The sequence below is a fragment of the Heterocephalus glaber genome, unplaced genomic scaffold (assembly GCF_053883595.1).
Source record: "Heterocephalus glaber isolate CG9 unplaced genomic scaffold, H.glaber_assembly_v1.0 deba00000546, whole genome shotgun sequence".
Taxonomy (NCBI): Eukaryota; Metazoa; Chordata; class Mammalia; order Rodentia; family Bathyergidae; genus Heterocephalus; species Heterocephalus glaber.
The window spans coordinates 5,172,516-5,661,519 of NW_028258147.1; the positions used below are offsets into that span (position 1 = coordinate 5,172,516).

The 489,004-nt window shown below is 39.2% G+C and overlaps 1 protein-coding gene, 3 long non-coding RNA genes, 1 other non-coding gene and 1 pseudogene across 18 annotated transcripts; 3 read left to right on the forward strand and 3 right to left on the reverse strand.

Moving 5' to 3' along the window:
- Positions 1-2,240: 2,240 nt before the first annotated feature.
- Positions 2,241-98,365, reverse strand: LOC147829603 (uncharacterized). Its single transcript, XR_015448624.1, has 5 exons — positions 98,201-98,365; positions 73,895-74,012; positions 51,393-51,696; positions 32,714-48,883; positions 2,241-7,861 (listed from the first exon to the last, which is right to left on the reverse strand). It is a non-coding gene; the product is annotated as an uncharacterized LOC147829603 (long non-coding RNA).
- Positions 98,366-98,372: 7 nt separating this feature from the next.
- On the forward strand, positions 98,373-315,205 carry LOC110344248 (uncharacterized). Of its 14 annotated transcripts, none has more exons than XR_015448618.1 (7): positions 100,678-121,179; positions 144,358-144,477; positions 153,257-153,332; positions 203,952-204,008; positions 204,736-237,538; positions 287,037-287,117; positions 287,663-314,611. It is a non-coding gene; the product is annotated as an uncharacterized LOC110344248 (long non-coding RNA). The 14 variants fall into 14 exon arrangements; XR_002386691.2 differs by having other exon boundaries at positions 101,153-121,179; positions 204,736-204,875; positions 287,663-315,205; XR_015448615.1 differs by lacking the exons at positions 100,678-121,179; positions 287,037-287,117; positions 287,663-314,611 and adding exons at positions 98,373-98,666; positions 99,585-100,671 and having other exon boundaries at positions 204,736-231,087.
- Positions 136,288-136,391, reverse strand: LOC147829604 (U6 spliceosomal RNA). The gene has a single exon (XR_015448810.1). It is a non-coding gene; the product is annotated as a U6 spliceosomal RNA (small nuclear RNA).
- On the reverse strand, positions 193,678-198,328 carry LOC101725583 (uncharacterized). Its single transcript, XR_205728.3, has 3 exons — positions 198,065-198,328; positions 197,294-197,427; positions 193,678-196,529 (listed from the first exon to the last, which is right to left on the reverse strand). It is a non-coding gene; the product is annotated as an uncharacterized LOC101725583 (long non-coding RNA).
- Positions 315,206-335,839: 20,634 nt separating the features above from the next.
- On the forward strand, positions 335,840-340,171 carry LOC101725841 (thyroid hormone receptor-associated protein 3 pseudogene; annotated as a pseudogene).
- A 96,020-nt stretch (positions 340,172-436,191) lies between these two features.
- On the forward strand, positions 436,192-439,045 carry Klf14 (KLF transcription factor 14). The gene has a single exon (XM_004856463.3). The coding sequence runs from the start codon at positions 436,192-436,194 to the stop codon at positions 437,185-437,187; it is 996 nt and encodes a 331-aa protein (XP_004856520.1). The 3' UTR covers positions 437,188-439,045.
- Positions 439,046-489,004: the final 49,959 nt, after the last annotated feature.

The following is a 489,004-nucleotide window of genomic DNA, read 5'->3' on the forward strand; positions in this document are numbered from 1 at the left end:
AGGTGTCAGAATTTCCTTCCTTTTTAAAGCTAATTAACATCACACTCAGTCTCTATTGTCTTTTGCTTATCCATTCATCTGTCAGTGGACACACTGGTTGCTTCCACTTCTAGGCTATTGTGAATAATGCTGCTGTGAACAAAGGAGTTCAAAATCATGGCAAACTAACCCACTTTTAAGAAGCTTATCACTTCATATTGGTATTATCTATTTGCCCATAAGTGGCTCAACTAGACTTTTAGCTGCAGAAGGACCTGTGTTATTATTTTTCTACTCCTACTTCCTGTATGGTGCTGACACATAGTAGGAACTCAATAAATACTTGCTGAACAAAATATTTTTACACTTCTTAGTCACCACTGATGCAGCTGGCTGCTTTACATATTTTAATAAATAAATTTTGCAATTTTAATGAATGCTATTTTGATTATGTTTACATAATAAGCTAGTTTCTATAAGGAGATTAGTATAAAAAAATCTAAATCTCAATCAAAATTCACTTTCTAGATGAAATGCCATTGATAATTCCTTCCTTCAAATGTGCTTAAAATCAACTTTTATTGGTCTTACTCCTGTCTTTCTATTGCTCAAGTCATGATACTGCATAGATTCTGGGGACATTCAGTAAGGGTCTCCTGAGTTCATGGGACATTCTGTTCAATAACGCCAGGAATGGTCTTGGACTTTGGTTTTCTCAGCTCAAAAATTTCCATTGGTGATTGTTTTGTACAAGGCATGGGGTGAATAAGGACCAGCCTCATCTCTGAAGGAAGCTTAGCTTTGTCTGGTTTCTAAGCTACAATTAAGTAAGAAGCCTTGTTTTTCTCAGATGTAGAAAATAATATTTACCTCCATTCTCCATTAGCCAGATGATATATACAGATTTAACTATAGTGTTTACAAAGCAAGAGGACCTGAAAGACACTGAAAATTCTAAGTGGCAAGTATTTGAGCACAATTGCTATGTTAGATATCAGCAGTGGCAGAAGCCATTTCTGTCTTCCTTTATGAGGTAAGCAGACATTGGAATTATGATTTCTGGTCAAGGTAGCGTTGTTGTACCTAAGCCTCAAAGGTACTGGCTGAGCGCTAAACACAAAGTGATGATATTGTATTTGTGTTGCATTACTATAACAAAATAATCTGAGGCTAATATCATTTAAAAAGATTCATTTAGCTCACAGTTCTTAAGGTTCAAGAGTTTGCATTAGATGATAACCTTTTTGCTGTCAGAGTCCCAAAGTGGCATGGGACATCATGTGGCAAGAGACAAGGCACATGTGATGTGTGTGTGTGTCCCTCTGGTCTCTCTCTCTTCTTCTTATAAAGCCACAAGTTTTCATCCTAGGGGCTCCACTTGATTATCTTATCGTAATCACCTCCCAAAGGCCCTACCTCTAAACACTACAGTCAGATTAAGTGTTTACCCCCTCATACCTGGAAATGGGGATTACATTTCAACATAAGAGCAAACCATATCCAAACCATAGTAGATACTAACATATAAGAGAGAAAAACTCATAGGCACACTTGGCTCAGTACACAAATTTTTCTATGGACCAGAAATACAAAGCAACAAATGAGGCTGAAGACAGGGTCCCATAGGGCCCTAGGGCTGAAAGGAGGCAGAGGATGCTAGAACAGGACTTCTAAGGGGTAGGGGAGATTCAAAATGACCTGCCAGGGTGAGGAGAGCAGGTGGCATGCCAGGTCAGTGCTGGGACCACAGGCTAGACTAAGAACTCCCACCCCATGCGCATAGACTGCCTTGTTAAAGAAGGTAGAAAAGCTGCCACCGCCTGGTGATGGGCCTTGCTTGAGGGAATGATAAGGCAAGAAGAAAAGGCACATGAAAGAAAATTGGATCAAACAATCACAGGCTTCCAGAGCTGCATCTATTCCACTAGCCCAGTAGGAAACAAGAGACAATTAACTCTCCTTACTTGGATAATATAATTGTCTATGAAGAAAATAAAAGTCTCTACAAAAACAGTATTAGAACTAGACAGACAACATAGCAAGGTGCGTGGGTATAAGATTAACATACAAAATTCCATTTCAATCTTATATCTCAGTATGTCTCATATATAATATTTAATAACAAATTAAAAATATTATACCTAATAGCAATAAACAATACAGTGTCTAGGAACAAATATAAAATAAGATGAAGGTTTCTATGTATGAATAAAATGTAGATTTTATGTATAAATATTTCTATGGAAATATTAAAGATTTGAAAACACACACACACACATCTATATATATTATATATATATAAATATATATAATATATATATATACCGTAGTCATCTATTGGAATAATCATTATCATGAGATGTCAGTTCTGCAAAGTTAACATTTTCTTTCAATATAAATTCAATTTTAAAAGTCCTAACCTAAACTGGGCATGGTAGCACACACCTGTAATCCCAGCTATTTGGGAGGTTGAGGCAAGAGGATTGCAAATTTGAGGCTAGCCTGGGCAGCTCAGCAAGATCCTATGTCAAAATAAAATTTTTTTTAACTGTGTGTCCTTTTACTGCTACATTTTAGGTATACAATATAATGACATGCATCATTGAAAATTTGCACCTTTATATGCTCTCATGGCTCTTATTTTTCCTCCCTTCCCCTGCCCTCCCTTCAACCCCTCCATCCCTCCCTATTTACTTTCTTTCCTTTTTTTCATTTTCTCATATTAATTCCATTCCCTTCTTTCCTTTCCCCTACCCCTCCCATTTCCCCTTCCCCTTTGCCCCTTTTCTTCCTATTTCACATTATCTATTAGACCTTTTAGTCCTTATTTACGCTTTCAGTCTCAAACACTGTAGAGAACTATTCAGTATTTATACATGTGTGTCCTTTTTATCGCCTCAATGTGCATCCATTTAGCAATAAACGTCTCTAATTTCTCATTTTTTATGGCTGAGTAGTACTCCATTTTATTACAAAACCACATTTTCTTTATCCAGTCTCCAGTTGATGGACATTTGGGCTGCTTCCAAGTTTTAGCTATTACAAACTGTGCTGCTATGAACAGGGGTGCATATATATCACTGTGGTATGATACTTTTAATTCTTTGGGGAAGATACCCAGCAGGGGAATAGCGGGGTAAATGGGACTTCCAGTCCTAGTTCTTTGAGGTATCTCCATACTGATTTCCACAGTGCTTGCACCAGTCTACACTCCCACCAGCAGTGGAGCAGGGTTCCTCTTTGCCCACAGCCCCGCCAGCATTTGTTATTGGTAGATTTCATGATAGCAGACATTCTTTCTGGGGTGAGGTGGAATCTCAATGTTGTTTTCTTTTCCATGTCTTGAATGACCAGTGATGTTGACCATTTTTTCATATGTTTCTTTGCTATTTCTACTTCTGTGTCTGAGAAATGTCTGTTCATTTCAGATGCCCATTTTTGGATTGGGTCTTTCAATTTGGGAAATCTGATTTTTTTAATTTCTTTATAGATTCGAGATAGTAGACCTTTGTCTGAGGGACTGCTGATGAAGATTTTTTTCCCACATTGTGGGTTGTGTCTTCACACTGCTGGTGGTTTCTCTTGCTGTGCAGAAGCTTTTTAGTAAGAAGAGATCCCACTTGTTGATTGTGCTAGTTCATGGGCAACTGAGGTTTTGTTCATAAAGTCTTTTCCTACACCAAAGTCTTCAAGAGTTCAACCTAACCTCTGTTTCAGCTGGTTCAGCATTTCTGTTTTAATATTTAGATCTTTAATCCATTTCGATTTTAGTTTAGTGCATGGTGAGAGATATAGGTCTAGTTTTAATCTTTGGCAACTTGGAAGCCAATTTTTCCACCACCATTTATTAAAGAAGCTATCTTTCCTCCTGTGAAGGTGGCTGGCTCCTTTGTTGAAGATGACATGGCTGAGTGTGTCTGGCGTTATTTCTGTATCTTCTAATCTGTTCCACTGGTCCTCAGGTCTGTTTCTTTGGCAGTACCATGCTGTTTTTATCACAGTAGCTTTGTAGTAGAGTTTCAAGTTGGGGGTTATAATACTCCCTGCCATGTCTCTGTTACCTAGAATTGCTTTTGCTATTCTAGGTCTCTTCTTGTTCCAAATGAATTTTTGGATTGTTTTCTCAAGGTCCATGAAGTATGCTGCTAGAATTTCAATTGGGATTGCATTGAATCTATATGGCAGTTTTGGAAGTATGGCCATTTTCACTATGTTGATCCTTCCTACCCAGGAGCAAGGGACGTCTTTCCATTTTCTGATATCATCTTCAATCTCTCTTTTCAAAGCGCTACAGTTTTCAGAGAAGAGGTCTTTGATTTCTTTCGTTAGGTTGATTCCTAGGCATTTTAGTTTTTTGGATGCTATTGTGAAAGGAATCGTTTGCCCTATTTCTCTCTCAGTAAGTCTGTTGTTCATGTAGAGGAAAGATATTGATTTTCGTGTGTTGACCTTGTATTCAGCTACTTTACTGAATCTAGTTATTAAGTCTAGAAGACTTTTGGTGGAGTTCTCGGGGTCTTCAATATAGAGCATCACGTCGTCTGCAAATAATGACAATTTGACTTCTTCATTTCCTATCTTTATTCTTTTATTTCTTGCTCTTGTCTAATTGCCATGGCTAATGTTTCCAGAACTATATTGAACAGGAGTGGTGATAGTGGACACCCTTGTCTTGTTCCTGATTTTAGTGTGAAGGATTTCAGTTTTTGACCATTTAGTATGATATTGCCTTTTTCATAGATGGCTTTTACCAGATTGAGGTAGAGGACTGTCTATTCCAATTTTTTGTAGGGTTTTTATCATAAATCCATGTTGGATTTTGTCAAAAGGTTTTTCTGCATCTATTGAGATAATCATATGGTTCTTGTCCTTGGCTCTATTGATACAGTGTATTACACTGATTGATTTGCATATGTTGAACCATCCCTGCATCCCTGGGATGAATCCCACTTGGTCAGAGTGTATGATCTTCTTGATGATCTTCTGCACTCTATTTGCCAGTATCTTATAAAGGAGTTTTATACCTATGTTCATTAGTCAGATTGGCTTATAGTTCTCTTTTTTGGTTGGGTCTTTCTGTGCTTTGGGGATCAAGGTGATGATTGCTCCCAGGAATGAATTTGAGAGTATTGCTTCCCTTTCAATTTCTTTGAAGAGTTTAAACAGTAGTGGCAGTAGTTCCTCTCTAAATGTCTTGTAGAGTTCAGCAGTGAAGCCATCATTACCCGGGCTTTTCTTAGTTGGTGAGTTTTTAATTATGTTTTCAATTTCATTGGTTGATGTTGGGTTGTTTAGAATTTTTAGGTCCTCTTTGTTCAACTTTGGTAGTTCATACATGTCTAGGAATCTGACCATTTCTTCTGTGTTTTCCGTCTTATTGGCATATAGGTTCTCAAAGTAGATATTGACAATCCTCTGGATTTCTGCTGGGTCCATTGTAATTTCACCGTTTTCATTCCTAATTGCATGGATTTGGGCCTTTTCTTTCTTCTTTCTGATAAGGCTGGCTAAGGGTTTGTCAATTTTGTTTATTCTTTCAAAGAACCAACTCTTGGCTTCATTGATTTTTTGTATTGTTCTCTTAGTCTCCATTGCCTTGCTTTCTGCTCTGATCTTTATAATTTCCTCCTTTCTATGGGTTTTGGGTTGGTCCTGCTCTTTTTTTTCTAGAAGCTTGAGGTTCAGCATCGGGTTGTTTAATTGGGCTCGCTCTGTTTTCCTAATATGAGTAATCAGTGCTATGAATTTCCCTGATAAGACTGCTTTCATTGTGTCCTATAGATTCTGATATGTTGTATTGTCATTGTCATTTAATTAAAGGAACTGTCTGATTTCTTTAATTTCCTCTGTGACCCATTGGTTATTCAGAAGTATGTTGTTCAATTTCCATGTGCTTATGAAATTTTTGTGGTTTCTTTTGCTATTAATCTGCAATTTCATTGCACTATGGTCTGATAACAACAGGGGATAACTTCAATTCCTTTGCACTTACCTAAATATGTTCTATGAGTGAGTATGTGGTCTATTTTGGAGAATGACCAGTGTGCAGCGGAACAGAATGTGTATTCTTATTTTGTGGGGTGGAATACTCTGTAAACATCTGTTAAGTTCACTTGTTCAAGAGTTCGATTGAGTTCTAGTATTTCATTGCTTGTTTTTTGTCTAGTTGATCTATTTGTGACAGTGGTGTATTGAGGTCCCCTACTACTAGTATATTAGTGCATATATGACTTTTCATGTCCGTATTTGTTTTATATAGTTGGGCGCACTAGTGTTTGGTGCATAGATATTTATGATTGTCATCTCTTCCTCTTGGATTGTTCCCTTTACAAGGATGTAGTGTCCTTCTTTGTCTCTCTTAATCAATGTGGGTTTGAAATTCACTTGGTCTGCAAAGAGGATAGCCACTCCTGCTTTTTTAGGGGGTTCCTATCGCAAGGAGTATTGTTTTCCAACCTTTAACTTTCAGTCTATGAGTTTGTTTTTGTATTAAGTGTGTTTCTTATAGGCAGCATATTGTTGGATCTTCCTCCTTGACTCATTCTTCCAGTCCATTTCTTTTGATTGGTGAGTTGAGACCATTAACATTGATAGATATAACTGATACATATTGACTTATCTTTCAGATGACTTTTTCTTTTATTTGGATTCTCCCCCTTTGCTTTTAATTTCTTGTCATGCCCAGTAGATTCACTCTGCTGGGCTTCCTTGGGTTGTGATCCTTGTTGTCTTTTCTTAGGATTTTGTCTAAATTTTTTTGGAGTGTTGGTTTGGTATTCATGAAGTTCCTAAGATGCTCTTTGTCATGAAAGTATCTTATTTCTCCATCAATTTTGAAAGATAGTTTTGCAGGGTACATCAATCTGGGTTGGGGGCTGTTTTCCTTTAGGGCTTGAAATACATCACTTCAAACTCTTCTTGCCTTGAGGGTTTGCATTGAGAAGTCTGCTGTGATTCTGATGGGCTTCCCTTTGTATGTGATTTGTTTCTTTTCTCTAACTGCTTATAGAACTTTGTTCTTCTGCTGGGTTTCTGGAATCTTAACAATTATATGCCTATGTGTACATTTTTTTAATCAAGGCTAGTTGGAGTCCTATATGCCTCACTTATCTGTATGTCAAGTTCTTTTCCCCTCCTTGGGAAGTTTTCTGCCATCACTTCTGTGAACAATTTTTTTATGTCATCCATACTCTCTCCTGTTTCTTCATTGACTCCAATCAGTCTTAGGTTATTCTTCTTTGCATCATCTAGCAGCTGCTCAATTGATTTTTCGTGGTCCCTTACTACTTTAAAGACATTTTTCTTTTCCTGGTCACTAACTGCAATCTTATCTTCTATATCTGGAATTCTGTCCTCACATTGGCTCATTCTGGTGCATAGACTTTCAATGGAGTTTTTAATCTCCTGGAAATCTGTTTGCATCTGTTTTATGGATTCCATTTGTTTCCTATGTTGGGATTCCATCATGTTCTTTAGCTCCTCTATTTTTTTATCTGTGTCCTCTCTAGATTAATTAATCATGTCTTGCACTGTGGGCACAATCTCTCCTCTTATGTGAGAAATTATTTCTGATTTCATTTTTTCCAGGTCCTCTTTTGTTGCTAGTGCAGGGAGTCCGGGTTGTTGAGTATCAGAATATTCCATCCCATTTCCCTTTGGGGTTGCTGTAGGTGATGTGGAAGTCTGGTTCTGAGGCTTGTTTACATGTCTTCTCATTTTGACGAGACAGGGGGGTGCTGCTGGTGCCAGCGTGGCTTAACTCCTCTGTGCTGGGAGTGGTGGTAGGTTGGTCTAGAAGCCTCCTACTCTGCACTGGGAGCTGTGGCATGTTGACCCAGGAGGCTTCTTTGCACTGGGAACTGTGGCATGCTAACCCGGAAGCCTTCAAAACAAAAAAATTTTTAAATGCAAAGTATCTCGCTCAGTGTGAAGCCCTGAGGTTCAATCCCCAGCCCCCAAAACAAAACAAAACACACACAAAAACAACGTAATTGGGGACACAGAACAATGACACAATTATCACAAAAGTCATGTAGAATATAAGGGCTAAATATTTCATGATAGCTGAGGACATGTTGGGTACAAGTAACAGAATGTACAACCTAATGTGGCTTGAACAATAAGAGCTTTATTATTTTGGATTACAGGAGAATCAATATCAGTTGCTTTAGCCACACAGTGATACCCTAGGGACGTGTATCTTTTCCCATTTCCATTTAGCCATTCTCAATGTGGCGGTGTCCAGCTTGTGCCTTCAGAGTGGTAAGAAGGCTGCCACAGTATCAGATATCACATTTTCCTCTCACTTTGTATGAAGATAGGAAGGCCAAGGCTTTTCCTATGTACTTTTTAAGTGGGAGGAAAACTTACCCACCTCTTTTTACCCTCTCTAACACAGTTCCACCTAGCACTCATCAGCAAGAGATCCAGCAAATGCCTATACCCAAACCAAGCTCAATGGAATGGAATTACTCTCATGCCAGGCTTAGACTACACATCATGAAGTAGGGTCCATGGATACTTGAAAACAGTTGAGCTTCAGTTAGAAAGGAGAAAGAGAAAATATCTGTTCAGATAATCAATCATAATAGACAAGTCAATATTGAACAAGAATAAGTCAGGGGACTGGTCTGCCAAATATTAAAATTGAAACCAGAGAGAGCATTACAAAGCAGGAGTGAAAAGATGAACTATTTGATGAATGTATGCTAAAGTAATTATACATATTATATATTCACGTAGCAATAAGCTTAAGTTTAAATACCTAAATGTGCCCAGCACCCGGAAGGAAGCTCCCCCACCGCCATCCCACGCTCCTAGGGCAGAGAAGCTGAGCTGGGCCCAGCACCCAGAAGGAAGCTCCCCCACACCATCCCACACTCCTAGGGCAGAGAAGGTGAGCCATGCAGACACCAGAAGCAGTCCCCCCCACACCCTGTGGAAGACATGTAAACAAGCCTCAAAAACAGACTTCTGGATCACCTATAGCAACCCCAAAGGGAAACGAGATGGAACAATCTGATACTCAACCACCTGGACTCTCTGAGCTGGCAACAAAAGAGGACCTGGGAAAAATAAAATCAGAAATAATTACTCAGATAACAGCAAAGATTCTGCTCATGGTGCAAGACATGATTAATAAATCTAGAGAGGACACAGATAAAACAATAGAGGGGCTGAGGAACATGATGGAATCCCAATATAGGAAACAAATGGAATCCATAAAACAGATGCAAACAGATTTCCAGAAGATTAAAAACTCCATCAAACGTCTGCACAGCAGAATGCACCAATGTGAGGATAGAATTTCACATATAGAAGATAAGATTGCAATTAGTGACCAGGAAAAGAAAAATTGCTTTAAAATTGTAAGGGAACATGAGAAATCGATCCAGCAGCTGCTAGATGATGCAAAGAAGAATAACATAAGATTGATTGGAGTCAATGAAGAAACGGAAGAGAGTGCACATGACATAAAAAAACTGTTCACAGAAGTGATGGCAGAAAACTTCCCAAGGAGGGGAAAAGAACTTGACATACAGATAAGTGAGGCATATAGGACTCCAAATAGTCTTGATCAAAAAAAATCTACACATAGGCATATAATAGTTAGGATTCCAGAAATCCAACAGAAGAACAAAATTCTACAAGCAGTGAGAGAAAAGAAACAAATCACATACAAAGGGAAGCCCATCAGAATCACAGCAGACTTCTCAACACAAACCCTCAAGGCAAGAAGAGTTTGAAGTGATGTATTTCAAGCCCTAAAGGAAAACAACCTCCAACCCAGATTGATGTACCCCGCAAAACTATCTTTCAAAATTAATGGAGAAATAAGATGCTTTCATGATAAAGAGCACCTCAGAAACTTCATGAATACCAAACCGGCACTCCAAAAAATTTTAGACAATACCCTAGGAAAAGACAATGAGGATCACAACCCCAGGAAACCCAGCAGAATGAATTCATTGGGCATGACAAATTAAATGCAAAGGGGGAGAATCCAACAGAAAGAAAAAGTCATGACAAGGCTTTTAAAACTTTTAACTTCATCTCCCTAATGAGTGTATAATTCAATCTTATTATTGTACTGATTAGTATTTTTCTGATTCTAGAGTTGCACACCTTTCCTTGTGCTATCCTGGCTATTTATCATCTTCTTATGTCTACTTTTTAATTGGGTTGTCTATTAATGAGCTCTAAGAGTTCCTTATATATTCTGGTCATAGGTTATATGCATTGTAAATATGGTCTGTTTAAGGACTACTTTTCATTTTAATGATGTCATTTGAAGTTCTAAATTTTGATGGAATCTCATTTATCAGTTTTTTTCTTTTATACATCATGTTTTTTATATCCTAGGTAGTTCTTCCCTACCCTGAATTCATAAACATTTTTCCTTATAATTTCTTCTTAAAGTTTTATACTTTTAGGCTTTCATATTTAGGTTCATAGATCCCTTCAAGTTATTTTCCTGTATGGAAATAAAGGGTTGAGGTTAATTTTTTATATATGGATACCAGGTATTGTAGTGCCATTTGCTGAAAACATCTCTTCCTTGGCTCTTGAATTGAGTTTATATTCTATAAAATGCTAATGTTAAATAATCTTTCAAAACTCAGTGGACCATATATGTGTGGTTCTATTTCTAGATTCTCTGTTTTATTCCAATGATCTGTATGTCTTTCCTTACGCCAACACTGCCTTGATTACTGTAGCTTTAGAAGAAGTCTTAAAATTATGTACTAAATGTCTTCCAACACTGTTTTTGTCTTTTTTTTTTTTACTTTTCTAGGTCCTTTGTACTCCTACATAACTTTTAAATTTCAATATCCAGTTCTTCATTTATAGCAAGTATACACAGACCTGAATTTTTATATATACCTTGTGTTTTCTAATCCTGCTAAATTCAAGTACAAGTTCTAGGGTCTCCTAGAGATTTCTTAGTATTTTCTCTGTAGATGATCATTTCATCTACATATAAAGATTTTACTTCTACCTTGCCAGTCCTATCCTAGTTGTGTCATTTTATTGCCAGACTATTTTGGTTGGGCCTAGGTTTCAAAGCTTAATGGACAGATAAAGAGTAAGCATATCTGCCCTTGTTCCCCACCTTAAGGAGAAAGCATTGTATCTTCTCCATTCATATAAGGCATTCTCACTGGAAGTATGGAGTACATGTCTTTAATCTGTTGAGAAGGTTCTGTTCTACTTCTAGTCTCCTGATAGCTTTTACCATGAACAGCTGTAGAATTTAGTCCAATACTTTTTCTCCAACTACTGACAGGATCATATGGCTTTTTTCTTTCCTCTGTTTAAATGATGACTTTGGGGGTGGATCTTCCAATGCTGAACCAACCCTGCCATCCCTATAACAAAACCACTTTCTACATACTGCCAGATCTGACTTCTAATAGTTTATTTTGTTAAACAAATTTCTATCTATGTTCATACTTTTTTCTTCTATTATCTTTATCCAGTTTTAGGATTAACACAATGTTGAGTTCCTAAAATGAGGGGAGAAGTGTTCCTTCTTTTTTCTGCTTTAATTGTTTGATATAATTTATCAGTTAAAATGTATATGTGCCTGCTGTTGTCATATAGGTAGGTTTTCAAGCTAGGAATATACTTTCTTTAATAGGTGCTATTCAAATTTTATGTTTCCTCCAGAGTTAGTTTCAATAATTCATCTTCCAAGACATTTCTTAGAAGTTGTCAAATTTATTTCAAAAATGATTTTTGTAATATGCTTTCTATATCCTTTTAAATTCTGTAAAATTTGTGGTAATGTCTCCTAGATCTTAATATTGTAATTTACAAATGTATAATTGATATTGTATAATAATAAGAAAAGGTCTATAGGAGCAGGGGATGTGGGAGAGGTAGGGGAAAGGAAAAAAGGGAGGAGAAGAAATATGAGAAAAGGAAAAAAATGGAAACAAAGTCTTTGCAAATAGGGAAGGGTGGGGGGATGAAAGGAGGGTGGGGGAATGGGGAAAAAATAAGAAACAAGATACTCATATAATGGTACAAGATCCCAATGATGAATGTAACTGTATTTTATACATAAAATGTACCAATAAACTTAATGGGAAAAATAACATAAAATAAAATAAATACCTAAATGTGAACTGGAAAATTGTATATTTCTAGAATAAAATATAAGAGATTATGTTATACCCTTGAGATGGAAAAAATTATTAAATAAACCAAGAAAGCATAAAACAAAAAATACTGATTTTACCACTTTAAAATAAAAGACACCATCAACCAAGTTATAAGATAAGATTAGACCGAGAGAAGATATTTTCCCACATATAAAACTATCAAAATATTATTCAAAAATTACAAATGCCTGCAAAGCAATGAAAAGAAACCAAATAACTAAAAAGAAAATTAGCAAAGGATATCAATAGGCAAGTCACAGAGACAAGAAACACTAACAGCCAATAGAAATACAAAGAAATGTTCCATATCACTAGAAACTAAGGCAAAACAAAATCAAATGATAAAAAGCCACCATTTCATACCTTTAAATTGACAAATATTTGAAATTCTGATACTATCCAAAGATGCCAAGTGCAATGATAAACACTCTATGTTTGAAGACACTTTTGGTGTCACACAGGGCAGGAAGTGGTGCTAAGGTATCTACCTAGTGGGTACAGGTGAGAGATGTTGTTTAGCATCCTACCATACAACAAAGACTTGGACAGTCTGAAATGTCCATCATGAAAGGGTGGGAAACTCTGGCCTAGAAAAAACTCTCACATGATGTGCAAAGGAGACTGGTATTTAAATGTCAACTGCTTCATTGTTTATTACAGCAAATAACAAACTAAAAATAACCTACTCATCTTTAAAGTAAGAGAATGGATACATAATTTTGTATATTCAAATGAGGGAGCAATATACAACAGTTATAAGGAATGAGTTAATTCCTTGGGTTACAGTATGAATAAATCTAAAATATAATGATTAATAAAAATGTCAGAATGGGGCCAGAGATTTAGCTCAGTGGTTTGCCGCCTGCTCTGCAAGTGCAAGGGCCAGAGTTCCATCCCTGGTAGCAAAAAAAAAAAAAAAAAAAATGGCAGAATGTTATGTGCAGTATGATACATAGTATTTCTTTATACTTTACAAACACACAGCAATGTGACATATTGTTTATAAATATATACACATAATAAATAGTATAAAAGCATGCATGGGAATGATTTATAGAACTTCAAGGTAATGGTTACTTTTGGAAAAAGAGGGAAAGAGAAAAATAAAGAAATAGGATCAGATAAGGGGCTTCAACTGTACTGTCAGATTTTTTTTTTTTACAAACAAATCCTACAGTCAATAAGTCAAAGATTCAGATTTGTTGTTTCATACATGGATGTTTTTAAAACTATTTTCAACCTGTTTCTATTTGTTTGAAATATTTTATAATGCAAATAGGTTTAAACATTTTAAGAGTCACATTTTGCAAAAGTGAGAATTCCTTATGTGATTTAGGCACATGGAGCTGGAGAAGGGAGCTCGTATTTCCAAAAGAAACTGTGTCACTCCAAAGGGAGTGAAGGGAAAGGTGACACCTGAGTAAAGAAGAATCTGTTCATTTAAAGACCCTTCCTAGGGATTCTTGGCAGGAGACCCAACTTTCCAGCTGAGTCAGTGTTTGGTAGGCTAAATCTCTGTCCATGGTCCTATCCCTGGTTCTACTTAGAGGAATGCAGAGGGGAGTTCAAATGTGCCTTGTAGGAAGGCATTGGAAGTGTTCTAGATAAAGCTGAGAAGCTGAGAAAAGGGGAAATGTGGATACAGCCAGTCTTGAGTATTTGGAAAGAAGTACCTACTGTCTGCAGTAGACACCACCAGCAGAAAGGGATCCTGTTGACTGCCACTCTCCGTAGTTGATGAGCAGAGAATAGCATTGGGGTAAGCTCCCCTTGTACTGGGGCCTTCTTGCAGAGAATGATTCCATCATCTCCCTAGCTTTTCATATTTTTAAGAAAACCCTTTGTCATCCCAATTCTTTTCATCATTTCTTTTCAATATTCCAGTAAGACCAGTCGATATTCATCTCTGCTTTTACAGAAAGGAAAGACTAGGAAGACTTCTCCAAAGACTTAGCATCTTTCTCTTAACCAATATTTCAACCTAAGCCACTGGGGATAAATAAATGGTAAGAGTAACTCAACTGAAAAAGATATTTTATAAGCATCCCAGAGTAATCACCCATTTTTTAAAAAAAGAAACAACATTTCTTGGGATCCCAGGAGATGTCTGGCACTACAGAAAGTGATATGAGCATGAAAGTGTAGAACATAATGTTTGGGAACATAATGCTCCTCAGGGACTTAAAAATTAATGCAGATTCAAAATTGTTTTAAAAAATACAAGAGTTGCCTGGAATTTAGCTCAGTGGATCCACCACCTGCCTCGCAAGCGCAAGGGTCCCGGTACCAAAAAAAAAAAAAAAAAGAGTTGATTGTAATAAATTATGGGAAGACAAAGTGAAAAGGTATAGGGGCAAAAACCCCACACACAGTGATAAACTAGGGAACACAGAAGCAGAATTTGACTAGCAAATTAAGCTCAAGAAAACACAGACTCAAAATATGAGTAGAATACAAGATACTTATCCTGTGAAGTCACTTTTGCAGACTCACTTGTCTACACACACACAAAATCAATAGCTGTTTTGGATAGGTCACTGGCAAAAAAAAAATCTTATTTTCTGTAAATGGAGTCCAAATCATCCAGCATACAGATAAAATGTTTAGGAAAAAATACATGGGTTGACAAACTTTAAATGTACAAAATGGGAAATCTAGCACTGGGTGACAGCTGTAATGGAAATAGGTGCAATTGGGTTTGTTGATGCTGATTTTTATCAGAAACCAGAAACTGTGCTAAAAGCCTCAATGTTGGCCTACTTTAGGTTCCCTAACACATTAGTGGGGAATTTTCACTGGGCTTCTTGCTATGTATCAGAGGAGGAAATATAGCAATTCATGAACACTCTGCTATATAGATAAGACGGTATCTTAACAGAAACACATACTTTAATCCAGGACAGTGTTTCTCCACCAAGGCGATAGAAAGTAGCTAGAAATGCAGGGACCTACGCAGTCCTCAGACTGAGCTTGTTTCACTATCCCAGCTTGACTATCACTGTTGTTTGAATAACTTCAACCTTGGTAATCTAACAATGCTAAGAGAATCAGTTTTATATATTGATGCTCAGCTTCTAACATAGGCTCCTTCATGGCCACTGCAGCTTGGATCACTTCTAAACTTTTCTTTTCATTTCATGTTTTCTAGTATGATACTCATATCCTAAAAGACTTAGAAATTTTTATTCCACTAGGGACGGGAAGACATTACATGGGGACTTCCATGTGAATATCTAATGGGCATCTAAAATTTAACACTGTCAAAGGAGAACCCCTGCTTCTTTCTCTTGATGTTCTTTTTTTTTTTTTTTTTTGGTACCGGGGATCGAACTCAGGTCCTTCCGCTTGCGCAGCAGGCAGAGAAACCACTGAGCTAAATCCCTGGCCCCTCTCTTGATGTTCTTACATTGAACAACAGCAAGGGGCTTAAACAAACATTTATTATTTAATAAATGAGATCTCTGGTCATAGATGACTGTTCATGTTGGTCAGCTACAAAATGATACTACCCAGGTCACAGGTACTGTTTTACTATGTCAGCATCCTTAACATATTGGTCTTGAATCTTCATAATTTTCATCTTAAAGTCAAAAGATGTCAGTCACAGTTTGAGCCACTGTAATGGTGTTCAGCCATATCTATCCCCAGAGGCCTTCACTTAGATTTCATTAGCCAGAAATAAGTCTCCTTTCACTGCAAAGGAGATGGGGAAAGTGAGTATATAGCAAAGAGGGGTGCGATTATTATGATTGAATTACACCAATCATCATTCATCACTTAGGGCTGGACAAATTGTTTTTTTTAATTCTTTTATTGGTACATTTTAGGTATACAATACATTTACATTTATCTTTGGGTGATTGTACCTGTACATGATGTATCTTGGTTCTTATTTTTTTCCCCATTAGCTGTGCACCCTTCGCCCCCTTCATCCTTCCCTATTTACATAGATTTTGTTTCCGTTGTTTTCTTTTCTCATAATTTTTCCTTTTGGACATATTGTTATCCTAAACAAAGTGAAGGCTCTGTTACCAAGAAGGAAGAAATGAATAGTTATCAGAGAGGGAATAGTAGGGTCTGTTATTCCCAGCCCACCTGTCTCACCACAAGTGTCACTATCCACCTAGTGCTTAAATTGATAGTAGGGGCAGTAGCTTTGATTCCTTTCTTTTCCTTACATCTCACATACAAGCTATTAGAAAGCCCTATTGACTCTACTTTCCACACATACCCCATAGACGCTCTTCTCCCCATCCTCACAGAGACTATCCTAGACCAAACCACCACTGTTCACCTAAATTACTACAATTGTTCCCTAAAGAGCTCTGTACTTGCTTTCTTGCTCTGTACAATTCTCTGCCTAAACAGAACATTTTTTCCTTGCATAAAGCCTCCCAATGGCTTCTCATCTCTCATAAAATCTAAATTCCTTACCATAGACTGCCATGCCTAAATAATCTAGGCTCTTTGCACCTGTCCAGCTTCCCCTTGTGCCACATTTCCATTTGCCATTGAGTTCCAACCACCTAGGTCCTGTTTTTCTTCCTCAAACTACAATTACTTACCATCTTGAGGACCTTTGAACCACCTGCTCTTTCCACCTGGAAGGCCTTTCATTCTTTTCTTTTCATGTCCACTTCCTCTTTGTCTCTGAGATCATTGTTCAAGTATCAGCTCTTTAGAGAGGTCTTTCCTTGCCACCCAGACTAAAATGCCTCCTGTTCTCCTATCACATGACTCTGCTTTATTGCTCCACATTGCTATCACTGTCTAAACTTTCACTGTTTAACATTTATGCATTTACCTCATCTGTACCACGTAAAAAACATAAGTATTTCTTTGTTTTTTTAACTCCCTAATACTAGTATATAAGCTCCACGTTAGCAGAGACCACGCCTGCTGTGTTCTCCGCTATATTCCTGGCACCTAGATCAAGACACATGGTAAGTTTTCATCAAATGCCTCTGAATGAATGAATATGTGAAAAGAAAGGTTTTAAGTGAAAACTTTGGGAGCAAAAATAATATCTGTAACATATTATCAAGATCTTTAGAATTATTCTTTTTTTACATTTTGTTTTATTGGTACATTTAGGTATATAATATAATGACATTCATCACTGGAAATTTGCACCTTTACATAATCTCTCTTGGTTCTTATTTTTTCCCCATTCCCCTGCCCTCCCTTCAACCCCTCCATCCTTCCCATTTTTACAAAGATTTTGTTTCCAGTTTTTCATTTTCTCATATTAATTCCATTCCCTTCTTTCCTTTCCCCTACCCCTCCCACTTCCCCTTCCCCGTTGCCCCTTTTCTTCCTATTTCACATTATCTATTAGACCTTTTAGTCCTTATTTACACTTTCAGTTTCTCACACTAAGAAACTATTCAGTATTTATACATGTGTGTCCTTTTTATTTCACTTAAGAGTATCACCTCAATGTGCATCCACTTAGCTATAAATGTCTCTAATTTCTCATTTTTTATGGCTGAGTAGTACTCCATTTTATTACAAAACCACATTTTCTTTATCCAGTCTCCAGTTGATGGGCATTTGGGCTGCTTCCAAGTTTTATCTATTACAAATTGTGCTGCTATGAACATGGGGGCACATATATCACTGTGGTATAATTCTTTTAATTCTTTGGGGAAGATACCCAGCAGGGGAATAGCTGAGTCAAATGAGACTTCCAGTCCTAGTTCTTTGAGGTATCTCCATACTGATTTCCACAGTGATTGCACCAGTCTACACTCCCACCAGCAGTGGAGCAGGGTTCCTCTTTCCCCACAGCCCTGCCAGCATTTGTTATTGGTTGATTTCACAACAGCAGCCATTCTTTCTAGGTGAGGTGGAATCTCAGAATTGTTTTCCTTTGCATCTCTCGAATGACCAGTGATGATGAACATTTTTTCATATGTTTCTTTGCTATTTCTGCTTCTTTGTCTGAGAAATGTCTATTCATTTCAGATGCCCATTTTCGGATTGGGTCTTTAAATTTGGGAAGTCGAATTTTTTAAAGTTCTTTATAGATTCGAGATAGTAGACCTTTGTCTGAGGGACCGCTGGTGAAAATTTTAGAATTATTCTTTACAGAGCAAAATCAGTTAGTTAAAAAATAAAATGTGTTTTGCTCTAAGACATCAAAATTAATAAGAACATTAATGTCTTGCACGCTACTTCTTTCCTCCTGTGACTGCATTTCCAAAGCCAAACACATCTCCTGTACTTTGAACCATATTGCTTTTTTAATACAGTTATTAAATGCCTTCTTCGCTGACTTCTTCTTCTTGGCCTAATAATATGATTGCATTTTCTCACCATTCTCTGAATGTCTGGGAGAATTTGAAAGAAACATTTGAGGAATGTCCTCTCCCCTCCCATTTTTGGCAAGAATTTCAAGAAAAGGAAAAATCCAAATGTTCTTAAAGAAAGACTATTTAGCCTCTAAAATGTTTTGCCTTTTTCTTAGGTTCTCATATTTCTATATATATTCTTTCCAAAGGCCAAAACCATTTCCACTCTTTTGACCAAAATACTAATTTTTTTCATTAGTCTGTCATCTAAGTAAAATGATAAAGACAAGAAGTTAACATATTGACTCTGTGTGTGTATGTGTTTTCTTTTTCTCTCTTTTTTTTTTTTTGGTACTGGGAATTGAACCCAAGGTCTTCATACTGTGCTACATCCCCATTCCTTTCTTTGTTTTTTTTGGTACCAGGGATCGAACTCAGGATCTTGTGCTTGCAAGGCAGGTGCAGGAACCACTGAGCTAAACCCCCAGCCCTCCTTTCTTATTTTTTATTTTGAGAGAGGGTCTCATTAAGTCACTAAGTTGTCCAGGCTGAGCTTGAACTTGTGATTCTCCTGCCTCAGCCTCTCATAATATACTGACTGCTTTCATCTTTCCTTCTATGATCCTCTCAGCCTTTTCCAGGCCTTACCAATCCCAAAGTGTTTAAACAAGGAGTTTAGGGAGTTCAGACCTCATTGCAGGCACACCATCCTGATGATACTTACCTCACCACCCCAAAATGCCCATGAAAAAGTGTTCCCAAACACACAAATGATACACACACACACACACACACACACACACACCTTGATGTTTTCACTTTTAGAATTGCCCATAGAAAATAACAAATAGATCTGGGCAGAGTAGTCCTTGCCTATCATTTCAGCCACTTGGGAGGCTGAGGCAGAATGATTGCAAGTTTGAGGCTAGCCTAGGCAATTTAATGAGATCCTGTCCCAAAATAAAAAATAAAAGGGGCTGGAGATATAGTTCCATGGTAAAGCACCCCGGTTCAATCTTTAGTATAATCAATCAATCAATCAGATTTTAAGAAAATAAGAGAAAAAGAAAAGAAAAGAATTTCCATCTGCAAAGGCCTTTAGTCACTATCTAAAAATAGGAAGAACTATTCCTCTGTGTTCATCACAATATTAGCCCCCACCTGTATCTTCCCCACCATATTCCCCACGTCTATCTGTAATTCTAGATGTTACTTCTCAGAGACCCTGAAGCACGGCATGGCTCAAACCAACCTTAGAAACATTTTTGATCATGCATCAGTGAAAAACGCGTGTGTGTGCACCCCCAAAATATGCATATCATATAAACCATGCAACCTGACATTGGTAGCACATGCCTGTATTCCCAGAGCTCCAGGAGGATGAGGCAGAAAGATTACCAAACTCAAGCCCATTCTGGGCAACTTAGCAATTTAGTGAGACCCTGTCTCAAAATAAAAATCTAAAAAGGTCTGGGGATATAGCTTAGTGTGAAGTCCCCTGGGTTCTATCACCAGTATCACAAAGAAAGAAAAAAAGAAAGGAAGGAAGGAAGGAAGGAAGAAAGAAAGAAAGAAAGAAAACCATGCATATATATTTAAAAACAAAACAAAACAGGAATAAAATTTTTAAATGGAGCCCTTTGATTCAAGATAGTCAGGAGCCTGTTTGTTTACAGACTGTATCTCAAGTTAACTGGGTAACTATTTCCTTATGGCAGATAGAATTCTAAAGATGGCTGCCCTGAATCCATCTTCTCATTATTCAGTCAAATGCTAATTTAAGTAGTGCTGTGGAGGGATTTACTTTAAAATTTGGAGGTTATCCAGGTGGGCCTGGGCCAACACTAATTCTTTTAAAAGAATAGTTTTCCTCAGCTGGTTACAGAAAAGGAAGCTGAAGAGATTGCAAATGTGAGAAACATTCCAGAATGATCCCTAGCTGTGAAGATGTAGAAAACCACATGACAAGGAATATGCAAACCTGCATGGCCTTCAGTTGAGAGAACAGGCTAATATCCTGATTTCTACCTTATGGGACCCTAAGGATGAATCCAGCCAAGCCTACCTGGATTTCTAACCCACAGAACTACAGAAACCACAGAATAAACAGGATGTTGTTCTAATCCCCCAAATTTGTGATGATTTTAGGTTCTGTAGCAGTAGGAAACGAATACATTCCTTCACTTTTCACATCTTGAAATAAAGGTAACAGAATCTGGCTATGCCCAAGGAACACTTCAAAAACAAGTATTAATACGGGGCTGGGGATTTGGCTCAGTGGCACCATGCCTGCCTTGCAAGCGCAAGGTCCTGAGTTCGATCCCTGGTACCACCAAAAAAACCCCAAGTATTAATAGAATTTAATTAACATGTTGTTATGGTTGTGTCTAGATGTCCCCCCAAAGCCTCATGCAGTCATAGGTGCTTTTCCAGAGTTGGCTGAATCTAGAATGTGTGATTGATTCATGGTGCAATGCTAGGATTAAAGGTGCCAGGATAAAGGGTGGGTAATTACTAAATTGGTCCACTGATTGGTTTGGCACCACCCTAATCTCAGTACCCTTGATACAATATAAGGGACAGAAAGAGGCTTGTCTTGTCCCTTGTTTGCTTTGCTATCTTCTACCCACCATGAACTATTTCTCCTCTACAATGCCTGTCTGCCATGCCACCCTGCATTGGAGCCAGCCGACTATGGACTGAAACCTCTACAAACTGTGAGCCAAATAAACTTTTTCTCCTTTAACTTTGGCCACCCAGGTATTTTGTCTCAGCAACAAGAAAAGTAACTAAGACATGTTTTAGGTTCAACCGAAATGTATTAAATTATTTTCAAATGCCTTGATTTTTATATTAATTACAATATTCATTGAGGTTTGACTGAGGACAGTTATACTCTTCAATCCTAATTATGTTTGTTTTGCAGGTTTATTGCGGTTGCAGGTCAGAGGTAACTTTAGAAGCTGTGTCATGTGGGTTTAGAGCATGGAATTGTTGCTTCAGGGGGACATGATTTAACCTGCAGCTTGCTCAGTTCAGAAAAAAATGTGCTGCACTTTATTGATGCTCTACTGGATACAGGATCTACATGTCACATGTAGGGAAACTGATCATTCTTAGCTATGATTTCCTGTCTGAAAATCTTGACCATCACTTTGGAGAATGCTGATATTTGGTGAGCTATTTAGGATTTTGAGAAAATCATGGGAGAAAAGAGGCAAAAGAGGATCATATCTGCTTTAATAAAATTGATAACTGAAATGCATGAAAGCCAAAAAGCAGGTCAAGAATGGTAATTGTGGGGCTGAGGATTTAGCTCAGTGGCACCACACCCGCCTTGCAAGTGCAAGGTCCTGAGTTCAATCTCTGGTATTGAAAAAAAGAATGGTAATTGTGGGTTGCTCTGAAAAGAACAATTAAAGAGCATATCTAGTTTAAACAGTTACCTGGGAAAGAGGAAGAGGAAGATAACAGTTAAGGAAGCAAGAAGGTTGTTGACATAGTGATAACATTCCGATTTAGGAAGCAGACTTTCTATATAGGATGAGAAGAGAGAGAAGTTTAGCTGGTTGTTAAAAATCTGCATAGCTCTATGCAAGGGACTCAAATTCCCCAACCTTCAGTTTCCTCAAGTCACAGTGAGGACAGTTTGTCAATGTTCTTAGCTCAAGGGTCTAGGACATGGAGTCTTCAATTAATGATGGCTGTGTTAGAATGAGGCAAGCTCAACCTCTCACCCTGTCCCAAGGTCCTGGATAATTATCGCTATTCTAACTGATACTAAGAGCCTGTTAGCAAGATCTAAACATCATATTCAAAGCAAAAGGCTACAGGCCAGTGTGTAGGCCAGAAAGCTAAAGCAAACACTCCATACCATAGGGAGAGACAGAGGATCGATCTGGCTTTGAGAAGCCAGTTCCCCAGGTAGGGGCAGGATACTTACTAGAGCTACAGAGAGAAAGATCTATAGGCAAATATTGACAAATAAAATATCTTTCTAAAACAATCCAATTTTCTGGCTTAATCAGCTGACAATGACTTGACCATTGAAGATCATAGTTTTCCGACATGGTCCATTTTCTTGGCTTTCCTAAGTCATTAATTATGACCATGTTTTCCCAAATGTGGAAATTCCCCTTGTGCAGATGCAGCCACTGCTGGCCAGCCCTCCTTTCCTGAGAAGTCTCCACAGCACAAAAATATTTTTGTTTTCCCCAATTGCCCATAGGGAAAATTTCCTCACTCTTTTTTCCCCTCCTTCCTCTAAGCCCTCTGGCAATTTCCAGGAATCTAAATAAGCCAGAATTACTTAGATCACAGGGCAGTCTTTTAGATGCTCTCACTTTTAACATGACAAAAAAATCTGAGCTTTACATTTAACATTATTAAACCACTTCTAAGAGTTCCTTCTAACAAAGGCAATGCTACAGAAAAAAAAGTACCTCCTACTCTTACCTAAGAATATGTTTCAAGGACTTGGGAGTTTACATGACAAACAGCGGTGGCCAAAATGATTACTGTTGTGTCTGTAACAAATAGCATTACATGGGACACACTTCAACCATGGGAAAAACTTAACGCAGATGCAAGCATTTGGCACCAAAGTGGATCTACAATATGGGTGATTATTCTAATCATAAAGACTTATCAAGAGAATTCATCCCAGTTACCTGATTTATCTCACGGGTTTACCAGGTGCCTTGTGCAGAGCTAATGACAGTAGAGGAACTCCAGAGATAGTTTGTTTCTTTTCTGAACATTCATCAAGAAGCATTTCTGTGCCAAAACCTAAATATACTTGATGGAGAAGGAGTGGTAGAATGATGAATCAGACTGAGTCTTGGCCCTCTTGAGTCTTTATAGTCTACTAAAGGAAACATGATACACATTAGCTTGCTGATCCTCCATCAGGACAAGCGCTTCCCTCCCCTGGTGACCTTTGGCAATGTCTAGAGACATTTTTGATTTTCAGAACTGGAAGTGGGGGTGCTACTTGCAACATCGAATGGAAAGAGGCAGAGGTGCTGCTAAATATCTATAATACACAGAAGAGTTATCTGCCCAACAAAAGATTATCCAGCCTAAAAAGTCAATAATGCCAAGGCTGAGAATCCTTGAACTCGCTTCATTACCCAGAACAAAAGACTTGTTAATCGATTGCTACATTAAGTGATTGATTGGTGTTGGTCCACACAGTAAATGACTTTCACCCCAGGACCCCAGTCATTTTGAATGTGTGCCTGTAACCCATTATAACTGTTAAGTGTCTTTTGAATAAATGAGTACATTTAGACAAGTGCTGAATGAAACATGAGATAAAATGTCACTAGGCAAAATGAATGACAATTTGGACTGAACTGTTAACTTGAGGACAAAGTTTTTCTGGCACAATGCCAAGCATATAATAAGTGCTCACTGAATATGAACCTAGCATATTCACATAACTTAGCAACACTCATTTGGCTAAAGTTTAAAGAAGACTCTTGGCATTAAAACAGTCCTAATCATAGCATTTTTTCTTCAAAATACTTCACTGTTGACTGCTGAAATTCCATATTATTCCATAAAGAGATATGACTGTATTTTTATGGTATAGCATTCAAAAATTTCACTATTTCAAATTAGTCCTTTCCTTAAAGTGCCTAATTAGTGAATACTAGTGAAGCTTGAAATTTCAATATTAAAAAATTGAAGTGACCAAATAACAAATTTAGGGAAGGAAGAAGTAACATTTTGAAGTGGGACCCTTAACGAAGTAGCAGAGGCGCTGACTTTCATCCATTGCCCAATAGTTATAAGTAAATATCCATAGTAAGGGAATGGTTAAATGTCACTCTCAGTCTGGGATCAATTAAAAATGATATTATAAACTGAGCATGGTGACACACTCCTGTAACCCCAGCACTGTGGGAGGCTAAAACAGGAGGACTGCAAGTTTGAGCCCAGCCTTAGCAATTTAGCAAAACCCTGTCTCAAAATTTAAAAAAATAAAATGGGCTGGGGATGTAGCTAACTATGAAGGCCCTGGGTTCAATCCCCAGTACCACAAAAAATGAAAGAAAGAAAGAGAGAGAGAGGAAGAAAGAAAGAGAGAAAGGAAGACAGAAAGAGGGGGAGGGAGGGGAAAAGGAGGGGGAGAAGAAAGGGTAGGGGGAGGAGGAGGGAGAGAGAGAGATTATATCTTCAAATTAGAACAAATCAGTGACAAAATAGGACAATTTACTGAAACTATTTAACACTTTCCCTCTGGGAAAAAAGGGGCAAAATGACTGCTCAACACCCTTCCATAGACCAAGGTGATGAGCATCTGCCTCTCCTTCCCCCACCCCTTCCCCATGGAAAGCTGTTGTCATTTGAAGGAAACATACCGCCAAGATATGGAAGTGTCTAAGCAGGGGTCTAATGTTCCAGTGTTTATGAGATAAACAGAGCTATTATTGCCCAAAAGTAAGTTTTAATGAATTACTTTCAATTGTGATAGGCAGGTGACCCAAAAAATACTGGCTTCCTCCTTCTACCTATTTGACTTGCATTTTCTCAGAAAAGTTGGTGAGTAAGTCAGGAAATGGCATCTAATTTTATATTAGAATTATTGAAATGTAAATAGAATTAGATAACTACTGTACAAATTTTAAAACAGAAAGAACTGGAATAATTTGTCATTTGCCAATTAATATCAATGTCATCTGAATTTAACACAGATAATGGAGACCATAATGTTCTTGACTTTTGTTATATAAAGAAGCAATACTTCCTTTGAATTTAAAATTTTCCAGTTAATTTTTGCCCCAACGAGTTAGGTTTTTTGTTCTTATTTCAAGATCTGATCTTGCTATGTTACTCAGGCTGGTCTTGAACTCATAATCCTGCCTCAGTCTGGGGACCAGGGATAATAGGGGAGCATTATCAAAATGGGCTCCCGATTTGAGTTTGATGGAGTATATTTAGGGACAGAAGAGAAGGCATTTTCACAAAGAAAATTATTTTGCCTCTGCAAGAGAAGGATCTTATGGACGGAGCCCCTTCATAAATAAATGGTTAATAAAAAAAGAGGCTAAAAGTGGCACATTGCTTAAACATCAAAGATTAGAAATTTAAAACAATAAAACATGGGCTGTGGTGTAGCTCAGTTGTAGAGCACTTGACTAGCATGTGCAAGGCTCTGGGTTCCCTCTCCAACATAAGAATAAAAAGTAAAAATAAACAAAACTTGGCTCAAGGAAATATTTCATAGGCTCAAAAAAGTGCTATGACTAGTAAAAATGGACTTTGATGTGATATGTAAAGACCTGCCCATTGTTATCTCCCTTTATTTACATTAATGAAAAGAGTTCTCCTTTTTCTTCTTGCAGGGAAGTAGGTTTGGCTAAGTGAGAGTAATATTCTTAGGTAAATATTGAAATGGATTTGGATTGGAAAGTTTTTGCCTTAGTGGCAGACATGACATTATCCAAAATAACAAGCAGAACCTCCTATATCAGGAAGAATGTGATGTCCATAATCTTGGAACCCTACTGGATCGAGCTCCTGCCACAGCCTTGCTGGCCACTATAGAACTTCTCAGAAAAGACCAAGGGCAAGATGACTTCCCCACCCTTTGGGTAGAACAAGGTGTTGAGCATCTGCCTCTCCCTCTCCCCACCCCTTCCCCATTGAAAGCTGTAGTTGTGTGAAGGAAGCATACTGCCAAGATATGGAAGTATGATTTGGCACAAAGTTGTATGCAAAGAGCCACAAGTAGGTGGTTCTGCTGGAGTATTTGCACCAAAGGAAAACACAGTGGGAATGTGGGCATCAGGTGAGAGAAATAAGTGGAAGTGTTTATCAAACTGTAAAGTGCTAGACAAAATTTTAGGCTTTCCTATATTGCTTATTTCATGGGTGATGTTCAAAAAATTTAATAACTGGCACAGCACAGACACTGACCAACCAAAATAAATGTTCAATGTACCAGAATAGATTGAATAATCCAGAATGATTTAACTAACATGTACCAGCTAAATGGTGACTCTGATTATTCTTACATGGTTGTGAGAATCAATTAAAGTTGTTTTGTAAATTGAAAAGCATTTAGGAAACATATCTAGTATGTTTTAAATGTAGCTGGATTGATTGTTAGATCATAGATTTATGGAAGAAAATGAAAATATTTGCTAATTTTTATTGAACTCATATCTTCATAATTGCTTATAGATTGAATATTCTAATTAATTCCCTCCCTCATAAATTTTCAGATGAAATAGATATTTTTAAAAGGTCACCTTTTTAGTTTCTCTCAATAAGATCATGCCTGATTGCCCAAATGCAAGTCACTTTTTAAAATTCTAAACTATCTGTTATTTCCATGTTGGAAGTAATATTCCCCTGATATTTCCGATAGTTATTTTTAAGTGATGTCATATGGAGTGGTTTCTTGTTTTCTTCTTTGTATTCTTTTGTGCTTCAATTTTTACAATTCATTAAAATAATAATCATTTAGAAACCTCTCTATTTTTTTACATAGCCAAAATTAGAGCTCACAGTCTTCTGTCCTCTCTATTAGCTAATTGATTTTTCACTTTTGCTTTTCAAAAATGCAACCCCAATTTCACTATTACAACTCATCTTAAAAGAACCTCCCATCCAGCTGATGAAAAGGACAGGCTATCTGGCTGTTTCCACAGGGCGTTCCATCTCTGAAGAATTTTTCTTCTATTATTTTTGCTCTTTGCGTTGTTTCTATCTAGTTGTTTCAGAATACTGCTTATTTTCCCAAATTATTCCAAAAGGAATATCATATATGTAAAATTTAGGCAAACTGGGAACACACTTCTCAATTTAATATTTGTAAATGTTGGAAGATCATTTAAGAAAGGTCTTTAGGTAAAATAATCTTGAAGTTTTTCTTTTATTGTACAGATGTCAGAATGAGAAAAGATGAATTAGGAAGAGATTTAGACAATACTCTGGAACACAGGCTTATAAATAAATCACTCAATTTTCTTTTTCTGAGTCTTACACTCATAGTCTGATGGACACTCCAGGTGAATGTAACCTAAATGTCTTTCAGCTAAATGATTTGACCTCATTGGTTTCTTTATGGACCCTCTGGAGGCCTATTTCCTTGAAACTGGCTCCTGGATCAGAAACAGACATTTGAAAATAGATGACTTTTTTTAAAAGGTAGGAAGATTAGAACTTATTTGAGATTTTTTTTTCTTTTTGGTATTGTGGTTATAACACTATTTGTGCTCTATGGGACCCAACTATTGGGAGGAAATGAAGGGGGAGTAGGACATTTTTTCATCATTGGAAAATTTCAAGGTTAGACTGGATGACTACTAGGTATGTGCTCAAAGAAACACATCCATGAAACTTAACTAAGGTGTTCTCTCACATTCATCTTTTTTTTTTTTTTTTGGTACCAGGGATTGAACTCTGGTCCTTGCGCTTGGGCAGCAGGCAGCGAAACAACTGAGCTAAATCCCCGGCCCTCACATTCATCTTTAAATTCTGTGCTCTGATGCTTACCCCCTAATATCATGGTGGTAATGCATCACACTGGAAAGACAGGACTCTCTCCTGGCCACCTTCCTCATTTTGTCCAGAATCTGCACCTTCTGCAAGGGTGCAAGCTTGGAGAATTAAACAGAAGAGGAGGGGTGGGTGGGAAAGTATCCATAGGAGACGTGGAGCTGTCCAGCAGCCGAAGGAGCTACATCTGTGTAAGTCCCTGCTAGGAATACTTTTCTTGTGGCAATCCAGAACAGGGATTCAGCTAGGTCTCTCCTCACTCTCAGGGTGAGGAGAGTATATACATACACCCATCCAGTAGTTTTTCCTTATCTGATGTTTCAAATACAGTAAGTCAACCTTGGTTTCAAAATAAGAAATGGATATTACTAGGAATAAACAACTTACAAGTTTTAAATTGCATGTCTGTTCTGAGTAGCGTGATGGAATTTCATGCCATCTTGTCCCATCCCGCTAAAATACATGGATAATCCCCTTGTCCAGTGTATCCATGTTGTATATGATACCCTCCTATAAGTCACTTAGTGGTCATCTCTCTTTTCAGGTCAATTGTCATTTCATTCAGATAACCTTTATTTTACTTAATAATGTCCCCAAGGCACAAGAGTAGGGGTGCTAACAACTCAATTATGCCAAAGAGAAGCCATAAAGTGCTTCCTTTAAGTGAACAGGAAAAAGTAATTGACTTAAGAAAACAATTTATGCTGAAGTTGCTGAGATCTATGATAAAAACACACCTTTTGTCTGTGAAATGGTGAGGAAGGAAAAGAAAATGTACACTAGTTTTGCTGCCACACCCCAAACTGCAAAAGTTATGGCCACAGTATGTGATAAGTGCTTAGTTAAAATAGAAAAGGCATTAAAGCATGAGGTCTGGTACTATCTATGGTTTCAGGCATGCACTAGAAACATATCCCTTGTGAAGAAGAGAGCACGGTGTATGTTCACCAAAGCCCATCTTTGCTTTATACATGCCTTTTCATTTTATATGGGAGGGGGTCAATGGTCTTCTTAATTGTATAGAGAAAGAAAAAGAGAGCAAAAAGAATAATGTACAGGGAAAAATAAAGGAAAAGACAAGAAGGAGAAGGAGAAGAAGAAGAAGAAGAAGAAGAAGAAGAAGAAGAAGAAGAAGAAGAAGAGAAGAAGAAGAGGAGGAGGAGGAGGAGGAGGAGGAGGAGGAGGAGGAGGAGGAGAACAACAACAAAATATAACTTTGGGGGGGGTACTGGGGATTGAACTCAGGACTTTGCACTCGTGAGGAAAACTATAACTAATATACCATGTAAGAAATCTTTTCTTATCAATTTCAAGTGCTTTAGCAGACTAGTTTAAAAAGGATTTACAGAATTTATAACTAAAAACTGAAAAATAAAGTCCATTTGTCTTTAAAATATTTCCTCAGTCCTTTCCCCCTTCACAAGTGGAAGATATATTCATCTAGATGCATGTCTATTTGACTGAGGTTTTGAAAAAGATTATAAAAACTTTAAGCATATGCATATTTTTTATTAAATGGCTTGATACCTAATCATATATTCTCACATTCCTTTCTGAAAGGAGACACCATTGTTTCCACAGATACCCTAGATGTGAGAAGAGGAAGGGAGTCGAGGAAACATCTCACCCAACTTCTATGTACTTTGCAATTAAATAGTAACTCGATTTTACAAGTAAAACAAATGAATGCGGAAAGGCTAAGTGCTTTATTTTATTTTATCCGATGCTACTGGTAGTGGTACTGAACTCACTGAGTGCTGAGCTATATCCCAGCCTTTTTAATATTTTTATTTTGAGACAAGACCTTGCTAATTTGTCCAGGCTGGCTTTGAACTTGCAATCCTGCTGCCTCAACCTCCCAAGTAGCTGGGATTACAATTGTGCACCACCATACTCAGTTAATAATTTTTAATACATTTTAAAAATTATAATTTGAACAAGTAAAATTTTTATTTAAAATTTGCATTTTCATTATAGAAAATTTGGAAAATACAAAATATATACAAAAAAATTTTAAATTTTCTCGGTGAAATATTAACATTGTTGTATAGTCTCCCAAATACATAAATGTCACATAGCTATTTCATGTTCATATTTATTTGAGATTTTTAGAAGGGTAAAGTAAAAGAATTGTCATTCCACCTTTTACAAACTGGGAATCATTGTCTGCATTTTCCTTGTTCTTTTTTGTTTGTTTCTTGGTGCTGGGAGTTGAACCCCAAGGCCTTGTCTATGCAGCTTTCCCACTGAGCTACCTCTCCAGCTCTGACTACATATTTTAACCATCTTTAATGTGTTTCTTCTACCCACGGGCCTAGTGTGGCAGTAAGTTGCCATTAGGGTGCCAGCTATAGCACTGCTTGTAGACAGTTCTTTACCTTTCTTTTCCTAGAGACCCACAAAATTATGTAGGAAACATGATACTGGGCCGGAGATTTAGCTCAGTGATGCGGCCGCCTGCCTCACAAGCACAAGGTCCTGAGTTCAATCTCTGGTACCAAAAAAAAAAAAAGAAAGAAAAAAGAAACACAATACTGAAAAACAACTTCATTTTTGTGAGATAACACTGGAGGTCCCCACATGGACAGCTGCAGTTAGTCACATGCCTAACAGAACGAAAAGCTTTACAAAGGAAGAAGTTAACTTTAGCTTTGAAAATCTTTTATCCTCCATGATTTTGATGCCTTTAAATTTGTCACCTGAATGCGATATTAACATAATCGTCTGCATTTCAGCTAATGAATGCACCTGCTTCTAAGACTTTATTTTAGCAGTTTTAATGAGCTCTTCAAAGGAATTTGCCTGGACTTACTGCACTGCTAGAGAAATAGCAGCTGTAAGCAACTAACAACACATTCAGTATTTGAATCAAGCTCGTGAAGTTGTTAAACTTGAGAAGGAGTAACTATCCATCTGTCTATGATAAGGGAAAGGAAGCTGAGATCTAGCTGTGGCATTTGGAAAAGGCACTAGTATAAGTGGGCCTGCCCAAGAAAGGCTATTTCTTACTTAGCCACAACATACAGATCTGAGGCTGTTCATGAAGCTAAGTCCCAATTTTCTCATATATAATAATGATACCCATTTATAGACTTGTAAGGATGACATGCCTCACTGGTAATAAGCACTCAATAGTGTTAAATTTTATTATGACTATAATGTTTATTCTTAAGGTGTGATTTTACAAAGGGCCCCACCTTGTAGGAATCCATCTTTATGAGATATCCAGAACAGGTAATCCACAGAGATAGTAAATTGTTGGTAGCCAGAGGATGGAGGGAGGGGTAACTGGGAAGCAACAGTTTAATGGATATAGGGTTTCCTCTTTGGGGTGATGAAAATATTTTGGAACTAGATAAATAAGTGACGGTTGTACAGTGTCATGCATGTTCTAACCCTCTGAATTACCCACTTTAAATTGAAAAATTCTGTTCTGCACTCCTTTAAAAAGGTGACTTTAGATGATTCAAACAAGTTTTATTTGATTGGTTGTATGTAGGTTATAAGATGGTGACTAATTGCTCATCAAGACTTATGATAAGGAAAAATATATTGGTCTCTTTTACTTAAGTAATGAGGGGGTCTGTTTCAATGCTGAATCATATCTTCACTCCACAGGAAGATTTTTGAAAGAAAAAGCTTCAAGCAATCTCTAGAAGTCCATCTCTAAGCAATCTGTAAACCATTTAGATTTTTTTAGCATTATGTAGATGTTAGTAGAGAACTTACTTACTTTTAACATATATATTAATACTTTTATTATGTAATCAAATTCATTTCATGCTTGTTATGCTCTGACTTCAATCACATTTTCATGATTATAATCTCCCTCCTCCTTTCCTTCCATATGCTCCTCTGTGTACTTTCATTTGAAAAGTAAAGACTAATAACCCATCCAAAACTCAATTGAATGGAAAATGAAAAATGGGACAAATGTTGCTTTAAAAATGTACAAAGCAAAAAAAAAAAAATGTACAAAGCAGACACATTACAGATCAAGTGGAAGCAACATCCTAGAATAACAATGCCACAGATTTTGATCTCTCTCTGTCTCTCATACATGTAGCTCAAGATAGCTGTTAAGAAAACAGAAAATTCTCCAATTCCCTTTTTATGTTATCTCAACGACAGTGAAACAAATATTCTGGCTGGAAGGGAAGTAATTTAGTCTCTGGACTCCTTCTTCCCTTTACACCGTTCTCATCAACAGTCTTCTCTCAATATTTGGAGCTAGTTCATTAGTGTTTCACCCACAAGTTTCAGGACTGGAAAATTACCCAGGAATCAAGACCAGCTCAGGAATCTTCACCAACTTGATGCATAGGTTTCTCTGCAAAGGCACTCATGTCTAGGATCCCCCAACCTGAATGTGCTGGAGGAAGCAGTCTTTGGCAACTTTGTCCATCTGCACATTCCAAAAGATCTGCTTTACCCAAACTGGCATGGAACATCTCTCTAGGAGACATTCATTTCTACTCTTGGACCTTAGCTTTGTAACCTGAGAAAACAGTCCCTGAGCAGCTCGGCTCTAGCCATTGTTTGCTAGGGCATTCACTACTCTGACACTGTGGTCCTCAGAAGGATAACATTGCATTGTCATGTAGAAACCGGTTAGAACCAGTCTCGGCCCCACCCTAGCCGAGCTGAATCAGAATCTGCAGCTGAACAGGCTTCCCTGGTGTCTGTTATGCACATTTAGGTTTAAGAAGCAGTGGTTTAAGAGATCTGTCTGAGATTGCTTTTTCCAGCAGCAAAACTCACCATATTTTGCTCCAAAGTTGTATCCCACTTCCAGTTTCTACACAAATTTCTCTGCAGTACTCCAGGGCAAACTATCTCTATTTTGGATGAGTTCCCAACCAGTAGGTCTTGCAACGATCTGCATTTCCATGGTTTGAATGGTCATACATTTATATAGCCCAGCCTCCCACTAGCCAGACCATGCCCATTCCCCTCCAGGTCGTCTTGCCCTCCTTTTTCCCACAGCTGTAGTGTTACCTTCTTCATAAATTATTGTTAAAGAAGGAAATTACCAAAAGAAAAAAATAGTGTCTATAAACCTGCATAGTTTAGAACTAAAGAATATGTTAAAATTTTCCATCGTGGAAATTTCCCAGCTACTGGGCTCTTTAGATTTTTTTTTTTTTTTTTTTTTTTCAGAGCTGCAAGCAAAGAATGGAAATTTCCAAATGCAGCATCAAGGGCTGCTGTTCTGCTGACTGTCTTGCTCAGCTGGGGTCATCTGCTTCTCTAAGACATCAAGGAATGCCAAGGTAGGTCTGAGAAAACACACACACTTCCCCAGCAGGAAGAAAGGAAGATCTCTGTGCTGCCTCCAGCTGTGAGGCGAGGAGGGGCAAGAGAGGGGACATCCCCCTCCCTCCACCTGAATTTGAATTTGGTTGATTGTTACCATCTATCAGCAGCTTATCCTACCTCACATCTCTCCAGTGGCAGCTGGTTGGCAGGACTTTTGTTTTTTTAGGAAATCGCCAGATGGGTGGGAGATCCAGAGAGAGGAAGAGAATCAACATTTGTTGGGGTCTAATTTTCTAAGTACTTCCAGGTACATATATTATGTCATTTAACCCTTATATGATTTCCCCAAGGTTAACGTCTGATTTTCTGCATTCAGAGTTTGAAAGCTTCCTTTGTTCTTCCCAAGACAACCCTGTCTCCCCCAACCACCCATAAACCAGTCATCTACAAACACCCTGGAGGTTTGGTCTCCACTTCTTCAGTAATATGAGCAGCTCTGTTTCTTTTCACTGTTTCTGCATTGAACTATATTCCTATTTACAGCTGGTCCTGATGCCTGAGTCAACAGGCGGCTAGTAGTTCCCTAAATCTGGTATGTCCCTCCCCACCCACTCCTGGTCCTGTGACAGAAGTCTGACAGGGGGGCTGGGAATTTAGCTCGGTGGTTCGGCTGCCTGCCTCACAGCGTAAGGTCCCCACTTTGATCTCCCATTCCAAAGAAAAGAAGTCTGACAGGGGCTGTTCCATGGAAGTCCGAGTGTAATGACACTGGCCTTTCAAAGACAAGGCCAAGAACCCCAATTGGTTTTGGGCCAGAAAGACATTTTCAAACCTAAGCTGTGTGGTTTTGTCTGAGTGCTTTGAGAGTTTCGTTTTTGTTTTGTTTTTAGATTTTCAGGGGATTCTGAAATAGTCTAAGAAGCAAAGACTACTACCCATGTTCAATCTTTTCTTACTGACATTCCTATTGGTCCTAGGGAAAAAAACAACTAAGGAAAGCTTTCTGACATCACTGATGCTATTTATACTTAGCTTTATTTATTGAGGCAAGTTTGATAATGGTAAAGGTTTTTATAGCAAGAAATTTTAAAAATCATCACGCAACTAGTGAGTTAAAAAAAATCCCACAGGTCTTTCCATAATATCTATATACATAATATCTATACACATAGATAGCAAGGTCATTGGTGACCAATTTTAACACCACCTGGTAACAAGAGGCAGGGAATGGAATGGCAAGAATATTGTAGGTCTATTTAGACTCTCGTCTCAAAGGATGTTTAGTTTAGTCACTGATGACACCTGCGATGAAGATTTTCCTTATCATCTTAACCTGCTAAAACTGAATCTGGTCCCCTAATGAACTTGGTCAAGTGGTATTTGAATGTAGGGCTGGTCTCATATGATATTACATTTCCAACAGGCTTCTTTCCACTCCTCCTCTATATCTGTCATTAAGCGAGAGGATAATGGTCTTCTTAGTTGAAGACACTGATGATTCATTTCTGTGGGTGGGGTTGAACAGATATGTATGATGAATATTTCTTTCCACTTGAGACCACAGAGACAACTTTTTAAAAATGTGTGGTCAAAATACATGCTGTTTTAAATTATGATTGATTGTTTGTGATCTCAAACTTGGCCCCAATTCTGTCCCTCCTACTCCCATGCCCCTTGAAATGTGACTTTGCAGCTCCTCTCATCCAGAATTGGAGTCTATTTCCTTACCCTTTGAACCTGGGCTGGCCTTTTAACTTGTTTTGGTCACTACAGTGTACCGGAAGTTAACAGTGTGTTGATTCCAAGCCTGAGCCTCAAGTGCATATTTCTACTTTCCCTCTTGAAACCTATTACTGCTAATTGAGCAAGCCCAGGCCCGCCTGCTGGAGGAGAGATCCTGTGCAGTAGGGATGAACTGTCCCAACTGAGGCTATCCTGAACCAGCCAGCCCCAGAACAACACAGAAGCTGACTACACATGTGTGAACAAGCCCAATATCTGCTGGACCCAGCCCAGAACAGACTTACAGATTCATGAGAAATATTGTTTTAGTTACTTTCTTTATTGTTGAGACACAATACCCAATACCTGCAAATTAAAGGAGGAAAGGTTTATTTTGGCTCACATTTCAGTGGCTGGCTCCAAGGCAAGATAGTATGACAGAGAGGCATGGCGGAGGAATAGCTGCTCACCTCATGGCAGACAGGAAACAGAGAAAGTGAGGAGCTGGGAAGAGAGATACCTCCTTCCAGGACACACCCCTAGTGATTTGCCTCTTTTTAGGTACTAGACCCTACCTCCTAACAACAAACCAGGTATAAGCCTCAAAAATCCAATCACCTTCCAAAAGCCCCACCTATGCGCACTTGAGGCTTTGGGAGGACATCCAGATATAAACAATAACAAATACTAAATGGTAGCTGCTGTAAGCCACTAAAGTTTAAGATGATTTGTTATGAGATGATGGGTAACCAATGCAGAGAAACAATCCAATCTTTGTTTATTTGTTTGTTTGTATCTGACAGCCAGAAAACTCAGAATCAATTTTGAAAGCCAATCTTAGAACCTATGTTTATTCATTTATTCAGGAGTATTGTATAAGTGTGGTTAACATAGTTGCAATCTTCTTTTGCTTGTTTATTTGTTTTGAGACAGGGTCTTGCTTTGTAGTTCAAGCTAGCCTTGAACTATGCAGCCCAGACTGGCCTTGAACTTGTAGCAATCTTGCTTCAATCTCATGAGTGCTGGGATTACAGTAGGTACCATCACACCCAACTCTGTATGTAATCTTAATAGTGCATTTTTAAAAAATTCAGTAACTTATTATTTGCCTCAGAACTGTTCTCAACCAACCCAAGCCCTTGTTTTAAGTATCAGTTTTTACTTATCAGATTAGAAGAGCTGAATCTGGAGTAAGAATTGGCAAACATTTACTCTAAGGGCCAGCTGGTGAGTATTTCAGGCTTTGCACCATACAGCGCCTGTCACAAGTACTCTTCTCTGCTGTGGTAGTGCGAAAGCAGCCACAGACAACATGTAAACAAATGAGCATGGCTGTGTGCCAACACAACTTAATTACAAAAGCAGGCAGCGGACTGCATTGAGCCCTTGGCCGTGATTTGCTGACCTCTGATCTAGAACAATATGTTACTATGCAAAAACGTCTTCACCTAAACTGTGATCCCATCAACTTTATTGTAATTCATCTACATTAACTTGAAAAAAAAAAGACAAATTAAGTGGATTTAGTTCCTCTAGCAGAAGACGAGAAGGGGCTGACTCTACAGCAACTCTGTATAGACTACACAGTGTTTGTACCCAGTACACTGAACAATTAAACTCCCTAGCAACTTAAGTCTTCCCTGGTTGTTCAGTGAATGTTAAAGGCCAGTGATACAAGCCATGTCTCACTTGTTCTGTTTCCTTTCACAGCCTCTAATCTCACTCACCAAATGCAGGCTGTGTGTCACAGTGAGAATGGGCCTCCACTTGTACTTTGCCTCCTTGGAGTTCCCTGAATGTATTGTGCTATTTCACGCCTCTCTAACTCTGCACACAATGTTCCTTCTGCCTGGAACACTCTTAGCCTCTTCTCTTACTGGCTAACGCCTACTCGCTGATCAAAAGCAAGCTCAATGATACTGGCTTTTGGACGACTTCCCCAAGTGAACCTCCACCTCCTCGGCCTCAACCTCCGGTCCGCACATTCAGTCTTAGCATTCATTCTGCCAAACAATAATTAAAATAGCTAATGCATCTATGGCACCAGGCACTAGGTGCCACATGCTGTTATATACTGTCGTTTGTTTGAAATTATTGGTATATTTGCCTGTTTCCCCAACCCTATCACATATTCAAAACATTTACTGAGCACCCGCTGAGGACATAACTGCATCTTGTATTTGCTTCTCAATACCTAGCAGTGTCCAGAGCAGAGATTTTAAATTAACATTAGATGAATGAATGAAAATAGCTAATCCTGGGCCGGGGATTTAGCTCAGTGGTTCCACTCCCTGCCTTGCAAGCGCAAGGACCCGAGTTCGATCCCCTGTACCAAAAAAAAATAAGAAAAGAAAATAGCTAATCCTTATACACAGTATAGAATATGTGCCAGGCAATGTTCCAGGCTCCTCACATATCTATGCTCATTTAATTCTCATAACATTATAGGGCTGCTGATATAAGGATCACCATTTCACATATGGAGAATTAAAGGCACAGAGAATTTCTGGGTAACTTTTTCAAGGTCACACAACTAGGAATGTGACAGAGCTGGTTCCAGGAGGTCATGTTCACAACCATTGGGTGAAAAGACAGCTGGGGTGACTCAGCACAGACCCATTCCCACCCATGGAAATATAACTCAAAGGATGCATTTTTGAGGATGTGAGTGGTTCAGTGGTAGTGGTCATGTGCTTGGCCTTAAGAGCTGGGGAGAGCCAGGTCCACACTGGTTCTTAAGTGTCCAGCATACGTGAGGAGAGTTAAGAGTCGTGTGTACCACCCAGGTGAATGCTTACCTTTCCTCCCAGAACATTATGAGTATGTTCAGAGTGCCAATCTGATTTCCCACTGTCTTCTCCTCCCCTTGGGTAGCAAGTGTTGATGCTTGAGGAGCAATGCTAGTACAGCTTCTGGCAGCCTGTGTCAGCTATTTGAGTCCTCCCTGGTAGTAAGCAGAATCACACAGTAGGACTCTCCATGCTGGCCTATTTGTTTAGTCTCTGATCTAGACACTGCTAGATAGTGAAAGGTGAAGACGAAGAAGATGCAGTATAAGCCTTCAGTGGGCATAAATCTATATCATATGTTACTGTTTTATGACAAGTTACTTTAGCAAGTGGCATTTTGAAGACTATATGGGTCTGTCCATAATGCTGAAGAACCTGGGCATGGGCAATTTATTTGGGGGGGGTCAATTATTGTAAAAGCATCGGAGCAGGAGCCTTCAGAAGTCTCCATAGGGCTTCACAGGCAATCTGCCACTCAGTGGGGAGGACAAAATCAGGGACAGACAGGGACTGGCCTGCAGCTGTCTGAGCAGAGGCCTACACTGCTGAAAAGACAAAGAAAAGAATAGAATTTTGCTTCTGAAACAAATACTACAGGTTTGGAAAAAGTTAGGTATAAATATTAGGACATTAGAAAATTAAAGTGATCACAGAGCTCCTGCAGACCTTTGAAGTCCATGGTCTTCTGAGAACAGAACATTTTCCAATCTCAAGGCACTGTTCTCTTCTACTCCCTTTGAAAACTAGGTAAATCAAAGGCATTTTTTGACCTCCACTGATGGTTTAGAGAATCTAACAAATGTGACAGGCTAGGACCAACTCCCTTGGGCTTTCAGTTCTGAGTCTGAGGCATAACAGAAGCCAACAAGAATACGAGGACTCAAGAGTTAGCTCTTCAAGCAACCAAGTGTCCCTGTAGAGGTGTGTAAGATTGTGCTTACTGACTTTCTTCCTGGTCCAGAATTAATCATGGGATTTCTCCAGAAAAACACCAATTGACTGGCTGGAAAACCTCAGAAACATTCAATTATCCAGTATTCTCATGCACCTACCTACATATTTTTCAAAGTATTGAGTAGAATGTATAGCACCTTATTTTTCAATTAAAATAATCTAGTTGGTACCATATTTATAACCAGTTTCATGTAGTGCAGCACTGAACAATTCTCTGCTTGTTTCATTTTGAAAATTTGCATTTTCCTATCTACTCCCCAAGGATTGAGATCATATTTCCTCTTCTTTGGATTTGTCCATTGACCCACACACAGCATAGTACTGGGCCGTAGGGGGAGAAAGAGCACAGGACACAGTGTTTGGAGACCTGAGGCATTTCAGTGCACCTCTGTCCCCTCCTGCTGGGTGGAGGTCTTCAGAAAGCATTTTAGTCTGAGATGCAGTTTCCTCACCTTCGGACTGCTTGCCTCACTGGTTATTTGGAGGATCAAGTAAGATAGTGCATGTGAAAGTATTTTGTAAACCAAGATTGTCTAAGTACTGAAATGTAAGGATTCCTCAGAAGAGGCACCTTGTAAATACCTTATTTTTAGTGATAAGTTATTGTCTTCCCCTTTCTCTTCTATATTTAGTTCCTTTGGGGGTTTTATTTCTCAGCATTTAATTGTATTTGTGTAGCAAAGCCAGTCCACATTTTCCTGATACCATATTATATATCCCCTGGTGCATTTCAACCCATAGATACCTTAAAATTCTAAGAAAACCAACCAAAAAAGTCACAAAACATGTAATGGATAACTGATTGCTTAAGACTTATGGAGATCAATGTAGCTACACCTGACCAGGTGTTCAGAGCCTTTCTTGTGCTATCAGACACTAAAATTCCAGGCAAGGATTATGCATATTTCTGTTTTCCAGCACATGGTTGATATACGAGCAAAGCAGAACATCATCTCCTGAAGCGCTGGCCAGCTGAGAACAAACTAAAAATTGTGGTATTTTATGTGTGAAATTTCACAAGGTGACACTATAAAACAGAGTCTCAGAAGCCAGGTGTGATGGTGCACATCTGTAATACAGCATTCTGGGAGGCTGAAGCAGGAGGGTCATAAGTTCAACCTAGCCTGGGAAATTTAGCAATTTAGGAGACCATGTCTCAAAAGAAAAAAATAAAAAAGGGATGAGGATATAGTTCAGTGTGAAGGGCCTCGTTGTTCAAGTCCCAATATTGAAAAAAAAAGACTCTTAGAATGATTCATTTATTTATAGTCTTTATTCCCTACTTATTTTTAGCAAAGAACACAATCTTTCTGTTCTAACAGAAGTCTATATGATACATGAGAAAAATCTTTCAAACAAAGCCAAATGTGCTGGCGCATCTCTGTAACCCCAGCATTCCGGAGGCTGAGACAAGAGGATCTTGAGTTCAAGGTCAACCTACTCTATGTAAGGAGTTCTAGGCTACCTTGAACTTTGAAGAAAGGCCCTATCTCATAAAAAGAAAGGAAAGAAAGGGAAAGGGAGAGGAAAAGAAGGGAAGTAAAACAAGTCTTTTAAACACATAAAGTTTATTCTCAGAGTTCTTTCTCTCTTAACTTGAGATAACGATAGAAACAGTAACCAATAAAATAAGTTGTATATCCAGGTATTGGTTTATATAAATCCCTGATTTTCTATCTAGTTCTCTGGGTCCAAATAGCATAAAAGCACAAATAACTAGATTTTGTAAAAATCTAGTACAAATAAACAAACAACTAGAGAACTGATAATTGAACCCTGGTAAGTATTGTCTTCTCCTACTAAAACTTTTCAATTTCAATATTTTAAAGTGCTCTTCATGAATGCTATGTGAGCTATTTTTTCCAAGTTCAGTCACAGCATGTCGACTGCAGGATTTATATGCAGGTCTGACGCATGCTGTCATAATGAACAAAGGCCAGTTTTGAATTCCATCGATGAGCATATTTGTGAAGCCATTGTTTTGGAGCTGTATGCTATCAAGGAGTCTCTGATTTCAGTATTAATTAATTTAGAATACTTTTCTGAACATTGCTTACTTTATTTTAATAATTTTTATTAAGGAAAGTGTCAAACATAAAGGTTGAAAGAATATGAAAAGTGAACCTGACTCCCCTCCTTATGAATCCATCATCTGGCTTCAACAGCTGGCAACATTAAGCCAATCTTACAAAGCTTGCAGTAAATATTAGTAGCCAGTAAAACTGTACTAATACTATACAGTACGGCAATACAGTTTAATCCTCAAACCTGATAACATGCCTATTCATCTATATTTTTTCCTATTTATTTATTTGCAGTGCTGGGGATAGAAGCCAGGGCCTTGCACATGTTAGACAAGTATTCTACCACTGAGCTATATCTTTAACTCTAATCATTTCATTTTCATCAAACACTTTGGTTTCTCATTCATAAATCTCTCCCACTTCTCCTGATGCGAGGCCAAGTCCTTCTTATAGTCACTGGCAGAGGGAAATACCTAAGACGGGGAGGAAGTGGTGGGTTGAACTTATTAATTTATCTATTATTCTCTTCCTATGATACCATGCCTTGCCCTCTTTGCCTGAAAAGTTAAAGGGAAATGGTAGCGATGGACAGTGAGGCTTTTCAACTCCAGAATTAGCTTTTTGTCCCTTTGCCCAAATAATACAATATATAGCAAGTAACAGATACTGTAAGGAGGTCACTATAATCTCAATTCTGAAAAGACAGACCAAGAACAGATACCAAAAGTCAAATGTTTCAAGGTTAAGATTTTCTTGTAGATAACAGATTGTTCATTTATTTATTTCATACACATTACTAAATGTTTCTGCAGAGTACTAAGCTTTTCTGTATAGAATTACCATTCTAAGATTTATCAAAATGTATACCAATTTAGAGTCAAATCATACCCATAAGATTTCTAAAGCTATAATCTTTTTTTTTTTTTTTTGGTACCGGGGATTGAACTCGGGTCCTTGTGCTTGTGCAGCAGGCAGCGAAACCATTGAGCTAAATCCCCGGCCCTAAAGCTATGATCTTTAAGAAAGAAGTAAATTAGAATAAAGGAGTTGGGTAGAAATTATATGACTTTAATAAAATGTTGGTTTCTTCTTTTGTATTGTTCCCCATGATAAAAACAGCAACATTCCTATCTAACTGGTAACAATTGAACCGTTGATTATTATTATTTTTTTTTTTTTGATACCAGGGATTGAACTTGGGACCTTGTGCTTGCAAGGCAGGTGCTGGAACCACTGAGCTAAATCCCCAGCCCCCTATATTTCATTTTTGCTTCCTTCTCTGGAATATGCAGGATCCTAGCTCCTGGAGCTTAGAAGCCATCTTGACCTGAAGAACAGGTGTCACATATTAAAGTTGGCAAAGTAGGAAGACAGAAAGAGTTTGCATGTCAGACAATCATGGAGCCACTATCCCAGCCTTGGATTTCCTACCTCCAAATATCTTGGTAGGGATTTGAGAAAAATATATTTCTACTTTCTGAAGCCACTATTCTTTGAGTATCTTTTTATATGCAGAAGCCCAATCCCTGTGGCATATATAAAAACATAAAAAAGTATCGGTTGTCAGCTATTATGAGCTAAAAACAAAGCATAAAATTTTTAAAAATCAAAAGACAAGGAGTATTTGATGAAATGACAACCATAGTGGTAGATTTTAATATATTCCATCTGAATTCAAAAGAATATGACTTAAAAAGAAGAAAGAATTACCAATAATGATAATATAATCTTATTATAAATGTATATGTGAGTAGATAGGCATGATGAGTAAATGCTGTATCACAAAAAGGAATATGCAATCTTTTTATATGTGTATGCAACATTTACAAAATCAATCATGTGCTTGGCCATAAACAATGAAAACATATTGTGGTATAGGGGCCAGGAGAAAGATATCTACTCTCTTTGCCAGCAAAATGACCTTGGGAGAGTCATTTAAGTTTTCTGGGTTTTGTTTCTTTATATAGAGAGTAGGGATCACAATAGCCAGAAATTTTATCTTTTATAATTATGATCCTTCCCACCCTAGCTTTTTGTGGCTCGATGCCCATTTACCTACCTAAAGCTGCTAGTTAGTGCTACATGTCCCCAGCTCTGTGTAGAGGGGCTGGGCCATCAGAGGCTGTCACTGTTCACGCTTGTAGGGCCAGCAGCAGGCGAGAAGGTTCGCATTTCTCAGCTTGGCCTCAGCTGCGCAGTGAGCACAGGCGGTCTACCCCAGAATTCAAGAGCAACGAAAAGAATGTTAAATGGATGGATTGTTACCCGCAGGAAAAGGAACAGGCACCATGTTTCCATTTATCCTTCATTTCAGACAACAACTGGCTGTTTCTGCTGGCTGGCACAGGCGCTGAATGGGGAATACTCGGGAGTACACCCTGCAGAACAAGGATAGATGGGGGCCAGGGCATTTTTTTTGACACAGTCTCAGCTTTATTTTTGCTTATTGCTGGCAAGCTAATACGAGGGACAGTAGAAAACAATTGACAAAAACTTTGTCAATAAGGCCTAACGGACAAGAAGTCTTTATAGACCCCCAAAATATAAATGTTTTATACCAATAAAGACCATTTGTGACATAAGATAGAACTAAATTTAGCTCTTGGTTAAAGAGAAGAAAAACACTAATATAAATTTTTAAAAAATAAAATATTTTCTAAATTACAAAAGCAAAATACTGAAGTATTTTGAAATAAGTAAATAAAGCTGGGTGTGGTGATGCACAACGTTAGTCACAGTTATTCCAGAGGCTGAGGGATGAGGATCTCAAGTTCAAGGACAACCTGGACAATGCAGTGAGATTCTGTCTAAATAAGTAAATAATTAATTAATAGATTAATAAGTGAAAAAATGGCACTTCCATAAACAAGCATTTTAATACATGAAAATATGTGAATCTATTAAGAATACTATTAGATTTATATATATATATATATATATATATTTTTTTTTTTTTTTGGTACCAGGGATCGAACTCAGGTCCTTTCAGTTATGAGGCAGGCAGCAGAATCACTGAGCTAAATCTCTATCAATTGTATATTTAAATAAATTATTTTATACATGTAAACTAAAATACATAGGATGTTGTAAATTATACTCACTATCTTGATGTATATATTTAGTAAAATGAACTATAATAAAATATTATATTAAAATTGTTTTACCCCTGAACTTTGAAGGCCAGAAATGAACTGAAGATAGCAAGTTTTGCCAACTCATTTTAGGTCACAAACCAGTGAGAATCTGACTGAGATCATCTGGGAATGAATGGGGAACTTGTTCCTTTGCTTCCGGGAATTTGCAGCAACATCATCAGAATAATATCTGTATTTTGCATATATTTGCATGTTCCACCTTAAACATGTGGATTTCCAAATAGATAGACTGAGGGGTTTTTTTTGTTTGTTTTTTTCATCAAAAATATTTCTTACTGTTTAGCTGTTCCTAATTTTTCTTTGCATTGTTTTAGGGTATCCATTTTTTACCGGTCTCTACTCCTGCCTCTCTCTTCTTCTTTTTTTTTTTTTGGTACCAGGGATTGAACTCAGGTCCTTCTGCTTGCACAGCAGGTGGTGAAACCACTGAGTTAAATCCCCGGCCCCTACTCTTGCTTCTCTTTTATTTATTTTATTTTATTTTATTTTATTTTATTTTTGGTACTGGGGCTGAAACTTGGGACCTTGCACTTTCGAGGCAGGAGGCAGAACTACTGAGCTAAATCCCCAGCCGATCTTGCCTCTCTTTTAAAAAATTTTATGTGAACAAAATCAGTTCCCATCTTTCTGGTTAGAATGACCTTCCCACTAACTTGTGTGCTCAATAAGTCCCAGTCTTTGCTCAAGCTGATGTCATTTACAGAAGTTCCATGTGTAGGAGACCATCACTTTCAGGAACAAGTTTTCCTGCTCTCTCTCTCTCTCTGGCATAGTGGTAGATTTTAATATGTCCCTTTCAGAATTTAATAGTGTCCATTTATCAGGGAATGATGGGGAGGGGGCAAGGAGAGACAGAAAGACTAAAAAGTAGAAAGAGAGACAGAGAACAGACTTGTTCTATGTGAATTATTTTGGAAGCTTGGATTCTGTATTTGTTCTTCTGTAACCCAAATGATTAGAAAAATGCTACCAGGCTACATGAAATTGTTTTATTCAACTTGGCAGAAAGTAGTAAATATCTACTGTGCTGAATTCTTAATTCTTATCAAGATCAGTATTGAGAGCTGTATGAAAATAATTTGGAAAAAAAAATTCTTAAGTCATTGTTTATTCCAAAAAAGTCTTTGTAAAATATGCCTGAATCTGTCTGAGCACGGAAGCAGTCATCCTGCGTCCCTGCCTTTTCCCAGTGTACACAGGTCAGATGCCGCCTGCTGTCCTCTTCCTCATGATGGGAAGAGATGCCACAAAGTAATTTCAAATGATTAAGAGAACAGAGAAGGCAGGGAAAGGCAACCTATGAAATCAGGGATCTTTCTTTCCACATAAATTTGAAAGCCTCTGAGTCTTTCTTTGTCCTCTGTTTCTTGTTTTGCTGCCTATTAAGAATTCCATCTGCCTCTCTACAAAAGGACAGACCATGTGGGATGCCAGGGTGGGGAGCTTAGGGTGAGGGGTAGGTTGGGGATTAAAAGTCTTCAAAGTTTGAAGAAAGAGGAAAATAAATGACAACTAACATCAACTGTCAGTTTCTTCCTCAAATAGCACTTCTGGCTGCAAGAAATTTCAGGAGATGAAGTCGATGTTGTTATAAATCAAACTCACATCATCACTCTGGGAGTCTGATGCATCCCTCTTCCACTTGTTGGTCAATAAAAAAAAATTCATCTCATCTAGAATCCAATCACTAAAAATGAGTCACAACGCATGACTCAAGGTTCAACCACCATAGTATTTTTCCTCATGTTAGGTTCTCTTCCTCTAAGATCGGCTTGTAGGTCAGTTACTTCTGCAGGCCCAGGTAGCTATAGATTTTGTCTCATTGTGTCTGTGGTATGAATGTGTGTATCTGTGTGTATGTATAAAATATGCATACATATATTGTGTTTGAATAGTGCTGTAATTATAAACACAAAATTTAAAAATACTGACCTTGCTAATTCATCAAAGGAATTAACTACATTAAAACAAATAACATGTTAAAGAACACATCTGATTTTCATTTAAAATCTAGTTATTTTAAATCAACTTCTACAAGTTTAACTCAATTCTTTCCCATATGCTGGGGACTGAATACTCCTCACACATTTGAAACATTCATCATAGATGCCAAGTATTTCATAAAGATTTGTAGTGGAATTAATACTATGGATCAAGTATAAGTGGCTGCTTTCCTCTTGCATGTGACAGCATTTCTATTTTTCAGTTTCCTGAAAAGTCCAACAGTAGACATTTCCATGGACTTTCACGGTATGCAAGAGACGTAGATGTGAATTCATATTATCTCACTTTGCTGAGATTTCAACTATGCCTGCTAATAAATTAATTCTTGAGTAGACAGATTAATCAGCCCTGAGCCAAGTCATCACAGGCTCATCATTGTCTGTGCTCAGAGATGAAAGACTCATGCTCTGAGGTCTTGAATTCATAACTTTTCTCCACCTGGCCCCACCCTACCATACTAGTATATCCCTTCTCTGCTAGCCCTGTCATATTACTCACTGTTCCCCCAAAACACCCCATCCCTGGGCACCTGTGGGCATTTTCTCAAGCTGTTTGCTCACCATAAACAGCTGCTCCCTTTGGCTCTACAAATCCAAGTTCTACCCATTCTTTGTAAACTTCAAATTTCTTAATTATATAAAATAACACAATCCTCTTTGGGAAAAGAGTCTAACAACATGAAAGTATATATACAGTAAGAACAGAAAGTCCCTATGAATTCTCGCCCTTCTTTCCTCCCCTCCTCTGCCATCCACCAGCTGCACTCTTCCTGCTATAGTCTGAATATGTCCCCTAAAAGTTCATGTGTTGGAACCTTAATTCTCACTGTGGCAGTGTTGGGAGGGGATCTAATGGAAAGTGTTTATTTTTAGGACATGAAGGTTCTGCACCCTGATCAGGTTTATGTTTTTGCTCAGGAGTGAGCTAGTTCTTGAGAGAGTGGGTTTGTTCTGGTGGAACTAGGTTCATTCTCTCAAGAGTGGATTGGTACAAAATTAAGCTTGCCTTCTGCTGTTCTCTTCAAGACCCCACCTTCTTGCCTTTCTGCTATGTCATGAAGCAGCCTGAGGCCCTCAACAAGAGTAGAGCAGGTGCTGGTGTCAATCTCTTAAGTCTTTCCAGCTTCCAGACTGTGAGCCAAATAAACGTCTTTTCTTCATAAATTACCCAGTCTGTGGTATTGTATACAGCAATAGAAAATGCTCTAAGACACTTCTCCTCCCAATTCCCCCAACTCTTTTTCTCTGCATTTGATATGTATGCATACAGTTTTTGTTTTGTTTTTAGGTAAGTGGGGTCACATTATAGACTCTGTGCTGTGATTCGCTCTCTCCTCTGGAGACCTGTATAAAATTTTCCCTCTCCCCAGGAATCTCCTTTACTGCCTCAGCAGCTGGTAATCTCTCCTCCTATCATCCCACTGTGGATACACTTGGTCTCCATGGCATCCATTGGCTTCTTTATGATGGTTCATACTTTTTGCAGGGGGCGGGGGGTGTCCTTATCACTAGAATGAAGAAGCTGCAAGGGCAGAAGCGTTGCCTTGACCTTTTGCAGGGTTTAGAACTGTGTTATGCACAAAATAGGTCTTCAGTAAAGTTTTACTGAGTAAGTGAAGCCCAGGTTCCCTGTTAGTTGATTTAAGGCAGGAAAACGGTCTCAAATGCAGGGAAAAATTAAAATGTACTAAGATGAAGAACTTTAGATGTTTTTCATGGCCTCTCCCAAGAATTCTCCCAATCTGTTCTCTGTGGTGGAGTGGAAGGTCCTCCAAGTCAGCTGAGATGTAGAGCAACTTTGTGAGAAGTTGGAGATCTCAGGAACCATTTTTCTCCTCTGACCTCTCAGACCAAGGACAGCTCCACCAGGCACAAACCCTCCCAAGATGAAAAGCTTACAACCAAGGAAGGAGGAAAGGGAGAAAGTGTTGTGAGGGACGCACAAACTATCCAAGAGAAACCAGCTCTCAGACTTTTTAGGCCTCTAAACTCTGGTTGAACCAATTTTCCAATGGAAATAATCACTGGCATGACAACCACAGCAATGAAAAAAGACTTTCATTTTTCCTTTTCAGGTAACAGCTGTAGAGTTCAACTTGACATTCCTTTAAAAAATCTTATTCTTTCAGTGTGATAGAGAAGGTGAAACAGCCAATATAATGTATCTTGTGTTCTATTTAATACTGCCCCTTGAACAAGAATCTGTTTGCCTCAGTTTCTTATCTGACTATAAAAGGACCGTAACATTTGTGCCTGTTTCACTGGATTCTGAGCATTACAATGAGATAACGAAGTGCAGCATGCAGCAATGTCTCACTCACACTAAATTCTCAGAAACGTTAGCTGCAGTGAGGGGTGGCTGTGTTATGGCCTCAGGAGCTGAAAAGTTTTCTACCTGGGATTCCAGCCACAGAAAGTATAAGAACACTGCTGAACTATTAGAATGGGAACATTATGAGTGATATTTCCTGGGAAATTCTATTCAATTCCTTCATACCTATTACAACAAATTTGTTTAGGATCTTTATTAAACCTTCTGTTGATTAAAATAAATGCCTTATTACATGGAAAAATCTCCTTTTTGTTAGAAATTTCCTCTGAAATAGTATTAGTCATGACTGGCATGTGCATTCCTTTGACATTGTACATGTCTCCTACTAACAGCCTCTATTCTTTAGTATTAATAGCCATTTTAAAGGATGTAGCTTAATATTGAAAACTAAGGATTGTGCTTTATCAAAATAAGTTGCTATTTGTCCAAAGGAAAGCTTATAAATCTTTCAAAGGAGATCATTAACCAAAGCAGATAGAATTAATTCTAATTAATAACAAAATGCTTACAGTATTGCAGATAAACCAGATGTTAAAATATTTTCAATTTTTTTTTGGTACCAGGGATCAAACTTGGGACCTTGGGCTTGCAAGGCAGGTGCCGGAACCGCTGAGCTAAATCCCTGGCCTTTCAGTTGTTAATATCAGGGTTTATTGCAGTTCTTGAGCTACTGTGGATATCCACCAAGAAAATCTGAAGGAAAAAAAAAAAAAGAAAGAAAATCTGAAGAACAAGTTCATCATCCAGATACAAAGACACTTAGCATCAAGTGATTTAGAGTTTTACAAGTTTTAGATTTACAAGTTTTAGATTACATTATTCAGTTATTCAGTTGTTTAGTTCACATGATCAATATCTGTATGATAAACTAATTTAGGTTCACTGTAAGAATTGCATGTTTATCAATGATGCCTCTAAGGGCATAGGCTTAGATGACAGAAAGCTGAGAATTTAAATTTCAGTTTTGAGTCCCAGCACTCTGGGAGGCTCAGGCAGGAAGATCAAAAATTCAAGCCCAGCCTGTGCAACTTTGTGACTTAGCAAGAGCTTTTCTCAAAATAAAAACATTATACATGGAAGAAGAGAAGGGGAAAAGGTCAAGAAGGGGACCAAGACTAGGGGCTTAGGGGCTGTAGGGCCAGTCACCAATATAACTGGCCTATGGTGCCACAGGCAAGTTCTGTCAGCTTGGAAGCTCACACTTACCACTCAGACCCAACAGTCAGATCTAGAAGGTGAGTTGAGTTGTAGCAGCAGTTTCTATTCAGCATTATTATTATTATTATTTTATTTTATTTTATTTTTTGGTACTGGGGATCGAACTTGGGACCTTGCACTTACGAGCCAGGTGGTGGAACCACTGAGCTAAATCCCCACCCCTCAGCATTATTTTTAAATGATCTTTTAAAAAATAAAATAACCACATTACAGAAAGAATATGAACTAAATGCAGAAAATCTAAAAGACAAGAAAAATAAGCCATCTACAATCCTGTTAGCCTTGTTCATTTAGTATCAGCATTTGGGTTAATGTCTTCTGTGTGTCTTTTTTTTGTATGCATATTTAAAGATATCTGAAATCACAGTGTATACAACTGTGGATCCTGTTCTTTTACATACAACATTGTCTCATGAGCATTTTCCTTATTGCAACCCAGCTTTTCATAACTATCCTCTAACAAGTGAATAATATATAATTAAGTAAATGAACAGTAATTTACTTATTTTAACTATCTTCTTACATTGTTAGATACTTAGAATCTTTCCAATTTCTTGATATTATAAATATCACATTAGTATACATTTCTTTGTATATTTTCTTTTCCTTATTTTAGATTATTTTCTTAGAACTGACTTTCAGAATTTCAAAGACATAAAATGTTTAAAATGTTACAGGACATGAACATTTTATGACTTTTCATACTTGCTGCCAAATTGCTTTCCAAATTGCTTATCATGCCCAGTCCTGAGCCTGGTATGTAAGAGTAACAAAACTCACTGCACCCTTGAAAACACCAGGTTACTTCATTATTAATTCTTTTCACGGCTTCAGTTTTCAGGCTGTGATAATAAACCAGTACACATGTAGTATGTCAGATGGTAATCAGTGCTGCAGAGAACAAGAAAATGGGAAGGGGAAATGGCAATGGAGAGTAGCTGTTGCTGTTTTATGTTCATCAGGAAAGGCTTTTCTAAAAAGGAGGCATTTGAACAAGGAAGTGAGAGGAAGGTACGAGAACTGATGGAGAAAAGAGGGTTTCAGGCAGAGAAAACTGAAAGCTCTGGGGAAGACGCATGTTGGGCCAATTTGGCCACTGCCCACTGAGAAGATGGGAGTGGGGTTAGAAGATGAGGTCAGAAAGAAAGGGCAGCCAGGACATGTAAGGCTTTATTGGCCATTGTAAATCCTGTTCTACTCTGAATGAGAAGAGACGTCACTGAAGCATTTTGAGCAGGGGGCATCAGCTCTTGTCTTGTGTTTTTCTATGGTTACTTTAGCTGTTGTGTTCAGAACAAATTAAACACACTCAAAAGCAGACTCAGACTCTTTCTGCAAAACTCCTACCTTCTCAGCATCTCCATTCTCTGACTCAATAGTGCTCAGAACCCCAGTCATCTCAAAACATCTCAAAACCAAACTCTATCAATGCCCCCTCCAAAATGTCTTTTGTATCTCCTCTCTCTGTCCACTCCCACTGCCCCAAACCTACCTGAATAGTTTCTAGCTGATCTCCATGCCTTCTGTCTTTGCCTTCCCACTCATACCACTCAGTGCTACCAGAACAACCATCCTTGCAAAGCTAATCTTTCATGGATCTGCTCTTTATATTTCTTGTCTTTCTGCTTTCCTCCACTAAGAAGGTCCAAATTCTTCCCAATGGAATTCAAGTCCTACAATTCCATTCTAATCCAGTGGCCAAAACGTATCTTTTATTATTCAGAATTAACTTGCCTTCCTGTCTAACAAGTTTCCTGACCCAGCCCTGCACTTTTTTTCCTGTGCCTCATGGTTTACATTGTCTCTCCTTCCTTGCGCCTTCTGTTTAAAACCTCATTCCCTCCCAGCCCCACCTAGGAATCCTACTCACACTTCTAGGACCACCCTGAACATCACTTTCTTCATAAAGCCTTCCCCAATCTCTCTGGCTGGAATTATGCTGATTACCTTCTGTGAGCCCATAAATTTCTATTGCATTACTTACACATTTGGTGACCTGTTTGTTTTGTGAATGTTCTTTCTTTCCTACTAGGTAGCAAGTCCTTAGGATTCATGTCTTGGATGTCTTTGTAGCTCCAACAGCACAAACTACAATGTCGAGGACATAGTGCCTATTAAGTAAATGGGCAACTTAAAATTCCCCAAGGCCTTTCTGCTAATTCATTCATGAAACAGAACTCAAATTCAGAGCATCTTGTTCCCAGCTCCAAACACCTTTCCCAAGGCAATTCTATCTGGACTCTTCTTTCTGTAGTTCATTGTCATCTCATCCGAGCTACATCTGAAACCTGTAAGGAATTTTATGGAAGAATGACTAAGCAAAAAACAAAACAAACACTGGAATTTATTTTCCATGTAGCTATTTAAGCCAACAATTTGACTAAAAATCTGATTCTGAATTAAAAAGGAAACAAACAAGAATAAGTGGCACATATACCTCGAGAACCTTGTGGCTTCTTATCACATAAATCACAAATATGGCCTATTTTTGTGAGAAGGTAACAGATCAGTAGTAGTCCTCCTTCTTGCAGTTTTGAGTCCAGTGACCTTGAAGGGCATTGAAGCCCACTGGATATACTCTCCATACAGACTTCACTGAGGCCACCTTTTGTGTTCCCTCCATACCACAGATGGGGAGTGGTCAAAAAGAAGTCGTCCCTAAAGTACTTGGAATGCTCAGGCTTGAGCTACCCAGCCTATGTGCTTCTAAGAGTATCATAGACAATCAGTCTGGAGAAGCCTTGAGATGATCACCATCACTGTATGCCTAGCGTAATGCTAAATGCTTCATAACTTTTTCCTGGACCCACACTCTCCAGTATGGTAGCCATGTGTCTCTTGTGGTAATTAAGTGCTTAAAATTGGTTAGTCTGAATTGAGAGACGCTGTATATGGAAAGTACACATCGGATTTCAAACCCTTAGAATGTATTCACTAATATTTTGTGGATGTTGAAATGATATTTGGGGCATAAAGTAAAATATAGTACTAACATTAATTGCACCTGTTTCTTTTTTACTTTTCTTAATAGGCTACTAGAAAAATTTTAGTTGCACATGTGGCTCACATTGTGGTTTGCATTATATTTGAATTGAACAGCCCTTGTTCTAGATTATTCCTCACCATAATTTGATCAGCTGGATGGTATGATCATCCCCACATTAGGAGTGAGGAAATTGAGGCTTAGAGAGCTTAAGGAAATTGCCTGTGATCACACAGCTGTGGCTTAAGCACAGCCCTGTCTGTCTCCAAGCCTCAGTTCTTTCCCATTTCTCTGTGCTGTCTCCCCCAGTCCAGAAATATGACGCATGCAACGCAGAAATGGCTATGATCATTAGTAATGGCAAAAAGCTGTTTTCATATCTCCATTTTAGAGCATAAGAAAAATGGTCTGTGTAGTTCCGTAAGGTAGAATTTAGGAGTAGTTGGGGAAATTGCTTATGGGAAAGTTTCTGAAATACTGACTTTCTGTTTGGAACAGTTTGGGGTCAGCCACTGAGGAGAGAGGGGATGAAACTGCCTCTGAGGTTCCTTTCATTTCTCTGCTCCCGAATTTCAGTTGTCAGAGGCACAGGTCGGCCTCTGCACCAATCTCCCAAGGAGATGAATGGAGTAAGATGAATCAGGGCTCCTGCTTCTTCCTTTTTCCAGTGAAGTATAAGGCTTTAATTTCATTCCATTTCATTTGAATTTGTGAACCTCCATGGGCTATTCTTCACAGTAGTGCTGCCCTCTTCTAAGTCACAGTGGAGAGGAAAGGGAGACTGTGAAGAGCCAAAGAGCCATTCCAATTCCTCTCCCACCCCTTTGCCTTGAATCATTCGCTAAAATATGTTTTAACTCAGCCGAGTCATCCTTTTCCTAGGGGAATCAGAGTTTTTCACTCACAAAGAATTCTCCGTGTGCATCATTAATGCTAGCTGTTACTATTTTTTAAATGCTACAACTTAATTTTATTCACATTCTATATATAACTATGTAGAACATGTATCATGAGTATAATTTACTTATTTAATTTCAAATTCCAAAGAGGAAGCCCAGTTTAGAACACACTAGCTCTTTGAGCAAATTTTCCAAGCTGGGCAGGCAGAGGGAGGACTAGGATAATTGGGAATTAGACTTGACGGCTGGGTCTCATCCCCAAATATTTAAACTCATATTCTCGAGGGCTAGAAATGTTGTTGGGAGTGGTTAAACAAAAGAAAAGAAAAACAGTAACAGCCCCACCTACTTATTTCTTTTTTCCCCTAGACTGCAAATTTATAGCATACCAAAAAAACATGGCAGTTTGACTCCTGTAAGTGTAACTAAAAAAAAAAAAAACCAGAGTCACGCAGAAGACACCGAATCAGCCCGCTGCAGACAGCCAGGTCTGCGCACACCCTACCGAGGTCCCAGGTCGCACGGAAGACACCGAATCAGCCCGCGCCCCGGCAACAATCCACTGGACACCCCCACACCCCCACACCCCCGCTCCTCTGTACAGCCACCTGGTTCCACACTACAAAGACGCAGAGGACACCGGACCACCAGACCACAGTACTGAGTCCCGCTGCTCCTGGCCCAGAGGTAGGGGCTTCTGAGCCGCTGTCCCACTGCTCCTGGCCCAGAGGAAGGGGCTTCCAGGCCACCATCCATCCCTACCGCTGCTCCTGGCCCCTGTCCCACCTCGCCCAGCTCAGAGGAGGTAATCCGTGCAGGTGCCAATAGACCCCCCCCCCAGTCGAAATGAGAAAACATGTAAATAAGTCTCAAAAACAGACTCCCAGATCACCTACAGCAACCCCAAAGGGAAATGAGATGGAACACTCTGATACTCAACCACCTGGACCCACTCAACTGGCAACAAAAGGGGATGTGAAAAAAATGAAATCAGAAATGATTTCTCAGTTAACAGGAGAAATTGTGCCCCTAGTGCAAGACATGATTAATAAATCTAGAGAGGAGCTCAGGAACATGATGGAATCCCAACATAGGAAACAAATGGAATCCATAAAACAGATGCAAATAGATTTCCAGGACATGAAAAACTCCATTGAAAGTCTACACAGCAGAATGAGCCAATGTGAGGACAGAATTTCAGATATAGAAGATAAGATTGCAATTAGTGACCAGGAAAAGAAAAATTGCTTCAAAATTATAAGGGAACATGAGAAATCAATCCAGTAGCTGCAAGATGATGCAAAGAAGAATAACATAAGACAGATTGGAGTCAATGAAGAAACAGGAGAGAGTGCAGATGACATAAAAATCTCTTCACAGAAATAATGGCAGAAAACTTCCCAAGCAGGGGAAAACAGCTTGACATACAGATAAGTGAGGCATATAGGACTCCAAATAGGCTTGATCAAAAAAAATCTACACATAGGCATATAATTGTTAAGATTCCAGAAACTCAACAGAAGAACAAAGTTCTACAAGCAGTTAGAGAAAAGAAACAAATCACATACAAAGGAAAGCCCATCAGAATCACAGCAGACTTCTCAACACAAACCATCAAGGCAAGAAGAGTTTGGAGTGACATATTCCAAGCCCTAAAAGAAAACAGCCTCCAACCCAGATTGATGTACCCTGCAAAACTATCTTTCAAAATGGATGGAGAAATAGATACTTTCATGACAAAGAGCACCTTAGGAACTTCATGAATACCAAACCAGCACTCCAAAGAATTTTACACAATATCCTAGGAACAGACATTGAGGATCACAACCCCAGGAAGCAAAGCAGAATGAACCCATCTGGCATGACAAGAAATTAAATGTAAAGGGGGAGAACCCAACAAAAAGAAAAACTCATGGCAATGACAAGTCAATACGTTTCAGTTATAACCATCAATGTTAATGGTCTCAATTCACCAATCAAAAGAAATAGACTGGCAGAATAGGTCAAGGAGCAAAATCCAACAATATGCTGCATTCAAAAAACACACTTAATTCAAAAGGAAACTCATAGACTGAAAGTTAAAGGGTGGAAAACAATACTGCATGCGACGGGAACCCGAAAAAAAGCAGGAGTAGCTATCCTCTTTGCAGATCAAGTAGATTTCAAACCAACACTGATGAAGAGAGATGAAGAAGGACACTACATCTTTGTAAAGGGAAGAATCCAAGAGGAAGAGATGACAATCATAAATATCTATGCACCAAACACTAGTGCACCCAACTATATAAAACAAATACTAACAGACATGAAAAGTCATACATGCACTAATACAATTGTAGTGGGGGACCTCAACACCCCACTGTCACAAGCAGATAGATCAACTAGACAAAAAATAAGTAATGAAATATTAGAACTCAATCGAACTCTTGAACAAATGAACTTAACAGATGTTTACAGAGTCTTCCACCCCACAAAATCACAATACACATTCTTCTCAGCTGCACATGGGTCATTCTCCAAAATAGACCACATACTCACACATAGAACATGTTTAAGTAAGGGCAAAGGAATTGAAGTTATCCCCTGTATATTATCAGACCATAGTGTGATGAAATTGGAGATCCATAACAAAAGAAACTCAAACAATTTCATAAACACATGGAAATTGAACAACACACTTCTGAATAACCAATGGGTCACAGAGGAAATTAAAGAAGAAATCAGACAGTTCCTTCAATTAAATGACAATGACAATACAACATATCAGAATCTATGGGACACAATGGAAGCAGTCTTGTGAGGGAAATTCATAGCAGTGAATACGCATATTAGGAAAACAGGACGAGCCCAATTAAACAACCTGATGCTGAAACTCAAGCTTCTAGAAAAAGAAGAGCAGGACAACCCCAAAGCTCATACAAGGGAGGAAATTATAAAGATCAGAGGAGAAATCAATGCAATGGAGACTAAGAGAATGATACAAAAAAATCAATGAAGCCAAGAGTTGGTTCTTCGAAAGAATCAACAAAATTGACAAATCCTTAGCCAACCTTGTCAGAAAAAGGAAAGAAAAGGCCCAATTCCATGCAATTAGGAATGAAAAGGGTGAAACTACAACAGACCCAGCAGAAATCCAGAGGATCATCAACACCTGCTTCCAGAACCTATACGCCAATAAGATGGACAACACAGAAGAAATGGACAGATTCCTAGATACATATGAATTACCAAAGTTGAAAGAAGAAGACCTCAAAATTCTGAACAACCCAATATCAACCAATGAAATTGAAAACGTAATTAAAAACTCATCAACTAAGAAAAGGCCGGGCCCTGATGGCTTCACTGCTGAATTCTACAAGACATTTAGAGAGGAACTGCTGCCACTACTGTTTAAACTCTTCAATGAAATTGAAAGGGAAGCAATACTCCCAAATTCATTCCTGGAAGCAAGCATCACCTTGATCCCCAAAGCAGAGAAAGACCCAACTGAAAAGGAGAACTATAGGCCAATCTCACTAATGAACATAGATGCAAAAATCCTTAATAAGATAATGGCAAATAGAATGCAGAAGATCATCAAGAAGATCATACACCCTGATCAAGTGGGATTCATCCCAGGGATGCAGGGATGGTTCAACATATGCAAATCAATCAATGTAATACACTATATCAATAGAGCCAAGGACAAAAACCATATGATTATCTCCATAGATGCAGAAAAAGCATTTGACAAAATCCAACATGCATTTATGATAAAAACCCTACAAAAAATTGGAATAGATGGTCTCTACCTCAAACTGGTAGAAGCCATCTATGAAAAACCAACAGCCAATATCATACTAAATGGTCAAAAACTGAAATTCTTTACAATAAAATCAGGAACAAGACAAGGATGTCCACTATCACCACTCTTGTTCAGTATAGTTCTGGAAACATTAGCCACGGCAATTAGACAAGAGAAAGAAATAAAAGGAATAAAGATAGGAAATGAAGAAGTCAAATTGTCATTATTTGCAGATGACATGATACTCTATATAGAAGACCCCAAGAACTCCACCAAAAGTCTTCTAGACTTAATAACCAAATTCAGTCAAGTAGCTGGTTACAAGGTCAACACACAAAAATCAATAGCTTTCCTCTGTATGAATGACAGACTCACTGAAAGAGAAATAGGGCAAATAATCCCTTTCACAATAGCATCCAAAAAACTGAAATACCTAGGAATCAACCTAACGAAAGAAATCAAAGACCTCTTCTCTGAAAACTATGGCACTCTGAAAAGAGCGATTGAAGATGATATCAGAAAATGGACAGACATCCTCTGCTCCTGGGTAGGAAGGATTAATATAGTGAAAATGGCCATACTTCCAAAACTGCTATATAGATTTCATGCAATTCCAATTGAGATCCCAGCAGCATACTTCATGGACCTTGAGAAAACAATCCAAAAATTCATTTGGAACAAGAAGAGACTCAGAATAGCAAAAGCAATTCTAGGTAACAGAGACATGGCAGGGGGTATCACAATCCCCAACCTGCAACTATACTACAAAGCTACTGTGATAAAAACAGCATGGTACTGCCAAAGAAACAGACCTGAGGACCAGTGGAACAGATTAGAAGAGGCAGAAACAACGCCAGACACACTCAGCCATCTCATCTTCGACAAAGGAGCCAAACACCCTCACTGGAGGAAAGATAGCCTCTTTAATAAATGGTGCTGGAAAAATTGGGCTTCAACTTGCCAAAGATTAAAACTAGACCTATATCTCTCACCATGCACTAAACTAAAATCAAAATGGATTAAAGATCTAAATATTAAAATAGAAACTCTGAACCAGTTGGAACAGAGGTTAGGTAGAACCCTTGAAGACATCGGTGTAGGAAAAGATTTTATGAACAAAACCTCAGTTGTCCGTGAACTAGCACAAACCATCAACAAGTGGGATCTCTTCTTATTAAAAAACTTCTGCACAGCAAGAGAAACCACCAGCAGTGTGAAGAGACAACCCACAATGTGGAAAAAAATCTTCACCTGATCTTCCTCAGACAAAGGTCTACTATCTCGAATCTATAAAGAACTTAAAAAGATCAGACCTCCCAAATTTAAAGACCCAATCTGAAAACGGGCATCTGAAATGAACAGACATTTCTTAGACAAAGAAGTAGAAATAGCAAATAAATACATGAAAAAATGTTCAACATCATTGGTCATTCAAGAGATGCAAATGAAAACAATGCTGAGATTCCACTTCACTCCAGAAAGAATGGCTAGTATCATGAAATCAACCAATAACAAATGCTGGCGAGGCTGTGGGGAAAGAGGAACACTGCTCCACTGCTGGTGGGAGTGTAGACTGGTGCAAGCACTGTGGAAATCAGTATGGAGATACCTCAAAGAACTAGGACTGGAAGTCCCATTTGACCCTGCTATTCCACTGCTGGGGATCTTCCCCAAAGAATTAAAAGAATCATACCACAGTGATATATGTGCCCCCATGTTCATAGCAGCACAGTTTGTGATAGCTAAAACTTGGAAACAGCCCAAATGCCCATCAACTGGAGACTGGATAAAGAAAATGTGGCTTTTTATAAAATGGAGTACTACTCAGCCATGAAAAATGAGAAATTAGAGACATTGATAGCTAAGTGGATGCACATTGAGGTGATACTCTTAAGTGAAATAAATAGGACACACATGTATAAATACTGAATAGTTTCTCTGGTGTGAGAAACTGAAAGTGTAAATAAGGACTAAATGTATAATAGGTAATGTGAAATAGGAAGAAAAGGGGCAAAGGGGAAGGAAGTGGGAGGGCTAGGGGAAAGGATAGAAGGGAATGGGATTAATATGAGAAAATGGAAAAATAGGAAGAAAATCTTTGTAAATAGGGAGGACTGGAGAGGTTGAAGGGAGGGCTGGCCAAGGGTGAAAAATAAGAACCAAGAGAGACTATGTAAAGGTGCAAATTTCCAATGATGAATGTCATTATATTGTATACCTAAAATGTACCAATGATTAGAATGAATAATCGATAACGCACAATAGGAAGAAAAGTCCAAAGGGGTAGGGGTAGTGGGAGGGGCAGGGGAAAGGAAAGAAGGGAAAGGAAAAATGCTAAGAAATGGAAAAAATGGAAATAAAGTCTTTGTAAATAGGGAAGGGTGGAGGGCGTGAAGGGAGGGCTAGGAATGGGGAAAAAACAAGAACCAAGATGCATTATGTAAAGGTACAAGTTCCCAATGAGAAATGTAATTGTGTTGTATACCTACAATGTACCAATAAAGAATTTAATTAAAAAAAATTATGTGATATTTATGTAGTATTCCACTAGATATATGGCCAAGAGAATTGTAAAACATATGTGAACACAAATACTTCCACACAAAGATATATAGCAGCATTATTCATAATAGATGAAATATTAAAACAACCCAAATATCTATTGGCCAATGAATGGATAAACAAAACATGGTAGAACACAATGGAATATTATTCTTTCATAAAAAGGAATGAAAGACTGATATATGCTACAACATGGATGGATCTTGAAAAATGCATCCTAAGGAAAAGAAATCAGTCATAAAATGTTATATGTTGAAAGATACCACTTATATAAAATGTTCGCAATGGGCAAATACATGGAGACAGAATACAGAGTACTGGTTAAGATATCTTTAAAGTGGTTGACTGCAGTTAGAAGAAATTGTCAATCCTAACAAGTCTGGGGCTTCTGTCGGGTGACGGAAGTGTTCTGGAACTAGATAGTGACAATGAGCACGATATCCAGGTCATACTAACAAACCAGTGAATTGTTAAACTGATCTATTGTCTTAAGGAAGCACGGCCTTGTACACAAGCACTACCAGGGCCCCAGAACAGACAGTCGTAAGACTTTAAAAACAGAAGAGATTTCTCATGACCAAAATATCATTTGACAAGGTAGCATCTTTTTTTTTTTTTTTTTTTGGTACTGGGGATCAAATTCAGGTCCTTGCGCTTACGCAGCAGGTGGCAAAACCACTGAGCTAAATCCCTGGCCCAAGATAGCATCTTTAACTAAGGCATACATAATATCACACCTTCCTCTCCTCTCCGTGAGAACTATTTCAAAGTTGAGTGTCAAGGGTAGTTAATACTAAGGCAGCACAAACCTAAAGACACACACTTATTGAAGATGAACATCCACGTGTGTGATGTCTCAGAGTTTTCTGATGGATTTCTCCCTTGCCCTGAGGAAGCACACTGCTTCTGCCACCAGCCCTACTGTGGGCAGCAGGGGGCAAAGTGGAAATTTCAGGTCTCACTGCTCGCTAGCTTTGCGGTTTGTACCAACTTCCCAAAGCCTTCCGTGCCTCAGATCCCCTTTACAAGGAGGATAAGAGTGCCCAGGTTTGTTGTGAGGATTGAAAGTTAACACATGTAAAGTGCTCAGAAGAGTGCTTGGCCTTTGATAGATCCTTTATACGTGCTTAAAAATGAAAATTAAATGCCTCACCTCACACCCATGCTAAGTGAACTTTCTGGTCCTTGCTTTCTTTCTGTTGGGAACCATCTTTCCAACTGCAGCTCCTCCCTCTCTTTCTTCACCATTCCCAACTTTTGCTCATTTGTTTGCCGCACTTATGGCTCTGAAGCTTAAATGATCATTTGCTTAAGTCTCTAGTTTGTGGCCTTCTCTGGTTCCAAGGCACCGAGAACAGTGGCCGGCACCCCGCCATGTCTTACAGACAAATGAACAAACGGGGATTTCTAGGCTGTGGATGGGACTGTGATGTACTGAATACCACTGAATACCCTTTTGCACCATTTATATTGTACCATGCTTATGTCCTTTTCATAATGATGAAAAGTGTAAAATAAAATATAGAAGATAAAAGAATATTTGGACCCGAGGGAGAAGCTGGTGGCCTTAACATCCCTGAATGGACCAGGATTCCAAGGGGAAGTTTAGGTGGCCACTCCAAGCTACCTGTAGACCTCTTGCCTCTGTGAACAGTGGAAGGACACCTTGGGGACGGCACTCAGTCCTGGCCTTGAAGCACAGTGTGTACACAGGTTAACAGACATCTTTGTGTTGTTTCACGACGGAGTACTGAACCTGCCGGGCCTTGCACATGATAGGCAAGTACTCTACTACAGCCACATCCCAGCCTCCACAATAAGTCTTAATGTCTTTCACATTGTGCAATACGTGGCCTGTACTGACGGGTACAATAAGAAACTTTTCCATGGCAAAAGGCCTGTTTCTAGGCAGAGTAAACAGAAAAGTCTGTGGAAGATTGTTTGCCCACTTTTACAACTGCAGCTCAGATAAACAGGAGGCCATGGGGCATGGACGTCCTTGGGCAGGGACACACAGTCTCCACCGTCTGCTAATAGTGGCCTTCCTCTTTCCTCACCAGGTCCTCTGCAATCCTTACAAAGATTACAAATCCCATGTAAATAAGACCAGTGGACTTCAACTGAGCTGTTTTATAAACTTATCCTACTAGTTTGGAGGAAATCTCTGCTCTAATTGACAGGTTCCTTCCTTTCTAGTGCTTTAATACCTCTCTGATTGCTCCTGTCAGGAGAAAAACAATGATTGAATCACTAGCCCTTTGGGTAATGTATCATCCTTTCCAAAGTTTTTGCATTAAAAAAGAGGTCAATAGAGAGAGAAAAAGAAATAACGATAGTGTTGTTGATGACAGTATTACTAAACTGATGATGATGACAGTAGTACTGAAGATAGCAATTATTTACTGACCACTGTGTGTCAGATATTCTACTAAAATGGATACAGTTTATCTGATTTATTCCTTGTACAACCGAGTGAGAAACATTTTAGCACAGGTTATAGATGAGGAATAAAAAATCATAGCTAGCAAGTAGCTGATGAGGGACTTATAACTATCTTTTTTTTTGGTACCAGGGGTCAAACTCGGGTCCTTGCGCTTGCGCAGCAGGTGGTGAAACCACTGAGCTAAATCCCCGGCCCTTATAACTATCTTTTAAAATGTTTGCTCTAAAAATTCCATCATAAATTCTATCATAGTATTCAAATGAATGGATTTCTAAGGTAGAACTTTGACCCTTTGAACTTTGAAAGAGATGGGAGAGTCAGACAATTACACAGTCACCTTCAATGACAATGAAATTGACACCTGGGGCCTGAATCTCAAGTTGACCAGTATGTCTACTCCTGCCTAGGTTCGAATACTGAGTCTGACACTCTGGAGATTGGGGCAAGTCATAGAATCTTTCTGTGCTTGAGATTATTGTTAGAATCCAATGAGATAATGCAAATAAAGTACAACAATGTACAAGAATACACACAGCTATATGAGGAATGACTAGAAAATACAATACGCTCAATTTAAAAAACATTATTGCAGCAAAAGATGTATTTCTATTAATCCCCCCTCAAAATACTCCCCTTTCACTTCAGGCACACTTATCCCATCAATCTTGCCACTTTCTGAAGGAGTTCTGGAAGTCCTCTTTCATGAATTAAGTCTTTAGTTGTTCTGTCCTGTCCTGAATCGATTCAAATGTTTCCTTTTCATGGTCATTTTGACTTTAAGAAAGCGCCGCAAGTCACAGGGCTCCAGATCTGGTGAAAGAGGACACACTGTAATGTTTTTATGAGCTTGCCTTTCAGCTGGATGTTACTCAGTAGCCGTATCCACTATATTTTTGATCACACTTTGTAAAGACACTCACAAAAGAGGACTTCCAGAACTGCTTCAGAGAGTGGCAAAAATGATGGGATAGGTGTGTTTGAAGTGAGGGTGAGTATTTTGAAGGGGATTAATGGAAATGTGTCTTTTACTGTAATAAAAATTTTTAAATTTAAACATTCACTGTCCTTTTATCACTATATAGTATATGCCATTCATATACTATCTTTATTTCTGTAAATCCCTGCTAAGTATTAGAAGCCCCATGCTTCTAATGTTTTATTTCTAGCTTCCCAAATAACAGAAGGGTTCTTTCTCCTGATTTTAAAACGTAGCCATTGGTCCATTTTCTCTAAGTGTTTTATTAAAAAGCCAATATAACAGAATTTCAAAGGTAGATCTCCCAAAACCCATTTCCCTAACACAATTATTTTTATTTTTGCTATTGCCTTCCAGTTTTGCTAATTTTATGAAGCTGGAAAGAACACAGCAGGAATCAGATTTGGATTTTTGTCACAAAGTAGCTGTGTGACTTTAATAAAGTTACATAACTGCCTTTTGCCTTAGTTTTCCAAAGTATAAAATGAAAGGGTTAGACCAGATGAACTTTAAGATCTCCACAGCTCCAGTATGGGTGATTATGTCTGTAAGATACTTTTTTGGGGCTTTTATAATACACGTAAGGGATTGTATGTATAGGGTGCATATGAAACAATGTTTACAAAGTTAGTTAATTTCCTAAACTGTATCTGGGAAATAAGTTTCATATTTAATGGATTCTGTAGAGGTAAAGTTACAATTAAAAACCCAGAAATTTCAAAAGGTAACTACCAAAATTACCAAAAAGCTATAAAAGTCATACCTTAATACATTCATGATATATAAGTGAAGTATTAATAATTGAAAATATTAATTATATATAACAGATTAAGTGTGATAAATTCATTCTAGTCTTTGTTGACATGTAGTTATTCATAATGTAAATGTGAGAATATTATATCAGTGTAATTTTTCCATATAGTATTTGCAAATTCTCTAAAGTTTATAGGAAAATCAAAGAGGGGTAAACAAAGAAATACAAGAGCAATTCTAGCTGACATATCAGACTGGCAGAAACACGTCAGTGTAAATGTCTAAAACATAATATCACTCCGAATGCAGGGACTCAGTTATTCTCTCCCACCCTGCTGGCATGTAACTCGGTATAACCTTTTTAGAGGCACTTTGACAATACTAATCATGAGCTTAAAAATGTTCCTACCACCTTTGATAAATTCCACTTGAATAAATCTGTACTAAGGCAAGTTTTTTATTTCTGGTCATTTAGGTTGTTTCCAGTTCTTTAGACATATATAATGCTGCAACCAAACTTCGGTGCACTTATTTCTTTAAAACAAGTTTCTTAAGTACACCAAGACTTAATTGCAGCATTACATATAAGTGTAAAGAAATAGAAACAATCCAAATGACTGAAAATAGAACAACTAAATAATTGATATTAAACATATATCAAATATATGAATATATTACAATATATGTGTATTTATATATTCATGCATAAATAATTTTCTTTCTCAGCTAGAAAATAATATAGACACCAGAGCTCACTTCTGCTGGCTTGCTTTTTTTTTTCTTTTTTTTTTTTTTTTTGGTACCAGGGATCGAACTTAGGTCCTTGCACTTGCACGGCAGGTGGCGGAACCAATGAGCTAAATCCCCGGTCCCTGCTGGCTTACTTTTTACTCTTTGGTGAACAGAAGAGCTGAAAAATATATCTAAATACATATCAGTATACCATTGGTTTATATCAGTAACTTCCAACTCAAATTCAGGACCACAGGGTTTATACTTAATCTTTCCCATTTTGTCTACATTCCCTTCCTCCCATGCTGAGAATCCTGACTCTCAAAGACACTAAACATGATAAATTTAAAATATCCCATAATATTTGCTTAGCTCATATACACAGAATGGCAATATCAACACTATCACCAACAATATGATTACAAAAACTGTTTCAAAATGTTGTTGTGCTTAGCTTATATCCACTTAGGGATGGATAATTCCAATGGTGTTTAATTTCTTTTGTTTTGTGTTTTGAGACTGGGTTTGCTACATTGGCCAGACTGGTTTCAAACTCCTGGGCTCAAGTGATCCATCTCAATCCCCTGAGTGCTGGGACTACAAGCATATGCTTATCGTGTTTTAAAGTCACTTGACATAGTTCTCTGTATGTCATAATTGTATATAGTAAGAATATCTTTCTTAAAAGATAGGAATTAAATTTTTTAAAGTATCTTCATAATTATGTAAAATGGTTACATGATTCCAAGGTCAAATCTATAAAGCAAGGTAAATTCAAAGCAGCCTAATTTCTATCCCTATCCCCTTTCCTTCCCATCTTATAGGTGACTATTATTTTGTGATATTTATCTTTGTATTGTTCATACACATATTTATATACATATGTGCATATGTGTGTGTAATGTATATAAATGTAGGTGTATACCCAATCTTACTAATACGGGTATGCTTACTTTTCTCCCTCATTTTTCTTGCTATATTGTCCAAGTGGCCAGTCTGGTCCTGAACTCCTTGGCCCAGGCCATTCTCCTGCCTTGGCCACCCAAGTGCTGGGACTATAAGTGGTCATCACTACACTCAGACTCTTTTTTTCTTTTCATCCAGGTGCAGAGGAACTGAACCTAAGGCCTCATGCATTCTGAACTACACACCTATTCCCAGTGGTGATTTATATATTAGAAATTAATGGGACATATTAGCTTAAAAGTGTAGCTTAGTGGTAGAGCATCTGTCTAATAAAACCAAAGCCCTAGGTTTGAACCCTAGCACTTCTCCACCACTGCCTCAGGGTGGGGGGAGGAGAGAGAGATATATCAATGAATCTCAGTGTGTAAGCTTCATTTGAATCCTGCTTCAAAGAAGTAAGCTATACTGCTTAAGTAGGGGCTGGGCATGGTGGCACACACCTGTAATCCCAGCACTCTGGGAGACTGAGGAAAGAGGATGGTGAGTTCAAGCCCAGACTGGGCAACTTGGAGACCTTGTCTCAAAATAAAAAATAAAAAGTGGACTGGTAATATAGCTCAGTACGAAAACCTTGGGTTCAATATTCAGTAACACCACACACAGAGAAAAGAGACACAGAGAAAGAACATTTGTGAGACAATTAAAATGTTGAATGCTGAAGTTCAGTTTTAAAGAATTAGTAATGAATTTAGATGTGATGCTTATGTTTTTTTATGATTATGTTTTTTAAAGTCCTTACCTTTTAAAGATCCATATTAAAATATTTATGGGTGAAATGATACAATATCTAGAGTTTGCTTCAAAATAACTAAACTGGGCTGAGGAGGTAGCTCAGAGGTAGAGTAATTCTCTAGCATGTGCGAGGTCCTAAATTCAATCCCTAGTACCACCTCCCACAAAGAGCAGAATAGTGGAAGGGGATGTTGATGAGCTAGCCATAGGTTGGTGGCCACATGGGGTTCATCGTGCTTTCTGTCAAGTTTGGTTTGTTTTAAATTTTCTATAATAAAACATTCATATAAATTTTTACATGAGTATTTTGGGGTGTATGTGTGTATACATATATCTGTATATGTGTATTGTATAAAGGCCCATTATATATAACAAAATGTTCATGGTGATAATTTCTGTGTAATAAAATTATGGGTGATTTGGTGATTTTTAATTTTCTCCTTTTACCCTATTATATATTCTATATACCTCTTATACTCCACATGCATTCCGGTTTTTTTCCCTTGGTGCTGGGGATCGAACCCAAGACCTCATATGTGCTAGGCACATGCTCTACTATTAAGCTACATGGAGCCCCACATGTATTCTTTACAATCAGGAAAAAGACTCATATTTTGTTTGCATATCATTTCTCAATTCAACTATAATTCACTTCTTTTTGTTTTGTTTTGTTTTGTTTTTTTGGTACTGGGGATTGAACTTGGGTCCTTGCACTTGCGCAGCAGGTGGTGAAACCACTGAGCTAAATCCCTGGCCCTCAACTATAATTCACTTCTGATGCAATGAATAACTGTACTTTTGAAGTATAATTGGATAAGGTGAGTCACTTAATATTTAATTATATTTCATTTTGAGTGACTACAGATAATAGTTTATGAAAATATAGCTCTAAAGTAAAGTTTGAGGTCTGGAAATTCTGTCATTTGATGTAACAGGATAATCTTAAATTTATAGCTTAGCAGTAAACAACAGTTAATTTTTTTCTCACTGACAGATCCAGTTTGGCACTTTCTCCTCTAAAATCACCTTTGTGCTGAAATCCAAGCACAGATTTCAGTCAAATAACTCAGAGATGAGAAAAGATTTTTTAGCAAAATTTTGTAATTTTACTGCAATGTTAGTTCCTGACAATTTGGGAGAGTACTTTTTTCAAGTTCAGAGGACCAGACAGGGGAATGCTTCTCTTCCCTACTTTCTGATAGGCAGCAAGAGTAAGCAGTTATCCAACTAAATCACTCTTTTTGTATCACAGAAATAAATGTAGGCCATGACAGCAGAAATAAAAGCAAAAATAGGGCCGGGGATTTAGCTCAGTGGCACCATGCCTGGCTCACAAGTGCAAGGTCCTGAGTTTGATCCCCAGTGAAAAAAAAAAACCCCCAAAATAGTTAATGGCTATTGTTAGTATATTGATAGCTAGTACAAAGTACTGGATGGTTAGTCATTCAATTCATCTTTTAAAATCAGTCCTTCAAGATTAATACAATTTTTCAAAACCAAATATAAAAGAAGCATATTTTATAATTATATATAAAATTATATTATCATCTGAATGTTCCATAATCGGATATCTGTTCCTCTTTGTTATTTTGAAATAGACAATTTATTTATCTAATTTTTCTTCTTCCTTTTGTTCACATTATTTGCTCCTTAATTAACTAATTATGAAATATGTCATGAAACATATTAAAGGACTTTCATTGAAGTACCTTTTTTTCTGAACATTGACTTCAAAACAAAGTCATAGGTAGATGTAGTTATTCATTTAAAAGTGACACTTTCTGACTTAACAAATGGCTAGCAGCAGATAATGTGGATCTGAATTCCTTTGGTCATCTGAATTCTCATGGATTATTACATGTTTCACATAAATTCAGTCTACATTTGCAACTACGGTTCAACTTTTGTGCTTATTCTCATATACAATTGGAAACATTTATTTTAGTATAATAACCTTGTGAAATAGTTATTATAGAAAGAGGTTAAGTTGCTTGTTCAAGGTCACACATAACCTAGTTATTCAAAGTCTTGAGTTACTACTCTTAAATTATGGACAATAGCCAAAGAACATTTGTACTCCTTGGTGTCTCAAACTCAGCCTTGTACTGGAAAGCGTGTGATATCAGTTCAAAGGCTAATATCTAGCTATCTGGAACAAAACCATGGTATCCCACTCCTCTATACCCTGGAAGATGTGCCAGTGGTATAAGATGATTCAGTAGCGGAGCAAAGATGGAGTCAGTGAGGAGGGTGTGCATTCATGCAGAATGCAACAGAAGACATCAAAGAGGAGGGCAAGGGCAGTCTGTTTTCCATAGGACAGATTGGGCCAGTCTTTAGCCTGGATCTTTTAACAAATTAAAAAAAGGTTTATACATGTTGAAGTCTGGGAATAGACAATATTTTGATTTGACAATGAACAAACTAAAGGTCAGTCTGAGAAAGTTGATTCTTGACATATTTCCAACAAAGGTCACTTGTTTCATCCCAGTGGACTCGAAGTTTGGAATTAAAAACCTCAACTTCAGTAAATTATATGTTTGAAATACTGAGAGGTCTAATTAGACGTGCATCCTAAATGCCAATAGAACCCATTCTATTCATTTGCTCTTAGCTCTATGAAAAACTCTGTGTTTGGGATGTGGTTTTTGAAAACAATTTACCTTCTGGCTTAAAGAATGGAATATGTGAGAAAAGAACTTTCCAATTTTTATTGATGAAATAAAAATATGATTTTAAGAATATGGCTACTTGTAACTGAAAAAATAATTGATCTAAGAAACTTGAAATTTCACATATTAAATGCTAAGTCCAATGATAAACTTCAAACATAATTTCTGAAACATACATTTGTTCTAGTTACTATACTGTAGAATCACCTTCGTGAGTATTCAGTGGGCATCACATTAGTGATTCCTATAAAGTTTTACCAGAGTTAGTACTAGAAATATTTTATTTGTGGATACATAGAGACAGGTTACATGACACTTGAAAGCAAACTTGAACTAAAGGATATTAGAAATAAATAGGAGCAACAAAAATAAAACATGACAAAACTAACTCTCCTGTGACCAGCAAAACAAATGTTTCCAGTGATCCAAAGCCAAGAAAATAAAAATCCATAAACACAAAGGCCAAGATAATCAGTTGAATATCTAAGTCTCCATAAATGACAAAATAAAACACTGAAAACTAAACAACTCCAAAACTCCATCTACTTTGAAGGAAAGAATGCCAACGAACATTGACCTTTTCTGCCCTACTACCTACCACAGAAATCCTGGCCTGCAGCTGATTTTAAAATTACCACATCTCCAAAAATTATGGGAGATGGGTATCTCAAAAACACAATTGCTTTGATCATATAGGTCAACTCCATATTAGCATAAGCAGTAATTATTGAGGAAGGGGTAATCTACTTCATTCATTTTAATAACCAATTCTTTCTTGGTTAGATTTGCCACAGAGCCAAACCAACTTAATTATGAAGGCACAATAATATTGGATTGAACTACTTTTCAATTCAAGAGTTTTTTTTGTAGAGAGAAAGATTGGACAATTTAAGCAATTTGTGATTTATTTCTGCCTTGCTCTATCTCTATTCTTGCTAATTTACAAGGTATTGCATTTAACTTGTTTCATTCCTAATGTTTTACATCTTGTCTTCTCTTTAGAAAAATTTAAACTAAATTTCAAGAGGCTGCAGGGTAAGTGTTGTTGGCCAGTTTCTGTAAGTCATATCCCCTTGAACCCAGACCACTGTCCTGGAGAACAAGAGGCTAAATTCTGGCTGCCGTGAAAAGTCCTGCAAACCTAGAACACAGAAAGTCTAAAGCATGTGCAGTGATGCTTGTCAGCCTTATGTTAATGTATATTCTATATTTCACCATACTGCTCCCAAAACCCCATGCACGCACTGCCTGTATAACACTCTGTGTACCCATAATACCATTTCTTCTCATCTGGATGCAACATCTGCTAAAGAGCAAGGTCACTTGCAAGAAAACTGAATTTGGAGTCCAGAGTACAAGTGTGCAGGCTACAGCTCTTCCTGGATCAATTTAGTGCAGGGGGTGAGTATGTGTTTGTAAGGGCAGACTGCATGGATGCCAACTATAGTTTTCTGCTTCCAGCTATGAGACTTCCAGCAAGTTATTGAAAACTTGTGCCTCAGTTGTCTCATTTGTAAAATGGCGATGATATGAAAATCTACCTTATAGAACTTCTGTGATACTTAAAAGCCAGAGAGGGTTTACAGAACCTCAGGGATCCTAAGTGCTCTGGGAATGTTAGCAACTATTGGTAGACAGTGTATCTCACTTAACCTGCCCACTTTTATCTTCAGTGCAAGAAAATATCACAATCCCACATGGTCTTTAGAAAGACAGAATAAACTCAAATAAGAGAACATATGTAGAAGTCACTCAAGTATCTGAGAACTCTCAATCAAGAAACCAAATAGAATCAGTTCCTTCCTGCTCTATTTCCATAATACTCAAAATTACCCCCCGCCATGCATGCATACCCGGTACAGTATTTGTCGCACTGTATTCTGAGTATTTTTTTTTTTACTTACCTTTCCTCTCTGCCCTGAAAACAGTGTGCCCTCTGACTCACCTCTGCATCCTCAGCACAGGACAGGTATTCGATAAATATTTGTTTAAATGAATATTGTCAAAACGATTGAGCAGGAATTCCCAAGGCTTTTGCCAGGAATGATGCATTATCACTTTTGCCTGGTGTCCTCAGAAGACCAACTCAAAAGTGCTTGTTTTTTGGGGGGGAAAGTGGAGTATATTGAGATTCTGCCATTTCAGATGCAGCCAATCTTATGTGATTGCATTTGTCTATTCTTTTTACTTAACAAATAATTACTGAGCACCTACTATGTGCCTGATCCAAGCTGAGCTCCCAGCTACAGCATCACCAGTGACAGATACCCAGATGAATTTAGTCCCTGCATACAAGATAGAGAAGAAAGCTATTTGCTACAGAATCATCTACACTTTGAGATAATAAACTTGTGAATTTGATTACTTCTTTAGAGTTAGAGACTCTCAGAGTAGAAAAGAATAGTTTTCTAGAAGTAAAGGTCCTTATATAATAATAATTAATGTAAAAAAAATCTGATTGCCTGGGTTCAAATCCTTGAGCTGGTTTGCACCAGGTGTAAGACCTTGGAAAAATTACTTAAATCTCCCCAGGTCTTGATTTTCTCATCTGTAAAATGGAGGTAGTAGAGTTGATTTATTAGAAATGAAAATCACTTTTTAAGGTACTTGCCATGTAATAAATACACAAAATATGCTTGCTATTTTGATTAACCTTCCTCACCCTATTCCTTTACCCCAGTGTTTGAACTTCAGTATAAATTCACACACCAAATGGGACATGTCTGCTTAACTTTTGGACATCATCCCATCAGAGTCAGGACATTTATCACCTCCTGTGGTTGTCCATTTGGTTGCTAGGTAAATAGAATTGTTGATACATTCTAGAGGGTTGAAATATACATGCTTACAACTTCTACTCATTGGTCCTCAATTCATCATTTGGGATTATCCAGAATAAATCTAATCTTTCCAGTGCAGGATTTCTCAACTTCAGAAGGCAGCTGTATCTGCTAGTTGTCACCCTGCCCCTACACACCCACATATAACCTTAGATCCTTTTGCTATTTCTAAATAACACTTGACCAGGTCCTTTATTATCGAGGCAGGTGATAGAACTGCTGAGCTAAATCCCCAGCCATCAGCTCCTTTATTATCTATTCACTCTTCTTGAATAATCTGTTCATCAGTGTCTCTGAATGTGTGAAGCTCAGAATTGATAAACCAGAGCAGATGTGGTCAGATCACCAATGAGTACTAGAGAACTAGTTTCCCTCTTGAACACTGTATTTCTAATAATACAAAAGATGGATTTTTTTGGAAGCAACATCACGCTGTGTTGAGTCATCATCCACTCACAATCAACAGGAGACTCACTCTTCCTGACGTGTGCAGTGGTAAGCCATTACGCCTCCACCCTGTACTTGTATAATTGAATTTGAGGATCTTTCAGTACTTTATATTTGTGCTCATCAGCTTTATATTGTTAGATATGATTCACTATTACATTTTGTTAGGATTTGTGAGGAGGGAATCCCAATTGTATCCTCCAATTTATTTGTTGTCTTTCTGGTTGTGTATCACTCGTACACTTATTGGTCATGTCCATCAATGTTATCATCTCAGTCACCAAAAAAGTGTTACAGGGGACCTGTATCAAATTCACAGTGAATTAGATCTTTAGAGACCTCAGCGTGCATTAGCCTCTTAAAAACAAAACAACTTTTAAAAGCTATCATTCATTCAATCAACAAATATTTATTGTCTTCTAAGTACGGTTCCAAGTGCAGAACACATAGTGCTGAACAAAACCAAACCCCTGTCCTTGTGAAGCTTACATTTGAGAAGGGGAGATAGACAATAAAAAAATAAGAAGTAAATAACGTTAAATGTTATGAAAAACAAAAGCAAGAGGCTCCAGAAGTCTGACAGTGAAGACGGAGGAAAGGGCTGTGCATAGGTCAAGTGGCTAATGCAGAGCTGATTTCGGTTTGAAGCCAGGTATGGTGGGTGGCAGATGCCTGTAATCCTAGCTCTCTGGAAGGAGAAGGAGGATCACAAGTTTGACCCCAGCCTGGGCAATTTAGTGACTTAGCAGAAACCTATCTCAAAAATAAAATAAAAAGGGCTGGAGATATAGCTCAGTGTGAAGGCCATGGGTCCACTCCTCAGTGCAGCCACCAAAAAAAAAAAAAAGTTTGATTGCACTGCTCATGTCCTACAGTCTTGGTGTGTATCTGACTAAAACATGCCCAAAAGTGGGCAATGCTATGGTTTAAATATGAAGTGTTCCCCAAACATTCATATATTCAGGGATTGATCCCTAGTGCAGCAATGTTCAGAGCTAGGGCCTAGAAAAGTAATTGGATCATGTGGGTGCTAAGCTCATTAATGAATTAATCCATAATGAGCTCATCTCTGAATCAGCTATTAAGAGGTGGTGCCCCGTTAGAGGAAGTATGTCAGTGGAGGAGTGGCTTTGAGGGGTATATCATGTCCCCGGCCTCTTCCTCTGTCTCTCTGTGGCTCTTACTCCCTCTCTGTTTCCTGAAGTGAGCAACTTTCCTCTGTCATTCCCTGAAGTTTCTGCCTCACCACAGGCCTTAAAGCAATGAAACCAGCTGAACATGGACTGAAACCTCTGAAACTGTGAGCCAAAATAAATCTTTCCTCCTTTAAGATGTTAATCTCAGGTATTTTATCACGGTGATGGAAAGCTGAGTAACACAGGCAGGAAGTCTTTCCAATTTCTCAAAATCCCTTTTTCCTTATGTGGTGTCATATTAGAAAAAAATCAATAGAGTAAGGATAAAGAATTTAATTAGTCATGAAACAAAAATGAAAATCTGAAAGGATGTAATTCCTCAGGAGACTTCCCATTTCTTCATACCCATAGGATATTCAAACACTGTAAGAACATCTTGAGTTTCCAGGAAGCAGTCACATATCAGAAAGATTCCAGAGGAGAATTTTTAAAGTATTGTTCTACAGGTACAGTATATGCTTGAAAAAATAATGGACAAAAAGCTGAAAAGCTACCACTTACTTTATTCCAATTCTCATGGTCTCAGGTATGAGTTATGAGTCCAGTAGCTTCTGGAGAGTCAGGAGGAATGCATGTGTGGGTGACACCAAAACACTGTTCAGAGTCTGGGCATTGAATTCTGAAAAAGAAGTCCACAAAGGACAGATTGGGAATTGTCTCTATTAACTCTCTGTTTGTGATTCTAATGTTGGTAGATTGCTCTAAATATTTTTAATCTTTAAACCCCTTTGATGTTATAGGGACTTGATAAGTTTTTGTTCAGTAAAAGACTACTTGGCAGGGTATGGTGCATACCTGTGATACCAGCACTCTGAAAGGCAGAGGTAGGAAGATCATGAGTTTGAGCTCAGCCTAGGCCACTTAGTGAGATCCTGTTTCGAAAATAAAATACACAAACAGGCTGGCAATGTAGTTCAGTGCTAAGGCCCTGGATTTAATCCCTGGTACCATAAAAATAATAATAAATAAATAATAATAAATAATAATCCCTGGTACCAAAAAAATAACTGTACCCTTTGATTGGAAAATATCCATTCATTCATCAGACATCTATTTTGTGCCATGTACTTTGTTAGTGCTAGGAATACAAAGATAAATGGGGTAAATATGGTCAGCTCTGTGGAAGTAATGTGTTATGAACAGAAAAGGAGGAAAATGGGAAGTTAGTGACTTCTTTGCAGAGACTTATGAGATGTGAAAGAGTTAGTCCTTCAAAGAGATGGGAAGTCTGTTTCTGCTGGAGGGCACAGTATGTGCACATTTGGGAAGTTACAGAAATGATTCTGCATTCTGAGCATCTGGGTCCTGAAAGCAGTTCAGAGAGGATCAGCCAGAGTGGTCAGAAATGAGACTGAAAAGGTGAAAAGCACCAAATATGCAGAAATTTACAAGCTATGTTACAGGGGAGGGAGAATCTACTGAGATGTGTGACTGATTATATGCTGGAGCTCTGAAGAGGGAGCAGTCAAGGCTGGGAATCAGATTTCAGGCTTGGACAACAGCGTGGGTGGTAATATCACTCACTAAGAAGGCAGAAATATGAATACAAGACAGAAGAGATGTGGGGGAGATAGTGACATGCTCAGCCTTGGCTGTGTCTGCTTTTAATGCCTGGGAAACATTTACAGAGCAGCAGTAAGCAGTAGATCTGGAGGTTTGAAGATTCAAGTTTAGGAATCATCAGCACAACAGAGAACAATGCAATTTATGGGGATGACTAAGATACCTGGGGGTGGTGTGTCTTGGAAGAGAAAAGAACCCAGAAGAAAATCCAGGGGAACATCAGCACTCAAAGAATGGACAGAGAACGGATCCCTGAGAAACAAAGTGGGAAGGTACAGCCAGTGGGAGACAATGAGTGTGAGTTATCACAGAGGACAAGGGGAAAAAAATTGTGACTAGCAAAGGCAAATGCTGCCAAAAGATCAAGTAAAGAAGACTGAGAAGCACCAAGGGATATCTGACCAGTTTGGCAAGGAGCTGGGCCAGTGGAGGTAGTCAGATCACCGTGAGTTGAGGAATGACTGGAACCAATGAATATTAATAAAAATTTGCCTTAAAAATGGAGAAAAACATAATCCCTAGACCTTCTTCCAAAGAGCAAGGAAACTGGGTTCTCATAAAGCACCATGTTAAAGGATCTTTTAAGATCTGTTACCTCCTTTGTATTAGCTCTGTTGACTCCATGGTGATGCTCTGGGCAGACATGGCCTGTGCACTGGACAGTGCTCCAACAATCAGTGCTGGACTTGACTAAAACTGTAAAGTAAACCAAATCTGCCTCTTATGTTCTCCTTTTAGGTCTCTGAGGGTCACACAGGCTCCTGGACCAAGGCCACTGTGATGCACGAAAGTATGACCAACCTCTCTGAACAGTCCACCAATGAAATGACCTACATATGGTCAAATCTGGTCAGACAATTCTCACACTGTCATTATCTCTCACCTATTGTCACAGCTCATGTGATGAGGGCAGCTGGAGAGAGGGGAGAGGAATTTGGTCACCTTGGAGTTTAGAACAGGCAGCTGGCCCCACAGCTGGCCAGTCAGCTATGCAAGCAGGGAGCCTCTCTGTGAGCAAATCCAGAAGCCAAAATAAATGGGTCAGGTGGAAAACAGATGACCATAACTGCAAGCAATGCTGAAGGTTGGTCCAGGAGAGTGAAGGTGAGCCAAGACATAATGAATGGACACTGTAAGGGGTTTGGACAAGAGGGGAGGGCCAGGGGGCAGTGCAAGAACAGGGACCGAAGATATGGAGATGAGCAGAAGCTATTATATACACACACACACACACACACACACACACACACATAGGCCAGACACAATTGCACTGTACAGATAGCTACATCACCACTAGCTCTTACCTGCTGCTCCCAGAGCATTGTTCAGTTCTCAGGTCCTCGTGATACAAAGTAAAGGTTTCTAAACTTACAACAATCCCTCAAACCTTATTTCCACAACCTCCCTCTCCTGCCAAGTGTTGCTATACTCCAAGAAGAAGACAGAAAAGCTCTGGCCTGGGATTTGCTCATGAGTGCACACAGTCATGGGGGTAACTCACCTGAAAAGGTCCTAGAATGGCTCTCCCTCTCCTAAGAGCCAAGATTGTAAACTGAGACCAATATCTCTCTCGAGGTCCTACGTCAATAAGAAAGCTAGCTGCATGGCTTGATGAGGGGAAACATTTCTACAATGTAATCCTTCCAGGATATCTGGGTTCTTTAAAATGTACACTGTGCCTGACCAAAAGGCTCAACTGTCTTTAGTTTGTGATTAGAGCAGAGAGGAGAGAAAGAACAATGGTAAACATCACACAGAAACTCAGTATTTTTGCTTTGTGCACAGACAGGCTGAGCTGTGCAAACCAAGTTTTCAGAGGGGGTATTTTTTTTTCTTTTCACTCAAGTTAATAATTATTTACCAGTTGGATATTCCTTACAGAAGAATTTTCATCTAATTCTCATTTAAGGGTACTGAGGAGAAACTAAATAATAATACCTCGTTTGTGTATAATGCTTGTCTTTCAAAGACACCCTAACTGTTTAGACTCTCTCATTTCCAGTAACAACACTTCTTATAACATAAATACTAGTAAGGGCTATTATCATTTTCTAAATTAGACATGAAAGAAACCAAAGGAGTTGGCAATGAAATGACTGCTTCAATGTAACTTCCATTTTAGAGGTGTCATAGCTGGTTTTTCATTTCTTATTAACAATGAAACCATACTTTAGGTAAACATGTTTATTAAGGTGTATTCTGCCCTTAAATTTTAAAGTTAAAAATATATTGCTTAAGAGGAATAACAAAGACCAAAATGTTCATGTTAAACCTCAAGTTAAATCTCTCTCACAAATCTAGATTTGAGCCAATCAGTTCCTACTACCCAGCTCTGCTCTTTTTTTCTTTTTTGGGAGGGGGGGTGTACCAGGAATCAAACTCAGGGACTTGCTCTTGCCGACCAGGTGTTATACCGCTGAGCTACATTCCCAGTCCCCAGTTCTGCTCTTCATCAGCAAGTTCACACCATCTTGCACACACACATCACAACTCAGCTGTGTGTATCTTCTCCTCTTCATGTTTGTTATGCTGGCTGCATCTCAGTTGCACTAGGAAAGTACCATTATATACACAAATTCCACATATATGTGGAGTCATTGACACTCTCACTCTTTTATTAGCTTCAATTTGAGATGGTGAAGTTTTTAAATCTTTTCATATATTCATTTCCTCACTCATTCATTCATTCATTTACACTCTCAAATACTCATGGTTCCATCCCATAAACAGGGATTGTGTGCCCAAAATATAGAAGCACTATTATTCTTGATCCAGAGGATAGAACTGGATATAAGGCAAAAAGCAGTCACAGACTCAAGAAACTCACAGGCCAGTGAGGGAGACAGATTAAACAATGGTAGGTGATTGTGGTAGGTGCAGAAATGGAGTTATGCACAAGAATGGTTTGAGGAGCCTGGAGAGGTGATCTGACTTGATCTTTTCCAGAGGTGCTTCCAGAGATGAGCACTCCAGCAAGAGGATTTGGGTATTCCAGGCATAGGGAACAGAATACAAAGGCACAAGAAGAGGACATGATGCATTTAGAGAACTATAGAAAAAATGGCACAGTAGGAGATTCTTCAATTACCCTATGGCTGGTTCTATTTCACAACCCAGGTCCCAGACATCATCACAAATGATTCTGTAAAGGGAAATGTATTGCCCACAATCAAGTAAGTAAAAACACATTCTATAGGGGAACTGTACCAAAGCACCTTTGGAAACTGACTCCTTGAGGAATATCACATAGGGAGTAGCACAAAATCAAAGCTTTGGTTTGTTCTACCCAAGGTTTATAGTCTTTGTAACTCAAGCTCTTGTATTCTAAGGATTAACAATTAAGAACAGACAACTTATTCATCAAATTTAGATGGCCACTTAGCTCTTCTCCATTATTATTTAACTATAAAAATTTTATATAGATATTTCAAAGTACAGCATTTTCAAATACACACTGTTGGGTGGGTCAGGTTTTTCCTGTTCACCTCTTCCTGACTAGTCAGATATGGTGTTGCCCAGCAACCAAAAAGGATGAGTGCCAGCCTTATAGGCTTCTGTTGTGGTTTCAGTAGGAAGTGTCCCCAAAGACTCATGGATTGAGGGCTTGATTCCCAATGGAGCAATGTTCAGAGGTGAGGCACAGGATGGTGACTGGATTAATCCATGGACGAGTTATAGCTGGATGGACTGTTAGCAGGTAGGGCCCTGTTGGACAGAGCAGGTCTCCAGGGACATGCCTCTGAAGAGAACATCTTGTCCCCAGCCCCTCCCTCTCTCTAGCTTTCACTCTGCTTCCTGGCCACCATGAAATGCCCAGTTTTCCTCTGTCACACCACTCTGACAGGTATTTCTCACAGCAATGAGAGGCTGGCTAACTCAGGTTCTCGGCAGCCCCACACACTAGCCACTGCTGTTAGGAAATGGTCTCTGAAAATCCTACACTAAGACCCTGTAGTGACATTTCTTCCCTGAGGCTCCTATTCCTTGGGGTCCCCTCTGAGAAACCCTGCACAAAGGAGAGAAAAATACAAGCACAGTAGAACTCACACAGAACTCTCCCTAGACGAATCCTATTGCACGGGAAATCCTACTCTGAATTCCCTTGTCCCTTAAGAAAATCTTTGCAAATCTTAAGAAACATCCTTGTTTCTACTTGGGAATTTTTCTCTAAGAGTCCAAAATAACTCATGGATCTGTTTTAGTTCCTGGGCAAGTCATAGAATCCTCTCTAAGCCATAATTTTTTTCATTTATCCAATCTTCACCCATCCAACAAGCATCTACTTCCTCATTTCTGCCTATCTCTTGGAGGCAATCCAATCAACATTTGCCCCATTGCTCAACTGAAAACACACCTGTGGAGGTCACAGTGACTTCAGTGATGTCACCTCAGTGGTCAGTGGTCAATCCCTAGTCCTCATCTCAAGCTCTCAGCAGGCTCTTGGCACTGATGGCCACTCCCTCCTTACTGCAGCACTTTCTGTACTTGGCTTCCATCACACCACACTGGCTTTTGTCCTACCTCATCCTTTTTAGATCGTGCTAGGCCCCTCCTGGTTTCTGAATTTTTGGAGGTTGCTTTGGTTTGTTCCTCTATAATTACCCCTCCAGCTCATTGCTTTAAATAACATATTCATAGCAGGTTGAGATGTAGCTAGTTTAACAGCCTAGAATACACAAGGTCATGGGTTCAATCTCCAGAACTACAGGAAAAAGCAAAATTTTTATTTAAAAATAAATAAGCACTATCACTATTGCTCTGCTATGTCCCCTGAGCTCCTGATTTGGAATCTGAAGAGGACTTCTTTTCCTAGTGGTGCTGAAGTTTGGGTTTGGAACTGAAGAAGCAAATGAATTGCCAAAGGGGAAAAGGGTAGTTTGTTTGTTTTCAAGGGAATGAAATAAGAAAGGGAACAAAGCTGTGAAAAGGAAAACTGTGTTCAGAGAAAAGAGATACGTCATGCTGGGGGTGGAGGTGCACATCTGTAATCCCAGCATTTGGGAGGCCGAGGCAGGAGGATTGCTATGAGTTTGAAGGCAGCCTGGGCTACATAGTGAATTTAAGGCCAGCCTGGTATATCCTGTCTCAAAAAACAAACAAACATTTCGCCGCCTGCTGCACAAGCACAAGGACCTGAGTTCGATCCCTGGTATCAAAAAAAAAAAAAAAAGCACACATGACTAGGGACGAAGCTATGTGGCAGAGCACCCCTGGATTCAATCACCAGTACTGCAAAAAAAAAAAAAAAAAAAAAAAAAGATTTGTATTTTAAAGAGGAAAATAAGTCTTAGGATGTAGCTCAGTGGTAGAATGCTTGTCTAGCATATCTGAGGCCCTGGCTTTAATCCCCTGCATTGCAAAATAAAGAAATAAATATAAATAAGTAAATAGATATAAAAACTTGAGTGGCAAGAGCAAGGCTGAGCTAGAGTAAGGGGAGAAGGGAATCAGGAAAGCCAATCAGAAGGCCACTGTAATGGTCTAAAGTCAGGATTAAGGTGTGAATCACCATAGTAGCAGTGGGATCAAAAGGAGTGATGAATCTAAGAGAGATTTCAAAGTGACACTGAGGACAGAGTTATTGATTAGACAGAGGCTTGAGAGGTGGGGAGACATCCCATGCTTGAAAGGCAGCGACATCAAGTAAACTAAGGCGAGCAAGTGCAAAGGGGAAGATGACGGGTGTGTTAAGCTTGCAGTGACCTTATGATCCCCAGTGACCATGAGGAACAGGGAGCTCTGGAGACAGAAAAGAGGTTTGGATGAATGCATAGATCAGATGAGTGCTCCCAATGGATGGGACAGCAAACAGTGCCAAGAGTGCCAAGCACAGAACCCCCAATAAAAGCAGCCGTCAGCTGTTGCAGGAGGAGCCAGTGGAGGGGACTGGAAATGAGCCCTCAGAGAGGTGGCATAGCAACAGGACAGTGGGGTCTGCAGGTAGCAGGAGAAATGACCTTCGAGGAGGAAGTGGGTGACAGCTCTCCTTTAGGCAAGCTGAGGGAGACAATAAGGCTCCATTGTTCGAAGATGGGAGGACATAATTTCTTGAGAGTTAGTCATCAGTGAAACTTCCTTTGAAGCATGGCTGGGAGAAGAACAGGTATTGGTGGGAAGAAAGTGGAGCCGGGCCAGATATGGGGATCAATGTCCTGGGTACAACAGGTGACCACCTTGCTTCTGCCCACACGACAACCTCTTGATTGTTTGCCCAATAACACATACAATTGAGTTCAACATGTATTTGTTGAGCACCTACTATGTCTAAAGTGGCAGGCTCAGCATTTCAGTACCCCAAAAGGCATGCAAGATGAGCAGTCCTTTTTAGTTTTTCATTTATTGACCCAAATCTGCCTTCCTCTAACCACAGTTCTTTGTCCACTGGTGCCGTAAACAATGTAAGAAGAATTTCTTCCACATAGCAGCCATTTAGCTAATTGAAGATGATTTTCAGCTGCCTCTGGGAGTCCTCCCATTTGTTCCACTTTTATAAAATAATCCAATTTTTATATCCATGTATGTATGCATGTATGTTTTTGTTACTGGCTGGCTGCTTTCTTCTGGATATATGTAGCGTAGTCTGCCAAAGTCTCTTTTAAAATGTGGCACTCAGAATGAACCACAGTTGTCCCAATTTGGTATGATCAGTATACAAAGTAGTAGGAGCATTCTCTCTCCTGTCTAGGACCTGTCCTCTGGGCTGCCACCTGAGACTGTATGTGCATCATGACAGCGACACTGCAGACTCACGATGCTTCACAATCAGCTGAGATCTCGAGATCTGGGCTTGAAATGTTAACAAACTAGGTCTCTCAAATCTTAGACAATTGATATTTTACAGTTAACTGCAGGATTTTACATCCTCCCTACTAAATATTATATTTTACATTTGATCTTCAATAGCCAGTCAAAAGAACAAGATTTAGGAGTCAGGCAGATCTTCATTTGAAATTTAGTGTTGTTGAGTAGCCCAGTGACTTTGAATGTGGCATGTGATCTCTTTGAGTCATAACTTGCTTAACAGTAAAAATAAGGATAATCCTGTCTACACTGCAAAGTGGTTCTGGGCAGTATAATACCTTATGTGTATGCTCAATAAATTTTTGTTTTCCTGCCTTGGTTTTCTACCATTCTCTCAGCTTTGTAGCCTTAGCAGAATATGCCTTTTGAGTGATGACTCAAGATAAATAAATTGGGTTGAGGATGAACCTCAGTGGTAGAGCATCTGCCTACTATGCATAAGGCCTAGAGTTTGCTCCTCAAAAGTGAAAAAATAAATCTTTCTTTCAATAAAAAGAAAAAATAAGTTGGACATAACATGAACTAAAGGACAAAAAAAAATACTGTAGTATAATAGTTAAACATATAGGTCATATAGGTTCTGAAACCAAATTTTCTGTGACTGAATCCCAGCTCCTCTCCAATACGGATAACAATTTTTGTTTCTCCAGATGTTGGAGAAGATGATGGATGGAAACCACTGCACAGAACCTTACATATGATAAGTACTGAGTGGTATTGTTGTTGTTGCTGATATTATGACCAATTGGAAACCTTCAAACCATATCCTATTAATTCATTATAATCCATAAATGATTATGTATTTTTGTGCATAATCATTTCATCTACTAAGAATACAGTATAAAATTGTTCCATAATTGTCTCCTGTTCTGTTATCTTGCCTGCAAGGATCCCATGACTGTGTCCAGTGCCAGGTATGACAACTATGAAAGAAAGAAAGGAGGAAAGGAAGGAGGGAGGGAGGGAGGGAGGGAAGGAAGGAAGGAAGGAAGGAAGGAAGGAAGGAAGGAAGGAAGGAAGAAAGAAAGAAAGAAGGAAAGGAGGGAGGGAGGGAGGGAAGGAAGGAAGGAAGGAAGAAAGGAAGGAAGAAAGAAAGAAAGAAAGAAAGAAAGGAGGAGGTGGAAAGAGGGAGAGAGAGAGAGGATAGGAAAGAGGGAGAGAAAGACTAGCCTATAAGATCTTGGGCAAATCACTTGACATTGATGGCCTCTGACTTCTGTGTAATAGGAATAATAATTACATCTGGATGAGGATTACATGACTTAAAAGCACATGAGGATAAGGAAATCTGAGTAGCTTGCAGGTAATGAAGTGAACCCATGCTGGCTCTTTTTGATACAGTACCAACTTTCTTTTCCTAAGCAAACTAAGCTTATCAGTCAGTAGGTTCTGGAATTCACTTTCCCCTTTTAAAAACTGGCATAGTTGCCTAACCCCAGGCATATACTTCTTTCCTCTGTGATTCTTCACAACATGTTTATAATCATATCTGGAAGTGCCTTTTGTAGCCCTAGATGTAGTTTACATGGATCAGAAGATTTGAATGTCATTTAAATTTGAATTTCATCTAAATTTAAATTTGAATCTCATTTAAATTTACCCTTCCATCATTCACCTTGAGGTCTCACTTCATTTTAAATGTTTTCTTTGTCCTGACTATAAGAATATGCATTGGGCTGGGGATTTAGCTCAGTGGTTCCAGCACCTGCCTCGCAAGTGTAAGGTCCTGAGTTCGATCCCCAGTACCAAAAATAAAAAAAGAATATGCATGTCTACTGCAGTAAATTTAGAATACACAGAAGTCCCAAAGAAAATAAAATCAATTTGGTTCCACTAAGATATTATCACTGTTAATATTTTACTGTATAATTGTCTGGGTTCTTTTTCTGAGAAAAGATACTTACAAATAAGTGACCAACATTTTCTGGTGTCATAATTATCTTCTAAAACCTTCTTAAACCGTGTATGTACCTTTCATCATAGAAGTATACCACAATATATGTGTTAATTCTACTCAATACTTAGGTTATCATTAAGTATGCAGTATTTTTTTTTTGGTACCAGGGATCGAACTCAGGACCTTGCGCTTGTGAGGCAGGTGGCAGAACCACTGAGCTAAATCCCTATCAATATTATAAAGAATACTGCACTAAGGCCAGGGATTTAGCTCAGTGGTTTTGCCGCCTGCTTCGCAAGCGCAAGGACTCGAGTTTGATCCCTGCTACCAAAAAAAAAAAAGAATACTGCACTAAATACTGCATTCTTTTATATTAAATTTTGTAAGTGTCTCTGATTATTTCTTTGGCTAAAGTCTTAAAAGTAAAACTACTATGTTAAATGGTTTAATCCATCTGAAATGTATTTTATTCCTTCTTAGCCATGTTTGTTTCATTCTTCTGAATTAGAGAAGATGCTCTGTATCAATAGACACTCCACTTGCTGTGTCTTAAACAACAAATAGAATTTACTGGCTCACATAAATGAAAAGTTCAGACTTCAGGCCAGATTTGGTCAGGTGACTCACACAATGTGTTGAGACCTGACAGTTTCCTCTTCATTTCTTTGCTTTAGGCCCTGGTGACAGTCCATTCGCAATAGACTATGCCCTTGTGGTCTCACAGAAGAGGCCAAACATTCTCAGGATTCATGCTTCTACATTCTCTTCCCAAAGGAAAGCATCCTTGGCCTAGTACTCTCAGCAAAAGTCCTGACATTGTCTTTGGTGGAACTGTCTTAGGTCACATGTCCATGTCCAAGTCAGTCACTGAGCCCGAAGGAATGCCATCCAATGACTGGGCACACTCCTTGTTCCCTGAGATGAAGGTGGCATCCGCTTTCCCACAACTCCAAGTCCACCCCACTGGAAGGCACAGCTGGGAAAAGTAAGCACATATGAGATGGCAAAAGTTCTATACTTAAGTACCAAGGTCACTGTGTTCAAAAGAAATGACAAATGCTCTGCCATCCAAAAGCTTATTTGTCTCACCACTGTAGATACTAATAGACATTACAGCTGCAATCCTGAAAAACGTGGTTCCTTCCATTTATGTTCACGCTAAAATGGAGCACTTGGGCATATGAGTTTCTAAAGGTCTGATCATATGTGGTTGAAACAACTTCCTTGAATTCCTTCCTTATTATATGGGTTCCCAAAGTGGAATGGAAATAGACAATTGTTTCCATTCTCTTCTGAATTTTTTCTAAATTCTGAGGTTCCTGGCTACCTTGTTCTATAGTCATTTGTACATTCCTTGGCCTGTGTGTGTGTGTGTGTGTGTGTGTGTGTTGTATGTATGTTTGTAACCATCTCACTTAATCACTGTGCAACATCTTCTCCTGTTGTGTTTTCCCAGGCCTATAATCTTGGTTTAACTATCTACCTCCTCAGAGCCTTACATGGGGTTCATCAAAGCTGAGTACATTGGACCCTAGAGCAAGTAGAGCTTTAAGTCCACCACTTAATTGAATCTGAGGAAGAAGGACACAGAGGTGCACACATACTATGTGCCAGGAAGTTCAAAATGTGCTGCCCAGGAGAAACATTATCCATTTGACCCATAGTAGACACTGTCGTGAGTATACTCCTAGCAGTTCCTTTATCTTTTCCTGTGTCTTGGCTTTGCCTGGATTTGGACACACATTCCCTGTCTCCATCCACCCCTCTGTGACACACACATCCAGTGACTTGCTTTCCATGGGCTGGCAATGGTCCCTTTACCCACCCATATGCCTTTCTGGCCTCAGTCCTGTCTCTAGTATGTGCTACCCTCTTATTCTTTAATAGTGCTCATCTGATTGCCTCTACGTCCCACACGGGACAACACACTTCCAAATGTGGCCTTTGAGCTCTTCTCTGATTCTTCCCTGTCTTTTGGTGGCCACCCGCAGGACCACAACTTTTAGAACACAAAGTGGACGCTTCACCTGAGTACAACTGATGCAGGCAATGTTAAATGAATAAAACTTCAAATTTTCTCTATTCTAAGACCAACTTATGGTAGGATACATCACCATTTAATGGCTATTTTGAGCCCTCCTCCAAAACACTACCACATTAAACATACTTATTCAAGATACATTCTGATTTTAGAAATATTAAAAATGTAAAGGAAAGAGCCTAGACCTTAGAATCTAGAAAATTCTGTAGTTAAATGATTCTGATTTTCAGTTTACTAATATTAGACATCTACTCCATTTAACAACATTCCCCCTTCTTCATTATTAAATGTTAACATAAACAAACAAACAAACTTCCTATTTACTCTTTTCAATACTTTTCCAGACTATAGCTGCCTCTGGACATTAGCCTTTGAGGCATTCTTCTCATGGGTGGGAGCCCTTCTTCTGAAGGTAACCTTGATGTGTAGTAGTTCTGCCTTATCCAGAGTTTCAACTTTAGTGACCTTTAGTCAACCATGGTCTGAAACCATTAAATAGAAAATTCCAGAAAGAAACAGTCTCTAGGTTTTAGATAACATTTTTTTTTGGTACCAGGGATTGAACTCGGGTCCTTGCACTTGTGCAGCAGGCGGCGAAACCACTGAGCTAAATCCCCGGCCCTTAGATCACATTTTTTACAATATATTGTTATAATTAATCTATTATAGCTATTGGTGTTAACATCTTACTGTGTCTAACTTATGAATTAAACTTTAACAGAGGTATGTACGCACAAGAAAAACCAGCAATCATGAATATGTATGTGTAGGAAAAAGTGTAGTATGTATGTGTTTGATGCTATCCAAGGTTTTGGGAATGCATGCGGAGTCTTGGAATGTAATCCCCTTCACAGATAAGGAGAGGACTACTGTATGTCCCTTCTCCTGCCTTTCTTATGTGTCCTTTAAAAAGATGAGCTTGTCAGAACACTTCTTGAGCAACCATGGTGATCTTTTTAAGATTTTCTCCTTTTCACTGAAATCAGTGATTTTGTGAGAATATACATTTCAAGTCAGTTTACTCTTCTTGAGCTTCACTTCTCAGTTCCTAGCCATACAGACTCATGTCCCTGTGATCTCTTAACTCTCCTGCCTTCTTCATATCAGTAGAGTGAGCAGAGCTGCCTTCTCTGGCTATTACACTCTCAAGGGTGCAATGGCAGTTCATTTAAAATTGTTTGTCACTTCTGCTTCACCAACACATTCTTCTTACCTGGTTGGAATTAAGCAAGAATAGCACCTTTTCAATAACCAATTAGTTTTAATTTAAATCATGCCAACTTTCTTTGATGTTCACTTTTTGCCTAATGATATTTTCAGTTGATGAGAGATAAACTGAAGTTCTCTGTTGCCCCTCTATTGTGCCTCTGTGCCAATAATTTTGTTATTTGTATTGGGAAAGAATGATTGATGTTGCCATAGCAGGATCATAAGGGATGCTAGAACTACTTGACAACACATGGCCAGTGAGAGAAGTTATGAGCCAAGACTAGGGTAGGGGTACTCCCCCAGGGCTTGTGCTGTGAATACAGAAAACAGACTGGATTAGGGAACCCAGGCTATGCAAGACCTGGTGTGTCCAATTGAGGTAAAGTTCAGGAAGCTATTAATACCAAGCAATCCAGTCCTACCCAGCAGCAGGTTATCTCTGAGGGATAAGGCACTGTGTCCCACAGTGTAAGGAGATCACAGCAGGTGCGTGGGCAGTTAGAATAAAGCACCCCCCGGGGGGGGAGGGGGGAAGACAGGCCATAGCTGAGCTAAACAAGTAAGAGTTATGGTAATGTAGGCAAGGGCTCAGGACAGGGTCCCACACCCAGGGGGAGACTGGGCATACAATGGCCAGAAGGAGAGAGGTGGAAGTCAAGTAGACCCCAGGACTGGGCAAACAGAGGAATGAGAGGCATAGTAGGAGGGAGGTATGGGTGTCTGAGGCATACAGGTGACTTGACTGGAAGGAAGCAATTGGAGGAGGCACACAGATGGTGCATCTTCTTCCAGTTAGAAATGGCATTTAGGTGTTGGTGAGTCTGGGAAGCTAGACCTAAAGGTAGAGCTTCTGAGACAATCTAGCAGCTTGTTGCTAGGGAACAACTGGCCAGATGTCTTGTATGTGTCTGTGACAATGTCACTTCTGCTTTTATTTTTACCCAAATGTTTTCCGCCAGGCATCTACCCTCAGGTTTGTGGGTTTCCATATGTGTCCATGACTTTATGACTTACAAGGTTACTCTGCTTTGCCTCTGATTGTGTGCTTCTTGAACAAGTCATAAACCTTTATATCTCCATATTAGAACTTATTAATTGCTTACCATGTACACTAGCTGATTTTCATACACTACCTTCTTTAATTCCCACAGCCTCCTTCAGAAGTAGTTATTATTATCCCCTTTCTAAAAAGAGGAAACTGAAGCTTATATGGTTTATATAATCAGCTCAAGGTCACACAGCTGGGATGAAAAAGAGGTCAGATTTAAACTGAGCTTTTTTTCAAGGTGTGTATATATTCCTTCAAATGACAACATTTATACATTTAAACATTTATATGGTTACACACTCAAACAATTCTCACTGAACTTATCAGCCACTAGATTTTTCACCTATCTATATATCTATCAATGATCTATCTTCTTTCAACTCTTAACTTTGTAATACATGGTATTTCACTATGTAAAAAGTAGATCAAGAATAATGTATTAAGTGAATGAACTAGTGCAGTTCAAAAATGTGACGAGTACTACTATTTCCTCTCTTGGTTTAGGTATTTATATTCTTCACTTTGCTATATAAAAACATAGTCATGAGTCACTTAATGATGGGCTGTATTCTGAGAAATGTGTCCTTAGGTGATTTTGGCATTTTGCAAACATCATAGAGCATACTTACACAACCTATATTGTATAGCCTACTATACACATAGGTTATATGGTATATTTAAGCATATGTGGCATATATATGAGAGATACATGATCTATATGAGATACCCTGCTGCTTCTGGGGCAGTGGTGGTAAGCCTATGGCATGCATGCCACAGTGGGGTGTCTGTTATAATTGAAAGCTCTAAAAGGTTTGCCATCACTGTTCTAAGGCCATGATAAACAAATGAAAAAAGAGACAAGTGCAAGAGAGAAAGATGTGTGAGACAATGCTGATATAGCATGGCATGCTGTTATATAGTAATTTTTGATAAGTAGACGTACATTTTAAAATAACAGTATAGTACAGTTCATACATAAACCAGTAACATAGTCACTTATTATGAAGTATTACATACCATATATAATTGTATGTGCTGTACTTTTATGTGACTGGCAGTGCAGTAGGTTTATTTACACCAACATCATTAGCTGATAGAAATATTTCATCTCCGTTATAATCTTATAGGACCACCATCTTATATGTGATCCATTGTCGACCAAACCATTATCATGTGGCACATGACTGTACTACATTCATAGACATGAACATTACAATGAAGAGAAAGCAAAGTGTTCAATGAATATTGAACTGAGGGAATATACTTTACTTCTGCCTAAGACAGATGTAAGCAAATGTGTTTATATGTTCAAATAAATTTGAGAAGTTAAAATAAAGATTTTTTTTCTTTAGAAGTCCAAATCTGAACACCTTTCTCATGACATGATCTTCATGCTTGTCTTTGCCTAACTACTGCCCATAAGTCAACCCTGTTTTTGTTCAGCCTGTGAGCTAAGAATGGTTTTCACATTTAAGTCAAAAGAAGAATGATATTTCATGGTATGGGAAAATTACAAGAAATTATATTTCAGTGTCCATAAATAAAGTTTTATTAGAGCATGGCCATGTTCATTGATTTCGTGCTTTCTGTGGCCATTTTCTCACTATCTTGGCAGAATGGAGTAGGTGGAACAGAAACTGTATGGCCAGAAAAGCCCAAATTATTTCTTATCTGGCTCTGTAGCGAACTGTGCTGATCTTCAGTGTAAGTAATATATGCTCTCATAGCATTTGAAATATTGTTTAATTATCTGACATATTATCTGATTTTCTTCCTAATGTGAGGATCCTCTTTTATTTTGCAGATTTCTACATTCTCCAAACAAAGCCAAACTTTTTATTCATCCATACTCTCTACAGTATCTTCAGATGGCAGCATTGCATTTATGTAAATAACAGACTGAGAAGCTGGTGGTGTCTCTATGAGATTAGAAGTCTCTTCCTGCCAAAAGACACCTTGCCCTGTGATGGAAAACTGGGGCTGGGGATCCCAGGAGTGGCTGCAGTGTCTTATAGAGCTGTAGTGGCTCTGAAGTGGATTCCTCAGATGCCATCAACTGATTCAGCTTGGGTGATGGAATCAGGTAGATGAGCAAAAGCAAACTGTTCTTTGTGTTATCACTCAGGACCTAAATAAAGATAAAAATGACTCAGATTGACCAGGCACAGGTATCACCTAGTGAAATGTTGGGAAGGCACTTATCTAACAACACGGTGCTATGAGTATTCAACCCCCGTGTTAGTTCAAGGGTAAAATAGAGAACACAGAATTTCCTTCTGTTTCCCAAGAAAAAGTTTGGCTTGGTATAGCTTCCAAGGAATTTGCTTTGTTTATGTATTTTTTGATGTCCAAACATAAATCTATTGTCTTTCTGTATGTCTATGTATCTTTGTTTCTCTCTCCAATTTTACAAAAATTTATTGATCATTTATTATGTGTGAGGCATAGGGCAAGCCCCAGGTTACAAAAATAAATAAAATAATCTCCACTCACAAGGAGCTCTGAGTTTATGAGATTAATGCATGACAATGATCTTTCTTGAGCTTTGGTATCATGTAACAAGTCGCTCTTCCTTAACACTCTTGGGTTCTTTGGCCCCACAGTTTCCTAGTTTTATTTTTGGGGTTTCTGATTCTCAGTCTCCATGCCAGCGCTCTTCTATTCTATCATTACATGATCAGAGCTTAGCCCTGTTCCCACTTTTCTTTTGATTCTACCTGCCATCCTTAGGCCATCTTCTTTCAAATTTATAAATCCAGTTCCAGAAGTTTTGCTGAGCTTCAGAACCGTGCCTACAAATCTGCAGTGGACTTTGTCCACTGGTACAGGTGTACAAGTCTGATTACTTGGATAGAACTTTTGATATTCCCCATCAATTCTGTGTCTGTCTTCAGATTCTCCATCTTGGTAACTGACATCTCTGCTCGTACATCCAATCTTGAAAGCAATCCCAAGTCCATTGTGACAGTATCCTCCTTTCCATAACCCACCATCTCCAATCAAAGTTACTGAAAATAATTGTTTTGGACTCTGATTATTACTCTCTGTGTGCATGCCACTGACTTCAGCCACGCAACTATCATCTCTTACACAAACCACTTCCAACTGGTCTCTCTCTCCATATGCTCCTGCCCTGTTCTATTTAATCTTCTCACATATAATGACTTTTCAGATCAAAAGTGTAAGTGCTTTTCAACAAAAATGCAAGGTTAGCAAAATACACACATATGGATCATTTTTCTTTTTTTTTTGATGGTACTGGAGATTGAACCCAGGGACTGCTGAGCTATATCCCCAGCCCTTTTTGTTTTGAGAGAGAGTCTTGCTAAATTACCCAGGTTGGCCTTAAACTTGGAATCTTCCTGCTTCATCCTCCCAAGTAGTCAAGATTACCAGCATGTGCCACTGCACCCAGCCATATATGATTCTTCATCTTAATTTTTTTATATAGTAATGCATCGTGAAGGTCTTTTAATGTAAATATGCCTAGAAGTGCCTCACAAATTTTAATAGCTGCACAGCTTTCACTTGCATAGCTCTATCATAATTTATTTAGCCAATTCTCTTTTGACAGCTGTTTTCAGTCTCTAATGACTATAAATAATGCTTTAATGAATGTTCTAGCAGATTCATCCTTCAATATATGTGTAAGTCTATCTATGAGATAAATATATAAAGACAGAATTCCTAGGTCAAAGGCTTTGTACATCTGAAAATGTGACACATACTGCCAGATTGCCCTCCAAAGAGATGGTATCAATTTTCCCTCCCTCTGACTGTGCAAGATCATGCCTGCTTCCCAGTCTGATCAGCTAAGTATTTTATTAAATTTTAGAAAATTTTCAACTTGATATATAAAAAAGTATTTATCTCTTGCTATGAGAAAGGTGAACATTTTTACATATTTTAAAGATCTCTTTGTACTCAGTTGGCTGCAATCTCCCACAACTTTTGCCCAATTTTCTAGTTTTTGGTGTTTTTCTTATTGATTTGTCAGAGTGCTTTGATTTCTTCTTATATAATCTAATTTCTAGGTTCTATCGGAAATTCTTTTAAAAGTCACAATTTTGTCAGTTTTTATTCTAATAGTGAGTGATAATCAAAGGCTACTTCCTTCATAGGGGGCCCACATGTGGAGGATGTGTAGCAGTTCTGACTTTCTGAAAATAGCTTGACAAGATCAGCTTATGCTTCCACCTATCCTACTTTGTTTCATTTTTCTAACAGCCCAATGAGGCATGTAGTATTACTAACCACAAAGTGAAGCATGCCTAGTAATCCATAATCCACCAGACTCCATTTCTTCTCTTTCTCCTCCTCCTTCTTCCTCTTTCTCTTCTTTTCTTCTCCTCCTCCTTTCTTCTTCTCCTCCACCTCTACCTCCTCCCTCTTCTTCTTTTGGTAGTACTAGAGATTGAACCCATGCTAGGCCAGTGCTCTACCACTGAACCATATCGTTCGACTATGTCCTCAGTCCTTTTAAAATTTTTTATTTTTAGACAGGGTCTTGCTAAGTTGCCCAGGTTGGCCTCAAATTTGCAATCAATCTCCCCAGTAGCTGGATTACAGGCACACACCACCAACTGAACTGAACCTTTTTCTTTCTTTCTTTCTTTCTTTCTTTCTTTCTTTCTTTCTTTCTTTCTTTCTTTCTTCCTTCCTTTCTTTCTTTCTCTCACTGTTTCTTTTTTCTTTCTTTCTCTCTTTCTTTTTTCTTTCTTTCTCCCCACCCCCCCTTTCTTTCTTTCTCTGAGATAAGTTCTTGCTATGTAGTTCAGGCTGTCTTGGACTATGTAGCCCAGGGTGGCCTTGAACTCATAGCGATCCTCTTGCCTTAGCCTCCCAAGTGCTGGGATGACAGGTGTACGCCACTACACCTGGCAGTCTCTGATCCTTGATGTTTCTAATTTCTACTAATCGGTTCTAGAGGAGTCCTTACCATAAAGCAATCAAAACAGCAGTAATAGAGTGTTTCAGTGATGAAGTTCTATTATTATGAAAAATGCATAGGATGATTGGAAAGGTGGGCAGAAAGGAAGACTTCCAGTGAAGCGGTCAGGAAGGGCCTGTTTGAGATGACATTTAAACATAGATCAGGAGGACCCAAAAGCTATTCCAGGGAAAGGAGATATCTAGAATAAGTCTTTTAAAGCAAGAACAAATCCAGTGTATCTGAGAAACAAAAAAAGGCCCATGTGGTTGGAATCAGGGAGAAAGGTGGGAGGTGAGGTTGAAAGTGGGGTCTGAGGTTCCTCCTAGGGCTTCACAGGACAAAGAAGGGAGTCTGGACTTTATTCCAAGGACAACCAGAGTATGTGGAGGGATTCTAAGATGAGCGATATGATCCAATTTATGTTTTTACAATGTCTGATTTATGTCACTCTAACTGTGGTATGGAAAATGGGGAACAAGCATGGCAGCAGGAAAACCATCTAGAGAGCTATTAGAGGTACACAGAAGAGAGATGGAGGTGGTTTGTAGTAGGGGACAGCAGTGGAGACAGACAAGTTTTGGAGGTAGAGTTAATCTAAATTCCTCATTGGTGGATCATGAAAACTGACGAATGAGAAGAATCATGAATGTCTACATGCTTCTTGGCTGAACAACTGGTGGATGGTGATACCACTTACTTTGAAGAAGACCAAAAGAATCTGGAATGCTGTATTACTTCCTTTTTCTCCTATATGTCCTTATCCTCACATACCATGACTTTAAATATTCTCTTCCCAGGGTTGGGGATTTAGCTCAGTGGTTTCACTGCCTGCTTTGCAAGTGCAAGGACCTGAGTTTGATCCCTGGTACCAAAAAAAAAAGAAAAAATTCTCTTCCCAATAACCAACACCTTTACCTTCCTTCCTGATTTGCCCTTTAGTCTTTCTTATCTAACAGAACTTCTGGCACTACTTTCACCCACTCCTCAACCCATTGCAATCTGGTTACTATCTGCCTTTTACCAAGAAATATCCTTCTTGCCAAACACACATATGATGTCCTTGTTGCTAAATCCAAGGACTTTTCAGTTTTCATTTCTCTGGACCTCTCTTAGCATTTAATACTGTTATTTTTTCTCTCACCCTCTGAGATCCTTGTTTCTGGTCCTCCTATCTCCCTGGCTATTGGTTCCCCTGTATCTTTCTTTCCTCATCTTTTAAATGCTGACATTTTCATAGGGTCCCATAGTAAGTACTCTTCTTTATACTGTATCTCTTGGGGTTCCCAGCTAGGTCCATGAACTATCACTTATTCTGATTTTCTCTCTTCTGAGTTCTGGCCCCTTCTGTTCAGTTATGTAGTAAACAGCTTCACTTTGACATCCGTGCACCCTTCAAACTCAATATGTTTAAAACTCAACTAATTACTTTCCTTCTGTAATTTGCTTTTCCTCAGGTCAGTCCCCATCTTGATGAATGAAACTACCATCTTCTTATTTACCTAAGCCATAAATCACCCCCATTCCTTAATCCTGCAGATATGATCAATAATCACGTTCAGCTGGTTCTATGTCTGAAATATTTATGGAATTCTTCCCCTTTCTATTTCCATTCTTGTGGCTTTAGTTTGCATGTCCATCTTATTTCCCATAATGTTCAAATAACCTCCTACTCTTCTTGCTTACAATTACTCACAAATAATTTCTCCAAACTGCCATTATCATTCTAAAACAGACACATTATCATCTCATTACGTTTCTTAAAATTAATCAGTGTTTTTCCATTGGCCTGAGTATAAATTCAAACTTCTTAAAAGACATAAAACCTTGCACAATATAAAACCATGCTAAGTTTTTTGGATGTGAACTTCAGGATTTCTGCCATGCACCCATGTAATGTTTGCTATTCATTGAGAATCTTCCTGTGGGCATTGTCCTTTACCATCAACTCTCTGGGCATACCTTTTAAACATCAAGATCTTTACACAAAATGCTTTCTTGCCTGGAATACCTTTCTTTGCATTTGCCCCTCTGTCTCCTTCAGTACTCATCTCAGAGTCATCTTTTATAGTCAGGTCCCTTCCTATGAGTTCTTCTGCAGGTATCATCTCACTGTTGTGTGATCAACTGTGTACTCATCTACCTCATTGTATTATAGGATCCTGCACGGCAGGGACTGTGGTCTTATTCATCTTTGTATTCCCAGGACCTAGCACAGTACTTGGCTCACTGCAGGCACTCAATAATGAATAAAGTGGCAGAGTTGTGTTTCAAAGTCAGGACTTTTCTTTCCAGTATAAATCTCACATTTCTTCATACTATTTCTTAATATCTTGAATCTGAAAAATTCTTAAATCTAAGTTAGGTATGTTTTTGCCTATCAATAATGAAAGGGAAATAAATCACAGGCTCCACGAGGATTCACTTAGTTGATTTTTTTTATAGCTCTTCCTCCATCATTCCATACCTTTGCTCATCAAAGCACATTAGGTGAGTGGTAGACAGCTTTCTGTCACTTTGAAAAAATATCTAAGAAACTCAACTTAAAAGAGGAAAGATTTACATATTTTGACTCAAAATTTTAGTCTGTGCTTGGCTGGTTCCAAGGCAGAAACATTGTGGCAGAGGAAATCTCATCTCATGGCAGTTAGGGAAAGACAGAGGAAGCAGCTGTGGACAAGACATAGTCCTCAAGGCCGTGCCCCTCCCCTAGATCCACTTTCTTCAATGAGGTTCCACCTCCTAAATTCCATCACCTCCCAATAATGCTATCAAATTATGAATCCCTCAGTGCCAGGCATGATGATGCATGCATGTAATCCCAGAACTCAGGAGGATGAGGCAGGAGGGCTCTGAGTTGAAGGCCAGCTTAGACTATATAGTAAGACCCTGTGTCAAAAACACACACACACACACACACACACATGCACACACAAAACAAGGAAAAAACTATGACTCCATCAACAAATTAATACAATGATGAAATTAGAGCCTCCATGACCCAATCACCTAAAAGCCCTATTTCTGAATAATAAGTCTTTTAAGTGACATTTTAGATCCAAACCAAAACACTTACCTATGTCTAATATATCTGACATAACTACAAGGCCTTTCTCCCACTTTCACTTTCTCTCTCTCTCACTCTCTCTCTCTCTCTCTCTCTCCTCTCTCTTTTTCCTTTTTTAGTGGCATTAGGGATTGAACCCAGGGTCTTTGAACTTAGCTACATTTCCCAGCCTTAAAAAAAAATTTTTTTTTGAGACAGTGTTTTACTCAATTGCCCGGGCTGAGCTCGAATTTGTGACCTTCCTGCCTCAGCAGCCCAGAATTCTGGGATTTCAGGCATGTACCACCAACCTGGGTTCATATACATTGTTTTCCAAGGCCTCTAATTTTCCCTAAACAAATTATCTGCATCAGAACTCACCTATTTACATTGTCTTATGCCTATAATATTGTCTTTGTGATATTCTTGTTATAAAGAAGAAGGAATTGGGTGGGAGTTAGGTTGTCTTGTCCAGAAACATAGAGGAATTGGTAGAGAGACAGTTAGTACACAAAGTGATGGGGTTTCCTATTTGCAGTGTAGCTTTGTAATCACACTTTGTTCTCTGAGTGCCTCAATGCTAACCCAAGCTTATTTGTCCTTCCTGGGCCTGGATTCCATTCAATTCTATGCCTTTTTTAGTCAAAACACTTTCCCTAGCTTCAATGTGTATTTTTCTTTTGTGCTTCATTTTAGAAATATCATATCTGTGCTCCACTTGAGTTTGTTTTATTTCCTGCTGAGGGCTGAAGAATCTGAGTAAAAGAAATAAAGATGTATTTTTCTAGGTTTTGTATTTCAAAAATGGTTTTCTCAAATGGCTAATGAAGTAAACTGGCGGTGGTCTACCTCATTTCTCAAATGATGACTTTTCCATGAGAATTAAGACTTTTATTGGGATAATTTATTTTCATCCTAAAGCAAAGACTTCTTTCCAAGAGGATCAGTTTGATAATGTTTTACCAGCTAATGCTAGGAGGCCAAATATAAACCAGTTCTGAGAAACAGGAAGTGAACCTGACTGGTCTAGTCTGAGTGTCCCTGGTAGTGACGCAAATACAGAAATCAAATTAGGAAAACAAGGTATGTGGGTGTGAGGCAGTTGATAATAATTCAGGATGCTACAACATAAGCAAAAAACCCTTTAACCAAATGCCATTCATTTTAATAACACCGGGAGCAGTTTGACTTCCACATAACAGGCTGGTGATTAGAGAGCAGGATGAGCCTGAGTTCCCTAGCAACGGCATGTACTTTTGAGACAGTCATTAGCCTTTCAGTTAATCCCATCAACCCCTTACTTCTAAATGTACGACTGACATTTTGAAAAAAATGTTTCAGAAAGTGTTTCAACAATTTCTACAAGTGAAATGGAAAGGAATAATAATAACGCGTAGTGTTCCTGCGAGTTGTACTGGTTGAAAGAAGTAAGGTTCCCATGTGCCCAGCCGGTCCCTACACATCCTCCTCACACATCCCTGCTCAGAATCCCCTAGGGGTAAAGGGAAGCGGAGGTGAGTTTCGGAGTTTGAGCCAGTCTCCTCCAGCATCCCAGCACGGTCTCCGCGAGGGCAGCTCTGAAGGCAAGGTGAGCGCAGGCTTTGCAGTCTGCAGTTGGGGTGGTGGGGAGGCTGGCGCGGGTGTGTGTGTGTGTGTGTGTGTGTGTGTGTGTGTGTGTGTGTGTGTGTGTGTGTGTGTGTGTGTGCTGTGCACAACACATTTTCTTTCTCCTTTAAGCACAATGAATTATCCTGGTCGAACAGCTCAGGGAAAGAGGGCAGTGAAGGAGGTGAAGCTCTTTTTCCTATTGATTGTTTAATTGCACCCAGAGGCTGATTGTCCAGGGCCACTGGCCAAGAGCATTATTTTCGTGGCTAAAGTGAGGTTGGGCAGGTTTCCCACCCCCTTCCCTGGTTTTGAACGAGACAACGCAGAAAGCGCAGCAAGGCTACACCAGGAATATGGGGTGTGTTGGCTATTCAGGGTGACTGGGTGATGTTTCTCCAACCCTGAACGATTGCCTCCAGTTCCGTCCAGAGTTCAGAATGCACAACTCCACCCTCGGTGCAGCCTGGTTCAACTGTGGGGAGTTGTTAGAATAGTAATTGCGGCTGCGTTTGGCTGGTCATCCTTATTGCGGCCGGGTCCCTTTCAGCAGGACACTGGACTGGGCTCCTTTACTTGGGCCGAGGTGTTCCTAATGCTCCCGCCGCCCGCCTGACCCCCCTGCGCGCTCCCTTCCCAAGGCGACCACCTGCGCCGCTCCACTTACCCTCTGCCCGCCGGGAGGGCCCCTCGGGGTAGCACAGCCCTCCCTACTCCCGGGCTGCTCTGGGGGAGGTCGGTGTTTGCCTCCAGCCCTTCGCTACCGGAGGATCAGGTTCCTCCCCTCCTCCCCCTCCAGCTCCGGCCGCTGCCGCCGCCGCCTCCTTCTTGCATGACACAGCAGAACCGCAGCTGCGGCAGCAAGTCCAAACCATCCGCCCAGGAAGCTCCGCAACCCGGACTCGGGAGGGGCGGAGGGGGCGAGGCAGGGGCCCTGGACCAGGGGGAATCTTGGTCCCTCTGTGCACCACACACTCCTTTCCCAGCGCAGGGCCACGAGAACCAAATGAGGCTCCAGCTGACCAGGCCGAGCCGTGGAGGAATGCTGGGGCTTGACCACAGAAAGGATGGGACCGGAGAGGAAGGTGTGAAGGAGACCCCAGTAAGGGGCAGGACATTTCAGGTAAAGAAAGGTAAGAAGAGGCCCTGAAGTTCAGGGTCAGACTGTGGAGGAGATGAAAGGAGGTCAAAGAGAGGTAAGGAGGTAGAGTTGCTGAGGAGAGACCGAGCTGGGAAAAGGGTGGGGGCGGGGAGCTGAGGGGGAAGAGGACTGGGAGGGAATGGGGGTCCTTAGCACCCAGGCTGTAGAGGGACGGAGTTGGGAGGGAGATAAGGGCAGAAAAGGGGAAAGGGGTGGAGGAATTAGGTGTGAGATTGGGAAGTAAAAATCGGGGGATTTATGGAATCAGAAGAGATGTAGTGACGATGATTTATCATGGCTGAGGAGGTAAACTGATGAGGTGGAAAGAGATGATACAGTCAAGGCAAGGCCGGAAGAAACGATGATCTTCCATCGCTCTTCAGTTTCCTGTTAAGTTTTTTGGTAATTCTGCCAATCTAGTTTTCTTTGTAAAATGGAAAAGCATGAACCCAAACAGAAATAGCTATCTAGGTTAGATTTATAAGATAAACATCTTCAGGGCCCTTCAACAATTTTAAGACATAGAACTGGGATTTAAGGTAGAAACACCTAAAGGAGTTGTGAGCCAGTAGTACTGAGAGAGTATTCAAAACTGTTAGAGAGTTTCCACACATCAACGGACTTGAATAAGTCTTTCAGAGTTGTTTGTCAAATTCTAGAAATGAGGACAAAAATACCAGAAAAAATGCACAAGCTCCTCACTCTGCACACCTATACATATATGTTTATGTGTATAATTTCTAGTGTCTACCATGTATAGTATGATTGGGGGTGAATGTTTTCCTGATTCTTTTATTTCCCACGAATCACCAGGGATTTTACAGCAGCCACTCTTCTCGTCACCATTTTAAAGAATATGGTCAGAAAAGTAATGCAGAACTGTCACTTTGGTTTTGTCTGTACCTTCCAGGTCATATCTTCATACCTCATTTCCTGACACAAACAAGTTTTTACTGTTGTCAGCAACAAAGCCCTAATATAGCTGCGGAGGAGAAAAACTGCATTGCATTGTCTCCTGTGAGTATCAACACAGTTACCGGAGGAATGTAATTCCAGAAAGCTTTGAAAGTGGTGCTGAATGGTAATTATGTATCAAATGCCTGACTCTCTATTATTGTTTTGGCATTTCTACCAGTGAAAATGGGACTGAACTCACAGAAGGACAAATCTGTGGTTGTTGTTTTTTTTTTTTTTTTACTTTGTAAAATTTAATCAGGCCGGCCAGAACAGTCGTTGCTCTTTGGGGGAAATAAAGTAGGAGCCACGAAATGTCATTTTACCAGAGCGTGGGTTTTATGAGTGTAGGAAAGGATTTAAGGACGCTCCTTCTGTTCTGCTTGCTGTGTAATGAGCAGAGGCTCCACGCACGTACCGATGCCACAGCTCCTGGATGCTTCTTCGAGCTTCTGCAGTGCCAGAAGCCCCTTCGGGATGCTGCCAGGGGCTTCCGATGGGTGGTGGTACAATAGCTGCGGCCGCTACTGCCACCAGTCCTGCCGCTGTTGTTGCCACTGCAGTCACGTGGGCGGCCCTTTAAGTTTCCGTAGAGAGGCCTCTCTGGTGTCACATGATGGACATGATATAATGAAACAACATTGTGGAGAGGAACGCATTAGGGGAGCCCACGGCTACAAAAACAAGTGAGTGAGAAGAGGTGGGAGGAAGAGAAACTACGCCACCTCTCCTGCAGCCGAGTGCACGCAGCAGCCTGGCGTGACAAGTGGGCGACGGCAGGGGGGCAGGGAGTCGGGGGTCCTCGGCCCTGGCCGGGAGACCCCGCCGCCCAGCGCGCGGCGGAGAACAACTTTGCCGGCTGCTCCTGCCACCAACCCTGCACCTGTCTCCGGAGTCTCCGTCATTCCCAGTGATCATCCCAGGGAAATTCTCGAAGAATATGCTATAAATCTACGTGCGCATCGTTTTTCTCTGGCGTCTCGCTCTGGAGGAAAGGACAAGAACGGGGAAAGGGATGGAAGCAGCGTGCGTTCAGCCCAGAGGTAAGTTCAGTATGGTGGGGAACCCGGTCTAGGAGGACTTGGGCACGGGGATTTTGTCCTGTTCATCTCAAGTGGGTGAGGCAGATGGGCTTAGCCGTCCCTTGGAAGTACTTCCCGGCAGACTCCATGAATGCCCCCTCGGGCGGCCCGCGTTCCCACCCGCGCGCCCCGGCCTCCTTGCCGGTGCCCGGAGGAGTCTGCAGCTCCCGGCCGGGGATGTTCGGCGGGCGAGCGGAGGCAGAAGGTAGGGCTGTGCGTGAAACGGGACTGTCGGAGCTATTTCGCCATGTTTGTGTTGCTAAGAGCCCTTTTTTTCCCCCCTTTGCGGTGGCTTGATGCCACATGGCTCCTCCGGAGCTGCTGCCGGGTAGACAGCGGGTGGTGTTTTTTTTTTTTTTTTTTCAATGTCCGCATTCCAGCTAATGTTGCGCAGATAAAATTCAAACTTGAGGTAAACAGAGGAGGAGGAGGAGGACGAGGAGGAGGGGAGGGAGCGGCGGGGGGGGGCTGTTTCCATTTCGAGATCCCACCTCTTCACTCCGCGGAGACCGACATCCCGAACCTAGAGACAACTCTCGCCTTTTTCCCACGTCGCCCACCTTTGCTGTCAACAGGAAACCAGGGCAGGGGGCGCACTTCTGGGAAAGGACGCGGGGTCGGGGCGCTCACGGAAGGCAGCCCCTCAGAACCCAGACGTCAGACTCCGGAGGGACGCTGGATGCCCGGGTTTGCTCTGGAGACCGGGGGCGGAGGCGGAGGCCGGGAGGGTGTTGGTCCCCCGTCACTCTGACTTCGGGACACCAGACCTTGTAGCCGCCACCCCACCCCAGGCGCGGGTTCCCCGCAGGCGGGGTGGGTGGGGCTCCGGGTTTCCGGACAGCAGTCACCTGGCTGGTGTGCGGGAGGCACTTCGGGTGGGTAAGTCTCCCCTGCTTGGTAGGACGACCGTAGAGGTGGTCGGAATGGGGGAATTTTAAAGCGAGCACTTGGTAAAACTGCGTCTCTTGTTTTGCTTTTGGGGTTTATTTTTCAAATTAGAAAAATCAAGACGTTGCCCCTGCTTTAATGTGTTTCAGCTCGCAGCTGAGCGGCTGCGCAAGTGGAGAGGAGGGCGAGGGTGAGCTTCGTCATGTGGAAACCGGGCTCTGACAGCTTGTAGCCAGCACCCCCCTCCCCCCCAGCCTTGAGCGGAAGGTGTGGGTGGGGTGGTCCCGGGAGGGTGACGTCCGAGGCGGGGTGGGGACCGGCTCGGGATCCCTCTGAACGCTGGGGTCCGCAGCGCCCTGGCCCGGAGGGGGTGGCCACGTGAGGGGGTCTGCGGAAGCTGCAGAGTTCAGAGCTGGGGGCGAAGTGAGTGACAGTCCAGACGGGGATAACACGCAGCAGCCGGGGCGGCGGACCGCGCGCCTCCCACGCAGAGCCGGCGTCCGCACCTTGGGCGGGTGGGCTCTCGCGGGCCGCTCCCGGGAGGCCGCTTCCGGGCCGGGCGCGCGGGCGCGGGCGGTAAACAGGGTGGCGCCCTCTGCTCTCGGCCGAGGCGCGCGGCCGACGGCGCCCGGGGCGGCACAGGCGCGTCGGCGGCGCTGGGCCGAGGTGGCGGGGACGCGCGCTGGCTCCCTGCCACCCCCGCGCGCCCCCGTGGCCGCCCGCCGGCCCGGCCTCTGTTTTTGTTTTGATGGAGCCCGCGTGCAGCTGGCGCGTGTCGAGTCACGTGCCTGAGGCGGGTGGGGCTGGGCGAGGGCGCGGGTAATGGTCGAGGCCCCCAACCGACTCTGTCTGCGGGTGACCAGCCGCTTGCTTGTGGAGTTCGTCGCAGTTGGTCCTCGATGAGCAACGTTTGCGTTAGTCGTCACGGCATCCATCCGGGCAAGGTTCGTGCCTGGGCTGGAGGGGCCGGCGGCCTGGGGCGGTTTGCTCAGAAATGGAAAAGACGTTACAAGTGTATTACAGAGAATGTAGGAGAGACCTATATGTAGATCTAAATCCTGGGTGCATATTGAGGCCAACCGAGAGCCTTAAAGAGAATTCCAGTACCCAGGCAGACCTATGCCAACTGCCCAAATTCATAGGGAGTCTATATAGAGTGTAATTTTACAGCTCCCCCCCTCCCCCCTTCTGATGCACAGTGAGGAGTAAGAATTTACAGAGGTAACCAGCTAGATGGGTTAAAGAGTTGTGAAATCCTCTGTACTTAGGGACTTAATAGTAAACATAGTTCAAATACTGTACTTAACATTGATCTGTTACCGAATGGGGTGTGTGCTAGGCACTGTGGCTATGCAAACATGGATATACTCAGTGAAATACTGTTATCTTCATTTTACAGTTGAAGCAGTGGAAGTTCAGGTTAAGTGAGAGTTGATCTGTGACTAGTAGTACCCAGGGAGGCAGATCCCAGAGCCTGTAATTTCAATATTACTTGCTGCGCTGGGGCAGGGGGATACTTTTTAACTTGAGAGCAATGTGTGGGAATAGGAATTGTTGTATGTATGCCTTAGGGCCAGTGAGTTCGCATACATAGATTTCTACTGTTAAGTGTTTTTGTCCAGAATGTTTTACTTGTTTGAAAAGGAGGAGAATCACTTGATGAATTCTTTTAAGGCCTGCAGGCTACCTTTTCAGGAACTTTTTTGTGAGGAGAGAGGTAAGGGATTCTAGTAATTTGAAGAGAACAGGTCCCCTGGAAGTGGTTTTTTTTTTTTTCTTTTGGGAATTGAACATACATGCAAAGTGTAAGGAAGAGTCTTAGAAGATGCTGATGTTTTCCAGGCATTTACATGCGCAGCTAGAGAGTCCTTAGGTAGCTGAATGCTATATAGTTGTGGTGGCCCCTTGTTTTGCTTCTTCTGTCTCTGGGAACATTGAGATGTGGGGGTAATCTTGTTTGTTTTGAAAACGTACATCGACGTGGTCTCTGAGGGTACTCCAAATAAAACAGTGAAGACAGCTTTCTCCCCGAAAACAAGGGATTCCAATTACAATATGTGACTGAGTTGTATTGTGGTGCTGTCATAAAGATCTTTCTATGTTCTTACTAAGGATTGCTGTCAAACTTGTATTGTTTAGAGTTTTAAGGATCAGTGTTGACATTACTTGCCGTTTTGGTGTGGAAAGTTTACAGATACACCCAGGCAAAACCTGACATAAACATGGTCCTGCGTGGAAATAGCTCTCCAGCCTTGTCTGCCTCCCTCCATTCTCTCTGGCTTGGCCATACCATTTGGGGTTTCATTGTACATGTCTGCTTAGTTTGCACTTTTACATCTTGGGTGCCTCCTTTAGTAAATTTCCCTTGATTTCTTTTCAGAAAGGTATTTAAAAATACCCTCTCTGTGTCATCTCTATCTCCTAGCACATTTATCTCATTACATTTATCACAGGATGTCGTATTGTATCTGTTACATGTTGGACGCCCCTACTAATTTGAGTTCTTCAAAGGTGGATTGGTACACTGTAAGCAGTTAAGCTCATTATGTTGCTTCCAGTTGCATCACACATCTTCATTCCAGTTGTCCTCAATTCCTCTGCTGTGAGCCACTAGGCTGAAAGCAGACATCTTTACATAGAAAACGAGGAATAGGAAAGATGGGGCAAAATACACTGTTTATCACTTACTTTCCAGTTTCATTCTGTTGGCCTATTGGACAGTGGATTTTCTTAGTTGCCAATATACACTGGGGAGGTGCTCAGACCACTGCTGCCTATTTGGGAAGGAAGAAATAGCATATTACCAGTTCTCATACTTTCATGTGCCATAGCAGAGTACAGATGCTACATCACATTTCATTGTACCATGATTTTCAGACTTCGTAAACAAAGTTATTTTAGAGCAGCACTGTCTTGGACAGCTTACTGGGATGAAAAATGTCTTTTAGAGCTGTCCAGTACGTTAGCCAGTAGCTACTTGAGACCATTGAGCACCTTAAATGTGGCTAGTGGGACATAGAAAATGAATATCTAATCGGTCCAAGAGCAGATAGCCATGAGTGGGTACTGTATTGGACAACACAGTTAAAATTCAAATCTAGTGTTTTAACAGGTGAATATTTAGGCTAAGGTATTCTGCCTTTAAAAAGAAAATCTCGATTCACCTTCTAGGGCTAAAGCCAGTGCTTCCTATTTGTAGATTATAAGGTACTTGCTGAGTTATTTTTGCAGGCCTGGGGTTTGAACCTAGGGCCTTCACACTGGGCTGCATCTCAGTCCTTTATTTTTTATCTTGAGACAAGGTCTCACTAAGTTTCCCAGGCTGGGCTCAAACTTGGAAACATCCTGCCTCACCTTCTCTGGGTTCTGGGATTACACGCCCTTACCACTGTGCCCAGCTGGGTTTGTTTTTTTTTAAACCTATGTGAGGCCTTCATTTTTATAGAGCACTGTCCCTGTGTTCCTTGAGTTTACATATGGTAGTTCGTGTGACTTTTTTTCAGCAGAGTGGAGTGGTTGAGAGTAATTATAATTAAGAGTAATTATTTACAAGTGGATGTGAGGCCTTCATGTATAAACCAAATGAAAGTTCTGTAGTTTAATCAGTACTTTTCTAAGATGCAGGAACAGTATTTGTCTTGCTGGCCATTGTATTTCCATTGCCCTGTGTGATGCTTGACACATACGGCTACTCATACATATTTGTCGAGCAAATTAATTTTGAAACAATGTAAAGCCTTCTGGGTATATTGTGGAGTTGAAGAGAAGGCTGAAGACCGTAAATGCACTGGCCACACTTTTCCCGGGCATGCAGGGGCTTCATTGTTAACTCGGTGACTTGGTTTTCTTTCCAATAATGTATGTAGCAGAAATTTTTACCCTTCTTTGATGACAGATTGTAAAATAAAATCACAAGATTGGTGCTCAGGTCGTATAGAAAGTTAGGATGTATAAATCAAATTAAAATAGTCATTTCTGTTGCTTCATGCACTTGTGCATGTACTTTTCAGAGGAGATAAGAGCATGCACTGAACTTTAGTTAGAAAAGTTGTTTTGTAAGCAAAAAGGTAATTGTATACGTTAATGGAGTCTGAAAAAGAGGACTGAAAATTTGCATCTATTTTGGTATGACACTGAAAAAACAAGTTCAGTATGAGAACATAAGTGGAAACATTGATTTCTGAAACCTCTAAATCTGAGTGTGGTAGTTCTGACACCAATACTATAATCTTCAACAAGAGGATATTTAAGATGTAAATAGAAGCATATGTTTAATTGTGTAGATAACTACTACTAGACTTTGAAATATTTGTATAAAAAGGTATGTGACACAGCAAAGGCCGAAAATTGTAGATTTTATTACATGTGGTAAATCTATATTGGGTGGTTGATGATGCAAGCAGATATGTGGTTTAGTACTTTCAGAAGATGATACTTAATCGTCTATCCAGAGTAGGCATCAAACTTAACCTACCTTGTACTATTAAGCTTGGCTCATCTATAACAACTTGTTCGTAGGACACATTCTGTCTTCCTGTCATTCTGCCACTCCATATTCCACAAATGAAAACTAATTTTACGATCAAGTAAAATGGAAATGCAGATTTGTTGTCAAAAAATTTGTAGAATACATTCCAAGATAAAACGTGAAGTGTTTGGGGGACCTTTTAAGCAATTTATAGTCCATTTGTTCTTTATGAATTTTTTTCAAATACTTCTGGTGTGAACCTTTTTAGTGGGGCAAGAAATATCAATCAGTACAACCCTTCCCCTCAAAACAAACTGTCAGTGGCTTGTCCCATTAATTCCTGCTGTTGCGTTTGAAACCAAACCAAACACAACCATAACAAAGCAGAACGCAATACTGCTGATAGCAACAAATGTTAACCTAACCAAACAAATAATTATTTAAAAAAAAAAAAAAGCTCGTGGGATTTGACTTGTTACTTTTGTGGAGAGGTCAGTCGCATGAAGGCTTTTTTTAGGTATTCTATGTAAATTACTTAGGACAAAAATATTTCTGATACTTAGATCTGCCTGGTTGAAAGTTAAATATTATTAGAAATAACACTGTAGGAAATTGAGGTGTATTTTGCCTAGAAAAACCTAGAGGATGCATGGATTCAGGAATACAATTTAAGAGTCACTTTAAAAGTTATTGAGAACTGTTTGCAGTGACCACAGTCACTAACTTCATTTAAGAATTGAAGGAAGTCACTGGTTTCATTTCTTCATCAGTGGTTCTCAAACTTTGTATGTATCAGAATCCCTGAGGGCTTGTTTGAGTCGCATTGGTGGTCATCACCCAGAGTTTTAGTAGATCTTTGGTGGACTCCCATAATGTACATTTTTTATAGGTTTCTGACTAATGCCATCTTTGCTGTTCAAAGAGCCACACTTTTAGAACCGTTAGATTAGGTAGTCTCTTCTAACATTCTTGTCTTTTCAAGTTGTAGCCCCTATCCATTTCTTGATTTCTCCAATGTTATGCCATTTAAAATTAATGAATGGCAAAATGAATTTTATTTCTTTTTTGTCTTGACGCTGGGGATTAAACCAAAACCCTTCACATACTAATAAGCTTGCTTTCTACCACTGGGCTATACATGCGGCACTGAGATTTTTTTAAAAAAGGGATTAGAGTTTTTTTTTTTAAGTTTCTCAGGAATTCCGTATATATTCCAAAACTCTTGAGTCTGTTAAAAAACTCAGATTGGGTATTCCTACTTAGAGTGGTCCCCTGTTGAGGCACATTGTGTCACTTGGGCAGTGCATTTGTTTATATACTGACTATCCTGAGCACAGGCCAGGCAGGTGTCCTTTTACCCAGTCAGTTCTTGTATTGAATAAATTTGATAGTTATCATTTTTATATTTCCTTTTATCCTATAAAAGTTAAAAATGTAATTTTGGTCATCTTATATTTAAATAATTGGACTGATACGTGGTTAAAATATTTGTAGTTTAGCGACAAAATTATTTGCCACTCCTTTAACCTTAATATTGTAGTAAATCTAATCAAGTGCCTTCTTGCCTTTTATGATACATTTACAGTGTATAACAGCACATCATAAGTTGTGAGCTCAGTAAATAAAAGGTTTTATGAAACAGATTTTATTTTGTTTTTTAAAGATAGTTTTTTGGGTTTTGGTTTTTAAAAATTTTTAATATTTAAAGGTCTTGCTGTATTGCCCAGGCTGGTCTCTCCAACTGTGGGACTTAAGGGCTCACTCTGTCTCAACCTCCCCAGTAGCTGAGACTACCAGTGTGTGCTACACCTGGCTTGAGAGAGAGTTTTTAATTTTTGGTGAAACTCCTTGGTTTTGGGTCTATAGTAGACTGTGACAGTGTTAACTCGGATGTCCTTTGTTGCAGGAGGGAGATGCCTATCAGGGAAGACCATAAAATCAGGTCATAGTCATTCCCTATTTTAGGGACCTTGGAGGAAACAGTAGTGGCTCTGAGGTTTCTAAATGAGGGACCTCTGGGACTAGAATATGGTAAGAAGGGGAGTGGGGCTACCAGCAGAGTTGTCCCAAAGCAGCCCCTGCAAACCTACCTGTAGCAAGTACACTAATCTTGGTGTGCATGTTTAGGAGGAAGGGCATGGTGGGGCTTTGGTGGAGATTCCAAGGCACTCTAGGAGGGCAGGAGGTGCTCCACAAGCATTCCACATAAAACTGCTGTACACCCCACCCCCAAGCTCCCAGCTTCAGGTGGACTCAAGGTCTGAGGTGAGCTGAAGTGACATTTGACAGTATGTTTTAATGTGAGTGGATTTATTGCAAAGGAAAGAAAAGTAAGATTTTTTTTTTGGAAACAATATGTATAACCTTACCTGAGAGCAGGGAAATAAAACTGAGTAGGTGAGGAAGAGGGGATGGGAAGATAAAAATGATTTTTTTTTCATTTCTGATAAATATCACCACTTACTATTATTTAATGCATATCAAATGCTGTCCAAAATTAGGCCCAGAGTTCATGCTGTGCTTAATATTTTTAGATGGCTTTAGTAGTTGTTAACTTGTTCAAATCATGTTTCTGAAAGGCACACGGGATGCTCATTCCTGAATGTTTCATTAGGAAACAAGTCATTCCTACAGCACAGGCCACGAATCTGGGTTCGGACCTTGGTACTCACTGCTTTTCACATCTACAGGTTTTAATTTTGTCTTGAAATACTTTAAAATCTTGAACCTTAAAAATTTTAAGTGTTGATTTAGTAAGCATGTAATAGACTGTATTTCTTGGATATCACCCTGGATTTTTTTTTTTTTTTTTGGTACCAGGGATTGAACTTGGGTCCTTGCGCTTGCACAGCAGGCGGCAAAGCCACTGAGCTAAATCCCCGGCCCCCTACCCTAGATTTTGATTTATTACTCTGAACTGAACTAGATGTGACTTGCAGTTTGGTTGTGTATAATAAGATGCGGTCATTTTTTGACTCAAACATCATCTCTGACACTGACTGTATGAAACTATTTTGAATTCTTCAGTCTTGACAGTTTGGGGCTGAGGTTAGCAGCCTGTGAGTGCTGGGAACCCCCATGAGCTAATTGTTGGGAAGTTGCTGTATGATCCAATTCCTGGTCCTGCAGGGAGTTTCTCCCTCCACCCCTTTCCTCAAGACCTTTAAAAAGTCCCCTGTGCATTAGAGAGCGAAGATGTTAAAGACACATACTGTTTTTTTTTTTTTTCTTTCATTGAGTAGGACGAGCACTTTAGTGGGTATGTGTGTCTTTGCCCCCTTGCCTCTGTTTTGGTTCCTTTCTTCCAGCTTGTCTCATCCAGGCCCCCAGCTTCTCAGGCAGATTGTTGCTTGGCCAAATCCTGCACATAGATTTCTTTTATGGTCCTAACTCTCCATTTCCCTCTTCCTTTTCCTGTCCGAAGTTCTCTTTTCTGTGCTGGCTGATCTTAGTTTATTGGAAGGAATACTGAGGTAGAGTAGTGTTAATCACTTTAATGAACAGTGGCTCCTTGGATATTGAGCCGCATGCTTTGCAGTTTGTTGCTGGGTTCCAGATCCCACTAGCTGTGGGTCCTTGCAAGAGTGCTTCTTTGTAATAGAAAGACTTGGATGGAGAAAGGTCTTACTGATCCTTAGATGCTGGGTGAAGTTGACCCATATGATAGTAAGGTCGCAGACCCTTGCAGGAGTGCTTAGGCTTTTTGCCAGATGCCTATTAGTAGAGACCAGTCTCAGAGTAGAGGTGGTGCTTTTGAGGCCTAGTGTGAGAAGATGCAGGACTCTTCAGCTTAGACTGTCTGAAGGGTGACTGGCCCCCTTCTTTCTTCTGGAGTTAGGGTGGGTTGCAAGGGGTCTTCTGCATGCTGTGCTATCTACCTTGAGAGCCTCAGCCATTGACCTGAACTCTCTGCTTGGTAAAGGTTGCTCGCTCAGACTTGGAAGATTCTTCGGCTTTCTGTGTCCCAGGAGACAGCAGCAACTTCTAAAGACATCCTTTGGGTGATGGCACTTAAACCACCAGGGGAGTTTCGAGGAGCCTGCTTAGCATTTCTGTTAATTCTTCTACAACTCATTAAAAGAATGCTATCTCAGATCTTTCTCTTGCACAGTTGTGCATGGACTGTGACCTTAAGTGCTTGTGTCCTCCTTTTAGGGGAATTTTTGTTAGTACATGCTGAATCTTTTCTGTTATAACTACACCAAGCTACTTATCTGTTCACTGTCAAGGCCGCTGGGAACTGTTTTTACTTTCTGACTTTATATTGATGTATCGTGTACTCATTGCACAAGTTGTCCATTTAAAAAAATCTGCAGTTCCTTTTGTTTTCAGAGAGTTTAATTATTGCTGTACTAAGAACACTTAATCACCTTTGTTGGTAGTATTCATATTCCTTTAGATTTTCCTATTTTTTAGCTTTTCAAGATTTTAAAATACTTTACATAGTCTCCATCAATTATGAAGGCTCTTCAATTTTTAGCATTTCTTGCCAAAAGATTCAGGTATTTGGTAGCAATAAGTGAAGCATATACATATTTTTAAAGGTCATTCATAGCATTTCTTTGGATTTTTATCTTTGAAGTTTATAGTTTATGCCTTTTGGTTTAGTTTTGAAAAGTTACTATGCTTATGTGTTTATATTCTGCTCCTTATTTTAATGGGAAAGTATACCAAGATCCCTCTTCCTTCTTGCTTTTAAAGGATTCTAAATTGACTTTCCTTCTGCTGCTAATTTAGTTCTGGAAAAAGAACAGAGAAATTTGCACTTTGCCATGTTATCTTTGTTACTACCTAAGGAGCAGTTTGCAAAAGGACTTGATAGGCTTAATGAATTAGTGCCCTATTTTGTCATTCCATATCATCTGCAGAATATTTCCAAGATAATGTGTTTTTCAAAGCTAAAAGACCAGGGCTGGGAACGCAGCCCAGTGGTAGAGCATGTGTGAGGCTCTGAGTTCGATCCCTAACACCTCAAAAAAGTAAGCAATTGAAAAATTATTTGGGATTCCAAACAACAGAAATGCTCTACAGTTTTAAAAATGATTATTGTGGCAGTAGCTGTAGAGAATTTGCGCTTGTGTGTGTGGGATGTGGTGGTGGCCTGAGATGCTGGGGACATTCTATGTCTAAATGGTCCCAGCCCCTTAACCCAGAAAGCAGTCCTACATTCTTGAGGAAAACCACAGTGGCATCCCAAGAGTCGCCTAGGAATGCCTGTGTTCTGACTGTGTTTTGTTGTTGGAGAGTAGCACTTGTTTTCAAGCACAGACTTGTAATTGTATAAGTATATGTATTACTTGCTAACCATATTTTCCGATCACTGTGCCTTTTTAGAGTGAATGATCTAAACTCCAGCAGAATTACTTGTCAGGAACATGTGAGGTCATGGATATTGCAACCTACAGCATGCGTGCCACAGCGGGCTGTTTGTTCTTATTGAAAGTTCTGAAAGGTTCGCCATCGCTGCTCTAGCATGTTTTGGATTGTGGAGTCTGGGTCACTTTGTGTGTGTTAGACTCCTCCTAATCTTCGACGTGGAGACTAAAAGCAGATGCAAGTAAACATGTCCTCTGTGGGTAAGCCTTCTGTCCAAAACTAAACAAAAGAAAACAAACCTTAGAGATATCCGGAATCTACCTGGAAGTTTTGTGAGATGCTGCTACACCATGCCCTTGCACACTGGCAAGTCAGTTTTGGGCCATTCCTCTCCTCATTTATTCTCTCTTCTTTCTACCTTTTTCCTCACTCAGTTGCCTCTCCGCACTCCATTATGGGCCCTTTTCTGTTTCTTTTGTTGTTCCTCCTTTCCCTTTGCTTAATTATATCTTATTAATTTCCATATTACTTTTTTTTTTTTTTTAGCCTAATGGCAGTCCGAAGCTAAAGACAACTTTTACTCTGATGTTTATTTAAGGCTATTGTAGCCTATAAAATTCCATGCTGATACAAAGTATTTCAGAAAAGTTTAGTATGTTTATGTAACAATTCCAGGTTCAGTGGAAAATACATATAAAGTATGAAAGTTCCCCATCTTGAAGGGCATTCTGGCAAAATTCATGTAATAGTAATCATGTTGGTTGTCAATTTCAGGACTTTTTCCATGTATTATAACTTTTGGTAAAACTGTTATTTGGGCTAATGTTTTAAAATTGTTTAAACTGCAACTATTTGGTATACAAATGTTAAATACAAACTATTATACCATTGGTAAGGGTCAGAGTAGCTTATAATGACCTTCAAAGCTAATATAGGCAGTTTACTTAAATTTCACACCTACTTAAAGACATAGGTGACCTCAATACCACCTCCTTACCCCTTCTATTTTTGGGGGGATAGGAAGTCAAAGTTAGGAGATTCACCACTCCTACAATGTGCAGTGAACATAGCAACATGAAGAGTATTTGAGTTCTAAAGCAGCTATAACTTAAACATTGCTTAGTTACAATGTGTTGGAGTAGGTGTTTAACCTCTTTGAAACTGAATTATAGGATGATTTTATTTGAAGATTCCTCCTAGGTCTGTGATGTACTCAGGTGAAAAATGTGAAACAAATTTAGCTTCTTCCTGTTACATGTTTGTGCAGTTGCAATTCGTGTTTTATCTGAAGTAGGTGTCATTCCTATTTTTCAGTGTAGGTATCATTCTTATTTTTTCTTGTTAGTGAGTCAACTCTTTCAACATATACTCTTGTCACAAGCAGATTGTTGTCTGAATCAGCATCCTGGTTGCCTCTGTGTTAAAGTGTCTCTAGCATTGTCTTATAAATAAGCACACACCCAGAGGAGGTCTTCCTAATTTCAAACCGGTAGAAGGGGCTGCGCAGGAATATTCCACAGATGTGTCGCTGACAGGTGCTCTTTTCAGGCTTTGATACCTTCTTACAGCCTTAGACACTAATATTACAGAGAAAATGTAAGAGAATTTTGTTGCTCTGGCTTTGAGATTCCCTTTATTTGGGCTTATGGGACAAGTTTTCTATTCTCAGTCAAACAGTGTGGCATAGAGACAGAAGTTTGCTGGGACAATCTGTAAGGATAGGAAAGGTGAGATGCATGGAAAGTATTGGAGAAAAACCTGGGAAGAAGACTGGAGATGTTTTCTGAGGTTATTGCGGTGAGCTTCAACATTCTTCCACCATGGTTCCCAATACAGTAGTTCTTGTGCCCTTCTTTAATTGTTTAAAACAACTCATTCTTTCAGTAAACAATTTTGAATGCCTGTTATGTGCATAGCATTGAGCCCAGGTACTGTGGAGGTTAGAAAAGAATTGCTCATCCAGGGTTTTTTGTGTGTGGGTATTTACTCCCTAGCTGGGTGCCCAGTGTGCAGGCCATGGAAGGGTGAAGGGCAGTGTATGTCTCAGCCAACCCATAGGAAGTTCCAGGCAAGAAGAGAGAGGCAGGAGGACAAAGGCAGTAGAAGATGCCGGAGGCCTCTGAAATGTGAGCAGTTTGAAGAACTAGTAGTTAAGAATGATTAAAGAGAACATTTATATACTCTTTTGGGAGAGTGCAGGGATATGGCTGGGTTAGGTTAGGACAGAGTCTCATGAGTTGGGAAATGGTCATTACATGTTTTAAGGTGACAAGCAAGGAGACCACTTGGAAACAGAAGGGAATATTTTTTATTTGGAAAATGTTAAGCTGTAGAAAAATATTACTATGAATACCTGTATACCCTTCAACTCTACATGGGCTCTCTGAGTGTTTTGAACCAAATGTGGCAAGTATATATGTTTATGTTATTCTACCTACTTGAACATAAGTTGCAGACATTATGACATTTCACCTTTAAGTCTTGATAAAGGTTTTGGTACAGCTGCAATATAGTTATCACATCTGTTACTGTAGTCTTGCTCCAATAATATGATGTAATATATAGAAAATATTTAAATTTGAGAGAGAGGTTTCTTTCATTTCCTTTTTAAAAAACCAAAAAGATTTGTCTGGCACAATGTATATTGAATGAATTGAGCCACAGAAACCATTTTATATATATATACACATATGTATATATGTATGTATATATACACACACACACATATATAGTCATATGTGGCAGTAAAACTAGAAAGAGGAAGCTAAGCTGATTGTATTCTGATAGGCTTTATTCATGTAGGTAAAATCTTAAGGAAGAACAAGGCATAGAAGAATGTAAAAAAGGATTTATAAACATTTGCATATAATATGATATTTTTAGAAGGATAGAAAATGAATTGTAACAGTTCATGCCTCTAAGAAAAGGAAATAGCTGGAGGACAGGGAGATTTGCTCTAAGTACCCTGTAAGTTGTTTTATTTTTTAATTTTTACTTGTTTAAACATAAATAGTAAATAAGCAAGTATGGACTTTCAGTTACTGTTAACTTTGTAATGTGCAGGAGAATATTTCTCCTTGTATCCTAAAGAAATTTGGAGAAGTAGACATGAAGCCAAGAGGTTGGAGAAATATTTTTATTTTTTCAGCTTTGAAGGGTGTACTAGTTATTAGGGCTGTTGTAACAAACTATGATACATAGACTGAAAGGTGTAAAAACAATAGAAATTTATTTCTCGTATTTCTGAGACGGGAAGTCTAAGATGGAGGCACTGGCAGATTCTGTGTCCAGTGAGGCCCAGCTTTGTGGTTCATGGATGTTGCTTTCCTGCTGTGTCCTTAACATTGCAAAGAGAGAAAGCAAGCTTTCTTGGGACTCTAAAAAGCATTAATTTTATAAGAAATACTTAGGGAAGAAAATTGTACCTGCACTAGATATATACAGGCTTTTTCTAGTTATCCTTCCTGAAATAACATGGAACAACTATTTACATAACATTTAGGTATTATAAGTAATCTAGAAATGATTTAATGTGTATTGGAAGATGTGCATAGGTTATATGCAAATACTATGCTATGCTGTATAAGGGTGTCAGGCACCTACAGATTTTGCCATGGGGGAATGGCCTGGAACTAGTCCTCTGTGGCTACTGAGGGATGAGTAATTCCAGGGTGAACTTCTGTGGTGGTATTCATCTTTTAGGAATTACTGTTTCTCAGGATTTTGAGATATGTTGCATGAAAAGTTAATTTAGGAGTTAACTCACCCAGTTTATTTTCTGTTTTCACAAAGTTTGAGGTTTTTTGGGGGGTTACTTTGGTACCAGAGATCGAACTCAGGACCTTGCACTTAGGAGGCAGCCAGTGGTGCCACTGAGCTAAATCCCCAGTCCAGCACAAAGTTTTTAATTGGTTCTTAGTGTGTCTTCTCTTGAAGGCCACTGTTTGCTAATCAGTGAGTGTGGAATTACTCCTGGTGTCTATTATGGTTAATGAAGACAGATGGGCCGCTCTTGACAGGTGCTTCTGGAACGTTAACATTTCAGCAGTGTCTGAAAAGGGTTGCTGATTGCTCAGGTAGGCCTTTCAGAGAGGAATTCTGCACTCTTTCAACAGGAGTACCAGGTGTGACTCTGCAGCTAAAGAAGTTTGATTTTATCACTTCATTCGTAGTTGATAAGAGATTGTGAGACTGGATGAAGCTAACCTTGCTGGCAAGTTTGCATAAGATTGAATACCGAAGTGTATTAATTTGCAATGGGATAAGTGCTGTAGCCTCTCGCAGGCTTGTCAAAAGGATAAAATTTGGACCATAACTTTACTTGATGAACACATAGTTTTGCTTGTCTTTTATCTTTATACGATGGAATCATACTGAGTTTATTGTTCTATACCTTTTTTATTCCTTTCTCTCTCTCTCTCTCTCTCTCTTTTTTTTGGTACCGGGCATTGAACTTGGGACCTTGTGCTTACGAGGCAGGCGGTGGAACCACTGAGCTAAATCCCCTGGCCCCTCTTATTCCTCTTAACATTAAGATTTTGATATTTAACCGTGCTAGTGGTATGTACCTATAATTCATTAATTTTCATTCCTATATAGTTTCCTGCTGTATGTACATGTCACAGTTTCTTTCTCTACTCTGCTTCCTTCTGATGTTTCTGTTTCTGATGTTCTGTGAACAACACTGCTGTGTACATTTTAAAACTTGCCTCTTGGAGGTCTTGTGTGTATGTATGTGAAATATGCATGGGCATGTGTGTATGTATGTGAAATTTTTCAAGACAGTATTCTCTATTAAGAGACAAATTTTATAAACTCGAATATTTACTCAAACAACTGTCAACATGTCAGTTGCACTGACATGAGATTACTAGTACGGAATTAAAGCCATTTATATTAAGTGAAGTCGGTTGATCTCAAGTTCTGTCTTCAGTAAGTGACAGTTTTGTTAAATATGTAGTTTGCATTTGAAAATATCATAAAGCACTGAAAGATAGTAACCTCTCATAATATTGTCAGTGTATTTTATAACTATAAAATTGGGGTATAAAATGTTTGTTTTAATCTCCCAGTTCTATCTCCACCCCTATCCTTTCTTAGGAGTAATTTATCACTAAAATCAAAAATGTATTCAATTCATCTTTATGCTCAGCAAAGCCATCTCTATACATTTTTGTGTGAATTATTTAAAGAAAAGTGCATAGAGGGAAGACCACCAAAAAATGTATATACACTTCATGAAAAGAAAAACTGAAAAACTTGTGTAAATATTTTAATATTAAATTTACTGAGACGTCATGAGATAAATGCAAGTTGCCTTTGGCCTCTACAATTACAAGAGGTGTTCAAAGTGGTGACCGTTAGCTTCCAGGCATTTGTTAGTATGGTGAACTGCTGCTTGGGTAACCATTGAGATTGCTGCATATACATTTTCAGTTTCTTCTCTAAGGGCCTGCAGTATAGTGGGGTTTCTGTGATATACGACATCCCTTAGGGTCCCCCATACGAGGGTCACACCATCTGTTGAAAAAGCATACTATTTTTCTTTTCCAGAAGTGTGTATACATTTCAAAGTTTCTCTTTCAAAATCAAGAAATTAATGTTGTATGATATTTTAACTCCAGGCCTTATTCAGAGTCTGTCACTTATTCTTCAAATATCTTTTTGTTTGGTACTGGAAATCGAATTTGGGACTTTGTGCTTGCGAGGCAGGCGGCAGAATCCCTGAGCTAAATCCCCGGCCCTCAAATATCTTTATAGTAAGACATTCCCAGATGACGTGACATAGTCTCTTTTTAGCTGGCACATTTCCTTAGTTTTTCTGTTTTTCTCTTGGTGTTGACATTTTTGAAGAGTACTAACCAGTCCTTATACATAGCCTGCCTTTTAGGTGTAGTTTGTTAGATGTGTCCTCATGATTAGATGCAGGTTTTGCTCTTTGCCAGAAATGCTACATGGTTAAGACCTTTGATCCTTTTCTCTCGGGGTGGGGGGGGCGCTACTCTTCCCTTTTCAAATAATAACTATCTCATAGAGCAGTATTCTTAGGTTTCATTACTATTCTATTATTCAAACTTTTATGCCTAGGCTTTAGAATTCATTGATGCATTTTGCCTGAATCAGTTGTTAAAGTGGTTTCTTAGTGAAGGTTTTTTGTTTTTTTTTTTTGTACAGGGGATTGAACTCAGGACCTTGCACTTGTTAGATTTGTAGTTTTATCATTCTTTCTTCATTTATTAAGCTCTCCAAAGAAGAGCTTCTTCTTATCTCTTTTCCACAGAGTAGATTCCTGTATTTTTAAAATGTTTGTTTGTTTGCTTTGCAGCATTGGAGATTGAAACCAGGGCCTTTGGACATCTTCAGCCTTTTAAACTGTTTTTCCTTATTTACTTACTTATTTTTTTGAGACAGGGTCTTGTTATGTTCTAAGTTATCCAGACTAGGCTTGAATTTAGCATTCCTTCTGCCTTCGAATTCTGGGATTGCAGGTGTGTGCCACACCCAACTTTTATGTTCTTCTTAATAGAACTTCTTTCGATGCTGAAATTGTCACATGTTTGTTCAGTAGGAGCCACTAAGGCCAGCTCCTCTGTCGTTTTGTGTTATGGATATTAGCCTCTTATCTGGGATGTGCTGCAAACATTTTCTTCCATTTTTATCTGTTATTTTTTCCCATAGGTTACTTTTTAAGCGCCGGCTATAGAACCCAGGGCTCTATGCATACTGCATGTGAATCAAGTGCTCTAGAACTTTAAAAAATGCTTGTTTAGTCAAACTGATCAATCTTCATTCTTCCTCACTTTGAGACATAGTTAGCAAGCCTTTCCTCACCCTCGAGGTTAGGAAGAGTTTGCCATTTTCCCCTTTAGTACTAGTAAGACTTCATTGTCTTAAATTTAGACCCCCAGTTCATTTGGAGTTTATTCTGGTGTGTAGTATGAGATGTGGATCTAATTTTATCTGTTTCCAAATGGGTAGCCAATTGTTTTAGTACCATTTATTAAATGATCAGCTTATGTACCACTGGTTTTTAGATGCTACCTTTACCACGTACAGTCCTCAAGCTGTTTTTTTTTGCCTTTCTGTGTTAATCCATTGGTTTGGCTGTCTGCTCATGGGTCAGCACCACACTTGCCAGAGAAGAGGCAGCTCCATATAACTTAATGTTTAGAAAACTAAGTCCTTTCCTCTCCAAGACTATGCGTTGTAGGGTTTTCCTAGCTGTTTTTGCTCATTTGTTTTTCTGTATGAGGCTCATTAAAAAAACTTACTGATGTATTTGTGGGGATTTCATTAAATTTATAAATTATGGTGAACTGACATTTTTGTGATAACTTTTTCTATCCAAAAATAAGAGATCTGTTTAAGTCTTCATTTGTATCTTTTTAGGAATGTTTCCAAGTTTTCCTCTGTTTGGTTTTGCACATTTCTTATTAAATTTATTCTTAAGTATTTTATTTTCTTTGTGCAACTTATAATTTTTAATTTAATACATCATGGGTATCTTAACAGAGCAGTACATGTTGACCCATTTCATTTTTTTTTAAACGGACCTCAGTTTTCCTCTATTGATGTATTTTATGCTGCTTTTAATTTTTCCTTCTTCCAGACAATACTGTGGAGAATACCCTTGTACTTTTTGCTTGATTGGGTTACTGTATCTGTAAGGCAGATTTCTAGAAGTGAAGTTACTTATTAGATGCTGCCAAATTACTCCCTAAATCTATTTGACAAACTTTAAAAATTGAGTAAACTTTATTGTATGTGTCTATTACTACAAGATATTTAAAATTTTGTTTAAAAAAAATCATAAAAGTTAATTCTAATAAAAGATTAAATCTGTGCTTTCATTAATATGGGAAATATAAAGATAGCAGAGGCTGGAGAGTGTATCTCACAGTGGAGCACTTGATTAGCATATGTGACAGCTTGTGTTTTATCCCTAGCACTACACACACAAAAAAGCAAAAATCATAACATATCTTAAATAACTACCATGTGGTTTTGGAAATCAATTGTATGTTTATTTATATACATTTTAAAATATTAAAAATTATCACTTAAGTAGACCTTGAGTTGGCCCTAAAGGAAAGCATTACATCTAGGTTAGTGGAGAAGACCAAGAAAGGGGATTACAAATACAAATGGCATAGACTGAAGTAGAGGTAAAATTTCACCATGTCATGTGAAATTAGTGAAATAACTGCCCTGGATTCAAGTAATGTTTATTATATTCAACAATAAAGTAAGGGGGGAAGTTCATGGATGACTTAGGACACAAACAGTTTAGGTTTGATCTACTCGACAGCAGAGGGCCTTCTCAACTAGTAATCTCTTGCCATGTAACAAATCGCCCCCATGATTAGTAATTTAAAATAACAGTAAACATTGATTATTTCTAATAGTTTCTTTGGACCAGAGATTTGAGAGGTTAACAGGGTATTTCAGGTTTTTAGGGTCTTTTCTGGTATTGAAGTCAAAATGTTGGCCAGGCTACCATCTCTGAGGGCTGGGGGTTGGTAACAAGTTGGTCCTGCTTGGCCTCAGCTCCTTTTTATGTGAGACTGTCCATAGGGCCTACTGTCCTACGACCCGGCAGTCTTGCTTCTCAGATTGTGTATTCCAGGGAAACCAAGCAAAGCATCAGTGCCATTTTTGACCTAGCTTTGGAAACCACACAACTACCTACCACTCTTGCCACATTCTGTTCCTTAGTTGCAAGCCATAAATTCAGCCCATATTCCCGAGGGAGGAGCTAGGCTTCACCTTTTAAAGAGAAGTGTGTCAAAGAATATGGAAAAAGGTTTTGAAACCACTGTACTTCTGTCTTATATTCTAAAGAAGGGGAGTGATGTTAGAATTTGGAAAAGGAAAAAGAACTATGTTATCTAGAGGAAGATTAATCCGGTAGCAATGTCAAAGATGAATTGAATTCTCTTATTTTGTTACGATTTTTTTTGTAAAATAAAGAATTGAGATATAAGAGGTAGATTCATTGAACAGTCAAGTGATGATGAATTTAGTTGAGACCAGTAAGAAAATAGGACACATGGTAGAGAAGATACAGCAGAATGACAAGAAAGAAGAAGAGGATAAAAGTGATCAGCAGATTGATCAGGCAGGCATGTCACAGTTGGAAAGATAAATCAGTTTTGATGGGAGAAAGGGTACTTACTTGGTTTTAGACATTTCAGGAGAAATTTGTAAGGTGTTGGGAATGTACAACTAGAGCTCAGGTTGCAGTGTCTAACCAAAGAGGCACTGTCTTGCCATCCCAGCAGTGATGGTTAAGTTTTTCCAGAGCTGAGAATGTAGAGAAAACAGAGCACTAAGGACTAGGCCTTTAGGGTAGGGTAAACTGTGGTTTGGAGTATGGTTAGGGAGGGAGCCAGATCTGTAGTATCAGAGAGAAGGAAGAACCAGCTGTGTTCTTGGCAGGAATGGGAAATGTGGAGTGATCAAGAGCTTGATATGGTGCAGAATTTGAAGAGAATAATATTTGAAATAAATTCATTTGCCCGCACGATTATTATAGGTGACAATAGTTTAAGTGGAGTAGAACAATTTTGGAAATTGGATTATAACATTTAATTTGATGATTAACTTTTTAGAAAGTGTTTGAGGTGGGAGGATGAGTGGCTGGCTTGCAATTCATCTCTTAGATTTTGAGGTCTCACATCTTCTTGCCTCCTTTCAGCACTACAGAGCATCCCAGGAATGGCACTTCTGCTCAGTTCTTGGATTGAGGGGAATGCAGAAGGATTTTACCTCACTTGTTTTCAGGAAATCTTTTTATTGTAAGTGAAGTCAGTCCCCCCTTTTTTACTTCACATACTGCTTTTAGCTATCCTTGTCTTCTCTATCCCCTTCTTTTCCCTTCCTCTTACATGTGTGACTCTAAGGCCACAATCCTATACAAGGGATTACTTAGTTTTCTGCATTTTTACCTCTCACCTTTAAATATGATTCTGTTATTCATGTTTCGTTAACTAAACTTACAATTAATACGAAAGAAATGTGAGTAAAACAGTAACTGACAAAAATAAGTACCAAATTGAGAGATTATTTAGTGTTTTTTACATTATACACCTGTACATGTATTTCATAAATTTTCAAATTAGTAAAATAATTGTTGATAGGACCGGGGATTTAGCTCAGTGGTTTCACCGCCTGCTGCACAAGCGCAAGGACCTGAGTTCAATCCTTGGTACCCCCCCCCCCCCAAATTGTTGATAGAGCAAAAACATCAAAATACTTAAAAGTTTCTTTATGTGATAGGACCTATTTTAAAATTTCTGTAAGAATTTGAGATTAAATGCACCAAGGAATTGTGCAATAAAACATTGGAAACCCCAGAAATTAAATCTGAGTTTTCCCTACCAGTAGTTGTGATGATGCTTATTTTGTTTTGTTTTTTTCTGAGTGTTATTTTTCTTTTGGAAAAATTTTGGGTCTACTAAAGATTTAGAGAAACTAAACCACAGTGGCAGTAATTACTGTAGTTCCAAATTAAAGAGTAGCTTTTATGCTTTGATAAAAGAACTATTGTTGATAAGTTCCTTTTAGTATAAAAAGATAAGATTGTTCTCAGTAACATTGTCTTTGAATAAATAGGGCAGCCTTAGATGATGCTGTTCTGCAGAATGCATGGGAGGTGTGCATGGGAAGAAATTAAATGGGTCAGGGTTTGGTGACAAGAGAAGCAGAAGTGAGGAAGGCCAGAAAGACTTTGCATGGGTAGCATAGATGATAAATGACTGTGAAAGAGTTTGAAAATGGAGGGGTGTGCAGGCTCTAAACATGTCAATAATGTCAGGTAAGGTCTTAGTTTTCGTTATACAGATATTAAGCTTTCTTTGTGTCTGTGGGTATGAGAAAGGGGGACAGAAAAAAGGATTGAGGATGGGTATATCAGGACATCACTGTTTTGTTTATTTTCACTATTAAACATCTTGGTATATTTGTAAAAATTCTATTATGACTTTTACTATTTGTACCTGGGCAGTTGATAAAAAGTTAACCTGGTTAATGGATCTATTTTGCTTTTCTGCTTCTCATCTATCCTAGCCCTGCCTCTTTCCTGTGTTTTCTCTTTTGAGCATTACTAGTCCTAAAACTTCTTTGCTCAGCTTTTCTGTTCCCAGTGTCCTACGCGTGCTGACCAAACTGTCACCCTCCATGCCCCTCTGCCTCTAGAATGTACTGGGAATTACTCTTATCACAGGCTTCTATAACACCTGTTAGTAACATCTCTTTATGTGTTTGTTTTCTCTAGTAGCCTTTTAGAGGGAAGGACCAAGTCATGCTCATTTGTGTATCTTCACATTGATTAAATGTTAATGGAAAGAATAAATGGTGTTTCCAAGCTTTGTACTGGGCATGATCACTGTGCATCAGTGTGGCAGTGCAGTCATTGACCACTGGGGGTTGGGAGATACATGACTAGAGAAATGACCACACAGATGGCAAAGGATCTGAGGCTGACTCAAAGATGAGGAAGGTAGAACTCCTGATAGTGCTCTATAAAGTAGGTTTCAGTGATGGTTTTGGAGTTGAAAATGATGTTGTATGGTAAGCATTGCAGCCTTGTGTGCAGACTGCTGGAGGAAAGGTAGTTCATTCACCCTAGGGAGGTCTGAGAGGACTAGCATTGGAGTTGAGTCTTGCAGAGTATGTAGTTACCACATGAAGAACATGGTGTTTCAAGACAGCATGTACCCAAACTGTTGAAGTGGGAAGGGTTTTTTTTGGAAAGTTGAGATGGAACTTAAGGCTCATGAAAATTGAGATTGGGAAAATGGCAGGAAATGAAGGTGGAAGGGGCCATGTGTGTAATGCTGAGTGGCTGCTTTTCACCTTATTGGAAGTTTGAAACTCATAGGACTGGTGTAGATTCACGTTTTAGAACAACGCATGGGAGCAATGTGGAAAAGGGAGTGAAAGAGAAAAAATAAAGGCAACAGATCAGCTAGGAAATCAGTGCAGCAGTCCACATGAACAAGAGGTGGAGCCTGAATTACAGCATTGACAGTGGAGATGTGGAGATGATGACAAAGTCTAGAGTATGATTCTGGGCAATGGAATTTGTGAGATTTAACTGACTGGAGCTACATGCAGCAGTTCTGGGGAAAATGGAAGAACAGAGTTGGGATGAGCTGTAAAATGGGACCATTGGATTTGACCAAGTCAGAAGCTGTTTCAGTGAGAAAAGTTACTATACTATGGTGGGATCAGGAACTTCATGCCAGTGGCCAAGTGCAGTGGGCATTAATGAGGGGAGACAATGAGTACAGATAACCTTTCTGTTTTGTAAGGCAGTTTAAAATGGGAAGTAGATAACTGACAAAAGGTAGCAGGAAGCTCTTTTAGTATAAGGAAATACAAATAAATATACCTGTATACGTGTAGAGGTAGTAGGAGAAATAATAGACCAAAGAAGGTGAGATAGAAGAGCAAAGAAACAGCAAGTTCCCAAAAGTGGTGGGAAGAGGATGAGTCTGTAAGCATGAAGATGAAAATGTGTAAACATCCTCTACAGAGGTTGAGAAATGAAGTTGCTATTGTTTGTAAATAGAGTTGGGTTTGGAGTAGAGTAAAGAAAGTTGAGGGAGGTGTTGCTTTTATGGATTTGCAGGCAAGGTCATCTGCAAGAGGTGGCAAGATGGACTGCTTAGAGGGCTAAAAAATGGTGAGTGCCTGAAACAGTGATTGTAGGATTGAGAAAGAGCCAACCAGGGACAGGCAGCAGATAATTTCCACCAGTGAGGGCCTGGCTGAAATGGACAGCAGGTGACTCAGAGGTAGTATTCCTGGTATTTCTCCTGTAGAGCTCTCTCTGGTCTGGGAGCTGGAATAGGTAAACTACAACATGATTATTTATTTTCCTACATGATTTTTTTAAAGAGAATTTAATAAAGATTTAAATTTCTAGCATATTTCAGTATTCTTAGTCTGTGTTGTAAAATACACATTATATTTACCATCTTCACCATTTTCAAGTGTACAGTTCTATAATGTTAAGAACACTGACATTGTTGTGCATCCACCCTTGATACCATCCAAATCCAAAACATTTTCACTTTGCCCAACTGGAACTCTGTACGGGTTAAACAACTCTCCGTTCCAATCCCCCCAGACAGCACATTGTACCTTCTGTCTGTATGAATTTGACTACTTTAGGAACCTCATATAAAAGGAATCACAGTGTTTGTCCTTTTGTGACTGGCTTGTTTCACTTGGCATAACGTCTTCAAGGTTCATTTGTGTTTAATGTATATCAGGATTTCCTTCACAGGCTCTCCCCTCTCCTGGGAACACAGTTATCCCACAGCCATTATTAAGTTTTAGGTCTGCCATTTTAGTTCCACATAGGGAAGAGAGAAGGGAACTCACATTTTTTACATACATCCCATTTACCACCTGTCAGGAATTACATTGTTTGAAAATCCTTCCACTCATTGAATCTTTGTAACAATTCCTTGAGCTGATGTTAGTACTACTCTCACTTTACTGTTGCTGAATCACCTGAATTTCAGCATAAGTAGCTCTTGCAAGATCACACTTTTGCAAAAAAAGGGAACCAGGAACTTCGTGACACTAGAGGCAGCACTGGCTGTACCACCTTTCAGCTCTCCGGGTAGTCTTACCTCTGATTATATTGTTCTGAAAGAGCAGAATCTCTTTGCTTAGAATTTAAGGAGGTTGTGCTGTTTAAGATTTTCCTAGTGTTCAGCAAATGTAACATTAAACTTCTTATTTAGTATTTAAGCTTTTAAGAACAGAATCAAATGTTTGCCCAAAGTGGAAATTAGTTGTATAATTAATTGATTGAGCCACACAGTTATTTGTATAATGGTGTCTGGTATATTTATCCAACTTAGTATTGATCTCAAGGGTAGTTTACAGAACTAAATTGATAGATTTGTAGGATAGATTTCTGAAGGAAAATACTTGTTTTGGCTAAACTTACAGATTCTGTCTTAATCGTAAGTAGGAAAGGAGAAAATCTAAAAATGAAAAATATAAAACCTCTCATTTTAAGGCTTTCCTAAAACCAAAATATTATTCAAGTAATCTGAGTCTGGAGTATTTGAATACCAAAACCACAATCTGAGATTTGCCATGCTGAAGTATTGTTGTTGCCTTTTTAATCTATGTTACTCCAAATTCTTGAATCCTCTATCCTTATGCTTGTGAAAAACATTTTTCTTAAGCAAATGACAGTGACATATCAAGGTTGCTTGAGAAGATGGTCCTGAGAAAGCAACCAGTCGTTTACAGAATGGTTATTTCTAGAACTAGAGACCTTTATGGATGTAAGCCAGTGGGCTTTGGTGTGGTTTAAAGGCTGAGCTTATCTCTGTGTTTGTTCAGTGCATTGCTTTGAAAGTTTGGAGAGCACCACAAATTTTGAGTTTCTTCTGCATTCTGTGACCAATTGTTAGAGAGACCCAGAGTCTGAAATTTGTGTTGACTTTAGAAAGTTATTCTCTGAAGCCCGTTTTTGGAGTGACTCTAAAGAAAGAGGAGTACCAAAGCCAGGTTCAGTCTTGGAGTGGATGCTTTGGAAGAAGATGAGTGGTTCTCTGGAACCATTAGAGTGGCTTAGATTACATTCTACTGTAATTATGAAAACAAAGAACAATAAATCAGTGGGCCTGTAAAATATCGTGTAATCTTCCTTTAGGCCAATAATACCAAAATCATGGAGACTGTATAAGTGTTTCCTCTCTACTTTCTTTTTTAATTTTTCCTACGATTGATAGGATTAAAATTTCATAATCCCCTGCCATTGAAGGTTCATGTAAGTGTTTTAGTTTCCAAGTGATTAGCAAGTACAGAATCTCCTCTAATTTTTAAGTCTTTTCTCTCATTCAGACTCCATAAATTTAAAAACAACTAATATGCGGTGAAAAATTTCTCACCTTAAAAGTCATAGATTAAAGGAGGCTATTTGCCTACCTAAAATCAAGAGAATTAAACTGCAACCAAATGTTCATGCACTATTGTTTTATTCAAATGTAAAGGAAGGAATAATATTCAAGATAACAGCAAAAGATACTTTTAAAGTATGTAATTTGTGGGACTATTGCTGAGTCAGGTATGTGGGTGATTCTGGATAGAGTTCTGGGAAAAAACTTGACTTTCATTAAGAAATGAGAATCCGTGCTAAGTAGAACTGGAGAGTCTATGAGTGTGCTCAGGAGGAGGGAAGATTTTGAAAGGGGGAAAACTCAAATGGTTAGGTGTGGGTCAGGTACCTGAGGAGAAAGCTTTTAACCTGAGAGGAGTAGATCTCAGTCCCAGGGGGTAAAGAACTTCTCTCTGTACCTCAGAGTGCGGGAGAAGAGCTCATCTTGGATCTGGGATTAGAGATCCAGCTGCTTAAAAAAGTACTGACTCCAAGGACTTGAGGTCAGAGTGGAAAAAGAATTGGTAAAGGCTCCGAAGAATCCCTTTAATATTTTAGACCTACCATGATAATTGAGTCCTGTGAGATTGTTTGACATATAATCCAAAATCAATAGTGTTTGTATTCCCAAGGTACATGATAGTGGATTTTATGGTATATTTGAACAGACTGTCAGTCTGCTATTCACTACAGAGTGCCAAGTAGGGGACTGACTCAACTCTCAAAAAGTAGGATGTCTTCATACAGGAATACTCCTATGGATTTAATTAGGGTAGGGTGACAAAACTCAGCGTGAAACCTTCTCCAGGGAGCTGGCAGAAAGGTGTCCTGTGTGACATAGCCGTCTATATATAGATAAAGCTGTTCTCCAGTTGTCATCTCAGAAATGGCTAGGTTGGCGTATGTAACTACAGTGGGTTCAGGAGAGGCAGCCACCTGGAATTTGTGCATTCATTCTTGAGGAAAGGCCAGTAGAGTCCTTAGGACACAGTATCTGTAGCACTGATACAATTAATGTTTGTTCAGTAGTGTAGTTAGAATTCAAAAGACTGGAAGAGGTCTCATGTGTAGGGGTTATATAATTCTAGTGTACTTTAGCCTTGGTTTTCATCTTCATTGTCTGTACTATTTTTGAGTTTTATGAAACTTAGTCTTCTCTAGTTTAAATTAGAAGAGAAATTATTCTTTGATAGAAGGTGACACCTCATCTAACAGGATATATTTAGTAAACATAAATAATTATTGACACATACTAAATATAAGTGTATTTCCTGCTGTGGGATATAAGAAGAATGCGATGCAGACCTTATTCTTATGCTGCCTCATCTAACAAGGGGAGTGGATGGACAATCTGTCATTTGATGGTTGAGAAATCAGGTTCAACAGTAAAACCCAACCCAGAGTCGTATCCTGGTGCTGACATTTACTAGATGTATAACCTTGGAAAAAACTCAGGTGCCCTAAACCTGACAAGGTTTAGCATATGTCAACCACAGGGCCTGTGCTGTGGTACCTATGTGATAAGGGTGTTAGAGGCCTAGAGAGATGGTGGTAAAGGGTTTAGAAGACCCACCCAACACACACACACACACACACACACGCATACGCATGCACACGCACACGCACACGAGTCCTCTGTAACCAATAGCGACACACACAGATGAACAGAATACTTCCCTGTGAGCCCAGGGGATTATGGCTTTGTTAGAAGTTCAGTGTTATAGATAGGGTTTGGGGAGTTACCTCTATGAAAGCTATGAATGCAGTCATGTAGACTGTATCACACTGGAAGACAATGCCAGAGGAAAACAAAAAACAAGGCAAGAGCACAGAGCCTTATTTTGTTATCCACAAACATGGACTAGCAGTTAATATTTCACTTTCTTTGATGTTTTGTTTATATTACTTTGTGGTAACTCAGATGTTAGAGATTGAGTCAGACTGATTCCAATATGGATTCTTTTAATACACAGTTATTAAGCCTATTGTATACTTATCCTGTACAGTACTAGGTTCTGGCATTAGGTCTATTGTATCATGTCTTACTAAGAACTCATATTGGTTGGCTCTCAGTTTGTCTAGTTTTTAAAGTTAGGTGCCTGTAAATATTTGAAGGTTTTCTTGCAAAATAAAACTACTAAGTAGTAATTTGATAAATAATAAAGAAGTGTTAGAGTTGAATTTCCTTAGCTCACTATGTTGCTTAGACAGTGTGGTCTCACCTTACTTAAATAGATCAAAAGAGATCCCTGGCTGCCGTGTGTGTGTGTTTTGCTGTAGTACTCTAGAATGGGCCTTACCCATACTAAGTTGCTCAGGCTGGCCTTGTGAGCCTTCTGCCTCAGCCTCTCAGGTAGCTGGGATTATAAGTATGCACAATTATGCCCAGCTTATATATTTTATTCTTTTAAAAAGTTATGTCATATTCAGTACATGCAAAAGTTGATATAATTCTGTGTAATTAACAAGATACTATGAATACATTGAAGCTACTTTGAGAAAAGGACTTTAATCATTCACTGCGTTATTGTCAGTTGCTAAATATACCTTTGTCAATCAGGATGTATTTTCAAATACCATTTCTTTATCTCCCTCCACACAGGTGATGATAGGCTGGGGCCCCTTGCTCACCAGTGGGTTCAGTATTTAGGAAAGATAACTGGTCATGGAGTGAGATGGGGAGAGGAGGACTTGGAACCTACCCGCATCCTCTCTGATACACCTAACCAAGAAGACTAATGACCTTTGAGAGAAGTGACTGCTGCCGAAGTTCCTCCTTCCAGACCTCAAATAAATTCCTCTTGGGGCCAACTCTAGCCTAGAGCCATATATGAAAAGGGATTCTGGAAAGTACAGTTCCCCTTCACCAAGGTGATAATGGTAGAAACCACCACACTGTGTCACTAAATGCACTGTGTACTTTTTTATTGTAGTCAAAACAGAGGAGACAGTCAAAAATTGTTTCTGCCTAGAAGATATTAGAAAAGTTAAGATATAAAAGATTCAAAAGTATTTAAGTTGATTATATCATTGTTTTCTTTTTCATGGAGACTTATCTATTTTTAAATCCATGGAATAACCTCAAAAACAGTAATTTTAATCTTACCCTCTTCTTTGGAAGATATTCTTTTATTGGTACTGGGGATCAAACTCGGCACCTTGCACTTGCTGGGCAGGCGGTGGAACCACTGAGCTAAATCCCCGGCCCAAAGATATTCTTTTAATTCAACAAATTAAATCAGTTTGCATCTCATTATATTAAATTTTTTTAAAAAAGTATCTAGTACAGTGCCATCTAGTGACAGTTTACTTGTTGGTTTTTGAAAATAGCTCAGTACACCAGTGTACTTTTTTTTTTTTTTTTGGTTTTTTGAGATGGGTTCTCACTACTTAGTACACATTGGCCTTGAACTCCTTGTGTAGCCTAGGCTGGCCTCAAACACACAGCAATCCTCCTGCCTCAGTCTCCCAAGTGCTGGGACTATAGGCATGGGCCACCATGTCTGGCCTACCATTGTGCTTGATAAATCAGGAACTTCATTTTCTTTCTTTTTTTTTTTGTAATTGCAGTACTCTGGGAGGCTCACGTACAAGGACTGCAAGTTCAAGCCTGGCCTAGGCAAGCAACTCAGTGACTTATCACAACCCTGATTCAAAATAAAAAATAAGGGCTAGGGTTGTAGCTCAGTGAAGGCCCTGAGTTTAACACCAGTATGGCCAAAAAAGAAAACAAGGAACTTTGTTTTTTAATCGTAACCTAATTCATTAGCCATTTAATCATACCTAATTCCACTGGCCATATTTTAAGGAACTATTTATAAGTAAATCAAACATTTGTAAATAATTGATAAAAGAACTAGGTATTTTAAAATCAGATTTTATTATACATAATGAATTATAATTTGTTCTTTTATATGAGACCATTTGGACCCAGGAGTAAAATCAATACTGTGTTTAGGAAAATAATAGGATAATTTTAGACATGAGATAACAGAGGAATCCCATACAAGCTTTAAAATCAGGCAGACATGGGTTTATCTTTTCAGCCTTATTTCTCTTGTGATCTAGTAGGTAATTACTATCTGCCAGGCAATGTTTCAGCCATTTTATATGTAATGATTCATATAATCACAAACTTGACTTCTTTCAGTAGAGGAGAATTTATCTTTCTTACCACTCCCACCCAATTGCACAGGCCTTCTTCCCTCTCATGGTAATTATAATTAAATTTTAAATAATATTCAGCATTATTGTATGACTTTGGACACATTTTCACAACTGAGTTATATAATCTGTACTTTTTCTTTCTAGCGCAACTTTGTGTTTTTCCTAGTATTGATAATTATCTTTTTATGGGGGGCATGTGGGGATTGTTTATTTGCCTGGATTTTATGTACTTACCACATTCATTCCTGAACTCTGGGGAGACTTAGACTACCTGTGTCTAAAATATTGTGGTTCATGAAAACAGATAGCACAGTATTTTGTGCTGACCACATCCTTAGCAGATGACATTGTCAGTCCGCACTCAGCCTTCCCCTCTGGCCTGTTAATCTGTCCTTGGTTTAGCTGCCTAGGTTTAGCTGCCTTCAGTGCTGCCTCCCTGGGGGGGCCATAGGATGCAGTCTGGTCAGAAGTGGAGCGTCATTTGTGTGTGACTTAAGACTGCTCAAGACCGAGTGAGAGTTCAGTCACATGAGCCTTCTACAAGGTAGCAGCACTAGTTACCTTTTGCAATGACTAGTCCTGGAAAAGTAGAGTGGTAAGTAAAGTCGCAGGAGGTGCAGTTAAGACTAAATGGTATATAAGATGTGAGCAAGCAATAATTAAAATCTTTTTTTAAAGAAAACCAAAATAAAGCAGAAAGAATCCATTAGCTTCTCGTGGATCATTATGGGAAACGATGATGTTGAAGAGGCAAAAAATAATGACAGCTTTGTAAACATTTTGTTTACCTCAGTCATGGGCTTGGTATGGTTGTAGAAAGTGTCTGAGATATTGAAGGTACCATCATTTCATGTATAGCAGAAAAGTAGAGAACAGGAGTCATCTATGATACTTTAATTAATAGAAGAATTTGCTACAGAATTGTTGTAAGTATTAAATACACAAAAACAAGCTGGATGTGGTGGCCTGTGCCTATAATCTCAGCACTTGGGAGGCTAAGGGAGAAGGAACACCATGAGTTTGAGGCAAGCCCAAACTTCTAGTGAAATACTTTCTCAGAAAACCAAAAAGACAAACAGACAAACAAAAACCCCCACAAAAAATTGTCATTCTAGATGGTCAGCACTTAAGAGGCCACAGAGCCCATGGTTCTGGTGTTCTCAGATTAAGTTCTGGGCCTTTCCCGTTGAACTTGGGAAACAAATCTAGAGAAAAGATTTCAGCTGCAAAAGCTTCTTACAATTCAGAATCAGGTAAGCTAGGCTGAATATGTCATAATGAAGTGACAAATGAATCTGAAATGTGCAACACTACTATATATGCACATGACATGCTTTTTTTTTTTGGAACTGGGGATCGAACTCAGGACCTTGCGCTTGTGTGGCAGGCAGTGGCACCACTGAGCTAAATCCCCGGCCCAGGCATTCTTTGTAAATAAAATAAAATATTTATGCCTATGTGTAACCATTACTTTTTAGAATTGTACTTTCTGGTTTATTTTTTTTTGGTACCAGGGATCGAACTCTGGTCCTTGTGTTTGTGCAGCAGGCGGTGAAACCACTGAGCTAAATCCCCAGCCCCTTTTTCTGGTTTTTAGTTGTTGAGGCCCTGAGTCTGGGCCCTGATGTGCCTGCATGGCTTTCATAGCCTTCTGATTTACCACACTTGTTTCACATTCCTCTAGTCCATGCTATTAATTGAAAAGTAGAGTTTTTATCAGAAATAATTTTGGTCACAAGTGTCCTCTGATAAGCAACTTTTGATCATATTTCAGATCTCAGTTTGTCCACTCATTCATTTAATCATCATTCAACCAATATGTTGTAAGTGACTTTGAATTTCAGGCCCTGGGCTAAATGTTGGATGTCACAAGAGACATTTTATATTTACACATGCATTTTCTTCAGTATTCTCCACAGCCTCTGTTGCAGAAAAAAGTACCTTCTCTAAATTTTTACACTTGTGGCTTTAAATACAAATAAAACTAGTGGTTATTCATAACCAGAACTACCTCAGTCTGTGATGTCCAAGACTTTGTTATTTACTTTATAGTATATTAATTTCACTTTTGTGGCATTTTTCTCTATTAAAATTCTAAATATGTATATGCTGTTATTTAAGTATAGGTGGTCTTTATTTCTTAGTGTTCCCTGTTAGTGCCAAATAAAATATTGTGAACACAGGAAATATTACTTTCCTCACTATGGCATGCCCCTGGTTTACTATCTCTGCAAACTTTTTTTTTTTTTTTTTTTTGAGGGATTGGTTGTTTTTTCAGCACTGGGTATCAAACCCAGGGCCTGTACCTACAAGTCAAGAGCTCTACTGCTAGGCTAAATCCCCAGCTCTTTTTATTTCATTTTGAGACAGGGTCTTGCCAAATTGTTCAGACTGGCCTTGAACTCTCAGTCTCCTGCCCCAGCCTCCCAAGTAGCTGAAACTGTAAGGGTGTACCACTAAACTTAGCTGCCCTCTTCTTTTCTAGCAGAACCTTAATTTGTTGAAGAGTTCACTTCTCTGCATGTCTACATGCTTTGGGGAAGGTGGGCTCAGGCCTAGCCACAGTCTCCAAATGTCAGGAAGATTCCAGTTTTCCCAGTTGATGCTTTGAGCATGTGCATGATACTTTGTCCTCGCCCTGAGACAGACAGAGCATCAGGAAAGGTTTTCCTTCCTGCTGAAACAGTTCTCCCACTATAGGCATCTTGCAGCCATGAAGGAAGCGAGCCAAGCCACCAGTCACATTAAGGATAGAGGAACAGAAAGACAGCTGGATCTTGTGCCTTTGCTGGCACCATTGAGTGATCTTTCTTTGGGAGTTATTGTTATGTGAGGATAATGCATGTTGGTTGATTTGGGATTTTCCCTTACTTGCAGTCAAAGGCATCTGGCTAACTCCTCTTCATCCTTCATGTTTTAGTTTAAATTTTCCTTGTCTCTCACAGTTCGCTATACATCTCCTATCATGGATTTGCCACATCGCTGTAATAGGTTATTTATTGGTCAGAACTACAGTTGACTGTGGCCTTTCAGGAAGCAGGAACTATCTTGTTCATCATTGTGTCTTTTAGGAACAAGCATAGTACCTGGTGACTGAGTTTCTAATGGTTCTTGTTGATGTTATCCTGAAAGTAGACACACAGTTTCTGGGGCAGTAATAGATTGTTATTTACATTACTTTTAGCATTTTGGATATTAATCCCTTAATAGTTCCCCAATCCTTTCATCCCCCACCCCCAAGTATTAGAGCTGGAATCCCAGGCCTCACAGCATATGGTAGGCTAGTGCACTACCACTAAGCTACACCTCTAGCCCACTTGTTTCCATTCTTTAAATTACCTTTTAATTTTGTTGATTTGTCACCTAAAACATATTTATGCACCTATAACTTTATAATCTCTATTTGTATTTAATTTAAATTTTTTTTTTTGGTACTGGGGATCAAAGTTAAGGACCTTGCACTTGTGAGGCAGGTGGCAGAACCATTGAGCTAAGTCCCCAGCCCCCTATATTTCATTTTAAAAATCATTATCCCGAGGATATTTTTCCTTAAAAGTTTTATTTTCATATTTAAGACTAGCCTGAAAATGTTTCTCTGTGGTGAGACAGGGATTTAATTTAATTTCCTCTCAGATTACTTATGTCTCAGGGTAAATGATTTTCATGATAGTCCATCCTTTCTCTGCCAGTTTATATTGTTAACTGCTATCATGTATCAAATTTCTGAACATAAATGAGTTTTTCTGGGTGCTCTATTGTTTTTCATTTGTCCTTAACATTATCATAGTTTAATATAAATCTTAACCATATTACCATAGTTTAATATGTTTTAAAATTTTTGAAGGGTAAGTTGCCTTAAGTTTTCTTCAGATTTATCAGGACCCTTTTTTCTTGACCCTTTTTTTTTTTTTGGTACTGGAGATCGAACTTGGGGCCCTATTGACCCTTTTTTCTTACAAATTTTAGGATCAACCTACCATGTTCTATAAAAAACCCTGGAGAGATTTTGATTGTAATTATACTGAATTCCAGTTCACATTAGGAATAATTACCAAGTCTTTCATCCGCAAACATAATATATTTCTTCATTTACTCAGCTAATTTTCTCTGTAACTCTTTTAAGTTGTTGTTGTTGTTGTTGGGTTTTTTGGTTTTGTTTTTTTTTTTGGTTAAACTATTGGAAAAGCTTATGGTTTGAGATGACAATTTAAGTAGCTTTTCCTATTATAATTATAAAGTGATTTTTTTGGCTTATAGGAATTACTAATGTTTATATATTGATCTTATATTCAACATCGGTATTGAACTTACTTTTTATTCTAATAGTTTTCCTTTATAATTCTTTAGATGAACAGTTATTATTTGAAGGTAAAGGCAGTTTTATTGAAATTTTTATATTTCATTTCTACTTTTATTACATTAAGACCTGTATTACATTATTGAATGAAATGATAGTTGTCATTTTTGTTGCATTTCCTAGCTTTTAAAGGAATATGCCATCATTTAACAAGTGATTTTGTTGTAGTTTTTTAAATGAAGTTAACCAAGTTCTTTTTTTATTTCTGTTATGCTAGGATGTTTTATTTCTTCAGCTAGGAAGGTGGCTAAACAATGACTAAAGCCGTTCTTTAGGACAAAACTGACCTTGGATGAACTTTCTACTCAGTTCCCCTAAACTTAATAAAAGGAGAAAGTCAACCAGGTTGCTAGGCAGCATTGTTGTGGTAACCATGACCTTGTTTGGCAAATGTATCTGAACTGGAAGAAACTACCTGAACTCTTAATTTTTGGTGAGAAGCTGTCACTTTGAGCTCTGCAGGAGTACTTACTTTTCAGAAACAGGTTTGCCCTTCATAGGGACTGCAGAGGCTGTGGCTGAGACCATTTGATGCCTTTGGGTTCTGTTTGGGACATAAGGCTTCCAAACCATCATGGCTGTGCACATACCCTTACGATTTTCATTTCCTTGCACCTCAGCTCTCATCTGGATGCCAGAGAAATAGTGCTTGAATCGCCATGGGGATTCCCATGAGACTCTCTCTACCCATGAGGAGAAACATGGAAACTGACTGCTGGCCTGCTGCGCTTTTTTCTGTGCTTCCTGAGTTGGTGACTGCTGTGTACAGTCCTTTGGTAGTTGCGTAGCTGAGGTCCCACATGGGCATTGCACACTGTCTCCAAACAAAATAACAGAAATGAAATGCTCACTAGGGTTGACCTTTTTTTTTTTTCATTAAGTTTATTGGTACATTTTAGGTATACAATACAGTTACATTCATCACTGGGAACTTGTACCTGTACATGATATATCTTGGTTATTTTTTCCCTATTCCCTGTCCTTCAAGCCCTCCAACCCCTCCCTCTTTACAAAGACTTTGTTTCCATTTTTTCCTTTTCTCATTATTTTTTCCTTTCCCCTTCCCCTCCCACTTCCCCTACACCTTTAGACCTTTTTTTACCTATTTCACGTTATCACTTATACATTTTGATCCTTATTTACACTTTTAGTTTCTCACACCAGAGAAACTATTCAGTATTTACACACATGTCCTATTTATTTCACTTAAGAGTATGGCCTCAATGTGTGTCCATTTAATTATGAATGACTCTAGTTTCTTGTTCTTTATGGCTGAGTAGTACTCCATTAAAAAAAAAAACCCCACATCTTCTTTTTCCAGTTCCCAGATGAGCACTTGGGCTGTTCCAAGCTTTACTTTTTTGGTTTTTTTTTTTTTGGTACTGGGGATCGAACTTGGGACCTTGTGCTTGCGAGGCAGGCAGCAGAATCACTGAGCTAAATCCCTGGCCTCCTAAGCTTTAGTTATTAAAAAATACGGAACGCTTTACGAATTTGCATGTCATCCTTGTGCAGGGGCCATGCTAATCTCTGTATTGTTCCAATTTTAGTATCTGTGCTACCGAAGAGAGCACTTGATCTGAGTTTTAAACGATCACTTACCACCCTTCATCTCTAATTTTTTTTTTTTTTTTGTACCGGGGATCAAACTCAGGTCCTTGTGCTTGCACAGCAGGCAGCAAAACCACTGAGGTAAATCCCTGGCCCTTCATCTCTAATTCTTACCCATTAGAAGACTGATATTTTCATCAACTAAATATAAATTCGAACATAAACACAGTATGCCATCTTTTAAAAAATTTATCCTATTCTATATATGTTTACTAATCTCAAAATGGCTTTGTTAGTAAAAACATACTACTTTGACTTGAAGTGTCTAGTGGGTAGATATTTGCTATTTTAATATGGTTATTACAACTAAATATATTTTATAACTCAGGGCTGGGGATGTAGATCACTAGTAGCATGCAAGGCTGTGAGTTGAATCCCCAGTAGCAGTAAATACATAAATAAGTGGGCAAACAATTCAGTTACCCTATTTGGCATTGTAGAAATACAGCTTTTTTGTTAATGCAAGAATCGCTCCTGGGAAGACCCCCTACGGTTTATTTTTACTTATCCAGATTATGAGAGCTTTACATTTTTGCTGTATATGTTATATACTATAAGAAACTTCTAGATGAATCAGTCAGTGTATCTTTCAGGGACAGTATTGAGGAACTCAGTGTATTGCTTATGTAATGATTGGCTAGAAAAATACTCAGATTTGAGTGTCAGGACAAGTGAAACTTACGTTTCTGTCATATTCAGGGTTAAGTTTGCAATTAATTAGTTTTTCTTAGTTTACCAGGAAATATATAGTCAAATTTGTGGCTCAAGTTAACCCTCTCTGGCTTACAGTTTTTTTAGGCTCTTGTTTTGTCTTTCTAGAATACTTATTTTCTTGTCTGAATTTTTATAGTTGGATAGTTTCATTGTAATATCAGCACTTTAAGGGTATACATGTAGTATAATGAATAAATACCTTTCAGATTTTGATTATTACTTTAGTCCCTTATTAGGAATCACTTATTCCTAAACATGAATAGTGAGGAGTGAGGGAGCTAAAACAATCCTTGGCTGATGGTGAGTTCAATACTGGTTGCCAGATGCAGTGTCTGATAATGTACACCTGTCATAAAGCCAGGTTAGCTTGCTTTTCTAAAATGTTTTTATTTTCAAAATGGTAATTGAAGAACTAGACAATTCAGGCTTTTAAGTGTTGATAGGGAAATTCAACCATCATATTTAAGTACTTTTTCAAACTGGTGAATGGGATTTGAATAAAGGGTTTAGAGGGTTGTTTTGTTTGTTTATGGAGGAGAGTCCTTTTAAGGATTTTTTACCTTCTGTGTAAAAAAAACACTACAGTACAGTGAACCTCTTAGAAACTGAGCGCCCAAACTGAAATCCCAAACCCACTTATTTACTGCAAAGTGCCAACACTGCAGTTAAACCGTAATACTGAGATTTTAGTTTAGAAAAAGCAACTGTTAGCTGATGTTTGGCTGCTGGGGCAACTTGGCTCGTGTGCTGACAGAGGGCTCTGCATGCCCACTGCAGCATGCGTGCTGTAGGTTTGCCATCACTGCCATAGTACTTTTCTCTATTTTCTGTCTTACTCTGGAACTTACCAACATTATACATGTTTTTTTACTTTTTAAATTTTGCAGCTTTTCATGCTTCTGAAAACACTTTTAAAGTAACTTACACATTTCAAGCCAAAAGATAGCTTTATTTAAAAAAAAGCCTCATCTTAAAAAAAAATTGGATCAAGTATTTTCATATCATTGTTGGAAAGATTTGGACAGTATATTTGATTTTACTCTAGCTAGTTGCTAAAGTGAGGGAAAAAAACATAATAGTTTTCATGTGCCGACAACCAGAAGCATGTGAACATCTGCAGCAACCAAACGTTTCCTGGAACTAAACTTGAGCAGAAAGTCATCACGTGGATCTTTGTTTAAAGAACTTAGTGAAAAATATCTTTAACCACAGTTACGTAAAAGATGCAGGAGCACAGCCCGTGTGGATTTGGTTCTGTGGGAGGCAGAGTGAGGAGGTGCGTGTCCTGGACATGGGGCAGGCAAGAGAGAGGGATTTCTGGGGACACCGGGTGCTGGGCCTGTGCTCTCTGGAACTGTACCAAAGAAAGTTGTTTAGAAAACCACTATTAATAGGACCATTAAGTTTATTTTCTACAGAATATTCAATACCGTTGATGTACTTTTTGTATGTGGGCTAATTTTATTCTGATCCTTTCAAGTTCTCTAACAAATGACTGTAGTGAAGATACTTTATTTTGATGATTTATGTGAAACTTTTAAGCTTTGAAAGACACAACATTTTTCATGGATCTTTAAGAGCTGAGAGTAAAGGCAACAATAGAATCTTTATTTTTTTAAGGCTTGTGTTCATTAGTACAAGTTTTCATAACAGAAAGTAACTTGTCTTTGCAACTAATGTACATGGAAGAATAGCTTGTGCCTAAAATGTTGAGAATAAAATATAGCCAACTATCTATCTTTTCCCTGAAAATCCAAACTGAAAAACTTTAATACGGTTATAATAGTAGAGCTTTTTTAGACATGTTTGTATTTCTTGAGCCTATGAAAAGTGTTAAATCTTAGGCTGGCCTGTAGGCTTAAGATTGATCTTTACACATTTACCACATAACAACAGTTCTAATACAGTTGATTATCACCTGCTCATAATGGTAAAAACTGACCAATTTCTGCCTGTTGGACCAAATCACTGCTAGGCAGCAGTGTAAGTTGTGCTGTTGAGCTTTAGGGAGATTATCTTGGGTAATTTTGAAGTCTGATAATACATCCATCCCTACCATAAAGGTGTTTATTAAGATGAAATATGATAATGTGGATAAAATGCCTGGCATTTAAAAGGATAGTTCTTTGTCCTTTCTTAGGTTACTGATAACATACAGTTCTAGAATTTTTATATGATGTCATATGCATACATATTTTTAGGTATGTTGAGAGAATAAATATTTCCAGTGTTGATTTATATCACCTTTCAAGAAAAACACCAGTGTAACGTATGTTACAAATGTATAGTTTCTGTTTAAACTATAGTTGAAAGTTTAGGAAATAATGCAAATGATTTTGAATTTTTTGGTGAAATCAAACAAAGTTTAATAGTGTTTGAGAGTGGAATAGTTGTGTCAGAATATATTTTGCTATAGCCTTACTATGAAATTTAGTTAAGCACAAAAAGATTGATAAAAATTTCTAACAAGGAGTTCAATAAGAACAAATGGGAGCTTAGAATCTGGGAATTTAAGATAGGAGTCCTGTGACTGTCACGGAGCTCTTGAAAGACAGGTTTATTTGCTCATGAAGAGGAATTTAAAAATCCTTGAGTGTATACTGAGATATGCCTTTGAGGCAATTAGAGATATGCCTGAGAAGACTACTGAAGTGCTTTGCAAAAAGAAAGCAGCCACAAGTGGACTCTGTCACACTCTTCTTCCCACCATGCCTTTTAAGCATCTGCATGTCTCCGTACAGGCAGTGCAGAAAATAACAGAGTAGTGAGAGCTCTGTTCCAGTTCAATCAAGGCAACACAGACACAGGCAAAGCATCAGTAAGTAGACACATTACCTTCAACCCCCTCCAAGAGGGAAGCAGCTGGGAAATTGCAGGGTAATTTGAGAATATTTAGTATTGACCATTGAGATCCCAGTTTCATATTTTTAAACATTCTGCTTAATTCCTAAAGATAGTAACAAATATGAGGAAACTAAAATTGGAGGAGCAGATACGATTGTCATCATTACTGTATGGTGTGGACAAGTCATTGTGCAAATTTGTAGCTGACGTGGTCCAAGCTCTGCCAGAGCTTACTCTTCAGAACCAAATAGCCTGATGATGCAGCTGAATTGCCTGCTTATGGTAGGATTAGTGTATTATTTCCAACCATTTATTGTTGAGTTTGTATCAGGGACCTGTTTTATGCTAGACATATTCTTGTCAAGAGGGGGATATAGTAGAGAACAAAAGAATCCCTCTTAAGGAATTTAAATTCTGGTAAGGGTCATAAGGAAGGTGGTATATGTTGGAGGGAATATGAATGGATGAATAAACAAAACTAAATAAAGGGAATGAAAAGTGTAATGGTGGTAATGAGCTGTGTACCCAGTTGCATGGCTAGAGCAGGCTTTCCTGGCAGATTGACACTCAAGGTATTACACCTGCAGTGGGGGAGAGTGGGCCATGTAGGTGTCTGTAGAGAAGCATGCTGTGTAGAAAGGGAAGAGCATGAGCATGAGTGTGTCTGCATCTGCGAGAAGCCATGAAGAGGAGAGTAGGCTGAGGAAGAGTGATAACACACGGCCAGTCGTGGACCTTGGAGGCCGTTGTTGTGTCTGTTACTCGGAATGGTGGATTTTGAGCAAAGACTTGGTATGATGTGGCTTTGTTTCACTGATTCCATTCTGGCCTTTTTCTTTGAAAACAGTGTAGGGCAATGATGGTGAACCTTTTACAGATGAGTGCCCAAACTGCAACTCCAAACCCACTTATTTATTGCAAAGTATCAACACTGCAATTAAACCTGAATACTGAAGTTTTAGTTTAGAAAAAATAATTCATACATAACGTCTTTTGTCTCAAAAGAAAAACAAAAAACACACTTGCCATAGGTTCGCCACCACTGGGTAGGGCAAGGTATGGGAAGAATCAGCTAGGAGGCTACTGCAGTATTCCAGATATGAAGGAGACGTGGATGATGGTAGGGGCAGTGTGGAAGTAGGGAGGAATAGGTAGGATTCAGGTACATTTTAAGAGAGAGGTAATACTGTTGCTGGCCATGGTGGCACAAGTCTGTAATGCCAGTACTCTGGGACGTTGTGGCGGGAGGATTGCAAGTTCCAGCACAGCCTGGGCATTTTAGTGATCTAGAGGGACCCTGTCTCAAAAAAAATTAAAAAGGGGCTGGGAATGTAGCTCAGTGTGAAGGCCCTGGGCCTAATCCCCAGTACGGAGGGAAAAGAGAGAGACAGACAGGAAGGAGACAGACAGACAACAACGTTTGCTGCCGCATTACACATGAAATGTGGAGGAAAGAGAAAAGCCCAGGATGACTTGAGGATCAGATTATCATTCATTGAGATGAGATGAAGAAGGCTGTCAGAAAGACTTAAGTGGGGGAACATCGAGGGTCCAGCAGTAGGTGGTAATACTCAGGGTGGAATGGCTGGTAGACATTTGCGGAGATGGCTGAATGTGTGTACCTCAAGTTCAGGGAGGAGGTCATGTTCTTGCAGGTATATTGATAGTGACAGGACCCATTAAAATGACTGGGAGGAGGAAATACAGAATAGAAACAAAGTATGAGAGAGCCAGGCATAGTGGTATACACCTGTAATCGCAGCTACTCTGGAGGCTGAAGTAGGAAGATCTTGAGTTTGAGGCCAGCTTGGGCAATTTAGCGAGATCCTGCCTCAAAGTAAAATGAAAAGGGATGGGAGTATAGCTCAATGGCAGAGCACTTGCACAAGGCCCTGGGTCTAACCACCTGTAGTGTTTAAAAAAAAAAAAAAATGGAAAGAGTGGGAAAGAAAAGTGTAAACTGTGAGTCCCGAGTTGCTCAGCATGCAGAAGTTGGGAAAACGAGAAGGCTAAGGAATGACCAACGTAGTAGGAGGAGAGTCGGTATGAGAGCCTGGACACCAGGCGGAGAAAGTTCTCAAATAAGAAGTGAGCATCTGTCAGTCTTGCTTGATAGGTCCAGTAAGGTGAGGACTGGAAATTGAACATTAGGTTTAGTAAAATTTGCCTCAGCTGCTTTTTGTCCAAGTGGCCTTGAATAAATGCAGTGAATGTCTCTTTGGGGATGATAGTTGTCTTAGTTACTTCTCGTTGCTGGGACAAAATACATGACACCCACAAGTTAAAGGAGGAAAGATTTATTTTAGCTTACAGTTTGTAGAGATTTCGGTCCAGAGGCAGCTGGCCCTTAAGCAGGGCAGCATAGCCAGGGTGCATTGCAAAGGAGAAACAGTCCATGGCATGGCAGGCAGGAAGCAGCAAGCTTTCCTACTTTCCCATTTTATTCCATCCAGGCTACAAGCCTATTGGTTGGTGCTACCCACACCCAGGGTGGGTCTTTCTGCTTCAGTAAATCCATCATCCACACTCAGAACTGTGCTAAACCAATCAGTGGGCTAATCCAGTATTGCACACCCATGATCCAGTGCGACACACCTACGATCCAGTCACTCCCCAAAGCCCCACCTATGAGCACATGAGGGTTTGGAGGAACATCTGGATATAAGCCATAACAACAGTGGTACCTGCCTTACAGTTTAAAGTGCCTGTCTTAGAACTGATTCTTGTGTATTTCAGGGTGGATGTCATTGATAACTTTTAACAGGAGCAGCTTCTGGAGAGCAGTGAGACTTTAAAAGCCTGATCAAAATGAACTCAAGTGAAAACAGGAAGCAAGTATTAGAACAGGGCACTCAGTTCTCTTTAGTGTTCCTGTAAAATTGGGTCAGAGAAATGAGTGTTAAGGGGGTTAAGGGGAAGGCTGGCTTCTCCTCCTGTCTTCCTTATTCCTCCCCTCCCTCCTTCCCTTCCTTGTAAAGGGCAAATATAGACTATATAATGATAGAATCTCCTTGTATAGTCTATGATGTAGTTGGATTTAGGATTGTGAGGCATTTGGGTCATAGATAACAAATTGAAATAATAGATTGTCCTTTGCCACTCCACCCCCTTTCTTATTCACTGGACAAGCATTTATTGAAGTTCACAGAGTGCTAAGGACTGAGGTTGGTGCTGGATGAAGTTAAGTTAAGGGGTAAATCAGACAGGCACAGTCTCAACATTCTCACAATGGTGTGATGGAATAGGCTTTCTAAAACACAAATAAGAACAGGAAAACAAATACAAAAAAGTATAGGAAAAGTACAGAATTCTTTGTGGAGAGCAAGAACAGCCTGGTGTAACTTAGATTGGGAACATACGGAGGCATCTGGGATAGAAAAGATGACTGTAACTGTGGGGAGCAGTGCAGCTGGGGGAGCTGGTCTCGCAAAGGCCCTACAGCAGGGGAGAGAGAACCTGGTTCTTGGGGTATTTGAGAAAAGGTCCATGTGGCCTACAACGTAGGAAGTGACCAGGCCATGCAGGGCTTTGGAGATTATGTTACAGAGTGTAGATTCTATCCTAAGAGTAATGGAAGCCTTTGAAATGGAAGCCTTTTAAAGTAGGAATCTTACTGAGAAATTATAGTGAGAAAAAGCTATAGTGTGTCCTGGTCAGTGGATCAGAAGTTTGAGGGGGGAGCGAGGGGCGGGTGACAGGACAGCCTTATTAGGGAAAAAGGCAGTGTCTATTTTGGCTGAAATACAGTTTTGGAATGAATATAAAATTATGAATGCCTTGTAACAAAGTGCTTTGAGCTTACCAGATTTTTTTATCACCTGTAAAGAGCATTTCTTTTTAAATATGTATCAGTAGAGAAGAGTCAGCTGAAGAGATCCGGATTTCAGGCTGTTTAACAGAATGAAACTGAAAAAGATTGCAGCATCTTTCTGAAAAATGCAATATACTGAGACCAAATTAATTTTTTTTTTCCCTTTGACATGCTATGAAAGACAGAATATGCCAGGAAGACTTAGAATCCTCCTGCCTCAGCCTCTCGTGTAGCAGGGTTTACAGGCCCACTGTCCCTTTTTTCCAAGAGATTTCTTTCTTTCTTTTTTTTGGTTTCAGGGATTGAACTTGGGTCCTTGTGCTTGCACAGCAGGTGGTGAAACCACTGAGCTAAATCCCCGGCCCTCCAAGAGATTTCTTAAAACAGAAAAGCTGTTGTAATACCAAGTATTGCCCTATCAGGTCCCCAACACTGCAGGGCCATCAATTAACTTGTTCTGAGCCCTCACTTAAAAAAAAAAAGAGGAAACAGGTTTATCAAGACAGTCACTTGCCAGAGGTTTATCTTGGTTTTAAGTCCAGTTTTCTTTCTTTCAACAGGAGTTACTTTTTGGGGTTAGAAGAATTGGGATGTTTTGCCATTTGGGCGTTTCTCTGCCTCACAGAACAATCTCAGAGCTACCTGTTTTAGGGAAATGATTACAATAACCTGGAAGCTGAGTAAGTAGATGTTTTAGTACTTTAAAAAAGTAATGTGTTGGAACTTTAGTTTTAAAATATTATGTACTTTAATTGGGTTCTTTAGATTTTGTTAATAATAGTGACAATTATTATGATAATTCTAATAACTATTTGTAAATAATGGGATTCTGGGAGAAATTAATTCCCTGATGATAAAAAGTTCTGAAAACATTTTGCATACATAATAACCTTAGCTTCTAAGAAACATAGGATTTAGATGTATACATTAAACATTTAAAAGCATTTTTCTTCGTGCTTGATTTCACTTTCACATTATGAAGTGCAAAAAATATTGGTAAGGGAATTGTTCATAAGTTTTTCAGTGCAAATATATAAAAATTGTCTTTTAATGCAAATGAGTTTCAGTTTTAGTAGTTCTATTTTTTTTTGGAAAATGATGATTTTTAAAATACTAATGTAAATGAAATATACAAAATCTCTCTGGATTTAACTTTGCTTCTTGATTGAAGAGCCTAGAGAAAAAGGCCACTTACTTTTTCTAGTCAAAACAGCTGAATAAGTTTAAAGCCCTTAAGTTATCTTGATGTAAATTGTTTATCAAAATAAAAACAATTACTCCATTTGCTGTATCCTTTCAAACTATGTTGAAAAAGCTAGTAATCCAGGAGGCTGTACCACATCCTTGAGAATCTTAAGTTAAAAACAATGAATAAATTAATTTATAAGAGAATCCTCTCTGCAGTGAGGTTAGTTTTGGTCCAAATCTGCGCTGTCCTGTTAACATGGGAGCTGCTGGGCACACGTAGCTATTGAGCATTTGCATTTGAGCATTTGTGGGTAGTACTAATGAGATGTGCTCTGTATAAAATATGCACCATATTTCAAAGACTTAATATTAAGAAGATGCAAATATTTTATTAATAATTTTTGGATGAATTGCATGATGAAATGCTTTGGGAGATATAAGACAAGAAAATTAATTTCAACTCTTTTACTTATTTCCTTGTTACTGCTAGAAAATTTAAAATTACCTATGCCTTGAATTTTCTTTTGGAAGGAACTAGTCTGTATCTTCATATACTGTCAGCATTCTTAGCCATCCTTTACATAGCATTCTGTAGTCCTACAACTTTCTGGCCTATATAAGGACCAGTGAATGAAAATCCATATTGTTTTCCAAGTATGATTCTATGACTTGTCAAGTATTATCGAATACCTAGCATGTGCCAGTGTCCAAAGCACATAGTAGTCAACAGAATGAACAAAACTTCCTGCATTCATGGAGCTGGCATTTTAGCAGAGAGACATGGACTAAGAGCAAATAAATAAGTAATCATAGCACAATTAAGTAGACATAGTATGTTATAAAGCAGTAAGCGCTTTGGAGAAATGTGAGGCTGGCTAGGGTTGGGGGTACAGTGATAAATAGGTTATTCAGGGAATAGCCCATTCAAAGGTCCACTGAAAAGATGGTATTTGAGGAAATACTTGCAGAAGGTGAGGGAGAGAGCCCTGTGGATAATTGGAAGTATATTTCAGGCAAAGGGAAGAACAAGTGCAAAGACCTGGAGGCAGCAGCATGCCTAGCTCTCTTGAATGGTAGAAGGAGGCTAATGACTGGAATGGAATGAGTGCAAGGGGAGAGGAGGAGAAGAGAGGAAATGGATGGTCACATCATGTGAGTAGTGATTATTAGAATGGTTTTAGTTTAGATGAAAAGGAACTGGTGAATTTTAAGGAAAGTGACATGATGTTTTCTTTGATGCTGCTGTGATTTGCCTTTGGGATGGGGACATTTGCAAGGATGGAAGCAGAGAGACCAAGTCCAGGTTGTTGCAGGCTACTCCAAGGTCACAGATAATGTGCCTGGACCGTAAACCAGGGAAGTGATGAGAAGGATGAGAGAAAGAGCAGTATCAAGGTTGATTCCAAAGTTTCAGCCTGTATAATGAAGAGTGGAGTTGTGTGTGTTGCTGGAACTGGCAGTAGGAAGTTGAGGCAGAACTAGTTTGGGACAGCACTAGGAGCTCAGTTTGGGACGCATTTAGTTTGAGATCCTCCTTTAGACATCTGAGCAGAAAGGTCAAGTAGGCAGAGTCTGGAGTTCATTGAGTGGTCAGGGTTGAAGAGGCAAAGTTGAAGTCACCAACTTTTAACTGTTACTGAAAGTCACAGGAAAGTCTGAGAATATCAAGGAGGGGGTGCTGAGAGTAGCTAGAGAAAAGGTACTGCCTCAGACCTGGGATTAGGAATGAGACACTATCAGCAAAGGAGAGAGGGGAAGGGGTGGACAGGGAATGAGCATTGTGATATTTAGATGCTAGGGAAGAAAGTGTTTTGGGGAAGCAGAAGTGACCCCCTTGTCAGTGCTGCTGATGGGCCAGGTCAGGGTGAGCTGAGAGATAGATAGTTACTGGATTTAGCAGAGGAGGGTGCTAATGACACTGATAGGAGTCCTCTCCGTGAAGTGGTGGGCACAAAAGCCAGAGTGGAATAGATTGAAAGAGAAGCTGATAAGGGCAGGTAGAAATGATGATGAGAATAGAAGCTGGTACTTAACAGTGGTAAAAGTTGGTTTTGCAATTATATGTAGCTTCATTTCTTCTTGCTCCGTATTGTCATTCACACTCTGATAATTAAGAATGTTAAGGAAACAAATATTAAAACTAGTTTTCCTTGGACCGGGGATTTAGCTCAGTGGTGCCACCGCCTCCCTAGCAACCGCAAGGTCCTGTTCAATCCCTGGTACAAAAACAAAACAAAACAAACCTAATTTTCCTCACCTGAGACTGTTGAAAACCCTGGTGTTTGGGGGCTAATGTATTTTCCTTATTTTTAAGAAAGTTATTGAAACATTTAAAGAAATTGAGGCTGAGATTTGCCAGAATATCCAGATTTTAGATCTGATTTGGAGCACTTAATCCCTTTGTATTTCAGTCCCAGCAGGATAACAATGAGGATAATATTTGCTTTTTCTACCATATGAAGTCTTTGTAAAGATCAAATGAGGTAGTAGGTGAAAGAGCTTAGTCCACTATAAAGCATTCATCCCATAAATATGAAGTAATGGTATGAAAGGTAAGTTAGGTTTCAGGATTTTATCATAGTATTTGAAATAACAGGAAAATAGTGTAGTGCAACAAAATCTGGTTTGAGAGTAATTATAATACCCGATACTAATTTACTTATAAGAAAATCTTCCAAAACTTGCTTTTTGCCTGGGTCAAGCTTTGTTAAAGACGCCACAGCACTGATCCTGTTTGAGCCATCATTGAACTCTGTGGTCAAGAGCCTTGGATTTTTAATCCCTCAGGAGCTTCAGAATGACTGAACATCTGGCTATTTTGGGACTTTAACATTAGCTTGCTGGCACTGTGTGGAAGAGTCACCCTCTTAATGGAAAATATTCAAGTTATGATGATAAATTTTCTATCTGCCTTGGAGAGCATTTCTATATTTGATACTTGAAGTGGAATTATAGTCATACTTTATTTTTGTGTTATGGTCCTACTTTACTATGTAATGAGAAATTGAAAAATTTAAAAAATGGGTAACCTAGGTTGCTTCCACTAATGATGATATGAAGAGGATAGGTGGTTCTCTTTCTCAATAAGGCAATCGTAAAGCCAAACAAGATTGTCAAAATGTTAATTTCTGAGTGCTGTTAACCCAAAGGGGAGACAGTAAATTAAGAAACATTTCTGAGGGCCGGGGATTTAGCTCAATGGTTCCGCCGCCTGCCTCGCAAGTGAAAGGACCCGAGTTTGATCCCTGGTTCCCAAAAAAAAAAAAAACATTTCTGCTAGGCTAGAGCTTTGAGTAAGAAAAGCCAGAGTCCCTGGCCCTCTTGCCTGGGGATCCTTTTTTACCCTGACAGTCTATCCCAGTTGGTGAGAAATGGAGTTTTACCAGCAGTAAACAGATTCCATTTGAAGTTGGGTTGCAGATAAAAACTCACAGCTTTGCTGGTGAAAAATGGCATGCTCGGTTCATAGTGGAAAACCTACATATTTGCTCCCTTGAGTTTGCAGTTTGCCAGTTTGGAGCCATCAGCCAGAAATTTAACAGGTTGATTCTGGAAATGAGGAAACCACAGCAAGGCTGAGATAAGCTCTCCACCAATGTATGGCAGACTGAAGACAACTTAGCAAAAGGTGAAAGTCAAGGAGAGCTCAATGCAACTTTGAATGAATTCTCCTATCAGCCCAAATACAGCTCCGTCCGCAGAGCATGAGGAAGCCTTGGCAGGTATAAGGTGTTTGGGTACAACCACAGCCCAGTTCACTGGCTGACCACTAAACTTTGCAGACAGAGACATCAATAGCCATTAGGCATATGTACCTGAAAGTCATAATGAGATATTGCTACACAGCCACAAGAATGGCTAAAATTGAGAAGACTAACAATCCAAGCATTGGCCAGGATATGGAAAATCCTCCCACACAGCGAGCAGGAATATCAAATGGTGTAGCCATAACCTAGTGGGAAACTTCAGCAATTTCTTTAAAATTTTAACATATATTTAATGTACAACTTAGTTCCATTTCTAGGTGAGTTATTAAGAGAAATGACAATTTATGTTGAGGCAGAGATTGTACACTGTACATAGCAGCTGTATTTATGAATGCCACAAACTAAAAAAATTTAAGTACAGTATCCATTTGCAGGTAAATGAATAAGCAAATTTTGGTACATCTGTACAATGCAATACTACTCACCAATGAAAAAAGTGGGCTATTGACACATACAGCAATGTGTATGAATGCCAAAATAATTGTGCAGTGTGATAGACCATACTGTTTGATTCCATTTAAATAAAATACTAGAAAATGCAAACTAATCTGTAATGTTGGAGAACAGAACAGTGGCCCCTGAAGATAGCCTGGGAGGGGGAATTCCTGAGGAAGGATCACATTTGGAACTACTGCATATATATTATCTTCATTGTGCTTGATAGTTTCATGGGTATATAATACATTGAAACGCATCATATAGTACAGTTTAGGATATGTATACTTTATTGCGTATCAGTTGTACCCACCATAGTAAAATTATAAAAAATTGTACTCATCCCAAAACCAAACATTCATACCAGTTGTCATTTGCAGTAGACAAAAACTGGAGACAATACGTATCAACCGTGAAAGTGAAGCTTCATGCTAGTTAATGTCCTACAACATTGGATGAACTTCAGAAATACCACACCAGATGAAAAGCCAAATACAAAGAACAATATATTGTATGATACTACTTATCTGAAACTTTAGAACAGATCAGTGGTTGCCTGGGGCCAGGGCTAGCAGTGGGATTGGCTACATAAACAAGTATACAGGGTGGCAGGGGATTTAGCTCAGTGGCTCTGCTGCCTGCCTGGCAAGCACAAGGTCCCAAGTTCGATCCCTGGTACCTAAATAAATAAATAAATAAATAAATAAATAAATAAATAATGAACATAATATCATACACTTAAATTGAGTGACTTCCATGATGGGTATATTATACCTCATTAAAACCATTGGGTTGGGCCGAGGATTTAGCTCAGTGGTTCTGGTGCCTCCCTCACAAGCGCAAGGTTCAGAGTTCAATCTCCAGTACCAAAAAAAGAAAAAAAAATAGAATATAGGGCTGGGGGTTTAGCTCAGTGGGCTGGGGCAGGCAGTGGCTGATATGCAGCCTGCCTTGGTAGGGAGGAGGGGGCATGCGTGGAGAGGCTGGGAAGGCTTTGGAAGAGGGAATGTAAGATCTGAACTTGGATGATGATGGGATTTGGTTGCTCTCCAGGTTGGGCGGGAGATGTTGAGAGCTTTATCTAAAACTATAGCCTTAAGATTAAAGAAGAGAGAAAGGAATCAAGAGATTCAGTAACAGGAAGCGGCATGACTGCAACTGGCTGACTATAGAGAATATAGGAGAAAAGTTCAGGTTTTGGCTTAGCCATCCCAGCACATAGTGGTGTCATTTGCTGAGGTGGGGAACTCAAGATTCGAAGGTTTTATTGGATTTGCCTCATTGATTTAGAAAACCAGAAACCTGCTTTGGAGGTTTTACCAGGGTAGTGCAGCTTATGATTGAGCTTTAAATTTGATCTCTCTAACCCACTTGGTGTCCAGTTTTGGCGAGGACACACAGGGAATGTGAGGGAGGAGCACAACAGTGGTGTGATCTGGAAGGTCAGCCTGCGGCCAGCGGCAGCATCTTGGGCTGTGGTCCTGCTTTTACAGGAAAGTTGCAATTGGACACTTGAGACCATTTAGAGTAGAAAAATTCTTACACATGAAAACCTATCACATTTAAGAATTTAATAATTTCTTATTTTTTTCTATTTGATCTACCTTTTTGCCATTAATAAGTACTTTTGGGGATATTTCTTTGGTACAAAGATGATACAAAGGGTAAATATTAGAAAAGACTCCCAAATCCTGGGCCAGGGATTTAGCTTAGTGGTTCTGGCACCTGCCATGCAAGCACAAGGTCCTGAGTTCGATCCTTAGTACCAAAAAAAAAAAAAAAGTATCAAATCCTCTATTTGGATTAGCTCATTTAACTTTTTCTGTGTGTGCATGGTTGTGAAGATTGAACCCACGACCTTTACACTGAGCTACTTCCCCATCCTTTATATATTTTACCTTGAGAGAGTCTTGCTGAGTTACCCAGGCAGGACTCAAACTTGTGATCCTCCTGCCTCAGAAACCTCCCAAGTGCAAGAATTCCAGGCTTGCACCACTGCTCCCAGGTAGCTCATTTAACTTTTAAAACAACCCTGTAAAGGAGATACAGTATTTTTAATCAAATTCATGATGAAGATACTGCATATAATAAAGGTGTTTGAAAATTTTAGGACATGTTATTAACACACAGACTAAACCCCCATTTTCAAATCCATTGATACTAGGATGTAACTGGAGATGACAGCTCATTATTTTAGGAATTCTAATTATTTCTGCCTGTCTTTCAAGGAAGTACTTTTAGTAACAAGTAGATTGATAATACTCAAAATACAATCTTTATATACTTTTTGATAATATTGAGAAAATAATGTGGAAAATAGCTCTTTAAGAAAAATTTTGCCCATTCACTTTACTGTTTGTTAAGAGAATATACAATATTAAATATGAAAATATTATCCAAATAGTTGCTTTGAAACACCACCAAAACAGTAGAACTTAAAATTAGGTTCGACCTGTTGCTTCAGGTGCATCTTTTAGTAATATGTTGTCCATGTCTGCTTTATTTGAATATCATCTTAGAAATTTGGTAACAAAAAGTGCAGGTTGAATAAACCCTGTAGGTCTTGTGCTATGGTGGGAAGCTAATGACCTAATGACCTTTGGACTTGAATTGGTGTTCTCAGGCAAGGAAGATGCCTCAAGGAAGCAAGTTGCGGTAAAATGCAGTGAGCAATATACCTGTTCAGTGTTAGAAAACCCAAGGAGGACATGAGCGAGAGTGCCATTGTAAACAGGCAATTTCTCTTTGTACCACCAGAGGGCGTGCCTATATTGTTGCTAACCTGAACTGAGGTTAGACTTCCTTTCTAAAATGTGGCCGAAAGTTCACGAATGAAAAGATTACCAAGCAAACATAATGAAAAAGATTTTTTTTTTACAGTGTTAACACTCGAAACATATAGAAAAGAAAGATTTCATTCCCAAGTAGTCATTTTACATACATCACTATTGTACAAGACATCACAAACATCAGTAAATGGGATTACTATGTATCGAAACATCTGAAAGTTTGGTTTTATTTTTTCCTTTGCAACTATGTCTATAAATCTTTTATATTAAACACATATGGAGACTTTAGTTTCTCAGTGGGGCTCCTGAGTAATTAATAATAGATTAAAGATAAATTGAATTATTTCTGCTTGATGCTTTGGATTTGTATAAAACCTACTTGCCTCAATTTAGTAATGTAAACAATCTTTGAATTTTTTCATTCCTCCCTACCTCAGTCGTCCATCTTTATAGATCCTCTTACATGGTGTTTTGATGTCATAGCTCAGAATGCTGGGTGAGAATAAGATAAAGTGTTATTTCTGTGACGCAATCTTAGGAACCTGGGACTCTTTATTAGAGAGTGGAATATTCTTAACAGTGAAATTGGCCATTGAAGAATGATCTAATAAGTTTAGGGAAATAATTCGGTTTTATCTGTTATTGAATATCAAGTGACCATATCTTTAGTTTGATTTAAAATTTTCAAGTAATCTATTTTGTGACGCTCTCTGGTGGTCTAGTGTTGGCGCTCTCTCAAGTAATCTATTTTGTTATTGAGATTATATATAGAAAAATCATAAGCACATTGTATTTTACATAACCATATTTATACCATAATACTTTCTGCATTGGAAAATGTTCTAAATTTAGAAATAATAGTCCTAGGCATCTCTTTTTACTCTGAATTCTACTTTTTAGACATTTTCATGTGGTTTGTTCATGGCAGTTAAATATCCAAATTCATAGAATTTTACACATTATGCCAGTATACATTTTATACATTGTGCCATTATGTGTAAAATCTGACAAAATTCAAGTTATCCCTATAATTTTACTCTCATTCACTTGGAATTTGATCATTTCTTCAGCAGGGGAAAGGTAAATGGAATTACTGTAGAAATTATGCATTATTTTATCCTATCTGTGTCAACGGTCTGTTTCAAATGATGACTGCTGGTACAGCAGAAGGACCACAAGCTTGTAAATACTTTTCGAGATTGCCACATTTAAAAAGAAAGAAAAAGTCTTCAGCTCTTTCTTTTCCACTTTCATCAGGAAAGTTTTTGTTCTTGTTTCAGGATGCTGGAAAGCCTTGACACTGCTGGTCATGTGAATGTGGATGTCATCTGTCTTGTGTATTGGAGCAGAAAGAAGGTAGAGAATGGTTGACAAGGGGCAACTTGTTCCTTTTCTTTAAAGTTACTTTGTAAAATTATTGCATATTTCAGGAATGCAAAGAAAGCACAAGGAATAATATATAATGTATGTATGTGTATAGTATTCAGTATAAGAATTAAGGTGGTACTTTATGTAGTTATTGAAACATTGTGTATATTCTTCTATAAGCTCTTTCTTCTTTCTACCTTCCAGAGGTTAGCCCCTATCCTGAATTTGGGGTTTATCATTGCCATGCATGTTTTTGTAACGTGCTAAGTGTATACATGTATTCTCAAACATAAGTAGTATTGTGTCATGTGTTGCAGTGGTGAATATGGGTTTTGTTTTTAAAAATTTTTATGAGTACACACTTAAAATACATAATGGTAACATTCATCATGGGGAGTTGGTACACATACATAACACGTCTTAATTCGTTTAATTCTCCTTGTATCCCATTTCTTGGTCCCCTAGATTTGCAAAAGATCTGTCTTCCTGTTTCCTATAACTTGTTTTCAAACAAGATGTAAATTGTATCTGTTACAAGTCAGGTTGTAAGGAGGCAGAAGTTGTGAAGGTGAAGATATAGGGTGTTGAAAAGATTTTAGGGTCAATGCTGTGGAAAAGAAGGAAGTAGGCTTGGGCAAGGTGAGAGATTGGGCTGTGCTGCAGCTAACAGGAAGGCTTCTACTGACCCCCGTGGATGTGCTGAAGGTGGGGTAGAGAGTTGAGGTGAGGGCCTGGCTGTTGTAGCTTTACACTGACCAGTTAGTAGGTGAAGGCTGCCTCTGGGGAGAGCATGTGAAGTGGAGAGAGAACTCTTTGCAGCAGAGAGCCCACAGGTTGCGACACTCCCAGCAGCTGGGGTAGGGTACTCAGCCCTTCTGTGCTAACTCTGGAGCTCGGCAGCACACCTCCACCTTACCAAGTCTATGTTGTATGCGTTGTCTGAACTTGCCTTTTTAACCCAATATTATGATCTTGAGATTTATTTACAGTAATATTTATAGCTCTAATTCACTCATTTTAATTGTCTTACAGTATTCCATTTTATAAATGTCACAGGTTTTAAATATAGTTTTTGACTGACAGATCTTTAGGTTTTTGCAACCTTGCACTATTGGAAAAAATGTGGCTCTGTGCATTCTTTTATGTATCTCCTTAATGCATGTATTAGAGTTCATCTTGGATGTATAATCAGAAAATTCCAGGGTCCCAGCATATGTACAATATTAAATTCAACAGTTATAATGAAATTGCTCTCAGAAGTGCTTATATCTTGCTCCAAAGTCTGGTCTTTGTCAGATTTAAATTCTGCCAGTATTACAGTCATGAAATGGTATTTAGTTGTAGTTTTAATTAGAATTTTACTGATTATTAATTAGAATTTTACTGATTACTATTATTAGTAAGATTGAGATGTGTTTTTTAGGTATCTGGGTTTCTTCTTTGAAGTGTATATCATGTGGCCATTTTCTATTGGTGTCTTTTAGTTACTGATTTATAGGCAGTCTTTATATATTCTGCATATATTCTATATAGATACAAATATCTTCTGGATTTTGGCTTGATTGTTCACTTTTTAAATAATACCTTTTATGGAGTAGAATTTTTCTATTAACCAATAAAATTTATCAGTTCTTTTGGGCATTGTTTGTGTCTTTTAAAATTCCTCCTTGGGCTGAAGTTACATAAAAGTATTATCTATTTTCTACTAAAGGTTTTAATGTTTTGCTTTACACAGTTTCATCTGCAGTCCACCTAAAATGGAGTATTGCATATACCATGATGAGGTGTAGGCACATGTATCGGTCAGCTTTTCCATTGGTGAGACAAAATACCTGACACCTGCACTTTAAAGGAGAGATGTATTTTGGCCCAGGGATTTCAGTCCATAGTCAGCTGGCTCCAAGACAGAAATGATGTGGAAGATGGGCATAGCCAAGGAAGGCTGCTCATTCCATGACAGTTAGGGAGCAGAAAGAGAACAGGAAGAACCAGGGAGAGGGAGGGGGCTGGGCCAGAGATACACCTTTTGGGTCTTATCTACAGTGACCAACCTCCTAAGAGCACATTCAGCCTAAACTCATCAGTGATTAATCCACTCCTGTAATCCCATCACTTTCTGAAAACCCCAGCTCTAAATACATAAGACTTTTGGGGGATATTTTAGATCTAAACCATAACAGCCCCAATTTTGTTTTTCTTATGGACAAGCAGTTGTCATAGCATCATGTATTGGCCACACCTGGTAATGCAGTGCCATTCTGTCATGTAAGCTTCCAATTTGAATAGATTTTCAGGGATGAGTTCTTAGTTTTGTTCCACTGGTCTCATTTCTTTTTTTCCTGCTTCACTTTCATACTTGCTTTATTATGTTTTCATTTATTTGTTATATCTTGTTGTCTGGTAATTTAAATCCCCTCTTAGTTACTTTCCTTGTCATTGAGACAAAATAGCTGACACCTGCAATTTAAAGGAGAAAAGGTTTATTTTGGCTCACAGTTTGTACAAGTTTAGGTCCATAGTCAGCTGCCAGGGCAGGACAGCATGGCAGAGGAAAGCTGGTTATAATAAGCAAGGCAGACAAACATGGCAGATACAAAGCAGAGAGTGAAGGACCAAGCTGGGGAGGGAGACACATACCGCCCTTCCAGGCAAGACTAGTGACCTGCCTCCTCCAACCAGATCCACTTCCTAACAGCAAGTCAGCTGTACGTCCCCACAACCCAATCACCGTTCAAAGTGCTTTCTTCGGCAGCACATACACCAATCACCGTTCAAAAGCCATACCTTTTGAGTGTATGAGGCTATTGGGGGGACATCTAGATACAAACTACAAATAATACCCTCTCTGTTACTCTTTAAAATTATCTCTACTCTTTACATTTTGCTCTTCCATATAGATATTAGAATTATGCTCCATGGAAAGAAAAACCCAACTTTGACTAAGGTCTTCAATAACATTATAGATAAATTTAAGGAATATTGGACAGATATTTTCTATACGTTCTTTAATACCTACATTTAGATCTGTTTCTTCTGTATACACATTTTATAACTTAACCTTTTTACTAAATACTGGCATTTAAAATGTTAATAAATGCATTTCTTCAACAACAGTTTAGTGGCTGCCTAACCTTCCATTACTTAGCTAGATGGTAATTTATTTAACCATGCCTCTCGACATTTAGATGAACATATTTCACATTGATTGTTCTTGAACTCTCATTTTTCCCCTCATGAAATTGTATGTAAATATTCACCTATGTTTTACTCTATAATGCTAGGAGTTTTATTTCATATTCACATCAGATGCATTTGGATATAAGATTTAAGAATGTCCAACTTAATTTTTTCCTTATACAGTTAGCCAGCTTCTGGCTATTTTATCCTTCTGTGACTTACTTTGTCCTTTTGTTTTACCATCAGGGAACAATCAACATTGCCTCTATGTAGCAGGGACTCAAATGTTTGAATAAACAGATCAGTTTGTGACGTTTGGTTTTCAGATATTTTGTTTTTCCATTGGTACATCCGTCTATTCCATATTTACAGCCATGCTCTCTTAATAACTAGAGCTGTGTGGTAAGTGTGTGTGTGCTGATACACTATCATCACTACTCTTAGTGTTTCTCAGGGTTTTTCTGAAACATTTTTCTTTCAGATGAATTTTAAAAGAAATTTGGTCAAGCTTCCAAAAAAGCTATTATGATTTGATTGATAGTGTGTTAATTTTCTGAAAAAATTTAAAGACATTTATATTTTAATTCCCTGGCCTGATGAGTGCTACATATTCATGTAGTTCATAAATTGTGGAACTTTCTGGTTACACCAGATAAGTCCCCAGATTTCTTTTTGGATTGAAATTCAGGGCAATTAAATCTACTGCAGCAAACACTATCATGCCACATGTGTGGTCTATAAAAATGAAACATTTTTCTTTCTTGATCAGCACTTCAAAGCCTTACCACCTCCTTACAAAACATGGCCTGTATGGTACCATGTGTTCCCTGACTGGATGGAATCTTGAAAATAGGTAATAATTTATGTGCTGTTTGGTTGAAGAAATCATTTTTTCATGTGGACTACCTTCTCTCACAAAGCTTTGAAGGAATTCTATGTCCCTACCCTTCTGATTTTTCCTTACTCATGGTAAGGAAAAACCCTGTTGAGTCTGTATAATTTTTTCACACCTACATGGGTTCTGGCAGTGGCATTTGCTAAGTGAAGTATGAGGTAGGAGGCTGTTTTGTCATGTGTTTTCACAGAGCGCTGATGGCTCCCCGCCAGCCTGTTTAGTCTTTGTTTTTTTCCTTGCATAAAATTGCCTATTTTTCACTTCAGATGGGGGTGTGAGGCAGTTCTGAGATGTTTGTTCTTGTCACATGCATGCCATCTGTGGTCTCCTGGCATCTCAGACAGGTTCCCAAATTGTCCAAAGGTGTCTGTTGGTCAGCATGCAGAATGATCAGGATCCCAGCCTGGGCTTCTCCCTGTGGCTATAATCAAAGGTGCAGTGTTCATATGACGGGCCATATGTTGGTGCTGTAGACTCAATTTTGTGAATATTTAATATTCTTTATTTTGGAAAATCAGCGATTTAAAGAAAAGTTGCAAAGATAGTAGAGTTTTTATATGTCCCTCCTGTTGCTAACTCTTACATTATCATGTTAAATGTGTTGCCATTAAGGAACACTGGTGAATTACTATTAACAAAACTCCACACTATACTCAGAGCTCACTAGTGTTTCCCTAAAGTTGGTTTCCTGTTTCAGAATCTCCATATAGGATGTCACATTACATTTAGTCCTCATGTCTTTTTTAATTTCCTCTGGCCTGGGGCAATTTCTTAGGTTTTTTAAATAATCTTGTCAGTTTTGGGGAATACTGGGTAGATGTTTTGTAGCATGTCCCTTAGTTCTTATTGTTATTGTTGTTTTTCTGATTATTGGCCAGGGTGTGGGTTTGAGGAAGGAAGACCATAGGCTGTATTGATATTTTTGTCACATCCCTAGGAAGGTAGCATGCTCTTTACATGACTTACCACTGTTGATATTGACCTTGTTCTCTTGGCCCAGGTATATAGTGTTTGCCCTTTTTCTACACTATAAATTTACTTTCTCCTTTTTTCTGTACTCTTCGGAGGCAAGTAACTAAGCACTGTGTGATCTGAATTTAAAAGTTTATATTTAAACAATGTCTAATTTTTCTTTCAGACTCTGAATGTATAAACTTTGTGTTTAAGCTTTTAAACACAAAAATAGATAAAAATTGCCTAGACCTAACAAGAGTTTGAGGTAGTTCATAGCTATATTGAATCTTTCTTCCAGTCTCCATACGTTTGGTGTAATAGTTTTACTTTAAAATCTCCTTAATCAGTAAACTGCATCAGCTGTTCCATTCTGCTCAGATGGCTGCACAGATTGTTCCTTATTCTTCTAGCAGAAGAAAGCCTCATTTTTTTCTCTTACTGTCAGGGGACAAAGTTTAGTGTGAGAGCATTTTATCCATACTGAAGCTTATCTAGTAAACACCAAAATATATATTTATTCTAAGTAATTGATGAAAATATTTCTGTATATAAAATTGCCTTAAATATTTATGAATCTGAATCTTACACTGATTCTAACATAATATAGTTTAGCTTCCACATGCCCCTTCTTCCTGAAAGTATAGGACCTTAAAAGTTCAGATATTCTATTTTTTGTGTGTTGGTGGAATGAAGTATGTTTTTTGTCTGATTACTCTTTTCCAGTCAAAACTTTATTCACATTTTCATATCAAGTCCATTTCTAAAAAAGAATGAAAGAATAATACTGGTTAAGCTTTTAATCAGAATGCTCCTGAAATGGCATGTACAAATGATGTATTTGTTCATTGTATCATCATTTTATGTGTTTTAGGAGACTTAGCTGCTTCACTAAAGGACTTGTAATAAATTTGTTAATGTCAAAAATAACCAATTTTGTGAGTCCATGTTTCCAGATAGTTCCTTTCATCCACAGTGGTAAACATTCATTAAATTAGGGTTTTTTTCCAGAACATTAGAACTTAATGTTTTCTCTTATTTGTGTTACTGTGAACTTATTTAAGTTACGCTGAGTGTGTTAGAGCTGTTCATAAGCCAATCTTAAAATATGGTGTCTTGGGAAAAAGTTTAAAAAAATAAATTTAAAAAAGTTTTTGCTCACTTCATGGTCACTTGGTAAGAGAACTCAAAACAAGAATAATGTTTTTAGTCAACCACAGGGGAAATTATTTCCCTGGCCCTCAATTCTACTTCCAGTCAATCAAACGAATCTTAAATTCATGTGGGAGATTCCCACATGTACTATAAATTTCTTTTAGAATTTTCATATATGTATACAGTGTAGGGTGTTATTGACCACGTTTTATATTTTAATTGTGGGAGGTCTATTCAGTGTACCATTACTTCATTTTAATATTACTCCTTTTTTCTAAGTACAGATGTGCAGGAAGTAAAAGTATAATACATAAAAGTAAAATGCTATATTAGAAAAGTAATTGTTCCCAAGTAGGTTAAAGGCCTATTTAATATAAGATCTTTGGATATGTTGCGGTTTTCATTCTTACTCGTCTTCTTGTGCACCAAGTAAAGAAAATTGCACAGAACTTTGGATGCAGGGTTCCTCCTCACCTCCCTTTTGCTAAGCTAACTGAACCCTCCCAAGTTAGCTGTAGGCGCTCCCTCCCCCCTTTGTGCTCAGGAGTCCAGATATGTTTTACCACTCAGATCTAAGTGAGAACACTTCCTCTAGTGAACTGTTCAGGCCAGTTTCTAAGGCCTAGAAGTGATCTTCCAGAAGATGATAAATGTTGAGACATTTTGGGAGAAATATACAGAGATAAGAATTGTTTAATATAACTATCAATCACGAGATAGATCATGAAATTAGCGTATGACAGTTAGAAAACAGCTGTTTTTTTCCATCCCTACCTTGCATCTTGTAAAAAACATGATTGTCACTTTTCTGTCTGTTATCTGACTCTGTTCCTCCAGGAGTATGGGAAAAAACCCCTGCAGGTAGACAGGAGCCTGCCATTAGCTTTACCATCTTGCCAGGTCATGTGTACAATGTGCCAAATGGAACTTTCCTTAAATAAGGAAATGAGTAACTTCCTACAGGAAGCAAAGTCTTTGGCCCATCTTTGCCCTGCCCTCCAGCACCATATCCAGTCTCTCATGGAAATTTCTTCTGATCGACAGTATCCTAGAGATATGAAAGATCAGGGGGAAATAGGAGAAGAATGGAAACCACCTCTTAAGGCATCCTCCCACTCTGGCTAAATCCCAACAGCCACCATGAGAAAGAGTTTTCCTGAATTTTCCTGGTTTGCCCTCAGGTCTTTCACATCTCACAGCCTGGAATTTCTATTAACTAAAACTTTTATATTCCTCTGCCAAGAATTCAGATCCATAAGATGCTTTAAAATTACTATCCATCTTTTTATTTTCTTCCCCTAAAATCCCCTAAAAAAGTTTCAGGAGATCTTACATTTAAACCCTTTTTCCTCTCTTAGGCTGGCACCACATTCTTTGGGCCTGTCTGTACGTTTTAGTGGACTTGAGTCACTCCAGTGGGTGCCTGCTGTGTGCCAAGTGGTCAGGAGAGTGCTTCTGGGCCTGACCTGTGGATTCCAATTTCACCGTGGTCTAGAGGGAGGAGACCACATCAGGGAAGATTTCTAAGCTTTACCCTGCTGACCCATTTTAGTAGGGTTTTTTTCAGCTTTGCCTCTCACCTCAACATGAAGATGCAGAAACATCTTCAATGTCAGGTTACTCCATCTAATTCTAGCTTGGTCCAAACTCGGAGCATCCAAAAGTGGACTGCACAGGGAATTTTAACAGCTTCTCATGTAAGGTTGACTCCTGCATTGGGCTATTACTCTTCATTCATTCCACAGACATTGTCACATGCTAGGTTTGAGCCAGGTTCTGAGAGGGCCAAGGGGATGTGTCAAGGCCCGAGGGATGGTCTTGGGGAAGTTTCTGTTCATTCAAAGGCCCCTAGAGGTCAGAGGCTGTGGAACATGCTGGGAATTGCAAGGGATAAGGGTCTGATGTAGCTTAGGTAACAGCTGTTAAAAATTTCAGACAGCCCAGTTGTGAACATATGCTTATATTTTATTACAGCTTTGCAATAAAAGGCCCCTAGTGGGCATATTGAAAGATTCATTCTTGGTATAGGGACTTACAGGAAGAAAGATTAATTCAGTCATCACTAAAAAGGATGCTTAGAAAAAAATCTATACTCTTAATAGTTGAGAGTCAGCTGGGTAGATGGCAATGAGTTTCCCAAGCATATCTTTTTTCGGGGGGTGGGGGTGGGTGCAGGGTATTGATTGTAGGGCCTTCACACTGAATTACATCTTCAGCCCGGTTTTGTTTTTCATTTTGAGACAGGGATTGCTAAGTTGCTAAATTGCCCAGGCTCAAATTTGCAATCTTCCTGCCTCAGCCTCCCCCACTGATGGGAGTACAGGTGCCTCACTATGCCTAGCTCCACAGTACATCTTAATTGTCTTAAAGTTCATTAGAAAATTGCATCAGAAAAAACACTTACCTGGAAAACTGTTACTTCCTTCCCTGTAGATGTTGTGAGTTAAATACTTGACAGCTTGGTGTTCAGTCTAAGTCTCGAACACTTCTTTTACAGTTTTATTCCTTTACAAGCTTGAGGTCACGGAGGAATGCAGTTGCTTTTCCAGTGGCTGCTTAATGAAGAGCTTTGTGAATTGAGCTGAGGGAGTTTGGATTTTTATCCCAGGGGCACCAGGGAACCTCGAGGGACATTTAGTGGGAAGAAGGTCTCAGCTGCCATGAGCCTGGGAAGTGGTTAACTGTGGGGTGAGGCAGGAGCAGCAGGTTCAGTAGTCAGCGGGATATTTTAATTATCTGAGAAAGAAGTGGTGAGGGCTTGGCTTCTGCCCTGTCTTTCCTTTGCCCACACATCTCCCAGCCTCTCTCCCTGCAGCAGCTCTGAAGCAACAGCTGAGCCAGTGGTGGGAGCGGAAATGAGCCCTTGCTTTTCCTCCAAGAGACTGGTTGTAAGTTATTTCACTTTGGGCTGAGCATTTAGTTTGGCGGCCCTGTGCCTGCCTTGCAAGCACAAGGTTCTGAGTTCAATCCCCAGTACCAAAAAAAAAATTCACTTAAGGTAAATAATTATTAGATGATGATTCAAAGATGGTAGAGGAAGCAGCTAGATTTTGAGATAAAGAATTCAAAGTAGAAAAGGCCACAATGGCTGTTTTTTACCTTCAGCCCCATTCCTTTCCCAGGCCTGGTCAGTCTCTGGCCTCAGGCACATTCCAGAACCTTGGTGTTGGCATTGGCATCATCTGGCTGTGGCACTGAGGTAATTCTGCTTGAATTTGCTGGAATTATGGAAGGTCTACCCTTCCTCTGAGGTCTGTGGGCTGTGCTACGGAGTTGGTATAAAACAACTTAGACCTGTGCTTTTCCTCACTGTTCAGCCAAGACCCTGGGCCCTGGGTCATCATGTCATCCTGGCTGAGATGCAATTAGATTGTAGGAACTGGCAGGGAACCCGTACTATGGGGTGGGGCTGGAGTGAAGGCTGCAGTTTTGAGGATCGCATCTCCTTGGACTGTATTTTCCTTCTGTGTTTCAGTGATCTTTTTTTCCCAGTGTCTTCTCTGCTATCTCTTAATGTTTATTCACTATGTTGTCAACATATTGGCATAAACATGTATTTCTTCTCTAATTTTGAAGTGAATAGAATTTAGCTTTAACTGATGGTTAGAAACCTATATTCAAAATAAACAATTATTTGCCTGTTTTATGTCATCAAGGCTGCAAAAATGTCAAGCTGTAGTAACTCAGGAGGATTGACCTTGTGGAGGACAGGTAGGGACCCACACCTGCAAGCTGGGAAAAGAGAGTTCATTTGAGCCACTTCAGTCAGGAGGTTTCCTAGGCAACCACTCACACAGTAATTCAAAGATGAGGAACCAGACATGTACTTGAGAATTTTAATCATCAAATGTAGCCTTTGTCAGATTGAGATCACAGTATGCATTATTCATTTAAAGTTAAGTAGGGCCAGGGATTTAGCTCAGTGGTTCCACTGCCTGCCTCGCAAGCGCAAGGTCCTGAGTTCAATCCCTAGTACCAAAAATAAAAAATAAAAATTAAAGTAAAGTTAAGTAAATAACCCAACGTTTTATTATGGAAGGACACAGTTATTAAGATGTATGCATACATGTGTATGTATATGCTGCTTCTTTCTTTCTTTTTCTAGTACTCTTTGAGTGGAATGCATTATATTTTTTTATGCTGTCTTATTTGGAAAAATAGTGCTCAGAGTGCTTTTTTTGGGGGGGGCGGTTACCAGGGATTGAACTTGGGACCTTGTGCTTTTGAGGCAGGCAGTGGAACCACTGAGCTAAATCCCTAGCCCCGTGGTGCATTTTTGACTGTGAAGTTATTTGGAAAAGCAGGTATTTGAAATTTTTAAAATTAAGTTTATTGGTACATTTTAGGTATATAATACAGTACCTTCATCGTTGGGATCTTGTACCTTTACATGTTGTATCTTCGTTCTTATTTTTTCCACATTCCCTTGCCCACCCTTCCCTATTTACAAAGACTTTTCCATTTTTTCCTTTTCTCATGTTTTTTTCTTTTCCCTTCTTTCCCTTCCCCTTCCCCTCCCACTTCCCCTACTCCTTTAGACCTTTTCTTCCTATTTCAGTTATCAGTTATACATTTTGATCCTTATTTACACTTTTAGTTTTTCACACTAGAGAAACTATTTGGTATTTACACTTTTGTCCTATTTATTTCACCTAAGAGTATGGCCTCATTGTGCATCTATTTAGCTATAAATGTCTGTAGTTTCTTGTTCTTTATGGCTGAGTAGTACTTCATTTTATTAAAAAAACACATCTTTATCCAGTCTCCAATTGTTGGGCAATTGGGCTGTTGGAAAAGCAGGTATTTGTTCATATGCCTTTATATGTATTTGTTGTCATGAGTAGAATCTTTAGCATGTGGAGAAGTTTGCTAATCATGTTTCTCCTTTTTGTGTTCAGGCTTGAATTTACATTTATGCAGGTGGTTCAGTTGTTTCACTCTTAGATTGTATTGAAATTTCCTGTTCTGATGCTCAAGGAAACATGTAGAAAAGCCACCCAAGATGAGGAATGAGGAACTCTCAGTGAGTGAAACAACCTGTTTGCTAAAGATTTTCCTCTGACTCAGTAGCCTCATCCGTTTTATATGGTTTGCTGCTTGGTTAACCTTAGGGTATGATAAGCAGTTTTCACTTTGTGAGATGCAAAACTCCCAGACTTTAACATGACTTCCATTAAATTCCATTTTAGTGAATAGGTGGCTCTTTTCAATGGATCAAGGAAAGAGGAAAATCCTGCTAGTTAGATGACAGACTCACTTTCAGTGGTTTTAGAAATAATACACATCTACAAAAAACCAGAATATCAAAATAATAGTAGTGCTAATTTTAAATTGGTTTAGGTTATGATCCTAGATGGAGACAAGATGTAGACTATGGGTGCCTTCTACCAGAGAATGAGAGGGGTCCTTCCACACTCTGAGCGCCTGTGGGCTTGAGAAAGTTTTTTTGTTTTGTTTTGTTTTCGTACTGGGGATCAAACTTGGGACCTTGTGCCTGCAAGGCAGGCAGCAGAACCTCTGAGCTAATGAGAAACATTTTGAAGTAACAGTCACAATAGTTGAAATTTTTTAGATACGCTTGTTGTTCCCATTCTGTCACCAACAACTTTGAGATATTCCTGCTGTAGAAATGCTAGAAGATTAAGTACATGAGACTTGTGATTTTGGCTTTTTTTCTCCTCTAAAGATACCTAGATCTGGGGACAAAACCATCATACCACACTCCTGTCTCGAGCTGGGCTCTGGACTTTTTTTTCCCTTTTTCTTTTTCTTTTTTTTTTTGGTACCAGGGATTGAACTCGGGACCTTGTGGTTGTGAGGCAGGCAGCAGAACCACTGAGCTAAAAACCCCAGCCCCAATTTTTTCCCTTTTTCTGCAGCAAAAGTGAAAACTGTCTTAATTCTTGCATATAAATTACATGTTTGAAACATCAGGCTGTACCTTCTGAACTCCCTTAATTTATTTTTCCAGACAGGATGGGTTATAAATAAGGTGATGCTTCAGCTTATTATTTTCAATATCTGCATTTCACTTTGTGAGATAAAAATTGACTGAGTCTTGACTTCGTTCACTGAATATCTCCTGTTTGCCAGTCACTGTGCTAGGCATTTGGAGATAGAGATTAAGACCTATTTCCTGTTTTGAAGGTGCTAACAAATTTTTTAAAAATGTGATGTGCAATAAATATCATTATAATAAATAATAGATGCTTCCATAGCACTTAGCATATACCAGGCACTATTCCAAGGGCTTTCTAGGTGTTAGTCCATGTGTTGATACAATAGCCTGATGGAGTTCTTAATTTCCCCACTTAACTAGAGAGGTTAAAAACTTGCCTAAGGTTGTGAAGCTCGTTTTGTTTGACATTCCAACGTATTAAGTGCAATAACAGAGCTAATCATAACATGTTCTAGCCAAACAAGGATAAATCCTGTTGGGAACATTGAAAATAGAGAGGTGGATATGAATGAAATTTTTCCAAAGGGCACTAAAGTCTGTTTAGAGGAGTAGATGAGCCAGATTTCTCTGACATACTCTTTTAGTAACATCAAATGCTGCATTATGTATAAATCCAGAGGTTGCCTCAGTGACAAAATATTGGAAATGGGGAAATATTTAAAAAAATACCAAATCCTTTCAATACAAATGACCAGGACATAGATTTCCAATATTCAGATAAATCTTTATTTTCACTTGGTATGATACAAACTTGACATGTAAAAAATTAACAAAAATATTGTTATGTCTTGTAAGCATATATGGGCAGGTGAATGAATTTTTCATTCCCCAAAAACTTTATATTGGGAAACCTGTAGTAACTTACAGAAATAGTCCTCCAGTATTTATTTTGTATGAATGCAGAGGAGAGATTGGTGTGTTTTTCATGTTAAAAGTGGGCAGGAATTAGCAATTAAGTAGACTGATTTTATGAGTCCAGAGGTCTGACTTGAAAGGTGGCACGGCTGCACTGTCGTTGCTTTTCCACCTTCCTGTGAGATCCTGCTCCTTGGAGCCTCATCCCAGTCAGTGTATGGCCCATCCTGTCGCCCTCCTTTTAACTTTCCCTGCAGACTTTCTCATTTCTCCCACTTATCACTAATGATTGCCTCATTGTTCTTTGTGCTGCCTCCATTTAGTTGGAGTTTATTGCCCCTTCCATTTCCCTTATGAATAGACTCTATCTCCTGATAGCTTTTATTGCCCCATATGTTTCCCTGACTGCATGAGGTTTTGGGCTTCTCTACATGAGTGATCTCCTCAACTCACCTGACCCCCCTCACTATAAATCTTGTGAGTTTGTGGTCCAGACCAGCAAGTCAGAAATTCTATTTGACCACATGGTCATGTCCATCGACTTCTGCATGGATTTATTCCTCCTCCTTCTTTGATCCTGTTAACACTTCCCATCTCTTGACACCTTCACAGCGTACCTATCTATCACTTCCTTCTTTGTGTCCCTCCTTAGCTAGTTTCTACTTCCTGGTTCAGATTTTACATCACTCTTGCTGAAGTCCTCTACTTCTGACCATTTTACTCATCGGTAGGCACCTGGGCTGCCAAGCAGTGTTGAACACTGGAAACTGTTTGCATTGATTTGGGGACCACCTGAGCACTGTGCAAGATTACACCATGTTATTCTGGGTGGCTGTCATTCTTTCATAGTGACTGTCCAAACCTAGTCCATGCCCTTAGAACATCTTCCTGCTTCTCTTCCCTCTTCTTTTCTACTTTCACACTTCGGAGAGCCAAGAGAGGCTGTCACAGGCACTACCTTACCTTTGCTACCACACTCCCAAATTGAAATTGGCCCTTCTGTGTCTCCCCAGCCTTGTCCACCCTTATCTAGCAGCCCATTTCTTCCCCTCACATGCCTACTGATGAAGAGATAGATGCCTTGGATATCTTCCTCCCTCCGCATATTCAGTACCCTTGCTCTAGGAACCTCCATTCCACTTGCCACAGATCCTCTACTGTCCTTGACATTGATAAGCTGAGACCCTCCTGGTTTTCCATGTTCCTCTTACTGTTCTTTCTTAGTCATCTTTGTTGGTTTCTCTGTCAAACAGTGAGTACAGATGTCTATTTTTTAAGTATTGGAAAATAATTTCATGAAGATATTTTGTGTTGTTTTGAGTCTTTGTATGTTTGATTTTTCAGTGCTGGGGATGGAACCCAAGACCTCACTCATGCCATGCAAGCCCTCTACCACTGAGCTACACTCCTAGCATTTTTAATTTTATTTTTGAGAGAGTCTCGCTAAATTGCCCAGGCTGACTTCAAGCTTGCGATCCTTGTGCCTCAGCCTTCCATGTAGCTGGAGTTGCAGGCGTGTGCTGCTGTGCCCAGCTACAACTTTGAGTTTCTATCTTTTGTTTCTTTTGGAAAATTGGATCCTCTTGTCAGGCGGCAGGCAGCTTGCTTTTCCATGCTGCACATGTGTAAGCTGCTTGTGTGCTGAATGAGTCCCAGGACTTCTGTATGCCTTTAGCTAGATGCACTGCCAGGCTATATCCATTAACTATCTCCCTTAATGGCTGATTCATTCTACACTCTGCAGAAACAGTCCCCTGAGGCTTATTCTACAAACATTATTGTGGAAAGTTTGATTGGCAGTTTTGAGATTAGAATTGAGCAGGGATTTCCCAGATAAATCAGTTTTACTATTATAGTGTATTAAACGTGTTGTCCTGAGTGTGGCTCAACAGTGCCTTTGTGGGTTAGTAGGGGTGGCAGTTTTGGGTCCTCTTCTGCCAAATGAACCTCAAGTCTAGCTTGAAGGTTCCTGCCAGAAGGCTGCTGCCGCTCTGTACTGACTCCTATTCAGTGCTGCCCCTCCTGCCCACTGCCTCTGTTCATCCTGTTATTCCTCTCAGTATTCTTTTCCTCCCTTGATCTTTTGACTGATTTCTCCAGTTGCCTTCATGTAAAAATATGGTCATTGAGTAGACATAATTCATTGATTTATCATATAGTTCCAGAGCTGAGCACTTGGGATGCAATGATGATGAGCAAAACACAGTGCTGCCCTTCTGGCAATCATTAAGAGCTAAATGAGTAATTTCTTTATAATAAAATAATGACTATTAATGTCTGTACTGAGTATTTTATTTACATAATTTCATATAATCTTTTTTAAAACCCTGCAAGGTTGCTGATAGTATTCTCATTTTATAGAGGAGGAAGTGAAGGCTCTGAGGAGTGCTCGAGGTTGCCTAAACAGAGTCACAGAGTAGGTTTGGTGGGGCTGCAAGCTGATGTTCATAATTATTGTAAGTAGTTTTTCTGCTCTCCCAAATTGTCACCTTCAAAGGGCTGAAGATGAATAGAATTCAAGATCTAAGATTAGATCATGTATTAAATATAGGTCTTAACATGTGGTGAGGTGTTGGAGAACAAACTAGCTAAAAGTCTTGTTTTGCAGTGTTTTTATTTCTCCACTGATCCAATATGATTACTGGTATTGCAGATTCTTTAGAGTGCCTGAAACTTACACTAGTATCATTCAGTTTCTAAGGCATTTGTTATAAACATGGAATATGTCACATGTTCCTACCAAAATATTTTACTTTCCCTCTGTTACCTTTTTAAGGGCCAGTTTCAGACATATTCCTTAACAGGTTTAATTTTTTTTTGCTTAAATTCTTTTATTGGTACATTTTAGGTATACAATCCGTTTACATTTATCATTCGGTGCTTGTACCTGTACATGATGTATCTTGGTTCTTATTTTTTCCCCATTACAACAGGTTTAAACTTTTAAGTGCCTTATAGGTTGAGTTACCTATCACTGAGGGCATATAGGAACCACTTTTTAGATTGTTTGAGGTAATAGTACAATCCAATTCTATCTGTTGCAGTCAGCTAGAAGCCAAGCCAGTGCCCTTTGAGGAATCCGAGCTGCTTCTCTCCTGGGCCTGGTGATACTGAGGTAAGCTTGGTTTCAGTTCTGTTCGGATAGCCTCAGTTTCTTATATTCTGACCATAGTAGTTTAACTCTGTCTCTCCTGATTCAGCTCCTTTTGTATCTCTTGATTTATTGTTTTCAAGCAATTTCCAGATGATTCTGAGAGACCATTCTGTGAGGTTTGTGGATTTATTTCACAAGTACTTTGTTGGGAGCAATGCTACATAATTCTAGGGAAAAATCATTTGGTTAGCCTAGTTCTCTTGCCTACAGCCCAGCTACAGAATAACTTCAGTTTGGCCTCCGGTCACAACTGAGACTTCAGTGATCCAGTGATGCTGTGATTCTCCAGGACAAGAAACATCCTGGGAGAGCAAACATCTGCTCAGTTCCTCATTGTTCTTGGACTGATTAACATCTTGTTTGCCGGAGATGTACTGAACTCTCTGCAAGCCTTCCGTTGCACCTTGTTTATCCCAATGTGAACTATTGAACTCTCTGCAAGTCATTTGTTACATTTGTTTCTCCTGATGTACTGAATTCTCTGCAAGTCATTTGTTATGAGGTACTGAATAAAAGGTGTGGTAAGCTGGGGGCTTTTGTCTTTGCTGCCCAGAGCAGCACTGATCAGACCCAAAGCTCAGCTTCTTCTCAGTCTCATTTTTCTACCTTTCCTGTAATTTGCCGTGTGCTGCCGTGGCTCGCAGGAGACCAGGACTCACTGCAGAGGTTCTGGTAACGTCTCCTTCCCCTGTCCCCTACAGTGCTTATTGGACATTACTACCCACCAGTCCTGCTCTGAGTGCAAGGGATGTAGTGGGCACAAAACGATGTGTGTGACCATGTGGAGCTTTTGTTATAGTGTAAGAGGTGCCCAGTAAGCCAGTAAACATGTGATGTGATTCAGATTATGGCAGATGCTGTGAAGATGTGTGAGACTAGATTGAGGGATAGGGGGAGCAAGGCAGAGGATATACTGCTGTTTTAGTTGAGTCCCCAGGTCTCACTGAGGTGATGATTAACCACAGTGAGGAAAAGCATTGCAAGAGAATTGTAAATTCAAACATGTTTTAGTCCATTTTCCATTGCCATTAACAATACCACAGATTTTACAATTTATAAAGAACAAAGGTTTATTCAAGTGACAGTTCTGGAAGCTGGAAGGCCAAGGTCAAAGGAATTGGTGGTGGAGACTGGAGTCCTGGGGTGGCACAAGGCATCACATGGCAGGGGCACATGCAAGAGGCAGAACACAACTGGGTTTTATAACACACCCACTTCTAAGATAACCCTTTACTCCATTAATCCAGGAGTGGCTTTATCACCTCTTAATGACCCCTCTAGTCTCATCTGTTAATACCTCACAATGGGGTTAAATTTCAGTGTATATTTTGGAGAGACATTCAGATCATAGCGTGCCTGGTGGTGAGAGTGGGCTAGGCAGGCTACAGGAACAGCTCTTTTAGCTCCAGTACCCAGGAAGGAGTGTTTGGAAATGAACATGGAGAAGTACCCAGGGGCCAGTCTATGGAAGGCCTAACAAGTAGTGGTGGTAGGCAGTTTAGATTTGGTGCCCAAGGTAATGAAGGTCTTTTTGGAAAGGAGAAAAATGTGTTAAGACTTTTAATTTTCAAAGATCGCTGGATGCTGTGGGATGGTGTCATTGGGTAGATGCGTGGTGTGGTCCAGGTGAAAGGTGGTAGTGGCTGAAACCAGACTGTTGCAGTGGAAGTTGGGAAAAGTAGTTGGGTTGGGGACATTGAAGGTAGAGCTGGTTCAAGCATGAGAGAAAGAAGAACCAAGGATAATTTCAATATTTTTAGACCAAGCAGGTAGGTAAAAGGAGATGAAGCAAGTTACAAATGAGCAAGGTTACAAGGGGTAGATGTTGGCAAGTGTTCCACAAAAGGATTTGATAGTCAGGTAGGTTCTGGAAAGATGCTTCCAGAGTATGTTCAGGAGGCTGGAGTGGAGGTCACAGATGGTGTGGGGGAAGGCTGTGGGGAGCCATTTGTCTTTGTCCCTCTCATTTTTATCTCTTAATTTTCATTTTTCCCACCAAGGTTACTATATGACAGCCTAATATGTTACAGAAATCAACTAACTCATCTAGTCCAACTCCTTGTCAGTTCAGTCCAACAACAGGTTTCTTGTTTTGATTGACCATAATCATAATGATTGTGCTGATTGTCTAGACAGTGTCAGCCACCATGAGTAGAAGCCAAAATGATCAAAGGTGCAGTTTCCTGAGATTTTCTCAGTATTATGGAAAAGGAACATGATGTCTCCCCACAATGCTAGATTATATTAGAAGGCTAAGCGAGAGTTCCAGGATCAGGTGGGGGATCTGATAAGAAAGACCAGAAAAATGAAGAAATACGAACAAAGAATAACTAGATAGTGGCAGAATCAGAAAGGCAGAATGTTTGAGAGGTCAGACTTCATGTTGTGTATGGGTTCCCTCATGTTCCTGGGGTACAGGACAAACTCCACAAGGCTTTGTTAGGAAAAGGAAATCTCATGAAACTTGTTGAAAAGAGCAGGAGGACATCCACCAGGGCATCATCCCAGAGAGAGGTGTGGGACAGTGTACCCCTGGGCCTTCAGGGGGGTTTCATATTTGAATGTTAGAATGTTCCCTCCTTCCTCTCTTAAATTTTGATGAAATCCATATAACATAAAACTAAATATTTTTAAATGGATAATTAAATGGCATTTTTATCCATTCATAATGTTCTCTAGCCATCACCTCTATGTAGTTCCAGAAAATTTTACCATTTCCCAAACAAACTGTATTCATTAACCACTCACCTCACAGCTCCTGGTAACCATTTTAATCTTTTATTATTGGGTTACAGGAAAGCAGCTTTGATAGAGGATAAATACACATGCTGCTGAGGACCAGGAAGTCGGGATTCAGGATACCAGTTTTTTATAGGCATTGTTTGGAAATGCCAGCTGTCCTGTATCTGAGCACCTTGGGACTTGGGAGATGCCCCAGGACCTCTAAACTATGCATTTGTGCGAAGCTGAGGTTGAACACAGCCTCTCCCCCCTGAAAGAAAGGTGGCTTCAACTTCCAACCAAAATAGTTGAGAAGAGCTGGTTGGTTGAGGCATTTTACTTGATGCTGCGTAACTTTGTTTATTGTAAGTCTGGCACCTCCATTCTTTTATGGGGGACATCAAAGGATGTGAAAATGCAAGAACACAGAACCATTAATGCATTCTTTCAAACCAGAATCTTACATCCTAAGGCCTGGAGATTTGGCTATATCTGTCTCTGCTCAGCTAGAAGTGCCATTGTCCCACCTATCAGGAACCAGGTTTCAGTAAGCCTAATAATGATGTTTCTAAAGAACCTAGCAAGCTGGGTGAATGGAGAAGGGAAAACACAAAAATAAAAGGAATTTCATTTTTCCCTTCTTCTTTCTGTTATGAACTGAATGTTTGTGACCTCCTCCATCCAAACTCATATGTTGAAGTTTTAAAGTTTCTCAGTGTGATGGTGTTTGCAGCTCAGGTCTTTGGTGGGAGGTAGGTAGGTTTCAATGGGGACATATGGGATTATTGTCCTTAGAAGCAGAGGTGAGTTGTACAGAACAGACTCAATCCAAACAATACAGAGATGCATAAAGTTATTTTTTCTCCCTTTATTTGTTCTCCCTTTACAACAGTAGCCATTTTAAGTATCTGAAATTTTTTTTTTCTTCTAGACCTGTGCCATCTAATAAGGTAGCCATTAACTACTTGGGGCTATTTAAATTTAAATTAGTTAAAGTTAAATATAACTAAATCTAAAGGTTTTCAGTCATACTATCTGTATTTCAAGTACCAAGTATATAGTGCTGCCATGTGGATGGCACAGACTAGAATATTTTCATCATTGCAAAGTGTTCTGTTGAACAGTGTGGGGCTGGATGGATCCTATTCATATACAAATATGCATATACACACATACACAGTTGGCATAACATTGTACATACTGTTCTGCAGTTTGTTTTTTTCACCTAACAGGGAAACTGTTAATTTAGTGTGATCTACAGGCAATGTCATGCCAGGAAAAAATTAGAACAGTACATAATCAAATGTAGAATTTTGGTAAATTTAAAGTATTTTAATTTCAAATTTTAGAGATAATTACAAGCATATCTTAATGCACATTCCAACAACAAATTATTTTTGGAACTAGTCCACTTAGCCTTGGGTATGTTAAGAGAAGATGAGTCAAAAGATGTACTTGGGCTTATTCCACTATGCTTATCCTACATATTCATACACATGCCACTCCTATTGTTTCTGTTTTATAACAGGGGTTGCTTTCTTTATTCCCCTCTCTTCCCATTAGTAGTCACTAGGCATGTGTTGCTATTTATATATTTAAATTAAACTTTATTGGTAGCTGGGTTTCAAGTGGTTCTTGGCTACATGTGGCCAGTGGGTACAGTGTGGATAGCATGGATGGGGCTATTTCCATGGTTGCAAAGGCTCTCTGTTGGGAAGGGCTGCACTAAGCACTTCATTCAGTTCCGCTTCTCATGAAAAGCAGTGACTTTTCCACAGGTGAGAGCTGGGGAGTGACAACTCCCAGGAGGACACAGCACAATTTCTGGGAGTGGCAGAGAATTTGCATTTTCATGCTCTTCGCTCTCAAGTTTCTGATGCTTTCTTTCAAGACACAAGTCCTCCCAACTGTCTGTTGAGAATTAACATTCCATTCGAATTTAACTGTGGAAAAAGGTACCCATAGCTTTTCAGGGATAGAGTATTACTTGAAATCTTAGTCATGTACAGTCATTCATGTATAAATAGCACCAGTAGATATCAATGAATTCAGTTCCACTGTCTACTTTAGACCAGAAAGTATGTTGACAAACAAATGATAAAATAGGATGTATTTATGCTACCATATTTGTTAGGAAACAATATGGAAAGATTCACAAGAAGCCATAAAAATTGTTCCTTCTGAGGAGAAAAACTGTGGAAGAGGGAGACAGGTAAAGGGAATTTTCACTGTGTACCCCCTTTTATTCGTGCGTCTTATAAATAAGTGTTTGTATTTGCTTAGCAAAATAAATCAATAAAATAATGAAATACGACCATTCTTCAAGTGTGCAGGATGCAGAATAAATAATTTAAGAAGTAAGGCCTACTTAGGACTGAAAGAATTACACAATAGAGTAAAAGCAAAGGGTTGCCTTCATGTGGCCATCGCATGAGCCCTCCCAAGCCCCACAAGGACCTGGGGCTGGCACACTTTTGCTTACCAGGTCAGTTTTTGTATAGCAGTTAAAACTATGTAAAACTTTTTTCTTTGTATAATTTAATACAGTTTAGAAGAAAAATATGTCTTTAGTTTTGATTTTTTTTCATGCAGCCATTCTTAAACACTTTGGAACAGAGCTTGGGAAATGCTGATTTAAACCTTTAGAAATAATTAGAACAGAAAGATGAGGTTGACAAGAAATTGTTCCAGGTCTAGGGCACCCTGCTTCTTCTTGTCTTTGAGGAGAATGAATACTGGTGCTAATTATATTTAAGTTGAATGGTGATGCATAGCAGCTTATTCAGCACACACCGCCCACATGCAAGTCCTGGGTATCTTGTATGTGGTTGTGCCAGTCCCTTTCCCCACACCCATACTTGCCTCACAGCTGCTGTCAGTGATGAAGAGGTGGGACAAGCCAGCAGTGTGGAGCATGGACAGTGGAGCACAAGCTGTTTTTTTCCTCCACCAAGTCTCCATGATTCAACTTCCCAGAGACCACAGGACCAAAATGGAGTGCCCACGGACTAAAAACAAAGTATTTACTTACTGAAAACTGAACCCTGTGATCCAGCAAAATTAATTTTTTCTCCTAAAGCTGGGACCTGTACTTCTTTGAAGAAGAAAACTAAGGGGAAACTACTTACGTTATGAGCTGCTTATGCTGAAAAGGAAATCTTGCTCCTTGTGGAACATTAAGGAAGTCTCAAGGCAGGGCTAATTATCACAAAATCTAACGACCCGAATCTCGAAGAAATCAAGCCTCTCAGGGCCAAATGTTACTCTTCCTGAAAGATGAAGCCATTTCAGATAGGAGGTGAACTGTAACTGGGTTTTGTGGCAGAGCCTGCTAGCTGTCCCCCACTAATCATGCCCTTCTTCATGGCATAACCAGGACCCTACTTCCCAGCTGAGGCATTCAGCCACTTCATGGCCATGTGACTAAATTCTGGTCAGTGGAAAGTGAGTTACCATGTCATCCTTTGTAGAAACTTTGTTTCAGGGACAGTGTTTGTCTCTGCTTTGCTCTTTTTCCCCCTTTCTCATTCTGCTACCTGGAATGAAGGTGCCACTGTCATGGACGGTGAAGTTAGGCTTCACATGGCAGAGCAACAGAACAGATGGCGCATCCTGCAGCCTCTCTGGGCTTGTACCTGACGAAGAAAAGGGCTCTCATCTAAGCTCATGATACTTTGGGTTTCCTGTCACTCTCAACCAAACCCAATTCTAACTAATGTAGGTTTCAGTTTGGTAGGCAGGTTGAGCTTTATCTTAACTTAAAACTCTTAAAATCCTATAAGCTAGGCATGCTTATTCTCATTTAATAATGGAGTAGGAGACTGAGGTTAAAGAAAACTTAAGTTACTTCCTCAAATCCTCCTTGGATAGAGCCAGCATTTGCATCCAAGTGTAATCTTTCTGACTTCACATCTCCAAAACCTTCACCCAGGCTGTAGAAGTTACTGTGAAGTCTAAAGAAGGGACTGTGGCCCATGTTTTGTAACATGCACATTTTGGCAGAGTCCCAATTTTGTGGATTAAAAAAAAAAGACATTGGGTTTTTCAGAGAAATTCATTTGTGGGTTTTTGAAAATGACAAACATGCTAGCTGTATGTCAGTAATATTTATCAGAAAAAAACTTTGTTCTTAATTTCAAAGAAACCTATGTTCTCTTGTTTTAGTTAATTGTCATTTGCTAATTAGGACTTTTCTGTGGAAACAATAGTCTGAAGAGAAATCATTCTGGCTTATTTTCCTTACACCTACATCAAAGAAAATTTCAAGAAAACCTGGAATTTTTTAGAATTTTGCTTATGATACACCAACTGCAGAACTTTCTCCATATTCACTGCACGATAATGTGGAAATTAGAATAGTTGTGAAATGAATTCTTTAAGTTATTTGGATTGCCATGTGGGAGCAGCCTGTGCAGCCATCATCTTTGTAACATGTAGACATGGGCGAACAGGAACCCGAGTGGGCTGTCACTGTGCTGCTGGGTCCTGGAGGCTGGAGTGGAGGAGGCTGGCAGCTGATGCGACAAGGGCAGGTGGGGCCCAGCGGGTCTGGGGAGCGCAAACAATGAATTGGCAACAGAACCTGCAGTGGAGACGGGGATCTTGATCTGCAGCCAAGGCTCCTTCTGTAGTGCCCGAGTGACCCTTTAAAGTCCATTCATTTCTGTTCTGAGTGGAACACTAATTGGTTAGCACAGCAATCTCTGAGTGTATTCCTGGGAACACTGGATCTGCAGGATTTGCCTTAAGAGAAAAGATTTGGTGGCAAATAAGTCTGGGAAAATTCTGTGTCTCAATAACCCTTCTGGAAATTCACAGTGCACACTTAGCACTTTGAAAGTCTTAAGATGTTGAGAAATTGATTTAACTTTATTTAACCCCGTTTTTATAACTTACTTGAAATGGAAGATGAATCTCCTTTTGAAAAAGAAAACTTACTCATGGAACTGCTTCATAAATCATCTAATAAGCAGTAACAGTCTTAGAAATTGCTATTTGGGTAGATTGAGTTCTTGGGGAAATACAAGATTTGAATCCAGAGCCTGTGATTTTTCTTGACATCTTGTTTGATTTTATTTGCTTATCCATATTCTCTAAAATTCAGTTGCATGTTGCTTGTATATTCATAGAAGCAAAAATTTAAGCTTTGAAAGACCCTTTTGAGGCCAGTTCTGCCTTTGCATTTGCAAGTGGGATGAACAATGGCTCAAAAAGGTTAAGTCATTTGCCAGAGACCAAATACCCAATAAGCAAGGCTCCTGGAGCCACAGTCTCATAATATGTAATTAGTCAATTCATAGGGGAAATTACTTGAGTTAGTTAATTTCAAGACTTTCTTATATTATCTCCAGACTTCGATGGCATAAGAACAAAACCACTGATGCTTGATTTCCTGCCAAGCATTTGGAATGGGTAAATTGAGCAAAAGAGGGAATGCCAGAGACATGGAGACATTCATTCACTTAATATAAGGACTGCCACAGGGAAAAGCAAGACTGCAGATCAGTACTTTGGAAAAAGTATTTTTGTTTGTGTGGCTAAGAATAATTTGAAATAAGCTTCCCATGCAGGGAAATGGAGGAAATGAATTGAGTGACTGCTAAGCAATGAACAACTAAACAGATGATATTGCAGCTTTTCCCAAATTTTATAGGGCGGTAGCTTCTTTGAGTAGTCATTAGATACAGGAAGGCATGTCTGTCTGGTTTTCATGAAGTTAAATGTTTGAAAGGACATTTTGGTCACTTTTTGTAAGGCCCATAGTATTGATATCGTTAGGATCCACCATTATTTTGCTTTAGATTTAGATTTTCTTTCCTTCATGGTGAAGTTAATTGTTCATTGATTGGTAAATTAAATTGAATCATTTTATTATTGCAGGAGGCTCTTTTTCTGTTTTATTTATTGCTACAAAGTTTTGGAGGAGTTCATCTCAAGTATTTTTCTTGAATTTTTACACAGTACTGTCAACAATTTTCCTGTTTATCTGTTGGAACCAAAGCTTTCTGTTGCCATGTCTGTATTTGAAGTTGCTGTATTCATCATATGTGCTCTACATCTGACCTCATGCCATCCTGATAGCTTGGAAAAAGAACAGTGTCATGAAGCTATAGATTGCCTTGTTTCTGTTAAAAAGTCAGGAAAATTCTTGCAATAACAAACTCAGGAGCATAGTTCCAAGTCTTGTCTTTCTTGCAGCCTCTCATCTCCCAGAGAGTTAAAGAGAGCAGATGCCTCAGCAGCTGGCCAATAGCTATCAGTCTCCACTGAGAATAAGTTTAAATGAAACCAAACATGCAAAAGATGACAATAAAATTAGGGAACCCTCCCCAATTGCCAGAGACTGGAGGAATCTTAATAAGTAATAGTGAACATTTACTGTAACTATATTTTGGGTCAGATCATTTTTCTCCTTTATGTCACTGAGGTAACACAGGAGGGCACATCTTAGAGGCTCTTCTGGAGCCAGAAAACTGAGATTTTATCAAGTAACATTTGACACAATATGAAGATTTACAATTTGGAGTGAAAAAGTTTTTTGCTTTTTGTTTCGTATATGACTTAATTTTACTGCCATTGGAGCATGGGAATGAGGAACACAAGCTCATGGCTCTTCTAAGCTTGTATTCTGGCTGAGGTCCCTTGTCTTCCTGGGATGCCCAGTCACTGCTCTGAGGCATCGTGGAAAACCCTGTTCATACAATGCCTGCATGGCAAAACTTTTCAGGGCCATTTTCCCTCCAGACAAAGCACACTGTGTATTCATGGTCTGTGTACTTCATGCAGTCTTCTGATAAGCCTGGCAGGTAGCTGTTGTTCACCTGCCTTCTTCTGGCGAGGTGACTAATGTGCAGACTGAAGATTCTAAAGGTACAAGCCCAGATGACTTGCCAGTCATGAAGCAATAAACCGTGGCTGGTTGTGTGTCTGCAATAGTGGCTTCTCAGCATGAGACAGCAGGTGACAGTGGAGAAAGATCCATTACTACTTGGAAAAGATTCATTACTACTCAGAAAATCTCTTCATTTCCCTGCTTCTAGAATATTCCTTGGAGTAGAATTGGAGGCGGGGACAGAGAATGGTGTCCTGTTAGTTACAACAGGAAATGTTCTAGAGGTCTTAAGCTCTGTCTATACTAACACAACACTGAATTTCCTTAAATTTTTAATATAATTTCTTCAAGAACTTGCATAGCTGTCTCCATCTAATGAAAAGGGCATTATTTTCTCCATACCAAGGCCTTTTTATCTGCTTTTGTTAGACTTTTGTGTCACTGTTGTACACCATTAGCTTAAGATCATAATCAAAAAGCAATACCAGTGTTTCTTAATTTCTGTTTTATACAGAAACAACTAAACAGAACAATATAGATAAATCAATGAAAGTAATGAATAGGTTCAATAATGGTAATAAACAATTTGAATGAAAAGTTTAATGCTTTGAAATGATTAATGTTGTAAACTAGCAGCCCCCCTTGCCCCAACCCTGGTACCCTGAGATGACAACTTCCGTTCAGTGCGCTCCAGCTTGGAAACCACAGTGATGTCTGCTGGTGACCTGCCCTATGGCGCCCTCCGTGTGTTCCATGTCTAAATCGTAGATGCTCAGAAATGGCATATACTGAAAATTTAGATATTTAAAGAAACTACTTGTGGAACTGAAATATCTTAACCCAGGTGGGAGTGTGGGTATAGTCAATAAAGGAATAGGCAAGAAAAGAAACCAATTACAGTAAATTCCTTTAATTCTAGACTCCAGGAGGCTGAGTGAGGTAGGAGAACCACAAAAGTTTGAGCCCAGCCTGGGCAACTTTGCAACTTAGTGAGACCCTGTCTCAAATTAAAAGTAGAAAAGGGACTGAGGATTTAGCTCAATATGAAGGTCCTGTGTTTGATTTGGGGTGGGGGGGAGGGGAGAGAAACCAGCCTGCTAGAATTCTTAAAGATGTGTGTGCCAGTAAACACCCTTCCCCCTTTCTCCAGCAAGTGGTAGTGATATCATCATGGTCACACAGCTTCTTTCTTACAAGCTGCAGTACTTTGCTTGGCTGTCTTGTAATCAGTGATGGGTAATGTTCAGCATCCTATTTGTAGATAATAAAGAAGCAAACTCATTAAGGCACTGTTTATTTTCTTTTTAAATTTATGACAAAAATAAAACAACTTTTCATAAATAATAAGAGAATAATGGTAATTATCACAGTTTTTTTTTAATGTAAGAAACAAAGCAGTGAAATTTGGATTGTAAAAGATTGCTCTTCATTTTTCTGTAGTCTTTTGTCCCAGGTTGGGTTAAAACTTAAGGGATTCTATCCAAAGAAGTCCCTTAGGTGGCTTTGTCTGCACAAACTGAGATAAAATAGTAAGATATTATCTGGTTTAGTGTAATACTACTCTAATGCATAAAATAGTTTTGAGGGTAATTCTTTCTATAGTTGGAGAGTGAAATAGGTCTTTATGGTTTGATTTCCAGTCATTTTCTAAGACACTAACTATGCAGAGGGAAAAACAAAACTTAATTTCACATATTTTCAGAGTCAAATAATTCTGTTTCATGAGGATGGGTGAAAAGATGATTTGTTGCATTCCCTCTAACATGCTGGACCAGAAATGTCTGTCAGTTGTCTGCTCCTCTTCTCTCCTTTGTCAGCAGATGGCGTCTTGCTGCTCCTGTGCCCGTTTTGCCTTTTTAATTCCTTTCCTCCTCCCCCCACACCCTTGGCAAACATTTGTCATAAGGATAAATGCTGTTATTTTAAAAAAAAGTCTCACTGACAAGTTGTCTTTTAAAAAGGACAAGAAGAAAAGGAGGAAACAGGTTTTTATTGCTTCAGGCATATTACAACTGGCTCATTTTCTCTGCTAACATATTTGTTAGAGAAACACTTTCCTTTAGAAGTGGGTCCAATGATTTTCCGAAACGTCGTTTGCCTTTGTATTTTTATTCATGTTGCTTTGCATGTAGATACTTTCTGTTATTTTTGTAAATAAGCACATTTTATACATTTTTGCCTTTTTTAATACATGATGGTATTTTCTAAAGAAAAACCCTTTGTACAAGTAAATAGATCAAAAGAAATTTGTATTTCATTTTGAAGTAAAACTGGTAAGACAGTGATTCGGGCTAGTCACTTGAAATGTGAAGTATATATGAAGACATATGCAGTGAATACCTGTGATACTATAAAGATTGTTAGTGACAAAAAGGATTTATTAACATGTATTGTGAAACCAAACTGCATGTGGAGCAGTATGTTTGAGCTCATTAAATATTCTAAGAAATACTGTAAAACCCACGCTTCTTTCCCCCTTTGCCTGTCCTTAGTAAATATTTATTGAATGTTTCCAGCACAAATGTTACATTTAAAAAAATAAGTACATGAAATAACATTTGCTGTCAAGGATACAGATCTCACTGAATGTGATTTATCGGTCCATTTTCCTGCTTTAGGGAGAATGCCAAGGCAAGCCCAGTTTAATCTTTAATGTAGTAATTGTCTTGCATCTCTGCTTGTCAAGTTGCAGCTCTGTACCTTCTTCACAATTATCTTTACTCTCCAGTCTACTCCTATCCCTGCCAAAAAAAAAAAAAAAAAAAAAGTGACCTCATATTCTTCTGAGCATCTTTCCTGGGACTGTCACTGTCTTCTTCACAGGGTAGTTATTTATATTCTAGTCATTGCCTTAGCTCTTAAACCAGTCAGTCTTGGGTTTGCATTTCAGCTCTGCTATTGACTAGCTGTGTGATTTTGATCAAGCATTAACCTCCCTAAATTTCTCTAACCTGTAGAATGAGGATGATAATAACTCATTGATAGAGACTTTGTGAAGATAGAAAGCAATAGTCTAATTTCTCAGACAAAGAAGTAGAAATACCAAATAAATACATGAAAAAATGTTCAACACCACTGGTCATTCAAGAGATGCAAGTGAAAACAACGCTGAGATTCCACTTCACTCCAGAAAGAATGGCTGCTATCATGAAATCAACCAATAACAAATGCTGGCGGGCCTCTGGGGAAAGAGGAACCCTGCTCCACTGCTGGTGGGAGTGTAGACTGGTGCAAGCACTGTGGAAATCAGTATGGAGATACGTCAAAGAACTAGGACTGGAAGTCCCATTTGACCCCGCTATTCCACTGCTGGGGATCTTCCCCAAAGAATTAAAAGAATCATACCACAGTGATATATGTGCGCCCATGTTCATAGCAGCACAGTTTGTGATAGCTAAAACTTGGAAACAGCCCAAATGCCCATCAACTGGAGACTGGATAAAGAAAATATGGTTTTTTGTTGTTTTTTTTTAAATTCTTTTATTGGTACATTGTAGGTATACAACACAATTACATTTCTCATTGGGAATTGTACCTTTATATAATGCATCTTGGTTCTTATTTTTTCCCCATTCCTAGCCCTCCCTTCACGCCTTCCACCCTTCCCTATTTACAAAGACTTTATTTCCATTTCTCATCATTTTTTCCTTTCCCTTCTTTCCTCTCCCCTGCCCCTCCCACTACCCCTACCCCTTTGGACCTTTTCTTCCTATTTTGCATTATCGATTATTCATTCTAATAATTGGTACATTTTAGGTATACAATATAATGATATTCATCATTGGAAATTTGCACCTTTACATAGTCTCTCTTGGTTCTTATTTTTCACCCTTGCCCAGCCCTCCCTTCAACCCCTCCAGAAAATGTGTTTTTTTATAAAATGGAGTACTACTCAGCCATGAAAAATGAGAAATTAAAGACATTGATAGCTAAGTGGATGCACATTGAGGTGATACTCTTAAGTGAAATAAATAGGACACACATGTATAAATACTGAATAGTTTCTCTGGTGTGAGAAACTGAAAGTGTAAATAAGGACTAAAATGTATAATAGGTAATGTGAAATAGGAAGAAAAGGGGCAAAGGGGAAGGAAGTAGGAGGGCTGGGGAAAGGATAGAAGGGAATGGGATTAATATGAGAAAATGGAAAAATAGGAAGAAAATCTTTGTAAATAGGGAGGACTGGAGAGGTTGAAGGGAGGGCTGGGCGAGGGTGAAAAATAAGAACCAAGAGAGATTACGTAAAGGTGCAAATTTCCAATGATGAATGTTATTATATTGTATACATAAAATGTACCAATTATTAGAATGAATAATGGATAATGCAAAATAGGAAGAAAAGGTCCAAAGGGGTAGGGGTAGTGGGAGGGGCCGGGGAAAGGAAAGAAGGGAAAGGAAAAATGCTGAGAAATGGAAAAAATGGAAATAAAGTCTTTGTAAATAGGGAAGAGTTGAGGGGGTGAAGAGAGGGCTAGGAATGGGGAAAAAATAAGAACCAAGATGCATCATATAAAGGTACAAGTTCCCAATGAGAAATGTAATTGTGTTGTATACCTAAAATGTACCAATAAAAGAATTTAACAACAACAACAAAAAAATGTAAATGTATACCTAAAATGTACTAATAAAAGAATTTAAGCAAAAAAAAAAAAAAAAAAAAAAAGCAATAGTCTAGGTAACACACAGTGCCTGGGGCATAGTAGCCACTCAGTAAATCTTCATGTTCACGTACCTCTGGACACACACACACACACACAGAATATATGTGCAAGTTTCTAGACACTAATGAAAGAAGGACATAGCCACATAAGTCCTATGCTCATATTGCTTGAGAAATAGGACCATACAGAGTAGAAAACAGTGGGAGCTGTGGAGAGACCAGTGCTTTGGAAGTTTCTTTTTTTCCCAGAGATTAGTCTTAGGCAGGGAATGGCTTATGGAAGGTTTTAATGTAGAATGTGACAGTTGTACAGAAGGTGGAAGAATGGGTATGGCATGAGTGGAGATGGGGATGAGAGGCATATTTTAAAGATTTTTTTTTTTTTAAAACTGTATTATTGTTGAATTTTCTAGAGACTTAGATTGGAGGTGGATCGCTCTGCTGGTCTGCCAGTTTTCTCAAGGACTTGCCAGCTGCCACCAAGGAAACAGCTTGGCTGCAACTTTACCAGGACTCTCAGTAGTTTACAACACTGTATTGGTGTATTTCTCATAAATATGGAGAAAAGGGCTAAATTAATTTGGTTAACTATTCCTAAAGATACTTTCACCTTAATGGCAGAATAATCAAGTACAGAAAAGCTCTGTAGTAATTTTTATATACAAATTTTTCTAAGTGCTTTGAAGTAGACAGGGAATAAGAGAATCAGGTACTGCTAAACCATCCCCAAATAATAGTGTTTTAGACTCCTGGGCATTGGATTGTCCAAATTCATGTGTGGATCTTCATCTCTATTCTGTAAAGTGAGCATCCGGGACTCCAGTTGTCACAAAAGTCTACTGCTCACACCAGTGAATAAGTGGTGGATTAAGACTTAGACTACGCATAGATTGAAAGTCTTCACAGCAAGGGAAATGCCCACAAACAGTCATACATTAGTCCTTCAGTAAGGGCACAGTCACTCCAGTCCCTTGAGTTTCTGCAGAAATGCTACAAGTGGTCTGTGGAAGCCAAGTTGGGTTTTTTAGCTCTATCCTTTGCTCAGCCTAGCTGTGCTCTAAGGAAATCATGTAGAAGGGGGTGCTGCACTCCTCAGAGTACTGTGCAGGAGAGGATGTAAAACTATGGACTCTATATTTTTAAACTAGTTGATTTCTATATAGAAATACATTTGTAGCATTTGCATGCCATTGCGGCCACCTCTTTAGTATACTGGTATATGCATTTGGCTGTGTATTATTAGTCTGTTACCTGTCAACTAGAAAGAAGGCCGAGGCTAGGTCCTTTGTAAGGAAAAGAGTTTTTTTAAATTTCACAGGTTTGGATACTGAAAGTCCAGGATCAGGGCATCCTCTGGAGGATATTAGGGCAGATGGCATCGTGGTTAAATCATGTGTGTCTTAGAGGAGAGATCCTGTGGCTAAAAAGAAGCATGTAGAGTCTGAGGAGGTTGCCGGTTTTGCTTTTTTCATAGCCCTCTCCCAAGAACCAATAAGGGACCCCAGAGAACTACTTAATCCCCAGTGCCTCCCACAGGCTCCACACCACCTCGCACCATCACACATACCTGACAGGACAAACCACACCCAAACAATCACCCTGTGGCTGTTGTCTTTGTGAAGAAGGGTGGCTCTCTCCAGACCAATCATCCTTTCTCCTACCTTGACATGCTTGTCTGTATCTTACTTTGTTTGTTTTTTTTGGTTTTTTTTTGGGTACCTGGGATGGAACTTGGGTTCTTGCACTTGCGCAGCAGGCAGCAAAACCACTGAGCTAAATCCCCAGCCCTCTTACATTATTTTTATAGGAAAAGAGGAAACATGTATTTTTCCCTCAGATTTGGTTGTAAACAAAAGTCAGAAACAAGTGTTTAGTGGTGTGACCTCCAACAGATTCAATTGCTGGTCCTGTCAGTTACTAGCTGGGTGATCTTAGGCAGGGTCTGATGACTTCTGTTTATTTATCAATGAAATGAGCCCAGTAATACCAGTTTCACTAGACAGTGTAAGTAAGTTACGAAGCTGGAATCCACAGATGGTCTTGCTTGTATGTGGTTTTGTGTTTCTTGGATCCTTAGCTTTTTTTTTTTTTTTCCTCTCAGAGTGTCTGATCCCCAACCTTCTGATTAAGAATCTCTGCTTTAGAAGCTGTTGCGAATTAATAGGAGATAATAGGTTAAAAATGTTGTAATAATGTGAAAAGCAGAATTATTTCAGGTAAATTTTAAGCATTCCCTACTTTAGACCTTAAATTTATCTTTCAACCATTAGAACTCTCTAAATCTGTTTTTGTGTTGTCTTACTTTCTCCCTCCATCCTTTAATCCTCTCCTCCTTATTGTTATATAGTATCTTAAATAGAAATGAAAGTATCATGTTCTAGGCCTCCATAGCTCATTAGTTCAGTCCCAGGTATCCTTTTCCTGATGGTATGTTCCCAAGTTCTAATGCTTTGGTATTTAAAACTGACTTTAAGAACTGATTTCCATGATATTCTTTTGGTTGCTTTTGCGATATTATAGGCCTACTTCTTTAATATTTTATAGAGAAAAGTAGAATTTTTTTATCAACAAGACTAAATATTAATCCACTTACCCCTTATTTGATTGAATTTGTTACATTCTTTAAAAATATGAGCTTATCTTAGGTCAGAACCATAAAGTAGAAAAATAAATCACTCTTGACTTCTTAAGTAAGTGCTTGGCATTCTAGTCAGCTATACTTCTTAATTGTTCGGACTACCTTTTACTATATAACACAGCATCCCAAAATTTACTGGATTAACACACTGTCGTTTTATTTGCTCATGATTCTCTGAGTTGGCTGGGCTCATCTTTTGCTCAATTCCTTTGCCTCCTCTCTGATTACCTAGAGAGGTTAGAGTAAGATGATGACTACAGATTAAATGTCTAAGATGGCTTCAGTCATATGGCCAGCACTTCGATGAAACAGCCAAGAGGTTTGACCTCTCCTCCTGCATGGCTGTATTAGTCACTTTCCCGTCCCTGGGACAAGTTACCTGACACTTAACCTATGGTGGAAGGACATGGTGGAGGAAAGCTACCCACTCTATGGCAGCAAGGAAGCAGAGAGAGAAGGGAGAAGCTAGAGAAAAGAATACAATCTTACAGGTCACGTCCCCAGTGACCCACCTCCAACCAGGCCCTACCTCCTAATAGCATACTCAGTTTTGAACTCATCAGTGGGTTAATCCACTGATAAGTATATCACCACTGTGATCCAGTCACCTTCCAAAAGTCCCACCTCTGAATATGTAAGACTTTTGGGAGACATTTTAGATCTAAACTATAACATTCTGTCCCTAGCCCCCATTGTCTGTTAGCCAGAATACATTGACTCCGTCTCTAAAGAGTTGCCAAAGTCTTAATAGTTTCATCATTGCCAAAAAGTCCCAAGTTTAAAATCTCTGAGACTTCAAGGCAAACTTTTGGGTTCTGTGAGACCCTATAAAAATAAAAAAGAAAGTTAAATACTTCCAACATACAGTGGCATAAAATAAACATTTTTATTCTGAAAGGGAGTAACAGAAGAATAGAAAGGTATAGATCAAAGCAAGACTGAAATGCAGAAGTGTGAACATAAAATATTGTGGCTCCATATCTAGCATGTGGGGCAGGTTGTGATGAGATGTGAACTCCAAAGGGTTTGGGTAGCCCTGCTCTGTGGTTGCAGCCCACAAGGCCTCTCTCTTAGGTTGGCTCTGCTCATTGCCTGTGGCTTTCCTTGGCAATTTTTCCACATTACTGTCATCTCCAGCTTCCTGGGGTCTTACCTCCAGGTTCACTCTTTCAGCTTCACTCCTTGTCTCTCTGGGGCACTTTGCCTGGCCTCCCAGGCCCTTCATCTGAAATCTGGGTGGAAGCCTCCCTGACTCCACAACTCTTGTATCCTGCATGCCTGGATAACCAATACCATACGGATGATGCCAAGGTCGGATGCTAGCTCAAGCAGTAGTTGGGCCCTTACGAACCATGGCTAGATGGCCTGAGTGCCTGGATAGCTGAACTTGGGGAAACACTTCACTAGGCAGCCCTGAAAGAGTAGGGCACCCTGGGGCTTTCTTCTCAAAACAGAGTCTTTCAAAGGAGCTTACCCTTTTACACCCTTGAACTGGTGATGGATGTGGTCTGGCTATTTCCTGAGATGCTCTGAAGGCATCTTTCCTGTTGTCCTGATGCAGAGTACTTACCACCTTCTTTTTTTTTTTTTTTTTTGTTGTTGTTGTTGTTTTTGGTACCGGAGATTGAACTCCGGACCCTGTGTTTGCAAGGCAGGCACTGGAACCACTGAAGCTAAATCCCTAGTCCATTACTACCTTCTTTTTAATACTAATCCTTCCAGCAACTATACTTGCCTTGACCCAGATTTTACAGGTGATTGTTTTCTGGCCAAACTGTAAAGTTTTCAAATCATTTTTGCTCTTGATTCTCATTCTAGATCTGGCTAACAGCTGCCAGGAATACCTATGCCACAATCTGTGTATTTGGCTTCTTGAAATTTCATCTGCTGAATTTAATTAGTCCACCATTCTTAATCTCAGCCTCCTGCAAAGTCCCAGGGCATGGACAAAATGAAGACAAATTTCCTGCCAAGCTATAACACATATGGCCTCTAGTCCAAGTCCCAGTGGAGTTCATGTTCCAAACTGAAACCACCTGAGCCTGCCCTTTACTGTCTGTCTGTATTCCTATCAGCATTTTGTTTCTGAATGCTGATCAATCAGAATCGCCCATCAGGCTCTTCTTAAAGCATTCTAATCCTTATGCCACCACCATTTTCAAACCTTTCCAAACTTCTCTTGCAAACCAGTTTCAGAAGCTTTTAAACAACATAGTCAGGTACAGTCACACCAAAACCCCACTTCTCTGGTGCCAATTTTATGTGTTAGTCACTTTACTGTCACTGGGACAAAATACCTGACACCCACAACTTATAAAATAGGAGAAGTTTAATTTGGCTCATAGTTTGAGGGATTCAGTCTATGGTTTGCTGGCTACAAGGCAAAAATGCCATGGTGGGAGGGCATGGAAGCCAGAAGGCAGAGAGAGAGAAAGAAGGAACCAGGAACAAGAATATAGCCTTTTCAGAACCAGGTGTGGTGGTGCACACCTGCAATCCTAGCACTCCGGAGATTGAGGTAGGAGGACTGCCATGAGTTTGAGGATAACCTGGTCTACATAGTGAGTTCATGACCAACCTGAACTACGTAGCAAGACCCTGTCTCAAAAGAACAACAAAAATGATTTTAGGTCATGCCCCTGGTGACCCACCTTCATTGAGGCCCCACCTCCTAACAAGTATATTCAGCCATGAACTCATCAATGGATTAATCCACTGATGGGTATAGCATCCCCATGATCCAGTCACCTTCCAAAAGCCCTACCTCTGAATACATAGGACTTTGGAAGATGGTTTAGATCTAACCATAACAATGGCTTACTTAATCTTTTTATGGCACCTGAATTTAAGGTACTCTAAAAGAACAGGCCCAGATAGGCAAGCACTTAACATGCTTGTTAGTGTCCCATTGGTCTAGCCCAATATCATGTTGTGCCTGGCATGACACAAGGTTGTGAGAAAGTGTGGTTCATTAGGGACTACAACAATAATATGCCACACTAGCATACAGGAATAATTCATTAAATATTTTTATTGAATGGGTGACAAGTTTCCAGTGCAGAATTATTTAAGACTGTTTACTGATACAGTTTTTTAAGGTTAATTTGCATTCAAATGTTCTCCTTACTGCTTATGTGTATGTGTATTTACTTATTTTGACAATCCAGTTCTGTTTGATCCCCTTAATCCATATACTACCCAGACATAACATAAAATTGATTTTAAATTTGAAAATAAAAATTTTTCTGTCATTCAAGCTTTCTTAACTTTTGTGATTGGAGAAAGGTATTCTTTTTTTTTTTTGCAAATATCTAGTATGTTTTACCTAAATGGTAACTAGTGAGTATTCTTTCTTTACTTGTGGTTGCTTTAGGCAGCACCTGAGGCTAGAGAGAATAAAATCTGTCACTGACCTCAAGAAGTTTAGATTTAGACATTTAAATTAAACATAGATGAATTGAAAGAAGCTTGAGGTGATCCAGCGATGGATGCAATTTTTTGTTTAAAAAGAACATTTCTGTATTACAAATTTTATTTATCTATATCTCTCCATTAATATGTTCAAGAATTCATGAGCATACTATTGGTTACTTGATAGAGAAGGGGAAAAGACCGTAAGAGCTGAAAAGGAATTTTTAATCTTCTTTTTCTTAGAGGCATTTAAAAAAGTTCTAGGAGTTGCTGTCATTTGAGAACACTCAGAAACAAAACATGAAAGCACCAATGGTATTAAAACATATGAAGGAAAACATTTGCTGTGCAACAGCCTATCCAGAGTCAGTCTATACATTGATGAATATTGGGTCATTTTGTTAAGGGAGCATAATAGTGTTTCTCTTCCTTTGAAATACGAAAGATCTGAGGATTAAAATCGCAGAACAGAAAACTGTACTTAGGTATAATAGTTCTGATAGTTCTTAGTAAGCTCCTTAAGTACAGTACTTCTCAAACATAACCATATATATGCATATATCCTAAGTATTTGGCAGATGTGCAAGATCTGATGTGGATCCTGAGTCCCTTCATATCTGACCCATCCCCAGGTGATATGGATGCCCAAGAGTTTAGCATTAGTAACCTTTACAAAGTCCTCATCCTTGGCAACCTTCTCGAGTAATCCTGCTTTGTCCTCTCACACAATGGTTTGTAGACCTTCACTTTTGTCATTGACCTCTAGCAGGACAATAAAAATTCCTTTAGCACTTTTCCATACTTAAGCCATTCATCTCACAGGTATAATATACATAATAACTTTAAACAGTTTCCTTTGGAAGGTGGCATTAAGCCACTCATACAAATCTGGGCCTTATTAATGGATACAGGTTGAAAATAAAAAGCTCTTTGGTATATATCAAACCAGTTGTTCCCTCCAGAATTTCATTGTAAACACTCCATACCTGATTATCAACAAGTCTCTTGCTTGTATCAGATTTGCCTTCAAAGCCAAGGTGTATAGAGGCTTAGACATACTAGTCTGTCAGCTTTTGCCAAGTGTTGGCTGCTGAAAGTGGGGTCAGGGTATATTCATCAGCTTATTCACAGGACTGTCCCAACCAGGCCGCCTCAAGGAGTGGCTGTCCTTCCTTCGCTCTGTTTTTCCTTATCAGGTTTAAACATCTCTGGAGAAACTGAAGACTAACCTGCATTAATTTTTTTAATGCAGAATCTTCACAGTGTATTCTTTCTCCCAACCTTCCTCTTTACAGAGGGAAGCATAGTAAGTGCACCCTCTTTGATCTAGCCCATCCAGATATTCCTGCCAAGAATCAGGATTTTTTCACTTAGCACGTCTTTTTTTAATGGAAAGATTTATTTACTGATTTCCACTGAGAAGACACTGCCAATGATCCACCATTAGTGGAGCTCAGGCTTGAATAAGTTTGTTTACATAGGGGCAGCAGGGATCATCATAGTGAGGACTTTTGGAATTAGATAGTCTTGGATTTGGAGTCTAGTTCTTCTGTTACTAGCTGTGTGACCTTAGGCTGAACCTGATTTTTCTGAGTCAAACTAATGTGGATTCTTGTCTTTCAAAAAGTGGAAAATCCGCTCTCCGTCATCACTGGATCCTCTTATGCCCCAGGAGGAGAGAGTGATTTCTGATCCTCACCCATTCTGTAGATGTTATTGCCTCACCTGATCCTGTGTCCTGTGGTCCACTCAGAAGGGAGGCTCTGTTAGTGGTTCTGCTTCCGTCAGGGTGCATTTGCACAGTGACCAGAAGCATGTGTTCACCATGGTGTCCACCAGAGCCTGGTCAGCATCTTCATCTGACATCCTGCCTCCAGCAGGTAGATGTATGAATGGATCAGAGCTTTGCTTTTTCTGAGGTCATGGCCCTTTCCTTTCCAGTTTTGGGAAAATAAGCTCTAAGGGGTGAGCCATTCTCTGCTTTGCTTCCAAGTTTGGAGTTTCCTGCAACTGTCATAATCACAGCTCTGGGAAATTCTGGCACCTAATTCCTTCAGTTTCCACCTTCAAAACACAGAAGTCTGGATTCGTATACCCTATGTGTAGATAGTTTTTCTCTTTTTCTAGAACAATAACAACAACAACAACAACAAAATAGAAGTTTATAGCTACCACTAACATTTACTGTGTGCTTATTACTTGAAGCCTGGCTATTCTAGAGGACCACTAAGCATCTCAGTTTGGTTCACATTACAAACCCTGGATAGGATCATTCCCATTTCTATGTAGGAGGATATTGTGGCTCATAGAGTTTGACCAAGAGCCAGCAAATGGAACAGTCTGCATGTGAACTTAGCTGTCTATGATTACAAACGATAAAAACCTGGTTGCTGAGTTCTCACTTTGCCAATGTCTGTTTCATCTTCGGTATGTTTCTTAAATATATTTTTCTTATCTGAAAAAAAATAGTGTAGAATATTCGCATTCCAAAATATTCTTTCCAAAAAAATCTGATTCACTCAACTACTTACTTACTTCTCAGCTAGGTCTTCTCCCAGCCAGTCCATAAACTGTCAGAGACACTGACACAAGTTTTCAAACTTTTTGGAGGCAATAAATCCTTCACCAACTGAAATCTCATATGAAACTCTACCATATAAAACTGATAAAGTGAAATTTTACTAGTACAGATTTCTTTTTGAAATTTACATTTATAATCTTTATTTACTGCAATGTCAGAGCAATGAGATTTATCTAGAAGTAAAGTGTTTATTTTTTTGAGATGGTGGGGATTGAACCCAGGGCCATGCACAGGGTAGATAAGTGATCTACATCTGAGCTACACCCCCAGCCCAAGAAAGAAAAAGTTTAAATCAGGTATTGTTAACTGTACAATAGCTATACTTGTACCATCTTCTGTGTTTAATGAAATTCTGTACTTTGCTTTAAATACATAATACTGTATTTTAAAATCTGTTCTTACAGAGAATTATTTACAAATTGTTAGTTTTTTGTTTTGAATAACTTGGCTTAGGGTCCTAGGATCTTTTCAGTCCACCCAGCGTGAGGTAGGGAATGTTTGTTTCAAAGCTGTAACCCTGTAATTAAACTGAAGAAGGAGTTGCTCACATTGCTTATCATAAACCTAGTCACACAGGAAACATCTCACTCTTTAGAAGATGTATTTATGCCTCAGGTAGGCTGCTATCACAAAGTACTTTTCTCAGTGCAGTGAAAGCAAGGCCAAGCAGATGTCTCTGGGTCTTGCCTAGTATGCTGGGAAGCCCACAGTCAGGTATGGTTTGGTTTTGTGTGCTTAATGAGTGTGGGTAGGTTGCGCATATGTGTGTTTATTTTTGGTTGCACTGAGATTTGAAACCAGGGAGCACTGAGCTACGTTCCTAGCCCTTTTTATTTTACTTTTTAAGATAGGGTATTGCTATATAGCCCAGGCTGGCCTTGAACTGGTGATTCTTCTGCTTCAACATCCAAAGTAGCCAAGATTACATTCCCAGCACACATGTGGGTTTCATAAAATCCAGTCAGGGCTCCAGCTTCCGTTTGCAGTGTCACACCCAGTTGTTCCTATGTGTGTACCAGGCCAGCAGAGCAGCCTCCTGGGAGGGTGGTGAGGGCCCCAGGCAGGCTCCCTGGCACCATCACAGTAATGGGTAGTGATCTGCAGTTGTAAAAAGCTCACATATAAATCATTTTAGTGTGATTTTTAAAACTACAGCTTTAAAAATACCTAAAATATATTTGAACATTAGAAGCAGATGTCTGTGCTGTCCTTGGAGCACTTCCTCCTGTAGGACTCTTTTTTAACAGCAGCCTGATTTATGTTATGAAAAATGTTTGTCTCCCTATGGACTACAGGGATGAAGTTGGGAACAATAAAATAGTGCAGATGAGAAAATAACTACAATTCAGAGAATGAGTTTGTATTCAAAAAGAAAGCAAAATAACTTAAAGTACAAAGAGGGCGCAACCTCTTCTGGGTGAAAGTCAGGGAACGCTTCCGGGAAGAGGCATTATAGTGGCATTTGTGGACTCGTAAAAGTTGGATATGAGAATGTTAGGGAGGAAAGATTGTGTCCTAGAGCATGTTGTCATTTGGGAAGGCATAATTTTAGGAGGAAATTATGTGGGTATCAATACCTTCCTAAATAGATTATTGTCTTCATTTAAATGTAGTAGCTCTAAATGTATTTTTAAATAAAATCCATTAATAAGCTCCCAGAAATACTATTCTGTATATTACAGTATTTAAATATGCCTGAAGCATCTTTCAGAATTAATGCTGACAGTGATTTACTTGTTCACATTTAGACTTTTTGGGTGATAACTTTGCCCAACTTGGCTGCCCCTTTGATACCCGTGTGTCATAAGTTTGCCCTACACCCACACTGGTGATCTTGAGCATCTGTTTCTGTGCCAGACCCTGGAGAGTTCCAGGCACTCTGCAGTGAACAAGTCAGAACTGGACAGGTGAATCGCATGCCTGGAAACCACCTGAAGGTCTTATCACTAAGCTGGATTTAAAAAGATAACAATGCAAGTTGCATAAAATGTAGGCCATAAAATATACACCTCCCAGAAGCTTTTACATTTTAACAGGGATCAAAGCTTTGACTAGAACTGCTTCTAATCACATAGTACATGAGGGTGAATGATGGTTGGAGCTATGGGACATTCCTAGTCCTCCTAAGTCACTGGCTTTTGAAACAGCAGGGTTAGTGCTGTCCTGTGTCTACCTTAAGGCGGGTACAATCTCTGATAATATACCTTTCCAGAAAGTCTCTTAAAGCAAACTACTGAATTGGGAAAATTGAGTGGATATGCCTTAGCTGGAAAGGACTGTTAGTATAGTTTGGCCTTTTTTGATGAGCAGCTCAGCAGAACAGAGAGAGGGAGTAGAGCAAAGTGCAGATGCCCAGAACACCTCATGCTCTGGCAAGCTGTGGTCCCTAGGTGAGTTACTTAGCCTCTGTATATGTCTGTAATTGGGCATGATGATGATAATAGTGCCCACCTCAAAGGATGGTGGAGGGTCAAAAAAGTCAGTGTATACAGAGCGTTTAGAATTGTGGCTGCCACAGAGCAAGCACTACATATTAAAATTAGCTACTGTTTCTTCTAGCTATGTATTTGCCCTGTATACCAGTTTTCTGAGACTACAGATAGACACATGCTGAGAGTGGATGGGAAGCTGGATCACATGAGATTGGTTAATTCCTTCTTTCGTTCCCCACACTCTCCACCCTCCTGCCCCATGGAGCCCAGTTATTTGTTCTGTAAGGCTATAGCATCATACTTGAATGTATGACCTTGGAAAGTCCTGATTAAGTAGTTCTGGGCAAAGCTCTAATGGCTGGAAAATAATCAGGCCTCCCACACATACCTGCTCAGCCAAGAATTTGTTTGCCCCAGAAACTGTGGGTGGGCGGAATGGAAGGGAGCACACGCCCAGGCGCCTGCGAACTCTGTGTTCTTGCTGAGGACAGTGCTGTTGCCCTTCCTCAGCTCACTAGTGCTTTCTGTCATTGTTTTTCATTCTCAATTCTAGACAAATATTTTCACTGAAGAAGAAAAAGAAACCTTTTTCTCTCTCTTCCTCAACTCTAAGACCCACCCACTTCCCTCTTTGCTTGTTTTCCAGTTTGGCCCTTATTTGTCCCTTGGTGTTGCTCTTCTGCAAATGTCTGCAGAGAGGTGAAATGTCTAAGAGAGGGTGAAATACAACGTACATTGATGATCTGTAGGGTACCCTATGTGATTCCTGAGTTTCTAGGTCTGTAGCAAGGAACTCCGGAAAGGTCCTGGAATTTCTTTTGGTTCTTGATAAGTCAGGAACAGAGACCTGTTGCTTTTGTCCTAGGATACATCCCAGGTTCTGGCTCTGGCCAGAGCTTTGGCTCTTGTCCATTCCCGTGGGCTGGGTCTGGCAGCAGGGTATCTCTTGTCTGCATTCTGGGGCGATAGAGCCAGTTCAAAGAGGGGTTTGTGTCCCAGTCCCTGGGAAGCAGCTGCACTGGGCCATGTGAGTCTGCTTGACTTTAGTTATTGATTCCTGGCTTGTGTAACACTTGCTTTTCCCGTTAGCCTGCTTAACACACATCCTGTTGTCCTGCTTAAGTTCTCTCCTTGGAGCAGGTGTGTGGTCTTGTCTCGGCAGGAGGACAAGTGTGGATCAGGCCTCTCCTGGGGAAGGCTGTGTGGAATGGGGTGGAAGGAGAACTCTGTGGGCCCCCAAGAAATCTCCTGAGCAGCACTGAGCCAAGAGAGCAGTTACCATCTTGGAGCTCATTTCATCAACCTTCCCTGTTAGTTTACATCTCCACTGTGGGTTGCTTCAAGGGTGAGTGTGAAACTTCATGGGACAGAAAGGGGACTGGTTGGGGGAAGGGGGCGTTTTGCCCTCTGATTGGGTCTTTCCAAGGAGAGATGTCCTTCTCCCTTACAGCCAACTGAGGCTTTTTAGAAGCAGCAGATGTTCACTTTGAATTTTCCACTTTATTTCCCATCTAGTTTGGCTAAATATACAGAAGAGCTGGCAGAATTAGGAATAAAAGTTTTTTGTTTTGAAAATGAGAGATTATGTACAGCCTCAGATCCAGAGTGACCACCAGACATCCTTCTCTGAGTGTCACTGCTGTTCCTGCTGCAGTCCTCCCTAGTTGGGTTTTATTTCCAAGGGTCTGTGTGGGACTTTTTCAGCTTGACACAGATCCATATTCTCTGTCACTCAGCCCATGCCACTTGTTGCCACTTTAAAACCTGGAAGATAAAAAGAAATCTATGTAGTAAAATTTGCATTTGCTTCATTGCTGCACTGCCATGTTGGTTTCCATTTTATAAATTAGCATTTTTAAAAAACGTGCTAGAAATAAACTTAAGATCTGATTTATTGATATTAGGCCAGAAAACTTATTTTTGCTAATGGTTCTAAAATGTGTATCTTTAAAAAAAAATGAAAAAAATAAAATGTGTATCTTGAAGCAACATTTTTTTAAAAAGTGTCATGAAGTGAGATAAAGACCTTCATTAGCTCCTCCTAGACTATACCATTCTTATTGTGGAGAAAGCCACCATGCTTTCCTCTCCAATAATGAAAGGAGAGGGGCTGCTGGTTCATATGCAAATGGACCTGCCACCCACTGTGCAGAGACTGTGGCCTCTTTTGTTAGGCATTGTCCCTACACCAGTCTGGGTTGGCCTGGGGATGGCTCAGCCCTGAGACCATTCTGTTGCTATGCAGGGCAGCAGCCCAGAGAAAAAAGGGGACTAGAAGAACCAGGCTTTCTGGAGGTAAGGACTGGCATGTTTATAGCCTCACCTTGGGGACAAGTGGGAAGAGGACCAGGATGGCCCTGATGTTCTAGTGCTGAGTAGGCAGCCTGAGTGGAAGCAGAGCCAGGTTCTGTGGTGTCAGGCATGGGTCTGTGTGTCTGTGTAAATGGTGCTGGTGTGGCTTAGGGAAAAACTTCTAAATAGTAATTATTGTTATTAGCAATGGTTCTGTAATTCCCAGACTTACTCACCTGTGCATTACTCCCCTGAAAAGTTCCAATCAGAATGGCCTTTCATAGAAGTGACCACAGAACACATACTTGCTGTGTTTTGATAATTGCCATTGGCAGGATTATAAAACTCAGATGAATTTGGATGTTAGATTCTTAGAAAAAAGGAGAACAGATTGTAAAATAAAATCCCCCTTATCTGTACTCACTAGTAGTTAGGGTAAAGGCTTGGGTGAGATAGGGAAAGTTTGAAGACAGTTCACTTTCTGGTGTATAGAATTCTAACAAAGGCTTACAAAAGTGTTGACGGTCTGTTTGATAAGTAGACACCCCTGTATTTGCTTTAATGATCTACTTACTCTAGACTTTGGCAAAATACTGTGGATATATTTTCTGCAGGCTTCCCAATAACTATGAAAGGTTGCTTTTCATATAAAGTTATTAGAGAAGATTATTGGTATTATAATGTGTATACTTAAAAGGAAGTTCGTGGGAATATTTCTAAATAGCTTTAATAATAAACATTATAAACATATGTACAATGATAAACCTTAATCAAGGTCACAGAGATTCATACCTCTTTGCGCAGAATAAATTCATTCAAACTAACCCCCCTCTCCAGATCAGAATGCCTTCTTTGGTCTAAGTAATAGGTGATAACATTGGCATCATCACTCCCTCTTCACTGTCTTCCTTCCCTCCACCTCCCTCCCATCATCCAGCTTGTACTGTGGATGACACTATAGTCAGCCTGGGGGCCGTGCAAGTAACCAGCCTGTGCCCCACACTTACAGTTCACAGCAGAGGCCGATGTTGAAGTAACCTGGAAGAGCAGCATACTGTCCACTGTGCTCAGAAGGGAGTGAGCACAAGATTTACAGAGAAGGTTGAGTTGAAGCCAAGTTTTCAAGTCTGAAGGGCTGGCCTGGAAATAAAAAATATTCTAGGCACAGTGCCTGTGACAGTTGTGAAACCGTCTTTGGGGAGTGACACACAGCTTGGCCTATTTGTGATACTGGGTGCTAGGGAGGAACCCTTGGCGAGGTGAGGCTGACTCCATAGTGGTGTTAATGGTGGTTGCTCATGACTATGCAGTGTGTTTCTCTTATCCTGAGCCTGCTCAGCTCTTTTTCTGTGTAACCTTGGTTCAAGACTCAGGAGCCATAAAGTGAGTCTGTTTGCTTTCAGCTACTTGCCTTTCTGTGTAGGTGGTGGTGTTTTTTAAAAAATCTTGCCCCAAGCAGTGTAAACCTTTGTTTATCCTTATTAGATTGTGGTTAATAGTTTTTTCCCTTGTATACAGCTCCATGGTAATTTCTAGTTGGTTCACTCAAAGCCTGTCAACAGTTGCTTGTGATCTCTTAGATGTATTACATAGCTCTCCAAAGCCGCACTGTTTGTGGGCCTCTTTTTGGCCCCTTCCTCTCTTTGGTTTCCGGGATTCCAGAGGGACAGCAGCAGGGTCAGGCTCACCTCTCCTGTGCTTGCTCACAGTCAGCCTCTTAACCACAGCATCTCCTTTTGGTCATGAGGATTTTTAAAGAGATGAAAAGTAGGTCTTTCACAAATATCCTCGGGATCTTTGTCCTAGAGAAATAGTGGAGAAGGTTTGGTTTGGTTTAGTTCAAGGACTGGGAATTGAACCTGGGCCCTTTACACTGAGCTACATAGACCGCCCCCACCCCCCCCACCACCACCATGAAGACAAACTCCTGCTAAGTGGCTAAATTTCCTAGGCCTTGTACTGAACTACATCTCCAGCCTGTTGACAGTTTTTTAAATTTTGAGACAGGGTTTCACTAAGTTGCCCAGGCTGACCTCATTCTTGGCAGTCCTCCTGTCTCAGCCTCCCACAGTGTAGCAGTTACAGGCATGCACAAGAAATAGTATTTTTTTTTTTTGGTACCAGAGATCGAACTCGGGTCCTTGCGCTTGCACAGCAGATGGCGAAACTACTGAGCTAAATCCCTGGCCCAAGAAATAGTATTTTTAAAAAAATTCTTTTGCTATTACACTTTAGAAGGAAACTAAGAAATACATGCCTGTGAAATGTTAATAAAAACAAATTAGGATGAACTAAATTAGCTCAGAAAAGTTGAGAGATGTGTGTACTGTACAGGTTATATTTGCACATGAAATACCTATATCTCAATCTGCATTTTACCAAGTCCTTCAGGAAGTTCATGTGCACATTGAGGGTTGAAAACCTCTGCTCTGAAGGGTGTGATGGCATGCTGAGTTTAGGAGTCATTTATCTGTGTTAGTGCATGTGGAGAGAAGCTGAACAAATATGGCCTATCAGCTCTGAGACTTAAATGTTGAGAATCAGAGTGTAATTTTGTTTACAGCTAGAGACCAGGCCAACTTAGGTGTTTGACCAAACAGCAGTGTTCTATCATAGCTTGATTACAGCAGGTGAGAAGCTGCTTCCCAGTCCTGGAGCAGTGGGAAATGGTTTCATGACAATAGTTGTATGCCATGACCTTGCCCCACCCCCATTCATCAACAGAGCAAAGAATAACAAGAATGCTTTCATTTTTAAAGAATTTTGCCTTGTCCATTTTGCTTTCCATTATGTTATCATCCTCAGTTTCTCAGGGGCAAAGTCTTCATATGGAAAAAAACCCGCTTCTTTGGGGATATGCCAAGCATTGCTTCTTGCTTGACTTCAAGCCTGTAGCTGGAGCAATTCAGAATTGCACTAACATTTCGTGTTAAGAATACTTCTGTTTGGTATTTATTATGTTATGTATCACTAGATCTTTAAAGTAGAAAACCATATATATTCAGTAACTATTGTGGCCACGTGAATAGAATGGTCTTTCCTCTTAACTAGGGAAGAAATCTTTTATTTTCAGAATAAATGAATGGAAAATGCTAAATATAATAACGGTGACCAGTATGGGAAATACTGGTATGTTTAGTTCATTTTATAATGTGATACAAGGATTTTTGTTTGTTGTTTATTTCTATTATCTGTAATGATGATATGTTCTATATGAGATTAAAATGCACTGGTTTTTTTTGTTTTTGTTTTGGTACCAGGGATTGAACTTGGGACCTTGGGCTTGCGAGGCAGGTGGCAGAACCACTGAGCTAAATCCCCAGCCCCAAAACTCACTGTTTTTTAATAATGATTAAAGCAAAAATATATCTGACTGTTTTAGTTAGCATTCCATCACTGTAACAAATACCCAAGATAATTAGCTTATAAACAGAAAGGGTTTATTTTGGCTGTGTTTTAGGTGTTATCTTTTTTTTTTTTGTACCGAGGATTGAACTCAGGTCCTTGCGCTTGCGCAGCAGGTGGAGAAACCACTGAGCTAAACTCCTGGGGATTTTGGCTGTGTTTTGAAGGCTCCACTCCTTGATTGATTGGCCCCATCACTTTGGGCCTGTGATACGTAGCACAACATGGCAGGGAGTGTGTGGGTAGAGCAAAACCACACAGTTCGAGGTCAGGAAGCAGAAGAGAGACCAGGGAATGGGCCGGGAGTCCTACAGTCTCCTTCAGGGGCACAGCACCAGTGATCTAAGCACAAAGGCCCACTTCTCAAAGGCTCTACCCAGTAGTACTACCATGGGCACCATTAGGGGTTGCTTAGGATACAAACCATAGCAGGGAGGAAGTATGAAGACCACTCTGTTCAGCTCTCCAGGGAGTTAGAGTTAGCCCCATGGCCTTTCCTCCAAGTTCCCCAAAGAATCCACTAACTTTATAGAAGCACATTCATGGCCACACCATAGCCTAAGCTACCCTCATCTCCTCACTGTCTCTTGGATGTTCCCAGTGGCCCAGTAACTGATCTTGCTATTTCCTCCCTTGCTGCCTCTTCAGTTTGCTGTAAACACAGCACCTGCTCATGCCTCTGCCCAGAACATGTCAGTTGCATTCCCTGTCTCCCAGAATAAAAGCCAGAGGCCTTTAATGCCTCAGAATGAAGCCGAGTGCTCTGAGCTCACCTCCCCTTGCTATTTCCTTGTGTGTTCAGGACAGGGCCTCCAGCCTCAATCCCTGGCACTTGCTGACCCCTCTGTCTAGAACTGTCTTTCTCAGAATATCTGCACGAGTCTGTCATCCTTCTTCAGGTCTTAGCTGACAAGACCATTTGGCCATTTCTCAGTGAGGCTTTTCTTGACCCTCACATTTCAGTGTTGATTCCCTAATACACACATTCCCATCAACCCTTCTCTACTTTGCATTTGCTTTTCTCCACAGCCCTATCATCTAACTTGTTTTATATTTTTCTTAAATATACCTTGTCTGTCTGCCAGAAGGTTACCTCTTTAAGAAGAGGGGGTTTTATCTCATTTAGTGTATCCCCAGTACCTAGAACCATACCTGGCGTATTTGAAGTACACATTATTTGTTGAGCAAATAGATGAAATTGATCCTCTCTCACTCCGTGGCTGTGTGTAAATTTATACCCAGGTACGTCGTGGGGCATCTTCCTACTACTTTTGTTCTCATTCCCATCATAGGAGAGAACTGAAATGTTAGGGGAACATCTTTTAAAAATTAACCACAGCTGTGAGCCATTTAAAACATTCTACACAGTAAGTTAAGAAATGCCCATTAGTTGTTGACCTGTAAGGCAGGTGGTAAACTCCAGCTCTCCTGTGTGCCATGCAGAGTTGGACCCTGGGGGTGGAAGGAGGGGCAGCAGAGGGGCCTGTCAGGCCCTCAGTTGTGTGATGTCCTGAAGTGTACACTCAGTCTTTCCTGGCCCCTGCTCTGAGAACTACTGCTTTGGTTGTGTGTGTATGTCCATTTGCCAGTATTGTCATCAAGGACTTCTTTGGCTGAAATATATGTTTTCCTTCTTGTTGATGGTGTTTCTTAGTAACTCACTGCCAGATTCCTCTCTGCAGAATTGCTACTCAGATATGTCATTGTGCTTTACATTCATTTGACTGTAGAAGTATAGGGAACAGAGAAACTTATAGGTATGAATGTAGACAAAGCCCATCTTGTTAGAGGTGCTCCTGTGGCGGGGGCACACCGAGGGGGACAGTGCCCATTTAGCCACATGGTCTGCTGGCAGAGTTTTGGCAGTGGATACAACAGGCTCTGATAGCCCAAAGCCATTGTTCATTCAAGAACATATCTCCACTGTGGTGGACTGTACTAATAAAAGGAGGGCACTGCCCACCTTCTTGGAGCTGCTTGTAGTGTAGGGAGAGAGAGAAACATGCATACATAATTAGGAACTGAGATAGGTGCCGCAAAGGAGATCAAGGTGTCCTGGAAGCTTAAAATAGAGCAGTTTGTCCTGGTTGTGGGATCATGTACTTTGAGTTAGGATCTACAGGTTACCAGGAATGTATGTGTAGAGGTTTATTGAGGGGTGGACCCAGCATGTGAATTAGCTTCCAAGCAAAGGAAATAAACTGTGCAAACTCTCTGGGGAATTGAGGGATCCTGTCCATTGATTGGTGTAACTGGAGACCAGTGTGACAGAAGTGGGAGGGTGATGAGGGAGAGGAGCGTACAGAGAGCTGCAGAGGAGAGCAGGGCCAGAGCAGGCTGAGGGTCAACTGTAGTGTGTCCATGAGAAAACCCATGCACAGCATTGAAGGACTGACCATGATCCATTTTCTACTTTAAAATCCTTTCTCTGGACACATGGTAAATAATAGGTTGGAAGGGTAAAAATGTGGAAACTGGAAAAACAGCTAGAGAGGTGTTTTGTGTTTGCCAGACATTGGCAGTGTAGACTAGGGACAGGTTGATGGATGAGGAGAGAGGCCCTGGCACAGACGTGGTGGTGGTGGTGGCTGTCACAGGCTCACTAAAAATTCACTGCGGCTGGGGCCTGATCTTTAATATGCCTGTTAGGTGCCTGTGCCTGGGGTGAATTGGTGCTCAGTAAATAGCTGCTGACTGAAGAAATGGGACTATATTAGTCAGACTGAATGGTGCAAGTGTCCAGACTGTCTCACAGTTGCTTTTTTCATTGTGAATGTATACATGGGCCTTACGGCTTTATCAGTCTCTTGTGAGCTTCATCAGCGTGAGTAAATACTGATCAACTCGATCATTTATGGGACTTTATAGTGCGATAGGCTTTTGGAACCAGCAGAATTGAAGGACTGAACCTGGATGGTCATGAATTCCCTAGGGTGACTGTCACATGCTAGAGATTTTTTTAAACAGCTGACTTTCCTGAGCAGCACCCTTTTTTCTGATGAATGCTTTCCATTATAATGTTTTAAAATTTCAAGTAAACCATTTAAAACTACATCTACCAATCCATCCTATATTTGGAATTGCAGTTATTTCACCTGGGGTGAAAAGTGTTCACCTAAATAAAGATTTTCAGTGGGACTATGGTTTGAAAAATCGTATCAAACATAGAAGTATTCAGAGTCAAAGAGAACCTTACTCTAAATTGTTTTCCTGTGCCTGTGTTTACTGTGTCAACTTAATTTCTTTTGAAGCCATAAAGTATTTGTTTTTCAAATCCCATATTAGTAATACATACAGTAATATGAGTAGAGATGATGTCTTTTTAATAGATTCTTTTATGAACCCAGTAAATTTAGGCAGCTCAAATAATGGACTAGAGCTTAAGGGGAAGCCCTTTTGGTACTTTCGAGTGTGGAAAATATCAAATAATGATGTGTAAGACGTGGATTTGTGACTGTTCACAAACAGTATTCTCTTCATCTTTTGCAGGAGAAAAATGGAAAAAACAGAGGTACTTTTAATGGAACCAAGTAAACCACTGAACAGGTAACTGAAATTGGCAGGACTTCTATATATATTTAGTAAGCAGGTTAATATTTACAAATGCTTGGAACAGTACTTGGCATGCTGTAAGTAGTATATAAGTGTGTAATATTATTATTATTTTTTTTTTTAAATTTTGGTACCTGGGATCGAACTGAGGTCCTTGCACTTTCGAGGCAGGTGGCAGGAACACTGAGCTAAATCCCCCACCAAGTGTTTAATATTATTAATAAATCCTTTTACGTGGAGCCCAAACAAGCCATTATAGCCACACAACAAAGCCCCCACCAAAACCACACCTTTTGCTCATAAAGCAAGTACGAACTTCATTTATAAGTTCTGATGTGGCCTCTCTGGCCTGTTCAGTGGCACTGAGAACCCTAACTCCTTCATCTTTGAGTAAACATTTGAGCACCCCTTGATCATAACCTCATAAATGTCAAACTGGTTTCATTTTGGGGACAAAACAGAGTTCTTTGAACTTGAGATGTCTTAGGGAAGAATGACATGAGGAGCAGCACTGCCACTTTCTGCAGGTGGCAGATGATAACTTGGAGTAAGAAAATCTAGGCTATTGAACCTGCCTAAGTGCCAGCCTGAAAAGGTGTTGGCATTGCTGAGGCTACTGATGCATTCAGTAAACACTAATAAGGTACATTGTATATGTCAAGTACTCCACTTGGCAATGGAATGCAATGTTGAAATGTCACCTTTTTCCTCTCTCCACCAGCATAGCATCTCTTTGGAGTGGCACCAATTTCTGCATCTTTTTGCCTCTCTGTTCAGAGACTTGAGCCTTTCCATCTGGTTGATGCCGTAGACCCCACAGTTCCCTGGTCTTCAGCCTGAAATGGATCTCATGCTGTGCTAGTGAGTTGTCCTTGGATAAACTCGGAGTATTTTAGTACTATGATGGGACACATGGTTTTTTGCCCATCTACCCATGTTCTGCACTGATATGCACGAGTCCCTTCATCCCACTACACCCTCAAACTGATCTTAATCCTTTATGTGTTGCACTTTGTCTCATTCAAAATTCAGCTTCTATTTCTTCAATTATCATTCCTTCTTCAACTTTGTGTTTGAACTTAAATCATTTTATTTACCATTTTGAGTGAAGTAGATCCCTTTGCTGTTGGCTCTTGTTTATAAAATGTAATTTTCGGGCTGGCACAGTGATATATGCCTGTGGTTCCAACAACTTGGTCTGAGGATTGCTTGATCCAAGAGTTTGACACCAGCCTGAATACACACAAAATCCTGGCTAAACAAACAGAAAACTTATGCTGTACAATTGAAATGTATTTAATTTTAAAAACTTTATGACAGTAAAAAACATATCATCACTTGCCCTCGAAAACACTCCCTTTCACATCAAACACACTTACCCCTTCATTCTTGCAACTTGCTGAAGTAGTTGTGGTGTTGTGGCTGCTGTGATGCCTTGAATTGATTCAAAACATGTAACTTTTTCATGATCAGTTTGACTTAGAGGAAGAGTCCGAAGTTACATGATGCCATGTCTGGTGAATAAGGTGGATTAAGACACACTGTAATGTTATACAGTATTTGACAGAAATTGATGTAAAACAGTTTGAACTGCTTGAGGACATTGAAGCCACCATAACAGCGCAACTAGACACTCATGAAAGTGGACTTCCAGAACTGCTTCAGAAAGTGGCAAGAATAATGGGCTGTTTTTGAAGTGAGGGGGAGTGTTTCAAGGGGGGGTTAATGGTAAGGTATCTTTTATTGTCATAAGTTTTTAAACATTCACCATATCTTTTGTTATATTTTTCATTAATTCCTATGATGTGCTTTGGTCTTTATATACAGTTTATCATAAAAATTAGCTTTTCTGATGGTCTGATCCCATGCCCTTACACTGTCCAGGGATCACACAGTTATAACAGTGGTATGGTTTTTTTATACCTGGCCATCTTGGTGGGTGTCATGGACTGTGGGGAGACACCTGCTGGCCCAGATGCATTGTTGCATTGCTTTTCTTATCCTGAAGTCTATCACATTATAATTTTTAGGACCTTTCACTTATATAAGTATGTGGATAAGCTTTATATTGGAATGCATTGAAGCCAGCCATTTAATCTCCTCAAACACTTCTGGCATTTCCAGTTCACATCTGATGAACTGAAATATATTCATGCTTTATAACCCAGTTCAAGAAGCAGAGGTCTAATGGAGAAAGGGCTCATGACACTGAGTCCTGTGCTTCATGTATGTTTAATGGAACTATGTAATCACAGTTTAGTAAAGCACTCACAGGTCTGGATTCATTTAAAAGTTTTTGAAATGATGATCCACTCTTCCAAGATAGTTAAGAAGTTAATGTTTAAATAGTGTAGGTTTAAAGTTCGGTCTGTTCTATGAGAGGTATGTGTGGTCCTGAGTTTGACTCTTGTGCTGTAAAAACAAATGGAAAACCTATTGCTTCTTTATTCCAAGCCTAGTCAGACTGTCATAGTGATTTCTGAGCAATGCTGGTGTTAACAAAATTCTCACTGATTTCAGAGGTAAGCTTATTTATGAAGGAATTATAATTATGTCATCTAAGATTACTTCATTGTACAACAAATTTTAAAGATGATAATGAGCAAAATTGTTCTTTAAATCTGTGAGAACCATTTCTAAAGTTGATAAGCAACAAACAAGACAATAAACTCTAGTTTTCCATTTTAGAAAGATCTCGTTTGACAAAGGGAGACCCTGACTCAAAACAAACAAAACCCCAAAAGATCTCAGTTTGAGTACCCATAAGAGTTTCTAAATATTTTGTCATTGAAGTTAAGCCAGAGTTGCTCATGTGGTGTTTGTGTATGCTCTGATTACACTTAGAATTAATTCAGAGGTTCATTGAAATTTAGCCAAATATTGGGGCTACAGATGAATACAGTCCTCTGTGTTAGTTATTTTAAATGTATCACAATTTGGATTACTTTATTTTGTATGTAGTATTGGAGGGCTTGAAAGTATTGTAAGAAGAGAATAAAGCCAACGTGGGTCAGGCATGGTGGTACATGCCTGTAATCCCAGCACTTGGGAGGCGGAGGCAGGAGGATTTCTGCAAGTTTGAGGCCAGCCTGGGCCACATAGTGAGTTCAAGACCAGCCTGATCTACATGGCAAGATCCTGTCTCAAAAAACAAAACAAACAAACAAAAAGCCAACTGATTAGCTAGTAGATGTCAAGGTTTATTGATCAAAATTCTTTGAAAAACATTTCCTAGGGATTTATTTTGATTCTCCTCTGATTTTTACTTTTTAAGATGATTCTCAAGGATTTATGAAAATTTTTTTCTATTGATAGAACACACACAACAATAAGAATATTTTCTTAGCTTTGAGGTAAGGGACACCATCTCCTTCTTGGACATCTCTTCCTTAGATATATTGTTCATTCTTTTACTCACCATTTACCTTGAAGATACTAAATCAGTCCAGTATTTTTCACCCTGTGTGTTTATTTCACTTGGCTGGAAAAACAGCTAATGCACTGCTTTCCTTGGAAGAGGGTCTGGAAAGATGCAGTTTGAGCCAGTGGTACTTTTCTGGCAGTCATTGCCTTTGGGGGAGTTGAAGACCAGTTATAGGAAAATGCCAGTGTTGCTAGGCTAGTAGGTGATACAGAGCCCTCTATAGCTTGAGGAAAAGCAAAAAGGGAAGAATCATAGTGCTGATGATAAATCCTCAGACCAACAGACCAACATGTGTTTTTAAAAATAATGTTTCATGCTTTTTCTAATTTTTCTGATCATTTTCCTTTCTTATTTTCTGATTGGGAAACTAAAGTGAAATAGAAGCTATTATTCTTTTTATCAAGGCACCTAGATTGATCATGACATATGCGAGAAGTCACCAGCAGGTAGCCAGGTACTTTTGAAAATGTGAGTAAAAGAAAAAAAAAAGAGATGAAACAGTGTATTAGCTTTCTTATTGCTGGAACAAATACTTGACACTCACAACTTACAGGAGGGAGGAGAGCTTTGTTTGGGTTCACAGTTTCAGTGGATTTAGTCCATGGTTGACAGGCTCCGAGGCAGAAGAGGCATGGTGATAGCACATGGTGGAGGAAAGCTGTTCACTGCATGGCAGCTAGGAAGCAGAGAGAGAGAGGGAAGCCTGGATGTGAATACAGCCCTCCAGGTCACAGTCCCAGTGACTGGCCCCTTCAGCCAATCAGGCCCCACTTCTTGACAATGAGATTTGTAGGAGGCATTTTAGATCTAGAACATAATGAATATAAGTGGGTTATGACTAGTTTTCAACCTCAATGCTGAAGTCTAATTTCAGTTGTTGCTATGAAATAATGTAAATTGTTTTTAATACATAGTAGCTACTATTGTTGTATAAAGATAAGATACTACTTAAAGCACTCAGTAAATTCAGCTGCGTTTCTTTAAGGGTTTTGCCATTTTATATTTTTGATAATAATGTATATAACAAAGAAAATAACCATGCTAATGATATTTGGTGAGTGTTTGCTGTGTTCTAAGCATTGATTGAATGCCTAAGGGAAGGTACTAGTGTTATCCCAGTTTTAAAGAGTGTGTGTAATACTGAAAAGACTAAAGTTAGTGTATGAATGAATATAATTACTTGTTCTTGTTGGGTATCAAACAATGACCATGGTTCATCAGAATCTTATGCTAATTTGGCCCAAATAATATTACAGCAATATTTTAAAAGCTTTTGGTTTTACATGGCTGATTATCTGTGATAACTACACAACTCAGATTTTCCTAAATTTCAAGGATTATTTTAATAACTTTGGGGTTAAAAAGTTGTGATTTTTTTTCTTTTTCTTTTCTTTTTCCTGATACCGAGGATTGAACCCAAGGTCTTTGCTCTGAGCTAAATCTTCCTCTCCCCTTGCCCCGTTATTTTGGTACCCAGGATCAAATTCAGGACCTTGTTCTTTCGAGGCAGGCGGTGGCACCACTGAACTAAATCCCCGGCCCCTCTCCCCTTTTTATATTTTGTTTCAGGACAGTGTCTTCCTAAGTCACTCAGGATGGGCTCAAACTTGAAATCCTCCTGCCTCGGCCTCACAAATTGCTAGGATTACAGGCATGCATCACCATGTCTGACTTGACTTTAAAAGTTTTTAAGTGAATATTTGCAATTTATAATCCACTGTTTAGTTTTCAAAGATAGAATAGTGCAAGTAAAACTACCATTTCCATTTGAAATATATATGTAATCAACATAAGTCTCCATCAGTATTTGAGGTATACTTCCATCAATGCTTAAGGGAAAATATATGCAGAAATGGAAGTGCTGGATTATATAGTAGTCCTATTTTTAATTTTTTTGAGAAAACTCCATACTGCATTCCATAGCAGCTGCATTTTACATTCCTGCTAATAGTGTACAAAGATTCCAATTTTTCTTCCTCCTTGCTTGCACTATTTTTTTCATAAAAATTAGAAATTTGTGAAGTGATACCAAGGTTTTGATTTGTATTTCCCTGAATGTAAGAAATGTTGAACACTTTTTCATATACATGATGGTCATTTGTATATCTCTTTGGAGAAATGTCTATTTAAGTCCTTTGCTTTTTGTTGTTGTTGTTGTTGTTGTTGTCATTGTGCAAGGGATTGAACCCAGGGCTTTGCACATGCTAGATAAGCATTCTGCTACTGAGCTACATTGACAACCCTTTTTATTTTATGGTTTCAAGCTTTGTTTTGAAACAGGATCTCACTAAGGCTAACCTCAAACTTGTGATCCTCCTGCTTCAGTCTCCCAAGTAGCTGGGGTTATAAGTGGCTTTACAAGTGTTATAAGTTATAAGTGCTGGGGTTATAAGTGTGGCTTTACAAGGTGTGATCAGAAGTACAGTGAATGCTGATGCTAAGTCCCATCCAACAGAAAGGCTGACTCATAAAATCATCATGGTATGTTCTTATCCACCCTATTCACCAGATCTCACACTGTGCAACTTCTGGCTCTTCTCCAGCAAAGAGCTTCTGGCTCATCCCCATGAGACACAAACATTTTGAATCGATTTAGGACATGGAGGCACCCATAATAATGCAACCAAAGACACCAAAGAGGACTTACAGAATTGTTTCAGAAAGTGGCGAGAACAATGGGAGGTGTTTGAAGTAAGGAGGAGTGAAGTTTCAGTTACCCTAGATGAGTAAGTTCCAGAGATCTGCTTTACTATAATGTCCAGGACAGAGCAGATGCTTTCCTTTTCACAAGCCCTGCATTTCCCCTCCCCCACTGTGCCTCCCCCATTCCTGTTTTAAGTGAAATTAGTATAAAATTTACATCAAGTATATTTGAGAGAGAAAACAAATCACAGAATAATTTATATTTATCCATTTAAATTTGGATTCGGAAGGAAGATGAAAGAGGATGTTTAACCTGACGCTTGTCAACCTATAGACGAGGAAACTGAGTCTCCTAAGGGAGATGGGACATGGACAAGACCACAGAGATATGAAAGGGCAAAACTAATACTGACAGGGAGATAGCACTTACTCAGGTAGAAGTTCAGTCATTTTCCAAAGTGAATGTTAAACCTCAGTCTTTTTAAAGTGATTTTAAAAAAACATACTAAAATACTTGTCTTAGCAAAATACACTGAAAAGCAAAACGTGCTCACAGTTTTTTCCCACTGTGTTAGTTTGAGGGCATTTTGACATATGTACAGATAGGAGAGAAAGACAGAACCCCACACATTCCCTTGGTGACAAGGAAAATTTTGTGAGATAGTTTTTAACCTGGAATAGCTTTTTTCTTTAACAATAGTTGCTTCCTGAGAAGTTCCCTGTCTTTCTCAGCTTTGTGTATCCTTATTCAACTCAGAAAACAACTTGCTTAACTTCTATGTTCTAGGGAAGCTGCTGCCAGATTCCTTCAACAGACAAAAAACTACTGTTCAGGAGCATATTCCCCATGTTGTTTTTTACTGATACAGATACAGTTTTAATGGCAACTGTTAATATATTATAGCAATGAATTGTGTTTACTGAGGCTACAGTTTTACATTTGATTCCCACCCTACATAAACCATTCAGCTCCCCTTTTTGGTTTTAATCCAATTCCCATATCCAAGTACAACTGTCTTCTGACTGCTGTCTTCCAAATGAATGCTCTTGGTCCCAAGCATAGCTAATGAAACAGGGTAAATAGGGCAGAGAAAATGAGCATCATCATTTAAAAAGTCCCAGTTTGTTACTACACTTGTAAAAAGTGTGTCATATTTTTAAGTGCCAGCATTACTGTTCTTTTATCCAAAAACTGTGTGTTTCTTAGAAGTGGATTGACTAGACTGGTGCATAATTGATTCATCCCTTTATTTTTTGAAACCACAGAGAATGTACCCCAGCCCATATCAAAAGTATTGGTTTTAGACACAAGGAATTACTTGGTAGAAATAAATAGGTTAATCTATTTACTAAAAAAAACCCTAAATATGGGTTATAGGTGAATAGTAAAATCCTTTCTCCTGCTTCTTATATGACATTGATACTGGCATATAGATAGTATTATTCGATGAGAAATTTTATTTTGGTAGAATTCTTAACTGTATTTGTTAAGAGAAATATTACACTTTCATTGTTTTAATTTTAATAAGTTACAGAATGGATATGTGTTATATATATAAACAGTACAGTAAAACATTATTATAGTCTACCTAAGCCTCAGACTTTTGTCTTAACTGAGTACAGTATTTCATTTTGAAAGAATGCTAAACTCCTCTAAAATTTAATTTTTCATGTCACAATATACAAGCCATAATTATACATTGGTTTAATAATTTTGTTAAAAATCTGAAAGATGTTATGTTTGTTTGGCCAAAAGTTGCTTTCATGAGGAAAAAATTCAAATCATGTGGCCAAGGTATAATGGTCAAAGACCTCAGTATTGTATTCTTTCTGCCTCAAGATTCATTTACACTGGCCATTTTAACTTTAATTATATCAGAGGCAGAGTGCTTGTCGTGTTTACTCAAACATTTAAACACCATGTAAAAAGCAAGGTTCTTACTCATGGCACTTGATCCCTAGACAAGGAATCATGCTCATAACTCCAGCATTGATGTATACTTATTATTACCCATATAGGCCCTATTCCAAGGCCAGTCATATAACCTGAAGACAAGAATGGGTAGATTGCATAGGAGAACTGTCTTTGGGCACCATCTTATCATTTCTTTTTGAGGTGTCATAGTATCCCTGTCATAGGATATGTACATATCCTATCCAGGTTCCTTTGGACCTATATGAAACAAATGAGGATTGTGGGACAAAGGGGGTTCAAAGAAAACAGTGCCTCCCATGGCCAATCTAACAGAAAACACCGTAGCTTCAGTGTCACTGGTTCATGGAGATAAGACCCAGAAAAGATTTTAAAAGTGACTGGCTCACACTAAAGTTCAAGTACCAACACAGAGTGAGTTCCTTTTAACTCCTAAATGCATAAGGGATTTTATTAGAGCAAGGAAAGGGCCCGCTCATTGCATTCTTGTATGTTTTCTAGAGAGGGAAGAGAGATGGAATTTGAACTGATTTGCTGGGAAGCATGTTCAATACACATCAGGGGGCCACAGTGGAAGAGACCAACTGCCTGTTACATAAACTGGATTGCACATTAGAAGCCAGGGAAAGGAGGCTAGATGGCATGGCTCAGGCAGTTGTGCTTCCCTCGGGTTCATGTCCTCCTTTCTCCAGTCTTACTGTCAGTTATGCACCATCATGGCATTAGAAATCAAGGATATTGTGTGACTTAATTTCTTACATTCTTTATCTGTAAAACAGGGATACTGTTAGTATCTACTTTTGTGGAATTATTGCAGGGATCAAATGAATTAATGATGTGTAAAGTGCTTATAACACTTTTAGACACACAGTAAGCACTCAATGTGTGTTTGATATTATTATGACCCTATTTAATGGAATTGGGCTTTCTTTGCTTTTTGTTTTTCAAACTTTACTTGTCTCTGTAACACCTCAGGGAGAGTAGACAGTAAAGTGAGTGACTGAGTAATGACTTGCATGATATCTTTAGAATTGTTGTTTAGGAATGTAAATGAATCTTGGTTTGTGAATTTGTTTCCAAGAATGCAATATGGCATACCCCCAAGTAAAATTAAACCCCCACATGATCCACTCCATTTCAAACAGAATCCTTAATTCTTCTTTTCTAATAGACCATTTCCTTCCTGTGACCGACAGAGGATTATGTTTTACATCATGAAAAAGTATACACAACATATAGTTACGCTATATGTGATGAACTTTTATTTTCTAGTTTTTCCTTTATTTTTGCACTGAATTATTTTACATCTCACTGTACGATCACCCTACAGTCTGAAAACAAACAAAATACATTTGACCACTTTGACTGTTGTCAAGAGTCTACAGCTCAAAATCCCTTGCTTTTCATTCTTTCCTAACTTCCTGTGATAGCAGAACTGGAATTCACCTGCCTTATACACACACACACACACACACATTTAAATGCCACAGTATTTTGTAAGGTCAAAGTTTGTATTTTCATTTAAAAGCCTTCTAAATATTACTCTATTTCATATTTACTTTTGACATATGTGTCATATTGAAAATGCATAAAACTGGGCTGGGGATTTAGCTCAGTGGTTCCACCACCTGCCTCGCAAGCACAAGGCCCCGAGTTTGATCCCCGGTACCAAAAAAAAAAAGCATAAAACTTAGTAGGATGGGGTCTGATAATCATTTTCATAAGCAGTTTAGGTTTGCTATGTTAAAAATAATGAAATTTTCAGATTGTGATACCTGTCCCTCCAATAAATAAGAATTAAAAGGTCTCATGCATGAGGCTGCTTTTATTGCTAGAGCTCTAGAGACCTTGTTGTTTTCTACTCTACTGTCTTTAGGCTTGGATTGGTCATTCTTGGCCAGCACTATGCATTTGGATACATTGCTTTTAATTTTCTGAGACCATGAAGCTGACCACACACCACAACACCAGGCCAAACTCTTAACTCTGGGTTTCTTATCACTTGAGTCAGACCAAACAGCTACTGCTTTGAAAGACTGACAACCAAATTCTTACCAAGTTAACCACACAGAGCCTTCCCAGATTGTAGACACTTGCTTTGCACACATCCTGGTCACACATGTGGGTAATCACACACTGCCTGTGTTTGGTCAGCCCTGCATAGCCTGTGCCCCACGTAGCAGGCAGGCTGTCTGGGTTCAGGGCTTATGTCCAGTCCAGCACCTTTTCCATCCAACTTGGGAGAACTTCATACATTCTCTTTTTCTTGTCTTTTTTTCAGGTCAGAGTTTTGTTAATTCCATATGATCTTCTTACCACATTTCTTCTATATTTTAAGTAAATTTCTTTCTAAGCTTTTTTCTTTCTGCCCTCTTTGTTCAACTTTGGAGCACCCTCACTGCATCTGCCATATTTGATAAGCTCAAGAGCAGTGATATAATCATACCAAGGGAAAGGAACACAGTATATTTGGAGGTAAAATAGAACCATAATAAACAGTATTATCAGCTTTCAAAGCTCTTAGTCTCAATCTGGTCCATCATTCTCTGATTAAACCTAGTATTTCCATAGAGAAAAATAAAGATCATTCTTAGTCTATTATCCTATTCCTTATATAATTACTAGTATTGCAACAGAGTTGCAGTATGCATTTCATTTCAACACTCCCCCACCCCCCCCCAGTGAAATCAGTTTTGTGGAATGGCCTGATTACTGTGATTGGCAGCACTGTTTTTAACAGAAAAGGAGTCCAGTCCTAAACTACCAATGAATGTGTGGACACATGTTGAGAACATAAATAATTGAGGACTACTTTATTTTTCTTAACTATTATTATATTTATATTTCTTAACCATCTTTCTAGAAGGAGGTTGACTACAGTAATTCCTCCTTATCTGCAATTTAACTCTCCTTGTTTCAGTAACTCTCAATCAACCAAACTCTGAAAATACTTCATGGAAAGTTCCAGAAATTATCAGAGACCACTTTCATACAATATTTTATAGTATATGTTATAATTGTTTTATTGTTGTTTGTTTTATTAGTTATTAATCTCTTATTTACCTAATTTGTAAATTAAACTTTATCATAGTTATGTATATATAGGAAAACATAGATTGTATAATAAGGTTCTTACTATCTTGGTTTCAGACATCCCCTGAGGGTGTTAGGATGTATCTCCTATGATAAAGTGGTCCTTTGTATTTTAAAATAATGTGCTGCTAGCATGCTTCCATAATTATTTTTAATTTTAATAACAAATTACAATAAAATAAGGAAAATTTAGAATATCCTAAAAATAATACAGTTAAACATGGATTTTAAGATAGCAGATTATTTTAATTCTTTGAATGTTTGTGAGTGTTTCTGACACTCCTGTGGATATAAATTTCCCTACTGTTAAGCATTCTGTTATTCTGAGGGACAGTTGACCACAGAACCTCAGCCCTTCCTAGATGCAGGTTGGTGGCCCCAGGATAGCACTTTTCCTATGGTCATTTTCTCTCACATACACTTGAAATATGATGGTGATGGCTTTGCCAGATTTAAGGCACAGCACCTTTAAAATAGGAACCAATACTCCAGAAATGAAAAGACTATTACATTTTTCTGTTAACAGAAGTTTAAAGAAGTACTGACTTCATAAAGGGATTTCGATCTTTGTTTGCTGTTGTGATTTGGCATTGTAATTTTTTAAATGGTTACCTAGCAATAATTTAAATTCATTCCTCATTTTGAATCTAGGTTATGTATTTATTTTGAGCCCCATAATGACATTTCTGCCAATGACAGACTATATACATGACAGCAGTCCCATAGATTATATCTATTTATCTAGGGATGTCATAGCCATCTTCCCTTGTGTAAGTATACTCTGTGATGTTAACACAGTGATGGAATCACCTAAAGACACATTTCCCAGAATGTTATCACTGTTAACTAATGCATGACTGTATTTTGAAGTGCATTATACCATAAGTAGCAAACTAATGGCCACTAGTACAAGTGAAGTATGGGAAGAAGTCTTATACATTAAGATGATATTCTTACTAATTTCAAAAGCATGTCTTGACAAAAAGTGTTTCTGAAATGACTTTAAGGGCCAGGGATTTAGCTCAGTGGTTCTGCCGCCTGCCTTGCAAGTGCAAGGACCCGAGTTCGATCCCCGATACCTCCCCCCCGAAAAAATGACTTTAAATTTGCTAAGGGTTTCATTGCTACAGAGATACAGATACAGATAGAGATTATAATTTTTATGTTAGGGTCCACACAAACCAAACATGTAATAGAATTCTGACTCACTGTATAAGTAGCATTTCAAGTTTAACTTAACATGGCTTTTTATAAAGAGTTTATGTGGGGCTGGGGATTTAGCTCAGCAGCACCACACCTGCCTTGGAAGCAAGCACAAGGTCCTGAGTTTGATCCCCAGTACCAAAAAAATAAGTTTATGTGTGTCCCTATCTGAGATACAAAAGCATGTGTAACATACAGTGATGAAGTATAAAATTTTAAAAGTGTCAGGATCTGAGAAAATATAAAACAGAGCCCCTGGGGTTTTGGCACCGTTGCCTCAGTGGCCACCCTGGAGCTTTGAGTGAGTAAGCGGATCCAAGTACCCAATGTCTTTGTATACCCTGGCCCACAGCATCACCAGGGATGCTTTGTTTTCATCTAGAGTATGTAATGGGCTTCCACCTAAGACTTTGGGGGAATACAAGGGGTTTCAGCACTAACACAAAATTTTGAGAACCTCTACCCTGATATAGCCAAATTCAGAACACAAAATATGCTGTATTACCTCATGGTAAAAAGTTAAAAGTCAGCTTCCTTCTTTTTTGTGTTAGGACGTCACAGTACATATTTACCTGAAACAAAGAGAAGCATTTGAAAGAACTTGTTCAGTAGTATTTTCTGAGTGGTCCTCCTTTTATACAGAAAGTTTCTTTAGAAACATACACATTGGAGAAAAAAAACCCATTATTGTTAAAGGGAAAAACCATTTTTATACTTGATATTCAAAAATGTTTTCTGCCTATATTTTATTTTTTATTTTTTTATTTTTTATTTTTGGTACCAGGGATCGAACTTGGGTCCTTGCACTTGCGCAGCAGGTGACAAAACCACTGAGCTAAATCCCTGGCCCCTTCTGCCTATATTTTAATATGAAGATTTCCCCAAGCACTTTGAACTGAAATAAGCTGGTTAAAAAGGAGAAATAGTGATGAAAAACCACTCTGAAATTTCTGAAAGATCACAAAACCTTTGGCAAAGTAAATAAGCAAAAATAGGAACTATGGGAAGGTGATGTCATTTTAAATTCATTTCTGAGAGTATTTCTTAATCTCATGATTGAAAACTCTTTAAGGCTCATAGGACACTAAGGCTAGAAGTAGGTTCTGGGTGGAGCCAACAGACTCCTCCTTAGAGAACACATGGTGGCCGTAGGTCCTGCTGTGAGGTCAGAAGCCTGAGTGTGTGTGTTCGTGTACTTCTGGACAAGTTAGCTTTTTGTGTCATGTCACTGGCAAAGACAATGCTGTAGTTGCTTGATGCAGTGCCTGGGGTATAAAAGCAGTCATAAGCACTGGTGTCCTTCCTCCTTCGTTTTATCTTTCTTTTGTTTTCATCCACAAACATACTTTTTGTTTTCTGGCCATAACACTTTTTCCTGTAATGTTCCTATTTATTCAGATATTGCATTTTCAAGTTCTTTTAGCTTGATCTTTGCTCTCTTCCTGGAGTGATAGATTGGGGGGGGGGGGGAGATCAGGTGAACTCAGCATGGCTCACCTTTTCTCTGAAGTTTCAGCCACAAGTTGTCCTGAGAGGACAATTAGTGCCCTTGATGCTCCTGATTTCAACAGGAATCAGAGACAAAATAATTGAATAATAAAGGAAGATGGGAGCAGCTACCATCAGCTGTTCAGTTCCATCAACAGGAAAAGTAGTCTTCAAACTTTGAAGTGTATAAGAACAACCTGGAATACTAGTTTAAAAAGCATGCTCTACGCCCCAGAGATTGTGAGTCCAGTCTTAGTTAATTGTGATGCAGATGATCCAAGGACTCCTGGTTGAAAACCTTCACCTGTAGAAAGATCAGTTATACTGTTGCTCTGTTCGTCTTTTTCATTCCATGATTGATCACCAGTGTAGCACCAAGTTTGAATTTCTTTTTTAAAGTTTTGCCACTCCTTGGTGGATGAAGCTTCCCACTTAAATGGAGCCCTGAAACCATGGCTCAGAATTGTTGGCTTAAAAATACATGCATAATGCCTACACCTACATCCTACTCCCAGGCAGTCATTGTAATACCAGTAAGCTTTGGCAGTGTGGCCAGATTTGTTTGTAAATTATCGGTGTAGACAGTAATTCTTTTTTCATTGGCATCGCCTGGTGGAAGAGTCAGATCTCACTGTGGTTTCTTCTTGTCGTGGTTTCCGCGGGGTTAGGAAAATGCCACAGAAAAACGAACCTTCTCTAGTTTTGACTCTCTCAAGTGTAGTGAATCCGTCATATCTCTGAGGGGGCCTACAAGAGGCTTGCCCCAAAGGTGGCAAATCAGACTTGTACACGCATTGCCTTTGCCTATCCAATAGCTTGTTCAGGATACATATGTTACCTATGTGCGGTTTCACTCATCAAGGGGATTGCAGGCTCCAACAGCAACCTGTTTTGAGTCTTCTGTGACTCTTGGGCTTTGGCTCTGCATTGAGTCATCCATAAAACACAAGTGTGTGTGTCTGATCCTGAGAAGAATTCGAGGTTATCTAGGTAAGGAGAAACAGGAGAAGTCACTCCTTAGCTTTCCTTTGGGTAGATTTGAAATTTTAGAAAAACTGATCTTTCTTTTTTTTACAGCTCAGAACTGTTTGCTGTATGTTTTTCTGTCCAAACCGCTTGATAGAATTATCCACTGTCTCCCCTGTTTCATGTGCACTGTGCCCTCTTCAAAATGTAGTTTCAGTTTCAAATTTTAAAGTATAGGATTTCCCTTTTCTTTCTATGTGCAAAATTTTTAAAATTAAACAGCCACAGTTGCAAAGATACTAATTATGCATAGGTTCCTGCTTTAGAACTGAGGTCTTATATTTTTGGGACGTATGCTTAAAAAACTAGGTGGAGGGGAAATCTGTTCACCTTTGATTTATGCAACAATGATCGCAGCATACCTGTCTTTTTCCTGTATTAAAGGCCAAATTTTAAGATACATTGCTAATCCATTATGACAAAGAAGCTATGAGGTCTGTCAGTCTGTGTCTCTCACTCTGTGTCTCTGTCTCTCTGTCTCTGTCCCCCACCCCACCAGAGGAACCAGCTCATCCTTAGGCATGTGATTTAGTCTGTGTACATTCAACGCAGTGGCATTTTTCTTGAAGAAGTGACTAAGGCTTCTTGGATGAATTCTGTCTTTGAAAGAGGTGGTGAAATTGCATCAGAAAGACATTTACAGTAAATGACTCCCCCTTCTTCCTGTAATGACCACATGTGAAAGAATGCATTAATTCTTGTTTTGAGGAAATGAGAGTTGTAGAGTTCTATGTGAAACTCCCTTTTTGTCATTAATTAACCAGATTTGAATGTTAAAATTTTTCAACTTAGAGTCACTTTGTGCTACCTAAGTAAAAGTCACAAAGGTAGAGCTTTCCACTCCATATTCTGCATGGAATAATTAATCATTTTGAATTCAAAAAGGGAAAATAATGTTGAATGTAGCTATAGTTAATTCTGCACATGTAAACTAAATTAACTTATTCCTAGCTATTTTCCACATTAATGGTTTTCTTAGATACATTGCTGATATTTCCTTCAGAATTTGGTCTTCAGTGACATGAGATAAGAAGGCTGGAGGCAAACTCCTGTGGATCACCTAGATGGGGTTTCCAGAGAAATGGGACCTCCCTCTAGGGGACATAGTAGATATTGTGAGGGTGTTTTGGTTGTAGAGTGAAGAATATTTAATGAATTGGAGCCAGAGATTTTGAACATCCTAAGGTGGAAAAGAGAACAAATTGACCTGTATCCTGCACAACTTTTATCTGTATTATTATTTACAGGGTGAAAAATCAGTTTATTATTTTCTGAGCCTAGAAGAAACACTTTTACTAGACTTTTAATATACACAGAATACACTAATTTTTATTTTGTTATCTGTCTATATCTCACCTCTTTTTGTTTTCCCATACTTTTTTTTTTGGTACCAGGGATCGAACTCGGGTCCTTGTGCTTGCAAGGCAGGTAGGAGAACCACTGAGCTAACTCCCCAGCCATGTTTTCCCATACTTTTAACATGGAAAGTTCCTGACTCTAATTCTCTTAAGTACAAGTAAATTGCATTTATTTCACTGGATAGTTAAATGGACCTAAAACTGTTTATATATTGGAAAATTGCTTTTCTTATAGCTTTATAGTTTTATAGTAATACATTTAGTATATTGATGTTTTAGAAGCTGTATGTACACTAATGTTATCACTGAATTTTATTTTAAAATACAGTAGTAATTAGGGCATGATGGACTTTTTTTTGTTATAAGCAGAGGGCTGTGGAAGTAGTGGGGTTTTGAACCAGTGCTCCAATCTGGCTGTCTGCTTTAATAAAGCATGGTGTGCATGCCACCTAGGTGGGAGAGAGGTTATCTTTTCTATGAAGTTCTCCACTGAGGATTTCATATGTGCCTCATTAATATGTTTTAGTATTTTGAGGTCTTCCCATCAAGCTATTTTAGTTCTATGTACATTGTTAGTACTTTCCAGGATTCTTCATATTTCACTCTAAAAACATGGCCTTTGATTACTCCCTTTCTATAGAAAAACAAAGCAGGTATTAAAGGGAGTTTACACATATCACACTGTAAACTAGCAGGAGTTAAAAACTAGAGGAGTTAAACTAGAGGAGTTAAAAATAGACTTGGGTTTTCTTGAATAGTGGGGCATTGTGTCATTATGCCGTTTCAGACTTATGGCAAAAGTGCAAAATATAGCACATCTTAGGTAAAAAGTACTGTCTTGTGTGGTAAAATTAAATAATCAGGATACACCTGTGAGATTAGGGCACCCACACTTAGTGTTCACTAAAACTTGCTTTTGGAGGCTCATATTTTTCATTTCATAGACCCTTTTCTTGGATTATTTGTTTAGTTTGTCTTGTTTTTTTGTTTGTTTGTTTGTTTGTTTGTTTGTTTTTTGGTACCGGGGATTGAACTTGGGTCCTTGCGCTTGCGAGCCAGGTGCCGGAACCACTGAGCTAAATCCCTGGCCCTGTTTAGTTTGGATATAATTATTCTACAATACTTTGAGGGTTGCTCAAAGTATTTTTTTTTTTTTTTGGTACTGGGGATCGAACTGGGGACCTTGTGCTTGGTACTGGGGACCTTGTGCTTTCTAGGCAGGTGCCAGAACCACTGAGCTAAATCCCCGGCCTTGCTCAAAGTATTTTTTAAAATCAATGTTCCCTGGGCCAGGGATTCAACTCAGTGGTTTCGCCACCTGCTGCGCAAGTGCAAGGACCTGAGTTTGATCCCCAGTACCAAAACAAAACAAAAAATCAGCGTTCCCTTGAATTTTCTGTTTTTTCCAAGGTCTTCCTGTTATTTATTGTGGTTTCCTCTTTCATATTGCAGGCTTTCTAAATATGTATTTATCCTTGGTTGTTGATCCACAGTTGAAGTGAAGCTACATTCCGGCTGACTCAAGCTGTCTGAGTTGCTGCCTCTTGCCAGGAACAAGCTTCACCCTGGGTGGCTCGGGGCTTGCAGAGCCCCCACGCTTGGGAACTGCTAAGTGCCAGAGTGAAGAGGACTTGAGTTTAGGGTTCTTACACACTAGTCAGACATTTTTAGTCTCTTTAGAGAATCATTTCCCTTTTTACTTTCAGGGTTTTAATTTTATTTTTAGCTTTTATGGTATTTGGGGTCAGACCTCGGCCTCCTATGTGCTAGGTTAATGTTCTAGCACTGAGCTCTGTTTTCATCCCCTTTTATTTTTTTTTAATTTTGAGGCAAGGTCTTGCTAAGTTGCCCCAGGCTATCCAGGAACTTATAATTCTCCTGCCTCAGCCTCCCAAAGAGGTAGGAATACAGATACATGTCTCTGCATCCAGATATTTTTAATTTTTGTCTGAGGGCCTGTAAGGTTTGATCTTAAAAGCACAGGAAGTAGGGATGGAAGAAGTAATTATTGATATCCAGAGTGCTTTCTGCCCTTCTTGGAACTTCTGTCCCATACTGTACTTGCTTTCTGTGGACCTGGAGTCTTCCTGGGGTTCTACCAAACCAGGTCACCTGTCTCTTCTCAGCAGCAGCATTTCTCAGAAAGCTCTCCAGGCTATTGCTGCCCCTGCCCAGATTGTTGGGCAGTTCCCCTCCCATCATCCATCTGACACTCAAACATTTTGTGAAAAGCTCTGATTTTTAAAAAAAATTATGGTGGGCTTTGTGCCTTTCTATAAGTGTATGTGTCCTTCCTGTACCCTGCCTGACCACTATCTTGACATGAGAAGCCCTCTCATTGGTTGGTTTGTTGGAAGTATAAATGAACATTTAAATTAGAAATAGCTTTAGCCATGCATGTTAATTTCCCATTACTGTGACAAAATGCCTGAGATAATCAACTTATTAGATAAAAGGTTTATGTTGGTTCATAGGTTTTAAAGTTTTAGTCCATGGTCTGTATGCCCTGTTGTTTTGAGGCTTGTGGTAAAGCAGCACATTGTAGTTGAAGTGTGTGGTAGAGGAAGCTTCTCACTTCATGGTCATCAGGAAGTGAGAAGAGAGAGGAAGGGCCAGGGTCCCAGTGTCCCCCTTCAAGAGCAGTTCCCTAATAACCTAACTTCCTTTCACTAGGCTCTACCTTCTAAAGGTTCTACCACCTCCCTGTCTCATCAGGGACTGAGCCCCCAAGCCATCAACATGTGAGCCTTTGGGGGACATTCAGGATCCAAACTACAGCACCAGGCATTTAGCCAGGGAAGAGACAAGGTGAGGCACAATGACTGAAGTGAGTTGTGGGGCTTGGGAAAACTGTGTCTTCAAAGTACCTGCTTGGGAAGAAATGGTTAGCTGATATTATTACTTAGAGTGATGCTCTCCTGCTGCAGGGACCAAGTCATTAATCATGGAACCCAGAAGAGGCTCTTTCGGCTTTGTTGCTAGGAGGAAAATCACATCTTGTAAAATAGCCAGCTTAGTCCTTTTATATCTATAAAAGAGCAGGATGTGATGGCACACACTGTAATCCCAACATTCTTGGAGGCTGAGGCAGGAGAATCACAAGTTTGAGCCCAGCCTGGGCCACTTAGCATATTAGTTAGATCCTGTTTCAAAATAAAAATAATAAAAAGGACTGAGGATGTAGCTCAGTGTAAAGGTCCTAGGTTCAATCTCTACCTAGTACTGCCCCCCCCATCTATAAAAGTAATGGTAGCTGTTCCTGTTCTTACTACAAAATATAAATGTGGGTAAGTTTTGCATAAGACATTGCCATCAGTCCCCTTTAAAATACTCTCCATCACTGTGTGAACACAACTGAGTCTCTTTAGTTGCACTGTTGTAGCTATTTTGATGTCCTGAAATCAATTCAAAACATTTACCTTTCATAGTCATTTTGACTTTGGGCTACACATTGCACAGTGCCAGATCTGACAAATAAAAATGAGGACACACGAATGTTTTTACAAGCCTGGCTTTACATTGGATTGCACTTGGCAGAACCATTCACCAAATTTTTTATTACACCCCATAAAGACAATCACAAAAGAGGACTTCTAGAGCTGCATCAGAAAGTAGCAAAAGTGATGGGAGAAATGTGTTTGAAGTAAGGAGGATTAATGGCAATGTCTTCTACTGTAATGAAATTTTTTTTTTTGGTACCAGGGATTGAACTCGAGTCCTTGAGCTTTCGAGGCAGGTGGCAGAACCACTGAGCTAAGTCCCCGGCCCCCACTGAGCTAAATCCCAGGCCCATAAAATTTTTTATTTTAAACTTTCACCGTAGCTGGGCATGGTGGTGCACACCTGTAATCCCAGCACTCGGGAGGCCAAGGCAGGAGGATCAGCCTTGGCTGATGAGTTTGAAGCCTCCCTGGGCTACATAATGAATTCAAGGGCATCCTGAACAACATAGCGAGACCTTGTCTCCACAAAATAAAACAAACCACCAAATCCAAACAAACAAAAAACAACAGCTAACTGTGCCTTTTGATCATCCTTCTACTTCTCCCCTTGCTTCTAAGAAGTATCTGAGATTCTTCTTTGTCATTTCCTTTGTGAACAGAGTCCCAAAACTTTATTGATCATCCCTGTATCCTATTTGCCACACAGATACTATGAGATGGGGAAATAGATATTAATTAATCCTTACACTTCCCTGATATAAGTGGTATCCAGTTGTGTCTCAGAAGAAACTGAATTAATGCTTCTGATCTTATGGTTTCTTTCTTTTCCTTAATGAAGAAAATGACTGCTTCCCTGTGAAAAATCCATGGAGATGGCCCACAGAAGTATTCTATAGATAGAGCCAGTTGTACCACCATTTTTAAGCCTTTAGATTTTGCTCAGGCTTAGTCTCGTCTCTAGTATGGTACTAGATCTACCACCAGAATTTGCAAAGCTGTACTGGTCGATTTTAGCCATTCTTCAAGGGTGACTTAGAGGCAGTTGAAGATAGTCAGGGTCCTCTGGCATTATCCAACTTCTCCTACCCTTGTAAGTTATTTACTAGCTTAGACCCTCTGGTCAGTTCTAAATCAAAGAGCTGGCTTCCTGAGGCCATGCTGTTGGAAGCGAATATGGAGAGTGATGAAGTGTCCTCAACTCTGAGCATGTGAGCTTCTAGGCAAATAGGGCATGCTCTTGATTTTATTTCTAGTATTGGCCAGGACAGATATCATCAACTTGTTTCACATGCCTGTCTTTTCCAAACCTCCTTTCTCCATGCTATTCCTTGTATAACCTCTTGGAGATGAGGGCTATGTCTGAGTGCAGGTTGTCACCTGTCTCCTGAAAATTGGTGGGTATAAAAAGAAACCTCTTGACTTCAGGGCTTTTGAGCACACACCATACTGGTTCTGAGACCTAGCTTTTTGATTGCCTTTTACTGTTGAATGACAGGAAAACAAGTAAGTTCCTCCTTTTCCTCCCAGAGAGAACAGACACCCAGGATAGTTGTTCAACTGAAGTAATTCAGATTCAGTCCCCATTTGGTGTGGTCCAAGAATAAGAATCAAATCACATTCTTTGGGGGAGGGCCTGTGACAATTCAAACAGTTTGAGAGCCCAGTCAGCCCTCTTTTTTCACTGATGAATGGTTTACCTGCACAGAAGTACACAAATCTTAAGTAGACTGTCATGAGGAACATGTCTGTCACTTGGGTTTGCTCATGCTCCTATCCAATCATTCCTCACCCTCACTAACAAAAACTTGCTGATTTCTATCACTGTAGTCCTCTTTCTGAGCTTCTTATAAATGGAATCATAGAGTATATACTGGGCTGTGTCCAACTTCTTTCACCTAGAAGTTTTATGTTGCATCAGTAATTGATTCTTCCTTTATGGCTGGGCAGTAGTGTGAAGAGACCCATTATCCCATTCTCTTACTGACCAAGATTTGGATTGTTTCACTTTCTTGGCTGTTAAGAATATTAAGCTGCTATGCATGAGTTCATTCATTCTTTAAAATTCAGGCTTACCTTCTGGGCCATACAGTAGGGGTATTTTTGCCTTTATAAGATTTTTTAAAGTCATTTCCCAAAATAATACTACCACTTTCCATTCCAAAAAGCAATGCACGAGAGTTCTAGATGCTCCAGTTTCTTTTCAGCATTTATACATTGTAGTTTTTTCTAATTTAGACCATTCTACCAAATAGGAGTAGTAGTTCATTGGGATTTTTTAGTTGTATTTTCTTAAGGAATACCATGTACTTACTTACCCAGTTTCCTTTTTGAAGTATCTATTCAAACTCATTTTCCTGATTTTCTTATCTTTTGCCTATGTTTAAGTTGATGTTTTTCTTGTTATTATCATACTCACATGTTCTGAATAAAACTCTTTTGTTAGAAATGTATGATGCAGATATATCTTTTCAGCGTACAACATTGTTTTTTAAAAGTGCCTTTTGATGAGAGGCTTATTTTTCAAGTGTTTTGTTTAATCAAAAAATTTTTCTATACTATTCAGTATTTTTCATTTGCTAAATAATTGTTGCCTCCCAAAGGGTGTGAAGCTTATAGTTTCAGCTTTTATATTTTGACCAATGATCCACTTCTAGTTAATTTTTGTATGTGGGCTATGGTAGAGGTCAACATTCTTTTTTTTTTTTTTCCCCCACACATTTTCCCCAACACAGTTTGTTGAAAGGATTTTATTTTCCTCATTGAATTGCTTTGCCATCTTTGTTTGAAAATGGATTGTCCAAATATGTGTGGGCCTGTTTTGAAGAACTCTAAAAAATATTTGCATAGGCCACATGAGGGCAGGGACTTAAGTCTAGGAAATAACCATTCACATTAGTCAGCGTTACTAAGGCTCAAAGTGATTGGTATTGCCTTGGACATATGTATCATTGCACATTTGCATTAGAGGTCACCGACAGAAAATGTGGCTAACAAGGGCATTGTTTTGCTTGTTTTCTGAAGCTAATCTTACTGAAGCCTCTAGAAGTTCCAGCATTCCCATGTTAACTGTGATGTTTTCATCTGAACAGAAATAATACCATAAAAAATGCTGAGAAATGGAAAAATGGAAATAAAGTCTTTGTAACTAGGGAAGGGTGGAGGGGCTGAAGGGAGGGCTAGGAATGGGGAAAAAATAAGAACCAAGATGCATTATGTAAGGGTACAGTTCCCAATGAGAAATGTAATTGTGTTGTATACCTACAATGTACCGATAAAAGAATTTAATAAAGAAAAAAAAATACATAAAAAAAATGAAAAAAAAAATGAGTTCTTGCCTGAGCCTGCAGGCAACTTCAAGGAGAACAAAATATTTTAAATTCAGTTTTCATATTTGAAAACTTGGATATATGTGGATTTTTAAAAAGTGACTGATTTGGAACTCATCCTAATTAAATGTAGTCCAGATCAAAAAATGTACTTCTTTTTTCAAAAAATATACTCAAGACATTTTTCATAATGTAAAGAAGCTTGTGGGGCAAAGTTTGTTTTAATAACCATATTACCTGTAGAAACACCTTCTGATTTTAAGCAAGCCTTGTCTATGGATAGAATTTCTACTTTGAAAAGGGTTTTGGTCACAAATTTACTTGAGTGCAGTGCGGTTTTTTATTTGAATATAGTAAAATATCTTTTAAAAGTATCTTTTTTAAAAGAGTCTTAGCTGGGTATGGTGGTGCATGCCTGTAATCCCAGCACTCGGGAGGCTGAGGCAGGAGGATTGCTGCGAGTTTGAGGCCAGCCTGGGCTAGCTACATAGTGAGTTCCGGGCCAGCCTGAACTACAAAGGGAGACCCTGACTCAAAAAAAGAAAAACAAAAAAGAGTCCTTTATTTGAAAAATGAAGAATTAATAGAGTGAGAAATACAACAAAATTATTCTGTTAGTATAATGTTAGTTTTCTATTACTGTAACAAAATACCTGAGATAAATAACTTTTGGAGAAAAGGTTTATTATGTCTCATGGTTTTGGAGACTCCAATCTATGCTCAATTGTCTACATTCATTTTGGGCCTCTCACGAGGCAGCCTGTCATGGCAGAAATATGTAACATAGCAAAACCACTTACATCACTAGCTTGGGAGCAAAGGGAAAGAGGCAGGGCCTGGCATCCCACAGTCCCCTTCAAGAGCAACCCCCCCCCCCCCCCCCCGTGACCAGGGTCCTCCCTCAGGGTCCAACCTCTTAAAAGTTTTGCCATCTTCCAATAACAACACCTGGGGGTCCAAGTTTTTATGGGACTTTGGGGGACATTCAAGATCCAAACCGTAGCAGAAAGTTAGGACAAGTGATGGTTATGTTTTTTTGGCATCCTACATTGCAGAGCTTGACTTGGTGTTTTCTTGGCGTGTGAGTGTGGTGAACCATCGGGCTAGACTGCCTTGGCTAGAGTACATGCTCTGCTGCTGGCCAGAGATGAAGGAATTAATCTCTGAAAGTCTCCTAGGTGGGGAGGATAAGAATACCTGATTCTGGGATGGGTTGAGTCAGGCAGAGGGCATAAAGCTGTGCCTGGTTCAGAGCACTATGTAAGTGTTGGACAGTAGTAATATATTACTTTTAGAATAAAAGAACATAGATATACGCAAAAAAAGATTTTTTTAAAAGAAGAGAATAGGGCCAGGATGTAGCTCTGCAATAGAACCTTGCCTAGAGTGCATGAGGACCTGGGTTTAATCCCCATTACTGCAAAAAAAGAAGGAATACAGAGCACAAGTATATTTCACTGTACAGTGATTCAGCTGTCTCAGTGTTCATAGTAACACTCCGCAGTTGTCTGAACTGGTTAGGTTTTGCTGTTAACGCTCATTCTCACCCAAAAGGATATAGAATTAAAAATTTTTCTTTTTAAAAAAATAAAAATTCTTCTTTTAATCTCCTTGGGAGATACATGCTCTGAAAATACCAAGAGTACCTTATATTAAGTACTGGAGTTACTTTTGTCCTTACAAAAGGACTTTACAAGAAAAGCTATATTTCAGGTTCCCATCTGAACACTTCTCAACACTCAAGAAAAATACATCACTGCCTGTGTTTGGACTTGCATTGTGCTCAGCTTCTGTCCCCTTTTCTGGTCTCTGGCAGTTTCCTGCCAAGAGCAGTGGTGAAAGCCATGCTCAAGAGAAGTAGCGGGGACAGGGGTTTCCTCAGTCAGCTTCCAGCACCACTCTGGCAGGTGGGATGAGTGTGACTCTCACTGTAATTACTTCTTAACATTGAGAAGGGTTGATGACCCCAGAAACAAAACCCACCTCAGATCAAACCAGAAGGTCTGTCAGTGCATTATTGATGATCTGATTTCAGTTGAAGCCATGAAACTCTGGTTGCACAGATCAGCCAAATGTGATTGTAGGATGAAGGATGATTGTGTCACATGTTGTATTCTTTCACAACTGTTGTACATAAGTAATGAATGCATAAGGAAAATGGATTTGACCGATGACAGCTGACCTACTGGATCTTACTGTATTGAAGATAAAACTTCTCATGAGGAGGCTTGCTCAAAATGGAGTTGAGTTCTTGTTCTCTGTGCTCAGTGTTTGATAAATGACATGCAGAGGATCAGGATGTGGCACTTGGGATTTGCTGTGCAGGAAAAACCCATTGGACAGGGTGACTTTTTATTCTGTGGTGGCTAATCTGTACCACACAGCAGTCTCTCATCTTACACTTTCCACACATGTTCTCCACAGCTGGACCTCTCTCCTGCAGCACACAGTAAGGAGGAGCTCACTTCCCCAGCACCTGCCTGGTTTTCCTGCCTGCTGTTAAGGGGAAGGGGAATCCTTCCTCATGTCTGAGGCTCAGAGACGGTCTCCATCCAAATCCTCTCTCACCTGCACAGAGGTTTTTCTCTCTCTAACCTTATATTTGCTCTTTTTCTACATGTAATAAAACCTATTCCGGTCTTCCCCATTTTTAAAAGCACAGCACTATAATGTTACCTCTCTATTCATTCCTCCAGCCAGGGCCGCTCTTTCAGAAGAACTATCTCCATTTGCTGCCTCTATTTGCTCACACCTGTCCATCCTCTAGGTGGTTTCTGCCTGGCTTTTGCACCTGGGACCAAATGGATCCTGCCCCAGCCAGACCTGGTAGGCACATATCTGACATAACTGAGCCCTCCTGGCCAAGCCTCTCAGGGCGCCTAATCCCTGATATGTTCTACCCAAGGGCCTTTGTCCTCTGATTCTCAGGGAATGATGTGGGACAGGGACACTTGGAGTTTCCCTTATGCTTGTATTTTCCTGGTAGCTCTGATATTTTCCCATTAGCTCTGATGATGTTCCTTGGATTTGTAGGTTCTTTCTTAGTTGTGGGGAAATCTTCAAGCTGGCTGTAATGAGAGGGTCTCAAAAACCACACACGGCCAGGGATTAATGCTTCAGTGGTTCTGGGTACTGCCACGCAAACGCAAGGTCCCGAGTTCAATCCCTGGTACCAAAAAAACAGAACAACAACATCAAAAACCAGACAGAAGTCTGGTATATTGTCCTTAAACACAACGTCCCTTCCTTTTTTCACTTTTGATCTATGTTTATGGATATACTTCAAGATTTAAGCATGAGAAATAATGTCTGTTTTGATGCCTGCACCATTGATATTCTGTATAATCTCTTTATGCCAGATCAGAAGCTGCTTTGAGGACTTAAAATTCTGAAGCAACCCTGCTCTCTTTTTATTTTTTCTTTGCTTCTCTTTCTTCTTTCTTTCTTTCCGTCTTCCCTCGTTTCTGATACGTAGATACACTCTTTGCAAAGCCAGTCATATTGACACACACCTGTAATTCCAGCACTCAGGAGACAGTAGGACCAGCCTGGACAACATAGTGAGACCCTGTCTCAAAACATCAAAACCAAACAAAAAGTATATCATACCTGTATTATATGCAAGTATATATACACTTACAATATATTATTTTTAATTGTGGTAAAATATGTAACAAAATTTAACATTTTAACTATTTTAAATGTATAGTTTAATGATATTAAATACATTTACACTGTTGTGCAACCATCACTACCTTCCACCTCCAGAATTCTTTTCATCTTGTAAAACTACAAGTCTATATTTATTAACTAGCAAGTCTCTGTTTATTCCAAAACCACCATTGCACTTTCCATTTCTATGGAATTTGACTCTTTTAGGTACCTCATGTAAGTAGAGTCACACAGCATTTGTCTTTTTGTGAGTGGCTTAGTTCACTTAGCATAATGTCCTCAAGGTTCATCTTTGGAGCATTGACAAGATTCCTTCTTTTTTAAGGCTGAGTAATACTCCACTCCATGTGATTGATACATATATATATATATATTTTAATCCATTCACCTGTTGATGGGCACTTGGGTTGCTTCCACCTTTTGGCTATTTTGAATAGTGCTTCTATAAGTATTGGACGTACAAATACCTGTATGAGTCCCTGTCTTGGATTCTTTCAATTTAATCATTCCTTCATCCTAATCTCCTGATGTTTCTATTGTTTTCATGAACTCCCGCCTTCCTCTTTCCCCCTATTACCTTTGGGCCATTTCCCTAGTCAGATGCTCCTGCACATATAATTGGGTTATAATTCGTCCAGATAAACCCATCAAAAGTTGAAAATACCATAAGTGGAAAATGCATTTGATACTCCGAACCTACCAAATATCATACCTTAGCAACATGTACACTGCGAAATATCGGTCATTTCCCCTTGGGATCACGTGACACCTGGCTGACAGGGAGCTGCAGTACCCAGCATCACCAGAGAATATTGGACTATATACTGCTAGCCTGGGAAAAGATAAAAATTTCACGTCTGGTCTCTTCTGAGTATGTGTTGTATCCACACCCTCAAGAAGTTGAAAAATTACCAGTCAGACCATCTTAAGTAGGGACCACCTGTAAGGTTCCTGCTGACTTGTTGATTTCAGCAGGACCCTTACAAAACTGCTCATGCAGAAAGCAGTTTGACAGCCAAGAAATATGATTGGTCCCACATCCCCCCCACGCACCAGTTTCTGCTCTTTTCTGAAGGCACGCCAGTGGTTCCTAAGTTAAAGAAAAAGTCCCTTCACAGTAGGGAAGATGCTTGTGGCTATTGACATTGTGTTTTGAAATACAAGTGTTAATAGTAACAGCTTCTTCATGTATCAGTCCTATAATTGTGAGATTATTATCTGTTTTTTTCCTACTGTGAAAACATGACAATCCTAGATAACATAAGGTATAGAATAAAAAATAATATATACAGTAGCACTACATAAAGGCAACTGCAATTAACATTTTGATTCATATTCTTTCTAATGTAAATTTTTATGTTTTAAAGATCATAAAAGCATTCCCTTGTTTTTAAAAAGTCTTTGTAAAGAATTTAGCTATTTTATATAGCCATGAAATATTTATAGGGCATTCATTAGCTTACATAGCCTTTTTCCAATTTTAAAAGCAATATTTCTTACAGAAAATGTCAAACATCCCAAGATCATAAATGACAGTGGAAAATCTAAATTCTGTCTATCCCTTCATAAACTTTTTTAGTTCATTCTCAGTCTCATTTGGAAATCAGCTTCTCCTTCCTTCACTTGCATACTTCTCCCCCCAATAATATTTATATTTATATATAATTTCGCATCTAGTATTTTACCTATTTTGTGCTTCCCAATATATATACAATTAAATATCCTCCAAAAACTATTACTTAAGCGTATGAGTTTACTTAAGTCCTGATTCCCTGCACTTTTAGATGTTTAAGTTGGTCCCAATTTTATGTTATTGTAAGTACTTCCTCGTGCAGTTATTGTCCTGTGATCTATGACTGTTTCCTTAGACAGTATTTGTTCATGTGGTATGAGTCCAAAATGTTTCACAGCTTTAAGGCTGGGTGTGGTGGTGCATGCCTGTAATCCCAGCATTCAGGAGGCTGAGACAGGAGGATTAGTGCAAGTTTGAGGCCAGCCTGGGCTACATAGTGAGACTCTGTTTCCAAAAAAAAAAAAAAGTGTGTTAGATCTTTAAAAAATAGATTAGATAGATTGATTGATTGATTGCTGGTTTTCTGTCATGATTGCCTTACCTCGAGTATTGGCTTTATTATTTTTATTGTCCATATTTGTGAATTTGATAAATAAAAAAAGCCTTGTTTTTTGATGGTGAAATTCAATACTGTTCCTTATTGATTTTTTATATGGATTTCTGTTAATATAGTTGACCTTTTATATTCACAAATACTATAAATATATTATCCTATTACAAGTATTTTACTTTACATTTTTCTTTCAATTTTATTTGCCAGTTTTTGAGGAATAGACATTTTATACTTTAGTCAGATTATTCAGGTTATGTTGTCTTTTGTTACTTTTTTCATTGCTTTTTATAAAGCTTTATTTTCCCATCCCAAATTCAGAAATACTTCCTTCGAATTCAGTTTTGTTTTCTTTTACATTTAACTCTTTAGTCCCACAGAATTAGTTTGGGATGTTACGATTAAATGTTATGAAAGAGAAATTTCTTTCATATTATTTTGTTCTTATGTTTATTCAGATTTCCAGTACAGTGGTGATGTGAACCAGTACAAATGCTTTTCCTTAGTGAGTGTTCTGCTGGGGAAACTGAGGAGCTGTGAGGAGAGGCGCTAGAACCCTCACAAGAGCTGCTCTACCAGACCTGTCTTCCCACCCTTGAGGCCCATGCAGGGGGGTGGGGGTGGGGTGGGGTGGATGGACGGACGGGACGGACCAGTGGGCCTGGATGGGCTGGGGGCTGGGGGCAGAGTGAAGTGCTATAAGGTGCTATAAGTCTTGACTATGTTTGTCTTTATTCATGAGCAGGATAAGTAATAGGGCTTGACTTGCTGGAGAGGTACTTGAACCTCAGTTATGGATATGAGACTGCTTACAAGGCGGAAAAGAGCCCCAGGACAGGAATGTCAGAAATCTTGGGTCTGATTTTAGCTGTCAGTCAACTATTGGTGTAACCTAGCGGAGTCTCTTAACTTCCACAGTTTCTGGGTTTAATGAATGAGGGAATTAAAATCTGTATTCCTCTATTCATTCTAAATAAATTGTAGTTTAGGTACATGGCACATCTAGGTTTACCGTGAATGCATTAGGGATATTTTTTGGAAACTAGTTCCTTTCTCTGTAATTTACTCAATAAGTGTGATACCAAGTTTATTAAGATGATGACAAATGTCATTTAATACTGTACCTTGGAAGAATTTATACTTCTCACTTTCCATAAGTATTTGTAATTTACTGTACTTCTCTTCCAAAAGATTTATTTTTCCTAATAATCTTATTTCCCCCAGCTACCTCTTTTAAGAATTAAATAAATAATGACCTAAAAATCAGGAAAATCTAGAACTAATTCATGTCTCTGCCTTCATCCTGCCCCATGCTCAGAGCTGTAGTTCAATTTTTTAAAAGTCTGAAATAGGGCCAGGGATTTAGCTCAGTGGTTTCACTGCCTGCTGCGCAAGCGCAAGGACCCACTTCAATTCCCGATGCAGTAAAAAAATAAAGTCCGAAATAAAAATATGAATAGTGCTTTAAAAAGTACAAAGCATTAAAATGATAAAAGTAATGACTAAGAGATACAAATACCTACAAATACAAATATCTACTCTGTTAATATTTTATTATGGATATTAATAAATTATTACTTATTAACATATTAACAACAGAATTTGCCTTGAGAAATAAAACAGCCACTAGCTAAATCTAACTTTAGGTATGTTTATGTTAATTTGTTTTAGTAAAGTAGCACAAAGTGTATTTCTGAAGCAGTTTTTGTAATTAAAAGTCATCTCTTGGTCAATATATTATACTTAGGTGTTTCAAACTTCATCTCCCACTTTTTGATTCCCAGAGTGAGTGAATGTAGTCTGATATCTGTGTCATAACTTCACACAAGGATAATTCAGATAATTCAGGATAATTCACTACTTAATTATGCCCTATTACAAACTTAGATATCTCCCATGAACGTTTCTGTGGCTTTAACATTTTCCTCTTTTGGGTATGTTTTCTATAATACAGTGCAGTGACCTCTTGAAATCTATAGAATTTAGGTGTAGTCTGATAAACTTTGGGAGTTTTTTCTCTGTGCTTCAGAAACCTACAGCAATATATAAAGAATGCATAACTATTTATACACATCTGCAACCCGTGTTTTGTTTGATTGTATTATGTATTAAATGACCTTCAAATAATGTTGAAAAATAGCCTTTAACTTAAGCCTTGAATAGATATGCCCTTCAAAGAAAACAGTTCCTTAGATAATTAGACTTTAATTTCTCACTGTATACCACTTTGATCTTGTAACATTTTTAAAAACAGTTTTGGGGATTTTTTTCGAGGCTCCCAAACAAGTTCTTGTTTCTCAAAAGCCGTAATATATTCGTAAGTTAGTAAATCCCAAAGATACTATTTTTAAACTCCCGTTGGATTTATTTATTTATTTATTTTAGTGTGCTAATTTAGGGCATAATTTTCTTTGCTGTGGGTCACATGATTCCTCCCGTCCTTCACACACGCACTTAAAATTCTTACTTCCTGATTGAGCCATCAAGATTACGTAAAATGTAAATCTGCCTAAATACTGAAGAGCAGGAATTTTAAGGAGAAAATGCTGTTTTCTTTTTCTGTTTCATTATGAATCTGTAAGAATCAATGTAAGCGTGTACTTGCCTGTTTGTATTTGCAGACGAGAAGCTGTTAGGGAATTTTTTTCATCTCTTCCCTTTCAGACTGAGTCAGACTTTGCTTTCATTATAAAAAATAATGTACCAACTAGATAGACCATGGGGTGGTACAGTTGCAGGACTGAAATCAAAATGGTTCCGATTACTGAGAGATCCATGTACTTATTACTCCTTTCATATTCAGAATGAAGAGTACAGCAGCTCTCAGAAGGTAATGCTTTGATATTTTAGATGTGTAAATGCCATTCACCCTTTCTGCTGTCTGTTATAAATGAAGGTAATTTCCAGCAGGTAGGACGACACTAGTTTTATCACAGATCTTATACTCCGTCACATTTTTCTCAAAGCACTTTTGAAGTTGTCATAGTAACAGCGTGATGTTTAGAGGGTCTTTTCTGTAGCCTGACTCAATTAATTTTATTAACTCTGGATATTTTTCTTTTCACTCATTCATGACAAGCAAAGACTGTAAATTGCTCAAATATGTATTTCATGTTCCTTATATCTTGATGACTCTAGTTTAAGGACTTGATTTATAAGTGGTTTCAGTAAAGGAACAAGATTGTTATCAATTGGTATGGAATAGACCAAATGAGAGTTTTTAATTATTCTATAAAATCTCGCTATCATTTTAGGACCAGGATTTAGTTTTGTTTGAAGAGGGGAGTTATGGAAGATTACAGATGTAATTGTGACTTGATGTCCATGGTTATACCTATCCTTTACTGTGACAACTTTGATGTATTTAGATTATGAATTGGAGAAGGCAGAAATGTATCAGACTTATAGGAAGAGAAATTACTTCTTTAATAATACAGTACTCACATGTAGCTCCAAAAGCAGGTTCCATAAAAGGAAAAAAATAATAAATATGGCTTTACCAAACTTAAGGCAGTATTTTCTGAAACTCTAAAATATACTAAAATAAATTCTCCTCTAGGAAAGTTGGTGGGAATTCTTTATGGGCTGAAAGTAGGTTGTGCTCTTCTGTGAGGAAAGCTGTGTGGCAAGAATTCTTGCCAATATGGCGAATGGTGAACAAGGAAGCCCTTGGGCAAGAGAGGGTCAAAAGAAAGAACAGCCTGGACCCTAGGTCTGGGTATGCTAGGACTTTAAAAATATCAGATGCATGATCCTTTTGTTTTCCTGTGAAAGTGTTCAGAGCAAAGTGACACCCAAGTCTGTGAGTTTTGTGAGTTTAATGCTAATGCCACTGTCCCTGCCGTTCTGTCTGGTATTTGTTCACCCATGGGCAATGCGAGAGAATCGGGGCAGCAGCATGTGGAGCCAACAGCAGTAAAGGTGCTAATACACGCCAGTGATGTCAGGAGTTAGGAGACAGTGGTTTCAAAACACTGCAGTAAACAAGGTCAAAGTGTCCCGTTTTGCTGGAAGAAGGTTTGTTTTTATGAGCTGGACAGTACATGGATGAAGTAATTTTTCAAAACAAATTGCCCATTTATATGTGTGTTGTTCTTTTTTTCTTTTCAGATTTTAAAAATAATTAGCCAGATGAGATTTAGTAATCATTACATTTTTAAGCAGAATTATATTTGTTTTTCTTTTTTCTGTGTTTTTCATAGAGGAAATAAAAATGCTTATGACCTAAGACTTCCTAAATGCTTTTAGAGAGAGCAAGATAGGACCCAGTCCTTTCAAATAATGGCACGAAGCAGTCACAACTGGTAGTAAACTATTCCTCTTGGTTGTTTTGTACCTTTGGGTCTTATTTGGACAGCATCTAAGTACAAGACAGTTAATGGCACAGAATACTGCTGACTGTGTGGGTTGTCTTAATGCATTTTCCAACCTTGAACCTGAGAATGCCAGAGGCTTGAGTCTCTGGCTGTTTGTGGGAGCAGTTATCTGCTGGCGGCAAGGTTCCCGGGGTAACAAGTGGGTGTCCTGGGAGTGTGTGTGTGCAGTAACAACAGCAGTGGTGCCACGTGGTGCCCTGAGGTCGCCTCAGTCTGCCCTGGGGATTCCGGTCCTCAGAAGTGTCTCTGAGATGAACTGTGAACTTGGGGCATCTTGGGCAGCGCAGGCGCTATGGAGTTCCACAGCGGACCTGGGTGTGAGCACACACGGCTTTTAAAGCGAAAGCAGGGCCTTGAGGAAGGAATTGCCGTCATCTTGTCTCATGCCCAACCTGCTCACAATGCTGGAAAGCAAAGTAAGTTTTGTTTGTTTCTTTATTACCCAGTCTGTCCTATGTGTTTTTTCTTGTGAACATAGTTAAGATACTCAGTATCTGACAAATGCCAAGTCTCCCCACCCCCCTTCATTGGGAAGTGGGAGATGGAGGTTCTTAAATAATTAATTGCCCCTTTTTCTCTTCTCTCTCTTTCTCCATATCTAGTGTGCTGAGTTTTAGAAACAGGAAGAAGTTGAACTATATTATCAAAGGAAAAACAGAAAGTTCCTTTTTTAAAAACATAGTTCATGAATTTTGCTGTTAAGTAAATGACAGTGACATAGACAAGCTTTTTACGTAACGTGGCCAGGAGGCCTGTAGCAAAACAGCCCTGATTTCCATTTGGACACAGGAAGGGTGCATGTCCCCAGGGCTAATGTGAAGACAGAGGGTCCCCAAGTGGGAACCGTACAGGAAGCAGGTGGATAAAAGGTCACAGACAGGAGGCTGTAACTTAAAAACCTGCCAGGGAATGGAAAGGAGCTGAGGGAAATACATTATTCAATGATTTTGGCAAAATTTTAATGTAAAGATAGGATAAAATGTGTAGGGACCTAATCTTATCAAGAGAGGCTGAGCTCTTCAACAGTAGAAAGTTTTGTGCCTTTTAGATTTATGGAATATGTGTTCAATTCGCCTTTAGACCCAAAGTAAGAGGCTTCATCACCTATGCAGAAGACTCTGTTACACCAGCCTAAATCTGACACTTGGCCCCTGTCGTCCATCCTGTGTGTTGGTTTTTTATGCTGATCCTGTCTCCAGAGATGTTTTATGCCTTGGTTAGTTTTTAATACATACTCCTCTGGTTTTGAAAATGGACAGCAAACAGAGGTGTGGAGCATTTTGTGATTTGTAATTCTTTCTTTATAAAATGTATTGATTTTGCGTATACTGTTTGTGATATTTCAACTTGAGTAGTAACACTTTGCAAAAAGAGAGGCAGGACAACAGTAGTGTGGAATTGGGAAGCAGAAGCAGGAGTCTCCTTCAGACTCTGGTGTAGAATGCTGTGTGGATTTAATTAACTGCACCATGTCACGGAGATTCACCTTTCATCCCAAAGAGGTAACGATAGAACTTGGTTGGGGTGGCTATATTTCATTTGAAACATTGCAGGGTCCTGACATGCATGTCTGAGAATTATTAATCCAGCAAACATCTTTAACCGTCTTCCATATTATAGTGATGTTGTTGGAGCTATGATTTTTTTTCACTGTTAAATTTACAGAGATTGTTTGTAAATTAAAGATCATGAGAAGTTTGAAATAAGGGTGAGTGAGCAGAGAGCATTACCATCGAAACAGTCTTGTTAAAAATGGTGCCAAGCAAGCAGGACTGTTCCCTTGTGAGCCGCCCCTCCTAATTAAAGGGGAAGGTGGCTGCCATCTGTCTTCTTTCATTCAAGGCAGTAGGGGGTCTGGAGTGGAAGGAAGCAAGCCCCCCCTTTTTTCTCCCACTCTTTTTTATAGTCAGCTTTCTCCCTAGTCAGTGACCCAGAAGGTCATTCATGATCTGTCTATCTCAGAATGAATAGTACCATAAGCATGCATGACACTTGTGAAAAAAAAAGTTTATAACACGCATTTATCCTTTTAGAATTCCACTTGAATTATGTCCGAGAGTATTGTAATCTCTGCATTGCTGTCTTTGCCCCTTTTGTTACCAAGGGCACTACGGATAGGAAAAACAGAGTTTTGCTTTTATTGCTTTTACTTTTTCATGAAAAAATGTTTACTTTCCACTGGGCATAGTCAGAAGATGTCAGCATGTGGCTATGTACAGGGGGTGTGGGATGTGCAGGAATATTATTATTATCAAAATCAAGGACACCTGTTAGTTACAATGCATGCATCTCGTCTTGGGAAAACATGGACAAGGATGTGAACAGTTGACCAATTTGCCCAGTGGTCTGCTGCAGCTTCTTGGGCCAATCACTGGAGTAGTTCACATTGTTTATCCTTCAGTTAAGTAATAAGCCTTTTAGTGCCTTTCTCAAGAGAATGTTTTACAAGAGAGTATAGTTAGTTTGGGATGATAGTGTAATTGCTTTGAAATGTAGAGTATTCTTAAAAAATAAGTGAGCTTTTCACCTCAGTTTATTAGTGGAAGAAATGCGTTGCTTTTAGAAATATTAAGAGATGAAATAATACTTCGATATCTTTTTCTGTGTCTGTGTTTACTGGTGCCTGAACCAGGGCCTTTTCATTGAACTGCTTACTCTTTTCTTCTCTCTCTCTCTCTCTCTCTCTCTCTCTCTCTCTCTTTTTATTTTAAGACAGGGTCTCCTTAAGTCACTCAGTTGCCCAGGCTGGGCTCAAATTCTGGATCCTTCTGCCCCCAGCCTCCTCAGAGCACAGGGATTACATGGGTGCACCACCATGCCCAGCTTTTTCTTTTCTTTTCTTTTTTTTTCATAAACTTTATTGGATCTAAAAAAATTGTAAAATCTTCATTTATATTTTCACTTTTTTAATACTTAAGCAAAATGTTCACCATCTAGAAAGATTGAACCTTTATACACGATGTTTAGCTCCCAGGTGAGGGGATGAACTTTCTAGAATATACTGGATTTTAGAATTCTCTTTGTGACATGGAAATGTGATATTTCTTAAACGTATTACAGTATATGTGGAAAGCTCAAATGTGAGAGTCATGTCTGTAATTTCATTTACAGCTCTTTTTTCAAATCTGTCACCAACTTGTAATGAGCTTTCTTGGAAACAAAGATGTGCTTATGTTGTTGAATCTTGGGAAGATGAGTGTAGGTTTCTGAAGACTCTGGCATCCAGTTTAGTCAGAAGAGTGGGTTCCTTATGATGGGTTAAGGGTACACAGTGCTGAGCAGGCAGGTCTTCTTGGCTTTTTCATGGAGTAATTTTAGATATTCAACTAGATACTTAACATATCCTTTTAAAAATGTGATTTAAATTAAATTTCCCTTTGGTATTTATTTCAAGCAGATGAAATAATTACTGGAGAATGTCTATCAAGTGTAATTATGAAATAATGTGATTAATACTTTAACTCACATGGCAAGAGACATTAGACATGACAGTGAATATTAGCTGGAAGAATTTTAGCTTTACCACTGTGATGCCACCTCTGCCAGGGACACATTGAGCACTTCCTGCCTGCTATTCCTTAGAAGTCTTCCATCATCTTTTCTTGTCCACAGTGGTGGAAATCTCTGTCCTTTGAGGATAGGAAGAAGTCAGCTTACCTCTGATGAATAAGGTAGATAACGTACCACAGATGTGATTCTTGTTAGCATTCAGTGGGCAGCCACTTTGTCCCAAAAGTAAGCACTGCAGATTCAGAAGTGAGCAGGCCATGGACCTGGCATTCCTGCTGTTTAATGGGGGAAATGATATATAAGGAGGTAGCACTACAGACAGACAGGTCCTACAGCAGAGGTACACATGGTCTTGCTGGAGCCCATTTTAAGATGAAGGTTTGGTGCAAAAATGAAGAATTATGTACATGATTTATAAAGTAACTTACATAATAGAATTTTGGAAATGAAAGTGCTTGAAAAAATATCTTTTCTTATTTTAAGGCTGAAGAAACTAGTGTTTATTTCTGAAATTCTGTAGTTTAAAGTCAGTTGAAAATTTTCATTCTGTAATCTCACCCCCCCCCCCCCATGGTGGCCAGACAAAACATCAGATTGTAAAAGGTTTTGGACATTGTTAGAATAACTTTTTGTTCTTCAAGGGAGACTTATTTTGAATAGTAATTCAGTTTTTACACATTAAAATTAGGTACTTATGACACCCTGAATACAGGAAAGCATTGCATGTGGTGTTTATTGCTGACAGTAGCTGTGTCACTTGTGGGACACAGTGAACCTGAGGTTTCTCAGATCTCTGAATGTGGGAGATAGAAGACTCCCTTGTCATGTTATATTCCATACGGACAGGATTTGTCTCCTATAGCCGCTAGTGAATGTCCCTTGTGGGTAATTTTACTAAAGAGCTATTTGTGGAGTGTTGCTCAGTGCCAGGCACTGTTCTAGGACTATCAGAAGGCTATACTAGTGGATCAGAGACACAGAATGATGTCACTTCTCTGCCAGATTCTGGAGGTGTGCACATCAAACCACTATTTGCTGAATGCTTTTGCTGGGCATTACAGTGTGGGCCAGGGCCTGACAGTACCCTTGAAGAGCTTGTGCATAGGTAAAATAAGAATAAAGGTAGAGAGAGGTAAATGCATGAGAAGTAGAGAGATGGATAAATAAACCATGGCAGAAGTTTGTAGAACACTGCTCTGTGGAAAGGGACCAAAAAATGCTTCATGGATTAATGAGCATTTGATCCAAATGCTGAAAGGAGAGTGGTGCTGGATTTGAGGTCATGGAGGGAGAGTGCCTCACCCAAGGAAACCTGAGCAGAGGCATTGGTAGGGATGGGAAGTACTGGTGCACAAAGTGGGAAACTGTGTGTAAAAGTGACTAATGAGATCACATGACAAGTCTGTGGAGGTGAATCGAAGGAGGGCCTTAAATGTCATATGACTGACCCCTGTAAGCTTAATACTGTGTCATTGGGGAGCAGTTGAAGAATTTTGATCAGGAGAATGGTGGTGGGCTCTCTCCCAGTGCAGCCCAGCCTGATGTCAGTGGGGGGTGGCTTATGATGAAATGCCCAGAGCCAAGAAGTCTCTTCGATCCATTGTCATAGTCCAGGAACAGGACAAAGAGTGTCTAAATGAGGAGATACCATTGGAATGGGGAAGCTAAACAGATTCAAGAGGTAGGATGTGAGAAGGGCCTGGATGCCAGGAGTTGGCTGGTGGGGAGAAAGATGGAAGCAGAAGTAGCTCTGGGCTTTAGGGGTTCAGGTGCCACTTGCTCCAGTGCCATCTGCCAGGCCTTTTATAGGTTGCATCTTAATTTTCTCCCAGTCATATGCAGATGTTATTTTTGTCCTTCTGAGATGAGAAAACTAAAACTCAGATAAAGTTAGTAATTGGTCCAAAATTTCACAGCTGATAGCATTTAGAGTAAGGCTTTGAGTACAGGCTTCCACATCCCCATAGTGCTTGTCCTTTCTACTGCGCTCAGTTGTGAAGAAAGCAGATGATCTGTGTCCATTCTTCACAGACTCAGTTTGCTGCTGGTGGGACTCTCCCAGCTATGGTAGGTGTCCGTCAGTGGGCTGAAGACATGGAGGTGAATCTGGGGACAAGATTAGAAGGTTAAAGATGGGGTATAAGAATCACCTCTTTGTTCATTTATTCAGCAGATACTTGTTGAGTATCCTTAAGGACTGACATTGCTTGACAGTGAGAGTACTGTACCAGGAACAGCAGAGGTGTATCTTTCACAGAGTGCAGAGGCTGGTGAGGGAGACTCTGTACTGTGGCATGAATGTAATGTAGCTTGGCTGTAGAAACACCTGCCAGGGGAACCTAACCCTGTCAGGGGTCAGGAAACTTTTTGAGTCAGTACTTAACTAGAGGACACGGTGGGAGGATGGGATTTGGGGTCTAGGATATGAGGTTTTGTTATACACATGCTGGGATGAGAGAGCTGGGATCTGAGGGGATGGGTAAAGAAAGCTGAAGAATCAGGTGTAGTCAGAGAGAGGGCATCGTTGTGATTATTGCAAAAGTGACACAGTTCAAACGACAAAGGCACAAGGTCATTAGAATAGTGGGAAACATAGGGAAGAGGCTGTTTCTTGGAGGTGAGGTGTTAGGAAGTTGCGAGACTGGCTCTAGTTGTGTTCTCATCTGGAGGTTGAAGCCACAGAGGTTGTTGGCAGGACTAGGGACAAAGAAGGCAGTGTGGGGCTGGTCTTTGACCAGCAAGGCGAGACAGGGCTGTGCACAAGGTGTGCATAGGAAGGGTACTTTCCAGGACAATGTGTACAGCCCTGGAGAGGAGAGAAAAGAGGAGCCAGAGAACCAGGAAAGAGGGCAAATGGGAAGTAGGACTGAACCTCTGAGAAGGGTTGAAAGGTGCACAGAGATCAGGGAGATATTCTCAGGAAAACAAGAAAAGAACAGGGCAGTTCAGCATCCTAGAGGCTGCAAAGGGAGGGTGCAGAAGAAGGAGGTGCTGGTCAGCATCTTGCTGAGAAAGACTTAGGCACCAGGGCCTGGGCATGGTGGGCAGAAGGTTGAGTGCCTTACACAGAGCAGTTTCTGGAGTGATGGTGGTGGTGGGGGGGGCATTCGAGAAATTAAGGGGTGGATTGAAATCCTTTTTTTTTTTTTTTGGTACTAGGGATCGATCTTGGGTCCTTGCACTTGTGGAGCAGGCGGCAGAACCACTGAGCTAAATCCCCGGCCCTGAAATTCTAAGTATAGGCAACAAGTGTAGTCTACATTGCAAGAGAAATTAGATGGAGAGAAGCTTTCAGATGGTAGCTTGCACACTGCAAGTCTGCTGTAACATCTAATGATGAGTCTTGCTGTTTTCTTTTTCACTGACAGTCTTCTAGAATTCTCTGCTGGGTGTCCTTGGACTATTTATTTACCCTCTCTGTGCTTCATTTATAAAACGAACCATCTGAGCACCCCTGCTTTTGAAAGGATCGTGTGATGGCTGATTTTATGTGAGCTTGGCTAGGCCATGTTATCCAGATATTTGATCAAAGAGCAGGCTACATGTCCCTATGTAGGCAATTTTTAAAAATGAAATTAATATTTAAGTAAACTAATAGACTGAGTAAAGCAGATTACCTTCCTTAATGTATGTGGGGCAATCAGTTGGAGGCCATAAAAGAAAAAGGCTGAAGTCCTCGAGGAATTTTGCCTCCAGACTTAAGTCTGAGATAGCAACTCTTGCCAGAGTCACCAATATGCCCTGTAGATTTCAGGCTCACCAGTCCCCATAATTGCATATTCAGTTCCTTAAGATAAGTCTCATTATCTACCACCCCCTGTGCGCACACACTCTCCCCCTATTGGTTTATTCTGGAGAACCATAGCTAATACAGGTAGGAAGATTCTGAAATATAAATTAATTCTTCACCTACTAATATAGGTTGACTAATGAGTGATGGAGTGGGGCTAGGGATCCAGGTCGTGCTTATAACCACTTCACTCCATGGTTTCTCAGCTTACTATGTCCTGAACACTTCTTTACCCCTTTCTTTAGGGCCATTCTCCAGAACGTTCGTTGTGGTAGTAGTGTGGTTGGTAGGACATAGGTAAAAAGAGAAAATGTATGTAAGGTGTTTTTCAAGAAGTTATCTGACACTGCTTACCTCCTTGAAAACCAGAAAACAGCAGCCGTTGCAGCAACATCATTAGCTTCCTGTGGGGTATGTTTGTAGTGACTTAGTGACACTGGTGGCCATCTGATTTGCCAAGGTCATGCAGGAATGTGATAAAGTGGTGGTGTGGATTGGCTCCTTGTCCAGCTTTTTGGGGAAGAAGACAAATTTCTTTGTGTATGTTTCTTGGTTCCTTGTTTCTCTGAGGGAGTGACCATCATAATTGGCATATATTGGGTTTGTTGTATGTTAAGTACCATTTTAAGTGTTTATAGACATTATCTCTTAGATACTTCTTGTCAGCCCAAAGAAAGTGGGGCCTTACCCCATTTTAAGAAAACAGTGATTGAACAGTCAAATAATGTTCCCAAGGTCAGTAGCACAACAAGGATTCATACCTCATCAGAATGATCCCAAGCCAGTGCTCTGGGTGCTCTGCTGTGACTGTCAGGGCCACCTCCCAAGTGCCCACCACTTTTCCCTGCTGGACTGTAGGCTCCATGTAACCAAGGCTCTTTTCACTGGGTTCACTACCATACTTCAGCTTCTACCAAGTGCAGTTCCTAACACATAGTAGACGCTCAGTGGATATATATTGAGTGCCAAGGGACTTACTCTCTTCTCTTTGATCACATCTAAATGGCTGTGCATTGGGGTACCACGTCCCTCCTATATAATTCATTACAGGCCCAGGGAAGGAGATCACAGACCTGTGAGGGTGTTACGCACTCATAGGGATTTAGCCCTCAAGCTTTGAGATGAACACACCTGCCTAAGCTCTGTCACCAGCTCTACCTCTCCAGAGAAGTCTAGGTGATGTTACCTACATCCCTGTCATCCATTCTCAGGACCCATCTTTTACGGCTGTGCCCCATACCACCCATATCTTAAGTAATGCTGGTGCTTTTAAGGAATCATCATTTTATATATTTTGAAAACATGACTTAAGTTCTGTGCTGCTTCTGTCTTTCCAGAATCCTCCCACTGCCTCTCTGCATGTGTGTACATGTATGCATGTGCACACAGTCTTGCTCCTCTACCTTAGTTTGTCAGCTGTTTCATAAATATAACACCTTGTTTTTTAAACTAAATACATGCCAGTACATGGAAAACCACTTTAAACTGAAACTGTGGTTTATATTTTATACCATTTTCCCTTCAAAGTTCATTTCCTTTGCTTCTCATAACTGGAAACCAATGATACTGTAATTAGTACCATTTTATAAGCTTATTTTCCCCCTTAGAAATGATAAATTGTGACTAAATTTTGACCAAAAAATGTAAATCAGAATTAGGCAGCATGCAGTGCTTAGCTTCCATCTGCCTTATGTTCTTATTTTTAATTATGCTAGTACATGGCAGTGATTCCTGCCAGAGCTAAAGTAAACAATGTGAATTTTTCCCTCTAAAAAAGATGGTGTAGTCTAGAAGAATAGCTCCTGGGCATGTGTGTTTCATTAAATAGGTGAGTATGTGGGTCTGTGTACATACTCATACTTACTGTGGAAGTTAAAATGTATGCCTTCTTTTATAATTTCTTTCCCCTAAAAAAGACTATGTAGCTAGAAACTCCCAATTCTGCCAGGGTAAAACACCTTAGAATTTATTTCCAAATGAAAGCCTTCCGAAAACTTGCAGTAGAAACTCACTGACAGCCTGCTTTGTACCAGATAGTCACCTTTGCATGGCTTTAAAAAGCTTCACAGTAGGGCCACTTATGTTTGGGAACAACCAGTCAAAATAGGGAGACAGATACAGGCAGAAATGTAATTTGCAAACACTTAGCTGGCAAGTGGTGGCACATACAGCAAAGCAGAAGGCAGTCAGATCTTCTTGGAGCTGTAACATTAATACATTTGAAAAATGCACCCTCCCAACCTCCCCAAATCAGAATGTTCACTGGCACTCCTCTTCTCTAAATTTTACTCTGAATGTTTAAATTCATTTTTTAGTAGAGAAGAAAAAAAAGCTGTCCATACAAACTTGTTGGAAATTAGCTCTTCTGCATTTTGTGTTCTTCTGAACATGGTGAAGTCTGGTTCAGAAGGGCAGTCCTTGATTTGGTCAGCTGTGAACAAGGAAGCCAGCGGTTCTCCCTGCACACCTGTCATAATGGAGGACTGAAGTTGCTCTAGTTGTGGTTCTTTCATTCCTGCCTTACCAAGCCCAGTGGCTTCTGTTGTAATATGTGGCAGCTTCTCCCTTGCAGACTAACTACAGTCCAAGTTACCATAATACTTAGGACCCCCTACAAAGACATTTCTTCCCCTAAACCACATGCCAAATTTAAGTCAAACTACCTTGTCCTCACTGGCCATTCAAATAGATCCAAATCTTATATTTTAAAAAGGCAAGAATTGTACACGTCTGTTCTTGTTGTATGCCTGTTCAGACAGATAAATAAACAAGGCACATCATACCTGGTGATTAGAGCTCAGTGACTTTCTTTTAAAATCACCTCTGATACCATTTTAGTGACTGAAGCTGAGATGTTCTAGAAGGAAAAAACACATGGAGTCTGGCTACAACAAATTGATGTTAGTGCTGAAGGAAGAAAAAAAGTAGCTGAAAATTACTGGCCTTTTTGACAGAGCACTAGGGCCTCTGAGCTGCTTCTGCACAGCCTCAGCCACTGGAGGGCAGGGAGGGGACCTTCTCCTATGTGGCCACCATCATCCTCTTGAACAGTTAATGCTAAGAAGTAGTATCAGTGCATTTATTTTACTTTTAAGAAATCCCAAGTTAAAAATGGTGCACATACCTATAATCCCAGCAGGCTGAGAGGCTGACGCAGAAGGATCATGAGTTCAAATGCAGCCCGGGGAACTTAGCAACTTAGTGAGACCCTGTCTCAAAATAAAAAATAAAAAGGGTAAGGAATGTAGCTCAGTAAGAAGGTCCTGGGTTCAATTCCCAGTACTAGAAAAAAAAAGTGATTTCCTATACTACCTTTGCATAGAGAAAGCCATTGGAGAGGGAGTGAGAAAGGAAAGGAAAGAAGGAAGGAGAGAAAAGATTCTTAGTAAATATATTTGTTTTGATATATAAACTTGGTCATTTTCCCCTTGGCATTTGTGTGTGTGTGTGTGTGTGTGTATTCCTTGCTAAACTGATGACACTCTATTACCAACACATTTTTACTAAGATTTGCTTTCCTTCATTCCTCAGTTTGTTTTGAAATATGAGTTACTTTCAACACCATTGATTTTTGTGGGTGGCATTTCTTTTTACTTTTTTTTTTTTTTTTTTTGTAGTACTGGAGATTGATCTCAAGGCCTTGCGTTTCTGAGGCAGGCGCGATGTCATTGAACTACATCCCCGGCCCTCTTTTTACATTTTGATTGTATGTAATGTGTCAGTAGACTCCAAAGCACGATTTAAAAATGTGCACTAGTGAACTACTAGCCAGTTTAAGAATTAGTGCTTTAGAAATACTTGGGATCTCTCTGCATATCTCATCTGTGTCATTCTCCTGCTTCCCCACTGCTGAAACTTTTATTGCTAATTCTCTTGATTTTTAAAAACAAATACATATTTTATCACATAAATGTGTATTGCTAAAGGTATTTTGAAACACATAAAATGGTATCACACTATCTGTGGGCTCTTTGCAGCTTGAGGTTTTTTTTGTTTTTTTTTTTTGGTACCGGGGATTGAACTTGGATCCTTGCGCTTGCGCAGCAGGCGGCAAAACCACTGAGCTAAATCCCCGGCCCTAGCTTGAGTTTTTTGTCCATAAAATTCATCTGTGATTTTAGATATTGCTACAATTCCTTCACTCTTCCTTGCATGTATCTGCTGTCTTGTTTATGGGAAGAAGGGAAACAAACAAACAAGGTGTTGTGCTTTAGACATATTAGAGTTTTAGTGGGTCTGAGAAACCCAGGGAAATGCTGAGTAGGCAGATGGATGCTCAAGCCAGATTCAGGGAGATGTTGGGGTGGAAATAATCACGTAGGTGACATCTAAAGCAGTCTGTTGCCACCTGTTTCTAGAATGCTACTTAGTCTGTCATTTGAGATTTTTATGTTAACAGTGATTGTTTTTTATTTCTTAAATGTCTTCTGGTTAGTTGATTTTCAAATCTTTGACACACTTGGCTGAAGTATGACATGCAAGGGAAGAATTGAACAGAGGTCAGGAGCTTCTATGAACATGGAGGAAACTGTTTGGCATGCTCTGAAGGATGACGTGGAGCTTAAGTAGTGGGATTAGTACCTGTCCCCTGGAGTTTTATGAGATCCAAATGAAATCATATAGATAAATTTGCTTTGTCAACTGAAACACATTATACACATAATTATTATATTTCATTATAGTGTCTTGTTAGCTTTTAGCTAATAGGGAATGTTCAGTGAGAAGTCGGTCCTATTTATTCATGCTTTACAAGTGAGGAAGCCACGGCTCATGAAGGGTAAACCAGGATTTGAATCCATGGCATCAGCTTCTAAAAGCTGTGTCCTCAGCTCTTGGACAACACTGCTTTTCTTAAAATGACAGGCTTATCTGAGCTCTTGCAGCTTCAAGTGTTCAGGCATTTTAGGGACACATTTCAGTATATCTACCTTGAACTCAGCTACAAAATGTCCTCCTCCCTTCGCCCCAGCCATAGGCCCACAGAGGGCTTTGTCTATACAGACCTAGTACCTAGTTTTGTCTCCGACCCCAGACTCAGCCCTCCCAGGGCACAGCCCACCTCCCATGTGCTTGCTCCATGATGGGTGAAAATGTCATCTGCTTGATTAAGTTCTATGGCTGCAGCCACCCAATGGGGGAGTAGTGGCCAGGGACTAGAATCCAAGTCTCCTGCCTTTCAAATGTCACATTTGTTTTGTGTTAATAAACTATGTATCTCTAGGGGATCTGGCAGAAATTTGAACGTGTTTAATTTTCCTGCAATAAATATTAAAGAATCCTTTTTAAAGCAAGGATGCCAAGCTCCAGCAAGGGAAAACACGATTTTCTCTGAGGGCCTTTGACAAACTCACACAGGCCCTAGGATTAGATCATGAACCATTGGCCTTTTATTCTGTTCCCCACTGGAGCACACTGAAGGGGTTAAGACCTCTGGTGTAGCCACAAGGCTGCACCTGGACCTGGAAGGCACACAGATGAAGCTGGAATGCGCAATGTCCTACCCACAGAGCAAGCTAGTCATAGCTGATTGCTGCTGGGAGGCTGAGGTGGGGAAGATGACATTTCACTGACACTGTGGTGATTCAGGTCAGGACCAGGCAAGTTAGCCCAACCATTTGAATTGGCCCCTCCCTGCCTTTCTGCAGTGTGCTTCCTGTGTCTCTGGAAAAGCCATGTCAGTCAGGGAAAAAAGGTGCAAGTGTCCAGGAGAAGGAAAAAAAAATGTGAATTACAACTACTTGAGGACAGAGAGTACAGGAATAATTTATTACTGTTGTCATCAGAGAATTGCTAGACAGACTGTGGTCCCTCAACTAGTAATATATTTTGATATATTGATGGAGAATCATGACTGAGAGAATGATTTCAGCAAAATAAAAGCTGAATTAACAAGGCTGGCCTGCTAGGGCTTGAATGTATTTAACAGAGGTAGGCTTGTGCCATGAGACACACAATATTAGGATTCTTCCTGTTAATTTTCTCAGTTCCTAGGGCAGCCACAGGTGGGAGACATTTATGTTAGACTCTACCTGGACTGAAGGGTCTCTTGGGCAGCTATGACAAAAAATGGACCAGCCCCAAAGGTCATTCCTTGTTCCTAGGCAAGATGCTCCAATACTTGAGTGTCTATTGGAACTTGTTTTTCCCTTCCTTACTTTGTTTCCTTTCCCTCTTTCCATCATCCATAGTGTTCATACAAGAACACCACCAATATTAATCCTGCCTTCGTGGCGTTTTCAGGGTAGTGGGAGATACGGGGGACAGAGCCCACCCAGCCATTGCGGCTGTGATGTGCCACAGAGGAGTGGGGCATACACTGTGGAGTGGCTCACCCACACCTGGTGTGGGTAACTGTGTGTGCACACCCAGCAGCGCAGAACAGTGGCAGCTTCTCTCTTTGTAACATACTAGAGGGCAGCTTTGTAAGCACAAACATTTGGTTTGCTAAAGCTGTATAGTATAGTATCACTCTTGGAAGTTGATATAGGAGGGTGTTGTTTTTTTCAAATAGATAAAAAATAGGTAAGTACAGTATATAGCTTTTTCTGACACACTTAAGTGACAATTTCTGAAAATAATTTCTTGTGTGCCTTATAGGATCAGATGATAACTTTGGTTGCATATTACAAATTGAAGGAGAAAACTTTTAAGTTTTTTTTTTAGACATAGGTTACAGGTAGGAAATATTTATTCTCTACCTTTTCAGAAGAGGAATTGGAGAAGGGAGATCTCACTTACGTAGTGTGTACATGCCTAAAGAAAATGGAAATCCCTTGAGACTGCAAACAGGGGTTTGGTCTGTTGTTCATACAAGACTCAGTCACAAGAGCTGTGATGGTAAGGAAAGCTGCCACCTTGCCCTGCTAAGGAGCCCTGGTGCAGGCAAGCCAGCTGAGGCTTAGCTTCTGAATGTGGATACTTGTGCATGTTTGCAGGAAGGGGCTTGGCACAGTGCATTTCCTATTTCCTGTCACTTGGAAGACCTGTGGGACTCAGGTTCTTTCTAGTCCCCCAGTAAAGCAAGCAAAAACAGTACCTTAAGCTCAGATAATATGTTCAGTTATCTAAATTCCCAGGACATGTCATTGGGTCCCCATAGAACAAATCTTGTCTCTTCTTTTTCCCTTTTGACGGCTTTTAAACCAACTATTGGTTTGTTGATTAGTTGTTTGGGAGCATATGTTTGTGCGTGCATGTGTGCGTGCATGTTTTTTTTGAGACAGTCTTATAATGATCTTGGACTCAATATATAGCGTAGGCTGACCTCAAACTCATGGAGAGCCTTCTGCTAACTTAGCCTCTCCTGAGTGCTGGAATTACAGGAATGCACTATCATGCTCAGCAAACTAGGGAATTTTTAAAGGCTTTTAAATGAGGGGAAAATTAGAATGAAAGCTTATTAAAGCTAAAAAGTTATCTTTATTGTTTTCCTCACTAGGGTTAAAACACTGAAGCATTAAGATTTGTTCACATTTGTGATTGATCATATTTAATTTTAAAATAAATCTCTCATTTTGATGTTGACAGTTCCTTTCACCATCATTATTTCCATGAGGTTCTAGGTCTTTTGTAGATAAATTAAATACAGTGCTTTCTTTATGGCATGAATTAACTCTAGATCCCAGTGATGGTTGGAACCTTTCAAATATCCAGATGGCCACATCGTTTGCCTTGGAGTGAAGACATGTGTGGAGTTTTAATCACATCATGTTTTTTTTTTCTTTTTACATATCACCTTTTTAGCAGTTGCTTCTTAATGAATGACTGATTGTTTACTGCAGTTTATAGCCAGGAATTTTAACATTAAAAAATTCTTATGAGAAAACAGATTGAGAAACTTTCTCCCTCGTTCTCTTATCCTTTGTCCTAGAACAATAAAAATTACCCCACCTTGAAACATAAAAATTTGATAAATCCCGTCATTTGGTTCTTAAAAACTTAAATTTAATAAATCTGGCTAGAGGAAATTTAATTATAGTTCTTAAACTTATGAAACAACTCTTACAAAATAAAAACAGGGTAGGGCAATAGCAATTTTGCCTTTTGAATATAACAGTCATATAAGACTAGAATAAGTTTTAACTATGGATTATAACCACCACTTTAAAAAAACTATAGTTAAAAATCTATTTTTGCTTACTTTCTCCATTGTTTAATCACCAAACATACTTGGGGTTTGTTGTTGTTGTTATTGTTTTAGACAGCAGGAACAAGACAGAGTTTGTTATTTACACAGCTAAGATTATTTCAGTCCAAAGACCAGATTCTAAAACAGGCCTCAGACACCTGTAGGGAACATTGGTTGGTTGGCAGGACCCACCAGAGGCAGAAGAGTTTTATACATAAGTGAGAGTCTTAGATCAGAATTTCATCCTCTTTTATCTTTTGAAAGTGTGTGAACCTTCATAGCAGATTATCCTCTGAAACAAGATGCACACAGTGACCTCAGGAAGGGTGCTTTAGGGGGTGCTCATTTAGTTAAGACAAGAAAGAGGTGATAAAGGGGCTAAGTGTCTCAGAATTATTGTTCCTTTTGCTGAGCTTCTTAGCCAATACAAGCATAGAAATTAAAAGCAGGCATTTTCATTGCCTGTCAGTGTGTTGTGCTCTGTCCACAACTCAGGCACATGCATGTGCATACACTCACACACGTCTGTGCTAACAGATGTCCCTCCTGACTTCTGGTTTTCCAGATTGAATTGTGTCACAGGACCCTGAGTATCGTGGGTTCACCCAAGGTTTGGATTTGGTGAAAGCTATTAGTGCTCCGAAGACACAGGATTGAATTTAGGGCAAATAATGAGGAAACAGAAAGCTCTTTGCTGTTCTATGAAGGTAGTAGATGATGCTTTGAAGATCTGTCTGCAGATTGCCCAGGATGTCTATAGTTAGCATTAGGTTTACAACAGCAATAAATGATCTGGCACTCATGTAGCTAAAAATAATTTATAATTTTAATGTAAAATTGAAACATGAAAGATCATGCTTTTCAAACTTCTCTAATGACTTAAACAGACAACTCGTTGTAGATAACAGTGAGTTAAGCCTGCCAGCATTTTTCACCCATTTATTCAGACACCTGTAGTTGGGTGCTAATGCACGTGTTTACTTGCTCAAATTTAAAATGTAAAATCTCTAAAAGAATGTTTCTGTTCTAGTCCTGCAAAGATTGCTTGCTTTCATGAGCTCCTTGTATTGCTCAGGATATTTAAGCAGCAGTCTTAAGAAGTCTGCTTTTAAATAAAGGAAGTTTAGCCCTTCAAGAAAGTGCCAATGTCTGAGCCATCAACAAAAACCCTACAACAGACATTCGCTGGGAAGTCTGCTGTATCAGAAACAAGTTTAATTCAGGAACTGTCCTTGATCCAGGATTTTGAAGGCAATTAACATTGGCCAAAGGTCTATTTTATCAGCCCAGAGACTGCCTTTGTGTTTATGCTCCAGGCATTCATCCCTGCTCCTGCTGACACTCGGCAGCACAGAAGGTATCACAACTAGATTAAAATGGCTGTACCATTTCGACAGAGTGGGGCCCTTTTGGCTTGTGCCTTGTTATTTGTTCCTTCAGTGGTTCCTAGCTGTTGTGACGTCAAGGCCGCCATTCAAAGCAGAGAAGAAGGAAACTGTGGCCTCTCTTCGCCTCAGTAGCCTGGACAAGCTGTTGTTTCTCAGGCATCCACAACGCGTTCTGTCTGGCAAAGCTGTGCATTCCATGCCTGGGTGACCTGGTTAAATGGAGGAAACCCAGTGTTATCCACTGAATAGTCTCCAGAACAAGCATTTCACCCAGAGCGTCTCAAGCCCAGACTTCACTGCTTCTGGGGACTGAATGGAACCGCAGCCTTGCTTCATGCTAGCTGCTTGCATATTCAGCTTCTGGTCTGTCTGCAAGGGGAGAATATCATTATCAGTGGCCTTGATTAGTAGACACTTCAACAACAACATTGTTCTGTCTTTGGGTCAGCGCTATAAAATCCTTTTTGGAAAATCAGTACCTTTTGGAATCATAATTACAAATTTAAACTGTCAAACACCACCTCTTCCTTCTCTTCTCACTCCTTCTTCCACTCACCCAGGCCCTAGTTTCAGATTTCAGATTCTAAAAAAGCTTTTTTGTATATGTTTATATATTAATTTTGCACTGTTCCTTATGAAGCATGTATGTGCGTTTCACATATATAACAAGAAATCAGAACTACAATCTAGATTGCAGCTCTGGATTTCTCTTAATGAGTTAACATGTGACTTGGTTTTCAGAGAGAGAGCCATCTCACAGTATCATAGAGCTCTCTCTTTAGGAACAAGCTCTGATACCCATAGCAAACAATAATCTTGCAAAACTAAAAGTTCACTGACAGTGTTCTGATCACTTATGGTGACTGCCTCAGAACTCTGACCAAGACTGATTCTTCAAAGGCATGCCTTTTTGGATTTCTTTCTGGCATGGGAGACAACTTTATTAGATGCCTGGAAATGAACATTATATCCACTAGAAAAAGCAAGCTTACAACAACTACACTTTGTATTTCAGAGTTGTCTTAGGGAAATATGCTTTGAGGTTATTACATTATAAATCCCATTAAGTATTCTCAAAATAGCCTTTTTCTGAACCTTTGAGGGATACTTTTAGAAAAAGAGCCGTATAATATATACATAAGTGTGTGTATACACAATTTAAGTCAGAAAAGATCTTGGTATAGTGGGGTCTTTTTAAAAGTGGATTATTGTAAGACAAAATTGTTCCTCATCCTAAGAAGTGGCAATCTTCAGGTGACTGGGTAAAGACAGAGCAGACACAGTGAATCGTGTAAAATCAGGTTTTATACTGAGAATTTAATAATCACAATCTAGTTTTGCCTCCATCAAGAGACTTTCCAAGGGCTGGCCCAGTGCCATAAAAATGCCATGTTGGCAGAGCAGTGGGGATGGGGTGTGAAGCTGATGAGCCAGGCTTCTTCGTAGGTGCTTTGGACTGGTGAGCCTGAGAATGGGAAATGAGAGAATCTATGACGTTACTTTGCACTAGTGTGCTAGAGAATCAGTTTTTACTTTGTTGACTGTTTACATATATTTCTCCTTTCTTTTTCTATTACTTCCATTTCAAGAGATCCAACATGTCTGAAGATACCTAGTACCACAGAACTGCTGCTGTGTTAAGAGAATCTACTTAAAACTGAATCAAACATATAAAGCAAATAGTAAAATCTCTAAAAAGTTTTCTGTCAAGTCTGAGTCTTAGAAAGTAAAAAGAAATGTTGAAGCCTAGTTTGGTTTACACTGTAAAACAGAAATTTGAGACCTGATGTAGCAGTGGTACCTCTTAGAACAAAGAATGAATGTTAACTTTGAAGGCAGAATCCTAGAGAAATGATTTTTGTAGAAGCTCTTGATTTTCCAAAGGCTTTTAATATTTTAATATACAAACCATTCTCCTAAAAAGCCTGCCTCTCATGTGGTCACCTCTGTTGACTTTCTCTTCCTCAATCTTAACTGTTCAAACTCCCTTTGATCTTTTTTGTCAATGACTGTATGACTCCAGTGGGTCTTATAAATAGTGCAATATAATTTTTATCAACTTTATGAAAATCTGCAGTTTCACATTACAAGCAGCCCACATTGTATTTGCATTGCATTCTGTGATATTAGCCAGCTAAGAAAGTGAACAGGAGTACATGCTGGTGTCAACAAGGACTAAACATTACATGATCTTTTTATTTCTCAATGTTTTCATATTATGATGACATTTGCTTCCTAATGCAACATATGATAATCATAGGGATTCAGATGATTACTCAAATGATGAGGTCCACTTATCCCCAAATACTCTGTTCTCTTTAAAAGCTAGTATGGTTTGGTGGGCTGTATAACCCACCAGATATAGAGTTGTATATCATTCCTAGTACTTTGGAATAATATAACCTTGGGTGTGTTACTCACAGAACCTGAGATTCTTGATCTGTACTGTAACACCAACCTTGCCTTGTGGTCACAGGGCCTAGAGCTCATATATACAAAACCCCCAGGCAGTACACAAGATGTGTAGCTCAAAACACAGGGCCTGTCAGAGATATTACTGCTTTCTGGGTGGTGCCTTACATTTTATATGAGGCTTTCACCTTTATTTTTCAAAATTTCTTATAAAAGATGAGAAACTAAGATCTTAAATTTTATTCTCAAGATAGCAAAATCACTACAGGTTCTTGAGTAGTGGTACAAGGAAACTCAGTTTCATGAAATTATAGTTGGTGACTCTCTGCACTTTAGCTAATACAACTTAACAGCCACTTTCTTCATGCTTTAGGTGAAAACACTGAGACCCGTGAAAATTAGGTAACTTTAGTCACATGGTTTGTGGCAGAGCCATGCCTAGAACACAATCTGTCTACTACTTCCTATGTCTTGCAACACACAATTGGTTGCTCACTGGTAAGTGAACCAATGGAAAGGGCCATTTACATTTGTCCAAGAACAAAGTGACAAAGGTCTGAAGTACTTACTGGAAGTGAGAATGGGAGGGAGAGGACAGAGGCAGTAGACATTGACAGGTACCAACTAGACTGGTGACAGATTGGCCCAGCTTGGCTCGGTGAAGGCAGTAATCAAGGGTCCCAACTCTAAAGCCTCATTGGATGCCATTGCAGCTGATGAAAATAAAATATGTCAGATTTGTTGTTTCTTGATGAGCTTAAAAGGAATTTCTTTTGAGATAGAAATATGTTCAATATGGAAAATTAAAGGTGAGGCCAGTTCTGAAGTCAAGACTTTGAGACTGATGCCAAACCAGGGAGGTTAAACTGTGGTACTCTAAATACATGTACGGACATCTGTGTATTAAACTGGTGGCATTTCCTGCCAGCCTGAGCCATGCTGGTTCACTGTCAAGTGCTGCTCCCACCCTGGTACCTTCATCAGAAAGAAGAGCAGTTCCCCAGATTCCTGTGTGTTTGTTTTGTTGGATGGATCCTGCTGTGGCACTAAGAGACAGACTTGTGCTGGGCCCTGTTTTGTAAACAAATCTGTTCCCACACGTTTTCTTCTATCATTGGATGTGTACGCTGGCTCTGCTTTTCTCATCGATGCACAGAGAAGTCTAGCAATTTCAAAGCACATTTTCTTTCAGAAGTAGGCAGGCATCAGAGAAAAATGTACACATGCATTTAAAATGTGCACATCCACCCTGTTGAAGTCTTTGGATCTTCATAATTTTAACTCTGGGCCATGAAGTGTTTTTCAGCCCAATCCACGTAGTATCCCTGGGGGACATCCTTAAATCCTCCTCAAAACCATGGACTGAGCTCAGAAGAAAGAAGGTACTTTTTATCCTTTAAGTTCATTCTCTGGGCCATAAGTACAATTAGTCACCTAAGGTGATAAAGTGTAATACTGATTTTCCAAAGGGTAGGTGATTCATTTCTTTCTTAGATTGGAATATGACCTTAATATATCCATGTATATTCTCTTCCTGTATGTCTTACAAGTTTTATTTAATATTACATCCAGGTTTAAGTTTTTATGACAGGAAGTATGTGAATGGTTATGATAGGAGTAAATAACACTTGATTTTATGATTATAGTACAGGAAGTAACTTTTCATACCAAATAAATCTTTGGGGGGGAGCACCAACTTATAAATTTAAAGTACATAAATTTTCCTGAATCTTCCATGTAATTGCATTGCCTCCTAAATGGAACTAATACCAGAACGATCTATTTTCTTTTCTTAACTTTCCTTGTTAACAAATGCCTTTGGTTTAGGAAGACATTTCTGAGTATCTTGGTGGTGACCTAATATGATACAGAACCATTGTAAAAAATGATTTTTTTCAATGCAGGTTGAACCCAGGGCTGTATACATGCTAGGTATGTGCTCTACTACTGAGCTGCACTCCTACCAAGAAATATTCTAAGTGAAAATAATAAGGCCAGGCACGAGTATAGAATAAGTAGTATTGAAAGGCTTGCAGAGCCAAAATAAAAAATGACCTTTTCCTTGAATTTGATGGGCCACTGAGGCCAAGGAAGTCCTGTAGGCAGGTTTCTTCCCATTACTCTTTAAGTACTTGGGAAAGGCAACTTGCCTTAACATCCAAGAGGATGCATATGAACAAGTTGAAAGTGAAAGCAAAGAATTACATAAACTTCAGTTGTATTCATCATAGTCAGAACGTTGAGGCTTTATTTTTCCTTGAATAAAAAATAAAGGAGAAAAAAAGATTTTTCTCTTATTCTTTTCATTTTAAAGCCTGAAGGATTTATATTAGGGAAAGAAATTACAACACTCATTTCTGAAAGTTCACATTACAGGATGTCAGAATGCCTGACAAACATCTGGGAAGTGCTTTGCAGTTTCCAGTGCCTTCATAACCACAGAGGGATTGTGACACAGCCATACATCACCTGGCTGGGAGTTAGATAATGGTGCTTCAAACTGCAGGTCCAGAGCCAGCCTCAGCTTCATACCCACTTTGATTGAAAATAGGATCTCTGGGGCTGGGGATTTAGCTCAGTGGTTCGGCTGCCTGCCTCAAAAGCGTTAAGGTTTTGAGTTTGATCTCCACCAACAAAACAAAAGAAAAGAAAGTAGGATCTCTGGATTGCTTCTGCCCATAAAATTCAGTATCACAGATTTTACAGATAAGTAGTTTGCAAATTACATGAAGCTATCCTCAGAGGAAAAACTAATGTGATAATTTTAGAATTACTAGTACTTAATTGTCAGGAATTTCCCTTAAATTTTGCAGAAAATGAATGTATTTGTATGTGATATGTTTAAAAATCCATCTCTCTTGTAACTTTTAAGGCAGTTCGCTAAGTGCTGTGTTCAGTGCAGCCCTGCCTGGGTGTGACTGGCAGGCATTCTGATGGCAGGCTGTGGAGCATATTGGTCATGGTCAAGCTCCCTAGCTTTGAATTCTGGTTCCCCTACCTACTGACTGTGTAACCCTAGCAAGTCCTAAGCTCCCTGAACAGACTACATGGAGGCATTGAGAGCTGAGCATGGTAGACTTGGGACACCACGGGAGTAGGATACTTCCTTGGGGTAAAAGGGGACATTGGACATTCTAATACTATTAGAGTAGCTCTCAGGGCCCCCCAGTCAGTGCTTTCTCTTCCACCAGCATCAGTATCAATAGAATTTTTTTAAAAAAATTACAGATATTTGAGTTACTGTCCACGTAAAGGGTTCTTATTCTTTGAGAACTATAACAGAATATTCTTTTTTGTTGAGATTCATGAGGTCTCAAGGATGAAAAGGCAGAGTGGATGACTATACTAGGCATAGTTTAAATTCTTACCTCCAGTTAGAGATACTATTTTTATTCATCCTCAATTTGAAAATTATATCATGCAGATGGTCTCCATATCCTTTTTCAAAAATCAGTTTGGTAAAGGTTATAAAACGTTTAACACAAGCGATTTACTTTCAGAGTATAAGCACGTTTTTATTACACATTTATGTATATTCTTCAAATTTATCTTGAATATCCAAAAAAGAGAAATAAAGGGTATAAGAGCCAACTATTACCAGGTTATAAATTCAGAGCTTAATGGTGCTGTGTAAGAGAAACAGGTATGAATTTGGTTTACTTTTATTCTTCAGCTGTGCTGGAAGTACCTAGATTCACAAACTCAATTCTCTCCATGATTCTGGTTGCAAACTGAACTGGAGGAGAACTAAATCAAATTTGCCCATAAAGTGAACATTGAACCTAAACAATGAATTTGATTTGGTTCTCATCCAACTTGGTTTGTGACCAGAATCATGGAGAGAATCAAGTTTCTGAACCAAGGTACCACTATATAAGTTTATAGCCAGGCATGGTAGCAACACCTGCAATCCTAGCACTTGAGAAGCTGAGGCAGAAGGATCACAAGTTCATGTCCTGCCTGAGCAATTTAATGAAGCCCTCAAAACTTTGAAAGAAGAGCTGGGGATATAGCTCAGTGCAAAGACCCTGGGTTCAGTCCTCAGTACTAGACCCATGAGTTTTCCTACCCTACCATTTACAGCCAAGAGGGAAATAATGTGACACTTGACAATAAAGCACAGGCTTTATAAAAGCTACGCTTTGAGCAAAATGCCTACTAGTCTCTTCAGAAAATGTCCTGTCATCTTTGATTCTCTTTCTTTATGGTGAAATAAAAGCAATTTTTCTTAACGATTTTTCCCAGTTGTTGAGAACGTCTATTCTTTTTATGACATAAAATAATGGGTTTGTCTAAAACCAAGAAACACTGAAGGTCATATTTGGGCCTTTACTGGCCAGTTTCCAAGGGCACCTTGGAGTAGATATCACGTGGGCTGCTCTATTAGTATGACCATGTCTTAGAAATAAGTATTCTGCCCTGTCACAGACAGGTCTGAAAAAGTGCTTTCTTCTTAGCAACCCAAGGGACAGCAATAGCAGCTGTGTTTTTAGGGTGTCTGGTAGAGAAGATGATTTCCATATTTGAAATTTGGGGAAAAACAAAAACAAATTTCTCTTTCCTGGAAGGGTTAATTCTCTGACTAGCTTCACATCATTTCATTTGAATCTTAAAATTACTTTTCTAGTCACGCACACAGAAGGTCTAAGCATTTGTGAAATGTCTTTTATTTTTTCCCTCTCCCAGTGCTGTTCTCTTTGGCTGTCTTAATTACACAGGGGTTAAGAAACCAAATTAAAACTAGGCGTGTCTGGTAAACAGTGATCACGTTGCATGCTTTTAGCTTTGCTAGGTGAGTTGCTTCTGAACCTCCCTGAGTAGCTTTCTTTTTTCCCCACTGGTTTGGTTTTTTGTTTTTGCTTTTTTTTTTTTTTTTTTTTTTTTTTAAGGAAATAGCATAAGGTCTTTTGGAAATACTCACAGGAAGTGGGTCTCCATATGCTGGTTACTCACCAGCCACTGAATGCTGACAGGTGGAGAATGCTGCTACCGCCCCTTGGATTTATGACAATGGCCCTCAGAGTTGGGGACTCAAGGCAGGGTATGGAGACCAATGAGATTTGAGAGGGAACTGGCTCTATGTGTCATCTCCGGGGAGGGTGATTTAGGGAGCTCAGTAGGGTCGGCGGGGCACGTGAAGGCTGTGCCTGAGGTTTCTGCCCACTTCTCAGAGAGCAGGCTGTCTCCTAAAAATTAACGCTGTCTTCACCCTCAGCAATGATTCTTTTGCAGTGAATCACTTCCAGAAATGAATAGTCAAATTTTTGGGGAGTGAGCATTGTGAAAGGTTTTCAGTTGGTGGTCTCATCACACAGAATTTCCCAAGATCAGAATGAAACCGTGTCTTTAAAAAGAAAGAAAGTACTGTCGATACAGAAAGCAAAAGTATTTCCAGTCTCCTCTTGAAGAACTGTCACAGCAGATCTCTCTACCTCCATTTAGAGCCGTTATATCCCAATATTTGCCTGCATGGGTGAGTTCTTGGAATTAATGGATTTGTTGCCAGTAGCTGGTGATTTCCTATGCAGAAGGTCACCAACTATGAGAAATGTTATCTTCGGTGAGTAGGTGGTAGTTCCTGAAGATTATTGGTAAACTAGTGTTCATTGTCTTGAGTCCTGGATTTGAAAGACTGCTAGCAAGCTTTTATACACTTCTGCTTTATATGACACAGTGTTTGGATCCGCGGGACCACGGAAGACCCCAAGGGGTTTTTAAGAACATGGATTAACTGAATAATCATTAAATCTGTTGAATACTAGAACTTTTGAGGAGGAAAGGGTATTTTACAGGAGGAAGTGGTTTGTCGGGGGCTTTTAGAAGAGCAGTCATTGCTTCTCTGTATTTTAAGCATCACTTCGTCTTCTTATGTGAAAGAAATAAGTGACTGCATGGTCTCCACAGAGAAAAAGTTGTGCTGACTCTTTTTAAGGGAGAAAACTTCATCTAAATGTCACTTCTAAATGGAATTTTTTTCCTTCTGAGGAGGAAACTGCCCCTTGAAGGAGATTTGACTTCTGGCATTATCCACAATGAGTCTACTTTAGGACCTGGTGGGTTTTGGTGAATTATTGGTGCACTTTGATCCAGGGGCAGAGAACAAAAGGAGGGTTACTGGAAACAGGGAGTATAGTTGAAAGAATTGTTCTCTCTCCAAAGTGGGTAAGTTGTTTGACCTACTGACTCATTTCATAGGAATTAGGAAAACAACCTAGTGTGGTTTTTATTGTTAATGCTGGAGGATTCCAAAATCAGTGTGCCTGCAATTAAAATGGGCTGGAGAAAGGTAGCATTGGCACCGGGTGTTTTTTCTATAGCTTGTCCTTCTAGTGGAATTCATCCTCTGCTTCTAGGACACGTCCAGCCTGTGCTTTTGGGGATCCTTTGGGTGACTGTTCAACGTGAGTACATACGACAGAAGTTCCTGATGTTTACTAGTTCTTGTTTCTTAATTTCTAAATGTTATTTTTGTCTAAGGAAAGATTTAAAGAGACTTTTTTTCTGGTACATTTATAATATATTTAGTAGTTGAAAATACTCTGGGTACAATAATAACTATATAAGCTAACATAACATATATACAACTGTGAACATGAATTAAAATTGATTTTGAAAAAATAGATTATTGAGGCACATTGATAAGATAGTTTGGGTTTTGATTTACTAAATTTTTTTGGTAATGTTATTTAAAACATAAGCATGAAAGATACCCACATATTAGCAAAAATCATAATTACTAACAGTTAATGAAAGGCATGTGTTTTGGGTTAGTAAATAATACTTATATGCAAAGATAATTGTGATTCATAGTGTTTTGCTTTTCCACCAGTGTTAGCAAAAAAGCTTCAGATGAAGTCAAAGAAAGAATATTGAACTTGGATAAAAGCAGAAACTGAGAAAAGATAGTCATGATATTTGAAGTGTTAGAGTATTGCCTCTGTGTAATATCACATAACCTGGACCCCCCCACACACACACATCCTCAGATTATGTTCTGTCTTTAATACAAAGGATGCTTGATGTATAATTATTACCGAATTTCTCATTCTCTTGCAAAGTGACCGAGGAGAAGGTTGCGTCTCTCACGCTGTCATTATTCAGTTACTGTGTTAAATCTGAATGCCTTAGAGTTGGCCTTCTTAACCTGTTCACGGTGCTAGACCCTTTTGAGATTACAGTGGAAAACATGGATCCTTTTACCACATGCCTACACAGGCGTTTGCCTGCATTTTTGAGGCACTCATAGACCCAGTGAATCTCCTAGTGCCCCGAGTGACGGAAGCTGACCTGTACTGAGATTTTACTATATTTTGCTGTTCTTAAGCTTCCCAGAGCACTGGTATTAGGAGGGGAAGCATCCGGGTCAAAAGAAGTCCTTCTCTGGTTTCTAAGGGTAGGTACAAAGCCAGAGAAAAGGACAAAGGGTGGAGAAAATGACTAATGCTAAATAAATACAGAAAATAGTTGATATTATCAGAAGCTCCAAACTGATAGCCCAGAATCGCTCAGCATTTAATCACACATACAAGTAGTTGTAAAGGAATTGTGAGTTCAGGTAGAAATCCATGGTGAGCCACTGGAAGTTTTCCTCAGACCTATTTTTGCCTATGCTTTTTGCACAATAAAAAAATTATGAAATCACTTTCATTTTGCTTTTCCATTCGTGCATTACCAAATTGGATAGGACTGTAAATCATCTGAACTTCTAAAATGTATTTCATAATAATTATAACAAACTGGAAAAATGAGTCTTCATTAGCAGAAGAAATTTGGTGACAGACTTTGTAAGAGAAGGTGGTTGAGTTCAAAAGAAACATCGGCTTTAAAAAAATCTGTAGCCCTTAATGCTCGTCAATTAAATATAAATCGGTACTATGAGGCTGTTATGGGAAAAAATAGACTTGATTCTTGGGTGTATTAAAAGGAGAATAACATAAAAGGGTAAGAAAATAAGACATTAGTCAGACTCATTGTGTCCAGTTTGAATCACATATGAAAAGAAGATGTTGGGCAATTGTACACAAGCAACAAATTACACACCCTTCTAGGAGAAGATAAAGTAACTGAGGGTTTTAGTCTGAAAAGGGCTGGAAGATTTCTCTCAGATGATCTTTAAGTAGTGACCACCTGATTTGACCTTATATCCCTGGGGTCTGCCATATTACCTGTCTTCAATAACTTGGAAAACTTTCAGTGGCTGTTGTGTTTAGAGATATTAGTAACGCTTTTGTGATAGACTCACCAGAAGTAAATAGATTCAGATACAACTAAAGAGATAACTATCCTGACAGAAAGAATACAATTAATAAATTTGCTGGCTGATTAATAGATAAAAAAGGACTATCTCGATTGCCAGAATGATAAAGTAGTTGAGCGACTAGCTGAGGGAAATTATGAAATGTGCTTAATCTGTCCTTCAAGAGGCGAATAGATAACTCTGTTTTAGGTGGTGGAAACATTTACTTATTAATTCTTTTAGCAAACTCTGAGGAACTTGTACTCTGCTAGGTCCTGGTAGAGGAGGCAAAGATAGAAAACCAGAGTCACAGTATGAGATTAGTGCCCAGGGAACATAAAAAGCAGCACACCATGGGGGCTTGTGATACTTGGGCCACACCCCACTGGGGTTCATGATGGTGGTGGTGCATGAATGGCCTCCCAAAGGACACCTTTGAGGCTAGCTAGATGAAGAAGCCAGGCACAGCGTGGAGTCCAGGCAGAAAGAGAAGGATATACAGGGCTGTAGTCCAGGTGGAGTGGTGAAAGACATGGGAAAGGAATGGGGAGAGTGGGAGCTGGTGGAGAACCATTAACATGGGTCTGATATCCCTGCCATGGTTGCCTAAGATTCTATCCAGGAAGGTGTGAGGTCAAACGTATACTCTAGAAGGGCTGCATTGAAGACAGTGACTTGCAGGTGTTCAGGGGAGGGGACAAGTCAGGCAAAGGGAGGAGACAGATAAAAAGCTTGGGTCATAATCCAGCAGAACAGTGGTGACACCAGTGGTAACAGATTCAAGAGAGAGTGGGGGATGAGCGAAGGGAAAGGGCTTTGGTGAAGTGAGGCTTTGGCTGCCATGTGGTGTCAAGCACCACCACATGCGATGCCACAGGAGATACAAGCTTGAGGGGAAGACAGGGTGGCGTTTGCATGTGTTAGAATACACCTAGGCAAAGTGGGGATGTGAGAGAGGCAGGGCGAGGGGTGGGGGGAGTCAGTTTAAATGGGTGTGGACCTCAAATTTTGATTAGCAACAGCCATTGCAAGGGTGGTCTTGATTTGTGTTTCCAGTGTTTGTGTGTAGTATTTTGAACTTTTTTTTCCCAAAAGTATGTGTAATGAAACGTATTTTCTTTTAGTGTATATATTTAAGGTATATAATACATTTTGACATACATCCGCCTATTTACTCTTCTCTCTTAAGGAAATTCCCAGTATGCACTACAGGATTAGTTGGTATCCTCATGCTGTACTTCCTTTTTTTCATTCCACATCACTGAAACTTTGTACCCTTTGACCTGCATTCCCCGCCCCACACATCACCACTTAACTGTTTCTGTGTACCTGACTTTTTATTAGACTCTACATGTAAAGAAAAAACAACATTCTCTCTGTTATTGTTATATGTTAATGTGTTGATACACACACAATTTGCAGAAGGAACAGCATTGTGTATAGGCATTTTGTATCCCATTTTTAATTCATTAATTTTTGGTGTTTTGAGACAGGATTGCTTTATATAGTCCAGGCAGACCTCACACTTGTGATCCTCTCACCTTGCTTCCTGAGTGCCGGGATTACAGGTGTGCACCACCACACTTGGTTCTATATTTCACTTTTTTTTTTTTTGGTGCCGAGGATTGAACTCGGGTCCTGCGCTTGCACCGCAGGTAGCAAAACCTCTGAGCTAAATCCCCAGCCCCTGTATTCCACTTTCTAAATGAGCATTTTCTCCATATTACAAATGCCTGAAAAACATTTTTTTTTTGGTACCAGGGATCAAACTCAACGACCTTGCACTTGCAAGGCAGGCGGCAGCACCACTGAGCTAAATCCCCAGCCCCCAAAATACTTTTAATGATATTCACTAATTTGAAAGTGGTAACTTGTTTTACATTTTACAAAATATTTTTATATTATAATAATTATTCTTTTAAGTACATGAATGTTAGACATGTTTATGATTCCCTTGTAATAGAATCTTTATGTTAATAATGTGTATAGTGTGAGAGATACGAAACGTCCTTTCTACCAGCATTGATTGTTATCTTTTTTTAATCTTTACACAAAAATGCTACATTATTTTCAGTTCATTTACTGGGCAGCTCTTTAATGAATGCCCATGTGGGTTAGGCATGTAGTATTTTAAAATTTCTATCAGTAAAGTTTAATTTTTTTCATGTATGTATGAATCCATTGTTTTGTTTTGTAAATATTCTGTCCATGTACGTCATCAGATTTTTCTATTGGAGTATGATTGTTTAATTCTATCTGTAAGGTTGTGTGTTGATAAGATACTTGGGTCAGATATTCTTTTCCGCTTCTTTGACTTTTAATTTTATTTATGATTTCTTGAGATCTAGAACCTTTAGATTTCTTTGTTCAGTACATGATTTTCTACCCATAGCCCAAACCTATTAACCTGGACTTAGGAATTTCTTCCTACTTGTAAGTTAGACAATACTCATTTTTTACATTAAACTTGTCAAATTAGAAAGGAAATGTGAAACAAAAATCCAGAAGGGTTTTTTTCATATAGTAAATGCCCAACATTGTATATTGAGTCACTGGTCTTTTCCCAGGTAATTTGTGATGCTTCCTTTATTTTCTGTTCTCATACTTGTACAGTAATGTTAATCCAGCTGTAGGCAGCCATGAATTGTTTCGGATGTCACACTTTTCCCAATATTTTATTATGAAAAGTTTGAGATGTGCAGCAAAGATAAATGAACTTTACAGTGACAGGCAGATAGATGGATGGTTGGATTCCACAATTTAATTTTTCTTTACCGTCTACTGACTTATATAATAATTTCTCACCCTCTTTTATCATCATTTGAATTTCAGAGTATAATACCAAAAACATTTTCCCCAATCCATTTTTTATATGTGAAGTTTGATTTTCAGGAAATTTTTAGATTATTAGTATAATGAGATCAGGAATAACTCAGTACCTACAAAGAGAGACTACTTTCAAAAATATATTTTGGTCATTTTAACTCTATGGTTCTTAAGGGTTATGATTTTTACTCGCATAAGATCACTTTGTTTTTCTAACATTTCCTATTAAGGCTATCACAGTTGGCATTACTTTTGATTGTTATTTTTTATTGTCATGGCAGGACCTGAAGAGTACCTTTAAGAAAGGGTTAGAAAGGCCAGGAGACTTGGAGGTGTTGGGGTGTAGGCCTGGCCAGAGCTGGCAAGGGGGCTGCCTGAGCCCCAGGGGCCACCTCTAGGAATGGGCTTTGAAAGAAGACTTCTGTCACAGTCAGGCCACTTTCTGAGTGGCTGCTGTCATGCTCTTTCCTTGGCAGGAAGGCCGCTTGGCCAGTACAGCCTGCTACCTTGGACTGGTCCTGCTGATGTCTGTCTTTGCATGTCCCTGGTTCACAGTGAGGACAGGCCACATTCACCTTAGCTCAGGGAGCTTCACCACTACTTTACAGCCTAAGTTCTGTGGGCTTTTGAAGCCTGATAGCATCCCAGCTTAGAGATGGGCTTGCAACTGTGCCCTGTCAGTTAATGCCTTCCCACATCTGCCTTAGTGCAGCCAGATGGGAAAATGTCACACCCTGCACTGAAGGAAGGGCTCAGCTTCAGTGACTGCAGGAACTTTAGCTGTTGTTTAACTTCTGTACTGTTTTTCCCTATCCAAGCTTCAATTTCCGAGCTGTAAAATATGTTGGTTTTATCACATTGCATAGATTATTTTTTCTTTATCCACATCTGTAGTTTTAATCCAGAACACTAAATGTAGGTCAGTGTCCATCCCTTTCTCAGAAATCTGGGAAGATGACTGTTTTCAGCTTCTCTGAATAATGCTTTTCCAGGGTATTAAAACACTGATGATCACCAGACAAGAGATCTAGGGTTAGAATTTGATAGCCCTGAGATGTGTCTCCTGTGAAAGGAATGGGAGGGCATGTGTGAGGTCGTGCAGAGGAGGGGCCTTGCTGGCTGGTTGGCTCCTTACTGAGCACAGTCCCCACCTTGGCCTCCCAGAGACCCACTCCGAGGTGTGGTGCCACCTCAGTTCTAAATCCCCTGGTGCTTAGCAAATGATGCTGTCACATTTTAGAAGTCTAGCCAAAGAGTGTTTCAAAATTTAGGGTGATTATACTGAAAAGATTTAATGAAACCTACACTGATGTTTTAGTAACATCAGTGTTCAGAAGAGCATTTTGTTTGAGAGAATGGTTTTCTTTTCTCTTGCCAAGTCCCCTTTTGCTTTCATGCCCCTGGAAGAGTCCGCTTAGTGCTTCTCAGACCTACTCTTGTGCTGCCTTCCTTTGCACATGCAGTTCGTTCCACCACCCCACCCTGCTGTCCACCTCTCCACTGGGAAGCTGGCCCAGAGGTCTCCAGGCCCAGGGGTACCTGTAACTTTCCAGAGGTGCAGAAAGTATCGAGTTTATCTGGCTTTTATTAAATTCGCCAGGAGCAAAGGAGGTCAGATACAAAAGTTTCATCTAACCTATGATTTTCCTTACTGTTAAAGTATAAAGACGAATGTTGTAAGAACCTCCTCTTTCCACCACTCATCACCATGGTATGCAGAGAGTTTATGAATCATCTTCTAAATCTATGGCTAATTTTAAAATTTAGCTTCCAGGTTAGGTCTGCAGGAAATTAAGTTGTGAGATCATAATAAGTGCTATGGAGTGGATATGAAGCCGCTTAACCAGATCCCATATATTAGCCCGGGGGATCCTAAGGAATGCATCATCGGGAACATTGCTTTTTAGTCTGAGCTGTAGCTGTGTGGGATATCTGTCTCCAAAGTATTAAAATGGCAAAAACATAAAAAGCTTCCAAAAGAGTTTAGATTAAAACACAAAGTTGAGTTTGGGTGTCTTCATAATCAGCGGGGTTATACAACAGGTTAATAAGGCAAATAAGAGACATTTGAGATACAGCATTAAATTTTAAGATGAATCATGAAGAGAAAGCTCTTAACACCGTATTCTATGTTATTAGTTGCTGGGACTTAAAAACCAAAAGTATAGATATGGAAGCTATTGAACAATGTTTCAAACAGATCCTGGATATTTTCTAGTGTGGTATTTTAGTGTACTTACCTAACTGTGAGTGCTGTCATGTGAAACTGAAATATCTCCATCATGTGATAAAGTGTTGGTTCACTGTGACCTAACACGTGCTAATCATGACTAACCCAGAACTCCAGGTCACCGAGGTTGCATTTCCTACAGCTTCTGTGCTCTGGGCTTAGGGTTAACAGGGATAATTCACTTCTGTGTTCCACTCTCTTGTGCTTCCCCCATGCAAACTCTAGGCAAAAGAGGACCTGATTCAACACAGGTACAAGAGATCAGAAGCAACAACCTGTGTCCAGGGCACCATATGCCAGGCACTATGCCAAGAACTTTGCATTGTCTCTTATAATGAAGCCTGTGTGCCAGGTGCCCTTGTGATACCCATTTTACAGTTAGGAATCGGAGACCTGGAGAAATCATTTCCCTGAAGATCAAACAGCCAGTAAGTGGAAGAGGCCAGATTCAGATTACAGCCTTCTAGCTGCTATACCTAGGCTTTGAATCTGTATCCTGTTCAGTTTTATGCATCATATTTTAGAGGTATTTTTATTCTTTGGGGCCATTCAGCCCAATTTAGTCCTGTATCTTTTGTGGTGATTTTAACATATTAAGGAGCAGTAGACACATCCACCATAGATGGCCACTTTGATGCCATACCTTATCCTAGTTCACCTCATAGCACCTTATAAATGGTGCCTGTTGCTACCACCAGCACACATGACTCCAACAAATGTGATTATAAGAAAATATGTTCAAAAAGGCAAAAAAGCAACTGTCTCAATCACCAGGAAAAGAAACTTGCCATGGCCCATGATGGTATCCCCTATTTTCATTATTAGAAATAAATGGGAGTATATTAAATGAGAGTTCATTAATGTGCCTTCTGGTAAGTTAAGGTCCTGTAATTTATATGCACTGTCAGACCCCAGAAATCTGCTCTCTTATGATATCATTGTTGCTTGGTTAACTACATAACATCTCAGTCCTGGAGGGCTGATTGCCCATGGATAAGGGATAAGAAGTGGTCAGGGTCTCATGGCTTGGGGCTCCACCCCATCTTTGTCTTTCTTCCGTTATCTCTGATCCAGCCAAATGAAGCTGGTCTTACCCTCTGCCAGGAAGCTCTCCCTTCCCTGCCTCTCCTGGCCAGCCACTACTACCCCTCAGAACACTGCTACAGAGAAACTTCTTCAGGTAGTGTCTCTGACTCCTCAGAATGGGGCTGGGATCCCTGGGTGCTTCTGTTGCACACCATTCTCTGCATACCTATTGGGCACCCAGCATACTAAATTCTGACTTCCTGGTGGTTTTTGTTCATCTTCCTTGACTTGCATTGGCCTCTTCAAAGCCGGGAATTGGGTAGTGTTTACTTTTCAATAAATATACAACAGACAGTAGATTGTAAATGTTTGAATGAGAGAGCCATATGACATATTGGTGACAAATAGAAATGATACAGTGTGTCTGGGCCTAAGTGTTTATGAAACTGTGTTCTCATATGTAACTTCATTTAAATTTCACAGCAACTCTGGGAAGTAGGTTCTTTACCCTGTCATATAGACAAGGAGGCATCAGCTTGTCCCAGTGGGTGATAAGCCAGGACAAACACTCCTCTCTTCTGACCCCAGATCATACACTCTAATGTGCTGTGTGGCTTTTCCAAGGCAAATCTTTAAAATTCTTATCAGAATCTTTCACAAAAGTAATGTGACATTCTTTTTTTTTTTTTTGGTAACAGGGATCAAACTCAGGACCTTGCGCTTGTGAGGCAGGCATGGTGCCACTGAACTAAATCCCCGGCCCCCATGTGTCATTCTTATCCCAATCACCTGCACTGAGGAAGAACGAATAGATTTCAGTGTTTCTCATTTTCCCTTTCTCCCTTCCTGGTTAGCATCCTCCTACCCCCATGCATTTCCAATGAAAGTCTTAGGGGACAGCTGCATGATGGCTGCTTCCCAAGTCTCAAGGTGTCAACAGTGAATCTTTTGTGTTTCAACCAACCTGGCTGCTTGCTTTCTTGTGGGTAAAGCTTTTGATAAAGTGGAGGGCCATGGGGCTTCCGGTAAAGTGGCTGAGCAAATCGAGTAAGATCAGAGTTGTGTTCACAAGTGAGCAGTGAACAGGGTGGGAGGTATGTGTGCCTGGGCAATGAGAAAGTGAGCAGGGAATGTGTGTGGGCGGCCGGTGTGGTTGGCACAGAAGAGGCTGGAGAGAGGTTGCGGGCTGGGACGAGCTGTGCAATTAAACAGTTGAACAGATCTTATTAACAGAGCAGGGTGGTGTTCGCCACAGGCCTGCAGGGAGCAGGGTGAAAGCAAGTGAGCTGGAAGCATATTTGGACACCTCGAGGTGGATATGGATTTTCATAAGCAGGTAACCTGAAAAATATGGTGTAAGTAGAGGTTCTGGGCAGCATTTCCTAAATGCTAAAAACAAAAAGTCAGAACTTAATTCTCAGCTGCACTCTGTTTTTGGGCCCTATGGCAATGTTGTTGAAAGGAGGAATTTTTAATTTCATAGAGAAAAGAATTTTCCACAGTGGAACCTGAGACCAAGGTCATCAATCCTTCAGCTTTTGTGCTATCATCTGAACTTTTCTTTTGTACTTGGACTTTTTTTTTTTTGGTACGGGGGATCGAACTCGGAACCTTGCGCTTGTGAGGCAGGCGGTGGAACCACTGAGCTAAATCTCCGGCCCCTGTACTTGGACTTTTCCAGTAAAAGTCCCTCCCTGCATTTATCATGGTCTGTCCAGTGGGGTGGCAAGTTCAAGAGGAGACAGGGATGCCAGTAGCGTTCCCTTCTCTGGGAATTTCAAAGATCAGAGCAACTCGGCAAGGTCAAGGTAGACTAACATTGTTCTTCCATTTCTGAGCACCTGCTGTGTGCCAAGTGCTGGTTGGCACCGAGGAGATGATGTAGTGAGGGGAAGTGGGCATGGTCTCCGTCATTAAGCAGTCCAGTGAAACCTGTGCTAGGAGGAGAGGGGTGCACTAGTGGGAGGGGTCCACCGAGGAAGTGGCTTTGCCCTCACAGAGATGAGGGGTGAGAAGGGACTCGGCGGTGGAGGAGCTGGGCAGAGGGCGCCAGGTATAAGGAACAGCATGTTTTATATGAGTAGGAATGAGTTTGGCCCTTGAGGATGTAGGTGAAGGCAGTGGTGGCTGTGTGGAGGCTACCTCCATTTCATGGGATGGGATCTCTTGCTAAGCCCCTGGGAGGCTTCCAGGTTCTTAGCACAGCCCTGCCCCCAAGGGAATTCCTACCACTTCCTGAATCTCACTTGTTAGGGGAATAAACAAAGACAGTAAATTACAAGGAACTTGGAACCAGGTGCTCGGAAATTGACAGTATGCCTGAGGGACCACTGGAGCCAGTTCCTGCAGAGGTGACTCTCTGCTTAGTTTTGTGCGGGCAAGTGTAGAGAGGCCAGAGAAATGGCACCGAATGAAGCAGGATGGTAGGATGAAAGGCATAGGAACTGGGTAGTTCTACAAGGGAACCGAGTATTGGGTCCCAGTGTTCTGGGGAATGTTGCCCACAGAATTAAGTAGAGCTTGCTTCTTTCCTTTGGGGGCTGTCATCGGGGACTACTGTAAGCCACAAGGTGGCTTCACAAGATAACCTGCCGTCCCAAGCCCCCTCAGATGCAGACCTCAGGGTGCCATGGGCCCTGCAGGGATTCCTGCCACTTGCCACACTCCGGTGGCAGTGCCTCTTTGTGGAAGCCCCACAGCAGGTCCTTCTCCATTCACTCTTGAGCCTCAAGGCTTTTCCTTTTCTCTGTTCCCTTCTCAGGTCTCTCCCTCTACTTTAGCAGCAGTAAACTTCAACCTTGGGGGTGGGAGTGGTGGAAGGAGGAGGCCCAGCAGTGTTGTGTCAACACTGTGGTTCTGGGTGTCTAATCTTTTACTACCTGTAGGGACAGGTGGCTGCAGCAGAGTGCTGGCACGGAAGGCTGAGCTTTTTTCAAGGTTACAGATTGTGCAATAGTGTTGTAGAATATCTTTGAAGCTGCAGGAGGAGGTCAGAGCAGCTTGTTCACAAGACATATTATGCAGAAGTTTCCCCTTATAAGTGGTGTTGTTTTTTTTTTCTTTTCCTTTTATTTATCTTCCTTTAGTACTGAGAATTAAACCCAGGACCTCCCATATGCTAGGCAAAAACTCTACCACCAAGCTACACCTCTGGCCCTTTTTAAAAAAAATTTTGAGACATGGTCTCACTAAGTTGTCCAGGCTGGGCTCAAACTTGTGTTTCTCCTACCTCAGCCTCTGGAGTAGCTGGGATCACAGGAGTGCATCACTGGGCCTGGCTCCCTTTACAAGATCTTATTTGCTTGAGTATCTTAAGGGATTTTTGTGTAAACATTTAGCTGTGTCTTTGTGGTTAGTCATGTTGCCAGTCTGTATTTTAAATAAGCATTTTTTTAAAAACTTTAAAAGTTTTCCTGAGATGCCAGTTGAAAGCGGTTAACCTTAAAACAGCTGCTTTTTAGTAATATCCCAATTTGTAATCTTGTACTGATGTCTGAAGAAGAAATAATATTCTCTGATGTTCTGGTTAAAAAGAGAGGTCACGCCAGGCATGGTGCCACATGTCTGTAATCCCAGCACTCTGGAGGCTAAGGCAGGAGGATCACAAATTCAGGCCCAACCTGAGCAACTTACTGACTGAGTGAGACCCTGTCTCAAAACAAAAAATAAAAAAGGTCTGGGGATGCAGTTCTGTGCAAAGGCCCCGCGTTCAATCCGCAGTATCACATGCAAAATAAAACAAGACAGTGGAGGTAAACAGCAGTTCAACAGGTGATGTAACAGGGCTGTGCTGAGCTTGCATCTAGGACAGTGAATGACCAGGCAGATGAACGGGGAACTAGAGGGTATTTTTGCCTCATCAGGACTGCTTTGAAACATCAATTCCTCCACCACCCCATAATTCCAGCTGGAAGATTCAGTAGCAAATACTTTAATTCAGTGTAAAGTATCCTGCTATGTTAGACTTTAAGATATTCCTGAGAAACAGCATGTGTTGGTGGTATGGTGAAAAAGTAGCTCTGGAACCCACTGTACATCTGTGGGTGTGGGGTCCAGTGTCCCATCAGTCTGAGATGTAATATGACCAGAAGTCCCCAGGGAGGCTGGGGTGCTGTACTGAGGCCAGGGACCGTTCCCTTCCTCAGAGCTGTGGTTGCCCCAGGAACCTGGGCTGGCAGATGTGGTCCACTGCATTTAGCTGTCCTTTTCCTCTGTTGAGGGGATTCAGGCATGCCCAGAGGCTCTGGTTTCACAGCAGTGTGATTTCTAAGATACATTTTGGTGCTCCAATTTAAGGCACTAGTAATGTTAATTAAAAGCATCTGTGAGATTTTTAATCAACAACAATTTAGACAAAGTGATAAGTGCAAGGGATCCTGCCTGGAATCACTTTTGAAGGTAGGAGAGCTTTTGTATGCAACAGGAAGGGTATGAATTTAATTTCTCCTCAAGGATTTTACCCCCCTCCTTCACCTTCTTCATGGTGGCTGGGTGGGCTGTCCCTTCTGACCCTCCCCTTGGGACACCTCATCCCTGAGAAGGGAGTGCAAGAGGCTTGGGGTAGGATCGATAGGCCAATCCTTCCTCCCATTCCCCCTTCTACCCCCAGATCATCATGTATGTTAGTCTGGCAGGTTGCTGCGGACTTCTCTTTCTGTGCAGCAAATCTGCTCTGCGATCAAGCAGCCTGGACCTGAATCCCAGCTTTTCTCCTCCTGAGCTGTGCTAGCTCTGGGCACACTGAAGTTACATAATGTCTGGGTGGCTCTGTTCCTCATCTGCAAGGTGGGGATGTAGTGGTCCCCTCCTGGCAGGGCTGCTGTGGGGATGGAATGAGTTGTCTGTGTGAAATACTTGCCTCTCCTAGGATGGATCCCAGGCACTCCAATCCAGATCATAGACTCTTGTTACTCTCCCTACTCCCTCTCCCAGGATCTTTGCCTCTGAATGGAGAATAGTGAATGGTAGCATGTCCACTAGAGGGCCATTCAGAGGAAGGGACGGGCCCCAGAGGGTGAGGTGGGCTCTATGTGCCCTTTGGACTGTGGAGCCGGGTCAGGCTGTCACCTCCTAATGGCGTTCCCTGCATCCTACCGCTTCATGTGTTGAACAGTAGCCCCCTTAAACATGGCCCAGCAGCTCCCGCAGCTGACCTGGGTCGAGAAATGGGAACAGCGAGTCCCTGGAGCCCATGCCTGCAGCCTTCTCAGCCGGCTGTTCCCTGCATTCAGTCTTGGGCCTGGGTCTTTCCTCAGTGGTTCCCTGCTCAACCTTGGGGTGTTTTGGACCTAGAGGTCTTGCTAATGTTTATGCTCCTTGCCCCAGACCTGCTGACTTTTCATTGTTTCTCTGGGGGTTTTGTGGGAGAACAGTGTGTTTATGAGGCAAAATAGAGAGCTCACGCCTCCTTTGGAATTCTGGGAATAGATGCAGTGATTTGTCCTGGGTGACAGTGAGCCTGTTCTCCCAGGTGGGCTCTAATTCTTCACAGCAGTGGCAGTGTGAGACTGCCACCTCGTGGCCAACATCAGGTAGTGCATGTGTAACTTGATTATTTTCTATGTGAAAAAACAGTATGATTAAAAAAAATACAGTGAATGTTTAAAAAAAATTTTAATGTATTACAGGAAAAGACACATTATCATTAATTCCTCTCAAAATACTCCCCTTTGCTCTGCAAACTCTTGTCCTGTCATTCTTGTTACTTTGTACAGCGGTTCTGGAAATCCTCTTTCTTCACAAATGTCCTTAAAAAGAATGGTCAAAAATACATTGAATGCTGCTGCAAAGTGCCATCCAACAGTAAAGCAAGCTCATACAAACATCAAGGTGAGTCTTCATGTATCTTACCGAATCCAGCCCTGTGTAACTTCTAGCTCTTCCCCAATAAAAGTGACCATACAAGATAAATGTTTTCTATCAACTCAGAGCACTGAGGCAGCCAAGACAGTGCAAATAAAGACATTCATGAAAGAGGACTTCAAGAACTACTGCAGAAAGTGGCAAGAAGGATGGGACGAGTATTCAAAGTAAGGGAATGTTTTGATTAATGGTAATGTGTCTTTTACTATAATAACTTTTTAAAAAATTTAAACACCATATTTTTATCACACCTTATATATTAATTGTATGGGGCTTTTAACAAAGACCTGTCTTCATGACTCACTGCCTACGCACATCATTCCACTCCAAGGCTTAGTGTTTCTGCTTTGGCATCTCTCTGATCTGTACTTTTGTCTCCTTGACCAGAGCACCTCTGCCTTCCCCATATGATTTTCTTCCTCCCTGCCAACTGATCTTCCTGAAATGCAATCTGACTGTCCCCTATGGAATGCCCTTTCTTTACTCTTCATATTCCAGGTTCCAGGTCAGTTCTCTTGAGCCGTCCCCAACCCCACTGTAGACTGCATATGCATTTGCTCTTCCATCTTCCCCTCTGTTTTTCCTGGCTGATAATAGCTCATCTGAGAGAGTCCTCTCGGGTGTCCCTTCTTCCAGGAACCCCTCTGCACCATATCAGCTTCTCATACCCTACATAGCTTACTGCCTGCCCTTTGTATGCCTCAGATCCTTTTGTGGAAGAAGAATTAGAAACCTGAATGGCTGGAAGGAAGAGTGGGAAGAAAGGAGAAAGGAAACACACTCCATTACAACCAGTTATTTTTCTTCTTCTTCCACAAGCTGCTTGAATAGAGACCATCTTCCATCTCTGAGTCCCTGTGTGACAGCACCGCATCTGACATATGACTGCTGCTCACTAATTAGTAGAAGGAATAAAGGGAAGGAGAGTAAAAACAGGCAGCGATTCTTTTCAGTGTGATGGTCAGAAAAGTGCTAAGGTGAACCCACAGGCTGCCAGAGAAAAGGCTGCGTGTTGGTGCCAGTGATAGCAACTCTCACTCTGATGAGCAGTGCTTACCCAGTTCCTCTAAGACTGCGGGGCCACTCTCTCCATCCAACCCTCCGTGCTACCAAAGTTGTCTTTTTAAAAGATGGCTGTAGTCACGTGATTTTCGTACAAAAACTTTTCTACAGAAAATTTTGGGATTGTTTAGTCTGGGGCCTTCATGGAGTGACTGAGACCCACCTATGTTTGGTAGCTGTCTTGATATACATCCGAAGTACCTTCATGTTTTAGGACTCAGTAAGGATCGCCCATTAAATGTAGTGACTTATTTGACAGACACTGCGGCAAAAGCATATCCTGAAATTGCAATCAAGAAATGGTTTGTTGAACTTCTTTGAATATAAGGCACTGTGCTGGTCACTGTGGGAGCCGACAAAGAAAGGATTCTAGTCCTACGCCTAACCCAAAGGGCAGGAGTCTGAAATGTAAGAGCAGTTAAGGAACCACATGGCAGAGAGGAATGTGTCACAAAGGTGTGTGGTTAACTGTCAGGTAAATGGCTCGCAGATGCTGTGGTGATTAAACAGGATAATGCAGTGAAAGTGCCTCTTCCTATAAACTCTCATCCCAGAGATCTTGCAGTCTGCCCCTCTCTCAAAAAGGACACCACTCTGTGCTACCCATGGGACATCATAAGTAGCCTGTCCTGCAAGGCCCCTGATGGGATCTTCCAGCCCCAAACCAGAAAGATACCAAAGAGACAGTGCTATGTGATTTAGCAAGCACAGACTGAGACAGTGGCTCCTCCCTGGTCTCCTTCCCAGTCGAGCCTGTTCTTCCTTTAATGGTGGGCCATTCCTCTAAACAGCCCAAAGATAGACTGTGAAGTTTCTCTGATCCTGTGGGCAGAACTGGATACTTCCTATTTTCCCCAGGAGTCACTCTCATGCCATTGTAAAATGCTAGCTCCTTACCTACCTGGGAGGCCATGCTCACTCGTGTCTGTCCTGTGTGACTCAAAGCCTCTGCCTTTATAGTCCTAGCACCTGACACAGTGTCTGACATGTTGTATGTGTCTTGTTTGTCACTGACTGAAAACACATAATATGTTGTAAGACCTGGGAACATGAGTTGCCTTGAAATCATTAAGGCATAAGTGCTGTGGTTCAGAAGGGGATGAAATGCCAGAATGGGTCTGGGGAGTTTTCTTAGAACAAGCAGGAATTATTAGAACTGGACAGAAAATATTTTGTAGATTTAAAGTAGGTCAGACAATAAAGACAGTTCCAAGTGGAAGAGCTTTGGGTTGGCAACTGCTAGGTGCTCAGACCAGGCACAGAGGGGATCCTGCAAGCAGGCATGGAGGCAAGATTATTTCTGTGGAGCACAGGGTCTATCTGCAGAAAGGAGGCAGGAAGTGCCCTGAATGCAGCTGAAGTGCCATTTACCACTTCAGAAAACCATAGCAACTTATCAAAGTGGTTTTTAGAATGATTACCCAGGGTCATCTTTTCCCCTTTGAAAGCATGAGGTACTCTGGCCCTGCCTGCATTTCCTGCATTTCTTGGGTATTTCTAGGTTTCCTCCTTGTGGGCCTGGGGTGCCTGGGATAAACTGAGAAGCTTAGGATGCAGGTGGGAAGCCTCCTCTGCGCTAGAGCTGCACTCTTAGGGGCCAGCTCTTTCCTTTTGTAAACAAAACCTTTCTCTCTGGCGCTGCCCTTGACCTGGCTCTGAGCTGTTTTCTGATCCTTTGGGTCCTCCTGCCCTCGTGACTATGGTGACCCGGAAGGCAGCAACACCCACATGGCAGGTGGTCCTCCTGAGCTGAGTCACTGCCCTGGGATCAGTGCCCTGCTGAGGCTGTCTGAGGCAGACTGGGACAGGACAGAAGTGAGGGGGCCTCTCCCCAGCCTCTGGGTCTGTGAGAGCCTTTCATTGTGGCAGAGAGAGCAGAGGAAACAGAAACGTGGGTTTCTGGCCAAGCACAAAGAAGTTTTTCCCACAGTTATCGGCCGTAGTCCGTCATTACATTTCAGTACACCGAAGTTATCTATTTACAGCTTGCCCTTTAAAAATGGAAACTAAGGGAATTTTTAAATGTTTTATAATGCTGTTTGAACTTGAGAATTAAGAGAGTTAAGGGATAACATGATATAGAAAGATGTATGAGCCACTGATAGTCTAGGAAATGTGAAAATGGGGTTTGGGTTATTTTTGAAAATTTATTTGTAGGCATGCTGATGGATAATTTTTTAAAATTACAGGGGTTTTTCTTTTGTCCATTCCAAGAGAAAAATAGTGTTGCTTTTGAAAGGTTTTTAAAAAAAATGTCTAGCTTATTCACCCCACCAGTGAATAAAGATGACCTCAGTCTGAAACGGCGAGTTAACCGTAACATCTTTCTTCACCTGGGAAAATGAGCCTTTTGTCAGGCACCAAAAGAGAACGTGCAAGTCTGACCACCCAATCATTTCAGCTGATCAAGATTTTCCAAAAAACAAAACAAAAAGCTCTCTACATTTCACAACTGAATAATAACCGTTAGGAAATACTACCAGGCTTTCTCATTTCTAATGAAGCCATAAAAATGTCTGGTGACAGTTGCCTGAATATAAATGTTATACGTGATTAGCTATGTTGTCATCGAGAACATTCAAAATGGGAGAAAATAGTACCATGTCTCTTGATTTCCAAGTATGGATTTTTTTAACTTAAAAAACAAAAAACAAGTTTAAGTTTTTCTGACTGCACACATTATATGCCCAGTTAATTCTGTATAGCCCTGGGTGTCTATGCACACTCAGGCCTCCCCTGGCCCACAAGGACTTTCAGCAGGTCCACTGAAACTCAAATACAGTATTTAGTTGCCAAATGTGCTATAAATTGACTCAGAAGTTGGGATTTACTCCTCTATTTTTTGGCTTACTTTGCATGAGCATGTATACAAAATAAGGATTATCAAAAGGTTTCCTAATTTTTCTAAAGCAGAAGATCTCAGGCAAATTGTAGAATCCAAAACCAAATCCTGTTTCCAATGACTTATAATTTTAGGTCAATAAAAGCTAAATTAAAACATTCGGAAGTCAGAGGAAGCAGGTTAACTCTAGAATCCATTCCAGTTAAAAGAATCTGTAGACGCACTGGATTACGGAGTATGGTTTGGGGCAAAAAGACGTCAAAGAAAAGAAAGCTTTATATTCTTTATTTTGTAACCTCTTGGGAAGATGAGTGAACTTACCTGCTCTTGGAAAGAGGTCACAAAAAAGTTACAGAAAGATTAATGAGCACTGGGCCCTGAACTAAGTGCCCTCTGCTTTTGAGAAAGCTGCATTCAGGCCTGACAGGGCAACATTGCCAGGGAAGCCTCTGGGGGTCCTTGCCAAGCACTTGGGTGCAGATGAGTTAAAAAGGCAGAGTCCAGTAAGCGTGTTCCCACTGGGCATGGGTTTGTTTATTCTGCTTTTCTGAAGTCAGTGCCAACATTCTTAATGGTTTTGAATGATTCAAAGTGTTCCTTTTTTGGCAGGCCTGCTTTCCACACATGGGCTTATGGCTAAAATCCTTTTAGGTAAGATCTAGAGCAGAAATCAGCCTCAAACTTAATATCACATTTTGGAATTATCTTACTATAGAGCAAAAGGAAAACTCAAGTATGGCTTGCTTATTTCAGACATGAAGAGATGGCACCAGGGAGGCTTTGGTCTGCCAGAGGTCACGGCGCTGGAAAGTGAGGCAGGGCCGAGCGAGGCGTCTGGGCCAGAGCCCAGGACTCCTTCCTCTGCACCACACAGCTCTGGTCCAAGCCTCAGGAGGAGGTGCCAGAGTGTCTTTGGCCTCCCTGCTGAAGGAGGCAGCTTGCCCTTTGAGGAATGTTTAGAAAATTACTGAGGGCAGAAGGGAAAACCTCATTTCTACAAAAGGAAACAAATCAGTGATGTGCCATAGGCAGCTTCTTCAAAACCTCCTTTGTTGATGTGTTACAAATTTATTAGTTCCTGGGATAGAAACAAGCATAAGGACATACCTATCTATATGCCAAAATGAGAGACTTCACATACCTTTTTCTTGGGGATGAGAATTAAGTTATGCCACACTAGTTCTTAATGAAACAAGCTTTGAATCCTTACCACAGGAGACAGAATTGAGCAATGCTGTGAGAACATGCTGTACTCTGTGGGGCACTGAGTAAATGCGATATTTAGAGGATAGTTTGGATGCTTAAAAATGCCTTTGGGAAGAGAGCAAGGGGGAAGTGGCAGAAAGAGCTGGATGGAGAAGCTGGAGCAGCTGGAGGAAGAAGGCTTGGAGAGACCATTTGACTCTCCCTTCTTCTTGAGGACCTAGGGGCTCACGGCCTTTATGGGAAAGGACCTGTTTACTGGTAAACCAGGTGGAGACCAGCCGCCCCTGCTGTGCCAGGATAGCCAGTAGGGGATTCTGCCCTAGACTTCGTGCTGTGTCCACCAGAGGCAGAGACCAGCCAAGCATCGTGTCCCCAGGACTGGACGTGAACAGGTACTCGGTACCCACCGCACACTGGCACTCTACAGCAACTTTCTCCATGAGCACGTAAGGTGAAGGTGCTGCCTTCACTTGTGTAAAGAGATAAACTAACTTCTCGAAGGAGAAAAAATCAAAGACTTAGGAGATTTGCACCTAGATCTCTCAGCCTCGGGAGCCCTGCTGAGGAGTAAATCCTATACCTGTTCCTTCTGGGTGACATTTAAGCAATTGTCATCCATTGCTTTGTTATTTGGATGGTGTGATCAATCCAAAGCATGTTTTCCTCTGGGAATGTAAACCAAACATGTAATAAGTATCAAGGTAAGCATTGCCAGTTGGTCTTTTATAGAAGGAACTGGTCCTCAGTATGGCAATTATCAGCGCTATTTTTCCCCTCCTCCCCATCCATGGAAACAAAGGTGGAGGAGAAATTATCCTGTTTAGCTTCTAGCCTGATTTTAGAGATAAATAACAATACAATACCACCCCCAGCATCTGTTTTCCGCCTTCATTTCTAAGATAGGTGATTATTTCAAAGAGATACTAACTGCTTTAAGTAGAAGACCTTGGCTAGATTAGGGCCATAAAAGTGTCCATAATGTATCCAAGGGCTTCCCTGGGTCCTTCTTCCCAGGAGGCAGCTATTTTCCTGTGTTGTCTACATGAGTGCCTTTTCCTCACAGGAGTGAAATGGAGTCACAGTGGTGGTGGTGAACTGAACTCTCCTTTGATTTTGTCATCTTCGTAGTACTTTGTTACATCTGTGTATACTTAAAAAATTACAGTCTAGCAAATATTTCAAAATTAAGCCATGGATAAAATTTTCCTCAAGGAAAACTATAAGTAAGCTGAGAAAATGGAATAGAAAGCAGCATATGTTGTTTTCTTCTTAGGGTTTTTTGTAACTTACGTTAGAAGAGCTCCTCCCCACCCCTTGTTGTTTCTCTCTTTGAGCGAGGGCCTTACCAATATCCATCTCCTGAGAATGCTCCTAAGCCCCTGCTTCTTCCCCTTCCTCAGCTGTTCTGTTACCAGGCCACATTTCCTGCGTGCTTGAGCAGTTACAAGGGGAAGCTCCTGTGTCTTAGCTGTGCCTTGAAAATCTCTGCTGTGGTTCACCTTCAGTGTGAGTATGATTCAGGGTCCCATGATGTACGTGATTGTCTTCCACTTGCTTTCTTAAACGAGTTGGAAGGGGACTCAGGTTGAGCTGAAGGGCATGAAGTACATGAAGGGTCATGTAATCTGTTGTCCATTTCTAGCCAAAACCTCACTCCTGACAAATGGGCACCAATATATGCCCTGTTCTTTTAAGCTGTCCTGAAAAAGGAGATGCCAGCCACTCTGGGATACTTGGAAGGAACTACTCCCTCCCATTTCCTCTGTCCCTTACCTCTGTGGAGACAGAACAGCAAGTGCTCAGGAAAGTGTATCCTGATCCCAGAGTCTGGTCCCCTACCTGTGGCTCCCTCATCCAAATGTTCATCCCATTGTATTGATAATGATCAGCATTCGCTGCCGGCCTGTGGACCCCACGGAGGCTGGCACTGGGTCTCACTCACTGCCCTATACTTCCCATGGACTAGATCCTTACAGCCATCTGTTAAGATGCATATTTCTTCTCAATCTCCACCCCTACCCCCATTCCCAGCTCACTTTAATCCTGAGGTGGAGCCTGGCCCTCTGGCCCCTTCTGTGCTGTGTCATTTCAGATCCCTTGCTGTCTGACTTCCCAAAGGCAGTGGCTTTTCCCTCATTCCCCATGATCTTCACTGCTATACTGTCCCCTCCTTGTCCCACCTGCCCAGGCTGCCTCTGGGGAGCCCATCAGACCCTTGTCCTCTGAGAAGCATCTTCTGACTCATCCATAGCCCACCCAGGCCCATCCCATCCTATCTGGTCCCTCACTGTCATGCTCTTCACCAATGTGACACTCTCCAGTACCCTTCCCCCCCCCCCCCCTCATTCCTCTGCAGTAAATTTTGTCCCACAGTTAGATTACCAGGTCACATACAAACATATCCAGGTCATTTACTTACGTATCTTTCTAGCTGTGTCTAGCACAGTGCTGGGCTTTTACAATATGATCAGGGAATACGTACCGGTTGATTGTAGGTCTGCTGTTACCGATCATGTGGAAAAGTCGCTTGTGGCCCTACCACATTGCTATTGGCTAATCTGTCCACAAAAGACATGATATGCCCACCTGTGCACCTGGCTCAGAGGACTGGTGCCTCCTGTGTTTGCCCCCGTTACATTCTGTGTTTGTATTGGGTACCTGCTTCTCTGTCGTCCTCTGTTAGATGTGTTTACTTGCACTGGCTTCATCTCTCCAGTTTGCTCTCCTATCGTCCACGCCTCTTGTGGCTGCGGGCGTATTGTAAATGCAGTGACTCAGTGGTGAATGAGTAGATAGGTTGGAGTAATATGATCCCAGGTTCAGACCTTGTCAGTCTTTTCTCTGAGTCTTGATTCCTTGTTCTGACACTCTTTGTCCTGCCCTTTATGTCCAGAGAAGACCCTAGACCAGGGGTGACGAACCCATGGCATGCACATGCACGGTATTTTTTTTTTTAAGACAAAAGATGTTAATGTATAAGTTGGTTTTTCTAAACAAAAACCTCCATATTTAGGTTTAATTGCAGTATTGGCACTCTGCAATAAATAAGTGGGTTTTGGGTTGCAGTTTGGGCACTCGTCTCTAAAAGGTTATCACTGCCAGACATCCCCACAGCCTCTCTTCCCTGATGCTCAATCTTTAGTCTTTCACACCACTTTTAACATACTGACTATAAAGGCTATCTATCCAAGATGTTAGATGTGCTATACTCGTGCAGGGAGGAATGTGGCTGGGAAGGGAATTAATATTTCATGAAAGCTTTCCAACTACCATGTAAGTTTGGTTTTTAGTTATGTTAACTCTTCAGATTTATTGTTAAAACCTATGTTCTTTCCACTTTATACATGGAAAAACTAAAGTCCAGAAAGGGTTAAGCAGCTTGCTCCAGGCTGCATAAGAAGCTGCACAGGAGAAATAGAAGTCCAGTTCTTTCTGATCCCAAAGCTTACTCTGCTTGTCTTTCTGATCCCAATTTAAAAGTGCCATTAAATGGGAGATCACTTAGGAGCACTGGACAGTGAAAGGCAGCATATGAGTATATTCATTCATGAGGAAGGACAAACATAAAGAAAAGACTTACTTGTAGATTTGATTCTAAGCAGAGATGGACAGGGGTAAGCCAGGCATGATGGCACGTGCCTGTAATCCCAGCACTCTGGGGGGCCGAGGCTTGGAAGCTCACAAGTTTGAACCCAATGTGGGTAGCTTTTAGTGACCAGCAAGACCTTGTCTCAAAATAAAGGGTTGGGGATGAAGGAGCTCAGTGTGAAGGCTGTGGGTTCAACCTATAGGACCATTAAAAATAAAAACTTCCAAGTCTACAGAGGTTCCAGGGTTTGTTGTGCACCCAAGAAGAGATCTTTTGGTGGCCATCTGTTACAGGCTACATTGACCCATTGCTTCTTGACAGAGGAAGCAGGAAAGCTTGTTGGCTAGGCTGCACTCGTTGCTCTCCTCCAGTGTAGGGATGGTACAAGCCTTGGCCTCACTTCTGCCCTTAGATTAGAGCCTCCAGGTGCTGCTGTGGAAGTCACAAGCTCACAGGCAAGACGGGTGCCAGTGGGAGGCTGCAGGGCACTTGTCACTGCCTTGTATAGCTTTCTCCACTGAGCCTCCTAAGCAGATACCTGAATGTTGAGAGGCTGCGGGTGTAGCAGTCACCAGGCTCCCAGGTTCCCTAGGGGAGTGGCAGAGAAGATGAAAGACCCTAATCCCTAATGTGTACTTCTTTGCCTGGTATTTTTTAAGATTTGCTTTTCCTGGCCACTTTTTTTCCATTTGGCAAGATCCTTGTGGATTTGAACCCCAATTCTCAAGAACCTGTCCAGTGTACTACATTCCTGTGTGGATGTCATCTTGAAGTGCTTGAGCTTTCCAGGCACCAAAGAATGTGTTAAAAGTAGTACTTGCTTTAAAGGTTAACACCTGTCAACCACAGCCCATCCTCTCCACCAGTCTGTTCCATCCCACATTCCTGGACCCTGTTGTCCCCACTGGCTAGTAGTGGGCGTGCTTTGTGGCCTCAGCACCATTTTAATCATTAATTTAGCAATTCCAATAGGTGGTAACTTGACAGGACTGAGTTTTCTTCACCAGACTGCCGAGTCACTCAGCCTCTTATTGAATAAAACAGGAATTTTCTGAGCTTCACATCCTTTGTAAGGTGCCCTTTGGAGCTACTATGAAGGCACTCCCAGTTGCTATGGCAGCTCATGTCACAAGGATGACTAAGGTGTTGACTTGAAAAATCTGTTTTAAGAAATGAAGACCTTGACGTGTTGGCTTCCTCTCTTGTGATGTGGTGAAAGATGCATTCCAGCTTGCAAGTTAGACTGTGTAGGAGACACTGTAATGTGTCTTAAATTCCAAATTGCCCTCCACCTGATTCTGAAGCAGTCGAGGAAGATGGTATTTGCAGGGGCATTTACCCTTTTCCCCTTCTGCAGCTAGGCTGTCTGCAGTCCATGCTGCTAAAACAGCAGGCTGCAAAGTCAGTTTTGAAAATAGAAACCTCCTCTTATCGTCTGTGTAGGCTGCTTTCATGTGTTTCTCCTGTGATTGGATATATAGGTTTTATACCAGGCTTTTATTTCCTAAGACATCTTGCCAAGCAAACCCTGCCAATCTGCTAATCTCATGGCCTCGTGTATCGGCAGGCAATTTCCTTAGCAACAGCCACACCTTGTGTTGTCTCCAGTACAGAGTGAACACAGGCATGAGGAGGCAGATGTCACCCACTGTATAGAAACTTTCCCAGCCCAAGTGACTTAGGCAGGAAGAAGAAGATGCTCAAAAGTATATTGGTTGATGACACTGGTGGAGTAACCTGCTGACTTCCACTTCTGCTGTTGTTCTGGGAGATGTCCCAGGGGTTCATGCTATCATTTAAATTCCAGGTGCTGCTTTTCTGAACAAATGCCTCCTGAGGATTTGTGCACCTGGGAAATACCTGCCAACGGATTGCCTTTACACCCTATGTAAGTAGAGGTTTGTACTCACAATCCACCCTCAAAGGAGCTTTGTTGTATTTTGGTCCTGGATGATTCCCCAGTACAGTTTTTAAAGTGAACATCTGTGTTTAATCTCTACTCTGCTTAAACTTATTTACCACCAGGAAAAGTATATAATATGAACTCCTACTTAAAAGCAATGGTAAAGGTCCCACATGCAAGTCTTACAATGGGGAGAGAAGCAGGAGAAAATATAAAAGATCCTCATTTCAGCAAATGTAGATGGGAGGTGGCATTCGTATACTCAAGGGGATCTTGTCAGATTTTAATTTTGGTCAGACGCCTCAGCAGTCAGCTACCCTGACCTGTATCAGTATAGAGCAGGGAGACCTTTCCATTTACAAGTTGTAGCAGATCTTTTAGCCACATATCACTTTACCATGTGCTGAAGGAAAAAGTAATGTATTATTTTTGTTATCCTAGCTATGATTTACTGAGTGTTTACATCATGCTGCTGTTCTGTTTACCTGGCTTAATCCTTGTAACAACCTTATATAATTTTTGCTTTACAGATGAGGAGACTGAGGTACAGAAAGATAACATTTACCCAAGGTTGTTCGGGGAGCTCTGGCTCCAGAAGTCTGCATTTCCCTTCTCTCACCACACTACCTCATAGAAAAGGGAAACTTAGGAGGATAAACAGCCAGGTAGGTCGTAGAGACAGTACTTGAGCACCTTGCATGATCTGTGGGAATAGTCACAGTGCTGTTTGGCCTTGAGCTTCATTAAGGTTAGCAGAGAAACAAGGCTGTAGGGAAGATGGGATTTGGTTAAGATCACAGTGCAAGTAAGAAGTATAGCTGAGTGTCCAGGGCTTCTGATCATTCAATGTGAGCCAAATTTCACTGATTTCTAAGTTTTCTCCTCTTCTTGGTGTTTCTTTGGGTTCTGCTAATCAGCACTAGTACTGATGTTAGTGGTTTGCTTAGATGCATATTGGCACAGTTGGTGCCGACTGTGGCCATGTGAAGATGAGCTGTTAGTTTTCATAAGGCACCAGGCAGCAGAGAGCGATGGCTATGAGCCTGGGCTCTGTCAGGATCAGGCAGACCAGGGTCTGAGCTGCAGTCTTGCCACTTAAAAGCTGTAGGATCAAGAGCATGTCATTTGCCCTCTCTCCCTCATCTCTCATCTGGATGCACCAACCATGTTAGGTGGTAGTGAATGTAAAGAAAGTGTACTTAAAGCACATAGCATAGTATTTTTTCACAGAACAAGGATTCCAAAGATGGAAGTTATGATTATTTTTCAGAGTGCCCTCTGCATCCACTTACTTACTGGCCTTCACCCTGAGAATACACTCCACAGAATTCCAGCCCACCCAATAAAACCTTAGATACTTGTGAATGCTTTAAAAATCACTGATTATTTCATATACTGCATTATGCACAACTCTACCAACCACTGTGTTACAGGATTTTGTACCTCTATTCCCAACATCAAGACCCAAAGGATCAGAGAAATTAAATGATTAGCCCAGGATTACAGAGCAGTAAGCAGCACAGCCAGATCCTGTGCTGCCTGTTCGTCTTCCTGTTTGCTGAAGGCATCCAGGTAGGCAGATCAGACATTTATGGTTGTGTGGTCCATCACCATAGCAATGGCAGTTGTGCCTTAGGCTGGCCTGAACACTCAAATTAGGACAGTTGTGTTCTAATGTCCCTCACATTTTGAAGCTGTGTTTTTAAAGAGATGTCGGAGGTAGACATAGCTCTCTTTGTGAAATCCCAAACCCTGAGGGAAATTACCTTAATCCAGTTTGCTCTCAAAAAAATGGGCAGGCCTCTCATAATCAAGGGAGACGACACAAGTCCACTGTTGGGCTTTGGCACACAGGAGTCCTTCTGTGAGTTAGTGACTCACATCCCAGCCTCAATCCCACTGTCAGATCTGGAAGAAAAACGTAATAAGAAGGGCAGCTGCCTGAAAAACAGAGGCAGTATGGACTGTGTTTTGAAATGGAGACACATTCTCTTGGCCTGTGGGCCAAGAGACAGGAGGATTCTGTTCTTGGAAGATGACTAATGCTGGGGAGGAGAGTCTGCAATTTTAAATGATGTTCTATGTGAGAAAGAGTTTTAATGTTGCAATACCTTAAAGTTGTTGCTGGTTAAAAATAGGAACATCCTGAGTTACAGAAATTCAGGCTTACTGTATCCTGGCCTAAAAGTTGATTGTTGGAAATGAGGGATAAGGTCCCAGCAGGGTTGTCCTTTCAATGATGAGACTCAGCAAGTAATTCCACACCTCTTGCTGTCACTCTGTTCTCCTGTATGTGTCCTGGAAAGAGAATGGATGAGTTCCTATTAATTTATCAATTAGTGTTTCCATTTTCCTTCCAGAGAACAACATAGAGATTTTTCTTTAACTTGGTATTAACTTGGTAGCCAGCCTCCCCCTGCAGACCTGTTTTTAGGAAACAGGGCCCCACACTCGAGATCTCTGTCTTAATGTGTTTAAGTAACTTTACAGCCACTTAACTGAGCATCCCAGGTCATCCCCAAGTACTTGAAACGTACTGTGGAAAAGAATACTAAATGATGTTTGCATTAAGGCTTTGCTGAAAATGCATTGTCATACTGGACTAATATAAAGAGATGTAGACACAAAAGAATATAGTTGCTGTTATTCTGCTGAATTTTGAGAGGCATACAGGATGATCGGAATATACTGTAGATGTTTAAATTTTTTATTACAGTAAAAGACACATTGCCATTAATCCCCTTCAAAATTTGTTCTCTTACTTCCAATACACTTATCCCGTTATTCTTGCCACTTCCTGAAGCAGTTCTGGAAGTCTCTGTCATGTGTGTTTTTATGAGGTATGATGAAAAATACGGTCAATGCTGCTGCCAAGTGCAGTTAAGGCAGGCTCATAAAAACATTACAGTGTGGGCTGGGGATTTGGCTCAGTGGTTCTTCCACCTGCCTGGCAAGTGAAAGGTCCTGAGTTCAATCCCCAGTACCAATAAATAAATAGATAGATAGATAGATAGATAGATAGATAGATAAATATATATATATTAGTGTGTCCTCATCCACCTTATTCATAGCATCTGGTGCCATGCAACTTCTCGCTCCTCCCCAAAGTCAGAATGACTGTGAAAGGTAAATGTTTTGAATCAGTTCAGGACATGAAGGCAGCCACAACAGCGTGACTAAAAACACTGACAAAAGACAACCTCCAGAACTGCTTCAGAAAGTGGTAAAAATGGTGAAATAAGTGTGTTAAAAGTGAGGAACAGTATTTTGAGTGGGGTTAATAGCAATGTGTTCTTTACTGTAATGATTTTTTTAAAATTTAACATTAACCATATTCTTCAATCACACCTCTAACGTAGAAATCTAACTTAGAAAATGTATCTGCCTCTGTGACGGACACAGCTGTATATATGGTAGAAGTTTGTGTGCCTGGGTCCGTATAAACGTATGTGGTATATAAGATACATTTGATCTTAACAGATATGAGTAAAAGAAAAAAGTTCATTTTCAGGGAAAAACTTATCCATTTTAACTAAAGTGTCAATCATTTGAAAAAATTTCTGAGGATCAGTAGGCAAAAACCTAGTCAATTGTGGAAAATAAGTAGACCTTTTTGTTCCAGATTTGGGTTTTTTTAACTGATGAGAATAATCTGGCTGCTTCTTATATTCTTGAGTCATTGATACAGTGAAATACATTAGCATTTGCAGAGAGCAGCAGTGGATCCTTTACATGAATCATAAAATTAGGAGAATAGTTAAACTTGAGAATTCCAAGGATTCTTCTATCCTGGCACCTTTTCAGGTTTAAATGCTTATCTTTACAATCCATTTGACATATTTCACTGCCTATCTGTGCATTTCTTTGCAGTCTATGATCTCTCACAGCTGCCCATCTCAGAAACCCATGGAGCCCCAGTCCTTACCTACAGAGATGAAGAAGCCAGCTGAGCAGCAACAGCTGTGTGCTTGGGGTACTATTTCATGATAAAGGATGGGTGTGTGTTGGAATTGCCAAGTCTTTCAGGAGTAAAGTGCTACCAGACATGAGCCAAACAGCCCGTACCTCCCGGCTGGTTAGCATCCTCTGACCTCACTTGAAATCATGAGCTACAGGCACACTGTCATAAAAGATTGCCCAATACTCCCAATATAATCGTACAATGAGGATGGTATACCAGGAAAGTTAAAGTTTGTTAAATTGATTTAAGCCAAGAGAACAGGTAAGTGAATGTTATATCCAGGGTTAGGAGCTGCGTTTCATAAGGTGATGGTATTATTATTATAAAAAATGGAGAGCCAGGGATTTAGCGCAGTGGTTTTGCCGCCTGCCTCAAAAGCACAGAGTCCTGAGTTCAATCCCTGGTACCAAAAAAAAAAAAAAAAAAAAATGGAGGGAAGGGTAAATCTAAAAAAGACCAGAGAGTCTTAGTGTTGTTGTGATCTGTGTTTGAAAAAAAAACAACAAGCTAACTTTTTGGAAAAAGGGGACAGTTGATTAAGGAATTGATAATCTTTGAAGGAATAAGGTTTAAGACATGCTTAGCAGTTAGAAGCAGAATATCTAGGTGATTGTCAATTTATTTTCAAACAGTGCCGCAAAAAAAAAAAAACATAGATTATATGTAATAGTATATAGCTAATAGCAATAAAATGGCAAAAATGAACAGTTGTTGAATTTTGGTGGTGGTACAAATTTAGGAATTCATCTCCCCACCCCATACCAGGGATCGAACTCAGGACCTTGTGCTTCCAAGGCAGGCACAGTGCCAACAAGCTAAATCCCCGGCCAGGAATTCATTTTATTAACATTCAGAGTTATGTATCTGACATTTTCTCTGTTTTTTTTTTGTTGTTGTTGTTGTTGTTTTGGTATCAGGGATCGAACTCGGGTCCTTGCACTTGCAAGGCAAGCGGCGGAACCACTGAGCTAAATCCCTGGCCCCCTAACTATTTTTTTTTTAAAGAACATGTTAAGTATCACCTAAGAATCTTCCTTGGATTCCTAGAACCTTAAAGAGAATGTCAGTAAGCTGTCTAATAAGATGATATCAAGAATTATACTGGGAGGGAGACAAGAACTGCAGGAAAAAAGTAACTTTTCAGCCAGGCCTGGTGGCATAGGCCTGTAACCTTAGCACTGTAGGAGCCTGAGGCAGGAAGATTGAAAGTTTGAGCCTAGACTGGGCAACTTAGCAACTTAACAAGACCCTGTCTCAAAATTAATAAAATGGGCTGAGGATGTTGCTCAGTATGAAAGCTCTGGGTTCAATCCCCAGTACCACCACCACTGATAATAATAATAATAGTAGTAGTAGCTGCTGTTGTTACTATTTGAACTAAGAGACACAGCCCCACCTTTTGAGTGCAGAGGGGGAGAATCTGATGCTAACAAACTCCCAAACTCTTAGATGCCTCTGAGAATTCTGGGAAAAAACATTGGAATCTCATTATCATCAGTGTTTTACTTTGCCTCTCATCTAGTCTCCTGTCTTCCTTGGATCCCAAAATCACAGTTATGCCTTGAATCAAAGAAAATTAACCCCATGTAAAAGTTCTGGGTTTAGAAAAGTGTTTCCTACAGTTTCTATCAGGGCATCTGCTGAGTTTGTGCTGTTTGTAGTTATCCCACCCCTCCCTGGCTCTTTGACCCCAGGACGAGCTCTGGTTCTCCTGCTGTGGTGGTTTACTCCAGTAAAGGATCTTTCTTGACTTCCACCAGTGACACAGCACTGTTGCCAAGTGATAAAACCAAACCTCTGAGCAACTAAGAACAGAGTTACAGGCATTCTAGCCCCCAGCGCAACACCAGATAGAGTGACAGTGGTGTATGAACAGGTAACATTTGATAAAGCTCTGTGTAGACCACTCAGTGAATAATGCGTAGCCAGGTTGCAGCCTTCCCTTTGTAGGTTGTCTCAAGTTTATAATAAGAGCTTCTGAAGAAAACAAGATCATAAAGCTTCTTCAGGAAGCTGGTTTCATATGGTGGTTTAGATTTAAATAGTGATTGTCTAGCACCATTTGAAATCAGTGTTCTTGGGGGAGGCCACCTGCACTGCCAACAGTGAAAAAATGAATGAAGAATTTGAAATCAAAAGCAAGACAGCCAGGAGAACCTGCCTCATGGTGTAGATGACCCACTTCTTGCATTATATATAACAAGTGAATTATATGGGATGCTTTCTTACTAGAATTGTGTACAGTGCTTATTTGTCTAATAAACCTTCTGTGTCACTTACCTGTACTGTAGACTTCATCATGCCTAGGTTAAAGGGACAAATGTATGATGACTCACAACCTCCTGTGACCCCTTAGAGGATGACTGATTTCTTTTGGTGTTCAGAGTCAATATAATTTTCTAGCACCATCTGAAATCGGTTATAATGATTGGGGAAGAGCACCATGCAGCCAACTGATGAAAGAATATATTTATATATTATATATATAAATGACCTTTGGGCCATGAATAAGAACTAAGAAAACAGAAATACAAAACATCCCATGATGATTTTTCTTCTTTTCATTTTTAAATTGAGTTTCATTGCCCTGAATTACATGTGTTGTAATAAAAACAATGATGAACTATTAGCATATTTCTGTGGTTATATTTTAGACACATTGCATAGAATTCATGGATTTTTGTTTTGGTAACAGATACCTAAGGGAAAAAATGGGCAAAATCGATGACTACCTGAGATGATTTGAGGAGGTTCTATTTACTTGGAAAAATTCATTGTCAGCTCAGCTGGGAGCACTCTCCTCACCTAGCTGGCCACAGAGCCCATTCTGTGGTTAGATACTCAGACTTAAGTGGGCTTTAAGTGAAATCTAACAAAAGATGGAATGACAAATGGTACAGAAAACTGGGTTGCAGAGTCTAGGATAGAACTGAGTTGCTAGGTTTTGGTTCAATTTAGAAAGCAATGTACAGAAAGCAGGAGTTTCTACTTAAACTATCATCCCAAATTTCCCCATCTTACTAGAGATGAAGTCCTTAGATGGTGTTATGGCTCGTGTCTAGATGTCCCTCAAAAGCCTCATGCGGTCATAGGTGGAGTTTTTCCGAGGTGGCTGGATCTAGACTGTGTGATGCTGGGATTAAGGATGTGATGCTAGGATTGACTCATGGTTCGATGTTAGGGTTAAGGCTGCCTCTCCCTAGGTGTGAGTGCTACCTGCCCTCAGAGTACCCTGGATAGAATATAAGGGACAGGAAAAGGGCTGCTCTTGTCGCTGCTATTACTTGCTGCATCCCTACTTTTTGCTTCTTGCTACCTTTTGCATTGCTTCTTTCCCTCTGCCTGCCATGAACTGTTTCTCCTCTTCGATGCCCTTCTGCCATGCCACCCTGTCTTGGACGAGCCAACAATGAACTGGAACCTCTACAAACTGAGCTACTTTCCTCCCTTGACTTTGGGTGTTGGGTATTTTGTTTCAGCGATGAGAAACATAACAAAGACAGATGGGAAATAATGCTGAGTTCTCTAGGTTTATAAGGAAAAACAAGATGTAAGAATGAGTCATCCCAGCCACTGTGCCTCCTAGCTTGCAAATGCTGCTCCCACCAGAACTGCTGTTGTAGCTGACAGTTCCACTTGCTGTCCCCATGTTGCATCTGGAGAACAGAGGGACACTTGATGGGATTCAGGCCTTGTCCTGTTCTCTCTGGCAATTCAGGATAATGTCTGCCCATCTATCAAAGCTTTTCTACCCTTTCCATCTCTGCTTCCTACTTTCTTAACATTCTGCTGAAAATGTCTCTGGGAAAGCTCTCTTTACCTCAGGGCCAGATGTGGAATTTATAGCCCAAAGATCCTAGCTACCGTGCAAATCAAATGAGAATTAGGATTGTTGCACCATTTCTTTTTCTGTCCTATAGTTATTATTTTCTCAAGATTCTGTCTTTTGCTTTCCTACTTATTATTTACTGAATAGCCTTATTTATTCCCCTAGGTTGAAACACATCACCTATGATTTCCAAATATTCAGTGGCTCCTAGATAGTTTAACCTGTTTTTCCAAACCTGTCCCAATTTAATATGCCCTGCCCTTGACCTCCTCAAAGGCAGCTTCCTTCTGCCATACCCCATGGCTGAAGATACGGGTCTCAGAATGGGTCCTCATTCCCCACATCCACACTCAGTAAATCTCTTTGTTATAACTCTCTCAAATTCACCCTTTGCTACCTCTTTAGCCTCCTACATGACTTCCAGCCCCACCCCTCACCATTACACTAGCTTTTGAATTGCCACCAGTTATGTTTGTAAAATACACACGTAGCCTTGTTCGTCCAGTGCCCTCCGTGTGGACCAAGTGTGGGGTGCTGCGGACTCCCACCCTGCCTGTATACCTGTGCTTGTTGGGCCCCACACTCCTTCTTAGCCACTTGTATTACGCTTTCACTCAGTGGCTGGCTGCTCGGGACACGAGGTCCTTGCCATTCCAAGCCGGTGTGCACACTGCATGCCTTCCCTGCTCTTGCCTGGGACCTCTGGTCACTCTCCCCACCCTGTGGCTCCTACATGTGCTCTGCTGTGAACCCTCCACACCATCACTGTCAAGGCTGATGCTGGTGGTGGCTTTCTTCCCTGAGCTCTTTGCCATCCTGACACACTTCGCACATTGTACCCTTGACTACTTGTCTACTCTGTCTTCTCTGCCAGGATGCAAGATCTGTGCCTTTAGGAGAGATGCACATACTCTGTGCCAGAATTTTATAACGAATTTATCATGTATGACATCTGCCATAATAATCGTAAACACTTTACAGTACTAAACTCTGTGTTTAAAAAGTTTCCTTAATTACTTAAACATTTAGCTGCAATATTTTCTAGCATTTCCAAGTGGTACTTAAAGAACAATCCATAAAAAGTAAAATTCTGAGGAAAACATGAGTGCTGTTACAAACAGGAGAAAGGAAGGACATCCTACTTGTTACATGCAATCTCCTGGCTGAATTTTAAATAGGCTGTATAAATGAAAAAAAATCAGATGAGTTATGATCTGCAGAGCTTTGGATAGATAGATCTGAAAAAGCCATTAAGTGAGGGTTTTTAAAACTTCTTGGTGACCTAACAAAAGTCCAAAATAAACCATAAAAAATAAAACACAAAACAAAATCAGATTTGAACTCTGAAGCCAACACACACATGTGACTGAGTTTGGGTGACCATGTTTTGCTTCCTGGTTGGCTCTGAGGGGTCAAATTTTTTGTAGGCAGCTTACCTAATTTTCACCAATTAAATCATGAAGAAAATAGACATTTCTTGATGAAAAGAGTTCCAAAGGAAGGAGAAATGAATTTTAATTCGAAAAAGAAGCAAAACACAATATGAGCTCATTCACAAGACATTCAGAACCTTGAATTCAACTTTTCTGCTTGTCTGTATTTTAAAATGAAAGTGTCAGATGACAAAAAACAAGCTGTTACATTTACTGAAGAACTGCTTATGTTAAAAAATTCTGTTTATGGGCCGGGGATTTAGCTCAGTGGTTTGGCCGCCTGCTGTGCAGGCGCAAGGACCCCAGTTCGATCCCTGGTACCAAAAATAAAAATTCTGTTTATAATTCTAGGCTAGAACTATAAACATTTCTGCCTGTTTTGCCTAAAATATAATTTTGGTACTCAAAATGATGACAGCCCCTCAGTTACTATAGAAGTTATAAACCATCAGAACCTTAAATTTTATTCACCATCTTATGTTTAATAAGTCAGGGGAACATATGTTGAGACTTTGTGGATGGCTCTCATTTAATGGAAACTAAAATAGAATCTGTATACTCTATATGCAGAATCCATTACACAGCATTCTTTAGTTTTATCAATGTAAAACTCCAAAGTTTACCATTTTAATTATTTTAAAGTGTGTAATTCAGTGGCTTACAGGCCATTTACACTGTTGTGCAGCCATCACCACTGCCTAATTCCAGATCATTTTCATCACCCCAAAAAGAAACCCTATACTCATTAAATAAGTTTTCTTCGTTCCCTCTTTCCTAGCATCTGATAAAATCTGCTTTCTGTAGATTGACATCTTCTGGACATTTCATATAAATGCAGTCATACAACACGCAGCCTTTGTGTCTGGCTTTGTTTACTTAATGCCATGTTGGGGCAGGTATCAGCTTTGTTCCTTTTTATGGCTGATAACAGCCCATTGTGTGGACATACCACATTTTGTTTATCCATCCATCAGTTTGACATTTTGAATTGTCACACATATCTTTCATTAGTTTCCTGAGAAAGAGTGACTGTGGGTAATTTCTGTAGATTTTTCATTAAACTCACTGGTTATGGAATCTTTATTGGAAAAATACTCCCCTAAGACTTTTGTTTTCCAGTATCCAATATTGTTGAGAAGTCTAGGGAGCCAGGGATTTAGCTCAGTGGTTCCACCGCCTGCCTTGCAAGTGCAAGGACCCGGGTTCGATCCCTGGTACCACCAAAAAAAAAAGAGTAACAGAGAAGTCTAATAAAATGCTAATTATTTCTGAAACTTTTTAAGAGATTCTGTTTACCTCTTGTATCCTTATATTTCATTAGGTATGTGCCATGATAGAAGTCTTTTCCATTTCTTTGTCCAGGCTTTTGATGGCTTTTTTATTCTGAGAATGTGTCTTTCAACTCTAGAAAACATGCTTGTTATTAATTTATTTTTTTTATTATCACTTTTTTTTTTTTTTTGGTACTGGATATCGAACTCGGGTCCTTGTGCTTGCGCAGCAGGCGGTGAAACCACTGAGCTAAATCCCCGGCCCTATTATCACTATTTTAACACTATTGTTTTTCACATGTTGGACCTCTGAGGTTAACTCTATGATCCCCTCTTACCAGTTTCCATCATTTTTATCTTGTTCTACTTTCTAGGAAAATGCTCCCCTTTGCCTCCAAAACTTCATACTGAATTCTTATTTCTGCTACTATATTTTTAAATAGTAGAGAGGTTTTGTCTTTTCTTAAAAGCATTTTTTCCTGTTTGGAGGATTTACAAATGTTTCTGAGGATGTTAATTTTACCTTTTTAAACTTTTCTGCCCCCTGACTGTCTTTGATCCTTCCAGGTTCTTTGTTTCTTCATTTTTGGCTTTGTAGTTCATGTCGCAAGTTCTCCATTCATATTAACACATTCATGATGAGGTTCACATGTCTCACTGGAGGCAGCTTTTTATTTTATTAGTAAGAAGACCTATGAAAGTAATTAGATCCGTTGTACCATGGATGAGACCGTCATCCATGTACCGCCGGTAGTTGAAGCAGGCAGGAACATGTTAAAGACGGAGCTAATGTTGGAACACTCAATACACTGGTGGGACTTACCACCCGCCAGCCTAATCATAGGGTGTGCAGTGGGCTGAACCATAGTCCCCTCTCTCACATACACAAAAGATGTCCACATCCTAATCCTAGGAACCTGTGAAGTGTTACCTTTTGTTATCTTTCAAGATTTTAAACACCATATTTTGTTTGATTTTAGTAGTTTTGTTCTAAATTCCTTCATGTTTCTGGTGCTTTGGAGTCATTGAGCTTCTTGGACCTGGGAGCTGATGATTTTCTTTAAATTTGGAATATTTCTGGTCATTGTTTTGTTGTTGTTGTTGTTGCTGTTGTTGTTTTAGCTATACCTTCTCTCTCCTCCAAGGATGAGCTGCTTATGTGTCAGAATGGGGTCTCTTAAGCATGGTTCACAGCTCATTGGGATTTTCTATTTTCCTCTTACAAAATTATCTTTTTTCTCAGTACTAACATGTAGATGGTCCAAAGACAAGTTGCTGGTAGGATTGATTTCTCCTGAGGTGTCTCCCTGTCCTGCAGAAGGCTTCTCACTGTTTCTTCCTATGGCCTTTTCTCTGAATGTGGACAGTCCAGGGGTCTCCCCTGGTGAGGGGGCAGTTCTGTTGGATCAGGCCCCATCTAAAGACTTCATTTAAGTAACTTAAGTCACCTCCTTGAAAGCCCCATTATTTCTAAATACAGTCGTTCTGGGAATTATGGCTTTAACCTGTGACCTATTGGACCTATAAATGCTGTAGGACAGAATTCAGCACCTAGAACATTTCCAGGCTTTGCGGGGGGGTGTCTATTGTCCTGTCTCAGCCTCTGCTAGCACCTGATGATTGACAATGTGGCAATTTCAGAGGGTGAGCTGGCTATAAACGGGGGCACCATGATTCTCTTGTGTGACACCTCAGCCTCCTGCAGGCTCATGTGGACTTATTCCCATGGAGATTGCAGGGTTCTTTTTTTAAATTCCATTTGTTGAAAAACAAATGTTTTTGCTTAATGCCTCTGTCTTCAAGAGTTTTACCTATTTTATCTTCCAGCAGATTTTTAACATTTAAATCATTGATCCATTTTGATTTTAGTTTAGTACATGGTGAGAGAAATGGATCTAGATTATATGGCTCTAGATTCAGTCTTCTGCATGTGGATAGCCAATTTCCCCAGCACCATTTATTACAAAATGGGGAAAAAAATTGTTAGCTACAACTCAGAGGACTAATATTTGCAATATGTAAAGAACTCAAAAAAATCACTCTCTCCAAAATAAAAGAGTCAGTCAAAAAATGGGCAACTAAAATGAATAGACACTTCTCAGAAGAAATGCAAATGGCCAGTAAATAACATGCACATGAAAAATGTGCAGCATCACTGGCTAGTAGAGAAATGATGCAATTGCATCTTACTCCAGAAAGAATGGCCATCATCAAGAAATCAAATAATAACAAATTCTGTTGAGGCTGCAGGGAAAAAGGAACCCTTCTATATTGTTGGTGGGAGTGTAAACTAGTACACTCATGAAAATCAGTATGAAAACTCAGAAAACTGAAACTAGAAATTCCATTGGACCCAATTATTCTTTTTGTAGGTATCTTCCCAAAAAAGTTAAAGACATCATATTATAATGATACATGCATACTCATGTTTACAGTAGCACAGTTCATAATAGCTAAATCTTAGAAGCAACCTATATGTCCATCAGCAGATGAATGGATAAAGAAAATTTGGAGTAATCCTCTGCCATAAAGAAGGATAAACTTAAAGTCATTTGTAGGAAAATAGATGGACCTTGAGACCATAATGTTAAATGGGATAAATCAGCACACAAACTCAAATATAGCATGGTTTCTCCCATGTGAAAGACTAAATAAAGATCAAAATAGAAGATAATAGAAAACTAGGGAGGTAGATCCTTTTTTTCTTTTCTTTTTTTTTTGGTACCGGGGATTGAACTCCGATCCTTGCGCTTGTGAGGCAGGCACCAGAACCACTGAGCTAAATCCTGGCCCCAGATCCTTTTTTTCTAATGGGAAGGGGGATTATGAGATGGAGGGATAAGGGAAAGGAAATGAAAAAGAATTGCGGTGGTTACATATGTGCACCAACTCCCCACAAGGAATGTAATCATACTGCAAATGTGCTAATAAAAAAAAACACATTTAGAATGCAGCTTTACTTTAAAAATAAAAATAAATTTGTGTTGGTTGAAGCTACTACATTTATGGTAATTTGTCACAGAAGCAATAAAAATGAATACGGGATAACAAATGGAGATTTGGCTGTTCGTTGGGGGCTCCCAATGTCACTACTTAAAAATTTTTGCATTTATTCTCTTGGTGTGGCTAGTTTCTCCAGAGGTGAATTCAGTCTCCTGCTAGGGGATGTGTCATTTAGATTCAGTCAACCAGAATTACTACAACTACTGCAAGAATCGAGGGTTTAATGTAGCTGCTAGGGGTTGGAGGAAGTAGAGGTCTTGAAAACTTCAGCCCAAGGGTGACTTGAGCCTGCAGCACTGGAGCAGGAGAAGCCAGAGGTCGCCAGGAAGTGCAAGAAATCGCAGCATCTCCCCACGAATGGCAGGCTACCACGTGGGAACTGGTAGAGAAGACTGCAGCCACCATGTTTCTGATATCCCGCATGCCTTCACATTTGGTGCAGGTTGCTCTCACTGGCAAACTACCCAGGACCCATGCAGGGAAGGGGGCGGTTCTGAGAGATGTTCCAGCCTTAGCTGGGCATGATGGTGGTGCTGGGTAAGCTGACAAGAGACAGTCTTAACACAGGATAGGCCTGGCTGCTGTATTCAGGAGGCTGAACTGAGGAAAGGGGCCAGAGACTCGTTCAGAGTATGGACTTAAATTTAATTCTTCTTTTCAGCATGGCACCCAGTGCTCTCTTGACTGTGCCTGATGTCACTAGATCCAGAGCTCTCCAGAGAGAGAACGTGTCTTGGGGAGCAGGCTGGGATTTAACTGGGCCCTTCCTCTTATATCCCAGGACCCTGCTTCCAGGCCCATTCAATTTCAGAGGTACTGTGCCTCCTCCAGTCCAAGCCTGCCTGCCCTTCTACATCAGTATCTAATTGCTTCTCAAGGGCTTTCTTCTCTGGGGCCTCAGGTATTAGCATTTGTGCTGTGTTAAATTTAATTACTACCTATCAGTTCATTTGCTAAGATTATAGTGATAGCTCTCATCTGCTGATGTCTGCACTTTCATTCTTTATGTTGTAATTCGTTCATACTTAGTCCATTATTATGATGTTAGTGGAATTTCAGAAAGAAATAAAGATAGGCCCCAGAGTTCGCTCTGTTTGGCTGCAAGATTTTTAAGATAAATAGTATGATACAGTACAAAGAGCTCAAAAACAGATGACCTGCATCTCGTTCCAGCCACCATATCATTTTACTTTTGTGAAACCCGGTCTTCTCATCTCTAAAATAAGTTGATCCCATTGAAGTCCCTTTTAAAACAACAGTAAAAGCTATGACCTTTCCCCACCCCACCCCCAAAAAGAGTACAAATCCACACACATCCAAACTTGAGTATTTGAACTCCTGGCCTGGAACATCTCTGAAGTCACTTTTGGACCTGACATTCTGATTCTCAAAGCTATAGTGTTTAAATATAATGGGTTTCAAAGATGACACTGCAAACCATTCTTTTAAGAAGTTAACAAAACAATTTTCAACATTCTATTTATGGAAAAAAAAAAACAAAACCAGAGTCGAGGTAATCTGAATTAAGTCCAGTGAAGGCAAGAAACTTAGAGATTCAAGTGGCTTGTGGGTTTTTAGATGGCTAATGAGGGTGCCTAATGGAAGGAGAGTGACCAGAGGTCAGAGATCAAAAAACCTCTCTCTCCCCATGGAGAATGGCATGGAATCTGGATGATAATCAGATGGAGAGACCTGGCCAGCAGGCATCCAGCACAGTCCACAGTGCGTTGGCAGTGGCCTCCCTGGCCATGCACTCTCACTGCTGGTCATTTGAATAATAATGTCAAGAAACAAACTAAACTATAGCCTAGGTAATAGCATCACTGCATGGCCAAGTGACTCCTTTTTTTTTTTTTTTTTTTCGCTTTATTTCCAGCTCTTCAGGACCTGTAGGGCAGCATAGCTTCTGGGATTCTGTGCATGTTCCATCAGACGAAGGAGCAACATGATTTCTCTTGGGCTGAAGGCAAGTAGTTGACAAATAGGACTGTTTTCTCTTATTTAGGTAAAGCTAAGAAAAGAGGAGGACATAATTTTTACCCAGATCAGGAAGTCTTAAGGGTCTCTGTAACCACCTTCCAAGAAATTGGAGCAACATCACAATTATATTGTGATTTAATTTCCAGACCTGAAGTGAGTTTGAATCACACCCTGTGGTGTTAAGCACCTTGATCTTGTGTCTGGTTGAGGCCACTTGGTGCTCCAGGTGTGCTGTGCACAGTGGGTGTACTCATGAGTGGGTGGGTGCCACACGTTTAACCTTGGTGCCAGCTTCCTTGGCCCTAGTAATTTGGTTCTTCCTCTTCCTTCCCTGATTCCAGATGCCATCCTTTCCTGCTACAGGTTGAGCGTCCCTTATTGGAAATGCTTGGGACCAGAAGTGTTTCAGATTCTGCATTTTCTTGGATTTTGGAATATCTGCATATGGGTAATGAGCTATCTTCGGGATGAGACCAAAGTCCAAATACAAAATAAACTTAGAGTTCTCATACACCTATAATATAGCCTAAATATAATTTTATACAACTAGTGCACCTGAGTTTTGACTACAACTAGTCATATGAGAGTAAGTATGGAATTTTCCATTTATGCTGTCATGTTATTGCTCAGAAAGTTTCAGATTCTGGAGATTGGGATTTTGGACCATGAGATACAGATTTTAGCAGCACTAAAGCAGAGCCAGTAAGAGAGAGAAAAGTCATCAGGATTTCACAGGGCTTGATGAAGGCTGGGAAGAAGTACCAGTATCTTCCCTACTCTGTTCTGTCCAGTATGTTGGCCATCCATTGCAGTGGGCTTTGATTTTTTTTCCTAAGAGTAGAGCTTAGAACCCCAATGATACTGTGTTGCTAGTAAATTGGCTGAAGGATTTGTTGATAGTGATGTTCCTTCACAATCTGCTTCTAGAGAAGCTCCACATCCCTCATTTACTCTTCCTTTTAAGAGCCAAAGAGCAACTTTACCAAATGTTTTGGAGCCACTTTGTTTAGAAAGGGTTTTTCTACCCAGATAGCCTTAGTGCCCAATGGCCACCCCTGCCAGTGGAACAATATTGCCTTAGTGGAGAATGCAGTGTCCTGGTATAGGGGTGCAGCCATGGTGCTGTGGGCCAACCTGCAGACTTGATGTCTCTGGACTAGCACTCTGTAGAGTGAGGGGATGGTGGGGCAGCAGGCATGGAATGCTTCTTCCTGGGAATTGAAAGGGATCACAGGAAGAGGTGAAAGAGGAGGAAGACTGAAGGTCAGTGGTGCTTCTACTAATTTTGCAAATTCTACCTCCATGAAAACAAAGTCCACAAAGTTATGGCCCAGTACCAATACATACCAACCTTGAACATGTTGGCCACAACCCGCTATGGGTTGGGCAGAAGAAGGTGCAGGCCTGGCATAGGTTGAGCAACCAGTACTGTGCCAAAGGCTTGATGTGGCAGGAGGCGACAGGACAAAGGCATCAGAATGTGCCAGTTGGGCGCCAACCTTTTTAGTTGTCAGAACTGGTCTCAGAATAAAGGACAGCCCTTGGGTATACTTTTAAAGGAGGCATTTTTACCCTGTGCAAACAGCTGCCTCTCCCTGAAGGCTTCCTGTGACTGAACAGGTTAGAGGACACGGACAAAGGCGTCGGGTGGGTGGTACGCAGACCCTTGTTCTAATCCTGCTTCACCTACTGCATGGGTCACAAAACAAAGACAGTAGAGAGTTGAGTGGAAAGAAGCTGGGAGAAATGAAAGCAGAGCTCAGTAACAAAGTAGTCAACAGATAATGGGGTTCCTAGGGGGCTCCTACCTCCAAAGGACTTTGAGATGGCTTGGAAAGGGTTCTGATGCTAGGCTGACCAGCTATCAATAAAGCCATTCACCTGATTGTCCCTTCTACAAGGGAGGGTCAATAGTAGCACCTTGTTAAGAGGTCTGGAAAGTAAGAAGCTGAGTGTATAAAGAGGAGAGGTCCTGTGGATGTGTGTGCACACCTTATCTGGAGAGGCTGTGGCCCCGGAAGATAGGGTGGGCTCTGGGTCCTAGGGGAGCTTTCCCGTCTCCCACACCAGGGGCTCCTCAGTCCTCTACAATGTGATGCCTGCTAAGTCCTAAGTCTCCCTGAGAACCAGGACCTGTGATCAGCTCCTTTTTGTCTTCCAAAGTAGGACATTGGCCTTTGGAAGCAGCTTCCCCCTTCCCTTTAATAGCTCAGAACAACTGGGTTGAGTAAAGATGTACTGAGCATCTACACCGTGACAGGCACTGTCTAGGCACTAAGAGGGGTTGCTCTGTAACATCCCCAGAACCCTGCTCCTCAGGGCATTCCCACCTCAGTCCTGGTTCATTCGGATGAACTGATTGCAACTCCCGCCCCTTCATGCTTCGGAAGATCCACACTGTCCTCTAGACAAAGTTGATCCCTGGCCCAAGATGCCATAACTTTGAAGTACATTTTAAGTTCTGAAAAAGGGTCCCAGGAGGGGTGGGGAAATCTTGATAGATGAAAAACCCTCTGGTCCTGTTCTCCCACACTGAGGCTCCTTGCAAGGCCAGTCCCTCCTCAACAAATTCCTGCATGTCCCACCATTCACACCTCCGCCTCGTTGTGTTTGCATGCAGCTGGTGCAGACAGAGCTGCCATTTGTGTCCATGGAGCAGATTAAACATTCTGCCCCAACCTGCCTGTGATTATCCTCTCCTAGTTGGCAGTCCTCAGAGGAACAAACACAATCCGCCCAGGCTCCCAGCAAGCAGGATCCCGAGACTTATGACCAGGATCTCATACCAGAGCAGAACTCGCCTCTACAACCAGACCATGTCGACTCAGATACATCTGCCCCTTGCCTGGAAGGGTGAGCAGAAGGTCAAACTCAGAGCTCTTGACTCCAGAGAATTCTCTCTGGTTAGGCTTCAGAGCAGAATAGGCAGCTGTCCTGTCCTTACTGTAACACATGGCATCTCTGTAATGCTCATGATCCATTCTCTTCACATTTACAGTCACCTTCCTCTTTCCATGTTTCCTCACCTAGTAGATTGTACGCTGCCACTCTTTTTTTTCAGTACTAAACCTAGGGCATTCACACTGAGCTATATCCCTTTAAAACATTTTTTTGAGACAAGATCTTGCTAAGTTCCTAAACTCCCCAGTGTAGGTCTTCGTATGTGATGTAGAGATGAGGATGCATGCAGTTCCTAAACAATATCTTAGGTCCTGTTCTGATCAGTCAGAAAACAGTTTGGTGAGCAGGGCATGGTGGTGCACGCCTGTAATCCTGGCACTCAGGAGGCTGAGCCAGGAGGATCACCAATTCGAGGCCAGCCTGGACTACATAGTGAGTTCAAGTCCAGGCTGAACTACACATAGTGAGACACTGTCTCAAAACAACAAACAAAAAAAACAACAAAAAGAAAACAGTTTGGTTCCAAAGCATGTTGAAGGCAGGCCAGGCACTGTATCCGCATGTGAAGTGATAGGTTAGTTGCTGGGATTACATATGCCCCATCATGCCTGGCTTGACTGTACATGTCTTTTTTTTTTTTTTTCAAGACAGGGTTTTGCTGTGTAGCTCAGGCTGGCCTTGAACTCACTATGTAGTCCAAGTGGCCATGAACTCTTGGTGATCTTCCTGCCTCAGCCCCCCAAGTGCTAGAATTACAGGTGTGCACCACCATGCCTGGTGACCGTAAGCATGATTATATCAGAGTCCCAGCACGTGCCTGGCACCAACATACTGTTTCCCAAGAGCTCCGCCTTTAGAGGGTGAAGAATGATTCCACGGCTCAGCTTTTGTCAGCAGCAAAGCAGCACCGTGGTGCAGTGAGCGCATCCACACTGAGAAGAGCAGTCTTAGAAACTGTGACAAACCCATCATCACTCTTCACATGGGGACACAGTGCTTGGCCTGCCTTCAGCATGCTTTGGAACCAAACTGTTTTCCAACTGATCAGAGCAGGACCTAAGATATTGTTTAGGAACTGCATGCATCCTCATCTCTACATTTTAGCCAGAAATTCTCCCCAAATCTTAGCAACTTAGCTCAAAATAAGAAACCAAAAACTAGACTGGTGTTGTAACTCAGTGCAAAGGCCCTGGGTTCAACAGAAAACAGCTCAAAGAGTAGGTAAACTCTACAGTTTAAATGTGCAGCTACAGCAGGGAGGAAGGGCATATGATGCTGTTCCCATGTCATTTCTAATACATCCCATAACCATGAAAGACTGATCAATGGCCACTGGAGGAATAGATCAAAGCATTCAGCACCATGGTCAGAGCCAAAGAAATAAGAAAGTCCTCTCAGTAAGAGGAAAATTAAGGGAATCTTTAGTGGAACTGTTGAAGTCATGGTTTTTGCAAGGGAATACATTTAATACAGGATACATAATTAATAGGATTATTATGATATTATCCAAAAACTCAAATATAGAGGAGTACAAGAGATTAGCCACACAGTAGAGGCCTAAAGAATCCAGCCAAGGGCCTGGATCCCGTGGCAATGTGCCACACAAGTCCAGCTAAAGGCTTAGAGTCCAAACGTCCTCCATGAGTCCAGCCAGTGGCCTAGATCCCACGGCAATGTCTCATGCTTGTCCGTATTGAGGATCTGCACCTGGAAGGCCCAAAGGTCAGTGGTAGAAGCCCGAAAACCTAGGCCACTGGGTTGAAGGATTTGTGCCACCAGGCTGAGGAATCTACATTGGAGCCAGGAAGTGATGCTCACGGTGAAGATGAGAGCTCCCCTGACAAAAGCAGCAGCCATTCCCAGCTACAGTGAGGCCCCGAGATCCTCCTCCGAGAATAGCCAAGTTCACATCAGGAACACCGTCCGCAGCAAGCTTCTAGAAAATCAACAGCCCACAATCTTCCCCTCCAGTTCTCTTTTTATGGTTATTGGCAACAATCCTCAGGTGGATCTTCCACGCCCAGACTGAGCTGATTCAGTTCAGCTGGGTGTTACAAGCTGACCATTAGTTAATCCACCACAAGAATTCTTTATCTTTGCCCACTTTGAGGGGGCTCCAAGCCAATCCTCAGGCCAGCCAGAAGGGCAAAGGGCCAGAACTCCCAAGTCCATGCTGCAGCAGCCCCTTCTGTCTTCAGTTGTTTCCTGTACCTGCAGAGCCTCCTGTGTGTCAAGTGTGAAATCAAATGGCCTCGTTGCATCTCCACAGCACTCTGATGCAGATGAATCTGCAGCGCCCTTCCAAAGTACACGTGCATGAACGTGATGGAATGCACAGTGCAGGTGAGGAGGAGGTATAGATATGGGAAGTTAAGTGACAGATCAAATCCTACTAATTTGCATTTTAATTTTTGGACTTGCAATGCAATGAGAAATAAAAAACTGGCCATTGTAACAATTGTCTGCCTTTCACACACGTAGTAATCCCAGGCATAGTGCTAAACGCTTTATGTAATCTCACTTAATCCTCTCTGCAGTCTCTGTTCTTGTCCCCACTTTCCAGGTTCAGAAAAGGAGATTTGGCAAGATTGAGTCATTCACTCTGGGTTGCACAACTACTAAGGGACAGTGCCAGGGTTTGAACTAAGATCTATTCAACTTCAACAGATCTGTGTGTCCTCAGGCCTAAGGAAAATCACAACGGAGGAATTACCTCTTAGATACTGGAAGGAAAATATTCTCAAATAAATATAAACATGGTCAAAGTTACTAAAGTTGAACATTACATTGAAGTGTCACGCTGAAAGGTAGAGAGGCAGTGGGAAGAGGAACAGTGTCAGGCTTTCTTCCTTTTTTCCACTTCAGCGTCACTGTAGGATCAACGACTGTTGTCTTTTTAAAAAAAAATCCTGTGCAATTGATCAGTGGGCCCATCACTCAAGTTTTATTTCAGGTTTAGAGTCTAGCAAAGGTAGAAGAGCAATCTTTCAACTAGGAATTCCAATGTTAAATGAAGCTGCTCAGAGTAGATGGACGTTGCCTCTCTGACCCCTCCTAGTGGCAGTGGCGTGCATGAAATTAAAACAGCTGTCGATGATTATCACCCAGTGACACAGACCTGTACATCCCGTCTCTTTGTGTCCTGTTGTTTGCACAGGGCAAGTGCACCCTCAGAGATAGGCTGTTTCTGGGAAGTAGATCAGTGATTATCTCTGCAGCACTGGCTTTTGTTACAGGGCATAGTAGTTACCTAATTATTAACTACTAACAACTCAGCAGTTAAATGCCTTGAGTGGAGCACCTTCTTTAAGAGCTCCTTCAAACTTTCCTTTTCTTATCTCTTTTTAAAAAGTTTCCAAGTTCCCAAAGCAGATGGTTCTTTTATGGAAAGGTCAAATGGCTGTGGAATCTAACAGATGTCCTGTTTACCCCCATCTCCCCCTTCCTGTTCCCCTGGCGGCTTTCCCATGACTCACCTGCAGGCTATGGGCTCCGAGGAACCACACCTTTTCTGATCCTGCTCACAAACACTGCTAAGCGTCTACCACTCTGGACGAAGGCATTTATGAATTTTGTTAATCATCTGAGACATTAAAACAGACTTGCCTTCCAAACACAAACCAATAAATGACAAATTAGGTTTCTGGTTAGCCCCACATTCTTCTTGGCCTCACCCTACAGCCTATACTTACATAATTTTCTGCACTTCGGTGGCATGAGGTATGCCTGGAAAATTCGGCACATGATAGCATACACTCAGTTATTATGTCAGTTTTAATTTTCAAATTCTTCTTGAATTATTAAAAAGGGCCAAAAAGAAGCAAAACTTAGACACTGCATGGGCAGTGTCAACTAAGCAAAATAATAAACTATAAACCAACAAAATGTGGGAACTGTTGTACTGTTTCGTTTCTTTCTCTAGCTGGGTATTTGTGAATGGGTATTTCATTCAATTTGATGCCACTTGAGGAAATAATGTCTATAAAATTCACATTCTAAATAACTCACGGGGTCACTATCACCCTTCTTCTCACTGCCCATCCTAACAGAGTATACCTATTTTGTTCAGAGGACGAGAGAAAATATATTCTGCTAAAATGCTTGTTTGACACACAGGTGGCTGTGTGGCACAGGTCTGGCCATTAATGCTATCAGAGTTTTGTTAATTATTTCTGTGAAAGTCTTTGTGCTCCTGACCTGGGAGCTGCTCCTTCTGGATGATGATAAGCTGGAGCTGCAGCAGCCATCTTGTGACCCTAAGGTGATAAGTATGAGCATTATAGCTTATAGCTAAGGATGGGAGAGAAAGCTGGGAAGGAGCTTGGTCCAGGATAACCCCACTGCCTCTTTCACCAACCCAGACTTCCCTGTAAGGAAGCATCAACCACACTTGTTTAAGTCACTGTTGATGTGGTTCTTCGCTGCGTGAAGCCAAAGGCAACAGTAACCATGACAGTCTTATACATAGCTTCTGTTTCTGAATCCTCAGATTAAAGTTATATATCTCCCTTAAATTTAGAGGAAAGCGAAGTAGCCACATTATCTGAATTTTGAGTCTCGATATTAAAGCTCAATAGCCTCTTGTATTCCTTATAATCAACCAGAGATGGACAGATAAATACATGAGTTACATGTAAAAAAAAAATGAACCAATAAACATAAGAAATTACATAGGAGTAGTTAGTGACCTCAATTAAGAGTCAACTGTATCCACAATCAAAGGAATTAAAGCTTTTAGATTGGCAAATATTGAGGCTGACAATACCAAGTATTAGCAAGTTCTGTGAATAGGCACTGGTGAGAGTTGGTGCAGCTGCTCTGGCTACAAGAAAAGGTGCTGATGGATATAACCTGTGCTCCACAAACTCTTGCACGTGGCACTAGAGAGCCTTAGCAAGATGTTTACAGTCACAGCCCTTTTCATTTTTCAGGTATTGGAGGGTGAACCCAGGGCCTTCACACTAAGCTATATCCTCAGCCTGTTTTTTTATTTTTTAGACATGGTCTTGCTAAGTTTCTACATTGCCTAGGTTGGACTTCAACTTGTGGCTCCCCCTGCCTCAGCCTTCCAAGGTGCCAGGATCACAGGCATGTGCTACTGTGCCCAGCTATGAAGCACTTTTATAACAGTGGGAACGTAGAGACCATCTAGGTGTTCATCGGTAGGGGACTAGACAGAGACAGGCACAGTGATGCAGTGCAAAAGTACTAAAACAGAAAATGAAAGTAAGACCTAGAGCTATACATCTATGTGGACAGACCTGGTGAAGTGTTGGTGCCAGTTCCTGACAGCCAAATGTTAAAACCGCAGGCTTTCTACAAGCTAGCTAGTGCTGCATCCACAGCCTGAGATAACTTGAGTTAGGAATATTTACAACATGGAGGGTCGCAAAAGCTACAGATCATTCCCTTTCTCCCCAAGGAAGCTGGTTGTTAGATGTTTACCAACATTTCACATGGATATATTTCAACAAACAATATTTATTTTAAAGGCAAGTTTTAGGGAAGGAGGAAATGGAGAGTTGTTGTTTAATTAGTCTAAAGTTTCAGTTATGCAAGATGAATTAATTCTAGAAATCCACACAGCATAGCGCATAACAACAGTACAGCATTATGCACTTAAAAATTTAAGAGCTGGGCGGGGGATTTAGCTCAGTGTTTCCGGCGCCTGCCTCAAAAGCGCAAGGTCCCGAGTTTGATCCCCGGTACCAAAAAAGAAACAAACATACAAAATTTTAAGAGAGTACATCTCATATAAAATACTCTCAGCACACACATACACATGCATGCACACATACATGAAAAATAAAGGTACACAAGGAAACTTTTGAAGGTGATGAAATGTCTTTTGTCTTGATGGTGGCAGTGGTTTTACAAGTGTACATGTATGTCCAGACTCATCAGATTATACAAGGGGTGATCAAAATATATGTTTAAATTTAAAAAAAAATTATTCCAGTAAAAAACACATTGTCATTAGTTCCCCTCAAGATACGCCTCTTTGCTTCAAGCACACTTATCCCATCATTCTGACTGCTTTCAGAAGAAGTTATGGAAGTATGGTGCATGCTGCTACGGAGTTCCATTCAAAGGAAAGACAGTCTCGTAAATTCATCCCCATCCACTTTATTCTCTGGATCTAGCACTGTGCAACTTCTGGCTCTCCCCCAAAGTCAAGATGGCCATGAAACATAAACATTCTGAATTAATTCAGGACATCAAAGCAGGCACAACAGACTTCCAGAACAGCTTCAGAAAGTGGCCAGAATAATGGGACAAGTGTGTTCAAAGCAAGAGGGAATATTTTAGGGGAGATTAATGACAATGTCTTTTACTGTAATAAATTTTTTAGAAAAATAAATGTTCACTATTTTTCAATTACACCTTGTAATGGACTGAATATGTGCCATTTCTTATATATCAACTATACCTCAATAAAGCTGTTTTTTAAAAGGCAAATTGTAGAATGATCCAGTACAGTAGCATATGCCTGAGGGTTTAAAAACTTGTAAAGAAATGTTATATATTGGTATATTTTTGACTACTAATAAAATATGGTCTAGATAAATGCCAAATTTGTGATGATGTTTATCTGTAGAGAAGGGGCAATGTAATAGGTATGGTGAAAGGAATAGGGCTTCTTGATGTGTTTTATCATCTATGTTCTATTTATTTTATTTTAAAGTGTCTGAGGCCAAAAAAGAAAAGTGTTGGCACTGGGTGGAAAGTATGAAATTTTCTTATTCTCTTCGCTTTTATCTATTATTTAAATTTCAAAACCTAGGAAAAAAGTGAAATGGGAGTCAAAATTTGCTTATCATATTTCATTGACTGCTCATAGGAATGTGAAATGGTACAGCTGCTATTTCTTTGGTGTGAGAAACTGAACGTGTAAATGAGGATCAAAATATGTAATAGATAATGTAAAATAGGAAGAAAAGGTCCAAAGGGGAAGGGGGAGTGGGAGGGGTAGGGAAAGGAAAGAAGGGAAAGGAATAAATATGAGAAAAGGAAAAAAATGGAAACAAAGTCTTTGTAAATAGGGAGGGGTGGTGGGGTTAAAGGGAAGGCAGGGGAATGGGGAAAAACATAAGAACCAAGATATATCTTGTAAAGATACAATTCCCAATGATGAATGTCATCATGTTATATACCTAAAAGTGCCAATAAATTTAATGAATTAAAGAAAGAAAGAAAGCAAATACTAATGAGAGTAAAAAAGAAGCAATATGGAAAATCCTCAAAAGATAAATAGAATTACCATGCGGCCCAGCAAATCCACTCTAAGTGTATGCCCAAGAGAACTCAGAACATATGTGTGAGCAAAAACTTGTACACAAATGTTTATAGTAGCAAAACTCATAGTAAAAAGTAGAAACAATTCTAATGCCCACCAACTGGAAGATGGATAAATAAAATATAGCTGACACCCACAAGCCTGGCTGGAATGAAAAGAAAAATGAGCACTGATGAGATTATGGAAAAACTGGAATTCTGGTATTTTGCTGGCAGGAATGTAAAATGGCAGTTTCTTTGGAAAATAGTTTGTCAGTTCCTCAAAAAGTTAAATATAAACCATATCACTATATAGCCCAGAAATTCCTCTCCTCAGTATAACCCCTGGGGAATGAAAACATACATCCTAAAAATTTTTAAAATGTACATGAATATATAAACCAGTGTTATTCATTATACCCGAAATGCAGACACAACGTATATGTGTATCAACTGATGAAGAGATAAACAACAAACAGTTTATCCATTCAATGGAATATTATTCAACCATAAAAAGGATGTAGGACTGATACATGTACATGAATAGACCTTGAAGACCTTATGCTAACTGAAAGAAACCAGTCACAAAAGGTATGTTGCATGCTTCCACATTTTATGATTCTATTTATATGATATTCCCAGAATAGACAAAGCCATACAGCCAAAAAGTAGATTAGTTTTTGCCAGGTGCCAGGAGGAAGGGATGTGGGAACAGACTACTGAGTACAGAGTTTCCTATTCTGCAATTCAATAGTTGTAGTAGCTGAATAGCATTGTGAATGTACTAAAATCTAATGAATTTCACTTTTAAAAAAAAATGACTAGTCTCTGTATCTTTTTTTGTAAGAATCTTTTTGGTTTATGTCTTGTACTCTGAGCAACTACTTTGAAAACAATGATACACAGTGTATTAACTATTGTTTTTAGTATTTTCTTATGAGATTCTGTTTTATTTTTGCATAAAATAAAAAAGATATTAAGGTCACCTCCGTGTAATAATGACCTTCTATGGAAACGGTCTTTGCAAATGATTATGTTAAGACAAGGTCCTTAGAGTGAGCCCCAATCCAGTCTGACCATATCCTTCTAAAAAGGGGAAACTTGGCCACAGAAACACAAGCACAGGGAGAATGCCAGGTGCACATGAAAGAAGAAACAAATGACACACCTACAAGCCAGGGAACATCAGAAACTGTCAAGCAAACCTCCAGGAACTAGGGGCAAGGCACAGGCTAGACTCTTCTTCAGAGTCCTTAGAAGAAACCAAGTCTGCCCACACCTAGATCTCAGCTTTATAGACTTCAGTACTGTGAGGTAATAAATTCCTGTTGTTTAAGACATAAAAATGGTGAATATGTTGAATGTTATGTCATGTGAATTTAATCTTGATTGAAAAATTCATTTAAACTATGCATGTCATCCATGGTCAGATGATACTATGCTGTAGGAAAACACATGTCCTTGGAGTTGATGTAATGTGATAGATTAGATGATACAAAGCTATGGTTAATGTTCAGAGATCTATAAATGGAAACATCTCTAGGAAAGCAGCCTCCTTATCTATTTTTTTTAATCAGTGTTTCTCCAGGAACTTGCACAGATAGAGAACATTGAAAGCACTAAAAAAATGTCTAAAATGAATGGATACTTGCATAAATATGGATAAATGTACCATGAAACCATTTAAATATTTTCAAATAATAAACAGGAATGTTCATGACAATATAATTTATAGAAACAAATACTAAACTGTATTTAGTGTTATCCCAATATTATTGAAAAAGTGTATGTATGCTGAGAAGAAAGGAAGAAAATATACTAATTTATTTATTAATATACTAATTTATTTATTAAAATACAGTGAAACTGTTCTGGAATTTATTTGTGCATAGTTTTATACATTTTTAAAATTTCTGCAATGAGCTAAAGAACTACCTTTTGCAGTTAGAAGTCAGTAAGTGTAACTAGAAGACCACAGCAGTCCAAGAATTAAAACCAGGCAGCAAACCCATAAACCAAAGAAAAAAAAAACAGCTGAGTGTGATGGGAAGGGAGAATCCAGCCACCTGCTGATGGTTTCCCTTACCAGCAGCTTTTATGATTAAGAGGACAGAAGATGGGGCTATCTTTCCTCCAGTGAGGGTGTTTGGCTCCTTTATCAAAGATGAGATGGCTGAGTGTGTCTGGTGTTGTTTCTGCCTCTTCTAATCTGTTCCACTGGTCCTCAGGTCTGTTTCTTTGGCAGTACCATGCTGTTTTTATCACAGTAGCCTTGTAGTATAGTTGCAGGTTGGGGATTGGGATACCCCCTGCCATGTCTCTGTTACCTAGAATTGCTTTTGCTATTCTGGGTCTCTTCTTGTTCCAAATGAATTTTTGGATTGTTTTCTCAAGGTCCATGAAGTATGCTGCTGGGATCTCAATTGGAATTGCATTAAATCTATATAGCAGTTTTGGAAGTATGGCCATTTTCACTATATTAATCCTTTCTACCCAGGAGCAGGGGCTGTCTGTCCATTTTCTGATATCATCTTCAATCTCTCTTTTCAGAGTGCCATAGTTTTCAGAGAAGGGGTCTTTGATTTCTTTCATTAGGTTGATTCCTAGGTATTTTAGTTTTTTGGATGCTATTGTGAAAGGAAATGTTTGCCCTATTTCTCTCTCAGTGAGTCTGCCATTCATGTAGAGGAAAGCTATTGATTTTTGTGTGTTGGCCTTGTAACCAGCTACTTGACTGAATTTGGTTATTAAGTCTAGAAGACTTTTGGTGGAGTTCTTGGGGTCTTCTATATAGAGTATCATGTCATCTGCAAATAATGACAGTTTGACTTCTGCGTTTCCTATCTTTATTCCTTTTATTTCTTTCTCTTGTCTAATTGCTGTGGCTAATGTTTCCAGAACTATATTGAACAAGAGTGGTGATAGTGGACATCCTTGTCTTGTTCCTGATTTTAGTGTGAAGGATTTCAATTTTTGACCATTTAGTATGATATTGGCTGTTGGTTTTTCATAGATGGCTTTTATCAGTTTGAGGTAGAGACCATCTATTCCAATTTTTTGTAGGGTTTTTATCATGAATGCATGTTGGATTTTGTCAAATGTTTTTTGTGCGTCTATGGAGATAATCATATGGGTTTTGTCCTTGGCTCTATTGATATAGTGTATTACATTAATTGATTTGCATATGTTGAACCATCCCTGCATCCCTGGGATGAATCCCACTTGGTCAGGGTGTATGATCTTCTTGATGATCTTCTGCATTCTATTTACCAGTATCTTATTAAGGATTTTTGCATCTATGTTCATTATTGAGACTGGCCTATAGTTCTCCTTTTCGATTGGGTCTTTCTCTGCTTTGGGGATCAAGGTGATGCTTGCTTCCAGGAATGAATTTGGGAGTATTGCTTCCCTTTCAATTTCATTGAAGAGTTTAAACAGTAGTGGCAGCAGTTCCTCTCTAAATGTCTTGTAGAATTCAGCAGTGAAGCCATCAGGGCCCGGGCTTTTCTTAGTTGATGAGTTTTAATGACATTTTCAATTTCATTGATTGATATTGGGTTGTTCAGAATTTTTAGGTCTTCTTCGTTCAACTTTGGTAATTCATATGTATCTAGGAATCTGTCCATTTCTTCTGTGTTGTCCATCTTATTGGCATATAGGTTCTGGAAGTGGGTATTGATGATCCTCTAGATTTCTGCTGGGTCTGTTGTAATTTCACCCTTTTCATTCCTAATTGCATGGAATTGGGCCTTTTCTTTCCTTTTTCTGATAAGGTTGGCTAAGGATTTGTCAATTTTGTTGATTCTTTCGAAGAACCAACTCTTGGCTTCATTGATTTTTTTGTATCATTCTCTTAGTCTCCACTGAATTGCTTTCTGCTCTGAGCTTTATAATTTCCTCCCTTGTATGAGCTTTTGGGTTGTCCTGCTCTTCTTTTTCTAGAAGCTTGAAGTTCAGCATCAGGTTGTTTAATTGGGCTTGTTCTGTTTTCCTAATATGCACATTCACTGCTATGAATTTCCCTCATAAGACTGCTTTCATTGTGTCCCACAGATTCCGATATGTTGTACTGTCAATGTCATTTAATTGAAGGAACTGTCTGATTTCTTCTTTAATTTCCTCTGTGACCCATTGGTTATTCAGAAGTGTGTTGTTCAGTTTCCATGTGTTTATGAAATTTTTTGAGTTTCTTTTGCTATGGATCTCCAATTTCATCACACTATGGTCTGATAATATACAGGGGATAACTTCAATTCCTTTGCACTTACTTAAACATGATCTATGTGTGAGTATGTGGTCTATTTTGGAGAATGACCCATGTGCAGCTGAGAAGAATGTGTATTGTGATTTTGTGGGGTGGAAGACTCTGTAAACATCTGTTAAGTTCATTTGTTCAAGAGTTCAATTGAGTTTTAGTATTTCATTACTTATTTTTTGTCTAGTTGATCTATCTATTTGTGACAGTGGGGTGTTGAGATCCCCCACTACAATTGTATTAGTGCATATATGACTTTCCATGTCCGTTAGTATTTGTTTTATATAGTTGGGTGCACTAGTGTTTGGTGCATAGATATTTATGATTGTCATCTCTTCCTCTTGGATTCTTCCCTTTACAAGGATGTAGTGTCCTTCTTCATCTCTCTTCATCAGTGTTGGTTTGAAATCTACTTGATCTGCAAAGAGGATAGCTACTCCTGCTTTTTCTCAGGTTCCTGTCGCATGGAGTATTGTTTTGCACCCTTTAACTTTCAGTCTATGAGTTTCCTTTTGAATTAAGTGTGTTTTTTGAATGCAGCATATTGTTGGATTTTGCTTCTTGACCCATTCTGCCAATCTGTTTCTTTTGATTGGCGAATTGAGACCATTAACATTGATGGTTATAACTGAAACGTATTGACTTGTCATTGCCATGAGTTTTTCTTTTTGTTGGGTTCTCCCCCTTTACATTTAATTTCTTGTCATGCCAGATGCGTTCATTCTGCTTTGTTTCCTGGGGTTGTGATCCTCAATGTCTGTTCCTAGGATATTGTGTCAAATTCTTTGGAGTGCTGGTTTGGTATTCACAAAGTTCCTAAGGTGCTCTTTGTCATGAAAGTATCTTATTTCTCCATCCATTTTGAAAGATAGTTTTGCAGGGTACATCAATCTGGGTTGGAGGCTGTTTTCTTTTAGGGCTTGGAATATGTCACTCCAAGCTCTTCTTGCCTTGATGGTTTGTGTTGAGAAGTCTGCTGCGATTCTGATGGGCTTTCCTTTGTATGTGATTTGTTTCTTTTCTCTAACTGCTTGTAGAACTTTGTTCTTCTGTTGAGTTTCTGGAATCTTAACAATTATATGCCTATGTGTAGATTTTTTTTTTTGATTAAGGCTATTTGGAGTCCTATATGCCTCACTTATCTGTATGTGAAGTTCTTTTCCCCTGCTTGGGAAGTTTTCTGCTATTACTTCTATGAAGAGTTTTGTTATGTCATCTCCACTCTCTCCTGTTTCTTCATTGACTCCAATCAGTCTTATGTTATTCTTCTTTGCATCCTTTAGCAACTGCTGGATTGATTTCTCATGTTCCCTTATAATTTTGAAGCAATTTTTCTTTCCTGGTCATTAATTGCAATCTTATCTTCTATATCTGAACTTCTGTCCTCGCATTTGCTCATTCTGCTGTGTAGACTTTCAGTGGAGTTTTTCATCTCCTGGAAATCTGTTTGCATCTGTTTTATGGATTCCATTTGTTTCCTATGTTGGGATTCCATCATGTTCCTCAGCTCCTCTCTAGATTTATTATTCATGTGTTGTACTAGGAGCACAGTTTCTCCTGTTATCTGAGAAATTATTTCTGATTTCATTTTTTCCAGATCCCCTTTTGTTGCCAGTTGAGTGGGTCCAGGTGGTTGAGTATCAGAGTTCTACATCTCATTTCCCTTTGGGGTTGCTGTAGGTGATCTGGAAGTCTGGTTTTGAGACTTATTTACATGTTTTCTCATTTCGATTGGGGGAGCGAGCGGCGGGGGGGGGGGTGCTGTTGGCGCCCTCGAGGATCACCTCCTCTGAGCTGGGAGAGGTGGGATGGGGCTGGGAGCGGCGGTACGGATGGTGGCCCGGAAGCCCCTTCCTCTGGACCAGGAGCAGTAGGACGGTGGCTCAGAAGCCCCTACCTCTGGGCTGGGAGCGGCGGGACCCCGTACTGTGGTCTGGTGGTCCTGTGTCCTCTGCGTCTTTGTAGTGTGGAACCAGGTGGCTGTACGGGGGGCGGGGGGGGGGGGCGGTGTCCAGTGCATTGCTGCCGGGGCGCGGGCTGATTCGGCGTGTTCCGCGCGACTTGCAATGAGGCCATACTCTTAAGTGAAATAAATAGGACACACATATGTAAATACCCAATGGTTTCTTGAGTGTGAGAAACTGAAAGTGTAAATAAGGACTAAAAGGTATAACAGATAATGTGAAATAGGAAGAAAAAGGCCAAAAGGGAAGGGGAAGTGGGAGGGGTAGGGGAAGGGAAAGAAGGGAATGGAATTAATATGAGAAAAATAAAAAATGGAAACAAAGTCTTTGTAAATAGGGAGGAATGGAGGGGTTGAAGGGAGGGCAGGGGAATGGGTAAAAAATAAGAACCAAGAGAGATTATGTAAAGGTGCAAATTTCCAATGATGAATGTCATTATATTGTATACCTAAAATATACCAATAAAAGTCATTTAAAAAAAAAAGAAAATTTTAAACAAAAGAAAAAGAAAAAAGAGGACAGAAGATGCCAACATCTGCAGATGACACCCATGTGAAGCCATGCCACCCCCTGCATTTCAGGGTACAAATTGCTTCTATACCAATAGCAGTTTCTTTCAACCTAACAGAAGGGCAAATGAACATTTTTTTCATGTGAAGGCAATCTTAAAGCTTACTATGGGGAAAGTTATCCATCCATCAAAGCACACGGATTGTCTACCTCCAGATCCACCCCAGATCATTTGCAAATCATCACACCAAACTCAGCACTTCGATGTAGCTACCTCCCCCACTAAATTACCTGTTCCCCACCACCACCACTATTAGTGACTAAATTGTGTCCCCTGTTAAAAATTCAAAATGTTGACGTTTTAAACCCCGGTACCTGAGAATATGACTGCATTTCAAGATGGGATCATTAATGAAGAAATTAAGTTCAAGTGAGATCATTAGCATGGATCCTAATCCAACGTGACTGATGTTCTCATAAGAAGAGGAGAGTAGGACAGACATCACAGAGGAAGACACTGTGAGGACAGAAAACGAACACACTGATCTGTAAGCCATGAAATGAAACTTCCGAAAAACCCAACCCTGCTGAAGACACCTTGATCCCAGACTTTTGGCCTGCAGAATGGTGAGAAAGTTTCTATTGTTTAAATCACCCAGCCTGTGGTCTTTGTTATGGTAGCCCTAGCAAAGTCATCTGCCATGTGAATGAGATGTTTGGTGATGGCTTGGTTAATTTTATGGATAACCTTGGCTGAGCTCTGGTGCTCAGCTATTTGGCTAACTCCTATTCTAGATTTTGCTACTTTTAGATATGACTGATATTTAAATCAACAGTTTGAGTAAAACAGATTACATTCCAAAAATGTGAGTGAGCTTCAGTCAATCAATTGAAGGCTTCAAGAAAAAAAGACTGAGGACCTTGAAGAGGAAGAATTCTGTTTCCAGACAACCTTCAGACTCAAGACCAGAGCACTAACTTTTGGCAGAACTTTTAACCTTCCAGCCAGCCCCAGCTTGCCAATCCCCACAATCACATGAGCCAATTCTGAAAAGATCTTGCTCCTGCTCTCTCTGTCTCTCTCTCTCTCTCTCTCCACACACACACACACACACACACACACACACACACACACACACACACACAAAAGGTTTCATCAAAACTAAGGTGAATGTTTCAATTTTTAAAAATGTATTACAGTAAAAAGACACATTGCCATTAGTCCCCCTCCAGATACAACCCCTTGCTTCAAACACACTTATTCCATTATTCTTGTCACTTTTTGAAGCCAACTTGGATGCTCCCTTTTGTAAGTTGTACTCTTCTGGCTGCTTCTGTGTCCTGAATCCATTCAAAATATTTACCATTCACGGTTATTTTGACTTTGAGGGAAAAGCCAGAAGTATCATGGTGTCAAATCTGGTAAATAAGGTCAATGAGGATACATGGTAATGTTTTTACCAGCTTCATTCCATTGGATGGCACTTTTGGGCAGCATTCACTGTATTTTTTATCATATTGCACTCATCAAAGAGGACTTCCATAACTGCTTCAGAAAGGGGCAAGAACAACAGGATAAGTGTGTCAAAGTGAGAGTATTCTGAGGTGTATAAATGCCAATATGTCTTTTACTGTAATACTGCTTTAAAAATTTTAAACATTCACTATATATCTACCTATGTATGTAATTAAGTCTATATGTAAAGAATATGAACTGTCAGCCCTTAAGTGATTGTGTTGGAATTTTGCAGTGACTAAGGACTGGTATTTCATATGGTACTGTTGCACTTGTTTTACGTAAAATATATATTGATTTAGTTCTGGATTTGTGGATGGAAGAGCTAATCAAATACTTGCATACAAGCAAATTCTCTGGTGTGCAGTTCTTTCTTATGTTTTAATGATGACATTGAATTCCACAGGAGAATATTGTCAGGTGAGTGCAAGAAAAGCGGAGAGAGATCATCCATCCAAAGCCTTACAACTTACACCCACAGTGTGCTCACAGCCAGTAAATTCCAAGTGAATGAACAATCATGGCTATAATTTTCAACTGTCTTTGTTCTGAGCATCCTGCTCTTGCCTTTCAGTCCTGCCTCATCTTGTTCTACCCTATACATTTGCTGCCTTCCTGTTTTCTTCAGAAATGGCAAGTTTTCTTTCTGCCCCGTTAAGTACATTAACATCTTTTAGTCCAGAAAGTAGGGAGCTACAGATGTGGAGGGTTTATCCGGGAGGAAAAAGGGAATCCAGTGAGTCTGGGAAATGTCAAGAAGTATGGAGTGCCTGGAGGGCAGGGCAGGGAGGAGTAGGGAAAAGAATGTTCTTCACTTTCACCTGTAACCAGGGACAGTGTGTGAGCCAAGCTCGCAGAAGGAAGCTGTGGGACTTGGGGGATAGAGAGCTAAATAAAGCTAACAGAACTGCAGAGATTGCACTGATGAGACTGGCCTTCTTTCTCTTTGCTATCAAAGTCACTGCCAAATGTTTTTCTTCCCTGATACACCTGTGACTCTCTTAACTTTTAAGAGGCTTCCTGGGCAGGTGGGAAAATGTGGAGACAAACAAGGGGCCCTTTGACTTTGATGAAGACTCAAATGCCTGAGGTCAATCCAGTGAAAGGTTGGTCTTTGAGACAGTTATGTAACAACCCACAAGGCAGACACCAGAATAACTTGGAGAGTCTTGCTCCCCATAACACTCTAAGAAGCAGCACTGTCCAAAAAGACTTTCTGCTGTAATGGAAATATTATATATTTGAACTATCCAGTGTGGTAGCCGTATGTAGCTACTGAGCACTTAAACATGATTAGTATGACTCAGCAAGTGACTTTTACATTTTATTTAATCCTAATTAAAATTGTTAGCCACCTATGGGTAGTGGGTGCCATACTGGACAACACAGTCCTGAGGGCTTCATAACATCCCGATCTGTGAGTCTGTCAACATAGTTTGGGGAAGCAGGGCTCCAAATACGTAAATTCAAGATTCTCTTACTACTGAGTGCTCCACATCACAGGTATTGTCATAGTCTGAAGAGCCAAGGAGAGTTGCATTAGAGAGCATTCCCATTACTGAGACACAATACCTGATATCCATAATTGAAAGAAGAAGAACTTTAATTTGGCTCACATTTTAAGGGGATTTCATCCAGGGTTAGCTGGCTCCAAGACAAAAATGTCATGGTGGGAAGGAGCAAAGCTGCTTAGTTCATAGTGGCCAGGAAGCAGAACAGGGGAACAGTGACAGACAGGAAAGGCTGAGGGACCAGATAGACACCAAGGCCACACCTCTGTGACCCACTCCGACACATCAGATGTGTATTCCACCAGTCGCTCAGGCAGATCCCAAAGCCAACCAACTTGACACTCCTAACTGCCACATCCCAACCCTTAGCAAATTGTGACTCAAACATATCTCTTTAAACCATGCGTAATCCCCAAATAAAGACAAGAGCAAATTTATAGTTCCACCTAATATAATTCTATACATAATCCTGTCTACAAATAAAACATAAACTTCCCTTCCCAAACTCTAAACAGTACCAGGATTTTTAAAAAATCCAAGTCCAGTCTCTTCTGAGATTCAAGGAAAACTCTTAGTTGTGAACCACTGTAAAAATAAAAAACATAGATTATATAATCCCAAACTATAATGGCACAGGACAAATATTCCCATTCAAAAAAGGAAAACTCAGGGGATAAAAAAAAAATCAGACCAAAGCAAGACCATAACCCAGCAGGGCAAACATTAATTTTATAGCTTTATATCCAGCATCTGGGCCACACAGTGGTAAAATGTAAGTTCCAGAGGGCTTGGATTTTTGCTGTACCTTTGGCTTCATTCAGTTTCACACATTGTTCTTTAGGGACTCCTTGCCTGGCCTTGCAGGACTTCCTTTGAAATTTAGGTGGAAGTCTTCCTGATCCACAACTCTTGAATTCTGCATGCTAATAAAACCAGCACCACATGGGCAATGCCAAGCTTGGCTGCCAGCTTAAACACTATCTGGGCCACCTTTGGACCATGGCTGCAGCATCCTCTTGAGTGCCTGGATATCTGAGCACAGTAAGATGAATCCCACGAAACCAATTCCATAGGAGGACCTTGATGATCAGGGGGAAAGGAGACTCTCTTCTCAAATAAAAGATTTATACTTTTGCATCCTTAAGCCTGAGATGGGTAAGGGCTTGCTAATTCCTGATGTTAGTTTATATCTAGATGTCTCCACCAAACTTCATGCACTCATAGATGGGGCTTTGGGGGGTTGCTTGGATGAGGGGGGCATGATACGCATAAGTGGATTAGTCTACTGATGAGTTTATAGTTGACTTGCTGTTAGGAGGTGGGATCTGGTCAGAGAAGGTAGGTCATGGGGGTGTGGCCTGGAAGGGCATATCTCCCCACCCCTTAATCTCTATCTGCTTCCCACCACCATGCCATGAGCTCTTTCTCTTCTTCCATGCTGCCCTGCCTTGGAGCAAGGCAACTATGGATGGAAACCTCTACAAACTGTGAACCAAAATAAAGCTTTCCTCCTTAGAGTTGTGGATGTTGAGTATGTGTCTCAGCAGTGAGAGTGTACTAAGACATCTGAGATGCCCTCAAGGCATCTTTCCTCTTGTTCCTGTACAAAGCACTTGGATTCTTTTTCAGAGTGCTAATCTTAAACCACCACACTTCTTTTGGCCCCAGCTTCACACATGGTTCCTTCTAGGCCAAAATATAAGTTTTTCAAATTTTCTTGCTCTACCATTTGCCCCTAATTCTCACTATAAATCTAGCTAAATTAGCCAGCAGTATACATGCTACAACCTGAATGTTTGGCTGTCTTGAAATTTCCTCCATCAACTAGTCCACCTGTGACAGTCAACCTGACTCCATCTTGTGCCTCAATGCCATTTTGTACCTGTGCCTGGATAAAATGCTTGTGCTTGGACAAAGCACCCAAAACCCCCACATCCTGTTTGGCAGTAAACTTGCTGCAGTTGCAGGATGTTTTGTAGCTCACCTAATGTGTGAAACTTCCTTGTGGGCCCCCCCAACCTGGCATGGTTCTGCTTCTGTAAGATTCCGCTTGCTTTCCCCTGAGCCCTCCCCAACTGAAAGCATGGTTTAAAAGAAGTCAGGGGCCAGGGATTTAGCTCAGTGGTTCTGCTGCCTGCCTCACAAGTGAAAGGTCCCAAGTTCGATCCCCAGTACCAAAAAAAAAAAAAGAAAGAAATCAAACTGCTTCCCATTGCCAAGAGAACTTTCTGCACGCTAGCCCCTCCCCCCACCTTGGCTGTGAGCTATAACAAACAGGCTCAAATCTGGCACAGAGTGTGGAGCACCTCTATTGTTCTAACTCACTCATCCATAACACACCACCCTTCATCTCAGTCTCCTGCAAAGTCTCAGGCTTTTGACAATATACAAATTTTTTGCCAGTGTTAACACAAACGGCCTCTAGTCCAACTGCCAATGGAGTCCTTATTCCCAACTGAAACCTCCTAAGCCTGACCTTTACTGACTGCATTCCTATCTTTTGGTCTTTGAGCTCCAACCAGAATCACCAACCAAGTGCTGTTAATAGCATTCAAAGGCCTTCATCTCTAAATCTTTCCAAACTCCTTCCATAAACCAGTTCCAAGGCTTCTAAACTACATGGTCAGATACAGTTACAGCAATAACCCCATTTTTCAGATACCAATTTTCTATTTTAGCTCTAATACAGGATTAGAGCTGAGATACAATAACTGACACCCACAACTTAAAGGAGAAAAGCTTTAATTTGGTTCATGTTTTAAGAGCATTCAATCCATGGATTACTGGGTCCAAGGCAGAAACATTATGGTAGAAGGGTGTGGAGGAGCAAATCTGCTTAGTTCATGGTGAGCAGGAAGCAAAGCAGGGAAATGGTGGGAGGGGGAAGGGATTAGGGGCCAGACATAGACCCTAAGACCATACCTCCATGACCCACTCAGACACACCTAGAGGTTTGCTCCACCTATTCCCCAGGAAAATCTCCATGCCAATCAAGTTGAAACTCCACCATAATCACCACAGGGATGCAGTGAGAATTAAGTACTGGAAGAGCTTTCCCATCCCACAGGATCTGATCTGGTGAGCCATGTATCTGAGTGTGCATTTCAAGAAACAGCTTTGCTAACGAGAAACTAGAGTCATTTATAGCTAAATGGATGAATATTGAGGCCATACTCAAGTGAAATAAGACACATGTGTAAATACCAAATAGTTTCTCTAGTGTGAGAAACTGAGAGTGTAAATAAGGATTAATAACTAATAATTGATACTTTGAAATAGGAAAAGGTCCAAAGGGGTAGGGGTGGTGGGAGGAGATGGGGAAAGGAAAGAATGGAAAGGAAAAATTATGAGAAAAGAAAAAAAAATGGAAATGAAGTCTATGTAAATAGGGAAGGGTGGAGGGCACAGGTAATGGGGAAAAAATAAGAATCAAGATACATCATGTACAGGTACAAGCACCCAAGGATAAATGTAAACATATTGTATACCCAAAATGTACCAATAAAAGAATTTAAGGGGAAAAAAAAGAAACACCTTTGCTTATGTATGTTTGGCAGACATGAATTATTAACTCCTGTCTACTAGTTACTTAGAGCTACAGAAGCAGAACTAATGCTTCCCACTGGGTCTCTTTCTGAAGGTGGGATTTTTTTGTGTATTTATTCAATTTGGGGGAGATTTAGAAGAAAATTCCTCCAGCTGTTAGGGAGCTTAATAAATAGGAAAAAAATTTGTAATCCTTTGGAGAAATTTTATTCAAGTGAGAATAGAAGTGAGCTGCACTTGGAAAGTAAAAATATTGCATATTGGAAATGATGGCAGAAGATTGAGCAAAAAATAATTTGGCCTTTAGTCCCCAGGAAGCATTTGTATACTCAACTCCATTCACTTTTCTTAGGAAGGAAACATGCTTTCCTGCTAAGCTAGAACTTCAGAAATCTCATCCTTTAATGACTGGATACCAGTCTACCTAAAGAGGCCTCACCTACCTCATCTGGACAACTGGGACAAAGAGGAAAAAGATAACCATTATAAAGTGTTTTAACAAGTGCAAGTTAATCTTCAGTATAAATGATAACAAGTTATGTATTTGATTTTCCTGTTTTGGGGGAAATGAAGGGTTAAGTATAATATGAAAGTGGCTTAACAGTGTAGTAAAAACTGAGTCTTTAAAACAGACTAAAGAACTTCACAAGGTAATCTCAAAGTAAGAAAAGTACCATTTGTTTTCACATCTCAATTCTTAAGAGAATAATTATGGATTGAAGGGGAAGTGAGTGGCTGTAGTAGACACTGTGACCAGTTTTCACATAATGATTGCAACTTGAGTCATTTCTGAGGAACAAGCAAACAAATTCTTTCACTTTGACTCTGGAATTACATTTAAGTCCATCTGCTTGAGCCCATTAGAAAATTCCATACACATTATTTGGGAGATGGCCACCCTGAGTCACACTGAGTAATAACAGTTAATAAGTCTGGTTTCCTGTCATTTATTTTTCACTCAATTCTCTGTGCCTATCCTAAATTTTTGTTCATTTCTCAGAGCAATTTGAGTGCACTAGTATCATCCTTAATCTTAAAAGAACATAAAAGGAAATTCCCATGTTAGGGAGAAACTCTGCTAAGAATAGTGTGCTACATAATTGTCTAAACAAGACATATTAGAAAACAGAAGGGGATCATTTTAATAATTATACTGGGGCAACAAATTTAAACTGATGATCCTAACTAAAGAAATAAAAAAGTAAAGGTAGTCAATCTCATTAATTATCAAAGCAAAAACAAATGAGACTGTCATACACCCACCAGACTAGCAAAAACTAAACAGTATAACACCAAGTGTTGTAGACAAGGAGCAGCTGAAATTGATACTATTGGAAGTACAGTTTACAACCACTTTGGAGAACAATTTCACATTAACTAGTAAAGATGAACATGCACATAGCCTATAACTCAGCAACTTAACTCTCACAAGATATGTACTAAATACTCATAGAAACATTATTCATTAGAAACCTGAAACTGTGAACACAGACATACCCCAACATTAAAGTGCATACATTTAAATAATAGCTACACTCATAGATGGGGGGAGGTGGGGTGTGAAGCTATGGCATGCATGCTGCAGCAGGCACACAGAGATCTCTCTGTTGGCTCACAAACCAAGTTGCCCCAGCAGCTGAGCAACAGAGAACAGTTCTTTTTTTCTAAACTAAAACCTCAGTGTTCAGATTTATTTGTAGTGTTGGTACTTTGTGATAAATAAGTGGGTTTTGTGATGCAGTTCGGGCACTTGATCTCTAAAATGTTTACCATCACTGATATAGATAAACTATGCCAACGTTTCATTTATTGAGAGAAGCAAATCAAAATCCACACAGCTATTTATATGAATCCAAAATGGCTGGGCCAAAATAAGTATGCAGACTTGGGGGGTGAAACTATAAATAAACGCATGGCTATTAGTGCTAGTCAGCTTTTCCTTTACTCAGGTAATTATTATTACTATTATTATTATTACTCAGGTAATAAATACCTGAGACAATCAAGTTAGAAAAGGTTTATTTTGACTCAGAGTTTGGGAGGTTTTAGTCCTGATTTTGTAACCCCATTACTTTTGGGCCTGTGGCATGGCAGTGTATCATAGCAGGAGCATGTGCCAGAGCAAAACTGCTCATTTCATGGCCAGGAAGCAAAAGAGCAAGAAGAAGGAACCAGGGTCCCACAGTCTCCTTCAACAGTGTGCCCCAGTGACCTAAAGACCTCCCACTGGTCTCCACTTCTTAAAGTTTCCACTACTTCCCAACAGCACTTCACTGAAGACCAAGTCTTTAACATATGGACCTTTGGGGACACCTCGGATCCAAACTGTAGTGGTATTGTTAAATGTTAAGATGGTGGCTGGCTCTTTGGGGATAAAAGAGCATGCTAAAGAGAAGCTTGAAAGATTTTGAAATTATTTTACTTCTTAACCTGGATGATGACGACACAGATTTATTATCCTCAAACTAGAGAAACACTGTGTAAACAAAATGATACTGTGCCAGGATGGATAGTCCTGTGGGCTTCTTTCCAGGTCCTTGGTATTCTCAACAAAGAATTGGACAAGACATACAGCAAAGGTAGTGGAAGCGTACATTTATAGAAGGCAGAAAAAAGTGCTGTTCACCCTGTGGAGTGACAGTGGGCCAGGAAGAAGGCTCACAGAGGCTCCAGGGATAAGGGAAAAGGGGTCTTTATATCCACAATTACCAGGTTATCTTTTTTCTAAGTAGATAAGGCACTGGACAGTCATCCTATTGAACAGTCACTTGGCATCATACCATGTATAGACTCCTATTAACAAACTTCTTTGGCTTCCTGTTACATGTAAATGAAAGATCAGAAATAGTGACATTTGATTGAGTGTGCCCACGTGCAAATTAAGGACTGAAAGAAACATCTTCTGATTGGTTCCATGAACAGTACCAGATTCAAATCCAGGACTGAAAATAGTAAATTTCTGATTCATCCAAACTAGCACTTTTCTGATTGGTTCTGTATACAGTGATGATGGTATCAGTGTATTGGAAGTGCTGTCCTCCCCCGGGAGTGTCTGTCTCCCTCTTGCCTTGTTTTACCGTAAGGAGTGTGATAGTACTGTCCTTTCTGGCTCTTTGTGGTTGGGCATGGCCAGGTCACCAGTTCTGGCCAGTGACTTGTGAGCATAATGTGTGTCTTTCCCAGGTCAAACATCAGTTTCTATCACGGGGCCCTTCAGAGCTGCTGTTCCCTCTGGTGTGGTGATGTCCACTGACCCAGATAGCAACTGTTCCATCTGCCTGGAGCAAGGGCATCAGGGACTGTGGTCCTCAGCCAATCTGTAACAGGTACAGTAAGCAAGAAAGAAGCCTGCAATTGTTTTAAGCCGCTGCAGTTTACTATGACAGAACACCTGCCATAGCTGTTGAAGGAACTGAGCTGTATGTTGAAAGCATTCATATGAAGCAAAAACTTAATGGGAAGCAGCCAAGCAGTATACATGTCTTGGTTAACATTGAAACATAAAGATTAAAAAGATGAATCCTTTACACATGGAAGGGGAAGAGAAACTTTTTCATTTCAACATTATATTTTTAAAGTTAATTTTATTAGTACATTTTAGATATACATAATAATACATTCATCACAGGGAATTTGTACCTGTACATGATATATCTGGATTCTTCTTTTTTTCCTATTTCTCTCCACTCCCTTCAACCCCTCTTCCCCTCCTTTTACAAAAGCTTTATTTCCATTTTTTCCTTCTCTTCTCTTTTTTCTCCCTTCCTTCCTTTCCCCCTCCTTCCCCAGTTCCCCTTCACATGTGAACATTTTCTTCCTATTTTATAATATCTATTATAAATTTTGGTCCTTGCTTACCTTTTGGGTTTCTCACACCAGAGAAACAATGCAATATTTAAACAAGTGTGTCCAATTTATTTCACTTAATATGGCCTCAAGGTGCATCCATTTACCAAGAAGTGTCTCAAGTTTATCCTTCTTTATTGCAGAGTAGTACTCCATTGTGTAATAAAACCACATCTTCTTTATCCATTCACTGGTTGATGGGCATTTGAGTTGTTTCTAAGACATAGCTATTACAAACAGTGCTGCTACGAATATGAATGTGCATATATCGTTGTGGTAGATTGCTTTTAATTTTTTTGGAAGATACCAAGAAGAGGAATAGCTGGGTCAAATGGAACCTCTAGTTTTAGTTCCTTGAGGAATCTCCACAATGGTTGTACCAGTCTACCCTCCCACCAACAGTGGAGAAGGGTTCCTTTTTCCCCACAGCCCTGCCAGCATTCATTATTGGTTGATTTCTTGATAACAGTCTTTCTTTCTAGAGTGACATGGAGTCTAAGTGTTGTTTTAATTTGCATCTCTCAAATGACCAGTGATGTTGACCACTTTTTCATATATTTGCCATTTCTACCCCTTAATCTGAGAAGTGTCTATTCACTTCAGATGTCCATTTTTGGATTTGGGGTGTCTGACTTTTCTGAGTTCTTTTAAAATTCTAGATATTAGTCCTTTGTCGGAGGAACAGCTGGCAAAAATTTTTTCCTACTCTGTGGGTTGTCTCTTCACTCTGCTGGTGGTTTCTTTTTGCTGTGCAAAATCTTCTTAATAAAATGAGATCCCAGTTGTTGATTCTTTGTGATATTTCCTGTGTGATTGGGGTTTTGTTCATAAAGTCATTTCCTACACCTATGTCTTCAAGAGTTCTACCTATTTTATTTTCTAGCAGATTTAGTGTTTCTGTTTTAATATTTAGATATTTGATCCAATTTTATTTTAGTTTAGTGCTTGGTGAGAGATACGGGTCTAGTTTTAATCTTCAGCATGTGGAAAGTCAGTTTTTTCAGCAATATTTACCAAAGAGGCTGTCTTTCCTCCAGTGAAGGTGTTTGGTCCCTTTGTCAAAGATAAGGTGGCTGAGTGCATTTGAGGTTGTCTCTGCATCTTCTAGTCTGTTGCATTGATCCTTGTGTCTTGTTTTTTGCCAGTATCATTCAGTATTCACAGTAGCTCTGTACTACAATTTCAAGTCTGGGATTGTGATGCTTCCTACCTTGCCTTTGTTGCCCGGAATTGCTTTTTTTTTTTTTGGTATTGGGGATCAAACTCAGGTCCTTGCACTTAAGCAGCATGCAGCGAAACCACTGAGCTAAATCCCTGGCCCCCCCAGAATTGCTTTGGCTAGTCTAGATCTCTTCTGGTTCCAAATGAATTTTAGGATTGTTTTCTCTAACTCTGTGAGGTATGTCATTGGCATTTTGATTGGAATTGCATTAAATCTGTATAATAATTTTGGAAGTATGCCCATTTTCACTATATTGCTTCTTCCTAAGAACAAGGAATATAGTTCCATTTTCTGATATCCTTTTTGATCTCCTTTTTCAGATTACTGTAATTTTCAGTGTAAAGATCTTGTGCCGGGTGTGGTGGCGCATGCCTGTAATCCCAACACTCAGGAGGCTGAGGCAGGAGAATTGCTGAGAGTTCAAGGCCAGCCTGGGCTGTATAGTGAGTTCAAGGTCAGCCTGAACTACACGGTGAGACCCTGTCTCAAAAACAAACAAAACAAAAAAAACAATATAATGGTCTTTTACTTCCTTTGTTACATTGATTCCTAAGTATTTCATTTTTTTTGGATGCTATTGTGAAAGGTGTGGTTTTCCTAATTTCTCTCTCATCGAATTTGTTATTTGTGTACAGGAATATTATTGATTTTTGAGTGTTGAGTTTATATCCAGCTATGCTACTGAATTTGGTTATTAAATTTAGAAGTCTTCATGAAGAACGAGAAACTACAGATATTTATAGCTAAATGGATGCATATTGAGGCCATCCTCTTAAGTGAAATAAATAGGACAAACATGTGTAAATACCGAATAGTTTCTCTAGTGTGAGAAACTGAAAGTGTAAATAAGGATACACACGGATGAAATGACCTAATAACATATTTCTTGGATTGTGTTTCCATTGCATGTCATATGACTGTATCGAAATTTAAATTAGGGGGAAGTTTGGCTTACGTGGAGTCTGCTAACTAACTGGAGTTTTTTTCCAGATCATTATTTGTTCAATGTTAGTTCTGGGGACCTTTCTGAAACAAATCACATCCTCTGGTATCTTGTTGGTGATTGAGATGCTTTTTTAAGTTATATGGAAAAATGTTTAAGTGCTTTTCAGTTTTGTTTTGGTTGAGTTCTACTGTATTTGAATATTATTGTAGTTTTTTCCCCCTTGCTTTGTTCTTCTTAGAGTGGTTTTAATTTTTTGTATGTGTGTGTGTTTGATAATGAAGTTATTTAATAAAAAAATTAAAAGTCTTTTGGTAGAGTTTTGGAGGGTCTTCTATGTAGAGTATCATGTCATCTGCAAATAGTGATAATTTAACCTCTTCCTTTCCTATCCTATTCCTTTTATTTTTTTCTTTCTTGTCTAATTGCTCTGGCTAATGTTTACAGAACTATATTGAATGAGAGAGGTGATAATGGACATCCTTGTCTTGTTCCTAAGTTTAGAATGAAAGATTTTGGTTTTGACCACTTAGTATGATGTTGACTGTTGGTTTGTCATAGATGGATTTTATCAGATTGAGATAAAGACTATGTATTCCAGCTTTCTGTCTTTTTAAAAAATTATGAACAGGTGTTGGAGTTTGTCAAATGCTTTTTCTGCATCTATTGAGATGATCATGTGGTTTTGTCCTTGGCTGTATTAATATGGTGTATTACACGTATTGATTTGCCTATGTTGAACCATCCCTGCATCCCTGGGATGAATACTACTTGGTCATGGTGTATAATCTTGATGATTTGCTGCATTCTGTTTGGCAATGTCTTACTGAAGACTTCTGCATCTATGTTCATGAGGGAGATTGGCCTGTAGTTCTCTTTTTTTGTTGGATCCTTCTCTGGTTTTGGTATCAGGGTAATTCTTGCTTCCAGGAATGAGTATGGGGGTATTGCTTCCCTTTCAATTTTACTGAAGAGTTTAAGGAGTAGTGGCATTAGATTTTCTCTGAATCTCTTGTAGAATTCAGCAGTTAATCCATCAGAGCCTGGGCTTGTTTTATTGGTAGGTTTTTAATTATATCTTCAATTTCATTGACTGATATTGGGTTATTTAAATTTTTTATATTTTCTTGATTCAACTTTGGTAATTCTTATGTATCTAGGAATTTGTCCACTTCTTCTGTATTTTCTATCTTATTAGAATACAGGGTCTCGAAGTAGGTATTCTGTAGGATCTGCTGTGATTTCACCTTTTTCATTCCTAATTGCATGGATTTAAGTCTTTTCTCTTTTTTTGATAAGGTTGACTAAAGATTTGTCAATTTTATTTAATATTTCAAAAAAACAACTCTTTGATTCATTCTTTGTATTGTTTTCTTAGTTTCAATTGCATTAGTTTCTGCTCTGCTCTTTACAATTTCCTCATTTGCGTGAGCTTTTGGATTGACTTGCTCTTCTTTTTCTAAAAGCTTGAGGTTCAATATTAGATTGTTTATTTGAGCTTGCTCTGTTTTTCTGATATGGGAATTTACTGTTGTAATTTCACTTGTAGGACTGCTTTCATTGTGTCCCAAGGTCTGGTATGGTATATTGGCATTATTACTTAATTGTGGAAACTGTCTGATTTCCTCTTTAATTTCATCTGTGATCCACTAGTTGTTCAGGAGGGTGTTATTTAATTTCCATGTGTTTATGAGGTTCTTGTGGTTTCTTTTGCCATTGATTTCTAATTTCATTGTACTATGGTCTGATAATATGCATGGGATAATTTCAATTCCTTTGCATTTACTTAAGCATGTTCCATGAGCTGGCATGTGGTTTACTTTGGAGAATGTCCCATCTGCAGCTGAGAAGACTGTGTGTTCTGATGTTGTGAGGTGGAACACTGTAGACATATACTAAGTCCATTTGTTCAAAAGTTTGGTTTAGTTCTAATATTTCATTGTTGATTTTTTTCTAGTTGATCTATTTGTGACTGTGGGGTATTGACATGCCCCATTACAACTGTATTAGTGCTTATTTGAGTTTTCATGTTTGTTAATATTTGTTTTATATATTTGGGTGCATTGGTATTTGGTGGATATATATTTATGATTGTTATCTCTTCTTCTTGGATTCCCTTAAGAAAGATGTAATGACTCTCTATGTCTCTCTTGATCAATCTTGGCTTGAAACCCACTTTGTCTACAAATAGAATAGCTACCTCTTTTTTTCCAGATTCCTGTCACATGGAGTATTGTTTTTCATCCTTTGACTTTCAATCTATGAATTTCTTTTTTAGTTAAATGTGTTTTTTGTATGCAGCATATTGTTGACTCTTGTTTTGTGATCCATCTGCCAATCTATTTTTTTGATTGGTGAATTGAGACCATTTACATTGATGGTTATAACTGATATGTATTGACTTATCCTTGTTATGTTATTTTCCTGTTCTTAGTTTTCTTTCTTTCCCCTTTGTTTAATTACTTGCCTTGCCTGGTGGATTCATTCTATTGTGGTTCATGGAATTGTAATCTTTGTCGTCTCTTTCTAGAATGTTATTCAGAATATTTTGGAGTGCTGGTTTGGTGGTCATGAATTTTTTCAGGTATTCTTTGTCATGGAAGTATTTTATTTCTCCATCAATTTTGAAAGATAATTTTGTGAGGTACATCAATCTGAGTTGGGGTTGTTTTCTTTTAGGGCTTGAAATACTTCACTCCAAGCTTTCCTTGACTTAAGGGTTTGTGTTGAGAAGTCTGCTGCAATTCTGATGGGCTTTCCTTCATAGGTTATTTGTTTCTTTTCTGTACCAGCTTTTAATATTCTGTTCTTGTGTTGCATTTTTGGAATCTTGACTATTATACTCCTTGGTGTAGTTTTTTGTTTGTTTGTTTGTTGCTTGCTTGCTTTTTGATCATGGCTAATATGCTTCATTTATTTGTATATCAAATTTTCTTAGGAAGTTCTCTGCCATTACTTTTGTGATCAGGTTTTTTAATGTCATTTTCGCTATTTCCTGCTTTTTCATTGACTCTGATCAATCTTACTCTTCTTTGCATCATCTAGCAGCTGTTGGATTGATTTTTTTGTGGTCCCTTGCTATTTTTAAGAAATCTTTCTTGATTGTTAACTGCAATCCTGTCTTCTATATCTGATATTCTGTCCTCACATCGATTCATTCTGCTGCATAAAATTTCAATAGAATTTTTAATGCCCTGGATAACTGTTTGAATCTGTTTCATGGATTCCATTTCTTTTCTATGTTGGGTATTCATGATTTCCACCATTTTCCTAATTTCCTCTATTTTAAAAAATCTGTATCTACTCTAGATTCACTAAGCATATCCTTTATTATGGTCCTCATCTCTGTAGTTATCTGAGAAATTATTTCTGATTTTTTTTTCCTAGAGCCTCATTTACCTGCTTTGTTACTTCCACTGTCCAGTTCAGAGAGTCTAGGTTGGTGGCTTTCAAACTGTTCCACATCATTACCCCCACAGTTTGCCTTTGGCAAGCTGGAAGTCTGGGGTTGCACCTTGCTTCTGTGTCTTCTCATTTTCTTTCTTTTTTTTTTTTTTTAAGATTAATTCCTGGGAGGTTCGGGCTGGTTGTGCCATTGCGAGGTTGCGAGGTTGCGGCTGCGGTCACAGCAGCGGGCCCAGGGGTGGAGCGTGGCAGCGGAAGCTGGCGAGCAATACTGGGTGCCCAGAAGTTGGAAGCCATCAGTGAGAGCAGTGTTTATGGCTAGATTGTTAATTGGATTGAAGGGAAAGCCTCTGGGAGTATGAATTACATCCTGACTTTGTAAATTAGAGAAGCCAGTGGCACTGCCAGTGCTCTTCAACAGTGTCTGGATCCAGTGCGAATTGAATCATTGTTCTGACAAGGTGTAATTGAAAAGTGGAGCTCTCTTCAGAGATGTCAAAAACAAACAAATCCAAGTCTGGATCTCACTCTTCTCGCTCAAGATCTGCATCAAGATCTCGTTCTCGTTCATTTTCCAAGTCTCAATCCCGAAGCCGATCTATCTCTCGATCCAGGAAGCGCAGGCTGAGTTCTAGGTCTCGTTCCAGATCGTACTCTCCAGCTCATAACAGAGAAAGGAATCACCCTAGAGTGTATCAGAATCGAGATTTCAGAGGTCACAGCAGAGGTTATAGGAGACCCTATTATTTCCGAGGACGCAACAGAGGTTTCTATCCATGGGGCCAGTATAACCGTGGAGGCTATGGAAACTACCGCTCCAATTGGCAGAACTATCGACAAGCATACAGTCCTCATCGGGGCCGTTCTCGATCCCGGTCTCCGAAGAGAAGGTCTCCTTCACCAAGGTCCAGGAGCCATTCTAGAAACTCAGATAAGTCATCTTCTGACAGGTCAAGGTGCTCCTCATCCTCTCATTCTTCCTCCAACCACAGCAGAGTTGAATCTTCTAAGCACAAATCTGCAAAGGAGAAAATCCAAGGGTATCTTCCAAGGATAGCCGGCCATCTCAAGCTGCTGGGGATAACCAGGGAGATGAGGCCAAGGAGCAAACATTCTCTGGAGGCACCTCTCAAGATACAAAAGCATCTGAGAGCTCGAAGCCATGGCCAGATGCCACCTACAGCACTGGTTCCACATCACGGGCCTCAGCAGCTTCTGACCTCAGTCCCCGGGAGCGAAGCCCAGCTCTTAGAGAGCCCTCTTCAATCTGTGGTGGTGAGGCAGAGGTCACCCCGTCCTAGCCCTGTGCCAAAGCCTAGTCCTCCACTTTCCAATACATCCCAGATCGGCTCCTCTGGGCCAAGTGGTGGTGGGTACCAGTCTGGGACCCACCAAAGTCAGTTTGACCATGGCTCTGGGTCTTTGAGTCCATCCAAAAAAAGCCCTGTGGGTAAGAGTCCACCAGCCACTGGCTCCACTTACGGCTCATCTCAGAAGGAGGAGAGTGCTGGTTCAGGAGGAACAGCCTATACAAAGAGGTATCCAGAAGAACAGAAGACAGAGAATGGTAAAGATAAGGAGCAGAAACAGACAAATTCCGATAAAGAGAAAGTGAAGGAGAAAGGGAGCTTCTCTGACGCAGATGCAAAATTGAAATCGGATTCGTTTGCTTCTAAGACTGATACTGAGAAGTCTTTTAGGGGCAATCAGTCACCCAAAAGGTATAAGCTCCGTGATGACTTTGAGAAGAAGATGGCAGACTTCCACAAGGAGGAGATGGATGATCAAGATAAGGACAAAACTAAGGGAAGGAAGGAGTCTGAGTTTGATGATGAACCGAAATTTATGTCTAAAGTCATAGCTGGTGCAAGTAAAAATCAGGAGGAAGAAAAATCAGGCAAGTGGGAGGGCCTGGTGTATTCAGGGAAGGAAAAGCAGAGGAAAGCAGAGGAGCTGGAGGAGGAGCCTTTCACAGAGAGATCCAAAAAAGAAGAGCGAGGAGGGGCCAAGAGGAGCAAAAGTGGGCACCGAGGGTTTGTGCCTGAGAAGAATTTCCGAGTGACTGCTTACAAAGCAGTCCAAGAGAAAAGCTCATCGCCTACCCCCAGGAAGACCCCTCAGAGCCGTGAAAAGCTGGGAGCCAAAGGAGACTTTTCCTCAGGAAAGTCTTCATTTTCTATTACTCGAGAAGCCCAGATCAACGTACAGATGGACTCGTTCGATGAGGACCTCGCATGACCCAGGGGCTTATTGGCTCAGGAACGTAAGCTTTGTCTGGATCTGGTTCATAGCAACAAAAAGGAACAGGAGTTTCGTTCCATTTTCCAGCACATACAGTCAGCTCAGTCTCAGCGTAGCCCTTCAGAATTGTTTGCTCAGCATATAGTGACCATTGTTCACCATGTTAAAGAGCATCACTTTGGGTCCTCTGGAATGACATTGCACGAACGTTTTACTAAATACCTAAAGAGAGGAGCTGAACAGGAGGCAGCTAAAAACAAGAAAAGCCCAGAGATACACAGGAGGATAGACATTTCCCCCAGTACATTCAGAAAACATGGTTTGACTCATGATGAAATGAAAAGTCCTTGGGAACCTGGCTATAAGGCTGAGGGAAAATACAAAGATGATCCTGTTGATCTCCGCCTTGATATTGAACGTCGTAAAAAACATAAGGAGAGAGATCTTAAACGAAGTAAGAGAATCAGTGGATTCCCGAGACTCAAGCCTTTCAAGGGAAAGATCAACTGAGAAAACAGAGAAAACACATAAAGGATCAAAGAAGAAGAAGCATCGGTGAGCACGAGGTCGGTCCTGGTCCTCCTCCTCCTCCTCCTCCCAGTCATCTCACTCCTACAAGTGGAAGAGTATCCTGAGGAGACAGAAGGGAGAGGAGAGAGCACCACAGGCATTGACAAATCACGGCTGGGGACCAAAGACTTTGTGGGTCCAAGTGAAAGAGGAGGCAGAGCTCGGGGAACCTTTCAATTTCAAGCCTGAGGGAGAGGCTGGGGCAGAGGCAACTACCCTGGTAACAATAACAACAGTAGCAATGATTTTCAAAAGAGAAGCCGGGAAGAGGAATGGGATCCAGAGTGTACGCCCAAAAGCAAGAAGTATTACTTGCATGATGATCGAGAAGGTGAAGGCAGTGATAAGTGGGTGAGCAGGGGTGGGGGCCGAGGAGCCTTCCCCCGAGGCTGGGGCCCATTCATGTTCCGGAAATCCAGTACCAGCCCCAAATGGGCCCATGACAAGTTCAGTGGAGAGGAAGGGGAGATTGAAGATGATGAGAATGGAACAGAGAACTGAGAAGAGAAGGACAATTTCCAGCCCACAACTGAGTAGGGGCCACTCTTGAGAGAGCCCTTGCCCAGGGGAGAGAGGCACTGGGAAGATAGCTGGTGAGGAGCTGAACAGAGGAGGCTCAAGAAGATTCTGAAAATCCCACCCCACCCCGTCAGCCATGTAGAATCCTACTACAGCGGAAGACATCCCTGGTGCTGTGTCCCACTGGACAGAGGAAGCCACCACAGAGCCTGGGGTCAGGCCCAGCTCTCAGCAGAACATGACATGTTGGGTTCTAGCTGTGTTTCTCATTTGTTGTTGGTGTACGGGGTGTGGGCTAGGGGAGGGGAGGGAGAGCAATGCTTGATTTTGGTTTGTTTGCTGTTAGAAATGAACAGTTTTTTTAAAATTTTCATTTCATTTGGAGCTAAGAGGACTAATTTGATGATTTTCACTCTCTTCTCCCTTGACCTGATTTTATTTATTTTTTCTTTTTTTTTTAGGCATATGTAGTAATATTAGCAGAAAGATTTAATTTGGGCAACTTTGATTCTTAAAAGAGAAAGCAAAGCATGTGAAGCATGTTCACCTCAGTTTGGGACCAAATTGCTTAGATCTTTGTAAAATCTGGTTTTGTATGTCAAGGAGGAGTTTAAGGCCTTTCTGACCACCTTGTGTTCCCCTTTTCTGTGCGGCCATGTGTTACATGGAGTTGCTCCTAACCACTTCCTATGCACCCTGTTCCTGTATTTTCTGATTTCTTCTGGGCTGGGCTTCCCATTCTCCACGAGCAGCTCCAGTGTCCCAAACTTTCTAGTCCTGATGATCCTCAGCAACAGGGGTGGAAACTGGAGGGCAGTTTCTGGTCGGTTTTCTAAGATACTTCTGAATTCTATTATCTTTACAAATATAAAATGAGAAAATAATTTTTTCAATATTTTTTATTAATCTTTTTATAAAATGAAAGAAATACCTATGATCGATTAAGGAAGATGGTTATGGCTGGGTGGTTCTTGGGGTTGTGTTTTTTTTGTTGTTGTTATTTTTTTCTTTTCTCTTTTTAATCTTAAGCTTTAAGTTGAAACATTCTCAGACGTTTGGGGGGAAACATCCTCTTGCAATGGGTCCTTGTGCTTGCCTTCTGAGGAGGCCGTCCTGAGCAGATGAATCATGTGGCATTTGTACATGTTATATGTGAACTGTACCCTCCTCTTCCCCCCAACCTTTGCTGATTGGGTTGTTGTGGTTTCCCTTTGCTTTGCTACATTTCTATAGTTCAGTTGATTTTACTTGAATGGTTCATGTTTAGGGGAAAAAGAAAAACACTCTTAAATTTGTTTCAACTCCTCCTGCAAATAAAAACAATAAATGAAAAAAAAAGATTAATTCCTGAGTTGATGCTTGTAAATTGCTTATGGTAGGTAGCTTTATTGCTAGCATTGAGAACCTTTAGGAAATGACTACTTCTCTGAGATGTCTCTAGCTGTAGCTGGTTTTGGGTTTTGAGCCTGCTGCAAGAGCCTACCTCTTTACTGGGGATGAGAAGTTGCTGCCTATTTGGCCTACCCCCTGGTTCTTTGGCACTGGCCTATAGTGTTGTTTGTGATCCTAAGGTAAACTCAGTCTTGGCATATAAGGGAGAACAACTGATTAGAACAATTATGTCACCTTGGCTAAAGTAGTACAATTAGTAATAATAGCATGAAACACAGCCTACAAAATGACAAACTGTGGTAACTATTAATTTGCCACCTTTAACCATAGGAACAAGTGATGTAGTTACATAACAAAACCTTAAACAGACCAGAAAATTGTAGACAGTAAATATCCCCTCAATATGGTGATTTTACCCTCATGGGAGAAAATTTAAAAGGGGTTAGGAGAAAAAATAGAGGAATAGAAGAAAAGAAAGAAATTAGAAACAAGGCTGGAGGACAAAGGAAGATTATCCAAGCTTTGGGAAACTGGTGAAGAAGACAGGAGGGAAAGAACGAAGGAAAAACAAAAACAGAACAGCAGCAACAAAAAAATCTAGAAACATATTTGTATTCTACAGCTTTACTCCTGAAGACTGTAGATGCCCTTGAGTCTTGTTTTTAAAGGTACTATAAATCCATAAATTAGATTAGTTGATATGGCAAAGAGTAGAAACCTGACCTTAAGATAAACAAATTAAAGGATTCAAAGAATTTTTGTAGGCAAAACATCTTAGGTAACCCACCTTAAAGGATACTTTCAAGAACACACAGACAGTATACCTCTAACCCCAGAGCATAGGTCTCCTCTTCCTCTCCCTGTCTCTACTGTCTTTGGCTGTGTACTTATTTAATTCTGCCTAATAAAACCTTTCCGTGCCTCTTACCAATTCATCCTGAAATTTTTTTCTGTGATCAATCAATATCCTACTCTGTGGAGGGGATGTCAAAAAGGGAGTAAAAGAAACTTAACAAAAGAAAAACTCAGGCTGCTTTTCTATTCTAGATGGAATAGCTTGCAAACAATTCTCCCAATGAAAAAAACTTTAAAAGATGTACAATGGATGTTTAAAATATGGAGAGAACATGGAACTCAGGCAGGGTTTGAGGGGCTGATACCTAAGGGAAGGGAACCATAATGAGGTAAAATTCACATTTACCTGGCTTCTCCCTTGAGAACATCTGACATTTCACAGAATGCAGGGGAATAGAGTCCTACAGAAAGCAGTAGACAGAATTGAAAAATCTTTCATAATTCAATTGTGTATGTGAAAAATTCAAAAGAATTAATAGATAAACTTGTTAGAATTAATAAATGTAAATATATAAGATCAATGTTAAAAAGTAAACCATTTTTATACTCAACAAAAATTACTCAATGGAATTTTTAAAAAACAAGGTTGGGTCCATACTCTATTGCCATATGCAGTATTAGAAAATATGAGAGCACTGTCCAACTAAATTTGAAGGAAAATGTTTATTATCTGACATTTTTTTCTTCTATGAAGCGACAGACATTCTTAGATACGCCAGGTTTTTATGGTGAAACTATGGAGGGGTGCTTCTATACTTCAGCTACCTGGAAGGTCAGTCAAGGTAAAGAATTCACGGATGATAAAGACATAGTTTGAGGCTGGGGATTTAGCTCAGTGGTGTTGCACCTGCCTTGCAAGCACAAGGTCCTGAGTTTGATCCCCTGTACCACAGGACAAAAAAAAAGACATAGTTTGAAAAGACGGGCAGTAAGCATCAAATTATTTGAAAACAATCATACTTTTTAGGCAAAAAGGTACAAAGTATAACTTTTAGAGTAACAAGTGGACAAAAATGGTAGGTTATAAAGTTGGAAACTTTCCTTAAATATAGTACTGTTTGACTCATTAGTCCCTACAGATTATGGACTTAAGTATATATTTATCTTTTTACTAAAGTGTAATATGCATACAACAATATGCACACATATTAATGCATGGCTCACTGAATTCTCATGGAATGGACACACCCTTGCCACTATCACACAGATCAAAAAATAAAACATTATCATCTGAGGAATTTCAGTATATTTTTTAGTATATTTTAAAATTAAAGTATTAGCAGAACAAAATCATAAGACAAACCTACCCCCAAAAGGGTGCAGTATTAAAGAAGCTACAATTCTCTTAAATGAACAGAAGAGGGTGCTCTTGAACTGTGAAATACAATAAGCCATCTAAAATCCTTTCCTTGGCCTGTTATTGCTGGTCGAGGAGGAAAAAAAAATAGGACATTGCCGCATAAATTGTAAACGGCAGACATCATGCAACCAGTCAATAAGAGGAAACATAAAGTAAAAATTAAAACATTATAGCAGTTAAAAATTTCCTCCTACAAAATGAAGCTGGAAGAAACTGACACACACTACCAACCTCAGATAAACATGTTTCAATATAGGGGGAAAACCCCCAACAGAATCATAAATATGAAAACTCAGAATATAAAGAGACAAAAACCAGAAAACAGCAAATGAATAGAAACTCCAGAAAGATATGAAATAAGAGTCTTGCTGTAATGGTGGATGAGCTTATTTGGACCAGTTTTCCTGCAAATAATAATTATCAATTCCACTCAAAATATTTTAAAAAATACTTGAAGGGTCCAGAGAACAACCAAAAGGAGACAGAAACAAAAGGGGAGCAGACACTTGGCAGAAAATAACAGCACTTTATGAATTTTCCATGTTGAGGGCTTTAGTCTGTGGACAACTCACAGTCCTTCCTCATAACTGACTAGACTTGGCTAGAACCCACAATCTTACTAGCTTGGAACTGGGGATATAGCTCAGTGGCACAGTACTTGTCTAGGATGCACAAGGGCCTGGGTTCAATCCCCAGCATTGCAAAAAAAAAAAAAAAATCAAATATATAAATAAATAAAAACAAAATCTTATTAACTTGCAGAATCAAGGGACAGAGCTTTAGGCAACCACTGTAGATATAAATATGGGGTGTGTTATGTGTTGAATTGTACCCCCAAGATTCATGAGTCCTAGCCCCCAATGCCTCAGAATGTGGCTTTATTTGGGAATAAGGTATGCAGATACACTAAAATAAAGCCTTACTCATATAAGGTGGCCCCTAATCCAAAAAAGACTGTATGGCAACCACAGTAGCATATTTTCAAAATTTCATAAACAACCAAAAAAAATGTTTAAAGAGCAAAATAAACAGACTTCATAAAGACTACATATTAAATAAAATGCACAATAAATATACCATTAAAATACTTATTGAACCAAATATGTCAATCATTTCTATACCTGTAAATAAAAACCTCTTGAAAAGACTTTCAGACTGACTCTCAAGGTAAAACTCAACTCTGTGCTGTATTCAGAAGATATTGATAAATCCCAGTGGTTCAGAATGGCTAAAAATAGGTGTGGCACATGACCCTCCACTGCTGATGCAGGGACATGGGGGCAACTCCTCAGGTGGCAGTGGTTAGTTCCTCTGAAGTTCAGGCTGATTTCTGGCTATGAGATGGAACCAGATTCCTTGAACCTACAACAGTCTATGTGTTTCCTGCCAGCTTGAACTCCAGTCCCTGACCTCCTGATGACTTGAACACAGTTCCCACACTGAGGCACCAGAAGCCACTAGATGGAGTCTGCCCACAGCGGTTCTGAGTTCTGAGCTCAGTTGGCCCCTCTCCAAGATGGCTACCAGCCAGTCATCCTCTCCTGTGTGAGGGCTGAATCCAGATAACTCACCCGCCACTGCAGTCCGATGTGTCCACTGCTCCATTCCGCTGGTACGTTTCTCCATGGAGGCCTCTGGGGTCATCAGTATCACTGAGTGCCAGCAGGTCAGCCTACCATTCCCTCTCAGAGAGTCCGGGCTCTGGGAGAGAGCGCTGCTTGGTACCTCCCTCCTCTTCGTTAAAGTCTGTCTCTTCACTCTGCCTGTAGACTTCAGTTTTTGCCTCAGATCCTTCCTGGGTCCCAGGGACTCACTTCCCTCCTCCTTCTCCTCCTTGTGCTGCTATATTCCAGTGTCAGTTCACCAAAACTCAGAGAGAAGCTTTCTCCAAATGGCAGTAGTTAGGGACAGAAAAAGTTAATAGAGAGTTCCCAAGAGGAGACTTTGGGGATCCTGAATCAGCCAGTGAGATCTTATTTAAGCGCCTCCATAAATGATCTGTTCAGACCTCCCTTACACGTTGCCCTTAGAGGATTTATGAGAAAGTGTTCTGGAGAATAGAAAGCTGTGCAAATTATAGGGCTAATTTCAAGGATCCTGAAGGACCCATAGTTTTGCTGGTTGAGCCTGTATGCTCTCTAGTAATTTGATTTTGAAAGATTTTTTGAGGCATTTGCCCCCAGCGTACTCCACAACCATAGATTCTGTGCCAGGCCTGTTGGCCAACTCTGAGCCTACTCTTTATTTTCTTTCCCCTAGGTATGAGACAGCAGAGGTGTTGACCAACCTACCAACTGCCTGGATCATGGAGAAGGCCTATGCCCAGGGAGAGAAGGTAAGCCTGGACGGTTGGCAGCAACAGCAAGAAACAATGGATTGGGTCAATAATGCTAGCCCCAAGAAAAGCCCACAGCTATTGTAAACTGCCAAAACAGGATGATGTTTTACTCAAAAGTGGCTCCTTCCACATGGCAGGGTGAAATTGGAGAAGAAATCCAGTGCAGCACTTCCCATATTTTGAAGGGTTTAATCATGAGCTGCTTTGGGAAAGGGTTGTTTAAGACTGAGCCACAGAACAACTACACTTGAGTTTCTAGTGCTACCACACACAACGACTGGGTGGAAGACAGCCACAAGAGAGCATGGAGAGAGTGCAGGCTAGACACAGACCCCCTGAGAAGTTTAAACTCAGCACAGGAAGGACATCGGGTCCCCACCCTCCATGGTGAGAAGAAATTCCCAGTGTGTGTGGCTTTCAGAGGTGGCAGGATCTGAAAGTGCCAGCACTAAGTCCAGCGATCTGCCTGAACACCCACGCCACCACGTACATCCAGCACAGAGATCACTGATGTGTGAGCTTTCCCCAACATGAGCAAGAACACACCTAAGCTTAGATGGTGGTCAAGGTCTGGGGTATAGGAAAAGAAGGGTGTGTGTGTGTGTGTTGGAGGGGGACCTCAGAAACCCATAGGCCATAAAGCTATGTGGAGGAAACAGTGACTTGCAGAATTGCAAGACTGCAGATCCCAGAAAGAAATCACTCATTCAAACATTCAAAATGTGTAGGAAGTTCTTTTTCCCCCCCTCTTCACTGGTGTTTTGGGATGTGGGACTATTTTTCCTTTTTCCTTTTTATATATTTTTTTTCATCTTTATTTTGCTGTTTTTTTCATTTTTCCTTTTCTTCTCTGTTCTTTTCTGTTACTTTAATTTTACTAATTTCCATTTACTTATTAGGATTCTTTCTCATTTTTCTCCCCTCCACATCTTCCATCCCTTAATTTTTCAAACTTTACACTTGTCATTCTCCCATTCCCCACTCCCTTTACCTTTACTAGTATAACCATTCACCTTTATTAATCTTTAGATAGTTAATTCCATGCAATTACTATTGAATATTTTTTGTCGTTAGTGGAGATACAGTTTTTGCATTTAGTAGCTGTACACTGTGTGGGAGACCAGATGGGAAGAATGAGGCCTCATTGGTCTCCTCGGTGAGCACTGAGAAGAAAGAAGGCAGGCAAGCTGCTAACACGCTGCAGCGAAAAGTGAAGACACCTGAGATTAAGTTGTTTACCCGAGAAGTACTGTGGAGGGTGGGAGGCAGATGAGTCCTCTGGAACTCTAAATGGTTGTGCCTGTGTCAGAGTGAATAAAGCCAAGGTGCTCCAATCAGCTGGGGCTCTATGTTGAAGGGAGACATGAGCCCCTGGCCCCCCACATATAACCTGTTTCTGTCTCTTTATTTATCATCCTCCTCACCCCTTGGTCAGGTTTGAGCTCATAGACCTGGTTCCTATAACACTGTATGTTTTTTGTTTTTTGGGTTTTGGTTTTTTTGCTTTTCACAACTTTATTTCAACATAACTATGCTTACAGAAATACACTCATATTGGTTAAGAGAATGCAACTTAACTTATCCTACACAATTTCAACCAAAAAGTTGGTACATGGTTCAAGATTTTAAAAAGGATTTGCAATCTGGTTTATTTTTATCTATTACAAATGTATAAAAGATCCATCAAATGCTGCTAAAGAAGGCAGCAAAAACCTTGAGAAATATACCTGTGGTTTGCCTCAGAAAAGTAACAAGTATTGCACTGTAAAGTTTATAAAATTGGTGCAACAAAACATTGTTGTAATGTTACAATGCCAGTTTACAAAGTTCAGTAACTAATGGGTGTAGGAAGGCGTGGGGGAGCTTATGTACACACATGGAACTGTAAAAGCTATCTGTTTTACTAATAATGCATGTAGATTGTAAATCTACACAAACCAAGATTCAGATAATTTCTTAAATCTGAATTAACACTATCAGCTCACTTCACCTGCTGAGGCCAATTAAGACTTCAGCACATTTAGCTTTTTAAGTTTTTCTAATCTATGCAAAGAAGAAAATTAAGTTTCTTCCCCAGCTTTTCAGTCCAGAAATGACAGCATACTACAGACAAGGTATTCCTTCCATTGTCAACATTCATGGGGTGCCATGCGAAGAGGTCAGCTTGGGTTTTAATTTGTATCCGCACTCACATGCAAACAGTCCCCAAAGCTAGTGAGCACATGACTTTAGAAGTGACTAAAACTAAAATGGCCTTTCTTGGAAGACTAGACCAAAACATCAGCCATAGCTGTATGTTAATATTTGTTTTGTCTTAGTATTTATACTACAGTAATAGATCTCTTCTCAATGGTTAAGGGTGGGACATCAATGGCTCTTGTAGTACATCATTATCCAGTTTGTCTTTGACTCTATTATTGTCACTGATTTTATTGCTATTGCCAGGATGCCATAGTTGTTGCTGTTACAGTGAACTCTGAAGTTACGACCTGCCTGACATACAAACAACCTGGGTTAATTAGGTTAATGGAAGATTCATCTGCCTCTTGTTATCTATAGCATGTACCCAGGTAAACATCCAAATCTCAGCTGTATTGACCTACAACCAACTTGAGTTACAACCAGCCCTCAGGAACAATCGAGTTCATAGGTCAAGGGTCCATTGTAATTGGTTTTCTCTGTATGCCAATATCTGGATTGCCTTTGTGTAGTTAACAAAACTGTGGTCCATTCCCAGAGAACTGGGTGCTCCACCAATTATACTGTACCCTCCCCTCCCAAATTAATGGATGTGGTTGGATCTTGCAATAGAGGCAAAGGTCTATAGTTAGCCCATACTTAGAGTGCATCACTGAAAAGCAGACACTAACTAAAAAGGTCTCTGTACTAGCGAAGTCTTTCCACTATAATTGACCTCAGTACACACACACACACACCCCATGAGAAAACAAGGCAATGAAATGCTTCCCAAAATACCCAACCCCGCAAGCTGATCCATGGGATATCACAGGGGAGGAAATCAAAAGCCACACAGGTGGATTATTTGAAGTGATAAAAGAAAGATAAACAACAGATCAAGAAGGTGCTCACTGAGCTCAAAGAAGATATAATTAAACAGATAATGGGCTTAATAAACAAAACAATCAGCAAGTTTACAGAAGACACTAATAAATAGCTGAGCTAAACAAAACAATACAAATCTTGAATGACCAGTTTACCAAAAACATATGGTCCATGAAAAGGTACCAAACAGAAATCCAGGAATTAAAAATTACATTGAAAGTATGGGCAGCAGAAATGACCAATGTAAAGATAGAATATTAGAGCCAGAAGACTAGGGTGATGTCAGTGAACACTTACTCGACATACACTAAAAATAGCAAGAGAACATGGAAAATGAGTTTAACAGCTGTTAGATAATGCAAAGAAGACTAATCTGAGATTAAAATTAGTGAAAAATCAGAAGACAGCACAAATTACACTAAAATACATGTTTACATAAATAATAGAAAACTTTCCAAGTATGAAGAAAGAATTTAACATACAGATAAGTGAGGCAAAAATCTCAATTATCCATGACCAGAAAAGAACCTCTCCATCTTACAACATACTGAAAACTTCTGAAGTCCAACACAAGAATATAATCTTAAAAGCTGTTAGAGAAAAGCAATGAACCACTTATAAAGGTAAACCCTTCAGAATTACAGCAGACGTCTCAACATAAACCTGAAGGGCCAAGAGAGCGTGCAGTGAAGTGAAGAGCACCTAAAGAAATTCGTGGCCACCAAACAATTCTAAAGTATATCCTAGAAGAGACAATGAATCCAAAAATGGCAATAAGTCTAATAGAATGAATACACTAGGTAGGGTGAGCAGTTAAGGAAAAGGGGGAAAGGAAGGCAGCAAGAAGAAAATGATGCAGTGACAGGACTGAGTCAATACTTTTCAGTAATAACTCAACATGAATGATCACAATACCTCAATCAACAGATACAGACTGGCATAATAAGTCAAACAAAATCCAACAGTATACTATACACAAGAAACATTTACACTCTAGGGCTGGGGATTTAGCTCAGTGGCACCGCACCTGCCTTGCATGCACAAGGTCCTGAGTTCGATTCCCAGTGCCAAAAGAGAAAGGAAAGAAACATTTACTCCAAAAAGAAATTCCTAGACTAAAAATCAATGGGTAGAAAACAATGTTTCATGTAACAGGAATGCAAAAACAAGTAGGTATAGCTATTCTATATATAGACAAAGTGGACTTCAAGCCAAAACTGATCAGAAGAGGCATAGTAATAAAAACCTACCGTCTGAAAACAGCCCAGGACCTGATGGAGTCACTGTTAAATTCCACAAAACATGTAAGGATGTTATATCAGAAACACTCTTCAACTTCTTTGGTGAAATTGAAAGAGACAGAGTGCTTCCAAACTCATTTATAGAAGCCAGCATCACTCTGATTCCAAGACCAGTTAAAGACCCAACTGAAAAAGGAAATTATAGGCCAATCTCCTTAATGAATATAGTTCAAAAAATCTTCTCCAAGATATTAGCAAATATAATACAATATATCAAAAAGATCATACATCATGACTGAGTAGGTTTCATCCCAGAGTTGCAAGGATATCTCAACATATGCAAATCAATAAATGTAATACACAACATAAACAGAAGCGAGGATAAAAACCACGTGATTATCTCAATAGATGCAGGAAAGGCTTTCTGACAATACCCAACACTTCTTCATGATAAGAACCCTGAATAAAATTGTCCATAGAAGAACCATGCCTGAATTTGATAAAAAGCTATTAATGACAAACCAATGGCCTACATCATATTAAATAGGGAAAAACTGAAAGCGTTTTCTTTTTTATTTTTTTGTATTAAATTCTTTTATTGGTGCATTGTAGGTATACAACACAATTACATTTCTCATTGGGAACTTGTACCTTTATATAATGCATCTTGGTTCTTATTTTTTCCCCATTCCTAGCCCTCCCTTCACGCCCTCCACCCTTCCCTATTTACAAAGACTTTATTTCCAGTTTTTCCATTTCTCATCATTTTTCCCTTTCCCTTCTTTCCTTTCCCCTGCCCCTCCCACTACCCCTACCCCTTTGGACCTTTTCTTCCTATTTTACATTATCGATTATTCATTCTAATCATTGGTACATTTTAGGTATACAATATAATGACATTCATCATTGGAAATTTGCACCTTTACATAGTCTCTCTTGGTTCTTATTTTTCACCCTTGCCCAGTCCTCCCTTCAACCCCTCCAGTCCTCCCTATTGACAAAGATTTTGTTCCTATTTTTCCATTTTCTCATATTAATCCCATTCCCTTCTATCCTTTCCCCTAGCCCTCCCACTTCCTTCCCCTTTGCCCCTTTTCTTCCTATTTCACATTACCTATTACACATTTAGTCCTTATTTACACTTTCAGTTTCTCACACCAGAGAAACTATTCGGTATTTACACATGTGTGTCCTATTTATTTCACTTAAGAGTATCACCTCAATGTGCATCCACTTAGCTATCAATGTCTCTGATTTCTCATTTTTTATGGCTGAGTAGTACTCCATTTTAAAAAAACCACATTTTCTTTATCCAGTCTCCAGTTGATGGGCAATTGGGCTGCTTCCAAGTTTTAGCTATTACAACCTGCACTGCTATGAACATGGGTGCACATATATCACTGTGGTATGATTCTTTTAATTCTTTGGGGAAGATATCCAGCAGGGGAATAGCTGGGTCAATTGGGATTTCCAGTCCTAGTTCTTTGAGGTATCTCCATACTGATTTCCACAGTGGTTGCACCAGTCTACACTCCCACCAGCAGTGGAGCAGGGTTCCTCTTTCCCCACAGCCCTGCCAGCATTTGTTATTGGTTGATTTCATGATAGCAGCCATTCTTTCTGGAGTGAAGTGGAATCTCAGCGTTGTTTTCATTTGCATCTCTCGAATGACCAGTGATGTTGAACATTTTTTCATGTATTTATTTGCTATTTCTACTTCCTTGTCTGAGAAATGTCTGTTCATTTCAGGTGCCCATTTTTGGATTGGGTCTTTAAATTTGGGAGGTCTGATCTTTTAAGTTCTTTATAGAACTTTGTCTGAGGAAGAGCAGGTGAAGATTTTTTCCCACATTGTGGGTTGTCTCTTCACACTGCTGGTGGTTTCTCTTGCTGTGCAGAAGCTTTTTAATAAGAAGAGATCCCATTTGTTGATTGTTTGTGCTAGTTCACGGGCAACTGAAGTTTTGTTCATAAAATCTTTTCCTACACCAATGTCTTCAAGGGTTATACCTAGCCTCTGTTCCAACTGGTTCAGAGTTTCTATTTTAATATTTAGATCTTTAATCCATTTTGATTTTAGTTTAGTGCATGGTGAGAGATATAGGTCTAGTTTTAATCTTTGGCAAGTTGAAACCCAATTTTTCCAGCACCATTTATTAAAGAGGCTATCTTTCCTCCAGTGAGGGTTTTTGGCTCCTCTGTCGAAGATGAGATGGCTGAATGTGTCTGGCGTTGTTTCTGCCTCTTCTAATCTGTTCCACTGGTCCTCAAGTCTCTTTCTTTGCCAGTACCATGCTGTTTTTATCACAGTAGCTTTGTAGTATAGTTGCAGGTTGGGGATTGGGATACCCCCTGCCATGTCTCTGTTACCTAGAATTGCTTTTGCTATTCTGGGCCTCTTCTTGTTCCAAATGAATTTTTGGATTGTTTTCTCAAGGTCTATGAAGTATGCTGCTGGGATCTCAATTGGAATTGCATTAAATCTATATAGCAGTTTTGGAAGTATGGCCATTTTCACTATATTAATCCTTCCTACCCAGGAGCAGGGGCTGTCTGTCCATTTTCTGATATCATCTTCAATCGCTCTTTTCAGAGTGCCATAGTTTTCAGAGAAGAGGTCTTTGATTTCTTTTGTTAGGATGATTCCTAGGTATTTCAGTTTTTTGGATGCCATTGTGAAAGGAATTATTTGCCCTATTTCTTTCTCAGTGAGTCTGTTGTTCATGTAGAGGAAAGCTATTGATTTTTGTTTGTTGACCTTGTAACCAGCTACTTGACTGAATTTGGTTATTAAGTCTAGAAGACTTTTGGTGGAGTTCTTGGGGTCTTCTATATAGAGTATCATGTCATCTGCAAATAATGACAGTTTGACTTCTTCATTACCTATCTTTATTCCTTTTATTTCTTTCTCTTGTCTAATTGCTGTGGCTAATGTTTCCAGAACTATATTGAACAAGAATGGTGATAGTGGACATCCTTGTCTTGTTCCTGATTTTAGTGTGAAGGATTTCAGTTTTTGACCATTTAGTATGATATTGGCTGTTGGTTTTTCATAGATGGCTTCTACCAGTTTGAGGTAGAGACCATCTATTCTAATTTTTTGTAGGGTTTTTATCATAAATGCATGTTGGATTTTGTCAAATGCTTTTTCTGCATCTATGGAGATAATCATATGGTTTTTGTCCTTGGGTCTATTGATATAGTGTATTACATTAATTGATTTGCATATATTGAACCATCCCTGCATCCCTGGGATGAATCCCACTTGATCAGGGTGTATGATCTTCTTGATGATCTTCTGCATTCTATTTGCCATTATCTTATTAAGGATTTTTGCATCTATGTTCATTAGTGAGATTGGCCTCTTTTTCAGTTGGGTCTTTCTCTGCTTTGGGGATCAAGGTGATGCTTGCTTCCAGGAATGAATTTGGGAGTATTGCTTCCCTTTCAATTTCATTGAAGAGTTTAAACAGTAGTGGCAGCAGTTCCTCTCTAAATGTCTTGTAGAATTCAGCAGTGAAGCCATCAGGGCCTGGGCTTTTCTTAGTTGATAAGTTTTAATTACATTTTCAATTTCATTGATTGATATTGGGTTGTTCAGAATTTTGAGGTCTTCTTTCAACTTTGGTAATTCATATGTATCTAGGAATCTGTCCATTTCTTCTGTGTTGTCCATCTTATTGGCATATAGGTTCTGGAAGTAGGTATTGATGATCCTCTAGATTTCTGCTGGGTCTGTTGTAATTTCACCCTTTTCATTCCTAATTGCATGGATTTGGGCCTTTTCTTTCCTTTTTCTGACAAGGTTGGCTAAAGGTTTGTCAATTTTGTTGATTCTTTTGAAGAACCAACTCTTGGCTTCATTGATTTTTTATATCGTTCTCTTAGTCTCCATTGCATTGATTTCTCCTCTGATCTTTATAATTTCCTCCCTTGTATGAGCTTTTGGGTTGTCCTGCTCTTCTTTTTCTAGAAGCTTGAGGTTCAGCATCAGGATGTTTAATTGGGTTCGTTGTGTTTTCCCAATATGTGTATTCACTGCTATGAATTTCCCTCATAAGACTGCTTTCATTGTGTCCCATAGATTCCGATATGTTGTAATGTCATTGTCATTTAATTGAAGGAAATATGATTTCTTCTTTAATTTCCTCTGTGACCCATTGGTTATTCAGAAGTGTGTTGTTCAATTTCCATGTGTTTATGAAATTTTTTGAGTTTCTTTTGCTATGGATCTCCAATTTCATCACACTATGGTCTGATAATATACAGGGGATAACTTCAATTCCTTTGCACTTACTTAAACATGTTCTATGTGTGAGTATGTGGTCTATTTTGGAGAATGACCCATGTGCAGCTGAGAAGAATGTGTATTGTGATTTTGTGGGGTGGAAGACTCTGTAAACATCTGTTAAGTTCATTTGTTCAAGAGTTCGATTGAGTTCCAGTATTTCATTGCTTATTTTTTGTCTAGTTGATCTATTTGTGACAGTGGGGTGTTGAGGTCCTCCACTACAATTGTATTAGTGCATATATGACTTTTCATGTCCGTTAGTATTTGTTTTATATAGTTGGGTGCACTAGTGTTTGGTGCATAGATATTTATGATTGTCATCTCTTCCTCTTGGATTCTTCCCTTTACAAGGATGTAGTGTCCTTCTTCATCTCTCTTAATCAGTGTTGGTTTGAAATCTACTTGATCTGCCAAGAGGATAGCTACTCCTGCTTTTTTTTGGGTTCCTGTCGCATGGAGTATTGTTTTGCACCCTTTAACTTTCAGTCTATGAGTTTCCTTTTGAATTAAGTGTGTTTCTTGTATGCAGCATATTGTTGGGTTTTGCTTCTTGACCCATTCTGCCAGTCTATTTCTTTTGATTGGTGAATTGAGACCATTAACATTGATGGTTATAACTGAAACGTATTGACTTGTCATTGCCATGAGTTTTTCTTTTTGTTGGGTTCTCCCCCTTTACATTTAATTTCTTGTCATGCCAGATGGGTTCATTCTGCTTTGCTTCCTGGGGTTGTGATCCTCAACGTCTGTTCCTAGGATATTGTGTAAAATTCTTTGGAGTGCTGGTTTGGTATTCACAAAGTTCCTAAGGTGCTCTTTGTCATGAAAGTATCTTATTTCTCCATCCATTTTGAAAGATAGTTTTGCAGGGTACATCAATCTGGGTTGGAGGCTGTTTTCTTTTAGGGCTTGGAATATGTCACTCTAAGCTCTTCTTGCCTTGATGGTTTGTGTTGAGAAGTCTGCTGTGATTCTGATGGGCTTTCCTTTGTATGTGATTTGTTTCTTTTCTCTGACTGCTTGGAGAACTTTGTTCTTCTGTTGTGTTTCTGGAATCTTAACAATTATATGCATATGTGTAGATTTTTTTTTGATCAAGGTTATTTGGAGTCCTATATGCCTCATTTATCTGTATGTGAAGTTCTTTTCCCCTGCTTGGGAAGTTTTCTGCCATTATTTCTGTGAAGAGATTTTTTTATGTCATCTGCACTCTCTTCTGTTTCTTCATTGAGCCCAATCAGTCTTATGTTATTCTTTTTTGCATCATCTAGCAGCTCCTGGATTGATTTCTCATGTTCCCTTATAATTTTGAAGCAATTTTTTTTTCCTGGTCACTAATTGCAATCTTATCTTCTATATCTGAAATTCTGTCTTCACATTGGCTCATTCTGCTGTATAGACTTTCAATGGAGTTTTTCATCTCCTGGAAATCTATTTGCATCTGTTTTATGGATTCCATTTGTTTCTTATGTTGGGATTCCATCATGTTCCTCAGCTCCTCTCTAGATTTATTAATCATGTCTTGCACTAGGAGCACAATTTCTCCTGTTATCTGAGAAATTATTTCTGATTTCATTTTTTCCAGATCCCCTTTTGTTGCCAGTTGAGTGGGTCCAGGTGGTTGAGTATCAGAGTGTTCCATCTCATTTCCCTTTGGGGTTGCTGAAGGTGATCTGGAAGTCTGGTTTTGAGACTTATTTACGTGTTTTCTCATTTCGACCGGGGGGGGGGGGGCTGTTAGTGCCTGCACAGATTACCTCCTCTGAGCTGGGTGAGGTGGGACAGGGGCCGGGAGCAGCGGTAGGGATGGTGACCCAAAAGCCCGTTCCTGTGGGCTGGGAGCAGCAGGAAGGATGGTGGCTGGGAAACCCCTTCCTCTGGACCAGGAGCAGTGGGATGACGGCTCAGAAGCCCCTACCTCTGGGCCGGGAACAGTGGGACTCAGTACCTTGGTCTGGTGGTCTGGTGTCCTCTGCGTCTTTGTAGTGTGGAATCAGGTGGCTGCCTGTCTGCAGCGGGGTGATTCGGTGTCTTTCCGCGAGACTCAGGACCTCGGTAGGGTGTGCACAGACCTGCCTGTCTGCAGCGGGCTGATTCGGCGTGTGTTTCGTGCGACTGGGGACCTCGGTAGGGTGTGGGCAGACCTGCCTGTCTGCAGCGGGGTGATTTGGCGTCTTCCGCGCGACTCAGGACCCTGAAATCATTTTCTCTAAAATCAGAAATGACAAAAATGCCTACTATCACTTCTACTCAGGCAAAAGAAAGAAAAGGAATGCATATAGGGAAGGAAGAACTCAAATTATTATTTACACATGACATGATACTCTACATAGAAGATTCAAAGAATTCCACCAAAAAAACTCTTAAAATTAACACATTCCTGCCAGCTTGAACTACCAGTAGTACATACATGACTGTCCCATCAGGTGGTTTGTACCACTGATGGAACAAATGAATTTACCACTTTTATTGGTCTTTTTACTAATAAAATTACTGAAAAGTCTATAAATGGACTAAATCTAGTTAGTTGCTTGAATTTGAATAATTACTGCCCAAATATAAATATTAATACTACTCATACAATTAAACTTTATTACAATAACCAACAAATTATTTATTTTGTTAAATTAGAAGAAATTTATATTTGTGAAGTTTATCAATAATTCTCTAAATTTTAATATGAGAATCTTACATATACACCATTGTTGATGTATATAATATGCATTTACAACTGCTGTGCTATAAGTTAGCTGTATTATAAATTTTATACCATTTTAATGTTTTCCTTAAGGAACTGTAGTATGATGACATCTTGTCTACTAAATCAATGCCTTTCTTTGGATTATTGTAATCAAAGATCCTCTGAGAAGTGGTACAAGCTGTCCAATGGGACAGTCATGCATGTACCACTGGTGGTTCAAGCCAGCAGGAACAATCAAATTCAAATCAGAGCCACCTGGTAGCAAAATATACAAACTATCGCCCCATTGTGAATTTGTTAATCAGCAAATTTAGTATTGTGAAAGGATATAAAATCACACAAAAATGAATAGCATTTCTGTATACCAATAATAAACTCAATGAGAAAGAAATTATGAAAAACAATGCCATTCACAGCATCAAGAAAAATTAAAATACGTAGTAACCTAACCAAGGAAGTGAAAGACCTCTTCAATGAAAACTGCAGTATCCTGAAAAGGGAGATTGAAGAGGAATCAGAAAATGAAAAGAGGGGCCGGGGATTTAGCTCAGTGGTTTCACCATCTGCTGCACAAGCACAAGGACCTGAGTTCGATCCCTGGTACCAAAAAAAAAAAAAAAAAGAAAAGAAAATGAAAAGATATCCCCTATACCTGGATAGGCAGAATGAATACAGTATTGTCAAAATGGCCATACCCCCAAACGGTTATACACATTCAGTATAATCCCAATCAAAATACCCACAGCATTACTTCACAGATCTACAGAAAACAATACTAAAATTCATATCAAACCAGAAGAGACCCAGAGTAGCAAAAGCAATCTTGGGCAATGAGAGCAAAGCAGGAGGCATCATAATACCTGACTTCAAGGTATACTACAAAGCAACAGTGATAAAAATGGAATGGTACTGGTACAAAAACAGACAGATTACTCAATGCAACAGAATAAAGAATACAGTAAGATCCCCAGACATATTCAGCTATTTGATCTTTGACAAAAGGATAAAAAAAAAGTTGGAGGAAAGATAGTCTATTCAACAAATAGTGCTTGGAAAACTGGATATCTCTTTGCAGATTAAAGCTAGACTTATATCTCTCACCATGTACTAAACTAAACTAAAAATAGATCAGAGATCTAAGTATGACAGAAACACTGAACCTACTGGAAGATAAAATAGGTAAGACATTTGAGGTCATATGTGTAGACAAGGACTTCCTAAACAACTGCATAAGAAATAAGAGCAAGAATCAACAAATGGAATTACATCAAATTAAAAACCTGTACAGCAAAGGAAACAACAGAGGGAAGAGACAATCTATGGAATGGGGAAAAAATTTTTTTCCCAGCTATTCTTAAGACAGAGCACTAATGCCTAGAATATACAAATAACTCAAAAAAAATTAGACCCCCTAAAATAAAAGAACCAATCAAAAAATGGGCAAGTGAAATGAACAGACATTTCTCAAAAGAAGTACAAATGGCCAATCAACACATGAAAAAGTTCAAAATCACTGGCCATTACAGAAATGCAAAATAAGGCAATATTGAGATTCCACCTTGCTCCAGAAAGGATGGCCATCATCAAGAAATCAAATAGTAACAAATACTGGTGAGGCTGTGTGCCCCTAAAAAATTCATGTTGAAGCCTGAACCCCTAATGTGGTGATATTTGGAGATGGAGGCTTTAGAAGATAATTAGATTTAAATGAGGTCATACACAACGGAGTACTACTCAGACATAAAGAATGATAAATTTGAGTCATCTGTAGGAAAACAGGTATACCTTGAGTCCATAATGCCAAGTAAAATAAATCCGACACAGGTTAAATATCACATGTTTTTTTCTTATATGAAAAACCAAAGTGTTATGGTTTATAGCTAGAGGTTCCCCCAAAGCCTCATGTGCTCATAGGTGAGATTTTGGGGAGGTGATTAGATCATGGGGTTGTGATACTCTTCAGTGGGATTAGTATGTGACTTTGGGAGATGAAGCCTAATTGGAGGAGGTGGAGGAGTAGGGGTGTGGCCTGGAAGAGTGGATCTCTCTCCCTCCCTGCCTCCTGCTGCCCTGTCATGAGCTTTCTCCTCTGCCGAGCTGCCCTGCCTTGGAGCCAGCTGACTATGGCCTGAAACCTCTACAGACTGTGAGCCAAAATAAACCATTCCTCCTTTAAGATGTGGGTGTTGGGTGTTGAGTCTCAGAGATGAGAAAAGTAACTAAGATGCAAAGTATCCATTCAAAGAGCAAGATAAAGGATGCATGATATGAAGCAGGTAGATAGACTGTGAAAGTGGGAAGAGGATCTGAGGGTAGGGGAGACAGGAGCAGGGGAAGGGGAAATAAAGTAGATCAAGATGCTCTTTGTATGTGTACCAACGTGTACAATTTGTATTTCCCACTGTGAATATATTTATTCTGTATCACAAACATATACTAATACATTTTTTAAAAAATAATCGCAATAATGTGGGACTTCTGTGGTAGGGTTATTGGCCTTACAAGGAGACACCAGTGGATTTGCTTGCTTCTTCCCCCGCTTTCTCTTTGTCATATAAGAACACATGAGATTTCTCCAGGCAAAGGGAAGAGTCAACAGTTTTGTAGATCCATTTATAAAGATTATGTAGTCTAAACAACAGAGAGAAAAAAAGAATGAAAAATGAACAGAGCTCACCATTATTAATTGCACAAATCTCATTGTAATGAGAATGAGAGGAGGAGGAATAATGCCCAAACCTCTCCAAGTTTGGAGGAAAGCATTATATTTTCAATAATCTCAACAAACTCTAAGCAAATGAAGCACAAGTGCTGGAGACTTCAAATGACAGCAGCAAGGGGGGGGAACAGGGCTGTCCAACACTTGTCCCCTTGCAGAAGCACTAATTTGAACAACTGTCTACACTCAAAAATACCTTCACGAGAGCTAAGGGATCCAGGCGACAGAACAAAGCATCTGTGTGGAGCACAGATATAAGAAAAATGCACTTACGAGGGCAGGAAGAACAATTTCACATTACCCAGATCACCTCTCCCCTAACCACAGCAACACTGAGAAATACCCTCTGTGTGCAAGAGAAGAGTAAAATGAACACTCATCTTTGCTATGGACTCTAGCACCTTTGTTATAGCCGCCCCAGTGAGCCCCAGTGGCAAAACTTCAGGTAAACTACAAAGAAAAAAGAGAAACCAAACAAAATTATAAATTAAAGAGAAGACGTTACAACTACCATATGATCCAGAAATCCCACTTCTGGGTATATATCCAAAAGAAATGAAATCAATCTCAAAGAGATTTCTACATTCCTATGTACACTGCAGCATCAGTAACAATAGCAAAAATATAGACTCAACCTAATTATCCACTGATGGATAAATAAATAAAGAAAATATGATATGCAGTAAACTATTATCCAGCCATAAAAAGAAAGAAATCCTGCTATTTCCAACAGGATGAATGTGGAAGCTATTATGCTGAGTGAAATAGCCAGACACAGAAAAACAAATACTGCATGATCTCACTTATATTTGGGATGTAAAAAAAAATTGAGCTCACTTCCAAAATTTAGGTATTATGAGTGGTGCTGCTATAAACATGGGTATTCATGTATCACTGTAATATGATATCTTTAACTCTTTCAGGAAGATACCTAGAAGGATAGATGGTTCAATGGAATTTTTCTTTTTGTTTTTTGAGGAAATGTCATACTGATTAGTATGGTGGTTGTATTAATTTACTTTCCCATGAACAATGTACAAGGGTTCTTTTTGCACTGCAGCCAGGCCAGCGTTTGTTATTGGTTGATTTCTTGATGACAGCCATTCTTTCTGGAGTAAGATGGAATCTCAGTACTGTTTTAATTTGCATATCTCTAATGGCCAGGGATTTTGAACTTTTGTCATGTATCTATTGGCCATTTGTACTTCTTCTGAGAAGTGTCCGTTTCAATTGCCATTTAGAAGCAGCCTATATGTTCAACAGATGAATGGATAAAGAAAATGTAGTATTGGGGCAGTCCAAAATGGTGAAGTAGTGAATGCCAGCAATTCAGCTTCTCCAGGACAAAGTGTCCAGAGTCTGGAAAACAATAACTTGAAAAGGAACTGAAGTGAGTGGAGTGAGTGAGAACCACAAGAGAACTGACGGAAGAGAAAAATCACATCACAGAGAAGGGACTGTGCAACACCACCAACACTGGCTGGCTCGTCACCAGCTGGGAGGCAAAGTGAAACTAACAACATTTTTGCCCACCAAGAACTGAACAACTGATCAGGACTGAAAGAATCACCTGCACCTGGAACCAGCAAAGAAAATGTGGGACACAGCTTCCAGAGCAGCCTTCCACAATCAACACTGGTGAGTGATCTCAGTATAAGCGCCAGCAGCTGTAACTACAGAGCAAGAACGCTTTTCTAGGGAAGGCCTGAGTGTTTGAACCTGGGTCCCAGAACAGCCCCTTGGCTGCTTCACACTGCCAAGTTCCCAGAGTAGGTGAATGAAGGACAGTCACGGGGAACTGCCGGCAGTTGGACAGCAGACTGAGAGGAGTCCCACTGAGCGGCAGGGGCTGGGGTTTACAGGCCAGGCTCCTGTGGTCAGAAGCCCGTTTCAGCCTGAGTTGCACAAGACTGGAAGCTCACGTTGGCACCGTGTTCTCACTGTAAGCAGATCTCTACACCCATCGCTGTTCTGGGCTCAGACTGCCACCTTAGACTTCCAGCGTGAATAAAGTCCTGGTCTGAGTGCTGATCCTTAATCCTAGGCTCAGGAAAAGAGCCACGCATCCAAAACAATAGAAAACTTTCTTTTATTATACTTCATTTAATTGTATTTTTTTTTTACTATTTTCATCTTTAATTTTTTATTCTTTGTTGTTTTCCTCTTTTCCCCACATCTTTACTCCAACATTTTACCCTTTTTTTCTTTTATGAGCATGTCTGTGTATGTGTGCTTCTCTCCCTCTTGGCTTCTTTCTCCCAATAGAGTTTGTAGAAGGTAAGGGAATTCTCCCTTGTCCCTTAATATAACTCCATGTCTCTTCACCTGATTTCTTTCTCCTATGTCTTATTCATCCTCAATTTTTCTTTTTCTTTTCTTTCCTCTCCCCCTTTTCATTTGTCTCCCTTTAACTTTTTCTCTAGTATTTATATAGTCATAGAATCTTTTCCCATACCCATGTCTCACTAGCAATTTTGTACTCAGTTTTCCCTTTTATCCCCTTCTAAATATATAACATACCCTTACCATCATTAGGGTCCTTTGCACCCTCCCCCATTTCCTCCTGCCCATACCACAGAGCAGAGGACTTCTCTCTCCTCCTCTGGCATTACCCAGTTCCCAATCCCCTGGGCTTTAGATAGCTGATTCTGTAAAATTACTGCTGAATGCTGTTTTTCACCATGAGAGGAGACAGCCATCACATTTAATGCACATTAACTGTAGGCCAACACTTGGTTGCTACAATGCTGACACTATAACCTTGAATTTCTTCTCTAGGCTAAAGGGAGACCCTGTTTTGGGTCTCATGGTATGTTATTTCTTAACTAGCCCTGATAGATATCACTGTAAAGAATTAGCCTGTTGCTGCTACAGCTAAGCTGATTTGATTGCACAGGAATAATCCTGATTCAGTAGACAATTTTTTGCCAGTGAAAGTGTCTGTCAAATCCACACTCACACCCAGGCAGAGGGACAGCAAGAGTTGCTAACTGAGAACTAAGACTTCAAGAATGCCTGCAATGTGGCAGAAAGAGGTCCTGAGTCTGAGGCAGCTCCAGCATTGTGGTGGAGGGATCAGGGCAGTTATGGAGGTGTGAGCTGGCGAAGAAGCTACTTGGGAATCACGCGTGCAGTGTTTCACTGGCATTTTTAATTCGTGTTCCTACTGGACATCTTATAGGTTTAAGTTCTTTTTAAATTGTATTTTATTGGTACATTTTAGGTATACAGTATGATGACATTTATCATTGGAAATTTGCACCTTTACATAATCTCTCGGTTCTTATTTTAGGTTAGGTTTTTGTAAGTTTCTTGATTTATTTAATAATGTGGGGCTATGTTATGTTCTTTTATGGTTTCCTATGCTTATTAGGTTGTTACTTTTGTGTATTTGTTCTTTCACTGGCTCTGATTTAATAAGCATCTAGGTTCTCTCCCTTGTCTCAGATCCCTAGTTTCAAACCCCAAGACAATATTAACATATTTCTTCATTCTTTTTCCAAACTTATAAACTCTTTCAAGTTTTTAAATTTCCCACACTTAGCTCCCTCACAGTCACTCCTAGAATAAAGATATGCTACGTACAGGAACGTAATAACTTCAATTAATGTAAACATTGTATGTCATAATATTAGTTAAGATTAATAATATCAAGAATGAAAAATGGGATAAGGGAATTAGAGGAGGAGGGAGTGGGGGGAGGGAAGAGAAAAAAAGAAACAAGCTATGGCATGTACATGTAACCATTCCCCAAAATGACTGTAAACTACATGAACTACAAACATAAACTGTAAACGTGAACCGATAAAAAAAATTTTTTTAAAGAAAATGTGGTATTTATACACAATAGAGTACTACTTTGTCATAAAGAAGGATAAATTTGAGTCATTTGTGGAAAAATGGATGTCCCTTGAGGCTATGTTAAGGGAAATAAATAAGACACAGAAGCTTAAACGTCATATGGTTTCTTTTATATGAGAAACCCAAAGTATAAATAAATTAAAGAGCACAATGAAAGACAGACAATAGGAAACAGGGAGATAGATCTTTTGCAAAAGAGAAGGGGGCCAGGGAATGTTTAAGGGGGAAGAGGAGAGGATGTAAAAAGAATTAAATGTGTCATGTACGTTTACTAACTACCCACAGTGAATATATTCATTATGTACCACAAACATGTACTAATAAACAAGAAAAAAAAGCTAAACTCAGAGCAGCAGAGAGTGAAATGGTGGTTGCCTGGGCGTGAGGGGTATGGGAAACCAAGAGGTTGATTAAAAAATAGAGTTTCATTAATGCAGAATGAATAAGCTCTGGAGATCTACTGAACAGTGCAGTGAATATAGTAAATAACACTATTGTATATTTTAAACTTGCTGATACAGTAGATCTTAAACATTCTCATCACATACAAACAGAACATTAGTATGTGAGATGATGGATATGTTAATTAACTTGATTGTGGTAATTATGTTCTCTGACCAGAGCTGGATTAAATTAGAACTCATTAATAATAAGCAGAAAAACTCCAAATTTGTGGAAAATGTAAGTTAAGAGGAAGTCAGGCGAAGGGTTTATAAAACTCTACTGGTTATGTCGCTCTTTGGTAATTCCAATGCTATTCCAAAATAAAAGATGGTTGTTTTTTCTTTCTTTTTGTTTTAGAATTGAAAACAGAACACATATTGGATGAAAATGTATGATAGATGTCTCTAGACTTTATAAAGAACTTATACAACTCAAAAAGATAATCCAAATAAAGTGGATAACTTGTTTAGGAAAATATTTCATAAAGGAAAGTACAGAAATAGTCTGTAAACTCACAAAAAATACACTTAAACTTATTATTAATTAGGGAAACAAGACACCACTTCACACCTACTAGAATATAAGATAAGCACAGGAAATAACTGGAACTCTCACTAGTCTCTGATAAGAAACAATGGCAAAACCTCTTTAGAACAAAATTGTACTAGTTTCTTACGAAGTTAAATATCCACCTGCCATAGGACCCAGTAATTCTACCCTTCAGTATATCTCTAAGAGAAATGAAAATCTATTTTCACAAAAAGACTTATACACAAATATTTGTAATATATTTATTCATAATAGCCTAAACCTGAAAAAGAACACAAATGTTTAACAGGCAGATGGAGAAACTGTGATATAAGACTCATCAGTAAGAAGATGTGGATTACCAATCTACACAACAGCATGGGTGAATTTCAAAGACATAAGTCATTAGGGTTGTTTAGAAAAACAGAATTAACCAATAGGAGGTATGGAGAGAGAGAATTGGCTCATATGAATTATGGAAGCTGAAAAGTTTCACCATCTGTCGGCTGCAAGCTAGAGACCCAGGAAAGCTGGTGGTATAATTTAGTCTGAACCCAAATGTCTGGGAACCTGGCCCAGAGGCTAGGGGGTGTTGCTGCTGGTGTAAGTCCCAGAGACAGAAGGCTGGAGAATAGAGTTCCAAAGAGATGAGAAAATGGATGTTCCAGCTTAAGAAGACAGAGAGGTTCCACCCTTCTTCTCCCTTTCTGTTCTCTCTGAGCCCTCACAGATGGGATGATGGATACCCACATTGGTGAATATGGGTCTTCTTTACTCAGTCTGTTAATTTAAATGCTAATCTCTTCCAGAAAGACTCTCACAGACATGCCCAGAAATCACATTTTATCACTTATCCAGGAACCCCTTATCCTACTCAACTTGACACGTAAAATTATCCACATACTGAGTGAAGAAGTTAGACACAAAGGAGTACTGGACTGTGAAATTTCATTCATATGAGGTTCACAAACAGGCAAGAAAAATCAGATAAAAATTCTCTGCCTGGGTTGGAGGAAAATTTACTAGAAGGTGACATGAGGGTATTTTGGAGAATGATGAAAGAATTTTGTATCTTCATTGTGTGTTCTATAGGTTTATACATTTGTCAAAAGTCATTTAAATGTACACATCTCTGCATATTACTGTAGGTAAACTAGACCTGAATAAAACTGAGTTTAAAAGGGAAATTAATGGACCTAAACCTTACAATCAGAAATAAAATTTGATTATTAAATAAGACTAATTTTCAAATATATTTTATTTCTGTTGTAGTTGTTATCAGAGAGGTATCTATAATCAGCAGCATATCCAGCTCTTGCAGAGGCTGGAATGTGTGTAATTTGGGAGACACATTACAATGACAGAAACACAACTTTACAAATATAATTTAAGCATGACTTAGAATATTATTTAAAGTGATAAAACAACCATATCAAATTGTAATATTTTAAAAAGCCACCAAACACAATCATCACAAATATAGCCTAATAGTCTTATTGATTTACTTCCTGACAAATCTTTTCTTAACATTATTTTGGCTCCATGCTCTTTTATTACCTTTTTATCAGTTATTTTGTAAATCACTTTCTATAAAATACAATTCACTCTTCTAGCATATGCTTTAATAATTGGTTGTTGGGATGCATAAAAGGTACAACTTTACCTGCAGAAATTATCATTTGTGATTGTGCTACAGGTTCATGCCCTGAAAATATTCTTTCATGTGATGCTCATAAAAATGTATGATGTATTTATAATTGGATATGCTACCGGATTGAGTATATTCCTGATAAAAGAATATTTTTATTTTGACTAGGCACCTATGAGAATCAGATCCTGAGTTTTTACTTTTACATGTCTAAAAAGACAAAAGAATTCCCTGTGGTCCAGCTTCTGCTTTTACACATTTCAAAACTTGTTCCTGCACTACCAACATAATTTTGGTGCCAGACACACAGTGCCATAAGAACAGGTCCCTTAGCCCACACCTTCATGTCATAATGTGGGGTGAGCTGGCTCCTTGGGTGATAGCTATATTCTTGGAAGCCATTCCACTCCAGGCCACCTAGCAATAACTCTACAGAAATAACAGTGTACCACATAAATGTATTCTACTAACCCCCAATTGAATCAATCTCAGCTTCACTTGGGTGAGATCCAAGGCATGTCCAAGGCTATCCTATAGTGTTCAACCTGAGGAAGCAAGTGACCAAGAGAAAATTGAAGAAGAAATAGCAACTCTCACTGATTATGGTTAAAATAAATATCACTTTTACAAGTTTTACAGAAACATATGACATTGGAACATCTTGCTAGATCTCTTTCTGGAATTCAGGAAAACGCCTATGCAAATACGGATTTCTGAAGATTGCTTTTCCTTAATTGCATTTTTTCTCTCATTCTTTGCTAGTCTGGACACTTCTTGAGAGCATGCTCCTCTAGTTATTATGGAGAAACCTCAGCTGTTTCCTTTTCCTCTAAGAAAATCAGGCTTGTGTGTTTGATGAAGAGATTGTTCAGGTCTCACCAAATAAATAAATAAACAAACAAACGAATGAACGAGTAAGACTTCCAACACATCCCTAATGCTGAATTTATCCTGCAGTTTGTCATTCAGAGGATACCAAAAAAAAAAAAAGGAAGCAAGTCCCAGTGTGGTAAAGGCACTAACTTGGACTATAGTGCCCCCTTCTGGAAATGGAAGCCATTCTTGAAACAAAGTGGCTTGAAAAGAAACAGGTTGGGTGGACCTGGGTTTCAAAGGTTCTGCTCAGTATCTCCCATTATGGTGAGAAATAAAAGGGAGAAATAGCTAGACATAAACTTCAAAGATAGAGAGAGAGGTTCTTCCAGAATAGAACCTAGGAAAATGTCACCCAGTCTTTCTGTGAAAAAATCTTCATGGAAAACTTATTTTGTTTATTATGATTCATTAAATCTTTGGGGATTTTGTTCTTGTTTTTGGTTTTTTTGGTCTCAATTTTATTGATTTCTGCTCTCTGTTTCTTTGCTTATAGTAACATTGAATTTGTTCTTGTTTTTCTAGGACTTTTCAAGTGCACCATTAAGTTATTTATTTGGGCTCACTCTGCTTTTGTGATTAGGCATTAACAGCTATAAATTTCTCTCTTTGGACTGGTTCATTGTGTCCCACACGTTCTGGTGTGTTGTACTGGCATTATCATTTAGTTCTAGAAACTGTCTTATTTCTTCCTTGATTTCTTCTATAACCCATTGTTTAGTTAAGACTGTGTTGTTTAGTTTTCATGCATTTGCATAATTTGTCTTTTGTTATTAATTTTAACTTTATTCCACTATGATCTGATAATATGCGTGGTATAATTTCAATTATTTTACATTTACTTAAGTGTGCTCTATTGGCTAGTATGGCTCTATTTTGGAAAAAGTTTCATGTGCTGCTGAAAAGAATATGTATTCTGTTATTGATAGGTATAACAATCTGTAGGTATCTATTAGGTCCACTTTTGAAGGCTTTGTTCAACTCTGACATTTCTTTGTTGGTTTTTTGTCTAGTTGATCTCTGTATGATAAGAGGGTATTGAGATCTAACACTATAATTGTGTTTATGTTTATCTGATTATGTCTAGTAGTATTTGTTTTATGAAATTAGGTGTACCATTGTTTGGTGCACATATGTTTATAACTGTTATCTCTTCCTATTGGACCATTCCCTTAGCTAATATGTATGGATGTTCTTTCCTTCTTTTGACCAGTTTTGGCTTGGATTCACTATGTCTAAATATAAGATAGCTACACCTGCTTTTTTTTTCAAATTTCTATTGCATGGAATATTGTTTTCCATCTCTTGATTTTTTTAGTCTATGAGTTTCTTTTTGGGTTAAATGTGTTTCTTATATAAAACGTACTGTTGGGTTTTGGTTCTTGATCCATTCTGCTATTCTTTGTCTTTTGATTGGATAACTGAGGTCATTCATACTGAGTCATTACTGATAGAATTGGCTTATTCCTGTCACTGCCTTATTTTCCTTTTGTTATTTCTTATCTTTCCCTACTAATTTCTCAGCCTGCCTAGTGTATTCATTATATTAGAATTTTTGGCATTGTTAGTTTAAATGTCTCTTTCTAAGAAATCCTTGAGAATTTTTGGAGGGCTGGTCATGAATTTATTTGAGTGCTCTTTATCATGCAAGTATTATATTTCTCCATCAATTTTGAAAGTTTCGTAGGATATGTCAGCCTCAGTTGGAAACTGTTTTCTTTTAGAGCTTGAAACACGTCACTCCAAGCTCTCCTGGCCTTTCAGATTTATATTGAGAAGTCTGCTGTATTTTTAATGGGTTTACCTTTATAAGTGATTTGGTTTTTCCTAGCAGCATTTAAGATTCTGTCCTTGTATTGGGTTTCTGGAATGTTTGATTCTCATGATGTGTCATTCAGAGCTTCTTTTCTCATCATTGCTATGTGAGATTCTGTATGGATCCCTTATATGTATGTTAAATTCAATCCCAATATTTGGAAAGTTTTCTACAATTATTTTTGTAAACAGGTTTTTTATTGCCTTTTGTGCAGTCTTTTGATTTTTCACTAATCCCAATTAATCTAGCTGAGTCTTCTTTGCATCATCTAGCAGCTGTTAGATCCATTTTTCATGTCCTCTTGTTGTTTTTACAGTACCTTTGAGTGATTGGTTATAGGCTTCAGCCCTATCTTTGTTTTTTGTTTGTTTTTTGTTTTTTTTTTTGGTACCAGGGATCGAACTTGGGTTTTTATAGTATCTTCTACAAATCTACAAATCTGTTTTATAGTATGTTCTACAAATCTGTTGATCTTTCTTTTAATAAATCCATTATCTGATTATTTAAATCTTCTTTGAGCTCAGTGAGCACCTCATTGATCTGGTTTTTTTTAATGTATTCTTTTATCCCTTCAAAATGCACCTGTGTAGCTTCTGATTTCCTCCCCCTTGATGCTCCATGGATCAGCTTTGGAGGATTTGGAAGTTTTAGAGGCATTTTGTTGCCTTGTTTTCTCACGTTCCTTTTCAGTATGTTTGATGATGTTTACACGTTGATTATTCTGGGAAGATTTTGTTGCTAGTGTGGAGACCTCTTTAGTTAGTGTCTGTTTTTCAGTGATGCATTCTGTATGTGACTAACTATAGACCTTTGCCACTGTTCCAAGATCCAAACAGGTCTGTTAATTTGAGAGGAGAGAATGCAATATAATTAGCCCAGCACCCAGTTCTCTAGGAATGGACCATGGTATTGGTGATGACACAAAGGCAATCCAGATATTGGCACAAAGAGAAAATCAATTAATAACAACAACTATGCCACCCTGGCAATAACAACAAAATCAGCAACAATAATAGCATCAAAGGGAAACTGCATATTCATATATCAAAGAGCCAATAATACACAATACTTAACCACAGAAAAGAGATCTATAATTATAGTGTAAACGCTAAGACAAACTAGATAATGAATACAGTATATATGTACTAGATGCAACAATATACTAACAATAGGAAAATATTCAACAGTAATAGCAAAGAGTTAACTAAAGAGTAATAAAGTTTAATGGTTATACTAGTAAGGACAGAGGAAGTGGGGACTGAAAGATTAAAAAAGGTTAAATTTGAAAAATTAAGCAATGGAACATGAAGAAAAAGAAAAGTGAGATAAAGGATCATATTAAGGAGTAAAGGAAAAGAAATAGAATTAGATAAAGGTAACAGAAAAGAATAAACAAGAAAAAAGAGGCAGCAAAATAAAACTAAAGAGAGAAAGAAAGAAGGAAAATAAAAAAATTGAAAGAATAAAAAAGACCTGCCTGCCTTGCAAGTGCAAGGTCCCAAGTTCGATCCCCAGTACCAAAAAAAAAAAGAAAAGAAAGAAAGAAAAAAACCCCACCAAAATTCCCAAAACCAATGAAGGGAAAAAAAAATCCTGTGTATTTCTGAACAGTCGTTTCTTTCCAAGATCTGGAGTCTTGGAATCCAGTAAGTCATGGTTTTCTTTACCTAGGTTTATGACCTCTGGTTTTTTGAGGTGTTGCTCCCTCACACCAGATGCCCCTTTGTCTTTATACCCAGGCTGTGGCAACTGTCTAAGATGAGGTGTGTCCTTGTTCACACTGGTAGATGGGGAATGCAATCAGACCACTGATCTCTGTATTGGATGTAGGTAGTGGTGTGTGAGTTCAAGCAGACCTCTGGATTTTAATGCCAGCACTTTCAGATCCAGCCATCTCTGAAAGCCATACATGTTGAACCTGGCTTCTCACCACAGAGGTCAAGGCCCCCTGAATCCTGAAGTGAAGTTTTTCTCTAGTTGTTCTGTGGCTCAGTATTAAACAATTAACCCTTTCTCAAAATGGCTCATGATTAACACGTTCATGATCAGGTTATAATTTTTATGTCTTACTGTCTGTTGGCTCTCAACCACCAGTGGAACATGCATGGCTGTCCCATTGGGCAACATAGGATAGTCCCATTGGCTGCTACATGCCTGCATGTACCACCAGTACAGTCATGCATATACCACTGGTGGTTCAAGCCAACAGGAATGTGTTAAACCCTTTCAAATATGGTGGGCATCACACTGGATTTCTTCCCCAACTTTTATCCTGCCATGAATTTATCACTTCAGGAGTGAAACCTCACACTTTTTGCAGTTTACAATAGCTGTGAGCTGTTCTTGGGGCTGGCACTGCTGACCTGATCTGTTGTTTTTCCCTAGAGCTTGCAACCCTCTGAGATTACCTTTTCTCCTTGGATGTTGTCTTCTTCCAAGAAAAGGTCAGTCAGTTGGTCCACATTTTATAATTATTATATCCTTCTCATGCAGTGAACCCTTTTATCACTAGGAGATGTCTTGTTTGGTTTCTGGCAATATTTTACATCTTACAAGTTCATTCTGTATGACATAAATATACCTATTTCAGAGAAACTTTTTTTTTTGGTACCAGGGATCAAACTCGGGACCTTGTACTTGCGAGGCAGGCGCAATGCCACTGAGCTAAATCCCCAGCTAAATATATCTATTTCAACTCTTGGGTTTATTCTTTTTTTCTTTTTTTTTTTTTTTGGTACCGGGGATCGAACTCGTGTCCTTGTGCTTGCAGGGCAGGCAGCAGAACCACTGAGCTAAATCCCTGCCCCGCTTGTGTTTATTCTTTGCATATGGTATATCTTTTCCCAATAATTTACTTGTAGCCCATTTGTATCTTCTAGATCTGAAGTGTGGATTTTTAGTCAGCACATAAATTGATTTTTCTTTTTTTTCCAATCTTACAATTTCTGCTTTTTGAGTAAAATGTTTAATTCATACACATGTAATATAATTATTCATATTTTTGAATTTATACATTGTTTTAATTGTGGGAAACATCTTTCTTATTCTGTTCCACCTTTATTACCTTCTCTTGTGTTAAACAAAATTTTTAATGAACCATTTAAATTCCTCTATTTATTTTTTACTATATTTTAAAAATTGTCTTCTTAGCAGTTTCTTGATATAATTTATCAAAATCTAGTTCCAGCTAAAACTCATGTGATTCTGTTGTAACTCAGAAACTTCACTACAATATAGCTCCATTTACTTCTCTTTAATATGTACATCTATAGGTGTCACATATATTTATGTTTAATATTTTATATTTGTATTTTATTTATATTGACATAATTTATAATATGCATATATGAGGTGATCAAAAAATAAAATGAATGTTTGAATTTTAAAATTTTTATTACCCTAAATGACACATTGCCATTAATCTTCCTCAATATACACTGCTTTGCTTTATCCCATCACTATTGCCACTTTCTGAAGCAGTTCTGGAAGTCTTCTTTGTGAGTGTCTTTATAAGGTGTGATAAAAAATACAGTAAATGCCACTGCCAAGTGCCACCCAATGGAAAGGGAAGTTCATTAAAAAATTACTATATATGCTCATCCACATTAATCATTGTATCTGGCACTATGACTTCTGGCTCTTCCAAAATGTCAAAATGACCATGAAAAGCAAATCTTTTTCATCAATTCAGTATGGGGAGGCAGCCACAACAGTGCAACTAAGGATATTTATGAGAGAAGACTTCCAGAACTGCTTCAGAGAGTGGCCAGAACAATGGAATATGTCTGTTCAAAATATTTTCAAGGGGATTAATGGCAGTATGTCTTTTTCTGTAATAAATGTAAAAAATTACACATCATATTTATCAATCACACTTCTCTGTCTATATGCTATTACAACTACATATGTTATAAACCCAATAATACTGTTATAATTTTTGCTTTGAACAATTTTTTATCTTCTAAATAAAGAGAAGAGAAAGAAAGAAAAAAAATGCAACACTGGGGACTGAACCCAGGGTTTTGTATATGCTAAGCAATTCCTCTATCTCTGACCTATAGGCCAGCCTGAAAAAGAAAAACTTACACAATTATTTATATTTATCCACAAATTTACCACTTTTGGTGTTCTTTATTTTTTCTTGTGAATTTCAATTTCTGCCTGACTTCATTTCTTTTCAGCTTGAAAGAAATTTTTCCTGTAAAAGCAAGTCTGATACCAATTCTCTCAGGCTCTGCTTATCTGGGAATTATTTAATTTTATTTCACTTTCATTTTTGAAGGCTAGTCTTTTTTGATTTTGGAATTCTTGCTTGACAGTCTTTTACTGTGAGCACTTTGGATGTGCCATCTCATTGCGTACTAATTTCTGTCATTAATAATGAAGAGTCAGCTCGTAATCACATTATTTCCTCTGTATATGAGTTATTATTCTCTTACTGTTTTCATGGTTTACTCTTTGTCTTGACTATGATCTATTTAAGTGTAACTATATTTGTGTTTATGCAAGGTTGGATCTGTAGGATTTTTTTTAAATGAAATTTGGGCAATTTTTACTATTATTTCTTCAAATATTTTTGTCTCTTTATTTATCTAGCCCTTTTGTGGAACTCTTATAATCCATACCTTCATGTGCTGAAGAGAGAGAGAGAGAGAGAGAGAGAGAGAGAGAGAGAGAGAGAGAGACTAATTGTACTTCCAACCTACAGGTTTCCTGTACTCTGCCACAATGATTATTCCTGATATGGCAGGCCTGTTCATTTCCTTTCTTATCTTCACTTTCTCAGCCACTTTTTGGTGTTAAACAATGGTCAGAAAGTCTCTTAAGCTACTGAACACAGCTCTATCTTACTATTTCAAAAAGTGTTGTAGGTTTTACTCTGTGTATCAGCTACTTATAGGGCTCGGTGCCCTGCTTGGCTCATGGGATACCACAGCAAAGGCCAGCCTGGTTCAGCGACCCCCACTGTAATTTCCTTAGCATTCACCTTCCTTACCTTCCTTACACAATGTAATTTGAAGTAATAAGTGTTTCCTAGGTTAATTTAAAATGCATTTTATTATACAGACAGAGGAATTCTCCTAAACAGAAATTTCTTATTATTTTTAAACCTTAATAATCAACACATATATATGGCTAACCCTGCAAAGTACTCATTTATTGCACTAGATGCTGAGGGAAGCAAATATTAAAAAGACACAATAGTTGCTCTTCAGGAGTCTATAGTAAGTATCTCTTTTTCAAGCGCCGTTTAAACTTTCCTCAATCTCATTTCTGTCTGTAAACTGAGTACTTAGAGGTATCACATTTAACATTACACTAAGAGTATATTGGACCAATTATTAAATGAATTGTAATTATAATAATTATTAAGTAACTCCCTAAAAATAATCTCTTAAAGTCACAGTTATGTATTTAAATGACAAATTAAAATATGGCTTTAGGACACAAATAATAATTCCTAATACTTATGTGGCACAATATGTCACTTCAGTATTAGATCTAATACCAACATTAAGCAAATGTGCTTTCCAGAAGTTACCAGAATTACCAAGTAATTCAAAAGAAGAATATGATTTTGGGGGTAGGGGTTTGAGACAGGGTCTCACTATGTAGCCCAGGCTGGCCTTGAACTCACAGTGATCCTCCTGCCTCAGCCTCCTGAGTGCTAGGATTACAGGCATGTACCACGATGCCTGGCTATGGTCCCCCTCCCCGTTAAGTTTATTGGTACATTTTAGGTATAAAATACAGTTACATTCATCACTGGGATCTTGTACCATTACATGAGTATCTTGGTTCTTATTTTTTTCCCCATTCCCCTGCCCTCCCTTCACCCCCTCCACCCTTCCCTATTTGCAAAGACTTTGTTTCCATTTTTTCCTTTTCTCATATTTTTTCTTTTCCCTTTTTTCCTTTCCCCTACCTCTCCCACTTCCCCTGCTCCTTTAGACCTTTCCTTCCTATTACACAATATCAATTATACATTTTTTTTTAATTTTTATTTTTATTTATTTATTTTTTGATACTGGGGATCAAACTCAGGACCTTGCTCTTGAGAGGCAGGTGCCGGAACCACTGAGCTAAATCCCCGGCCCAGTTATACATTTTTAAATTACAATATCAAGATCTAGGAGACATTACTACAGATTTTACAGAATCTAAAAGGATATAGAAAGCATATTACTAAAATTTTTTTTGAAATAAATTTGACAACTTCTAAGAAATACCTTGGAAGACAAATAAATGAAACTAACTCTGGAGGAAATATAAAATTTGAATAGCACCTATTAAAGAAAGTATATTCCTTGCTTGAAAACCTACCTATATGACAACAACAATCTCATATACATTTTAACTGATAAATTATATCAAACACTTAAAGTAGAAAAAAGAAGGAACACTTCTTCCCTCATTTTAGGAAATCAACATTGTGCTAATTCTAAAACTGGATAAAGATAATAGAAGAAAACAGTATGAACATAAATAGAAATTTGTTTAACAAAACAAACTATTGGAAGTCAGATCTAGCAGTATGTAGAAAGTGGTTTTATTATAGGGATGGCAGTGTTGGTTCAGCATTGGAAGATCCACCCCCAAAAGTCATTATTTTAACAGAAGAAAGGAAAAAGCCATATGATACTGTCAGTAGTTGGAGAAAAAGTATTGGACTAAATTCTGCAGCTGTTCATGGTAAAAACTATCAGGAGACTAGAAGTAGAACAGAACCTTCTCAACAGATCAAAGACATGTACTCCATACTTCCAGCAAAAACGCCTTATATGAATGGAGCAGATACAATAGTTTCTCCCTACGGTGGGGAACAAGGGCATATATGCCTACTCTTTATCTGTCCATTAAACTTTGAAACATAGGCCCAAACCAAACATAGGCCCGAACCAAAATAGTCTGGCAATAAAATCACACAATTAGGACAGGATTGGCAAAGTAGAAGTAAAATCTTTATATGTAGATGAAATGATCATCCACAGAGAAAATATTAAGAAATCTTTAGGAGCCCCTAGAACTTGTATTTGAATTTAGCAAGATTAGAAAACACAAGGTATATATAAAAATTCAGGTCTGTGTATACTTGCTATAAATGAAGAACTGGATATTGAAATTTAAAAGTTATGTAGGAATACAAAGGATGTAGAAAAGTAAAAAGAAAAAAATAGTGTTGGAAGACATTTAGTACATAATTTTAAGTCTTTCTCTAAAGCTACAGTAATCAAGGCAGTGTTGGTGTAAGGAAAGACATATAGATCATTGGAATAAAACAGAGAATCTACAAATCGAACCACACATATATGGTCCACTGAGTTTTGAAAGATTATTTAACATTAACATTTTATAGAACATAAACTCAACTCAAGAGCAGAGGAAAAGATAGTGTTTTCAGCAAATGGCACTAAACTACCTGGTATCCGTATATAAAAAATTAACCTCAACGTTTCCATACATAAAAATAACTTGAAAGGATCTATGAACCTAAATATGAAAGACTAAAACTATAAAACTTTAAGAAGAAATTATGAGGGAAAATGTTTATGAATTTAGGGTAGGCAAGAATTTCCTAGGATATAAAAAACATGATGTATAAAAGAAAAAAATTGATAAATGAGATTCCATCAAAATTTAGAACATTAAATGACATCAAGAAAATGAAAAGTAGTCCTTAAACAGACCATATTTACAATGCATATAACCTATGACCTGAATATATAAAGAACTCTTACAGCTCATTAATAGACAACCCAATTGAAAAGTAGACACAAGAAGATGATAAATAGCCAGTACAGAACAAGGAAAGATGTGCAACACTAGAATCAGAAAAATACTAATCAGTACAATAACAAGATTGAATTATATACTCATTAGGGAGATGAAGTTAAAAATTTTAAAAGAATAAATGTCAGCTTAGGTGTAAACCAGTTAGAACTTTCTAATTCTGCTAATGTGAATGTAAAATGATAAAACCATTTTGGAAAACAATGTAGAAATTTCTTGTATTACTGTTAAGAACCAGCAGTCCTGTTCTTAAGTTTTTACTTGAGAGGAATGAACATATGTTCACAATAGATTTGTACATACAAGTTAAGTATCCCTTATTTTAAATTCTTGGGACCAGAGTGTTTCAGATTTTCATTTGAAATCCACTTGATCTGCAAAGAGGATAGCTATTCCTGCTTTTTTGGGGGGGTTCCTGTCACATGGAGTATTGTTTTCCACCCTTTAACTTTCAGACTATGAGTTTCTTTTTGAATTAAATGTATTTCTTGTATGCAGCATATTGTTAGATCTTGCTTCTTGACCTATTCTGCCAGTCTATTTCTTTTGATTGGTGAATTGAGACCATTAAGATTGATGGTTATAGGGTTGGGGATTTAGCTCAGTAGTTCCGCTGCCTGCCTTGCAAGCGCAAGGTCCTGAGTTCAATCCCCAGTACCAAAAAAAAAAAAGATTGATGGTTATAACTCATACATATTGACTTATCATTGTCATGACTTTTTCTGTTTGTTGGATTCTCCCCCTTTGCATTTAATTTCTGGTCGTGCCTGACAGATTCATTTTGTTGGACTTCCTGGGGTTGTGATCCTCATTGTCTTTTCCTAGGATGTTGTCTAAAATTTTTTGGAGTGCTGGTTTGGTATTCATGAAGTTCCTAAGGCACTCTTTGTCATGGAAGTATCTTATTTCTCTGTAAATTTTGAAAGATAATTTTGCAGGGTACATCAATCTGGGTTGGAGGCTGTTTTCTTTTAGGGCTTGAAATACATCACTCCAAGCTCTTCTTGCCTTGAGGGTTTGTGTTGAGAAGTCTGCTGTGATTCTGATGGGCTTTCCTTTGTATGTGATTTGTTTCTTTTCTCCAACTGCTTGTAAAGCTTTGTTCTACTGTTGGGTTTCTGGACTCTTAACAATTATATGCCTATGTGTAGATTTGTTTTGATCAAGGCTAGTTGGAGTCCTATATGCTTCCTTTATCTGTATGTCAAGTTCTTTTCCCCTGCTTGGGAAGTTTTCTGCCATCACTTCTGTGAACAGTTTTTTTATGTCATCTGCACTCTCTCCTGTTTCTTCATTGACTCCAATCAGTCTTATGATATTCTTCTTTGCATCGTCTAGCAGCTGCTGGATTGATTTCTCATAGTCCCTTACAATTGTAAATAAATTTTTCTTTTCCTGGTCACTAATTGCAATCTTATCTTCTCTATCTGAAATTCTGTCCTCACATTGGCTCATTCTGCTGCGTAGATGTTCAATGGAGTTTTTAGTCTCCTGGAAATCTGTTTGCATCTGTTTTATGTATTCCATTTGTTTCCTATGTTGGGATTCCATCATGTTCTTCAGCTCCTCTCTAGATTTATTAATCATGTCTTGCACTATGAGCACAATCTCTGCTGTTATGTGAGAAATTATTTCTGATTTCATTTTTTCCAGATCCTCTTTTGTTGCCAGTTCAGGGAGTCCAGGTGGTTGAGAATCAGAATGTTCCATCGCATTTCCCTTTGGGGTTGCTGTAGGTGATCTGGAAGTCTGGTTTTGAGACTTGTTTATATGTCTTCTCATTTTGACGGGGGGTGGTGTGTGTGTGTGTGTGTGTGTGTGTGTATGTGTGTGTGTGTGTATGTGTGCGCGCTGCTGTGGCTCACCTCCTGTGTGCTGGCGGGGCCCAGCTATGGTTTTTTAAAAATGGATTTTGAAGTTCAAATTGAGAGCTCCATGATGGCCAAGTAAAACCATGGTGAGTAACTCCAACTCAGCACAGAAAAAAAGCAGTTGCCCTGAGGTGAGGGTGAAAGATAAAGTTTGACATGGAAGGATAAGTGAAAAGATAATTCAGTGGGACTAATATCCAGTGTTTAGAATGTGGGAGAGGGGAAACCACTCCACTCTTGGATCATGGTACCCCGCCCCACTCCCCAGACCCAGCATGCATGGCATCTTGGGAAAGAACCAATCTGAAGAAAGAAGCAGCATGGCTCTTTAGTGACAGCCTTGCAAACTGAATAGATCCACAGTCACACTATCCTCCCCAATAGATGTGGCAAAGTGACATAGTTCCAATCCAGAGACTCAAAGAAGCTGAAAATAGAATGGGTTAAAATTTAATCACCACACACCTATGTACTCACTTTCAGGACTGGCCGGTGGAGCTCCAGCCCTAGCAGGCAGGACACCAGAGACAATATTGTAACTGTAATGATGATAATAATAAGCTACTTAGATTTTTCTTTCTGAGAGCAGCTCTAATAGCCTCAGGTAAGGAGCTAATGCTGCAGAAGCCAGAATCTCAGAGGATAAGCTCTTTTTATACCAGCCACCCCTGCCCCCATCATCCTCCCAAAAAGCCATCCTAGCAGCATCCTCTCCAGTGCTCACTGCCAGCAAGGGAAACCCTCTACCCCCAAGCAGAGAGCCTAAACACCAAGAACAGCAGGACATCTCTGTGTCTGCCAGCAGGGACCCAAGGTCACATCCCCAGAGACATGGGGAAGGGAGTAAGATTGATCTGTTGGTTCAAGGTGAGCTCTTGTCATTTCCATTAAGACCAAAAAAATCTGAGTTAACAGGAAATCCTGAAGAGTGACTACCATCACCTGCAGAGAAAGAAAGGACCACCTCAGATTCTGATCATTTCAGGATCTGAGCACAAAGGAAAACAAGAATTTGGCTGGAGCAGACAACTTCTGGAGACATACTAGGCAGAAAATCTCTGAGGCAAGAATAAACAGTTTTGCCCAGAACCAAGGGAAGCAGAAGCCACAGGACACTGACAGAGGTGGAGGACAGCTCAGTGTCAGGAAAATTATTTCACATCCTCCTTGTCCCAAAGTAACTGTCGTGATTGGATTGTGGGACAGAGACAAAAGACTGCAGTTAACCATGCTCAAAACACATCTTGCATCAAAGAGAAGGGCTCAAAGAAACCAACACCCTCACCACTCCTGGGCAGGCTGGTAAACAGTCTACAGACCTAGAGACAAGTGGACCATTGGTGTGGCTGCCTGCAAACAGACTGGACTAAAGCAGAAGGGACTGTGTGAACCTTCAGGCTTTATACCACAGTAGCCACACGGGGATTGCCTGTACATGCTTTTGCTGGAGTGTCTGTTCTGAATTCTCACTGGGATTTTTTTTTTTTGGATTGGTTTTGTTTTTGTTGTTGATGTTGTTTCTTCCCTCCACCCCTCTTTTCTCTTATTAATCTTCTGTCCTCCCTGTTCTATTCTTTTGGCTCTTCCTTATTATCCCCTTGTCTTTTCACACCTCTTGTTCACCTTTCATGTCACACACACACACACACACACACACACACACACACACACACACACAGAGGGGTGACCCCTAACTGAACTCTGTTTAGAGGATTCAAATAAAATTAATCACAAATATATTAATAGGTTCTGACAAACTCACAGCTTTCCTCAATCCTGAATTACATCTCTCTCCCCCGATATCTCACTCCTTCTTAAAACTACAAACATTAACCCTTTATTTCAATGATAAGACTCCAACAGAGTCTGATCTCTTATCTAGTTTTTTTAGCCAATTACTATTTCAGCTATTTACCTCTCGTGCTACTAACTTACCCCTTCTTTGTCCCTTTCCTCTTTCTCTTCCTATCCCTTCTCCTTTTACACTGCCAACTAACAATACAGTATAGACTGTAAAGGGTACCGACAAAGGATTAAAATGTAAAAAAAGGGTTTAATGCACATGGGTGATATATGATTGGATCTGCTGATGCTGTTATAACCAGTAAAAAATTTCTCCTCACAACACAGTGACAGGGTCCAACCCATTCATTTTGAATAGCTAAAGGGGTGAATAATATCTCTAGATAAATAAAGCCATGAACACATCACTGGAAAACAAAATCTAACCAAAGAGATCCTCATATCAACCACAATAATATACATATACACAAGAACATGAAAGAAACAAAGTAACAAAATGCCCCCAAAGACTTCCAACTTTTCCAAAGCAGATCCAAGTAACACTGATGGAGAAGAAAGCAAACATCAGGGAGCAGAGCTATACAAAATTATTATAGAAGAGTTAAAGAAACTCAGTGAGTTCAAAGAGGACAGGACCCAGAAAATGATGGACCTAATGCACAAACTGACCAATGAGGATATGGGAGGAACAAGTAAAAAACTGGAATAGCTGACCAAAATGGTTCAAAACATGAATGACAAATTTACCAAACATATAGACTCCATGAAATGGTGCTAGACAGAAATGCCAGAGATAAAATATTGCATAGAATTCATACATTCAGAAATGAACAATGTGAAGACAGGGTTTCTGAAATTGAGGTCAAACTAGTAAATCATGGGAAATTAGTCAGAGAAGCCTTAAAAACAATAAGAATAAGAAAAACTCATCAAACAGCTATTAGATGATAAGAAATCTAACTTAAGGCTAACTGGAGTTAGAAATTAGAAGACAACACACATGGGATTAAAAAAATCTGTTTACAGAAATCAGAAAAATTTCCAAGCATGATGAAAGATTTCAACATACAGAGAATCAATGCTTACAGAACATAACTACAATGAACAAAAGGTATTTATGACACGTAACAGTCAAAATCCCAGATGTCCAACGAAAAGAATCTTAAAAGCTGCCAGACAAAAGCAAAAAATCATGTATAAAGGTAACCCCATCAGGATTACAGCATACTTCTCAACACAAACTTTAAAGGATAGGAGAGTTTGGAGTGAAATGTTTCAAATCCTAAAAGCAAATGACTTCCAACCTAGTATAATATATCCTGCAAACCTATCTTTCAAAATTGATAAAGAAATAAGGACATTCCACAACAAAGAACATCTTAAGAGATACATGAACACCAACCCAGCATTCCAAAAAATACCGAAGAATATTCTAAACTGAGACAATGAAGTCAACAAAGCCAAAAAAGAGATGGAATGATTACACTGCACAAGACAAGCAGTTAAACAAGAAAGGAAAAATAAAGGAATCATGAACAGAAAAAAAATGCAATGACAAGAATAAATCAAAACCATTCAATAATAGCTCTCAATTTAAATGAGCTCCGGAATTAAAAGACCCAAGATTGGAAGACTGGATCAAAAAACAGAATCAAACAGCCTGTTGCATTCAAAAAACTCTTCTAATTCATAAACTCATAGATTAAAATCAAAGCATGGAAAACAATATTCTATATACTAGGACCCTGAAAGCAAGCAGGGATAGCAATTTTACTCTCAAAGTAACTTCAAGCTAAAACTGACCAGAAATGCCAAAGAAGAGCACAGCATACTAGCTAAGAGAAAAAACAATTGTAAAGATATATGCACCAAACATTGCAGCACCTAATGTCATATAACAAACATTGCTGGACATAAATAATCAAATAAACAGACACCAACACAATCATACAGAGTGACCTCAATATCCCACTTTCACAAAAAGATAGATCGACTAAACAAAAATCTAAAAAGTGAAATATCAGAGTTGAACCACACCTTTAAAAAAATGGACTTAATATCTATAGAGTTTTCTACCCTACTACAACAGAATACACATGCTTCTCAGCAGCAGATTAAACTTTTTCCAAAATATACCACATACTAGTCCACAAAGCCTGCTTAAATAACCACAAAAATATTAAAATCACTCCATGTATACTATCAGATTATTGTGCATTGAAACTAGACATCAACCACAGAAAATTTATAAATACATGGAAACTTAACACTCTGAACACTCAGTGGGTCACAGAAGAAATCAAGAAAGAAATTAAACAATTCCTGGAATTAAATGACAATGCCATTATAATACACCAGAACTTATGGGACACAAAAAAAGCAGTCCTAAGAGGGAAGTTTATTGTAGTCAATGCTCACATCAGAAAAATAGAGCATGCTCAAATAAATAACCTAACAATCTCAAGACATTAAAAAAAATCCAAACTCAAACCTAGTTTAAGGAGAGGAATCATAAAGATCAAAGCAGAAATTAATGAAATTGAGGAAAAAATACAAAGAATCAGTGAACCAAAGAGCTGGTTCTTTAAAGAATAAACAAAATAGATAAACTCTTAGCCAAACCTACCAAGAAAAGACTCACATCCATGCAATTAGAAATGAAAAAGGGATTTGAAATAGGAAAAAAAAAGGTCCAAAGACGAAGGAGTGAAGGGAGGGAAAGGGGAAAGGAAAAGAGGGAAAGGAAAAACTATGAGAAAAGAAAAAAAAATGGAAATGAAATCTATGTAAATAGGTAAGGGCAGAGGGGGTGAAGGGTGCACAGGTAACAGGGAAAAAAATAAGAACCAAGATATATCATGTACAGGTACAAACCCCCAATGATAAATGTAAATGAATTGTATGCCTAAAATGTACCAATAAAATTAATTTTTAAAAAAAGAAATGAAAAAGGGAGCCAGGCGTGGTGGCGCACGTCTGTAATCCCAGCACTTGGGAGCCAGCACTCAGGAGGCTGAGGCAGGAGGATCGCTGCAAGTTTGAGGCCAGCCTGGGGTACATAGTGAGTTCAGGGCCAGCCTGAACTATAAAGGGAGACTCTGACTCAAAAAAAAAAAAAAAAAAGAAATGAAAAAGGGAAATCAAAATGAACACACCCAAATCCAGATCATCAATAAGTACAATAATAAATTGTACCCTAACAAATTGGAGAATCTGGAATAAATTGAAATGTTTCTAGATCCGTATGAATTACCAAAACTTAACCAAGAAGATATAAAAATTCTCAAAAAATTAATAACAAGCAATGAAATTGAGGGAGTAATAACCTATGAACTAAGAAAACCCAGAACCTGATTGATTCACTGCTAAATTCTACAAGACCCTTAGGGAGGCCATAAAATCAACTCTTTAATGAAATTGAAAGGTAAGGAGTGCTCCCATTGTCATTCCTGGAAGCCAGCATCACTATGATACCAAACTAGAAAAAGACCCAACTAAAAAACTATAGGTCAATCACCAGAATGAAAATAGAAGTAAAAATTCCCAATAAAATATTGCAATTAGAATGTAACAAATCATGAAGAAGTTCATACATCATGACCAAGTAAGCTTTGGGTTAAACATATGCAAATCAATACATGTAACACACAACATAAGCAGAAGCAAGGACAAACCCACATGATCATATAAATAAATGCAGGAAAAGCTTATGGCAAAATCCAACACCTATTCATGATACAAAAAAAAAATCCCCCAAAAAGTAGTTATAGCCAGATCTTTATCATAAATGGCTTTTATGATAAACCAATGATCAACATCATATTAAATGGGGAGAAGTTGAAAATTATCTCTCTAAAATTAGAAACAAGACAAAGATGTCCACTATTACCACTCCTGTTCAGTATAGTATTTGAAACATTAGTAGAACAATCAGGCAAGAGAAAGAGATAAAATTGATATATGTAGAAAAGGAAGAAATCAAATTATCATTTGCAGATGACATGGTCCTTTCCATAAAAGATCCCAAAAGTTCCACCAATATAATGCTACAATGATCAAATTCAGCAATGTAGCAGGATATAAAATTAACACCCAAAAATCAATGGCATTCCTGTATACCAGTAATGAACCACTGAGAAAAAAAATTAGGAAAGCAATATTATTAATAGCATCAAAAAAATTAAATAACTAGGAATTAACCTAACCAAGCAAGTGAAAGACCTCTACAATGAAAACTACATAACTCTGAAAAAGGAGATAAAAGAGGATATCAGAAAATGAAAAGATATCCCTAGTTCCTGGACAGTCATAGCCAAAACTGTCAAAATGGTCATACTCCCAAAACTGATGTACAGATTTAACACAATCCAAATAAAAATACCAAGAGCATTCCTCAAAGAACTAGAAAAAACAATCCTAAAATTCAGGTGAAACAAGAAGACACTCAGAATAACAACAACAATAACCACAACAATCCTGGGTAATAAGAACAGGAGGGAGCAGAAGGCTTCACAATCTCGGACTCCAAGTTAATTACAACTCTACAGTGATAAAAACAGCATGGCAGTGGTGTGAAAATGCGGATCACTGAAACAGAAAACAACCCCAGACAACAACCCCTCAGTCTTTGACTAAAAGGCCAAAAACATATGCTGGAGGAAAGATAGGCTATTTAGCAAATGATGCTGGGAAAACTGGCTATCCACTTGCTACCTAGGTTGAAGCGAGATCCATATCTCTTACTATGTACTAACATAAAATAAAAATGGATCAAAAATCTAAACACTATGACATAAACTCTTAATCTATTGGAAGATAGAATAACTAAACTCTTAAAGTCATAGGTGTAAGCAAAAACTTACTTAACAGAACTCCAGTTGCACAAGAAATAATACCAAGTTGAATCAACAAATGGGATGATATCAAATTAAAAAGCTTCTGCACATCAAAGGCAGCAACCAACAGAGTGAAGAGACAACCTACAGAGAAAAAACATTTTGCCAGCTATTCCTGACAGAGAACTAACATCTAGAATATATAAAGAATTCAAAAAATTAGACCCTTCAAAATAAGACCTATCAAAACTGGGCAACTAAAATGAAAAAAAAAACTACTTAGAAGAAATACAAAAGGCCCATAAATACATGAGAAAATTATCAATATTGCTGGCCATTAGAGGAACGCAAATTAAGACAGCATCAACGTTATATCTTATTCCCTCCAAAAATGGCTGTCATCAAGAAATCAAATAATAACAAATGCTGGCAAAGCTGTGGTGAAAGAGGAACCTCCCTCCTACGTTGCTGATGGGAATGCCTCAAAAACTAAAAATGGAAATTCCATTCAATTCAGCTAGTCCCCTATCAGGCATCTTCCTGACAGAATTAAAAACATCACATTATAGTGATATATGCATACCCATGTTTATAACAGCAAGATTTATAATAGCTAAGTCCTGAAAGCAGCCTATATGTCCACCAACAGACAAATGATAAGGAAAATGCCGTGTCTATACATAATGGAATACTACTTTGGTACAAAGGAGGATAAATTTGAGTCATTTGTAGTAAAATGGATGCACCTTGAGACCATAATGTTAAGTGAAATAAATCAGACACATGAGTTTAAATACTGCATGGTTTCTAACATATGAGATATCCAAAGTACAAATAAACAGAAAAGATAGATAAAAGGAAACAGGGAGGTAGATCTTTTGCAAATGGGAGGGGAATCAGGAGAATGGATGAAAGGGGGAAAGGACTTAAAAAAGAACTAAGCTGTGTCATATGCATATACCAAATACCCATGTTGAATTTAGCCATTTATATTGCAAACTTGTACTAATAAATTATTATTAATAAATTAAAACAGGAAATGCAAATGGACCCTTTAGCAGGCAAGTCTTTCTACCAGATAAAGCCTTCCCAAAAGGCTTCTCTTTATCTTGATATTGCCATCTGAAATGTGCAGTGGAAAGAACTTTTCCTTGTCCATCTAACTGAAGGATTTTAGAAGACTTATCCTGGCACTTTTTTTTAACAGAAGACCAAGTGTCCTCAAATCTACAGATATATTATTTAGAACTTACTTCAAAGAGCTGGAGAAGAATCCAGAGACCTGCATAATCCAATTTTTCTGGATACTTACTTCAGCAACATAATACGAATGTGAATTAAGGGTCAAAAACACCATGCAAGCATTTCCAGGTCTCAAAGCTGTGAGGCTCAGATTTGACTTTCAGATACTGTGCCTTTATTTAGAACATGCCAATTCAAGCTCAACCTTGAATCTCACTACATGCATTTCAAAAACTTGCCTTGCTTGAATATAAATAAAATACAAGGCAGGAGGGAAATTTCCACATCAGTTTTCCTCTTGTTGTTCTGTTAACAGCAAGAACCCTTCTATCCCCTAGGCACACATTTATCAGTGCTCTGCTCAGCTAGGGAGGGAAGCCCATACTTCCAGAATAAATTTGCTTTAAACATGAAGCAGATGCTTTTATATGCATAGAAAGGGGACTATCTAATAATTATATCAAGGAGGAGAACCAGGATATGTCCTGACAGAAAGCAAGCATACCGTCTGCACTGAAAGCAAGCTAACTTGTTATCTCAAGCTGTTGGAGTTGGAATTTGGAAGAACACCATTTCTAGTTAAAATGCCCTAGTTACCTGCCCCGAAATAACCTAAGATTCATTAGCTCCAAGGCTTCTCCCATAGCTGTCTGTCATGGGTGCCACTAACACAAAGTTTCAACTCTAGAACTTCCTTCCCACCCACCAATGGCTACTCTGAGATTTAGCAGGGGGTGGCAATTGAATGTAATATTTTTAAAGTAACTCAAATAAGTCTAGTCCCAGGCAGTCTGACTGGAACATCATTTAAAAAGCTCATCCTGATCCTCTTAGTCTGGGACACAGACCCAGATTTTGCACCTCAATCCATTTTCCAATATGGCAGTGACCCGGATCAAGTTAAGAAGCTAGTCATTTGGCTGTGAGCTGACTTAAAGAAAATGAGCTCTAAAGCCTGTATGATTTAGTTAAAACTTATGAGTTCTTTGTCTCACTTTTCTTTTTTAAGATTTTCTAGTATGTCTAAGAGTAACTGAAATGTGACATTAAACCTACTTATATAATAATGGTAGTTTATTTTCCCAACACCCCCAAATGTTTCCAGATTTATCAGTATTTTTCTTTATCATAAGTCCAACTAATGCTTTAATAGAGCTTAGCCACTTTTTCTTTGTCTTTTCTGTTTTCTCAGTTTCTCCTCACTTTGAGGGTGGTCAGTGTAAAAGTTGTTAAACATTAAAATGTATTTATTTGATTTATTCCCTGACCCATTCTCTCTGACAATGGCAACAGGCCATTTCCAGTAAGAAACCAAACTATTCATTTATGCGTTTGTAAATGCAAATAAATTAGTTCTTTTATAAGAATTTGTATCTCTTTAGCCAGAATTAATATGAATATAGAATATATTGTATTGAGCATACATATTGTATATAGTTTGGTTTTTATATATTATATAAAGTCACTAGTTTTGGAAATTGATTAAACCCATTAGAAAGTTTAGGAAAGGATCCAAGATATTTTCACAACTGTCTTCCCAGGACTCTACATTGTGATGACAAATTAAGGCTTATGAGGTCACAGTCTTGAGGAAGCCAATTTATGTTTGGGGCAAACAGATGTTTCTCAGATGACTTATCTTTTTCTCATAAGCAGCAAAGAACACTGTTATAAATGTAAGAAGCAGAAGAATCTGCAGGGCACCAGGCATCCATCTGGGGTGAGTGTCAAGCTGTTTACTGAAGTGGTCCCCAAAGTTGACTCCTCCATTCTCAGCCTCACAAGAGAGCTTGCCACAGATTCAAGTCCTCTTGTCTCCCTTGTCTTGACTGAATCAGTAGCTCTGGGGATAGAACCCCAACAAGTTCTGCAAGTGACCTTGATGCATGCTAAAGTTTGGGTTCCAGTGTTCTATATTTTATTTTCTGATTCTGGTACCTACATTTGTAAATTTGCCATATCTTGCTTCTCATTCTTTATGGCTGAGTAGTACTCCATTTTATTTAAAAAAAAAAAACAAAACAACACATCTTCTTTATCCAGTCTCCAGTTGATGGGCACTTGGGCTGTTTCCAAGCTTTAGCTATCATAAACTGTGCTGCTATGAACATGGGGGCACATATATCACTGTGGTATGATTCTTTTAATTCTTTGGGGAAGATCCCCAGCAGTGGAATAGCTGGGTCAAATGGGTCTTACAGTCCTAGTTCTTTGAGGTATCTCCATACTGATTTCCACAGTGGTTGCACCAGTCTGCACTCCCACCAACAATGGAGAAGGGTTCCCTTCTCCTCATACCCCACCAGCATTTGTTACTGGTTGATTTCTTGATAGCAGCCATTCTTTGTGGGGTGAGGTGGAATCTCAGTGTTGTTTTCGTCTGCATCTCTCAAATGACCAGTGATGTGGAATATTTTTTCATATGTTTATTTGCTGCTTTTACTTCTTTGAGAAATGTCTGTTCATTTCAGATGCCCATTTTCTAATTGGGTCTTTGAATTTGGGGGGTCTGATTTTTTTTTAAGTTCTTTATATATTCTAGATAGTAGTCCTGTAAGGATAGAGACCCATAGGCAGGAAGAGATGAGCGCCCCCCACCCCACTCCCCTGCCTGCTGAAGGAGTTCAGATAGCTGGCAGAACAGGCTTAACCACCTGTGAAAAGTTGAGTCTGCGGTTGCACCTCCTCTTCATGCTGTACCCTGCAAAGTTTGGTTTGCTAAGATTAAAAAAAAACAAAAAACCCTTGGCCCTAAGATGTAAAAGCCACCCCCTGAAAAGACCCTCCCTGTTGTCCCTAGTAATGAGCTAAGTCAATCATTAACCAATCAAGTAGGAGCACCCTCAGCCCAGAGGCAAGATAGGCTCAACTACTATAAAACCAGCATCTTGAGCCCCCCTTCAAGGGTGGCTCTGTTTCGAGCACCCCTGCCTGTCTCTTAGAGAGAAGAAGCTATAGTCTTGGATGCTTGCTGAATAAAAGCACAACTTTGCTTCTACACTTTCGGTCTCTATCTGATTCTTCCACAACCTTCTGCGTCGTTGGGAGAGTCAGGCCCAGGACTGTGAGGACTCTCCACCGGTCTCCGCCTGTGACAGTCCTTCATCTGAGGAACAGTTGGTAAAAAAATTTTTTCCCACTTTGTAAGTTGTCTCTTAGCTCTGTTGGTGGTTTCTCTTGCAGTGCAGAAGCTTTTTATTTTTATTTATTTACTTTTTTTAGTTTAGTAGAAATTTATTCCTTTAAATAACCTTTACACACAAAATGTATGGGCCCTTTGTTCATTTTATTAAAAGCTCAGGTCTCAAGGTTTTGCCTGTTAACACATATTTTCTGGAAATCAACTGACCCTTCTGAAGTCCCTATAGAAAGAAAAATCAGTACATGGAAAGCATCGATTATATTCTGAAGTTAGGAGGCTCCCCCTCATTCTTTTTTTTTTTGTTTTTTTTTTGTGCAGCAGGCTGCGGCAGCACTGAGCTAAATCCCCGGCCCTACAGAAGATTTTTATTTATTTATTTTTAAACTGTATATCCCTCTATTGGTACATTGTAGGTATACAATATAATGACATTCATAATTGCAAATTAGCACCTTTACATACTCTCTTGGTTCTTATTTTTTCCCCCTTTCCCTGCCCTCCCTTCAACCCCTCCATCCCTCCCTATTTACAAAGACTTTGTTTCCTTTTGTTCATTTTCTCATATTAATTCCATTCCCTTCTTTCCTTTCTCCTACTCCTCCCACTTCCCCTTCCCCTTTGCCCCTTTTCTTCCTATTTCACATTATCTATTATAGCTTTTAGTCATTATTTACACTTTCAGTTTCTCACACTGGAGAAACTCTTTGGTATTTACACGTGTGTCCTATTTATTTCACTTAAGAGTATCGCCTCAATGTGCATCCATTTAACAATAATTGTCTCTAATTTCTCATGTTTGATGGCTGAATAGTACTCCATTTTATTAAAAAACTACATTTTATTGATCTAGTCTCCAGTTGATGGGGATTTGGGCTGTTTCCAAGTTTTAGCTATCACAAACTGTGCTACTACAAACATGGGTGTACATATATCACTGTGGTATGATTCTTTTAATTCTTTGGGGAAGATCCCCAGCAGTGGAATAGCGGGGTCAAATGGGACTTCCAGTCCTAGTTCTTTGAGGTATCTCCATACTGATTTCCACAGTGATTGCACCAGTCTACACTCCCACCAGGAGTGGAGCAGGGTTCCTCTTTCCCCACAGCCCTGCCAGCAATAGTTATTGGTTGATTTCATGATAGCAGCCATTCTTTCTGGAGTGAGGTGGATTCTCAGTATTGTTTTCATTTGCATCTCTCGAATGACCAGTGATGTTGAACATTTTTTCATATGTTTATTTGCTATTTCTACTTTCTTGTCTGAGAAATGTCTGTTCATTTCAGATGCCCATTTTCGGATTGGGTCTTTAAATATGGGAGGTCTGATTTTTTTAAGTTCTTTATAGATTCGAGATAGTAGACCTTTGTCTGAAGAACAGCTGGTGAAAATTTTTTCCTACATTGTGGGTTGTCTCTTCACACTGCTGGTGGTTTCTCTTGCTGTGCAGAAGCTTTTTAGTAAAAAGAGATCCCACTTGTTGATTGTTTGTTCTAGTTTAACAGCAACTGAGGTTTTGTTCATGAAGCCTTTTCCTACCCCAATGTCATCAAGAGTTCAACCTAACCTCTGTTCCAGCCAGTTCAGGGTTTCTGTTTTTATATTTAGATGTTTAATCCATTTCAATTATAGTTTAGTGCATGGTGAGAGATATAGGTCTAGTTTTAGTCTTTGGCAAGTTGAAACCCAATTTTTCCAGCACCATTTATTAAAGAGGCTATCTTTCCTCCAGCGAGGGTGTTTGGCTCCTTTGTCAAAGATGAGGTGGCTGAGTATGTCTGGCGTTGTTTCTGCATCTTCTAATCTGTTCCACTGGTCCTCAGGTCTGTTTCCTTGCCAGTACCATGCTGTTTTTATCACAGTGGCTTTGCAGTATAGTTTCAACTTGGGGGTTGTAATACTCCCTGCTATGTCTCTGTTACCTAGAATTGCTTTTGCTATTCTGGGTCTCTTCTTGTTTCAAATGAATTTTTGGATTGTTTTCTCAAGGTCCATGAAGTATGCTGCTGGGATTTCAATTGGGATTGCACTGAATCTATACAGCAATTTTGGAAGTATGGCCATTTTCACTATGTTGATCCTTCCTACCCAGGAGCAAAGGATGTCTTTCCATTTTCTGATATCCCCTTCACTCTCTTTATTTTATTTTTTATTTTTTGGGTAGTGGGGATCAAACTCGGGTCTCTTTTTTCAAAGTGCTATAGTTTTCAGAGAAGAGGTCTTTGATTTCTTTTGTTAGGTTGATTCCTAGGTATTTCAGTTTTTTGGATGCTATTGTGAAAGGAATTGTTTGCCCTATTTCTCTCTCAGTGAGTCTGTTGTTCATGTAGAGGAAAGCTATTGATTTTTGTGTTTTGATCTTGTATCCAGCCACTCTACTGAATTTGGTTATTAAGTCTAGAAGACTTTTGGTGAAGTTCTTGGGGTCTTCTATATAGAGTATCATGTCATCTGCAAATAATGACAATTTGACTTCTTCATTTCCTATCTTTATTCTTTTTCTTTCTCTTATTTAATTGCTGTGGCTAATGTTTCCAAAACTATATCAAACAGGACTTGTGGTAGTGCACATCCTTGTCTTGTTCCTGATTTTAGTGTGAAGGATTTCAGTTTTTGACCATTTAGTGTGATATTGGCTGTTCATACATGGCTTTTATCAGATTGAGGTAGAAACCATCTATTCCAATTTTTTGTAGGGTTTTTATCATAAATTCAGGTTGGATTTTGTCAAATGCTTTCTCTGCGTCTATTGAGATGATCATATGGTTTTTGTCCTTGGGTCTATTGATATAGTGTATTACATTTATTGATTTGCATATGTTGAACCATCCCTCCATCCCTGGGATGAATCCCACTTGGTCAGGGTGGATGATCTTCTTGATGATCTTCTGCATTCTATTTGCCAGTATCTTAGTAAGGATTTTTGAGTCTATGTTCATTAGTGAGATTGGCCTATAGTTCTCTTTTTTTTTGGTACCGGGGATCGAACTTGGGTCCTTGTGCTTGCACAGCTGGCAGCGAGACCACTGAGCTAAATCCCCGGCCCTATAGTTCTCTTTTTCGGTTGGGTCTTTCTCTCCTTTGGGTATCAAGGTGATGCTTCTTTCCAGAAATGATTTTGGGAGTATTGTTTCCCTTTCAAATTCGTTGAAGAGTTTAAACAGTAGTGGCAGTAGTTTCTCTCTAAATGTCTTGTAGAATTCAGCGGTGAAGCTATCAGGACCTGGGCTTTTCTTGGTTGGTAAGTTTTAAATTACATTTTCAATTTCATTGACTGATATTGGGTGGTTCAGAATTTTTCGGTCTTCTTCATTCAGCTTTGTTAATTCATACATGTCTAGGAATCTGTCCATTTCTTCTGTGTTTTCCATCTTATTGGTGTATAGGTTCTCAAAGTAGGTATTGATGATCCTCTGGATTTCTGCTGGGTCTGTAGTAATTTCATCCTTTTCATTCCTACTTGCATGGATTTGGGCCTTTTCTTTCCTTTTTCTGATAAGGTTGGCTAAGGGTTTGTCAATTTTGTTGATTGTTTCGAAGAACCAACTCTTGGCTTCATTGATTTTTTGTATTGTTTTCTTAGTCTCCATTGTATTGATTTCTGCCCTGATCTTTTAATTTCCTCCTTTCTATGGGCTTTGAATTTGTCCTGCTCTTCTTTTTCTAGAAGCTTGAGGTTCAGCATCAGGTTGTTTAATTGGGCTTGCTCTGTTTTCCTAATATGAGTATTCACTGCTATGAATTTCCCTTGTAAGACTGCTTTCATTGTGTCCCACAGATTCCACTATGTTGTATTGTCATTGTCATTTAATTGAAGGAACTGTCTGATTTCTTCTTTAATTTCCTCTGTGACCCATTGGTTATTCAAAAGGGCATTGTTCAATTTCCATGTGTTTTTGAAATTTTTGTGGTTTCTTTTGCTATTGATCTCCAATTTCATTGCACTATGGTCTGATAATATACAGGGGATAACTTCCAATCCTTTGCACTTACCTAAATATGTTCTATGAGTGAGCATTTGGTCTATTTTGGAGAATGACCTGTGTACAGCTGAAAAGAATGTGTATTCTGATTTTGTGGGGTGGAACACTCTGTAAACATGTCTTAAGTTCATTTGTTCAAGAGTTTGATTGAGTTCTAGTATTTCATTGCTTGTTTTCTGTCTAGTTGATCTACCTATTTGTGATAGTGGGGTATTGAGGTCCCCCACTACTATTGTATTAGTGCTTATATGATTTTTCATGTCCATTAGTATTTGTTTTATATAGTTGGGCACACTAGTGTTTGGTGCATAGATATTTATGATTGTCATCTCTTCCTCTTGGATTGTTCCCTTTACAAGGATATAGTGCCCTTCTTTGTCTCTCTTAATCAGTGTGGGTTTGAAATTCACTTGGTCTGCAAAGAGGACAGCTACTCCTGCTTTTTTTCAGGTTCCTTTCACATGGAATATTGTTTTCCACTCTTTAACTTTCAGTCTATGAGTTTCTTTTTGAATTAAGTGTGTTTCTTGTATGCAACATATTGTTGGATCTTGCTTCTTGAGCCATTCTGCCAGTCTATTTCTTTTGATTGGTGAGTTGAGACCATTAACATTGATGGTTATAACTGATCCGTATTGACTTATCATTGTCATGACTTTTTCTGTTTGTTGGATTCTCCCCCTTTGCATTTAATTTCTTGTCATGCCTGGTGGATTCATTCTGCTGGGCTTCCTGGGGTTGTGATCCTCATCTTTTCCTAGGATGTTGTCTAAAATTTTTTGGAGTGCTTGTTTGGTATTCATGAAGTTCCTAAGGTGCTCTTTGTCATGAAAGTATCTTATTTCACCATCAATCCTGAAAGATAGTTTTGCAGGGTACATCAATCTGGGTTGGAGGTTGTTTTCCTTTAGGGCTTGAAATACATCACTCCAAGCTCTTCTTGTCTTGAGGGTTTGCATTGAGAAGTCTGCTGTGATTCTGATGGGGTTTCCTTTGTATGTGATTTGTTTCTTTTCTCTCACTGCTTGTAGAAGTTTGTTCTTCTGTTGGGTTTCTGGAATCTTAACAATTATATGGCTATGTGTAGATTTTTTTTGATCAAGACTAGTTGGAGTCCTATACACCTCACTTATCTGTATATCAAGTTCTTTTCCCCTGCTTGGGAAGTTTTCTGCCATCACTTCTGTGAACAGTTTTTTATGTCATCTGCACTCTCTCGTTTCTTCATTGACTCCAATCAGTCTTATGTTATTCTTCTTTGCATCATCTAGCAACTGCTGGATTGATTTGTCATGGTCCCTTACAATTTTAAAGAAATTTTTTTTCTCTGTCACTAATTGCAATTTTATCTTCTCTATCTGAAATTCTGTCCTCACATTGGCTCATTCTGCAGCATAGATTTTCAATGGAATTTTTTAATCTCCTGGAAATGTGTTTGCATCTGTTTTATAGATTCCATTTGTTTCCTATGTTGGGATTCCATCATGTTCCCCAGCTCCTCTATTTTTTCATCTGTGTCCTCTCTAGATTTATTAATCATGTCTTGCACTATGGGCACAATCTCTGCTGTTATCTGAGAAATTATTTCTGATTTCATTTTTTCCAGATCCTCTTTCTTTCTTAGTTCAGGGAGTCCAGGTGGTTGAGTATCAGATTGTCCCATCTTGTTTCCCTTTGGAGTTGTTGTAGGTGATCTGGAATCTGGTTCTGAGGCTTGTTTACGTGTCTTCTCATTTCGACTGGGGTGGGTGGGGGTAGGGAGGGGTGCTGCTGGTGCTGGCGTGGCTCACCTCCTCTGTGCTGGGAGTGGTGGTAGGTTGGCCTGGAAGCCTCCTTCTCTGCACTAGGAGCTGTGGCATGTTGACCCAGAAGCCTCCTCTGCACTGGGAGCTGTGGCACACCTACCCAGAAGACTCCTCTTCACTGGGAGCTGCGGCACACTGACCCAGAAGCCTCCTCTGTGCTGGGAGCTGTGGCACACCTACCCAAAAGCCTCCTCTGTGCTAGGAGCTGTCAGAAGATTTTTAATAGGATGAGATCCCAGTTATTGATTCTCTGTGCTAGTTCCTGTGCTACTGAGGTTTTGTTCATAAAGTCTTTTCCTATGCCAAAGTCTTCAAGAGTTCCACCTAACCTATTTTCCAACAAGTTTAGTGTTTCTGTTTTAATATTTAGATCTTTGATCCACTTTGATTTTAGTTTAGTGCAAGGTGAAAGATACGGCTATAGTTTTAATCTGTGGCAGGCTGAAATCCAGTTTTTCCAGCACTATTTTTTAAAGAGGCTATCTTTCCTCCAGTGAGAATGGTTGGCTTCTTTGTCAAAGATGAGGTGGCTCAGTCCATCTGGAGTTGTGTCTGCATCTTCTAATCTATTCCACTGATCCTTGGGTCTGTTTCTTTGCCAGTACCATGCTGTTTTTATCACAGTAGCTTTATAGTATAGTTTCATGTTGGAGATTCTTGCCTAGAATTGCTTTTGCTATAAGAAAGTGTTGTGGCAAAGCAGAACAGCTCAGTGTTACAGTCAAGTGTCACAGCTCTTTGTTATAGATATATCAATTTGAAGACTCAAGAATCTGAAAGTTACTTGAAGAGAAGGAAAAAAACCTTTTATTAGCTAGCTGGCTCAGAAGAGTTTGCTCACTCCAAATTCTGAGTGTTGAGTCCATTTATACACAGTTGGGGAAAAGAAATGGAGAGGAACCTTGTAGGGTGGACACATAGCTAGAAGGTGGGGGATACCTTAGGTAGAAACAGATGCATTGTTTAAATTGGGCAGGAACACCATATCGCCCAAATGGTTACATTTCTGGGACAGAACATCTTATGGAAAAAAAAGAAGGGGGCAAGGCAAAGGCCTGTCCTGTTGTACATTACTGCTTCATCAGAAGCACTAGGAATGTCAGTTTCAATTAAAAAAGAAAATATTTCAGGCAGAAAAACAAAAGAAGAAATAGGATTGAAGGCCATTTCCTTTGCTGTAGAAGCAGCTAATGCATTTTATTTTTAGATCTTTGAGTTTTTTATTTCTTTTATTTCTTTTATTTCAGTCTCAGTATTTGTAATTGTTGTATCAGAAAGGACTAATATTCACCCAGAATGCACTAGAACAACTCACAAGGCAATGTCTAGTCTGACTGCTGGAGCTCACGCTGTATGAAGGTTTAAATATATATTCCCAAGGGAGAACTGTAGAGATTCAAACATAGAATAAGCACTGCCTTAGCATTTAATTTAAAATAATATAAAATACAAATGAAAGGTACAATATAAAGACACCAGGGTAGGACCCAGCCGAAGAAAGACTTCACCCCAGATAATTGGAATAAAGAGATCAAGTGAAGAAAAGATTTTAGAGGTGTGGACAGGATGAAGAGAACAGAATAAACCCAGGGGCCAAGGGACCAGTAACAGCACAGGGCCATTATCACCTCTTGCAAGGAAGAGATAAAGGGAGGAAATAGTGTCACTGAGGAAGAGGTGGCCCAATGGGAATGGTTTTCATGAAAAGATTGAGTTATTGCCCAAGATATGACTTCAAAGGAAGGAGAGGGAAGAAATATTCTGATTCATCTTTCTTTTGGTGTCCAGTCTCTTACTTTCCTTTTGCCAAACTCAACCAATGACACCAATAACAAGGGAGCTCAACTGATTGACTCACAAAGGTCTAATTCCCCAGATGTGGGGTGAAGTAGTGAGGAGTGAGACTCAATGGGGGTGGGAATTTAAGGCTTTGACTCTCATGTAATTCTTTTTGTGAGGAACAGGTATGTCTTTTCTCTTTTATGATAAGTAGTTTTAGGTGGAACTCCACTTTTTAAAGGGTCTTTAAATAAACATTTAATGTTGTAATGCATATCAATTATCATGATATCAGAAATTATGACCAAATTAATAAGAATTATCAGAGACTTTCAGAACTTTTGTTCAGGCAATGTCACTGGGACAATTTATATAGTTAAATAGCATTAAAACGTTGCTTCTTTCCAGAAGAACCACTCATAAAAGACATTAGCATATTTTAATTAACAAATTTTAGTAGCACAATTATATTTAAATTATATTTTTTTATCCTCCTAATAGCTTTACAAGTAATTTTCAGATACATTTGAAACCCTGCCCAGAGGGTTTTATCTGATATATAAGAGCCAAAGAATTTCAAAACATTTATAGAAAGTTTTGTAGAAACATCCAAATTACTAAAGCATATAAAGCTCCAGGTTTGGATTCTGTTGGAATGTATAATTAGTACGAAGGAGACAAACAAAATCACCTCTCTATAGTCGTCTCTTTTTGGATCAGAACCAGTAAGACTCATAAGTGCAGAGCAGTTGGCTTGAACTGGCCCCTGAGGGATTCTCTTCCCAACTCTGTCCCAAGACTGTGTATTGGTGGTTAGAAATCTATGGGGATAGGAGTATTTACACTAGGGAAATTGACAAAAGCTAAAAATAAGACTTTCTTTCCTCCCTTCTCACTTCCTCCCACCCACACACCCGCATTCAGCTTCTCCCTTGGACCTAGTAGAGGCCTGTAATAAATTGTTTTCTGTTTGAGATTTCCTGAGGATGGTCCTGGAATATATGATTCCTAGGGATCTATTTAACTCTCTGGGGTTCAATATCCCAGTTAGTACCTGCATTGTGGTATGGGAGACTTCTACCTGGGACCTTCAACATCACTGGGCCTTTAGACTGCCCATCTCTGAGAGAGGCGGCCTCTCTGAGCCCATGCTCGGGCTCAGCTTCTGTCTCAGCAGATTCTCTCTTGCGTCTCCTGGACTCTTAAAGGCCCTCTTGGTGGTTAACTCAGTTTCTGCAGGATACTGGTGCCTCATTTAAAAAATATGTGGTTTTGTTTTGACCCATATCATCCCTTTACCTTCTCACAGACACTTTTTTTTTGGTAGCAGGGATCAAACTCGGGTCCTTGCGCTTGCGAGGCAGGCGATGGAACCACTGAGCTAAAACCCCGGCCCTCACACACTCCTTTTATGTGTGTGTTGGTTTTTTTTGGTACCGGGGATCAAACTCGGGACCTTGTGTTTGCGAGGCAGGCAATGGAACCACTGAGCTAAATCCACACACACGCTCTTTTTATGAAAGGATGCCAGAACACCATGCAGCCCAGCCTGGCACTTTCTCAGTTCAAAAGCCACATCATCTTGAACACAAGCCAAGATCTCAAATTAACCTGGACTGTAATTTTTCTCCTAATACTTGGAACCTTGGCAAGTTCTGGGCAGAATGCCTGATGTTCTCTATCTTAAGGGCTGGAGGCCATCTTTACCTAAATAAAATGATGCCTTAATAGAAAAGTCAGCTCTTTCAACTCTTTAGTGACATTTTTTTATGTCATTATAATTTAGTATCCTTGTGACTTATGGATTACCTTGATAATGATGGAGTTTCCATTTAACATGTTCTTATTCACATTTAACCCAAATGTTATATTGCATTACCAGATTCAGGTAACTGACATGTAAAAATTTAAAGAAGAAATTATTCTGTGTAACCCTGACCAATGAAAGGTCTATATCTGTGTAAATAAGAGCAACAATGTACCTCCTCTGCAGTTCAGTCTCCCAATTTGCTAAACGGGAACCATCATGGTACCCTCTGGGAAGGCTCAGATAAGACATAAAACAGAGTTTGAACAGAGGGAGGTTTATACATATTAATCATCATCTTCATTATTACTAATATGAAAGTTCGTACACTTTCTCTCATCTGAATTTTAACTCGTTTTGAGTACATAGGATCTTTCTGAGTTCAAAACAGAATTTATTAATCTTGGTATTTTTCCTATCTAAAGTAGTTTGGTTTGTTGCTGGCTAGTACAGTTGTTTTGTTGGGCTTATTTTCATTTTTGTAAAGAGAGATAATATAAAGGGGCAATAAATGTATTAAAAGTAAATTTATTCTCATATGTCTGTTTGGTGAAGTTCTAGCATGAATATTAAAAGTTTTTGGGGGGGCCGGGGATTTAGCTCAGTGGTTCCAGAGCCTGTCTTGCAAGTGCAGGGTCCTGAGTTCAACCCCCAGTATTAAAAAAAAAGGTATTTTTGGTCACTCCCCATTCTCCTTTTCTTGGTAGAGTTCCAAACAAATTGAAGAAATTGCTATCTGAAGGGAGGAGAAGAAGAATCATGGAATTAAGGTGGTATAGAGAGAAACATAACCACAAAAAGGATTTTATCATGAGAAAAAATTGATCACCCTGACTCTGGTCTTCATCTCCCACTTCTCCTTTTTGCATAGTAACATCACATGAAGGGTTTGATGTAAAGAGAACTAGAAAAGTAGACTATGCAGAGCCTAAAGCAGGAAAGATGTTCTCTTACTGAGAAATGAATGCACTTTATTATCAGCATTTCATCTAATATCCATTTTATTATCCTGCCAAATCTAGTGTCTTATATTGTAAGCATTTAAAATTCTGCTAAATATTTTTTCACTTAACAATAAATAAAAAACAAATGGACATACAAAAATAAGAATTCTCTGGGCTGGGGATTTAGCTCAGTGGTTCCAGTGCCTGCCTTGAAAGCGCAAGGTCCCGAGTTTGATCCCTGGTACCAAAAAAAAAAAAAAAAAAAAGAATTCCTCAGATGTTGATTACAACTTAAATTTTCACATATCAATAGATCAGAATGTTGTAAATGCTTTAAAGACCCTTATGGGTATGTATAGAACAACACAATAAAAACAAAAGATGTGTATATACATACACTGATACTGGTTGTAAAGTGTTAACACCATGCCTTAGAATTTTCTTGATCTTTTTATTCTAACAGGGAAATTTGTATCATGAAAGCTAATGTTTTCTCACCTAAACTCTCATCCTCCTGGATCTAAAATGATGGCATTCGTCCAATTTTACTTGCCTGATTAAGACTCTTAATCATTTTAGACCTTTTTCTATTTTAAAACTGAAACAAGGATTACAAGCTCATTTACATTTTTATTGTAAATAATGCATTCAGTTACAGGGCAACTGAGAATTTGTGCCTTCTAAAGCCTTTGAGAGTCAAAAAATAAGTTCGCCTGAATCTAATAACCCAGGTAAGGAGAATTGTAATTTGGAATTATCCTTGATAAAGAAATGCAATTAGCCAAGTATAAACTGCTTGTATGATTGGGTTGGTGTCTCATACTTAGGAGCTTTATTCACTTCCTATTTTCCTTAGTCTTTCTCTTCCTCTACCCCTAACCAATACTAAGGATATAATTCCTGATCTTAAGAGAGTTTAGAATAAAAATTATAGGATGGGCTGTGGAACAACTTCCTCATATCACCACAAATATAGGGTTGCAGCTGTCCCTGTTGGGACCTTTGAATTTTACAATAAAAGTCACCTTACCAGAACTCTTAATGAATTGACCTATTTGGAGCCAAGTGAAGGAACTATTATCCAGGAGGCAAATGGACTCCATGTGCTTTTCAGGAACTACTACCAGAACAGTGAGAAACTACCACAAGGGTGAGGTCACAGGGTCTGGATGGGTGATACTGCAGGGCAAGTCCCTCCACTGGATGGGCCCGAAGAGAGCCTTTGCATCCGAAAGAGCTGTAGCAGTACACAGACCACACTTGGACATGCAGATGTGTCATCCGGGGCTATTTACCAGAGATGAAGAAGGCCCTCCTTTGGTGAGAGGATACCAAAGCATTTAAATACATCATCATCAGTAATGAAGAATCATGTAGTTTAAGGAGAAAGAATTCATACAGATGTTTCAAGCTATCACTGATGATGTTAAGAACTCTTGTGGCCAGGGATTTAGCTCAGTGGATCTGTCACCTGCCTCACAAGCACAAGGTCCTGAGTTCGATCTCCGGTACCAAAAAAAAAAAAAAGAACTCTTGTGATCAGATAGAAATTATTGCCATGGAAATTTTCAGGACAAAATGGAAAACCTGGCAAGGATCACCAACTTTAAGGAAAATACACAACATGGGAGAGAAAGTGCAGAATTAAGAGGAAAAAATGTCCCCAGAGGAAACAGATAATAAAGAGCACATACTGGAGCTGGAAAACAATTTCTAGCATCTTCAGAAAAACTGATAGAATATTTAATTCTCAAAATGAAAACAGAATCTCATAAAAAAGAATAGCAGAGAACAAAGAGTATTTGGCAAATAAAAATAGGTTTGTTAAAATGGAAAAAAAGTAAAAGACCTGAAAAATGCAGTCAAGGAATTTTACACAAAAGTAAAACAAAAAGTCAAAGATTTGAAAGAAAAACATGTGAACATGTGAAAGAAAAACAATTGAATTAAGAAGGTCAGTCTGACAAGCAGTTCTTGAAAAAGAGAAAACAGAAGGAAGGAAATCATTTAAAAACCACCAAACAAAAATATACAACAGGAAAAATTCCCAGGACAGATGGATATCTAGCTTTATATTAAAACTTTATATTAGAAGGGCTCAAGTGTCCACTTGCTTAAAAAAGAAAGACCCAGGCTTAGGCTGGCTTTTCCAGTGTCCAGTTGGTATCAGCTGTGATCCAAATTGGCATCCTCTACTTTGTGTTCCTTCTCTAAACTCCAAGGACTGTCTGGGTTTTTTGTTTTGTTTTGTTTTGTTTTTTTGGTACCGGGGATCGAACCCGGGTCCTTGTGCTTCCAAGGCAGGCAGTGGAGCCACTGAGCTAAATCCCTGGCCCCTGTCTGGGTTTTTTAAAACAAGGAATCTAACAATAAGAAAATGTGTTAAAGCCACCCTGAAACTCTAGTGCTGCCCAATCAAGATGCCCTAGAGACACTGACAGACTATTGTGGAAAATTAGCTTTTCTGTTGGAAACAATGCATTAAGTGAATCCATGCTGAAAATAAATAGGCACACCCACACCATCCATATACATACTTATTTAGTTACTTGTATCATTCTAAAGTGTCTTGGAAAGATACGTATGTGCAGAAGACTATGAGAAGGGGGCAAATAGCAATGTGTGGCTGAAATTCAGATACCTATTTCCTGAATTAGCCATGAAATGGAAAGTACCATGGAAAAATAATCACTCATCAATATACCAGCCATTGTAACAAAGGCTCAAGCATTAGAAATTTATGAAATAAAGCCTATGGCTACTTTTTAACTTTATATCAGAAAGCATACTGTGTACACCAGAAAGTTCAAGATGTACTTACACATTTTTACTGAAACTCATCACCCTCTTTTAAGACCACAGAGCAGTTATTACTTTCTGACATTTCCTTGCTTATTGCTTGTTTCTTTGTGTGATGTAGGCTCCATAAAAGCTGGGACTTTGAGTGTGCTTGGTGCATTGTCATGAGCTGATAATGTTTATTGAGTGCAGGAAGGAAATTTCCTACAATCCGTTTTCCTTATAGACCATCTTTGTGACTCAAGAGACTCTTCAGTCCATCTTGTTGTGTTCGTGTTGATTAGCTGGTCTATGAGTGCTGACCCCAAGTCCAGATTCAGAGACTTCTCTTAGAGAAGGTTTCTTTGAATGTCATTCGTATTGTCAACTCTGTTACCCTAGATATAAAAAGTAAATGTTGGACAAAAGCAGTATTTGCTATAACAAAACGCAGATGTCCATCAGTGGGGAATGGAGAATGTTGGGATTTGAAAGAGCCAAAAGAGTAGTGTTCTTATCTCTTGAGAGAGGAGGGGTTTTTTGAGAAGCTGTAAACTTAAGATGATGAAATTCAAAGTCCACATTAAACTTCACAGGCGAATGTAACTGAAATGTGAAGCCAGCTGGGTTTTGTACTTCTCTTCACTTCCAAGATGGGCCACCCAGGCCTTCGTTTCCTGCCTGTAGAAGTGGAGGAGCCCTGGTGAGCAGATGCTAGTGGTCAGCAGAATAGTGCGCCAAAAGGCCAAACATTTGTGGCAGAGCCACTCGTACCCATTTTACACTCCTAGTTTTACCATTCAAATAAATCACTCTACCTAGGGGTTAGAACTAAGTCTAGAATCATTAATACTCTTATAACCTGGGAGTGGAAATTCCCTCATGAAGTATGAGAGAGGAATAAGTTTTTCACCAAGGACTTTGTGGTGCATCATTTATAAGCATAAAGTCAGACCTACACATAACAGTACAAGCCATGGTCCAAAGGACATTAAAAGTGCAGGAAAATTGCAATACTATGTGTATTAGCTTTCTCATCACTGAACATAATGTCTGATACCCACAACTTCTAAGAGGAGAATTTTAATTTGCCTCAGTTTGGGGGATTCAGTCCATGGTAAGCTGGCTCTAGTGCAGGAACATCATGGCAGAAGGGCATGGCAGAGCAAAGCTGCTTAGTTCATAGTGGTTGGGAAGCAGAAGGGAACTGCAGCAGTGGTGACAAACCTATGACAGTGTGCCTCAGCAGGCTGTTTGTTATCATTGAAAACTCTAAGAGGTTCGCTATCACTGCCATAGAGGAAGGGCAAAGGACCAGACAAGGACCCCAGGAGCACACCTCTATGACCCACGTAGACACATGCAGAAGTGTACTCCACCAATCCTTTGGGTAGGTCCAATCAAACTGACACTTCACTGTAACCACCACATTATGTATGATCCTTTTGTAAAAATAAATAATTCTAATATATGTTAGCACATATATAAATAAGAAAATGGACTGCTACAGTTTGGATCTTGAATGTCAAAGGTTTAAACCCCAGCGTAGTATTATTGAGGTTAATGGGAGGTGGTGGAAATTTTAACAGGTTGGGCCTAATGGTGCTTTTTAGGTCTTCAAGGCCAAGCCCTTGTAGGAGATTGTGAGACCCCAACTTGTTCCCCTCATCCTTCTTCCTGGTCATAATGTGCTGCCTTGCCACGGTCCCAAGGCAGTGGAGCCAAATTATCATGGATAGAACCTCCAAAACTGAGCCAAAATAAACCTTTTTCTTTATAAGTTGATTCTCTTAGGTATTTCATTATGGTATGGAAATCTGACCAATATAAGGTCTATGCATCAAATGTAATACTGATGTCTTTGGAAAGTGTGATCATGAGAGATGTTTATTACAGGATAGAGGGGGTTTTGTGGTATGGGGGATCAAACCCATGGGGGCACTCTCCTGCTAAGCTAGGTCCCCAACCACTTTTATTTTTTATTTTGAGACAAGGTCTCACTAAGTTTCCCAGGTGGGACTTGAACTTGTGATCCTATCTCAGCCTATACTACCTGAGACAGAAATCATGAATAATCAGGAATATGCTGTTTGGAAGAGGCTTTATTACAGCTTACACTGCAGCATACAGCATAAGAGAGAATTATGCATTGACTGATCCATGCTGCATTCACATGGAGCCCTTCCAGCCTTTCAGAATGGTGCTCACTCATGTCTCAGGATTGACTGACCCAGACTGACCTGGGGGAGGCTGCTTATATAGAGTGAGCATGGGCAGAGGAAGGGCTCCTTGTACACCTGACTGAAGAGGGTTACAGAGGTATGGAGGCATCTGTGACAGCTTTACAGCAGGCTGAAGCTGGATGTAGAACAAAGCAAATGTCTCCTGAAGTGGCTGTGGGGCATCTCATGCAGTTATGGCCCCACCACAAGGCATCTGGGCAGCTGTAGAAGAAAAGTACCTTTTGGGGTGTGTTGGATCCTTTTCCCCTGTCTCAACTACACTTCAAGAAACTAGAAAATAAAGAACAATTTAAGCTCAAAGTTAGAAGGAAGAAATAATAAATATCAGATCAGAAGTAAATGTACTAGGAGTTTAAAAAACAATTTTTAAAAATCAGTGAAACTTTTTGAAAAAAATGACAAACCTTTTGCTACATTAAGAAAAATTTCTGTTCTCCAAAAGATGTCAGTAAGAAATGAAAAGCGTAAGTCCCAAACTAGAAGCAAATATTCATCATAAACTTATTTGAAAAAGGTCTTCTACCTAAAATATATAAAGAACTACAATTTTTAAAACTTAATTGCAAAAACAGTCAAAAGACTAAGGAGATACTCCAAAAAAGTGTATATGAATGGCAAATACACGCCTAAATGAATGCTTGACATCATTAGTTGGCAAGTAAATACACATTAAAACCATAATGAGATATTACATGGTCAGCAGAACTGTTAAAGTTTAAAAAACTGACCATAACAAGTATATATTAAAATATAATATCTTGACCATGAACTCAGTAATTATATTCTGGTTCTATCCTAGAGAAACATGCATACATGTTTGTAAAGAGGCATGTGTTAGGATGTTTACTGCAGTAGAGTCTAAAATAGTGAAAAGCTGGAGACAATGTAAAAGCCCATCAGGAGGGGGATGGTCAAATATATTGAGGTACATTTATACTATGACGTTCTCCTCAGCATTTAAAGAGAATTGGGTATCTTTACTAACATGGATAAATCTCCAAGATACAGTTAAGTAGAAGAAAGTACATTTTTTATCAGAAAGAAAGAGAATGGATGTGATTAATGAGTAGTACCAGGCATCTTTGTGGTGCTAGGATAGTTTTCTCTTTTGATTGTGATGCTGATTAGAAAATCTGTGCGTATGAGACAATTACAGGGAACTGTGCCCACACAATGAATACATGTAACCTGGTAAAAATCTGAGTAACTTCTGTGGCTTGTACCAATATCAAACTTGTGGTTTTGACAGTGGACTGTAGTTATATAAAATGTTACCAGTAAGGAGGTTCAGTGAAAGGTATATATGATCAACTGTTCCATTTTTGTAACTATAATTATTCAAAATTTTTTAAAGTTAAAGAAAAAATTACAAAAGATGTTGTACTAGAAGATTCAATTTGATATCAATTCTACCTAAACTGTCTAGGGTCAATACAGCCTCAGAACTTTTTAAAGTAACTCGACAAACTAGTTTTAAAATTTATATGGAAATGCAAAGAACTACATATCATAAAAACACCCTTGAATAACACAGAGGGAAAGAACTAGTTCTACCAGACATAAAAATTTAATATAAAACTATAGTAATAAGAAGGTATGATATTAACACCAGAATACACACATTTATTAATAAACAGAAGAGAAGACAAGGAGAAGAGGTAGAGGACCAGGAAATAGAAATAGCTGATTAATGACTAAATTGTCACAGTAAAATAGAGGAAAAGAATGGACTTTTCCATAAAATATTCTGGGAAATCTGAGTATTTGTATAAAATATAAGATTATATCTCTACCTTACACCAGAAACAAAAATCAACTCAATTATAATAAAACTATTTCAATGAGCAATTGTGAACACACTTGAAGGAAATGAAAGATGGTATCAGTAAAATAAAGGAATGAAAGAAGAAAACAGAATATATAAGAAGAGTTAATGAAAAGTTTGAAACAAGAAAATATAATAACATGGGCCGGGGATTTAGCTCAGTGGTTTCTCTGCCTGCTGAGCAAGCACAAGGACCCAAGTTCGATCCCCGGTACCAAAAAAAAGAAAAAAGAAAAAAAAAGAAAATATAATAACCTAAATTATAAAACTCAATGGGTGAATTCAATAGCAGAACGGAGAAGACACAGTAAAGAATAAGAGAATTTGAAGACAGAAAATTCCACCAAATATTTAAAGAAGATTAACACTACATCACTACATAACCAATTGAACTATGAGGCCAGTACCACCTTCCATATCAAAACCTGACAAAGACACAAGAGAGAAAGATTGAAGTTATCATCACATATGAACACGGATGCAAAGTTTTAGACAAAATATCAACAAATGCAAAAAAAAGTATGCACCATGAGCAAGTGGGATTTTTTTCAAATAAACTAGTTAAAAATTAGTCAATGTGATCCATCATATTAACAGATTAAAGAAAAATTGCATATCAAAAGAAACTGAAAAAAGTGACAAAATTCAACATGTGGCAAAAATTCTCAGAAAGCCAGAAATACAAGGACACTTCCTCAACTCAATAAAAGTCATATACATAAAACCTACAGACTTCCTCTTCCTATGAGTGGCCTGAGGTGATGTGTGAAAATGATTTGTTGCTCTCTTGACTCAGAAACCTACACAAAAGCATACAAATCAAAAGGCTCAAATCTTCATGTCCACTTTAAGAACACACTTGAAACTGCTCAGGCCTTCAGGAGTATACATATTTGAAAAGCCACTATCTGAAAGCTGTCACTTCATAGAAGCAATGTGTGTTACAGTGGTATAGTCAATAAGTGTGCCCAAGCCAACCAGTGGCTCTAGACACAGGGGCTTTGGCTTAAAAAGAGTGCAGAATTTTTGCTGCATATGCATAAAAATGTAGAGTAATGCTAAATTTAAGATCTTATTTATTAAACATATCCAGGTGAACAAAGCACCCAAGATGCCCACAGTACTCATGGTGGGATGACCCACACAAGAGCTCCCCCACTGCACTGAAATGATCCTTACTGAAAAAGAACAAGTTATCCTAAACCAGAAGAGGAAGAAGAAAAGGACACCCCAGAAGAAACTGAAGAAATAAAAACTTATGGCACAAGAACGGATTCAACATAAAATAAATCCAAATAAAAGTGAAAGAATAAAAACTTACAAATAACATCATACTTAGTGGTGAAAGACTGCATATTCCCTCCATAAGTTCAAGATCAAGGCAAGGATGCCCTCGCTCACCATTATTATTCAGCCTAATACTGGAATTCCAACTTAATGCAATAAAGCCAGAAAAGGAAAGGAAATAAAAAAGTATAGATTGAAAAGGAAGAAATAAAAAATCCCAAATTGCAGATGACATAATGATCTACAGAGAAAATTCCATCCAATCTACAAAAAACTTCCTAAAATTAATAAGGGAATGACACTGCAATATACAAGATTAAGATACATACAAAAATAACTTATGTATCTACATACTAGCAAGCACCCCGAGGAAACTAGAATTTTAAAATACAAGGCCATTTATAATTCCTTAAAAAAGGAAAAATACATATAAATATAAAAATATACAAATTTTTATATATCTTTCATATATGAAACTTGTATTCTGAAAACTACAAAAATCAAAGTAGATCTAAATAAAGGGAGAGGTATACTATTTTACACAGTGAAAGACTCAACAGAATAAAGATGTCAGTTCTCCTCAAATTGATAATATGGGTTTAATACAGTTTCTATCAAAATCCCAGAAATATATTTTGGAAGATAGACAAAATTATTCCAAAATTTATGTGGAAATGAAAAAAAGTCCCAGATGGGCAAAAAATATTTGTAAAACATATGTGACAGAAAACTTATAGCCAAAATATACAAGAAGCCTTAAAATTCAGTAATAAGAAAACAAGCAGTTTAATTTACAAACAGGCAAAAGAGGGCCGGGGATTTACCTCAGTGGTTCTGCCACCTGCCTCGCAAGTGCAAGGTCCCAAGTTCGATCCCTGGTACCAAAAAAAAAAAAAAAAAGAACCCAAAAAACCAAACAGGCAAAAGATCAGAACAAATATCTCACCAAAGAATACAGCAAGTAAACATGACAAAATATATTCAAAAATCATCTATTATTAGGTATTTTAAAATTAAAACAATGAGATTCTACTACACTATTAGAATGCCTAAAATGCAAAATATGAACCACATCAAGTGCTGATAAATATATGAGAAATGGGAATTTTCATATATTGCTGGTGGGCATGCAAAATGTCATAACCACTTTGCATGACAGTTTGGGAGTTTCTTAGTCTTATATTATAATCCAGCAAATTGCACTCCTAGGTATTTACCCGAGTTCAAAACTTCAGTCCACACAAAACCTATACATGAATGTTTATAACATTATTCATAATTTCCAGGAATTAGATGTAACCAAGATGTCCTTCAGTAAGTGAATGAATACAAAAACTGTTCTATATCCATACAATTAAATATTCAATGAAAAAAGGAAATGAGCCATTAAGCCACACACACACACACACACACACACACACACACACACACAGAAGACATCATTTCATATCCAGTAAAATGAATGCAATATATAAAGCAAACAGTAGCAAACGTTGGTGAAGATGTGCAGAACCATACATTGCTAATGACAATGTAAAATGGGGCAGCCCCTTTGGAACACAGTTTGACAAGTTTCTTTAAAAGTGGATCGCAAATAAAATTAACATACAACCCAGCAATTCCATTCTAGGTCTCTGCCAAAGAGAAATAAAAACCAGTGTCTACACAAATACTTGCACACAAATTCCACAGCAACATTTGTCATAATGGACAAAAACTGGAAACAACCTAAATGTCCACCATCTAGTGAATGGATTGATAAAATGTAATATATCCTCACAATGGAATATTAGGAATAAAAGGAAGAAACTCTTGTCACATGCCTGTAATGAAGGAGTCTTAAAATCATTATGCAAAGTGAAAGAATACAGATGCAACAAACCACATGTTGTATAATTCCATTTAGATGAAATTCCCCAAAAAAGAAAACTGATAGAAACAGCAAATAGATTATTATCCTAAGGCTGGGAGTGGATTAACTGTTAAAGTGCATGGGTGATCTTTCTAGGAGCACAAAACATTGTAAAACTGACTTACAAGGAAGGCTGTACTACTTGGTGACATCACTAAAAATCACCATTATATACACTTGTCATAGGTAATTGCTATGTAAACTAGACCTCAATAACACTATTTTATTTTTTATTTATGTATGTATGTATTTATTTTGGTACCAGGGATCAAACTCAGGACCTCGCACTTGCCGGGTAGGTGCTGTGCCACTGAGCTACATCCCCCGCCCAGCACAATTTTAAAAGTTACTTAATTTCTTTAAAAATCAAGTGAAAAAGTCTATCGTAAATCCAACTGAAAAAAGGTAAAACAATAAAGAAACCATTAGTGATGAGAAAGGATACATCATAAAGAGTTTTTGGATTTTTTTTTTTGATTCCTCGGGATCAAACTCAGGACTTTGCGATTTCTAGCCAGGCGGCGGCACCACTGAGCTAAATCTCCCGCCCCGTTGGATAAATTTTTAAATACTATAGAAGGGGTTTAATTATACAACTCTTACTAAATTTTTTGAAATCTAAATAAGATGGATATTTCCTTTCTTCAGGAAGGAATTAGAAAGAAACCAAAGCAGTTAAAAAGTAGATGTAGAAAAACCACCAATGATGCAAGAAGGGAGATGTTTAATCAGACATGAAGGTTAGTGGACCCAAGTGGTTCATGTTTCCCATGCTACTTCAAAACTTCCAGAAGGCAGGTAATTCATTTTATTTATCTGGCTTAATTCTGCTCCCCAAATCAAATGAAGTAATGAAAACCAAAAGATCAAACTCACTTTTAAATATATGCAAAAAATCTGAATAAAATATTAACATGCAAACTCTAACATTAAAAGAATAATATAGTATGAATAAGTCCAATTTGCTACAGGAATAGAGTAGTTCAAAGGGAGAAATTTTAATTTAATGCATTATATTTAGTTTATTTCACTAAAAATACATTTTAAGTCTTCTATAGGTCGGTTGATGCATCAATCTCTGCAGATAAATAGGGTGTTAGATATACTCGGCCCTTAGCTTCATGGAAGTTACAGTGTCTCCAAGAAGACCAATAATTACACAGGAATGTGATATCATATGATGGCAAATATTCAACGGCTATGGAAAAGTACAGATACACACAAAGAGGATCTAACTGGGTCTACTGCACCAGGGATATCTTTGCAGAGTGATCTTTAAGTGGAGATCTGAAAAACAGGATAGAAAGAGTAGAATTGGGCAAAGAGATTTTTCCTAGGAAAAAGAAAAGAGGGGAGGTGGTGGAGGAGGAGAGACTCATGTATTAAAGAAATTAAAAGATACTTTTATTTATGCATGCTGTGATGGGTTGGGTGGTAGCCCCTAAAAAACACCCACCAGGAACCTGTGAATGCTACCTTATTTAGAAAAATGCTTTTTGCCAGGCATGGTGGTGCACACTTGTAATCCCAGTACTTGGGAGGCTGAAGCAGGAGGACTGCTGCAAATTTGAGGCCAAACTAGGGTACAAGGAGAGTTCAAGGCCAGCCTGAACTACATGGCAAGACCCTATAACAGAGAGAGAGAGAAAGAGAGAGAGAGAGAGAGGAGAGAGCAAGTGGGCAGACAAGCTTTAGCAGATGAGACCATCCCTGATTGTCCACATAGGCCCTAAATCCAATAACAAATATCATTTAAAAAAGAAGATAGAGGAAAAAGTGATGCAAAGACAGGCAGAGTGAGGTGGGAGTGGCGGAGCTACAAGCCAAGGAATGCTGAGGATGGACAGACTACCCCACAAGCTAGGAGAGGTGTGGGTGGATTCTCCCTGGAAACCTTCAGAAGAAACCAACATTACTGATTTTTTCATTCTGGATTTCTGGTCTTCAGAAACATACCATAGGGCCGGGGATTTAGCTCAGTGGTGCCATCGCCTGCCTCGCAAGTGCAAGGTCCCGTTTGATCCCCAGTACCAAAAAACCCCCCAAAACCATACAATAAATTGTTGTTTTAAGCTATCTTGTATGTGGTAAGTTTTTATGTGGTTTGGAAAACTATATACAGATGCAGAAAAGGCATTTGATACATTTAGTATCCATTGCAAATTTAAAAAGAAAACAACTTAATAAATTAGGAATGATATGAAAATATCTGTCTAAAAAAAAATAGAAATAAGGCCCCTCAAAAAAACCCAAAACAAGTCTCCCTATATTATTTCATGTAATAATGGAGCTTCCTATTAATGCCATAAAAAATACAAGAGGACTAGTTTTGGGGAGAGTGATATAAAATGGTCATTTCATACGTTATGATTGTAAATGGAGAATTAAAAGAATTAACTTTTTTTTTTTTGGTACCGGGGATCGAACTCGGATCCTTGTGCTTGCGCAGCAGGCGGCAAAACCACTGAGCTAAATCCCCGGCCCAAAAGAATTAACTTTTTAAAATGCTAATTCAGACATCAATAACATTGCAAAATGTTTAAAAATCAGTCGTATTTCATGCCTGTTACCATAAAAATTAGTTAGAAAAATAATGAATTGAGAAAGATCCAATAGCCAACTCATTGAAAAAAAATATTTTAATCTAGAAATAAACCTTTAAATTGAAATGCTAACCCTAATGATGAAAATTATAATATTTGATTAAGGGAACACAAAGATTCAAACAAATGGAGAGATGTACTATATACTAGACAAATATTTAGTATCACCATCTTCAAATAAATCTCTGTATTTCCTATAATTTAAATACCAAAAAGATTTTTAAAAACTAAACAAAATGATCCTAAATTTTATCTAAAAAGATTAAAGTGGGAAAATAGCTAATACTATTTTGAAAAAGTCATAAGCTTGAATTAGTATATTAAGAAAAATTTCAAAACATATCAACTTGTTTAAAGAAGATTACAAAATGTTATGAGCATAATTTCTGTTTAAAACTATATGTAAAAGAGGTTTGAAGTAGATATAGGAAAATGCTGTGGGTGGTGAAATACTATGACAATTTTTAGTGTGTTTCTATTTCCTAAATTTTCTACAATAAACATTTGTTTTCATTGTATAAAGGAAAAGAAACGAATATTTCTTATGAGAAACTCTGATCACATCTTTACCCTTTTGGAAAGTCTTTTTTTTTTTTGGTACTGGGGATCGAACTCAAGTCCTTGCACTTGCGAGGCAGGCAGCGGAATCACTGAGCTCAATCCCCGGGCCTGGAAAGTCTCCTTTTATTTTCACTCCATCCCTTCAGATCTGGGCTAGGTCACTGTACTTGTTTTTCATACAAAGTGGTGGCACTGGGACTGGAGCTCTGGCAGCCCCTCACCTCCCCAAACAGTGCTGGAGACCTACAGAAAAGCTACTGCCCGCCTTGCCTTTCTCTGAGGTCTCTGTGGATCCGGCCTCCGAGCACAGGCCTGCAGTGAAGCACATCACTGCCTCAAACAAGTGTAGTCACACCTTCCTTCCTTCCTTTGCAGATTTTGTAGATCATTCTTCAGTCTACTTAGCTTTGTGTGCTCTTCATAAACAAAGTTGAGTCTTTTATCTCTGTATCCATACAAAGCCTAGTATATAGCAAGTGCTCAATAGATTTGTTGACCAAATAAATAAATTAGAAAAATAGAAATACACAAAGAAGTAAATTTGCATTTCCCTTATAACACCACTGGAGGGAACCAAATCCCCAAAAAATAGCTCTAAGGATTTTTTTTTTTTTTTTTTTTTTTTAAAAACAAGATTGTTGGCAATCTGAGAAGCCTTCTAGGAGGCATTATCCAGCCCACCTGGCAAGGACTGAATTTAAACCACTGCAATCACATGTCTATTCTAAGATTGGATGGTCCCTCCATATCCCACCTCGTTGTATGTTGTATCTGCTTTATCCATTTTAGCACTTAGCAAAAGCAGTTTTATCGGTTCCTTTATCAAATTACATCCCTCGTCTGTATCTTGCCTCCAGGACAATAGAATAAGTTTATGCATAAGCTCATTTCTACTTCCCTTGCCAGCTCAGTTCCAAACTTTAGATACCTGTTTAGATGAGGACTGGAGGGGTAGCTCAGTGGCACAGTGCTTGGCTGGTAAGACCCTGGTTTTTATCCCCAGCAGAGAGAGAGAGATTCATTTAATTAAAAGGCTAACATTCTCCCTTGAATCCCATGTCACTACAGGAAAATCTAATAGGCAGAGTTCCAGACTTAGAAAAAAACAAAAATTATGTGATGATTAGAAGAGCACTGTCAGATTACTTAGGGTTTCAACACGGTCACACTAAGAAGTCTCTCCTGAAACCCTAGAATCATGATCTAGAATGAAAGTGGCAGCTGCTTTTAGAAGGGGAACATCATTTAAAGAGCGAGGGACTGTTGCTGATGACAGCAGAGGGACAAACAAGTGCACTCCCAGGGCACAGATGCCTCCAGAGGAAGATGTGACTAGACTATGTTTGATGCAGTGATCTCCTGTGCTCTGGGGGCTGGGGTCCACAGAGACCTCAGAGAAAGGCAAGGTGGGCAGTAGCTTTTCCTGCACTGTGCCGGAGAGCCATAGGGGCTGCCAGAACTCCAATCCCAGTGCCACCATTCACTAATTTGTATGACTTTAAAAAGTTGCTCGAGCTTCCCACTGCCTCTGATGCCTTGTATGAAATAAGAGGATGAAAATTAGAACCTACTTCATCAGATTCTCATGAGAATTAAATGAGATAATGTTTTTTAAATGCTCAGAATACCCAAACAGTACATAGTAAATGCTCAAAATAGTGTACAGTAAATGCTTATGTTACTCATAAATTCACTCAAATTATGCAGAACATTTCAGCAAAGTGGGCCTGGTGCAGAGTGGGCACTAGGTAAGTGTGGGCTGTTGTTATTTTATGAGAGAAGGAGCCAGCAGTTAAGAGTTTTTGTATCCTGGGAATGATATATTTCTATCACAAGGCCAGGATATTTGCCAGTTCCTATGCTGTGATTCTGTATTCAGTAAGTAACCTTCAGTCAGTAACTCCATTCTATGTAAACATTCTGTCAAGGAGAAAATATACTAGCCAGCTGGTTCTGACACAACCACTAGGCTGCACTTTATTAATTTAAGATACAAAATAAGGTCACATTTCCACTAGACTTCAATTTGGAGAGACTTTATGCCCCTTCCTGACCAAGTAGAGTCCCTTCTCGACCAGGTATTAGGACTTTCCAGGGGTCCTTTCCCCATGAATATGCTTTAGGAGCAAGGGTTTGTTGGAGTCAATGAACAGGAATTGAATGTGAAGCACTCACTGTGTACCCAGCACAGCCAAGGCACCGTGGGCACACAGTGAATAAACCCCGTCCAGCAGTGACAAAGCAGTGAGTTCAAAGAATATCAGAGGTGGACACTGAGAAGCTCTAAGAAGAAAAGCAGAGCGAAAAGTGAGAGGAACCTGTGCGCGGATGGGGAAAGGTGAATACAATTTTAAAGGAGCCAGTAACAGCAGGAGCAGGAGGACACCGCTGGCTTAAGAGCCAGATCAGTTAGCTTTGTTGTGCCCCAAGCTGGGTTATTCTCCACCCTTTACCTCCCCTGCTGCTGAACTCACAGGCATCCCAGGATAGGGATACCCACCGCCTGGAGCAGCCCTCCCACACGCATCTTCTTCATCCTGGAAATCCATACACAGCCTCTGAAGGAGACCACGGAGGCCAGAACCCCCACTTCCAGGTCCATCCCTCTCCATCCTCTCTCCCCTCCCCCATCTTCTTTTCAACCACAGGCAGAGCCAGGTGTGGTGGAGCATGCCTTAATCCCAGCACTCAGGGAGGCTAAAGCCAGAGGATTGCTGCGAGTTTGAGACCAGCCTGGGGTACATAGTGAGTTCAGGGCCAGTATGAACTACATAGTGAGACCCTGTCTCAAAACAAACAAACAAACCCCAAAACCAAAACCAGAAAAAAAAAATCAACCACAGGCAGGAAGGAAGAGCTTCCTGACCCCAATAGGCCTTCAAGTCAAACTGCCCAATGTGGATTTATTTCCTAGGGTCTGGGGCCTTCTACCTCAGCCTCTGTCATCTGTTACAAGAGTATACTCATCCAGAGGTCAACAAATTTTCTCTGCAAAGGGCCAGAAAGTATTTTCGGTTTGTGAACCATATAGATTTCTGCTACATGGATTTTTGTTTTAGTTTTACAATACATTAAAAATGTTTTTTTATAACATTAAACAGGCCTCAGGCCATCATTTGGCAGCCCCTATCCTAATACATTTATAGGTTACTTACATTAAAATCAATAAATCATTCTCATAGTTGATAAAGCAGTATTTCATTAGTTTATTCTTGGCAGTTAATTCACCATTCACAAGATACAACCATCTGCTGCATGGGATCATGTGTAAGACCCAGCGCATATTAGGCACTCAATTTGTTGCAGGGTAAGAAAACTCTATTTTTTGAACCACGGTTTGTCTCCATGGTTCCTCCTCTTCAGGAGGGAATTACCTACCATGAAAGGAAGTCTGTGACAGAACCGTGGCTGTGGAGGGTGACAGCCCATGGCGTGGATGGCAGGAGACACAGGGAGAGTGACATTGCTCTGAGGAAGACGCAGATGAGGAAGGGAAGCTGAGGAAACAGTAGGTGGGAGGAGGAACGGGAAGCAGGGAGTAGACAGCATGAGAGGCGACCAGTGCCACACATACCTGTGGCAGAGTGGATAAAGTCTTGCAAATCAACAAGATTGCTAATACTCCATTTTAAATTATTGGTATTGGTAAAATATAAACCCTTTCCAGATTCCAAACCTCCACTCTGTGGCCCTTTCTTTTTCTTCACAAGCAAGACTATGACTAACTTCCAAGCAACAGGATTTACTGGAAGATATGAGCAGATCAAAGAAGGAAAGGATTTGTTGAAGAGGGAGGCTCTGGAAGGCAGTACTGGCTGCCCAGCTTGTCTGCCACTCTTTGAATCATCAGGCAGCACCCCTGGCTGGCAAGAGTCCAAGAAGACAACTTCTGGCTGGCCTCAGCTGGGAGGACACCTTAACAGGACACCTTGGGATCCATTTCTATTAGAGGAGGGCAGCTCCCCAAAGCAGACTGGGGTGTATGACCAGAAAGGGGGGCCACAGGACAGGCAAAGCAACAGACGTCCACTGCGTGCTACATATCCACATCGCCCGTGAGTGGAACTAAGGGACTGAGAAAGAGGGCAAGGATCCACATTCCTGTCATGTGCAGGAGAAGGGAGCAAGCATAGAAGGTTATTGTTCAGTGGAAAAGGGACTCAGAGCTAAAGGTGATGCTGAGAAATGAGTCCCTAGAAATTCACAGAAGGAATTTCCCAAGATGTTGGAAGGAACTTGAATAACATTAAAATTTAGATTATATATTATTTCCCTTAACATGTAACCCTAGTGAATCTATAAAACAAAGGATCAGATCCAGCACCTCCAGGGTCATTACCTGAGCATCCAGTCAACACCTGCCATATAAATGTTAACACAGGTCCCTTTATCTAATAAATTAGAGTCCTTCAATATGGGATCTAGGATTTGGAATTATGGAAGAGTCTTAGATTTTCCATGCATTCACTTTATTTACCTGCCCATCGGGCTCTAGGCTTAGTTCTCAGCTGTGTTCCCTAGATCAGCATAGCAGCAGGATCAGCTGGGAACTTGTTAAAAACACTAATTCTAATGCCCCATCACCGAGCCACCACTACAGAAATTCGGGGTGAGGAAGGGTTGGGGGGGCTGCAAGCAGTCGGTGGTTAAACAAGCCCCCCACCAAGTGCTTTTCATTCAGGCTCAATTTTAAGAACCCTGTTCTAAGGGTCACAGATGGTTAGTAAAGAGCAATTGGTTTCCACTCATCTGTTTGATCTCACGCAAATCTCTGCTGAAATTTAGACTATTTCCTTCCTTTATGTACCAAGTCGTAATGTTTCCATGAACCTGCATCCTGCCGCACAGGAGTGGATTTCCACAGTCTACCCCTAGAATTATGTCACTGTTGCAAAGACTGAATTTTCCTTCTCCTCACAGTCAGTCCCAGCTATAGTTTGATGCCAGTCTTCCCCTATTATTTCCTGAGATTGTGAGGGGTGTTACCAGTATCTAATCTCTTCCTCAACTATTCTTGCCCATAACTTTAATGCCTCTGTCCCTACTGGTAGTAGGACACATCTTTATTTTTTACTGGTACTGGGGACTGAACCCAGGTCTTTCATACTGAGTTATATCCCCAACCTTTTTTCTTAATTTTTATTTTGAGACAGGATCTCTCTAAGTTGCCCAGATGGAATTCAAACTTGAGATCCCTCTGCCTCAGCCCCTCTCAGCACTGGAATTACAGGAGTGCACCAATTAGGATACCTCTAAAATTCTAATGATTCTAGGTAATTCAGAGGACAGAGAGTAATTAGCTCACAGAGCCTGGGAACACTCTCTGGCCTCATGATAGTAATCAACATCCTGGAAGAGACAATATGCCATCTGAAGCTTAGTTCAAAAGAGCACATATTGGCCATGGCTTATGCAAATTCAGAGCTAATTATTCCATTGCAGTATTTTCTCAATTTTCTCCTACTTTACCCCATTTTCAGTGCCCTAACAACCCAATCCCAGAAGAAACTATGAAGAGGTTATCAGGAGAGACACAGCAAGCCTTCCAGCGGGAGCTCCAAGACACCATTTGTTCCCTAGAGGAAGCCAGAGTTGTATTCCTTCTCACTGGATCTGGTGCCTTAGGACATACAGCACTTTCCCACAGTCAGGGCCCACCTAACATCGTGGGATGTCCCACAACATCAGTAACTGAACCAAATACTGCAATCACATAAGCTGCACTGACTAAGGATGGTGGACACAAGTCTCAGAAAAAGGGGTAGCACATTATCACTAGGCAGTCCAGGTATGGTAATCAAGAAATACAGCCTGTTCGAAGGCTGGACAGCAAAGAGAAGTGTCAGTCAAAGCATTTAAAGGGAGGCTTCTCAAGCCCAGCTTGAACACGCAGTGTTATGTCCTCATGCGTGACATAGGCCTGTTCCGTTTCAGGACTGCTGTCTGTCCTCCTCACCATGCACAGGGGACAGCTCTGACTCTGTGAGCCTTGGGCTCCTTTTCTTTTTTATAGTTTTGAAACAAAATTGAGATCATACAATAGTTATATTATATAGTTTGTGTTTTCACTTCCTAATTCACAACATTTTCAGGCCATTGTAGATCTTTCTACATTAGCAATTTCTTGACTATGTTGAGTTTCCCTGTAAATAAATCAGCATCAGAATATAACTAACCACAATATAAATAACCCTACAGAGATGTTTATGTTCTAGAATGCAATGCCTTCTTACTTCAGTCTACCATTTAGAAATATTCCATTTCTAAATATTGATAAAATATCAATATAGAAATAATTCCCTTTGTTCCATTTGATATTCAGATATTGAATTCAATTATTATTTTCATACAGTATTAGCACCTGAGGATAGGGTCTTCTTCATTGCATTTGTCTCTGATATTTTTGCCAAATCTTTACTGTCCAATTTTTCTCTGTCAATTTCATGAACAGCTTATGGCTAAATTTCTTTCTTTCTTTCTTTTTGGTGCTGGGGATCAAACTCGGGTCCTTGTGCTTACGCAGCAGGTGGCGAAACCACTGAGCTAAATCCCCGGCCCCTCTTTCTTTTTTACTCAACCTGAGAGTCTTGTGCTTTGTTGTTGTTGTTATTGTTGTTGTTGTTATTTGGTACTGGGGATCAAACTCAGGACCTTGCGCTTTCGAGGCAGGCGGTGGAACCACTGAGCTAAATCCCCGGCTCAGTCTTGTGCTTTTTGATAGATATTTTTAGAGCATTCACGGATATCATGAGAAAAGTTATACTTGATCTTTGTTCTGCCTATTTATTTTATGGTTTCTATTTTTAATATTTGCTTCTTTCTTTTTTCTTACAGTAATCAAATTTACTTATTTCTCCATTCATGATTCGGAAATTTTTACCATCTTGTTTTCTATTTGAACTTAATTTAAAAATGTATTAGTATATTTGAACTATGCTTCTGTTTCATTAATTTTTAAAAACCATACAAGTAAAACATAAATATTTTGAATTTAAAAAGTTCAAATGTGCATGTACCAATTCCACACAAGGAATGTAAACATTATGTACTGCAAACATGTACAAATGAAAATAGATTTTTAAAAAGACCAAAAGGCCAAATAAGACCAAAGTACATACAGTGAAAAAAATGTAAGTTTCCTTCGTGATGCCCAATCTTACCACTCCTGACCCCAACAGGGAACTACTACCTGAACTTCACTGTGCACTTATTCAAACCTTTACTCGGTGTGTGTGTGTGTATGTGTTTGTGCACATGCACATGCGCACACAGGTTTGATATTTTAAAAACAAATAGGATCAATATGCATGTTTTCCTGTTACCATATTGCTTCTTTCATTTAATAATAGATTTCATTGTAAGTACTATATCAGTACTTACATGTGTGTCCATGATTGTAAACACCTCTCTGCTGATAAATGTTTAATTTGATCCCTATTTTTTACTATAACAATGCTCTAATAAAAAAACTTACATACATATTTGTAAACCTGTGCAAATATTTTTATGGTTTTAATACCTAGATGTGAAATTACTGAGTCAAAAAGTATGCACATTTAATTTTTTAATAGCTACTACCAAATTATCTTTCAAAAGTTATACCAGTTTATAACCCTAAAAATCTCTCTGGGTGTACCCGTTGCCTCAGGGTGTACCATCACTAATGTTGGGTTTTAGCAATCATTGAAAGCTTTGCCTATATGATGGTTGAAATTATTTTACGTAAGTGCTTTAATTCAGAGCTCTTTGATGGACAGTGAGGTTGTGAGTCTTTCCATACTTACTGATGCTTTGGAATATGTGAGCTCCCTCTACTTTTTCCTGTATTTCCTGTATTTCGACCCCTTGTCTTTTTTTTTTTTTTTTTTGGTACCAGTGATTGAACTCTGGACTTTCCGCTTGCAAGGCAGGCGGCAGCACCACTGAGCTAAATCCCCAGCCCATGCATGTCTCATTTATCCTCTTTTCATATAAATTTGTAGCTACTCTTTTTATTATGGATGTTATTCCTTTGTCTAAAATATTTGCTGAAAATTTAAATTCATGAATCTGTAGCCTGACTTTGTAATTTATTTATGGTGGCTTTTGTCCTAAAAAGTTTAATATTTTGTAGGATTCAAATCTGTGAGCCTTTTCCTTCATAGCTTCTGGGATTCATGTCTTCCTACTATACTGAACAATTACAAAGAAGGTCTAATTTTTCACAGTAATTTTAAAATTCATATTTTTTAATTTACATGGAGTAAAATTCTCTTTGGGGTATACCACACTGTGAGCTTGAACAAATTTATGCATCTGTATAACACCAACAAAAACACAGAATAATACTACCATCCCTAAAACTCATTCCTTCCCTTCCTCCTACACCAGCCTGGGCAACAAAATATTTTTAAGGAATTTTTCATAAAATGGAAACATAAAGATGTAGCCTTTTTTTGAACTGCTTTCACTTAGCATAATGCAATGACCGCCATCTGTGTTGTGTAAATAAGTTTGCTTCTTTTTACTGTGTACTATTACTGTATTCTATTACATGGAAGTACAATAATTTGTTGGTCCATTTATCAACTAAAGGAAATTTAAATTATTTCTGATTGGGGCAATTATAAATAAAGCCATTATGAATATTCCATTAGATTTTTAGTGAACATAAGTTTTTGTCCCTTTTGGCTAAATACCTAGGGGACTAACAGATCATATAGGGTGAGTGTGTGTGTAACTTTGTAAACTGTCAAACTGTCTTCCCAAGCAGCTATACTCTTTTTCTAGTTGCTCTGCACTTAGTATTGTCAAGTTTTTTAAAAAACACACACAAATTCTAATAGGCAGGTAGTGGTACCTCATTGTAGGTTTGATTGTGTTTTCCTAATAATCAATAATTTCAAGTATCTTTTTGTATACATATTTGCCTCCCCTATACATCTCTTTGGGTAATGTGTCTGTTCAAGTCTTTTGCTCATTTAAAAATTTGGTTATTTACTTTTTTGTATTGAATTTTAAAAGTTATTTTCTAATACAAATCTCCAACCATATATATAATTTGCAAATATTGCTTCCAGCCTATAGTTTTTCTTCTCACTTTAAAGTGTCTTTTGCAGAGAAATTTTTAATGTATTGGAAGTTATTATTATTATAATTATTTAAAAAGCCTAACTTTTCTGCTTTTGGTATCATAACTAAGAAATCTTTGCCTAACTGAAAAACATGTACTTTTTTCCTGATGTTTCATAGTTCTGGGTTTTACATTTAGCTCTATGTTCCATTTGAATCACAATTTTATAGGTGGTGCAAGGTGTGAACAGTTGTTTGTCTATAAATTGCAACTGCTTGAAAACTGTGCACTGAAAAAAACTATCCTTTCTCCACAGAATTTTTGCACAATTGTCAAAAATCAGCTGGCCAATCTGATTCATTTCTGGAGTATCTCTTCTGCTCCATCAATTTATGTTTCTATTTTTTTACTAGTACCACTCTGTCCTAATCTCTGTAGCTTTAGATTAATTCTTGAAATCAAATAAAATGTGTCCTCCAATTTTATTCTTTTGAAAAATTGTTTTTAGTTCCTCTGTTTTTCCATATCAATTTAGATATGATATCTATAAAAGTCATAATCCTATTAGGATTTTGATTAGAACTACACTGAATCTATGTATCAGTTTGAAGAGAATTGACATTTACACAATAGTGAGTCTTTCAGTTTATGGAAGGCTGCATTTATTTAGGCATATGTTGACTTTTACCTGTGTTTTGTAGTTTTATGTACACAGACATTACATATTTTATTAAATGTATACTAAATGTTTTTTCTTTTTTTGGTAATAGCTTTGGTAGTAATACTTTTTAGTTGTTCATTGTTATTACATAGAAACTCTACTGATTTTTGTATATTGACCTTGTATCCTGAAACCTTACCAAAATCACTTCTTAGTTCTAGTAACTTTTTGGTAGATTCATTATAATTTTCTAAATAGACAATTATGTTTGATAATATTTCTACTTTTCCAATCTAGATGCCTTTTCTACCTAATTGCTCTGATTAAAACCTCAGTAAAATGTTGACTAAAAGTAGGAAGGTGAACATCTATCTTTGGGTTATTTTCAGTCTTACAGAGTAAGCATTCTGGTTTTGACCCTTAAATGCAATGTAAGTTTTTTCATAGAAGCTATTTATCAAATTAAGAACCTTCCTTTCTATTCTTAGAAATAATGACAAAATCTGGAGTTTTGCCAGATACTTATTCTACATCTATTGAGATTATTAATCTCAATATGGAATGTTATTCTATACTTTAATTTTTATTTTTATGCTTAGCTCTCTAAACCATCTAGAATTTATTTTTATACCATACATAAAAGTGATTGAACTTTATTTTCCCCCAAAATGATTAAGATAACTGTTAAACACTCTAAAAATTGTCTATCATTTCCCCCACTCACTTGAAATGTAACTTTTATCAGGTACTGAACTCTTAACATATAGGTTGCTCTGTTTCTGGACCATTTCTTTTGTTCCACCAATTTATTTATTTATTTAGGTACTGGGGATCGAACTTAGGTCCTTGCACTTGCGCAGCAGGCAGTGAAACCACTGAGCTAAATCCCCAGCCCTTGTTCCACCAATTTATAGGACTATTCCTATGTCAACAGACACTGAATCAACTACTAATCCTTTAGGATACGTTTTGATATTTACTAAAAAAAAAAAGGGTTTCCTGCTGTTTTTCTTTTTCAAATGAACTTGAATCAGCTTGTCAAATTCCATATAAAAACCTATTGTTATACTGGGTAGGACAGCATTAAATTTATAATTTTTGTAACTACTATTATTTTGTAGCACCTGATTTTTCTGTTAAGCAACAGTATTGTTTTCCCGTTTATTTGGGCCTTTATCTGTGAATTTCAATTCAGTTACATGCTTTTCTTCATTAAGCTGTCTAATTACCCTACCAATCTTACTAGCTCTAAAGTTTTTAAGGTATTTCTTGGATTTTTTTTTAGGTACATGGGAATATAGTCTACAAAAACAGGTATACATCTTTTCTTTCCAATATATACATATCTTACTTTTGCTTTTTAAAAATTATTTCATTAAATGGAAGATCTAGTTCACCGGTTAAATGGTAGTAGTAGAATTTGTCCCGCATTGTTCCTAATTTCAATGGGAATGCTTCAAATATTTCATCATTAAGCATTACGTTTGCTATAGATTTTTGTTGTTACTTTTCAAGTATGAGATAATTTCTTCTATGACTCATTTGCTAAGAATTTTTTTAAAAAATAGAATAATCGTTTTCCTCTTCAGAGAACACAATGAATTCTAGTAATATATTTTCTACTGAAAAACTCAACTTGGGAAAAAGTCAACAACTTGGGTATGATGCAGTATTCTTTTAAAGCACTGCTGGACTTAGCTACTGTATTTGTACTTATGTTTATAAGTAAGATTAAACTCCCACTCCCGTTTTTGACACTTTTTATCTGATTTCAGAAGCAGGGTAACAGCAGCCTCTTATGAATGAAAAATTGTCCCGTGTGTGTTATGAACAAAAACCACTTGTTAAGCATGGGAAATAATAAATAGTACCTTCATTTTAGTAGCTGTAAATTGCAAAACTACTTCGGTCTGGTTCTATTTTTTCTTTTTTTGGTGCTGGGGATCAAACTCAGGTCCTTGCACTTACGGGGCAGGCAGGGGGCGGAACCATTGAGCTAAATCCCTGGCCCTTTTCTTTTTTGAAAAGTAGATCTTTGATTATTTTTTCATCTAATTTTAAGTGATAGTCAATGGAAATTTCTTATTTCTCATTAAACCAACTTTGGCAATTTATGCTTTTATAAATCAAACATTCCATCTTAATTTTACTTGTATTTACTTAAAGTTGTAAATAGTAATCATTCAGCTGGGTTTCTTTACATTTCTTGTACCTTACATGGTCGTATCTTCTCCATTTTTTTCTTAATTTGATTTACCAGGCATTCATCTATTTTATTGGTCTTGCCAAAGAAGTAGTAATTGGTTGTATTAATAAAGTCTAATATTTTATTTTATTTTGTTAAGTTCTCCCTTTAACCTCTTCATTCTCTTTGGGTTTATTTTCCTGTTCTTTTTCTAGCTCTTGAGGAAAATGCTCAGTTTGTTTATTTTCACAATTTCTTTTTTCTACCAACATGTAAGGCTGTAAATCTTTCCATTTGCACCACTTTGGCAGCACTCACAGATCTTGAAATGCAGTGTACTCATTTGTTCGTTTCTAAGTAGTTTGTAATTTCAAATTTAATTCCTCTGTAATCCAAGTTAATTAGAAGGGTGCTTTTTCCTTTCCAAGAGGATAGTGGTTTTCATCTTTGGGTTTTTTTTTTTTACTAGCTTTTTGTTGTTAAATAGTCATTTTAGGCATGTGGTAATGAATACAGGCTGTATAATTTCAGCTTTATAGAGATTACTGAAATTTTCTTGTAAATACACCATGCAAGTTTAAAGAGAATACACATCCATTCTTTTCTGAGTATGGAGCTTCTTAATACTGTTATAGAATCTTCCATAACCTTTTTTTTTCTCCACTAAGATGTTTTAAAGTAACATTCATTTATGCTGTTAACATTTGCATGGTATATCTGCTTTTATTAATTTTAAATTCCTGGGTCATTTTGTTTTAAGTATTTTAGATAAATAGCATATTGTTTTTTAGAGTTGTAGCTTTTGTTCCCTACCCTTTTAACTTTAACCTGAAGAGCTCTTTTTATAGTTAGTAAATCTATAGACATCATGATTATTACTACTTCAGGCTAACATGTGCACTTTATTTTCTTTTTTCTATGCACCATCTTTGTTATTCTTTCTCCTTTTCCCCTTTCCTACTTGAATTGATGGTTTTTCTCTTATTTTATTTTTTAATGGTTAGAAAGTTACATATCTTTGTCTTTTCTCTTTTTATTCCTTCTCTTTCTCCTCCTTCTTCCTCACTCAGTATTTTAAGTTTCACTGTGTTTTGTCACCCAATTTGGTGTCCCTCCTCACCTTCCATCTTTGATTCATTTGTTATTTTCCTGGAAAATGTGTAGTGAGCCTTCCAGGGAAGGGGCTTGAGTGGCTGGTGTTCTGAATCCACACGTTTATGAGAGTATTTTTATTTGGCTCTCATATGTAAATGATAGGTTCACCTGAATATAGAATTTAAATTCAAATATTTTTCCATCAGAAGCTTGAAAGCCTTGTTCCATTGTCTCCCTGAATCCACCATGGCTGGTGAGAAGCTTTCCCTTTTAATGGCCCACATCCTGTCACTGTCCTCAACTGAATACACATCGCACTAACAGAGAAGTCTCTAGGCTGCTTCTTCAGTCCAAGCCACTCCTTAATCACTCATTCATTCAGCAGATATTTGTGGTGCATCTAATGTTCCAGTTCTGTCCTGGGATTTTTTTTTTTGAGAGAAAATATTTCATGCACACAAAGAAAGTATAGACAAAGTTACAGCAGTCAGCAATGTTTTCACCACTCATACTGACAAATGTTATCACTCCGATTCATTTGCTTCAGGTTTTTTAAAAAAATAAATGAAATACTAAACAATAAGTTGAAACTCTGTTCTCTTTACTTTCCTCCTATACCATACTGGTAGGTAACTACTGCTCTAAATTTGTTGTGTATCACACTTATTAAGGTATTACACTTTCAATGTATGTAGAAATATAATATTGTAGAGACATATGTAGGTGGATAATACGTGGTTAAATAATACATAATAACTAATATAGGGGCTGAAAATGTAGCTAAGTGATAGAGCATTTACCTAGCATGCACAAAGCCCTGAGTACAATCCCCAGCACCATGACACACACACACACACACACATCCATGCACACATGTGTGCTCACACACACATGCACCCCTACACCTAATATAGTGCTTACTACATGCCTATGTGTGGACTAATAACATTACAAATATTAACTAATTGAGTTCTCACTACACTCCAGTGAAGTAGGTACTATTATTGTCCTCTTTTGAGGAAAAGTAACTTAATCAAGTCTCAGCTGGTAACTGATAGAACCAGAACTCAGCAGCCTGGCTACAGAGTTTGTACTATTGACAAAATATTACATGCTGATAAAGTAATGATTACATGCAGGAACAAAATTAAATGGTCTATTAGACATCGTCTTTTAAGGTCTTGGAGTTTTCTGCTCTATTTACTAAGCAGAAAGCATTATCTATGATCTAGCAAGTTTGGGTTCATCATTTATTTTTAATCCTATGTAGTAGTGCCTTACATTTTCATGACATTTACATTGTCTCAAAAAAAGAAAAAAAACCTACAGCAAATGCCTCATTGACATACCTGTAGATATCTCTGAGGCCTGAATACAAGAGTTTCCCTAAGGCATATAAGTGAGGTGTGAAATTTCCAAGTCAGAGATTACGCACATTGTCATTTTGACAGATTATTGTCAAATAGGTGCTCAAACTTACATTCCCTCCTAGTTTTGAGTCTGGCCTGTTAAACTCCGAAGTCACAATACATATTTGCTGAACTACTGGGCTATTATTCTATAAAACTTACATCACCCACTCTCTTTTTGTCTTCATATAGACACCTCAGCTGGGTCTTTGTTCTCAGCTTCATGTAAAAGTATTTACTGAGTATTTACTATGTTCTCCTACCACTTATGGTTATTTTTTAAAGTCCACAACACTACAGACACTGTACTGTACAACACTATAGTCACTGGGCTCTGCAACAGCACAGCTGAACTTATCCTTCCCATCTAACTATAGCTTTTTACCTGCTGACCAAGATCATAAGGTCATATATAGTTCACACAGATTAACATGAGCTTGAATGTAACACAAAAGAAGTTTGGATTGAAAAGAAACTTGATGATAAAGAACATAAAGGTTTATCAGTTAAACCTAAAACATCAGGTTTAAAATTACTAGACTTTGGGACTGGGGATTTTGCCTTGCAAGCGCAAGATCCCAAGTTTGATCTCCGGTACCAAAAAAAAAAAAAAAATTACTAGACTTTTGAGACTGGAGGTGAATGGTAAAATGCTGGCCTAGCATTTGCAAAATCCAGCACCACAAAAATAAATAAATAAATGTAACTAGATTTTATAAAATACAAAGTTTCGATATTTATATTTTAGTATTAGTTTTAATAATAAATAATAACTTGAGATTACACTAAAAATACTAAACAATTATATATGAAATTTTGAGAAAATCTCCTACTAAGTGTTAAAATTCCTGACCTCCAGAGACATACATATAGAAATATAGAGCTTTTTAAAAAAATCCTTTTATCCTGTTGCTCAGCCAGGGATGCAGCTGGACTTCAAACTGCAAAAGTAGCCTCATGGATCCAACAGCCTACTCTGCATCTACTTACATGCCTCAGAGGCATCTCCAACTCTTCAAAGCCAAACTCCTAATTCCCGTCTCATGTATTCTGATTCTTCTAAAGCTTTCCCCATCTCAAAATAGAAAGGACAGTCTTCCAGTTACCAGGCTGAAATCCTTGCAGTTGTTCACGGGTCCTCACCTTCTCGCATGCTCTATATCCAACACATCTCACACCTTCACTGCTACCTCTCTGATCCAAACCACCATCACCTTTTACTCGGATTTCTGCAGTAGCTTATTAACTGATATCCTGCTGCTACTCTTGCCTGAGATCTACTATGTTTGCCACACAGCAAAAGTGTGAACTTCTAAAAAGTACATTTCACTATTCAAAATCCTCCTTAAGGAGTCGCATCCTACTCTTTACCCTTTTGCAAAGTGCTACATGACCTGCCTCCCACCTGGCCAGATCCCAGGGCTTTTTCTTCTCTTACCATGTTTCATTTTGCTTAATCTGCTTCAGCCTTGTGCTAGGCAGAATTATGGTTTCCCTGAGATGCCCCATCCTAATACCCAGAACCCATGAAGATGCTACATTATGTGGCAATGCAGAGTTAAGGCAGCGGATGGAACAAAGGTTACTAATTGGCTGATCTTGAAATAGGGAGATCAGATTTTTCAAGTGTGCCCAATGTAATCACACAGATCTTTGTAAATGGAAGTGAGAAGCAGAAGAGTGATACAAATCAGAAAAAGACTCAACCCATCATTGCTGGATGGAGAAAGGAGTCTAAGAGATAGTTGCCTCTGGAAGCAGTAAGGGACAACGAAACCAGTTCTCACCTAGGATCTCCAAAAGCCAATGCAGCCCTGTTGATGGCTTTATTTTGTTTAGCCCATTGAAACCTACTTTGGACTTCTGAACTACAGAACTGGGAGAAACAATTTTTTGTGTTTTAGGCCATTAAATGTATGGTAATTTGCTACAACAGTGGCAGAAAACTAATGCAAACCTTTAAGTTGTTCAGCACCCCATCATGCTCCTGTTTCAAGACTTTTGGATTTTCTGTCCCTGTCTTAGATTTTTCCAAGACTTATTTCCTCTACTTCCCCTTATCAGAATGGCCTTGCCTGAACATGCTACATAAAATATTCCCTTTTGGGTCTGACACTGACTCAGTGCTGACACTGACTCTACAGCAGTTACTACTATCTGAAATATGTTTACTTATTTACTTTCTTGTTATCAGTCTTCCCTCACTAAAATGTAAGCTCCATGACAGCAGAGACTATTTTGTTCACTGATCCATCTCCAATGCCTCAGACTATGCCAGCTGGACAAGAACCATGCAATAAATATTTGTTAAATAAATGGATGCTTGTATAACAGAAGGGACCCAATTTAGATTGGAAATGGGATGTTTCTTGGAGGAAGTAATGATGAATGAATGATACATAAGAATTATTCAGTCAGAATGAAAGAGCTGTCTAGGTTGAGGAAAAAGCATACACAAGGTTTCTAACTTGAGCATTTGAGGAACTAGTGTTCTCAAAGGCCAGTGGAAGCCGGAATAAAGTTAAATCAGAAATCAGGTGGAGAGGTAAACAGGAGCTGGATTACTGCCTGCCATTTTGGATTTGTCTTAGCTGTGACTGGAAGGTCTTAAGGACTTTGTCACCTAGCAGCAACATGGAGTAAAGACTGAAATGGAGCCAGAGTGAAGCACAGGAATCAGTTAAGGGAACTCAGTATCACTGTAGTTTGATAAAAAATGAAGATGATTTGGATTAGGTTATTGGCAGGGAAAATGAAAAAAGTGGATAGTCAACATATAGATGAAAGTAGTATCAACCACACTTGAAGATGAATTAAATGTGAGGGCTCATGGAAAGGAAGATATCAAGAATGACACCAGGGTTGAGGAATAGGATGGATGGAAGTGCTATGTACTAAGAGAGGGAAAAATGCAGGACGAGTAGATTTGGGGGTAACAACCAAGAATTCAGCTTTTGAATTTATTATTTAAGGTATCTGTGAGACATCTCTGGAAGACTGTGGAATTATCAAGTGGTTAGATGGACACAGTGTAAAACTTTCTGTCACCAAGTGGTATCTGGGCTAAAGATGATAATTTCAGAAGTCATTTTGTATACAAGTATACTTAAGTCATGGAAAATGTTTTCAAAAATTACCTAGAGAGACTGAGTAGACTTGAGAGAAGATGGTCTACGATAGATTAAATTGTAGAGGTTAGTTGAAAGGGGCAAAACAAGTAATTGAGACTTCAACTGTAAAGGAACAGAAAGATGAAGAAAGCCCAAAAGAATGTAGTATCACAGAAGCCAAAAAAAGAGAATGTTTCAAGGATTGCTCAACTATTCTAAGAGTTCTAGTTATTTGACGATTGGATTTAGCAACAAGGGGGCCAATGGTTTTGTTTTTTTTTTTTAAAAGAAGACAGTTTTGATTGTAGTAGAATATGCATAATGTAAAGTTTATAATTTTAACCATTTGAAGGTGAAGAGTTCAGTGGTGTCAAAGTACAGTCACACTGTTGTGTGTTCATGTTGGTCTTAACAAAAAGAATTTTTGTAGTAAAGTGAGGGTTCAGTATGGACCATTTTTTTTTTTTTTTTTGGTACCGGGGATCGAACTCAGGTCCTTGCACTTGCACAGCAGGCGGCAAAACCACTGAGCTAAATCCCCGGCCCAGTATGGAGCATTTTTAATAATGTGGAGCTAAGGAGATGGTGACTGAAAATATACTCAGCACTTGAGAAATTTGGCTTTGAAGGGCAAAGTAGGTATGGCAGGAACTAGAAGAGAATGGGAAGATGAGATTTTTTTAAATTGAAGCTATTGGTCCATTATTGAATGTTGACTCAAATTATTCTGTAAAGAAGGAGGCACAGAAGATGTTGGAGAGAAGGGAGATATGTAATGAATTATGGACCTTGAAAAAGCAAGAGGTAATGGGCTAAGAACGGAGTAGCTCTTCCCAAAAGGTAGGAAGAAGACCAACCCAAATGCAAACAGATTTGCAGCGTTTCTGGGAATGTTGTCTTTGTGAAGTTGGCAATCATGAATTAATAGTAATGATAATCTGCTAGTTTATAAAAACCCTATTCACTTATTCTTGGCATATTTGTTGAATACCTACTAGAACAACTTATGACCAGAGGAATGGCCAGGTCAGCTACTCAAGGCCTTCAGGAACATCTGAATGGTTTTCTGGAAGCTTCTGAATGGGCTTGGGAGAAAGAAACGATTTTAGCAACATTTACTTGAAATTCACCATATATGTCATGTTGAGAAATTACCGTTTTTGACTTTTCATTTCAAATAATCCCCAATTATACTTCCAGAGCCAGAACCCAAGAGGTTACACAATGAGCACTAGTTAGAGAGTAGCTCAAGTGATACAATACTAGGGAAACTCAGAAAAAGCACTTTTCTGAAAATGTAATGTTTAAGAAATCACAGCAGAATTATGAAGTATTTAGAACCAAATGGCAATGATGGCACTCTTTTGAAAACCTGTGGGCCATAGATAAAGCAATTTCCTTGAAGGGAAACTTATAGCCCTAAATTTATGCTAGAAAATAAGAGGGCCGAGGATTTAGCTCAGTGGTTTTGCCACCTGCTGCGCAAATGCAAGGACCTGAGTTTAATCCCCAGTACCAAAAAAAAAGAAAAGAAAGATTGGAAATTAATGTATTAGGAATATAATGTGAAAAACTTTTTTTCAAGAGTAGCATATTAAGTTCAATGAAAATATCAGGGATTAATAAAGATAAACACAAAAATTAAATAAATATATTTTAAAAGAAATATGGTCAATAAAAGCTGCCCATTTGAAGACTGTAAACAAACATTTATAGGTTTATCTAAAAATATAGAAAACCTTTGTTATGACAAAAAAAAGGGAAGAATTGGCAAGTATAGATCAAGAATGAAAAATAGAACATGACTACAGATACTGTGTTATATCTTAGAATAAAAGAATATAAACTACCAAAATTTTAAATATTTAAATATATCTAATTTTTTAAGAAAAATGTTAATTATCAAAATTAATTGAAGAATAACTAAATTAAAGAAATTTAGTTGAATTTTTAAAATATGGTGGCTTCACAGAAGAAATTTACCAAACATTCAAAGAAATAATACAATAACCTAATCTCATATGAACCATCACAGGATATAGAAAACGAAGGAAATTCCTAAATGCATTTTATGAAGGCAGTGTAACCCAACACCAAATATGGACAAGGACTTTGCAAGAAATGTAAATTATAAGCCAATGATACTTATGAACAAGATGCTATAATTTTTTAAAAATCACAAATTACATGAAGCAACATATTAAAAAAAAGTACCAAATGACAAAACAGGATTTACTTTGGAATTCAACATGAAGCTAACATTAGAAAAATCTATCAATGTTACCTGTCACATTGTTATTTATCAAAGGTAAAACCTATAACCATCTCTGTGTTTTAGAAAAAGTAATAAAATTCAATATTTATTTTATGATTTAAAATATTCCTACTTTAAACACAGCTGGGCTAGAAGAGCACTACCCTAACTTGATAAAGGGTTTTTACCAAAAACTCACAACAGATATGATAATGATGACACATTATTAGAAACACTCTCTATGCAATAGAAATAGGAAAATAAAGCTCATTGTCACCTTTCTGTGGGAGGTCCCAGGCCACCCAATGAGGTAAGAAAGGGAAAACAGTATCAGGAATGTTAGTTACAGATACTGTGATTATTTAAGTGAAGAGACAAAAGAATCTACAAATAAACTATTTAATAAGAATGGCCAGCATGTTTGCCTTTACAATAAAATTATTCCAAAACTCCATAGCATCTGCAAACAGCAGTAATAACCTATTTTTTAAAACCCCACTTATACTAGCAACAAAAGCCATAACATACCTGGGGTGGGGGGGTAACCTAGCAAATAAACACAAGCATCTTATAAACAAATTATAAAATGTTATTGAAAGATATTTAAAAATCAGAATAACATTCAAGCATTGGATTACTAAATTTAATAAAGATGTCACAGTTCACCAAATTTAACCAGTACTTTTTTTTTTTGGTACTGAGGATCGAACTTGGGACCCTGCGCTTGCAAGGCAGGTGGCGGAACCCCAGCCTAAATCCCCGGCCCCCTTAACCTGTACATTTAACTCAACAAAATACCAAAAAAAATTTTTCATTAAGGAACCTGACAAACTGATGCTAAAATCATACAGAAGAGTAAAAGTCCAAGAATAGCTGGTACAATTTAAAAAATGAACAGAGGGGGCCATGCCCTCATACATATCAAGACTCATTATGAAGCCATAGTAATTAAGAGTGTGCTACTGGGCTGGGGATTTAGCTCAATGGTTTTGCCGCCAGCTGCGCAAGCGCAAGGACCCAAGTTCGATCCCCGGTACCAAAAAAACAAAAACAAAGAGTGTGCTATTGGCTAAGAATTGGTTTGATCTATGAGAAAGGACAAGCTAGGAACATATTTATAAATATATGGAAATTTAATTTATAATCATGGTAGCATTACCCAATAATAGGGATATGAAGACTCTTCTGTACATCAGATCATGACAGGCTTTCTATATTGGGGCTGAGGGGAAGAGTAAAATTTAATTCCTGCTTTATGTCATTCAAAAAGATAAGCCATAGATAGATGGATTTTATGTGTGAAAAACAAAACTTTAAAAATATTAAGGTAAAAGACATATAGGATATCTTCACACATCTGGTGTAAAGTTCCCCTAATAATACATAAATGGCACAAACTATTAAAAAAGAGAAGAGTGAATATCACTGCATTTTACATTTTCTATAGTACAAAAGACATCAAAAGTTAAAACAAGCTGTAGATTGAGACAATATGCTGAATGTTTACACACATGAACTCCTATAAATCAAAAAGGATAAAAGATAAAAACATACACAGCCTATTGGAAAAATGAATGAACACTGAAAAAACAAATCACAAACTCAGAAAAACTTCAACAGCCAATAAATATATGAAGCACTCAATCTCACTGGCAGTGAGGGAAATTCAAATAAAACAAGAAGACACCGAATTCTTTAAAAATCAAACTGGCAGAAATAAGAAAAGTCTTAATTGAGAAAGTACTTAATGTCATGCAAGGAAAATAAGAACTCTCATACATTGCTGAGGGGTGCACAAATTGGAAAACCATTTGGTAGCTGGTAGTAAAACTGAAAATGTGTGTGCAGCCTAGCAATTCACCAGCTAGGTAGATACACAGAGAAATTCTCACATAGGTGCAAGGAAAACATGTACAAGCAATAGCAAAATATTGGCAGCAGCTTAAATATTCATCAATAAGGGCATGAATAAACAAGGCACGTTCATATGCATGGATCAACAATATGGAGATTAAAATGAATGAACTGGATCTATATTTACCAACATAAAGAGAAAAAATAAAAATATACCATGAAGGAAAAAAACAAATTTCAATGATATCTACAGTCTATCATCACATGTGTATATTTTAAAATCATTCAAAGCAATATTCCACATGAGTTCATATGCAAAGTGTAACGCCTACACTGGAAAGTTACATACCAAATTTATGATAGTGTTTGCTTTTGAGGAAAAGGGTAGAGAATAGTATTGTGAAGAATGCAAAGGGGGCTTCAGTTTTTATCAGAAATGTTTAATAGTTCAATTTTTCAAGGCAGATCTGATGCAGATATGACAAATGGTAACATTTACTAATTATATGGAACTGGTACATGGGTGCTTATACTCTGCATTTTAAAATATCTTTACTTTTTTTCTAAATATAAAATTAAAAGAAAAACAGCTAGTAAAGAATTCTTAGAGATTTTAATGTGTAGACTGTGAATCGTGAAATTCTGAGGCAAGCAACTTTAGCAAAAATTATCAGTTTTAAAATGGAATCTCCTTAACAATAATAAAGCTGACAATATTAGTTTAAAACTTCTAAAATGAATAAAGTAGATTCTATAGGCACCTGCATGGAGTTCTCAAAATCACACTGAGGGAGAAAAGCAAAATGCAAAATGGTAAGTACACTACTGTATCATTTATGAAAAATTTAAAATAGATAATCATGGATAGATACATATATATTTATACATATAGGTCACTGACTAAGGAAAGTATAACAAATGCTGCTGGGATATACAATTTATAATGCTCATTACCTTGGGAAGTTAAGGAGGAAGAAAAGTGAATGAGACTGGGGAGGAAAGTAAGTGACATTCAATTCTGTAACATTTAATATAAATAAAAACCCTGAAGCAAACCTGGCAAAACCCCATTTGATTATTCTAGTAAGTAAACACATGAACGTATGTTACTCTTGCTGCATCTGTATTTTTTTAATTTTCAGAAGAAAACGTACTGGTTACAAATAAAATGTACATGATTCATTATAAAAGTAAAGCCTGTGTACATCCAAAACTGTGATGTCTATTTTAGAATTGTCCTGCTTGTTTTCTACGTGTTGCAAATTTTTTTTAGAAAAAGAGCAAACTGAAAGCAACGAAGACACGTAAAAGAAATTACTCACATACTTGATTATAAAAAAAGAAAAACTTCCACAATCATAAGCACCATCTGAGCATTCTATAGCATTGGCTGTATTTTCTTATTTTTAATTTTTGTCAAAAGAAAAATAGAAGATGTTGCCTAATTGGAAACGTGACTTTCTATTATTAAAATTGTGGGAGTCCATTTTAATGTGTTTATCTCGCTGCTAGTCTATAATTTATATTTCAGCGTGGAAATTTGTTTGTATGCCTGTGACAGGTTAATGCAGTTTAAACCTGCATTTTTCTTTCGTTGGTTGAACAGTTATATCGTTACTCAAAGGATTTTAAGTTTCAATTACAACCATGAGAAGCTTCTTTGCTTTTCCAAGGTTAAATATGTTTCTGGTTCAAAATGCTATTAATTAATGGCTACGTAGTGGATCTAGTTAGGGAATTAGTACCGACCCTGGATTAACAGTTGAACTGCTAAATGAGAAAACTTTTTTTTTCTGATGCAGACTTGGGGATATTTTCAGTTTGGTCTGCAAGCGGAGAACTGGAGTGAAATGCAATTCCAGACCACTTAGCTAACGATCGCAATTATGAATCGAAAGACAAGTTAGGTATTAGCATTTTTTTTCCTTTAAAAAAAAAGTTTCTCGGACTCCGCTGGACACCCAGCTGGCGGAGGACCAGCGGACACGACGGGGGGTGGGGTGCGGGGGGGAAGCCGGCAGGCTGCTCAGAAGTTACGATCGGGGAGTTTTCGCTTTAAGAAAATTACCTGGCTCGCCAGCAGAAGAAAGGGCGCCGAGACAAGATAATTTCTTAGGCTGTTAACAATGACTTAGCCCGGCAGCCGCGCGATCCGGGGGGGGGGGTTGGGGGGGGTCCTGCCGGCCGGGGCGGTCCCCGCGCCCCCGCGGCTCCGGTGCGTCAGGGGCGCGGCGGGCGGGGCGGGCCGCGCGCGGGCGGCGGCGGCGGGCGGGTGGCGAGCGGCGCGCACCGGCCTCCGGCTTCTCGCTCCGAGGCGGCGGGACGGACGCTCCCGGGAACTCTCTCGCCCGCGGCCGGCCGCGCTCTGACGGCGCTCGCCGGCGGCCGGGCGGGCGCAGCATGTCGGCCGCCGTGGCGTGCCTGGACTACTTCGCCGCCGAGTGCCTGGTGTCCATGTCCGCGGGCGCCGTGGTTCACCACCGCCCGCCGGACCCCGAGGGCGCAGGCGGAGCCGCCAGCTCGGAGGTGGGTGCGGCGCCGCCGGAGTCTGCTCTGCCGGGTCCGGGGCCACCGGGGTCCGCGTCGGTCCCCCAGCTTTCCCAGGTCCCCGCCTCCAGCCCCGGCGCGGGCGGCGCCGCGCCCCACCTGCTGGCTGCAAGCGTCTTGGCTGATTTGCGCGGCAGCTCTGGGGAGGGCTTTGGAGAGAACTCGGGGGAAACTCTGCGCGCCTCCTCTGGCTCCTCCGACCCGACCCAAGGCTGGGGGCCGCCCAGGTGCCTCCAGCCCGACCCAGCCTACAGCGTGGAAGCAGTCTCGGGACCTTCGAGCACATTTGGCGCGCCCGCCGTCCCAAGCGCGCCAGCAGTCCCTGGCGCGCCCGCAGTCACCTGTGGGGTGTCCGGCAGGGCCCCAGGAGCCAGCCCCGCCCCTGCAGCAGGTCAGATGTACCGGAGAAGGCCGGTAACACCTGCTGCCAAGCGCCACCAATGCCCCTTTCCGGGCTGCACCAAAGCCTACTACAAGTCATCACACCTCAAGTCCCACCAGCGTACCCACACGGGTGAGCGCCCTTTCTCCTGCGACTGGCTCGACTGCGACAAGAAGTTTACGCGTTCTGACGAGCTGGCCCGCCACTACAGGACGCACACGGGTGAAAAGCGCTTCTCCTGCCCTCTCTGCCCCAAGCAGTTCTCCCGGAGCGACCACTTGACCAAGCATGCCCGCCGCCATCCAACTTATCATCCCGACATGATAGAGTACCGGGGGCGTCGCCGCACACCCCGCATCGATCCACAACCTACCAGTGTGGTGGAAAGCTCCAGCTCTGGCTCCAGCTCTGGCTCCAGCTCCTGCTCTGGTTCTGGCCAGACTCCCAGCCTCACAACCTACTTGTAGGACAGTCATTGCTGTCTGTTGTCCCATCAAGGACTGTTCCTCCAAGTTTTTGTCCCCGCTTTCTCTCTGCCCATCCCACTTTTCTAGAGTCATTAGACCAAGGCACAGACTGAGTCCTCCTCTCTGAGGGTGGGTCCAGACGGGTATGTTGGACTATGGGGAGGGACTGGGAGCAAGAAAATAGTGGAAATTTTTACAACACAAATACCATCCTAAAAGTAGGAATTGCCTCAAGACAGTCCCCAGGAACTTGTGAGAAGGGATGAACTCATGGTACTCTGCAGAGTACTGAAGATTCTCCCCACCCTGGAACCAGAAATGTGAAACTGGAATTCTCAGATGGCTGAGGAGCTCCCAGTCTCAAAGGACTGGTGTCTCACCCACCAGGGTGGACCTTGGAGAGGGTGTCAGGGGTGGCAGTCTTGGAAATGTCCATGACTGGGTTGGTGAGAGGCCTTTGGAAACAGAAATTATTTCTATTTCTGTAAACAGCAATGTTTACTAATTTATTTTTAGTATCTTTTAAACAAGGATTCAAGGTTGATAGGACACTGATGTCCTCCCCCAGTTGCCCCAGCTACCTCTGCTAGGAGAGGCTATGTAAGTGTCCATGTGGATGTATGGCTGGGAGATGTTTCTTGGTGTCTGAGGAGTGGTGTGAGTATGTTTGTAGGTTTTATAGCATGATTTGAAACCATGCTTTTTCGTCTGTAGCACTTCTCCCAATTTGAATTTTACTTACAAATGGTAACTTTCAGGCTTACGCAGAATGAGATTAGTTAAACAATGTGGCAACAACCGTAAAAGTACCAGAAATTGGCTATCACCTAGATGGCAACCAGGTCACCTTTTGGGCGGAGTGGGTATAAAATAAGACCTTACAAAACCATGGGTAACATTCAGGGAAACAGGGGCATGTGGTTCCAGCTGCCCAACCTCAAATGATCTCAGGGGCATAGATTCTGTTCATTTTTTAGTGGCTAACTAGTGGTTTATTTCCCTCAAGGTCTGAGCATTGTGTTTCTGTTACAGGTGAATTGGTGGGCGGGAGGAGGCAAGGTGAAAGACTGATTTCTGCCAAAGAGCTGGCTGCCTTGGATTTGGTGAAGGAGCAGCAAGGTGATAGCTTTTATTAAGTAATAGAATCCTTCTCCTCTGACTGTGAAGTCCCTCCACGGTTACACCCTCAGGACCCTTCTCCCCCATCCCCATGAAGGAATCAGGCATCAACAGTATTTATTTTTCCTACTATGTGGCCCTGCTGCTGTGGATGAAATAATTAACCACTCTGCTTGTATATGTGTGAATGTGTATATATGTGACTCTTTCTTTAGAGATGAGACTGAAAGGCATTTCTCAACTTGATGAGATCTCCTCTGGCCTCCTCCTGGATATCTTGTAATAGTCCTTCAAACACACTTGTGGAGGATACCATAATCTCAGAGGACCATAACAGGCACCTGATTAAACAAATGGCTTTCACCTATTTTGCAGATGAAGATACTGAAGTCTATATCATTTCAAAGTCATGTTGAGTTTTTGGCAAGAGCCAAGATTAGTACTGGGGTATCTGACCTTGTAATGACTCCCTCACACTTGGTTCCCCATCTTCTTCCACTCCATAGACCCTTTGACAAAAGACAGCGCTCTATCTTCCCTTCCTTCCTGCCACTGGGATTCCTTCTAACCCTATTTCCTTCCAGTTCTATGTGTCTTCAAATGTTGGGTCTTTTCCTGAACACTTTGCTTATTGTACTTAAACCAAAAGCCCTTTTCTTAACAGATTGCATTCATTCCCATTCTCTGCACCATGTGGACTTAAAGGTGAGAGTGATTCTTTCATATCTGAGGAGAGATCTTTTTTTTTAATAACTGCTAAAATTTCAGTGTCAGTTTTCTTTTTCTAGTCCTGGACATTCCACTATCCTTGAGAACATGATACAAACATAGGATTGGGACACTGCTAAGTCCTCCTACACTTTATGAGGGAGGGATCCTTAAGAACACAAAGAGTATAGTCTGTGACCGTAAAGAGGTCCAGTGTTTCTGGGTGAGAGTATAACAGGGCAAGTGGGGCTGTCCTTGGGTTACATATGGGAAAAGTAGGCCCTCGATTGGGGAGGTGATTTTTGATAGTAGGAAGAGTCATCCTTTGCTCTCTTTTCTTAGTCAGGGCTGGGTATGTAGGACACTATGGGCCCTATTGAAGGCTACGGTTTTTCCTTTGTCCCCTTCATTAGGAGATATATTGGATAAGTGGACTAAAGAAGCTGAGAAGAAAGGAGCTCCTGTTTACTCTTATAGAATTGGGCTCAAACAAAAAACCTGGCTTTTCCAACTACCCATTGATAACTTTTGACTCTTGAGCTCCCAAATACTATCCTTATTTGGGTTCTACCTTGAGGACTTTTGTCTGAGGGTGGCCTCTGACAACCTTTATGATATATGTTTCATTGACAGACTGACACCCAGAAGAACCTGATAACAGAGGCAGGATTTTTAGGATGGTCTTTTTTGGTCTAACTATTGTTACTCTTTTCACTCCAGTGAACTTCTTGAAGAGTAGTTATTAGTGAAATGCCTTGGAAGGAGCTTCCTAGATCTATTGGTGTTTCTTTTCTTTTGTTAATCAGATGGAGCTCTGTTAATAAGTATATCTGGAGGTTGGTTTGAGTCAGGCTGAACCTCTGAATCCTTAGCCCACCCCTGTCATCCTAAAATCCAATATAGGAATGACTGAGTAACAGAATCTATTAATAGAAATCTTCCTGAATTCTGGGTTGGAAGCTGAGAATGAATTCCGGGTCAGATTTTGGGTGTGAGGGAGATGGATCCCCTACTCTTGCTGGGAGCAGGAGAAGAATACAAGCTTTGCTCCTACCCACAGGGACAGGAATCTGTCATTTGTCCCCATTCCTCTTTTTCCAGTAGGGAACAATATTTAGATAGTCCTTGCCTTATCTCTGTTTCACTTATCTAAGGAAAAAGATTGTGTTCTCTGATGGAGACATGAGGAGGGTCACTGTACACATACACTCTATATTTCCTTATCTCTTTTGCACCTCCCTACATAAAATATGTATGCATTATACTCTGATCCTGCTTTCATATGGTAAGCACATCTGCTGAGACCAGGTCTGTCTTCCAGAGGCAGGTCTAAAGAGCACCTCTCTCCTACTTTGGAGGCAGTGATGCCTCTTGCTGCTATCCAGGTAAGTGTTTCCTTTGCATATTTTCCTTTTGATTGGTCACCTCAAGACCAGGAATTGGGAGGGGCTGAAGAGGCAGTGTATTAGCCCAGTTTGATCATGATATATCTTCACTGACAAAGTCCTGATATTTTGATCTTTATTAATCTGATTCATGTATCTATTATTTGTTTGGTTGAAAACTTGGAGGGGAAAGGGATATAATTAACTTTCTCCATTAAACCCTAACACATTTAAGTGTATATTGGATGTTAAATCTTGAGGAATAGGCACTCCAACAGGAATTAGGGAATCAAAATAAGATGTGTAGAGGTTGGATGTATGCTTTAGTGACTTGGACCTTTCAGTTCTTTGGCTTTTTCAAGTCCAAGCTATTTGTGGTAGCTATTGTCTGCCTCCAAGCCAGTTTTTTGTTGTTGTTTTTTAAATAACGGGTCGAACTCAGGTCCTTGCATTTGCAGGGCAGGCACCGGAACCACTGAGCTAAATCCCCAGCCCTAGCCAGTATTTTTTTAGAGGCACTAGGCATAGCTGTACAGGCCAATGTGACTGATCTTGAATCACATAGATCTAGCTGAATTAGGCTTGCTGCAGAAAGGGAAGATATTGCACCACTGAATGGATCAACTTGTGCTGTCTTTATTTTCAGCCACAATGAAGGTGAAGACTTTAGACACAGTAGCCTAAATTCCACAATCCTGTAATTAAAAATACAAATTTAGGAATTTTAGTCCTTACATTGTGTGAAAGGTTATCAGGTAGCATTAAATCAGGTTTACCCATTTCACCTCGCTTTAGGATCTTGACTGAATTGCATTCTTTTAAAGAGATAAGGAGAGATAAATGGGAAGGACCAAGTTCTTTATTTCATAGAGGTTAGAGACACCCTCTGGTTTTGTGGACTATGTAAACCCCAAGAGGAGAATTCCTGAAATTCTCTATATATTCAACCACAGAAGAATAATGGATTTTATCATAAACATATAAAGAGGAGTGGAAATATTGCTTATATAGGGCTTTGTGGAAGGGAAAGGCAAAGCCAAGAAGGAAATTAAAAAGAGTTATGCCTAGATTCTTCTGCCAATAGGAATCACCTCTATTCAGGGAATTAAGTAGGAGCCATGTTTGTTTCATATATATATATAATATATATATAATATATATTATATTATATAATATATATTTAGATCTTGAAGTCAGAAGTAGTGAACAGTGAAAAGTAAATAGAGGAAGGCAGACTGATTAAGCTGGAGAAAGAAAAAGATTTCTTTAGAAAGATTGTGTTCTTTGATTACAGTATTGATATGAAAGGAAAAGGAAAGATCAGGAGATGAATCTAAAAGATGGAATTATAAGAGTGATATTTTAGTCATTACTGTTAGAGGAGGTGATTGGAATGAGTTCTAACAAGAATAGAAGCAAGCTTTCAGAGGAAAAAAACAGGAATGCCTACCCCTACAAGAGATTTCAGGTCAAAGAAAATATTGAGATAATTCTGCCTGAATTTGCAGAGAAAGTAATGGGAAATCATCTCTTCAACCCTGAGATAGGTATTCTAGATTGTTACAAAGAATGTAGATAATACTCCTGACATTTTTAGCTTAGTTTCGGTGATACTACCTTGTCATAGATACACAAATATGGCTTGGAGAATATACAGAATTTGGTCTCCAAGGGAAAGTATAGGGTAAGAAACATGAAATATATCAATCATCAAAGTGAAGAAGGAAGAAAAAAGGCATGATCATCTCAGTGGGTTCCAAAAATAAGTATCTGTTAAAACTGAGCACCAATTTTTAATTTAATTTAAAACCTTGGTAAGCTAGTAACAAAAGATAATTTCTGAAATTGATAGTATCTACCAAAAGCCTACTGTAAACATCAAACTTAAATATTAAAAGATTACAAGCATTCCTATTGACCATATGGTAAGATAGATCATCTCAATAAACTCCAGGCAGCTAATAACATAAATAACATAAATTTACAATAAAAATATCACTAGTAATCCTTAGTTTGTGAAATGTAAAAGCAAACCACTACATAGCTCTTAGAATATTATGAAAATTTAGAACTGAATGAAAACAACACGATTTATCCACTAGAGGAAGAACAGTAGTAGTTTATAGACTTAAATTTTTTGTTTTAAGGAATGAAAGTGAGTGAATAAGCTTTTAACTCCAGGGGGAAAGGAAAACAAACACAAAGAAAATACAGACATTACCATGAACTATGAATCTGCAACTGGGAAGATACTGATCCTAAAGGAGCAAATAATGGGTTCTTAAAAGCAGTGGAGGACCTTAGATACCAAAACAGTTGTGGCTTCCAAAAGAGCATATTATGTAGTATATACTTAATGCGTGGTGTAACATTTTATATGGGCAGGGAAAAAGAACCTAAAAACAATTCTAAAAGGGTGTTAATGAAAAGTTTGAAAAACGTTACAGATAAAAGCAGAAGTTAGTAAGGCAAAATGAGCAGAGCAAACTCTTTAATAGATTCATTTGGCAAATATAAATTAAAAATAAGATGGCACAAAGAAATTATTAGGGTTAAAATCTTAAAAAGACAAAATCATATGACACATTAGCAGATGTTTCTATTTTGTATTCATTTATTTTTTATTAGTGCATATTTGTAGCACATAATGATCACGTTCCTCTTAGGGATTTAGTGCATGTATGCAGCACATCTTAATTCTTTTTTTCATTGCCTTTCCCTCTCCTTCCCCCTCCCTCCATCTAATGGTTCCCTTCCCATATGCAAAAGATCTCACTATTTCCTATTATCTATCTATTATTTTGCTCTTTATTTATATTTTGGGATTCTCATATAAGAGAAAACATATGATATGTAAGCTGTGTGTCTGATTTATTTCACTTAACATTATGGTCTCCAGGTGCATCCATTTTTCTACAAATGACTCCATTGTATATAAATACCACATTTTATTTATCCATTCATCTGTTGATGGACATATAATCTGCTTCCAAGATTTAGCTATTGTAAACTGTGCTGCTATAAATGTAAGTATGCATGTATCACTGTAATATGATGTCTTTAACTCTTTCAGGAAGATACCTAGAAGAATCATAGCTGGGTGGAATGGATTACTGTCTTGCTTTAGATTTTTGAGGCATCTCCATGCTGCTTTCCATACTGGTTGTACTAGTTTACATTTCTACCAACAATGTAGAAGCCCCTTTGCCCCACAGCCTCAAATTTGTTGTTATCTGATTTCTTGATGATAACCATTCTTTCTGGAGTAAGATGGAATCTCAGTGTTGTTTTATGAATTTTGCATTTCTCTAGTGGCCAGAGATACTGAACATTTTTTTGTGTTCATTGGCCATTGTGTTCTTTCTTTCGAGAAGTGTCTATTCATTTCAGTTGCCCTGTTTTTGATTGAGTCTTTTATTTTCTGAGATCTAATTTTTTGTGTTCTGGATATTAGTCCAATGTCCAAGGAATAGCTGGCAATATTTTTTCCCCATTCTGCAGGTTGTCTCTTCAGTCTATGGGTTGTTTCCTTTGCTGTGCAAAAGCATTTTAGTTTTATATGATTCCATTTGTTCATTCTTTATTTTTTCATTTTTTAAAACTTATTAGTACATGTTTGCAGTACAAAATGATTACATTAACTGTAAGGAATTGGTACATGTACATAACACATTTCAATTCCTTTCTTTTTCCCCCTCCCTCCATGCTTTTATTTTTCCAGCACTAGATTCATTTATTTATCTTATAAGACCTTATGAAATTAATTACCATATATACAGATTGAAAGCCAAACTGATAGACCAAAGAACACATAAAACATGTAAGGAAATTGTACTAAGTCAAGATACCCTTTTAGATACATTGTCGATGCTGGATTACAATACTTTTCTTTTTTTCTTTCCCTTTTTTCCTATTATTTGCCTTTTATTTTGTAATGTATATATTATATTGAGTTTTTTATATATTGATATATATAGTATTTCAAATTAGACAAACTATGTAATATTTAAAGTTGCATGTCTAAGTTACTTTGCTTAACATTAGAGTCTCAAAGACGCATCCATTTTCCTACAAATGGCTTAAGTTTATCCTTCTTTATGGCACAGTAGTACTCCATTGTGTATAAATACATTTTTAAACCCTATATCTGTTGGACATATAGGTCTGTTTTCAAGGTTTAGCTGTTATGAATTGTGCTGCTATAAACATGGGTATGCATTGATAACTGTGGTATGAGGTCTTTAACTCTTTGGGGAATATTGGTGTTTATCTGATTTTTCATGTCAGTGTTTTGTTTTATGAAGTTGGGTGTGTCAATATTTGGTGCCTATGTGTTTATAATTGTTAACTCTATCTGTTGAATTGTTCTCTTAAATAATTTGTAGTGACCTTCTTTGTCTCTTATGATCAGTTTTAACTTGAAATCCACTTTGTCTGAAATTAGGATAGCAACTCCCACTTTTTCCTGAGTTCCCGTTGCATGGAATATTGTTTTCCACCCTTTACTTTTTAATCCATGAGTATATTTTTAAATTAAATGCATTTCTTGTATGCTGCACATTGTTGGGTTTTCATTCTTGATCCATTCTGCCAATCTGTCTTCTGATTGGGGAACTGAGACCATTTACATTGAGAGTTATTTCTGAGAGGTACTAACTTATCCCTGTCATTGCATTATTTTCCTGTTGCTAATTTCTTCATTTTTTTCCCCTTTTGCTTAGCTGCACATCCCACCAAGTGTGTTGATTCTTTTTGACCTATTGACATAATTGACTTCATTGACTCTTTCTAGGATATTCTTGAGAATTTTTTTGTAATACTGGTTTGGTGGCCATGAATTTCTTGAGGTTATTCTTGTTGTGAAAATATTTTACTTCTCCATCAATATTAAAGGAAAGTTCTGCAGGGTACTTAAGTCAGGGTTGGAAGTTGTTATCTTTTAGGGCTTGAAACACTTCACTCCAAGACCTCCTGGTCTTTAAGGTTTATAGAGAAGTCTACTGTGATTCTAATGGGTTTACCTTTGTACGTGATTCATTGCTTTTCTCTAAAAGCTCTTAAGATTTTTGTCCCAGTGATGGGCTTCTGGAATTTTGAGTATCATGTGGTGTAGAGAAGTTTTCTTTTGGTCATGACTATTTGGTGTTCTATATCGCTCACTTATCTGTATATTTAGTTCTTTCCTTGTTTTGGGGGAGTTTTCTGCCTTATTTCTGTGAACAGTTTTTTTAAAAAATTCTTTTATTGGTACATTTTAGGTATACAATACATTTACATTTATCATTGGGTGCTTATACCTGTACATGATGTATCTTAGTTCTTATTTTTCCCCCATTACCTGTGTGCCCTTCACCCCCTCCACCCTTCCCTGTTTACATAGATTTCATTTCCATTTTTTTTCTTTTCTCATAATTTTTCCTTTCCCTTCCTCCCTTTCCCCTTCCCCTCCCACCAACCCTATATCTTTGGACCTTTTCCTATTTCAAATTATCAATTATTCATTTTAATCATTTTAATCCTTATTTATATTTTCAGTTTCTCACACTAGAGAAACTATTCTATATTTACACATGTGTGTCCTATTTATTTCACTTAAGAGTATGGCCTCAATATGCATCCATTTAGCTATAAATGTCTCTATTTTCTCATTCTGTGAACAGTTTTTTTATACCATTTGTGTTGTCTTCTAATTTTTCACTTAGTCCAGTTATTCTTAAGTTAGTCTTCTTTGCATCATCTACCAGTGGTTGGATCAATTTTTAATTTTCTTTTGTTGTTTTTAAGGTGTCTTTGAGTAGTTGGCCTTTGATGGCATCATTGTCTTCTATTTCTGAAGTTCTGACCTCACATTGGTCTGTCCTGCTGCCCATACTTTCAACATAATTTTTAATCTGAATTTCTGATTGAAACCTTTTCATGGTTCTTTGGTAAACTGGTCATTCATGTTTTGTATCATTTTGTTTAGCTCATCTAGCTTTCTATTAGCATCTTCTGAGAGCTCCTGAATCTTTTAGTTATTGCTTCCATCATCTGTTAGCTGTATCTTCTGTAATCCCATTGAGTATCTCTTTGAGCTGTTTTCTAACTCCTCTGTTATGCTTTTGAGTAATTCAGGTATGTGATGTATACTCATCTACCCCTTGGTTCTCCCTTGATTGATTTTGGGGAAGTTGGGGGTTTTAGAAGTCATTTTGTTCCCTTTTCTTCCTATGTTTTTATTATTTTTGTTTGTTTTTTTTTTGTTTATTGTTTGTGCTGAGGTTTGTGAGGGTTTAGCTTATAGTCTGAAGACTTTGTTGCTATTATAGAGATCTCCTTAGTCACTTTTCAGTGATGTACTTTGGATGTGACTAATCTTTTGCCACAGCCCCAAAATTTGATCATGTTGGTCATTTTGGGAAAGGAGGATGGAGTGTAGTTTGCCCAGCAATCAGGTTCTTTGGGAATGTACTCTAGCATTGTTAATGTCACAAAGGAAAATAAAAGAGAAGTAATTAAAGGGAGAAGAGGAAAAAGTAGAGAAATTTTTAAAAAGAACAAGAGATTAGAAGAAAGGCTGAAGGACAAAGGAAGATTACCCTAGTCCCAGGAAACTGGTGAAGAAGACAGGAGGGAAGAAAAGAAGAAAAAATAAAAAACAAAACAAAACAAAAAACAATGTTCACACACACAGTGTGTACCTGACACACAGTGTAAGGGTGGACACCATGCAAGAGTGAACACAGTGCAAAAACTCAATTTGGACTGTCCTTTTGTATCATCTACTCCTCATGCTGATGTCAGTTCTAGCCATCCTATCCAAAACCTGCTTGAGTTCTCACAAGAAGTCTACATGCAGGGCTTTGGGAACTATTCTGCACATGTGTCCTGTAATTTTGTAATTAACAGGTCACACCTACTTCCTCAGCAGGATTTGCCACACCCTAATCTCCTGTCTCAATATAGCAGACACTTGAACTAGAGTCATTCAACAGATGTTGTACCACATACCATCCACTGGTGTGTTTCTCCCTGAAGTTCTCTGGAATTGCATGCTTTCACTGTGTCTTTATAGAGTTGATTTTTCTCATGAGCCAGGAGCCAGGAGCTGGGGAGAAAGTGCAGATTTCCCCTTCTTTTTCCATGTTGTGGTCTCTCTTCAATTTCTCTGCAGGCTCCAATTTTCCCATCAGATCCATCCTGAGTCCCAGAGATCTACCTCCCTCTTTCTTTTCCTTCCAAAGCTGTTATTTTCCAGTGTCTGGATTCTCAATCTTGGAGAGGCTGGTTTATTGCTGCTTACCACTCCACCATCTTCCCAGAAGTCTCCTGTTTGTTGATTCTTGATCTTATTTCTTGAGCAAGTGGGGTTCTGTTCAGAAAATCCTTGCTCAAGCCTAGGTATTCAAGAGTTTTACCTGTTTTATCTTCCAGCAGATTTTTTCTGTTTTAATGTTTAGGTTTTTGATCCATTGTGATTTTAGTTTAGTATATGGTGAGAGATATGGTTCCTACCTTCACTCTTCTGCATGTGAATAACCAGTTTTCCCATCACCAATTGAAAGGCTATCTTTCCTCCAGCTAAATTTGGCCCATTTGTCAAAGATCAGGTAGCTGAATGTGGGTGGAGTTGTTTCTGCAGTCTGTATTCTGTTCCACTGATCCACATGTCTGTTTTTTTTTTTCAGTACCAAACTGTTTTTAATCACCATATCCTTGTAGTATAACTTGATTGTGATGCCTCTGTCTTGCTGTTATTGACCAGGATTAGTTTTGCTATCCTAGTTTTCTTCTGGTTCCATATGAATTTTAGGATTTTTTTTCTCTAGTTCTGTGAGGAATGCTCTTGGTATTTTGATTGGAATTGCATCAAATCTGTGTATCACTTTTGGAAGTATGGCCATTTTGACTATATTTATTAGAACAGATATTTTTAGTTAGAATAGTAAAAACAACTTTATAGCAATAGAATTGAAAAATATGTAAGTTATTTTATAGGAAAAATATAAAGTTTCAAAATGATCGAAGAAGATATGCAAAATCTTTAATTGCAATGTAAAGTGCCTATCCCCCAGAAAGGTATTATGTCTAGACAGTTGTATAGACAAGTTCTGTAAACTTTCAAGAAACAAAAACTTCCAACTTTTATAAATTGTTTCAAAGCATAGAAAAAGATAGAAGAGTAACTAGTTTATATAGTTAACCTTACCATGAAACAAGTAAAAGACATGAAAAATTATCAATTTAGTCCATAAATATAGATGCAAAAATCCTATGTAAAATATTAGAAATTTTAATTCAGCAGTGAATAAAAAATGTATCATGATCATGTGAAGTTTATTCAAGAATGCAAAACTAATTCAATAATAAAGATCTATTAGTATAATTCACTACATTAATTGAATAAAGGAGAAAATCAATTACTTTCTTACTTGCCAGCAACCATCAATCAGACAATGTATAATAGACTAAGTGGTTCCATATGTGGTAGCTACAAATGATATAAAGAACCTTTATGGAGAAGACTGTAAAACCTTTAGTGAATGACAAAAGAAAATATGACTTAATAAATGAAAAAGAATGTAAAATTCAATACCTCCCCCAAATTAGTCTTTACGGTTAATGTGATGCCAAACAAAACCCCAAAATGATTTTTATGGAGCTTTTTAAAGGAAATAATCCAAAGAACATGAAGGAAAAGAGGTAAATTGCTTTATCAGTTATCAACATATTACAAACCTATAGTAATTAGAACAGTGTGGTATACTGTAGGAATAGACAAATGGGTAAGTGGAATTGAATAAGGAGCTCAGAAATAGACCTGTGAATGTAGGGTATGGTGACGAGAGCAGTGACACTTAATATACATCTTTTCCCTATAGAAGTAAAAAAGATTGATAAATCAATCTCATTGAGCATGGAAGTACAAGGAAGTTTGTCTTGTTTAGGATACAGGTTTGGGTTTTTTTTGGCAGTATTGGAATTGAACCCAAGACCTGCACACTGAGCTACATCCCCAGCCCTTTTTATCTTTTATTTTGAGACAGGGTCTTGCTAAGTTGCCCAGGCTGGGATTGAACTTGGTATCCTCCTGCCTCAGACTCCCAGAGGGCTGGAATTATAGTTGTGTACAGCTATGTGTGGCTAGAAATTTTAAGAATAAAAATTTAAAGAAGGAAAAAAATATCTGACTACATCAAAATTAAAAAATGTTTTGCATTTTAAAACCTAAACAAAATTAATTATCATGCTACACCTTGAGGAAAAAATTATTTCACAGGCACAGGGCTAACGTCCAGAATATAATAAAAGCTAAAAATTTAAGAAAGACATAAGGACATAAAAAACTCATCAAGTGATAGTGGTAGATTACTTAAAGAAAAGATTAGAGCAGAGTAATGAGAGTTTGGTGTGTTTTAGCCTTTTATATAATGCTGTCATTCTTTTAAAAGTAGACTATCTTCATGTATTGCATGCATAAGTTAAAAAGAATATCATTTTAAAATATTTTAAAGGAGGGAAACAACATACGCTTGTTTAAAAAAACAAGCAGATGGTAGGGTAGGAAATGATATAGCAGGCAAATGTTAATAAAAGCAAACAGGTGTGACAAGATTAATCTCAGAGTCGAAATACAATTCAAAGTACAAAATATTAGCAGAGCAAAGGTAGATTGTGTGGAGGAAAAAATACAGCACACTAAGAATTCCAAACAATCAAGAATCTCTTTGCCCCTGAGGGGGCCAGCTCAGGAGCTCTGGTGCCTATACTAGACTGGGGTAGGGGCTTTCTGGCTTCTCCCGCCCAACACAAGAAATCAGAGATCCATCCCCATTGTCTTAAATTCCCTGCAGGTACAGAGGTAAGAATGTCAACACAGGTCAAGTCTTACAGGAGCTTGAGTCCCATCTGATTCCCTCAGGAAAATCCCCCCCCCAACACTCTTTGCCCCTCTTATTCTCGCACAATAGCTCTGGATGATCCAGACAGAGCTTGATCCAGAGCATTTCCTCCCCTTTGAAAATATTCTAGTTTAGTAAAGGAGAGACAAGCAAAACAGTCAAAACGTACAAATGTTTACAGCTCAATTTGAAAGAAAAAATTATGTGTTCTTTATTATCTACAGCAACTTGCATCTTTTTACAAGCTCCCATTCTTGTTAATGACAGAGGAATATTTAAACTTGTCAATTAGGGTTACTTAGTTACATGTCAGTTACTCGTTTGCAGTTTAAAATATTTCCATTCAATTTAATTTGGTGTTTTTGCATAAATATTCATTCAATTCAAATTTCAGACTTTCAGGGCTGTCTCCTCCCAAGGATCCCCCCTCCTTCCTGCTACAATTTCTGAATACCAGAGAGCTTACACAGTTTTCCAACAGCAAAAAAAAGGGACAGTCTTGGAGCAGTGTGATGTGCTGGGCTCTGGGTCTTCACTCATTTTCCATGCTGTGTGGCTGCTCTAGGAGGTTCTAGGCATTTTCTGCTTGTGCCCAGAAAGTTGCAACAGGTCCTTCTAGCTGAGTTGGGTTTTTTTGTTTTAGGAGGTTTGTTGGTTTGTTTTGCCCTTACTGCTGGAGGCTGTGGTCTTGCTGTGTGTCATTATGAGGCCTGGGCTGGATGTGACTGTAATATTATCCTTAATGCAGATCTCTTCTGAATCCAGGGTCTCTCACCAAGGTATAAAAACCTTTGTAAAAGCAGGGCATGGTGGCACACGCCTGTAATCCCAGCACTTCAGGCTGAATCTGCCACGAGTTCGAGGCCATCATGAACTACATAGTGAGACCCTCTCTTGAAAAAAAAACCTTTGTGATTTTCTGTTTTACACCAAGGCCACAGGGAATCACGATGTAAATATAGGTCCAACTGCCTCCATACCTTCTGACAACTTAAACATTAGACCTTGAATAGTACCATGTTGCCCTGGTATCATGCTGAGCATGGAATGGAAGTGAGGGACCAGTCCAGAAGTTCTGGATTCTACCTCAACTCATGAGGGATTCCTGATGTCAAGTCCTTCTTCCCCGTCCTGGCCTAAGGGATGAGGGGTATGATGGGTTCCTTCTCAGGGGACAAAGCACTCAAGTAGTCCAAGTTCAACTTCTCTAACCTTCCTTCTTTCCTTGGCTCTTCCAACTGGAAGAGCGTCACACTTCTTCCTTTGATAATGGCAGTTTGCCATCAAACCCTGAGTTTGCTGTACCTACTGATGCTTAGACCACACAGCTTGCTATTAATATTTAAGAGATTTTAGAATTTGGAGTTCCTTTTTATTTCTCAACAGAGTGTTTAAGATTGCTGGCTAGTGATGGGCTTCAAAAGCTGAGTTAGTGTCATTATTTATCTTTATGTTGCTATGGTAACAACCATGCTGTCTCTGGAGCAAAAGGATGCCTCTAGTTGAAAAGGGAATACCCAGATGAAGAAAGAAAAGAAAACACACTAATATTTTTCAAAATAGATTGTCTCCTTCATGTCAGTTTTTAGTTTAGTTAAAATGAAGTTCTTAGGTGTAATGGTGAAACCAAGAGCAAAGTTTTTAATTTTATTTTTTCCCCTCTAGCCGATTGGGTCCTTACCAAATATACATAAAACCAAAAAAACCCTGCTTTAATCTGTCTTCATCAGGTCCCCAGAGTTAGGAAAAGCTTGAGGGAGAGGAAAGATTGCAGTTATTAATGCTGCACTCAAGTGAGGGCACGGGAGATGGCAGGGAGTGTCAGCAGCATCTTGTCATCCTGCTGTCAGGGCACCTGGGAGTTCTAGGACACCCTCTCATCCCACCCAGGGAGGGACAGCAAATCGGTCAGTGAGATCCAGCAGGGGTCAGCAATAGATTAGACTGGAATGCACTGAGCAGCCTAGCCGAGCTGCCTAGAGACAATGCTCAAGGCTTTCCTTCTGAGGCTATTGTTTAGCCATGGCTTTTATCTGGAAAACCAGGCTTTCATGGGCTGGGGTGTGAAATTCCACCATGATTTATTGAGCTCTTATGATGTGTCAGGCACTGTCATAGGCATGTTGGAACACACAAGTACATAAAACAAAGATCTCTGCCCATTGGTTTTGTATTCCAGAAAGGATATAAGAAATAAATGATATAATATGTTAAGTAGTAGGAGATATGAAAAAAAAGAAAAAGAGACAACCCTAGGTTATGAGGTCAGGAAAAACCAAGGAGACTAGCATGGCTAGAAGAGACTTACTGTCAAAAGAAAGAGAGGAGTGCCAGACCATATTACATGGATTTTGAAGGCCACTATCATGGCTTTGGTTTTTACTCTAGATAAAGTGCAGAGCTATTGAAGATTTTGAGCAGAAGCCTGATATTGTCTGCTGTAAATTTCAAAGGATCATTCTTAGAGGTTTAAGCAAAGTCATCTTCTAGGGGGCTATATGATAGTGGATTGGATCAGAGTGGTAATGGAGGGGGGGTGATTGGAAGTAGACAAATCCTGGTCAGCATTTTAAAGGAAAAGCTGATAGATTTCTCTAAAGGATTAGCCATGGGGACTGAAAGAAAAGAGTTGGGATGACTCAAATATCTGTGGCCTGAGCAATCAGGAAGATGGAATTGCCATTAGCTGAGATGAAGAAGGCTAGAAGTGGGACAGATTTGTAAGAGAAGGAAAAGCATTCCATTTTGGACATATTGAGTTTAAGATGTATATTAGACATCCTAGGGGAAACTTTGACTAGGCAATGGAATAAATAACTAAAGTTGGAGAAATAAATCTGGAACAAGAGAAAAATCGGGGAGTTAACAGGCTAGAGATATTATTTAAAGCTATAAGTGAATCAAATTAATGAGAACGTGAATGTAAAGGTAAGAAAGGCTAAGACAGATCCCTGGGTCACTCCAACATGAACTGAAAGGAGCAGAAGTGAGAAAGAACCAGCAAAGAAGACTGAGGTGTGACCAGTTAGGGAGAAAGAAAGCCAAGAACACAGTGTCCTAGGAACCTACTAAAGAAAACATATCCAAAAGGAAACAGTCCTCTTTGTCAAATGCTCATGTTAAATCAAGCAGGATCAAGGCTGAGGAGCTGACCATTGGATTTCACCACTAGGCAGTCATTGGTGAACTTGATAAGAGCAATTGTGGCAGGGTGGTAGAAACAAATGCCTGACAGCAGTGGATTTAATGGATTTAGGAAAGAACAAGATCAAAGAAACTAGAGACTGTCAGATATTTTTCTGTAAAGAAATGGAGCAAAAATTGGAAGGAGCAAGATTTTTATTTTTGTTGTGTTGGGTGGTGATGGTGGTGGTGGTGTATGTGTGTGTGTGTGCGTGCATACACATGTGCTTGTGTGTGTGTGTGTTTGGTACTAGGGATTGAACCCAGGGCCTTTGCACTGAGCCCATTTATTTATTTAAAGTTTTATTTATTTCAAGATCTTGATAAGTTGCAGTATTGCCTAGGCTAGCCTCGAACTTGAGATCCTTCGGCTTAACCCTTCCAGGCGTGTGCCATGCCATAGTGGGCCTGGTGTTTTGCTTTGCTTTGCTTGTTTTGTTTTGTTTTGTTTTTAAGATGAGAAAGAAACCAGCCTATTTATATGCTAATGAAAATAACCCAAGAGGGAGGTGAAAAGTTGTTAACGCAAGGCAGAAAGGAAGGAGAATTACAGGAACAATATCCCTATAGGGGTAATGGGAATGAGGTCTAATGCACATGTGCTAGGATTGATTTTAGTCAGGAAATGGACATTGCACTGTGAAGCAGCCAGAAAGGCATAATACATGGGGACAGACAGTGGTAGATGGGTATAAGCAGTGGTGGGAATCTGAAAGTTCTTTCTTGATTGTTTAAAATTTTTCAGTGGAGTAGAAAGTAAGGTCATCCACTGAGCTTGAGAATGGAGTGTGAGCTATTAGGATGTGGAGAGAGGAAAAGGTGTGAGTCATTTAGGAGACAGGGAGAGTAAAGGACTAGGATATGTGTGATTGTCAGGCAGCATTAAGGATTCACTTGGGACCACTGATTGTGAATTTAAAGTGACACCAGTCTGTGTGTGTATATGTGTGTGTGTGTGTGTGTGTGTGTACAGACGTATCAGCTTCATTTGGATGCATGAGTTTAGACACACATTGAGCAGAGAAGTTGAGTTAACCTACATTTTATTCCATTGAAAAAGAAATGGAGGGGGGAAAGAATAAATAAAAGAGAAATGAGAGGGGACAAATGAGTCAAGGAAAAGTATGTGAAGGGGAGGACTCCCAATGATGGGCCATGGAATTTAAGCGGGGTGAGAGGGGAATGAGAGCATCAAGGTTTGGAAGGACAAAAAAATAAATTATTGGCACAAATGAAATGACATGTATGTGTTTTGCGGAGGCCAGTTTATTACTTTAAATAATAGTATTACCCTAAATGTCCTTTTTGTCTTTGACATAATCTTTATCTTGTATAATTACCTGACATGATTTTTGGTTAAGAGAAAAAGTATGTAGTTTGATTGTAGAATACAAAAAGTCTGCTAGGATTAGAGAGTAAATTAGAAAGATAAGGCAAATAGAGAGTAGGAACATGAAATTAAGATTATAGAGAGGTTGCACCTCTAAGTAATAATAAGATCTAAGTTATGACCATGGAAGTTGGGGTGGTAGAGAAGATTATTGGAGGAGAGAAGGTGAAGAATTGAGAGGCCAGGGTCACTTGCCTGTATATGAAATTTACCAAGGTTAAGGAAAGGTTAATAATGGCAAGGGTGGTAATAAGCCAGGAGGTAAAATTATTAAGAAATATGGGGAATGACTCAATTATATTCTTAAAGGTAAGTCACTAATTTAATCTTATAATCAAAATATACCATGTATACCTTAATTTATCTATTACAATGTAACAAAACAAAATATTGGTATAGTGTAATATTTGCTTGAATGGGTACAAGTCCACCAAAGAGAAATTTCCCTAGGGAAACTTACCTATAATGGCAAGAAGAGATTCTGCTTTAATTGTATACTGCTTCTTAGTTTTGTTTTTCCTTCCAGTATCATTTAATGATTCATACATCCCATGTATAATTTTTATAATTGCCACCAAATATTTTATTTGGAAAAACTTTACATCAGGTAGTACAGAAACATGGTTTATGCTGAAACCAAAAGATAATATTGTGCTATTTCTTTGAGCAGTAAATTGGTTCTCTCGAATGCAACAAACCCTTCTATTTGCTTCAGTAGTTTATTTATGTTTTCATTTTTTTGAGGGAGATTCAGATCCATTCCCCCATTAAGACATGCTTGACATTATAGTAGCACCTTAGATACTCAAGTCTAATAATATGAAATCTAAAATAATGAATGATGGGACATTCATCTTCCCTGAGTGATTTCCAGATTGAGTAGTAAAAGAAAAATATCCACCAAGAGCTTAGACGTATTAACTTCTGACTTCCAAATCATATATTATGTCATTCTCCTTAGATTGCTAGTATCTCATGATTTCTTTTCCCATCACCAATTTTAAGGATGAGTGGGGCATTTTGATCTTCTTTATACCTAGGGTGACTGGAACAGCCTGAGTCCTGTACCATTTGGTACATTAATATCTGGTGACATTAATATCTGTGACAAGCCCTCTTGCCTTGTTGCCCGGGAGACCTTAGACACATAAAGAGTCACTGTGATAGTGCTCATACCATGGCCCATCCCGTTGTAGTCCCTACGATCTCAAGGTAGGTTTTCTTCTAATAAAAAATAGACATACTTTCCCATTTTCCCATGTATTTGTGTAGATAAAGCAAAAAACATTTTTCCCAGACAACAATTAGCTTAATGGGTTTTGAGTGATTGACAAGGGCACAAAGATAGTCCCATGGGGCATTTGTGAAATGCTTCTTTACCCCCTCATGTAGGTTGTATAATGCTGGGATGAAAACATTTTTGTACCTTGGTGGAGACACAAATCATGAGGCGCCAAGCTTGGTGGTGCATACCTGTAATCCTAGCACTCTAGGTTGAAGCAGGAGGATCATAAATTTGAGCCTATCCTGGCAACTTAGTGATTTACCAAGACTCTGTCTCAAAACATAAAAGTGTGAAGCTGGGGTTGTAGCTCAGTTCAAAGGCTTGGGTTCAATCCTCAGTACAGGAAAAAACAAATAAAAAGCTCAAAGCAATTTATTGACTGAGGAGCTGTCAGTTTATTGACAGGTCACCTTTCCTGATACTGCTCAGAATAGTCCTCAGGCATTAAGAATCCCACCTCAAAACTTCTTTTGGTGCAATCCCTTGAGTACATTTAGGGGACTGTGCTCATAGAGACTAAAGGAAAGTCATGCTTTAGTTTCATTTAGTGTCACTGATTGGGCATTTTGGCACCAGGAATCCCAGAAAACATTCTTAAAGAATTTTTCTAGTTATCCCAGTATTGTTGATCAAGGAAATATAGTTGAGGTTGCAGTTACTATGGGCACCTAGGGCAAAAGTTCTCTTCTTCTGCCTGGCCTACTGTGCTGCTGAGTACATGCCCAGACTGTGCTGCTGTACTAACTGCTCTGAGAAGCACCGTACTGCTGCACCTGTCCTGGAACTCTGCTAGCACAGATCACAGACTGCTTCTTACTTTAAGTTGCTGTAGGAGAAGGGAGAATGCAGCATCCTTGTCCCACACTGATCTTCCATAGTCCACAGCCTGAACCTTTGAGCAAATTTAAGTTTGGTTCTAAGGGTATATGGTCAGTCTTATTATCTGCCAGCTGGAAAACTGGAGCATAATTATTATTGGCTGCCAGTATTTTATACTTGCAACTGCAACTGTTTGACTTTTTTACATGACAGAATGCAGCCCACCAGGTAGATCCCATTAGTATTTAAGAAGGTACCCCCTTGGCCATATCAGAGAGCCAACCTAGGATTTGAATCATTGTAAAGAGCATATTAGAAGCTTCTATACCCCTGCTGAAAAAGACACCTATGTTGAAAATCCTTCATTTTGCTTAAGGACCTGTATCAGGTATAACTGTTCTTGGCTTGCAAGCAACAGAAACTCCTACTTTTGCTGGGGCTTTAGCTCAGTGGTTCTGCCATTTGCCTCACAAGTGCAAGGTCCTGAGTTCGACCCCCAGTACCAAAAAAAAAGAAATTCCTTTCCTTTTGAGACAGGATTTCACTATGTAGTTCAAGCTAGCCTTGAACTCACTGTGTAGCCCAGGCTGATCTTGAACTCACAGTGATCCTTCTGCCTCAGCCTCCCTAGTGTTGGGATTATAGGACTGTGCACCGTGCCCGGCATTACTTTTCTTATATAATAGGAAATCCAGAGAGAAAGGCCTGCTGTTACTTGGTCAGTAGCTCTGTGCTGGCATGGTCAGCATCTCTTGCTTTGCCATATCATGGTCACAAGACAGTCAGGCCAGCTGTAGGCATCTTGTTTGTGTTTAACACAGGAAGAAGAGGGGGGACCACTGGGACCTCTCCCTCTCACCAGGAAAGCAAAGGCTCTCTAGAATTATTCCCATCTGCCCCAAGTGCTGGATGATATTTTCTTTCACCCATTAAGGGCCGGAACTAGATCACAAAGCCATCTCAAACTCTAAGAAGGTCTGGAAATTTTAAGAATGGATTCTATAATTGAATTAGCCTAACTATGATCTATAGCATGATGCCTCCCTGAACAAACTGAGGTTCTCTTTTCAAGAAAAAAAGGGAGAATATATATTTTGGACATAAAATGAACAGAATATGCCTTAGCATCCTATTGACCTTTCGATGGCATTATGACCCACTTACGTGACAGATTACCTAGTCCTTTATCTTTAAGAGGCTAGTATCCACCCCTCCAAGATTTAGGCTCCTATATGCCATAGTAAACTATTAGTCCATTTCCAAAATATATATGTATCATAAATGTGTTGTTGGGGGAGAGATTTGATCCTTTTTTTCTTTTTCTCTTTCTTTGTGATGCTTGGTGTTGTTCAAACCCAGGGCCTTGCACATGCTAGGCAAGTTCTACCACTGAACTACACCCCTGACCTGAGATTTGATCCTTTGATTCCCTAGAGTATCTAATGATCCTATAATGAGAGTTTTACGTATTTATAATTATTCAAATTATCCTTAAAATTGGAAACATAGGACTGGGTAAGATTGGCAAACCAAACAGGTAATATGCCTGCTGGGTGGTTATTATAGACATCAGTGCCTGGATTCTCTCTGAAATTGCACACACCAATCACTGCTACAAATATCAAACAACAATATCTTTTCCCCGCCCACACTCTCCTAAACTAATAAGGAGCAGGGGGATGGGAAAGGAGGAAAAATATTTCTCTTATTTTGGGGAAATTTCCAAGTTCTAAGTTATAAGTAGCTGTTCCTGCCTCTAACACCCAGTCAGTGCTGCCTGGGCATTTAGTTATGACTTCTCATTTTGAAACTTTGAGGCTTTGGGGTGGCATAATCCAGACTCTTTGAGCTGGGATTTATTACTTTTTAATTGCTAGTTTCAATGGATTTCTTTATAAAATTTTTCTCAGTCTTTGACTTATCTCTGCATTTGTGAGAAAGTTTTCTCTTGAAGACACTTTTCCTTTAAACAGTATTTAAAAAAGAGAAGAAAATTCTTTCAATCTATGAAAAATAAAAGGTGAATAACCACAAAGCTTCTGAAAGCTCTTACTAACAAGTTTGGAGAGTACTTAGCTTCAGAATCTGAGCAAGCACAGTGACAGGAGTCCCAAAAGCATAGAGTCCAGTGTTCCCTTTTGATCTGGATTGATGTGCAGAGGAACACTAGCAGAAACCAAGCCAGTCAGGAGCTGGTGGTAGTAATATGCATGTCCGGGTGGCTAGATGGGTCCCCACTGTGTAGGCAAGATGAGCACCCAGTGGGTCAGGTAGCAGACTTGCTCCCCACTGACAGTGCTGGGTGCTGGAGAGATCAGGTGGGAAGTTCGCTGGGTAGTCTGGCTGAATAGAGGTAGCAGGAAAATGAAATCCTGGTTACCAGAGAAGAGGTACAGACATCAAGGAATGCACTGAAATGTGGTACTGATGGTAAAGAGGGCAGTCACTGTCTTACAGGGGAAATCAGGATTGAACCCAGAGAGTCTTTAGGCATAATTAGGATATCAGTCAGAGATCTCCAGAGAGTCAGGAACCCATAGGAACTAATAGTGTGTGTGTGTGTGTGTGTGTGTGTGTGTGTGTGTGTGTACAGAAAGATTTATTACAAGGAAGTAGCTCGTGTCATCATAGAGGCTGACAAATCCTAAGGTCTACAGTTGGGAAACTGAAGACCCAAGACAGCCATTGGTATAGTTCTAGTCTTAAAGTCTGTAATCTTAAAACCTAGAGTCTGAAGGCGGGAAAAACACTGATGTTTCAGTTTGAAGGCAGTCAGGAAGGAGGAATTCTCTTTTACGCAGGAAAGAATCAGTCTTTTTTGTTCTATTTTGTCCTTTATCTGGTTGGATAAGGCCCACCCACATCAAGGAGAGCCATTCACCTCCCTCAATCTACCAATTCACATGTTAATCTCATCTAGAAACAACCTCACAGACGCACCAAGAATAACACTTGACTGATATCTGGGCACCTCCTGGTCCCATCAAGTGGACACAAAATTAACCATGAGAGGCATTGTGTTTTATCCTGAGAGAGGGTCCAAGATTCAGAGACTTATACACAGTTCACCTATGATTGAGACCCTGGGCAAGTAACTCAGGGATGTAGTTGTATATGGGCTCATGAAAGGTTTGCCTCCCCACCAAATCCTTAACCTCAGCCTTCTTGAGAGGTAAGAGCCTTCCTTTACCAGGAAAGGTCCTGTGACAAGAAGAACTTTGGGTACAGCCTTCATGTCTCAGAGGGAGTAGAGATAGCTGATTCAGGAGTGACCCTGGCCAGTGGAGCCTCCTCTCAAGCATCTGTGGGCAAGGAAAGGTCAAACTGACAACCCTGTTCTGTCTATCCCACTTCCACTTAATCACACAGAAGCCTCTGTGATTTGGCCAAGGTGATTTGTATCTATATCAGAAAACCCAAGAAAGAATGAGAACTTGAGGCACGCAGGTAAACATCGTAGAGATGCTCAAGCGCAACAAGAGCTAAGAGTTGCTTTTCTCCAAGACTGGGAATAGGAGCTGGTGATGCCAATATGCATATTAAGAGATTAAAAAAGAGTACAGGTTCATCCAGAGCTGTAGAATGGGGAGTCATCTAATGTGGAGGCTTCAGGGGTCAGAGGCCAGGCAGAGTGAGAGATTTCAAGGCCAGAATGACAGCACTCTCCTATGTACTGGCTTGAGACTTTCCTGTTTCTTAGGCTGCCATCTAAAGGGAGCCCCAAGGATAGGTAAATCATAGTAAGGTGCTGGTAATTGAACAAGGCACTGAGTCTCCTTGGGAAAAGTCAGCTTCAGGGATAAATTTATGTGACATCATGCAGTTTAATGCTCAGAAGTCAAAAGGACACTGACACTCTGCAGCCTGGATAGAGGCTAGTATCTCTGAATGGGCTCCAGAGAAGGACGTCATCAAGAAAATTCTGGGGAGGAAGGCAACACCAAGATAAAGGTCATGCCAAACCGTGAAGTGGTACAGGCCAGGAGAATTCAAGAAACCTTGGCTAAGTATACCAAACATGTGCTGTTGATAGTTGGATTGGAAAGAGATTTAAAGGAAAGTATTGGCCATATCAATGGGAACAAATACACCTGAACCAGACTAAAGACTTGCACAGCCTCCTCTCTAAGTCGTCGATGGCCTAGCTTTTTAACTGGCCATAGGGGAGAATTAAAGGGATAAGTGTAGGGAAATGACCCTTACTGAAAGCTTTCAAGTGCAGTTGCAGAATTTTCCTTTAAAACTACATGACACCAGACATCGCTGTCATTTAGGGTCCCAGTGAGAAACATATGGTACCCTCAAATTAGGTCAGCAAAGAAGAGTTCGGTAAAGGCATCATCTTCACTGGTGTGAGTAGAGGTGTAGTTCAGTATCTTGGAGCCAGTAACTAGAGGGACCATTACCATGCCTAGATGTGAAGGTGAGAGCTGAGTGGAGGGCACCACCTGGCAGGCGCAGGGTTCTTCCAGGAAAGGATGGTGCCAACTGGTAGCAAGGAAAACATTTCCCAGAGCTTTTCTGTGGGTCTTTCGTTCCTTGTTCACAATTGGCCAAACTCAATGGAAGCCAGAGAACAAGAGAACATTTTGACCAGGATAGACTTCCGTGGAAGAAGAGAAGAGAAAGGTGAAGAATGGATATAGTCATATCAGAATATAGCCAGCAAAATGTCAATAATTTTTAAGGGCTGGAAGAACATCAGCGATGCTTTTTAAATTTTTTTCTTGTTTTTATCACAGAACAAAACATCTTATACACAAAATAGGAAGTCTAGACCATATATTCTGAATTCAATGTCTAAGTTACATTCCCAGGAATAGCAATAGCTGTCATTTGGTTAGCATGCCAACAAGATCAATTTTGAAAAATATTACCCTTTGTCAGTTCACAATTTTAATGTTCTTTCATCCTTATCACAGAGCAAAAGCAGTGCATCTCCATTATAGGACATTTAGAAACATGGATAAACTAAAAGGAGCAAATAAAGCCATCTTGTAATCCCATATGCTAGCAATAACCATTGCTAATATTATGGGATATGTTTTTCAGAATGTCTAATTCTTACCTTCATATGTATTTATATATTTTTCAACTTTTTATTTTGATATAATTTTAGACCGACAGAGAAATTACAATAATGGTACACAAAATTCTCACATTTCTTTCACAATAGTTCTGTAAATGTTAAGCCTTTACTACATTTACTTAATTCACCTCCCTTTTTATATATTCATGTGTGTGTATGTATATACAGACAAGACATACACAAATGTAATTTACAGACTTATCTTTTTTCCTGACTCATTTCAGTTTGCTCAATCTTGAAATTTTAACAGAAGCAGATTGTGCCAGTAATCTTAAAGCCATCACTATCTTACAGGTAATGGGCTGGACAATCCTCAAAATTAAAAAATAAAAGAATAATAATGATAGTAGAACTCTTATTAAGAAATTTCCATCAGATAAAAAAATGACTTAGATAAGAAGTGAACATCTACAGATTTTTGTACATACCCTGAAGTCTTATTGGAATCATGAGACAGATTGGGAAGAGTCCTGTTTGACAAATGCCCAGCAACTTTCCCGTTTATGGAGATGACACTCTCTAAACTGGGGTAGCCTGAGAGATATTAGGTAGTTATAGAGGGCTCAGAGAGGGAGTCCAGAAAGTCCCCTGGGAGGGAATGTCTGGAGGATGGTGGCTGGATCACAGGTAGCAGGGCAAAGGATGCTCCATTTCAAAGGCATTGTTGCATGACATCTCATCTAATTTAGAGAGTGGTAGATCATTTCAGAGAAGTCACTTCCAGATGTCCAAGTGTAAATGCTTGGAATAGAAGACAGAGGGAACAGGTTTGAAATTAGTCATCTGGCCAGAGCATAAAGAATCTCCCCCACAGTGGATCCACTAGGGAAAGAACAGAATTTAAGGCCTTCTGTTACATGTCAGGAGCTGATTTTGGACTAGGTTAAATAATTTTTGGGGGCATAGCATATCACCTTGAGATTTGGCATAAAAGAGTGCCAGATGCTCAAGTGTCTTCCTGGATTGTTATCTAGAGTTGAGCCTGCTCCCAAGGGGTATACAGTTGAGATGATCAGGTTGTCCATGACTCTGAAAGGCTTAGCAACATGGCCAGAATGCTACAGAATGACATTGAGCTGCATGTCCATGGACAGGGAGCTGAGAGACTCCAGCCACCCTATAAAAGAGGAGGGCATCCCTATATGCCCAGACTTAGCCACCTGGGCTTGTTTTTTAAAATTCCATTGTGTTCCTTATAAACTGAGACTTAGAGGTTTAAATAGGAGACTATTTCTTGACCAAAAAGAGAAAAACTCGCTTTAACAAAGCAATTCCTGACAGAGTGATTGTTTTACAAAGATACCTATCAATGTTGTGTGAGGGAGGCTGGCAGGCAGCATACCAGGTGAATGTCTCCCTAATCAAAGGACTACCAGGGATCTGCCCTGATACTTTGAGATCAAAGGGAAACACGCAGGAAAGATGGAATGGTGAGATTAACAAAGAAGAGAAGAAGTGAGGATCACTCCCTCATCTAGTTCCCAGTTTCAGGAGGGACAGCATGTGAGTCCTCCCATGGCATTTACAACCAAGAGTTATCTGCAAAGAGTGAATGGGGATTGAGGGCAACAGTCTTGCTAAAACTGCCACAGTGAAGCAAAGATGCAAAACCTAAGAGGAACAGAATGTGAAGACCCCGGCAGGAAGGTAGCTGAGGGGAAAAATGGCTTGAGAATGAATCTGCTTCTGGGCCTGTGGGAACCAGCATTTTGCCCATGGACAGTGATCCGTGCAGAAGACCTTCCTCTCTCCATGAGCAATCCCAGGAAAAGGTCTTCACCTTTGCTGTCCCTCTTCCTCACCACATCATCAAAAGGGCACTTGCACAGGGCAGAGGAGAGCCAGACTGTCCCTCTCCACTCTAAGCCACTAGAAACAAAGTTGAATATAGAATTTAGGGGGAAGACCTTAAAATTAATTTGTGAAATGAACAGCCAGGCTGTATAACTGTTCTAATAGATGAAAGTTACTGAAAATTATTGAGTTGATAGGAAAAGGAGTTTCAAAGGAACAGATAATAGTAATCACTGAGGCAAAGTTTTCATTTTGTACCAATAGTTCAGATTCTTCTCTAAGACAATAACATTAGACACTCAGACATTTATCTCCTCTCCCTACTAAGATGACTATATTTTATCCTTTTAGTCTGTATTCCCAAGTGTAGGTGGAGCACACCCGTGCCTAGGAAGTATCTCATCTTCCAGTTCACTGAGACCATTGCAGATCTCCTGGTACCAGCATTACTTCCTTTGTTATTAAAAGCTTTAGACAAGTGAAGCCCAAAGGAATGAAAAAATAAAAATGTTAAGTGTGATATAAAGCCCAACACTTTGGGAGGCTGAGGCAGCAGGATCAAAAGGTTGAGCTCAGCCTGGGTGACTTAGTGACTTAAATGAGACCTTGCCTCAAAATAAAAAAGTCCTGAGGTTCAATCTCTAGTACAAAAAACAAACAAACAAACAAAAAAACCAAAAGAGCTCTGGGTCTTCAGAAGCCCTTTCCACCAGGCTACTTCTGGATGATGCAGTTCACAGTAAAAAAACAAAACAAAAAACCCCAGTAGATCCTATGGGCACAATCAACATTTTCTGTACTTCTTTTATGATCAAGTGAGCTTCTTGGTTTAAAACCGTGTTATATGAGGATTGGGGGCTGAACTCAGTGGTAGTGTGCTTGCTTAGCATGCACATGGCCCTGGGTTTGATCCCTAGCACTGCAAAAAATAAACCAACATTGGATATATGAGCTATTATGTTACTAGTTGAACACTAAATCCAGACATGATGCAAATAGGAAATGCTGTCCAGACAAGGAAAACAAATTCACATCTGGAGTGTTTGTACATGTATAGAAAAAAATGCAATCCCATTTATGATAGAAGGGATTCTGTGTATGAACTTCTCTGCCTCCATTTGCCTGACTGTGAGGGCTCAGGTGTGATTGCTGCTCCTAGGGTGATAACTTGGAAAGGAAACAAGATCTGTGTGAGTAAATCCTCTTTATAAACTCTGTATTTGCCACTGTTTCACTATGTTTATGAGCCCATGAAACAGGTTCCCAGCACTGGGAAAGAGGCTGACAGACATCAACAGAACAGTTCATTTTATCCATCAGATAATTCAGGCTTCTCTGCAGCAGGAGCCTTTTAGCAAGCAATCACACGAGACACCAATTTTCTTATACTCTGAATATATTCTGAACAGTTCATTCATTCTCTTTCTTTCTCTCGAGGTCCCTGCAGAGACAAATGATACACACAAATTAAGATATTTCAAAGAAATAAAGCGGGTTATTTATAAAAGGCCACATAGGGAAACCACAAAAGCTAGTACAGTATCCTAGTGCTCTCACCATGCCTAGACCCCAAAAGCAGAGGGAAAAGAGTAGTTTCCAAGACCCACAGGAGAAAGACAGGAAGAGAGGGCCACCCAAGGAAGAGCTATATAGGTGGACCAATACAGAGAGACTCGGGAGAATAAACAAGTTGACTTCCACCTCTTTGTCCCTGCTTGTCTCCTGTCAGGATCCCTATTTACCAAGCACAATCAACAGTTTGAGAACACAGGATGCAGACCAAATAGGTCAGTCTTCCAGAGTAAAGATCAGGAAATGGGCAGAGAGGTGGAAACTAGTGATGCACTCTTGATCGAGAGGAGCACACAGGCAGTACTCAGCACACATTTCTTCAAAAAGTATATCAAGTGTACCTACTATGTGCCAATACTATTCCACATGCTGGAGATAGAGCAATCAAGAAACAAAAGCTCTTAACTTCGTGGAGCTCATAAAATAAATAAAATGTGTGCCTAAAATACATAGTCTATTAGATACTTATAAAAAAGCAGGAGAAAGATATAGAAAATATTGACTGACAGAGGACTATCACATTTTAAAATAAAGTAGCAGAAAGGGTTCCCAAGAAGACCTTAAGGATATAAGGAAGTGAGACTGCAAGTATATGGGAAAAGCAAACCATGTCAACAGCAAGTGGAAAGCCCTGAGTGAGTGTACTTGGTGTATTTGAGGAACGGAGAGAAGGCTGGTGGGTGAAGTGAATTGAGCAAGATGGACAGTATGAAGCGACAGTATCAGAGAGGTGAAGGGACAGGGCAGGCAGGGTGGAGGTCAAACCATGTAAGACTTGGGACATTGTCAGAAATCTGGCTGTTGCTATGAGTAAGTTGGGAAAGCAGTGGAGGATTTTTAGTGGAGGAGCAGTGTGATCTGACATGTGTCAATAGTACCATTTTGGCTGGAGTGCTGAGATAAGCTGAAGAAGAAAGGAGCAACAAAGGTAAAGGAAGAAGACCAGTTGGGAGAGTATTGCAACAATCTAGTTAAGGGGTGATAATGGTTTGGACCATGTGAGGCTGGTGAATGGTAAAGGTGACAAGATTTGCTGAAGGATCGGATGTGGGTGTGAAAGAAAGAAAGAAAGGAAGTTGACTCCGATTGCTCCTTACTGAGATGGGAAGGATCACAAGAAGTCTGAATTTGCTCCATATTCATAGCTGGGGTGATATAAGTGTTCAGTTTTGGACATGTTTGACATCCAAGTGGAAGTGTGAAGATACTACGTGAATCTGGATTTTAGGAGAGAGGGAAAGTTTAAATATGTTTTATAGTATGGTGTCCTGGAGACCAAGAAGAGATAATTAGCTATGACAAGTGTGGATGAAAAGTTGAATAAGATTTGGACCTAAAGTTACCACTGGAAGAAGCAATGCAAATAATATGTGTAATAGTAATTTTAGTAAGGCTACTTTAAATGGCTGGAACGGGGGGATAAAAATATTAAAGAAAGTAAGTATAGACAAGCCCCAAGGAATTATGTTATAAAGGGAAGGAAAGAAATGGGTCTGTAGCTAGAGGGGGAATTGGGACCATCAGAAGGTTTTTAAAGACAGAAGAAAATTTAAAAACCTCTTTCTTAAATTTCATTGTCACCAATTCTCCAATCTTATTCCTTCCAAGTCCCTAACTGGGTGACCAAACCATTAGGCTCAAGGGCCAGGGATTTAGCGCACTGGTTTCGCCACCTGCTGCGCAAGAGCAAGGACCTGAGTTCAATCCCCGGTACCAAAAAAAACCCAAAAAACAAAAACCATTAGGCTCTACCTGTAAACTAGTGTGAATTCTCTCCTCAAGCCTTTGTTCATAAGTAAAAAAAACTATTCATTTGGTCATGTAATTGTATCATATCATCTCACCTTCAATATAGAGTAGGTAGTCAGACAATGGGTTGTACTGTTTGAATCTTAAGCAACTGAATTATTTCCCTACTCCATTTTCCTTATTGGTTACCCCTGAAAGGGGCTCCAGGGCCACTACACAATGCCCCAAAGGCAGTGCCATTGTGAAGAGACATTTATAAACAAAAGTCCTATTTTTTCTTCTCAGTCAAATGTTCATAGGGCATTTCTCCTAAATAGCAGATGTGGATAAAGGCAGGCTTGACAGTATTGTAAAAATTGGTGGGGCACAACTTTAGTTATAAATACATGTATTAGGAAATTAAAAAGTCACTTATAAATACACAGAATATTATCTGAGTAGCTAATAAACAAACAAAAGTTTCAACTTCATTAACCATCAAAAAAGTCAATAAACATATAACTACGTGCCACTACAAACTTACTAGGGTAGCCAACATTAAAAAAAAGAAAAAAAGAAAACACCAAGTGTCTGTGAAGATGTGGAGCAACTAGAGTTCTCATCTGTGCTAGTGTAAATGATACAACCACTATGGAAAATTGTTTGGCACTATCCACTGAAACCAAATACATACATAACAAAGTTTCCACTCTTTGATATATACTCAGTATATATGAGTACATATGTTTATCAATAAACTTCAATTAGAATGCTCATAACTACTACATAGTGTAAGTGTTTCAACTGGAAACTACCTAAAAGACTATCAATGGTAGAATGGATAAATTCTGCTACAGTCTAACCATAAAATACTGTAAAGTGATATGAATGGAAGATATAAAACTCTATACAAACTATGAATGAGTTTCATGAAGTTAAACATAACAAAGTATACATAAAATCCAAAACCAGAAAAAAATTAATCTATGGTGTTAATAGGGATAGTGATTACTCATGAAAGTGGCTAGCAGGAGAAAAAAATACATGAGCTACGCATAGAATTCAAGAAGTAGACAGAAGCATAATAAAGTAAACCCAAAAGATAAAAGGGGAGAAAACAGTGAAGAGAGGAACAGAAATCACTAAGTTAGAGTGCTTAAAGTTTTAATTTGATAAATCTGTTGCAAAATTAATAAAAAGATGTAAAAAATTCAGAAAAAGGAATAAAAATAAGTAGAAAAATTTTAAAGTATTATAAATGCTCTATCTACTTATTAATTCCTACAGATATATAAAATTTTAGTATTAGCACCAGGAGAAATAGAGACATAAAAGTAGATAAATGAATATTAAACACTTGTATGACAGAGATTTCTCTTCTTCTCCCTAAACCCTCAGATCCATATGTTTTTTCATGGATAATTTCTACCAAAATTTCAGACAACAATTCATTTCTAGCTTGTGTATAAAATTTGGTCCAACAAATACAAATCAGGAAAAAAGCTGCTTAATTTTATGAGAGTATTTGTAAAAAAAGAGTATAATACAAGGACATATAGGACCATTTCATTTATAAGTATAAATTTAAATAAAATTTAAAATAGTTATTTGAATCTAATAGAGAATTTAAAAATAATACTTAAAAATTGATTAACTGAATTTTATCTTAGAAGTTGAGATATGATTTTATATATAATCAATCAAAATTTCCCATTCAGGGCTGGGGATTTAGCTCAGTGGTTCTACCACCTGCCCTGCAAGCTAAGGACCCGAGTTCGATCCCTGGTACCAAAACCAAAAAAATTTCCCATATGTACAGACATTTTTCCATTAGGAAAATGCAGAAAAAGAACTTACAATAGTAGTATTTGATATGTTTCAACACTTACGGATGACAATTTTTTCAGAAAACAAAATTAGAAAGAAATTCTTCAATTTGATAAAGTTGATATGTCAAAAACAAATGCAAATATTATATTAGTATAGAAATTTTAGATTTGGAGAAAGATAAAGATGCCCTGATCTCCACTGTTGTTCATACTCAAGGTCCTAGCTAACTTTGTAATAAAAAGAAAAATGGTATAAGTGGCTGAAGAGATCGGGGGAAAGAGATATAACTGTCTTTTATATGTAAATTACGTGAACAATGAAGTAGAAAAACCCCCCAAAATCAATAAACTATTAAGAACTCACTTAAGCCAGTAACAACCAAGTAGAAAATGTAATAAAAAGCACTATTCATATTAGCAACAAAATTATGAAATATCTAGGAATAAATTTAATCCCAAATGTAAAGATTTCTATGAAGAAAACTTTAAAACTCCAATAAAGGACATAAAGAATATCTAAATAAATAGAATTTATATTTTTAAATGATACAATTTGGTAGTAAAAGAACTTATACAAATTGATAGTATAATAACATTTTAAATGTCTATTAATGAAAGAATGGATAAGTAAATTATGGTATATCCATACAGGAATAGTGTTCAGCCATAATGAAGTACAGATACATGCTATAATATGGATGAACCTATTAAAGTGAAAGCAACCAGACACACAAGAACACATAATGTATGATTTCATTAATACAAAATATCCAGAATAAATATATCTATCCATAGAGATAGAACACAAATTGATAATGTTGAAACCACTTTAGATATTTCAAATGAAGGGTATTTCATAGAGGGAATTGTTCACACAGGTATTAGAATACTGTGTAAGCTACAAAGAGTTCAAGCAAATGCAGAGATCAATATTTTTAGAAGCAGCTATCATTCCAGAGGTGAAGGAGCAAAGCAATGAAGTGATGTTACCAGAACCTAGAAAAGAGACTTCACTATTAGCTAGAGCTTAGACTGCTGAGAGGGTGGAAGCCAGACTCTTAAAGGGGCTGTGGCCAAATTGATAAAAACAAATGGGTATGTTTGACTGCAGCTAATGTCTTGATACAACACTGGGAAATTATTACTAGGAGTGCTCAAAGAAGCTGGAGGCTGGAATCATAGTTGGGTGCTATAGCTGGAGAGCTTGGAGACTCAAACTGGAAATTGGAAGAGAGTCCTTCTTCCCTCCTCCACTCTCCAGTTCCATTTGGCAAAAGCTAGCTGGCAGAAGAATCTGGAAAATGAAATTTGCAGAATTTAGTTGCACTACCATAATAGAAAGTATAGAAAAATGATAGGTAGATGGCTGACACACTTGCTGCAAGATGGGAAAGGTGGATTGTTGTCTCTGCTAGATAAAAGTAGTTTCTGGAGGTTTTTTTCTAGACAAGATAACCCAATATTGCCTAGATTCACTGAACATCACCAATTTGCTATTTTTGGCTCATTTTGTGTGTTGGAAGGTACTGCAGATCAAACCTGGAGGTTCTGGGCCTTTTCTTTTTTATTTTGAGACAGAGTCTCACTAAGTTGCACAGGGTAACCTCAAATTTGTTATTCTCCTGCTTCAGCCTCCCAAGGAACTGGAATTACAGGCATGTGCCACCACACCTGGCTTGTTTGGCCTTTTTGTTGAGGAGAGATACTGGAACAACATCATACAGATATGATGCAGGATGTAGAGTAGATAGAGATAGAGGAGATTGAAAAGAGACAAAAGAGAATGACACTTTGTGTTGGGCTACATTCCTTTTTTAGGCATTCTGTTTTATTATATTTTAGGTGTCTCCTGGCAAAGAGTAAATGGCTGTTTTTTAAAAAAAATACCTGAGGATATCTTTCTTCTAGATCAGTTTAATTCATTTGATTTTTGTGATTATTAATTTAGCTGAATTTATTTTGACTATCTTATTTCCTGGTTTCAATTCACTATGTTTTTTCACTTTAATTCAGATTCTTGCTTTCTTCACATATGAGATGTGATTGAAAAATACATCGAATGTTTAAATTTTTAAAAAATATATTACAGTAAAAGACATATTGCCATTAATCCCCTCAAGATACTTCCCTTTTCTTCAAATATACTTATCTCATCATTGTTGCTATGTTCTGAAGGAGTTCTGGAAGTCCTCTTTCACAACTGTCTTTAGTTGCACTGTCATAGCTGCCTTGATGTTCTGAATCAACTCAAAACATTTTCCTTTCATGGTCATTTTAACTTTTGGGTAGAGCCAGAAGTTGCATAATGCCAGATCCAGGGAATAAGGTAAATGAGGACACACTGTAAATTTTTTTGGTAATTGTTTTTACAAACCTGCCTTTCCATTAGATGGCACTCAGCAGCATTATGTAGCATTCACCATATTTTTTATCACATCTTATAAACATACTCATGAAAGAGGATTTCCAGAACTGCTTTAAAAAGTTGCAAGAACAATGGGATAAATATGTCTGAATTCAGGGGAAGTATTTTGAGGGGAATTAATAGTAATATATCTCTTACCATAATAAAATTTAAACATTTACTGTACTTTTGATCACAGCTTGTATATTGCATCATTTTTATTTATTTCTTCTATTTTCTTGAAAATTAAGTAGGGCATCTCCCACTTATATTAATAATCCTTTCCTGAAAGCTAGATATTATGTATAAAAATGCTACATGTATTTTCTATCATTTTAAATAGAAAACATTATAATGGGTTATGTGTCAACAAAAATCCTCCCATGAAACTTCTAAAACATCTGAATATCATTAACAAGTTATATTAGAAAGAAAATACTTTAAAATTGTATTCAAATCAGAAATAATATAATTATTAATAAAAAGTTTAGGTTGGGTGTGCCTGTAGTCCCAGCACTTGGGAGGCTGAGGCAGGATGATTACTGTAAGTTCGAGGCCAACCTGGGCCACATAGTGAGTTCAAGTCCATCCTTAACTACATAATGAGACCCTGTCTCAATAAATAAATAAAAAATAAAAAGTTTATTTGATGCACTAATTTGGCTTCTCAGCATCAGTAACATCTGAAATTCATATCCTTTTGTCAATAATTGTGCTTTATAAAATGGCTACATATGATCTGCACATTATGGTAATTGTACTTGGAATGTGAACCAAATTATTATTTACATGTCTTTAAAATACATATTTTTAAAGTTGTATTGAGTTTAAGGGCCATGGATACCAATTTTTCTTAGGCAATACATAAAAAACCCTGGACTGAGAGATCAACTTCTAAAAAATGAGCATTTAAAAGCAAGAAAATATTCACTGGATTAAAAAGCAAAATATTCCTTGGGAAATATTCATACATTCCTGTAGTTATTACCTTTAAAATTTCAGCATGTAATATTTACAATGTTCACTTCAGGTGGAGATGAGGAAGAATTGGTCTGTTTGCTCATGGTGCACTAGACCCATTCTGTGGTCATTGTCAGGCCCTTTGTGTCAGATCTCCTTTCCTTAGAATCCTGTGCTGTCCTCTCACGATACCCTCAGGGCTTCTCCACCTGTAAAAACCATGTCATACCCCCTCAGAAGAATACCTGACAAATCCTCAGGTTAATTTGGGGCTCTTTTCCTCTCAAGCCTGTCTAAATTTTCTGTAACCATCTTGGGTAGTTGTCTATCATCAAAGGAAAGTCCCCAGTTGCTCTTTATTAAGGAGTTTCTACCTGTCACCATCAGAGGGCGACTTTCAATAGTTTCCTGGATCTAGCTCCCTCTTGGGGTATAATTCCAAATTGTTTCCTGGTGTCGTTTCTTTCCTCCTCCATTAAAACTCCCTAGAACCCACTATCATTTCAAACATTTCCCCAAACCATTCTTAGCCTAATCTTCAAACATAAAAGCAGTCAAACCCATATGTAAAATTAGAGGGACACCCTTTTTTTAATATGACTCTTACATAACTAAGACTAATAGATATCAATCTCTCTTTACTCATCTATTGATATATCCCATTTATTTTCTGTCTTTTCTAAGGCTAACATCCTCAAGTCATAGTTCTCTGTTTATTTGAAACACCCAGTAGATTGGCCCTGCCTGCTGATCAAGGTCCTCCCACTATTTCTACACCAGACTGACTCCATAACTAAAGACATAATGGATGCTGGCTTTCTGTAGATTTTTTAGACTTTGGGATGGCCTTGTCTTATTCTTCTTGTAAGTAGACACCTCTTTATCTGCATCTAACCATTGCTATATTGCTATGATATCCATAAATGAAATTAAATTATAACTAGTAGACAAACTAGGACTAAATAAGAGCATGGAGCAGTGGGTGGATAAGTAGGAAAAGGCTTTGGACAGGCTGTAGATATGTCATAAAATCCCTTAATATTGGTCCCACCTGATTTTTCCTTGAATCTAGTATTTCTTCTTTCAAAATCAGATTTTTAAAAATTTAGAATGAGTATCACATACTACAAATTCCTTGCACTAATAAGTCAAAACCAATAGTTGAGTTTTCAATCATTCATTCAATCCCAAAATACTACTACCATACACACTGGGGATTAGTGTGAACCAAAGACTTTGGCATATTAGATATCACAGTCTTGTGAAGAAAATTGATAAGAAATGAACAACTATATAAGGAATAAATCTAAGGGCTTTGAAGAATAATAAAGCATAATAAAAAATAGAAGATGATTGAGAGAGAGTATCCATTTAGAAGGTGTTTCTTATAAAGGAATACTTGAACAGAAAATGAATGAAGAGAGTAAGCCATATGAAGTTCTTGAGAATACAATTAAAGAAAGCTCTGAAAGGAAATGACTTTGGCATGTTCAAAGACTAGCAAGAAGCCCAAGTTGGCAAGAGCAGCTGACATGATAGAAGTCTAGCAGAAGATGAATCTAGGGAGGCCAGGGAGAATTGCACAGGTTCTTACAAGATATGGCAGCAGTTTGAATTTTATTCCCAAAACAATAGAAAAATATTAGCAGATTCTGAGTAAGAAAATTTTATGATTCTTTTACAATAAAAATGATCTATAGCTGGATAGATGGCTGCACATGCCTGTAATCCCAGCACTCTAGGAGGCTTAGGCAACAGGATTGCAAATTCCAGTCCAGCCTGGTTAATTTAATAAATTAGTGAGACCCTGTCTCAAAATTAAAAAAAATAAAATAAAAAGGGATAGGAGTGTAGCTCAGTGGGAAGTCTCTGGGTTCCATCCCTCCCACTAAAGAGATTCAAGCCAAGGAAAGCTACAACTATGTGTAAGCAGACCAAAGTGAAATGAAGCTTTGGATTGGACCAGAGTGGCTGAAAAGCACCCTGATTTTGAATTTAGAATATGTTTGAAGATAGAATCAACAGGACTGAAAATGGATAGATTGGCTATGTGGTGTGAGGAAATGAGAGAAATAAAAAAATAACTCCAAAAGTATTTTTGCCTAGATAACAGAGTGAATGACAATGCCATTTAGCAAGATGGCTAAGACTAAAAGAGAAATAGGTTTGAAGGGGAGGGAGAATCAAGAATTATTTTGAGGGGCTAGGGATCAAGCACAAGGTCCTGAGTTTGATCCCTGGTACCCCCCCCAAAAGAATTATCTTGAACCTGTCCGGTCTAAGATGCCTATTAGACAACCAAAAGCAGGTGTAGACTACAATTGCACATAGCCTCAATCAGAATGGAGATTCTTTTCTTTAATTTAGTCTTGGGGTTTTTTTAGTACCAGGGATCAAACTCGGGTCCTTGCGCTTGTGAGGCAGGCGGCAGAACCACTGAGCTAAATCCCCTGCATCTTCTCATTTGTTTATTGCTATATCCTTGAAACCTACCAGAGACTGGTGTATGGAAGGTGTTCAGTAAATACTTGTTGAATGAATGAATGAATGAACGAATTAATTAATTAATATGAGTTGGAGGCTTTGGGAGCTTAAAGTCCTGGCCTACAGCCCTTGCTGAACAGAATGATCAAAAGCAAGTTGGCAGGAAAGGCCATTTATCAATACTCAAAATACTGAGAGAATTGCAGATGATCCAACTGCTTTGGTCAGAGAAATGTTGACAAAAACTGGAAAACAGGAAGAAATTTTTCTTCTGTCTACACTCTAATTTTCCAGTAGTCCCTCCTTTTAGCAGAGCCTAAAAGGAAGTAATTGGACAAGAGAATGTGGAAAACGTAGTTTGCATCTCAGAGAGGAGGGGAGTTTAGAATGAAAGGCATGGAGCTGAGGGAATATGGCTAAATAAGTGGCACAGGAGGCTCCTCACAAGAAAAAGAGCCTAAGGGGCTCTTCCTGACATCTAACTTCAAGACCAAATTTCTGGATTGGCCTTACAGGAAAGGAGAACAGAGAGAATAGAGGACCACAGTCTGAAAAGAAGAGTAAGTCAAACCTATTTATGTGAACTTTTAATGTCTAGAAATCTCCTCAAAGAAGAAAAGGAAGCCCAGCAACAATGAATCCTCTTCAGAAAAAGCCAAGAGAGAAAGTGAGACGGAAGAGAGTTCCTCACCAGCCCTCTCCCTACCTCACGTCCCCATCACCCTAAGTCAACACTGATGTTTTTAGAGCTTTTCCAGTAATAACACTCAGTATATGGTCGGGTATGAAAATTTAATGTATGGAATACATGCTATATAAAGTTTGGTACAATTATGTATTATCCTGCATAACTATTTTTTAAACTGTATATCCTTATATTGGTACATTTTAGGTATACAATATAATGACATTCATCATTGGAAATTTGCAGCTTTACATAGTCTCTCTTGGTTCATATGTTTTTCCCCTTCTCCCGCCCTCCCTTCAACCCCTCCATCCCTCCCTATTTACAAAGACTTTGTTTCCTTTTTTTCATTTTCTCATATTAATTCCATTCTCTTCTTTCCTTTCCTCTACCCCCCCACTTACCCTTCCCCTTTGCCCCTTTTCTTCCTATTTCACATTATCTATTAGACCTTTTAGTCCTTATTTGCACTTTCAGTTTCTAACACTAGAGAAACTATTCTGTATTTACACATGTGTGCCCTATCTATTTCACTTAAGAGTATCGCCTCAATGTGCATCCATTTAGCAATAAATGTCTCTAATTTCTCATTTTTTACGGCTGAGTAGTACTCCATTTTATTTTTTTAAAGCCCCACATTTTGCCGGGGATTTAGCTCAATGGTTTCACTGCCTGCCTTGGAAGCGCAAGGACCTGAGTTCGATCCCCGGTTCAAAAAAAACCCCAAAAAACCTCACATTTTCTTTATCCAGTCTCCAGTTGATGGGCATTTGGGCTGTTTCCAAGTTTTAGCTATTACAAACTATGGCATGAACATGGGTGCACATATATCACTGTGGTGTGATTCTTTAAATTCTTTGGGGAAGATCTCCAGCAGTGGAATGGAGGGGTCAAATGGGACTTCCAGTCCTAGTTCTTTGAGGTATCTCCATACTGATTTCCACAGTGCTTGCACCAGTTGATACGCCCACCAGCAGTGGAGCAGGGTTCCTCTTTCTCCACAGCCCTACCAGCATTTGTTATTGGTTGATTTCATGACAGCAGCCATTCTTTCTGGAGTGAGGTGGAATCTCAGCGATGTTTTCATTTGCATCTCTTGAATGACCAGTGATGTTGAACATTTTTTCATGTATTTATTTGCTATTTCTACTTCCTTGCACGGGAAATGTCTGTTCATTTCAGATGCTCATTTTCGGATTGGGTCTTTAAATTTGGGAGGTCTGATCTTTTTAAGTTCTTTATAGATTTGAGGTAGTAGACCTTTGAGTAAAATCAGGTGAAGATTTTTTTCCCACATTGTGGGTTGTTTCTTCACACTGCTGGTAGTTTCTCTTGCTGTGCAGAAGCTTTTTGATAAGAAGAGATCTCACTTGTTGATTATTTGTGCTAGTTCATGGGCAACTGAGGTATTGTTCATAAAATCTTTTCCTACACCAATGTCTTCAAGAGTTCTACCTAACCTCTGTTCCAGCTGGTTCAGCATTTCTGTTTTAATATTTAGGTCATTAATCCATTTCTATTTTAGTTTAGTGCATGGTAGAGATATAGGTCTAGTTTTAATCTTTGACAAGTTGAAACCCAATTTTTCCAGCACCATTTATTAAAAAGGCTATCTTTCCTCCAGTGAGGGTGTTTGGATCCTTTGTCAAGATGAGGTGGCTGAGCGTGTCTGGAGTTGTTTCTGCATCTTTTAATCTGTTCCACTGGTCCTCAGGTCTGTTTCTTTGGCAGTACCATGCTGTTTTTATCACAGTAGCTTTGTAGCAGAGTTTCAAGTTGGGGGTTGTGATACCCAGTGCCATGTCTCTGTTACCTAGAATTGCTTTTGCTATTCTGAGTCTCTTCTTGTTCCAAATGAATTTTTGGATTGTTTTCTCAAGGTCCATGAAGTATGCTGCTGGGATTTCAATTGGGATTGCACTGAATCTATATAGCAGTTTTGGAAGTATGGCCATTTTCACTAAGTTGATCCTTCCTACCCAGGAGCAAGGGATGTCTTTCCATTTTCTGATATCGTCTTCAATCTCTCTTTTCAAAGTGCTATAGTCTTCAGAGAAGAGGTCTTTGATTTCGTTTGTTAGATTGATTCCTAGGTATTTCAGTTTTTTGGATGCCATTGTGAAAGGAATTGTTTGCCCTATTTCTCTCTCAGTGAGTCTGTTGTTCATGTAGAGGAAAGCTATTGATTTTTATGTGTTGACCTTGTATCCAGCCACTCTACTGAATTTGGTTATTAAGTCTAGAAGACTTTTGGTGGAGTTCTTGGGGTCTTCTATATAGAGTATCATGTCATTTGCAAATAATGACAATTTGACTTCTTCATTTCCTATCTTTATTCCTTTTATTTCTTTCTCTTGTCTAATTGCCGTGGCTAATGTTTCCAAAACTATATTGAACAGGAGTTGTGATAGTGGACATCCTTGTCTTGTTCCTGATTTTAGTGTGAAGGATTTCAGTTTTTGACCATTTAGTATGATATTGGCTGTTGGATTTTCATAAATGGTTTTTATCAGGTTGGGGTAGAGACTATCTATTCCAATTTTTTGTAGGGTTTTTATCATACATGCATGTTGGATTTTGTCAAATGCTTTTTCTGCATCTATTGAGATGATCATATGGGTTTTGTCCTTGGCTCTATTGATATAGTGTATTAAATTGATTGATTTGTGTATGTTGAATCATCCTTGCATTCCTGGGATGAATCCCACTTGATCAGGGTGGATTATCTTCTGCATTCTATTTGCCAATATCTTATTAAGGATTTTTCATCTATGTTCATTAGTGAGACTGGCCTATAGTTCTCCTTTTCGATTGGGTCTTTCTCTGCTTTGGGGCTCAAGGTGATGCTTGCTTCCAGGAATGAATTAGGGAGTATTGCTTCCCTTTCAATTTCATTGAAGAGTTTAAACAGTAGTGGCAGTAGTTCCTCTCTAAATGTCTTGTAGAATTCAGTGGTGAAGTCATCAGGACCCAGGCTTTTCTTAGTTGGTAAGTTTTTAATTACATTTTCAATTTCATTGAATCACATTGGATTGTTTAGAATTTTTAGGTCTTCTTCGTTCAACTTGGGTAATTCATATGTGTCTAGGAATCTGTCCATTTCTTCTGTGTTGTCCATCTTATTGGCATATAGGTTCTGGAAGGAGGTATTGATGATCCTCTGGATTTCTGCTGGGTCTGTTGTAATTTCACTCTTTTCATTCCTAATTGCATGGATTTGGGCCATTTCTCTCCTTTTTCTGATGTTAGCTAAGGGTTTGTCAATTTTTTTTATGCTTTTTAAGAACCAACTCTTGGCTTTATAGATTTTTTTGTTTCATTCTCTTAGTCTCCATTGCATTGATTTCTCCTCTGATCTTTATAATTTCCTTCCTTGTATGAACTTTGGGTTTTTCCTGCTTTTGTTTTTTCTAGAAGCTTGAAGTTCAGCATCAGGTTGTTTAATTGGGCTCACTTTGTTTCCCTAATATGAGTATTCACTGCTATGAATTTCCCTCGTATGACTGCTTTCATTGTGTCCCATAGACTCTGATATGTTGTATTGTCATTGCCATTTAATTGTAGGAACTGTCTGATTTCTTCTTTAATTTCCTCTGTGACCCATTGATTATTCAGAAATGTGTTGTTCAATTTCCATGTGTTTATGAAATTTTTGAGGTTTCTTTTGCCATTGATCTCCAATTTCATTGCACTATAGTCTGATAATATACAGGGGATAACTTTAATTCCTTTGCACTTACCTAAATATGTTCTATGAATGAGTATTTGGTGTATTTTGGAGAATAACCCATGTACACCTGAAAAGAATGTGTATTCTGATTTTGCAGGGTGGAACACTCTGTAACATCTGTTAAGTTCGTTTGTTCAAGAGTTTGATTGAGTTCTAGTATTTCATTGCTTGTTTTTTGTCTAGTTTATCTATCTATTTGTGACAATGGGGTATTGAGTTCCCTCACTACTATTGTATTAGTGCTTATATGATTTTTCATGTCCGTTAGTATTTGTTTTACATAGTTGGGCACACTAGTGTTTGGTGCATAGATATTTATGATTGTCATCTCTTCCTCTTGGATTGTTCCCTTTACAAGGATGTAGTGTCCTTCTTTGTCTCTCTTAATCAGTGTGGGTTTGAAATCCACTTGATGTGCAAAGAGGATAGCTACTCCTGCTTTTTTTCAGGTTCTTGTAGCATGCAGTATTGTTTTCCACCCTTTAACTTTCAGTCTATGAGTTTCTTTTTGAATTAAGTGTGTTTCTTGTATGCAGCATATTGTTGGATCTTGCTTCTTGACCCATTCTGCCAGTCTATTTCCTTTGATTGGTGAGTTGAGACCATTAACATTGATGGTTATAATTGATACATATTGACTTATCATTGTCATAACTTTTTATTTTTCTTGGATTCTCCCCCTTTGCATTTAATTTCTTGTTGTGCCTGGTGAATTCATTCTGCTGGGCTTCCTGGGGTTGTGATCCTTGTTGTCTGTTCCTCGATTTTGTCTAAAAGTTTTTGGAGTGCTGGTTTGGTATTCATGAAGTTCCTAAGGTGCTCTTTGTCATGAAAGTATCTTACTTCTCCATCCATTTTGAAAGATAGTTTTGCAGGGTACATCAATCTGGGTTGGAGGTTGTTTTCCTTTAGGGCTTGAAATATATCACTCCAAGCTCTTCTTTCCTTGAGGGTTTGCATTGAGAAGTCTGCTGTGATTCTGATGGGATTTCCTTTATGTGTGATTTGTTTCTTTTCTCTAACTGCTTGTAGAAGTTTGTTCTTCTGTTGGGTTTCTGGAATCTTAACAATTATATGCCTATGTGTAGATTTCTTTTTGATCAAGGCTAGTTGGTGTCCTATATGCCTCACTTATCTGTATATCAAGTTCTTTTCCCCTGCTTGGGAAGTTTTCTGCCATCACTTCTGTGAACAATTTTATTATGTCATCTGCACTCTCTCCTGTTTCTTCATTGACTCCAATCAGTCTTAAGTTATTCTTTTTGCATCATCTAGCAGCTGCTGGATTGATTTCTCATGGTCCCATACAATTTTAAATAAATTTTTCTTTTCCTGGTCACTAATTGCAATCTTATTTTCTATATATGAAATTCTGTCCTCACATTGGCTCATTCTGATGGGTAGACTTTCAATGGAGTTTTTAATCTCCTTGAAATCTGTTTGCATCTGTTTTATGGATTTCATTTGTTTCCTATGTTGGAATTCCATCATTTCCCTCAGCTTCTCTCTAGATTTATTAATCCTGTCTTGCACAATGAGTACAATCTCTGCTCTTGCCTGAGAAATTATTTCTAATATCATTTTTTCCAGATCCTCTTGTGTTGCTAGTTCAGGGAGTCCAGGTGGTTGAGTATCAGAGTGTTCCATCTCATTTCCCTTTGGGGTTGCTGTAGGTGATCTGGAAGTCTGGTTCTGAGGCTTGTTTACGTGTCTTCTCATTTTGACAGGGGTTGGGGGGGGCTGCTGCTGGTGCTGGCATGGCTCACCTCCTCAGTGCTGAGAGTGGTGGTAGGTTGGCCTGGAAGCCTCCTACTCTGCACTGGGAGCTGTGGCACATTGTCCCAGAAGCCTCCTCTGTGCTGGGAGCTGTACCTCGCCTATCTGGAAGCCTCCTCTCCACTGGGAGCTGTGGCACACCTACCTGGAAGCCTCCTCTGTACTGGGAGCTGTGGCACATTGACCTGGAAGCCTCCTCTGTGCCTATCCTGCATAACTATTGCTGACTATCAAGTCAGGCAGAGCCCAGAGTTATTTCAAAGGACAAAGAACATTCAAAAAGCAAGAGATGGAGGAAAGCTTCTAGGTTTCAGTCTCACTGAGATGCCAATAAACTAGTGCTTGTCTCCTAGAGTCCACTTTTTGTGGGTAGACTCAATTATGGCACTCAATGGTAACTCAGTTTTGACACTATGTCTCCCATATCAAGGTAGATAAACAATTTGCCTTCTATGTTGGACATAAGTAATGTAATCTTGATTCCCAGTTCTGCCATTATTATCAATCTCCTGCTTGATCTGTTTCCCCATTTCTGCTAGTCTTTCTTAGCTTCCCATATATGACAGAATAGACTACTGCTGCTGTATTTAACACCTGATAAAATATAGTTGCTCAAAAATCATTTCTGATTCATTTATCACTATTATAATATAATTAGAATTATATTATAATGCTAATTTAGACTTGGTGTTGTCAACACAGTAAATTGATTTATAAACCCTAGCTCTAGGTTGGAGGGCAAGTTGTTAGGCAAAGCTCCCTGCCCAGTCCTCAGTTTCTAGAAGGTTTTCATTTTTGTTTTGCTAAGGAAATAACTTTCTTAAACTTCCATTTCCTGGTTCTATAGTGTCTGAACCAATGCAAAACATTAAAACTGTAGTTATAGTGTTCACTGCAGCCACAGTCAGATCTCTTCCCCATTCAAATTCTGAAGCAAAGAAACATATTCAAGAATAAGTAAGTTCAAAATATTGGTTCTGGTGTTTATTTGTTTGTTTTGCTAGAAGTTTGTTTGTACTGAATATGAATTGGTCTTCTTAATATATCCCCCGGATTGGAAAGATTTACCTTGAAACTAGTAAAAGTCCTCTCCCTAACAAAAGAAGAGCCTCATGTGTTGCCTGCACCTGTTTGATAAAGAAAGAGGCAAAAAATGGGTTGAGGTACTCTGGCTCAGCATTATATATCACCGTTTTTTCATAGCAGAAAAAAAAAAGACGGGTGGATGCTTCTTTTCACTCTGACCTTCCATACCAATACTACCAAAAGGGTAGATGTTTGTATCTTATAAAGTGTTGGAAATGGAAGAAGAGGAAAAATATGGTTCTATCTAGAGTTCTTTCTGCCATGTTCCTTCACCTCTTGATCCTTGCTCCTGAAGTCATTTTCTAGATTATACCACCCCTAGGACACTAACCTTTCTGTCCAGTTGTCACCTGTGAGGTGATACCCCCATCTGAATGTGGAAAGGTATGAGGAGGAGCTGTCCTTAGTTCCTGTCATAAGTCACTACACAAGGAGTTAACTGAAGAAATGGGGGACGACACTGAGTTTTGCTTGATATAGCCCCCGTGTCTGAAAATGAAGACAATCAGTGGATCTTTGATAGTCTCCATTTCTTATAAAAATGTGGCTCTTCCATGAGCTCAAGCCTAATAGGATTTTTTAAATCTATAAATCTTTTATCTGCTTTATAATTGGCAACACTGGGAAGTTTCTTAAGCTTTGGGTCATTTTTGTGAGTTTTAATTATTTTCTATACTTTTAGAAGTAGCAGTCCAGATGCTGCTATAAGCTTCCTCTTCTATGACATTATCTCCTCCCACCTATGGTTTGCATAGCTAGTTCTGGTTCTCCTCCAACCTCTGACCTCTCCTCTTCAGTGTGCTTTACACCATCAACTTACAATGCTCTTCCTCCCATGTTTGCATAGTCCAGGGCTTTGTTCTATGCCTTTGTCTCTCTTCAGCCCATAATTTTCTCTCTTTGATCTCATCTATCCCAATAGTGTCAACTAGCACATATACTTGCAGCTGGCTCCCAGATGTGGAACTCTTATCCCAAATGTCTTAGACCAGATTGCTCTAACAAAATGCCATAAACTGGGTGGCTTATAAACAACAGAAATATATTTCTCACAGTTTTGGAAGCTGGAGGTCCAAGAACAAGGTGCTGTCAGATTCTAGATCTAGTGAGACCTTACTGCCTGGCTCAGAGATTATGTATTTCACTGTGGCCTCGTGTGGCAGAAGGGACCAAGACATTCTCTAGGATTCTCTTTTAGAAGGGCATTAATCACCTCCCAATGGGTCTACCACCTAAAACCTTCATATTGGGAATTAGGCTTAAACATATGAATTTGAGGTGGACATAAGCATTCAATCTACAGCGCCAAACCTGTCTCTCCTGAGCGCCAGACTCATCTTTTAAACAACTCACTCACTACTCAATGCCCCCACCTGTCCTTCATATTCAACTGACCAAAACCAAAATGTATCATTTATCTCCCAAACTTGCTCCATCCCCTTCATCTCTAAATTGATAAATTGCTTCTCCATTTAGTCACTAATGAATTTAAAGTGTGATATATTCATTAGCCCATGGATCCAATTGTTTACCAAGTCCTATTAATTCTGCCTTCTTCACATCATTTCTTTCTCTTCATTACCACTACCTTGCTTTATAACATATACAGTATCAACTTAGGTATTCAGTTGTAAACCACAGAAACAAACTATAATTAGGCAAAAAGGAAGGATTTATTTGAAATAATACTGGGGAAGCTCAGAAAATTGAAGGGAAACATGAATAACCATCCTTCAGGGAAGGATATATCTGGAGTACCTCTGAGCAGATGCAGTCATCTTTCATCCCTGTGTCTTTATCAGACTTTCAAATTTCTGCAGAGAATATGTCATCTAGAGCCAGGACTCAGGGGTGAATGGCACACATCTGTGACTACAGACCTTTTCATTTCTCAGCAGCATCCTCAAGACTGCTATAGCCTTCTTGTCTTTGCTTCTTTGCATCATTTTTTTAAAACTTGTTTTAATTTTTATTAGTACATGTTTGTAATACATAATGATTAAATTCATTATGGGGAGTTGGTACATGCACATAACATATCTGAGTTCTTTTTACTTCTCCTTCCCCTTTCCTTCTTCCTCCTTCTCTCCATCTCTAGGTCTCCTTTCCGTTTGCAAAAGATCTACCTCCTGGGCTGGGGATTTAACTTAGTGGTTCCACCGCCTGCCTCACAAGTGCAAGGACTCTAGTTCAATCCCCAGTACCAAGAAAAACAAAACAAAACAAAAGATCTACCTCCCTTCTTCTTATTACCTATTTTTTGTTTTACTCTTTAAATTACTTATACTTTGGATTTCTCACATAGGAGAAACCATGCAATATTTAAGCTTGTGTGTCTTTGCATCTTATCCCACTTGTAATTTTTTTATTGTTTATTTTTATTAGTACATATTTGCTATATATTATCACATTCATCATAGGAAATTTGTACCTGTGGACAATATGGCTTAATTTTTCCTTTTATCCAATTCCCCTCTACTCCCTTTAACTCTTCTTCCCTTCTCCACTTACAAAAGCTTTGTTTCCATTCTTTCCCTTCCATTCTCTTTCTTAAATCCCTTTTTCATGTGTCTTTCCAATCTGTAGTTCATATTGCTACTATTTTCATAGTTCTTAAAAATATATTTCAATGTATGTCCTTACTTGAAATCCCTTGCTAGCTCTTCATTATGCAGAATAATCTACAAACTTTCTCAAAGGGATTTGATTTTAGGATTTGTATCCTGTCTAGCTCTCTAGTCACAAGTCTTGCTACCTTTCCCCTAAATATCATGTTCCAGATATAGTGAAATTATTTCAATTCTGCTAAACAAGCCATGCTTTATTGTATTCTCATGTTTGTGCTTCTGCTCATTCCTCTCTCTCAAATGTCCATTTTTTCTTTTCCACACCTAATGAACTCATAGCTTTCCAGGGTCAGTTAAGATATTAGTTCCAAGTTGCTCCTGGGCTCTTCTCAGTCTGGATTAAGTGCTCTTCTCTGCTGCTATAACATCCTGAACTTGTCTTTAACATAGCACTCTGTTTTACAATCCACTTGACACTTTTCCTGAATAAACTTTGAGCTCCCCCTGGTTCCTCAAATTGGATAACAGACACCCATACCATAATTTTCTAATGAAAATATTTACTTTAGTGTTACAGCAGCCAGCTGTGCATCTCAGTAGCTGCAATGGGGCAATGCAGGAGGCAATCTTTGTGTTCACCCACTTGATCAATAAATAGTAAGGTGTTTGCACATGTCTTAAGTATCAACAGGTGACTACCGCCCCTGAGCACCAAGGAGGTGAGCCTCTTGGGCCACCATACCACCGCCCCCATGCACTAAGGACCAGAGCCCCCCACCTAGTGCCAAGCAGGTGAGCCACGGGGGAACCAGCAGCACCCCACCCCATGCAGCTATGCCAAGTCATTACCTGGATCGACACTGCAGAGTTGCAAGGGTCATAAAGGACATTGTTCTGAGCTCCGGAAGATAGAGCAGAAATGAACAACAGAAAGAGGACTTCTCTGAGGCTTCTTGATGAAAATAGAAGCCCACTGGAAAAGTGAAGAAAATCTCTGCAATAAAGGCACAGCAGACCACCTTAGTTGGGGGAGCACCAGTATGGACAAGAGTGGTGCAGCTGCAAGCAAATCCCAGCCAGGGCTCTGCCCTGACCCCAGAGGCCCAGGCACACTGGCCCAATCCAAGGGCCTGACTGGAAAAGAGCTGCACAGGCACAAGCACAATCAACAGCCAGAGATTCACCCCAATATGATTGGTAAGTGTGCAAGACCATAGCCAGAAGCTTGTGCACACAAGAGGAACTGGGGTACACAGCCCACAGCCAAAGTCCCTCCCATGCAACAGGTACACAGGGGTCCTAGCCAAAGGCACACCTAGATACCATCCCAAGTGTGGACAGGCCCGAACCACAAGGCCACCCAGACAACAGGTCAGCTTGGGGATCCAAAAGGCCACCAGTTTGAACCCAGGAATTAGTGTACTGGTGAGCAGCAGAGAAAAGGCTGCTCGGTGGCTTGCTGAGAATTGAAGACCACTGGATGAGCAAAAAGTTGCTTCAACAAAGGCACAGCAGACTTCATCTGTTGAAATGAGAAGACACATACAGAAGTCTCAAAAACAAATTTCCAGATCACCTAAGGCAACCCCAAAGGGAAACAAGATGGGACAATCTGATACTCAACCACCCAGACTCCCTGAACTGACAACAAAAAGGATCTGGAAAGAATGAAATCAGAAATTATTTCTCAGATAACAGCAGAGATTGTGCCCATAGTTCAAGACATGATTAATAAATCTAGAGAGGACACACATTAAAAAAAAATGGAGGACCTGAGGAACATGATGGAATCTCAATATAGAAAACAAATGGAATCTATAAAACAGATGCAAACAGATTTCTAGGAGATCAAAAACTCCATTGAAAGTTTACACAACAGAATGAACCAAGGGAAGGACAGAATTTGAGATACAGAGGATAAGATTGCAATTAGTGACCAGGAAAAGAAAATTTTCTTTAAAATAGTTAAGGGACCATGAGAAATCGATCCAGCACCTACTAGATGATGTAAAGAAGAATAACATTAGACTGATTGGAGTCAATGAAGAAACAGGAGAGAGTGCAGATGACATAATAAAATTGTTCACAGAAGTGATGGCAGAAAACTTCCCAAGCAGGGGAAAAGAACTTGATATACAGATAAGTGAGGCATATAGGACACCAACTAGCCTTGATCAAAAAGAAATCTACACATAGGCATATAATTGTTAAGATTCCAGAAACCCAACAGAAGAACAAACTTCTACAAGCAGTTAGAGAAAAGAAACAAATCACACATAAAGGAAATCCCATCAGAATCACAGCAGACTTCTCAATGCAAACCCTCAAGGAAAGAAGAGCTTGGAGTGATATATTTCAAGCCCTAAAGGAAAACAACCTCCAACCCAGATTGATGTACCCTGCAAAACTATCTTTCAAAATGGATGGAGAAGTAAGATACTTTCATGACAAAGAGCACCTTAGGAACTTCATGAATACCAAACCAGCACTCCAAAAACTTTTAGACAAAATCGAGGAACAGACAACAAGGATCACAACCCCAGGAAGCCCAGCAGAATGAATTCACCAGGCACAACAAGAAATTAAATGCAAAGGGGGAGAATCCAAGAAAAATAAAAAGTTATGACAATGATAAGTCAATATGTATCAATTATAACCATCAATGTTAATGGTCTCAACTCACCAATCAAAGGAAATAGACTGGCAGAATGGGTCAAGAAGCAAGATCCAACAATATGCTGCATACAAGAAACACACTTAATTCAAAAAGAAACTCATAGACTGAAAGTTAAAGGGTGGAAAACAATACTGCATGCTACAAGAACCTGAAAAAAAGCAGGAGTAGCTATCCTCTTTGCACATCAAGTGGATTTCAAACCCACACTGATTAAGAGAGACAAAGAAGGACACTACATCCTTGTAAAGGGAACAATCCAAGAGGAAGAGATGACAATCATAAATATCTGAGGTCCCCAGTCGCGCGGTAGTCACCGAATCACGCTGATGCAGACAGGCAGGTCTGCCCACTCCCTACCAAGGTCCTGAGTCGCACGGAACACGCCGAATCAGCTCGCTGCAGACAGGCAGCCACCTGATTCCACACTACAAAGATGCAGAGAACACCAGACCATCAGACCAAGGTACTGAGTCACGCTGCTCCTGGCCCAGAGGTAGAGGCTTCTGAGCCGCCGCTGTCCCACTGCTCCTGGTCCAGAGGAAGTGGCTTCCCGGTCACCATCCCTCCTGCTGCTCCCAGCCCAGAGGAAAGGGCTTTTGGACCACCTTCTTTCCTGCTGCTCCTGGACCAGAGGAAGGGGCTTCCAGGCCACCATCCCTCCCACCACTCCTGGCCCAGAGGTAGGGGCTTCTGAGCTGCCATCCCACTGCTCCTGGTCCAGAGGAAGGGGCTTCCCAGCCACCATCCTTCCCGCTGCTCCCAGCCCACAGGAAAGGGCTTTTGGGTCACCATCCCTACCGCTGCTCCCGGCCCCTGTCCCACCTCTCCCAGCTCAGAGGAGGTAATCCATGCAGGCACTAACAGCCGCCCACCCCAGTCGAAATGAGAAAAAACATAAATAAGTCTCAAAACCAGACTTCCAGATCACCTACAGCAACCTCAAAGGGAAATGAGATGGAACACTCTGATACTCAACCACCTGGACCCACTCAACTGGCAACAAAAGGGGATCTGGAAAAAATGAAATCAGAAATAATTTCTCACATAACAGGAGAAATTGTGCCCCTAGTGCAAGACATGATTAATAAATCTAGAGAGGAGCTGAGGAACATGATGGAATCCCAACATAAGAAACAAATGGAATCCATAAAACAGATGCAAATAGATTTCCAGGACATGAAAAACTCCATTGAAAGTCTACACAGCAGAATGAGCCAATGTGAGGACAGAATTTCAGATATAGAAGATAAGATTGCAATTAGGGACCAGGAAAAGAAAAATTCCTTCAAAATTATAAGGGAACATGAGAAATCAATCCATCAGCTGCCAGAGGTTGCAAAGAAGAATAACATAAGACTGATTGGGCTCAATGAAGAAACAGGAGAGAGTGGAGTTGACATAAAAAATCTCTTCACAGAAATAATGGCAGAAAACTTCCCAAGCAGGGGAAAAGAGCTTGACATACAGATAAGTGAGGCATATAGGACTCCAAATAGCCTTGATCAAAAAAAAAATCTACACGTATGCATATAATTGTTAAGATTCCAGAAACACAACAGAAGAAGAAAGTTCTACAGTCAGAGAAAAGAAATAAATCACATAAATATCTATGCACCAAGCACTAGTGAACCCAACTATGTAAAACAAATACTAACGGACATGAAAA

Bases quoted from the DNA above. Each gene is read 5' to 3' on its own strand.
- Klf14 (XM_004856463.3), top strand. From the start codon at position 436,192: ATGTCGGCCGCCGTGGCGTGCCTGGACTACTTCGCCGCCGAGTGCCTG.